A 468,772-nucleotide genomic window follows, 5' to 3' on the forward strand; every position below is an offset into this window, starting at 1 on the left:
TTTACAGTGTTCTGTCAATTTTCTACTGTACAGCATGGTGACCCAGTTACACAAACATGTATGTATAGATTCTTTTTTCTCACATTATCATGCTCCATCATAAGTGACTAGATATAGTTTCCAGTGCTACACAGCAGGATCTCATTGCTTCTCCGTTCCAAACGCAGCAGTCTGCCTCTATTAACCCCAGGTTCCCAATCCATCCCGCTCCCTCCCCTTCCCCTTGGCAACCACAAGTCTGTTCTCCAAGTCCATGATTTTTTCTGTGGAAAGTTTCATTTATTTTAGAGATTACATCCTAGAACAACTTTAGAAGCACGTATTCAAGTAAAATCGGACATTTTCTTCATTGACCTAAAATCTTCACTTAGTAACTCTATTAACTCACACCTGTCAGGATGACATTGGGCTACCTGTTAGGGGAAGTCTCGTCCTCTTGTCTTGGTCACTATGAGCGAATCACGGCAAAGCTTGTGTTTGTGCTGGAGGAGAGAAGGTGGCTGTGAATATAAGTAAATGCTATCAGAAGTTTAAGATCTTCACTCCCTCACTTTTCTCAGCCAGAAATTGTTTAGCCACCTGGAGAGAAGTAACACTGCCTTACTCTTGTATTCCTTTCCCTCATTTATTGGGCACCACCTCTGTGTAAATAACTATGATTGTTGCTAAGAGGAGATCTTAAAAATGAATGACCTGGAATTCCTGCTGTGGTGCAATGGGATCCGTAGTGTCTCTACAGCGCCAGGTCACAGGTGTTAGATCCCCAACTCGGCACAGTGGCTTAAAAGATCCAGCGCTGCTGCAGCTGCAGCGTAGCTTGCAACTGCGGCTTAAATCTGATCCTTGCCCAGGGACCTCCACATGCCGTGGCGGTAGGGCAGCCAAAAAAAACGAAAGAAAGAATGAAAGGAAGGAAGGAAAACTTCATACTTCCTTCAAGGAACTTATAATCTTATAGGGTATCTCTGGGTGTATAAAAGTAATTATAATGTAAAAGAAGTGTTCCCTGGTGGTGCCGCGCATTAAGAATCTGGCATTGTCACTGCAGTAGCTCGGGTCACATCTGTGGCACAGGTTTGATCCCTGGCCCAGTAATTTCTGTGAGCCATGGGCACAGCCCAAAAGGTAAATAAATAATTTTTTTACAAAGGTAAAATAAAGAAGATCATGGATGTATATGACAAAGGGTGATGGACTATGGGACAACACTGGCTGACCTCACCTGGAGGAGATCAGGGCGTTTCTGAGAAGCTGGAACATTGGAGCTGTGTGTTAAAGATAAGGAAGTAGGATGTGAGGCAGTGGAGCCCAGGGATGGGATAGGAAAGAGCCTGGGGAGAGGCAGAAGGTGTGAAAGGACACGGCCTGTGATGAAAATAAGGCAGTTCCACGTGTGCTTTAGGGAATTGGTCCTGCTGACCTACGGCTAAGCCCTGGCTCGATCCAAATCATCTCCAATGAAAGAGGCTGTAGCACGTATACTGCTGACCCTTTGTAACACACTCCATCCATCTGAAGACAGACATTTGAGCCAGTCTCATTACAGAAGCACGTAGAGATCTCCAAGTCTCCTGGTAGATAGGCCTTTGGATGTCCAGCCAAGTGGGATCCTGCAGAAAGGAATACAGGGTTTTGTGTTAAACATGCCTACTCTCTTCTCATTCCCACACTGCTGCCTAGTTCACCTGGTGAGCTTCTAAACATCCGCGGATTTTTTACGAGTCGATCTTGGGATTCAGTTAAAATGAACACTCTCCCAAGACGAGGCACTTTAATTCACTTCTGGTGGTTTGGAGTTCATTCCTTTTTCTACTCAAACCACCAGTGTTTGTTGCGTGCCTGCCATATGCCAGAATAGGAAGTAGGGTGGATTGGAAGATCCCTGTTGTCTCATGGAGCTTCTCTTCTCATAGAATAAGACAGATGATAACTAAAGAAATAAACAAGAAAGTGATCAATGAGTGATAAGAGCTACCCAGAGAATTAAAATAAGGCAACACAATAGTGAACAAGTGGCTTCTGACATGGATCATCAGAGATGACAACATCTGGGTTCTAGAGCAGCCACCATGCAAGGTATGAGGGAAACACATTCCAGGCAGAGGCACAGCTGGTGCAAAGCCCCTAGCACAGGACACATGAGGAACAGAAACAAGGCCTGCTTGTCCTGGGCCAACAGAGAGTGGGTATGAGATGAGTTAGAAAGACAGCGAGGGCCAGGGGTGGAGTATGTACACAGGTCATGGAGGATTTTGTGACTCAGAGATAGGAATTCGGAATTTTTTCTAAGTGCAGTGGGAACTCTTTGGAAAGCTTTAAGCTAAGGGATAATTTGGTGTATACATATATATATTATTTTTTTTGAGAAAAGACAGTTTTATTGCTTTGCCAGGTAAAGTTGGCCAAAGCCCCCCAAATTGGTATATATTTTAATTTATTTAGCCATGCCTATGGCTCATGGAACTTCCCAGGCCAGGGATTGAACCCATGCCACAACAGTGACCCAAGCCACAGCGGTGACGATGCTGAATTCTAATCCACTAGGCCACCAGGGAACTCCTGGTGTATATTTTTACAAAGGTCACTCTAGTGGGTTTGTGAAGAAGGGACAGGCCTGGAATCAGGGAGACCAGCTGGGTGGATGCTTCAGTGAGAAAAGAAAAAGTGATGGTGGCCCAGACTTCATGGTGCTGGAGTCGTAGCTATAGAGATGGAGAAAAGAGAACGATTCGGGTGCACTGTGGCCACAGATTCTAAGGCAATGAGGAAGATGAAAGAAATAGACCAGGAAAATCCCTAGATTTTTGGCTTAAGCAACTGAGTATCTCATGTTGCCTTTTTTTCTGAGACAGGGATGCTTCAAAAAGGAGCAGGTTTGGCTATGGGAAGATAGTGTCAGGAGTTCTCTTTGGAGCAAGTTCATTTGAGATGCCTGCGAACCTGTTCAAGTGTTTGTCTAAAGTTCTGGGCAGAGGTCAGGGCTTAAATAATGATTCAGGGAGCCACGGGGCCATAGAAGGACTCCTCTAATGCTCTTGGTTAGATTGCTATTGCCTTTGCCTTCCTCCGCCAACATTCTCTTCTCTTTCCAAATCCCTAGAACCTCACTCTCCCAATATCTACCTTTTCTTGGCCTATTGGCTCTTTCTCTTTGCAGGTATGAGGACCCGGGTTGACCAAAGTCCATATTGACCCTGGTCGTCTTTCCATTTAGAACAGGACCACCTTCCCATCCAATCCCATCACCCTCTACCATCTCCAGTCATACGCACACACACACTTCTGGTTCTTGCATCAAATATAGACTTAAATACCGATTAAGAAAAGTTCATTGAATTTAGCAGTTGGGAAGTCTTCCAAAATGCCAGATCATATCAATTTTTAATGACCTCTGCCCCATTTCTCAGATGGAAAAACTGAACTGTAGGAAGATCTAGGTTGTTGTGTACAGCTTATCAGTGACAGAGGAAGAAATCAAGTGCAATTCAGCCTGTCATGTGCGGGACAGCAGAGCCATGGGAACACGCCCAGTGTTCCCTTTTGTCTCCAACCTGACCTGATTCTTGTGATCTTGGAGAGATAGCAGTGAGTGATGGTTTAAAGTGAGATCTTAGTTCTCAGCTCAGGAATTGAACCTGGGCATGCTGGGTGAAAACCAGGAGTCCTAGCCACTAGACTACCTCGAGGCTGAAAGCAAAATCAGCCTGATTCCTGCCCTCTGTTGAAAGCAAGAATGTTTCAAGGAGGCAAAGATTGTAAAAACAGTTTATTGTTAGAAGAACAGTTCAACATGTGGGAGAGCACCCAGAGAAGTAGTTTATTTAAGTCAGAAGCAAAGCAGTAATACACACCCAAAAGAGGAGTGTGGGTGCGGGCGTCCTCCTGAAGGAGGAGTGCTCTGGAGAGGTGATTTAAATCACTTAGACAGGATGGTTCTTCGGGGTCTTTCTTTTCCTTTGGCCAATTATCTTGTTTTATTTCTCACACCTGATTGGGCTCTGGGCCCTCCCCAATCTGCATGCACATTTTTGACAAAGATGGATTCCAGAGCACAGGGTTCTGGGATGGTTATCAGGGCTTATTATGGCCTGGCGCCCCCTCCCTTTTTGACCCCTAGGAGTCTTTCTGGGCATGTGGAGTTGGGGACATCTCCTTGACCCCAGGAATGGTTGATGTGGTCATCTTATCTTTTTTTACGCCAGCAGAGCTCAGCTCCTGCCATTAACTTGCTCCTCGAGGTGTCAAAGAGAAGCAAGGCCCAATTTTCTCAGCCTAACAAGCCCCTACTGTTCTCAGCCCGAGGGCCCATCTACCTCCTCCCTCACTTGCAAATATACTACCTGTTGCTGTCATTTGGACCAGAGGAAAGCAGAATGAACTGATCCAGAGCCCAGGCATTGAGTTCCAGCTCTAACACTGGAAACCAAAAGAAAGGAAAATAATTAGCACTTTTATGTGGCAAAAAGGATGTCAGTTACTTTGCAGGTTTCTGTCTTAATGGCCACACCCATCCTATAAAATGATTATTATTATCCCTACTTTACAGATGAAGAAACAGGGGCCAAGCTGGCTGCAATGGCTTCTTTGTATTGGGGCATCAAGCCCAGATCTGTTGGAGGCTATTGTCCTATATTGCCTCTCCTTGTTATGTGTCCAAGGGCCAGCCTTTTAAGCCCTCTGGGCTGGGGTTTCTTCATCTATTAAATGGGATGTGAAATTTTTTATTTTTATGGTCTCATCTAGCTCAAATTGGATTCTAAATTGATTTCAATGTTTAATGTTTCAGTTTTCTAAGCAAGAGTTTTGAATCATACTGTAAGGGAAATGCTTTAGCCAGCGTTTCATTCCCAAGAGAGGATAATTGATATCGCCTTTGGAGTGGATGTGTTACCCTGACACCCAGGGGTGAAAGGCCATTTAGACATAGAAAGGATACTGACATGGCATCTTTGTTCGCCTTGCTTACAGCTCTTGGTTTCTCCCTTTCTTTCTTTATCTCTGGAAAATACTTCTCATTTTCTAAATCCTTGTACTTTGAAGACCAAGTGTGCCAGAGAAATGTCAAAGGAGACACAGGGTTAAATACAGAATCGATTCTGTTCTCTTCCAGCTGCAAAAGCCTGACACTGTCACCCCAGACCTCGTCATCACGCCTTCCTTGTGAGAACAGAGGCTTGGCATTCCAGAGTGTCACTTCCTTTGCCAACAGCAAAGGGCAAAGGGCTCTTAATTGATGTTTGCCTGTCTGGATCTGGAAGAACATTCTGATGGCAGAAGAGAAAGGCGGCACTCATCCACCAGCATGATGTTTTGGTCAAAACCTAACTTTGTTGCAAAAGTTATCCTGGTGTTTTAATCTCACATTATTCCCTTTTGCTGGTTGTCCATTTATAACATGTTTTAAAACTCCAGGAGTTCCGTTGTGGCTCAACAGTAATGAACCTGACTAGTATCCATGAGGAGGCAGGTTCGATCCCTGGCCTCACTCAGTGGGTTAAAATCCGGCGTTGCCATGAGCTGTGGTGTAGGTCACAGACGCAGCTCAGATCTGGCATTGCTGTGGCTGTGGCTGTGGCTGGCAGCTACAACTCCAATTTAACCCCTAGCCTGGGAACCTCCATATGCCGTGGGTATGGCACTAAAAAGACAAAAACAAAACCAAAACCCAAAAAAACCTCCAGCAGGGCACGTCTTCTCTTTCTAGTATTCTTGACAATTTATTCAGGTAAAGTTTGTTATTATTAATTTTATATAAAAGATATTATCATGAATGGGTGTTGGATTTTGTTAAGTACTTTTGCTACATCTATTGATATGATCATATGTTTTTTCTTCTCTAGGCTGATACACTGGATAAGATTAATTAGTTTTTGAATGTTGAGTAGATTTGCACACCCAAGATAAATTCCACCTGGTCAGTGTTACAAAATTGTTTTTAATATAATACAATTTGCTAATAATTTGTTAAGGATTTTTGCATCTATGTTCGTGAGTGCTATAGTTTGTAGTCGTCTTTTCTTGTAGTGTCTTTGTCTGGTTTTGGTATTAGGATAATGCTATTCTCATAGAATGAGTTAGGAAATATTCCCTGTGTCTATTTTCTGGAAGAGATGTTAGAGAATCAATATAATTTCTTCCTTAAATGTTTGTTAAAATTCATCAGTAAAATCTTCTGGGCCTGGTGCTTTCAATTTTAGAAGGTTATTCATTATTGATTCACTAATTTTCTTTAAAAAAGAAAAGCCTATTCAGATTATATATTTCTCTTTGTGTAAGTTTTGGTAGAAAAGAGTTTGGGGAGATCCCGTCATGGCTCAGTGATTAATGAACCTGACTAGTGTTTGTGAGGACATAGGTTCAATCTCTGGCCTCACTCAGTGGATTAAGGATCCGGCATTGCCGTGAGCTGTGGTGTAGGCCGGCAGCTACAGCTCTGATTCTACCCCTAGCCTGGGAACCTCCATATACTGTGGGTGTGGCCCTAAAAGACAAAAGACAAAAAAAAAAAAAAAGAAAAGGAAAAAAGAAAAGAAAAGAAAAGAGTTTGGAAGAAAAAACCACGTCTTCAAGAAATTGTCCCATTTCATCTAAATTATCAAATTTGTAGGCATAGATTTGTTCATAATATTGTTTTATTATCCTTTTCATGCTACCCTGGGATCAGTAGTGATGGCCTCTCTTTCATTTCTGATATTAGTAATTTGTATTTTCTCTTTTTTTCCTCTTGATTAGCCTGGCCAGAGGTTTATCTATTTATTGATCTTTTCAAAGAATCAGCTTTTAGTTTTTCTGATTTTCTCTATTGATTTCCAGTATTCAATTTCATTGTTTTCTACTCTAATTTTTGTTATTTCTTTTCTTTTTATCTTCTTTTTGAGTTTCCTGTAAGCTTAAGTTTCCTGTAAGCTTAAGTAAGCTTAGATTACTGGTTTTTCATCTTTTTTCTTTTCTAATAGATGTATTCCATGCTATAAATTTCCCTTTATGTACTGCTTTCACTGTATCCTACAAATGTTTGATAATTTATATTTTCATTTTCATGTAGTTTAAATTTTTTTCTATGGCTGCACCCTTGGCATATGGAAATTCCTCGGCCAGGGATTGAGTCCAAGCTGCAGCTGCAACCTACACCACAGCTGCAACAACACCAGATCCTTTAATCTACTGTGCCAGGCCAGGGATCCAGACTGAGCCTCTGCAGTGACCCATTGAGGTTGGATTCTCAACCCACTGTGCCACAGTGGGAACTCCTCATTTAGTTTAAATTTTTAAAAATTTATCTTGCAACTTCTTTGACCCTTGTGTTATTTAGCAGTGTTTTGTTCAATCTCCAAATATTTTAGAGTTTTCCATCTTTTTGTTATTGGCTTTGTGAATGAAAAACATTGCCTGCCATATCAGCAAACAAAAGGTGTTGCAGCCATCAAGCCATCACATTACTGCTACCCCAATGGTGGTCCTTAGGCAACTCAGGATAGAAACAGGATGCCCACCATCTAGCAATCAGCTGCTGCAGCCACCCCAAACAGTACACCCTGACAAGACTCAAGATGAGAAAGCAAGAGGATACTGGCCCCAGATGGCTGAGGTGCATATCAAAGGAAGTGTCTCATGGTGTTCCCATCGTGGTGCAATGAAAACAAATCCGACTAGGAACCATGAGGTGGCAGGTTCAATCCCTGGCCTTGCTCAGCGGGTTAAGGATCTGGCGTTGCCTTGAGCTGTCGTGTAGGTCGCAGACGTGGCTTGGATCTGGCGTTGCTGTGGCTGTGCTGTAGGCCGACAGCTATAGCTCTGATAAGACCCCTAGCCTGGGAACCTCCATGTGCTGCACCCTGGGTGCAGCCCTAAAAAACAAACAAACAAAAACAACAACAACAAAAGTGAGCCCAGACCTTTGCATCTTCCCATACGTAGAAAAGTGCCAAATTCCCTAACTTGAGCCATCTGGCTTTAATTAATAGTAATATTTTGATGTTCTGACTATCTAGTCTTTGTTGCAAAAACTCCTATATACCTTGGCTCCTCACTTACCTCTTCAGAGCAGTACCTCAGAGCATCTGAGAGTCCTGTCTCCTGGGCTTAAAGTCCTTAGAATATCCACAAAATAAAACATAATTCTAACAAAAAAAGGCTGTGTATTTTTTTAGACGACAATTTCTAGTTTAATTCTGTTGTGGTATGAGAACATACTTTCTTTTCTTTGCTGCACCTGTAGCATGTGGAAGTTCCTGGGGTTAGGGGTCAAATCTGAGCTGCAGCTGCTGGCCTACACCACAGCCACAAAATGTGGGATCCGAGCTACACCTGCAAACTTTGCTGCAGCTTGTGGTGACACCAGGTCCCTAACCCACTGAGTGAGGCCAGAGATCAAACCCGCCTCCTTACAGACACTATGTTGGGTTTTTAACTATGTCCGAGCCACAATGGGAACAATTAAGAACATACTTTGTATGATTTCTATTTTTAAAAAATTTATTAAATTGTGTTTATGACCCAGATGTGATCTTAATGAATGTTCCATGTGAACATGAGAGGAATGTGTGTTCTGTTGTTGTTAAGTAGCCAGTAGATGTCAATTGTATTCAGTAGATTGGTGATGGTATTGAGTTCAAATATGTCCTTACTGATTTTCTGCCTGCTGAATCTGTCTTTTTCTTTTTCTTTCTTTTTCTTTTCTTTTCTTTTCTTTTTTTTTTTTTTTTATCTTTTTGCCTTTTTCTAGGGCCGCTCCTGCGGCATATGGAGGTTCCCAGGCTAGGGGTCTAATTGGAGCTGTAGCCGCTGGCCTACGCCAGAGACATAGCAACTCAGGATCCAAGCCTCATCTGCAACCTACACCACAGCTCACAGCAACGCTGGATCCTTAACCCACTGAGCAAGGCCAGGGATCAAACCCGTAACCTCATGGTTCCTAGTCAGATTCGTTAACCACTGAGCCACAATGGGAACTCCTGAATCTGTCCATTTCTGATAATGGCTGTTGAACTGTCTAACTTTAATAGTGGATTCATCTGTTTCTCCTTGCAGTTCTATCAGTTTTTGCCTTATATATTTTGATGCTTTGTTTTTAGGTGCATACATATTAAGTATTATTATGTCTTCTTGAAGACTTAACCCATTTATCATCAGGTCTGCCTGTCTTTATCCCTGATAATTTTCCTTGCTCTGAAGCCCAATTTTTCTCTAGTGTTCTCTTGATTAATGTTAGCTTGGTATATCTTTCTCCATTCCTTGGATTTAAAAAAAAAAAAAAAAAAATATATATATATATATATATATATATATATATATATAATATCTGGAGTTCTCTTGTGGAGCAGTGGGTTAAGGTGTTATCACTGCAGTGGCCTAGGTGCAACCAAAAAAAAATCATATCAAATCTATCTGATGAAATTATTACTTTAAAAAATGTGACTGTGCTTGTAAAAGGCAGTATAATAAGCTATTTTCAGTCATTCATGCCTTAGTATGAATTAGTATATAAGATCCTTTCAATAAACAGGTAAAGATACTTTATGTAAAAAGAAATGGGAAGGTTGTAAGAGATGAAGAGTCAGTAACTGAGACAGGGAGATGGAAACCCCACAGAGACAAAAGAAAGGTAGTCAGATGTAAAAAGCAAATCTTGTGCTTGTTAAGATTTTTGCACAGGGCTGGTATTTCACAGGGCTGAATTCCCAGGGCTGATATTGCCTGCAGCTGAAGAGATTTCCTAAGTGAATTCATTAGCAGTTGTGTACTGAGTGGGGACTTGACTGTGGAGCAGGAACTAAGAACACACGGACAGGAACAACCCAGTGACCACAATACTTAGTGGCTCCACATGATGTGTCTTAGAACTTGTTGTGGTTTCATTCTTTTGGCTTGGGAAATTGAAGGGAAAACAGAATTGATTTACAGGCTTCTTCCCCAAGGGTCCTTTTTGCTTCCTTCTTTTAGCCACATCCTCTTTTATCGTCTCAAACCCTTTTCGGTCAGACTGAGTCAAGTCTGGTCTGCCCAGATATGCTCAACTCCAGGAAGCAAGACGTTCTTTCAAAGCCTACTTCCTATGAGAAAATCTCAGTCCTGAGAGGATCTGTCCAGGCAGGACTGGCTTTTCAGCCCACCTGAGTGTGTGGTGTGTCTTGGTGTGATTTGAGGAGTGCCCACAGGGTTGCCATAGCCAAAAACTTTCTTTCCCACTCATGCCTAAAATTCCACCCTTAATGATTCATACCTGTTGTTAACACTCAGTGCCTGGAAGGGAAAGACACAAAAAGAAGATGGGGGCTGTTTACTTCCTAATTTTGCTTGGCAGTGGCCCAGGATTAGGGTCATCAAGAGACTTCTAAGTGTACCAATTGGAATGTCTTGCAACTTCTCATAAAGTTTGAGACAAAATGCAGATCAAGGCCTCAAAGCTTTGGGGAAGGGAAAGAAAATCACAGAGGCTTTCAGTGACTGTTTCTCAGGAAGCAGGTTAATACCAATAGGCAACGTTTGACCAAATTTAGGCTAGATCATGTCTTCAGTATATGTCCAATTGCATATTCTTGTTTGTATTCAGTGCACTAGATTACTTACGTTCATGCAGAAGCATGTGAAATAAAGTTGCTTGTTGGCATCTGGCTATTCCACTTTGCCTTTATTGGACTAAATTCACTATTATGGTAATGATTTCGTAGCTTGACTAAAGTTCTGCTGAGTGTTCAAGTGACCACTTACTCTAATCTCCCTTCTTTTTATTTATCTCCTATTCTATCCCCCCCCCCTTTTTTTTTGTCTTTTTGCCTTTTCTTGAGCCGCTCCCTCAGCATATGGAGGTTCCCAGGCTAGGGGTCCAATCAGAGCTATAGCCACTGTCCTGAGCTATAGCCACTGTCCTACACCAGAGCCACAGCAATGTGGGATCCGAGCCGCGTCTGCGACCCACACCACAGCTCACAGCAATGCCCCATCCTTAACCCGCAGAGTAAGGCCAGGGATCGAACCCACAACCTCATGGTTCCTAGTCCGATTTGTTAACCACTGAACCACGACGGGGACTCCTCTATTCCACTTTTCTCCTCTCACACTCACAGTGATCACCACACCGTGTTACTTTCTGAGAATGGCTGCATGTGGAAATTTATGAATATCAAAAGTGGACTTCTTTTTCCTCCCTTGGCCCAGGCCCTACCTCTAACTCCAGGATTACTGGAGCCTCCTAACTGGACTTTTCAGGCTCTCCTACTCTCAGTCCTCCCACGTTCATTATGATAGTCCATCTAGGAAAGCCTGTAATTCAAGGACAAAGTGGGAATGAACATCTCTGAACACAGGCAGGAGTTTGGAGTTTGGGCTCTATTCCACTATTTTATAAGTTTACAGAATTTATAAAGGGCTCTGTAAGATAAATAGAAGCTAGCCAGGTCCACAGTAGAAATAAGATTTTACCACATGCAGGGGAAAACATGTGAAGTGTATGCCAGTGTTCAGAGCAGAATTATTCACAATGACCCAAAGGCGGAAACAACCCAAATATCTTTTTTTTGGGGGGGGGCTTTTTAGGGCCACACCCATGGCATATGGAAGTTCCCAGGCTAGAGGTCCAATTGGAGCTACAGCTGCCAGTCTATACCACAGCCACAGCAACGCCAGATCTGAGCCGCATCTGTGTCCCTACACCACAGCTCACGGCAATGCAGGATACTTAACCCACTGAGGCCAGATATTGAACCTGCAACCTCATGGTTCCTAGTTGGCTTCACTTCCCCTGTGCCACAACGAGAACTCCAACCCTAATGTCTTATTAGCAGATGAATGGATAAATAAAAGGTGGTGTATCCATACAATGGAATATTATTCAGCCATGAAAAGGAATGGAATTCTAACACAGGACACAGCATGACTGAACCTTGAAAATATGCTAAGTGAAAGAAGCCAGATTCAAAAGGACAATTATTGTGTGATTCCTCTTATAGAAAATACCTAGAATAGGCAAATTCATAGAGACAGAAAGTAAATTAGACATTAAAGGAGGTTTGGTGAAGGAAGGAGTGGGGCAGTTATTGCTTAATAGGTACAGAGTTTCCATTTAGGGTGATGAAAAATAGTAGAAATAGTGATAGTTGTACATTGTCAGTGAAATTAATGCCACTAAACTACATTTAATGGTTCAAATGGCCAATTTTTTTTAATATTTTTTTTTTATTTTCCCACTATACAGCAAGGGGGTCAGGTTATCTTTACATGTATACGTTACAATTACATTTTTCCCCCACCCTTTCTTCTGTTGCAACATGAGTATCTAGACAAAGTTCTCAATGCTATTCAGCAGGATCTCCTTGTAAATCTATTCTAAGTTGTGTCTGATAAGCCCAAGCTCCCGATCCCTCCCACTCCCTCCCCCTCCCATCAGGCAGCCACAAGTCTCTTCTCCAAGTCCATGATTTTCTTTTCTGAGGAGATGTTCACCAAATGGCAAATTTTATGTTACATATATTTTGCCACAGTAAAAGAAAGTTTAAAAAAACATGAAAGTTGGAATTCACATTGTGGCTTTGTGGTAACAAACCTGACTAGTAGCCATGAGCACTCAGATTCAATCCCTGGCCCCACTCAGTGGGTTAAGGATCCAGTGTTGCCATGAGCTGTGGTGTAGGTCACAGACATGGCTTGGATCTGGCGTTGCTGTGGCTGTGGTGTAGGCTGGCAGCTGCAGCTCCGATTTGACCCCTAGCCTGGGAACCTCCATATGCTGCAGTGCGGCCCTAAAAAAAAACACCTCAAACCCCTCGAGGATTTAATAATAAAACTATAGATGTGATCCAAGATCCTTGCCTGGCATGGGAGTGACTCATAGAAAAGAGTAGAAACTCAGAGGGAAAAGAAACTATGAGGGCCTAGCATCAAGCAAACATAGCTAGTTTGGGAATGGGAACCCAGATAAAGTGAAGTTATCAGGAGCAGAGCAGCAGATGAATAGATATCAGATCCGGGAAAGCCGGATCTTGTGCCCTGTGCAAAAGAGAGTGAACTTGACCCAAGGAAAGGTGTTTAAGCAGAAAGGAACATGTGTATGATCATCTTTGCCCATGAGAAAGATCACCATGTGTGGGGGATCACTGCAGAAGATCAATGTTGAAAACAGAGTGAACTGCTGGGTTAGGCTGTAGCCCAGGTGCAGCCCTAGCCTGCACCATATACAGGGTCCCTAAGGTAATTCTTAAGTGACAGGAGACCCAGTGGTTTCTCTTGGTTTTGTTACCTGCCTTGGCACAAGCTTTCCCGGGTCTAACATGAGCACATGTGTCCTCTCCTCGGCTCAGCCTGGTACCAAGTCCCTAAACTGGGAGGAAGCCCTTGTGGGATTTAGCCCAGTGACCTCATGTGAACCCTGGAAGCTCTACCCTAAACCTCTCTTTCTGGCAAGATCATCTTGTGGGAGGGGAGGGATGCCCAGAGACGGGAAGTGAAAGAGGGATGTTGCCCTCCAGCCTGCGGACAATCCCATTGCTCCACTTGGGCTCTGAAGCTGCCTGTCCTATTCCTCTTACCCAGACTGGGTGTGCCTCTCTCAGCTCTGCAAGAATGCACTTCCTGGAGTTTCCATCATGGCGAAGCGGAAAGGAATCTGACTAGTACCCATGAGGACGCAGGCTCGATCCCTGGCCTTGTTCAGTGGGTTAAGGATCCGGCGTTGCCGTGAGCTGTGGTGTAAGTCACAGATGTGGGTCAGACCCCGAGTTGCTATGGCTGTGGCATAGGCCAGTGGCTACAGCTGCAATTCAACCCCTAGCCTGGGAACTTCCACATGCCCTGAGCTCAGCCCTAAAAAGAGAAAGAATGCACTTCCTCCTCCTAAATTTAGACTCCCTGTCCTGCCCCATCCCCATTGCCTGGGGGCTGAGTGTGTTCCCGGTTTCTCACTGAGACCCCCCCTGCTCAGGGCTCCCTGCTAGCACTATTGCCCGGTTGGAGGCCCTGCTCCAAACCCACAAGGGCTGCCCTTCTGCCTGCACCTTCCTGGGCTGCCCAAGAGGCTCCCTGGCTGCCTCTCTGCTTGAGATTGTGAAGCCATTTTCCAGGCTTGGTGACGTGGCCTGCTGGCCTCCAGCCCTGCGTTCAGTGACCTCATGTTGGTAGCTTGAGATCAGCCCTAGGAGAAAACACCACAGAAATCTACAAACACCACGAATCGGAGATTTTCTTCTGGAGGGCCAGCTGTTTTTATCAGCACACCTCTGATTGGGCTTCTGATACTTTCAGAAGAATTAACAAACAAAAGCTTCTGCAAGTAATAGGCAGGGCTTCATTCTCTGACATCTTCTCCCCATCACTTCAGAAGGCAGGTGACCAGGCTCAGTGAAGATTTAAAGCTTCTCATCCCACCCATGTGATGAGGTTAAATGCGGGAGGCTGGCTCGCTCAGAAAGACTGATTCCACCTTTGCAGGCACCCTTCCCAAGCTGTGAGGCTCTTAGCCTCTAGAACTAAAGCTGAGTTCTTCCCAGGAGGCTATGCTGTGTGCCCCCCAGTGATGAGGACCCTGCTTCCTATAATCCTCCACTCCTGGCCTCTCTGCCCTTGTGCTGAGGCTCAAATGCAGGGCAGGCCACCTCCTCCCAGGCACCTGACACACCTTCTCCAAGCCCTTCCTGCAGGAAGCCAGACATACCAGATCTACTGTCTGTGAAGCTGGGGGCTTCCTTATTCCACTAACATCCTTGATCCCACTGAAGAGGCCTGGAAGGTGTTAGAGGACAGAAAGAAGAATGTGGTAATTGATTTGGCTTTACTGTGTTTAAATTGTCAGGGTTTGGATACATTTGAGACTTTATATATTATTACCATTATTTTGTCATTGGGTGGGTGCCATTTTCATAAGATTACACTTTGAGTCCCAAGCTTCTCTCCCTATCAATTCTCACCCCCCACCCCCAAATTATAGATTCAAGTCCTAATCTCCGGCACCTCAGAATGGGACCTTATTTGGAACCAGGGTCATTGCAAGTAAACTTGATTAAGATGAAATCATATTGGGGAGTTCCTGCTGTGGTGTGGCGGGTTAAGGATCTGGCATTGCCACAGCTGTGGTGTAGATCACAGCTGTGGCTTGAATTTGATCCCTGGCCTGGGAATGTGCATATGCTGCAGGTGCAGCCAAAAAAAATGAAGTCATACGGGAGTAGGTTGGGCCCCTAAGCCAGTATGATTGGTGTCCTCATAAGAGGGGGAAATTGTACACAGGCATGCACGCGGGGTGAAGACTATTTAACTAAAGACAGATATCTGCAAAACCAAGAGAGTGGGTGGAACAGATTCTTCCCTCCCAGCTCTCAGAAGGGACCAATCCTGGCAACCCCTTGGTCTCAGACTTTTAGCCTCCAGGACAGTGAGATGATACATTTTTTTGTTGTTCGGGACACCCAGTCTGTGGGAAGTTTGAAACTCTAGCAAACAAAATACCCTCCCTAAGATAATTACTGTTTTTGGTGCCCCCCTAAGGTTTGCATATAAGCAAAACTCTCTTAGTTCACTAAAACCTCAGAATTTGTTTCTCTTTAGACAACTTTTTAAAAAATCATGTTATTGTGAAGAAAAATTGAAAAATGCAATGCCATCCAAAATTAGAACCATTCCCCACAAATTAGAAATGTTTAAAAAGTTATTCAATAGAAATGAAAGAACCTTAAATCACATTAAACTCTAAAATATTTGCATTACTCCAGGAGTTCCTGTCGTGGAACAGTGGTTAACAAACCTGACTAGGAACAATGAGGTTGTGGGTTTGATCCTTGGCCTCCTTCAGTGGGTTAAGGATCCAGTGTTGCTGTAAGCCGTGGCCCATAGGCTGGCTACAGCTCCAATTAGATCCTCTAACCTGGGAACCTCCATACGGCCCTAGGTAAGACCAAAAAAAAAAAAAAAAAAAAATTTACGTTACTCCAAAGTTTCTTTTTACATGTCATCACATATCTTTTCACATAGTTATAATCATTGGTCACAAACTTTCTTGGGTTCTATGGTTTTTTTTTTCTTTTCTTTTCTTTTCTTTTTCTTCTTCTTAGGGTGGCGACTGCAGCATACGGAAGTTCCCAGGCTAAGGGTGGAATTGGAGCTACAGGTGCTGCCCACGTCACAGCCACAGCAACACTAGATCCAAGCCACATCTGAGACTTACACAGAAGCTTGCAGCAACAAGGAATCCTCAACCCACTGAGGGAGGCCAGGGATGGAACCCACAACCTCACGGTGACTACTCCAGTTCTTAACTGGCTGAGCCACAACAGAACTCTGGATTCTGTGTTTTTCATTTAATATTACTTGAAGAAATATTTCAACTTAGTGATGACATTCATATTCTTCTTTAAATAGCATTATTTTTCTGCATTTTACATATTATTACTTTGTTATTTCCTAATTTCTCACTGTGGATATCTTTGTATAATTTATTTTTACTCCATTTGAAGTATTTCCTTGAGGTATACACCCTGAAAAGAAAGTCCTCTATTGCACAATCTCGTATTTCCTGTCCCATTTACTGATACTCTCCAGACAGATTGAACCAGTCTGTGGTTTCACCAGAACGAAAAACCAAGGGTGCAAGTTTTTTCATAATCTTGATGTCATTAAGCTGTATAATTTTAAAATTATTTTTCCTAGCTTGAAAAGCTTTTCCTAGACCGAAAGTTGCTTAGTTTTGCACTTATGTCACCACTAGAGAGGGGCCCCAGGCACTCTGAAAGCATCTGTTTATTTTTCTCTTTGAGATGGGAGCGACACGCGTCGCAGACTAGTTGGCTGCAGTCCCTCCCAAGTGCCCGGCCTTGCCCCTCCCTAGGCCGGTTCCCCAGGCTCATCCTCGAGCCCGGGGCGGCTTTCGGGAAGCGCCCGCCAGGGGTCAGCGCAGGCTCGGCGGCGGGCTCCGCTCCCCACAATGCACCGGGCGCTCGGGTCCTCACTTCGGGAGGTAACCGAGCAGGGGCTGCTGCTGCCGGGCCCGAGGGGTTTGCGGGAGGCCGAGGGGCGGGGCTCCTGGGGGCGGGGCCAGGCCCGCCGCGGTCTTCGGCTGGTGCTCCACTCCCGCCCTCAGCTACCCCGGCTCACCTCGCACCCTCTCCAGCCTCGGAGTCTGGTCCACCTGGCGGTGTAGTAAGGTAGGGGTGCTCTTTCGGACCGTCCTTTTTTGGGGGGTGGGGGTGAAGTCTTTTCTTAATAATGCCAACAGGAGTAGTCTTACCGTTGCTAACGATTAGAGGTGGAGCAGCCAGGTTTGCGTGAAGCAATCTATTTCAAAACTCTTTTGTTTCCGTCTCATTCTCCCAGACCTCCTAGACTCTCTTGGGCTTTGGGAAGCCTGATTGGGAGAGTGTGTGCTAGAGTAATTTCAAGCTCATGGTTCATCCTTCCAGTCTTGGGAAGATAGACAAACTCCGAGGTGGGGTTAGAATGTGTAAAAACTTGTATGGGTGTGGGCTGGGTTTCTTCAGATGTGTGCCTGTGTGAAAACTCCCGAAAAAAATTAATGTCCGTAGGGATTGAATCCTCAGTGTGGATGGGGGTCCTGAGACACTGCTGTTTTGGGTTCTTAGTGAGTGGCATCTGTCGTACCTGCCTCTGCCACCCTTTAGCCATCAGGAGGTGGCTGTCTTGTGATCCAAGCCAGTGGGTGCCCTCAAGTTCTATCCCACACCCCAAGATTGCTCTCCAGGACACTGCTTCCCAGCAGTCCTGCCGCCACACCTCTGAGGACCTCAGCACAGCTGACCTTAATTTGAGGATATCACAGTTTGAGTTTTTGAAAATATAAAGTTTGGCAGATAGAAAGCCCTGGAATATGGGAGCACCTGGGATAGCTTAAGCTTGTGGGGGTTTGTGTGCCTCAGCCTGTTTTCTGGGTCACACTGTGTGGCTCCATCCATTCTGTCTCACTTCGCGTTACCCCAGTGTTTCCCTTGGCAATAATACCACCCTAAAATAATCTCAATCTGAAACCTGAAATTCTAAGGTGACTTCCCCTTTGCCCATTTCTAAAGGCTCAGGAAAGCACTTTAGTTCTTGATTCCTAGCCCTAATAAAATAAAATATTAGAAGTTATATTTTTCTTTGAAACCCTCACCCTGTCAAATAATCTATTCCAATAAAAGTCAGTTGATTGAATTGTGAAATCCAAGCAAGAAAACTACCTAAAAGATATATTCTTCAGGTGAATGTGATCCTAATTAATGGATTAGCTGATAGCAAAGGTAGACAATAGGAAATTGAGCAAGCTTTGATCTACAACATTTCTGCTTGTGAGAAGTTTGAACAAAGTACCTTTATTTTTCCTACCAAATGTAAAATTCTGTGAATGAGCATGGATTTCTTTTTTTGCTGTTTACACCTCTTGATTTGAGATAACAGTCAAAAACAAGAAAATTCTTTCAACTTACACCTCACCTATGCCCAAGGAAAGAAGGTAAGATTCTCCCTCTTTGATTTTTTTAATGGCTGCACCCGTGGCATATGGAAGTTTACGGGCCAGGGATTGAATCCAAGCCACAGCTGCGGCAACGCTGGATCCTTTAACCTTCTACTCAGGGCCAGGGATCTAACCTGTTCCTCTGCACTGACCCTACATGCTGCAATTGGATTCTTACCCCACTGTTCTACAGTGGGTGCTGCAACCAATACTGCAGCTCACAGCAACGCTGAATCCTTAACCCACTGAGCAAGGCCAGGGATCAAACCCTCATCTTCGTGGATGCTAGTCGGGTTCGTTTCCGCTGAGCCACAACAGGAACTCCCAAGCAGACGTTCTTAAATGATCCTTAACCCTAAAGTGTCAGTTGTTCATCAAATACGAAATTATGAATTTTTCACGATGTATAATATTTTCTATTTGGAAAATATTTGTATTTTGCAAATCTAGCACTAATAGTCACTTAAAAGCCCATTGTGTATTTTTGAATTAAATGATACAAATCTTTAAAAGATTAAAAGCAAGAAAAAAATTGTCTTAGCTAGTATACATCAGTGATTCCCACCATGAATGAGGTCCTCATTTAGTGGCAATAAACTCTAAAGCTAAAACCAAAACCTAGAAAGTTATTAATAATCAACAATACCCATAAGAACTAGAGGCCACTGTTTGAAGCTTAAAAGGAGCTGTTTAAGGATACGCTGAAGATAACTTTGCACAGAAGATTGCAAGCATCAATTAAGGCCTTAACTGATTCATGTGGAAAGACACACCCATAGTAAGAAACTTAAATACAAATTCATGGGCTCATCAAAAATAAGCAGATCAGATGATTCCCACATCAACTGCAATGACTATATACTCACTTTAGGTTAATTTAAAGGATTGTCCCATTGCTTTTACAACCTTTCAATGCCCTGATTATTTCAAAGCCAGCACAGCTGGCACAGTTCTTGCTTATAAAGCAGGTAAACTAAATCACTGACCTCCAGCCACAGGCTGTTTATAGGAATTAACACAAACAAGCAACTCATGATTAATCCATTTCTGGAGCAGATACTTAGCAAGCACCTACTAAGTACAAGAGGGCTCTTATTTCTTTAGCCCACTCATGAGAAATAGCTTTGAAGATGATCTCTTATTGAGTCTCCGGTCATCAGAATTGTGCATGTTGGAGGCAGGCTATTTCTCAGACACCAAGGACGTAAAATCATCTCAAAAGAACCACGAAGACCTGAGAAGCTCGATTTAAACTCCTTTCCCCCATAATTTTGGAGGGAGAAAGGGCTAGAGAAAAGTACCTTGAAGTATTTCCCCTTTGCTTCCATCCTTTGTAGTGCTAATTTTAAAACCCTCTTCATTATATAATGATACTAATTCTAATCATAGAGTCATGTAATGGGTGACTATAGAAAGCAGTTATTCTAACTCAATAATTAATCATCTGTGAACTGTTCCAACTTTCTAATAATAAAAACACCACCCTGTTTTTCATATTCAGATATTCAGTAAATGCTCTAGCACTGTGCTGAGACTGGAAATGCAAAGATGAATCATGTAACCCTTGACTTCAAGAAGCTGATCTAGTTGGGGAAATCAACCCACAGATAATGAGAAAGAACTGTGTGCGTGGTATGGGATAGATATCCGCCTCCTGGTGCCCCGGGCTGCAAGTCTAGCCTGGTGGAGACACAAAAGGTCTGGAAATGTTGGAAAATAGTCATTCAAGGATGACAACCTTTTAGCCAGGACTCGGGGGGAAGAGTGCTCCAGATGGAGTGGAAAATCATCAACAAAGTCATGGAGGTAAAGTGGCAAGATCTGAGGAATAGATGGACGAGAAGAGGGCCTGGCGAGGGCAGTCACTGAGCCCCAGCCTAGCGGGAGAGGCAGGATTGAATCTGCTTTATGGAGCCCACTCTGACGCTGGAGGGAAAGCTAGACTTAAGAGGCTGGGAGGGAGGAAGAACTTTCAGAGTCATTGTTACCGTTCTCATGGGATAGAGGATCCCTTGGCAGGAGAGCAGAGCTAAGTGGTCCAACAGGTGTTTAAGGTTTGAGGCAAGAATAGGATCATTCCAGTGCTAATCCTGATACAAGGTGGCAGGCTCTGGGGATGGTCCTGTCTGTTGCTGATTAGTGACCAAGCCAGTGGTTTAACTTCAGATAAACTAAACAGGAGGTTGTGATGTGGTGGAAAGGGCATTGCCTTTGAAGTCAGAGAAATCTGGGAAATCTGGTTCAAATCCCAGCTCTGCTACTCACTAGCTAGGTGGTTTCAGAAATTAATGTTTCTCATCTTTAATAGGACATCAATATCTACCTAGTATGAGTCATTTTACTCATCAGAGGCAAGATATATAAACAATAATAAACAATAGTAAGAGTAGCTAGACAATTTTTAAAGACACTTCCTTTTTTTTTAAAAAAAAAAAAATGTTTTTTGGGGGCCACGCCTACAGCATGCAGCAGTTCTAGGGCCAGGGATTGAACCCACACCACAGCAGTGACAATGCCAGATCTGTAGGGTTAAGGAACCACCAGGGAATTCCTGGAGAAGCTAGCAATTTTTGTCAGCTATTACTGAGTTTATTATTCAAGATATCTAACATTATGTTGATTCCAACTTAAACCTCTAATAGCATTCAGGTTTTTCCAATCCATTCAAATAATGGCTGCCACTTGCCCAAAGTTTCAACAGAGGTGCTTCTCATCTATTGTAGCTGACAGTTGGCATGCTTAGCTCAGAACCAGCATTATGCTCAGTGCTCTACAGGCATTTTATTTATTCTTCAAAGCAGCTATGGTAGCTATCATCTGGCCCTTAGTAGGTGCTCGATGAGTGTCATACATTAGTATTATTAGTATCAATTATAATAATAAACTGATGATGTAGAAGAGAAGAGGCTGTCTTTGCCTTGGGAATTAGTGCCTGTAATCCTCAAGGCAAGTCTGGCCTGTCACCTGTTTTTGTACAGTTGGTGGGCTAAGAATGGTTTTTACATACTTGAGTGGTTGAAGAAAAAATCAAAGTAAGAATATTTCATGATAAGTTAAAATGGTATAAAAGTTGGAGTTCCCTGATGGCCTAGCAGTTAAGAATCCGGTGTTGCCACTGCTGTGACTCAGGTTGCTGCTGTGGCACAGGTTTGATCCTCGGCCTGGGAACTTCTTCATGCCATGGATGTGGCCAAAAAATGATATAAATGTCAGATTTCAGTGTTCATAAATAAAGTTTTATTGGAACACAGCCATCCCCTTTTGTTTACACGTTGTCTGTGGCTGCTTCCATGCTACACCAGCAGAGTTGAGTAGCTGTGGCAGAAATACGTTTGGCCTCCAACACTTGAAATATTTACTACACGGCCCTTTACAGAAAGCATTTGCTGACCTCCGATCCAGAACAAGACCTCCAAGGGCAGCTACAGAGAAGCTCAGTCAGCCTCAGTGTAAGTCAGACTGCCCAGGGCGAATATGAAGAAGTGGGATGAGTGGATGCAGACTATTGCATTTAGAATGGATAAACAACAAGGTCCTACTCTAGAGCATGGGGAACTAATCCAATCTCCTGGGATAGATCATGGTGGAAAAGAATATTTTTAAAAAATGTATATATGTGTATGACTGTATAGCAGTTATTGGCATGACATTGGAAACAACTACAACTTAAAAAAAAAAAAAAGGTGGGATCTGGGAGGAGCAGAAATTCCATCGGCCTCATGTTTGCACCAGTGGACAAAGGGAGTGGTAGGCTGTTCCAGGGCCAACATGGATGGGTTGAGGAGGGAACAGGGGCTTGGGTTGAGCCATCTGTGTACAAGTTCTAATCTGAGGCTAGAACTTAATGAAGTAGCTAAGAAATCTGGGATCTGGGAGCTGTTCATTTTTATGCTTTTTACTGTTTGCTTTTTGTTTTGTGTTTGTTTGCTTTTCCCTTTGTGCTTTAGCAAAAATTATCTTTCAGCAATTCTAACCTTATCTAAGATAAGCCAAGGGAAAAAATGATTGATTCACACCTGCACCAGGATAAAGTTCAAACTTCTTAACTGCTCTTAAGCCAGGCAGTGTCTGGTCTGGTCCCTTCTCAATTGCCTGGACTCATCTTCCAACTTCTCCTCGCACCCTGTGCTCCCCTCATGGGGTGCAACCTGCAGCCCCCAGAAGTAAGCCTATTCCCCATTTCATGGGTTTTTACATTCCACTATTCCCTCTGCTTTCCACTCTTCCGCATCTTCCTGCCTGGAGAAATTCTCATCCTTTAAGACCCTGCTGAAATGTCACCTCCTCCAGGAGGCCTTCCTGACTCTTTCTGCCCATCTTGAAAGAAATGATCCCATCCACCTTTTCGCCCCCTCTGCCTCTTATCCCAGTACCTGTTATTCTGAATGGGCATTGTCTATGAAGGCAAGGTTAGGGATGATGTCATTTTTAGTGCATCACCTTGCTTCTGGCACATGGTAATCTAGATGTGTGATGGATGAGAAGGAAAACCAGAGTACTCTGAAAGGCCAGGAGGAGTAAACTTTCCAGCTCATGAACTTGGAAATGATAGGTAAAAAGTGGGACATATAAAAGAAAATCCAGGCAGGGAAGGCCTAGGATAACCAAGTCCCTGCTTGTGTTTTTTTCTTTTGATTGGCTTCCTTTATAAAGAGTATTGAATAATTCAGTAGGAGATTCCCTCAACTCTGAAAGACAACACTATTCAATGTTTATATCATACCTCTCTGAAGGTAGGTATCACAAGACTACATGAAAATTCAGAGAAGACATTTCAGGAGAAGCTGAGACAATGTGGCCCCAAACCTTTGTTGAAGATGAAATTACATATAAGGATGACAAATGTGATTAGTACATGAGGTCAAAGATGGTTATCTCCCACGAGATATTAATCACTCTCAACTGAAACTTCTGTCTTGACACTGGAAATGACCTTATCTACTGGCCTCTTGGTATTTGGTATCTGTTCAACCCAAGGGTTGTGTCTGCTCCTAAGAGTACTGTAAGTTTGATCTCTTAATTGAGTGGTCACTGAGATCTCAAGAGCTTTATTTCACATGCACAATTTGGGTTTTGGTTTGTGTTTTAGACCTAGATTCATTCTCATTTCAGTCTGCTGAATCTTGCCGGCCCCTTTGGGCTCTGTCATATCATTTTTGTGAGATCTTCCTGTGGCTTATCTTCATCAGGTTGGCAGTTAACTATGCAGAAAAGATGAGTGTCCAATCAGCAGACTTCAGAGTTCCTCTTTGAGATCAGTAATGAAAACTACCCCCGTACACAAGAACTTTTTTTAATTGATAGAAGAGACCATTTATAAATCAGCTGTCTCTCACTATAATCTACCCTTGACTTTCAGATTCCATCCTTTCCTCGACTTAACCAGATTCGGGGGAAAACTATGGAATGGTTTCTGTCACCCAGTGGGTCCTTGTAGCTTCCAGTCAGTTCTTCTGTTCCTTCCTAGTCTCTGCTAGGCTCCACAGCAGAATTTCAGATGGCCTCTGTTCTCCTTAAGCCTCCCGCTCCCCAGGTTCTCCTTGTTCTCAATAAGGGACCCTGCCCACTGCTCCATGGAGACAAGGGAGGCTATCCGACAGTCACGCCATCGAGTTCCTGCTGCCATGCCAAGATGTCCAGTTAATTCTTCCCATGTCCTTCTCCTTCCCTGTTCAACTGGTTCCAGCAGAAGAGGTGTCCTTCCTTTGAAGAGGCCTGGAGATCTTGTGCCTTGGCCCATGCCCTGGACCTCCTCCCTCCTCAGGGACCTCCCCCACCTCAGCTGACTGTTCCCTCTCCTGTTGTCCCCTGTTAACCTTCACACATTCTCCCACCTCATCCAAAAGCATCTCCCCCTGCAGCCCTCCCCTTCGCAGCTCAGCTTCTTGACTTAGAGTTGTTTCTATTCTCCTTCCTCACCTCGACTCCTCACCCTTTCAGTCTGGCTCATGTACCCAGACACCGTCCTATCAAGGCCACCAACTACTGCCTTGTGACCAAGCCCAAGGCTACATCAGTCCCTGCCTGCCTTATCTCTCTAGGGCGTTCTGCTTTACTGCCCACATTCTTTTCTGAAAACTTCTCTTCTGTTGGCCCTGGGCTTTGCCGGTTTCCTCCTTTCCTCTCTCTTTCTCTGGGAGCTCATCTTCCTGTGTTGCTTCAGCAGTAGTTCTACTCTGGGCTCTTTACTCCCACCGTCCCCACTTGTCCCAGGATTCTTTTGGCTCCAAGCTCCAGACTCCCAACTCAAACTGAACTCAACAACCAACCAACGAGAATGTCACCATGGGCAAAAACCACCACAAGGGAAATTCATTGATTCACGTGCCTGAAAAGTCCAGGAGTAGATCTGGGAGAGCTGGTCCAGAGACGTCAAATAAGGACGTCAAAGAAGAACATCACTCCGTCTCTTAGCTTTGTTTTCCTCTGTATTGGCTACATTCTCAGGCAGCCTTTTTCTAAATGATGGTAAGACGCTGGCCAGCAACTCTGGGCTTATAGCCAATCTTCTTAGGAAAAACAATGGAAAAATTTCTACCCAATTTAAGTTGAAAATCTAGGAATCACTTTTGACTCCTGTTCCCCCAGTCCTAATCACCAAGTCCTGGTCCATCTTCTAAATCTCTCTCCATCCCTGTTGCCAGGCTTGTAGTTCAGATCACCACTTTCCGTCTATGTTCCTGCAACAGCCTCCCCGTGATTTTCTTTTTCATTTTTGGCCGCCCCACCGCACATGGAGTTCCCAGGCCAGGGATCAGATCTGAGCTGCAGTTTCGACCCAAGCCACAGCTGCGGCGGTGCCGGATCCTTAACCCACTGGGCTAGGGATCCAGCCTGTGACCCAGCACTCCCAAGATGCCACTGATCCTGTTTCGCCACAGCGGGAGCTCCATCCCCATGATTTTCTGCCCCAAGTCTTGCTGCCCTCTGCCCTCCTTTTCACATCACAGCCAGGGTCATCTTTGGAAAATGTTATGGGATGCCCCCCTCTCCACCCGCCCCCTCCCCCAAATGATAGGTAGCCAAAGACAAAATTCCTTGTTATGTTCTGGAAGGCTTTGCATGATCCAGTTCCTGCCTACTTCTCTTTTCACATCATCCTTTATTCTAGGCAGTTCAAGGGTGCTAGGTTAGCCAGCTCCCTCCCAGCTTTGCCCTTTTCATACAGTGCGCCCCCCACTGAGCCTCTTCTTCTCTATCAGGTCCCACTCTAGATAGATCTGGTATTGAGAAAACCCTCCCATACTGCCTTAAGCACATACTCTTCCTGCAAGAACACTCTTCTTTTTCCAACTTAGCAATGACCACACTTTAATGTCTTTGCTTCTCCGATTGTCTGTATCCCTCCGCAGACTGTGAAGTCCACAAAGGCAGATATCTCCCTTGTTTTGTGTAATATCCCCAGCATCACAGAGTATGGACATTCAATAAATATTTGTTAAATCGTAAAACTTAAAATGGGTTGTGATCATGCTAGGAGATTTTCCAGTTGTCTTCTAGATTTCAGAATCTAGATCGATTCAGTAAGCTACTAGCACATTGATAACGGCTACTACTTTTGTCTTTGATGTGCTTATTGGTCCTCTTTAAAAAGTAGTTGAGTTTTAGGATTGAGGAGGATCTTTGTAATCATCCTGCACTAATTCACTTCTTTTGACCCATTAGGAAGCAGGTGCTCAGGGGGCCTCAGTTACTTGCACAAACCATGAAGCTATTCCTGGTGGCCTAGACTAGAACTTAGAGCTGCTGACTTTCAGTGCAGAGTGGTGGCCTCTTCACTGTGGTATCAGCACTTTTGGTAGTGCTAGTTTCAAATTAATTCAAAGGAACCTTATTGCCTATAGCCTCACATATTTTACCTTTTAAAATGTACTTGCCAATGCTGTGCATCTCAGTGGATACGGACAGGTTTTCAGGATGAACATCTTCCTGGTCCATAGATGCCTAGGTAGCCAGAGTCTATCCTCACAGGTAGGGTTGCTGCTGTATGTCAGTGGTCCCTGAAGAACCAGAAGTTACTCACTGGATCCCCTTGTTCCACTCTTTCCCCTCAGAAAGGTAATTATAGAGTAGATGCTAGCTGGACTTCACCTGAGAAACACTCATGAGAAACACACCTGAGAAACAGACTTCAGGAGTTCCCATCGTGGCTCAGTGGTTAACAAATCCGACTAGGAACCATGAGGTTGCGGGTTCGATCCCTGGCCTTGCTCAGTGGGTTAAGGATCCAGCATTGCCGTGAGCTATGGTGTAGGTGGCAGAGGTGGCTCGGATCTGGCATGGCTGTGGCTGTGGCGCAAGCCGGTGGCTATAGCTTTGATTAGACCTCTAGCCTGGGAATCTCCATATGCTGCTGGTGGGGCCCTAGAAAAAGACAAAAAAAAAAAGAAGTAACAGACTTTGGTTTAACTCTTTGTATGAACTGTGAGGCTTAGTGCCTAATGTCTCGTAGGAAATAGGAGCTTAAAAAGAGAATAGCTTCTGGAGTTGCCACTGTGGTGCAGTGGGTTAAGAATCTGACTGCAGTGGCTCAGGTCTCTGCAGAGGCTTGGGTTTGATTTCCAGCCCAGCACAGTAGGTTAAAGGATCTGTTGTTGACACAGGTACAGCGTAGGTTGCAGCTGTAACTCAGATTCAATCCCTGGCCTGGGAACTATGCTGTGGGCATAGCCATAAAAAGAGAGAGAATTGTTTCTATAAAAACACATCGAAATTTGGAAAAAACAGGGTAACAGTAACTTTCTAAAAAGAATTGTAGTAGAATTGGGTATTGGAGGGAAAACAAATATGGGGGAACTTTTTTAATTTTAATAAAATAATTTTATATTAAATTTTTTAATTTAAACTTTTAAAATTAAGGCAATGCTGGAACCTGTTGACCAAAGCATTAAGAAATTTCAGTTAATTGGCCTATTTTGTACATAATGTCTTTATGTTTATTTATTTATTGTCTTTTTTGCCATTTCTTGGGCCGTTCCCTCGACATATGGAGGTTCCCAGGCTAGGGGTCGAATCAGAGCTATAGCCGCCGGCCTGTGCCAGAGCCACAGCAGTGTGGGATCCGAGCCACCTCTGCCACCTACACAATAGCTCACGGCAACGCTGGATCCGTAACCCACTGAGCAAGGCCAGGAATCGAACCCGCAACCTCATGGTTCCTAGTCGAATTTGTTACCCACTGAGCCACGACGGGAACTCCTTTGTGTTCATTTAAAATAAAACGTTCAGTGTACCTTTTCATTATGACCCCTGTTTTAACTGATTATTTCAGTTAACCAAATTACCTATCCTTCTATCTAGGTAGACTTGTTTTGTGCAGCTGAATCTTTCATGCGGCTGTCATTTTGCTTTTGAACTGAATTTTAAGCTTCCCAAGGGCTGGGACTGGACCTGTGTATTTCATTTCCTATAAATCCTAATGTAGTACTCTGCATGTGCCTCTGATGATGGGATTTTATTTTCCTAGCCAACCGAGTCTTCCTTCCTTCCTTCTTTGCTTTTCTTTTCCTTTCTTTTCACATGCAGCAGCTTGATGTGGGAACTCAGTTCTCAGACCAGGGATTGAACCCGGGCTGCAGCAGTGAAAGCACCAAATCCTAACCACTAGACCACCAGGCAACTCCCCCAACCAGTCTTTCTTCATGGGCCAACTAGTCTTTCTGTCTCTGAATCAACATTATTATTTTGTTTTCATCTTGACTGCTCCCTTCTCCCTAACTCCAGACATCGTTCCTTTTAAAAAGGAAAGAGAAAAGAAAAATATGAGATGATCAGCCAATCTCCCTAGGGGGCTTGCCATGTATTTGTCACAGTTCTTGATACTAAAAAAGAAATGAAAAAGGAAGTGAAAGATAAGTTCAAAGTATATTTAAAACAGATGTTTGTGCTTCAATTAAAAAATTCCAAATGCCACCCTTTGACCCAGCGAGTCTAACTTCTAGAAATCTATCCTACGGAAATAATTAAACACATGCAACAAAGAATTTAGCTCTACCGTCTTCATCTCAGTTTTGTGTATAATGGGGAAGAATTAGGAATAACTTGAATTTTCAACCTTCAGTTGTCAAGGACTTAACATGTAAATACAATGACATTCCACTTTTATTAAAAATAATGTATTTACTGAAATATAAAAATAGTTTATTAATTTGAAAATAAGCTATAAAATGTGTATAGTTTCAACCCATTTTTGGAAAAGGTAAATATGCAAACATGACTAGGAGGATATACATAAAGATTATATGGCGGTAAACGAATTCATTGTTTTCTTATCTATATTTTAAGCTTTTTTACAAAAAACTTCTGTAATGTTATTTTTAAATTAAAAGCTACCCCAGGAGTTCCTGTCGTGGGACTGGGGATTAAGGATCCAGTATTGTCTGATTCAATCCTTGGCTCAGTGCAGTGGGTTAAGGATCTGATGTTACTGCAGCTATGGCTTAGAGAGCAGCTCCTGCTCAGATGTGATCCCTGGCCAGGGAACAAAGTGTTCATTTAAAATAAAATGTCATGGAGTTCCTGTTGTGGCTCAGTGGTTAATGAATCCGACTAGGAACCACGAGGTTGCCGGTTTGATCGTGGCCTCACTCAGTGCGTTAAGGATCTGGCGTTGCTGTGAGCTGTGGTGTAGGTTGCAGATGCAGCTCATATCTGATGTTGGTGTAGGCTGGTGGTTTCAGCTCGGATTAGACCCCTAGCCTGGGAACCTCCATATGCCGCAGGTGAGGCCCTAGAAAAGACAAATAAATAAATAAATAAATAAATAAAATAAAACGTCAGTGTCTCTTTTCATTATGACCCCTGCTTTAACTGATCATTTCAGTTAATGGAACTGAATTGACTGCAGGGGTGGCCAAAAAAAAGTTGCCCTAAAACAAAATAGTTTTAATTAATGTCGTTATTGTATACGAGTTTTTTCTCCAGAAGTAATTGATTGTAAATAAACAGGTTAATAGTTAAGGTCTTAAGGAAAACATTTCCTCTACTTTCTTGCCTTGATAGCACTTTTTTCCTAGCTTCAGGGGACCCCAAATCAAGTTGTGATAAGTTAGAGTCTTGCGAGAAGGGAGGAGGTGACTGGGTTTTATTTCTAGTTACTAAATCTCTTTATAACCTTGGGACAGTGTATCCACATCTTGTCCAGGAGCTTTCTCTGTAAAATGTGAACTCCCCTCTCACTACTGCCCCAGCAGAGGTGTTGAAAACATGAGCAAGCTCCATTCCTGGCCTGAAACATGCCTACTCCCTGCCACAAAGCAATGATACACGTAGTAAGTACTAACTTAACAGTCGTTCATTGCTTATGTTATTAGTAACAACCCAGCTAGCCAACCAGGGTACCTCATCACTCTGACCCTAACTATTGTGAACATGTGCTAAATTGTCAGGTTGATTCTAAGTCATTACTTACCCATTAATTCAACCGATATCTGAAAACTGACAACCAGGAGGCAAATCCTGGCTCTCCCATTTAACTCTGTGAGCTTGAGGAAGGAAGTTAATTTCTCTGGGCCTCAATTTCCTTCTTTATAAACTGAATAGTGTAATACATTGTTGTTGTAAGAGTTAAATGAGATATATAATGTGTAACATCCAGCACATGGTAAGCTCTCATATGTGTCAAATACTGAGATTCACATTCATTCGTTCAACAAACATTTGTTAAGTGCTTAGTATGGGCCAGACAGTGCTGTAGGTGCTTGGGTAACATCAGTGAACAAAACAGACTCCATGTTATCATGAAGCACACGTTCCAGCAGATGCAAAGATTAAATTCAGTGTAGTCCAATCCATGGTTATTGATAACAAGAATTACCATTATTACTATTAGTGTATTATGTGCCAGCCACTGTATAAGTGATGTTTGTATATAATCTGATTTTCTCTTTAACCCTGTGAAGTAGGGATTATTATTACTTGAGAGTGTGGAACCTGAGCATCTGAGAGGTTATGTAAATGAAGTTGGTGAGAGAGTGGAGGGGCCAGTATTCAGACCAGGTTGTCTGGCTCTAAAGCTCTCCCTTCACCACCCCGCCTTCCTCCCTTCCCTTGGTGAATCATAGGTGGTTGTCATTTTCGCTTATGGTTCTTTCTTGACATCCTTGCCAACATTTTGTGCTCTGCTGTAGGAGTTGAGAGGGAAGGAAATTTGAGTTTTCCTCATTTTGTATTAAAGTACTTAATTATCTCTGCAGGAGATGATCAGAGAAGGAATAAATGACAGCTCTGCTTGGAGAGTGTCTCTAAATCAACTAGAAATCACAGCTGATGCCCCTCCATGTTTAGAAGAGAGGTCACAGTTGGAGGAGTCGGGATACAGCCTGAGAGAGGCGCATCGCTGAGGGGGGCTCCCAGTGGACCCTCCTTTGATGCTGGTCATCCTGCCTGGCTCAGGTGAGGGAAGCAGAGTTGATGCCTTCTGGATCTATGTCCTGGGGCTGCGGCATCTGCCTTTCCTGGTTCAGAATCTTCAGGAAAGATGGGTCTCCTCCAGCTCTAAGGATCCCTCTTCCTCTGCTCTTCTGCAGTTGCCCAACAACCTGGAATGTTCATGTCTTCCAAAGTAATACTGAATAAGTACTGCCAGACTTTTAAAAATTATTGTAATGAAATATTTTGAGTATTCAGAAAAGTACAAAGAATATCATGTACTCACAATTTAGTTTTGTCAAAACTTAACATTTTGCCTTCTCCAGTTCCTTTTTTTAAATAAAAAATATAGATGTAGATGAAATCTCCTCCTCAGTTTCATATTTCACTCTCCTCCTTCCCTCCCTTCCTTCCAGAGGCCACCACCGTCCTGAATTGTCACTACAGTGCATCCTATCATCCTGGCACTTGCTATGTGGAAAGGCATGGATGAGTGCCTTCATACATGGTGCTCTGAACCGCATTCTTTTTTTTTTTTTATTCCTTTCTTTTTATGGCTGCACCTGTGGCATATGGAAGTTCCTGGGTGAGGGGTCTATTCGGAGCTGTGGCTGCCAGCCTATACCACAGCCATGGCAACACCAGATCTGAGGCACATCTGTGACCTTCGCCGCAGCTTGCAGCAATGCCAGATCCTTAACCCACTGAGCAAGGCCAGGGATCAAACCTGCATCCTCACAGACACTGTGTTGGGTTCTTAACCCACTGAGCCACAATGAGAACTCCCTAAGGCAATTCTCGAACCCGTTTTCTTGTGCATGTGGGCAGGGGTTTCTCTAGGATGTTGGTGACATGGACATGGCCACATTTCTCTCCAGGATGGTTGTGCTAGTTGACGGTGTGTCTGACAGCTTCTGCTTCTCCGTCAGTCTGAAGCATGTGAAATGCTATCTCATAATTGTCTGTATTTTCCTGATTACTGGTGAGATTGAGCATTTTTTCCTGTGTTTACTGGCCATTTGTATCTCCTCTTTGTTGAATCATCTGTTCAGATTCTTTGCTTTTGCATCTTTGTGTTCCTATTTTTCTCATTGGTTGAAGTAGTTCATTGTGTATTCTGATTATTAATCCTTGACCAATCATTTACCTTGCAGAGATCTTCTCCAAGTCTCTTCCTTGTCTTTTACTTTGTTTATGGGGTGTTTTGATGTACAGACACGTTTAATTTTAACATAGTCAATTATTTCACAGTCTTTCATTATTTGTGCTTTTTAGTCTTTTTTTTTTTTTTTTTTTTTTTTTTTGGCTTTTCTAGGGCCGCTCCTGCGGCATATGGGGTTCCCAGGCTAGAGGTTAATCGGAGCTACAGCTGCCAGCCTACACCAGAGCCACAGCAATGCGGGATCCGAGCCACATCTGCAACCTACACCATAGCTCATGGCAACACCAGATCCTTAACCCACTGAGCAAGGCCAGGGATTGAACCTGCAACCTCATGGTTCCTAGTCGGATTCATTAACCACTGAGCCACGACGGGAACTCTTTTAGTCTTATTTTTTAAAAAATATTTCCCCCACTCCAAAATTATGTTTATATTTTCCCCAACTTTTTTTCTAAAGTTAAAAAAAATTTAATTTCACATTAAGCATGGGATCCATCTAGAATTTATTCTGTGATTGCTGTAATGTAGGGATTGATTTTTCTTTTTCTGCCATATGGGTAATCACTTGGTCCAGCCCTTTTATTCTTCTTTCTCTACTGATTGGTTTTGTCCTTCAGATACCAAGTTTCCATACAGGTTTGCTTGGGGCTTCCTTGGTGGATTGATCACACTGTCTAAATACTATAACTTTCCATGCATCTCTTGATATCTCACAGGGAGAGGTGGGCTCCCTTGTTTTTCTCTTTTTCAAAAACAAAAAAAAAAAATTTTTTTTTTTTTGGTCTTTTTAGGGCCACACCTGCAGCATATGGAGGGTCCCAGGCTAGGGGTCTAATCAGAGCTGTAGCTGCCGGCCTACGCCACAGCCACAATAACGCCAGATCCGAGCTGCCTCTGTGACCTACACCACAGCTCACAGCAATGCTGAATCCTTAACCCACTGAGTAAGGCCAGGGATTGAACCTGCATCCTTGTGGATACTAGTCAGATTTGTTTCTGCTGAGCCACGATGAAAAAAACCTTTTTTCTTATTCTTAGTTCTTCCACATCGATTTTATTTATTTATTGTCTTTTTTGCCTTTTTCTAGAGCCGCACCCACGGCATATGGAGGTTTCCAGGCTAGGGGTCTAATTGGACCTATAGCTGCCAACCTACACTACAGCTCACAGCAACACTGGATCCTTAACCCACTGATTGAGGTCAGGGATCGAACCTGCAACCTCATGGTTCCTAGTGGGATTCATTAACCACTGAGCCACGACAGGAACTCCTACATGGATTTTAGAATCAGCTTATCTAGTACCTTAAAAACACTAATCAGTACTTTGTCTTGAGCTTTCCTGGGCTTCATCTAGACCACCATGCTTCTGTTTTCTTTAAACACTGTAACAATATCCCTCTTAGTAAACTGTCACAACAGTTTCTAATTCCCATGTTCACAGGTCAGCTAGCACAGATTTCTTTTTACTTTTTTTTTTTTTTTATGACCCCACCCGAGGCACATGGAAGTTCCCAGGTCAGGGGTCAAATCGGAGCTGCATCTACGACCCCCACCACAGCTTGTGGCAATGCTGGATCCTTAACCCACTGAGCCACAATGGAAACTCCAGCACAGATTATTATTATTATTTTTTAAATAATTGTGTTGGAGAAGTTCCCATTGTGGTGCAGCGGAAACAAATCTAGGAAGTATGAGGTTCCGGATTTGATTCTTGGCCTTGCTCAGTGGGTTGGGGATCTGGTGTTGTCGTGAGCTGTGGTGAGGTCGCAGACGTGACTGGGATCTGGTGTTGCTGTGGCTCTGGCGTAGGCTGGTGGCTACAGTTCCAGTGAGACCCCTAACCTCCATGTGCCATGTGTGTGGCCCTAAAAAGACAAAAGACAAAAACAAAAATAAATAAAATTGTGTTGGAGTTCCCAGTGTGACTCAGTGGGTTAAGAACTCGATGTAGTCTCTATGGGGATTCAGGAGGACCCAATGTTGTTGCAAGCTGCGGTTCCGATCCAGTGTTGCCATAGCTGTGGCGTAGGCCAGCAGCATTTGACTCCTAGCCCGGGAACTTCCATATGCTGCAGGTGTGGCTCTAAAAAGAAAAAAAAAATTGTTATATATATAACAGAATTTTCCATCTTAACCATCTTAAGTGTGTAACTCAATGATATCAAATACATTCATATTTTTGTGCAAGTGTCACCATTATGGCAAAACTGTAATCATTTAGCAATAATAATAATAATTACAAATAATTTCTTATTCTTTTCTTCCACCAGCCCCTGGCAACTACCATTCTTCTGTCTCTAAATTTGCTTCTTTTAGCTATCTTGTAAGTAGAATTATACACTGTTGGCCTTTTGTGTGTGGCTTCTTTTACTTAGTGTGATGTCTTCAATGTTTTATCATGTTGTAGCATGTATCAGAACTTCATTCCTTTTAAATGATGAATAATAGTCCATTGTACAAATACACCACATTTTGTTTATTCATTCACCCGATATTGGGCATTTGGGCTATTTCATCCTTTTTGCTATTGTGGATGATGCTACAGTGAACACAAAGTGTACAATTATCTGTTTAACCCCTGTTTTCAGTTCTCTTGGGTATTTACCTAGGAGCAGAATTGCTGGTAGTTCTCTGTTTAACTTGTTGAGGAATTGTCAAACTGTTTTTCATTGTGGATATACTGCTTTATATTCCTACCAGTGGTGTCTGAGGGTTCCAATTTCTCTGTGTCCCCTCTAACTCTTGTTATTTTCCATATTTTAAAAGAATTTAGGAGTTCCTGTCGTGGTGCAGTGGTTAACGAATCCGACTAGGAACCATGAGGTTGCCGGTTTGATCCCCGGCCTTGCTCAGTGGGTTAACGATCCGGTGTTGCTGTGATCTGTGGTGTAGGTCGCAGAAGCGGCTTGGATCCCGCGTTGCTGTGGCTCTGGCGTAGGCTGGCAGCAACAGCTCCGATTAGACCCCTAGCCTGGGAACCTCCATATGCCACAGGAACGGCCCAAGAAATGGCAAAAAGACAAAACAAAACAAAACAAAAAACACTTAGCCATCCTAGTGGGTGTGAAGTGGTATCTCACAATGATTTTGATTTGCATGTCCCTAATGATTAATGATACTGAGCATCTTTACATGTGCTTATTGGCTATTTGTTTATTTTCTTTAGAGACATGTCTGTTCAGGTACTTTGCTCCTCTCCTCCTTGCCCCTGCTTTTCCAGCAGTTTGAAGCATACTTTGAGTGGAAAGTACAGAGAATTCCATGTGCTACAGTCAACAGCCCACCCTAGAGAGGTACATGTGTTCCAACTGATAAACTATATTGACACATCAAAGTCCATAATTTACATTCGGATTCATTCTTGGTGTATATTCTATGGGTTTTGACAAATGTATAATGACATGTATCCACCATTATAGTGGTATAGGGAATAGTTTCACTGTCCTAAAAACTCTCTGTGCTTCACCTATTTATCCCTCCCTCCTTTCTATTCCTTCCTTTGCCCATTTTAATAACTTTTTGTGTTGTTGAGCTTCAGGGATTGTTTACATATTCTGTATATCAAGCCCTTATTGGATATATGATATGCAATTCATATCTCCCATTCTGTGGATTTTCTTTTCATTCTCTTAATAGTGTCCTTTGGTACACAGAAACTTTTAATTTTCATGAAGTCCAGTTGATTTAGTTTTCCTTGGGTTGCCTGTGTCATATAGAAGAAACCACTGCCAAATGCAAGGTCATGCAAATTTACCCTTACGTTTTCATCTTTTATAGTATATACTATAGAATTTTATAGTATTTGCTCTTAAATTTAGGTCTTTGATTCAGTTCAAGTTAATTTTTGTAGAGTATAAGGCAAGGGTCAACTTCATTCCTTTGCATGTGGATATTTGGTTCTCTTAAAACAATGTTTTGAAGAGACTGTACTTTTTGAAGAGACTGTACCTTTTGATTGGTCTTAGCATCCTTCTTGAAATCAGTTGACCATAGATGTGGAGGTTTATTTCTGTACTTTAAAGTTTATTCCATTGGTCTATATGTCTATTCCTTTTTTTTTTTTTTTTTTTTTGGCCATGCCTGTGGTATGCAGAAGTTCCCAAGCCAGCATCAAATGGGTACCACAGCTGTAATCACAGTCACAGCATTGACCATACCAGATCCTTAACCTGCTGAGCCACAAGAAAACTACCATATGTCTATTCTTAGCTGGTACCACAGTTTTCATTAAGATGGTTTTGTAATAAGTTTTAAAATAATCCAATGTGAGTCTTCCAACTTTATTCTTCTTTTTCAAAGTTATTTTGGCTATTCTGGGTCCTTTGAAATTCCGTATGAATTTCAGTATGGATTTTTCTTTTTTGTTTTTTGTTTTTGCTTATGTTTTTTGGTCTTTTAGAGCCACACCCGTGGCATATGGAGGTTCCCAGGCTAGAATGCGAATCAGAGATGTAGCCCCCTGCTTATACCACAGCCACAGCCACAACAATGTGGAATCTGAGCCGCATCTGTGACCTATACTGCAGCTCACGCCAATGCCAGATCTGTAACCCACTGAGCGAGGCCAGGGATCAAACCTGCGTCCTCATGGATGCTAGTCAGTTTCGTTAACCACTGAGCCATGACGGGAACTCCTGGATTTTTCATTTCTGCAAAAAATGCCCTTGGGATTTTGATAGAGATTTCATTGAATCTGTATGTCACTTTGGGTATTGTCATCTGTATGTCACTTTGGGTATTGTCATCTTAACAACATTAAATCTTCCAATCCATGAACATGGGATGTCTTTCCACTAAATAATATCTTTAAGCAATGTTTTATACTTTTTCCACTTACCACATTTTATGTTGGTTGTTTGTGGATAGTATGAAGATAGTAGCATATCTCTAGAATACAGTAAGAGGTTTATTTTGAGGTGTAGAGTCTTATAAATTTTACCTATAAGTGGAGAAAGCAACATAGTATTTACTTTTAGCACCAGAATTGGTTTCCCTAGTCATGGTCTTTTAAGACCCTTGAATATGGAAAAAAAGATAGAAACTAGTCTGGGCTACAGATTCTTGGGAAGTTTTTTTTTTTTTTCCCCAGGGCTGCACCTGCAGCATGTAGAGGTTCCCAGGCTAGGGGTGGAATTGGAGCTGTAGCTGCTGGCCTACACCACAGCCACAGCAATGCTGGATTTGAGCCATGTCTGCAACCTACACCAAGGCAACGCCGGATCCTTAACCCACTGAACAAGGGCATGGATTGAACCCGAGTCCTCTTGCATGCTAGTCAGATCGTTTCCACTGAGCCATGATGGGAACTCCTCTCTAGAGATTTTGTTGACCTCATCATGCTTAGTAAGTCACAATGAGATTAGTTTACTCTATGTTGAATTTCACACACATGCACAAATTCAGGAAGCTTTTATTGTTGAATCTGTGTTCAGTATTGCAATTTCTTTTCTAATTCCATCTTCATCATCACATTCACGTTATAGTCTGTCATATAATAATTTAGGGCAACATACTTCAGGTGTTTGACTTTGTGAAGCCCTGTCTTCTTTCTCGTACTCCAATTTAGTTATAGTCAAACATTCAAATATACTGGCACATTCCACACATTCCTCCCCCCATCATTAAGTTCAACAATATGCTGGGAAGATAAGTTACTCAAATTTTACAAAAACAATTGGGGAATTAGCATTCTCAAACTTTTCTGTCTCCTTAAATAGAGTCAGCCCCAAGAAGGAATGACTCCAAACGCTTTCCTTCAAATAATGGTTCTCCATCAAAACAGTGCTTAATATGAAAAACTGAGAACTATTATTTAACCAGTCCTTTCAGGCTTAGAGGGAAAATGGCAGATCTTTGGGAGCCAAAGGAAGATGGGAAGAGGGGTGCAGATTTAGCCTCCTAAATCTCTGCGCTCCACTTATATTTGTATGTTGACCTTTGTAAGGTTGGCATGAGTTCTCCAATGTTAACAGCATATTTTGAAGTCCCTTAGTATCTTGGCACTTAAAAATCTGTTGCCTTGGAGTTCCCGTCGTGGCTCAGTGGTTAACAAATCTGACTAGGAAACATGAGGTTTCGGGTTTGATCCCTGGCCTTGCTCAGTGGGTTAAGGATCCGATGTTGTGGCATAGGTCACAGACACGGATTGGATCCCACATTGCTGTGGCTGTGGTGTAGGCCAGCAGCTACAGCTCAGATTAGACCCCTAGCCTGGGAATCTCTATATGCCTCGGGTGCTGCCCTAGAAAAGACAAAACAAACAAACAAACAAACAAAAAAAACCCAAAAACAAAACTGTTGCCTGATTTAATCTTTACAATAAGTCTACAAGACAAAATCATGCCTACTTTATAAGAAAACCTGCCTCAGAGGGATTGGATAACTTGCTGTGGTCATGCAAAGAGTAAGTGACAAGGCTGGATTAAAACCAGAGCTATCTGGTTCCAAAACCCATTCTCCTGATTTGTCATTTTCCTAGTCTTGGATTCGTCTTATATTTGGGGACTAAAACTCCTTCACTCCTAAATAGGTATTTGCCCAACAAGGGCCTGGGCATCATATTTCTCTTTCTATTATGTACACAATGATTCAGCCTGGTCTTAACCGGGCTTTGAACCAAGACAGTCGTATCGTAGTTGCGGGGGGGTGGGGGGGGAAATATTAAATGGAGGGTTGCATAGCCATTGAAACAATAGGAGTTGGTTGGTGATTGAGTGGGTGGTCAAGATGAATCAGGTTGCAGGCTCATTGAGAACCATTTGGCCTTTTTACATAATCTATTCATTTCAGAAAAGCACCTGCCATTAAAAATGCTTTACTCTAGACATTCTAGGCCCTTATCATTTATAATTTACTATCTGCAAGCAATCGGCAGGCCGTGACACATAACAGTTCAGATTTTGCTAAGGTGGAACAATCCAGAATTGTGTAGGCCCTAAAGCTGGATTATATAGGGGGGAAGTGCTTGCCTTTGAGAGTACCGGGCCTCTTCAACTCTCTGCAGCTTTGCCCCATAAAAACTTAAATGACTCCCATAAAGGTCTGAAATGTCATTTGCATTTCTCATTTTACATCGTCTCTTTTTACTGGAGTATAATAGCCCTGCCTGTTTGCTTATTTATTTTGGCCAGTGGGGTGTTTCAGCATTCTGAGAACTGCAGCTCCTCCACGTGAATCACGTGATTCAGCTGGAGCTGCTGTGTTCTTACAGCTGATTGGCCCAGGGTGGACACCTGACCTTCACTGGCCAATCAAAGATTCTTCTCAGGATTTTTGAACTTAGAGCCAGAAAAAGCTTGAGGGATTCCTGGTCAGTGGTGATTGTTGACCCCTCAATGGTCATTTCCTGCCATATGGGGAAGGCATGAAGACGGCTTGCAGTGAGAGGCATAAATAAGAGACGGGGTGCAGTCCTGATAGTGTATGTGCCCTTGTCTTATTTTTAGGCAGGCTTACTGCACCTCTGTCTTTTCCTAGAATTGGTTGTCCAACCATTCCTTGAATTTTGCCTCCAACACAATCCCCTTTCTGCCATTTGGGCTTCTGTCATTTACAGTCCAAAGAGTCTTGCCTAACAAAGGGGCAAGTTTTGTGTTCTGAAGTTTCAGAACGTTTTAGGATAGATTCCTTGCAAATATCAAGGTCTACTATTTATTTTTTCCAAGCATTGAGGGGCTCTATTTTGCATGTAACTTTAGTTTCTTTTAAGTAAAACCATTAAATGGAAAGAAACTTAGCCTCACCTACTCAAGTAATTTGAATTTTGAATATTAGCTTACCTTTTTTTTTTTTTTTTTTTTGTCTTTTTGCCATTTCTTGGGCCGCTCCTGCGGCATATGGAGGTTCCCAGGCTAGGGGTTGAATCGGAGCCATAGCTGCCAGCCTACACCACAGCTCACAGCAACACCGGATCCTTAACTCACTGAGCAAGGCCCAGGGATCGAACCCACAACCTCATGGTTCCTAGTCGGATTCATTAACCACTGAGCCACGACGGGAACTCCCTAATATTAGCTTACTTTTTTCACAATTACTAAGGAGCTAAGAAAAAAAACTGGTCAAGTTTCAAAATGTCTTTAAGTTTCTTTCTTTCTTTTTTCTTTTTAGGGCTGTACCTGCAGCATATGGAAGTTCCCAGGCTAAGGTTTGAATCAGAGCTGCACCTGCCAGCCTCTGCCACAGCCACCAGATCCTAGCTGCATCTGTGACCTACCCCACAGCTCACAGCACCATCAGATCCTTAACTGGATGAGGCCAGGGGTTGAACCTGAGTCTTCATGGATACTAGTTGGGTTTGTTATCACTGAGTGACAGCGGGAACTCCTCAAAATATTTCTGAGATGAATAGGACCTTCATCAGCATCTGGGTTTAGAGAGTGGTGAGAGGAAAGTGGTTTGCCTGCTAGACAACAAGTTTTAAAACCAGTGAGAAGAAGACAGTAGGGAGGTGCTAGCTATTGGCTTAATGACTGTCATGTCCCGCCTAGGAACTGTGGACAGTTCCACTCTGCCCAGCCTGACTAGGTGGGTCACACTGACCTTCAGTCAGGTGACATCTTCAGCGTTATAGGAGATTTTTTAAAAAATTATAGTATTCTTGTATTTATTGTGTACAGCTGTAAAATTCTTGTGCTGCCCATCTCAATTTCCTTTCTTTATCTTTCAGAGTTTCTGGACTGTATAAGAAGAGTGGTTTGGTTTGGCTTTTATTGTATAAATCTTTCACATTGTATGCAGTCGTTTTTGGTTTATAAAAGTAATCTATACTCATTTAAAAAAAAAAAATTGGAACACACATCAAAGCTTAAAGACCAGGGGGAAAAAAGTCACCCCTGATTACACAACTTAAAGCCAGTCGCATTCACAGTTGGGTAGATTTCTCGGTGGTATCTTAGGGGAGTATGTTCCAGGCTTGACTTGGCTGCCAGCCAGGCATCTGTCCCACACTCTTTGACCTCCTGTGCTTCACTCCTTTAATAGAAGTTTACTTAATCGACCCTCCCCCTCCCCCTCCTGCCCTCCCTTGGTAAAAATTAAAGCCAGCTGCTGGAGGATTTTTGTAACTGGTGAGGATGGCTGGTCATGAGTATCCTGGCCACAGGAGAGGCGGGGAGGATTGGGCTCCAGCTATAGTGAAGGAGAGGCACCTGGCAAGGAGGCATTTCAGCTGCCCAGCAGCTCAGAAGCCCAGGGATGTGATGGCACTGGCAGAACCACAGAGCTGCCAGCACAGGAGCTGCGTCCTCTCCACTCTCTGGTTCCCTGTGGCTCACAGAGCTGCCCAAAGCTCAAGTCCAAGCTCCACCCAGGGCAAGGAGGACTCCTGCAGAAACCAGCTTCCGCCTCTTATGCTCTGCCTTCTGGGGGGATGTTTTTTCATTATTCTCTTCTTAATTGTTTGGAATAGGAGGACATTCATGTGGTTCAGCATATATCTCTGCATTCTAGATGGCAAAAGTCTTCCTGCCCTGAGACCTTCCAACCTCTTCTTACCCTTCCACAACTCACTGCAGATAATCAGATTTTAGTTTCTCTGCGTATTCATCCAATGTTTACTTATGAATAGTAAAGCAAAAATAAATACATTCTGTATTCTCATTTTCTCTTTCTTATAAACAAAAGGATGCATTATATATACGTTTTCTGCACTTTGCTTGATTTTCTTCCCCCACTTCATATATCTTGGAGCCTTTAAAAAATATCTGCATTGAAAGCTTCCTCATGCATTGTTATACTTTTAGAATCTTCCATTATATATATGTAGCATAATTTATTTAACCAGTTCTCTGTTCAAGGGTATTTGAGTTCTTTCCAGTCTTTTGTCATTTTGAATAATGTTGCAGTGAGTAACTTTTTATATATGTTATTTCTTAAATATGGCTGCAGGATAAATTCCCAGAAGTTAAATTACTGTGTCAAAGGAGATATTTAGTTGTAATTTTGATCTCTGTGCCCAAATTCTTTCCACAGGGGCTTGTACCAGTTTATCGTTCTGCTGGGAAAGTCATGAGAGCTGCTTCTCTTGGGGATTTTCGTATACTGCTTACATGTTACTTTAAATTGTTCTTTAGTTGTTTTAATGTTGATGTTGTCCTCCAATTAGATGGCAAGTTTATTGAGAGCAGGGGCCAAGCATTTTATTACTTTTGAAATGTCTGCACTTATAAGTAATATAATATGGTACCCTCAGAGCACAGTAAATTTGTTTCCAGTGTAATTTGGGAGAATAAGCCAATGAAACCTTAATGATAAAAAGATTTCCATACTTAGAGTTCAACTGAACTGATTTCTTCCCCCAAAGTTGAGTTATTATGAGGTTTTGTTTTAAGTAGTTACAGAGTAAATCCTGCGGTGAGATGTTGGGACCTGAGCTTAACAAAAGATTCACTTGCTTAGAAGTGTGTGGGCTTCTCTCCCAGATCTGAGTGTTGTTTTGCCAGATTCAATCCGGTGACACCTCTGCATGAGCCAGTCTAATTTCATGCCTTTCCGTCAGCTCTTTCCCTCCATGTGTGCCAGTGCCTGTGCCACAATAAGCAGGAGAACAAAGATCTGCTTTTAAACTTTTTATATCTACTGCATATGTAAACATTGCGTCATTGTAATTTAGTCTCCCTACATCCTGGTTGCAAAAAACACACTGATTGTTTCTTTGTCCTGTCAGTTACTCCTATATTGGATTCCCCCAAATGCATTAACCTGTAACACAGGGCCAGAAAGGAAGGGCCAGCGCTTCAGCCAAAGAACCCAAAGCACCTCGTTCATGAAATCACCTGCTGTGGCTTCATGTCTCCTATGTCACTGTCTCTCTTCAGGTTTTGTTTGTTTGTTGTTGTTTGCTTTTTTTCAGAGCTGAACCCACTGCATATGGAAGTTCCCAGGCTAGTGGTCAAATCAGAGCTGCAGCTGTTGGCCTACACCACAGCCACAGCAACTCCAGATCTGAGCTTCCTCTGCGACCTACATCAAAGCTCACGGCAATGATGGCTCCTTTAACTCACTGAGCAAGGCCAGGGATCAAATTGGAATCCTCCCCTCTTCAGTTTTTTTGTTTTGTTTTGTTTTGTATGAGCAAACACCTGAAGTATTTTTTCAGATAGGATGAGTGTTGTAAGCTGTTTGGAGTTTTTACAGGTCTGGTTGTTATATATTGTTTTTTGGTGTTTTTTGTTTTGTTTGTTTGTTTTTTTGTTTTGTTTTTTTTTTGTCTTTTTGCGATTTCTTGGGCTGCTCCCACAGCAACGCGGGATCCAAGCCGTGTCTGCAACCTACACCACAGCTCAAGGCAGCACCAGATCGTTAACCCACTGAGCAAGGGCAGGGATCGAACCTGCAACCTCATGGTTCCTAGTCGGATTCGTTAACCACTGCGCCACGACGGGAACTCCTGGATGTTGTATTTTGAATTATTCTTTATAGAATTCAGAGTTCAAAATATTCTGGAGTTACCGCTGTGGTGCATTGAGTTAGGAATCCGACTGCAGCAGCTCAGGTGCCTGCAGAGGTGTGGGTTTGAGTCCCGGCCCAGCATAGTTGTTTAAAGGATCTGGCATTGCCACAGCTGCACCATAGGTCTCAGCTGTGGCTCAGATTCAATCCCTGGCCCAGGAACTTGCATGTGCCCTGGGTGTGGCCATAAAAAATATATATACACATATATTGAGCCTTACCTTTTCTCTCATATTTCCAAATTTTGTCTATTTTCTCTTTATATTGGAAGTTCTCCTTTATTTCCAGATCACAGTCTTTGTGCACATTCTAATAAATCCAATTCATCTATTAGATTTTTCCCCCTGTAACAATCATACCTTCATTACCAAGGACTTTTTTGTTCTTTTCTCCATCAGTTTTGTTTTGTTATGATTTTTAAAATTTTATTGACATATAGTTGACTTACAGTGTTGTATTAGCTTCAGGGGTACAACAAAGTGAATTAGTTATACATGTACATATATCCAGTCTTTTTTCCTAGATAGTTTATTACAGAATATTGAGTAGATTTCTCTGTGCTATACAGTAGGTCCTTGTTTCAAATTTTCATGTATAGTAGTGTGTATGTGTTAATGCCAACCTCCTAGTGTATCCCACTCCCCCACTATTTCCCCTTGGGTAACCATAATTTTGATTTTGAAATCTATGAGTTTGTTTCCGTTTTAAAAATAAGTTCTTGGGGTTCCCGTTGTGGCGCAGTGGAAACGAATCCGACTAGGAACCATGAGTTCCTAGATTGCGGGTTCGATCTCTGGCTTTGCTCAGTGGGTTAAGTATCTGGCGTTGCCATGAGCTGTGGTGTAGGCCAGCAATTACAGCTCTGATTCGACCCCTAACCTGGGAACCTCCATATGCCTTGGGTGTGGCCCTAAAAAAAAAAGCAAAAAAAAAAAAGTTCTTTTATATCTTTTTTATAAGATTCCACACATAAGTGATAATATATGCTATTTGTCTTTGACTTTACTTAGTATGCTAATTTCTAGGTCCATCCATGTTGCCACAAATGGCATTATATTATTTTTATAGCGGACTAATATTCCAGTGTAAATATGTCTACATCAGTTTGTTATGTTTAGCTGGAGGGCAAAGGCTAAATTTATTTGGGGAGAATACTGGAGGTTCCAGCTGCTCAGCTGGGACCAGCTGTTTCTTTTTTTTCCCATTTTTGCTTTTTAGGGCCACAGCTGGGACCAGCTGTTTCTTTTTTTTCCCATTTTTGCTTTTTAGGGCCACAGCTGCAGCATACGGAAGTCCTCAGGCTAGGGGTCAAATCAGAGCTGCAGCTCCCAGCCTACACCACAGCCACAGCAACAAGGGATGTGAGCCACATCTGGGACCTACACCACAGCTCACGGCAATGCCAAATCCTTAACCCACTGAACGAGGCCAGGGATTGAACCCGAGTCCTTGTGGATACTAGTTGGACTCATAACCTGCTGAGCTACAGCTGAGTCGGACACTCTAGAACAACACTGTGTCTTAATGAATCACCATGATGATGGCCTGTGGTGCCCTTCCTCACTTTTTTTTTTTTTGTCTTTTGTTGTTGTTGCTATTTCTTGGGCCGCTCCCGCGGCATATGGAGGTTCCCAGGCTAGGGGTTGAATCGGAGCTGTAGCCACCGGCCTACGCCAGAGCCACAGCAACACGGGATCCGAGCCGCGTCTGCGACCTACACCACAGCTCACGGCAACGCCGGATCGTTAACCCACTGAGCAAGGGACCGAACCCGCAACCTCATGGTTCCGCGTCTGCGACCTACACCACAGCTCACGGCAACGCCGGATCGTTAACCCACTGAGCAGGGACCGAACCCGCAACCTCATGGTTCCTAGTCGGATTCGTTAACCACTGCGCCACGACGGGAACTCCCCCTTCCTCACTTTCTGTCTCTGCCACCCAGTGCGAAGTGGCCATGAAACTTCTTTTCAAGACCTATGTTTCCCTGAAGTGTTTGAGCTGTGGTTTTCTTAGCTTGTTCTTTGTCGGTATCATTCCGATGCCTTCTGCCCTCTGGGAGGTCTCAAGATTTCTGCTCTGCTGATGGCTGCCTTTCTGCCCTAATATGATAGCTCTACCTACCAATTTACTTATTTTTCTATTTGGTGATAGTTCCTTTAAAATGAGTCATTCCTGGCACTTTGGAAGGCAAAAGTGAACTGTGGCTAAGCGCCCGTGCTTTGGAATCAGAAGCATTTGGGGTCAGATCCCAGCTCTGCAAGTTATTAGCTGTATCATTATGGGCAGGTCACTTAAAAATGTCTTCTTCTGGAGTTCCCGTCGTGGCGCAGTGGTTAACGAATCCGACTAGGAACCATGAGGTTGCGGGTTCGATCCCTGCCCTTGCTCAGTGGGTTAATGATCTGGCGCTGCTGTGAGCTGTGGTGTAGGTTGCAGATGCGGCTTGGATCCTGCGTTGCTGTGGCTCTGGCGTAGACTGGCAGCTACAGCTCCAATTCGATCCCTAGCCTGGGAACCTCCATATGCCGTGGGAGTGGCCCAAGAAATGGCAAAAAGACCAAAAAAAAAAAAAATTTCTTCTTCCTGGAGTCATTAACTATTACGGTGATTATCCCTGGTCATTAATGGGGTTCTTTCCACTTGTTCTGTTCTAATTATAAGAAAAGTGTCCTAACTTTATCCCAGTGGCATTGTGCGTCAAGGCCATTGGGACATTCTTTTTTATGGCGTAGTATTAAAGTAGTTACCTGTGTCACTACTTAAAGTGGCGTGGAGGGTTAATGTTGTAGCTCCTCTGCTCTTCCATGCTTATCAAATGCTTCTCTCCAAGTTACTCTTATTAGATTGATAATGTCCTCCATCACCTCTGTACTTTCAAAAGGACATCTACAAGCATTTAGAAGTTTAAGGAATGTGTATGTTGTACAAAATAAGAGGGCGATGGAGAGGAGAAAAGCCCTGTCATTTTTGTGGTTCGAACATATAGAAGATTCAAGAGGATGGACAGAAACAGAACAGGATTCTTGCAGATCTTGGAGACTGCAGGTGCTGTTTATGCTTCTGATAACACCTCTAACATCTCTACTTTCAAATAATAACAGAAAATTCAGCATTACAAGGGGTAATGAATGAACATGTGTTTCCCTTCCAGCAAGGCTCAACCCTGATATCACTTCCAGGGCTGGCAGCACAACAGGGCTGAAATCACGGGTGGTGAATCATTGAATCTGAATCACCTCTACCGAAATGTCAAGTTGCAGACATCCCTTAAAAGGACTTTGGTGTAGACGTTGCTAGGAATAGTGCTGATTTTTAATGAAGTATAAATGAAAGAAGGAAACAGGTGAGTTGGAAAGAAATTTTTGTCCAGTGTTGTATGAGTCAGTTGTCTCCAGAGAAACAGAACCAATAGGATGTATAATAAGAAATTGGCTCATTCAGTGACTATCTAAGAAGTCCTAAGATATGCAGTCAGGGGAGTTCCCGTCGTGGCGCAGTGGTTAACGAATCCGACTAGGAACCATGAGGTTGTGGGTTCGATCCCTGGCCTTGCTCAGTGGGTTAAGGATCTGGCGTTGCCGTGATCTGTGGTGTAGGTCGCAGACACGGCTCAGATCCCGCGTTACTGTGGCTCTGGCGTAGGCTGGCAGCAACAGCTCTGATTAGACCCCTAGCCTGGGAACCTCCATATGCGGCAGGAGTGGCCCAAGAAATGGCAAAAAAGACCAAAAAAAAAAAAAAAAAAAGATATGCAGTCAGCAAGCCAGACACTCAGGGGGGCTGATAGTTTAATTCTAGTCTGAGTCCAAAGATCTGAGAACCAGGAAAACTGATGGTGTAAATTCTATTCCAAAATCAGGGAAGCATGAGACCCAAAAGAGCCAATGTTTAGGGAGTTCTCATTGTGGCTCAGCAGGTTATGAACCCAACTAGTATCCATGAGGATGTGGGTTCCATCCCTGGTCTTGCTCAGTGGTTTAAGGATCTGGTATTTCCATGAGCTGTGATGAAGGTTGCAGATGTGGCTTGGATCCTGAGTTGTTGTGGCTGTGGTGTAGGCCAGCAGTTGCAGTTCCAATTCAACCCCTACCCTGGGAAGTTCCATATGCTATAGGTATAGCCCTAAAAAGTAAAAAAAAAAAAAGCCAATGTTTAGTTCATATCTGAAGTTGGGAAAAAGACTGATGTCCCAGCTAAAGCGGTCAGAGAGAGCCATCTGCTTTACTTAGTATTATTGATTCAATGTGACTCGACTTCAGAATGACCCTCCCAGAAGTTCCCACTGTGGCATAGCAGGTTAAGGATCCAGTGTTGTCTCTGGGGCTACACCAGTTCGATCCCTGGCCCAGTGCAGTGGGTTAAGGATTTGGCTTTGCTGCAGCTGTGGCTCAGATTTGATCCCTGAACCAGGAACGTCCATGTACCATAGGGCCCAACCCTCCAAAAAAGAAAAAGGAAAAAAAAGGGTCTTCCCAGACACCCCGATTATTATGTGTGACCAAATATCTGGGCCCCACTGGCCCAGGCAAGTCAACACATAAAATCAGTCATTGCATGTACCTCCTCTTCCTCTATATTATTTTGACATTTGGGTAGTCTTTTCAACTTTTGCAAATGAAAAAGAAGAGAATAACATGAGGGCTTGCTTTTTTTTTTTTCTTTTTCTTTTTTTTTTTTTTGCTTTTTAGGGCCACACTCATGGCATATGAAAGTTCCCAGGCTAGGGGTCCAATCAGAGCTACAGCTGCCAGCTCCACAGCCACAGCCACGCCAGATCCAAGCTGCGTTTGTGGCCTACACCACAGCTCACAACACCAGATCCTTAACCCACTGAGTGAGGCCAGGGATCGAACCTGAAACCTCCTGGTTCCTAGTTGGATTCATTTCTGCTGGCGCCATGATGGGAACTCCTGAGTCTTAATTCTTTTCTGGGCAGCACCACCGCCTCTGCTATAAATGTTGGTTGAACCCTTTGCTGGGATTCACCTGATATTAACATATGGGTTACTGAGCTGAGGTAAAAGCAGCAGCCACTCAAGTGCTTTCCCTGGCACCATTCTGTGAGGGGAAGGGAGGCCCTGAAGAAGGAGAGTTACGGGAGTGATTTCTTTATTGCATGTGTGTCCTGCCTTTGCTGCAGTTATTGTTCAGAGAATGGAGTTGTGTGTTAGACCCTATGTTCCTCGTGCTTTTTTAACCCTTAGCTTTGACATCCCCAGCTGGCATGGTCCCTTAAGTAGCGTGGAGGCGGTGGAGGCTGTTAAAGGGCGTAATTATAATAATTATTTGCTTTCCTTGCAATATGGTTTCCTTCAGGCAGATCAGATTAGTCTCTCTTGGTGGTAACGGTGGTTGGATAAGCAATTATACTCTTGACTTTTATGGTGCTCAGAGTGTGGTTCCCGATTCAGCAGCAGCAGCAGCACCTGGGAATTTGTTAGAACCAGAAAAATCTCAGTCCCAACCCACACCTACTGACTCAGAAACTCTAGGGGTGGGACCCAGAAATCTGGATTATAACGAGCCTTCCTTATGATGCTGATGTGTACTCAGATTTGGAAACGGACCTAGTATCTTTGCAATTAAGCTGCTTGGTAGTGATGATCTTGAAATTGAGCAAAAAGCTAGAGAGGCAACAAATTGTAATCCCAAAGAACTCCAAAACAGTACAGATCACATTCTTCCTTAGAGGAGGTATTTTTATCACTGTCTGGTGAATGTAATCCTCGTGCAGTTTAGTCAGATTTCCTTCAATGTGTTTTTATCAGTTTGAAGAAGGCAGAGCCCCACAAATGGCATGTGTCATACCTCGGTGCCCTCTAGTAGTGAATAGAGATCAGAACTGATGTTCTGCTCTGGAAAGTGTGGGGCAGGCAAACCTGGCTTGCCAAATGGTTGAAACACAAGTTCTACTTCCTGTGGTCCAAAGAGGGTGAAATGGACAAAGAGGAAGAAACTTAGGCAGGTATATTTCATATGGTGGTTCTGCCTTTTAGCGTTTCCTTACCTCTGTAGGCTGACAGAGCTTCTGAAGATTAGATTAAAGAAGCTCATTTCGTGTGGCCCATGATTAAACACCTTATTGCCACTGTCAGCAACCAGAGGACTTACTGCTTCCTCAGTTCTGTTTAAAAGGAAAGAAAGGAGTTCCTGTCGTGGCTCAGTGGTTAATGAACATGATTAGTATCCATGAGGATGCAGGTTCGATCCCTGGCCCTGTTTAGTGGGTTAGGGATCTGGCATTGCCATGAGCTGTGGTGTAGGACGAGGCTCAGATCCTGCATTGCTATGGCTGTGGGGTAGCCAATTCAACCCCTAACCTGGGAACTTCCATATGCCGTGGATACAGCCCTAAAACAACAACAACAAAAAAGGAAAGTCTTCTGGGGCCTCCTGCTTACCTGTATAGCAGCTATTGCAGAGAGAGTTATTTTCACATTTCTTCTCAAATTAGGTACAGGGAGAGAGATTTACTCAAGAGGGACAAATACACCTTAAATTAGTAATAACAATTTGCTATTGATATTCTTAAAAAATACACCTAACAACTTTTCCTTTCCGATTCCAAAGACTCTGCATATACTACCAAAGGCACAAGAAGATCACCTCCTAGCTGAATGAGGTGTTCCTTCGTGTAACTCCCCAAGCTTATCCCTGTCACAGAACTGAGTACAGTGTTAAAGTTATCTGCCTGCTTGTTAGTTGCTGTATTAGAGGATGAATTCTGGGAGGGCAGAGGTTTTATTCGTCTTGCTCATTGTCTCCATGATGCTTCTCACATAATATGTGTTCAGAGCATTTTTATTGAGTGAATAAATTTTGTGAAACCCGCTAGGTGTCAGGGCCTCTGCTTGGTGCTGCCTACGTAGAGGCAGATAAGGCAGGCTCCTGGCCGTCAGGATACACAGTCTTATAGAAGAGAGAGACATGAGTGAGTACTCAATAGGGTGAGGAAGACTTCACAGAGGAATGGATATCTGAATGAGATTTTGAAGGATGAATAGGAGTTTTCCAGGAGGACAAACTGAGGTGGAAAGGTATACAGAAGACATCAGAATCAGAAGCCAGGATGTGCCAGTGTATGGTTGTGAGGTATCATGGGCCATTCCAAGAACTGGAGGTGATTCAGCCTTACTGAAACATCAGTTCTGTGTTTATGGAGGGGCGAATAAATGGGAAATACATTTGGAGGTGAGGGCAGGCTAAAGGGCTTAGAAGTTAGTGTAGGAACATGGGGGATTCATTAAAGGGATTTAACCAAGGAGGTCACGAGGTGGCTGCGTGAAGGATGAGCTGATTAGGAAAGATGAGACATGACAGGGCCCACACCCAGGCAGTGGTGGACACAGAACCTCTGGACTTGGAGACTGACCAGAAGGGGATGAGAGGAGAGCTGAAAGTGACTGTGGGGGGCAGGGCTGCCCTGCTGCCCAGATTGCTAAAACAGAGGCAGGGAGGGTGTAGGAGGAGAGATTGGGTTCTTCTTAGGCACATGGAGTTTAGAAAACTGTGCAGCACTCTGGCAGAAAGGTCCAGCAAGCTACTGAACATTCTGGGGGCTCAGAGAAGAAGCCCAGGATGGGCTGATGCTCAAACGTGTGCACACCTGTGTTTAAACCAGCACCCGGAAGAGCCTCTGGGTGGCTGTAATCAGTTAAAGAAAGGATGGAGCGCAGGGAAAGAGGCCATGACAGAGCCTGGGGGAATCCAACACGAAAGAGAAAGAGGGAGGTGATCCAGAGGTGAAGGGGCCAAGGCGAGGAGCTCCAGCAGTGCTTCTAGAATGTGCCTCGGAATCCCCGGCAGTGCATGGCACAGTGCAGATGGTGGACACCCACCCCCTCTGCCCCCTAGAATTTCAGATTCAGTAGGTCTGGGTGGGCCTGAGAGTTGCATTTCACATGTGCTCCCGAGTGGGGCTGAGCAAGCTTTGGGGGGCACTGGGGTAGGCTCTGAGGGGTAGGCAAGCAGGTGGGCATTGGAAGGTCATTTGAGGTTTCTAGGGATGTCAGAACCTTGGGCATGTTTGTAGGTTGAGGCGAAGGGAGAGACAGGGAGACAGAGATGTTGGGCATCCTGCAGAGAAAGGGGATGATTAAGGAAGGAAATTCATGGACAAGATAAAAACAGTTCAAATAAGGTGGAGGCACCGGTGATGACAGTCACAGTAAAAATAGCCGTGGGCTATGGTGTCCTCTTTGCAAACCAGAGCCCCTTGGAGTGAGATGATTTTCTTGCAGCTTCCACTTTTCTGTGTGGGTTTTTTTTTTTTTTTTCCCTCCGGTGTTCTCGAGCTGCTGTTTGCTTTTTCCTTTCTGACTCTCCCACGGTGCCTAGGAGCCTTTGCCTCCCTGCCAACATCCTCCCAGGGCTGTCACTTCCGTGTACAGATCCATAAAGAGATGCTTTGCTGCAGATGAATGATCAGTAATGAATAGACGTCCAGCAACACAAGGCATTGCAAGGATAAAGGAAAATTTCAAACGATGTTTGATCATTATTGCTAAAATTGTGTTTCTGCCACCTTCTGGCTCGAGTCGCTGTCACGCTGTTTGACAGCCCCCCTGGGACATCCCTCCCCCATACTGCAACCAGAGCAAAGCACAAAGACTGCGCTCTCTCCTCTGCTAACCAAAGCCTGCTTCCTTGCAGCCTCAGAGCCTTTAGCCAGACTAGAAAAGCTTCAAAAATCTCTTTGTATGATTAAAAAAAACAACCACCACCACCCTGATGGTAACTGTGAGCGGCTGTGGGCTTGTGTGTGTCACACTGTCTGAGTTCAAGACAACAAACATTTATTGAAGGCTTGTCATAGAACAAGCACCATGAGAGGCGCTGAGATCCGAAGATGAGAAGGCGTCTGTTGGGAATCTGAGAGGGCCTTCATGTCCCTTTCTTGTCTGAGTCCTGAACCAGATGAGATCGGTAGAGGAAGCATACTGCCACCAGAATATCCCCTTCCTTGTGCTAAAGCTGGTCTGAGGGATGCAGCTTAGACCCGAGGCCAAAATAGGCTTCTCATTTCTTCCTCCATGAACTGAACTTTCCCCCACCCCCTAGCCCCCCACCAGACATAGGCTGAGTTACCAGAAATGACTTTACCTGCTACTGCAGGAGCAGAGAAGAAGGCATATGGCCCATGGGACAGACATCTCTGAGAGGGAAACTCGAAACGAGCCTGGGCAGTGAGTGTGTAATGACCCTGTACCAGGGTCAGGTTCCTTAGTCAGGAAAGTAATTTTTTCTTCCTGGAGGAGGAGTAAATAGGGGATGTGGGCAGAGAGAGGAAGAGAAGCTGTCTCCTCAAGACCATAGACAGTGAGCATCTCCTGTGTTCTTGATCACAGCAGACTGGGGAGGTAGGGGTAGCACAGTTTCTCCAACATTCTCCAGCCATTTGATTTCACAACCCATGAGTATTATAACCAGACCTCTGGCCAACCGAGGATGAGGCTGCCTTCCTGTGATACATGTGTCAGAAGCGATATGACGGAAAAGCCAGGGCTTGTATTCCAGGCCTCAAGAGCAATTCAGCTCCAACTTTCATAAGACCTTTCCCTCGTGTAGCACCTTGTGTTCTTGCCTAAGAATCAGCCATGGACTTTCCAGCTGCACCTGCAGAAGGCTCCAAAAAGGGAAAGAACAAATAAATTGATCAGATTAACTCTGGCACTAAGCTTTGCTTTGAACCAAAGATTTTTCTTTTCTTTTTTTTTTTTTTTCTTCTTTTTTTCTGGCTGTGCCTGCAGCATGTGAAAGCTCCCAGGTCGGGGATCAAGCCCGAGTTACAACGTGACAATGCCAAATCCTTAACCACTAGGCCACCAGGGAGCTCCCCAAAGATTTATTTTCTATTCTAGTTCTCATCTCAAGAATGTCCAGATATTTGCTGTGAGTTCAAATTGTAGTGTCAAAGTACTCCAATAATACCATGCCAGCAATGTGAAATTGCCTTGAATTAGAATACTCCACCCATTATATCCCAAAAGTCTATTGAAGCTACTGCCTCAAGAAGCTCTCCATCTAATGGAATAAGACAAATGCTTCAACAAACAATAACAACCCAATCTGAGCATTTTAGGGTAAAAATAAAAACACAGCAGCTTAGATGAGGCAGCATTAATTCTACCTGAGAGAGCAGCAGCAGGATTCCGTAAAGTAATAGCTTTTTAAAAAACTTTGTTATTTTGAAAAAATGTCAAACTGACAGAAAAGCTGTAAGAATGGTAAACATTAACTCAGATTCACCAGCTGTTAACATTTGTTCTTTCTCTCTGTAGGTACACACACACTATTATTGTTAATTTGCTGAAACATTTAAAAATTGCAGATACCATCATCCTTTGTCTCTAAATATCTCGGGATGTATCTCTTAAGAACAAGGACAGAAAAGCCAGGGCTTGTATCCCAGGCATCAAGGGCAATTCAGCCTCAACTTTCCTAAGACCTTTCCCGGTAATCACAGTGCAGTTTTTTTGTTTGTTTGTTTGTTTTTAGCTTTTTAGGGCCACACCTGTGGCATGTGGAGGTTGCCAGGCTAGGGGTCCAATCAAAGCTACAGCTGCTGGCCTACATCACAGCCACAGCAACAAGGGATCCAAGCCTTGTCTGCGACCTACACCACAGCTCACGGCAACGCGGGATCCTTAACCCACTGCGCGAAGCCAGGGATCGAACCCGAAACCTCATGGTTCCTAGTCAGATTCATTTTTGCTGTGCCACGATGGGAACTCCGACAATGCAGTTTTTAGATTCAGGAAATTTAGTATTGCTCTAATGCTATTGTATAATAAAGAACTCATTTTCTAATTTCAATATTTGTTCCAATAATGTATTTATAACAATTTTTTTTTCCAATCTAACATCCATCCCAGGTTTACACCTTACACTTACCTGTCATATTTCTTTAGTCTTCTTTAATCTAGAACATTTCCTCAGGCTGCCCCTCCCTCCTTCCTTTCTTTTTTCGTGATATTGATGTTTTTAGAATGTAGGCCAGTTGTCTGGTAAAATGTTTCTCAACTTGGGTTTGTTTGATTGTTACCCACTCGTGGTTAGATGGCCTCATGCTTTGCTTTTCTTTTGAAACAACTTCAAACTTACAGAAAAGTCAGAATTAGAGTTTTGCAATTTATTTGTAAGTTCCAAATGATTCTTCCCCAGATTCATCAGTTTTTAACATTTTGTCACATCTGCATTAATTTTATCATTTTCTCTTGCTCTCCTTTATGTGTATTTCTGTGTGTATGTATGAATACAGAATAGTTTTTAAAAATCTGAACCAGGGAGTTCCTGCTGTGGCTCAGCAGGTTGCAAACCTGATTAGTATCCATGAGGATGCAGGCTCAATCCCTGGCCCCGCTCAGTGGGTTAATAAGGATCCTGTGTTGCTGTGAGCTGTGTTGTAGGTCACAGATGTGGCTCCGATCCTGTACTGCTATGGCTGTGACCGGCAGCTGCAGATCCGATTTGGCCACTAGTCTGGGCACATCCATATGCTGGGGGTATGGCCCGGAAAAGAAAAAAAAAAATTCTGAACCAGTTAAGATAAGTGTAACCCTATAAGTGACAGCTTTTCATTTTTTAAATTTTTAAATAAAAATTGAATATTTCAGGTGTACAACCTGATTTTGTATGGATGTACATAGTGAAATGATTATGATAAGCTAATTAACATATCCATTTTGTCACCCCAAAATAGCTATCTTTTTTTTGTAGAGAGAACACCTGAAATCTGACTTAGCAAATTCCCAGTATTCAGTACAGTATTATTTACCCCAGTCAACCTGTCTGTGCATTAGATCTCTGGAATTATTCATCCTACATAACTGCAATTTTGTACCCTTTGGCCATCTCGCGGTTTCCCTCACCTCCACATCCCTGACGGCCTGCTACCATGCTACTCTATGCTTCTGTGTATTCGACATTTTTAGACTTCACCTGTTAAGTGAGATCGTGGTTTTTTTCTTTCTGTATCCGGCTTATTTCACTTAAGCTAAATGTCCTCCATGGTCACGCATGGTGTCACAAATGGCAGGGGTTTCTTCTTTTTAAAGGCTGAATAATATTCCATTGTGTACATTTCTTTATCCATTTATCCATCAGAGGGCTCTAAGGTTGTTTCCATATCTTGGCTATTGTGAATAATGCTGCAGAGGACAGGGGAGTGCAGTTACCTCTTTGAAGTACTGATTTCATGTCCATGGGCTGTATACCCAGAATAAGGATTGCTGGATCATATGGTAGTTCTATTGTAAATTTTTTGTGGAACCTCCATACTATTCTCTCTAGCAGCTATATACATTCCTGCCAACAGTGCATGAGGTTTCCCTTTTCTCCACATTCTCGCCAACACTTACCTCTTGTCTTTTTGAAAACAGCCATTCTAATAAGTGGGAGGTGACATCTCTTGGTTTTGATATGCATTTCCCCGATGATTAGTGATAATGAGCACTTTTTTTTTTTTTTTTTTGTCTTTTTGTCTTTTTGCCATTTCTTGGGCCGCTCCCGTGGCATATGGAGGTTCCCAGGCTAGGGGTTGAATTGGAGCTGTAGCCTCTGGCCTACGCCAGAGCCACAGCAACGCGGGATCCGAGCCGCGTCTGCAACCCACACCACAGCTCATAGCAACACTGGATCCTTCACCCACTAGCAAGGCCAGGGATCGAACCCACAACCTCATGGTTCTTAGTCGGATTCGTTAACCACTGTGCCACGACGGGAACTCCAATGAGCACCTTTTTTTAACTTGTTGACCATTTTTGTGTATTGCCTATTCAGGTCTTTTTTTCTCCCATTTTTAAAGTGGATTGTTTGGTTTTTTTGCCACTGAATTGTATGAATTCTTTACATATATCTTGGATGTTAACCCTTATCAGACATATGGTTTGCAAATATTTTCTCATCTGTAGGTTGTCTTTTCAATGTATTATTTCCTCGGCTGTCAGAAGCTTTTTAGCCTGTTTATTTTTGTTGCCTGAGATTTTGTTGTCATATAAGTGACAGCTTTTGAAGGAGGTCTTGAGGGGGATGGAGAAGCTTGACAGTTGGACGAGACAACTTGGGTGTGGGAAGGAAATTACAACCAGAGGGATCGGCTTGTGTGTAGCTGTAAGCCAGTATATACATGATGTAGCTGGTGAAGAGCCAGTGTTTCAGAGTAACTACATTGGGGGATAAGGGACCGGGAAGGCAGTTGGAAATTGTCATGTTAAGGAATTTGGACTTTGTTCCACAGGCAAAAAGAAATGTTGAAGATATTCAAGCAAAGAGATGACAGCATCATATATTTATTTTCTAGAAAATTTAACTGTAGGGCAGTTTGGAGGAGAAAGGACCAAAGAGACCAACAGGGTGGACGTCACATTATACCAGGTGATGATGAAGACCTGAAGGAAGGGGATGCAGGGGAATGTTTGCTGAATTCCTACTATGTGCTGGCCATTTTGCATTTGATAGCTCATTTATCACAGAAACCTGAGGTCAGAGAGGTAACTTGGCCAAGAACAGTCATAGTAAGTGTATGGCATAGCTAACATTTGAACCCAGGACCATGTGACTCTAAAGCCCACTCTGAACTACTGTGGGGTCATGAGGGATGGAGCAGGACTGAGAGGTAACCGTAGGATTTTGGATATTAAGCTCTGCCAGCCAGTGGGACACAGTGGGCAAGGGAGACAGGAAGAATAACAGTTGATGTTAATGATAAAAATACTTATTGGGGAGGAGAAAGAATTGGAGAAGATGGAGAAAATGATGATTTTGTTAACAGTCTTTATGAATTTGGTTCAGAAGCTTGAGTTTGTGAAACAGCTAGGACAAGATGTCTAGTAGGAAGCTTGACTCGAGCTCAGAAGGTTAAAAGTAGAGATTTGGTGTGGAGAAAAGGGAACCCTCCTGCACTGTTGGTGGGAATATAAATTGGTACAACTACTATGGAAAACAGTATGGAGGTATCTTAGAAAACCATATATAGAACTACCATGTGACCCAACAATCCCACTCTTGGGGCATGTATCTGGACAAAACTTTCCTTGAAAAAGTCACATGCACCCATATGTTCATTGCAGCACTGTTCACAATAGCCAAGACATAGAAACAACCTAAATGTCCATCGACTGATGAATGGATTAAGAAGATGTGGTATATATACACAATGGAATACTACCTAGCCATAAAAAAGAACAAAATAATGCCATTTGCAGCAACTTGGATGGACATAGAGACTCTCATACTGAGTGAAGTAAGAAAGAGAAAGACAAATACTATATGATCTCACTTATATCTGGAATCTAATATAGGGCACAAATGAACCTTTCCACAGAAAAGAAAATCATAGACTTGGAGAACAGACTTGTGGTTACCAAGGGGGAGGGGGAGAGAGTGGGACGGACTGGGAATTTGGGGTTAATAGATGCAAACTATTGCCTTTAGAATGGATAAGCAATGAGATGCTGCTGTATAGCACTGGGAACTATATCTAGTCACTTATGGCAGAGCATGATAATGTGAGAAAAAGGAATGTATATGTGTATGTGTGACTGGGTCACCCTGCTGTATAGTAGCAAATTAACAGAACACTGTAAACCAGCTATAATGGAAAAAAATTAAAATTAAAAAAAAGAGATTTGGGAAGTTCCCTGGTGGCCTAGGGAGTTAAAGATCTGGTGCTGTCACTGCTGTGGCTCAAGTTTGATCCCTGACCCAGGATCTTCCCATATGCTTTGGGTGCGGCCAAAAGAGAAAGAGAGAGATTTGACTGCTGAAGAACCCTTGAATGCATTCAGCCAACAAGGGCTGAATGAGAACAGAATATGGCTAAAGGCAAAATTCTGGGCACACACACTCACAGTTAAAGGGTGAAGGAGAAAGAAAAGCCAGTGAAAGAAAAGAGAAAGAGTGGTGAGAAGCCAAGATTGGACCGTTGCAAGAAGGTAAGTGACTAGGACTGTCATGCAGTCTGCAGAAGGAGGCCTGGGAAGATTCATTGGGATTAATGACTGAGGAAGTCACTAGTTACCTTAATGAGTGCCATTTCTGTAGACGGGCTGGAGCCTGCCTTCTGAGGATCAAAGAGTGGATGGTGATGGAGGAAGTGGACATGGAGGAGAGATTGTGTTCTTTTAAGAATTTTGGTAAATGATGATGATGATAGCAGTTAACATTATGAGGACCTACTATTTGCCAGGCGCTAGGCTAACAGTTTACCCTCATTATCCAGGATAGTCCTTATAATACTCCTAAGAGGTAGCTACTCTTATTATCCCCATGTTCTGATGGGGAAATTATAGCTGAGAGTGTGTAGGGAGGTTAAGTAATACGCCCAAGCTTATACCACTAATAAATAGAATAAAGATTCAAAACCTACATCTGAGTTCAGAGCTTGTGCTGTAAGATGATGGTAGTTGAGGCCTGAGCCTGTGTGTAAGCAATGGGGGAAATCCTTGTGGTGAGGAGACTATTGACTTAATGTGGCAAAGAGAGATTAATGGATGGAACAAGGTCCGAAGGAAAGATACTAGATCACATTAAAAAATAGAGTGCTTGGTTCTGGATATCTCTTTGTCAAAAGCCACAACAGATAAGAGAATCCATGAATTTATACCCAGATATCAGCCAAAGTAGTATCCTTTTTTTTTTTGAGATTTAAATCAAATTGGCTTACATTTCCATTCAGCATCCTTTGGGAAGTTCAGTGCCTACTCCAAGATTTCTGTTAATTCCTGGGAGCTGGGAGCTGATCTTTGTTTGGCTTTGGCATTTCTGCTTCCACTAAATTCTTCATCTCACTTGTAACTCAGTTCTCAAGTTCGTTTTCTTTGGTTCCATTCTGACCCAGTTGTAAAACGAGATCTGCCCCCAATCTTTTTTCTTGCATTTCCTTCCACATCCCTCACATCAGGCATTTGTACGTGGATCAGATATTACTGACAGCTTGGGGGATTTTCCATCCTTAGCAACACAAACAAAGTGCAATAATAGATATTTCTATTTTAAACATACTTTCAACTCCCCCATCACCGGAACTTTCTCCCCAAGTTTTAATCTCACACATTGTTATTTGAGACGCAACTCTCTATGCCCCCATTTCCTCTCCTTTTAGCTCTCTTTCAATCCTCTTATTCTTGGTCTTTTTTTTTTTTTTTTTTTTTTTTTTAATGTGGATCTGTTTAGAGCTCTCTTTCAGTTTTACTGTAAGTCTAGCTTTCTTTTATACTTCAAGTGTTCATATCAATGTAGTTTCCTCAATAAGGCATTTTCTACCCCTAAGATGAACTCTGGCATCAGTGGTTAAAATAATAGTTTTTCACCCTAATATTTATAGATAGGTTTAAAAGTGGGAAGAGGGAATTCAAAAGAGATTATGTTTGTCGCATCTGTTATCTCTGTTGAGGTGAGGGGAGGCTCATAAAGATCTGACAGCTGAGATGAGAGATTCTATCGATAGAAATTTACCAGATTTCTATGGAGTTCCAATCATGGCTCAGTGGTTAACAAATCCAACTAGGAACCATGAGGTTGTGGGTTCGATCCCTGGCCTTGCTCAGTGGGTTAAGGATCTGGTGTTGACATGAGCTATGGTGTAGGTTGTAGATGTGGCTTGGGTCCCGCATTGCTGTGGCTCTGGTGTAGGCCAGTAGCTACAGCTCCATTTAGACCCCTAGCCTAGAAACCTCCATTTGCCATAGGTGCAGCCCTAGAAAAGTATAAAAAAAAAATTTTTTTTTTTACCAGATTTCTAAAACATTATAAAATACCGTCTTTACATAGTATGATTCCTTTAAGCCTACACACTTAAGGAATCCATTTTCTTGCTAGAGATGAATTCTTCAGTTTACTGAGTACTCTGGTCAATATGAGAAAAGTAGAAAAATCAGTGGAGAAGGAAAATGTCGGTGTAAGCAAACAAGGCCAGGCAATGAAGATCACAGCCCCTGCTAATCCTTTCTCTCTCCCAACATAGGCATGAACATACATGGTAAGCAGTCTTGACATTGCACTGAGGCTAGAGAGCTGTTCATCTTGCAGCTGAAAAAGGATAAAGGAGTTGCGTTGGTTTTATAAAGTTCCAGAATAAATTACCTCAAACGTAGTAATTTAAAACACAGATATATAGGAGTTCCTGCTATGGTGCAATGGGTTAAGAATCCATCTGCCACAGCTTAGGTTGCTGTGAAGGTGTGGGTTTGGTCCCCAGCCTGGCACAGTGAGTTAAAGGCTCCAGCTTTGCCTCAGCTGCAGCCTACCCTGCAGCTGTGGCTTGGATTTAATCTCTGACCCAGGAATTTCCATATGGCATGGGCCATCAGAAAATTTTAAAAATGAAAATAAAACACAGCTATTTGTTCTTTTCTCATGTCTGTGGGTCAGGAATTCAGCAGCAGCTTAGCTGGATGGTTCTGGCTCAGGGTCTTCCATGAAGCTGTAATCATCCGAAGGCTTGATTGGGGCTGAAGTGTCTTCCAGTCTCACTCATATGGCTGCAGGCAGGGAACCTCAGTTTCTTATCATAAGAACCTCTTTCTAGAGTTGCTCAGGGAGGCAAAATAGAAATGTCTCAGTATTTTGTCATATAAAGAAAAAGCAACCGTTTACCATCACCAACATTTCATAAAGACATTTTAATATATGTGAAGGGGAAGGACATAATCTCAAGGTAAATAATAAGTTTAGCTTTATTAAAAACTCAGTAACTTGCCTTTGCTTTTCTCATGTAATTATGGACCGATGAAAACTTTATCCTATCTTGGTCTGCAAACTGTCATTTCGGAACCAAAGATGATTATGAGAATCATGTAGAAACACATGATAGTCCATTCAAAGTAAGCAAAAACAGGGAAGAAATGGAAATGGTTGATATATAAAGATAGCAGTTTTATAAAGTCATGCTCAGGAGCTGTAAGGAAGCCACAGAGTTGGCAAATATTTAAATTATCAGCTTTGTGAATTTTTTTTTTTTTTTGGCTATTAATTTATGTTCCTACTAGTACTTAGATGTTTTGTGTAAGCTAAATATGAAATATAAGAAAATACTGAGCATCATTGCAACATGGTTAAATGTGCATAAAAATACTACAAATGTGTGTAGAATTTGACTTTTAAAGGATTTTCATACTTAGCATATTTCACATATGGTTAAAATATTTTTGGATTATTGACATCACTAAGTCATCCTTTTTCTAAATAATCACCTCTTCACTTTAGAGACATGCTTTTCTTCAAACCTACACAATGTAATGATGTGTGTCCTTTTTTAAGGAGAGAATGAAACATCCAGTGCTATCCATTGCAACTGAACCTTGGGTTGTTAGTTTTAGCCCCCTAAGTTGATGTATTTGTATAAATGTGGTCATATTTCATTTGGTTCCATTTTTGACCTGTGGCCTAGTATTTGCAAGACTTCTGAAGGCTTGAGTTGAATAAGGGGCCAATGGTTATTTTGTTCTGGAATTAACTGGGTCCCACCATTTAGATTGAGAATTAATATTTAGGAACATTGGGATTATAGTGAAAAACTTTCTCTTTAGCGCAATCTACTTCAAACCCTCATGAATTGTTTTAAAATCTCCACACTTTTCTTTTGAAAATCTGGTTGGCAGGGAATACTGTTTGTTTTTTTAATGCAAAAATTCCATTATTTTAAAGATGTGTTTTGAAAGTCTTAAGTAAAATTATTTTTGGAAATTGCTCTTTCAGTTTTGATTTTCCAGCCAAACTGGTTAACTGAGAAGTCAATTAATGTTCTTTAAGTACTTTAAGTACTTCTAAGACATGTGGCTAATTTACTTTTCTTTTTTCTTTTTATGGCCACACTTGTGGCATATAGAAGTTCCCAGGCCAGGGGTCAAATCAGAGCCACAGCTGAACGCGCATCCTCATGGACACTATGCCGGGTTCTTAACTTGCTAAGGCACAGTAGGAACTCCTAATTTTCTATGGGAATGCCTTGTTTTCAGGAAGCATTTTTTTAAATTTATTTTTAAAATTATAGTTGATTTAGGAGTTCCTGTGATGACTCAGCAGTCAATGAACCCTACTAGTATCCTTGAGAATGCGGGTTCAATCCCTGGCCATGCTTAGTGGGTTAAGGATTCAGAGTTGCTGTGGTGTAGGCTGGCAGCTGTAGCTCCAATTTAACCCCTAGCCTGGGAACCTCCATGTGCTGCAGGTACAACCCTAAAAAAAATAAAATAAAATAAATTATACTTTATTTACAATGTTGTGCCAATTTCTGCTGTACTGTAAAGTGCAGGAAGCCTTTTTAAGTGAAAGTAGTGAGCAGTTGATTTTGTGAATCTCTGGGTAACTTTTTTGGTATTAGGACAATCCTGGAGTCACAGAGCTGTGTACAATTTGAACACTGGAACTCAACCGTCAATGCTCTAACTTTTCTTTCTTCTGGTTATAGCTCTCATTACGTCAACTTTTTCACCTAGTCATTCATGCCATGTCATGGCATGTTGTGCTAACTGGGCACATTTTTGCTATTCACTGGCCTAATTTAGGGCAAGTGTTAGGTGCCTTTGGCCTTTGGCAAGCTTTGTATCATTATTTGGAACTTCCAGGATCAAGCTTAGAAATTTTGATGCCATTTTGTTATCTACTGACCATCAGGTGTGACTGCTTCCCCACAGCTGTCCTGACATAGTGAGTGGAGAATAAAAACTCAGAGAAGTTAGGGCTCTTGAGGGAAAAGGGGGACATAGACATAAATACGTAACATTTGAGGGACGGTAACTAATTTTTAGAATGTTAATTGGCCATTCCAGATTACATGTCATATCATTAATGGCTTTGCCTCAGGCTAAGCTTCTCGATGTGAAACTAGTGTAAAAATTATTTTTCTCAGCCACATGCAAGGTAACGAGGAAATGAGTTAAATCCCCCCCCCTTTTTTTTTGGATGATAATAAGTGCTTTGTTTTGGAGCTGATGTTAACTCATTGTTCTCGATACAAGTTATTTGCAAACCACCCACTTGGCCCTACCTTGTGGCAGATAAAAACCAGCCTCTTTTAAAAGGTAATGTGAAAGCCAGGACTTTCAGACTGAGCCATTTAGCCGGCTAGAGTGCTCTCTATGGAGCCTCAGAAGATGACCTTTTGTCTTTTGGCATTGATGGACCAAAGAGAAGAGTAACCTTGGAACTCTAATCTAGAAATCGTCATCCATTGTTCCAAATATAAGCCACAAAATTGCTCAATCATTTATATATTAAAAAGATCTTGAGTAGTGTTTGTCAGCACTTTCTTTTAAAATCAAAGCATTATGGAGAGAACAAGTTCTTATCTGATTTCAACTCACTGATAATTCCTGAATCACCTTCACAAGGTTGCTGGGGGTCACCAACGGCTTGGCGGTGATTGATCTAGAAGCCTTGCTGAGTGGATTGTGGGTCTGGCCATCATTGTGGAAAGTGACCACGGGTGCCTCCCCCTCTCAGACCAGAAGTAACTTTTATCATCAGTTTCTCCTTCTATAGGACTAAAACCCCTTTATCCTGGATATTAACATTTTGGGAAAAATAGGTGATCAGTGGAGACCCCTTAGGAGAGCATTTTCCTGAAATTTAAAAAATAAACCATTTTTTGGTATAAAAAACAGTCTTGCTTAGTGTAATTTTCACATTGTATGCATTTTATATTTATTTCTCTGACATCTACAACTCAAACTGTAATTCCCTTATGAAAGAAATAAGTGCTTACCAACTTCTGTAGCCAATTTTAAAATCTTTTTTTAATCATTTCTACATTTTAACTCATTTAACAGAATTAGATGCCTTAGTTAAATCTATTAATGCAGCATGCAGCTCATGTTGCCATTTTCAGCATTTCCCTGGCACTGCTGTATAGTAGAGTTGATAAGATTCCAGGCTCTGGGGTCAGTCTGCTAGAGTCCAGTTCCTGGCACCACCACCTACCAGATGTGTGATTTGGACAATTTACTTAACCTCTCTGGCCTCAGTTTTCCCATCTGAGAAATGAGGAATCATACTGGTCCTTACTGTGTAGGGTTGTTAGAGGGACTAAATGAGATAATTCATGTCGAAAACAGAGAAACTTACTCACAGTAGCCTAAATAAGACTTTCTTTCTGGTTAATAGTAGGGCCACACGAGCAATCTCATGGGTACCCAGTGACAGCTGGGATACATAAGTACCAGAGCTGGACAGTAGGCAGCCTCTGGGACTGGCGTTTCTCCCTCCATCTCCCACAGGTTTGTTTGCTTCCTACTGTGTGTTGGCTCGATTTTCTGCAGACCAGCTTTCTTGGTTTATCACTATGCATGTGCCCAGAAATTCTTTACCCCAAATCTCTACAACTTTTGGGATAAAGCACTCTCCAGCACCTGCCTCAGCTTCACAGTGTTACTCCTCTAGGTGAGAGTGAGTCCAGTCAGCTGGAGCCAGAGAGGAAGAGGCTGTACAGAAAGAATGGTGCCTCATTGCAGAGGCTGACGGGGTTTAAGGTCTCTTGGCAGGGGGTGGGGGTGAGGCAAGCAGTCTCTTGGCATCTCTAGGATAATCACAGTGATGATGTTCAAGGGTGATTAAAGGCTCCTTTTCCTTGACCCTTTCTTTCTTTCTTTCTTTCTTTCTTTCTTTCTGTCTTTCTTTCTTTCTGTCTTTCTTTCTTTCTGTCTTTCTTCCTTTCTGTCTTTCTGTCTTTCTTTCTGTCTTTCTTTCTGTCTTTCTGTCTTTCTTTCTTTCTGTCTTTCTTTCTTTCTTTCTGTCTTTCTTTCTTTCTGTCTTTCTTTCTGTCTTTCTTCCTGTCTTTCTTCCTGTCTTTCTTTCTGTCTTTCCACTGCACCTCCAGGATGTAGAAGCTCCTGGGCCAGAGATCAAACCCACACCACAGCAGTGACCCAAGCCACAACAGTGACAACGCTGGATCTTTTAACTGCTAGGCCACCGGGGAACTCTGCCTTGACCATTATTTATTTTTAAAACTTCTAAAAATGGAAGGATAATATACATGTAGAGACATATAGGGACACATATAGTAAGTATACAGGGCTTGATGGATTTGGACAAACTAAACAACCGCACTCAACTCAAGAAGCAGAGCATGAGTAGCACTCAGGGAACCCCTTTGCTCCCCTCCAGTCACTACTCCTAAGAGTAAATTAGTTTTGCCTTTTTTTATACATTGTATAAATGGAATCATACCCTACATACTTTTTCATGTCTGACTTTCTTTGCTTAAACTGTTTGAGACCTTCCCCAATATTGTGTATGTTTGCAAAAACAACCCAAACTAAAAAGGAGTTCCCTGGTAGCTCAGTGGGTTAAGGATCTGGCATTGTCTGTGTGGTGGCTCTGGTCGCTGCCGTGGCATGGGTTTGGTCCTTGGCCTGGGAACTTCCACATTCTGTGCGATGGCCAAAAAATCAAAACAAAACAAAATATTGTGTGTATTTGCAAAGCATTCATGCTCATTGCTACAAAGTATTCCATTGTATGAATACACTATCCTGCAGTCTACCACCGATGGACATTTGGGTAGTGTATTTCCTGTTTCTATTTCTAATGGCTCTGCTGTGAACTGGTTTTGTTAGTACTGGTTACTTGTACCACCTGAGGCTTATTTAGGGTGTGGTGAATTATTTTCCATTACATGGAATTGGACTGATGATTTCTTACGGGTGAATATTGTTAGGCTTTTTTGGGTGATTTCTTACCTTTTTATGTTGTGATTTTCATGGTACGAAGGCAGGGTTATGTTTTAGACAGTTTGCATATGTGAAAGAACCTTGAATATATTTTGACAGGTGCTCAGCTCTTAATTGATGAAATGAATGGATAAACAAATGGTGCATGCTTCCTTCTTTTCTGGGAACAAGCTCTATTTACAGGAGAGGCTCCAACTGCCATGTTTAGACAGGGTTGACCTGCCGCTTAGCCAAAGCTGATTGATTGAGGAGTGGACACAGGACCCAAGCCAGGCCAATAATGTCTGTCTTGTGAGAGTTTAAAATGTGCAACCTGGAGTTCCCGTTGTGGCTCAGCAGTAATGAACCCGACTAGTATCCATGAGGACACAGGTTTGATCCCTGGCCATGCTTAGTGAGTTAAGGATCCGGTGTTGCTGCTGTGAGTTGCCATGTAGGTTGCAGAGGTGCTTGGATCTGGCATGGCCGTGGCTGTGGTGTAGGCCAGCAGCTGCAGCTCTGATTCGACCCCTAGGCTGAGAACCTCCACATGCCTTGGGTGCAGCCCTAAAAAGATTAAAAAAAAAAAAAAAAAAAGTGGAACCAAAAGAGACTGGGCACTGCTGAGTCCCTATGACTGTGCTCTAGAGAGAAGATCCATAGTTTCCTGCTGTTTAGTACCAAAGGCATAGTGATTTCTGCTCTTCTCTGCTTCCTTGAAATGGACAAAGATCTACATACATGACTGTTAAATAATGATGCAAAACTATTTCGATTATGTGCCAAAATGCAATAGTATGTTGTGAAAGGTCACAATATGGAAAGATGGGTGAAGACAAGCTTCATTCTGTATCCTGTTGCTTTGGCTTTCTTTCTCAGGGAGATCTTCTGTCAACATGATTACATTTCCTGAGCCAGAAATTGCAATAGTGAGGTGACAGTCCGGGAGAGGAGTCATGAGGGCTTGAACCAAGAACTAGGTGTCATGAGACTGCAGAGGAGGGGTGGTAAAGATCCTATGGGTCAAGACTTTAAGTCTTGGAAATTGATTTAACATGGTGGTAATGAGAGAACTCAAGGATCATGCTAGGCTTTGAGTTTCTGTGTTAGGAAAAATAATGGGCACACTCTTATAAATAAGGGCATTTGAGGAGAGCATGGGGGAAGGGATAAAGATGAGTTCAGTGTGGGATTTATTAAGTTTAAGGTCCTGGTAAGACAACCAGATTTTTCTAGTCAAGACCATTGACTTTGGAGTTAGAGAGACTTGGAGTTACATCTGTACTTTGCATCTCACTTCGAGATCTTGGGTACCTTAGTTATTTAGCCTCTTTCCCTGTCAGTTCCCTGTTTAGAAGCTGATACTACCCTGGAAGGATCTAAATGAGACAGTGCCGGAGTTCCTGTCATGGCGCAGTGGTTCACGAATCCGACTAGGAACCATGAGGTTGCAGGTTCGGTCCCTGCCCTTGCTCAGTGGGTTAACGATCCGGCGTTGCCGTGAGCTGTGGTGTAGGTTGCAGACGCGGCTCGGATCCTGAGTTGCTGTGGCTCTGGTGTAGGCCGGTGGCTACAGCTCCGATTAGACCCCTAGCCTGGGAATCTCCATATGCTGCGGGAGCGGCCCAAGAAATAGCAAAAAAAAAAAAAAAGAAAAAAATAAATAAATGAGACAGTGCCTACCAAAGGCTTATTGCCTGGCAATTGCGTATTCATAAAATATGTATTCATAGGATGATGATGGAGTGATGATGTCTGGGGTGCAGTTGGAAAAGAGGCACCAGGGTGATGCACTGAGGGATCTATTTCGAGGTGGAGATGATGCAAGGAAAGAAGTATGGGGAGGAAAAGAAAGTAGCCCAGTCATAGTTAGAGATACGAACTGTGTGAGTAAGAGGAAGAAGTGGGAGAGAAGGGGCTCATAACAGCCAAAGTAGGCAGGTGGTCAGCAGCACCCAGGGCTCCAGAGATGTCAAGTTCAACCACATTTTGGCTGGGTATCCGTTTTCTTCTTAAAGCTTGACTGTTAGTAGAATCAAATTTAAGTTGGCACTAGGGGCATCAATGTGTTAAGTAACTGAGATGTGTAAGAAGACATTCAGGCTGAGTCCTCCAGGAAGCAGCTCTCTGCAGGTCCTTTCTTGTCCAACACCTGGTGATGAACCATCTCTGGCTTCTGGGCTTCTGTTGTGTCTCCTTCCACACCGCCCAATTTCTGCCTGCTGCCACAGACCTCTGGAGGAGAGCCAAGAAGATGAACTGTTTAAAAAAAAAAAAGGACAACTTTAGGCTATTCATGATATTTAGGCAGTTTTCCCCATTTTCATTTCTTGTGACTTTTTTTTTTCTTTTTAGGGCTGCACCCTTGGCATATGGAGATTCCCATGCTAGGAGTCGAATCAGAGCTATAGGTGCTGGCCTACACCACAGCTACAGCAACATGAGATCTGAGCCGCATCTGCAACCTACACCACAGCTCATGGCAACGCTGGATCCTTAACCCATTGAGTGAGGCCAGGGATTGAACCCGCGTCCTCATGGATACAAGTCGGGTTTGTTAACCACTGAGCCACAACAGGAACTCCTGCTTTTGATTTTTTTTTTTTTTTTTTTTGTCTTTTTGCCTTTTCTAGGGCCGCTCCCACGGCATATGGTGGTTCCCAGGCTAGGGGTCCAATTGGAGCTGTATCCACCAGCTTACAGCACAGCCACAGCAACGTGGGATCCGAGCCGAGTCTGCAACCTACACCACAGCTCACGGCAATGCCGGATCCCTAACCCACTGAGCAAGGTCAGGGATCGAACCCACAACCCCATGGTTCTTAGTCGGATTCGTTATCAACTGTGCCACGATGGGACTCCCTCCTGCTTTTGATTTTTAAAGCATTTTGATTTTTACTTCCCTGCTTCCAATTTTCCCCAACAAGATTGGTGAAAGAAAGGGGTTGCTTTTGTAGGTATATGATGGTGATAAATTTGTTCTTAGGAATAAAGGGAAAAGGAGAGAAAAGAGGATGGTGAGAGGGGAGAGTGAGGAGATGTCAGGAAAGAAAAAAAGGGGGAGCAGAAAAAGGAGGGGCTGATAAGTATGGAGAGATGTAGAAAGTGCTCTAGAAAACAGGTTGCTAGGTTTTTAGAAGTTTGTTTTGCAGATGGAATCCTTAGCCCAAACTGTCCCTTGTGGGAAACTAATCAATCTTCAGTGTTTGTCGGCCTCTGGGCTCCTCTAAGGAGGGCGTGTAGATGAGACAGGGCAGCTGTGGAGCCGTCTCAGGGGGTGCAGTTCAGCTAACGTGCAGACCACCCAAGCACAGGGATCAGAGCCAGCCCCTGCCTGGCCCTTCCCAGCTTCTCCAGGTCCTCGTGTGTTTCAGGTTCCCTGGTCAGGTCCCTGGAGTAGAAGCCCTGCCCTTTGGAAATTAAAAACATGTTTTAAAAAAGTTGAGGCAAACTTGATCTTAGATTATATTGCGGTTATAGATTTTACATAATGGCTTTAACTCATTCCTGAGTGAATAATAATGATCAGATGTGTGGAGTTCCTTCTCCCACCTCATCGTTTCATTTTTCTGAAAAGTCGCATCTTGACTTCACAGGTGTGTAAGTTGATAGTCAACGCGTCTCTTCCGACCGTAGAATGTGTGCATGTTTTGCTTCACAGGAGTTGATTCTATTTAAACTAGTATTTAAACTAGTGTCGCCCTTTCCTCCCAGGTTTGCTTGATCATGCCAAGGCGACTGGACTAAAGCACTGTTTCTGCAAAGCCCCGGGGATTTTTTCCTTAGGCCACCCGGCCTTTTCTTTGTTGTAACATATTCGGAGTGTTTCACAACTCCAGACCTTTGCCGGAGACCGGTCAGCTCACTAAGGAAGGCCTTTGCCGTGGGAATGGCTTTAGTTTTAGAATTGATTCACGGGTCTGGCTCCAAGCCGCTGAGCCTCTCGAGTCGGAGCGCGTCCCAGAACCGGCGGGAGCAATCTCTCCGCAGCCCCCTAGAGAGGATTTTTGGACAGGGTCGGGGGCGTGGGCAGGACGCAGGTCTGAGGGCCCAGAAGGGCTGGCGGCCGAGCGCTTGCTTGGCGCCGGCGCCTCTCGCAATCCCCAGCGCCTCTGATCGCGGACCTTGCTGAGCCCCGCAGTGAGGCCAAAGGCCTCGGCGGCCGTTCGGGAACTGTCGGCAAAGTCACAGAGGCCCTGGCCCCGCCCCTCTGCCCAGCGCCTCAGCCCGCGCCCCGCCCCCCCTGGTTCGGCCATTTCCGGCGCGGCGCACTTCGGCAAATTCCGCCGGTGCTGGTCGGAAATGGCTGCTTGCCAGCAGGGGGAGCGGAGGATCCGGCGCGGCCTGGAAGGCGGGCTGCAGGCGGCGAGAGCGGCTTTTGGGAACCCAAGACTCGCGCAGGCGGCGGCGGTTCGTCTCTGAACTGGAAGCCGGTAGGACTCCTGGCGGCTGCGGGAGCCCGGAGCAGCCGGGGCGGCGGTGGCCCGGAAGGGGCTCGTGGTAGGGATCCTGGGGCTGGTGGTGAGCGCCGTGTGCCGGGCGGGACCGGGTCCGGCCGAGCTGGGGCCGCCGGAGCCCGGGGGAGCCTGCTGCCCGGCGTAGCGGGGGCGTGCAGTCTCGGAGGAGGCCTTCCCAGATGTCTTGGGGACCTGAGAGAGGACCTCCAGGGCCCTAGCACCAGCAAGGAGGGGTAACGGGTCCCCGTGGGGCTCTAAACGCGACCTCCCCACCCCCACACACCCCCTATAGCCCTAGTTACCTCGCACCCACCTCCACCCCTTTTCCTCAAAGCTCGGCCTCAGCTGTGCAGCCTCTTATGCTTCTTGAAGCCCTCCCCCTTCCTTTGCCCTCTGTGTTTGTTCAGCTGCTTGTGTAGAGCATCTTCAGCGAATGAAGGGGCATCCTGGACCGCCCCCTCCCATTTTCTGCGGGCACCCACTCCCGCATCTGCTTTCCGCTGCATTCAGACACAGTCGCCTGCAGCTGCGCTTCCTCTGGCGCTTTTCACCAGGCTCACCTCCTTTCATGATGAGCCCAGAGTCAGAGTAGCCACTTCCTGCCCAAGAGTCCAGGTGCTGCTGCTCTGTGCCTCTGGAGCTCTGGTGCCCAGGCTCAGGCTCTGTGGCGATGGGCCTAGCGCTTCTTGGGCAGGAGGAGGCTGCGGAGTGTCTGTCTTCACTACTGAAATCTTAGCTGAGTTATCCGGCCGCGGCAGGGTGCAGTGCGTATCTGGAGCCCTTTGGAGATCGGGCAAGGCTGCCAGACTGCAGAGAGGCTGTTTCTCTTCTCCACGTTGAGCTAGTGGTTCAGAACCTTTTTAGGTATTTGTGGCGCGCAAAAGACTTGAATTCAGTGTTTTCCTCCCCCACCCCCTTTTTTTCTTTTCTTTTCAAAAATTCTAAGGCGCTCCATCAAGTCGCCTTGGTTCCACTCCTTTGGAGGAGGTGGGGAGAGAGGCAAAACAGCACATGTCTTCCCCGCCCCCATATGTGATTTACTTGGAGGTCTCAGTATTTCTTCTCCTCACTTTCTTGTTCCAATTTAGGAAGCTGTATTTTTGAAGGCTGGGTTCCGCATGTTTTCTTTTTTCCTTTGTGTATTGTAGTCACCCAGACAGCTCCCTCCCCCCTTTTGCTCAGCGTTCGTTTTGGCGTCTGGTTCAGTTATTATAACTGTATTGAGTGCCTGGGATGGTAACATGAAAGATCTTGATAGTCTTGAGTGAAGCTCAGCATTCTTGCCAACTTATTTATTAGCAGGGGACTTTTAAATATTTCAAGGTGAAAGAAAACCCATCTTCTTAAATTCTCACCTGGTTGTGTTAAAAATACCTTATCCTGTGGGAATTTCCTGATCTGCCTGTGGGAAGCCAGAAGAGTCACGTCCTCCTAAGTATGAGGGAAACTAGCCTCACTGCTTCCTGGAAGAGGATTAGAATCGAAGCTCTTCAGAGTACATGACACATGGTTTATTTAACACTTGAAGATATGCCACATGCTCTCAGGCGGGCCTACCTAACAGACAAATGACTGCTGAGATTGTCTTTATTTCCCCACCCCTCACTTTACTAAGAGGGAAAAAAACCTAGCTTTAAAATGTTTGGCATGTAGTTGGGAATCTCTTTATGGTTAGGCCTCAGAGTTTGAACCTATAAATAAAAAACTAAGCAAACAGGTTAGAGGGAAAAGAGTCAGGGTAAAGTTAAGCCTGAGAAATAGACTTCTGGGAGAGAAGGGGAGTTTCAAAGAACTGTTTGCAGCCATCAGAAGAATGTATGGGGATTAGATAAGGACCTGCCCTTCCCCTCGGGGCTTTGGGCTAGCGGTTGAATGAAAAGTCCCTGAAGGATGTGTGGCAGCAGGATGCTGTGCTTGTGGGGGTCCCTAACCGAGGCCAGACTGGTAAACGGTCCCCTGGAGAAAAGTTGGAAATAATGCCTGAAGCAGAGGTAGAGTCAGGAATCAGGAGTAAAGCGGCAATCCCTCTGGATCTGCTCTTGGTAGATATTTGAATGTCTTTGCGTACAATTATTTCAGAGTGAACCTTCCATAGAGTCGTAAAACGGCGCACTGATGTCTGCTAGATCTTAAGTTTAGCTCAGAAAACTTCTGTTAACACATGTATCTCCATTTTATTTTTCTTCCCTCCTAGTTTTCGGTAGCTGTTTCTTTTGAAAACCTGTAATGATGGGTAACTAAAAAAGAGGAAAGAAAGGATTTTTCATGTATTTGTAGGTACCATGAAACTATTGGAGCCCAGACAGCTGGGGTTTGAGAATTCAAGAGGGACAGGGTAGGCTCACCTTTGAGTGTGTTCTTTTTCTGCCTGAACCAGTCCCACACTCCTTGTACACTTGGGAGTTTTTCAGATCTCCTTCATGATATTACTAGGTGGAAGAGAAGCAAATTTTATAATCTTGGATATAAAAACGGAATATGGAGTCCCCACCAGTGACATATTTATCTCCTCTACTTGTAGGTCATAATGTTTAATGTAGGATTTTGCTCACGTGCACTGAAATGACCCATTAAAATCCCAGGGATAGAACCATAGGAAGACCAGCTGTGTTTCAGCATTCAGCCACCTCTGGTTAAAGCCTCGGCCTGTAAATGCAGTCAGCTGGCAGCAGTTTGCTAATGCGTGCCCCAGAGTAGGATCACCCCTTCACACACGTGTTATTACTTTTGTACATTCCTCCGACTGTGCCCAATACCTTTTAGACTGACCAGGGATATTAATGATTAACCTCCTGGATCTTTGCTTTGTTGACTGTTCATTATCTTAAACCTCTTATAGTGTCATTGTTTTAATCCTCTTCTCCAACTTCCTTTTAAACCTTTTTTTTTTCCCCCAAAGATATTTGGTACTCTGAGGGAGGAATTAAAAAAAAAATGAATTAGATTTGAATATGCCCTTAGCCGGTACAGTAAGAGAGAGAAGATGTACATAAGTACATTGTGATGGTAGATTACAGTAATGTCTTAAATTACTATAGTTCTTTGTAATAATGTAGTACTTTTATATACTTTGTTCTCACATAGATTTTGACCCTTATCGTAACTGAGAGATAGGCTAAATGTTACAGTATTCCCTTTTTGAGGGAGAAGGAAGGTAGGAAAGAAAACTGAGACTTGGGGAGATCTAGGTATTTGACCAGATGTAGTAAGAAGCAGAATTCTCGAATTGCCCAATAATATTTACTGACCTGTCCCTTGTTTGAAGACTTAAGAGTGATGTGAACCTCCCTGGGCACCCCACTTTAAAATGCAGACTAGGAGTTCCTCTCGTGGCTCAGAGGTTAGCGAACCTGACTAGCATCCATGAGGATATAGGTTCGAACCCTGGCCTCGCTCAGTGGGTTAAGGATCTGGCATGCCATGAGCTGTGGTGTAGGTCGAAGACGCGGCTCGGATCTGGCGTTGCTGTGGTGTAGGCCAGCATCTACAGCTCCAATTGGACCTCTAGCCTGGGAACCTCTATATGCCACGAGTGTGGCCCTAAAAAGACAAAAATACCAAAAATAAATAAAATGCAGACTAGTTTTTAGGACGCTCTTCCATTTTGACTTGCAGTTTGCCTCTCTATGAGTGTCACCTTATAGAACTTCAGAAGTCTATTCTTAGAGTTCGTTTCCAGTGGAAACGAATCCGCCATGAAACGATGAGGTTGGGGGTTTGATCCCTGGCCTCACTCAGTGGGGTAAGGCTCCGGCCTTGGCGTGAGCTGTTGTGTAGGCTGCAGGCGCTGCTAGGATCCCGGGTTGCTATGGCTGTGGTGTAGGCCAGCAGCTGAAGCTCCAATTCGACCTTTAGGCTGGGAACTTCCATATGCCTCGGGTGCAGCCCTAATTAAAAAAGAAGAGGATGCAAAAAAGAAAAACCTCTATGTCTGGCATGTCTTTAGAACAACATTGGAGGCTTCAGTGATAGCTCATGTTTCTGATAGTAGTAATCTCCCTTAAGTGCTAAATATAGTCTCTGTTTTGCTAAAGTCTGCCTGCTGGCGTCACTCATTTACTTCACTTTCAGGGCCACTTTAGTCATTAAGGTGGCCATCCTTTTCCTAGGTCTTCTGTTCCACAGGCTAAGTATCCCCATTTCCTTCAGATGTTTTACTTGACACTTTAAAATCCTCTCACCAACTTCTTAGCCCTCTGCCCTCCATTCACTTTGTTAATACCCCTCGGAAGCTGTGGCACTCAGAGCAGGCAGTATTCAGTAACACTGTCATCTGACAGGGTAGCGAGTAACTTTACTCTTTTGGGTTTCTTCAACACTATACTTTTTAAAAAAACAGCAATAACACAAAAACAGGTGACAGGTTTTTTTCTTAATGTCATATAGTCTTGATGCATTGAAATTACAGTTAACTGAAATCACATTGCTGTGTGTGCATGCATGCTATTATTAAACTAAATCATTTCCCTGTAGTTTGGGGACCTAAGTGCTGAACTTTGCCTTTATCTCTTTTTTAATGTTATCTGCTTAGATATTCCAGACTGATAAAAAGTCTTCTTTATATCCTGAGTTTGTTCCAGCCTTGACTTACTCTTCCTAGCATGACTTCTTTTCTTTATATTTGAAGTGGAGCTGTAAAATATAAAGGCAGAGTGGAAAAATAGTTGATGAGGACCCTAAATTTTTATTAATGAATTCAGTGGAAAACTAAGAGGGGGGGGGGGCCTTAATAGAAAGCATTAGGCTTGAAATTTTGCAGGTGAAACAAAAGCAAATTTTGGGGTGCTACCTTGAGTTGATATGTTGGCATTATATCCCCCTGCTATAAAACTGATATGTATTGCTTTTTGTGTGCAAGGCAGTTGGTGCTATAATCCAAAAGGATCTTTGGGGGAGATGTATTGCTTTTTGTGTGCAAGGCAGTTGGTGCTATAATCCAAAAGGATCTTTGGGGGAGTTCCCGTCATGGCTCACTGGTAATGAAACCAAATAGTATCCTTGAGGATGCAGATTCGATCCCTGGACTTGTTCAGTGGGTTAAGGATCCGGCAATGCCATGAGCTGTGGTGTAGCTTGCAGATGCGGCTCAGATCCCAAGTTGCTATGTCTGTGGTGTAGGCCAGCAGCTGCAGCTCCGATTCGACCCCAATCTGGGAACCTTCATATGCTGCAGGTGTGGCCCTAAAAAGCAAAAAAAAAAAAAAAAAAATCAAAAGGATCTTTGAGGTCATATAGTCCACCTCTTTATGAGTTAAAATAGAAAAAGGTGCATATGAGTCAAGAAGGACAAGGAATTGTGAAGTAGGGGGCCTGATGAATCAGAAAATAAGTCATGATGAAGGGAGGACAAAATCAGAGACTCAAGTTGAATTCATCCATGCAGGTTGAAGGTAGGGGCCTGAGTCCTAAAGCTGATTTACATGTGGCTTAGCAAATTTCAACTTGAGTTTTCTGTCTCATTAGGGAGGCCTAGAGCCCTAAAACTGTCAATTCTATGCCTCTATAGCATAAAATCAAAGTCCTGTTTTCTTAAGGAATGGAAAACCATAGAGAAATTAGTTTATGCTCTGAGCACTTGCACATCAAGTTGACTGTTCTGGAAAAATTCTTCAGCAAAATCCATCTGAGGACCTTTTTTAAAAACCTGTTTTTACACTCCCTCCTTCCATACCATGGAATCTGTATTTTTCCATTTAACATGATACTGTGAACATTTCCCCATTTTATTTAAGGTGATTGAAAGCTTATTGACACAAAATAATAGTATTAATTACATGGCTTTATCATACTTCATATTTAATATTTCTTCTAATCTTGGACATTTAATTTATTACTATTTTTTGCTATTATGAAGAATTGTGAATGAACAATGGTGCCTGCCATATCAGTAAACAAAGGATGTTGCAACTGTCAAGCTACTGCAGTCCTTCCCCACCCCCTCCAGTGGTGCACCTTGAGGGGACTCGGGATGGGAAAGGAACAGGACACGGGCCTCAGACAGCTGAGGTGCTAGTCACAGGGATGATTTCAGTGAGCCCAGACTCTTGCCTCTTTCCATACATAGAAAAGTGCTAATAAATTCAATAACTTGGGATATCTGGTTTTCTTAAACAGTAATTTTTTGAAGTTCCTACTATCTAGTCTTTGTTGCCAAAAACTCCTGTACATCCTGGCCCCTCCTCTACCGCTTTGGAGCAGTCCCTCAGAGCTGAGAGGCTTCTCGTCCGATGCTTAAGTCCTCAGTTTTGTCCACCAAATAAAACATAGTTCTCACCTTTTTTGTGCTTTTTTTCCTTTTTTTTTTAAGTTGACCAAATGTTGTGGTGATTACATCTTTATAATACAAATCTTTTTTCACATAAAATGCATTCCTAGAAAGTGAAATTGCTGAATCCAAGATAGGAATATTTTAAAGACTTTTGTTACAGATGGCAAATTACTTTCCAGTTCACCTTCCTACTAATAACAACGTTATTAGTCACTGTAGCTGCCAGCAGAGTTTCAGAGATATACTGTACTTTATATAATAAACGGTATACTTTGTAATGTGGACATTCTTGAAATGAAATCATTTTTCTCATTTGTGATTCCTGAGATTAATTTCTGGAAGTGGAATTGAAGGGTTCGTTCCAAAGTGTGGGCACCATTTCAGGGCTTTTATTACTTAAGACCAAATTGTTCTCTAGAGAGGAGCATCAGTTCTCCCTCCTAGTACTGAAGTGTGGGAATGTTTCCCTTGATCCTGGTTAACAGTAGTTTTACTGTAGTTTTATAATTCTTTGGTGATTTGTAGGTGAAAAATGTCACTGTGTCTTGCTTTAAATGTACGTTTCTTTGATTGCTGGGAAAATTAAACAATTGAAAAGAGTTAGCATTTGGGCCCCTTTTTTATGTATCTTCCTGTTTATTTCTTTTGACCACAATTGAATTGCCTTTACTTTTATTAAAGTAATGCTGTGTTGTAAATGCTTTCTCCAATTTTTTTTTCCTCTGGTCTTTTCACTGAATCTCAACCTTTTTTTTATAAATATGTCGAAGCCTTTGATTTTCTTTTTTGTTTTAATTGAAGTATAGTTGATTTATAATGTTTTTGGTGTACAGCAAAATGATTCAGTTATACATACATATATATGTATATGTATATTTTTCATATTATTTTCCATTATGGTTTATTATGGGATATTGAATATGGTTCCCTATGCTATACAGTAGGACCTTGTTTATCTATTTTACATATAATAGTTTGTATCTGTTAATCCTGAACTCCTGATTTATCCCTCCCCCACCCCCTTTCCCCTTTGGTAATTATAAGTTTGTTTTCTATGTCTATGAGACTGTTTCTGTTTTGTGAATAAATTCACTTGTGTCATATTTTAGATTCCACATATCAGTGATACCGTGAGATATTTGTCATTCTTTTTTTGACTTCAATCTCTAGTTGTATGCATGTTGCTGTGAATGGCATTATTTCATTCTTTTTTTATGGCTGAGTAGTATTCCATTGTATATATGTACCACATCTTCTTTATCTGTTCATCTGTCAATGGACATATAGGTTGAGAAACCCTTGATTCTTATGTAATCAAACTTGTTGAACTTTTCTTTTATGGATTCTTCTTTTGCTTGGATTCTTGTAAAAGTGACTGGACTTATCTTGAACTGAAATTACATTTATGTTTTCCTTTTGTCGTTTTTATGGTTTCATTTGTTACAATAACCTCTTGAATCCACCTGGGACTTATTTTGGGATTTGGTTTGTCATGCAGAAATTCAATTTTATTTTTTCCCAAAAATATTTATTGTCACATTGCTTATGGAAAAATCTAGTGTGGTGTACTTTATTGTGCCTGAAGCAAGATAATATTTTTATTTTTTTGGGGGGCCGCACTAGGGGTCGAATCAGCGCTGTAACTGCTGGCCTACACCACAGCAACACCAGATCCCAGCCTCGGCTGTGACCTATACCACAGCTCACGGCAACTCTAGATCCTTAACCCACTGAGGAAGGCCAGGGATGGAACCTTCATCCTCATGGATGCTAGTCAAGTTTGTTTCCACTGAGCCACGAAGAGAACTCCAAGATAATATTTTTCTTAATTACAAAAGTAATATATGCTTATTGAAAAGTGAAGGAAGAAAAAATTAGCCTTTTAAGTAAACAAATAGTGAACACATAGGTAGTAGGAGACAGGTCAGACTCCTGGATTTGTGTCTGGGCTCCTCGCCTTCTTGCTGTACAGCCTTAAACAAGTTACCCAACCTTGGGGTTCACACCTCTTTTTTCCTGCAAAGTAGAAATAACAAGCCTGCCCCTCAGATGGTTGATGTGAGGTTGAAATGAGATAGTTTGTGTGAAGTGTGTTATCTAGAATGCATTGTAAATATAAATAAATGCAGTTATAGCAGGTGAAAGGTTCCCCTGCCCCCTACATTTCCAGGTCTATGATGTAGTCTGTAGATTTCCTGCATAAATAAGCTATGTACCTCTTTGACTTCCTTAATTGTCGGTAATTACATTGCTTCAGATGTCATCAATCTGAATGAAGTTTGGCATCAGTTTTTTGTTAGACTAATAGTTTTAAGAGTTGTGTGCTCTACATTAAAATCACCTGGGAGCTTTGTCAAACTGCAGAATCTTAGACCCCATGCTTGGGAATTCTGATTCATTTAATATTGAGGGGCCTGGGTTTATCATGTGAAACCTTTCTTAGGTTGTTTGTGCATCTGCCATGTAACCCTAGTTAAAAACTGATGAGACTGTATGATTTTGACTTGTAGGATGTTATCAAACTGGTGGGAAGGGAAACAGATAAGGAATTGGCGAATTTTCAAATTGAGGACTTAACCTAGGAGTTGACACTTCTGGGTTCAGGTTTATTGCTAAGTAATATTGTGACTTGGGTTAATCAAGAACCTTAGTTTTTGTTAATACCTGTGTACAGTTGAGCAGTGCAAAGAAGCCTTATTCCTTATCGATGAGTTCCTTTTGTGTCTGCTAGTGGCATCTGTGGAACATCTTTGGACTGAGAAATATCTTTTTGACCTCAAAGAATACTTCTTTTTTCCCTTTTTCAGAGCCCTGTAATAAGGGTGGCTCAGCTCTGTGGTTCTTTGTGATTGTATCATAATCTTGAGACTTGTAACTCAATATGTCAGTGCCCAACCAGTTTCTCTCACCTTATTTTGGTTTTTAATTGCTGACAACTTTCTAGTTCCCTTGTTTTACATTCAGGTTAAGTTTATTCAGTAAATAAACTACAGTTGTTGTATTGTGAAAAACACATGGCCTTGTTCTTCTGTAACTTGCGAATTGCCTATGTTAAATTTTTACAAGTCATTCTTTATCTACAGTTAGCGTTCCCTGCAAAGTGCCTTTTGTTATTTTGAACGCTGGAAGAGAGGAGTCAGAATCTTAACAATAGTGGCAGTACTGAGGAATTTGTTTTTGTTCATTTGTTTAGCTTATTAACCTACTTCCTGATTTTTGAACTAGGTACTACCTTGCTATAGCAGGCTGTTTGTCATGCCATCATGCCTCTGCTTAGCAGGAAATCAGGAAATGATGTTCTTTGGGGTCGTTAGTGTATTTACAAATGAAATCTCTGAAATACTGCTTTCAGCAACCTTACTGAACTGATTTTCTGTACAGAACTATCTTTATTTAGTTTGAAGGCCTTGTGGCAGTGGCAGTAATAGCAGCTGCACCTGGGTTGTAATAGAAATCTGCTTGTTTAATGGGCCAATTTTGACTTAAATGGAAAAGAAGAAATAGTACTACATGCATAGTTGCACAGGTGGATCATTTTCTCTGAGAATATTTTCTTGTTTGGCTTAGCAGATAAACATGAATGTAGGGTTGACTTTAGATTCTGGAATAGTATTACCATGTGTTTTAATGGTAACTATTCATTATCCATGGTTATATACAGTAGTAGTAATATGGATAACTTAAAAATAATTTATGGGGGAGTTGCTGTCATGGCTCAGCGAAAATGAATCTGACTAGCATCCATGAGAATGCAGGTTCAATCCCTGGCCTCAATCATTGGGTTAAGGATCTGGTGTTGCCATGAGCTGTGGTGCAGGTCACAGATGCGGCTCAGATCTGGCATGGCTGTGGGTGGCTGTGGCTCTGGTGTAGGCCGGCGGCTATAGCTCCAATTCGACCCCTAGCCTGGGAACCTCCATATACCGTGGGTAAGGCCCTAAAATTAAAAAGAAGATAAAAAAAATTTATTCATGATGTGCACTTGCTCTGTGTTCCTTGAGTTCACATCACAGGCAGTTTATTGTAAGGGTTAAGACATCGAGAGTGTGGGCCTTAGAGTACTGATTTGAATCCAAGTTTTACTCAATATGGATGCCTTTGGGCAAATTACCTAACTTCTCTGGTTTGGTTTCCTCATGTACAAAATGGGAATAATAGGAGTTCCCGTTGTGGCTCAGTGGGTTGAGAATCCAACTAATACCCATGAGGATGCGGTTTCGTGGCAGCAGCAGCTAGAGCGCCTAGCCTGGGAACTTTCATATGCTGGGGAGGGGTACAGACCTAAAAAGGAAAAAAAAAAAAAAAAAAGAACAGTAGTAGTACCTATTTCATAGGATTGTTGTGAAGACTGACTGAGTGTGTTAAGGAGCATGGTAGATTTAACCTGGCATACAGTAAACATTCAAGAAATGTTAGCTGTTATCACACAGTTATTTAAAACACTGAAGTCAGTTGAAGGTTTCATTTGGGAACATTTGGAAAGTGTCTAACTTCTCTGTTTTTTTGCCCCATTCTCCCTTCCTACCTTTGAGATGTAATGCGTAACAGTATCCCAAATGGAACTAGCTATTCCCTTCTTTCTTCCCCCTTTGCTTTCCTTCTCTTTTCCATTGAATGTTTTATTTTAGTTCAGTTTAGGTTTTATTTGATTTTCTTTTGGCCATGCCCAAGGCATGTGGAAGTTCCCCGGGCCTGGGATCGAACCCACGCCATAGCAGCAACCCAAGCCACTGTAGTGACAGTGCTGGATTCTTAAACCACTGTGCTGCAAGAAAACCCCTAAGGTTTTGTTTTTTGTTTTTTTTTGCCTTTTTAGGGCCGCACTTGGGGCATATGGAGGTTCCCAGGCTAGGGGTACAATTGGAGCTACAGCATACACCACAGCTGCAACATGGGAGCTGAGCCACGTCTACAACCTACACCACAGCACGGCAACGCTGGATCCTTAACCCACTGAATGAAGCCAGGGATCAAACCTGCATCCTTATGGATACTAGTCGGTTTCTTAACCTCTGAGCCAAGAAGGGAACTCCTCCTAAGATTTTTGTTTGTTTTTGTTTTTTTTTAAATGAAGAAAATTATATGTCTTAGCAAAACAGTTTAGTAAGAGCAATAAAGGTATGAATAAGTGGAGAGAATTTTCATGCTTCTGGAAAGATTAACTATTAAAATAATAATTCCCTACTTAATTGCAATGTAATTAAGTTCTTTTATATATTACTGAATTCTGTTCACTGATATGTTGTCCACTGTTTTTGTGCCTCTATTCATAAAAGAGTATTACCTGTATGTAGTTTTCTTTATTTGGTGCTGTCTGTGTCTGATTTGGGTATCAGGGTAACGCTAGGTTTGTAAAACAGACTGTAAAGTGTCCCCTCTTGGAAGAGACTGTGTGGAATAAGTGTTTATTCTTTAAACATTTAGTAGAAATGAAAAGACTTTGGGGCTGGAAACTTCTTTTTTTGGGGAGTTTTACAGTTATGAAGTTGATTTATTTAATGGTTATAGGACTAATTATTTTCTTTTTGGATGAGTTGTAAATGGTTTGTGTTTCTTGAGTAATCAGTCCATTTCATCTAAATTGTCAGATTTATGTTTGTTGAGTTGTTCAAAATCGTCCCTTATTATCTTTTTGGTGCCTGCAGAGATGGTACTAATATCCCGTTTCATTCCTGATGTTAGTAATTTGTAGCTTTTCTCTTTTTTCCTTTGTCAATATTAAGCATGTTTGTCAAGAATTTTGTTTTATTGACTTTTCTCTTTTGTTTTTATGTTTTTGATTTCAGATTTCTGTTTTTTATGATTTCTTTCTGTTTCCTTTGAGGTTCTCTCTCTCTCTTTTTTTTTTTTTTTTTTTTTTTTTTAACTAGGTTCTTGAAGCTTGGGTTAGTGATTTGAGACATTCCCTCTTTTCTAATGTAAGCATTTCGTGCATAAATGTTCTTCTCAGCACTTGCTTTAGCTGTGTCCCACGGGTTGTTTTCATATATATTTTATTTAATCCCCACAATAACCCTGGAGTAGGTAGGGGTTTTCATATCACTTTAAGGAGAAAATTATGTAACATTCTTAAATTCTTAAAAACTATGCTGAGTCTTGAGCCAGATAGTCTAGCTCTTAAGTCCAGATGGCCTTCAATCCTCATCCTAGCTGTGAAATTCTCTTTTATTTTACAGTGTTTTATAGTGTTTCATTTTCCTGAACTTGATGGAGAATGAAGTTAGTATCATTATTTAACTAGTACCATTTCTTCCCTTTGGCAAGAACTAGTTTATGGCTCCAACCAAACTGTTGGGCAGGGTGGGAAATGTCAGCCGATCCCTTCTTGTGGAGTAATTACCTGTTCCTTCACACCATTATTGGTGAACTACTGGGAAATGGATACCCTTTGTATTGCTGGTGGGAGGATAAATGATCATCTTTCTAGTAGACAATAATTTTTAAGTGGTAAGATGTTCTTGCTGTGACTCATTTTGAAATTTTCTTTCTAAGGATATAACCATGGATGTATATATACAAAGATAGCTACAAGAATAGTTGTTACAGCTTTTATTATAGTGAAAAGTTGGAGACAGATATCTGACAAAAGGGGATTGGTTAAATAAATTACGGTCTTTCTGTATTCAGTTATTAATGATCATGTATAATGTATAATATATATTGATGTGGGATAGTAGACTGTTGTGATATGTGAAAAAGAATCAGATTACAAAAAAACATATATCCCACTTTTGTAAGCATGTTTATTCATGCATAGACAAAAGACTGGAGGAGGTCTTTAGTTTTGACAAAATAGCAGAGTAGGTAACTATTTTAAAATATTGAAAAACCCTGCTACAAAAATGCATATTTCGCTTTCAAGAAGGAAAGGAAAATTCTCATTAAAATAGAATAGTGGGGTGGGAGCAGGGGAGGTTGAGGATTAAAAAAAGCATCTGATGAGGAGTCTGATGCCATAGCCCCCTTAGGTTGTTTGCCAGTTGTAGTAACTTGCACTTTAGTTCCCGCAGAGACAAGAGAAAGGGCTTTGCACCTGTGAATGTTAAACTGCAACATGAGAGAAGAGTATGACTCTTCAGAGTGTTTAACATTCCCTAAATGAGTAGATAGACCAGAAAAATCTACCTGTGATTATGCAGAGAGAGATTGGTCTCTCTCAGCAGGATCCTGAGTTGGTTGGGGAAGGGAATATCCACTGAGAACTCATGACCATGGATTTCCCTTTATATGGGTTTTGTGTTCAAATTTACAATACATGTGGGGTCTGGGAGAATCTCCAGATTGAGAATTGACATAAAAAATTGATCTATGGAGTTCCATGTGGCCTAGCAAGTTGAGGATCTGGTATTGTTACTCAGTTGCTGCTGTGGTGCAGAATCAATCCCTGGCTTGAGAACTTCTCTATGCCACATGTGTGACCAAAAAAAAAAAAAAAAGTGATCTAAGGCTGATAATATATGACAGAGTTATCTGGAAAACAAACTATTCTAGAAGGACATATCTTCTTCAACCCAGACCATGTAGATTTTCCAGAAATAAAGCACTACCAAAAGTGAATTCAATACAGGATTGTAAATAAGCATGGAAGCAATCTGCTGTTCCTCTATGAGCAGGAATTAGCAGACAGATCAAATTAAACACAAGAAGAGAAGGAATAGAAAACAGAAAGAATAGGTCCTATTACAAAAATAAGGCAAAATTAAAAAAAAAAAAAAGTTCAGCTGAATTTCTGGAAATAGAAAATAGTCATTGAAATTAAAGCCCTGTGGCTAAGATAACCACTTAAACACAGGAGAATTAATGAATTAGAACTAGCTGGCAAGCTGTGGCTTGTGGGGTAAATAAAGAGACAAGTGGAAATATTTTATATAGACTGTATGTGGCTCCCAAAGCCTGATATATTTACTCTCTGGCTCTTCATTGAAAACATTTCCTGACCTCTCAGCTGGATAGATCTGAGGAAATTTCCAGATGGTAGTACAAAGGACAAAAAGAGAAAATATAGAAGAGTTTAAAGATGTAAAATGAGGTCTGATATACATCAAGGTGAGGAGGAGGGACTGGCAATATCCAAAGAGGTGATGGCTGAGAATTTTCTTGATTAGCGGAAGACACAGATAATAAGAACCAGAAATTTTGATGAGTGCTGAGTATCTCATTTCTCCACTCCCCAAACTTCACGTGTAGACAACATTCAGAATTCCAAAGATGAAAAGATCTTAAATACAACCAGAATGGAAAGTCAGATCTACCAGGTGCAGCAGTGAGATGGCACCTCACTTCTTAACAGCAATGATAAAGGCCAGAGGATTCTTCAGTGTTGGTGAAAAAAAATTGTTAACCTGGAATGGCATATCCAGCTAGATAACTATTCAAGATTTAGGGTGAAATGAAGAGTTTTTCACATAAAAACACAGTTTACCACCAGTAGACTCTCACTAAAGGAATTTCTTGAGGAAAAAGGGAAACAATCAGAAGGAAGAAATGAAATGCAAGAAAGAACAGAATTTTGAGTGAGGAAATTGGTAAATATATGGGTGAATCTAAACAAACCTGAATTGTATTAGTGATAATAAAGCCTAGCATTGAGAGCATAAAAATAAGGTGGAGCTAAAATATCAGTCAATAATGTAAAAGAAGGTAAAGATCTTTTATTAATTAGGAAGAGGGAAGAAATATTAGAGATAATGTAAAACTTTCCATTTAGAATGCACATTACATTTTAAAGGTAATCACTGAAGAAGATAAATTGAATATAAAACTTCCAGATTGGTAGAGGGTTTAAAAAAAAAAGGGAATATAAAACTTGATCAACTGAACAGAAGTCACAAAAGGGCTGGAGAGTAGAAAAAATGATAAATAGCACAAAAGATGACTGTTAGAAGTAAATCTTACTGTGTCACAATAAGTGTAAGTAGATCGAACACTGTAGTTTAAAAGTCAAAGGTTATTTATTAAATTGGAGTTCTATTAAAAAATGAAATATTGTTCTCAAATATTTCTAAGAGGTACCTAAAACACAAGGACAATGGAAAGTTTGCTAGAAAATGAATAGAAAAAGTTAAGTTTGGAAATACTAAGAGCTAAGTGGCTGATAAACTTGGAGTACCCAAGTGTCCATCAGCAGTTGAGTGGATAAACAAAGTGGTCGTATAAACAGACAGTGGAGTATTACTCAGCCAAAAAAAGGAGTGAAGTTCTGTACATGCTGCAACAGAAATGAACTTGGAACTTGCAAAGTGAAATTAGCCAGCCACATAGGGACAAATAATGTGTGATTCTACTTATATGAATTTCTAGAATAGGAGAATTCAGAGAGATAGAAAGTAAGTTAGAGGTTGCCAGGGCCCAGGGGAGAGGGAAATGAGTTATTGCTTAATGTTTACAGAGTTTCCAGATGAAATAAAAAATACTGATTTAGAGTAATGCACAAGGAATAAAATGATAAATTGATGGGGAATGTGAGATTAGACATAATGGTTTGTTACAGTCTAGTACTAGGGTGAAGGCAGTAGAATTAAAGGAAGGGATAAATGTAAACATGGTACATTATTGTTATAAATATATTATTACCATTATTGTTATTATAAAAGAGAATGGATATAATTTGGCAGATCAGATGTAGCTGTAAGCAGTTGCAGGAATTAAAAATAACTCTAAGACTTGTAGCTAATAAATAGCCTACTATACATGAGATACGGTTCAGGGTGTTTTTTACTCACAGTCTCTAATGTTCATAACAATCCTGAAATGAGTATTATCTTTTACTGATGAAGAAACTGCCAGTCTAAATGGTTAAGTGACCATCTAATAGTTTACAAAGCTGGCGTTTGATCCAGGTTTGTCTAGCTCTGAGGTCTGTGCTCTTTCCTGTATATCACATTGTTTCAGGTTTGTAAGACTGGAAGAATGCAGTATCATGGACAGAACTGAAACTTATTGGAAAAAGGAAATGTTGGGAATCATGAAGTGACCATAGTATTATCCTAGGAGAGGTATCCTTTAGGGAGTGGGAAATACTGGTCTCTTAGTGCAGAGCAGACAGGCTAGGATGGGAGTAGCTTCGGGAGGTTGAAACCATTTAATGGGTGGATTCATCACCAGATTATGTTGAAAGCTTTGTGGAGCACTTTCTACATGAGGTAGGAGGAGGGCTGGCTGCTAGCAAAGCAGAAAGGGAATAAGTTAGGGAAATAGGGGAGAATACTAGAAAGTATGGCTTCATGGGAAGTCAAGAGTTTATTAAGTGAGGTAGTGATCAGGGATATAAATCACCTATTTAACAGATGTTTATGAAGTTCTCACAGTGTGCTGGGTACTGGTGATAGAGCAGTGATCCAAGTAGACAAGGTTCCTGCCCTCAAAAATTAGGTTTTGGTGGGGAAGGTAGGTAATAAATAAATTAAAGATACTATGAAGGTAATCAAGGTCAGTGCCAGAATGGGTCAGGGGTAAGAATGGCTACTTCTTTTTAAATTAATTTTTTAAATTGAAGTATAGTTGATTTACAGTGTGTTAATTTCTGCTGTATAGCAGAGTGATTGAGTTATATATGTATATACTTTTTATTTTATTTTATTTTGGCTGGATCCATGGCATATGGAAGTTCTTTTCTACGTTTTAGCATTTTGGCTTATTCCCTCTTAGAGCACATAAATAGGTAACTGTATGTCTGGATGCTTTGCCTTTGAGAGTGCCGATTTGTGCCTGTCATCCCAGCGTGTTTATTAACAGTACCCCTTTTCACTTAAAAGAGTGTCTCCTTGAGAATAGCAAATTCTGTGGTCACTTTATATACCTAAAGGAAGCATTTTCACACTGAAGAGTAAATAAATTCCTTTTTTTTTTTTTTTTGCTTTTTAGGGCTGCACCTGTAACATATGGAAGTTCCTAGGCTAGGGGTCAAATCTGAGCTACAGCTGTCAGCCTGCACCACAGCAGTGCAGGATCTGAGCCGTGTCTGCTACCTACACCACAGCTCACGGCAACTCTGGATCCTTAACCCACTGAGCAAGACCAGGGATCAAACCCATATCCTCATGGATACTAATTGGGTTTGTAACCTGCTGAGCCACAGTGGGAACTCCAGTAAATAAATTCTTTAATAGCACCTTCATTATTATTTTTCTAATAGCATGTCTCTTCTCTATATTCTTTCAGGAGAGCAAGTCCTAGAGTTCACTATTTCAAGAAATTATATACTGAAGTGTAATGCCGCCCGAGTCAGAGAAAGGAAGGACCCTGGACCATATGGTAAGGAGGGAATGAATGAGCTAAGTTGCCTGGATTATGCCTTCTTTTTTACCTCCACTCTATCTTTTTCTTTGTTGATTTGATCATAAGCTCAGACAAAATTTTTTTTTTTTTTTAAAAACAGATTTTAACTTTTGAATTAAAAGTTTTTCCTTAACCCACTGAGTGAGGCCAGGGGACCTATGTTCTTTGGGATGTTTTGTCAGCTCCTAATTATCTAAGTTTAGATCATCCAAATTTAGGCTTTTCAATGATAGTTTTTTTTTGTTTGTTTTTTGTTTTTGTTTTTTGTTCTCTAGGGCCACACCTGAACACATGGAAGTTCCTAGCTGGGGGTTGAATCGGAGCTACAGCTGCCAGCCACAGCCACATCAACACAGGATCCGAGGCTTGTCTGCGACCAACACCACAGCTCATGGCAACGCCGGATCCTTAACCCATTGAGCAAGGCCAGGGATCGAACTCACATCCTCATGGATCCTAGTCGGGTTAACCACTGAGCCAAGAAGGGAACGCCCCATGATAGATACTTTTTGATTCTTGTTGTCCCTATCTTGTGGTCTGATTTACTTAAGCCTTTTAGTAATATTGTCATTGCTTGTTATTTTTACTTAAAGAGAAGACTTTTTCAAACATTTAATAGTACATCTTTAACAAGTAGAAGCTAGAAAGAGTGATTGAGCATCCATAAAGTACTGCTTACTTTATACGCCTGGTACTGGTACCTTTGCTATTTGTTTATATCTTTTTAGGCTAAAGGAGGTCCTATGAAGTGAAGGATTATTTCACATCCTAGATTCTGAATCCACAGTTATACTTAGCATGTCTTAGACATGTTAAGAGTGTGGTAAATACTTTTTGGAGGAAATGTAAGAAATTGGGAGTATTCTTTGGCACAGAACATTATGATCACTTCTAGATGTATTGAATTTGAGATGAAAGCAAGTGAAAAGCTTTTGTAAGCTGTGATAGTAAAGTTTGGTAAGAGAACAGGACTGGGAATGTTGTTTCAAGATTTATTAGACTAAAGGACCCTCACATCCTCTGTCCTTTATTTTTGTAAGAGCAAAATGTATTGCTGTTATCTCCATGCACTTATCTCTATTTTGGGGGATTAGAAAACTAGGGCCTAAGGTCTGACAGCAAATCTCCAAAGGATGAGAAATAATGCCCCTCATTTCTAAGTATAGTGTTCTTTCTGAAAGACCAAGTTACTATTTATATTTTAAGAAGGAGCACATGATGTCTGCTAACAGAAGATAAATGAGAAGCAAACTTGGAAATACATTTTGTCTCTGAATTACTGTACCTACCACTGGGTAAAGATCAAAAGAGCTGGAGTTCCTGTCCTGGCTCGGCAGTTAACAACCTGACTGGTATCCATGAGGATGAGGGTTCAATCCCTGGCCTTGCTCAGTGGGTTAAGAATCCAGCATTGCCATGAGCTGTGGTATAGGTCACAGATGCGGCTCAGATCCTGCGTTGCTGTGGCTGTGGTGTAGGCTGGCAACTGTAGCTCTGATTGGACCCCTAGCCTGGGAACCTCCATACGCCGCAGGTCAGGCCCTAAAAAAAAAAAAAAGATCAAAAGAGTTCTCTTCAGCTCTTTTCAATTCTGAATATAACATACGGAGCTTCTTTGAGTTCCCATGTGGCACAGTGGGTTAAGGATCTGGTGTTGTCACTGCAGTGGCTGGGGTAGTGGCAGGGGTTACTGCTATGGTGTGGGTTCTGTTCCTGCCCAGGGGCTTCCACATGCCATGAGTGTGGCCATAAGAAAAGAAAAGGAAAAAAAACCAAAAAACCAAATGGAGTTCCTCACACTCACAGAATGTTTTTTGTTTTTTGTTTTTCAGAAGCAAACTTTCACATTAGAACTGACTATAGCTGCTAAGAATGGATAGGAGGGTGTTTTTCTTCATCTAATAACGATGCCTAAGTCTAGGATAACAAATTGTTGTGAACATTTTTGTCCTCTAGTGAATGTAGTTATCATCATTTTATGTGGCTCTAATGCTGCTCTTTGTCCAGTTAAATAGGAAGGAGCTGTGTGTGTCTAAACACAGAAGCTGTTTTTGGACACTTACCATATCCATTTCTTACTAACCACAAGTAAGATATCCATATCAAACAAAACCTACGTTGGACTTGAAATGTTTTGCAAGACACAGACCAATGATCCAACCATTGTTCCATGATAAGATTTAAGCATTTCCTAGAAAGTTACTGGTGGAGGACAGGGTTGTTGAACATAATCTCCTCAAGACTGACTGGGTTCTCTTTCTTTTCCAGGCCTGATTGTTGGCAATGATATCAGTAAGAGGCTGGCACTTACTTCTGTTCTAACCAGCTACTTTATAAGCGTGAATAGTAACTATGCATATGTGCTGGTCAGCAAAACCAAGGAACAAGAGCTATGGCAGTTGACAAAGTCTATCTGATTCCAGACTGTTTTTCCTGGGTTCCATCACTGGGGACCTCCTCCCCTCCATCTCATCGACAGTGTGGTACCTTTTACCGTTTAATAAAGATTAAGGACATGTTCTTTGGTCAACAACCAGAACTCAAAATCTGCTGGAGTAGGGTCAGAGACCATTTCAGTCACAGCTGAGGAAAATGAAATTTCCATTTTATTTGGTGCCTTGTACCAGGAGCACACTAACTCTTTCGGAAACACGTGAGTGAGAAGAGATTGTGTTTTGTCTGCTAGAAACTCACGGTTATGGCGAGTGACCCAACGTGATCAGTGGGGGCAAGAGCCACAGAGGAACTCATGACGGGCTATACCATGTTGCGGAATGGGGGCTCGGGGAACGGAGGTCAGACCTGCATGCTGCGGTGGTCCAACCGGATTCGGCTCACGTGGCTCAGCTTCACGCTCTTCATCATCCTGGTTTTCTTCCCCCTCATCGCTCACTATTATCTCACCACCCTGGACGAGGCGGACGAGGCAGGCAAGCGGATTTTTGGCCCACGGGCTGGTAGCGAGCTCTGCGAGGTAAAGCACGTGCTGGATCTCTGCCGCATCCGTGAGTCTGTCAGTGAAGAGCTCTTGCAGCTGGAAGCCAAGCGGCAAGAGCTGAACAGTGAAATCGCCAAGCTGAATCTGAAGATTGAAGCCTGTAAGAAGAGTATCGAGAATGCCAAGCAGGACCTGCTCCAGCTCAAGAACGTCATCAGCCAGACTGAGCACTCCTATAAAGAGCTGATGGCCCAAAATCAGCCCAAACTTTCTCTGCCCATCCGACTCCTCCCCGAGAAGGATGATGCTGGCCTTCCTCCCCCAAAGGTCCTCCGGGGCTGCCGGCTGCACAATTGTTTTGATTATTCTCGTTGCCCTCTCACCTCTGGCTTTCCAGTCTATGTTTATGACAGTGACCAGTTTGCCTTTGGCAGCTACCTGGATCCCTTGGTCAAGCAGGCTTTTCAGGCCACAGCACGAGCCAATGTGTATGTTACAGAAAATGCAGACATTGCCTGCCTTTATGTGATCTTAGTGGGAGAGATGCAGGAGCCGGTGGTGCTGCGGCCTGCGGAACTTGAGAGACATTTGTATTCTCTACCACACTGGCGGACAGATGGGCACAACCACGTCATCATCAACCTGTCTCGGAGGTCGGACACGCAGAATTTATTGTACAATGTCAGTACAGGCCGTGCCATGGTGGCCCAGTCCACTTTCTATGCTGCCCAGTACAGGCCTGGCTTTGACTTGGTGGTATCACCACTAGTCCATGCCATGTCAGAGCCCAACTTTATGGAAATCCCACCGCAGGTGCCAGTGAAGCGGAAGTATCTCTTCACCTTCCAGGGTGAGAAGATTGAGTCGCTGAGATCCAGCCTTCAGGAGGCTCGTTCCTTTGAGGAGGAGATGGAGGGCGACCCTCCAGCAGACTACGACGATCGCATCATTGCCACCCTCAAGGCAGTGCAGGACAGCAAGCTAGACCAGGTGCTGGTGGAATTTACCTGCAAAAACCAGCCAAGACCCAGTCTGCCTACTGAGTGGGCGCTGTGCGGGGAGCGGGAAGACCGCTTAGAGCTGCTGAAGCTTTCCACCTTTGCCCTCATTATCACTCCTGGGGACCCTCACTTGGTTATCTCCTCTGGGTGTGCGACGCGGCTCTTTGAAGCCCTGGAGGTCGGGGCCGTCCCGGTCGTGCTGGGGGAGCAAGTGCAGCTTCCTTACCAAGACATGCTGCAGTGGAGCGAGGCTGCCCTGGTGGTGCCCAAGCCGCGAGTGACCGAGGTCCACTTCCTGTTACGAAGTCTCTCGGACAGCGACCTCCTAGCTATGAGGCGGCAAGGCCGCTTCCTCTGGGAGACTTACTTCTCCACCGCCGACAGCATCTTCAGTACCGTGCTGGCTGTGATTAGGACTCGCATCCAGATCCCAGCCGCTCCCATCCGGGAGGAAGCCGCGGCTGAGATCCCCCATCGCTCAGGCAAGGCGGCTGGGACCGACCCCAACATGGCCGACAACGGGGACCTGGACCTGGGGCCGGTGGAGACGGAGCCGCCCTACGCCTCCCCCAAATACCTCCGCAACTTCACCTTGACCGTCACTGACTTCTACCGCAGCTGGAACTCTGCGCCAGGGCCTTTCCACCTTTTCCCCCACACACCGTTTGACCCTGTGTTGCCCTCAGAGGCCAAATTCTTGGGCTCGGGGACCGGATTTCGGCCTATTGGTGGCGGAGCCGGGGGTTCTGGCAAGGAGTTCCAAGCAGCACTTGGAGGCAATGTTCCTCGGGAGCAGTTCACAGTCGTGATGTTGACTTACGAGCGGGAGGAGGTGCTCATGAACTCTTTGGAGAGACTGAATGGCCTCCCTTACCTCAACAAGGTCGTGGTGGTGTGGAATTCTCCCAAGCTGCCGTCGGAGGACCTTCTGTGGCCTGACATTGGCGTCCCCATCATGGTAATAGACATATGAGCAGTTTGTTTTACTGTGTGAGAGATTATTTCACTCTTAATCTCTTTTCCTTAAATATGCTTAAAAAAAAAAACCTATGCAGATTCTTCCCCTTAAATTTCTGCTTGTTTCTTTTTCAGTCCTTTCAGGCATTGCCAGTTCTGTCTCTACGATTCACTTCCGAAATCTCCTCTAAGATGCTCCAAAACCAGAATTGATAAGGACCCCATGAAGGTTTACAAAAACCCTTGAGTGACCTCATAAACTTCTTCTGTGTCATCACAAAGATGATGATGAGAATGATGATGAAAAGCTAACATTTTAGAAACACTTATGATCTAGACGTTATAATGTAGCCCTTATGGAACTTATGTAATGAATTAGGACAATTTCTTCATTATATATCTGTGGAAGCTGAGGCTTAGCGAGGTTAATCATTTTGCTCAGGGTCATGATTAGCAGTCATGGGTGAACTGAGCTTTAGTGTGTCTGATCCCAGAAACTGCGGTTTTAATCACCTCCCAGAGGGTTGAGGAAGAAGACCTGTTTCATTTAACAGGCTTTAGAAGACTGGAGTCAGGGTTTGATGTTTTGGGAGTTAGAGATCTTGAACCTTTCCCAGAGTCTCTTCCAGGTTCTTTCTCATTCTTTACTTCATCCGTTATGGTCAGAATGTTCTATTTCACAGAGAAATAATAGCCAAATAATAGAACTTTAGTTCTGAATACTTTAGCTTTTGATGTAAGCTTGTCAGTCTAGAGAGATTACCCATTTCTCTTAATTGTGAGAACTTAAAACAAGTCTTAAGCAACCTGGAAACTATTTACCCTGCAGCACAGTATTTTCCAGAAGAAGGTAGCAGAGAAGGGCAGAGATCTGATGGGCCATGCATTGCTAGATGCTTGCTTATGAAAATTAGTATAGTTTTCAGGGAGAATTTGCCTAGAAGGAGAATGTGTAGGCTAGATCAGTTTTTAAAAATTTTTATTTCATTGAGGAACTAATTCACATGAAATATTTTCTAAGTAGCACCATGTTATAATGGAAAAGCATGAGTTTTAGAATGATGCAGAGCTGGGATTAAGTAGTCATTTTGTGGTCTTTGATAAGTTAATTCCTTTGACTTCAGGATTAAAGAGGAATCTAAAATAATACAAGTTAGGAATCTAGAAAGATGCTCAATAATGATTTAATTCCTACTTATCCCTTCATATCACAGGAGAGAGAAGGCAGTATAGAAATTCTGCTTATGTTAAGAACAGCTCAGAGTTCCCGTTGTGGCTCAGTGGTTAACGAATCCGACTAAGAACCATGAGGTTGTGGGTTCGATCCCTAGCCTTGCTCAGTGGGTTAAGGATCCGGTGTTGCTATGAGCTGTGGTGTAGGTCACAGACGTGGCTCGGATCCCGCGTTGCTATGGCTCTGGCATAGGCTTGGCAGCTACAGCTCTGATTAGACCCCTAGCCTGGGAACCTCCATATGCCATGGGAGCGGGCCTAGAAAAGGCAAAAAGACCAAAAAAAAAAAAAAAAAAAAAAAAAGACAGCTCTAGCTCACTTCACTGATAAAGCTTCATATCTGTTACATAATTTCTCTTGTGTCAGAACTGTTACTGCTTTCTTTGTCTTATAAAAATCTTTGTTTTAAATTTTCATTAATGCTGCTACTTTCTTATTACTGCTGCTCATCTTTTTTTGTATTTTAGTTAATTGAATTTATAATCTGAGGTTATTCAAAGATTGCCTAGGGTTCTCAAAACTTTTGATCCCAGAATTTATCTTGCATGTTAAGGAGAGTGTTATGAAGGGGGGGTGGGTTATAGACTTCATCCCAAATAAATTTAACTTTTTTCTTTTTCAGTTACAACTTCTTGAAAGGCATCAAAATTAAAAAAATTTTTTGTTCTATGAAAGGTAGATACTGCTCAAATAGAATAATAAAGCAGCCTTTGTTTTCCATTTCCTGAGTTTTCTTTGAATTTGATAGGGATGTAGAGAAGCTGATGCCACCACAGTTAACAGTGACTAGAGTTCGTCAGAGAACCTACCAGAACTAATCCTTCCTTTTAACTCTGGTGGGAAATAAGTCCTCTTTGATTACTGGGCAGCTTATTGCAACAGTATAATGCCTGGTCAGAAAATGCCAGACACTTTCCAAATGGGGTGCTATTTTGAATGGCTTGTTCATATTAGAGCTACACGTTTTTTCTAGTTCTTCTGAAAAAGAAGAAACACTTTCAAGATGGAGAATTTAACTCCGTTCTCTAAATATTTGGATTGCTTTCTGTTTAAGAGAGGCCAGTTTTGGGAGCAGCAGTTGAATTGCTCACCCCTTGGGCAGAGAGCCGACCCTCCCAGATCTCAGGGCTCAGAGGGACTGCCAGCTCTTCCCTGTGGGAAAATGGTGCCCTTATGAGCCACCTCAGAGAGGTTTTTCCACTAAGGATGCAGATATAACCTATCCATTATGTTATTGGTAAATAGAACTTATAAAATTAGCACCAGAATGGTGCCCAGGCAATCTCTTATATTCTGATCCTTCAGGGAAAATGATTTGAAATCAGCATTTTGGTTAAGAGAATCAACCCAGGAACTTATATGCCATTTCAGAAAATGCTAGGAAGTTTGTGCTTCTCTTCTCCTCAGGGTGCCATCAAAGCAGTGGGCATAAATGCTCGATGTTTGTGGGCTATGAACTCTGTTGCTCTCTAGGTGTTTAAGTAGAGAGGGATTGTTTTAGGGGGACCAACTGGGAATTATATGTTAAAATTCCTCCTTCTTTTCTATTATTTACGTGAAAGGAGAAACTGCATCGTGATCTTCACTGCCACCACCCTTGGACCCTCCTGCCAAATGCTTTATGTGAAGAGAATTTCAGTTCAAGGGGGGTAGAGCCTGGGCAGAGTGACAGCACTGCACCCAGGGAGATGGGGTATGTGCCACCAGGGCAGTGGGCCTCTTAGCCGAATGGTGTGGGGCGACGGCACAGAGGTGGTGATGGCAGGTGACTGCTGCCTCTGTCTCTCTCCTGCTCTGTGAACAGTCGAATCAGGTTTCTTAGCTCCAGGAGGGAAACAGCAGAGAATGTGTAATGCAAGTCGAATGGAGGGTAGCATTTTGCTGGGGGATTTGAAGGCCTTTTGAAAAACTCCCTCCTCGGTGGGGGGCTACCATATGCATGCTTCTTGAAGATCCCCACTGTTTCCAGGCCTCCAATTGTTTCTGATGATACATCAGCTATTTCTCAATTTTTTGTTTCCGTGTACGTAATGTGTTCTTTTTCTCTGGCTGCTTTCAAGATTCTTTCTTTGTATTTGGTTTTCAGCAGTTTGACTGTGATATGCCTTAGTAATTCACTGAGCTTCTTGAAGCTAGTAATTTGTGTTTTCTAAAATATTTGGGGAAATTTTTGTTCAGTATTTGTTCAGATATTTTTCTCCCCCATTCTTTCCCTCCTCTCCTTGGGAACTCCATTCGATGTGTATTAGCCATTTTGAGATCATCCACAGTTTTCAGTGGCTTCATTTTTTAAAAATCTTTTTTATCTTTGATAATTTCTGTTGATTTGTCAAGTTTACTGACTTTTGTGTTAATAGTGCTATTAAGCTCATTGAGTCAATTTTTTTTTCCCCCTGTCTTTTTAGGGCCACGCCCGCAGCATATTTAGGTTCCCAGGCTAGGAGTCCATTCAGAACTGTAGCCGCCAGCCTACATCAGGGCCACAGCAGCGCAGGATCTGAGCCGAGTCTTCGACCTACACTACAGCTCACAGCAACTTCGGATCCTTAACCCACTGAGCAAGGCCGGGATCAAACCTGCATCCTCGTGGATGCCAGTCAGGTTTGTTAACCTCTGAGCCATGATGAGAACTTCTCATTGAGTCAGTTTTAAATTTCAGATACTGTAGTTTGCACTTCCAGTATTTCCATCTTTTTAAAAATAATAGTTTCTGTTTCTCTGCTGAGATTTCCTGTTTTGTTTTTGCTTTTTCCCATTCTGAGCATTCTTTACTTGATGAGCACAGTTATGATAGCCACTTTAACATCTTAGTCTGCTAATTTCAACATACAGGTCATTTGAGTATTTGTTATAATTGAGTTTTTTTCCCTGAAGACTTGGTCATGTTTTTTTGGTTCTTTGTACACCAAACAGTTTTGTATTAAACCTGCACATTGTGAATGTTGTGAAGACTGTGAATTTTGTTTTATTTCTCTGAAAAGTGTTGAGATTTTAGTTTTAGCAGACAGTTAATTAGGTTGGAGTCAGACTTCATGTTTTCTCTCTTGGGTGGCAGGCAGCGCAGATGTTAGTTCAGCCTTTTTGTCTTTATCTGGTCTGCTTGCAAATAGCGCCATGGTTCAGGGTGGGCCAGAGGTTGAGCAGTTTCTACACAGAATCTCAAGCTCCCCCTATCTGGCTCTTTCCATTCTGGAATCTTCTAGGGGCTGTTGTTACCCCGAACTCTTTCTTCTTACTCTTCAGGCCAAAAAGACTTCGATATTGTACGCAAGTTTAAGCTGTCCTGCATGGTACCAACTCTGGCCTACTCTGGTCAAAAGCAGCAGTGATTCTCCCCAAGTTAATAGTTCTTTCCTAAATTTCATAATTTGTCACCTCCTGTTCACTATGTAGTACCTTCAGGTCATGCTTTTTTGGTATTTTTGTCCAGAGTTTATGTTACTGTCTGTAGGAGGCTCTGTCTGGGCAGGGGCTTGTTCAGCCATTCTGGAAGCAGGGACCTCCAGGTGGTCTCTTTGTTGATACAGGTTCCCACCCCACATTTTGGTTCATGTTATTACTTTAATCTGACCAGTTAACACATCTTCCTCACTCTGCTCTATATTCTGGAAAGTAGTAATAAATAGGGTGGTCTTGTTGGAGCAAGCTGTGAAAATGAGAATGTCAAAATCTGTCCTTTTGGAATTTTAAAACATGGACTGTTATGAAGGGGACCTTGTTACTCATAATGTAGTCCTGTCCACTCCAGACATTGCCCATCTCTACACTATATGCTCACTCATTTCTTTTTTTTTTTTTTTCCCAGTTCTTTCCAACTTTATTTATTTATTTATTTATTTATTATTATTATTTTCCCACTGTACAGCAAGAGGGTCAGGTCATCCTTAGATGTATACATTGCAGTTACAGTTTTTTCCCCCACCCTTTCTTCTGTTGCGACATGAGTATCTAGACATAGTTCTCAATGCTATTCAGCAGGATCTCCTTATAAATCTATTCTAGGTTGTGTCTGATAAGCCCAAGCTCCCGATCCCTCCCACTCCCTCCCCCTCCCATCAGGCAACCACAAGTCTCTTCTCCAAGTCCATGATTTTCTTTTCTGAGGAGATGTTCATTTGTGCTGGATATTAGATTCCAGTTATAAGTGATATCATATGGTATTTGTCTTTGTCTTTCTGGCTCATTTCACTCAGTATGAGATTCTCTAGTTCCATCCATGTTGCTGCAAATGGCATTATGTCATCCTTTTTTATGGCTGAGTAGTATTCCATTGTGTATATATACCACATCTTCCGAATCCAATCATCTGTCGATGGACATTTGGATTGTTTCCATGTCCTGGCTATTGTGAATAGGGCTGCAATGAACATGCGGGTGCATGTGTCTCTTTTAAGTAGAGCTTTGTCCGGATAGATGCCCAAGAGGGGGATTGCAGGGTCATATGGAAGTTCTATGTATAGATTTCTAAGGTATCTCCAAACTGTTCTCCATAGTGGCTGTACCAGTTTACATTCCCACCAGCAGTGCAGGAGGGTTCCCTTTTCTCCACAACCCCTCCAGCACTTGTTATTTGTGGATTTATTAATGATGGCCATTCTGACTGGTGTGAGGTGGTATCTCATGGTAGTTTTGATTTGCATTTCTCTTATAATCAGCGATGTTGAGCATTTTTTCATGTGTTTGTTGGCCATCTGTATATCTTCCTTGGAGAAATGTCTATTCAGGTCTTTTGCCCATTTTTCCATTGATTGATTGGTTTTTTTGCTGTTGAGTTGTATAAGTTGCTTGTATATTCTAGAGATTAAGCCCTTGTCAGTTGCATCATTTGAAACTATTTTCTCCCATTCTGTAAGTTGTCTTTTTGTTTTCTTTTGGGTTTCCTTTGCTGTGCAAAAGCTTTTCAGTTTGATGAGGTCCCATGGGTTTATTTTTGCTCTAATTTCTATTGCTTTGGGAGACTGACCTGAGAAAATATTCATGATGTTGATGTCAGAGAGTGTTTTGCCTATGTTTTCTTCTAGGAGTTTGATGGTGTCCTGTCGTATATTTAAGTCTTTCAGCCATTTGGAGTTTATTTTGGTGCATGGTGTGAGGGTGTGTTCTAGTTTCATTGCTTTGCATACAGCTGTCCAGGTTTCCCAGCAATGCTTGCTGAATAGACTTTCCTTTTCCCATTTGATGTTCCTGCCTCCCTTGTCAAAGATTAATTGACCATAGGTGTCAGGGTTTATTTCCGGATTCTCTATTCTGTTCCATTGGTCTGTCTGTCTGTTTTGATACCAGTACCACACTGTTTTGATGACTGTGGCTTTGTAGTATTTCTTGAAGTCTGGGAGAGTTATGCCTCCTGCTTGGTTTTTGTTTCTCAGGATTGCTTTGGCGATTCTGGGTCTTTTGTGGTTCCATATAAATGTTTGGATTGTTTGTTCTAGTTCTGTGAACAATGTCATGGGTAATTTGATAGGGATTGCATTGAATCTGTAGATTGCTTTGGGTAGGATGGCCATTTTCACAATATTGATTTTCCCAATCCAGGAACATGGAATATCTTTCCATTTCTTTACATCTTCTTTGATTTCTTTGATTAAGGTTTTATAGTTCTCGGCATATAAGTCCTTTACCTCTTTGGTCAGGTGTATTCCGAGGTATTTGATTTTGTGAGGTACAATTTTAAAAGGTATCATTTTTTTGTATTCTTTTTCTAATGTTTCATTGCTGGTATACAGAAATGCAACTGACTTCTGAATGTTAATCTTATATCCTGCCACTTTGCTGAATTTATTAATCAGTTCAAGGAGTTTTGGGGTTGAGTCCTTAGGGTTTTCTAGGTATAGTATCATATCATCTGCATACAGTGACAGTTTGATCTCTTCTCTTCCTATATGGATGCCTTTGATTTCTTTTGTTTGTCTAATTGCTGTGCTCACTCATTTCTCTGCCTTGTGACAGCCAGTCCCTTGATTCTTAATTTTTAGTTCTCTTCTCTATGAAGGGCACAGCTCATTTACACAAGCTGCCTTGGAGGGCCTTTCTGAAGAGGGGATATTTGAACAGAAGCCTGAATGAAGTGAGAATGGACCCTGTAAATTCTGAAGGAATGGACAGAGAACGGCAATGCAGGAAGCTTGTGATGTTCAGGGAGTTCCCATTGTGGTGCAGGGGAAATGAATCCAACTAGTATCCATGAGGATGCAAGTTGAATCCCTGGCCTCACTCAGTGGGTTAAGGGTCCAGTGTTGCCATGAGCTGTGGTGTAGATTGCAGACATGGCTCAGATCCCATGTGGCTGTGGCATAGGCCAGCAGCTGTAGCTCCGGTTGGACCCCTCGTCTGGGAACTTCCATGTGCTGCAAGTGCAGCCCTAAAAAGCAAAAACATAAAAATAAAAAGAGAAGCTTCAGTGGGTTAACGATCCGGTGTTGCCGTGAGCTGTGGTGTAGGTTGCAGACACGGCTCGGATCCTGCATTGCTGTGGCTCTGGCGTAGGCTGGCGTCAACAGCTCCGATTAGATCCCTAGCCTGGGAACCTCCATATGCCGCGGGAGTGGCCCAACAAATGGCAAACAACAACAACAACAACAACAACAACAACAAAAAAAAAACAGAAGGAAAAAAAAGAGAAGCTTGTGGTATTCAGGACATGGAGGAGTACCCAGTGTTTCAGGGTGGAACGATCGAGGGGGGAGAGCTTGAGAGGGTTGGAGGAGGCAGAGGCTAGCACATGCAGACATGCTAAGGGTTCCAGGTTTTAGTCTAAGTGTGTTAGGGTGCCTCTGGAGGTTTTGAGCAGGGAGTAACGTGATATGTGTGGGACTGTGGGTGAAAGAGCAGAAGCAGGGCAGAGACTCTTGCAGGAGCCAGGCAAGGGGTGCTGGCGGTTTGGGCCGGGGCAGTACTGGTGGACGTGGTGATTCAGAGATAAGCATATCCTGCCGCCCTGGGAGAATTCTGGTCTCTGTGGTGGTGACGCCGGAATGTGCCATGTTTCCCAGATGGAAACTGTGGGGATACAAGATGATTTTTCAGCCCTTTTTCCTCTTTCCCAGCTCTTGATATTAGAATGGAACAAGGAAAGTTCTCTTTGGGGAACTTAATGTCATGCCAGGGTAGTATTTTAATACTATCGCCCCAGTAGTCTACGAAGGAGGACTGGGAGAGAAACTGGCTGTGTTGTCAACCCAGAGTCATTAATATTCAGCCGTGGGCCTCTGCCAAACGGGCACTTGAAGGCTTTACTTCTGGCTGGACCTCAGGCAAGAGTAGAGATAATTCTAAAGCCTTGTTCTTTAGAAAGTTGATACATTTTATTTTTTGACTGTACCCACTCTACTCTTGAAAATATTCCCTGAATGTATCAGATGCTCATGTTCTTAATTTTTGATTTCTAAGCAAAGCTAATAGTCCAGTTTCTCTGGGTCCCAGATTGTACAAAGTTTGGTAGAATTCACCAGGTATTGGTGTATCTGGTTTACTTATTTTACAGTATTTCACTTAATAATCGGGTGGCTATAGTTCTCTCTTTGTCTGTTTGAGAATGGACTACAAGGCTATGAGGAGAATTATATAAAACAAAGTTACCAGAAATCAGAAAATAATAGCAAGACTTATAGATGTATAGTATAAAGGAATTGCTGAAAAGTCATGTTGCATAAATGATTTACTAATTGCAGTAAATCAGTTCTTTAGGTAATGTTGCCCCCTCTTAGTTTATATGTACTCTCCCCCCCCACCCCCCACCACACCTGTGGTTTATGGACATTCTTGAGCCAGGGATCAAATCCGACCGCAGCTGCGACCCATGTCACAGCTGCAGCAATGCCGGATCCTTAACCCATTGCACTGGGCCGGGGATGGAACCTGTGCCTCAGCAGCAACCTGAGTGGACCTTAGCCGTTGCATAGGCAATGCCAGATCCTTTAACCTGTTGCACCACAATGGGATCTCCAGTTTATATGCACTTTTCAAAATAATTTAAAGTAAGGAATCTGAGACGAGAATTTTATTGCTTTAGGTCACTCTACTTATTAATGCCTAAATTAGAACTTAGGTCTTAGAACCTCTGACCATAGTTCACTGTATATTCTCTCTTTTTTTTTGTTTTACCAAATGAAATTTCTTGGTACAGCATACATATAAATATATACACATGCATACATATATATTTTACAAATTAAAAGAAGAGATTGCGCTGATCTTATTGTAATTGCTAACAATGTTTGAGCATTTTCTATGTGCTGGGCAGGTGCTGTGTCATGCTGTTTTTATGTATTCTCTCATTTATGGTGAACCTTTAACATATGCTCTTTTACCTACACTTTCACAGAGATCATTGGCAGCTTTTTTCTCTTATAAATGAAGACCGTCTTTTTTTTAAAATTGAAATACAGTTGATTTACAATGTTATGTTTCAGGTGTACAGCAAAGTGATTCAGTTATATCTATATCTATATATATGATATATATATATATGAAGATAATCTTATCTAAAACATACTTTTTTTTTTTACTGCATTAAACTCAAATTTAAAGTTGTGAATGGAGAGCCAATTCACCACGTTGCCTTCTTATTCCTTTTCCTTCCTTCTTTGCATTTCCCATTTTTTTGCCCCCACTTAGTGGTGTTTATTGAATGAATGAGCCCCTTGAGAAATCAAGAGGTTTTACTGCTGCTGCTGCTTCAGTTGTCTTCTCTGTTGATCCCTCTCCACCCAGTCACTTGAAGCTCTGTTTCATATGAGTCCTCACAAGTAGGCCCACATGGCCCTGTCTTCCTCTGGAACCTCATTTCTTTGATTCTCGAGCTCTATGACTGGTTATTTTTTTAAGTCAGAGGAAAGGGGAGGATGGAGGACAAAAATTCATTGCTGTTTACCTTTCTTGTCTGTAGGATGGCTTGACATAAAGTTCATTCTCAGAAATGGATTCATTGCAGAAGTGTATTATGCATGCACATGTATTGTCATAGACTGTTGGGTTTGGCTGGGCAACATTTGCCTTAAAGAGGAAAAGGACAGCATTGTAAGTGTATTTAAATTGGTGAATTTAGTTGGTGGAATTATGTGTTTGCATGGTGCTTTATTTTGCCTACAGACATGGTCCAATTTTACTGCTGTTTAGTATGTTCTACCTTTTAGTGGCCTCTGCCCTTCACTTACTCTCTGACTTAGGGTTGTTCACTCCATCTCTACATGTCCTGTTTTTCTTTCTGACCAGCTTCAAAGACCAGCTTTGGCTAGTCAAGAGCTGCTGTTATAAAATGTTCCGTATTTAGGTAGTTTTTCCATTTGAATCCAAATTCATTATTCTGTTTTCACTTGAGCAGTTATCACTTACTAAATTGTTGAAATGTTCCATTTTTCCTTGTTAATAGCACTAACTACTTATATTTTCATCCCTTAGATATTGAGATATTTGCTATTAATTGGGAATCAGACTTAGGGTAGCTAATTAAATATTTACGTGAATTGATACTTGGCTAATTTATGTGGATTGGCTGATTCTGCTGGGATAGAAACCAAATACCTTTTTTTTCCCCCTAATAAATTTTATTGGAACATAAACTTTGGATTTACAAAGTTGTGAGCCATTAAAAGGAAAGAAATAACGGCATTTGCAGCAACATGGATGGACCTAGAAATTATCATGCTACGTGAAGTCGGTCAGACAATGAGACGCCATCATCAAATGCTATCATTTACATGTGAAATCTCAAAGAAGGACACAGTGAACTTCTTTGCAGAACAGACACTGACTCACAGACTTTGAAAAACTTATGGTTTCCAAAGGAGACAGGTTGGGGGGTGGGGGAATACACTGAGGGTTTGGGATGGAAATGCTGTAAAATTTGTTTGTGATGATTGTTGTACACCTATAAATGTAATAAAATTAATTAAGTAATTTTAAAAAATTGTGTTTCAGGTGTACAACAAAGTAAATAAGTTGTACATATCCATTTATCCATTCCTTTTCAAATTCTTTTCCCATGTAGGTTGTTACACAATATTGAATAATTTACCCTGTGCTATCGGTGTCCTTGTTACCAATCTATATTATATATAGTAGTGTGTATATGTCAATCCCAACCCCTTAATTTCTCTCTCCCTCCCCCATGTTTCCCCTTTGGTAACCATGAATTTGGTTTAAAAACCTTTGAGACTGTTTTTGTTTTATAAGTTCTTTGTTATCATTTTTTATTAGATTCCACATATTAGTAATCTCATATATTTGTGTTTCTTTGACTTACTTCCCTTAGTATGATAATTTCTAGGTTCAAATGCCTTATTAATGAATTATGGGAAATGCCTCTATTTGAGTAGTAGTTCTTTTATTGTTCACGAACTCCAAATTTCTTCAAGAAGCAGCCTGAATATTAACTGAAGATACTGATTATTTTTTATCCAGCATGCACATTTGCATATGGTGGGTTCTAGGCCATGTCTGTTCCACTGTTGCACTGTGGGGAGAGGAAGAGCGAGTCCAGGCCGTCATGAATGATGGTGAACAGAGAACCAGTGACACATCCTCAGGGAGTTGGGACATGAAATAGGAAAAATGAGCATTAGCACTGCTCCTGACATGCTCGTAGGTTGGTGGATTTTTTTGCCATAGAAAACTAGGTTCGATACTGAGTTTTCAGTGTTTAAAACTTTTTGATGTGTAAACTTCTCAAATCTTTTTTTTTTTTTTTTTTTTTTTTCTTTCTTTAGGGCTGCGCCAGCAGCACATGGAAAGGTTCCTAGGATAGGGGTCGAATTGAAGTTGTAGCTGCCACCTACGCCACAGCAATGTGAAATCTTAGTCTTATCTACAACCTACACCACAGCTCACGGCAACACTGGATCCTTAACCCACTGAGCAAGGCTAGGGATTGAACACATGTCCTCATGGATACTAGTCGGGTTCGTTAACTGCTGAGCCATGACAGGAACTCTGTCAAATCTTTATTCCATATTCTGAAAGTAGAACCCTATTTCCCATTTATTTATGCGTTCATTTATGAAGCACTTGTTGAACATGTACTGTATGCCAGGCACTGTGCTCTGTAAATTCTGGTCAGTGTCATACTGGTATTTTAATTAATAACTTGAAAGTCAGTCTTCATGTTCACACATTACTGAGCTGTAATCGTAAGGCTTGAAAGAAATAGCCACTGTTGAGGGTTGGGGAGAATATTTTCTAAACATGACGTATTACTTCTGGTTGACTCATTTCTTTCATGTTTAATCTGCTCTATCTCAGATCCTTAGAGGCCAGCACTGAGCTGCATGTCTGCATTACAAATATTTCAGTCTTTTTGTCCTTCTGATTTTGGTGCCAGAATGGGTAATGATTGGTTTGCTGAGCTTTTGACTAGCCATTAAGCACTATGGCTTTGAAGCAAAACTGAGAGAAGAAAGCTTTTACTTCCCCCTTAATTTTCATTTGTATTTGCAAAATTTATAAGGGCAGAAATCTCTTTTTGGTTATGAGGAAAAGGTGATTGTGCTTAAGTTACAAATTACATTTATCTCCTGGTGGTTGAGTCTAAATCATTGTGTCTTGAGTGCTCTTGTGGCACAGCGGGTTAAGGATCTGGTGTTGTCACTGTAGCAGCTTGGGTTGCTGCTGTGATGCAGGTTCTATCCCTGGCCCAGGAACTTGTACATGCCACGGGTGTGTATGTAGCCAAAAAACCCCAAAAAACAAAATCAGGGTGTCTCAGCAGTGGCATTGTGATGTTCGGGCTGCTTAATTCTCTGTGGTGCTGTGGCGGGGGTGGGTGGGGGTGGGCAGTCTTGTGCACTGCAGGATTTAGCAGCATCCCTGGCCTTTGCCCACTAGATGCAAGAAGCTCACCACCCCCTGACCCCCACCCATCCGTGACAACCAGAAATGTCCACAGACATTGTTAAATGTCCCTTGGGGGTCAAAATCACCCCTAGCAGAGAACCACCACTCTAAATCCTTAAAGCAGACCTGCCGACCACAGTTGTTGATGAGCTCATCACAAATAAGCTGCCGCCTACTTGTTGCTCTGCTTCTGTGAATCCTTAAAAGCTTTTCTTTCATTCTGATGGCTGTTGTTTTGGTTCCCTAATCCTAAAGATCTTGCTGTCATTCAGCCCAGAGGAGTTGTGCCAGGATGAGCAGAGATGGTATGTGTGCTGTATTCCTGGAATCCAGGGAATGTATTCTTAATGGACTTGGCCTCTTAATGGACTTTAATAAACTTGCTCAAAAAGCTGGATATGAAAGCTAGGCCAAGACACATTTGATATGAGACCTTCCGCTCTAAGTCTTCCAAAAGACAATCAGGTCCTCTTGAATTGGTTACTTTGTAATTGGGCAAAAAGTTTGAATATGTCCTAGAGATCAAATCATGATCCTTTTGGGTTTTTTTGTTGTTTCTTGTTTTAGATTAAGAGGTTGTTAGTAGGGTTGTCATGTTTTCACACAATAGGGTGGTATGTTGATTTAGCAGAGAGGTTGCTTACTTATGTTCATCTAGTAGCTGCTAGAATTGGAATCTGAACTCAGATTGTTTTCCTTTTAGGGCTGCACCTGTGGCATATGAAGCCCCAGGGCTAGGGGTGGAATTGGAGCTGCAGTTGTCTGCCTACACCACAGCCACAGCCACACAGGATCCTTAACCCACTGAGCGAGGCCGGGGATTGAAGCTGAATCCTCATGGATACTAGTGGGATTCTTAATTTGCTGAGCCACAAAGGGGAACTCCTGAACTCAAGCTTTCCTGATTGATTTCAGAGCCATGCTTTTTCCTCTGTACAGCGCCTCTCAAACTTTAATGTGCTTAGGACTCGCTTGGGGATCTTGTTAAAATGCAGATTCTGACTTGGTAGGTTTAAGGAAGAGCTGCAGTCCTGCATTTCTAACAGAGTCCCAGGTGAGGCCACGTTGCTGGCCTTTGGACCACACTTTGAGTACTAAAGCTCTGTGCAGTGTTCCTGGATTACTAATTGTGCTGTAGGTAATCCTCCTGGTGATTAACCTGTAAAACTGCTAATCCACAATTGAATATTCAAGAATTGGATGTTTCAGTGATTTTTTTTTCCCTTCATTTTAAGCTTTGCGTATTGGTTACTAGATATTAAGCTTCATGTGTTCACTGGTAGAGTTGAGAGCTTCATTCACCTGAGCTGGCAGTACGGCAGTTCTGTATGAAGTGAATGCCAGTTATAAGAAAGTACCATGAATGATCTGAGGATAGTTGTGGGGGCAAGTGTTTGAACAGTGGCTGTAGTCCATTGATTCTGAAGTGGACATCATTTTACATTTCCCTGTCTCTGAAATTGGGTGTGCCATAAGATAGATGGCATTTTACCATCACTGAGGTTGGCATTTGGCTTCTGCTACTTCTGGCCACTCTCCCACTCCCTGGGGGTAGAGCCTGGCAGCCACCATGGTGAACAAGTGGCCTTGTCTCCCCTCCTTGCTCCTCTCTGTGCCTTGACCCACGGTTCAGTACCTTTGTTCTGTCACTGCTGAACCGAAGCTTGGGAGGCGGAGGCTCCAAGCTTGGGGCTTTTTATATTGGTCAGAAGGGCCACAGGGCAAGGTGGATTTCTCTGTCTACTGCTTGGCTCTGACATCTGCTCTCTGTGGTAGCAAATCTGTTGTAGATTTGTCCTTGTTTTTCCTTGGTAGGAACTCCTCTGGGACCGAGGCAACATCTTAACAAGCTCTTTATTAAAGTAAACATTCTAAATGATAAACTATCTCACCTCTTCTTATTTGCAGCATTGTTATCTCTTGTGAGCCACATGGGAAGTCCTATTTCTTGATAGTACACAAATTAGTAATGTATTTTCCATGGGGTGAGGTTTATAAATTTCCCTAAGTTTAGCAGAAACTGACTTGGAGTTAGGAGGTACGAGTTAAGAGTCTAGCTGGTTGTCCACGTGTCAAGTGAAAGGTGACTGGGTGACTGCCAAGGCCCTTCTAGCTCTGAACTAACTCGATTCTAAGTATACTAGAATGAATGGATTGAAACATGAGGCCTCTGCTTTAAGGACAGAGAAGAAGTGGTTAATTTTGACAAGGGTGGTGAGTGACAGGAGGCATCTGAGCTAGGTTTCCAGGGAGAGGCTGATTTGGGGAGAGGAATAGGAGAAAGTATTTTAAGCTGAAGAGACCATACTCTTGAGATCACAGGAGTACCTTTGAAAACCTTCATAAACTTTTAGACCCTGGATAAAATTACATTCATGCTCCATGGAATTTAGCCTCCTTACAAGTAAAATATTCTATGGAAACTAACATGACCTTTCCTGGCTTTGTAAAGAGATGATTGCTTAAGAAGTTCTCTCTCTCTCTTTTTTTTTTTTTTTTTTTTTGTCTTTTTGCCTTTTCTAGGGCCGCTCCTGCAGCATATGGAGGTTCTCAGGCTAGGGGTCTAATTGGAGCTGTAGCCACCAGCCTATGCCAGAGCCACAGCAACTCGAGATCCAAGCCGCGTCTGTGACCTACACCGCAGGTCACAGCAATGCCGGACCTCTAACCCACTGAGCAAGGCCAGGGATGGAACCCGCAACCTCATGGTTCCTAGTCGGATTTGTTAACCACTGCGCCACCACGGGAATTCCGAGAAGTTCTCCTTGTTTCTGGTTTTTGAGAGTGAAAGGATGGTCCTCATTAGCTGGATTAATTAGATATAGAAACTATAAAAATAAAATGAGCTATCAAGGCACAGGGTATGTTCATACTTGTTTGAGTGTCAGGAGCAAGGTGAATAATAAAGCCACTGCCTACATTATAGTAAACTGTGCTTATCTGAGATGGATTTAAATACTTTTTTTTTTTTTTTTCTTTTTGTGCTTTGTGGGGCTACACCTGAGGCTTATGGAGGTTCCCAGGCTAGGGGTCGAATCGGAGCTGGAGCTGCTGGCCTATGCCACAGCAACATCTGATACGAGCCACATCTGTGACCTACACCACAGCTCAGGGCAACGCCAGATCCTTAACCCACTGAGCGAGGCCAGGGATTGAACCCGCAACCTCATGGTTCCTAGTCGGATTTGTTTCTGCTGTGCCACCATGGGAACTCTGGATTTAAATAATTTTTTTTTTATTACAATGTACTTCTCCTGTTGGGGCACTCATCTTTGTTTTGTAAGGAAATCACTGCGCTGCATACGTGGGTTACTTTGGGTAGAGGTTCTTTGAATTAGAATTTTCTGGGGACACAGAAACTCTTAGTTTGACTAAATTAGGTACACCTTGAAAGAAAAAGCTTTTGTTAAGTGCAGTCAGTTTTGCAGATAGGAATTGCAAAGGCGAAGTAATTAACCTCAGCTGGATGGGCTGTCCTTTGTGTTTTTTAATACCAAAAAAAAAAAAAAGGATTTAAAATTGGGGGTCATAAATTATATAGACTCAAGGGATTTCTGAGTTTGGTTTTAAAATTTATGGGCAAACTGGCAGATCCCAGAGCTGGGAATCGTCATTTCAGTTCTACTCTGCCACCTTGTGTTCTCCTGGGAAAGTTGTTTTTAATTACCCTACACTGTACATAAAATAACCCTCAGCTTTAGCTTATTAAACAAGAAAATTAAGCAGCAAGTGAATAAAGCTTAACGTGTGAAATCCTTATTATATATTTGCTGAATTAGAAGACGGTTTTTCTAGATCTTACAAGTGGTAGGTAAGCAGACAAAATTATGCAGTATATTTAGCCAGTTTCCTTTGACCTAAAGGCAGTTTTGGTTTTGCCTTCTGCAGCACAGTGTTGATCGTTAGTGTGTTTTTTCTTCCTCTTTGCAGGTGGTCCGTACTGAGAAGAACAGCCTGAACAATCGATTCCTGCCCTGGAATGAAATCGAGACAGAGGCCATCCTGTCTATTGATGATGATGCTCACCTCCGCCACGACGAGATCATGTTTGGGTTTCGGTGAGGAGCTGATTTTCCTTTTAGAAGCATTTTTTGTTTGCAAGTGACAGAAAACTAACTCAAAACCTGGGTTAGGCAGCCAAGTGAATTTCCTAGCTGATAGTAACTGAGACATCCTCAGAAGCAGGAAGGGCTGACTTGGGACAGAGCTGGACTCAGAGGGTTCCTTTCCTCTTCTGTAGGTTCTGCTTTCCTGTGTTGCCTTCACTCTCATATAGGCTCTTCCTCTGATGCAGGGAGATGGAGTTCTGTGGTTGGCTGGACCAGGGTTACCTGCCTGCACCCAGAGCTGTGAGCACATCTTCCTCCAGCCACAAACCATGTGGACTGCGAGTGGAGGCAAAGGGAAAGGAAATGCGAGGGGGTCATGCTTAGAGGAATGGGGAGTTACTCCCAGGCAGGCAGAATCAGCACGTTGCCTGCCATTCTCTGTGGGAGCCCCAGGAAGCTCCCTTTCTAGCTCTTCCAGTGCCCACAGCCCCTGCTACCCTGATGCCTGACCCCTTCTCCTCTCAGTCCCACTCAGCCTGCTGGTCGGTGCTGCAGGTCAGCACTTCATGTCACAATGGCAGCAGTGGTCAGCGTGTCCAAAGGGGAGATGCACCATGTTGGTGCCGTGGAGCGGTGCCAAGATCTGGGGCTTGAAAGATGTGGTAAAGGTGAGGTTGGAAGCAAAGGTCCAAGAAGAAGAAGAGGAGAAGGTTAAGATGATAATGCATGACACTTGCTGAACACATACTGTGTGCCAGAGGCTTAGGTGAGCACTTTGTCTGGTTTATCTCATTAATCCTTAGGAGTAAATTCAGATCCAAGAGAACAAAACCATGAAGCCTGAAAATAAGTGGCAGAGCTGGAATTCAAATGCAGATTTATCTGACTCTGGAAATTCTACTCTGCTACTAAACTATACTGTTTTTTTTGGAAGTTTGTAGTTCTTTTGGGGCTTAAATATCCCACTTTGAGGGAACCACACAGACAAAAGAATGGAGGAGGTCAGGGCTACTCAAAGTGTGGGTGGGCTTGTATGCTGGCCCATGGACAGTTTATTACCTGTCCACAGTGAGGTAAGTACAAACAGTGAAGGTAGGTATTTAGAAACTTTTAAAACGATTTGACATTTACCATGACATCCAAGTGTGAACATTTTCCTTGTAATTCATTTCGGGGTAACATTTATTGAATGTAATTTGTACATCATGCAGGTCACTCATTTAAGTATACCGTTCAGTGGTTTTTAGTATATTTACAGAGTTGCCTAACCATCACCATAATCTATTTTAGAAATCTTCACTACCATCAAAAGAAATCCTGTGCCCATTAGCTGTTGTTCCTCATTTTCTTCCAAGTCCCTTATCAGAGATATGATTTGCAATTTTTTTCTCTTATTCCGTGGGTTATCTTTGCACTTTCTTGATATGGTGTCCTTCAAGGCACAAAAGCTTTTTGTTTTAATGAAGTACAGTTTTTCTGTGTTTTCTTTGGTTACCTGTGCTTTTGATGTCATATTTAAGAAACATGCAATTCATTTTATTGTATTTTACAAAAGAATGAATCCACAGTAAGCCAGGGAAAATTTACTTCTTTAACCACAGATAGTTTGAGAAGCACTGGAATAGATTTCCTTGGAGATCTTGTTCAAATGAAGTGCAGATCCAGGATGGAGAACACTTTGCTCTGTGCTTTTGTTTTGTTCACTGAAAGCCTGGCCTGACCCCTAGCTTTCAGGTTTCCTTTGGTTTAGGTGGATAAGTGCAGATGCTTAGATGAAAGGAGTAGCCTTATTGCTGTTTTTGTCTCAGATCCATCTCTAAAGAATTGACACATTTCTGACAAATTAGAACATCTGTTCTTCCTCTCCTTCGCCAGCCTCTCATTTCCTTTGACCTCCTCCTACTGCTGTATTATTGAGGCAAGAGCCTGTTGTTAGCTGTGATAAAAATCTCAGTGGAGTATGTTCCTTTGTACCATGATGATAAGTAGATAGCTCTCCATTTTTATCAAAGGAAAAAAAAAAAAAAGCTATGTGTTGATTCCAGAAATTGGCTTTTGCCATCATGGTTGTCGTTATTGAGGGTGGCGGGGTGGGGGGGAGGGGGGAGGGATAGGAAGTGGTGTATTTCTGATACAGCGTGATGCGTGCTGAAGGACTGTGAGCTGTGAACAGTGTCATGGGTGTTCACGGGAGAATTTCTAATTATCTGTAGATCTCAAGAAAGATTAGACAAGGGATCCTGCTTTGAGTTTGAAGCTTAAGATACCTGGTATTTGCTGTCTTCTCTGGCTCTTGATTTAGGAAGATTGGATCTTTTCCGTTTGTCAACAGAATTCTAAGTAGTGAGAGAATGATGGGAAGCTTTATGACTGGTGATATTAAGAATCTTTTCATGTGCTCATTGTCCATTTGTGTATCTTCTTTTAAGAAATGTCTATTCAGAACCTCTGCCTTTTTGTTATTGAATTGGAAGAGTCTGTTAACAATCATTGGAAAGTTGAGGTTTAAATTATCTCTGGCTCTACTTCCAAACCTTCTATTGCCCTGACTCTTTTTCTCATTTTTTGGGTATCCTTTGATCTAAAAACTTTCTCTCTTAGAATTAGAGTTTTCATCTTTTCTGGTTAGATGCCCAGGAGTGGGATTGTGGATCATATGGTAATTATTTTTAGCTTTTTAAGGAACCTCTATACTGTTCTCCATAGTGGTTGTACCAGTTTATTCCCACTAGAGGAGGGTTCCTCTTTTGAAAATACATGCAAAACCAGTGTTCATGGCAGCATTATTTACAATAGATAAGACATGGAAGCAACCTAAGCATCCATTGACAGATGAATGGATAAAGATGTAGAGCGTGTGTGTGTGTGTGTGTGTGTAGTATATAGCCCACACACACACTGGGATATTACCCAGCCACAAAAAAGAATGAAATAATGCCATTTGCAGCAACCATGGATGGACCTAAAGATTATCATACTAAGTAAGTGAGAGGAAGACAAATATTATATAGCATCACTAATATGTGGAATCTAAAAAAAAGGATAAAATGAACTTACAAAACAGAAATAGACTCACAGACATAAAATACGAAATTGTGGTTGCCAAGGTGGGAAGCAGAGGGAGGGATAAATTAGGAGTTTGTGATTAACAGATACACTGTGCTGTATATAAAATAGATAAAAAGACAAGGACCCTACTGTATAGCACAGGGAACCATGTTCAATAGCTTATAATAACCTATAATGGAAAAGAATCTGAAAAAAATATATGTGTATAACTAAATAACTTTATACCTGAAACATTGTAAATCAATTAAACATCATTTTTAAAAGTAAGTAAATAAACAGTTATCTCCCTAATTGGCTTATTTCACCTGAACGGAAATGAAACAGACCTAGGCTCAAGAGGAAAGGGCAAGTATAGCCAGAAATTATCAAAAACAAAAAACATGGAGCCTGGCCCCCACAGCCCCACCACTCCCGGCCATCTGCGAGGGCTGGTTCCACAAAACGTGCAGCCTGTGGCCCAGCCAGGCCCTGTCTCTTCAGGTGAAGCACCTGCTACCTCATCTATGCTCGAGGTACCAGGATATCCTTGTCTTCCACAGTAAGAGCTATAGCAACGTGCTGGTGTTGGGCAGCATCACCCAGTGTACCGAGAGAGACAGATTCTCCTACCAGGAGATGATAGCCAACCTGCCCCTTTGTAGCCACCCCAACCCACACATCATTGGGATGCGGGGGATGGGGGCATCATGTGGGAGTTGGTGAAACACCCTGCCATGGAGTCTGTGGTCCAGTGTGAGATTGAGGAGGATGTCATTCAAGTCTCTAAGAAGTTGCTGCTGGGCATGGCTGTTGGCTACTCTAGCTCAAAGCTGACCCTACACATGGGTGACGGTTTTGAGTTCATGAAACAGAACCAGGGTGCCTTTGATGGCATCATCACTGACTCCTCAGATCCCCTGGGCCCTGCCGAGAGTCTCTTCAAGGGGTCCTATTACCAGCTCATGAAGATGGCCCTCAAGGAGGACCCTCATCCTGTGCTGCCAGGGTGAGTACCAGTGGCTGCACCTGGACCTCATCAAGGAGATGAAGCAATTCTGCAAGTCACTGTTCCCCATGGTGGACTACGCCTACTGTACCATCCCCACCTACCCCAGTGGCCAGATCAGCTTCATGCTCTGCAGCAAAGACCCAAGCACCAACTTTGAGGAGCCCATGAAGCTGCTGATGCAGAAGCAGGTGGAGCAGAGGCAGCTGAGATACTACAACTCTGACATGCACCGGGCAGCCTCTGTCCTGCCCAAGTTTGCCCATAAGGCCCTGAATGATGTGATATGAGTCCAGGTGCCACTGCTGATGCTATGCAGGACCTTGGCTGGGGAGCCTCCCACCAGGCAAGTGTCACAGGCCCCAGAATGCTGGGTGGACTGTCTGTCCTCTGTGTGGCATTCAGCCTCCAAGCCTATACCAGCTGTGTACAGCACCACCTCTGCCTTCTGTTGCCCCTCACCCACCACACACATGTGTTTATAACAACAACAAAAAACAGAAACCCTCCCCAAACAAAACAAAAAACAAAAAACAACAAAAGAAATTCTCCTTCTGGCAGAAAAGAATATGGATCTTGGCTAATTTCAGTTTATATAGCCAAAAAAAAGAGCAAATGCACTTTTTTTTTTTCTTTCTGCATTTTTAGGTCTGCACCTGCAGCATATGGAAGTTCCCACAATAGGGACTGAGTTGGAGCTGTAGCTGCCGGCATGCACTACAGCCACAGCAATGATCTGTGCCAGCCAGATCTGAGCCACATCTTCGACCTATACTACAGCTCATGGCAACATTGTATCCCCAACCCACTGAGCAAGGCTAGAGGCCGAACCTGCATCCTCATGGGTACTAGTTGGGTTCTTAACCTGGTGGGTTACAATGGGGATTCCTGAGACAAATATATTCTTAAGGGACAGATTGAACAAAGAGACCCAAGAAAATTGAAAATGTATGTTTATACAAAAGCAGTATGCGAATGTTCATAGCAGCATTACTTATAAGAGTCAATGAGTATAAACATCATGAAAGGATAACTATTACATGATTCTGCTTATATGAGACAACCAGAGTAGTCAGATTTATAGAGACAGGGAGTAGAATGGTGGTTTCTCGAGGCTGGAGAAAGGCACGAGTTCTGAGTTAGGGTTTAATGGGCCAGAGTTTCAGGTTGGGAAGATGAAAAAGTTCTGAAGATGGATGGTTGTGATTCACAATGTTAATATACTAAGGCTGTTGAACTGTACACTTGAAAATGATTAAAATGGTAAATTTTAATGTTACATATATTTTGCCACACACCAAAAAATCAGTTGTCAAAAAAGCAAAACAAAAGAAATATGAACAACCCAAACATCCATCAGCTGATGAATGGATAAACAAAATGTGGTATACCCATACAGTGGAATATTATTTGGCCATGAAAATGAATGAAATACTGACACATGCTACAACATGGGTAAACTTTGAAAATGGACAAAGTAAAACAAGCCAGTCAATCACAGTCACATAATATTTGATTCCATTTATATAAAATGTCCACAACAAGCAAATCCATGGAGATAGATTAGTGGTTGCCATGGGCTGATGAGGGGGAGTGACTGCAAATAGCTATGGGGTTTCTTTTTGGGGTGATGAAAACATCATGAAATTATATACTGGTGATGGTTACATAGCCCCATGAATATACCAAAACCAAATGAGCTCTATACTTTTTGTTTCTGTCTTTTTATGGCCACACCCATGGCATATGGAAGTTCACAGGCTAGGGGTCTAATCGGAGTTGTAGGTACCTGCATATACCACAGCCACAGCAATGACAGATCTGAGCCATGTTTGTGACCTACACCACAGCTCATGGCAGTGCCGGATCCTAACCCACTGAGTGAGGCCAGGGATCGAACCTGTGTCCTCATGGATACTAATCAGGTTCATTACCACTGAGCCACAACGGAAACTCCAAGTTGTACACTTTTATTTATTTGTTTGTTTATTTATTTATTTTTGTCTTTTGTCCTTTCAGGGCTGAGCCCATGGCATATTGAGGTTCCCAGGCTAGGGGTCTAATCAGAGCTGTAGCTGCCAGCCTATGCCACAGCCATAGCAACACCAGATCCAAGCCATGTCTGTGACCTACACCACAGCTCATGGCAATGCCGGATCCTTAACCCATTGAGCGAGGCCAGGGATCAAACCCACAACCTCATGGTTCCTAGTCAGATTCATTTCTGCTGCACTACGAAGGGAACTCCTCCGAATTGTACACTTTTAAATGAGTTTTATGGTATGTGATTTGTATCTCAATAAACTTTATTTTTTTAAAAGGCAATAGTGTAAGCTTTATGAGGAAGGATGGGATTGTGGACTGGAAGGTAGGTTTCTCTTTCAGAATCCAAGAATCTTTGTTATCTGGTTTCTCTCTTTCTTTTTCTTTCTTTCTTTCTTTTTTTTTTTTTTTTTTGCATTTTAGGGCCACACTCAAGGCATATGGAGATCCCCAGGCTAGGGGTGAATTGCAGCTACAGCTGCCAGCCTACGCCATAGCAGCTGTCAGATCTAAGCCACATCTGCCACCCACACCACAGTTTACTGCAACACTGGATCCTTAACCTACTGAGCAAGGCCAGTAGGTTAAGGATTCTTCCCCGAAACCTCACGGTTCCTAGTGGTGTTTGTTTCAGCTGCGCGACAGCAGGAACTCTGAATCTCTGTTATCTTGGACCCAGTACTTTTGAATTCCATCACTGGATATGATGTTGGTCTTTTTCTCTATATTGCATTTTTCTGCTCTATGAGTTTTCTTTTCCAAGGGGAGCTGACAAAACCCTTTTTCCATGTTTGGTACAGGTTTCTTAATTTATTTTGGAGAGGAGGAAAAGGCTCATAAACTATCATAAGAAACATGATATTTGAAGAAGAAACAATTGTTTTAGATAGTTTAATTAGGAAGCAAGATTTCACCTTATTTATTATTATTATTATTATTGTCTTTTTTGTCTTTTAAGAGCCACACCCACGGCATGTGGAGGTTCCCAGGCTACGGGTCTAATTGGAGCTGTTGCTACTAGCCTACACCACAGCCACAGCAACGCCAGATCCGAGCCACATCTGTGACCTACACCACAGCTCAGGCCAACGCTGGATCCTTAACCCACTGAGCAAGGCCAGGAATCGAACCTGCCACCTCATGGTTCCTAGTTGGATTCTCCTCTGTGCTATGATGGGAACTCTTCCCCAAATTAAACTCTTGATGCATCATCTTGGGTATTTATTTAAGCCTCTACTTGTGTTTATGTGGTACTTGTGCTTCCACGTTGATGTTTTTTCCTTATTTTTTAAGAGATAATTAATACCTAATTGGCTGTTGACAGCCTTTAACAAATCAGACATGTTACTTTTTGATATCATATAGCAAATGAGATTCTGCCTTAGTAAAAACTGACTACATTGTATTGACTTATATCAGCCAAATCTGATGATTAAAATAGTTTCCCATTCTTTGTTCCGCTGATATTTCAGGACTAGTAGAATCAATAGGCATTTGAAGAACTCAGTGTTTTTAGGAATATTAATATAACATTTGGATATACCATGGGTATTTATTAGCAATGGTTACATTCTGTAAATGTCAAAATGTGTTATTAAAACATGGTTCTTTAGGTTAGTGAGTGGGAGTCAGTTTTAGGAGGTAAATCAGAATAGAGGTAGGGTTTTGGTTGGGATGTGGCAGAAAGCCCATCTAGAAGACTGCTGTGTCGTGCTAGATCGTAGTTTCTTACCTGTTAGACTGCATTAGTCACTTGCAGACTTAATAGGGGAGGAATTCTTTTGAAATGAAATCTTATGTGTTTTAAAAATTGAAGTTCCCTGGGTGGTGAGGGAGTTTCTTAGGCAGTTTAAATCTCTGGGTGTGAGGTGGTGTGAGGAGGTGATGGTTCATTGTTTACTGGACTCTTGAAGCACTTCTGCAGGGCTGTAGGGGGCTGTGGAGCATAAGCGCTTTCAGCTCTACAGTTTTAGCCCATGAAACTGGGGAACTGATTTTATTTGTCCTACCTTACCTATAACTTTGAGGATGTTATAAAGATTATCCTAGAAACATTGAATTCTCTATTTCTTGCATTTATGAAGCCTTTTGTTTGCGTGATTCTGTAGACTAGTTCTTGTCATGGTGCTGGTTTCTGCCTAAGGTCTGCTCAAATCAGGAACTTAGACTGTTGCACCTAACTCCAGGCAGCAGTACCCTGTGGTTAGACCAGTGGTCTCTAAGCTTTTTTTATGGTGTACCCTCTCAGTAAAAGAGAAGTTAGGTATGCAGTATTCATGAATTATACAAGTCCTACTGTACTAATATGTCATACTCATTAAAAATAAAACTTTTTTGGAAATTAAATAAGATTAAAAATAAATAAAAGTTATCTTCTTCCTTCTTCTTAGCCGATTGCTGTATTAACCCATTCTGGAGACCCTTAACACTTTAGACTCCTTAGATCCTTTCTGTTATTCCAGCTAGTTCTTTTTGTAAGGGCTGAAGAGATGCTGGCAGCCAGAAGTCATAGGATCCACAAGCAGGTGCTTGGGAAGGAGCTGCGGGTAACACTGTTTGTTTTTATCTTGTTTGACTTGTGATTGATTTGGTTTATAAAAATCTTTTTAAAAAGGAAATATTAAATAACAGGTCAAAGGGCCCGAGCCTGCAAGATTGAGGCAGTAATTTTAAACGTTTCTGATAATCTTAGAGCTTTGTACTCAGGTGTGTGCATATGCTTGTGTTTTTTGAGGGTGTGGAGAGAAGCACGGGACCGCATTGTGGGTTTCCCTGGCCGTTACCATGCATGGGACATACCGCATCAGTCCTGGCTCTACAACTCCAACTACTCCTGTGAGCTGTCCATGGTGCTGACAGGTGCTGCCTTCTTCCACAAGGTGAGAAAAAGCTGGTAGGATGGGCATGCACTTGGTAAGAGCCCAGCCTTTGTATGGTAGTGAAATGCTGCTTTAGAGTTAACTCTCCTAATGCTTCTTATATATCCCTTCTGTGCTAGAACCGAATTATTTCTATTTTTAAAGGCAGTGATTGGAGTTCCCGTCGTGGCTCAGTGGTTAACGAATCTGACTAAGAACCATGAGGTTGCGGGTTTGATCCCTGGCCTTGCTCAGTGGGTTAAGGATCTGGCATTGCCGTGAGCTGTGGTGTAGGTCGCAGATGTGGCTCAGATCCTGAGTTGCTGTGGCTCTGGTGTAGGCTGGCAGCTATAGCTCCGATTAGACCCCTAGCCTGGGAACCTCCATATGCTGAGGGACCAGCCCAAGAAATGGCAACAAGACCAAAAAAAAAAAAAAAAAAAGCAGTGATCAATATGATTAGAGCACTCTAGAATAAAAAGTCACGATGAGAAGGCTACCTATATAACTGCACATAGGCCATTAGGAAACTCAGTTCATCTTACTGGGTGTTGGCTCTCCCTTTGTAAAATTCATAGTATTAGGCCAAAATACTGTCCAGTTTCACCATGGCCATTCCACATGTGGTCTGGCCAACAGAAGGCTAAACCTGGCTCTCTTTTGATTCACCTGCTACTATCCCAAGCCCCACTCTAGGCCTCTGTCTGTTGGGGCTCTACAAGTTCTGTTTGATTCCTTAGAGCTTTTTACTTTCACCAGGCCTCACATCCCAATTTTTATTGACTATCCTAGATGCAGTCATTACTCCTTTGCCATACTGTTATAGGTTTTTTGCTCCTGATTCATCTTCCCTTTACAGAACTCAGCTGTGCTGTAAAGTAGCCACTGGTATTGAGATGTGCTCTAAGTGTAAGGTACATTCCAGTCTTTGAAAATGTAGCATGATAGAAAGAGTATAAATGATCTCATTAATAATTTTACATTGATTGTGTGTTAAAGTGCAATTATTTTAGATACACTGGGTTAAATATTTTACTAATTAATTTTACTATTTTTTTTCCCCATTAAAATTGTGGCTGGTAGAAACTTGAAACTGATCTGTGTGACTCACGTTATATTTCTTTGGGATAGTGCTGCTCCATACCTTCCCTCCCAAGTCCTCTCTCTGGGCTCTGAAGACTTTCTAGTCTGATATAGCCAAATTCCCCCCCCCCCCAACACACACATACTCCCACCTCACAGAAGACCTCCTCTATCTCCTAGATCTGATTAAAATTTGACTTTTGTCTGATGGCAGTGCTTCTGCTTTAGTCTGCTCCTGCAGTGCTTGAGGCTGCTCATTTCCCCAGATTTGTATTTTGAACTAAGGTATAGAGAACCGTTTTCACTGTTTACCAGTGACACTCCTAGATAATTCCTTCTCAGCTGTCACATGGAATCTCACTTGAGGCTGATGGTGTCTGTCTTGTTGCTCCATCTACCAACCTCCTAATAATCCCTTCACAGTCATCAAAGATGTTGGCGCCTGGCCTCTCATCCTGATCTCCACTCCATACCCTCATGGAATACCCATCCAGCACACTGTCTCCTGGTAATTGTTGGGGTATCACAGCGTTCTGTGTCTTTCTAGTCCTTAGATGTTCTCTTGTACTCAGTGTCTTGTGGGTTTTCTTAGCGTCTGTAAGCTGAGATTTCCTTCCTTCTGTTCCAGCCTTGACCTTTCCATTAGATCTATACGGGTATATTTAATTGTTTTTAGGACATCCCCTGTCTGTCCCTTGGGTACTTAAAGCTGAACTTTTCTCCTAAAAAGCTCATCATCTCCCCCCAGTTCATATCTTTTGTCCTTCATATATTTCTCATCTCAGTTGGTGGCATCTTGTAAGTCTCCTCATTTAGAACCTTAAAAGTCGTCTTACTGGGAACACTTCGAACCAGCCTAAAAAGTCATTACTCTCATTTTTATTTTTCTTTTTAAAACTTAATGTGTGAAACTGATGTGGTAATCCTATTATTGAGCCTTGTCTTCATGCTTATTTTCCAGATTCGAAGTGGGCTTTAGTTTGACAACGGATTGTGAGTAAGATTAGAGAAGATTTGGCTGAGAAACCACACCTAACAAGGGGTCATTTATTTTCACACTGAGAAAGAGCCGCTGACTTAAGCAGCATCTCCTCATACCATGAAAATTTATTTGTCTTCTGAAAAGTTTACCTTATCAAATTCTCTGATTGCTCTTTAAAAATTATAGCAGTCAGATCCCTTTAGTTTCAAGTATAAAATGATTTACTTAAAACTTTTTTTTTTTTATCCATTTGAAATCTAGAGCAAAGTTTACAGACTAACAGCTGAAGCCTTCTGTGGCTACAGAAATGTTTATTGAGTTCCCTGGTGCTGTCCCATACAGGGCCAGGTCCTAAAAATCCAAGAATTTTGCATAAAGATCTGGACCTCAGTGAAAGATCGGGTCGTAATGGAGCAAGGCTCCTCTCTGTCCACCTGTAGACACATATGTGCTTATTTCTCCCATGACTGTGTTTTTCTTCCACCCGTTTCTTTAAACTGTCGTTTACTTGCCTTTCTTGTTTGGCCCTTGAAAGCAACTTGGTCATCACTAATCTAGAGCAATCAAGTGTTTTTTAATTTGTTTAAATTTTTCAATTTTTAATTTTTTTTTGCTTTTTAGGGCCACACCCACAGCATATGGAGGTTCCCAGGCTAGGGGTCGAATTGGAGCTACAGCTGCCAGCCACAGCCTACAGCAACAGTAGATCCAAGCCGTGTCTGCGACCTACACCACAGTTCACGGCAACACCACATCCTTAACCCACTGAGCAAGGGCAGGGATCGAACCCACAACCTCATGGTTCCTAGTTGGATTTGTTTCTGCTGCACCTCAATGGAAACTCTGAGTTTTTTAATAACAAGTGCCTGACAATAAAAATTTTTGGTGTCTCACAGATATGTATATTTATTTATAAATTATAATATGTATACAACTATACTTACAGACATTTTTATAAGTTTGAGATAAAAATGACATTTTAAAATAATATTTTCACTACATCCTTTTTTCTTTTTTAAACTTTTTTTGTTTTTTTTTTGCTGTACCCTTGGCATGCGGAAGTTCCTGGGCCAGGGATTGGGTCTGTGCCACAGAAGCAGAAATGCTGGATCCTTATTCCACTGAACCACAAGAGAATTTCCTTGACTAAATTCTTGATTTTTAGTGAAAGCAGTATGACTGAATGTGCTGTATTGTTTTTGAAAATCTTAACTTGACACTGTATTATGGCAAGTCAGAGGTCTTTTTCTAAATGAAGCATATTTCCGATACTTGGTTTTAATCACTGTCCCTGGAAGAAATACTTTATTCTCCTGCTTCCTAAGTTGTGATACTTACCCACCAGTTTTGTAGCATTTTGTTGAAATTGGACTAGATTTCCATCTTTGATGATGTCATTCAGTTTTTTTAGCAAACTAATGAGAAGATGTTATGTTTTTATATTTTAGAGTAGGTTCTAAATTCACTGAAACTTTTTGTTTGGAAGATTTTTCTCCCCCAACCCCCCTTTTTTTTTGGCCTCACCTGTGGCGTTTGGCAGTTCCTGGGCCAAGGATTGAATCTGAGCCATAGCTGCAACCTATACCACAGCTGTGGCAACACTGGATCTTTTAACCCACTACACCACAGCAGGAACTCCTCATTTAGAGGATTTTTAAACAGATTACATAATTTTTTTTTTAAGTGATTTTTGACATAATCCCATAACAGTGGAAATGCCTTTAAACATTTGTTTCCATAATGCTTTCTCCATATATTTTTAAGGCAGTTCTGTCTTTTTTCTTGTTATAACATCACCTTTCCCTTCGTAAAGTTATGCATTATATTTAATTAATAAACATTCTCATTAGCATACTAATAACAGCCACTGGTCATTTTGAAGGGTCAACAGATTTTATTTATTTATTTTTTCTTTTTTGGCCACCCCATTGAATGTAGAATTTTCAGGCCAGGGATCAGATCAGAGCTGTAGTTGCAACCTAAACTAGAGCTGCAGCAATGCTGGATCCTCAACCCACTGTGCCAGGCCAGGAATTGAACCTGCATCCCAGCACTCCCAAGGTGTCACTGATCCCATTGTGCCACAGTGGGAACTCCTAAGGGTCAACAGATTTTAATCATCCATCTTTTTGTAAAGTAAAACTGTAACTCATCTTTTAAGTTCATCATTTCTTCAGTACTTTGCCACAGGATAACCAGCAAACCACTTGTGGTACAAAAACTTTGTAGTTGTTATTTTGCTATATAGATTTTACTGTTTAAAGTAATAAAATATACAAATCAGTTTTATTGGACACCTCACCTGTTCATTCATCATCAGCATATTACAACACATCTCAGTTAACACCTGCCCTGTTTTATGGCACTTGCCCATATCTGTGGTATAAATAGTCTTACAATGGCTGAGTGCATATTATCAACATGAGTCACTGAAGATGGAGTTGGAAAGAGATGAGCAGTTATGTGCTGGTTATATAGTGTTTTCACCATACAGATAATAGACATAAATAACCTCAAGATGACGGTGAAGTGTAGTAAATAATTGTAAAATGTAAAATTAAGAAATGATGAGCTTTAAGAGTTCCTGTTGTGGCTCAGTCAGTTAAGAACACGACATACTGTCTATGAGGATGAGGATTAAATCCCCTGGTCTCTGCCAGTGGCTTAAGGATCCAGCATTGCCACAAGCTGAGGTGTAGGTCGCAGATGTGGCTCAGATCTAGTGTTGCTGTGGCTGTGGCATAGCCTGACTGCAGCTCTGATTCGACCCCTAGTCTGGAACTTCCATATGCCACAGGTGTGGCTGTAAAAAGAAAAAAAAAGAAATGATGAGCTTTAGGTATGTATTGGCTTTTAATATATAACTTACTTAATTTTAAGTATATATAATGATATTTTAAATAATGTCCATTTTTCATAATAAGCTCACAAAGTTCCTAGTCTTACAAAACCCTACAAAATTTAGCAGTTGACATTTATCGGCAGGTGTGAGCAGCACACACTCTTAGAGCGCCTTTTAAGAATTTAGGCTTTTAATCTGAGTGAGATGAGAAACCATTGAAGGATTTGGAGTAAAGGAGGGATGTGTTCCATTGAACTTAACGTTTGTTTTAATACGGTTGCTCTGCTGTGCTGAGAATGGAGTGTAGGGAAGAAAGTATGGCAGCAGGGAGAGCATTTAGGAGACTATGGATAATGCAGGCAAAAGATGCTGGTGACTTGGAGCAGAAAGTAGCCGGTGGCAATAGTGAGAAGTGAAGGGCTGAGGGATCAGATGTTTCATGGGTCAGTGGCTTACTGAGGCCTGAGAAGATCACCAGTCTCCTCCTCACTTATTCGTTATTGCCTTTGTCAAAGAGAAAGAGTGCTGTTCATTAGTGTCTGTCCTAGTGTGATAAATCTTTATTTTCTTGTAGAATTAATATGGTGCCACGGAGATTACATGAAATTTTGATTCTCAAAAGGGGCAATAATGGCAGTTTGAATGGGATAACTCTTCATTGCAGAAGATCTGCCTTGCAGGATGTTGAGCATCCCTGCACCCAACTCCCAGTAGTACTTCCAGCGATTGCCACACCCAGCTCCCTACAACACACTTGCCAACAGTCCCATGCATATTTTTGCTGAAAGCCAAAGAACTGTGGCCTCTAACAAAGTATGTGACTCTTTTTCTACCCCTGACAGTATTATGCCTACCTGTATTCTTACGTGATGCCCCAGGCCATCCGAGATATGGTGGATGAATACATCAACTGTGAGGACATTGCCATGAATTTCCTCGTCTCCCACATCACTCGGAAACCCCCCATCAAGGTGAGGCTCCCAATGCTTATAGGACCGAAGTTGCATGCATACTTTATTCACTCATTCTGAAGTAGTGCAGTACGTAACTCTCCAGATCTCAGAGTCCTTATCTGTGAGTGGGGGTCATGACACCACCAACGAAATAGAATCATCTTAGGGTTAAATGAGCTGTTAATACAGGGGCTCTTTACTCCTAAAATGTAAATGGGTAGAATTCAGAGAGTTTGGAACTTGAATGGGAAAAAATAATACATCTTTAATTTTCACAAATCAAGAATTTGAATTTAGCATTTTTATCAGTTATGAAGCAGGCTGTAATTCATAAGTAACTGTGATTTGTTACTACTAGAACTCACACGTTTTTCATGTCTCATTAACTTGTTGCCACATCTTGAGGTATTGTTTATGTTTATTACCTGCTTTGAAATTACAGTGGTTGTTAACTTTCTCCTAGACCTTGTTACTTAGGATAAAATAGTAAAGGGGCACATATATTACTGTATTTCAGTATAATGTATTTCCCTTTGTAATCTCAAGTGTTTGTTTTATGTATTTAAAAGCATTCTAGGAGTTCCCGTCATGGCGCAGTGGTTAACGAATCCGACTAGGAACCATGAGGTTGCGGGTTCGATCCCTGCCCTTGCTCAGTGGGTTAACGATCCGGCGTTGCCGTGAGCTGTGGTGTAGGTTGCAGACGCGGCTCGGATCCCGCGTTGCTGTGGCTCTGGCGTAGGCCGGTGGCTACAGCTCCGATTCAACCCCTAGCCTGGGAACCTCCATATGCCGCGGGAGCAGCCCAAGAAATAGCAACAATAACAACAACAACAACAACAAAAAAGACAAAAGACAAAAAAAAAAAAAAAAAAAAAAGCATTCTAGGGAGAAGTCCACAGACTTCGCCAGATCACCAAGCCAGACTGAGGGTGGTATCCATGACAAAAAAATTTTAGAATTTCTGAGTTAAGGCGTGTAAAGCTCTGAGGGTAGTGCCTGGCACATAACTATTTTGTAAGGTCTTTACTCAAGAGGAGAAGTACCCTCAGAATTCTAGAGATTTGAATTCTGTTTTTGAGTTGCAAAATAGATTTGACCAGAAGAATATACTAATTTCATACTAAGTACACAGAAAGACCAGTTCCATTACCTTCTCTGTCACTGCTGCAGATTCAGGCAAGTGAAAGCTCTTGTGGTAAGGGTTAGGGTAGGGCTGGTAAAGGCCTTGTAACAATTAGTACTAAAGAATCTGTAATTGTAATGTATACATGTAAGGATAACTTGATCCCCTTGCTGTACAGTGGGAAAATTAAAAAAAAAAAAAAAAAAAGAATCTGTCGCTTCAAATTAATAGTATTTGGAGTTCTTGCTGCTGCTCAAGGGGAGCTGCAGCATCTCTGCAGCACCAGAACGCAGGTTCGATCTCAGGTACAGTGGGTTAAAGGATCTGGCCTTGCTATAGCTGCGGCCTTGGTAGCAACTGTGTCTCGGATCTGATCCCTGGCCCTGGAACTCCATTTGCCGCAGATTGGCTAAAAAAAGAAAAAACAAAACAAAACAAAAAACCAAAACCAAATTAATAAAATTATGATTATGCTGTCACTATTTGTTATAGATTCACACCTGATATCTTTAGGTTATTGTCAAAAAGGCGTATTATTTAATTTTATAATAAATTTACCTGCATGGGTGTTATGAATGTTATGAGTAAATAATAATTGGGTGCATATTTCATTCTTCTTACATTTTGAAAGTAAGCTCTAGACTGAGTAACCACTAGCTTGTATTAATAATGATAAACTATATCTTAGTGGTAAGCAAGAGTGGTGTCCATGCAACAAAGCCTAACAGAGGAAAACAGAAAAGCTTTGGAGCCTTATGCATTCTTTATTCCCATTCCAACCTTTTCCCAAGTGTGGCTCAGGGTTATAACTTAACTCCTGATTTCCCCATGGTTTCTTTGATTTCTTAGCCTTCTGCTAAAGCCTCACAAAAGAATAATTAGCAAAATAATACACCAAATTGTGTGGGTTTAACTGTGAATGATAATGATATTTTTATATAAAAAAGCATGCTTTCCAGATACAGTGGTAGATCTGATACTAAACAATGAAAAGTACACTTCTTTGGAAACTTTAAGGTAGGGAGGCAAGAGTCTTAGAAATTAATGATGGGTACAATTTTCTATTTTTTATATATCCTTTCTTGTGTAGTCACGGACTGGACTTCAGCCAAGATACATACTTTCTGTTTATACCTCCCTAGTAGATCAGAAGACATTATCCATGAAAACTTAAAGTATCTGAGTAATTAGGTACCTAATAATACCATCAGTCACCTGAAGTACTCACAGACATGATGAATTTTTCATCATCATTGAAGTGTGTTTGTTATTATTAGGCCAGTGTTTCATTAGTTAAATGTCTCTTCAGTGTAGAGAGTAAGATGGAAATAATGTGTACATGGTATATACATCGTACAAATTTCCCAAGTGAAAACTTGAATAAGTATCCTCTGTGAATTTTCTTGATCTTTTGGAAATATAAGGAGAGTTCAAATCAAAATCAGGATGACTTTTTAAAATCAAAAGCTCAATAAATTGAGCCTATTTTCAAATTCTGAGTTAATTCCTTCAAATTGAGTCCATTTGTTTACTTCATATTATAGAACCAGTTTGAACTAATTATTTTCATTAATTTACCTACTTTTAGTATTATCAGATATATACTATTTTATGTAATAAAATAGTAATTATTTTTTGCTTTAAATACTTCAACTTTTCACTGTCCCTTCCCTTGTTATAATTAGGAAGGTGTGACTGTTTTATATGATAGCAGTATTTTAATAATGTTAATATCCTAACAGTATTGACTAAATAAACAACAGGGAGTTAATTTCATATTATTGTTTGAATAATGTACTGTTATCTTCTTGAGGAAGAGAAAAATACAGAATGTAAATAGGTTTCATACAGAATAAAGGATTAAAAAGTTACAAAGAGGAGTTCCCACTGTGGCGCAATGGGATCAGCATCTTGAGAGTGCTGGGTCACAGGTTCGATCCCTGGCCTGGCACAGTGGGTTAAGGCTCCAGCATTGCCACAGCTGCGGCTTAGGTCACAACTGTGGCTTGGCTCTGATCCCTGGCCTGGGAACTCCATATGCTGTGGTCAGCACCCCCCCCCCCGCCCCCGCAAAAGTCACCAAGAAAACATTGAGAAGATAGATAGCTTAGGGCATAAGGAAGCAGAGAGAGGATTCATAAGTAAGTGCCTTAATATTAATGTTGCGTAAGTTCTCAATATCTATTAGGGATTTTCCTTAGCATTACTGAGCATAACCTCTCTTAGTCCAACTGAGTTACCCGGAATGTTCCCATGTGAAATACTCATGATACTGCTTAAGTAAATGTTCACACTTCAGTTTATAGTATAGTTGTTACTTTATTCTTCTTAATTTTTGTATGTTTTATTATGTAAAGTATAAACATATATTTAACTACATACACTGGGGTTTGCAGTCTCAAAGTTTTTTACTGATGAGTTACATAATTAAAAATACTTATTTGGAAACTACTGCTTCAGTGAAAACAACAGTATAAAATAACTTCTTTGTGCCACAGTGGAGTCATTTGCAGGTTAGGGGGTGTTTCCCCCGGAGGTTGAGTGCTGGCATCCGAGATGAGGAAGATTTTTAGGTACAGGGAGAATACTTGATGTAGATGCTGTTTAATTAAATTGTTGACATCCGTCTCCTGCTTCTGTGAAAGCTGTGGGAAGAGTAGTAAGTCACTGGTTGTTGACTGTAAACCAAAAGGGCTCTACAGAGCTGCTGGTGAGCAGGAGGCAAAGAAGGGGACTGGTGGTTATGTGAGGGTTATGACTTCCTCAGCGTTTTGGCTCTGAGGTGACTGTCCCTGGGAGCCCTGGCCTGTGATTATGATCCTTCCTCAATTTCAGCTCCAGAAATCTGGCTTCTTCTTCTTTTTTTTTTTTTTTTTTTTTCTTTTTTCTTTTTTTGTCTTTTTAGGGCCGCACCCTCGGCAAATGGAGGTTCCCAGTCTAGGGGTCGAATCAGAGCTGTAGCTGCTGGCCTACACCACAGTCATAGCAATGCTACATCTGACTTCTGCCTGCGGCCTGTACCACAGTTCACGGCAATGCTGGATCCTTAACCCACTGAATGAGGCTGGGGATCGAACTCCCATCCTCATGGGTACTAGTTGGATTTGTTTCTGCTGTGCCACGATGGGAACTCCTCCAAAGACTTGACTTTTGATGGCCGATATTGGCTGTATGTGATGATTGCTTTTTAGCCACAGTGAACATGATGGGCCATTCAATTTTTTTTTCTTAATTTATAATAATAAAAATAACTTTAAAATTATTCAGGAAAAGATAGTCATATTCATAAAGAAAAAAGAACAAGCAAATTTGAAAGACCTAAATAGAACAATTGGAAATGAAAATTATAGTTATTAAAATGAAAATCTCTGTGAATGGGATAAAAAGATAAGATATAGCTAAAGAAAAAAATTAATGATCTTGAAGGTAAATCTGAAGAAATTTCTGATGAAGTATTGAGTTATAAGGAGATGGAAAAATAAGAGCAGTTAAGAGACATGGAGGCTATAAGGAGAAAGTCTTAACACAAAATCAAGGATGGGCAATCTTGAAAAATATGAGAATTTCCAGACCATTGAGAGCATGAATACTACAGCAAACATTACACTTAATCATGAAAGATCCCCATTCAAGGAAGTTCCCCTGTGGTGCAGCAGGTTAAGAGTCCAGCATTGCCAGAGCTGTGCACAGGTTACAAATGCAGCACGAATTGATCTCTGGCCCAGGAACCTCTACATGCCACGAGTGTGTATGTAGAGGTTTCTGGGGGGAAAAAAAGTTAAAGAAGATCCTCATTCAAGTCCATAGTAAGATAAGGTTAAATAAATGGAAATAGAGACCACATCCACATTCATATCATCAAGATACTGGTTTTCCCCAAATCAAAATGTCAGTGTTATTCTAATCAAAATCCTGTTAAGATACTTGATTTGGTTTAATTTGGTTTGGAACTTGACAGACAGATCCTCAAATTTGTATTAAAAGGCAAAAGAGGAGTTCCCGTCGTGGCACAGTGGTTAACGAATCTAATGAATCCGACTAGGAACCATGAGGTTGCGGGTTCGGTCCCTGCCCTTGCTCAGTGGGTTGACAATCCGGCGTTGCCGTGAGCTGTGGTGTAGGTTGCAGACGCGGCTCGGATCCCGAGTTGCTGTGGCTCTGGCGTAGGCTGGTGGCTACAGCTCCGATTCAACCCCTAGCCTGGGAACCTCCATATGCCGCGGGAGCGGCCCAAGAAATAGCAACAACAACAACAACAAAAAAGACCAAAAAAAAAAAAAAAAAAAAAGACAAAAGACCAGAAAAGCCAAGACGCTAGTGAAGAAGATGGGAACTTGCCTCATCAGAAATCATGACAGAGTCATAAAATACATGATTAGGACCAGGTAATATTGGCACAGGGCTTGACAGATAAACCAGTGGTACAGAGCAGAGTCCAGACACAGACCCACACCTCTGTGGAAGCTTGGTATATGATAAAGGTGGCATCTACAAATGCTGGGATGATTGGTTTTCTATATATAAAAAAAAATACACCTCTTACCATACACAAAGTAAAATTCCAGATGGATTAATAAACCAAGTGTGAATATCAAGATTTAAAACTTCTAATGAAAAGTTCAGAAGTATTTTTGTCATTATAGACAGAGAAATATATTAAGAAACAAGTGCAAAATATAGAGGAAAAGATTGATTGGCTTGAATATATTAAAATTCAAAACTTTGTTCAACATAACTGTGCCCACAGATTGTGACATTTATAGTGCCAATAAGTGACAATAACCAGAATAAGGAATTTCCAAATGAGAAAAAAGAACTCCATATGTTAGTTGAGTATATAAAAAAGTAGTTTGATGAAATGGAAACCCAGAGGACTAATAAACATGTGATTATTACCTGCTGTAATAATCAGGGAAATGTAAGTTTAAACAATGGGATGTAGTTTATACCCATCAAATGGACAAAATTGACAGTGTAATAGTACCAAATGTTAGTAAGGATGTATAGAAATTGCGGATGTTGTACAGGGCTGGTGGTCATGTATATTGGGACATCTAATTTGAAGAAAGTTTGGTTTTATCAAGTATAATTGAAGGTCATGTTCCCCATGACCTAGCAGGAAAGGAAGGAGGGAGGGAGGCACAATTTGTAATGTTTTGTTTCTTTAAAAAAAGACAGAGGAAGAAAAATATGTATGTAATCTGAAACAGAGCAAAATGTCAATATTCGGCAAAACCACTGGGTTTGCTTATTTGTTATATTCTTCTTTTTATTTTTTATTTTTTATTTTTTTTTGTCTTTTTGCCATTTCTTGAGCCGCTCCCGTGGCATATGGGGAGCCTCCCAGGCTAGGGGTCGAATCAGAGCTGTGGCCACCAGCCTACACCAGAGCCACAGCAACATGGGATCTGAGCCATGTCTGCAACACACACCACAGCTCACAGCAATGCGGAATCCTTAACCCACTGAGCAAGGCCAGGGATCGAACCCACTGTGCCACGACAGGAACTCCTGCATTTAGCTTTTAAAAAACTCAATCTGTGAGCGTAGTCAATGTTGATACTTGTAACCATAGTTTACTAATTTTCATTGCCCCAAAGTCCTAAAGATGCTGTCCTTCTAAAAGCTTTAGGTTTTGCCTTCTTGTGTCGAAATCATTAATCCTTCTGGAAGTGATGTTTGTGTATGATATGAGATAAAGTTCCAGTTTCATTTTTGTCTCATCAGTAGTGTTCATTGCATACTTAGTTCATCTATATTCTGTGATCTGCAGTGCTGGTCTGTCATTGATCAAATGTACATGGGTATGTTTGAGGATTTTTTTTTTTTTTTTTTGGTCTTTTGTATTTTTAGGACTGCACCTGTGACATGTGGAGGTTCCCAGGCTAGGGGTCCAATAGGAGCTGTAGCTGTTGCTGCTGACCTACACCACAGCCACAGCAGCGCCAGATCTGAGTCACTTCTGTGACCTACACCACAGCTCATGACAACGCCGGGTGCTTAACTCACTGAGTGAGGCCAGGGATCGAACCCACAACCTCATGGTGCCTAGTCAGATTTGTTTCCACTGTGCCATGGAAAATCCTGTTTAAGGATTCTTTATTCTGGTCTTTTGGTCCAATTTGTTCATGTGCCAAAACCACATTAATCGTCATGTCTTCAGAATTATTTTTTTATATCCACTAAGACAAATCGTCTCTACCTTAATCTTGTACTTCAGGAATGTCTTGCCTATTCTCGGCCCTTTCTTCTCCCACATAAATTTTGGGATCATAAGCTTGTCAAGACAGACATACACACACAGAATTGGGATTTTGATAGAATAGGTGAAATGGGGAAAATTGATATCTTTAAAAATAGTGAATACTAGGAGTTCCTGTGGTGGCGCAGTGGTTAACGAATCCGACTGGGAACTATGAGGTTGTGGGTTCGATCCCTGGCCTTGCTCAGTGGGTTAAGGTCCCGAGTTGCAGTGAGCTGTGGTGTAGGTTGCAGCTCAGCTCGGATCCCGGGAACAGGCCTAGAAATGGCAAAAAAGACAAAAACAAAACAAAAATATTGAATACTATATAAAGCTACAAAGTTCCAGAATAATTTTCTAATAGAGGTCTTTGACGTCTTTTGTTAGATTTATTTCTAGGTACTCTATATATTTTGTTATTATAAATGGTTATTTTCCAAAAATTGTATTTTATTTCATTGTTATAATACAGAACTATTTCTTTTTGTTTCTTATATCTAGGAAACTTGCTAAAACTTTTAAAATTTTGATTGATAGAGGGTTTTTAAAAATTGAAATATAGGAGTTCCCGTCGTGGCGCAGTGGTTAACGAATCCGACTAGGAACCATGAGGTTGCAGGTTCGGTCCCTGCCCTTGCTCAGTGGGTTAACGATCCGGCGTTGCCGTGAGCTGTGGTGTAGGTTGCAGACGCGGCTCAGATCCTGCGTTGCTGTGGCTCTGGCGTAGACCGGTGGCTACAGCTCCGATTCAACCCCTAGCCTGGGAACCTCCATATGCCGCAGGAGCGGCCCAAGAAATAGCAACAACAACAACAACAACAACAACAAAAAAAGACAAAAGACAAAAAAAAAAAAAAAAATTGAAATATAGTTGATATACAATGTTGTGTTAGTTTCAGGTGTACAGCAAAATGCTTTATTTATACAATACGGGTTTTCTATATTGACTGTCATATATTCCTCATACAGAGAACTGTTTTATTTCTTCCTTTCCAACCCTCAAAAGCCATTTTATTTTTTCTCACTGTTGTAGCCAGGTCCTATGATACAGCATTGAATAGAAATGGTGACAAGGGGTTATCTTGGTTTTATTTCTGATTTTAAAGGAATGCTTTAAATAATATGCTATTAGATGTGATATTTGCTTTACCTTTTAGGGTATTGAAGTTTCTTTCGATTCCTGGTTTTCTAAGAATATTATGAATGATTGTCTAATATTATCAAGTGCATTTCCAATTATCCATTGTCTTTGATCTCTTATGTTAGCATTCATACTTTCTTTGGATAAACACATTTGGTCACAATCCTTTTCATAAATAAATTTCTGGATTTGGTTTTCTAGTATTTTGTTTAGAATACCTGAATCAGTGTTCATGAGTAAGTGAGCCTATAATTTTTCCTACTAATATTATTTATTTCTTGTTTTGGTATAAAAATTGTAACGAGTTTCATTATATGAGTTAGGCCATGTTCTCCCCACTTTTTTTTTTTTTTCTGTTTTATGGCAGAATGTTTGCACAATTAGAATTATCTTTTCCAGAAGACTTGGTAGAACTCAACTTTGCTATCTTTTGGGGCTTTGCATACCCTTTTGGGAAGGTACTAAACTGCAGATTCAGTTTCTTTAGTGGCTACAGAAATTCTTTAGCAGTTGCAGAAATTTCTTGGAGTTCCTGTTGTGGCACAGTGCTTAACGAATCCGACTAGGAACCATGAGGTTGCAGGTTCTATCCCTGGCCTTGCTCAGTGGGTTAAGGATCCGATGTTGCCGTGAGCTGTGGTGTAAGTTGCAGATGTGGCTCGGATCCCGCATTGCTGTGGTTCAGGCGTAGGCTGGCGGCTGTAGCTCCAATTCGACCCCTAGCCTGGGAACCTCCATATGCCGTGGAAGCGGCCCTAGAAAAGGCAAAAAGACTGAAAAAAAAAGAAAACAAAAGAAAAGAAATTTCTTTATTTATCGTTTTTCAAACTTTTAAATTGTGAAATATAATGCTCATGTAAACAACCCATTAAACATGGGGCGTCAGGACCCCGGAAGCTCCTGCAGTCACAACCCCCAGCCCTTCCCAATCACAACCTCCTTCCTCATCCCCCATTTTAATTGGTGTTGTGGGTTGAATAGTGTCCCCCACCCCCACCCCCCGCAAAATGTACGTGTGAGTCCTGACCCTAGAACCTGTGAATGTAATCTTAATTGTAAGTAGTGTCTTCGCACATGTATTCAAGTTGAAATGAAGCCAGAATGGAGTAGGGTGAGCCCTTACAGGACATATATGGCTGGTGTCCGGATAGGAGACATGGAGACAGACCCAGAGACAGACGCACAGGGAGAACCCTGTGTGGTGGTGGAGGAAGAGCTCTGAGTTCCATGTGTATGAGCCAGTGAGCCCCAGAGAGAAAGGCGTAGAACCCGTTTCCCCGGAGTCTTCAGGGAGCACTTCACCCTGCCAACTCCTTGATTTCTGACTTCCAACTTCCAGGGCTCCGAAACACTGCACACTTAAACAGAAGGGGACAGAGACAGGATGAAATGAAGGAGAGCTGTCAAACTCTTGGGGTTCCACCAGCCAGGAAATGGGATGGCAGAGCTAATTGGCTGCTAATGTGCTATTTACTTCAGGTGATGGGAAGAATGGCTCTGCCAGCCAAGCTGCAGCTGTCACCAAGGGCCCAGAGCCAGAACCACCATCTCCTTGGTTCTATAGGGCAAGGCTACCTCCTCTGGGCTGCTGCCTCCACAGCCCAGGAGGACAGAGAGGGTTACTCTCAGGTCTTGGATTCTAATGGGATTTGCTCTGCTGGGTTTTGGACTTGTTTAGGACCCATGGCCCCCTTTTCTCTTCTGTTTCTCTCTTTTGAAATGGAATGTCTGTCATGTGCATGTCCCACCATTGTATTATTGGGGTAGATAATTTGTTCTCTGGGTTTTTACCTGTCCACAGATGGAGAGGGATTTTCTCCCGGGATGGACCATATCCAGAGTCTTCATCATATCCAGTTTAGGTGATTTAGATGAGATTTGGGCCTTTCTGGGTTGATTATATTTAGATGAGATTTGGGACTTAGTGTTGATCCTAGAGTGAGTTAAGATTTTTAAGACATGCTGGGATGAATATACTTTGCATGGGGGAAGGACATAAAAGGTTGGAGGCCAGAGAGCAGCCTGTTTATTGTGACCTCCCAAAAGATATGTTCAAGTCCTAACCCCTGTTACTTTGAATGTGACCTTATTTGGCAGTAGGGTCTTTGCAGATATAATCAAGTTGAGATGAAGTTGTAGCACAGTAGGTCATACTCAGCCAGTGTGACTGTTGTCCTTATAAGAAGAGACACAGACACTGAGGGAGGGATGCAGAGGGTGGGGTGATGGACCTACAAGCCAAGGACTGCTGGCAGCACAGGAAGCAAGGGTAAGGCATGGAACGGATTGTGTCCTAGAGCCTTCAGAGAGGCTGACGCCTTGATTTCAGACTGCATTCTCCAGAACTGTAGGGGAAAAGTTTCTGGTTTTTTGTTTTTGTTTTTCTTGTTGTTTTGGCCACACCCGCAGCATGTGGAAGTTTCTGGGCCAGGGATCAAACCTGTGCCATAGTTGTGACCTGTACCACCGCTGCAGCAGTGCTGGATCCTTAACCCTGCTGTGCCTCAAAGGGCTTCCAAATGACTGTTTTTTTTAAGTCACTGAATTTGTGGTAATTTGTTAGAGCAGTCCTGGGAAATGAGTGCAGTTCCAGTCATGTCCCAGTCATGTCTTTAGTGGTATACACGTCGCTGTTTTTCTTTATACTTTTATCACCTAAGTATGCATCCCTAAATACTCTGGCTTACCTTTCAAATAAACTTTTTATATTAAAACAGATTGATTTTGGAGTTCCCGTTGTGGCTCAGCAGTAATGAACCTGACTTGTATCCATGAAGATTTGGGTTCAATCCCTGGCCTCACTCTGTGGGTTAAGGATTCAGCGTTGCCATGAGCTGTGGTGTAGGTTGCAGATGCGGCTCAGATCCCGAGTTACTGTGGCTCTGGTAGAGACCAGCAGCTGCAGCTCTGATTCGACCCCTAGCCTGGGAACCTCCATATGCCACGGGTGCGGCCCTAAAAAACTTAGATTGATTTATAGAGAAGTTGTGAAGACAGCACAGAATTCCCATATATCCCCATACAATTTCCCCTGTTAAGTAATATCTTATATCAGCATGATTCGTTTGTCCTAATTAATGAATCAGTATTGATACATTTTACTTTACCAAAATTTATCCTTTATTCAGATTTCCTTAAGTTTTTCCTCAGTCTTTTTTAAACTAGAATGATCAGGTAGCAGAATAATACAAAATACAACACAGAGCCATATGTGAGAAAACTATGCCCTCAAGCCTAGGGTTGGGAACTCTTAGTTCCCTTATTCTTCCAGAGCATCTCCCTGCTGACCCTGTGTAGGGCACAGGGCACAGGCCACACTCATGGAAAGAAGCCAGACAAGTTCCACCTATTCCTGATGAGCCCTTAAGAGAGAGATGCTCTCTGCAAAGGCCCTCACCTGACAGGTACCGCTGGCCCACAGAGAGCTTGGCTGTATAGTTCCTCTGCGGCTGAGACACAGGAAAGCCCTGGACCAATCTCTGACCTTCAGTTCCCTTCTCCAGATTCCCACTAACTGCAGAGGTAGGGGAATAAGACTGCCTTCGCACCACTGTTTGGTCTTTGGTAAACAAGGACAAATACAAAACATGTTCCACAAGGGGGCTTGAGCAGACCTGGGCAGAGCAGGTGACAGATTCCAAAGGCCCATTTAGAGCCCAGCACAGAAGGAGACTGAGGGGCATGTGGGGAAATGTGTGTGTTCTGCTGACCTGGCCTGATTGGTCCACCTCCTCCCAGATTTCTGCATCTGCCCTCCTGCCCCCGAGCGCTCACCTCTCTATGCCTACACCTCCCAGCTAGAGCAATAGGGAGCGTTAAACCCTGAGAACCTAAGTCTCTTCCACTCCGCCTCCCCAGGAATCAGGCAACTCAGAGCCCGTGCCGGGTCCCTGGGGGCAGAGGGTGAGGCTCGGGGCAGGAAGGAGAATGACAGCTGTTTTCTGTTCCAGGATCAGTTTTGAACTTTGTATAAGTGAAATCATACAGTGTCTCTTTCCATATCTCTTAATCTTGCTTTTATGTTTCTTTAATGTTTTTTTTCGAATATATTCCGTTCTGGGTAATAATTTGAGTACACTTTTCATGACTAATTTTCTTCTTCACCATCCATTGAGTATCTGATTTAATTCAGTATTTTTCCTTCCAGTTTTATTGTGATGCATTTGACAAGCAGCAATGTATAAGTTTAAGGTGTGTAGCATAGTGATTTGGCTTAAAACCATCATGAGATGATTACCACAGTAAGTTTAATATACTTTGCATTTCTCTCATTCTTTTTTTCTTTTCATATCCGCTAGCACTTTTGTGATAGTCTTTTTTCATCAAACTTTGAATAATCTTTTAAAATTTTATCGTACATATGATACACATTTATTGTTGTAAGTCACTGTCTGATAATCCTGCTGCTTTGCAGTATTTAAGGGATCTGATTTCATTGTTTGTTTCTGCAGATCTTCCTTCATTTGTCTCATCTGCTTTTTTTTTTTTTTTTTTTTTTTTTTTTACCATTTCTTGGGCCGCCCCTATGGCATGTGAAGTTTCCCGGGCTAGGGGTCCAATCGGAGCTGTAGCTGCCAGCCTACGCCAGAGCCACAGCAACGTGGGATCCGAGCCGCGTCTGCAACCTACACCACAGCTCACGGCAACACCGGATCGTTAACCCACGGAGCAAGGGCAGGTATCAAACCCGCAACCTCATGGTTCCTAGTCGGATTCGTTAACCACTGCGCCACGACGGGAACTCCTCATCTGTTTTTTTAATGATTGATTGTGAGATCGTATTCTTTGGGGTTTCACTTTTTTTTTTTTTTTGTCTTTTTGCCATTTCTTGGGCCGCTCCCACGGCATATGTTGATTCCCAGGCTAGGGGTCGAATCGGAGCTGTAGCCACCAGCCTACACCAGAGCCACAGCAACTCGGGATCCGAGCCGCGTCTGCAACCTACACCACAGCTCATGGCAACGCCGGATCATTAACCCACTGAGCAAGGGCAGGGACCGAACCTGCAACCTCATGGTTCCTAGTCGGATTCGTTAACCACTGCACCACGACAGGAACTCCATTTCACTTCTTTGAGGCCTGAGTTTTCACATGGCAGGGATTGCACTTGCTTCTTCCATGGGCCTGGGCTCACTAGCTACTTGAGACCTGTTAAATTAGCATGTTGGGGCTTTTCAGGCCACACAGGTGACATAAACTCTAGCCTCAGATGTGTGAGGGCCAGCGTGTGGGTATAAATTGCCAGAGGTGATGTTTCTGCCTCCACTTGGAGCTCAGACTGAGAAGGAAACGTTGCCTCACCATCTCTCGTTGTGGGGCTTCCTCCTGTGTGCACACAGCCTTTGGCTCCCAGGGTTTCAAAAAGTCTCCAGTCTCATGGAGAACAGACTTGTGCTTGCCGAGGGGGAGGGTGTGGCATGGACTGGGAATTTGGAGTTAATAGATGCAAACTGTTGCCTTTGGAATGGATAAGCAATGAGATCCTGCTGTGTAGCACTGGGAATTATGCCTAGTCACTTATGATGGAGAAATGATAATGTGAGAAAAAAGAATGTATACATGTATGTGTAACTGGGTCACTTTGCCGTACAGTAGCAAATTGACAGAACACTGTAAACTGGCTATAATGGAAAAAATAAAAATCATTATAAAATAAAATTTAAAAAAGAAAAGAAAGTCTTCAATCTGATTGCGTGACTATTCCCTCCCCGGCCTCTTAAAAACCAAAGCTCTTGTCTGTTTCCCAGGATTTGGGCCTTTTCATTACTTTGGCCTCTGAGGATTTCATTTCTTTCATTATATTTCATTTCATTGTTTTCATTATAAGCTCATCCATATACTTAAAGAGATGGTTTCTGTATTTTATCCTGCATATTCAGGGAATCTGGGGCGAGAGGGGTTTGTGAAATCTGCCATGTATTGATGCTGAGGCTGATATATTATTCCACATACTTTTCTAATTGCTTGAAATTTCATCATCATAACAACTACTAAATTATAATATGACCACTTTCCCATGTCTGAAAACATAGCTTTCTTAAACACTTTTTTTAATGGATATATCCTATTTTATCATTATTTAAATAGTCTCTTTTTGATGGGTAGTTTTCCAGAATTTTGCTATTAAAAATGTTGATGAACTTTATACCTACATCTTGCTATGCAGCCAAGACAGATACTAGAAGTAGAGTTACTGAGATGAGTGACTTTAACATTTTACGCTTTGGTATCTTACCTATGGGCCATTAGGAGAGCTCGTCCTTACATTGTAGATATACGTGTGGCAGGAAGAGAGCCCTGGGCTTGGCTCCTGACTTGCTCCATGAGTGAGGGCAGCTGTGGGGTTGCTTGGTGAAGCTGTGGGGTCTCTCTCGTGTCAGCACCCATAACTCACACTCTGTCTCTTCTCTGCTCCCAGGTGACCTCACGGTGGACGTTCAGATGTCCAGGCTGCCCCCAGGCTCTGTCACACGACGACTCGCACTTCCATGAGCGGCACAAGTGTATCAACTTCTTTGTCAAAGTGTACGGCTACATGCCCCTTCTGTACACGCAATTCCGGGTGGACTCTGTGCTCTTCAAGACCCGCCTGCCCCACGACAAGACCAAGTGCTTCAAGTTCATCTAGGAGCCTTGCACGTGTAGGGAGAGGATGAGCAGAGTGAGGGAGGCGGCTCCTGAGGTCCCCAGACACTGCAGGACCTCGGGGGTGCCCAAGGGGCCGGGGGGATGGCCCAGACCCTCTGCTGGGAGGAAGGGAGAGCCGCCTTTCTCTCGAAGTCGGCCACACTGGGCCCGGAACCCTGGTCCAGGACACCGGGGTTCCCCACACAGGGCACTGATGATAGCTTACACTGAGGACCACGGGGACTCTGGAGAGTCACTCACGCAGTTCATAAGCCCAGGAGAGCTGGTTTGTGGTTTTTCAATTCACTAACCGCTATTATTATTATTATTTAAAAAGGAAAAGTTTCAGATTTGCCATTCAAGGCTTATTTATATAGTGTGTGTAGATATACATATGTGTGTGTATATATGTATGTGCATGTGTGTATATATATATATATATATATACGTGCACACACACACATATACATCTATATATACTCGAGGGGAAGTTTGATATTTCTGCCCCTCTCACTGCGTGGTCTGTGTTTTGGCGGAGATGGATCCTGGCCTTGTGGTATCTGGCTCATCCTCACAGGTCACCTCTGTCCTCCCCAGGGGCCTCTGTGCGCAGAAACAGAAAAGGGTGGCGGGGCCCCCTTACGGGTCTGGCACCAGATAAGACACGTCGGCTCGTTCCTCCGCCCTTTCTGTGCCAACCAGCGCTGTGTAGCTCAGCTTGTCCTCTCGCTCCAGGACTCACTGGGACACCTGCACCCTTGGGGGCAGCTGAGCTTCCCCGTGTGTGGGGCTTGGTGGGTTTGAGGGCCCACCCAGCCTCTCCCCTGTTGGAGAGCGAAGACTGAGGAAGGACCGAGACCTGCGGAGAGACCCCCCCGCCAGACAGCTCTTTTTGTTCAACCTTCCTTTTAAAGACATTGCTGTGCTTTGGCTGCAGACTTTGCTGAAGGTCTCTGGGTAAGAGAACAGAAGCCTGGCGGGCTGCACTTGACGTGTGGTCTGAGTGGTTGCAGGTCGGCCTACTCTGAACAAGCGCAGAACAAGTGAGCATCCTTTGTGGTCCCCACCCGGCTGGCCGGGCAGTCTCTCAGCAAGGCACCTGCCTTGGGATGATAAGTTGGTGAAATTCACCTCCCCCCCACCCCTCTCTGGACCTCCATCCTGTAGCCATTGGGTCCCTAACGCTGGGTTGGTTCCAAGACCCCATGAGGTTTGGTGTGTAGCAGCTCGATGGGAGGACAGGATTTTTGAGGTGACGTCAAATCCAGCCTGAAACTGAACAGGCGTTCACACCCCACCCACATGACCACTTTCCACTCGGGGTTTCAATCCTGTTCACTGGGCTGAAAAAGAAGTAAGCTAATTTCTAAAAATTATTTGGTGGTGGCAGCAGTAGGGGAACCAAAGAAGGTATTAGTGGCGTTTGGCAGGGATTTAGCCCATGACCTCTACCGTATTTCTGGACCCTACTCTCCTCCAGTGAAGTTGGGTCCAGGAGGTTCCCCACAACTGACTGAACGAAAGCTCAGGTCTGTCCTGGGCACGCACATGCCTTAACCAGCCCCACCTTCCCCGGCCCTCGACGTGCTGTGCTCCTCCCGGGGCTGCAGCCTCCCTGAGCTGCCTGCACCAGATGGGTTCTCTACAAGTATCATTTTGAAGCCAGGCTCTGTCCTGTAGCTAAAACCGCCTGTAGGGCCACTTAGCCTAAGGGACTCTCCCCGTGAGCAGACGGGGACCAGGACTCTGTCTTCCAGACTTTGTCCCCCTGGCGTCTTCTAGTTCCTCTGCTGATGTGGCTCCTTGCTGCTGCTCAGCAACCAGCCAAGGGGTCCAGGCCCCTGCATCCTAACTACCCTTCCTTCAACTGTGGACTTTCTTCCTTTTAGCAGTAGCCTTCTTCCCTTTGGGAAGCCAAAGAGTGTGGTGTTTTGAGCTATATATGTGGCTGCTATTTTTATCTTGTCTCTCTTAATGTGAGGAATCCCTAGACTGCCTCTGATGGGCCTGGCAGGGACCAGCAGGCCGGGCCCTGCGGTGGAGCACTGGTGGAGTGTCTGAGAGGATGGATGACATCACAGGGACAAGCAGGACCTGAATGGGACACTGACTTGAGGGACTCTGGCGGGCAGGCTCCAGTGGACACTGGCCCTGTTCTTAAAGGACACTTGTCACAGCAGGGAGGCAGGGCACTCCAAGCTTTCAGGAGCTTGGTTAGGTGCCCAGAGGACTTGCTTTATAGGGTGGAGCCGAGAGAGGCCCAGGTCCAGGCTTAGAACGCCTTTAATGCTGATCAGTCACTGTGGGAACCCATATGTCATCTGTGCCACCTTATTGACTCACCTGGGGACGAGCCCCCAAATGCTCGTGGGCTTCCTCACTGTCCCACTAACACCTGTTGCCGCCGTTGCTCCCAGGGCCCAGCGCATGCGCGCCCTCTAGCTGGCCACTCTGCTCTTCACTGAGAGAGGCGCCCGCATGAGGGGGAGCTTCCCCAAGGTGCTCAGCAGCATTCTGAGCTTCTGCACCCGTGCACTGGTCCTCTGTCGGTGCAGGCCAAGCACTGAAGCAGCAGGTCCTTTCCAGGCGCCGCCTGCCTGTGCGTGTGCTCGGGGAGCTCCTGTTGGCAGCAGCGACGTTCAGAAGGGGGGAGCTCTCTGATACCCATGCCATGTCCACCCACCCCACCCACCCCTTTCCCAGTCATGAGCACAATGGTCTTACGTTGGATTTTTTGTAAAAAATAAAATGGAGACTTTAACTCAAGCGGCTTGGAGGTCTTATATGATTTTCCTCTGCAGGATGGGAGAGTGACCCACGGGAAGGTGCCTGCCTGGTTCCAGGAGCTACCAGTGCATGGTCAGAGGCCCTTCCCAGCACAACCGTGGGCTGTGATCTGGTCTTGGAGCAGCCTATGTGCCTGAACCTGCGTGTGATCTGGTCTTGGAGCAGCCTATGTGTCTGAACCCGTGTGATGCTGTCAGTGAGCTCGGACTTGACTGCGTCCTTTCTGGGACCAGTCCTTTGATTACACAGAGAGGAACTGGGGTATAACTGAAGTGGCCTGAGTGGGATGTGGGATGGCATGGGGCATGTGTACACCATCTTTGCTTTTCCATGGCAGCTGTGTGTGTGTGATGTGGTGTCAGGGAGCTCAGGTGCCTGTGTTCCCAGCCCAGAGAAGGAGAGCTGGCTCAGAAGGCCATTCGGCCTAGAGGTTGTTGTGCTGGCTTAGGAAGAGTCACTGAGAGCTCCTGCATCTGGTCAGTGCTTAGCTGTCAGAGTCCAGTCCTTTTGGCGTCTGTGGTCCTAGGCTTGTGCTCAGCTGTGGGATCAGATCCATCAAGCACCGAGTCACAGGCTTGGAAGAGCTGGGTGGTGACAGGAAGGATGATAGGAAGCCAGAGAAGCACTGAGTTGGGGGTGCACCTCTCCTAGGCTCTGGACAATCCTAAGAAAGCCTAGGACCTGAAGTTCATGTTACTCTGAAAGTAGAGTTGATAACTGATCAGGTAGGTGTGTGGCAGGTGAAGGAGGCTGATGATGTCATGTTGGGGGGATGCCTACTTCGGTCTGGAGTTTTGGCTGCCAAATTCCTATTCTCCCAACCATCCCTCTTGCCATAACTTACCCTGGGACTGGAAAGACTTGAAACTGTGTGAGGCTGCATAAATGGGCGTCTTACTATTCACAGAGGTAATGTGTCTGACTCAGGTTCTGTTCCTGTTCCAGCGTGGACTTAACAAGGTAAACCGAAGTGGGCGATGTTAGTCATTGATACTATTGTCGCGGAGATACATTTCCACTGTATTTGCAGAATGATGTTAAGGATATGGACTCCGGAGTAGAAAACACGGGTTCAAATCCTGGGCCACCCATTAAACTGTGATGGGGAGCAGATTATATTCTAAACTTCTAACCTCATCTATAAAATGACAACAGTTGTGCCCCACATCTTGAAGACTTGTTGAAAGTTAATGTGAAGAGTCCACTGTTGCACACAACACAAATGAACTCGTATCGGGGTGAGATGCTGGAAACTTAATGGCTTTTTCTTCATTCCATGTGGGGTTTTTTTGTTTGTTTGTTTGGCTAGGGGTCTAATTGGAGCTATAGCTGCCAGCCTACACCACAGCCACAGCAACGCCAGATCTAAGCCTCATCTGCGACCTGCACCACAGCTCATGGCAACACCAGATCCTTGACCCACGGAGCGAGGCCAGGGATCGAACCCGCAACCTCGTGGTTCCTAGTCGGATTCATTTCCGCTGCACCACGATGACGGGAATTCCCATTCCACATGTTTTAATGCTAACTTGTTCAAGACTCAGTTGAAACACTGCCTTGAAGAAGCCTCCCTTCTCAAAAGTCGCTGATTGTCTACTCCCATCTCCTGTTAAAGCAGCCTGACCTGTGAGTAATGATCTGCTCCCCACACCATATTGTGATCGTCTCGCGAATAAAGCACTTAAGTGCTGAATGGTTTTTTTTCCCTCCCTCCCCTCCTCCCCACTAGGTAGTTTTTTGATGAATGAAATGGTTTGACAACAAAATTAAGGGGGTTACATAGAAATCATAGCTGGCAACAACCTAAGTAGTAATCAGGACCGTAGTGCTTTTGGAATTCAGCTAATGAAGTATTACGAGTGTTAAAGGAAGCTCACACATGCCAGCTGAGCAGTCTTAGGCTCACTTTTTTTGTTCTTGGTTGTACCCACGGCACTCAGAAGTTCCTGGGCCAGGGATGGAACCTGAACCACAGCAGTGACAACTCTGAATTCTTTTATATATATATACATATATATATAAATATAGAAATGATTATATATATATATAAATTATATATGCATATGATTTTTATTTTTTCTATCATAGCTGGTTTACAGTGTTCTGTCAATTTTTAACTGTACAGCAAGTTGGCCCAGTCACACAGCCATATATACATTCTTTTTCTCACATTGTCATGCTCCATCATAAGTGACTAGGTACAGTTCCCAGTGCTTTACAGCAGGATCTCATTGCTTATCCATTGGTTATCATGCTCGCCTAACAACTCTGAATTCTTAACCACTAGGTCACCAGGGAACTCATAGATTCACTATTTTAATTATTTAAATCAGCATTGACAAAGAGGGACAAGAGAGCATGACAGGAAGAATTAAAGAGCCAGAATGGATTCCAGAAGAGATCAGAAAGTACGGTGGAAAACCTGGCTATAGGGCCAGGCTTGGTGTGCTGTTTAATTTCACCTGCTTCTTGACATGTTATAATTAGGCAAATTGTTTATCTTTCTTCATTTGTCTTCATATTTGTGAAAGAGTACAAATCCTGGTCATGTTGAAGGGTTGTCGTGTTGGAATGTAAACTATTTAGATTCTTTTTATTTAAACTGTTGGTCCTGGAGTTCCTGTCGTGGCACAGTGGTTAATGAATGACTAGGAATCATGAGGTTGCAGGTTCGATCCCTGGCCTTGCTCAGTGGGTTGAGGATCTGGCGTTGCCGTGAACTGTGGTGTAGGTTGCAGACGGCTTGGATCCTGTGTTGCTGTGGCTCTGGCGTAGGTCAGTGGCTACAGCTGCAATTCAACCCCTTGCCTGGGAACCTCCATATGCCTCGGAAGTGGCCCAAGAAATGGCAAAAAGACAAAAAATAAATAAATAAACTGTTGGTCCTAATATTTCATTGTGAACAATTTCAAATGTACAGGGAAGTTTAAATAATTTTATAGTGTCAACCTATATACCTAACAACTATTTTACTTCACTTGCTTTAAAGCTATCTATACATTCATCCCTCTATCCATTTTTTCCTTCTTTTATCCCTCTATCCTTTTATCCATATTCTTTTTGGTAAATTTCTAAGTAAATTACTGACATTAATACACTTCCTTTAAATACATAAACACATCATCAAGGTCAGTATTAGTATTAGTTTCTATGTGTTTAATGTAAAATTTCCATATTAAATTTACACACTGAAATGCACAAATCTTAAGTGTACATTCTCTTGACTTTTTTTGTTTTTGTTTTTGGTCTCGTCTTTTTTAGTCCCGCACCCAGGGCATATGGAGGTTCCCAGACGAGGGGTCTAATCAGAGCTACCGACCTACACCAGAGCCACAGCAATGCCAGATCCAAGCCACGTCTGCGACCTACACCGCAGCTCACAGCAATGGTGGATCCTTAACCCACTGAGCAAGGCCAGGGATTGAACCCACAACCTCATGGTCCCTAGTCGGATTCGTTTCCTCTGCGCCACTCCGGGAACTCCTCTCTTGACTTTTGATAAATGCATATACACCTGTATAACCAACCCCATCAAGATATAGAACATTTCTGTCAAACCCAGAACATTGCCTTGTGTTCTTTCCTAATCAATCTCCACCTCCACCCCCCGAGATAACCAATGTCCTGATTTTTTTTTCCACCTTGGTTTTCCTGTTTCTGGAATTTCATATAAATGGGGTCATACAATTTTTACTCTTTTGTGCAAGACTGCTAGAAATTCCGTGTCCTATTTCTGAGATTCACTTAGTGTTGCATGTATCAGCAATTTGTTCTTTATTGGGAGGGGTATTCCCTTAGTTAACGTTTGTCTGTTCTATCGACAGACAGGCACTGGGACTGTTTCCAGTTTCTGGCTGTTATGAATAAAACTGCTCAGAACACGCATGTGCAAATCTTTTTGTGGATTTATGTTTTTCTCTCAGGTGAACACCTAGTAGGAGTGGAATTGTGTGACAATGTAGGGAAAGATATGTTTATTTTTATAAGAAACTGTCAGACCTTTTTTCCAAAGTGATTGTACCCATTTGTATTCCCACGAATAATTTTGTGTGTTCCAGTTTGTTCAACATCCTCACTAGCCTCTGGCGGTGTCAAGCTTTGTCATTTTAGCCATGCTGGTTGGTGAGTAATTGTATCTTGTAATTTGAATTTGTATTTCCCTGATGGCTAGTAATGTTATATACTTTTTTATACCCTTACACTATTTATATGTGTCTCCTTTGTGAAGTATTAGGACAAATCTTTTTCCAAAAATTAAAAAGAATTATTGGAGTAGAGTTGACATACACAGTTTTGTTAGTTTCAGGTGTACAGCAAAGTGAATCATTTATATGTATACATACATACATTCCTTCTTTTCCCATATAGGTGTTTACATAGTATTGAATAGTTTACCCTATGCTGTATAGTAGGTCATTGTTACCTATTTTTTGGTTTCCTTTTTTAAATTGCTTTAACAAACATTTAATTCATTTATTTTTTCTTTTTATGGCCACACCTGTGGCATTTGAAGTTCCCGGGCTAGGGGTCAAATTGGAGCTGCAGCTGCTGGCCTACCTCACAGCCATGGCCAACACCAGATCTGAGCCATATCTGCAAACTACACTGCAGGTTGTGGCAATGTTGTTGGATCTTTAACCCACTGAGTGAGGCCAGGGATTGAACCCCATCCTCACAGACACTATGTTGGGTTTTTAACCCACTGAGCCACAACAGGAACACCTAAAAAACATTTTAAAATAGATTTTTTTTTTGAGCGGTTTTAAGTTTATAGGAAAGTTAAGTAAGAAGGACAGTTCCTCCTCCCCCATCTCTCCCTTGTAGTATTGTGGTACACTTACTGTAGTCAACTGATAAGCCAGTATTGACATAGTAACTGAAGTCATAGCTTACATTAAGTTTCATTCTTTTTTTTTTTTTTTCCTTTTTAGGGCCACACCTGCGGCCTAAGGAAGTTCCCAGGCCAGGGGTTGAATTGGAGCTGCAGCTGCTGACCTCCGTCACAGCCACAGCAATGTGGGACCTGAGACGCATCTTAGACCTACACCACAGCTTACGGCAATGCCAGATTCGAGCCACATCTGCAACCTACGCCTCAGCTTGTGGCAACGCCGGATCCTTAACCCACTGAGCAAGACTGGGGGTTGAACCCACATCCTCATGGATACTAGTTGGATTTTTAACCTAATGAGCTACAACGGGAACTCCCAAGGTGCATTCTTAGTGCGGTATATTCTATGAGTTTTAACAAAAATATAATGACAAAAATATAATGACACATATCGACTATTATTCTATGCAAGTTTTACTTTCCTAAAAATCCCTTGTGCTCCACCCCTTCCTCTCTCCAACCCGTTTTTGTAGTTTTGCCTTTTTCAGAAACTGATGTCAGTTAGAATCACACAGTATGCCGCCTTTTCAGATTGGCTTCCTTCACTTAGCAATATGAATTTAAGGTTCCTCTACCTTTTTTGTGGTTCATTACTGCATGTCTTTTTACTGTTTAATAATATTCAACGATATGCAAGTATTGTCTTTTTATTGTTGAATTGTGGGAATTCTTTACCCTGGATACTAGTCCATTGTCAGATGGATGTTTTTAAAATATTTCCCCCAATTTGTGGATTACCTATCCATCTTCTTTATGGTATCTGAAGGAAGCTTTTCATTTTGATGAGATCTAATTTATTAACTTCTTTTCTTTTGTCATTGCTTTCTGTGACTCAAGAAACCTGTGTCAACCCCAGGTCATAAAGATACTTTTTTATGTTTTCTACTAAAAGCTATATGGTCTAGGCTCCAACTCAAGTGAATATTTGTGTATGGTGTGTGATAGTAGTCAAGGTTCTCTCTTTTTTTTTTTCTTTTGGTACATGAATGTCTAGTTGTTCTAACATCATTTGTTAAAAAGAATTTCCCGGGAATTCCCATCATGGCTCGGTGGAAACGAATCTGACTAGTATCCATGAAGACACAGGTTTGATCCCTGGCCTCGCTCAGTGGGTTAAGGATCTGGCGTTGCCATAAGCAGTGGTGCAGGTTGCAGATGCCGCTCAGATCTGGCATGACTGTGGCTGTGGCCAGTGACTACAGCTTCGATTCGAACTTCTATATGCTGTGGGTGCGGCCCTAAAAAAGAGAGAGGAGAAAAAAAAGAATTTCCTTTCTCCATTGTGTTGAATGGGGCCTTTGTTAACAATGTAATGACTGTATAAGTATGGGTAGTTCTAAGCTTATTTCTTCTTCTTTTTTTTTTGTCTTTTTGCCATTTCTTGGGCCACTCCCAGGCCATATGGAGGTTCCCAGGATAGGGGTCGAATCGGAGCTCTAGCTGCCAGCCTACACCAGAGCCACAGCAAAGCCAGATCCGAGCCGCATCTGTGACCTACACCACAGCTCACGGCAACGCCAGATCCTTAACCCACTGAGCAAGGCCAGGGATGGAACCCGCAACCTCATGGTTCCTAGTCGGATTCGTTAACCACTGCGCCAAGACAGGAACTCCCAAGCTTATTTTTTCTGTTATGCTGATTTGTCAGTCCTTGTTGTTAGTACCAGACTGTCTGGATTGATGGCACTTTCTAGTTCATCTTGAAATAAAGTAGTGTAAGTTCTCCAACTTGCTCATCTTTCTCAAAATTGCATTGGGTATTAGAGTTATTTTGCATTTTCATATATAAATTTTAGAATTAGTTTGTCAATTTTTTTTTTCCTAAAAAAAGGTTTTCTAACCTGCTGGAATAAAAATTTTTAAGAGTCTTGTAAAATATATACAACTTAAAATGACCATTTTTAGTCATTTTTAGACCATTTTAAGTGGACAGTTCAGTGGCATTACTGAAATGTAAAAGAACATTTACAAGGTATAATAACCATCACCATGTGCTATTTCCAGAACTTTTTCGTCTTCCCAAACAGAAAGTCTATACCCACTAAATAATAACTTCCCATTCCCCTGTTCTTTCAGCCCCTGATAACCTCTATTTTGTTTCTATGCATTTGCCTATTCTGGACATTCGTATAACTGGAATCATGGAATATCAAGTGTTTTGTGTCTGGTTTATTTTACACAGCATGCTTTCAAGGTCCATCCATGTTGTAGCATGTATCAGAATTTCATTCCTTTTTATGGCTGTACAATATTTCATTGTGTGTATATTATGTGGTGTGTGTATATAAATAACTATGGCATGAAATTTATTTATTTATTTATTTTGTCTCTTTGCTATTTTCTTTGGGCCGCTCCCGCGGCATGTGGAGGTTCCCAGGCTAGGGGTCTAATCGGAGCTGTAGCTGCCAGCCTATGCCAGAGCCACAGCAATGCAGGATCCGAGCCGCATCTGCAACCTACACCACAGCTCACGGCAACGCCGGATCGTTAACCCACTGAGCAAGGGCAGGGATCGAACCCGCAACCTCATGGTTCCTAGTCGGATTCGTTAACCACTGCGTATGGCATGAAATTTTATCCATTCACTTGTTGATGGATACTTGGGTTACTTCCACATTTTGGCCATCATATATACTGTTATGAAATAACAAATATGGGAGTTCCCATCATGGCTCAGTGGTTAACGAATCCAACTAGGAACGATGAGGTTGTGTGTTCAATCCCTGGCCTTTCTCAGTGGGTTAAGGATCCTGTGTTGCTATGAGCTGTGGTGTAGGTCACAGATGTGGCTCAGATCCCGCGTTGCTGTGGCTCTGGCGTAGGCCAGCAGCTTCAGCTCGGATTCGACCCCTATCCTGGGAACTTCCATATGCCACAGGAACGGCCATAGAAAAGACAAACAAAAACAAAAACAAAAACACCCCAAAACAAAACCAAGTATGTGTTTAAATCCCTGCTTTCAGTTCTTTTGGGCATATACCTATGAGTGGAACTGTTGGATCATATGGTAACTCAAAGTTTAACTTTTTGAGGAACTGCCAAAACTTTTTCCACAGCAGCTGTACCATTTAATATTTCCACTGTACTGGACAAGTATTCAATGTCTCCATATCCTTGTCATCACTTGTTTTGTTTTATAATTAATTAATTAATTTTTTTTTTTTTTGTCTTCTTGCCTTTTCTAGGGCCGCTCCTGCGGCACATGGAGGTTCCCAGGCTAGGGGTCTAATCAGAGCTGTAGCCACCAGCCTAGACCACAGCCACAGCAACGCAGGATCCGAGCCGGATCTGCAACTTACACCACAGCTCACGGCAACACCAGATCATTAACTCACTGAGCAAGGCCCAGGGATCAAACCTGCAACCTCATGGTTCCTAGTCAGATTCATTAACCACTGGGCCACGACAGGAACTCCTTATAATTAATTTTTAAATTATAGCCATCTTCACAGGTGTGAAGTGGTATGTCATTGAGGGGTTGATTTACATTTCCTAATTACTTACCATATTCAATACTTTTTCATGTGCTTATTGGCCATTTTTATTTATTATTCAGAGAACTATCTATTTAAGTCCTTTGCCTATTTAAAAATTGTTTTTTTGATATTCACTAGGTTTGATGGGATGGTACTGAATCTATAGATCAGTGGGTTGAATTGAAATATTAATAATACTGAGTCTCAGAGTTTCCATCGTGGCTCAGCAGTAACAAATCCGACTAGTATCCATGAGGATGTGAGTTTGATCCCTGGACTTGCTCAGTGGGTTATGGATCTGGCAGTGCTGTGAGCTGTGGCGAGGTGCAGATGCAACTCGGATCTGGTGGTGTTGTGTCAGTGGGTGTGGGCTGTACTGTTGTAGCTCTGATTGGACTCCTAGCCTGGGAATTTCCATATGCTGCAGGTGCAGCCCTAAAAAGCCAAAACAAAAAAAACCTGAGTCTCTATGAACATGGTATATCTCTTCATGTATTCAAACCTTAAATTTCTATCTTTAAAGTTTGGAGACTTTTAGTGTAGAGATTTTGTATATCTGCTCAAAAGTTTATTCCTAAAGTATGTATTTTTACACTATTATGAGTGGAATTGCTGTTTTTTAAAAAGTTCATTTTCTAAATATTTAGTATATAATGTACAGTTGCTTTTGCATATTAACTTTCTATCCTGCAGTCTTGCTAACTTCACTTATTAATTCCAGTAAGTTTGTAGTTTTCTTGGGATTTGCTATATAATCTTTTACTCATGGTTCTGGAAATCTGCTTCTCTATACTTGTGAGAAATTTGAGAGAAACTTGAGTTTTGTCTGTTTTCTGGTGAGCGAAATTCATGAGAGACAGCACAATGCACAGGATATATAATAGGTGCTTATTAAATGCTCATTGATGGCTGGAAGGGCCTATAGATGATTGGAAAAGACTATAAAATCAAATTTCTTTATTCTCAAAGTATTATGAACACTGTAATTAGTTACTAGATTAAAAATTTACATTAGATAATCTAAAAAAGCAAACTTTTAGTTGATAATGTGTTTTAGTGACCCCACTTTATTGTATATTACACAAATTATTTACTTTTCCTTTGTGATTGATTTCACAGTTGTATGTCATGAAAACTTAGGGATGCCTTAAATTCTGCTAATGTAAGAATTACATGCAGAGGATTCATCTCCCCCCCAACCAGTGGACTCAGACAACAATGTAAGAGAAAGAAGAAATACGCTACATGCCTAATAACAAGATGGAAGCAAACACCTTTCAAAGACCTGTGGTCCTATGACTCAAAAAGATGCTTAAGTTTAATATATGTAATGTTTCCTCCCCCCCCCCCAGTTTTACTGAGATATTACTGACATACAGCATACATAAGTGTAAGGTGGAAAACATGATTTGATACTTATTATGTTGAGAAATTACCACACTAAAGTTAGATATCATCCCATCACATTAAAAATTGCCATTTCTGTGCTAACAACTTTTAAGATCTACTCTCTTAACAGCTTTCAAGTACATAATACGGTATTGCTAATTATAGTCACAATGCTGTACATGAGATCCCTAGAACTTTCTCATCTTATGACTGAAAGTTTGTTATCTCCTCACTTGCCCAACTCCTGGCCCCTGGTGATCACATTGTACTGAGTTCAGCTTTTAGTTGGGGGTGGGTTTTGCAGATATCTCTTGGATGATTTCATTTCCTTGGGATATGTACTCAGAATTGGGATTGCTAGATCATATCATAGTTCTATTTTTAATTTTTTGAGGAATCTCCATACTATTTTCCATAGTGGTGGCACCAATTTACATTCCGACCAATACTGCACAGGTATTCTCTTTCCTCTACATCCTTGTCAACAATGGCTCTTGTCTTTTTGATAACAGCTGTTCCGACAAGTGAGAGGTGACATTTCATTGTGGTTTTGATTTACATTTCCTAATGATTCATGATGTTGTGCTCCTTTTCACGTATCTGTTGGCCATTTGTACGTCTTTGGAAAAATGTCTATTCAAGTCCTTTGCCGATTTTTAAGTCAGATTTCTTTTTGCTATTGATTTGTAAGAGTTCCTTATGTATTTTGGATAGTAACTCCTTATCAGATAATTTGCAAATATTTTCTCTCATTCTGTAGGTTGTCTTTCCATTTTTTTGGTTTCCTTTGCTGTGCAGAAGCTTTGTAGTTTGATGTAGTCCTACTTGCTGATTTTTGCTCTTGCTTATGCTTTTGATGTCATACCCAAAGAACCGTTGCCAAGACCAATGTCAAGAAGCATTTCCCCTGTGTTTTCTTCTTGGAGTTTTCTGGTTTGGGAGGCTTACATTTATTTAAGCCCTTACTCCTTTCAAGTTAGTTTTTTTTTTGCTTTTGCTTTTTAGGGCCGCACCTGTGGCATATGGAGGTTCCCAGGCTAGGGGTCCAATTGGAGCTACGGCTGCTGGCCTATATCACAGCATACAGCAACGCCGGATCCTTAACCCACTGAGTGATGCCAGGGATCGAACCCGCAACCTCAAGGTTCCTAGTCGAATTCATTTCTGCTGCACCACAATGGGAACTCCAAGTAAGTTTTTATGAGTGGTGAAAGATAGGGGTCCAGTTTCATTCTTCTGCACATTATCCAGTTCTCCGAACACCATTTATTGAAGACTATCCTTTTCTCATGGAGTCTTCTTGGTTCCCTTGTTAGTTATTAGTTGTCTGTATATGTGTGGGTTTACTTCTGGGATCTTGATTTTGTTCCATTGGTCTTTGTGTTTGTTTTTAAGCCAGTGCCATACTGTTTTGATTGCCACAGCTTTGAAATAAGACTTGAAATCAGGAATTGTACCTCCAGCTTTTTTCTTCTTTCTTATGATTATTTTGGCTACTCAGGGTCTTTTGTGGTTCCACACAAATTTTAGGGTTTTTTTCCTTTTGTGAAAAATGCCACTGGAATTTTGATAGGGATTTTTTTGCAATGAATCTATAGATGGTAAAATGCTTTTATGATGTGATTAAAACCTATAATGGGGTCCAAGAACAGTGTTGGCTGTAGCTTCCAGCAAGATGAGACATGCCTGGCTCAGCTGTACACCAGCTATCCCCATGACTTAGTTGTGACTTCCCCCAGAATTATAGCTGGTTACTTCTACCTCATTCTAGGTTCAAAAAAGAGTAATGTTATTTACCCACAGTTCTGCTGCAGTGAATTACAGAACATCAGAGGCTGTCTGCCTTCCCACAGTATAGCATGAAACAGACCACTTCTTTCCTCAAGGCTGTAGGGGAGAAACTGGACCTGGGGTGGAGAAAAGTGGCTCCCATCCCTACTCCCTAGTTTGCTTGGCTCACATGAACATATTATTATACAGCTTTAGAGATTTATTCACTCTTTTTTCTGTGGACACTTCATTGTATAGGCACACCTCATTTTATTGTCCTCTGCCAATACTGGGTTTCTTACAAATTGAAGGTTCAATCTGTAGGCATCAAGTAAGACTATCAAGTGCCGTTTTCCCAACAATATTATTTTAAAATTAAGTTCTGTACTTTTTTTTTTCTGCACTCACAGCAGATGGAGGTTCCCAGGCTAGGAGTTGAATCAGAGCTGCAGCTGCCAGCCTATACCACAGCAACAGCAACGCCAGATTGGAGCCACATCTGCAATCTACACCGCAGCTCCCTAACCCAATGAGTGAGGCCAGAGATTGAACCCATGTCCTCATGGATACTAGTTGGGTTCGTTACCACTGAGCCACAACGGGCATTCCCGTATATCTTTTTTTTAAAGACAAAATGCTATCACACATTTGATGAACTACAGTTTTATAAACGTAACTTTTATATGCCCTGGGAAATCAAAAAATTCATGTGTCTTGCTTTACTCTTGTGGTCTGGAACAAAACTGGCAAAATCTCCAAGGAATGCTCGTGTTTGGAAAAGTCAACTTCTGCCTTTACAGGACAACTGTGAGAACCAAAAGCATCAAGGTCTCCAGTGGTCAATGAGAGGAGTTGATTGTTACCATCACTTAAAAAAGAATGGGTAACATGCCTCCCCTCCTGCTCCCTGGTACTCAACACATGGAGTCGTGATAAGGCATGACTGGCCATGTGTTTTGGGGAAAGTTCACCTCTGGACCCTAGTTTCCTCATCCAGCACTTTTTTTTTTTCTTTTTTCTTTTTTTTTGTCTTTTCTAGGGCCATACCCATGGCATATGGAGGTTCCCAGGCTAGGGGTCTAATCAGAGCTGTAGCCGCCAGCCTTTGCGACAGCCACAGCACCTCGGGATCTGAGCCTCATCTGTGACCTACACCACAGCTCACGGCAATGCCGGATCCTTAACCCATTGAGTGAGGCCAGGGATTGAACCCGCCACCTTATGGTTCCTAGTTGGATTCATTAACCACTGAGCCACAATGGGAACTCCTAAATTTTTTTTTTTTCTATACTCAGCACCTTGATTACAGCCCCATGGAAAGATGCCCCTAAACCAGGAGCACCTAGCTAAGCTACACCAGATTTATGAGCACAGAAAACGGTAAGATAATACATGTTTGCCATTAAGTAGGTGGTAATGGCTTGATTAAAACTTCATAATTTCTTAATTATTTCCTGCCCATCAGTTTATTGGCTAATTTGCATTTACATACCTTTCTTCTCTTCAGTAACCATCTCTCAAGGGATTAAAGCCTTAGGATCGATATTTTGGGATTAATCAAGCCCTCAACAGAAATCAAACTTCGACAAATCCAAGTCGTTCCTGGAGAATATTGCTGTTAGGATGTTTAAGTAAAATAATCACTTTGAATTCCATCTATTTTCACTGCTTTTGCATTTTCCAAGATGTTAAAAAACTTTGAGAAATCTAACTTGATTTCTCTCAGGAGTTTTATTAGGAAGTATGCCTGCATGTGCTGTGTATTTACGATTCTCCTCCTAAAAACAAAACTAAATTTTCATAGCCACGACACATCAATCTCTTGTACTGTTAATCCTCTCCCACAGTTTACTCTGTAGACAGACTCTAGGCCCCTTGAGTGGAACGGCCTATACCTTGGGAAGGAGAGACCTGTTGAAGCATCCTGTGCCCCAGGGTGGAAGAGCTGGACACAGCAAAAGTGAAGTTGCCTTTTTCCCGCCTCTAATGACAACTGCTTCCCACTGATTCTGTCCGTTCTAAAGAGAGAAGTGCCAATCAACTCGCCATAAAACCTGAGCAAGTAGTTCCGATAGTGGCATAGTTCTTAGGTCACTATAGCCCTTTGTGGTGTTCTGCTTGCTGGCTGGGTTGGAGGACTGAAGGTGAGTGAGTGGAGCCTGAGCTGCTGGTTCAAGCCCTTATCCAGAAGGTCACAGTTGGTGTTAGTAGTCAGTATTGGTGTTCTTTACATAGTAGACACAGCAAAGGTAAAGCACCTTTCGTACAATTTAAGAAATATATTAATGCACACACCAAACTAAAATTTGCTGTTCTCTTAGTTCTATATATTTTAATATTTTTCAGATACCAAATGAATACATAAGTTCAAAGTTCAACAGAACACAGAAAATACATACTTCTATACAAAATAAGTTTTATTAACAATGGGTTCACATTATAAAATACAAATAGAGGGGTTCCTACTAATTTTGGGATCGTCTTTCTGACTAGGTACAGCACTGTAGACAAGTAAATAAACCAAAAATCAAAGATTAGTTCCCTCAACTGAGGCCTGTGAAAGCATGAAAAATAGGCCACAAATCATCATCTATTTACCTCCCCTTCCAACCCTGGCCTCTTGGAAAGCAGCTGCCTCTCTCATGCTGCTACAGCTCACTGTCTTCCCAGCTGGCACCCAAGAGGGCTAGGCTCGGGAGGAAAACGAGTCTGAGGTTGACAGGGGGAAAGCTCTCACCTGCATCAGTGTGAGGAAGCTGGACAGGAGAGTCTGGCTGTACCTCCTGAGAACGTCCCTCCAGGGCTGCTGCTTTGTTTCTCACGCCAGAGAAACCACCCCAGAGACCAGCCTTGCGGTAGGGCCCTCCTTAGCCGGGCACGGGGCAGCCAGAGTGAAGGACTGCAGGGCTCGGGGACGGGGAGATGGTCGAGGTGTGCCCCTTAGAACTTCTGTAGGAATTTGAGGACAAGGTCCCTCAGTCGTACCCGGAGCATCTCATCATTGTCACAGATGATGTGGGTCGAATCTTCCTCAATCTGGATGAGTGTCTCAGCTTCCTGGAGCAGGACGATATGGCCCTTGGCTGTATCTTCCACCTTAATATCACTGAAGCCGTGCTGCTCCAAAAGAAAAAGGACACGAGGATGGTGGGTGCTCTGACAAGTAAGGGGCTGACTGAAAGGCAGGAGGATATTTCAGCAACCACGTTCTAAAAACGACACTTCCTTGATCTGGCTAAACTGAACATTCAAGGAATGGAGGAATTTGGGATACTCCTCAGTATAAATTTTCAGACTAGTACAGGACCTACTTCAGTAACGGAATTCAAATTAAAGCCCCTAAACATGCAAAATCTCATGCAGAAACAGCAGAATTCCTACAATCTGCTTAAGCTTTTGTGAGTTACTTGAGAAGCACATCCAAGACCTGGGTTCAGGAGGCTGGGGTGCTGGGCTATTCCACACCAACCCCTGTACCACTGAGGTCCCGGGTTGAAAAGCTCTATCCTGTCCCGGGAAAATGTCATTCCTCACAGCAGGATGCCACTGATGCTGTGATCTGGCAAATCCCTCCCAAGGGAGCAGAGACAGTGTCACCTTCTCTAGTGCCACCTCCAATGCTAACTCAGTGTTCTTGTGTATCAGACGTAAAGTTGAGAAAGAAGGGAAAGAAGACTGATTTGCCTGAAAAGGACACAAGAGGTAAAAACGCACTTGGTTCTATAAAACTCACACATACTTTGGGGCAGGCACAGATACTCCTCCTGCAGGAAGCGATGGGGCAGAATGGTCAGAGGAGTCAGTCAGTCAGGTCCCAGGGGTCAATTCCTGGGCATACCAGGCAGAACAACTAAACAAAGCCTTTCTGGGAAAGCAAGCTTCTTCAAGTTTTCAAGAAAAGTCAAGTGTGAGTCCTATCAGCAGGGCCGGAGCACTGCTCAGTCATGAGGAAGCAGGTACCAGTATGTTCATGGCAGACGGGGTTTCCAAGGTAACTCCCACAGGGCGTCCCCATGTTATTAGGGCCCAGGAGAGCCACACAACTCAGGGGGAACCCTCCCTTCAGAGACAATGAAATCATTAGCATAGAAAATTCCCAATAGAGGGAGAACCCTTAATATTTGAAAAAATGCAGGATTAAAGACAAGACGGCAGGGTAGAATGACCTGAACTCACCTCCTTTCACGAACACACCAAAATCACAACTAAATGCTGACCAACCATAAACAAAAAAAGACTGGAAACTGCCAAAAAAGATATTCTACACCCAAAGAAAAAGAAGCCCAACAAGAGTAGGAGGGGTGCTTTCAAGATATAAGGAAATCTCATACCTGCTGGGTGAGTGACCCAGAAGCTGGAAAATAACCATATTGCAGAGGTTCTCCCACAGGACTGAAAGTTTCAAACCCTGTGCCAAATTCCCCAGCCTGGTGGTCTGGCATTGAGTGTAGAAACCCCATAGGACTGTGGGAGGGTGCACACGAGCTTTCAGATGTACCAGGTCCCAGGGCAAAGCAGGAGCCTGGGCCAAGCCTAAGTGTGGGTCTTAGAGGGTCTCCTGGGGAGACAGAGGGTGGCTCTGGCTCACTGTGGGGGTAGGTCACTGGAGATGGAGGCCCCAGGGGATAATCATTGGTGTGAGCTCCCTGGGAGGCTGTCATTTGGAAACACCTGACCCCATCCAACAGCCAGAAGGCTCCAGTGCTGAGAAGCCTCAGGCTGAACAACCAACAGGATAGGAAACACAGCTCCACCCATCAGCAGACAGGCTGCCTAAAGTTGTCCTAGGCAGACAGCTGCCTCTAGTCACACCCTAAAATTAAATTAACCAAAATTAAAGACAAAGAAAAGGAACTTCTCTGGGCAGAAAAGTCCAGAACTAGAAACAAGAAAATTACAAATGAGAAGGCCCACTGGTAAAGGCAAACATAGCATAAAGGTAGGAAATCATCCATACACAAATATGACATCAAAACCATCAATCATGAGGAGAGTATGATTACAGGATATTAGAAAAGCATTTGAAATTAAGAGACCAGCAACTTAAAACAATCTTGTATAGACTGCTACACTGAAACATCAAGGTAGTTTTACAACTATAAACGTAATAAAATTCACAGAAAAAAAAAAAAAACAACAACCAAAAACCTCATGGTAACTGCAAACCAAAAATCTAAAATAAATAATACACAAATAAGAAAAAGCAATCTAAACAGAACACTAAAGAGAGGCATCAAACCACAAGAAAAGAAAACCAAAGAGGAAGGGAAGAAAAAAGACCTACAATAATAAATCTAAAACAATGAACAAAATGGCAGTAAGAACAAAAATATCAATAAGTACCTTACATGCAAATGGATTAAATGCTCCAATCACAAGACAGAGACTGGCTAAATGGATACAAAAACAAAAGACCCACTTCAGTTCTAGGGAACATACTGAAAATGAGAGGATAGAAAAAGGTATACCATGAAAATAGAAATCAAAAGAAAGCTGGAGTAGCAATACTCTTATCAGACCAAATAGACTTTTTTTATTTTTAGGGCCTCACCTGAGACATATGAAAGTTCTTGGGGCTAGGGGTCAAATTGGAGCTACAGCTGCCAGCATACAACACAGCTGCAGCAACATAGGATCCAAGCCAAATCTGTGACCCACACAGCTTGTAGCAATGCCAGATCTTTAACCCACTAACAAGGCCAGGGATCGAACCCACATCCTCATGGATACTATTCAGGTTCTTAACCTACTGAACCAAAATGGGAACTCCAAAATAGACTTTAAAATAAAGAATGTTAGTTACAAGACAAAGAAGGACACAATACTGATCAAAGGATCAATTCAAGTAGAAGATATAACAATTGTAAATGCATATGCACGCAACATAGGAGCACCTCAATACATAAGGCAACTGCTAACAGCCATGAACGGAGAATCAATACAGAAAGTAACACAGTAAGAGTGGGAGACTTTAACACCTCACTTACAGCAATGGACACATCATCCAGACAGAAAATCAATAAGGAAACTCAGGCCTTAAATGACACATCATACCAGATGGACTTAATTGATATTTATAGAACATTCCATCCAAAAGCAGCCAGATACACATTCTTCTCAAGCGCACATGAAACATTCTCCAGGACTGATCACATGCTGGGCTACAAAGCAAGCCTTGATAAATTTAAGAATACTGAAATCATATTAAGACCCTTTTCTGACCACAATGCTAGAAGACTAGAAATCAACTATCAGAAAAAAACTGCAAAAAAAGACAAATATGTGGAGGCTAAACAATATGCTATCAAGCAAGCAATGGATCACTGAAGAAATCAAAGAGGAAATAACAAAAATACCAGAGACAGATGAAAATAAAAACATGAGGATACAAACCTTATGGGATGCAGCAAAAGCAGTTATAAGAGGGAAGTTTATAACAATACAATCTTATCTCAGGAAACAAGAAAAATCTCAAACCTAACCTTACACTTAAAGCAACTAGAGAAAGAAGAACAAACAAAACCCAAAGTTAGTTGAAGCAAAGAACTCGGCAACTGAGATATTTAGTTTGGACATAGGCAGTACCTTAGAAGAATATCTCTTTTCCTGGAATTATTTACTAGAGTTAGTAGTAGTTCTTATAAGAAGCAGCATGAATAATATTAACTTTAGCTAATTCCTCCTCCTATCAAGGAATCTTTAATTCTGATGCCAAAACAACAGTAATCTCTGAAGTCCTGTGACTGAAGCCAGAATTTAAAAATCCTTTCAGATGAATTTTTTTTTTTCTTTTTAACTGTAGCCAGTAAATCTCTTCCTTGGAAGGAGCAGCCATCAGGGACAAGGGGTGGCATGGCTGCTGAGCCAGGGTAGGGACGACCATCCCCTAAAATGCCCGCCTGCTCTTCTCTCCTCCCACCCTGCCTGGGAATGGCTGGCCCTGCATTCCAAGCTCCTGGGGATCCAGTGATGCTGATGCCCTCTGCTCACACTGGCAACACGCCCACCCCTAGTCTTGACACTCAGCCTGGACACGCCTCTCCTGTGAGGTGGCCATGCTGGCTCTGATAGCAAGGGGTGTTCTCATGGAAGAGAAGGGGTCCACAGGGGGTAGATCCTTCTTCCTACTGGCCTCCACCTGTCCCCCCCCCAATATGTCCCAGCTACATTTTCAGAGAAAGACCTTTCTTTAGTTTATTCCCACAGGAAGCAGGGTCGGGTGGGGGTGTCTCCCCACAGATGGGTACTGCAGGGGGAGGAAGGGCCAGCAGGGGAACGACCAGGGCACCATGGAGAGGGCACACTCTCCTCTATCTCTGCCATGACTGAGGACCAAGCAGATACTCCAGGGGCAGCAGCTCAGGCAGTGGGGACTAATAACAAGCAGCAGCCACCGTGAGCGGAGCAGGACGGCCCCAGCACACGCACTCACCTTCTCCAGGGTCTGCACAAACTGTTCCACAGGGATGGAGCCACTCAGCAAAGGCTTCACAACCTTGCAGTCGGGGACTTCCTCACTTGCCCGCTTTCTCTTCTTGCCGCCTACGGGCTGGGCAGGCCTGGGTGGGGGCTGGGCAGGAGGAAAGCAGGAATCAAGAACTCCACCCATGAGCTGCAGAGATTAGTGCAGGCCACCCGATAATCTATCCCAAGCAGGACCCCCTCCAGGTGGTGGAAATACTTGGCAGGCATCTGTGCTCAGGGTCACCCCCAGCCGGATTCCCAAACAAGTTGAAGCCAACCACACCTGGAGAATCAACTCCTTTGGCAAAGACATCTTCCCTTTATCAAGATCCATTTTTAATTTTAAATCAGTTCAATTCAGGACTGAGTAAAGTCTTAATAAACCACGTTGGTGGCGGTAGGTGGAGGAGCACAGCAGCAGGATGCTGGCTATGGGGCCAGCCTGGTTGGTTATAGTCTCTCCCTCAAGAAAATGAAGGGCAGAGAAATAGCCCATAAGATGATGATGATGAAGAAAATTTTGTGAGGATTAACTAAATGCATGTAGGACCCAGCTCAGGGTCCGGTATGATGTCAGTGGCTGCTGTCAGCACATGATGCAGGGGACCAAGAGCGACGTGGCCTCAAAGAGCTGCCCCTCAAGGTGGCACATGGGCCATGAAGTGAGGTGCGGAGCCCTCCAGCTGCCCAGCCTCAGGCCACCTGCCCCAGTCTGCTGCCTTCCAGGCCCCTGTGGGCAGGAGCAGGGGCTGCGTCTGCTGTGGGGCCCTCATCCCTACCCCAACCTTGCAGGCTCAGGGTGGTGCCTATGGGAGCTTGCTGAGAGCACGTGGGCAGCTGGTGATGCTGGTGCCCTCAGAGCTGTGGACCACACTTGGGATGATGCGTGGTCCCATCTCCATGAACAATCATTTCTCTTGGCTTCTATCTCCCACGTAAGGTGTGGAGAACTGATATGCAGTGCTCTCTCCATTTCAAATCAAATCCCTCAGGTAGTCTGGTCTCCAGTATCTGGTGGTGTGGGAGGCACTGTCCTGGGGGCTGGCTGGAATGTTAGCACCTTCTTGGGAGGAATGGTTCCCCGTAAGCCCCACCCACCCTTCCCTACGATACCTGAAGAACGTGCTTGTTATCTTTAGTGTGCAGCACGGCTGAGACGGTGGCCAAGGAAATGCCAGGCTTAATCTCCATGGGCACCAGAGAGTCTGCGAGCTGTGGGGCAAACAGAGGGGTTTAAGTCAGGCTCAGTGTGAAGTGGGGGGAAGGGGAAATGCACAGCTCGGAGACGGATGGTGATAGCCCAGGGTCAGCACACCATGTGCCCCGGCCAGCCTGGTGGGAAAGCTACCAGATAAAGCGGAACTTTTAATGATTACTATTTATTCACTTTTTCTTCTTTTGAATTTTTACTTACACCATTGCAATCTAAAATGACCAAATAACTTTAAGAAGGTAAAAAAACCTCTAATTTTTAATAAAAAATACATCTTACACACACTCAATTGCAATGAAGACAGGAGGTGAGAGAGGGGCAGACGAGAAAAGATGGGACGGCGGCAGCAGGTAAATGGGCTGAGAAGAGGAAGCAAACGAAGTGCAATAATTCTTGCAGTGCTTTTCCTGGAGACTGGCTGAGACTCTCCGCAGAGTCACCCAGGTCAGGCAAGAAGACTATCCAGAGCGCTGGTTCTCAGTGTGGTGCATGGTCCCTGGGGCTTCTGAAGCTCTTTCAGGGCACTGAGATCAATACGGCTGTCATTAATAAGATGTTTTTGCTTTTTCAATTTCATTCTCTCCTGAGTGTTCACTGGAATTTTCTAGAGGCTCCATAACATGTATATCAAAACAGACTGAAAGCAAAAGGAGAGAGCCAAATCCAACTGTCTTCCACAAGCAGGCATTTGCAAGAATCAAACAGTGATCTTATCTTTTTTTAAAGAAAGATTCTCATAAAAAATATTTTAGTTATGTTAACATCTAATGGGTTTATATTGTTTTAATTTTATTAATTTTTTTTTTTTTTGTCTTTTTGCCATTTTCTTGGGCCACTCCCGCGGCATATGGAGGTTCCCAGCCTAGGGGTCCAATTGGAACTGTAGCCGCCAGCCTATGCCAGAACCACAGCAATGCGGGATCCGAGCCTCATCTGCAACTTACACCACAGCTCACGGTGACGCCAGATCCTTAACCCACTGAGCAAGGGCAGGGATAGAACCCGCAACTTCATGGTTCCTAGTCGGATTTGTTAACCACTGAGCCACGACGGGAACGCCTATTAAACATTTTTTAAAAGCCTTTAATTTTTACCATAGCAAATATCAATTGATGTAACCCTCACACACAAACGCTCCTGGGGGTCTCATTTTTCGGAAGTCTTGAGACCAAAACATTTGAGGACTGCTGGCTTAGAGGACTGGAATCTGAACCTAAGCCTTCAAGCACAGAGCCACTGTAAATACCAGACAAAAAAGAATCCAAAGACACTGTGTCAGAGTCTTTCACTTTGAGATGAGCAAAATGCAGAGAAAATGAAAAGCAAAATAATAAAAACACATTAAATAATAATAATAACAACTAGAAGTGGGGATGGTTAGTGCCACTTCTATGCTACAAATTACAGAACAAAAACTTGGACCCTTTTTGGAGGGAGAACTTGCTTTCATCTACCCGCAGCAACCAAAAAAATCCACTATCAATGCCAAATTACTGCAACAAAACAAAAAAATCCCAGCACAGGCAATATTAACCTCATGGGTTAAGCAACCCGAAGTCTATAGCAAAGAGCCATGATTTCAAAGATCCAGCAGGTTTCAGGAGGACAGTTGGTCAAAAAAGAGTCCTGACCAACCTGCAGGATGACAGAGCTAGGTATCCAGGGACCCACAATGGCACACAGGTGGGGGTGGGGCAGGCCTCAGGGTCAAGGCTGAGGTTCTATGCCTACTGTACTTGAGGGAGGGGCTTCATGAAAGACAGAACAGGGTGCTGTGCAGCCCTCAAAGCCAATCTCTTCCTCCTCTGGCTCAGTGTCAGGTTTAACAGAGGAAGATTTACCTTTTATGTTGCTGATTTAAAATGGGAATAAGGAGTTCCCATTGTGGCTTAGCAGTAATGAACCTAATAACCACGGGGATGCGGGTTCGATCCCTGCCCCGCTCAGTGGGTTAAAGATCTGGTATTGCCGTGAGCTGTGGTATAGGTCAGAGATGCTGCTTTGATCTGGCATTGTCGTGGCTGTGGTGTAGGCTGGCAGCTGTAGCTTGGATTCGACCCCTAGCCTGGGAACTTCCACATGCTGAGGGTGTGGCCCTCAAAACAAAAAAAAATGAAATAAAAATAAATAAAGAGGGAACAAGCTAACATGGACTATTTAATCACGGTGAGGATAAACTTGGGCATGGGAAATGCCAGAAGTTTATTAGTCAGATTGTTTCTCTGTAGATGGCTAGCATTTCTGTTTGTGTCTGCCTTTTGCCTTTTTTATTAAAACCTGGCACATGTGGAATATACAGAGGTCTCTTACACGCGTGGGTCTCAGATTTTAGCTGGAGGGCTGGCTAATACCCAGACGGCTGGGCCTCCCCCTGGAAGGTCTGATGCAGTAGGACTGAGGTGGGCCTGGAGAACTTGCACCTATAACAAGTTTCCGGGATGCTGCTTGCCGGTTCTGATTACCCTGAGCACCCCTACTGGGATGTCTGGGCCGTGGGCCTGAGGGCCACATTAGCACAAATCAATCAGAGGCCCTACTCTCACTTAGTTTCAAGGACAAAATCTGTATCATTCGTTAGCTATGACCTTTGGGGAAGAAATACAGCGGTGATCACCTGAGGCTTCTTCAGAGATGGAGAAGACCCTTCCTTCACTGCCTGGTGAGACCAGGTCAAATGGAGTAAGTGTACCTGTGTCATAACGTGAGTGAGATAATCCATGGAAAGTGCGGAGTACAGGCCCTGGCCCATTGTGAGGGCTCAATAAACATGATCTGCATGATTAAATAAGGGAGGCAAGGAGCTGGGCCAGCGAAATATGGAGAAAGGATAACCTGGAACCTAGAGATGAAAGAATTTTTATTCTCTTGGTCTTGCTAGGATGTGGCCTCAGGGGAGAGCAGAGGAAAGGCCAGGTCCATGCTAAGTGCTGTCAGGTGCACTAAGCGCCAGGAGGAAACTCCTGACACAGGCAGCCCTGGCCACCTCTCTCCTGAAGGGGCTGTTACTAGAAATCAAGTCAAGTGCTGAGCTGAGAGACCAGGGTGTGAGCTGCTGTACTCACAAGCCCTAAAGAAAAAGGAATATTTTCCTTTTAAAGAATTAGGCAGTCAGCCTAAGGAGCTGTATGGATCTTTCCACCAGGTTATTGCCTAACATGTGGTTTGACTGCCCCTTTATTTATTTATTTTACTGGCCTCACCCACGGCATGTGGAAGTTCCTGGGCCAGGGAGCGAACCCACATCACAGTAGTGACCCAGGCCACCACAGTGACAATGCTGGATCCTTAACCTGCTGTGCCACAGGGGAACTCCTGGACTGCCCCTTTAAAAAAATCATCCTGGAGTTCCTGTCATGGCTCAGTGGAAACAAATCTGACTAGCATCCATGAGGATGTGGGTTTGATCCCTGGCCTTGCTCAGTGGGTTAAGGATCTGGCGCTGCCATGAGCTGTTGGTGTAGATGGCAGACATAGCTCGGATCCTCTGGTGCTGTGGCTGTGGCACAGGCCAAAGGCTGCAGCTCTGATTCAATCCCTAGCCTGGGAACCTCCATATGACTCCGGTGCCCACCCCCCCCAAAAAAGACAAAAAAATTATCTTTATAACTTTCCCTACTTCATCTCTCCAGCCTGGGCTTACAGGCAGCATGCCTGGCTCCCTCCATCCGGCCACACACTGTGTGCTGAGGAGGGCACATGTGCTGTGCCAGCTCCTTCCCCAGGAAATAAGAGTGAAATGAAAATGGGTGTAAAATGTGAATGATTATCTACTTACATGTGTCTTAATGAAAAACAACTGCTTGCAGTGAAAAAAAAATCTGGCTAGTTTGATGCTGCTCAATCAATTTTATCTAAATTAGTTACTGGAATTCATTTAGATCTCCTTTATCTATTGCTCTTAATAATAATAATAAAAAAACCTCAGGTTAATTGTGGAAAAGCCTGGATGTACTGGACACTGGGGCCCTGTTCATGGCACCTGGCCTTGCTCCCCCACCAGCCTGTCAGGGCCTTGGGGGTGGGTAATACGCAGGGGCTTAGCCTTCAAACCTAAGATCTGGATATTCTTCTGAGCTCCAGAGAGCATCTGGGTACACTGCCTTTTTTTTTGGCTTCGTGCGTGGTGTGCGGAAATTCCCAGGCTGGGGATTGAACCTATGCCACAGCAATGACCCAAGCCACAGCAGTGATGACGCTGGATCCTTTAACCTGTAGGCCACCAGGGAACTCCAGGGACACTGCTTTTAATGATTGGTTTTCCTACCTCTTTTCCCTGTTTGTCAAAAACATGTTCAAGCATTTCAAGAGGCAATGGGAAGCCAGCAGCAGCGTCCCTCTGAGCTCTGCACACAGTCACTGCAGGAGTCAGCCACATGCCTTCTGCTGCCTTCTCACACCTGTCAATGGTGTACAGCACACCTCAACTGTCCTGCCTGCACCATATGCTTTTACTTTTTCCTATTAAAATAAGCTCAGGAGTTCCCGTCGTGGCGCAGTGGTTAACGAATCCGACTAGGAACCATGAGGTTGCGGGTTCGATCCCTGCCCTTGCTCAGTGGGTTAACGATCCGGCGTTGCTGTGAGCTGTGGTGTAGGTTGCAGACGCGGCTCGAATCCCGCGTTGCTGTGGCTCCGGCGTAGGCTGGCAGCTACAGCTCCGATTTGACCCCTAGGCTGGGAACCTCCATATGCCGCGGGAGCGGCCCAAGAAAAGGCAAGAAAAGACAAAAAAAAAAAAAAAAAAAAAAAAGCTCAGATTTTGCATAGCTAAGAAATAACTGGACTTCAATAGAATGAAATTAAGTTATACTAAAATGGACAAAAATGATAATCAAAGCTCACACTCCTTCCTTTTCAGTCACTCATCTCCTCCATCTATCTCTGAACTTAGTGAAACTTGACCCTCGATCCTAAATAAGGTCCAGGAAGGAGGAGAAACCCCACAGCCCTAAGGTGGTTAGGACAGAGCAGGCAGCGGCGCTTCTGTTCTCCAGGCCCTGGCTCCCCGATCACATGCTAAACTTCAATATAAGCAGTCCTCCAGCAGGCCTGATGCTGACAGCTGTTACTTCATCACCTGAAACATGAGGAGGCTCTGAAAATTTCACCCCTCTCCCCAGTTACTGGCTTAAGGTCTATGTGCTTAGGTTCACCTGTGTGTGACGCAAACCCCAAAGGAGGCCATCAGGGACTCAAGTGGGAAACCCAGGTTAACCCTGGGAGGCGGCACGGCTCACCTCAGGCATGATTTCGATCTTCTCGTACCGACGCTTGAAGGGTAGGGCGAGGACCTCGGCGCGCCGGTAGGACATGGCGGGCGGCTGGCAGTCGATCATCAGGTCCATCCTGTGGGACTGCGCTGGGGGCGGCTGGGTGTACTGCTCGGGGCAGACCACGTGCAGGGGCTGGGGTGCCAGCGGGACGGGGCCAGAGCAGCGAGAAGGAAGGAGGAGGAGAGGAGGCCATGAGGCAGAAGCAGGCCATCCCCACTCTGATTCTCCCTTCCTAGCGCTCAGGATCACCTCTTGGTGGTTTTGAATGTCCGTCCTCTCAAACCCAGCAACCAGCGAGGGAAGTTGGCAGGAAGAAGGACAAAAGTTGCAGGGAACACCCCTGACCTGCTGGCTATGCTGATGAGTGAGGAATTTACTGCCTCGGCTTGTACTTGTTTCTCTTTTTTCACTCCATTTAAGTCACTTTGATGGTGACATTTACCCGAGTGTCTGCAAGTCCCTGAAGGGCAGTCTTCTTGTCACTTACCAACATCTATTGGTACAGCTACTGGCTGCTTAGCAAGACCTGAGACTTTCTGTACTAGTTTGGTTTTCTGGGGTTGGAGTTTTTTCTGGTCTGGATCTGCAGGTCTACTGTTATTAGGCAGTGGGCAACGGTCAGGCCATACCTTCAATTGTGTGTGACACACTGAATCTGACAGAATTTTTTTTTTTTTTAACAAAATGTCTCATTATCTTGAGAGAAAAATAATTAGTAAGCCAATGTTACTCTGGACACATATCACCCAAGTGGAAACTGATCCTGGCACCCAGAAGAGTCACTGCTTTGAGTCAAGCATCTGGACCAAGCCTCAAGTTCCCAGAACAAGGCTTTCAACAGGCCCAAACAAGCTGCATTTCAAAGAGCCCTTGTCCCTCAGGACAGACACCTCTCCTCTTCAGAGCCACCCTTCCTTCTCCTTCCTGCCTGGTTAGCATCTTATGACCCTGTCTCAAAGCCAGGTGGCTCCACAGTCACCACCCAAGGACTTTCCCCAGGTTTTCCTCTCCTGCAGTGGAGGCCGGCTTAGGGACTGTGGCCTGAAGTCACTCAGGAATGAAAACAACAGGCTCGCAACTGCTGCTTCCAGCAGCATGTTGATGGGCACTCTGTGGGCTGTCAAGTCGCTTGGGTAAACCACGTCACCTGACTGCTCTAACCATGTCTAGAGAAAGCCCGTGTTCTTTCCTTGCATGGCAGCAAGCTAGGGGTCACCGTCATCCGTCACCCCTGTACTCCCGAGGCATTCAGCTTTCTCTGTTTTCTGTTTCCCTGTCTTCCAGTTTCCTGTGAGCACCTCTCCTCCTGAAGTCAGAGGTTCTGTGACAAGGAGGAAAGCAAACTTCTGACTTGTGGGGAGCCAACCACGCCTCGTTCATTAACTGGGGAGGAGACAAGAGACGAGCCAGGGCACCCCAGGGCTCACCTAAGGTCCCAGGCGCACCAAGGTAATGGGACGGCAGATACCTGTTCTGAGCTGCCATCCTCAACTCCTACACCCCTCCACCCCCCAAAACACGGTCCACCCGAGTGGCAGCTGACCCAGGGCAGTGAGTTCTTTCCCATCCTTCATCCCATTTCTTTCTGTGCAGATGATCTTCCTTTACCTGCCCCTTCTCTCTGCCAGAAAATGCCAAATGAAACAAACAAAAGCAAATACCCAAACCCAAACAAACAAAAAGTGTAAGAACGCTGTTTGTGGTGCTAATTCAAGTGTGTAACAAGAACCCAAGGTATGTTTCAGTTCAACTGTCTTTCCCTTGACGAGTATGTTTCTACAATGACTTTTTTCTGGTGGGGGGAGGGGAGTGATTTGCTTTTAACTGGGCACAAATAGTCCTCATTAAAAATAATACACTCGGTTTCTTTTTAGAGTAGTAACTCCTTCCACGGTACAAAGCTATTCCCCTGGGGCCTGCGGGGTACAGGGCCCAGCTCTCTGCAGACCCTTGAGGGAAGGGAGAAAGGCATGCAGCTCCATCCGCCCGCACCACACCACAGACACCAACTGCATGGGGCTGCCGGGCCCACGGGGGGCACCTCCATGGTTTCCCTGTTACCTGCACTTCTTTGAGCAGCTTTGACACTTGGATGAAATTCAGTCGTGTATCAATGGGGCAGTATATGCATTTCATGGCCAAGGGCTGGTAGGGAGCCAATGCTTCCAGGTATGAGAAGTCAGGTTCTAAAGAGAACACAAGAAAGAACATTTAAAATGCAGGCAGCAGAGGAGCAGCCAAGTGAGGAAGCAGCCCAGCAGACAGCCAGATCCGGGGGGTGGGAGGTGGGGGGAGCTGGGTTCCCAATCACGGCAGGGAGGGGTGATTTAAGAGTGAGGAGGGGGAGGGGCTAGACTGACCACTGCAGGATGGACGTTCCACTGGAGAAACTGGTGTGAGCTTAATGTTTTCCAACAGATGGAGAGAGAGATTAGACAAATGAGGGGAGAAATAAATGGGGGAGAAAGGAAAGCTCTTCTTTGCAAAAAAATGCCAACAAATAAATGTAAAAGAAATGACAGCATTGAAAAAAAAAATCACCATTTGACAATCATTACAGTAATCACTTATTCAGATCAGAACCATCAGTAGATGCTAAAAAAAAAAAAAAAAACCCAAAAAACAAAAACCTAGTTAAACGCTTGGGGAAGACCAGGAGAAGTACATTATCTCAAAGTGTCTCCCACAAGATACTGACTAGATGTAAAAGTGGTGACTTCATGGTGGAGAAGCCAGGAGCTCAAAGATCACCCCCAGGCAGGAGACAATCATGTGCCTCCTCCTTGACAGGATGCACCTGGAAGGAAAAAGAAGGAACTTGACCCTGTATCCACACAATGCTTGTTCGAGGCTGCAGTGCCCCATCGGCAAAGCCAGAGAGGCCCCGGGAACCATCCCTGCCACACTGGCCAGTCTGCTGTCTCCAGAGCCTCTCACTGCAGCCGGCCTGCCGGGGACTGTTTACTCCGCCCCAGGCAGCTGCCCATGTCGGGCCAAGGGCACTGGCTCAGTCCTTGTGTGAAGAGCAGTAAGGAGGTTCCTGACACAGCCCGTGCCCCATGAGGACGCCACTTCCTACAGCCCCAGGTTTCCACCTGCCATCCCCAGGAAGTCACCTGGTGAACTCAGGATAACTCACAGGACTGCCAGACTTTTAAATGACCACCCTTCCAATGGACCCTGTTTCACCAAGAAGAACCCTGAATCCCGCAGATAAGGCCAGCAAGGCTGCCTGGCAGGATAGCTGCCTCTCTTTACTCCCACAGTTCTCATAATACTGGAAAAAGTGGTTCAAAACCTAGCAGACTTCATAAACAACAAAACTTGTGCTCTGGAAGGGCAATAAACCAGTTTAAATTTAAATTCGTTACCTAGGCGAATGTCTGGGAATAAATGTCATGGACAATCACGTAGCCCCTTGCTTCTTAGCTGGCTGAAGGGACGTTTATGCTATAGTCATACTTCTTACTGTGCCTTTGTAATACTGTACCCACTGTCACATCAGAGCCCACAGCTCCTCAAAAAGAACAGGAGAGAGACCCCGTTGGTCCTACTATAGACAACTTTCTCCAGGTAACTTCCTGCTTGGCTGAACTTGGCAATGGTGAGGTCCTGGGTATCATAAATCAATGACTTATGGTCTGACTTCCTCTGCCTTTGGCTAAAAGGGGGCCTGGGAGGGTGAACAGCAGCACACAGCAGCTGCTCTTTTTTTTTTTTTTGCTTTTTAGGGCTGCACTTGTGGCATACGGAAGTTCCTAGGCTAGGGGTCGAATTGGAGCTCCAGCTGCTGGCCTACACAACAGCAACAGCCACACTGGATCTCTGACCCACTGAGTGAGGCCAGGGATTGAACCCGCATCCTCGTGGATATTAGTCGGATTCGTTTCTACTGCGCCACAAAGGGGACTCCCCAGGAGCTGCTCTTCTGAACGTTCCCACACTCATGGCCAGGCCATGGTGTCCCCCTACTAGACGTAAATAACCTCACACAGTGCTGACCTCAGATATAGCCACTCAGTGACAATGATGGATTAAAAATAAGAGCCCTCCACGATCACGCCTGAATGCAAAACCACAACACTGTCTAAACCGCAAAACAAGCAAACACTACCCTATCCTGGCTCCGTTCTTCTTGCCTCTTGGATAAGAATCATTAAGATATCCAAACAGAGGAGCTCCTGTCATGGCACAGTGGTTAAAGAATCCCACTAGGAACCATGAGGTTGCGGGTTCGATTCCTGACCTCGCTCAGTGGGTTAAGGATTCGGTGTGGCCGTGAGCTCTGGCGTAGCTCTGATTGGACCCTAGCCTGGGAACCTCCATATGCCGCAGGTGCAGCCCTAGACAAGACAAAAACAAAACAAAACAAAACAAACAAAAAAAGATATCCAAGCAGAGAACTGCATCCTGATGGCCCGCAACTCAGACAATGAACTGTTTCAAAAATCACCTAACACGAGGCTCAAACCCATAAGAAGCTCTTTTGAACCTGCCCTGGGGATGTCTCCCACTTCTCCAAAGCCACCTCACCATAATGAGTCAGTTAGGGTGTGTTTCTGGTGGCCAGGAAGCTTTGGGCATAACCAGACTCTTCTCCATCACTCACATCTCAAGAGTAATTAAAAACTCTAAAAAGGCAACTGGTACTCTCTCAACAGCCTTTTGTGCCAGGCACTGTAAACAGTGCTTCCCTGCAATGTTCCACTAGATGCACAAAGCTGCCCAAAGAGAGATGTGCCGACAATTCCAGTTTGCAGCAGTGAGGAAACTAGGGCTCAGAGACATGAGTAACCAGGCTTAGGGTACAGTAACTTGGAACAGATTTTACATCAAGGTGTTTTTTTGTTTGTCTGTTTGTTTATTTTTGGGCCGCACTCGCAACACGCGGATGTTCCAGGGCCAGGATCAAACCCACACCACAGCAGCAACTCGAGCCTGGTCCCTCACTTGCTGTGCCACAAAAGAACTCCTAGATCAAGGTTTTTTACTTCATTGCTCATGAGAATTTCAAATCCCAAGGCTGAAGACCTTGAACTGACAAACCAAGAGAGTGATTAAGTAAAATCCCTAACTTGCCCTCATTAAAGGATGAGTGTTATTCTGAGGGATTCATCTCCGTAAGAAAAACTGTAAGCCAGAGTAAACTGTAACCAAAGGAAGTAGTTCCTAAAGGATAAAACAAGGCTGGTTACTAAATCGCTGTAGGTCTCAGACAGCTTACAAAATCCTATCAAAAGCAGTTCTAGACCAGAAATCTCTCTATAAAAACAGATGTGAACATTCCGTCCAGCGTGCAGTGATCTAATAACAGAGCGTCTTGCTTGGCTCTTACCCTTTCCCTTCTGGTCTTCTTATCCTTTGGTATTTATGACAGAGGTGTTCATATTTACATTTTACCATCAAAATCCTCCCAGGGTTTCTACCTGATAGGTACATCCTACCAGGTGTTCAGGGCCAGTCCCAGTGGAAAGGGCGGGGTCTTGTTTGTTGGTTTATTTACCTGTAAATATGACGGTGTTGAGACTGGATTTTCCCCAGAGCTCCATGAAATGGACCACATCCCCAAACCGGAGGGACGGGTGTCCTGTGAACACCACACATGGCTGTCTGAAGTCGTTGCTGAAGTCTCCGTGGATGCTGGGGTAGTGCTTCAGCTTGTTGGTCTGGATGAGCTGGAAGAAAACATGTACAAAAAGCACATGAAGAGTCAGCCTGCCTAGGAAGGGAAAACCAGAGTGTGGGAAAGTGTGCGGAAAAAATTAAAAGTACAAGAGAATTGCCAAAGATCCAAATTTCTTTACCTCCAACGTGATTTTCTCAAAAGACGCGACCTTTTGGTACAAATACCATACTTAATGGAGACTTAAAAAAATTTTTTTTACAGCCACCGCTGGGGTACATGGAAGTTCCTGGCTTGCGGTCAGACTGGAGCTGCAGCTGCTGGCCTATGCCACAGCTATGGCAACACTGGATCTGAGCTGCATTTGCAACTTATGCCACAGCTTGCAGCAATGCCAGATCCTTAACTCACTGAGCAAGGCCAGGAATCAAATCCACATCCTCAGAGAGACATTCCTGGGTCTCTCTAACCTCAGTGAGAACTTCCAAAATTGACATTCTTTTTATAAACTGACTGGACCAAATCATTACTTGCCCCAGTTAAATGGGCAAGTAGCCCACTAAGAGTCTAGTTCTACTGTATCCATAGATGGCAAGGAAATGAATGGGATTCTAAGAAGAGCAGCAGGTCTTTGCACACAACTTAAGTCACTTTTTAGGCAAACTAAGATAAATTCATCATTTTTTTTTGCAGGGGTTGGGGGGGTAAATGCATCTACTTTTCCAGCTGACTCACTACCTTTAACTGTCCAGCATTACCTTTGTGCTGATTTAAGGTGCAAATCATATAACCAATGAAGCCATGAGGTAGGCATTCTGTATAGCAATGTTTTAGCAGCTCTAAGAGCAGAACCATATCTTATGAGCACTGGTCACATAATACTGACTCTCACCTCCATCACACCCTAATACTGACAAGTGAATTCCAGGAACCCTGATCGTGCAACTGTGGTCTTTCCATTTCCTAACTGTAATGGGAACAGAAGTCATCTGTGACATATATGTGGGTAAGAATGTGGTTAACGCCCTTAAAGAACAAGTTCTAAAGAACAGCTAATTGCTATTTGGGCAGAGGCAAAGAGACTTTTAGTGGCAAAGCCCACCACAAAGTATGTTTCGCTATATTTAATTTTCTAATATTACATTTCTAGCCTGAATTTCATGGTAGGAATGACAGAGCTTCCAAAAACCTTTTGCTACTGTAAGAGAGTATGAGGATGGCAAATAACTCCTCAAAACCTTCCACTTGACATTCTGGTTCATGAAAGACCTGTCCCTCAGAATAGGAAAACAGTCAAATTTAAAAAAATTAGCAGAGTTCCCATCGTGGCTCAATGGTAACAAAGCCAATGAGTAGCCAGGAAGATGTGGGTTCTATCCCTGGCCTTGCTCAGTGGGTTAAGAATATGGTGCTGCTGTGAGCTACAGTGTAGGTCGCAGATGCAGTTTAGATCCTGTGTTGCTGTGGCTGCGGTGTAGGCTGGTAGCTACAGCTCTGATTTGACCCCTAGCCTGGGAACTTCCATGTGCCATGGGTGCGGCCCTAAAAAGACAAAAGATTAAAAAAAAAAAAAATAGCAAGACATTTGTTGCAATTTACTTTTTTAAAAATTTAATTTATTCATTCATTAATTTTACTTTTTAGAGCCACACATGCAGCATATGGAAGTTCCCAGGCCAGGGGTCAAACTGGAGCTGCAGCTGCAGGCCCATGTCACAGCCACAGCAATGCCAGATCCGAGGCACATCTGCAACCTATACCACAGCTTGTGGCAATGCTGGATCCTTAACCCACTGAGTGAGGCCAGGGATTGAACCCATATCCACATGGATACTAGTCAGGTTCTCAACCCACTGAGTTACAGTGGGAACTCCTGTTGCAATTCACTCTTGAGCCAAATAGTTAAATGCATAACAAATAAATCAATGAATATATCCCTATACATAAATATCAGCACAGACATCCCAAACTTGCTGAAATTTCTATAAACTGGAAACTTCCATTTTCCCATATGCACATGAAGAAACAGTATCACTGGTTACTCAAATCCTCCTTTGTCCCCTTCTAGTGCTCCGACCGCCACTCCCAGGATAACCACTATCCTGGCCCAAGTATCACAGATGAGTGTGTGTTTGAACTTTCACATGAATAAAAATCACACCATATCTACTCTTTTATATTTGGCTTTTTTTTTTTTTTTACATTAGTGAAATTTGGTTAAATTTATCTACACTGTTGCATATACCTGGAGGTCCTTCGTTCTCTTTGATGTAAGATTTTCCTCTACAGGAATATACCACAAAATCCATTCACCTGTTGATGGGCATTTGGCTACATTTTAGCACAATTACCAAGAGGGCTATGAAGACTTCTGTGCAGGTTTCTGGGAGACACATCTGCCTTTCTATTTAGACAGATTTTAGAGATGGAACTGCTGAGGGACAGCAGAGTCACGATCCTAGGTTCAGCTTTAGCAGAGACTGTCAGTTTCCTAAAGTGGTTACACCAAATTAAACATCCTTTTAAAAAAATATAACAAAAAACTGGGAGTAACTCTTTTGTCCAATAGTAAGTTCATATGATATACTATGGAGTATTAGGCAGCAATAATAACAATGATACACAGAGAAAAAGGTCCATGACACACTGTTCAGTGAAAAAAACATTGGAAACAAAATTGGACACATACTCAGTCATATAAAAACACTCACTGGTTCTGTGAGGAAGGGGGAATTTTTCTTTTTCTAAACTGAAATACTGTTTTCATCATTAAAAATGTATACCCATGACAGACATAACTCAGTGAAAAGGACTGTGACAAGTAAATCTGTATGAAAAAATGTTAGCAGTAGATATTAGAATAAAATTCCTCACTTGGGAGTTCCCATTGTGGCAGAAACGAATCTGACTAGGACCCATGAGGCTGCAGGTTTGATCCCTGGCCTTGCTCAGGGTTAAGGATCCGGCATTGCCATGAGCTGTGGTGTAGGTTGCAGATGCGGCTTGGATCCTGCATTGCTGTGGCTGTGGCATAGGCTGGCAGCTGTAGCTCCGATCTGACCCCTAGACTGGGAACCTCCATATGCCATGTGTGCGGCCCTAAAAAGCAAAAAAAAAAAAAAAAAAAAAAAAAAAAAATTCCCCACTTGCTCAATGAAACAGAGGTAGGCTATTACTGAAGAACATACTGTTAACATAATGTGTTAATAAGAAGAGAAAGCAATGAATCTTGGAGTACCTCACTGCTAGCTTACAAGGGAAGCAAAGGGCTGTATCAGTTTACCTTTGGATTTTTTAAAATCTAATGACGTGTTATCTCCACCCACCTCCATTTATCTATATTTCTTTCTTGCTCTGACCCAGTAAGTCCATTTTCTTACCTCTGCATGAGGAAAAGGTGGTTCTGGGAGATACACCTTAGTCTGTTTGTTGTGACAAAGCCTTTTAAAGAGGAAAAACAGATCAGCATATTAGCCAGGGAACACAGTAGCATTTATTGCCACCTAGTGGTAACAGCGCAAATTCCAAATACTGAAAATTTTTATTTTCCTGCCAGTAAAACTTGCTGTGAATAAAAGCCAGCACTTACAGAGTATTCAAGACATAAGTCTCTTGTAAGCGTATTTTTTAACCTTTGAAATTCCTCAGTAAATTTTTTCCTTAAAAATAAGCTTATTCTGGAGTAATTGTAGGTTCACAGGAAAGTTGAAAAGACAGGACAGGGTTCCCACGAAACTTTCACCTGTTATTCTCTAAGTTAACATCTTACATAACCCTGATACATTTGTTGAACTAAGAAATTAATATTGGTATGTTACAATTAACTAAACCCTAGCTTTATTCAGATTCTTCCAGTTTTTCCACTGATGTTCTTTTTCTTTTTTTCTTTTGGTCTTTTTTTTTTAGGGCTGCACCCATGGCATATGGAGGTTCCCAGGCTAGGGGTCTAATTGGAGCTGTACCTACACCACAGCAACACAGGATCCGAGCCGCATCTGCGACCTACTCCACAGCTCACGGCAATGCCGGATCCTTAACCCTCTGAGTGAGGCCAGGGATAGAACCTGCATCCTCATGGTTCCTAGTCAGATTCATTAACCACTGAGCCACAACGGGAACTCCTAATGTTCTTTTTCTGTTCCAGGATCTATTCCAAGATATCATAGTGCATTTAGTTGTGATCAATTTTGAAGAAAATGTGATACACTTTTTCCAGAGACATAATGTTCTGTTTTGTATATCCACCATTTCATTAACAGCAGAACTGGTAACTCAAACTGGAGAGTAACTAATCTCTCCACTAACTCTACATCAATCTAGAGACACCACAAATGTTTTAGGTGGCGTGCGTTTTCCCCTTGTTAGATATGACATTTAAAATATGGAGATTTCTGGATAAAGCAAATGTGGCAAAAAGTTAACAACTGTTAAAATCAGGAATGTGGGTGTTCTATAGTTTTGACATTTATAAAAGTTGGAAAAAATATATGTAGTGATGTATGTTTGTTAGAGCCTGCTTCTAAGAATTCTACCAGAATATAATTAAAGCATTTCAACAATTCTAACAGATATTAATTTTTGTGGAATAATTCAGGACTCTAGGTTTTGGATTTTGTCTTAACTTAATTAATACAATCTACTATCTAATTTTTCCTACCCTTAGTTTATTTTAACTGGATTCCAAACACATCGCTTGATGTCCTTTCTAAAAGAAGATGTAAATGTGGAAACATGGTATTTTTGAATGGTTACTTAATATCTAAACAGATACTAATACTGTTATTATTTCAAATTCAGGAAGAGAGTCAAATAAAAAAGCTTAGTTTAAAAGTTTAATTTAGATTTTAGCAAATAATAATATGTTACATCAATTAGAATCAAATAAAATTATAAAACTAAAATACTTCTGTAAAAAAAAAATTGAAGAGCTATGTGCAATGTGATCCCCTGGATTGATTTTGGAGTAGGAAACTAATATTAGTGGAAAAACTGGTGCAATTTAAATAAAGACTGGAGTTCATTTAGTAAGACTGTGCTTATAATTTCTTAGTTTTGGTACAGGACACAGTAACACGTAAGTGTTAACACTGAGGGAAACTGAGCGGAAGGGAGTTTGTAAACTATCTCTGCAAATTTTCTGTACCTAAAACTCTTTACTAAAGTAACAAGTTATTATTTAAAAAAAATTAAAGACAAAGTTGAAAAAAGTGTCAAAGTGGGAAAAATATCTGCAGATACAACAAAATGTTAGTTTCTTCATTAATACATTTAGAGTTCAAATAAATAAATAAAAGTACAACACCTCTGATAAGCAAATGGGAAAAAAGGAACAATTTACAGAAGACATAAAAAATTTTTTGGAAAGCAATTTAGATTGTCTAATGAACATTAAAAATATTTACACACTTTGTTCCAGTAATCCTATTTTTAGTAACTTACCTAAAGCAAAAAATGTAGTCAAATATACACAGAATATTAATTGGAAATTTATTACTGAAAGGAAGAAAATTGGAAAAAGGCTGTCCCAAAGGCTGTTTTAACAATAAGACAATAGTTAAATAAATTATACTATATATACATGGTGCAAATGACTTAATAATTCACTAAAGCAAAAATTATGGTTTCAAAGATTTTATAATGCTCCAGTTTAGTATTAAAAAATTTAAAGGCAGGGAGTTCCCATTGTGGCTCAGCAGATTACAAACCTGACTAGTACCCATGAGGATGTGGGTTGGAGCCCTAGCCTTGCTCAGTGGGTTAAGGATCCAGCATTGCCGTGAGCTGTGGGGTAGGTCAGACTCAGACTGGATCCCACGTTGCTGTGGCTGTGGTGTAGGTCAGCAGCTGCAGCTCTGATTTGATCTGACCCCTAGCATGGGAACTTCCATATGCTGCAAGTGGGGCCTTAAAAAGCAAAAAGCAAAAAGCAAAAAAAAAAAAAAAATTAAAAGCAGGATTTACAGTTAAATATTCAGCATGACCCATTTATAGCAAGAAGAAATACATCAGAAGCTAATAGTGGTATCATTTCTGGACAGCGAAATCATGTTTTTTTTTTTTTTTCCTGTTCTTTGTAACTTTTATCTTTTTCTATTTCTTTCTGGCTATGCCTGCAACATACAGAAGTTCCTGAGCCAGGGATCAAACTCACATCCCAGCAGTGACCCCAAACACTGCAGTGACAATGCTGGATCCTTAACCCACTGTGCCACCAGGGAACTCCTCAGCTTTTTCTATAATAAACATGTATTACACATATTAAAAACTGACAAATATCAAAAAAGCAGAAACACAGAAACAAGCTACTCTTATTTTAGTAGTCCTGGATTTTACCCAATCAGGACTTAATCTGACAATAAAAAAAGTATGTAATGGGTCACAAGTGGACTTGAAGGGCACACACTTGGCTAGGACACCATGCACAGAGGTCCCGGGGGCTGGCCCAGGAGCCTGCATTTTTCATTGCTTTTAACTGAGGATCTGGATGAAGAAATTCAAATATGCTGATTAAATGTGCAAGTGCTACTGAAGGTGTACTATTACTTATTCAAGATTACCCTCCTATGTTGGAGGAGAAAAGACTCTAAGCAAAGGATAAAATTCAGTGGGTACCAATAAAAGTGACTTTTTATTGTTAGTAACAATAAGTTAAATATAAATAACGACAAAGAATAGTATGGACAAACATTTAGTAATACGCCATGAGATGGAGAGGCCTGCTTGAATCTAAAAACGTTAAAAAAAAAAAAAAAAAAGGACCTTGACAACAAGTAAAATGGGGAGGAAAAAAACTGTGCTTTAAAAGGGAGAGATAGGAGTTCCCTGATGGCTCAGTGGATTAAGGATCTGGTGCTCTGGCTGGCTTCAATCTCTAGCTTGTGAACTTACACATGCTACAGGTGTGGCCAAAAAAAAAAAAAAAAGAGAGAGAGAGAGAAAAGGAAGAAGAGAGAGGAGGGAAAAGAAGCAGCAGGAGGAAGGGGGGAGGGAGAAAAATGGGAAGGACACAGAGGGCAGTGTGTTGATTGGAAATATTGTACAAAGATGTATGTTGTACAGAAAGATATGCAAGTCTCTTTAGCAGCTTTGTAGAGTATCAAGTCTGTGAGGCGACCACACTCCTAAGAAGGTTTAAGCACACCCTTAAGCACACACCTGTAGGTGTGTCACAGCCCCATTCTAAGGCACTATTAGGTGCATTGTAAAGATTAAGTTAATCTTTTTCTTTCAACCCCTCCCTTCCCTTTTTTTGGCCAGGGGAGTTGGATTCAAACCTGCAACTAAATAAGCCTAAAAAGGTTCACCCACTTCATATTGTTCAATAATTTACCTGTCTGAGGACCTGGTAAAATAATTTCCTGCTGTACTAAAACTTAATTTTGCCAAATGCCATACTCAAAATAAAAAAATGAGCTGGTTTTTCCCATCAGATTTGGTGTTATAAATTTCAGGCAACATGAGCTTGGACTTAAAACTTTTTTTAGCTTTTAGACTCTACCTTCACTTCATAAAAGGCAGAGGGGAGCATGTAAGAAGGTAAGTGTATAATAGTTTCATTATTGATTTTGAAAGTGCCGGGTAAGTGAAGTCTTTGCCTTCCCTCCTTCCCTCTGTGATAACAAGTCTTTTAAACTCTGGCAATATAATAGTCTTGGCTGTCACTAATACAATCTTCACATCACAGACACAGAAAAACAACAAAATGAAGGTTTCGGAGTTCCCGTCATGGTGCAGTGGAAATAATCCAACTAGGAACCATGAGGTTGTGGGTTCAATCCCTGGCCTTGCTCAGTGGGTTAAGGATCCAGCATGGCCATGAGCTGTGGTGTAGGTTGCAGATGTGGCTCGGATCTGGCGTTGCTGTGGCTGTGGCGCAGGCCGACGGTTCCAGCTCCGATTAGACCCCTAGCCTGGGACCCTCCATATGCTGCGAGTGTGGCCCAAAAGGACCAAAAAAAAAAAAAAAAAAAAGTTTCATAGTAATATGAGAAAAAATATAATTATTCTTTAATTAATATTAACATTTTCTTTCCCATTCTCACTGCTTTAATGTACTGAATCATAGGAAGAACAAAGACATACCACTCAGCGAAAATCTGGGAAAACTCAAGTGAACTGTTAGCCACGGGGGAGATGAAGTAGAAGGGGATGCTGGAGAGGCCGGCGGAGTCAATGTACTGATACAGGCACTCCAGGAGGTCGTAGATCACTCCAGAAGGGTAGCAGGGGACCAGCACGTTTCCTCCATTCCGGACTGTCAGTGCTAGAAAAGTTGAAGCCAGAGAGGGAAAAATACTATCAAAACAACAGTTTTATATAGGGAGAATGGAACTTTAACCACAATATTTTTATTTCTCTCATTTTCCTAACTCTGTTCTTATAATTTATTTCATATGTATAAAACTTTTTATCTTCTGAAGAACAGCACCAGGGTGGGAGGACCAGAGGCTGACTGATAATCCGCTGAGTTTTTAATCAATGTCTTGGTCCCTGGAACAGGGTGTGCAATTAAGGACTTGGGTTTTCAAGGTTACCAATGGCAGATGAGCTTCAGGATGGACCCTCCAAGCTCCTTCTCTTTTTAGCTCCTGCTCAAAACTGCTGGATTTGTCTCTGTTCAGTCTCTGACCATTGCTGAATGACCTATAAGGAAATAGGCCAAGTTTTTCTCTTTGATTCATTTTGGTGCCATTTTCTTTCATTAATGTCTTGTTTATAAGAAAATCCTCTACACCCTAAATATGCCAAGTAAGTTAGCAAGTGAGGAACTGTAACTTATGGGTAAACTATTAGAAGCTACATGTGGCTTTCTAGGTTCATTTTTGGTTTAGTTTCCAACATGAATTGCAGCAAGCAGCTGCTGGGTGCAGAAGGAAGTCTCTGATTTCTTAGAGCCTCCTCTGTTCCCAAATCTGACCTCCAGATTATCCTGGATGCTTTGCCCTGAGTACTGGCTGACCTGCTGTGACCAGAGCAGGAACCAAGATAAAGACCAGCTCAGCCACCAGGGCCCAAGAGGCCTGGCTCTAGTATTGCCTGTCACAAGCTTAGGGTCCGAGGTCAGGTACCACCACCTCCTCAGTTTCCCATCACTTAGGGGAAGAGCGAACTAGATTAGTGGTTTTCAAGCTTTATATTGCATGAAAATTGCCAGAATGTGTTGAAAATGCAACTTTTCTATTGGGCTTCTCCTCTCCCTGGAGGATACGACTTGCTAGGTCTGTGGCAGGGCCCCCAAAGGTGTGGCATATGGAAGTTTCCAGGCTAGGGGTTGAATTAGAGCAACAGCTGCTGGCCTACACCAGAGCCACAGTCACAGCAGATCTGAGCATGCCTGTGACCTGTACCACAGCTCACGGTAACGCCAGATCCTTTAACCCAGTGAGCGAGGCCAGGGATCGAACCGCATCCTCATGGATACTAGTTGGGTTTCTTTCTTTCTTTCTTTTTTTGTCTTTTTGCCTTTTCTTGGGCCACTCCTGTGACATATGGAGGTTCTCAGGCTAGGGGTCTAATTGGAGCTATAGCTACCGGCCTATGGCAGAGCCACAGCAACTCGGGATCCAAACTACATCTGCAACCTACACCACAGCTCACGGCAAGGCCGGATCCTTAATAGTTGGGTTTATTTCTATCAGCCACGATGGGAACACCCCAAATTCGCATTTTTAATAAGTGACTTCCCTGATCTGGAGGCAGGTGGTTAGTGTACCCTATTTTGAGAAACAGGAGATTAGATGTAAGGTTCCTGTTAGACCTGAAGTTTTCTGAGTCTATGACCGATTATAAATAAATATCCAAACCAAAGATTCTTTTTGAGACTAGTCCAATAATTTTTCCAAGGTAAAAGAATAAATTACCTTTGGCTTAAAATAAGCAAAGAACAAAAAAAGACTGATTATTGGCATGGGCAAGTGAAATTTCAAAGGATAGTACCTTCTATGTAAATTTAAGATGACAATTTCTTTCCCCTAGAGCGGAGGTACTATCGCTTACAGCTGCTTAAGAACTGCTTTTGTTGACAACAGTAGGCTTTGAAGGATGAGCAGAAAGATGGGAATAAATGGGGGAAAAGGCTTTAAAAGAGGGGCCTCAGAGGGTATAAATATGAAGAAAAGGGACAAAAGCTACTATAGAAGTAAGACACCAAAAAATAAATGTAAAACACGTCCTTCTATTTAAGATTTGTGTTGGGGACATACCCAGGTTGCTGCAGAACTCTCCCACCATACCGTCTGGGTTCGCGGTGGGAATCTGGGTAAGACCGGTCAGAATGAGAACATCGCTATTTTTGAGAGAAGCTTGGTCCATGGGCTGAAAAAACCAGAGAACTATACTTAGTACTTAAAAGAAAATTATCTACAAGGAATAAAGGAAAATGAGAATACAATCCTTGCTCCTTCCATGTTCATCTCATCATCAAGGCATCTTATTTCCTCTAATGACAGGCCTATCATTGAACAGTGCCCAAGGGGGACGAGGATCAGTGGGAGGGAACTTCATGGGGTGATGAAAAAGTTCTACGTCTTGTCTGATATAGTGATGACATGATATGAAAATTCATAGAATTGTACACTTGAGATCTTAGGTTTCACTACATATAAATTTTGCCTCAATGAAAAATAAGTGTGTTATTTATTTCTATAACACCTTGCTCTTTTCAAAAGGCTCACCCACACATATCAACAGTGGTCCTCAAACCTGAGCGTGCACTAGCATCACCTGGAGGAGAATGGCTGGGCCTCACTCCCAGACTTTCTGATTCAGGTTTGAGGTGGACCTGAGACTCTGCATTTCTAACAAACTCCCAAGAGATGTTCCTGGTGCTGGTGTGGGGATCTTGCCTTGAGAACTACACAGTGTAATTTGCTTCTCAGAACACCTCTGCCAAGCACATGAAATAAGTATACATTATGAAAATTCAAAAGTTGGGCAAACTATTGTGTACAGGATGGATAAACAACAAGGTCCTACTGCAGAGCACAGGGAACTATATTCAATATCCTGTGATCAATCATAAAGGAAAAGAATATAAAAAAGAGGAGTTCCCACTATGGTGCAACAGGATTGGTGGTGTCTCTGCAGCACCAGGATGCAGCTTTGATCCCTAGCTCAGCACAGTGGGTTAAAGGATCCGGTGTTGCTACTGCAGTGTAGGTCACGAATGTGGCTTGGATGTCATCCCTGGCCTGGGAACTCCACAGGCTGCAGGGTGGCCAAAAAAGGAAGAAAAAACATATATATATATAACTGAGTCACTTGGCTGCACACCAAAAATTAACACAATATTGTAAATCAATTATACCTCAATAAAATTAAAAAAAAATAATGTAAGTTGGGACTCAAAGAGCTGGGGGTGCTTTTCCCTAAGAGTCAGTGGCAGAGGAAGCACAAAGCACACAGGATCAGGAATTGGAAATGTAAAGCCTCTTTCCAATTCCATTACTATCACGGGATCTCAGCCAAGCTTCGAGCTGGGTTTCCTATAAAATGGGGCCTATTTCTTGACTCATCTTCCTTCAGTGATTTCTGAGCGTCTCACGTACTAATATACACTGCTTTTCCTGTATCCTATGAAGTCCTATGGCACCCTATTATGTGATCCTTAGGATGTTCAATTTTTTTTTTTTTTTTTTTTGGTCTTTTTGCCATTTCTAGGGCCGCTCCCGTGGCATACGGAGGTTCCCAGGCTAGGGGTCGAATTGGAGCTGTAGCCGCTGGCCTATGCCACAGCCACAGCAACGCCAGATCCGAGCCACATCTGCGACCTACACCACAGCTCACGGCAACACCGGATCCTTAACCCACTGAGCAAGGCCAGGGATCGAACCCGCAACCTCATGGTTCCTAGTCGGATTCGTTAACCACTGAGCCACCGATGGGAACTCCCAGGATGTTCAATTTTTGAATTTAATTTCAATTTGTTTTCAGAGCATTAAAAAAAAAAACCCACTAATTACTGTTTCTAAATAAATCAGGATTCAAATTGGAAACAAAAATCAAAGTCCACACAAAGATGTATTGTGTGGGGAAGACAACATGGGGAAGACAGCCAATGTTTTGTAATAACTGTAAATGGAAAGTAACATTTAAAATTGTACAAAAATAAAAAAATTAAAAGTATCTAATAAATGGAAAAGAAAGGGAAAAAAATGAAGGCTGATTCACTGAGACGCAGGAGAGCTCACAAAATATTTTCATTTTGTAATTCATCCTTTCCTCAGTTTCATTTAATATACTTGTAAAAATATCAGAAGAAAAAAGCCAAAAACATCATTTATGAAGAAGCCCTATCCCTGCTCTTTCTGTCCCACCCAGATTGTCCAATAAAATTTCAAATAGCGTAGTAAAGATCTACCATCTGCACTGCCGTTTCTGAGTATACATGCCTTCTGATGTATCATTCCCTTAGCATTTTATATATACACACGGATGTATGTGCTTCATTATTTTTAAAATAACATGATTATGGTTATATAAGCTGCTTTATAACCTGAAAAACACTTCTTTAACATGGATACGTGAAAAATACTTTGTGACAATTTCACTGAATAGCTTCTAATTCCTCTTTGCACAGATACATAACCATGTACAGAAGAGCTTTTCCTCTGCTCAGGCAGAACTGACCCATCTACTTGCACTTCTGCAACCAATACAAACATGTTCATTGTTTCCACAGAAGGAAGGAAGGGGGAGTCAAGTGCAGAGGTTTAGAGCAGCAGATGTATAATGAGCCTGGGAATGGTCCCTGTGTGCACACATCAAGCAGAAGGAAACCGGAATGGTGACAAAGGGACTGAGCTTTCTTGGACAGCATATTTAGCTTAAAATGACAACAACTTTACAAGGACCTTATTAGAACAAGCCACTAATGCGTCGCAGGGCTGATAGGGGACTCGAGGGGTCCATGAGCCTCCTGAAATGGTTCATACGATTCTCTGTGCCTATATACAATTTGCCACAGATTTCATTGGGTCGTCATTTGGGGCCATGACTCCCAAAAGGTTAATTAAGAACTACTGATTTAAATAAGGATATGGTGGGCAGCCAACTCCGGCCCTGAAAGCAACACCATCTCCGAACCTCAACCATTACCACTGCCTTTCTTTGAAAATTAAATGCCCATAATAAAAAACACGGGCAGCACTACAATAGGACTACGACCAAGCTGGACATCATGAGATACTGCGTGATCAGGTCAGACCAGATGTTCATGGCTTCAGCCCTATAACTCAGAGACATTTCTTGCTGATTCCCAGGGCTACTGCAAAAAAAAAAAAAAAAAAAAAAAGTAGACTTTTATGGTCTTCTAGTGACACTCTCCAAACCAAGCTGACACCACCCCCATCTCCATTTCACCACCAAGGGACACATGTATCTATTACTGGTGTCAACGGTCACTCACTTAGCACCTGAGTGGGAGCATTTTGTTCAAACACACAAAACCAGAAAACTGTAATCGTGTTCAAGAATCCAATAAAAATGCCTTCCGAAGTTGACAAGTTTGAAAAACCCTAGGCCCAAGGAGTCTGTGCTCACAGCTTTGCACCTCCGCTAGTTAATTTTTATTGGACACTTTGCACAGAGCATGAAAAAAGAGGAGACCTGGCCTCTAGGCCCTAGAGACTTATAACTGAGTTAAAGAAAAAACATGTACGTATAATCAAAAAAGAGGATTTTTTCAAAAGCCATTAAAAAATGTAGTGCAGACTGCATGAGTCTGTACTAGGCAGGGGAAGTCACCTGTACACAGCTTTTTGGCAGATGAAGTTTTGGGTCTAGTTTTCTTTCTTCCTTTGGCCAAGGAACTTAAGACTTAATACAGGCTTTTGGAATGGCTGTGTGCTCTCCTCACCCCCCAAGATGTCCCTCCTACATGTGCTCCATGGCCTCCAAGACTCTCTCCAGCACTAACTGCCTGTCTACTCATCTGTGCACCTTGTGGGATGATGAAGCTCCTGAGGGCAAGGACTTTATACCCTTACTTCCAAGCAAAATGCCAGGCACACAGCAAATAGTACATAAACACTGCTGGATAAATGAATGGATGAAAAGAATGTGCATCCTGGTAAGCAAGGTGAGCATATCCCATGCTGAGAAATAAGTACTACAAGCCGGGAAGGTGAGGTGAGCATGTCAACAGCGGGAGGAGGGCCAGGAGAGTGGAGGACAGGGGTAGGCAACCTGTAGGGGCCAAAGGAATTTGCCTGGCTGGAATGGAAAGTCTACTTTGAGGCTGAGAAAAGAAATTAGTAAAAGGAGAGAAAATAAAATTGGTAAAAGGCCATAGAGTTGGAATCTTGACAAATGACAGGGTGGGCAACAAGGAGTCAATGGTCTGAAGCAGAAGAAGGGCGTTGTGGGAACAACAACCATTGATAAGAGCTGAGGAGGGGTGAGGCCAAATAGAGGGAGAACACTCTGAAGGTAGCCCAGATGTAAAGGAAAAAAAAATTACAATTTCATGGCATCTGAGGAGCTGGAAGAAGCAGATCTACACAACATGATAGAAAACAGTTAACAGGTTTTTGGGGATGGACTGGATACACAGGACAAGGGAGAAAGCAAGACTTCTAAGATGCCTCAAAATCTGAAGTCAGAAATGCAGTCAAAGGGAAATTTGGATACAGTGATTTCAAAGAACAAGGAGGCAGTAATAAGCACAGCATTGGCACATGGCAGTAGTCCTGGGGATGGTGAAATGGTTTTTTCTGAGCTTAAAGATCAAACAATGGCGTGTGATACACATGGAGATGTGCTAGTATCTTCATGGAACAGTTAACAGAAAAAAGTTCATTTCAAGTGAGGAAAGAGGAACAGGTTTAGGGCCAAGGCTGGAGGGGGCAGGTATGGTACACAAGAGGGGAGCAAATACAAGAGAATTATGAAGTGCAAAGCAGAGCTTCCTACCTACAAACTGGGGAGCCTGGGAAAGATAAGTTTATGGTGTGTTCGCCCTGTAATATGCCAAAAGATAAAGCAGAGTTAAGAAAAGGAAAACAAAAGGACTGCTCCAGAAGCCTATACTATAAGAATTGTGAATGGTGGTCAGGTGCAGCTGTGAGACAATGGAAATCAGAAAAAGTAAGTTCAGCCAGAAGCTGATGACAGTTAAGCCAGAGATGTGAAACCAGATTTGTGAGGTACAAGGAGCCAGGTTTGCAGATAGGGCTGAACAAGGTGAACGGGAGAACTCTCCTCACAGTTAAGAGAGAGACGATGGTAGTCAGGGGAGGAGACAGTCATCTGAAGGCCTTTTGTCATTTTGAAACCTCTCCAATTTGCTTAAAGGCGGAAAAGAAAGAATTAGTGAAAAAGTTAATGACCCAACGACCTGTATTTCTTTGATGAGAGAAAGGAAGAAATATTTATGGCATCACAAAGCACACCATACCCAGCCTTCTAAAACCAATTAAAAGCCCCCTCTTCTAAGAGGTCTCCTATTCCCCAGTGGGAAGGGATACACCCCCTCCCGCACCCAGCACTTGAGGGAACTGCTAGTCTGGTAGGATCCTTACTGCACCCTGGAGAAGAGTCCTGTGTGCAGCCACCTTCCTCCTCTATGATGACCTGTGTAGATTTAACACCTTCCATTATGTTCCCCTCCAGCCCAGCACATTTCACTGCCCAAAGCATGTGCTTAGAAAATCCCAGACTAGATGAGAGAAGGGGGGAATGAATAAACAAACGAATGCACAAAAGTCATATATTATTTCTGAGAGAAGGAAATACTCTGCAGAGAGAAGCTCTCCACCAGATAAAAAACAAAACGAATGTGGAGGGAAACAGATAGGAGCCCAGCAAGTTGTCCAGTCTCTGCCTCCTTGCTCCATGGATCTGTTTACTGAGCCCAATTCCCCAAACCAATCACGGACCATTTGTAGCTCAGCTTCCTCACCGCTAATATAGGCTTAACTTTTACTAGTGGTGCAGAATCCTCAGTGGTCCTAGAGCTTTGTTTCCTCAGGACCGACTTGAGGAGGCTGACGCTTTAGGACAACTTGGAGTTGCGTCCATGAAGAGGAAAAAGCTGAGGAGGGAGCTGTATGCTGTGGTTTGCCCCAGATGTCTGTCTTTCTTTTTTGCTTTTCAGGGCCACACCTGCATTCCCAGGCTAGAGGTCAAATCAGAGCTGCAGCTGCCAGCCTACACCACAGCCACAGCAGCGCAGGATCTGAGCCAAGTCTGCAACCTACGCCATAGCTCATGGTAACGCCAGATCCCCGAACCACTGAGCAAGGCCAGGGATTGAAACCGCATCCTCATGGATACTAATCAGATTCATTTCCTTTGTGCCACAATGGACACTCCCCAGAGGTTTCTCTTAAATGACATTTCGGGGGCATGGCTGTGTCCTTTACCCAGGAAGAATGGGCAATTCTTGGCCATAATCCAGACAGCTGGTACAGAGGTGTGATGCTGGAGAGTGTCAGACATCTGGTCTCCACAGAAGAACTGAGGCCCAGAGAAGTGAAGGGTCAATACTTAGGCCAGGCCTGGCTCTCATGCAGCGGACTGTGATGCTACAGAAGAGAGTGGAGAATTGAAGCCCAGGTCTTCCACGGGGGCCAGGTGACCAGGGGAGCAGAGTGAAGTCTCAAATAGCTCCACTGAAGTCTAAGTTTTGTGGACGCAGGAAAATGTCTTTGTGTTGACTTCCATCCTCAGCTCTGCCCTGTGCATGGGGGTGACTATGTGGTTTTAATACCCAAGTTCTATGACAGGGGAATACAGACATTCCCAGAAAATTCCCAAGGACTGAACCAGATTGAATATAAGATCCCCATGAGGCCAGGTCTGGAAATTCTCAATTAATTGAAAAATTTTAAAACTTTCTTACAACCCCCCCCCCAACTTTTTCCAAGTTCTAAGTCTTAACCTGATAAATAACAATGGGCTTCTGAGGGTCCTATAAACTCAGTCTCCAGAAAATGTCAAATCTTGTGTAGGTGTACATTTTATTTTTTTTAAAGTAGTTCCTTTCAGATTCTTAACACCAGGCTTCTGGATCCATGGTCCACAAAATGTTAAGAACTACTGCTCTAAGGCAGAAATTCCCATACGAAGCCCCTGCTTTCAAAATATCTCTCCTCTCATTCTTCCTGACAGCCACTGTCCATGTGGCAAACCAGAGAACCACCTGTCTTAGCTTCAAGGCTAAGGGTTAGATGAGAAGGAAACTGCCTGGTGACTGGCTGAGCTTGATCTCCCAAATGGGTTCTGGGCCAGGAGGTATGAGAGAGTCCTCAAGGCCAGGAGGGCTGAGGGAGTGGGATGGACACCTTTCCAGGTCCCGTTCATGGTCAGGAGAAGGATGGGAAAAGATCAAACATAACCCAAAAAAACCCAAACCCCAAAACACTACCAAAAGTAACACCACCAACAAAAATCTACCGCAAACTTCAATTCTCCAACACTTCAAATGTTAGCTTGCATGGGTATCGGTGTCCTGTACTAGCTCAGTTTCTCAAACTACCCCAAAATTCTGAAGCTCTCTATGTCCAGGTGTATGCAACTTTTGCCCATTTATGTTGGTGATTTTCACATCTAAAACTCAAGTCCTACCTCTGAAGTCAGACAGAATAGCCAGGACACTAGTGAAATAGTGAGTGTGAAGTTGCCTTTTCAAACCATCATAATAGGCAGATCATTGTTCAAACATATGTTCACAATTCACAAGCAAATCCATTAATTTCATTTCCAAGGCCAAAAAGGCTTTGGCTCTAATAACGAAAAATGTTCACTAGTTATGGCTGATGCATTTATGGGATCCTTCTAATGGTTACTGATTGTACTATTAATGGTACTTTTTTTTTTTTGGCTATACCTGCTGCATTTGGAAGCTCCCTGGGTCAGGGACTGAACCCGAGCCACAGCAGTGACAGCAATACCAAATCCTTAACTAAGCCACCAGAGAACTTGGATATTGTCTTTGAACTGTGTCCAATGCCCTCTTTCTGCACAGACTGCCCATCTATTTGGAGCAGATGTTTTTCAGGGGAAAAAAAAAGTTAAAAAAAAATTTAAATGTCTGAGAGTGATAAAACAGTTAAATACTTTATTGTATATCCATGTGATGGAATACTAGGTAGATATCAAATACCATGTAATAGACCTAATCACCTAAGGAAAGATCATTAAATCAGAAAGAAGAAAAGCAGGCTGTAAGTTCTCCGTTAATATTAGGATACCTATAATTTTTTTTTTCTTTGAGATTTTTGTATTTTCCAAAATTAAGACAGTAAATATAACGTTCTAACAGAAATATACGGAAATAATATTATTTTAAAACAAAATTCCTGACAAAGACATAGTGAACACAAGCTGCTGGGTCTCTTCCAGAATCTAAACAGAGGGATAACATAGAAATAACGGCAAACGATGAATTCTGAGAAACTGGGAAACTAAAATAAATACCCCGGAAAACCATGGGTTCTGGAATGGCAGACCAAAGCCAAAGAGGGCTGGGCAATGTGGGAGAAGTAGAGACTGGGAAGAGAACTCTCTGTCCCCTCTTCTCTCCTCCATGGTACACTGGCAGATTGTGGCCTGCGCCGACACACCACATACCATGATACCTGAACAGTGGGAGGAGCATGCACAGAAGGCGAAGGCAGTCCTACAAGCCCTTGCTTGTTCGCTCACATCGCAAGGCTATGTGGTAACAAATCAAGGAGACGAATTCTGGGAAAAAAGCAGTTTTTGGGGCTGAGGTACAGAGGATTCCCCTAGGAGCAAGAAGTAAGAGCTGACAGAACTAAACGAGACCACTGAGGAATGCAACACCTACTAAACACGATAAGCTAAAACCCACCCTACATGAAAAATAAACCAGATGGAAGAGTAGAATATGCGTTTTAAAAAAATTCACACACAAAATAAAAATAAATGTAAAGAGAAGCCATTGGAAATACTGTGTATGGGAATACAGCTGTTGAAATAAGGAATTCAATACATGGGTTGAAGAGGAGTATGGATATAGCTAAAGACTGAACTCATGAGCTGAAGCAGGAGGCTTCAAGGAAGAGATGGGAAATATAAAGGAAAAGAGATCTGGAAAATGGAGAAGTGTCAGTATGTACATACTAGAAACTGCATAAGGAGAAGAAAAACCAACAAGAAGGAATAAACAATTTTAAAAATGATTAGGAGTTTTTCTGTGTTATAGAAAATTAGAAGATCTTAGAGGAAAAATATATAGGAAAGTAGGCAGGAAAAAATACACATTTAAGATACATCTTAAATGTAAAACACATTTAAGATACATCTTAAATGTAAAACTCAAGAACACTGAGGATTAAAGGAAAATTCTAAAAGCAGATTTCACAGATGAACACAAATCTGAAGGGCTTTGCAGTCCTTTACCGCAAAAAGGATACAAGCGGAAAACGAAGCAGTACTTTCAAAGCTTTATTGGTTCAAAGTTCTTTTCCTTTAATTTTATAACTACCCAAGATATCATTTAAATGTGAGGAAAAATTAAAGATGTCCTTAGTTGTTCAAGGCCTTGTAGGGTTTACAATTTTAAGGCCCTCATGGTGAACATTCTTCAAGTACTGGAGAAAGAAGAGTAAATCTAGCATTATGAGGTTTATGGGAAATAAGGCTGAAAAAAAATGAATAAAGTTCACTGTTGTCTAAATAGGTGTTATAGTCACCACGCTATGAATATTTTAAACAGCCTGGAACTAAATTGCTAGACACTAATGACATGGTGCAATAACTGGTGAAACTATAGGGAGAAATAGATACATCAACGAATGAAACATCTTCTTCAGAATCTGGTAGCTAAGCAAAGATAAAAGACTTAAAACACAATAAGACTCTAATGAATAAATACATATAGAAAAAGTTTTCATCTAGCAGTGAACACAGTCTTTCCCAACATACGTAAAACATTTACCAGAAAAAATTGTGTTTCAAAAAAGCCTAAAAAAATTTCAATGAATCAGTATACTCTTGTTATAATGCAAAAAAAAAAAAAAAAAGAAAGAAAGAACAGAACCCTGAAACATAAATATGACTTGACAACAGTCTCGTCTCACCCACAGCCTAATCACACTGGATGGACTAGAGACAAACAAAAGTACACTATAAAATAACCATTGCTTATTTAAACTATGAGCATTGAGAAGGAAATTATGATATACTTAGATATGAATGACAAAGCACTTCATATCAAAAATTTAAGAAAGGTTAAATGATACTGAGTGAAACTGACAGCTTTAAATATACGTAACAGAAAGCAAAGAAAGACTGAAACACATGAGTTAAGTATTAAAAGAATAGCAGCAGGGTAAATCCGAGGAAGGAAATAATAAAGAATATAGAAATACAATAAAACCCACTGAAAGTAAAACCTTTTTCTTTGAAGAAAATTAGTGATGTAGGCAAACCTCTGCTAAGTCTGATGGGGGGGAGGGGGGGACACAATGAAAAAAAAATTTTAGAATGAAAATAGAATTATACAAAAAAGTTTAAAAATAAATAAATTGTACACATACAATTCCATGTGTATAATTTCGAAAACTTAGGCAAAAATACATTTACAGCAATATGGATAGAACTAGAGACTCTCATACTGAGTGAAATGAGTCAGAAAGACAAAGACAAATACCATGTGATATCACTTATAACTGGAATCTAATATACAGCACAAATGAACATTTCCACAGAAAAGAAAAACATGGACTTGGAGAATAGACTTGTGGCTGCCCGTGGGGTGGGGGGAGAGTGGGAGGGATCGAAAGCTTGGGGTTATCGGATGCAACTTGGAATGGATTTACAATGAGATCCTGTTGAGTAGCATTGAGAACTATGTCTAAATACTTACAGAACAAAGGGTGGAAAAAAAATGTATACGTGTAAGTGTAACTTGGTCCCCATGCTGTACAGCGGAAAAAAAAAAAAAAAAAGAAAACTTAGGCAAAAATGGACAAAGTTCTGCCCAAGTTGGCACAATTTTGACCCAGAAAATGTAGTTCAATAACTATGAAAACAATTAAAACAGTAAAAATAATGAGACAATTTTATGGGGAATTTGACGTTCAAGAAAAGATAATCCTTATCTTATAAATTTCTGGTATTAGAAAAAGAGGGAAAGGCGCCTAAGTCATCTTATGAGACTAATATACCTTGATTCCCAGAAAATGAAGGTAATACAAGAAAATAATGTTTGAGTCCATTTTTCACTTATGAACACAGATTATAAACTTCAATAAAATACTGACCAAATGATTCCAAGAAGGTATTTTTCAAAAGAATAAATTATGATCAAATAAAATTTATCCCAGGAATGCAAAGAAGGTTAAATGTGACAAAAGCTAATAATATAATTCACTACATTTATAGTGTAAAGGAAAGAAACCATGTGATTATCTCAAAGAATCAGAAAAAGTTTTTGATAAAGTACAACATTTCTGATTTTTAAAAATCAGAAAATTAGGATCAGAGAAGAAACACCTTAAAGTAATAAAAACATGCAGTATGTAGCATATTTAATGACAAGCCTACAAAAGCATTCCTTTTAAAGTTGGCTATAAGAATGATGCCACCATTATCACTTCTGTTTAACATGGTCCTAAGGAGCTTAGTTATAGGAAGGGAAAAAGAAATGGTAAAAGGATCCTAAGAGAAGTGATACAATTGTTGCTTCTTTGCAGATACTATCATCCATGATAAGTATTAGAATTAATATGAGAATTAGCACAGTTGTTGAGTATTAGATTAAGAAATACTGAGATTCTGTGCCCAGCAAAAGCCAGTGCTCTTCCCTTTCCATTTGGGATGCTGTACTTTTTTTTTTATTGCGATTCTCCTTTAATTATCCAAACATTCTTAATCAAGACTATTTTTTTTCCTGCCACTGTTTCACAGCTCAGTCTTTAGTCCCCAGATCTTTATTTATATATTTTTATTTCACATATTTTAAAAAATCTGATGACTCTCCAATTTGTCTGCAGGTTTACCTTCACATCCATGTTCCAGCTCTGCATTTTTATCTGTTCAATTTTCTCTCATATTCCTACTCATCACACCTACTACCCCTCTCTGGAACTAACGACCTCTTTGCCAACTCCTCGTCTACTGATTTAGTGTCATCATCACCAATCTCAATGTCATCCAGACACGAAATCTTTGACTTATATTTTTCCTTCTCTGAAGACAGTGGGCATTTAGTAAGTGTTTGTGAATTAAAGATGTGTCAAGGTTTTCTTTAACTAATCTTTCCTTTTTTACTGTTTCAGGCTTAATCCAAAGCCTCATTCCCATATGCTTCTTAGATCAGTATAGCAGCCTGCCACATTTTCCCTAGCTCATGAGGATTCCATAACTCAAGTGGACTGGTAGTTGGCCCTTTTCTATAAAGGCTAAGTTTAAAGTATAACTGCTGATAGGGTGTGAGCAGCAGTAAACAACCCAGAAAACAAATGGGTGTGGCTGTATTCCAACATAACATTATTTATAAAAACAGATGGAGGACCAAATTTGGTCCAAGGGCCAGAGTTTACTGATCTCTGAAGTACACTATCAAGTTTTTTTTTTTTTCCCCCCAAACCAAACCTTTCTTATACTTGCTAATTCAATACAGAATCCAATTATCTGGGTAGAAGAAAATCTAATTTATTTTCTTTTTTACATACAATAGTGGTTGCCAGCTAGAAATTAAAATTAATTACTTAGGTACGTTGCTCATACTTTCAAGACCTTATTTTCCCTTTAAATTTATGGACTTTGTAAGTATAATTTACTGGAAATTACAGCAATAGTACTGTAAAGGCTTTGATCTAAGCAGGACAAATCGGAAGAGTTGGCAGCCAAGTAATCTTTCTGTCTTTTATGGAAGAATATATCAGGAATGATAGAAGTGGCAATTAGAAATTTTGATTCAATGAAGCAAATTAAGGTGACATTGATGGGCTTTTGATTTCAGTAAGCGGGAAAAGCCCAGAATTCTGCTAGCAATAGGAAAAAATAGCTACTTGTCCCTTCTAGACCTTGAGATGAAATTTGATTATAAAAAAGATATGAAAACAATGCAGAGTGGCAGCTCAGAGGATTCCTACTATCTTAGACTTACAGGAGTTATTCTTTTTCCAGTATGAAGATAAGATATGGACTTCTCCAAGTTTACCTATCTATCTATATATCCAACCATCTAAACTCCTTTGCCCTCCTTTACAAACATGGAAAGAAGCAAGATTGATGAAATGAACAATAAATTCTTTACAAATACCTAACATGGAATAAATAACATTTATAATAATATTTATGCACTTAGTTTCTTGCCAATATAACTGTTAATGAATGGCTAACTAAAAACCTTCCAAAAGCTTCAGTCCACGCATTCCAATAAAATCCAAATTTCTCACCATGGCCCACAAAGTCCTACATGGCCTGGTCTCTGCTGACCTCTTGGACATCTTCTGATCATACTCAGTCTGCTGCAGTCCCAACAGTCTTCTCTGCTCTGCAGACATGGCCAGCTTGTTCTGGCATTAGGAGCCCTTCACCTGTACTGTAGTGCTCTGTAATGCCATGTAAAGCCTCTGTAATGCTTTGTCCACACAGCTTTACATGCCTTATTTCTCCAGGTCTCAGTGCCAATGAGAATTTTCCTAAAAGCTTTTTCTGATCATCCATTTTAAACTAGTCTCCATCTTTCTATATATAACTCTTTGTTGTTTTCAGTACTTGTGTCACAATCTGGAATTACTCTGCTCATTTATTTTCAGCATGCCATCCTTCCTTCACACATCAAATGAACATAGATCCATGAGAAAGGACTTTGTCTATTGGTCACCACTGAGTCTCTAATACCTAGGTGAGTGCCTGGCGCATAACAAGCCTTTAGTAAATACTAAGTAATTAAGATTTGCCAAGTAAATGAGTGAATATCTCTGTTACACATATTGGACTACGGTTACTGGATGTGTTAGTAAATCTCTGAATCTTAGAGGTGACCTAAAGGCAGCAGGATCTTATAGAGGAACTATGTTCCTAAATGCTGGGACATGAATAATCTAACTATGATAAAGAGCAGGACAGAAAGTTTCAGATAAGCAAGATGAATGAGCTCTAGAGTGTGCTACACAATGGTGTACTTATACTCAACAATAATGTATTGTACAGTTAAACATTTATTATGAGGGTAGATTTCATGTTAAGTGTTCTTACCACAATAAAAAAAAAAAAAAAAAAAAAAACCAAAAACACGTGTTTGTAGAAACTGAAAGTAGGAAGATTTAAAAACAGCTGATGCTATTCTGGGTACATTCTGAATTTGGCTTAAATAATCAAAAAGCTGCGCTGTTAAAAGAGAATTTAGAATTACCTGGGGGTGTGTGGTAAGCAAGGAGGATCCAGAGACGTAAGATACTTTCTCATAATGGGATTGGATAATCCAGTTGGAGCTTCCAAGGGCATATCCAGAGCTTAGAGGAGTCACTTGGACTGCACCAAAAAGTTCCTAGAAAAGAAAGATGATGGTGAGAACGTGCAACAAGCTTTCAGAAGTGCAGTCATGTCAGGTAAGTTTGCAGGAAAAAACGCAACAGAAATATTGTTCTTCACTTAGAAGAAACTATTTTAAAGAGAACCAGGAAGTTTAAAGTAAAACAGAAGACGATGAAGCAAGCAATCCTATAGTCTGTACCTGTCACACCTCTGAGAGTTTCAGTCCACTGACATATCACCAGGCACCCAGGCCTCACTCATTAAAAGGCAGAGATGATACATTACAAAATAGACCAAAGAGATAAACACTTAAGTTTTCTTCTTCTTTTCTGCCATGCCCATGGCATGCAAAAGTTCCCAGGCTGGGGATTGAACCTGCGCCACAGCAGTGACCCCAGCCACAGCAGTGACAATGCCAGATCCTCAGCCCACTGAGCCACCAGGACACTCTATTCTCCTTTATTTTTCCCCCCTTTCAGGTTCGGTGTTAATCTCTTGGGTGTTCTGTACTGAGTGGCTTTGGGCAGAAATGAACAGAAATGGGAACCTTATCATGGTCAGGTCAGAACTCAAAAGTTATTCTTGCCAAATTGCTTCTTGATCTCTTTTATGCTACTTCTTATTTCACTAGTTCAAAATCTATAAAGTGATATCCACTGTCCTAAAGTGAACAGGAAAAGACGCCTTTCTCCTGACTCATTTCATGCTGGCCGATCAAATGCTAGCTAGTGATGGGGAATGTTAAGGGTTAGGAAAGAGGGTCAATAAGAAACTGGGAGGGATGGAGGAAGATGTGCTCTGTCTTTTCATCATGCACAAGTATAAGATTCGTAGTGACCGAATGGCTTAAAAAAGGGAACTACAGGATCCTTTCAAAGAACAACAATATGAATCAAAAGCATTCATCAATCACTTAACAGCATATTAACACTCACAATTTTCTGAGAATATCCCACCATCTGGATTTTACTGAGGGCAGAGTTCACCTCTTGCATTGTATAGCATCTTCTCCACGTTGATACTTCTACTGCATCCTTGAGAGGAGAAGGCAGCAGCCTGTAAATGCATCACAATGTCAATTCTTATGCACAGAAGATTCTTTCAAGTAATATGTCCATTTTCTCTAAATTGTCCAACTTGTTGACATATCCTAATGTTCACAGGATTCATTTATAATTGTTTTCATTTCTGTAAGGTTGGTAGTACTTTTTCCTCTTTCACCTGTGACTCCAGGAACTACTTCTTTTTTCATGGTCAATTGCTAAAGATCTGTCAGTTTTGTTGAGCCTTTCAAAGAACTAACTTTTCATCTCATTGACTTTTTTCTCTATTGCTTTTCTATTCTCTGTTTTGCTTATCCAGCTTATAGCTGGATCTTGTTTTTGTCTTTTTTTAAATTTAAATATTTTTCCCTTAGGCCGCACCTGTGGTGAGTGGAGGTTCTCCGGCTAGGGATGGAACCAGTGCCACAGCAGCAGTCCAAGTTTTAGCAGTGACAACGCTGCATATGAGGCAGAATAATAAATCAGGTAGTCAGTGTAGAAACATGGGCTTCGATATGTTCTTCGATATGGTCATTAATTAACGTCTGCAACTTAAGGGTTCCAAGGAATAACACCCCCACTGGCCTTGTTTACTACAGGGAGTGTATCTATTTTACGCCCAGATGGGATGCTAATCTCTAACCCACTCCTCCATTAATAGAAAAGGAATGAGAAGATTGGCGACTCCCAGCAACTCCCAGTTCAGGGAAAAGCAGCACAAAGAAACTATAAAACTTAGGGGGCATATCCATCTCTAAGACCCCTAATGAACAAGGACTGATATTGATAAACTGGGCAAGGCCACTGGGAAAAAGAACTGATATCTTGGCTCCACATTGGTACTCTTGTCTTTAAGAAATAAAACACCCTTAGAAAATTAGAGGAGGGGTAACTCTTCTTCCCCGTCTCAGTGTCGGTGCTGAGAGGTGTTTGCTTTTCTATAATAAACTCTTTTGCTTGCTGCATGTGTGTGTGGTGTGTGTGTTCTCGAAGTTCATTCTTCAGCTCCATGAACAAGAACCCTGATTCTGGCAACATATCCTTAACCTGCTGGGCCACCAAGAAACTCAAGACAAAGCATCTTAGACAGCTAAAAGTAGAAAGACAAATGATGACCGACTTAACAGACCCAGGGAATTTCAATTCTAGTAATTTAACTGATACTGCAGAGCCCTCAAAAAGCTCAGAAAGTGTAAAAAATAGGTATGTCTGGAAGTAAGGGTGAAGGTGAACCTAAAAACTAGAAAATTTGTAGAAAAGAACTATTAGGAAATAGAATCTTCCAGTTCTCCTCCCTTACTCCCTATAGCTCAGCAATTGCCCCTTCCCCTCATAGGCATGTCACCAGAGATTTTTCTCAGAGAGTAAAAATGAGAGTCTGGATGAGGGAAACCACTGACAACTGGGGGCAGCATCCTTAAGCAAAGACAGTAACAATTTTCTCCTCTGATTGGAACACTATCAGGTAGGCTTATACCCCGCAAGGTAGGAAACTGGAAGAACCTTCTCTAACAAATATGATCACCAACAAAGAAAAAACTCAACGAAAAGATACTGACACGGGATTTCACAATGAAACTGCCCAGCCAGATTATGTATGGTAAAGCCTAGAATTCAGCAAGACCTACTCATGGCACACAGACCTTCTAATCAGTTTTTTGTTTTGGTTTTGTTTTTACTGTCTCTTAAATTCGTGCCAATAAGCAAGGATTATCATACATTTGAGTAAAGTTCCTAAAATGATAAAGGCCAAAGCAAATGGAGGAAGGCAGAAGAGAAGAAATGAGAGGAAATAAATTAAGGTAGGTAAAATGTAACAATCCTTAGCCACCTTAAAGAGATGGATAAGATAGTACATTTAAGAAAGGAGAAGAGGAGTTCCCATCATCGTGGTGCAGTGGAAACAAGTCCCACTAGGAACCATGAGGCCTTTCAGGTTCGAGCCCTGGCCTCGCTCAGTGGGTTAAGGATTCAGCGTTGCTGTGAGTTGTGGTGTAGTTTACAGACATGGCTCAGATCTGGCGTTGCTGTGGCTGTGGCATAGGGTGGCAGCTGGAGCTCTGGTTAGAACCCTACCCTAGGAACCTCCATATGCCATGAGTATGGCCCTAAAAAGTTTAAAAAAAAAAAAAAAAAAAAGAACCGAGAAGAGACTTCTACTAAAATGGGGGGGAGGCATTAAGAGAATAAAAATAGCTTTTGGAAATAGAATATGATACCATACAATGAAAGCATGCCAACAAAACATGTCATAATTCAAAATGAGATGAAAACACAAATTATATAAGATACAAAAGACTCACATAAATGACGAATTAGAAAAACTTAAAAATGAGGGAACAAAACTCAATAAGGAATGAGAAATTTAATAAACATTCAGAGATGAAGACTAAACTAGAAGAATTACAAGAGTGGATAAATACAACAGATAATGCCATTTAGTAAAATACTGAAAGAAAAAAATTAAACACTAAGAGATAAAAAGAATTTGAAAAAAATAACAAATGTTGAAGAGAGGCAAGGAAGATAGAAAAAACATATATCATAGGAGTCCCTTATAGTAATCCAAGCAAGGGAACAGAATACTAAAAACTGTAATTGCTAAATAAAAAGAGGCTTGATACTGCATACTGAAAGAACACACTGCATACCTGAGAATACTGACCTGGAAGAACTAACACCAGATATATTCTAGGAAAATATTTAAGACCAGAAAGAAAAAGGACAAATAAATCTTTGGGCATTTAGGGAAAAAGAACAAGTGACTTACAAGGGAAAAATATTAGATTACATCAGAGTTTTCTTGCGGGAGCCGAGAAGATGCAGGGACTAAAAAAAAAAAACCTTGTCTGACGGCAGAAAAACCTGAAGGCAGGTTCCTTACCAAGGAAGGGAGCTCACCTGAGTGGTACAAGCCGAAGGTGGGCTTCTGGTCAGGATAAAAGTCTGCCTGCACAGTACAAGCCGAGAGCAGGCCTCAGGTTACACAGCTCTCATTGTGATGTTGATGAGGAAGAATTGGGGCTTTCCTGGGAAAACAATTTCCATGTTTGCGCTGGAGAACATGGACTGTTTCTCGGGTGACCTAGTCCTTCCTGTTGTTTTATTTGTTATTCAGTTTTCCTCAGTCTTTCCTGATTATTTACTTATTATTCTTATTTTCCATCTTATTTTCTTGTGGTGATTTGTGATTTAACAAAGTTACAATAATAATACAATAAAAATTTCATCCTGAACGACTTTCCCCTATTCAAATCCAACTTAATTAAAACATTGTTTTTCTACTAACTAGTTATACAGTAAACTTTAGAGTTAGGATTTTAATGAGGTTCATAGAAGTTAGACATATATTATTCTTGACCAAAAGACACCTGCCTATGAGTTATAGAAGCTTTTAAGTGATAGCTAGTTAAGTTGGCTTATATTTTCTTACACCGTCTCCCTGCCATAACGCTTTAAAGATAAGCACCAGTCTAAAAACAAGATTTGTGAATGCCAAATTCTTGTGTCTGTGACCTCTTCAACTTGTGGAGACTGGCTGGCCATGGGATGATTTGTATTGAGTCTCCTTCTTTCCACATGATGTATCGTACCTAATTGCCCTTAAATTGTACTCACTAAATTTAGTTAAGATAAAGATCTTAAAACGTGATGTATAGCTGCTGTACCATGTAAAAGTTAACTGATGTACTTTTAACACTATGATGTAATCTGTAGTTAGAAACTGTCTATATAATCAACCACTTATGCCAATAAAATTCGAGCAGTCCAGCACCCTGAAAGAAGGGACAAAGAGGCTGTCTCCGTTGCAAAAGCTGATGCGTGTCCCTCCCCTTCGGGAAAAGTGTACACTCCCTGGCCGCTGGAGCTGGCCTCCGGCATTTTCTAAAGCAATGCTTTTTCTAAAAGAAAATATAGTAACATATTTAAGACACTCAGAGAAAGAAAATTTAAGCCAACAATTATACATTTAGTACAACTGACTTTCAATGTCACAGAGCACAAATAAACAATTATTAACCAGCAAGAATTCAGGGAATATTGTTCTCATGATCCTATCCTGAGATACCATCAGGAGAATGAGTTTTCAGACAACCAAAAGTGACTACAGTAGGAACATCAATATATGGTTAGTAGTGACCATTAAGTATATAATTCCTTGTAAAAGTAAGGTCAAATGAGGGTTAAAAGGGAAAGAGGGCAGTATGTAATGGCTATAGGTTCTGACAAGACAGATATAGTACAAGTGGAAAGGCAGTGGAAGAAAAATATATATTCTCTGTCCTCTAAAACGGCCTTGTAACAATGACCAATCCAGTAACCTGAGCACTTCTAGTAACCAGAATGCAAGCTCAAAATTCTATTTCCCACTAAAAGAACCCAGAGTTTCCTTTCTTTTTAGGTGGGACCCTCAGCATATGGAAGTTCCTGGGCCAGGGAATGAATCCGAACTCAAGCTTTGACCCATACCACAGCTGCAGCTACGCGGGATCCTTAACCCACCGTGCTGGGCCAGGGATCAAACAAGCACTGCTGCAGAGACAAGCCAGATCTTTAACCCACTGTGCCACAGTGGGAATTCTGAGAATCCAGTTTCTTGGAGAAATGGGTGATTCCAGATTTAGGGCAAGGAATTCACAAAAGGGTTAAATACCTTGCTGTACTAGACGGCAAGGGAACCAGCAGAGACTATAAAGGTCCTAACAAAAGGCTGAAGTGGATGACCTGAATATGCTTTCAATGGCCAAAGATGGGACAATCTGAACTACAAAAAGGGCAATATTGTGATGGAGTGAAATCCATGCTATATGTTTCAGAGTGGGCTGTAATTAGACTGTGGCATGGAGAAGGGGTTTTGTGGGGTTTTTTTTGGCATGTGGAAGTTCCCAGGCCAGGGAGCAAACCCACACCATGGCAATGACCAGTGCTGCTTCAGTGACAACACTGTATCCTTAACCCCTGGCACCACAAGAGAACTCCAAGAGGGGCTTCTGAGTTACCGGAAAATTTCTACTTCTTAACTGAGGTGATATTTATAAGGGTGGTTGTTTTATAATAATTTAGTAACTGTTAAACTATAACAGTTCTGTGTGCTTTTTGGTATCTGTGTTTTATATTACACTATATTTTATATAATATAAATATTACCTTTTTATATAAAGGTCAATTTAAAAATATAGAAAAATGTATCCAAAACAAGAAATATAATAGCAGAAATGAAAAACTCATAGGAGGGTTGGGAGATAGAAGAATTTCCCAGACAAAAGAACAAAGTAATGAAAAAGAGGAGAGAAAAGTATTTGAGCACCAACCCAGGAGGTTCAACATCTAAATAACAAGAGTTACAAAAAGAACACAAAAAATGAAGGAAATTGTAGAAGGGAAAAATTAAACAAAGAAATCAGAATTGAAGTTCTTGATTTTCTAGACTAGGAAGGGATCAGCAAACATTTTATATAAAGGGCCAACGATATTTTAAGCATTGCAGATGATATACAGTCTCTGTCAAATTATTCAACTTGGACATGTAACACCATAGACAGCATATAAATGAATGAGTGTGGCTGTGTGCCAATAAAACTTTATTTATAAAAATAGTGGCAGGCCAGATGTGGCCATAAAACAGGGACTTGGCCACAGTTGCCACCATTGTTCTAGATTGAGAGTCCATTAAGTTTGGCACATGAATGAAAACTGTCTTTAGGTAAGACACATTGTCATAAACTTTTAGAACAAAGAGGGGATTCTAAAAGCTTCCACAGATATATAAAAAGGACACAAACTGAAGTTCTAAACTCAACAGCATTGTTCTTTTCAGGAGCATTTCCGGAAGACAGAAGAAAACAGGGCAATGCTTTCAAAATTCCACGAAAAGATCACACCTTGCTTTTCTATCAGAGCATGAGGCTAGATAGAACAAGACCTTTCAGACACCCAGGGTCTCAGAAGATTTACCTCCCACGCACTAAGGGAGTTGTTGGAGGATGTGCCCCACAAAATGAAGGTGTAAACAAGAAAAGGAAAGACCCAAAAAACAGAGCTTCCAACAAGAGAAAGAGGCAAAGAAATCTTCAGGACCATGGGGGAAAAGTCCTAAACTGAATGCTGTGCAACAGGCCCAAGAGCAGCAGACATCAGACAGGTGAAGAGTGAAGGCTCTGGGAGAGGGTTTTTCTAGAAGATAAAACTGAGACCACTCATGGAGTCTGAACATACAGCGAACAGACTTAGACAAATGAGGGAGGGGTTGGAGATACATTAGTGGTATGTACATACAAAAAAACTACACAAACAAGCAAACAAGATAACTACGAACTCAAGGGAAAACAAAAAGTTGTGCAAGATGAAGAAAAGCATCCTAATAATGTTATATGACCTGTGAATTGCATTTACATGGTCATAATAATGTAAACACTGGATAGAGATTTAGCCAAAATGGTATACAGATCCCATTACTCCTATTCTCTTCACCTTTGTTTCTCCAGCAACAAAATATCAATAATCTTTCTTTTCACCTTCTGCATAAACATCTGAAGATTTTCTTATTTCACTTACCTGTCCTATGCATATCAGATTGCTTTAGGTTTTACAATATTTAGTCAGTAAGTATTCCCTCAGCCCTGACTACAGCCATAGCATTCACGTCCTGAGAAGGCTGTAACAGGTACAACATAAAGGCCTCTGCTCACAAGAAACTTAAATCTAAGAAAAATTTTGCAGGAGTACAAGGCAATAAAACAGATGTTGAAAGCTATGAGTCATCTCTGCCTGCAGACTTGCCTTCCCTCACAGAAGGGCCTAAAGGATAAAATGAAAATCCCAATTCTTCCCCCACACACTTACTCTTTCCTCTATTTTCACAGTTCACCACAACATTCAGGATAAAATCCAAGGCTCTTAGAGAATAACTTTATAAGACCCTTCCTTTTTTTTTTTTTTAGGTTTTTATTTTTTTCTATTACAGTTGATTTACATTGTTCTATCAATTTCTGCTGTACAGCAAAGTGACCCAGTCATAATACATACATATATACACACATTCTTTTTCTCACATGATCCTCCATCATGTTCCATCATAAGTGACTAAATATAGTTCCCTGTGCTATACAGCAGAATCTCACTGCTTATCCACCCCAAATGAAATAGTTTGCATCCATCCATATTGCTGCAAATGGCATTATTTTGTTCTGTTTTTATGGCTGAATAGTATTCTATTGTGTATATACACACCATTTTTTTTTCTTTTTGTCTTTTTCTTAGGGACACACCCACACCATATGAAGTTTCCCAGGCTAGGGATCTAATCAGAGCTGTAGCCTCCAGCCTACGCCAGAGCTACAGCAACATGGGATCCGAGCCATGTCTGTGACCTACACCACAGCTCATGGCAACACCAGATCCTTAACCTACTGAGCAAAGCCATGGATCGAACCCAAGTCCTCATGGTTGCTAGTCAGGTTTGTTAATGGCTGAGCCAAAATGGGAACTCCAATATACCACATCTTCTTAATCCATTCATCTGTCAATGGACGTTTAGGCTGTTTCGGTGTTTTGGCTATTGTGAATAGTGCTGCAGCGAACATATGGGTGCATTTATCTTTTTCAATGACCAATTGGACCTAATCAAACTGACAAGCTTTTGCACAGCAAAGGAAACCATAAAAAAAACCCAAAAAGACAACCTACGGAATGGGAGAAAATAGTTTCAAATGATGCAAATGACAAGGGCTTAATCTCTAAAATATACAAACTTATACAACTCAACACCAAAAAAACCAACAAGCTAACTGAAAAATGGGCAGAGGACCTAAATAGACATTTCTCCAAAGAAGATATACAAATGGAGAATAGGCACATGAAAAAAAATGTTCAACATTACTAATTATTAGAGAAATGCAACTCAAAACTACTATGAGGTACAACCTCACACTTGTCAGAATAGCCATAATTAACCAGTCAACAACCAACAAATGCTGGAGAGGGTGTGGAGAAAAGGGAACCCTCCTACACTGTTGGTGGGAATGCAAATTGGTACAATTACTATGGAAAACAGTATGGCGGTACCTCAGAAAACTATATTTACAACTACCATATGATCCAGCAATCCCTCTCCTGGGCATATATCCAGACAAAACTTTCACTGAAAAAGATTTAATGTTCTTCTTTCTTGGCTCCTGCCTCAGTGGACATTCTATATACTGAGGTATAAACAGCTCTCTCAACGCCAGGCTCCCTCAAGTCTATAACATTCCACCATCCTCTCTTCACATTTTGTGTGGACAAAACTCCTTTAAAATTGAGACCATCTCTCACCTTGTCTCGGGTCTTGTGATACTCATCTAGGCCAGGTGCACATGCTTTGTGCTCTTTGGGAAGACAGCCTGACTGAGCATCAGAGCAAGGGAAGTGGCACAGAAGCTCTCTTTGGAGGAGGTTACTGGCAGGGGTGGCTGCTACTGCTTCTCTCTTTCTGCACCCCTGCAACTCTGAGGAAGGAGAGGCTTCTCTGAGGCACATCACGGGGCATACAGACTTGTCTGGATGTCAATCTCAGCATTCCCTCTTCACCTCAGTCTCCCCGTTTGTCAAACAGGGAGAAGATCACTTTTTTAGAGTTGTTCTGTGATGAGTAAGTGATGCACATAGTATCTGGCACAGAGCAGATGCTGAGAACAACTGTCTCCAACCCTCAACATACACAGCCATCGATCGCTAGCTCAGGAGAACATGCATTTTCCAACAGTACTCTAGTGAAGTTCAACCCAGTGTGATTTACTTCAATGAGTAGCAATGACTCTGAACTTGAGTGGCCCAGGCAATGCTGTAGAGGGTCACCAGGAAGAACCCAAGTTACTCCCCTGCTTTAGCCCCTCCTTAAATTCTTTTGGATCAGGCTTGGGCTTGGGCTTGGGCTTCCTAGGACTACTCTTCATGGAAAATAAAGTCTTTTTACTCTGGGATGGGTAAGAGCAGGAGTGTTTCTTAACTTTATGCTGGAGCTAGGAGGCTATCAGGAGAGTGGCTAGAGAGTGAAAAATAGTAACGCAGCCCGACCACATCTTTCTTTCTTTTTTCTTTTTTTTGTCTTTTCATCTTTTCTAGGGCCGCACTTGCGGCATATGGAAGTTCCCAGGCTAGGGGTCTAATCAGAGCTGTAGCTGCCAGCCACAGCCACAGCCACAGCCACAGCAACACAGTATCCGAGCTGCATCTGTGACCTACACCACAGCTCACGGCAATGCCGGATCCTTAACCCACTGAGCGAGGCCAGGGATTGAACCCACAACCTCATGGTTCCTAGTCAGATTCGTTAACCACTGAGCCACGACGGGAACTCCCAGACCACATCTTTCATCTCAGTTGGATTTGTTTTAACTGCCCTCCGCTTTGCCTGCAACTGAGACACTTCTGCTGGAGGCTGAGCTAAAAAGTCACACACGGCTAGATGAGACCTATGTTCTTTGCTGAGTTCTTCCTTCCTGTCCTTTGACAACCAGTACTGCCATTACCCCAAACACCTGGACCTTACTTTCTTCCCATGATGGCCCTTCCCTGCATATTCTCCCCTTCCCATCTAGGACCATGTCCGACAAAAATTAGGCAGATTAAGATCTTGAACAATCTTTCTCAAAACCAGGCATTAGGTTACTTTAATGTTTCTACTCTTGGCTGGAGATGAAACAATCAGATACTATAATCACATACCCAGCTTCCAGAGTAAACTAGCAAATGCTCTCAGCCCTTGGGTGAGGAAAAGAGGGAAGATTGAAGATGTGAAATTATTTACTACTTTGCCCTCAACAGTCCAGAAAAATCTTGGTCTAGAGAAATCACTGACGTCTTTCAGATGAGGAAACAATTTCCTTAAACAAAGAAAAGACTTATCAAAAATTCAAGGATATTTCAACTTCGGTCTTTTCCTATCTTCCGCTTCAGGGTACAATGGTATAGAAGTCATAACCTTATGTTCCAGAGAAAATGAAAGAAGCATATATTTACACAAAACATCCACGATGATTTGTGATAACCATTTTAGTAGCACACTCCTGGGGGCGGGGGAGTCTCGTTAAATACCATACCAAAAACAGTAACATAGTTTTTTACTCCATTATATATTATTCACACATAAGTATCTTTTCCATTGTTGTATCCTCAGCACTGAGCAGCACCCAAATAAAAGACACTCAAAGACAATGTCCGTTCACCTGTTAGCCCAGGAAAGGTAAGAGCCAGGAGGGAGTCAGTTTTTCAAGTCCTATCTGAAGAGCACTAGTAGGTCTGGGCAGAGGTGAGCCCTATGATAGCATGCAAAGGAAGACCTGACCAGTGAGCCAGCAGAGGAAGGCCAAGCAGGTCTCACAAGGACTCTGCTCTTAAGTTTGACCTGCTCACCTTAGGGTTTGGTGGCAGGCAGCTTCTGACACAGCTCCTCAGGATCCCTGCCTCCCACATTCACCCCTTTGTGGGAGCTCCTCCCACTAAGTGTGTACTGGACACATCGGCTTACTTCTAGTGAAGAGAGTGTGACAAAAGTGACAAGACGTCACTTCCAAGTTTAAGTTACAAAAGACTGTGGCTTCCTTCTTGCCCACAATCTCTCTCTTGGCCTCTCATTCGCTCTGATGAAACCAGCTGCCAGACTGTAAGATGCTTTGAGGAGAGGCCCACAAATGACAAGAACCGGAGGGGGCTGCAGTCCATCAACCCTGAGAAACTGAATCCTGCCAACCACCATGTGAGTGAGCCAAGGAGACCCTCCCAGTGGAGCCTGAGATAAAGGCAGCCCAGCAGGAGACCCAGAGCCAGATGACCCAGTGTCACTATTAAATTATGAAGTGTCTGGGGCCATGTTCTAGTACAGACACAGTGTTTTTTTTTGGTCTTTTTGCCATTTCTTGGGCCGCTCCCGTGGCATATGGAGGTTCCCAGGCTAGGGGTTGAATTGGAGCTGCATCCCCCGGCCTATGCCAGAGCCACAGCAACGCGGGATTCGAGCCGCGTCTGCAACCTACACCACAGCTCACAGCAATGCCAGATCATTAACCCACTGAGCAAGGCCAGGGAGCGAACCCGCGACCTCATGGTTCCTAGTCCGGATTCGTTAACCACTGCGCCACGACGGGAACTCCAGACACAGTGTTTTAATACCTCAACTAAGTCTGGGCTTTTCTCAGGCCTCACCAGTGACATTCTTACAAACTCTAATTGTACAGAACTTTTGTAGAAGGTTGGCCTTAATATGCAATTTAACTTCAAGTTTTGCTTTAGTTGCAATATTGAATAATTTACCTAACCTCTTTCGCCCTTCATATATCTAAATTAAGGGTAAAATGTTTCCTTCAAATAGTGTTGAGGAGATAGCACGCGTGTGCGTGAGTGCGCACACACACACACACACATATTATTAACATTATATATCTATGAGGAATTCCCGTTGTGGCTCAGTGGGTTAAGAACCCGACTAGTATCCATGAGGATGTGAGGTTGATCCCTGGCCTCACTCAGTGGGTTAAGGTTCCAGCCTTGCCACGAGGTGTGGTATAGGTCTCAGATGTGGCTCGGATCCTGTGTGGCTGTGGTGTAGGCTGGCAGCTGTAGCTCTAATTCAAGCCCTAGTGTGGAAACTTCCATATGCTGCAGGTGTGGCCCCCAAAAAGTAAATAAATAAATAGATAGATAGATAAATAAAATATCCATGATATTCGTGCATATGAGTTCCTCCACCTTATCCTTATGCTTAAATTCTTTGGGTATCTTATTCTGGTACCATATATACTGACTACACTACTTTTGGATCTAAAACTAATTATTTGTCATTTCTCTACTTGGAAATATCTACAGGTTTCCTTTATCACACAGGTTCAGTGACTATGTTTTCACAAACAATTCTGATAAATTTTTCATCCCCAGACAAAATATGTAAACTAGGAATTAGTCCAATGTATTGTTGGCTTTTTCGAAAGAACAAAGTTTCAATATCCTTTTGTACAAGGTTACCTTTTGATGCTTTTCTCTACTTCCTGGAGTGCACCGGTTAATTTTAACCAAGCCAGTCCCCTCCCAATCATGCCATGTTGCCATGTTTTTGCCCATACTGTTCTCTTATCCTGGAATGATTTCTTCCCTTATTCAAACCCTGCTTAACCTGCCAAGACCAGCCTTAAGTCCTGTCACTTAGTACGTAATCTTTGCTCAACTAGTGCCTTGGTATAGGGACCATGTCTTAAACTTTGGGGGGCATTTCTCTACAAACTTATCATAATGCTAGGCACTTGGTAGTTAATCAAATAATAAGTACGAAGTCCTCTGAATTTCAAATTTGTACCCACAAATTCCTTTCTTAAAGAATCTTAAGATTTCTTCAAACACCTTTCTTCCTCTCTTGAGATACTTACTTGCTTTGTCATTACTTCCTTCTATCTCCTAACAACATCTTGTCTAACTTAGCTTTCCCTAAAACTCTCCTTATACTTGAGGCCATTTTACAGAGAGGCATTTATAGAGCCATTCAAAGCCATTAGGATTATTGGCTGATTAAGGATAAGTCGGATAAGGAAACCCAGTGGGAACTAGTTCTGTTTTTTCTGGCTTTCTAATTTATCAAAGTCAAGTTCTCAAAGTCTAAATGTTTAATAAGTACTTTCTAAAAGATTTCATTGTTTTGTTTTTTGTTCTTATCACACTTGAGTGCTTAATAAACTTTATTCTCAGGGCTTGACATCATGCCAGAACTCTGCTGTGTCTTCTTCCATCCTACCAGCACGAGATCATGTGTTTTCGTGAAAGAGCAAGGCTTTTAGGTCCACGGGGACCACTTACAAGCTAATAAATAAAACACTGGCTGGGCTTTTTCTAAGTGTTTGATGAATGACTGATTGACTGAACAGGATAAACGTAGGCACAGAAAACAAAGAATAAAAGCAGCAGAAAAAATTTTTTCTCTAGTTACAGTGAAGTATGCTTAATTTATGGGGGTGTGGTAGGGTAGGTATGTGTTAGCAGAGTGATAGTCTACATGGAATTTACCAAAAGCACAGCCTGAAAATCAAGCATTTCTTCCTTTTTTAAATTGAAGTACAGTTGATTGATCATGTTGTGTTGTAGCATTTCTCAATACTAACCTGAAACTAGATTATAATCCCTGATTTTTGTTTTAGATCAATTTATCTCTTAAAAGGACACAGAAATTGCTTAGCCTACCAAGACATGATAGAAACAATTCCTGTGAAGGCCTAAACCATCTCTGCTTTAATTTTCTACTCATCAAAACACCTCTTATCTATAATTTGATCTCTTTAAGAGGACCTGCTGCCCAGAACAGAGTCTCACTCAGATAGATGGACCATTCTCATTCTGGAGCCAGGCAGATATCTCAGTACAAAGGAATGAAATGAGATTTTTTGTTTGTCAGTCAGTATCCTGGGCGTTTAGCTAGCCCAGATCATTCCTCAGAGAGTTATCAACTCTTAATGAAATGAAATGACTAAGTTTTTCGAACTGCAAAGTTGTGATGACTGCACCCAAGTATTGCCACTCTCTGAGCACCTCCTTAAGGAGTCACTCCCCTGGACATCCTGACAAACTATAACCTAAGCAAACTTAGAGATAGGTTAATTCGATTCTCCTATTTTACAGAAAAGAAGATTGAGTCCCAGAGTCTGAATTGACACTGCGAACAAATCAGAGGTGACAGTGGGATTAGAAAAACAATTTTCCTTCTACTACACTACTTTACTTCAGGAAAGGCAGTGCTGAAAGATAAATAAGGCTGTGGAAAGCAACTGTGAGTTGGTTACTGAAAAGGGGTTATGATGGGCCATGTGTATTATTTATTTTTTTTATTTTTTTTATTTTTTTTGTCTTTTTGCTATTTCTTTGGGCCGCTCCTGCGGCATATGGAGGTTCCCAGGCTAGGGGTCCAATCGGAGCTGTAGCCATCAGCCTACGCCAGAGCCACAGCAACGCAGGATCTGAGCCGCGTCTGCGACCTACGCCAAAGCTCACGGCAACGCCAGATCGTTAACCCACTGAGCAAGGGCAGGGACCGAACCTGCAACCTCATGGTTCTTAGTCGGATTCGTTAACCACTGCGCCACGACGGGAACTCCCATGTGTATTATTAAAGGAAGAAAGGATGCTGGTGTCTACTGAGTACCTCCTATATGCCTGTCACTGTTTTAAGGACTTTACTTGTATTACTAATCAGTCCTCACAACAACCTTGTGAAGTTATTAACATTACTCCTATTTTATAAGTGAGGAAATAGAACCTAGAAGAAAAAAATTGCTGCAGCTACTAAGAAGCAGATCTGAAATTCAAACACCCATCTACTTGACCTCCAAGCCCAGAGCTTTTATTTTTTCTTACTATATAGTTAGACCTGATAGATTTCTCTATAAATACTCAAGCAGTGTCAGAGTAAAGGAACTTCAAGTACAATATGCCCCCCCCCCCCACTGCCCGTTTTGTGTCTTCTATAAGGTATAAACCCATTTTAAGCGCTGAGTACTGAAAATTGCTGTAACATTCTATGTCAACGCACAACTCTCTAATGCTTATCAGGGGATTATGACAATATCTTATAATGATTTATTCTTAATTATAATTGTAGATGTCTGGTCTTATATAAAAAATGCTAGCCTTAAACAAAAAATATTAGGGGTTGGGTTAGTTTCTTTGCTGGAATATTGTGCTTTACAATTTCCATTAAAAATCTAAACTTTGAAGTGCATATGGGAAAGTCAGAGACTCAAAAACTATATTTTAAGGGGTTCTCGTTTTCCTACTCTTCATAATCTTTTTCAAGAAGTGTACGCTGCAATGTCAAAATGAGGAAGGAGGATGGCTGAATTCTAAATACATTTCAGGGAGCAGAGTCAACTTAGGCAGAGAGTCAGACAACTGCCAAAAAGAAAGAGTAATAGTTTTTTGTTGTTGCACATGCTAATATTAAATCAAATGCTAATTCAAACTAGCCTCCAATGATTTAAGGGAATGCGTCAGAAACCAACATGCTTGAAAGATTTTATTGTTTCTTTTTAGCCAATGGTCTTAACAGTAACTTAAATTACTAAGATGTATTAATTCTAGATACTTAACCAAGAGTCTGCCTGAATAAAGTTTAAGTCAAAAACTGGAGGCTCAAATCCAACTCACAGAGGTGTTTTGCTTGGATCACAGAGAATTCTATTTTAATGTGAGAACCAACATTTTAAAAAGATGAGAGAAAATCACATTTAGGAAATCCAGATCTTGAGCTTCCTAAAAAAAAAAAAAAAAAAAAAAAAAAAAAAAAAAAAAAAAAGGGATGATTTGGCAGTGATGGGCTCACACTTCCATATGGCCACAATCTGCAGAAACTGTGTGTTGGCTGCCCCTTTAGAGAGATGTGGTCACCAGTCAGCAGTTCCCGGCAGCCCACCTCACTCACTGTACTTACCTCCCCCTTCCTCATCCCTGGAGACATCTGAGTTTGTGACCTTTGTTTTATAGGAACTGAACAAGGAAAGTGGAGAAATTTAAAAACAAGCACCCCTCCCCCAAACTAAAAACACAGCCATATCACGTAGTCAATGTACTAGACAGCCAAAAAAAAAAAAAAAAAAAGTGCTTCTCTAGTCCATTGCCTCAACCACTTGGCCATGACTACCCACTGCTTCTCAATATAGAATGCCACAGAATTTGGGGACACTTATATCAATTGGCTCATGACAGAGGGAACATGACAGTGGTGTAAATCCTTCAACATAAATGTTCAAATGAAGTGCTTTCAGTATTCTGGCCCAAGATTAGATTCTAGGTGAATATTTCAAATGAACTCTTTTGTCTGAAGTCAATTACAAAATAGCTACTCAAATTTTTCTACCGCTTCTAATATTTATGCTGACTTTATCGAAGAGAAAAAGAGGACACAGCTTTCTTGGTTTATCTAAAACCTCAGCGTATCCTAATTAGACTCTTCTTTTTCTCTATCAGTAACTATGGCTCATCTCACCCTCAAAAGCCAAATCAAAATACTTGACCAGAATCAGAAACATAGTTACAATGTATGAATGAAACATGGCCTTCTCCAGTGGTGCAAGTGATGCTTGCTTCTCTAGCAAGTTATCTTTCAACAGTTTCTTTTTTGCCCACCAGGTGGCGAAACAGCAAACTCAAGGTTTTATTTCAAGCAGCACTTTTTTTTTTTTTTTTTTTTTTGATTTCCTAAGCATCTTAGGAAATAACTTTCAGGCCCCCTCCCTAACCCTCTGCTCCTTCAAGTTCAATTCACATTTCTCCCTAATATACGATGGCACTTCTTTTGTGAGCCAGTTAGACTAGATTTCACAAAGAATGGGAAGCAAAGAAAACTGCCAAGGACTCTGCCCAAGGTCACAGAAAAAAAGGCAAAATAAGAACTTGGACTTCCTAAGACTTGGCCCAGAGTTTGGGACTCAGGAAACAGTGACCTTTGAACATCGTTTCTGGTGTGCCAAAATTATTTGCAGCAGAATATTTAAGGGTATCAATTTAAAAGGAGGAAGTGAGGGCCGCCAAGGCGTACGTGTTTCACAGGGAAAGAAAACAAAGTCCTCAGGTTTCTAAAGAGGGAGATGTAAAGAAATGGGTCAAATGTGGTCCAGTGGGCACACGGGAGGAAGAAAGGCCAGGGGTAGGAGGAAAGGAGCTGAGAATAAGAATGCACAGGGAGGAGGGGAGGGGACCTGTACTAAAAGCACAGGCAGGCAGATCAAGGAAGCCATCCATGTGCACACAGAACACTCAAGACAATGAGAAGCCAGATAGACACCATGCCTCCAGTCAAGGAAACAGAGACTTAAGGAAGATCCATAAACACAGGAGAAAATGTGCACAGTTAAACATACTTCTTCCCTCATGTGAGAGGGGGCTCATATGCCAGGGAGAAGAGGCCTATTTATGGCCGAGAGGCGGCCCAGCACAGTGGCTTAAGGGCACGGACTCTGGAACGAGACTAGCCCGGCGGCCTGGGTTTGAATCCAAATCCTACCACTCACTAGCTGGCTGATCTTGAGCATGCTACTTAACCTCTCGGTGCCGATTTTCTTTGCTATAAAATAATGTTAAAGAAATAAACAAATTAAATAAAACACTGAGAAGCGTGTCTGCAAATAGAAAGTGCTACTTAAATAAATTACATGCATACAGAGGAATGCATGGAGTTGTCTCACTTGCTCAAACTCTAAGACAGTTACAGTTTGAAACAAAGCATACTCTCCTAGCGATACAAACATATTCTTGTAGAAAGAGTATTCACAAAAACCAAGACATTCTAAAGTTTAGGGTTCTAGATGGTTAACAAACCACAGCCATAGAAGGAAAGAGAACTCAGTGGCGAGGTAGCTGGAAAAAGAGTTGGAATGTATGGAACACATGCTATCTAAGAAGTCCCAGATGAGCTTCTACTCCAGACCCTGGACACCAGGCTGGGACGGCTGGGGCTGTGGAGCTGGGAGGTGAGGGCAGTGGCTGTAGTGGTGGATCAACCGCAGCATGTTAAGACTGACTGGTGTCCTTCGCTGCCAATCAAACATAAAAGTGGAAGTAAAATGAAGCTGCTGGCCTGCCTCCTCTATTGAATCTCTACTTACTTCACCTCTTCATTCTCACGCTAAGGGCTTAGTCCAGGCCTCTATTCTCTTGCCTGGGTTTCTGAATCAGCTAAATAAATACGTGATCACACCATTCTCCTCCTTATCCACCTACCCTGATGGGACTTCCAAATTTAGTGACATAAAATTCAAACTTGACCCAGGAGATTCTTTATTATCGTGCTTCGGTGTCACTGTCTAATTTCATCTTTCACCTCCTGACTCAATCAATTTTAACCCACCCAGAACTTCTCACTATTCTCTGAACATACAATATTCTATGATGCTGGGCCTGAATCCCACTTTATGATCTTTCCATCAGGAAGTCTTTTTCTTCCTCCAAGACCCACCTTAATTGTCATCTCCTCAGGAATGTCCTTCTCAGTTTCCAAAGCAGAGAAACTTCTTTATTTTCTGAGTGCCTACAGCACTGTGACCAAGCATCTCATAATTCATACCACTTAAGACTGTAATTTACCTGTTTAATTGTCTGATTTCCCATTAACCTCTCAGCACCTCAAAGAGCGAACTGTTTTTACTAATTTTTAAAAACTCCCAGACCCAGCACATACCTGAACCCAGCATATACTGTGGTCGGGTCTCTCAAAATACCTTGATTGAATCAAACGCAACCCTTCCATAAAGTAGGGAAAAGAGAATCTAGTTCTAACAGTATAAATGTTGAAGCAGAAAATGAGAAAACAATTGAGACTGTCTTGCAAAGGCTCAGGCTCCACTGTCAAGGGGTGCAGACCACCCACTGCTCACCGCTGAATATCCTTGTTCTTCCACAAGGAGGCTGACTGAGCCTTGGGAACTCGTTCAATGAAGTTCACCAGCTCTTCCATGAGGAGCCTGCGTTTAAACAAAGAACATGATGAACACTCAAGAGAATTAGAAAAGCAAGGCCCTCTAACATTGCAGCCAAGAGAAATGGGCTTGTCTGCTGTCTCTCCCTGTCTTTCTCTCTGTTGCATATAAACATGGACACCATTTTATATGAAGCTGAACAAAAACCTAGCCTTCATGTTGAATTTCCATGTTAAAAATTATAAATGTAAGTGATTTAATTCACCTTTAAAACAAGCTGGAGTGTTTCTTGTCTCTAAACATTGAGAAAATATAAGCCTACGGTTTAACTCTCACTCTTAAGATCTCTGCCTTTATTTATGTAATTAAAAATTCAAAAGGAGAAAAAGTTAAATGGGTATTAAGTACCTGATATTGGTGGCAGCAGAGGTGGGGATAGAGTTGTTTTTTAAGGACAGTATTAAATGGACATTTTAAACTGGTCAAATAAGTTTTCTTGATGTATGTTTTAGGAAGGGACAAAATTCCACATGGTAGAATACTCTAAGGACTAATCCTAAAAATCTAACTCAAGGACCTGCAGAAGGATAGGCTCTGCAGATCACAAGGGTTATCAGAGAATTACAACTGAGGAAATCTAAGAAATGCCTCAGTCAGTGGGATGAGTGATCCCATGCTCTGAGGAATACATGGGACAGAGAGCACTATGAGGGCCCTGGGTGGCTAGAGGATGACTCGGAACCTAGAAACTGATTTTCAACACCTTGAATCCTCTATATAACCCAGGATAGATGTTCCACATTGATTTAAACCCTCTCCCCAAAACATATAGTCATGGTGAGGTATCAATTTGTTAGAATCTGAATGCTGAGCAACTTCCTTTCATTCCCATTCATTTACTCATTCCTAATACCACTATTATCTTTTTGAAGGAGCAGTACCCGTTCCGGCATCCTAAGATCTGGGTTCCAGACTCATCTCTTGTTTGGCTGCAGCTTTCAGGAGAACAGTCTGGTATGCATCCTAGGGCATTAACTTTCTCAGACTAGAATCTAACGTGCTCAGCTTATCCTCTCACTGAAACTGATCCCTCACCTGGAGTGTTGTACTTTTCTATAATGTCTCTTCCTCAGATCATTTGTTTTTCTGTACACTCTGCAGGTAACATAGTTTGACACAAAAATAGGAACATGGTTTGGTTCATTTCTGGTAATTCCACCTTGGTGGACTTCAGCCAGACCCTAGAACCCAAAGCTAAGAGTCTATTTTGCACTTTGAGCCCCTATTTTTAGGTTTTGATAGTTTTACCTTGTATTGTGCTTGTTTGTTTGCTTCAACACAATCCTTTTTTTCCGGGGTAATTTTCTTCACATGATTTTTTTTTCCTCACTAAATGACGCTGCGGTTAGTTGAAACAACCATCTGTCCCATGGAGGCTTGGGAGGGGCGGGACCAGAGATGGCCTGGCATTCTCAGAGTCAAAGGCAAGCTCTGAGGTTTTTACTCCATAGAGTTTCACTCTGTCAACAGTACAGACACCTTAACCATCTAATTACTTATCCTGTTTTCTACAAGCCGTCTCCATTTATAGGCTGCACTCAACTATAAATGGTGGGGGGTTAGGGGAGGGGGGGCGGATTTTGAAAGCAAAGTAATAAAATTTCTTCTTCTTTTCTTAAATATGCTATGTTCCTTTCTCATGGGAAGTGCTCTGCATTGCATCTTGGTAGCATCTCAGTGACTGTTACTCCCCTAATTAGTATCATCGGCACAGAGGAGCTGTCTCTGCAAACTCCTTCTTCCCATTCTTCTAAAAAAGACTAACAACCACTCTTGGCAGCATCAAACTCTAGGCCACGCCAGTGAACATTTGTTTTATCTAAAGAGTTGTCTCTTCATGCCTATTCTCTGGGTCAGCTGCTCAGAAGGAAATAATGATCCCTCCTGACACAACACTCTATTAAATAGTCACTGCTGAAGGAAGGCGCTCTCTGGTCACTTTCGAACGGCACAACAGCAAACGCTCTCACCCTCTCACCTGCCGATTTGAACGGTGGGCTCAGTGGCATACACCGTGCCTGTGAACCCGGTGTGCTCGGTGATGTAGGGCAGAGCCATCATGCAGTGATAGTTAGAGATGAGGATCACATCTACCGTAGACAGATCTATTAGCTCCGTCTGAAAAGAAAGGGGAGGGAATGATACATATCTGTGGAGGGCACATAGATCAACATGATGGGGCTGAAAAATGATGTTGTCAGAAAGCAGAGGAGTGGTTGTGGTATCGCAGAATAATGACACTTTTCCTGCAACACTTCGACTCCCCCATTTTAGGATATTTCCTAGTGTCGGCATTAAGCAGAGGGCGGCATGGTGATCGATGAGGACACAGCCTGTCCACCAGCAGGGCCCTGATTTTACTAAAACAGAGTTCTCAGTTAGACATAGGAGGATAGATGGCAGCAGGATACTTCGGCCATTGCTTCCTGGCAAGTGGGACCAGGTAACATGAAGCAGCGAGAGCAGCGCATCGGCTGCAGGGAATGAGAATGGAACACACCACTGCTATGGGCCACAGGGAACAGGGATCGGCATACAGAAACTAGCTCTTCAAAGTCAAATGTGGGAGGGGACTTTCCTTTTTTTATGAGGTAACTCTTGACTACAAGTGCTGGATAGAGCCAAAAAAAAAAAAAAAAAAAAATAGTGGCAGAGTCAAAAAAGAAGATTATACCCTAATTATAACCCCAAATCTACCTTTTACTGTATAGCTATAAAGGTCAGCTGAAAAGGAATGGAGTTTCCTGGTGGCCTAATGGTTAAGGATCTGGTGTTGCCACTGTTGTGGCTTGGGTCACTGCTGTGGTTTGACCCTTGGCCTGGGAACTTCCGCATGTAGTGGGTGTAGCCAAAAAAAAAGAAAAAAGAAAAAAAGAAAGGTCAGATGAAAAGGGAAAAGACAAGTTGGCAGGTGATGGGAAATGCTACTCACGTTTAGTAAATTGTATGAAAATTCTTTTAGCAGAAGGGATTGTTTTACCCATAAATTTAAGTCCTACCTCTCTTTTAGGGCTCAATTCTCTTCTTCCACTAAGCCTTCCTGATTAGCTCAGATGAAAGAAACCACTTCTTCCTCAGAACTGCTCCGGCACTTCGTGAATTTCTCTCTTATGGCTGTTATTATTCTGTACAATGGTACTTCAAAGTACCACTTTGTCCCTCAAAGACTGAATGTCTCCGAACTCAAGAATCCTAGGTGACTCATCTCTGTTCCCTCTCAGCTGCAGCAGCCAGCATGTTAAGAGACAGTGCACTGGGGTTGAAGAATGCATGGTGACAAGTGGCACTCTCTCTGGAGAAAGTGAGATGCTATGGTTCAGAAACGTAGCCCCAGTTGCCAAGCTGCCCTCATGGAAGTCACCCCACGGATGTGTGCAGTATGGACAGTGTGGGGTCGCTCAGGGAAGTGCTTCAGTGGGAATGGGTCCCAGAGCTTCCATGTCCTCCACAGAGACGTAACAAAGATGGCTGTGCCACCTCTGCAAGCAACAGAGATAATATGCCATTTTGGCTGTGGGTATTTTCTGGCTGAACTTCTAACTTTCCGTGTAAAGAAAGTTGACTGAATAAAGCCACCAAGGCATAATCTGCTCCTGAGGACAGCATGGAGTTCAGAGGTCAGAAGCTACTCACTGCCAGGGCGATGGTCATCTGTGTGAATAAAATGTCTAATGACAAGGGCTGAACTCTATGCTGTGCACTCAACTTCCAAGACAATAACCTCACATGGTCCTATTCCCCAACACCCTCTAGAACCATCTGTATACACATGAGAAAATGAAGGCAGAGTAGCAGAGTGACAGGTCCAGAAGAAAACAAGGGAAGGACAGTTGAAGCAACAGTAAAGCTCAAAAGCATCCCTACCTTAATTCTACCTATATAGAAACTGGGTAGGAATAGTTGAAATTTTTCTTAAATATGTAAGAATCAGCCCACAGGGAATTCCCTAGTGGTCTAGTGGTTAGGATTTGGCGCTTTCACCACTGTGGCCCGGGCTCTATCCCTGGTCTGGGAACTGAGATATCACATCAAGCCACTGCATACTGCAGCCAGAAAAACAAAAAACAAAACAGCCCAGAGTCTAGAAGAATAAGACATTTGGTGAGGACAGCTGAAATACACACACACACACACACACACACACTGCCTGGATATATCAAGAGTGTCTACATACATTTTTCTCAGAAAAATAAATTTAATTTTATTATTTTTTTTTGTCTCTTAGGGCTGCATCCACGGCATTTGGAGGTTCCCAGGCTAGAGGTCGAATTGGAGCTACAGCTGCCGGCCACAGCCACAGCCACAGCCACAGCACGGTGGGATCTGAGTAGAGTATGTGACCTACACCACAGCTCATGGCATCACCGGATCCTTAACCCACTGAGCAGGGCCAGAGATCGAACCCAGGTCCTCATGGATCCTAGCTGGGTTCGTTACTGCTCAGCCACGAAGGGAACTCCATTTTAATTTTAAACTTGTATACAGACACTGGGTTCTACAGACCATGAACTATAATTTTATGGTCAAAACCACTATAATTTATTGGTTGCTTACTATACTGTCCTAGATTTTATGCAGTGTATGGTATAGATTTTTGGGGGAATACAAAGATATTTAAGGTAGTTTCACTAGAGAATCAATTATATGAGGAGTGGGATTTTAGTTCTGCCTGGCTTGGCCACATGTCAGCCAAGACTGGACTGTGTAGGAAAGCCCTCTCTCTTGATTCTATGACTCTCCTATTTTCTCCTGATCATACAATGCCCTGGTTGATCTTAAAATAGTGAGCATTACTACCTTGTCATAATCCACAAGTTATACAAGTTGAAAAACTCTAGAACCCTAAATATATTAGTGCTGCTTTAGCTCTGCAAAGGTGAACTGTGAAACAGTGACTGTCTAATTTCAAAGTTTACTTCTCTGTGGAGCAAGTCAGAAAGTCACCAGAACACCAAGCCATGAATCCTCCACTGTTGGCCGTAAGCTGAAGGCTGCAGCAGTCAGTGCCATAGGCAGTAAACTGAAAATAAATGCAGCACTTGGGACTAGCAATCTTTGAGCAGATGGGGAACTGCCCCACCAATTCCTAAAAGACAAATGAGGATGACAAAAAGATTTTATTGGCAGGTAGGGAGAGCTCAGGATTCTGGATAACTCCACTCTTGTCCCTACTACTTCATCACAAACTTTCTCCTTTATCTGCCAACTTCAACTACCACGGCCTTCTTTGTTTTCCTTCCTCTCTTTCGCTCTGGGATCCTAAAAGAGCACATACACATACTTCAAAGAGAGAAAAAAGTTTATCTAATAGGTATCAAAGCAAGTTGTGGAACTGGAAAGAGAAAGAGGGGAAAAGGACAAAAATAAAGGACACAGTACTCCCAACTTTTCTCTCTGGTTCTGACTTATGAAAGTATTTTCCACAGGCATAGAAATCCCCTGGGCACATGGAAGGAAGAGAATGGCAGCTTCTTATTTATTTATTTTGTCTTTTTGCCATTTCTTAGACCACTTCCGTGGCATATGGAGGTTCCAAGGCTAGGGGTTGAATTGGAGCTGTAGCCACCGGCCTACGCCAGAGCCACAGCAATGTGGGATCCGAGCCGTGTCTGCAACCTACACCACAGCTCACGGCAACGCCGGATCGTTAACCCACTGAGCAAGGGTAGGGACCGAACCTGCAACCTCATAGTTCCTAGTCGGATTCGCTAACCACTGCGCCACGATGGGAACTCCGAGAATGGCAGCTTCTTACTGATTTCCTCAGGACCCCTGGGCTGGCTAGTGGCTCACCTCCACTCATCTGTGTGCGGAGAACTCCATCCAGGCCACTCTGGTGATTAGGCCTGTCAGGTGAGATTAGTTTCCTTTACAACTAGTGGAAACTGATTTGTTTCCCTTAAAACAATGAAGCTGGACCCAGATGCTTATAACAAGTCATATTGTTATAACAATATGTAAGCAACAAGTATCTGTGACTCAGTTTGGAATCTGTGAAATTTCAAGCAATATTCCATATGTTATTTTAAGTGAGCAAGAATTTTCACAGTTACTGTATTGGTTGAATAATAGCAATTCTCAATTACCCCAGAAAAAGAATGGCAATCTGAGACAGGGGCATTATCCAGTCTGCCCCCTGCATCTGAGGATGTGAAACCTGCAGATGCAGAGGGCCTACCCTCTCCACTGTACTACATCATCTTATATTAGGTACTTAAGTATCTGTGGTTGGTATCCATGGGGCTCCTGGAATCAATCCCCTGCATATACCAAGGGATGACTATGATTACAAAACTGAAAGGCTTGAGTTATTTCTTTACCTTGTTCCAAACCACCCCCCAGTACAAGTGTCAGAGGGGATTTTTAGAAAGAAGTAAGAATAGGAAGAAGAGAGTGACTCAGTGATTTACAGATAACATAAAAAGCTCCTAAATGATCACATTTTAGCCATATAACACAGTGCCTGGAAAAATAGATTCATTTCAATTTGAGAACAGGAAGCTAAGCCCCTTACAATTATTTCTTGAATTCATTTTGAGAGATGGCAAGATGTGCTTTGTTTCTACAATGAGATTCACTTTAATCTTACCTCGGGTAGGCAGAATTCGGGCACGGAATCCACAAATACATGACCTGAGCACTCCTTTAGCTCCTAAAAGACAAGAAAAGAAAAAATTCCAGCAAGACATATCCAATACATAGAGCACCAGGGAAATCTCATCCCCAAATCAACCTTTCCATAAAGTATCACAGACTGCTGGAGTTGGAAGAAAACTGGAAAGTTAGCTAGGTCAACTAGCTGGTTTACGCTCAGAAAGGCTAAATGTTTATTCAGGATAAACAAAATGCTGATTGGCAGCTGACTGAAGAAGTGAATGCACATTTTTTTTTTTTTTTTCTTTTTACGGCCGTACCTGTGGCATTAGGAAGTTCCTAAGCCACGGGTCGAACTGGAACTATATATATATATATAGCTGTGGCCACACTGGATCCGAACTGCATCTGCAACCTTCGCTACAACCTGCCCACTGAGTGAGGCCAGGGGTCAAATCCATATCCTCACAGAGACAACACTGGTTCCTTAACCCACTGAGCCACAACAGGAACTCCAATGCACATTTCTTGATGGCACTTCGAGGAAGCCATGTGTGGACAAGATTTCCATGTGCTTCCATGATTCATGATCCAGTGCCTTCCAAATAATAGTTCCAGGGACCATACCGGCAATATCAGAATGATCTGGGAACACTGATGGAAGTAGATTCCAGGGCCCTACCTAAGATCTAAGGAATCAGAAACTCTAAGGATAAGGCCATGGAACCTATATTTAAACAAGCACCTCCAGGGATTCTGTTCTGGCAATTAGGTTAGGAGTCCCAGCCGTAAACAAATGACATAAAGCCTCTTTCTCCTCCTACCAAGGGTTGAGGGGAAAGTAGAGGAGATGAAGAGTAGAGATTAAACAACCACAAATACCACCACTATCATTCAAAAGAAAAAAGTGGACTTAGAGAGAGAGGAGTTCCCAGCGTGGCTCGGTGGTAACAAACCCGACTAGTATTCATGAGGACGTGGGTTCGATTTCTGGCTTCACTCAGTCGGTTCCAGTGTTGTCGTGAGCTGTGGTGAAAGTCTGAGACATGGCTTGGATCCCTGTTACTGTGACTGTGGTTTAGGCCAGTGGCTGTAGCTCCGATTTGACCCCTGGCCTGGGAACTTCCTTATGCCACAGGTGAGGCCCTAAAAAGACAGAAAAAAAAAAAAAAAAAAAGAAAACAAAAAGGAAAGAGAAGAGAGAGCAACTTCCCACTCTGCCCATGACCTACCATATTTAATATGCCTGTCTTAGTTTGGATTCCTTCACAAGCAGACCCTCAAAAAAGGGTAGGTGCAAGCTTATAAGGGAGGTGTTAAAAAAACAGCAGGAGGAAGGGCAAGTGATAAAGGGAAAATAAGGTGGCTGATAATGGATATGTTATGGAGCTACACACCACTGTGGGCAACAGAGGCTCATTTCCAAAGAGAAACTCAGAAAGAGGGTAACACCTACACCATGGAGTTATTCTACCCAGGGGCAAGGCATTTGGGCTATTTATCTAACAACTCCTGCATTTGGGGGCAGCTTCAGGAAACACACTGTCAGGCAAAGCCATACAGGTATTGACATCTGGAATTATGACAAAGGACACTGAAGAGATAGGAATGGGCCACCAACAGGGTCTGCTACAATGCCTCCAGGAGGCCACTAGAGTTGCTGCCTTCCCTTGATGACATTTCATACCAATATCTATGTAGGAGTTTTTGCTCCAAAGTTAAAGCAATCTGTGACTTTAGAACAAATCTAGTGAAAGAATTTGCTCTCTCCCGAAAGAGAAAAATACTGTTAGAATTTTGGTCCACTGTGTTTTTATTAGTCACCAAACATAGATTTCTATATACTCATATATATACATATATATATTGATGTATTGTAGTCTGGATGATTTTTTTTTTTTTTTTTTTTTTTGTCTTTTTGCCATTTCTTGGGCCGCTCTTGCGGCATATGGAGGTTCCCAGGCTAGGGGTCTAATCGGAGCTGTAGCCACTGGCCTATGCCAGAGCCACAGCAACGCGGGATCTGAGCCGCGTCTGCGACCTACACCACAGCTCACGGCAACGCCGGATCTTTAACCCACTGAGCAAGGGCAGGGATCGAACCCTCAACCTCATGGTTCCTAGTCGGATTCGTTAACCACTGCGCCACCACGGGAACTCCTGAATGATTTTACTCTCAATCTTTATCTGAAAACAGGGTATTAAATAAATGTTATTTTTCTTTTGAATTTTACATATTGCATATCAGAAACTTGATAGAATATTTCCTCCCCTTGCCCTCCACTGTAAACTCCAGTTCCTCTCCTGTGAGTACCATTTAACCAGTGAAAGGCTGAGCCAAAAAGAGCCTGAAAACCATTTTTAATTACAATGTACCTGCCAGCTAAAAACAAATGAGCAATTACGTTTAATGGAACACGACTCCCGACTCCCTTAGGATGAGGTTAAAAATGATTAAAGACAAACCATGGGAAATTTCAAAGCGCTGCCTGGTCTTATATTGGCTATGTAATCTCCTTCCCTGTATTGCTATGTATCAGGGTATGTCTGTCTCCCATGACAAAGCCTCCTCCGAGGCTCTCATCCTTCCTGGCCTGGAGCAGCATATTTGCCATTCCATGCACTTACAATGTCACTGTGTTTTATTCACCACTCCCTCCTAATGAAATGCTCCCACATGCACATGCAAGTCATTTCGCTCACAATGAATGGGTAATGGGATGCTTCTAAGCCTTTCTAAGGGAACAATGATTTACAGCCAGCAGGAGAGTTAGGCTGAAATTTCATCAGGTGCACAGATTCTTGAATGTCACAGGATTTTACAGTTGGCTATGAGGGAAATCTGCTTTCAAATCATGCATTTGGCTCCCACTTGAGGTTCGGGTGCAGGTACCAGAATTAATTCTGTAAAAAGAGCACCTCTGTATTTAAAAATGTCTACTACAAGAAGGAAATGCCTTATTCAGATGAATCATTTTAAGAATCTTTACGCTTAGTCTTTCAATTGGGAAACTCGGGAGAGGAAGAATGATTTGGAGGTCTAAGAACGGCATAGATTAGCATTACAGTTTTTAATCTTCCTTTACCGCTGATTTTTTTCAGTATAAAATTTGACTCGATTATAGTTTTAACCATTTTTTTATCTTTGGTCTCTTATGTGTAAAGCTAAATACCTAAAAACACTTGAGGAAGGAATTACTGTGATGATAATCTAATACCAAAAATTGAAGGACTTTTCTTGTGGTGCAGTGGAGGTCCAATGTCATTGCAACAGCTTGGGTCAAGGTTATGCTGCAGGTTCGACCCCTGGCCCAGGAACTTCCATATGTCGTAGGTGTGGCTGAAAAAAAGAAAAAAAACTCACAGTACTAAGAGGGTTGAAATTATTAAAAAAATAAAAAAAGGAAGAGAAAAAGTACACTCCTTACCTATAGAGAAATAGTACAAGCTCAGAACAAAATGAACTGGATGTAATTCTCTAATAAGCATCACCTTTGAAACTCTCATCACAATTCTAAAAATAATAGTTTTCTTTATATTGTGATAAAATGTACTTGCAGCAGATGCTCTTATATTTTACATGAGAAAACTGTTTCTGCAACTGAACACCAAAATTCCCTAAAAGGCTCTTAAAAACAATAATCATCAAGTACTGAAGACTCTACATGGGTCACGGGATTTTTTAGGGAGAAGACACGGGGCGGGGGGGGCGGGAAATGAGCCCATGAGTCACATTACTATAGGGTGGCTCTGGGACGACAAGACAGCTTTTCTCTAGGTACAGGTACACTTTAGCTAATCATTACCTTGTCCAAGAAAGCATTTCCATCCTTTAGGGACCAGCCAGGAAGATTAGACAGCCGGGGACTGCAAAACAAAAGATTAAATTATCCTAAGTAGATTATAATCCTCAGTGATTTCATGGTGACTGTACTGGCTCCATAAAGTTAAAAACAGTTTGAAATTACTGGCAGCAATGCTCACCCAAAATACCAATCAAAAAGATGAAAAGTAACTGTGTGGTACCAAGGTTAAGAATTATGTGGCAATGGAACATGAAAAAGCTAAATAGTTTTGTGCTAAATTGGGAAAATTAAAAGAATGCTATGTGGAATAATAAAGAGAAAAAAGAGAGATGGACTACGAAAGCATTGGATAGTTATCTAATTACCAGCCCCGATTTCACCTTGCCTGCGTCTGACAAGCCTGAGGGGAAGCCATATATGGGACCAACATATTGTGGGTGACAAAACAGACCTGAGAGGGGTCAGGTACTCTGACAAGAACATTTAGCTACCTACCAGCCAGAATTCACCACAGATAAAAATATCTGATTTCTGGTCAAGTCCACATTCTGGATTCACTGCCTATAAATGGATTAGTCATTTGTCACCTGTGGCTTGCAATTCTAATTCTGGAAAATGAAGCTAGTTTTCTGAAATGTAACAAAATGACACTATATCTATGCAAATAGTTTCTAGAAGGTGAGGTTTATTTCACATATCTGAATCAGAAATCATGCACTCTGGTAATCTCAGGATTTAACGGTGTGCTATTAGTTGACTAGAAGAATTATGCTGGAGGCTGAAAATGCAAATGACTCAAGAGAAAAAAAAATGCTGCTAAGAAAAACATAATGATCAAGGTGATATGAGAAGAAAAGAACATCGGACATACAAGTTGCATGGCAAAAGGATTTTAACACTTCAAAATTAGTCTGTGAGGTAAAAATTAAGGGCAAAGTATACATGTGGGACTAAAAGACTCTATAATCAGAAACCAAATTAATGTATAGAACTTTATCCTCTTACCAAAATAATTCTATCAAATTCCGACTTTGTAATTAGTGGTATGTACAAAAGTCACACTGAAACATAAATATGTGAATCACTGTCAATCTTCTAGGAAAGATTAAACACCTGAATAAAATATGCATGAATCTAATTTTAGAAAAAATTGAGAATCTGGGGAAGTAAGCTTTAATTTTGACATAATTTCAAGCTCACAGAAAAGCTGAAAGAATATAAGTACAATGAAGTCCCACATACCCTGTGACTAGATTCTCTGTTTACGTTCTGCCTTTATTAATCAAAAAGTGATGGATTTCCTTATGGCACAGCAGGTTAAGGATCTGGTGTTGTCACTGCAGCTGCTTGGCTTGCTGCTATAGCACAGTTCTATCTCTGGCCCAGGAATTTCCACATGCCACAGGTGCAGTCAAAAAAAAGGAGGCAGGGAGAATTGTGGACTTCATACTTGAGAATGCAAATTACTTAACTAGAAGAATCAAATTTGGTTGGCATAAATTATACCTGAAAAAAATTTTTTTTAAACTCTAGGAGTTTCCTCATTCAGAAAAACATTCTATTACCATGAGCTGTTTAATTCCCATCTCATTTCACAGTCACATACACAGTAGCATCACTTATATAGACTTCTTACTTAAAAGATATTGTTTACTATCAGATTAGATTGAAAAAACAAGTACTCTAATAGAAGTGTAATGACAAGACAATGTGAATACTTTCAGCACACTAACTTTCTAAAAGAGGGCTGTAAATACCCACTTCCCTTTACAAAGAGAACTGGATTACAGGATGTGAATTCCGTCTGTTCCTCATCGGACACACACAAATCATCCTTGAAGTTACAGATGACTGATTCAATTAGTTTTGTCCTCAACAAGTGGCTAGAAATAGTACGCTGCTTATCAAAAAATAATTTCTTAAAAAATTTACTTCTATGAAGGCTGTAGTTACTCTGGATTTGAGAAAATTGCTAGTAGATGGGACTGAAAGCTCCAAGGAGAGCACAGCCATGTTATAACAACAGTGTCAAAGATAACGGCCACAGAAACGTGTCACCAGATGGCAAATGGATGCTGACTATGGAGATGAAAATATTGTTACTGGGGTCCAGAAAGTTAATGACTAAATGATGAACAGTAAACTTTAAGCTACCAAACAGGCAGAGATTTATCACTTCATTCTTAATGATTACAAAATTTGACTGTGTAAAGTTTTTAAACAAGGAAACAAATCTCTTCACAGAAACCTCCATTAATAAAATACGGGAGGCAATGACATTAGAAAAATTGATTATAGATGAACACATCTTGGCATCCACTATTTAACAATTTCTCTTTTTATTATTTAACAAATTCTAAGGAAAAGAGGATGCTATAAAAAAATGCTATAGTCAAGAAAAAGCCATAAGCATAAAATTTTTTTTTTAGTATCTTTTAAAATAGGTAAAGTATTCCCATTAAGTAAGTAAATAAATAACTTAAGGCCTTTAAAAGTAATCCCTTGCCTAGAAAATAGTGAAAGGTAGAATGAACATGGTAGACAATTCTTTTTTTTTTTTTTTTTTTTTTTTTGCTCTTTAGGGCTGTACCTGAAGCAAGTGAGGTTTACAGGCTAGGGGTCTAATCAGAGCTACAGCTGCCGGCCTACACCATAGCCACAGCAACACCAGATCCGAGCCGCATCTTGTGACCTACACCACACACCTCATGGCAATGCCGAATCCTTAACCCACTGAGCAAGGCCAGGGATCAAACCTGCACCCTCATGGCTTCTAGTCGGATTCTTTTCCGCTGCACCATGATGGGAACTCTGACAATTCTTTTTCTATGTTTTGTTTTCCTAATTTCCTACTTTGAAATGTATTACTTTTATAATCAGAAAATAACAGAAGCAGGTCTACAATTCATTCATTCAAAAAATATTTACAAAAGTGTACTCTAAGTATGCAAACTACAGCGATATGACAGTAAATAATCCCTGAGTTTTAGGAGTTTTCACTCTAGTATAGGGAAATAGTAAGCTATTACTTACAATAGAATAAAAGAGCACTTGTGACAGTGTGCAGTGGTGTGAGAGCGCAGGGAGCAGGAGTAACATGGTGGAAATAGAGGGCATTTTTCCAGAAAGAGGAAAGGGAACAGCCTCCTAGTTTGGTATAACATGGAGGGAGGATGAGGTGCTCATCTTCACTCATTCATTAATGAGTCGAAGCACGGAGATGTGTCGAGCACAGAGATGCTGGTGACATGACCGTGAGCAACATGTACCAGTTCTCCTGTGGTGGGAGGAAAGACAGACAGATCAAGTAATCACACGAACAGAGAACAAGCTGTTAGGAACAAGGCAGGAGTATAGCTCAAAGCACCACAAAGTTTCCTGATGAAGGACTGGTCCAGGCAGCATCAGGACTTCTCTGAAGCTCTGATGACTGCGCTGAGGTCTGGACAGTAGTGCAGTCAAGGGGAAACTGGATTGAGGGGCAGAGATCCGAGGGGATAGAGAAAGAAGCTTCAAGGCCCAGCACTTTCCTCCAAAGTGCTGGGTGAAATTTCAGAAGAGTCCCATATACCCTCTCCCTCTCTCCAATTAAAATGCCATCTCTCTGTCCTTCCTATATAGAAACTAGAGTCTTAAAGGATCTGAGAGATGACCTCTTGCTAAGCTGGCTAAGGGAAGGTGGGATGAGGGAGCAGCAAAAAGCCTTCCTGGCTGAAGGGATAATCTGTGGAATGCTCCCAGGCAGGAGGTAAGATTTCTTTGAAACAGAGAGGAAACAAAGAGCATGATGCTAGAGCAATAGGCATAATGACCCAGGATGAACTTTGTATTTATCCTAAGAGTAATGAAAAACCACTGGAAGATCTTAAACAGGTGAGAGACAAGATGAGATGTGTATTTCTAAAAGATGACTTTGGAGAGAAGTGACAGCAAGTACCTTCTGATAACATATAGCATCATTTGCATGGTATTCCTACCAAAAACAGTAACCCCAACCCAAGCATGAGGAAACATGAGACTATATAAAATAAATGGTCTGTACTCCTAAAAAAAAGCCAGGTCATAAAAGACATATAGACTATAGACTGTGAAACTCTTCCAGGTGAAAGGAGATCAAAGACGTAACCAGACACAATGTGTGCTCTGGACTGGATCCTGGACGGGTAAGTTATTTTTCTTTTTTGATATAAAAGGCATTACAGAGAACTATGAACTAGTATAACTTGGGAAATACGAATAAGGTACACAGTTCAGATATTAAGTTTCCTGATTCTGATTATTGTACTATGGATATGTGAGACAATGTGCTTCTTAGAAAATAGGCCCAAGTGTTTAGGTGGCAAAGGAACATTGTGCTTCTATCTTTCAAGTGGGTCAGAAAAAACTATATGCATATGTATAAAGAAGAAATGATAAAGCCAATGTGATAAAATGTTAACAACTGGTAAGAGTAACTGGGAGTTGTTTGTACTACCCTTGCAACTTTTCTGTAAATATGAAGTGATTTCAAAATAAAAAGTTACACAAAAAGATGATTCTGGATCCAGATGGTGCCAAGAATAGAGCTGAAGAAACCAGCTGGGAGGCTTTAGCAGTAATGAGGATGATGACCACCAAGCAGCACTTAAGGGAAGTGACTGGATTCTATGGCTATCCAGCAGGTAAAAATGACCAGGCTTAATGAAAGAGTGCATGTGTGAAGTGAGCGAGGAAGGGGGCATCTAAGTTAACTCCCAGCTCTTTAGCTTTTACAACAGAAAGCCATTCCCTGAGATAGGGCAGCATGGGGGAAACCAGGTCTGTGAGGGTCTGCTCTCCTCCTCTGAACCAAGCCCAGTCATTAACTCAGTTTGGGGCATTTTGAGTTTTGAAGTGCTTTCAAAGGTACAACCAAGGAGAAAAACCAAGTAGGTATTTTGGATTTATGAGTCTGGAACTCAGAAGAGAGTAATCAACTAAAAGTACACATTTGTAAGTTATTGTCTAGATGGTTATTGAGGCCCTGAGCATTTAGTAAACTCCCCTGGTGGAGTCTCTGATGGCCAAGCACTGAATATTGAAGAATTCTGATGTGCGAAGGCCAGTTAGAGGAAAATGAATCTCCAAAGTAAACAGAGGAGGAAGAGTCAGAGAAGAAAATCAGGAATATATTATCATGGAGGAGAGCAATGCTGAATGGCCGAGGAGGATAAGGATGGCAAATATATAGCACAGCTAATGACATGGCAGTCATTCATGAATTTTACAAGATGTTCTGGTCGGTAATGTGGGCAAAGGAGATTGGAGAGGAATTAGGAGTGCCAAAGGAGAAGTGGAGTTGAGAGAAGTTTAAAAAGATTAAAAAAACTTTTAGGTTAGAAATGACTGAGCATAATTAAATGGGGAGGACTGGGTCAAGACACAAAGATTCAAGATAAAGGAAAGATTGTAACAGCAAGATGACTCAGAAGGTAAGAGGGGTTGGAATCCAGAAAAGATATAGGGTTCATTCATGTGACAAATATTTACGGAGCATCTACTACATGCCAAGAACTATTTTAGGCACTGGGGATACAGTGGAGAGCAAACAGCATTTCCGCCCTTGTGAAACTTATCTTTTAGCAGAGAAGAAAGACAATGTATAAACCAAGTATTTATGTATAATGTAATGTTATGTACTCTGAAGACAAACACAACAGGGTGAGGGGGTAGGGAGGGACTGGGGATACTATTTTAGGCAAGAATACCTCCAAGGATTCCGGCTTGAGCAAAAGAAGACACCTTTTGTAAGAAACTGACATGGGCTGCCAATCATCCTATTAATATAGCCTCGTTCTGAGAGGAAAACGAGGACCAGGGGGAAGAGAGTAGCGTGGATTCCATATTCACTTGAGAATATAGAATTAGGTAAAGAAGAGAGGGAACAGGAAAGAGAAAACCTGTAGCTAGGACAGTGTGTCCAACTCAGACCCTGCAGAGTATGTAGGCCCTCTTTTGGAAACCCTCAGAGTACCTATACTTTACTTTTTTCATAATTATCACAAGTATATAGTTGTTTCCTTCCTTCCTTTCTTGATATGCTCTGAAGCTCTTCCATCTACTTTAGATCACGTTTCTGTTTCCCCTCTTTTATGCAGTATCACCTTTCACTACTGAGAGTTTATTTGCTTCTAAAAGTTACCCACTTCTCTTATAAGTTGCTGCTTCTAACTAACAGGAAGCTGAAAAAACAACCTCCCAAACAAGGTCTCAGTAAGAGTAAACAGTGCTGACTGCAGGCCTAGAGTAATCTGCCTGCTTTAAGATATGGACTTTGGCTTCATGTGTGACTTTATGTTAGCTGACTAGTAGGAAAATAATGCACAGATACCTGCAAAAGAAATGTCAGGCTCTATGATGTCAAGTTCCTGCAAAGGAGGTTAAATGATTGTAAAATCCAATTCGTGGGGCTCATCAGTTGACCATTTATCAGCTCCTACGTGAATTAGCAAGAAAGATGAAATATATATGACCTCACTTGCACTGAGCAGTTGCAGGAACATTTTATAGAAGCTCAGAAGAAGTTATAATAAAGAAGTCAATCAATAAATCAATATAAAACTTTCCATCAACCCAGCCAAAGGAAATTATTTAGATGAACATTTTTAAGGGAACAAAGTAAACTTGGGACATCGCACAATGTAATGGTCATCTTGATACTGTTGGGTACCATTTTTCTGCAAACTAAAGCTCATTTTGCCTTGGATGCATCCACACATACCTTTGAACAAGTGGCAAAGGAAGGAAATTGAGGGTGGAAGTCATGTCCAGTCCACAGTCCAACATGATGGTGGTTGACTTGAATTTGAGCACGTTGCATGGTAAGGTAGGGTGCCCTGAAAGGCAATACTGGAAAAGAAAAATTCTAAAATCAAATCACTTCTGTCAACAATCAATTACAGAAAAAGTAAAAAAAAAAAAAAAAAAAAAAAAAGTGAATTTAATGAAACTGATCATCAACTCTCATTAGAACAGTGTGTAAATTCAGCTAATTTTCCATATGGCTTCCTCCTTTTTACAGTGCTGGATACCACTGCCCTTAGCATTCAATATATGCAAAAATCTCTGATCATACCCACTATTTCATAGGGTACCAAGTTATGTCTCAGGCAAGCAGAATTTTGGAGGGGCCACAGTTTCCAAGCAGAAGGTTTCCAGGGTGTACTTTTTTTGTTCCACTCTTACATGACACTTTCAGTTTCCCACTATCGCATCATACCTAAGTACTGGGTAAAGTCAAACTCTAAGCTGGAACATCAAACTGTGCTATAGGTGAGGTTTTTTCCTCTGTAAATAAGGAAGGTGATCTTCCTCCAAGAGGAAATGGTTGCGAAGGGTTAACAAACAAAAAACAAACATCAGTAAGGAGTCATGGCTCAGTCTTGTCAGAAGAAATGACTCAAAAGGACAAGTGACTTCCCTGCTGTGCAGATACAGGCAGGGGCGAGGGACACCCATTCTCAAGCAATCAGGGCCTCTTGCCTGTGGCCGTAGACCTCAGAAGTCAAAGGGGCACAAGCCACAAAGGCGTGTTTGAAAGATAGTGATGAGGCAAGCTGTCACACTGACCTCACACATTCCTCATGTCCTCCTCAATGCACTGGGGATGACAGATGTGCCACACTGAAAATTATTTATATGGGATGTACCCTGTGTCATCTTTCATAATTCAGCTGCTGCTCTGAGGGGAAAAAAAATGAAAGAAGAGGGAAAAGACTTTTCTCCCCACTTTTAAAGTCATTCCATAGAAGTCTCCCTTGAACAGTAAAGCCCAGATAATGGGGGGATCTGTGGTCTTCCATCTCTTGACGACCACATTCTTTCTGATATAAATGCAGGTCAGGGTAATGCACCATTAAACGTTCACCCCCACAGGGCCATGTAGCACAGGCTAAGTCTTTCCAGGTATCTGTAGCTCTGTTGGTTCTTTTACTGGGTAAATTTCCTACTTTTCTCCAGAAGACATTATAGGAACTAAAGATTTCTTAAAACTGCAGGCTAAAAAGGGCTGAGAGCCAATAAATTGTGGGTATTTTGCAAGTTTCTTTATCACAAGTTTATGTAAGATAATTATAGTTTCCAAACCCTAATTCACAACTCATGGCCTAAAAGGGTACAGGGTTACTTATAAAGAAAACAGTGCCAAAAAAGTACTAAAAAAGCAAGTAAGCAAGCGAGCAAGCAAGCCCAGGAAGCATAATTTGAATTAATTATGTTTTACCTAAGTTCATTATTTGATAGGTCTCAAAACTACAGGAAAAAGTTTTTGTACTCATCAAGGCAGAGCTATCTCTGGTCTGACCTTCTCTATCTGATTCTCTACTGCTAACTTGTTCTTTATCCCTATCTAAGAATTAAGTATTTGCTAAAGATAAACTATCTCAAAATGAACACAAAACATACTGTTAAATTTGCTCCACACATGAGTATTCTCATAAGAGCTTTCCTGTATTTCTCCTTTAAAAAGAAAAAAAAAAAATCAGATACTCAGAAAAACCTAAAGTGAAAAGAAATGAATGTATATAATGGTAATTTCTGGTTGGCAAGGCTATAGCATAATTTTCTTCTTTCAGCTTTCTGTATTTTTCAAATGTTTGAAAATGAGCTTTAACCATACTTTTATAATCAGGAAAAAAAAAAACATTAAAACAAAACTGAAAAGTTAGCCAGTCACAATGAATGACAAAATCTTTTTCCTTTTTCTTTTTAGGGCCACATCCACAGCATATGGAGGTTCCCAGGGTAGGGGTCCAATTGGAGCCATAGCTGCCGGCCTACACCACAGCCATAGCAATGCTACATTCGAGCCGTGTCTGTGACCTACACAGCTCACGGCAATGCTGGATTCTTAACCCACTGGAGCAAGGCCAGGGATCAACCTCGCATCCTCACGGATTCTAGTCAGGTTCGTTAACCACCGAGTCATGACAGGAACTCCGACAAAATCCTTTTTATCTTTGTCTTTATAGATAACAGGTGGCAGGTGAAGAGAGAAGATGGACATGTGAAAGTTCAAAAGACATCAGGCAAACAAAGTTGGTCAAAAGACTTTTACATTTGCTTCTGTTGTCCAAGGATAAAGAAAGGTGAGGAACAGTTCATAAAGGCCAAGACTGCATGGAAGAGACATTTTCAGAGCCTCTGCTGAGTACCAGACCTTGGCTCTAATTTTATGGATCAGGAAATTGAGCTTCACACAATTTGAGGGGTTTGTCTGAGAACAGCCAATGACATACAGCAAGGTTTCCTGACTCCAAAGATCCCACTCATGCTCCCCAAATGGCAGTGCTCACTTGGTGGGTCAGCCCAGTCTTCTGAGACACAGATTTACTGTCACCAGTAAATGAGGCACCTGGCAGGGGTCCCGAAGTTCGTCTGTCTCCAGTGGCGCTCTTTGTAAGTTTCTACCATTCTGCCTACAATCACCAAGCAGATTATAACCTAGTGAGGGTAATAAGACTAATATACACAATCATTAAGTAATCATGTGATTTTAATTTTACAATTAGAAATAAATCTGTATGGCAGAACATCTGAAAAAGAACAGAAAGAAAAAATTACCCCCAAACATTTTCATATTCATTTTCTCTTCATATTTGTAAAAGCTACAGTTTTAGTGTACATACTGCTCTGTATGCTGTTTTCAAAACTCAAGCCTGTGTTTTCTTTGTCTATATTGCATCACACTTCATTTTTTATTGGCTGCCTAAGTAAATATACCATCACTTGTTTAATCATTCCCTTACTGTTGAACATTTAAGGGTGCTTTCAGTTGCTCTATTACAAACATGGCTGTGCTGATAACTTTAGTGTTCAAGGCTTTTTCCATATTGGACTATTTCTTCAGAGAATTCCCAGAAGTGGCATTAACTAGGTCAAAAAATATGAGCATTTTATGGCTCTTGAAATATGCTGCCAAAATGCTTTCCAAAAAAGGCTGTACCTATTTACAATGTCATCAGTAATATAGCAGAAGATCTGTTTCACTGCTTATTCCCATCAGCGCTATGGTCAAAACAATCTAGAATCTACACCAAAATGCAGCTATAATGTTAGTAAATGTTAGTAGGAGCTGTCTAGGAGCAACTAAATGACCCTAAACAGGAAATTAATTACTAGATAAATAATTTTGAGAGGCAGTTTGGAGAACTGACTTAAAGCAAGGAGTCTGAAGCAAGACTGCCTAGGCTCAAATTCTGGTTGTGATCATTATTCATGTGTGATTTGGGGAAAGTTACTTAACTTTGCAGACTGTTCCTTATTATCTAAGATGCAGTAAGAGAAGTTATCCTCCTCAAGTTGTGACCACTAAATGAATAGATACTGAACCTGATACAGAGAATGTGTTTACTGTTGCTATAGTTACAGAATCATTAAGGAGCTGAAGAGGCCACCTAATTTTTTTTTTGGGGGGGAGTGCACCTAAATTTATAGCATTTCAGAGAAGAAATTCTATGTGGCATTCACTTAGACATCCGTGTATCCCATAAGACTAGGTAAAATAAATGAACAATTTTATAAATATTTTCTATTGCTAGTCTTCCTCTTTTCAACTGGAAGATACAGTTACTGAGTGAATATTCTAGCCAACACATGGTTTTACAATTTTTTTTTTGTAGTTTAACAAGCACAGAGCAATGCTTTTGTCTTTTATTTCTACTTAATAACAAAGCTCCAAATTTTTCTGTGTAATTATTTACTACCTCTATTTCCTTGTGTTGATGCCTGTTCCTGCCTGTTGATGTCCTTTTACCACTGAATAAATAGAATTAAGTCTCAGAACTCATATATGTTGAACATATATGGGCATTGCTTCTATTTTTTGCATAAAAATTTTTATCAGCTATACTTAGTCCCGTTCTCTTATTTTCATTAAAAAAAAAAGTATTACGGAAAATTCCAAACATACAAGTAAGCAAAAGTCGTATAATAAAGTTTCATTACTCAGATTTAATAATTATCCATATTCTGCCTTTCTCTTTACTGCTTTCGTTTTGATGCTGACACATTTCGGCAGAATAGCTATTATGTTGACAAACCAATCTGATCTCTGAAAGTACTGTTTTTGTAAATAGTCCTAAATTGATCTCTTATCCATAACTGGGACAAAAACACAAGTCTGTTTTCCTAACTGTCCTAGCAAAATTCATTAAAGGTGATCCCTTTCACTTTTGTTATCCTTGGTTTTTAACATCTCCAAGTCTTGTAGTAGTTTGAAAATCTTTCTGAATCTCTACTTGTCCATTGGTCTTTTTTGGTTTTGTTTTTCACATTCAGGCCCACCGCCCCAATGCTGTAAAGGTTTTACTTTGTAATACTTTAAAATAAGCTAGAATGATTAGACTTCAATTCTAAAAAAAGTTTTTCAAAGGATGAAAATGGAAGCCTCCATTTCATTTAATCTATATAGACAATGCTGCCATTTTTACTATACAATAACACATCTCTAAGCTCCAGAAGCAATGCACTACTATATTTTAGTTTTTCTTCCTTTACATTTCTTTTCTTTTCTTTTTTTTTTTAAGGCTACACCTGTGCCATATGGAAGTGCCCAGGCTAGGGGTTGAGTCAGATTTGTAGCTGCCAGCCTACACCACAGCCACAGCAACACCAGATCTGAGGTGCATCTGTGACGTATGCCACAGCTTGCAGCAACACTGGATCCTTAAATCACTGAGCGAGGCCAGGGACCGAACCCGCATCTTCGATACTAGTTGGGTTTTTAACCCACTGAGCCACAATGGGAACTCCTTCCTTCACAGTTTAAAATGTTTTATTTCTTTAGGTCATAACTGACCAGTCAATTATCATTAATATCTTTGCTTTCCAATTTCTATTTAGTTTCTGCTCTCAGCTTTATTGTTCTATTTCAAGTTTTATCTGTTACACACTTAAAATTTCTGTAGTTGGGAGTTCCTGTTGTGGCTCAGTGGTTAATGAACCTGACAAGGATCCATGAGGTTGTGGGTTTGATTCCTGGACTTGCTCAGTGGGTTAAGGATCCAGCATTGCTGTGAGCTATGGTGTAGGTCACAGATGCAGCTTGGATCTGGCATTGCTGTGGCTGTGGTGTAGGCCAGCAGCTATAGCTCCAATTGGACCCCTAGCCTGGGAACCTCCATATGCCTCAGGTGCAGCCCTAAAAAGAAAAAAAAAAAAAAAATTAAAAAATAAAATTTCTCAACAACAACAACAACAAAAAAAGACAAAAGACAAAAAAAAAAAATTTCTGTAGTTGGATGTATAGCTGATTCAAATATGCACTCAGTAGCCTGGGAACTTCCAAATGCCAGTTACAGCCCTAAAAACAAACAAAACAAATCCACAAATAGGAGTTCCCGACGTGGCTTAGTGGTTAACAAATCTGACTAGGAAATATGAGGTTGCAGGTTTGATCCCTAGCCTCACTCAGTGGGTTAAGGAGCCCGCGTTGCTGTGAGCTGTGGTGTAGGTCGGAGGCTACAGCTCCAATTAGACCCCTAGCCTAGGAACCTCCATATGCTGTGAGTACGGCCCTAGAAAAGACAAAAAGACAAACAACAACAAAAAAACACAACCCCATAAATATACATTCAGGCTACAGAGACATCCCTCTAAGTGATGTTCTGGATGCACTTTATAAGTTTACATTGTGTTTTCGATTTATCTATTTCTAAGCACTATATACAAGTTCCATTGCAATTTCTTTGAGTCGCAAAGAAGTATGAGTGTGGTATGTGTACGTATTTGGTTTAATTTCCAAATATAAAGGTGGTAATAGCTATCTTTTGGTTATTGACTTCCAATTTTTTGAGGTCAGAGATTTTCTATGTAATTTTTGGATATTTATTGGAACTTGCTTTGTGACTCTGTACATTGTGAATAGCTAACTTTTCATAATTGACCCAGTATGTAGGAAAATTGGAAATATATAAGGTTGAACACAAAGTAGATTAAGTTTATCATCTTATTTAAATTTCTTATATCTTCACCTACTTTGAGTCTTAGGAGAGAAGAACCTGTCAATTTCTTTTTTTTGTTTTGTTTTGTTTTGTTTTGTTTTTTGTCTTTTTGCCTTTTCTAGGGCCACTCCCTTGGCACATGGAGGTTCCCAGGCTAGGGGTCAAATCGGAGCTGTAGCCGCAGGCCTACACCTGAGCCACAGCAACGCGGGATCCAAGCCGCGTCTGCAACCTTCACCACAGCTCACGGCAACGCCGGATCCTTAACCCACTGAGCAAGGCCAGGGAGCGAACCCTCAACCTCATGGTTCCTAGTCGGATTCGTTAACCACTGCGCCACGACGGTAACTCCTGAATTTCTTTTTGTAATTCTGTCTGATTTTGTTTTATGCATCTTGAGGCTACACTGCTAGGTACATAGTAACCAGAACTATTAGTAATGAATAATTTATCATTATTTAGTTCTCTGTCTAAACCTATTTCTAGACTGATTTCTAGATAATACAACTACAACAATTTTTCCTTCAATGAATGTCTTAATTTTTTTTAATGAAAATTATTTTATATAATGATTTTTATTTTTTTCCATTATAGCTGGTTCACGGTGTTCTGCCAATTTTCTACTGTACACCATGGTGACCCAGTTATACATACATGTATAGATAGATTCTTTTTTCTCACATTATCATGGTCTATCATAAGTGACTACACATAGTTCCCAGTGCTACACAGCAGGATCTCATTGCTTATCCATAACACACACATACACATGGTTAAAACTGAAATCACGCAATTCGAGGAAACTACTTCTGACTCTTGTAGCTATTTCTTCTAGTCACCTCTGTATTTCTCAGTATCATTATATTGTTATTTCTTGAGTTTTAGCTGTTATTTATCGATTTTTTTCTTCTGTGGGTGCTATTTGTAAATGATCAAACTTTGCTATGGTTTGTAAATGAGATATATACGAAAGAATTTCCTATCACATTTGAAGCAATGCACAGGAAGGCAACTGCTGAATTCCTTGGACTGGATAAAAGAAACTTAAAAGCAAAGAGAAGTTCGTGCAAACAGATTAATGCACTGATTAGCACCATTGTTAAAGAAACTTGTCATGGTTTAACTCTCAGTGCTTTTTTCTCAGTGCTATGTAAATGAAAGAAAGACATGTCCTAACAGTAGTAATGTAGAGTCAATAAATATTTTACACATGTTTTCCACAGTCAATGATTATTTACCATCATTTTAACCAGTTTCTTTCTTCACCAATCCTTCCTGTATTCCATTTCTTCCTTTTGGGCTCAACTCCCTTCTTTCTATATCCTTTAGTCTACCTCTTTCAGAGATGATATTCAAAAAGTAAACTCTTGGTATTAGTGTGGAAACTTCTTAATTTTAACTTTATTTTTTAACAGTGATGATGGTGGAATTACAGGATAGCAAATAACCTTAGTACACTAAAAATATTCCAACTTATTGTTTTCTGCAATCTACTAGTGCTTATGAGAAATCTGCTGCCTCCCTGGCCTTGCTCAGTGGATCAGTGATCCAGCATTGCTGTGAGCTGTGGTGTAGGTCACAGATGCGGCTCGGATGCCTGGGAACTTCATATCCCCAGGAGTGGCCCTAAAAAGCAAAAAAAAAAAAAAAAAAAAAAAAAATCTACTGCCAGTCTAACTGGTGTTCTATTACAGGTTGCTATTAAAACCTTCTCTTTGCTACTGGTGCCTTGATCCTTCATTAAAATGTACTTTGGTATGATTTTCTATTGTTTATTTATTTATTTTTGTCTTTTTCTGCCATTTCTTGGGCTGCTCCCTTGGCATATGGAGGTTCCCAGGCTAGGGGTCTAATTGGAGCTACAGCCGCTGGCTTACGCCAAAGCCACAGCAACATCAGATCTGAGCCGTGTCTGCGACCTACACCACAGCTCATGGCAACACCGGATCCTTAACCCACTGAGCAAGGGCAGGGACCGAACGCGCAACCTCATGGTTCCTATTCGGATTCTTTAACCACTGCGCCACGACGGGAACTCCCTGATTTTCTTTTTTTGGTGGGTCGAGTTGCTTCCAATGTATAAGGACATCTTTGGCAACTCTGGGAAACACTGTCAGCCATCAGCCATTATCATTTTGCATACTACCTCTCTCCCATTCTTTCTGCTTTTCTACTAGTGGAATGCCTATTAAATGTATATTATATTTTATTGTCTCTGTAACTAACTTATCCTTTCATATTTTGCTTTTTTAAGCTCTGTATAGTGCATTCTGGATACTTTTCTCAGTTCTATCTTTGTTAATTCTTTAGTAGTTTGTAATCTGCTATTTAGCTAATCTACTGAAATTTTCTATTCAATGACTGTTTTCATTTCTAGAAGTTCTCTTTTTTAAAACAGCATCTTGTTCTTTTTTTTTAAATAGCATATATCTTCATATATGTCTTTAATTATCTTAATATTTTAATTTTAGGAATGTTCATCAGACTGTACAATTGTCTGAAGTTCTGGGAAGTCTTTTTATGTTTGCTGATTCTAACTCATGCTGGATTTCATTACTGTTGTTTTAAAATTTTGAATGGTTAGCTCATTTTTGGTGGGGCTACACCTGTGAGAATTCCATGTAGAACCTATTGAGGCAGGTCCCCAAGAAATATTACCATCTTGAGATCAATCTTTAAGCTGATTCCTAGTTTAACCACTCGTACTTAGAGGGGAGCATACAAATCGGACTGTCAACACTCTCATAGCTCTGGCCCAAGCTCCCTGCAGAGATAATCTTCCTTACTAACTTCCTGAGCAAGTGAATGGTATTTTTCTAGTACTCCTTTGAAGTACACTGTCCTTGGAGGTTTCTGATTACTCATTTTGAAATATGTGTTTCTGAATATTATATCTATTACTAAGAAGACTCACACTATGACCTCAGGTTTCAGCAAGTCTAAAACTTAAAAAGCTGGTATGAACACAAAATGACAACCAGTCAACCCAGCCTCACAGAAATCTTCAAAAGCAGTATGAATTGGTATAAAATTCATTAAAACAAATAAACAAACAACAACATACGAACTGGGAGATTCAACTATGTTTCAATACAAAAATATAAAGAATTTGGCAAATTAGTACATTTGGTAAACTTAGCAATTTCCTCATATTGCAAACCGAATTGTAGTGAATTGGCTTTGGGGAATAAATCTGTCCTTTGCAGAAAGAACCAAGGACTAAAATATCATATATGTTCTCTTCTTTAGTCTTATTTAAAATAATTATAATATACATAGTTATTATGACATGGTATTTATTAAATGTCAGGCACTCTGCAGACATTTACATTTAGCCTCTTAATCCTCCCATGAAAGCTATGAATGAATGGGAGGTAGGAACTATATTCCCATTTTAGAGTTGGAGAAAATGAAGCATAGAGATTATGAGGTCCCAAAGTTGTTTTTTTTTTTTTTTGTCTTTTTGCTATTTCTTGGGCTGCTCCCGTGGCATATGGAGGTTCCCAGGCTAGGGGTCTAATGGGAGCTGTAGCTGCCAGCCTATGCCAGAGCCACAGCAACACGGGATCCGAGCCTTGTCTGGGACCTACACCACAGCTCACAGCAACGCCGGATCCTTAACCCACTGAGCAAGGCCAAGGATCAAACCCACAACCTCATGGTTCTTAGTCAGATTCGTTAACCACTGTGCCACGACGGGAACTCTGAGGTCCCAAGGTTTTAAGGGCTGTGCTAGGACTCGAACCCAGGACAGTAAGATCCAGATACAGTACCCTTCGACACCACAGCATGCCATGTTACACAGAGATAAAGGAATTTTAAGAGACTGAAAAAAATATAGAGATGATATTCTCTAAAAGGTCATACTTTGAGTTGACAAGAATGTAGAGTAAATTTATAATCTAGTTGTGAATAAAGAAAATTAGTTAGCTGGCTAATATAAGGCAAAGATTAAATTATTAAATATGTCTGCAATCCATCATAAGTAATAATTTTCTTTTGTTGGGTTTTCCTTTTCATTCAAAAAAAAAAAAGAGAAGGTGACAGAATTCTCTCACTGTAAAGTAGTTTTACTACTGAAACTGCCTTTAAATATGTGTAAAGTAATGTATAACCTTTAGGTTGAATTAATGCCAAAAGCTCTTTAATCTTGTTTGGGAGAATTGTATAGCACAATGATGGCATTTTTAATAGGCAACAGTGTTACTAAGTTGTAAATGACATCATCAATTTTTTCTTCTTTTTCTATTTAACCAAGTCACATATTCACTGTGGAGATCTATGAGCAAAGAGAAGAGGTTAAGCTTTCTTTTCTATCTGGCAGTGGAATGAAGATATGACTTTGGCTATTTCTGATTCAAATACAGCTTTAGAAAAATACTTCTAGGGAGTCACTGGTGTGGCGCAGTGGAAATGAATCTGACTAGTATCCATGAGGATGCAGGTTTGATCCCTGGCCTTGCTCACTGGGTCAGGGATCTGGCGCTGCCATGAGCTGTGGTGTAGGTCACAGACATGGCTCAGATCTGGTGTTGCGGTGGTGTAGGTCGGCAGCTATAGCTCCAATTCGACCCCTAGCCTGGGAACTTCCATAGGCTGTGGGTGAGGTCCTAAAAAAAAAAGCAAAAAAAAAAAAAAAAAAAAAAAAAAAACCAAACAAAAAAAACCTTCTGGCAATTGATTTTTATGTAATGTTTTTGTTTCCTGGTACAACATCAGAAAACCTATTAGTATAATTCACATGTAAATGAATGAAGGGAAAAACCAATCTTAAAAGATTCAGAAAAAGTATTTACAAGACTCAACATCAACTCAAAGGCAAAAAATCTTACCAAACTATAAACAGAAGAATTTTTTTTAAACTGATAAATGGTTCCTAACCAAATCCTGTATCACAGTTGTTGAAGCATGAGAAACAGTTCCCTGGAAAGTAAAGAACAAAAGAAGGATGGAATACCCACTATGATTGCATAAATTCAATACAAGATTGCTGGATATAAAAATCAATGTACCAAAATTAACTGAGTTCTTACATGCCAGCAATGAACAATCAGTAAAAGCAGTAAGATTTTAAATGAGAATACAACATACGTGGCAAAAAAAAAAAAAAAAGTATCATAAAAGTAAAAAAAGAAGTGTAAAATCTTTACCAAAAAACTTCTAAAATTCTACTTAAAGATCATGTTTGGAAAGGAAAATAAACTGTTGTAAAAAACAGAAATAAATAGGAAAGGGAGATCAAGAAGTTCCAACTTTCAGATGCAAAACTAGGTGTGAAATGTAGAATGTGAGGAATAGTCAATAATTATGCAATATCTTTGTATGGTGACAGGTGGTAACTAGACCTGTTGTGATGATGATTTTGAAATTATAGAAATACTGACAATCCCACTCTTGGGCATCTATCCGGACAAAACTCTACTTAAAAGAGACACGTGCACCCGCATGTTCATTGCAGCACTATTCACAATAGCCAGGACATGGAAACAACCCAAATGTCCATCGACAGATGATTGGATTCGGAAGAAGTGGTATATATACACAATGGAATACTACTCGGCCATAAAAAAGAATGACATAATGCCATTTGCAGCAACATGGATGGAACTAGAGACTCTCATACTGAGTGAAATGAGCCAGAAAGACAAAGACAAATACCATATGATATCACTTATAACTGGAATCTAATATCCAGCACAAATGAACATCTCCTCAGAAAAGAAAATCATGGACTTGGAGAAGAGACTTGTGGCTGCCTGATGGGAGGGGGAGGGAGTGGGAGGGATCGGGAGCTTGGGCTTATCAGACACAACTTAGAATAGATTTACAAGGAGATCCTGCTGAATAGCATTGAGAACTTTGTCTAGATACTCATGTTGCAACAGAACAAAGGGTGGGGGAAAAAACATAATTGTAATGTATACATGTAAGGATAACCTGACCCCCTTGCTGTACAGTGGGAAAATATAAAAAAAAAAAAAAGAAATACTGAATCACTATGTTGTAAAACAGGAACTAACAGTGTTACAGGTCATTTATACTTCAAAATCAGTCAAACAAATAAACAAACTCATAGAAAAAGAGATCAAATCTGTGGCTACCAGAGGTGGGGGGTGGGGAGGGAAGGAATTGAATGAAGGTGGTCAAAAGGTACAAACTTCCAGTTATAAGATAAATAAGTACAAGGGTATAATGTATAACATGATAAATATAATTAACCTTGATGTATGTTACATGAAAACTGACAAGATAGTAAATCCTTAGAGTTCATATCACAGGAAAATTTTTTTCTATTTCTTCAATTTTATATTTATATGAGATGATGAATGTTCACTAAATTTATTGTGGTCATCATCTCATGATGTATTTAAATCAAATCATGATGCTGTATACCTTAACCTTAAACAGTCCTATATGTCAATTATATCTCAATAAAACTGTAAGAAAAAAGTAAAAAATAAAAGGGAAACTTAGTTGAAAAAAGAAACACTCTACAAAAGTTGGAAGAATTCATTGACAGCAGACTATGTTACAAAAATGTTAAATTAGTTCTTTCAGAAGAAGGACTATTATAGTAGACATAATCTATATAAAAAGAATTCTGGAAATGGTGAAAATAAGTGTAAATATAAAAACCTGATTTTCTTTTAAAAATTGTTTAAAAATATAATTAACTGTTTAAAGGTAAAATGGCAACAACATATGGTGGAGTTTATAACACGTATGAAAATAAAATGTGTGACCACCATAGCACAAAGGATGGGAGAGGGGACTTGGATGTATTCTGTTGTAAGCTTCTTACATTATACATAAAGCGAGCCAATTCCTTAAAATAAATCTATTTTTAAAAAAAAGCACAGATCTCACTAAACTACTTTTTATGGAAATTAAGAATCATATGAAAGAGTCAGGGCTATAATCACCTAAAAAATATTAAGGAACAATGTTGACAGGGGACTTACATTTTCTGATAGTACAACTTACTACAACATAATTAACAGTAGGATGTTGCATTCGGATAGCTAATGGACCAATGGAAAAGGATAAAGAAATGAAGCACATACATGTCTAGGAGTTTGACACATGATAAAAGTAGCATTACCAATATATGGTATTGGGAAAGTTTATAACCCATTTGGAAAAAAATTAACTTCACACCATATAAAAAATTAATTTCAGATGACCTAAATACTTAAGATATGAAGACAAAAACTTTACAACCTATAATGAAAAATAAAACAAAAGATGACAATAACTTATCACTCTGGGATAGTGGAGAATTTCTTAAAAGACAAGAAGCACAAACCTCTAGACCAAGATTCATATATTTGACTGTGGTACTTTAAAATAAAAATCTTCAAAAGATGCTATTAACAGAGTGAAAACACAAGCCAGATTGGGAAAAGATATTTCCAATACATGTTATTAAAAAAAACCATCAGCAACCTATTCAGTATAAAAAGCTTATACAACTCAACAACAATAAGATTTAAAAACCCAATTGAAATGAGGAAACAAGAGTGGTCAATGATAAAGATACAATGAAGCTCAATACTACTGGAATTATGGAAATGCAAAGTAAGACAATCCTTTACCTAAAATTAGACTGATGATATTATGTATCGGAAAGAATGCAGTCAAAATGAAGTATAAACTGGTATAATCACTCTGGAGGATAATCTGGCAATACTTAATAATGCTGAATATATACACACCTTAACATACACAAAACTAATAAATGCATCATGGGGATGAGACACTTCAACTGGAGGAAAGTAGTAACCTCTGGAGAGGGAAGAAAAGTGAAGGTCAGGGATCTTAGCTTTAGATGTAACTTACGTCTTTAAAAAAGTGGGGAGGGGAGGAAGGACATCTAATTTTAAAAAAAGGCGAACTATTAACATCTATTTAATGGTGGTAACGAAGGCAAGAGTGCCTTTTTTGTATTGTTATCAGATACTTCCGCAGACATTAGGATTATGTAACTATACCTTTCCTACAATTGTCAAAATTTGTAGTGCTCTTTTCCTTATGACAAAAGTTACATGGTACAAAAATAAAACCTAAGAGATCTTAATGTCCAAATATTTTAGCAGTAGTATAGCATTTGTGAGGTATACTTGATAATTTTCAAGGAACTGTGCTCATTTTCAAGGAACTACTAGTGATTTTTCATTTTGCTACTATAATTGTCCTGATGCAAAGTGAACAAGATTTATAATCACTGACATGGCAGTGAAAATGGAATAAAGTGAGAATGCTACCTCACGAGAAAGATGATTCAACAAGATACTGCCTTGGGGGGAAGGAAAGAAACAAACTCCCAGATTTTTGTCTAAATTTCTGAGATTATTTTAGTAACTTTAATAAATTCCTTGGTGCTTTCTGGTCTTATGAAGTTTGACAAAACATGTCTCTAACAAGATTCAGTAAGGCTTTTTAATTTTATGAAAAAAATTTCAAATGTATTGATAATTACTTAATTACCAGAAATGTTATATTAATATGAAAGCTATATTTATAAAATATACATATTCATAAAAATACACATCAATGCTGACACTTGAAAAGGAATTCTAAAAATAAAAGTAGACCTTCACTTAGGAATAAGAATTGAAAATAACCTTGTATGAATTACCTTCACTGACAATAAGAATTACTGACAAATATTTTCTATCCAATATTTAATTAGCTCTTTCCCAAAGACTGAATAAAGTTAATACAATTGATACTAACTCAAATGTCAAGGCCAAGGTCACATAGTTAATAACAGACTGATTTCATACTCAAACAAATATAAGTTCTAAATACCTCTCTTAAATCATTCTACTATTATATTAGAAATAAGAAAAACTATCATAGTGTATTATACGAAGAGCGACAGATTTAACATGGATAATTGAATGAAAAAAATTCAAAAATCTTAGATACAAAAGTGACTATATGATATAGATATAAAAGTGACTAACCCCCCTATTGTGGGGATCTGAGATAATGAACCCAACTAGTATCCATGAGGACATGGGTTTGATACCTGGCCCTGCTAAGTGGTTAAGGGTTCAACGTTGCTGTGAGAGGCAGTGTATGTCACAGAGGTAGCTCAGATCCTGCATTGCTGTGGCTATGGCGTAGCCCAGCAGCTATAGCTCCAGTTTGACCCTAGCCTGGGAACTTCCACATGCCGCGGGAGCGGCCTAAGAAATGGCAAAAGGACAAAAAAAAACCCAAAAAACAAAAAACAAAAAACTGACTATAGTTCTTTTGAGCCATCTTTTCTAATTTCTCTCTCAATATTATTTCCCTGTTGTACCACTACCTGACCCCTGTTAGGTTACATCTGAGAGAGACAGCTTGGAATAGATCAAGAAGGAAGAGCTTTCAATTAGTTAATTAAGACTACTGACACAGGAGCTTCCATTATGGCTTAGTGGAAATGAAACTGACTAGTATCCATGAGGACCCAGTTCCATCCCTGGCCTTGCTCAGTTGGTTTAGGATCCGATGTTGCCGTGAGCAGGTCACAAACACAGCTTGGATCTGGTGTTGCTATGGCTGTGGTCTACGCTGGCAGCTGCTGATCTGATTCAACCTCTAGCCTGGGAACTTCTACGTGCCGCTGGTACGGCCCTAAAAAGACAAAAACTAAAACAAAAAAAAATTCCGACACAGTCATTTCTGCATCCCTGAGAAGTTGTATGCTAGTACTTTTTAACATTTAAAAAAAATGTGGTATCTCAGTGACAAAATTCATACGTCTTTTTTAAAATTTTGTTTTACATCTTTTGAACATATTTAAAATTTCCCCAATAACTTAATTATCGGCTTTTAATTTAAAGTTTAATTAAAATACAATTTAAGGAGTTCCTGTTGTGGCACTCAACAGGAAACGAATTCAACTAGGAACCATGACATGAGGCCTCGGGTTTGATCCCTGGCCTCTCCAGTGGGTTAAGGATCCAGTGTTACCACGAGCTGTGGTATAGGCCGGCAGCTGTAGCTCTGATTCAACCACTAGCCTGGGAACTTCCATAAGCCATGGATACAGCTCTAAAAAGCCAAAATAATTAACTAATAAATAAAAATAAAATACAATTTAAAATTAACAGCCACATGTGGCTGGTGGATACGGTACTGGATACGGCAATTCCTGAAAAACAGAGGGAAAGTTAATTAAAGATTTCTTATATTAGACAAAGAATAAGAACTATAAAAGAAAGCCTATAAATTGGATTTAATCAAAATTTAAAAATTCTTCAAATGACACTCTTAAGAAAATGAAAGATAGCTCAGAGACTGGGAGAAAATATTAGCAAAACATATCTGATAAAAGAACTTCAAAATAGAAAATTAAAAAGAATTCTCACAATTCCAGCCAAAACAAAAAAAACAAATTGAATGTTAATATAAGAATGTAGTTCCCTGACCCATTTCAGATTTTTGTGTTTATCACAAGAGATTCATTTTCCCCTTGTTGATCAATTTTATGATACATAAATGTAACTATTTCTAACTTAGAAAATAAATTCGTTTTAGTAAAATATTTTAATCTGTTTTATTTAAAAAAGAATTCTTACAACTCAGTAACAGCACAAACAACACAATAAAGATGGGTAAAATATGTGAAGAGGCACTCACTGAAGAAACCATATGAATGGCAAATGAAGAGATGCTAAACACGAATTCGTAAGAGAAATACAAATTAAAACCACAGTAAGGTATCACTATACTCTTACTGGAAGGGTCAAAATTGACAAGTGTTGGCCAGGATGCAGAGCAACTGGAAATTTAATACACTACTAGTACAATACTTTTTTTTTTTTTCTTCTCCCTTTTAGGGCTGCACCATACCGTTTGGAGGTTCCCAGGCTAGGGGCTGAATCAGAGCTACAGCTGCCGGCCCATGCCACAGAATCCGAGCCACGTCTGTGACCCACACCACAGCTCATTGCAACACCAGATCCTTAACCCACTGATCAAAGCCAGGGATGGAACCTGCAACCTCACGGTTACTGGTTGGATTCATTTCCACTGCCCCATGATGGGAACTCCATGTAATGCTTTTGAGAGCCATTCTTGCTGTTACATATATCAATAGCTCATTCTTTTTTTATTGCTAAGAAGCATTCCATTGCATGAATGTACCACAGTTGCTTACTGATACTGTTCATAAGCTGATAAACATTTGGGTTATTGTTTTCAGTCTTTAACAATTATAAATAAAGCTGCCATAACTATTTCCCTACAGGTTTTTCTGGAGGTGTACATAATTTCATTTCCCTTAGGTAAATATTTAGGAGTGGAATTGTTGGGTTATATACGTCTAACCTTACGAGAAACTACCAAACTGTTTTCCAAAGTGAAAATCTACTTTTAGCTTAAACCAGAGTCAGATTTTATTGCGGGGCTGTACACCCCATCATCTAACATCTCATTTAACCTAGGTATAAAGTATTAGTTCTAGCATTGCATCTACATTGGTTTTAGTCCAAATGAATCCCTAATTTGGGGGGCCTCAAATTTCTTCATTTGACAATTGAGGAGACCTGAATAGATTATTTCTAAGCTCTCTTTTAACATGAAAATGTTGTTCCTCATTATTCTATCATTTCACTGGGTCAAGCAAAACTCTTTGGTATTTTATATAACCCATCATCAAGATGTGTCTATGCCATTGTGTTCTTTTACAACTACCTCCCTGAAAATGTAAGACATTACATGATATATAAGCTGGAAGGAATTCTAAGATCATCTAGTCCCAATACCTCTTTTAAAAATGAGAAGCCAAGCTCCTCCAAGGCTTGTGAACTTTTCTCTGCACCAACACACCTGAGTACATACCGCCATCAGTCACAGCAGCTCACTGGATACCCCAGGCCCCTAACAGGGTGTATAAAGAAGATCCTGAGTGTGGCAAGAAAAGGGGACACACACTCTATGGACCCCTGCCTGATACCACAACATCCTGAGTTAAACTGGCTTCCATTGAGCCAAATTTGCCTAATTTGGAATGACTGCCCCTGCTAAGAATTTGGGGCCAGGTCCTCCAACACTTAGAGATTTCTATAAATACATTTCAATTTTATTTGGTAATCTTTCACTTTCCTCCACTTTGTCGCTTGATCCCATCTTGGTGGAGAGCTGTTAAAGGTGCCAATCACACTCACTGTCAAACTGACTACACAGCTGGATAAAACAGAGGGCTAATTTTCCACTTGAGCAGCAAATTTGTGGCACGCATGGTGAACACAGAGAAACCACTTTCTGGTTGGAGAGGGGCTAAATATCACACACAGCTGGGTAACTGACACTTGCGACTGGTCCCTCTTGCTTACCCTGTTTTCTGACTTGGCTTTCCATGAAAATGAGTAAAGAAGTAGCGAGTGGTCATAAACAGCCACCCCCTCTACCCTGAACAGAAGCTCACAAAGGATGGGTGTGTTGACAGTCAATCTTTTGGGTGAGGGAGGGAAAATAGGGGTGGGCTTGGGAACATTGTTGGCTGTCTGGCAACACAACTTTTAAAACGTTAAAAAGTATGGTTGGTGGAAAAAAAGTTCAGAGAGTTATGTATATAATCTCATTTATGTCAATACATACATTTACATATATATACATTTTTTTTAGTTTAAAAATAAAAAGACTGGGAGCACATATACATGAAACTGGCAAAAGTGGTTACTATAGGGGTGAGGGTGGTTGACCATATGGGAATTTTCACTCTCTACTTCAGGTACTTCTGTACTCCTGCCTTCTTCTTTTTAAAAACATTAACTTCTTTTAGAAATCAGAAAAAACCCTTTTTCATTTTTGGACTAAAGAGCAAGTACCAGAGGTGTCTGTTGGCAACAAAGTTTTAAAGGAGGTTGAGAAGAAAGAGGTAACAGCATCTGGAGGAAAGGAAATAAGGACTATAAAAGATATAGTCAAGGGTAGAAATAGCTAACAATAATAATAAATAACGCACTACTCTAAACCTAATCTTTCATATAAATTATGAACACATCTTCCCTCTAGAACAAAAGCTGTGCCCCCACAACCACCCAAAAGGAATTGTGTTAAAGGTCATATATGATTGACCTATGCACTGCTTTTTGCTTTTGTTTTGTATTGTTTATTTGTGGTTGGTGTTCAGGTGTTTAATGAGCATTATTAACCCAATACATCTCAGAGAACAAGAGCCGTCAGAGTGATTAAAGTGCTTGTAAAAAGCAACACATGACTGTGATAAAGGTAAAAATAATTTTAAAAGGAGAAAGGATATAGAAATGATAAGAATCATTTATGGGATGAATTATTTAACAGTAGAGGCAACTGAAGGACAATCTATACAAATAGCTGCAAATCTGTAGGAATGACAATGAGCAAGAAAGAAGAAAAAGGGTTAACAAAATGGTAAAGCTTGTCAAGTGGCTAACAGGATCAACATCAATATTAAACACTTATTAGTCTAATATTAATACAGAGAAAGACAGGAGTTTATTACAGGCATGTTAAAAATGTTTCACAACCCCTCAAGTCACAGATAAAAGCACTGGTTCAAGGTTCAAGAGCCAAACAAATCTGGATGTCACAGTCAACCACGAGGAGAGAGCAGAGAGATACTATGGTTAGTAGGGCATTCCCTGTGGCACCTTTGTAGGTAATTTGGAAGGGAGTTACCGAACTGAGCAGACTCAACGCTGACAAGACTGTTCCATGCAGAGGGAAGATGAGCAACACAATGCCTATCAGCACAGAGAAGAATACGCCCAATTCAACCTTTGAATGAATGTGCTTCTGCGTGAAGCAGGGGAAAAGCTCACATTCCTTTTAGTCACTTAAGACTTTGAAAGAAATGAATTTACAAACAGCTCTTGGTTTAGAGAATAAGTTTCTAAAAATACATACCATTTATCTAACACTTCATGCTGGGTTCTTCACATGCATTTATTTACGTTGGAGATAAAACCCAGGTTTTCATCAATGTTTTGGAAAGGATCTTAAACCAAAAAGTTTACTAGTATTACCAGTAACAAGTCAGGGACCAGTAAAGAGCGTTCATTTGCCTCTACCATCTGGGTCCTTTGGAGAGAAGACGTAGCTTTTTCTTCCCTAACTATGTAATACTGACCTATAGACATGGCAGCAGGGAGAACCACGCAGGATCCGAGCCACGTCTGCAACCTACACCACAGCTCACGGCAACGCCGGATCCTTAACCCACTGAGCCAGGCCAGGGACCGAACCCGAAACCTCATGGTTCCTAGTTGGATTCGTTAACCACTGCGCCACGACGGGAACTCCTGGATACAGAAACTGAAAGAAAGAGTCTTTCTGAAAATGAAAGAATTTCTGAAGAGCAATATCGAATCAAAATTTAAAATGTTTACATATAGCACTTTACTTAAGAAGTTTACACTAAGCAAATACCCAGATGGGTGTAAAAAATACAAATAAAAATGTATTCTCTTCAGCATTGTGTGGGGCAGTAGGGAATGGAAACCAAATGTTCGGACATAGAACAAATCCATACAATGTAATCCTCTAAAAGTTCAAAATGAGCCAATATTCAAAATGGAAAGGCTTTTAACAGAAACAGCTGTCTCAGAATCTGTATTCCCCTTTGCCCTTTTATAGGAGAACCCCAAATCTCAGCTGGAATTATCGCCACCTGGAACAAAGATTCCCCAGCCTCTCTTGTAACTAGGTGTAGTCATGTAACTAAACTCTGGTGAGGAAGAATATACCAAAGCGGTGTGTGTAACTCTGAGAAACTACCAAAGGGAACGGGCCCCTTCCTCCTTCCTGCTGACTAGAAAAAAAGATCTGTTAGCCTGAGCTGGTAAAGTCACACTGGATCACAGACAGTAAGCCACATACTGAAGATGGGAGGGCAGAAGGCTAGCGGGAGAGCTTGGGTCTCCAATGATCATGGATCTGGACTCTTTACCCTCAGACCTCCTTTATAAAGGAGAAACATACATCTAAACCATTTAAGCCATACTTCAGGCTTCCTATCTCTCAGAGCTGAATCAATTCTAACAGATTTATAATGTTAATGACTGAAGGATATAAGCGCACACATCCACCACAGGAGACTACAGATCAAAAGGTTAAACAGTGATTATTCTGGTGGTGAGATTACAGGTGATTTTCGTTTTCTTCTTTATATCTTTCAAATATATTCAGAAAAAATTATGAGTATACAGTGGTTCTATAATATCGCTATTTTTATTTTGAGAAAAGCATTCTAAAAATTCAAGTCAATTAAAGAAACAAGTTTTATTTAGTTCCTCTGAAGACCTCTGATAGTTTAGTCAGTCTCCCACTGAAAGGCAGCAGCTTGCTTGGCCCAGAAATAGGTTTTGCCATGCTAGATTTCTCAAGGCCCCCTCAAGAAGACAAGAGATGATGATCCCACAGGCACTTTGCCAGTCCTCTTCCAAGCTGCTATTTATAGATGGGTGACACAGTTTAACCAGCAAGTCAATAATTTCATCCTTCAAAACTTTCAGGACAACAATCTGTTGAATTCTAGAAGCCAGACACAAAAGAGAACACATTCACACACATAACTAGATAAAAAGTCATCAAAATGTATGTACACTTGAAATTTACGCTGGTTTTTCTGAATGAAAATTACATTTAAAAAATACCCTGAAGACAGAATCACACCTCATAGTGATTGATCTCTACTCAATGTATTGATATGACCAAGAATATTCTGCGCATTTATCAGTTTTGCAGGAATGCCCACCCATTCTCAGTGAAGATGAACATCAAGGAATCAGTGGGGGTTTCTGTTCTCTCCTTTTTCCTGTTTGAGCTCTTTTCTTACATAGTCAACTTACATCAACTGGTCCCAGTGATTCTCCAGATCACTTTTACTTTTTGATGTATTTATGAATTCCGTTACTGTTTATGAGGTCCTCGTAAGGTACATAGAAAAATCTTGTCCTAAATAGGAAATTCATTTTGATTTACTTCGATGCATTTGCTAAGCTCCCTAGTGCTTCTTGTTTTGATTATATTTCACTTTTAAAAATATTTTCTGGAGTTCCTCTTGTGGTGCAGTGCCGGAGGCCAGCTCTGGCAGCCAGGGGGTGTACACTTTTTTCCCGATCGGAGATGGATGGCGTCAGCGGAAATGTACAATATGGAGACAGCCTCTTTGTCCCTTCTTTCAGGGCGCTGGACTGCTCAAATTTTATTGGCAACAGTGGTTGATTATATAGACAGTTTTTCACTACACATTACATCACAGTGTTGAAAGTACATTGGTTAACTATTACATGGTATAGCAGCTATACATGTTTTAAGATCTCTATCTTAACTAAACTTAGTGAGTACTTTGAAGAGGCCATAGACACAAGAATTTGGCATTCACAAACCTTGTTTGTAGACTGGTGCTTATCTTCAAAGCGTTACGGCAGGGAGATAGTGTAAGTAAATATAAACCAACTTAATTAAACTAGCTATCACTTAAAAGCTTTTAAAATCAAGGACAAAACTCACAGCTAGGTTTTTTGGATAATATATGTCTAACTTTTATGAACCTCATTAAGATCCTAACTCTAAAGTTTACTATATAACTAGTTAATAGATAAACACTATGTTTTAACTAAGTTGGACTAAAATAGGGGAAAGTCCTTCAGGATGAAATTCTTATATTATTGTTGTAATTCTGTAATCACAAATCACCGCAGGAAAATAAGAATGGGAAATAAGAATAATAAGTAATCAGGAAAGACTGAGGAAAACTGAATAGCAAGTGAATAACAGAAAAGACTAAGTTATCCATGGAATAATCCCCACTCAGCAACACAAAATGGAAACTATTTCCTGGGAAATTTAGTTTTTCACCTATGTCAGCAGGCGAGCCTTATTGTCTTCTGAGGCCTGTCCTCGGAATTGTGCCGTACAGGCAGACCCCTTTTCCTGATTAGGAGCTTGTCCTCGGAACTGCACTGTTCAGGCAGGTCTCTTTTTCTGATTAGGAGCCTGCCCTCGGAATTGCACCATTCAGGCAAGCTCCCTTCCTCGGCTCCCCGTATCTTCTCGGCTCCGCGCAGCGCAGTGGTTAAGGAATCCAACCATGAGGTTGCGGGTTCGATCCCTGCCCTTGCTCAGTGGGTTAACGATCCGGCGTTGCTGTGAGCTGTGGTGTAGGTCGCAGACGCGGGCGGCTCGGATCCCGCGTTGCTGTGGCTCTGGCGTAGGCCAGTGGCTACAGCTCCGATTCGACCCCTAGCCTGGGAACCTCCATATGCCGCGGGAGCGGCCCAAGAAATGGTAAAAAGACAAAAAATAAATAAATAAAATAAATAAATAAATAAATAAAAATATTTTCTGTAACTGCGATGAATCACACTTTTTGATTCATATTCCAAAGTTTTTCTTTAAGTGTACAAAACAACTCTAACACTTTTGTCCTAGATTTTCAAAAGGATGAATTTAAAGGCATTAGGTATTTAAAAATTCTTAAACTGTCTGGAAATTTTTTTCTTTTAAAAAAAATCCTTTTTCTGTTACTTCTCAAACCACTAAGTCTTGTATTCAAAGTCCACCACTCACTGTGGCTTCAATCTACCTTTCTAACTTTTGTTCCTAATACACTCAGCAATTTCGTCCCTGGCCCCAACTGCAGCACATGCTTCAGTCACAGGTACAAACCTTTCAGATATTCACACACACACACACACAAAATGTTAATATTCTGGAGTAATGAATTAGAAGGATGTGAGAGAACTGAAATGTGTCCATTTTTGTACCCACTGCTATAGAGCAAGAAATATATAAAGTGTAAACGCATGCCTCTGGGGAAACTGAACACCTCACTTCCAAATCTTTTTTAAAAGCACTTTATTGAGGTATGACTGACATGTGAGAAGGTATATGTATTTAGTGTAAATAACTTGATGGGTTTGTGCATAAGTATATAACCCTGAAACCATCATACATCAAGTTCATATACATAGCCAACACATCTCAAAGTTTCCTTTCACTCCTGCTATTATTATTATTTTGTGTGTGTGCATGGGAGGTGGTAGGGGCTAAGAACTATGAACATAATCCAAATCTTTTTACTTCCCTAGGAAATTCTGATTCTATGGCTGGAATTCATTTTTCATAATCCTAATCTTAACATACCTCGATACTGCCTTTTCACAGTCTACCGCTCAAACCACATACACTGAGTCACATTCATAAATAGTATACACAGTACACTGTGTCTATGGAATAGTGAGCCACTGAGAGGTAAGGTCTGTCTCACTCATCTTTGGTTTGCCCCACAGCACCAAAGGTTTCGTACAAAGTATTAATAACACTGTTAGGCTGTATACCCAAACAATGGATTTTTCATAAGGCTTCTCTTCTAGTTCTAACTATTGCATAGTTGGCCATCAACAGCTTCTACTGGATCTATGCAGCTTGAATCAAATACAGCTTAAAACAAATAAGCCACTGGCAAAGGCTCTGGACCACTTTTTGTTTCTGCAGATTTTTTTGGTGTGGTAATTATGTTTATTTTAACAGACGATTTGTTTACACTTCTTGCCTTTATCAGGTCTGTCTCTTAAGTACATAGAAACTATTTCTGGCAGTCCTGTTTTCTAAGGAAACCTTGCAATTTTCTTTTAAGGTCATAGAAGTCTTTTACTTCTGAGTCTGCTATGCACCACCTAAGACTTGACTTTAAGTTATAAAAACCATTGTTTTCTCCAATGTCTGGAAATGCTTGCAAGATATAATTAACTGCCCAGAACAAACAATGCAACATAAATAGATCTTCTTCCTAAAAAATAACTTACTGTTGGGTTATGTGAAACAATCTCACTTTATTAGTGAGCAGAAAATTTTGAAACAAGAAAGCAGCTAGCTATAGTACTTAAATTTAAACATACGAAAAATTTCAAGCCAAAAGCCAATATAACAGTGCCATGTTGAATTCAAGTAGCATGTCCACTCACATCAGAAAAAGAAGAGAGATGCCTACAACCACCACTCCTATTCCAAATTATTTTCAAAGTATAAGCCAATGTAATTACACTGCAAGAAAAAAAAAAGGTTAAAAAATTACCTACAAAGTTATACACCTGACAATCTAAGAGAATTAAATGGAAAAACTACTAAATACTAAAATAAGGAAAATTTAACAAAGGGCTGTGTAGAGAATGCAAAAAAGAAATGCCTTTCTTATAAGTAAACAATGCTGGAAGATTCTAATTATAGTAACAACCAAAAAGATAAAGATATGTTTAAAAAAAGGTTTAAATAAAGGAAAAGACATTTTTTGTTCTTAGACTTAATGATGTGTTGGAAGAAATGTCAATTCTCTCCTTAAGCAAAACATGAAAATAACTTTATTGAAAACACCGTAATTACAAATATTATATGAAAAATAAGTGACAGCAGCCTGGAAAGTTCTGAAGTGAAGAACAATGACTGGGAACAAGTACAAGATATTAAAATACTAGAGCTATAGAAGGTGAAATACTTGAGTAATGTAATATTGATAGGTCAAGTGAAAGAGAAGGATTGAGAAGGAAATCGAAATGCAGATGCTTTTATAAACATATGAAAAAATGTTCCACAACTTATTCATAATGAGAGAAAAACAAAAAAGTTTAATGACATACTATTTTTTCACTTTCCAGGGAGAAAACAGTAGGACGGCTTGATGATAACATTGTAGTGGTGCATTGGGATGTGCTGCTGGCAAGAGCGTAATCTGCTAAGTTGCTATGGGGGCATTTTGGCAATATAATGAAGTAAAAAATGCATACACCCTTTGAAATGTATCCTACAGATAAACTTACAAAGATGCTCACAAAAGAGATTATCGATGTGACATGATTTCTAATCACAAAATATTGGAAACAACCTAATACTCCTAGAGGAAGGCTTGGTTAGATAAACTACGGTATGGTAGGTATATCCAAACAATGTAACACTATGCAACTGATTTTTTTTTTTTCCTAGCAATAGTTGAAACATATTTCTGAGATGTACTGATGCTAATTTCATATGTTATGTTTTACATCTGCATCAAAAACCATGCCCTAAACCTTAAGTAACAATGAATGACTTTCAAACAGTTGGGAGGGATGCATATGGGGGTAGTGGAACTCTTATCTTCCAGCCTAACATCCAGGATTCTAAACTCCTCCTTTAGAGAATGAAAAGACAAAGTGCCTACTAGAAATATATTAAAAAATATATTTGAAAGAGCTATTGAAATTATTTTATTGTTTCAAATGCAAGTATTGAAAACAAATGACCCAGGATTTTGCTAAATGTAGACTCACTCAGTATGGATATGTAGTGATTTATAAAATGAAGCCATTCTAAATACTGATATGAAATGATCTCTAAGATGCATCTCTAACCTAAAAAAGAAAGGGGAATATGTAAAAGCATTGTGGGCAGTATCTCACAATTTATGTAAAAAACAAAAAAAGGATGTGTATAAGTCCACAGAATATCTCTGAAGGCTACATAAGAAACTGAACATTGCTCTGGAGGAGGAAGATAAAGGTGGTAAGGGATCTTTTCATTTTTTAAAAAAACTTGTGTACAGTTTGTGTTAAAAAAATTAAACAATGTTTAATTATTGTGTTAACTGTTTTTTAAAAAAAACCGAGAAAGCGCTCAATGTCACTAATCATCAGGGAAATGTAAATCAAAACCAGAGTGAGGGAGTTCCCGTCGTGGCACAGTGGTTAACGAATCCGACTAGGAACCATGAGGTTGTGGGTTTGGTCCCTGCCCTTGCTCAGTGGGTTAAGGATCCTGCGTTGCCGTGAGCTGTGGTGTAGGTTGCAGACACAGCTCGGATTCCCAGTTGCTGTGGCTCTGGCGTTGGCTGGTGGCTACAGCTCTGATTCGATCCCTAGCCTGGGAACCTCCATATGCCGCGGTAGCGGCCCAAGCAATAGCAAAAAAGCCAAAAAAAAGAAAAAAAAAAAAAAAAAAAAACCCAACCATAGTGAGGTATTACTTCACACCACTTAGGATGGCTATTACAGAAAACAAACAAACAAACAGAAAATGACAAGTGTTGGCAATTGGTGAAGATATAAAGAAATCAGAACCTCTGGAGATCCCGTTGCGGCTCAGTGGTTAACAAATCTGACTAGGAACCAGGAGGTTGCAGGTTCGATCCCTGGCCTTGCTCAGTGGGTTAAGGATCTGGCATTGCCATGAGCTGTGGTGTGTGCAGCTTGGATTCTGTGTTGCTGTGGCTCTGGTGTAGGCTGGCGGCTACATCTCTGATTAGACCCCTAGCCTGGGAACCTCCATATGCCATGGGAGCGGCCCTAGAAAAAAGGCAAAAAGCCAAAAAAAAAAAAAAAAAGAAAAAAGAAAAAAGAAATCAGAACCTCTGTGTATTGCTGGTGGGAATGTAAATTGTGCGGGTGAAGACACTATGGAAAACAGTATGTTAGTTCCTCAAAAAGTTAAACTTAGAATTACTGTATCATCCAGCAATTCAACTTCTGGGTATATAACCCAAAGATTCTGAAAGCAGAGACTTGAACAGAAATGTGTACATGCATGTTCAGAGCAGCTTTATTCACTGCAGCTAAAAGGTGAAAACAGCCCAAGTGTCCATTGACAGATGAATGGATAAATGACATGTGGTATACAACAAAATATTAGCCTTAAAAAGGAAATTTTGTCACATGCTACAACACAGATGAACCTTGAAGCTATTATGCTAAGTGATGTCTAGAAATGGATGTGGTTATGGCTGCACAATAATGTGAATGTACCTAATGTCATTTAACTGTACACTTAAAAATGGCTAAAACAGTAAATTTTATGTTCTATATATTTTACCACAATTTTTAAAAAATGGAACGCACAAATAGAAAATCTGAAGAGATTTTAATTAATTGCAGGTAAAGAAAGTGACTTAGTCAAGTTAAAATCCTTCCAGAAAAGCCCAGGCCCAGATGGCTTCATTGACCAATTCAGTCAAACATTTAAAGAAGAAAGAATACCAATTCTTCACACATACTCTTCTGAAATACAAAGGAGGAGAAAACATTTCTGAACTCATTCTATGAGGACAATATTACTGATACAAAAGGCAAAGACATCACAAGAAAACTACAGACCAATTTCTCTCATGAATATATGTGCAAAAATCCTAAACAAAATATCAGCAAACCAAATATAGCAACATCTGCAAAGGATTCTACGTCATGACCAAGTGGGACTTATGCATGGAATCTAAGACTGATTTAACATTCAAAATTCAATTAAGGTAATATACTATATTAACATAACAAAGAATAAAAACCAAATGATCATCTTGATACACAAAGGAAAAGCATCTGATAAAATCTAAGACCCATTCATGATAAAAATGGTCAATAAACATCCTCAACTTAATAAAGAGCATCTATAAAAAACCTACAGCTCACATCATATTCAGTGGTGAAAGACTGAATGCTTTCTCCCTAAGATTGGGAAGGGGGAAAAGATTAACACCACTGTTTGTATCACTTCTAATCAATATTGTACTGGAATTTGCAGCCAATGCAATCATGCAAGAAAAAGAAATGAAAACATGGAAACATCAGAAGTAAAAACTTGTGTTCACACAACATTAATAACCCCAAAGTGGAAAACAACCCAAATATCAACTGGTACATGGATAAACAAAATGTGACATCTTCATATAGAACGTTATTGAGCAATACATGCTATAACATGGATGAACTTTAAAAACATTACGCTAAGTCAAATTAATCAGACACACAAGACTGTATATTGCATGAGTCAATGCATATGAAATGACCACAAAGGGTAAATCTACATACAATACAGAAGGTAGATGAGTGCTGCCTGGGCCTGAGGTAATAATGGGGATTGATTGCTAATGGAAATACTCTAAAACTGTATTGTGATGATTGTTGCACAACTTTGAAATTTACTAAAAGTCACTGCATTGTACTTTAAATGTACAAATTTTGTGAATTGTTAATTATACCTCAATCAAGCTGTTTAAAAAATGTTAAAAAAGTAACAATTATAATAGTATCCTTTACATTATTTTTTTTTTTTTGGTCTTTTTTTTTTTTTTTTAGGGCTGAACATGTGGCATATGGAGGTTCCCAGGCTAGGGGTCGAACCACCTCAGCCACAGCAATGTGGGATCTGAGCAGTGTCTGCAAACTACACTACAGCTCATGACAACACCAGATCATTAACGCATTGAGTGAGGCCAGGGTTTTAACCTGCATCCTCATGGATACTAGTCAGAATTCGTTTCTGCTAAGCCACAACAGAACTCCCTTCCTTTATATTATTAATACCACTGCTTGTTTCTGTATTTTCACATGCTAAAAAATGTAACATGACATTAAATTAGAACATCTAATTATGCCTTCCTCTACTTTACTGGAATAGAAAAATGCAGAAATACTGTTATTTAGGAAAAGCTACTTAGGCCATAAATCTGAGGAATGGATTATGCAAGACCTTTTATTATTCACCTTCCCCCCACCTCCTTCATAAGCATGAGTGATGAAAAATAAACTGTACCTTAAGGGCAAAAAGGGTGTTAGTTTTGCAATTCTTATTAAAGAATGGCTTTCTTGAACATCATCTATCTGATTATCTATCCTTGAGAGAGCTAAAGTTCATTCGGTTGGCTTTCAATAAATTTAAATGTTTTAGACCTTTAGGGCATTTCCTTTAGATATATGGTCGATCAGGGACAATTTAAACTTCCTGTTTTTCTCACAGTAAAGTTCCCACGACACACTTTAGACTTGATCACTGAACCCCTTGGGGCTTTCAAGCTAACCCCTTTCTCCTACAGTCTTTCCCTATTTCCCCTTCATCTTTCTGTTAGCCTTTTCTCGGGATCTCTCCAAATTCTGACATCTACCCTTCCTAATTATTAGCCCTTCCTGATATGTCAACTCCTAGCTTCATCTCACTGGTCAATCCTTTACTGGGGAACAGGGGGGAATCTTCTCTGCTCTTTACGCATACTTGTTCCAGCTGCTTCGCCAATTGGCCAGGCCCCATAAGACTGTCATCTTAACTACTACTCCCATGCGTCAGCATTTTCAAAGCAATGCCATAGGTTCTTTGAAAAATTCCTTTCAAGATTCTTATGACATCACTTTTTTATCTAAAGAAATCTGCCCCCTTTTCTGGTACATTTTCCCACATCCATATATGACTACTGTAAGGCCGTTTTACTAAATATGGCTGATGTCTATGAAACAAGAGGCTGTGAGGATTGATGAAAAAAGAGTTACATTGGTAAAACACATAATAAGAGTAAAGAAACAGATGGCATCCTTGGCAAGGGTGGGGAAATGTATTCTCTTACACTACTGATACAGTGGTAAACCAGTAGGCAAGGTGGCCACGTCTGTTACAATTTTAAGAAGGCATCTTCAAGGATATAACTAAATACATTTTTTGACATTCAGAAAAAATTACATTCAAAAACTACTTGAGCCAGTGCCCAACCACCTCAGCCACAGCAATGTGGGATCTGAGCAGTGTGATCTACATCACAGAGTTCACTGTAATATTGTTTGAACTATATAGTAAACCTGTTGGACTTTACTTTCCATAAAGGCAAGAAGAAAACCTGTTTTCTTCGCTGGAATATACCTAACGCCTAGCAGAGGAAGCAGGTGCACGGGAAGATCTGTTGAATGAATAAATGAATGATGATGAAGAGCAGTTTATGCCTGGACCTCTGTTGGTAATTAGCAAGCCAGGAGCGATCTTTCCATTAGAATGCTAGGAGTTCCAGAGCCATGCTTCACTCTTGGCCCTTGTCCTTCAAGTGCACTTTGCTGATCATCAGAGAAAATAGCAAGGGATTTGAATACTCAGAGCCAACCAGTTACAAAACAAATGTCCTACTGCAGTTGTAAGCAACAACAATGCTGTCATGCTTGTAAGTGTATGTCAGATCACACACACACACACACATAAAAAAATAAAATTTTCTCTTCAACTGTTACTTAAAAAAAAAAAAATCCTTGGTACATTTTTTTTCGGCCTTAAATATAAAAGAGATAATCTTCAAAGTAACCATTAGGACTTTGAGATACCCAAGAGTAAAATTTTCAGTTTTATCCCGGTAAACACCGTATGTGATTTGGTTTTATGTCACTTTTCAGAGTTTGAGAAAACCATCCTAAAGAAACAAAAGCCTATCATACTGAGGTGGTGATAAAACATATCTAAAGTTTGAAATGATATTACATCATAAAGACACATGAGGGCACTCTAATCAACCAACAAGAGAAACAGAAAAGACAGTGAAATTAGGTTGACATTTTAGCAACTATACTGAAATTGATGAAGTCCTGGTTTAAAAAAAAAAAGGGAATATTATAATTTACAGTAAGAAATTTTCTGTACTTGATCCAAAGTCCAAGAAACCAAAAGGATTCTGCAAGTCTGAAAACTGCAGGAAGAATCCATCAAGCTCAGAGTCAAGGTGAGGATTAACCACACCCTTTCCTAAGGATTCCTCAAATTGACCTTGGGGTAGATTTGCCTCTTTCAAGCCTAAATTTTCCTTATAATCCACAATTCCACTTGGTGTTTTACTTGTCCTCCACTGGAAGTAGCCCAGAGATCCATTTCTTTACTCCATCTGTTTTCCTGGGAGAAATGGTGAGTTTAAAGTTTGAACCTTCCCACAAAGCCACTAGTAATGAAACAGCATTTTGTACAAAGGAGCACAGACCACCGAAGAATATATCTCACAAACTTCTTGAGGTTTTAAGTTTGTAAATACAACTATCACATATAATTTCCTCCATCAAATTCAAAAAATACAGAATAACAAGCATTTAAGTGACCCTTCTTTCAGACCTTCGGCAAGAGAGCAACGTGAACTGCAGAGAGCCGTGGATTCCGAGGCAATCAGGCTCATTCACTAAGGATTATCATTCATCTTAAAGTCACATTCAAACCTGTGCCTCAGCAAAATTACAAATAATTCCCTGTCATCGATCTCTGGGGTCAAACGTAATAGTTAAAATGGAAAGTATTAATACTTTGAATGCCAAGGGTATACTGTGGTTGCATAATAAATCTCTGTTGACTGAATAAACTAGAAGATTCTCTCCATCTCTGGAACGACCTATAGGAAGTTATGACACACTCTGCATTCTCAAACTGCTTATTATTTTATTCCCTTTAATTTCCATCTATTTGAATGACTAAATTCCTGGCCATGATGTTTCAAACTCAATTTCTGTCAACATATTCAGCATTTTTGTTGTTGTTGTTCCGTGGTTTTTGTTAAAGACCCTGGTGAATTCTGATTTCTACCTTTTGCTGAATTTGGCCATCAGGGTGTATCCAATTAGGCTCAATCTATACTAAAAACAGAACATGCTCAAAAATGTGCTAATTTAGAGGATACATTTCTAAATTCCCTGTTCTTTTTAAAGTGATTCTGGTTAACTGATGGTGCCAGTGAATTTTCCTCAGTTAAAGCTGCCTGATATTATAGTCATTAAAATCCTGACTAAGAAGGCGATATCTAAGGATTACAATGTCATCCAATGTCATCCAATGTCTTCTCCTGGGTGTGTGAAAAGCTACCAGAAGTTAGAGAACTATAAATGGCATCACAGAGCCTATAATGGGTAGTAAAGACACTAACTTGTGCATTCAACTGGCATGTTCTGATATAGAGCCCTTTAGACTTTAGGAAGTTCCCAAAGTTTAATTTTCTACCAATAATCTTTAAGATCTTAATTCAATCAAACTAAAATTTAAGGCTAATTTAAAAAATAGCTTTGAATTAACTTTCTCTTGCTTCTTCTCCATAAGAGATAATCTAGCATGTGCCAGGCACTGTGCAAAGTGCTGGAGGCCTTGCCTTCATTAAGCAACAAACTCCTAAGGAAAGAATCTTGGGTTCAGATCTTGACTCTACTACTTTTTTCATCTGTGTAATTTTGAGCCACTTGAATTCCTTGAGGCTCAGATTTTTTTTTCTGTTATAAGTGGGAATACTATCACCTAGATCAAAGGATGAAATGGGACAGTAAATAGCAAGCACCAGCACAGTGGCTAGCACACAATAAGTGCTCCATAAAAGGTAGCAATCATTCTTTTTAACTCCAAAGGTTGTTGCTTCTTGTAATATTTCAACTTCACCCTTTAATCTATTCTCAACAATATTCACGGACTTTGACAATCCTTCAGAAATGATTTATTCAACTACTATTTAGGAGCATCACACAATGGGGGTGTGGGAATATGAAGAGTCTGTAAGAAGTAGGACAGACATAAGACCAATGATTACAAGTGCTATCAAAGGAAGTTTGCCATTGAAACATATAAAAGGGGTACCTAATTCAAGGAAACACTAAAGAAGTGCTATTTAAACACAGACCTGAAACATGAAGAAATGAGCCAGGCAAAAAGTGTTGGAGGCAATGGAACACACTTAAAGTCCCAGAGGCAAAAGAGAGCAGGCGGACTTCAAGGAACTGAAAGACATACAATACAAACGGAACAAGGAGGTCAAGAGAGGAGAGCTAGACATTAGCCTGGAGAAGTCAGCAGGGCCAGAATCTACAGGATCAAGCAAGTCAAGTCAAGAATTTTAAGGAGTTCCCTTGTGGCTCAGCAGGTTAAGGATCCAGCATTGACAATGCTGTGGCTTGGGTCTGATCCCTGGCCTAGGAACTTCTGTATGCCGCAAGTGCGGCCAAAAAACCCCTCCCAAACCAAAAATAAAAAATAAAAACCCCAAAACCACAAAACTCTAAAACAGAACAACAAAAAAATAATTTTAAGACTATCCTAAGGGCAAAGGAAGCTACCAAAGGGTTTTAAAGGAACACTGCAATTTAAAACAACTTCTGGGCATGGAGTAGGGAATGGATTTGAGGGTGGGAGACCAGTTAGAAGGTTTTGTTGAATTTCAAGTGTCAAGTGAAAAGAGCCCCTACAAAGGCTGTATTGGTGGTACTGGAGAGAAACAGACCAGTTTAAGAACTGCAGAATCACCAAGATATGGTCATAGATTGTACGTGGGAAGGGTGTTTGGGGAAGTCATAATCTCCAAAACAAGAATGTACTCTATAAAAAATATTTCTGTGTTTCATGATAGAAATACAAAACATGGTTTATCACATATTCAGGAAGCAGTACACAAAGTTAAAAATTTTTAGGCCCTAGGAAAATTTATTCCAACTCTATGGGAGGCATGATACAAAAAAGAAGCCTGCTTACTGAGTGTCAGTGTTCTTGAAACACTTTGCTGTGTCAATAGATATTCTCACAGAATCATCAACTACCTTACAGCTCATCAACTACTAAATGACTTTTAGTTATGTGCTACACGGATGAAAAGTAAAGAGTGAGGGAAAATAGAAAACTTATTCCTCTAAGGCATTTTATGATTCTTGAAAGAAAAATAGTTTCTCTTTCCCCCTTTTTTATCTTCTTTAAATGAGGTAAGCAGGAGGATTTCATAAGCAAACCAAAGCATATGTAAACTAAACCCTAACTCTCTGATACCCTCAGCAAATGAGCTATTATGGAAAAGAACTGTTTTCCATTTTCCTGCCTCTGCACCGAGCATACATACCAAATGTGATTTATCCTTTATCAAGAAAACATGGTCTTTATTTCAAGCACTCAGGTGCAAAGCTCTTTTGCTTCTAAAGCTGAACCCTCTTCAAGGAAAGCCCTAGCCTACTCACCTTGCTTAACTGTTAAAGAGTCTCCTTTCCATAGAGCTGTCTCCCACTCCCCCAACCCCCATCATCCTCTAAATCCCTAAACACTGAACATGCTTCCATTTACCATGAAAACAGTGAAATATCATTTATTACTTTTGTATCTTCTTCATTGCACACTTCTTTTGGATATGGGTGGTGACTTTCAATTTGGCATTTTTACATGTCTTGAAAACTGACCCAGAAGCAAATTGATATCCTCAAGGTTTACTGATCTGTGTCCTTCTCCTTACCTAAACAGCTTTAGTGTTGAATCTACTTCTATTTCTCTGACTCCTCAGAAAACAGCTGAAACTCTGAAGAGCACAGGCCCTTAGCGTGTGTGTGCAGGCACCAGCCTGGGCTGCACACTTTGGAAAAGCATGCTCAAACAATTAAGAAAATGCACATTTTATTTTTCTACTAAAATTACAGGAAAGTAAAGATTTACAACACTTGGCTGCAGGAATGCGAATTTTAAGAGGTTGAGAAACAGCATCTCACACCTGCTTTTCTACTAATACCATACAGTTGGAATAAACTAGTTAAAGTAGCTAAATCTGTGTGCACACAGAGTAACGTGGCTCAAAATAAAGGCCTGAGCAGCCTCCCTACAAGCCAAGTGTTTTGAGTTTTGTGATGCAGAGAATTTTCCAGGTATCCTGGCAGGCTCCATCTAATCTTGGCTCATACAGTCCCTACAGCCCTAGACTGAATGCCTTAACACTTAAACCATATTATACAGGGTTTAAAACTTAAATCTTCCACGATCATACCATACCATGATCTCGTCCTTCTCTGAATATCAAAGACAGTTAGGAGTCTATAACAGAAAACTTAAGTGATTACTCTGCCCAATATTTTCTAAACTCTGCTCATATGTAACCAAAGCCTTTTCAAAAACTGTAAGAAACGCTAATCAAACGCCAATCGCGTGGAAAGAAGTTAACCAATTATAAAACTCACATGGCAGCTGTGAAATCAGTCAAACCTAGTTCATAAAGCCCAACCTCAGTTCGTGTGTGAAGTAAGGTGACAGAGTCAATCTCTTATCTAACCACAGGAGCCGCCAAGGGATAAATAAGATCTGGGGGTCGGGGGTGGGAGGTGGGATTCAAACTCAACCACAAGGAGCAGCTTTCCTTGGTTCACCCCACTTTCTAAGTCTCTAACTGCCACCCCTCTTCCGCGACGGTTCCCACCACAAGTTGGAAACGACGAAGTCCAAAAGGATATGGCATCACCTTTGCCCTCTGACCTAGGAGCAGAGACTCACCAATTTCATATTGGACTTTAGGTTGTTCAATATCAGTCACTGGACTCCTCAGAACCAGAAAGCCTCTTCCGGTTCAATCTCCGCCACCCGCCAGCCTCGAGCATCGCGGGACATGCAGTCTTTCTTCCCTACGCCCCCTTCCGGATGCATCATGGGAAATGTAGTCCTGTCTTCTTGCATCATGGGAACTGTGGTCATCTTTCCTTTTTCTCTCTTTCCTCCTTCCTTCGGCTCAAATTCTTCCCCGCCGCCAAATCATTCTCCCTCTCCATCCCAGCATGATATCATGTCCCCTGTCTGGGCCCAGAGCCCACGGTATTCTGGGATGTGTAGTCCCTACGACTCTGGCGCCCCTTTCCCCTCCTCCCTGTGGGAAGGCGAATGGCGCAGGTCTTGCCGGGAGCTGTAGTCCCCCAGGGCCTCCGGGCGCCGAGTCCCGCGCTTTTACTCGAGGGAGTAAGAAACTACAACTCCCAGGGCCGCCCGGCGGCAGCAGGTGGGAGCGGGGCTGTTGATATCAATATGGCGGTTGTCAGCCAGACAAAGACAGTCAGTCTGATGTGATTGAGACAAGGGAGGTTTTCAGGGGGAGACTGGGAGATAGGGGCCTCCCCTCCCCCTTCTCCTCTTCCTGCGCCGGCCTCAACCCCTCCCCAGTCCCCTCCCGACGGGCGCCCCACGCGGAAGACACCCCTCCCCCTCCCGCTTTCCCCTCCTCCCTACCTCAGCCCTTCGTACTGGGACGTTGGGGAGGGGGCTGTGCCGGGCGGAGAGAACTCAGCAAGGATTCTGAGGTGAGTCGAGCGATTTGGAAGGCGGGCTCCCTCAAGTCTCTTTCTTCACTTCTTTCTCTTCACTTTTTTTCTTTTTTCTTTTTGGAGGGGTTTGGGAGAGAAAGTGAGTGGGCCGGGGGTGGGTCTCTTAGGCGGCCCGACTGAGAGGAGGGAGGAAGCGTGGGGCTTCCGAGGGGGGTGACCCGGACGCAGGGTCTGGGGTGGGGCAGTTTGTGGGGGGCGAAAATGGAAAGGCGTCGGCTGCTCCCTAACTCTTTCCTCCTGGTTACCTCCTTGGTGGGCGGAAGGTTTGAATCCTGGAGGTGGGGTCTCTTGTTTGGAGTTTGGGAAACTGTGAGGGGAATTTGAGGTGTGGGTTTGTTTGGGGTGCAGAACTGTATTTGAAACTGGGTGACGTGTACTTGGGTGATGTGTTAGCCTTGAATAAATGTCTCTAGAGAGGAAGTTCGGGAGCCGGAGTCGGAGCTTTTAGCTGGGCCTGGGCGGAGAAGCGTGCGCGAGGTGCGGGTCCTGGACCTCTGGGCTGGCGCCGCGGCGCGGGGTGGCCGTGGGGAGCAAGTCGTTTGTGTCCCATCGCCCGCTCACACTCCTTCTCCCATCCTCCCAGGGACACATCCCAACCCCAAACTCAGGGTAGGAGCACTGTAGACGTGAGATGCTGTGTGGATGGCTTTTTGCATCCCGAAGTCGGTAGCTAGGTGGGAAAGGAAAAGTGTTCTTAATATTTTATTCCGGAACCGTGTTTTGGTTACACTGTTGGGGCTACTTTGAAACGAGTCCTCCACCCACCGTTACCCCGAAACAGTAGGTGGAGGGATCTCGTTGCCGTCTTCGTGTTCAGTAGATTAAACACTAGTTAACATTCGGGGGCGTGGGGCGGGGGTCGAGAGTGCTGGTATGTGTACGCGTCTCTTTCTGGGTGTCAACTGAAGACACAGAATAACTGTTGTATATCCTGAGATAGGGCGATTTATTTTCGTAGTAGGAGAAACTGTTGGAAATTATTGGGGGTCCGGGGCGGGGGTGGGGGGGAATCGCCGAAAGGCGCTGCTTGTATTTTTCCTCTACCCCACCCTGTTCTGTCTCGCATTTGTTTGAAACCTGGTGTGGAAAAGACGGGAAACATTGGGTGAGTGAGGGGGAGAATGCAGTTAGCATTAAAGATACTATACCATGTAAAGTTGAATGCTGGTAAAAAGTGATTGCTTTTATTTACCTCGGAGCTTTAAAAACCCTCTGTATCATATAGGGTAGAGTGATGTGACTAGTTCATTTCTTTGGGATTCTGCAGGTATTGAAACCTTTGCCTTCTCTACCTGCCTGCTCGCCTGCCTCCCTTCCCTCCTTCCTTCCTTCATTTCTTCCTTTCTTTCTTGGCATGGTACGTTTCTCTTCCTGGATGCCTCCTGCGCCTGTTTGTTTAGCTTGTGCTATATGGTCGTGCTTTCTGTGGTCGTGCTCTAAAATACATCATTCAGTGAAAACGAACTGCATTTGTTTTTATTTTGCATTCATTCCACAGGTAATTATCACATCAAGATTGAGGTGCTTTGCATTACACTTATTTTAAAATAGCACAACTAAGTTAGATCTAGTTGAGTTAATGTGTGTAAGTCAAGTTTGGAAAATTTGAATTCTGATTTTTTTTCGAGTTTCAGTTAGAGTTATAAAGGAAAGGATTGCAACATCTCTTGTTTCTCACAATCTTTTAAATAACATTACACCAGGAGAATTTAAGATATTTTGTACTTCCTTCAGTCTGAAATATAATTTTTCAATACCCATTCTTTTATAACATATTTTTAGTGTAATGGACGTTTAATAAAGGAATTGACATGATTTATCTTTCAACTGCTGAGAATTTAATGTATTTACATAATTTGGCTCCAAATTTACCAATTCTTGAACCTATCAGTTAAGGATCTTAGATTCCATAAAAACTGAAAAAGTAACATAGTGTGTAATTTTATGGTACATTTTATAACCTTTGATTTGAAATTTGTGCAATTGGTCATTCACAGATAAGCTGACTATAAGCATGAGGTAGCATATATATTTAGATTGACCTGAATAGAAAAAAATTTGATGTTTTCTAAATCTCAAATTTAGAATATACAATATGTTGATACAAAGCTGAGTTTTTAATTTGTTACAGACTAGGATTTACAGAACTATTTGTTTTAACCTTCTGCTTTAGCCTGAAATGTTACCTTGTAAAAAATGGAGAAAAATCCTATATAACTATTAATAGAATGCTTTTTTGCTGAAAGAGTCCATTAAACATTGTGTTTTAAAATGTTTCATAATTATTTTAGAAAAAAACTAAAATGTTTGTTAAGAGTTGGAAAAATGTTAAAATATGAGGATATTTTCTCTTCCACCCACCCTCACCTCGGATTTAATTTTTGTTTGTTTTCTTCCACAGAAATGCAAAGTTACTTGCTGGGAAAAGCATTCATTAAACTTTTTCTAACTAGTGGTTGTGTTGAAACTAGATATATTCCTTGCATTTGATGGGGTGATTCTGTTGCATTTTAGGCACTGAGCATTAAAATGATGTAAAGCCTTTACTGCAGGTTGAAGCATAAAACATTCTCAGCATGTGGAAGTCATATGGTTTACGAAAAAAGTAGAAAATTAGAGCATTGGTGCCTGTCCAGCTTAAAATTTCATCCCGTAACTGTGAAGGACATTTATTTAATATGATTGCTTCTAAAAATGTTGCCTGTCTAATGGGAAGTTGAAATTCCAGATTGTTTTTAACCAATCTGTTGCTAGTTTAGTGTATTACATATTGTGAATACTGTGGTTGCAAATGTGCATCAAGGAGCCTTTAGGGGTCAGCTTTATATCAAACGTCTTTAGTGAGGCTTCATTTTTCACTGCTGTACACATAGATTTCAGTCTTTTTAGCACAAATCTTTATTTATTTATTTATTTTGGCTTTTTGCCATTTCTAGGGCCGCTCCCGCGGCATATGGAGGTTCCCAGGCTAGGGGTCTAATCGAAGCTGTAGCCACCGGCCTAAGCCAGAGCCACAGCAATGTGGGATCCGAGCCCCGTCTGCAACCTACACTATAGCTCACGTTAACCCACTGAGCAAGGGCAGGGACCGAACCCGCAACCTCATGGTTCCTAGTCGGATTTGTTAACCACTGCGCCACCACAGGAACTCCTGGCACAAATCTTTAGTTGATGCATCACTGATAGAAACTTAATAGCTCAGTATTGGTAACTTATAAATATATTGCAAGAAACCTTTCACTGTTTTCATCACTTTAAAAAATAGAAGTAACCAATTAATGGCAATTTTTATGGCAAGTATTGATTGGGATGGCACGGCATGGCATGGCTTGGCTTGTTTTGGAAGATAGTAAACACATAAATATTCCTATTTATGCTTATTTGTTCATTTTTGATTTTTTGTTTAAGTCCATCCCACTTGTAATGTTTCAGATAGCTTCCATGTTTCCTGTAATACCCCATTTTGCTTTTTCTATTCATTTTTTTGCAGCTCTTCTGTTACTTGTGTATGCAGATCTTTAAACTTGAATTATTTCTCTTGGAATTGGAAATTTACCTTAGAATGTCATTTTTCATACATGAAAGTTGGTGTACTTCTCAACTTTTAAAAATATGAATATAGATTAAATTTTAAAATGCTCGGTGAAAATGTGTTGAGCTTGTTTGTTTTGTGGACCAGCTTTATTTAGGGTTTCGTTTTTGTTTTTTGGCTTCCAGAATTAAATTTATAGCTCCTTTTGCTATTTGGCTGTATATTTCTCTTTAACTCTTGGCTTTTACTTCTTAATTTAGTAGAACTTTATAAAAAAAGTTGTCTATGAATGGAAATCATGGCTTGTCTCGTGTCATATATTTACATATGCACTCACGTATATTAGGAGTTCCAGTCCTGGCTCAGCAGTTAATGAACCCGACTAGCATCCATGAGGACATGGGTAGGATCCCTGGCCTCACTCAGTGGGTTAACGATCTGGCATTGTCCGTGGGCTGTGGTGTAGGTTGCACACACGGCTCCCATCCAGCATTGCTATGGCTGTGGTGTAGGCCAGCAGCTACAGCTTCAATTTGACTCCTACCCAAGGAACGTTCATATGCCGTAGGTGCAGTCCTAAAAAGACAAAAAAAAAAAACCACAACACCTTTATGTTTGTATATGAAATTGGTATATATCTATTAGACATGCAACCCATAAAAGAGGACTCTGAACCGTAAATAGCAGGAAACTCTATAAACAGTGGCTCAAGCTAAAAACCAGACTAAGCACTACCATGTGTTGTCCACTATAGAAGCTATGGAGATTTTCACAATCACTGCAAACAGTGCTTTTAACAGATTCTGCCAAAATCTATTTCTCTCAAGGCCGCTGATATTGAAAATTTTCTCTAAATAATATTCAGTAATATGTGATTTAGATCCTACATTCCTAGGCACCTTTCCCCCAAGATGCCATGCTAGCCTGAGTAAAGAGTATAAAGATTTTTTCCAAGTGATTATTTGATATCCAACTTTTTAGTTAGAGCCTGTTTAAATATAACCCAGTGCTTTAGATAACTTGTAGATAACTTGTTTTTCTTGATCTCAGATGAAACAAGTTGGAAATTTACTATAACATTGTTTTGGATACTTTCCAAGAGCATTTTAGTTACTGGAAGGCCCTGGCTTTAGCATAGTTTTATGCTTACAGTGGTAATGAAGTTACAGTAAGTTTTTCTAATGGTTATTATAATCCTAATGCAGTATTTTACAGCTCTTTGGCTTGGGCTATAAGGGTAGTAGGGTTTTTGTTTGCTTGTTTACATTTATAAATAAGAGAAAAAAGAACATAGCTGATTTAAGTTTAAAGTTATGAGTTATTTTACTTTTTTTGGATCTTAAGTGTCTACAGACCCTTTCTATAAGTGATGAAATGATTCTAATCCATTTAAAGGCCATTTAAATTTTTCTTATTTAGAGTGCTGATGATAGGAATGTTTACTAAATTTCGCAGATTCTCTGTAGCTTCTCTGTCCATCTTATGTTCAGTGATGGTTTGCATACAGTTTATCAAAAACATTTAATGGCTCTCTTTCTTGTATGCATATTAAACAGTTAGTATGGAGTTGCCAAGTGGCAGTAATTTTAAGTTATATAGTTACATTTTTCACAATGGAAAGTCAGAAGCTGTGGCTGTTGCTGAAATGAGGGTGATTTAATGCTAAACCTTTCTGCTTTAAGATTTTGATAAAGTAATAGTATTATTAAAACGTGAAGCTGTTGACTTGGACCTAGTCAGTGAGGCCTTGGAATCGACCTCACTCTCCCTTTTCCAGTTGTGAAGTCAAATTGATTTATCGTTTGTATCTATCTATTCACTTATTTTTGTTCTATTGCTATTCCTTTAATTTAGGCCTTCATCATTTCCATCTTTCCGTGTTATTCTCTTAACTAACTTTCTACTTTTCAGTTTTTTTTCCTCAGTCATTATTCACTTCTACCTGAGAGATCTTGCTAAAAGAAAATATGATTTTGATTGTTGGTCATACTTGGCTTATAATCATTCATTGGCTCCTTAGCCTTTCAGAGAAATCCAAACTGTCATTCTACCATATCCAAACCTTGGCTCTGCCACTTACTAGCTATGTGACCTTATGCACATCATTTAATCTGTCTTGCCTGAGTTTCCTCATCTGTTGGATGGGAATAAATAGTCCTTACTTCATAGGATTATTGTGAGCCCTTAGAATGATTTTTAGTCGTTAGAATGCTCTGTTGTATCATAAATATTAACTATATAATTGTCATGTTATACCAATATTTCATGTTCTGGTTCTTGCCTTATATTTTATCATTATAGATCCTAAACCTCATACCTTATCTTGCCAAACTACTAGTAGGCCAAACAAGCTTCTTTAGCATAGATTAGAAGGAGGGTTGGGTGTAGTCTGTGAGGATTGTAGTTGTTAGAGTCTTCAAAAGTAAAGAATTGCAAACTGTAGAGTATATTGCTTTGTAAAGAATACTTCTATGTTCTGTTCCTGTGGCTTCTATTTTTTTTTTCTCCCTAAGTAGAAAGTAATATTAGTTAAATTATTGTCTAATTCAGGCTACAATGTTAAAATTCACTCTTCTAGCCATGTTAATCCATTTTAATATTGCTTACCTAGATTTCCCCTTGTTCATCTTTTCTTCTCACTTAACTTCATTAAAGTCCTATTAACTTTGTGTAGTTCTTTTCACTCCCCCCCCCCCACAAATCTGAAGTCTCATTCCATTTTAGGGAATATGTTTTCTGTACATTGCTATTAGACAATTGAATAGTTGCATTATATGATCTGGAAGCCATTTTAGACATACATCTGTTTTATTTACATACAAATTTTGTTTTGTTTTGTTTTTTTGTTTTGTCTTTCTGCCTTTTCTAGGGCCGCTCCCGTGGCATACGGAGGTTCCCAGGCTAGGGGGTCTAATCAGAGATGTAGCCACCAGCCTGTGCCAGAGCCACAGCAGTGCAGGATCCGAGCCGTGTCTGTGACCTACACCACAGCTCACAGCAATGCCAGATCCTTAACCTACTGAGCAAGGCCAGGGATCGAACCCGCAACCTCATGGTTTCTGGTCGATTCATTAACCCCTGAGCCACGATGGGAATTCCTACATGCTAATGTTTATACTCGAGGTTGGGTGGCGCCACCACTTCAGTTGATTTTACCAAGTGGTAGATATATACATATGGTGATTTATATCTATGTCTCATTTTTCTCAAGGAGGAGAAAGAGTGTCCTGTTTTTAATTAAACTGAGTCTCATAAAAATAAATGTTACCCAAAATAATTGTATAGAGGAAACAGGATGACAGCTAAGGTATCAGTTCAGACTTTAGAATGTAATTTTTGTGGGAGACTGTATTATGACTGTAGTTTGCAACTGCTAATTTAGCCAGCATTTGCAACTTCATGAACATAATTGTTCATTGTGGAGAACTTGAAAGTAGCTATTCTGAATATTATCTTTATTTGGTTGAAAATCCATTTTCTGAAATCAAAGATTGCCTGTGTTTAGTTTTACATTGTAGCTATGTTAGAACCATTCAGAACAAGAATAGTTGCTGTGCACTTTGTTGTCTGGTTGCTGTATACCTTGTTGTCTGCTGAAGACCTCCCTGTAAAGATGGCATGATCTTATTTATTTGGAATACTGTACCATGTTTTTCTTTTCTTTTTTTTTCCTTTTTAGAGCTGCACCTGCAGCATATGGTAGTTCCCAGGCTAGGGGTCAAATTGGAGCTGCAGCTGCTGGCTTAAGCCACAGCAATGCCAGATGTAAGCTGCATCTGCAACCTGCACCACAGCTTGTGGCAACGCTGGATCCTTAACCCACTGAGTGAGGTAAGGGATCAAAGCCATATCTTATGAGTCAGGTTCTTAACCTGCTGAGCTACAACAGGAATTCCTATACCATGCTTTTCGGTGAACTCATTTTTCTCTGAATATGGAAGTTCTAAGGTTAAATATAAATTTCTTTTGAGAGGTTTTTTTTCCCCTTTAGAAGTTCTTTCCTTTAAATAAAGTATAATAACTAAATGTATAATAATATAATTTATAGTTTTTAAAAAAATATTGGTTGCATTTTAATGCAACACAAGCACCAATTGACCTGATTTTCTTTTGTAAACTAAGATATTGCTAATGACCACAGTGATTGCTTACTTTTAAATTCCTTAGTCGACAGTAAATCAATTAAGTGCCTCTAGTCTTTTTTGACCATGAAAGGTGGTGTATATTACCTGGTTTAAGTCTCAGTTTTCTTGTCTGCTGAACAGGGTATTTAGGTTAATTTTTTTATTTATATGGTATGTTTTTATCATTAATTCAACTAAAAGTTGTTTATTTATTTACTTTTAAACTTTAAATAATTATAAATTCACAGGAAGTTGCAAAATAGTAGAGAGGGCCCTACACCTTTCACCCAGTTTCCCATAATGGTTACATCTTACATAACTTTAGTACAATATTAAAACCAGGAAATTGACATTATGTGTGTGTGTGTAGTTCTATGCCATTTTATCACATCTATGAATTCTGTAACCACCACCACAATCAAAACACTGAACTAATCTTTTAGAGATTAAATGAATCCTCTTACTCACAAATTCTTTTGTTTTATCAGTATAACTATGGAGAAAGATACCAATTGTTGGATCATTAATTTCACTCTTTTGCCTTTTGTAGTAGTTTGGAAATTCTTTTGGCACATCTTAAAAGATTTTATGGAAAATTCCAATTAAACTTTCTTGTAAGAATTTAAAAATTGGCAAGCTTTACTTAGTTTGTTGTGTGGTGAAAGAACAGAGACCACTCCAACAGAGAAAAAAGCCAAATTAGGAGTCTTTATTACTGGCCAGGGCCACACACTGCCTAAAAGCAGCTTGAGTGTGAAGCCCTGAACAAAGAAACCGACCGCGTTTATAAAGGCAAACTTACATCCAGGTTGGGAGGGGGCACGCATGCATAAGCAGGGGTGTAGAAGCAAAGCTGGTGGTTAAGTTACTTTAAACCTTAACTAGTAATAGTGTTTAGGTTAAATAGTAACGATTTAGGGTAAGGGCGGTATTTCCTGACTTCAAGCAGGCAGTTTATGCTGGTGCCAAAGAGGTGGTTAGATGAGTAACCATGTAGCAACTGCAGTTCTCCTTATCAGCTAACTTTGTTCTCTAAGGAAGGGGGCAGGCAGCAGGGGAGGCTTAGGTGCCCAGTTGATTACATTACACCTGCGCTGTGGAATGTCGACAAGGCCCAGGCCTATGTCCTTCAAGTTGAAGATTTATAAAATTAGTTTCTATTGAATTTTTTTTTGTAAAAGTTAACAATAATATTGAAAATTTGTGTCGTTTAAATGAATCAAGGCTTAAGTGTTATATTTCTTGCCAGAGAAGATTATGCCAGAATCTGTATTAGACAAAATTGTTGTTGTTCTGATGGTTGGTCTTTGACAGTGTTGAAGCAAACTTGTTTTTTAATTCATTGTGAGCTCATGTTTTAGTTATATTTTGGATTTGTTGTGAGGGAACTGTCTTCAAAGAAAGTCAGTTCAAAGATTGTTTTCAGAGAAAATATCTTTAGAGGAAAAAAGTGGTAAAAATTATTTTTGTTAATCTAGTTACAAAGAGGGACCATCAAGTTAAAGGCTAGTGATATCACTGACCTTTGCCTCCCTTTATCAGCTGTGAGTTATAAAGCCTGTCTTCAAAGATGAGGCTATTAATCCAATGTACTCCTGATTATTACAGACCTCAAACAACAAAGGTCTACACTAAACAGGCTTACAAAATATTTTCAAATATATTAACAGGAGTTCCTGTTGTAGTTCAATTGTAACAAACACTGTTGGTATCCATGAGAACTTGGGTTTGTTCCCTGGCTCTTTGGGTTGGTTAAGCATCTGGTGTTGCAGTGCACTGAGGTGTCAGTCACAGATGGGGCTTGGATCTGGTGTTGCTGTGGCTGCAGCTCCAATTCAACCCCTAGCCTGGGAGGTGAGACTCTAAAAAGAGTAAATAAATAAATAAATAAATATCAACAGAAGAGATTTATCAAGTGGTTTTTGTCTCTGGGTGGGATTAGAGGCGGCTGTGGCTGTGTGCCTGAGGGGTCTTTAGGCCGCTTGTTACTGATGGGTGGGGCTGTGATCCCACCTGGATTGTTGTTTGCCCTGGGGCTTCTCAGCGCTGATGGGTGGGGCCAGATTTTCCCAAAATGGCCACATCCAGAGAAAGGCATGCTGATGAATATTCCCAAGAGCTTTGCTTCCAATGTCCTTCCCCCACAACAAGCCACATTCACCCCTGTTTTCCCAGGAGGTCCTCCAAGAACTGCAGTCAAGTCTGACCCAGATTCCTTTGGAGACTTTGCTTTGCCCTGGGACCCAGTGCATGTGAAAGTCTGTGTGTGCCTTTCAGGAATGAGGTCTCCATTTCCCCCAGTCCTGTGGAGCTCCTGCACACAAGCGCCACTGGCCTTCAATGCCAGATGCTCCAGGGGCTCTTTCTCCCAGTGCCAGATCCCCAGGCATGGGGATTTGACATGGGGCCCAGAACTCTCACTCATGTACGTGAGTCTCTGTGAACCAGTTAGTTTCCAGTCTGTGGGGCTTCCCACCCAGGAGGTATGGGGTTGCTTATGTCGTGTAATTGCCCCTCCTACTTCTTGATGTGGCCTCCTTTGTCTTCTGGAGTAGGATATCTTTTTGAAAGTTTCCAGTCCATTTGATTGAAGGTTGTTCAGCATTTGGTTGTAATTTTGTTGTTTTTATGTAGAGAAGTTGAGCTTCAGTCCTTCTATTCTGCCATCTTAATCCCATCTCCTATCAGGTGGTTTTTGTCTCCTTTGGAATTGAGACAATTTTTTTGTCGACACTGATAATTTGCTTTGAAAATGTCAATTTTAATTTGTTTCATTGATAAGAATATAGTAAATATTGGTGGTACTTCCTGATATGTCAGATTCATATTTAGAGAACTTATTGGCCATCTGAGATTTGACTTTCTTCCTGGTACAATTTTTTTCTTTTTGGATTTATCCATTGCCAGCTTTTTATATATCTTGGTATACATTCTAAAATAAATAGTGCTTTTAATCAGGAACTGTGTGGCTTCAAGGAGAGATTGTTGTAGGGATCCAGCTCTTTTAGATTGATGAACTAGACCTTGTGCAAGTGAGAGAACTGTCAGGATCTAAGAAGCTAGTCTCCCTGGCTCTCATTTTGAGGATATATGGTTTCTTGTCTTATTTATGTGTCTGCTTCATCTACCTTTCCTAATTCTCTCTTTCACTTCTGTTTGTCTTACTATAGTTTTTCATAGTTTCTGCTTCTCCATAACTTTGACTTACAGGTAGATTTGGTTTGCTGTGTTCTTGACTTGAATTGCTCTTTCAACTAAAGCTTACCTCCTGATGTCAGCAGCATGTTTCTTTTAGTTCAGTTGGCAAGAGAGGAATCTGAATGCACTGTATGACCATGAGTTAAATGTCTATTCCTATTCCATGACCTTGGTGGGTGGGCACAGGAGGGAAAAGGCTAATGATTTTTGGTGGTTTACATAAGGATGATTCTTTTGTAGGGACTGGACAGGGCATTCATTTAAACATGTCAAGTCTAGCAGTGCATGTGTAGGTACTATGAGATACAAAGATTGAATTGAATTTAATCCTTTTCTTAAAGGATCAAATAATTTTCAGGAAATGGCAGAAGTCTCCCAGTATAGTTTAGTGTTAGCTTTTTATGTTAGTCACTTCAGGTAAACCAGAAAGATGACACAGTAGGACTATAGAATTAGCCAGCAATAAGGAAAGACAACCAGAGGTAACACTAAAGATGTGGATGTTCCCTCTCTAGAATCTGAATCATAGTTCTGCTAAAGCATGAAAGTACCTAGAAGCCCTTCTTTCAGGATCCTAGTTGCTGCTATCATAGAGCACCCCTTGTTGAAGAAAGAGGCTCTTTTTTTCAGTTCCACATCATATCAGTAGACAGCCTTTTGGCTACCTTTTTTCCCATTATTGGAGTCAAGAGACATCTTAGAAGAACTCAGTTCCAGAAACTGGAGCATTCTCATAGATGCTGTCTGTCTATATAGTGATGACTATCCTCTTAGAAAATATCCTTCAACCTTGATAAGCATTTGTGGTAAATCAGACAAAGACAGAACATTTGTATTTTTACTTTAGAGTCAATAATCAGGTATTCAGATGCTCAGTCTGTAGTAGTGAGCATCTTCTTTAACATAGATCTAGTGACATAAGAGTTGACGTATTGAATACTGGAGAGGCTATGGAGAAAAGGGAATCCTCCTACACTATTGGTGGGAATGTAAATTGGTGTAGCCTATGTGGAGAACAGTATGGAGGTTCATTAAAAAATTAAAAGTAGGGAGTTCTCATTGTGGCTCAGCAGAAACGAATCTGACTAGTATCCATGAGGATGTGGGTTCAATCCCTGGCCTCACTCAGCAGGTTAAGGATCTGGCATTGCTGTGAGCTGTGGTGTAGGTTGCAGACCCAGCTTGGATCTGGCATTGCTGTTGCTGTGGTGTAGGCCAGTGACTGTAGCTCTGATTTGACCCCTAGCCTGGGAAACTCCATAGGCCCCGGGTGCAGCCCTAAAAAGCAAAAGCAAAAAGAAAAAAAAGAAAAAAGAATTAAAAGTGGAGTTGTTGTATGATCCAGCAATAACATTCCTGGGCATGTATCTGGAGAAAACTAATTTGAAAAGATACATGCACCCCAGTGTTCATAGCAGAACTATTTGCAATTGCCAAGACATGGAAGCAACCTCAACATCCATTGACAAATTAATGAATAAAGAAAATAGGGTGTGTGTACGTACACACACACACACACACACACACACACACACACACACACAATGGAATATTAATCAGCCATAGAAAGGAATGAAATAATGCCATTTGCCACAAGATGTATGAACCCCATGATTATTATACTAATTAAGTCTAGCAAAGACAAATATCATATGATATCACATATATAGAATCTAAACTATGTTTTAGACTTATTTACAAAACAGAAACAGATTTGTAAACATAGAAAACAAATTTATGGTTACCAAAGAGGAAAAGGGGGGAGGGATTAATTAGGAATTTGTGATTAGTAGATATAGGCTACTATATATAAGATAGATAAACAACAGATCTCATTGTATGGCACAGGGAGCTATATTCAATGTTATATAATCTCCTAAAATGAAAAAGTGTATATATGTAACTAAATCACTTTGCTGTACACCAGAAACTAACACAGCATTTTAAATTAACTATACTTAAATTAAAAATTAAAAAATCTTTAAAGGAATTGACATGTTGAGTCAGTCCAATGTCCAGTCAACACCATATGTTATTTTTAACAGAAGATCCATGATGCCAGGGAAAGACCGTTTTTCCCCTGTTCAGTATTGGAGTTGATGTGAATTTCAAGGCTAAAAACTCCAAAGCCAGATCTGATTATGTTACCAAATCAAGACCAAAATTTTAGAAATAAGCACAAGTCAAGCACAGGCAATGAAAGAACCTAGATCTGAGTCAGTACAAAAGCTGCAGAGAGTAGTAGTTGGGGAGTATTTACTTGTAACACATGCTGCAACAGAGGAAGGAGGCAGTACAACTTTTGTGCAAAAGAATTACCTGCAAAGAGTATTAAAATTTTAGTTTCCTGAGCTCCACCCCCAGATTCCTAAAATCTTAGATGGGCCGAGGAATATACATCCTTCATAAGTATAGCAGATAATTCTAATAATGTGCTCCTCAGAACATTTAAAAAATGCATGGACATAGCATAATACCTACTGAGGACCAACTAAAGTGCTTGGTTCTATGGTAGAATGCTCAGAAATCTTTTTTTTTTTTTTTTGTCTTTTGTCTTTTTTTTTTTTTTGTCTTTTGTCTTTTTGTCTTTTGTTGTTGTTGTTGCTATTTCTTGGGCCGCTCCCGCGGCATATGGAGGTTCCCAGGCTAAGGGTTGAATCGGAGCTGTAGCCACCGGCCTACGCCAGAGCCACAGCAACTCGGGATCCGAGCCGTGTCTGCAACCTACACCACAGCTCACAGCAACGCCGGATCGTTAACCCACCGAGCAAGGGCAGGGATCGAACCCGCAACCTCATGGTTCCTGGTCGGATTCGTTAACCACTGCGCCACGACGGGAACTCCTCAGAAATCTTAAGTACCTGTTTGTAACTTGAAATGTTTCTTCTCTGACACATGCCTGCATTATGTTAAACACTTCATATCCATCCTCTTTAACTGTTTAAGTCACTAAATTGTGCCACAAGGATAGTTTTGGTTAAGCAAGGCAGTTTTGCTAGACAGTATACCTAATGGTTAGTATTATGCCCAGACATCTAGTCTTTTAGAGTTATATCATCAGTTCATTTTCTTAACTTTTGTATTTTTACATATAAATTCTTAAGGCAGTCCCCCCTCCCCATTTTTCCCTAATAGATTGTCTCCTATTATAGTTTTCTGGATCTATTAAGCAAAATTTTTTTCATAGTATGCTCTTTTGTATAGCAACGATCTCTTGAACCTTTGCCCTCACAAATTTAATTACTCAACTTTTTTTTTCAGGTCTGTCATCACTCTTGTCAGTGTTTTAATTAATCCTAGAATATTGAGCTGGTTGAGAACATGGACTTTGGAGCCAGACTGTCCAGGTGCCCAAATTGGACCTCTGTTACTTACTGTGTAACTTCACATAAATCTTTCCGTGTCTCAGTTTCTCTACCAGTAAACTGGAAATAAATGGTAGTACCTATATCATAGGATTGTTGTGAGCATGTTAGGCAGTATTGTAAAGCGCTTAGAATAGTGGTTTGCCTAGATTAAGGCACACCTTACTGTCTTATTAGTTGGCCTGTGCTTCTGTTTCTAAGGTATTTACCCATCTCTATAAATAAAATCCTCATACATTGCAAGTTAACGCCTTCCTAGCTAACTTACTTTTTGTTCGTTGATTTGTTTTTCTCAAATATCTTTTGGCAGGCCTTAGTTGCGTTTAATAAAAATGGCTATTTCCTTTTTAGTTAAAATTGTTTCTACCTAGGTCTTCTTCCTTCCATCATCATTTTCCTTTCTTGTTAAAATTTACCTCTCGTCTTAGACTTCGTACATGGAAAACCTTTAAATCATCCCTTTAGTACTTTCCTTTTCATACTTCTCTCCATCCTCTCCCATCTCATTTATCATCAACGTTCTGCTGATTCTTTCACTGTCATTTCTTTCAGATCATTCTCTTCCTTTTTACATCTGTAGTTGCCGTCCTCATCACTTCTTGCTGAGATGATTGCAGCCGTAAAACCAGTCTTCCTGCCTCTTCTCCACTCTATTCCATGGTGCGTAGAACTGTTAGAATAATTTTCATCAAACACTTTTCATCAAGTCATTTAAAAGTACCTTTGTTTGAATTGTGTTATATTCCAGTTTTTAATCCTTGTGCTTTTTTAAGGTTTTCTAACATTTTCTTTCCTCTCTTACTAGCATTCTGTTTTCTTATTCCTAAAATGTCTCTAGTACCTTTCTTCCTGCTAAATGTTTTGAGCCTTTATTTCTTGGTATTTGCTACTTTCTCCACTTAATAGATTTGTATATTCTTATCTTGCCAGTTAAAACCTTCTTAATAAAACCCATTTAAAGCCTTTTCTCTGAGGAAGCATTTTCCAGTGAACCTTGTCACATATGGACCAGTCATTTCCTCTGTATTTGTTACCCTTATGTGCGCAGTTACTAGTATACATATTTTTTTTGTATTTATTTTTAAGTATATCACATTTTAAATATTTTAGTTTTCATTTCATGTCTATGAATTGGATTCCTAGTTGAAGTGTAAAATCCTTGTGTCTTCTATTGGCTTATCCGTCTCTGCATTCTTGTCTCTCCATAGTTCATTTAGTATGTCTCATTCATCTAACTAAATGCTGATTACATATTATGTAAGACATAGGCCTAGACTTTAGGAAGCTCACAGTTTGGTTTTGATAGGATTGGAAGGAGGACTTAACCCTAAGGTATATATTTGAGTACTATACCTGAGTTATTCTTGGTTCAGTAATTTTTCCAATCCATTCTTAAAAATAGTAATTAGCACCTGATAGATTGCTGAGTCTAAGTTCCTGACAAATACTTTTACTGATGCTGATGCTAATGACAGTGGTTAAGAATTGTCTGAGTAGATGATAGGTAGGAATTTTAGGTTCACTGTCTTTGGAGGCTAAGCTCAGTTTTTAACCTCTTTTTGGGGGGAGGGGGGCACACTTGTGACACATGGAAGTTCCCAAGGCCAGAAACTGAACCCACGCCATAGCAATGACCCAAGCTGCTGCAGTGACAATGCTGGATCTGTAACTCCACAAGAGAACACCAGTTTTTCCCCTTTTTTAGTTTACTGGAACAGCAGGAGACTAAGGACTTAAAAATTGCAATTATGAAGTTATTATATAGAAAAGAATCCAAGCAATGGAAAAGCATATATAAAATAACAAGTGTGGCTGCCCGCTCCTCTTCCCAACAAATTCTACCCTGGTTTCTGTCTGTTGTTCATTAAAAACAAACAAAACAAACGAAAAACCTTCCTAAAATATAGTAGTTAGAACAACAATGATCATTTTACTTTCTTCTGTCAGGGTTCTGGGAATTGGCTCAGTTAAGTGGTTCTCCCTTGGGATTGCTAATCTGGGGTTTTCTGAAGACTAGACCTCTTGTGTGTCTGATGCCCAAGTTGGGAGAGCTCATAGAAATGAAGGCTGGGGTAGCTGTGGCTTCTTAGGCATCTCTGTTGGTCTCTGTGATTTCTCCAGTATGGTGACTTTAGAATAGCTGGACTTCTTACATGGTACCTTGGCTCCAAAGGCAGGTGTCCCAAAAGAGAAAGAAAGCCAGGCATATCACTTTTTATGTCCTAGCCTTGGGAATCACACAGTGTTACTTATCCAGGCAGTCATGCTAGCCTGCTTAGGTTCAAGAGCAGAGAACGCATACTTTACCTTTTGATGGGGGAGTGACAAAGTTCTAGAATAGCATGTATGAAGGAAATATTGTTGTGTCAATTATGGGAAATACAACACATCAGGGATAAATGCCATCAATTTGGTTTACTGTAATCATTTTCTTTGTATGTATAAATCATATTTCCAACTACTTACATAATTGTATCATACTCCATCTTATTTTTATTTAACAACATATGACTACATAAAGACTCCCATATTTTTGAACATCATAAATTACTGAATCATAATTTGCTATAACCATTCACCTAGTAGACATTTAAGCTTTCTGGAGTTTATGCATAGGAACCTTTCTTGACTGATATGAATAGGCCTTCAGACAATGTTGCAGTGAATAAGACTACATAGTCAGGAAATAAAAAGCTTTCTCCTTATGCCACACTTCTAAACATCTGGAAATTGTTTCTTAAATTTCTTTTTTTCTCCTTTGCTGCTGCTGCCTCCTTCTCTCCCTGCTCTGACTTATTCAGTAATTCTGTGCTTCTGTCTGGATCTCAGAAAAGATGTGGAAAAAATGGGAATATCATCATATATAAAGTAAAGCTGTCTTATTTGGCACCTTACCAATTCAAGGATTGTTTTTTTCCTTTCTTCCTGTTATATATAGAGAAGCCATTAATCTGAACTAGTAGTTGATCAGTTAATTAGAAAAATTGGCTATAGCAAAAAACCTTTAAAAGTCAATTACTTAAACATTTTACTTTAATGAAAAAATATAAATATACATGTCATATATTTTACTTGTTTGATACAAGACAATAGTTCTCAATGGGATGATTTTACCCCCTGGGGATATTTAGCAATGTTTGGAGACATTTCGATTGCTGAAACTATTGTGGGGTGCTGCTGTTGCCATTGAGTGGGTGGTAGAGAAGCCGGGGATGCTGCTAAGCATCTCTTAATTCACAGAGTAGTATTGTTTTCCACCCCTGCACCCATCTCCAACGGATTCTCTAGTCCAAAATGTCCATAGTGCTGGGGTCAGGAAACATTTATCTAGGGCCACAAGGCCTTTTCTTGGTATACGAATCCACAGACTGGCACCTGCATCAGATTTTTAGCATAATGTATTTATGATTTCAAGTTTTGATTTCTTTAAAATGGAGAGAGATGTTAAAGACACTTATAATCTGTCAAATGTTAATATTTTACAGTAGTCTCACCCACAACCAATTCAGTAGCATTTTTAGAATAAATTATCTATTATACCAAAATATTCAATTTTTTCAACTCAGTTTTTATAGAAACAATTCTTTATACTCATTTTGTTCTTTATGCTCATAATTAAATTCCACAATTTAATTTAACAACTGATATGAACAGTGAAGGAACAAATTAGTCTACTCTTGGTGGGCACAAGTGGAATATATGAGATGTTAGCCTTTAGTATTACATGTCACTTTGTTTTAGAAGGGGGATCTGGAAGGCATTGATTGTGAAGGTTGGTTAAGTGTAGGCTGGCTAAGAGTTAAATTCTTCAGTTTCTTTTCAATAATTCAGTTTCTTTTTCTTTTTCTTTTTCTTTGTCTTTTTGTCTTTCCTAGGGCCACTCCTGCGGCATATGGAGGTTCCCAGGCTAGGGGTCTAATCGGAACTGTAGCCACCAGTCTACAACACAGCCACAGCAACTCGGGATCCGAGCTGAGACTGCAACCTACACCACAGCTCATGGCAACGCCAGATCCTTAACCAACTGAGTAAGACCAGGGATTGAACCTGAAACCTCATGGTTCTTAGTTGGATTTGTTAACCACTGTGCCACGACAGGAACTCCGTTTTTAATAATTTTTTATTAAAAAGAATTGGTCTTAAAGTAAGTTAACTGAAAACTAATTCTTAAGTCCCCACAAGCCCCCCAAACAAAAGCTACACACACACGCAAAGCAAAAATAGACAAACAAAAAACCTACAAGCACAGTATAGTGTTATATTACAATTAGGTTTTGTCTTGTCCCAAATTGGTTGGATTTGTGAGGACATGATGGAGGAGAAAGGAAAGAGGAGATGCCAGTGGTAGCCTTCAAAAGAATAATACTCTTCATTCTTGATTTATATGCTTTAGTAATAGGATTTTAGTGATCTTTGGGTAATTGGGATAATCAGGAAGCCTATTCTATTTAGAAATTATTAAATTATTTTGCTGGGTTCCAGTCCCTCTCATGAAATATATTTAATCATATTTTTGTGCATGTGCTTCAAAGACCAGCTGGTGTTATCCTATTTAAAAGATCTCTATTTTAAGCAGATTAACTGGTCTTCTGTATTTCTAGATTACCTTCATCTGGATCTTTACATATTAAACCCTATCAGCCAGTCTCTTGTCTTTTATCAAAACATTTCTTATACTTCTTTAAGATACTTAAACTCAATGTCTCATTTTTTACTATTTAAGGTGTGATTCTAACACATTTCTAATCTTTGCATTACTAGCATTTTTTTCAGCTTTGATTATATTAATTTTCAGATAACATGCAAAATTTGGCTACATGAACTTGTGCAAGCTGACTCATTTGCACAATAAATGGTGTTATTTAGAATTTAATCAGATATTAATCAGAGAAATCCAGAAACTGGCATTTTAGATACCCTAATGAATTATCTAGTAACCAAAACCCAGTGGGAAATAGAGCCTGAATAGATGGTTAATCTTCTCAGAGCTAGAGGATTAAAATGAATTAGCATAGGATTGTTAAAGTTGTTAATTACTAATTCTGTAGTTGTTGGGAGAAAACATTAGTTCTTCTTTCCTGCACTTTCTGCTAATGATCGGGATTTCTTTATTGAGGAAAACTTAGTAAGAGAAGAATAAAGATTACTTAACTGGGTTAACTCTTAGTTAACTAGGTTTTTGAAATTATCATTCTTTACCATCAAGCTCATATAATAAAATCAAAATTCACTATATAAAAATTATTTGTATATTTATGTAATTGTCTTATATGACATTTATAAAATATATTATGGATATTGAGTACTTTAAAAATACTCAATATCTAAACATTTTTAAACTTTGCATATCCATTTCCTCTCTCTTTTCAAGAATAATGAGATTCTTATGAAAAACTTTTTGAAAATGATTGTTTTGAATGGATTATCAAACTAATAATTCCAAACTGATCAAGATACTAAATTTTAAGTCAGATGTGTTTTAAACTATCAGAATTATTTCGAAAACAATTAAAAGGGATTTGGGGGGAAATTATTTTCTTTTAAATGAAAGATTATTTTCTAAGTGAACCACATACATAGGGTTCCATTTAGAAGAAGCATAGCAAATATTTCAGGGCAGTTTATTCCATCTGTGTAGTGAAGATGTTTTGCATTGTTAGCTATAATGTAGAATTCTTGAAAGGAAGGGACCAGGAGTAATCTGGTTTATCACTTATATTCAATAACAAAATGAAAGAAGGAAGATGTTCTGGTTTGAAGTCAAAGATACAACTTATCTCCTTGTTTCACACTCTCTCCATTGTTCTGTTACTAAAGACAACTGAAACTTTCTAGTTTACTTTGCTCAAATTCTATAAATTTGTTTTTATTTTGTTTTTGTTTGTTTTGCTTTTTAGGGCCACACCTGCAACATATGTAGTTTCCCAGGTTGGGGTTGAATCAGAGCTACAGCCGCCAGCCTACACCACAGCCACTCCAGCGTGGGATCTGAGCTGTATCTGTGACCTACAGCAGAGCTCACAGCAATACCAGATCCTTAACCCACTGAGCAAGGTCAGGGATTGAACCTGTGTCCTCATGGATGCTAGTGAGATTCTTTTCTGCTGAGTCATGATGGGAGCTCTTTTTTTTTTTTTTTTTTTTTTTAACATTATAAATTTGTGATGGACACTTAGGGGATTTGAGTAACTTCCTTTCTATAGACGAGTCTAGATTTTTAACAGTAATTCAATGTATTTATCTTTTGTTTTCATTATTACTTCAGTGTATAGTGTACATTATCTAAACAGTGTGATCCAGATAGTATAAAAATTATTTGTTCAATTATTGATTTGTTGTATGTCTCTGCAGGCTGCTCAACATCTCTTTGGGTTCTTAGGTAGCTACTCTTCTACTTTTGTCTTCAGTCTTCCAACCATTTGCTGACCCTTTGCATTATGAAGCTCTCCTAGAGATCTCTCCATTAATAACATATGCTTAGTCATTATATTGCCTGGATTTGATTTATTGGTACACATTTAGGGCATCATGATGTATAATGTGTAGTTATCAGTTTATATTTATTTAAATATCATTTTTTGGAGTTCCCCTTGTGGCTCAGTGGGTTAAGGACCCAGTGTTGTCTCTGTGAGGATATGGGTTCAACCCCTGGCAGTACTCAGTGGGTTAAGAATCCAGCGTTGCCACAAGCTACAGCATAGGTTGCAGATGCAACTTGGCTCTCGTGTTTCCATGCTTGTGGCGTAGGCCATAGCTGCAGCTCCGATTTGACCCCTGGCCTGGGAACTTCCATATGTTGCCCAAAAAAAAATCACTTCCGTACGCTGTTAAAAAAATCTTTTTTATATTAATTTGAGCATAGGAACATATTTTTGGTTTAGTTTGTACTTTTAAAATGAAGACATAATCAGCTTGCCTTGTTTTGATTTATAGAACCTTTCCTAGGATTGTAATTGATCCAAGTTCAAAGACTAGGTTTATTTATTTATTTTTTTAATTGAAACCTTTTTTAGTTGAGGGAAAGGGAAAAAAATTGACATTTATTAAGTATACACATAGTTTCCATTTTTGTCTTTTAATTGTAAACTTCAAAATCTATTGATAAAAACAGAAAAATACCTGAATATCCATTAAAATGTGAATTATGGGAGTTCCCATTGTGGCGCAGTGGTTAATGAACTGACTAGGAACCATGAGGTTGTGGGTTCGATCCCTGGCTTTGCTCAGTGGGTTAAGGATCTGGCGTTGCCGTGAGCTGTGGTGTAGGTCACAGACACGGCTCAGATCCCTCCTTGCTATGGCTCTGTCGTAGGCTGGTGGCTACAGTTCCGATTAGACCCCTAGCCTGGAACCTCCATATGCCACGGGAAGCGGCCCTAGAAAAGGCAAAAAGAAAATAAATAAATAAATGTGAATTATGCTAAAGGCCTTAAAACCTGGTATTAATAAATATACTGCCAGAGTTGTTGGAACATTGAAAGCATGCTGAAACAAAAAGCATTTGAAAGCATGTTGAGTTTGACTTATACTGGTAGGTATGATGGCCTAATTGTATGTAGAACAATGGAAAAGCATATACATTGGAAAAGTCTAAACATTTTATTTTTAATCATTGGCTAACTGTTTTTAAAATATGGTAAAAATGAATGATTAGAAATGGAAAATACTAACCAGAGAAATACAGCATACAAGTCCAAATGCTTTATTATCACATTCATCAGATATATTATTTTTGATAAAGTTTCTAAACATAGTCTGAACTTCTTTAAATACTTAGTTATGGACCAGTCTCAGATAATGACTGTGCACATAGATTGGCATTGGTCTGTAAGGACATTTTGAGAAGGACTGTTGTAAAATATAAGAGAATACAAATTCTGTGTATTAGGAGTTACTCCTAGGTTAGGAAGCTCTCTTTTACAGGAAATATTGCTCCTGCAAACTACACACAGGGGCCTGACCTTCAAGTGACCCTATTCACAGGGGCCTCCCATGAAGACCAGAAAAGAGAACATGAACTTACGAGATATATATATATTGAGGTATGCTTTATGTAGCATAAAACTCACTGTATTAAGTGTATACAATGACTTCTAGTAAACTTGTCGACTTAAACAAAACAGATGATCAAACAAAAATTTGTACACAAATGTTCATAGTAGCATTCATTATTCAAACAAAAGTAGAAACAATGTAAATATCTGTCAGTTGATAAATGGATGAACACATTTATAGAACACTTTCATCACCTCAGTGAGATCTTTCATTCTCTTTTATACTTAATTCCCATTCCCAGCGCCAGCCAAGTACTAATCTACTTTTTGTGACTATAGGTTTGCCTTTTCTGGACATTTTATGTAGATGAAATCATACAGTATATAGTGTTTTGTGTGTGGTCTCTTTGCTTTAGCATAATATTTTTTAAGTTGATGCCTGTTGTAGCATGTATCAATATTTTGTTCATTTTTATTACCGAATAATATTTAATTATATGGAAATAAAAGAAATTTGTTCACCATTTGAAGTATATTTGGGCTATTTCCAGATTGGGGGGATTATGAATACTGTTTATGTGAATATTTGCATGCAGTTTTTTTGTGAACATGTTTTCATTTCTCTTTAACTTTTTAAGAAACTGCCAAGTTATAATCTCATTAGCAGTGTATTAAGGTTGCAGCTACTTCACATCATTGTCAACACTTGTTATTTTCTTTTTGATTATAGCCATTCTTATGGAAGTAAAGTATGACCTCACTGTGGTATTAATTTGCTAATAACACTGAACATCTTTTCATGTGCTTATTGTTCATTCCTGTATCTTCTTTTGTGAAAAACTTTTCAGGTATTTCACCCATCTTGTAATTGACGTATTTGTCTTACTAAGCTGAAAGAGTTCTTTTTATGTTTTGGATATGCAGCTTTTATCAGATATATGATTTTCAGATGATTTCTCCTAATCTTTGGCTTTTTTTCTTTTTTTTCTCCTATTGATGTATTTTGAAGTGAGAGTCTTTCAATTTTTGGTAAAATTGTTGCCTATTTTAAAGAATCACCAGGCCTAATGAAATGGGAAATCAGTGGCCAGGTCTGTTCTTCAGCCCTATTTCAGAATGTACTTATATGATCCTAGAGTTTGCTTACTGAGTGATGCTAAATAACTAAATCATTATTTCAAACCAGATCTCCTGGTATATGTGTTGGGGGAGCTGTTTTCCCTTACTTATTCCACATGCTGTTTAAGTAGAACGCTTTTCCCTCCCACTTTCTACCTCATCATCCTATTTCCCTATTCTTCAACCTAGCAGTGCCCACTAATTCTTCATGTTTCAATTTAAATAAGTTCTCTAGACTAGGTGAGGTCATTATTTTGCACGCTTCTGGAATACTCTGTACTTTCCCTAAAATAATACTCATTGCAATTTATTGTCACTATTTGTCTTTCTTCTCAGTAGACTGTAAACTACATAAGAACAAGAGCCGTGCTTAGAGGTGTACACACACACACACACACACACACACACACACAAACACACACACCCCTCTACAGCACCCAGAATAGTGTTTGACACATAGTAAATGAATGCGACTATTTAATCTGTTCAAAGAGAGAAAGCCTTCTTGTATATCAGTAGAACTACTTGAGATAGGTGAATTCATTGTACTAGGTTTAGATTAATCTCTTTAAAAAATACCTAGGGAGTTCCTGTCGTGGCGCAGTGGTTAACGAATCCGACTAGGAACCATGAGGTTGCAGGTTCGATCCCTGCCCTTGCTCAGTGGGTTAACGATCTGGCGTTGCCGTGAGCTGTGGTGTAGGTCGCAGATGCGGCTCGGATCCTGCGTTGCTGTGGCTCTGGCATAGGCTGGCAGCTATAGCTCCGATTCGACCCCTAGCCTGGGAACCTCCATATGCCGTGAGAGCGGCCCACAAAATAGCAAAAAGAGCAAAAAAAAAAAAACCTAGAATTCATCAACCTAAATTATCAAAGTGGATATTAGAAAATTATTGGAACTTCTAAAGTGAAATCTATATTTAGGAACTTAATAAAGTTATAATTGTGAGATTAAATATATAACCTTACTATCTATTAAAGAATGATCAATGGGAAGTTTGGTGTTTTTTTTTTTTTTTTTGCTTTTTAGAGCCACACCCACAGCACATGGAGGTTCCCAGGATAGGGATCTGATCAGAGCTACAGCTGCCCGCCTATGCCACAGCAATGCCAGATCCAGCCGTGTCTGCAACGTATACCACAGCTCACGGCAACACTGGATCCTTAACCCACTGAGCGAGGCCAGGGATTGAACCTGCAACCTCATGGTTCTTAATCATATTCGTTTCCGCTGTGCCACAAAGGGAACTCCATTTATTTATTTATTTAAATTTGGGGCAGAGTTTTACTAATGAAAAGTTTAAATAATTCCCATTAAAATCATCTTTTCCTACTTTTAACTGTGAAGAGGTACTGTCTTGCAGAGGTTGCAAATATCTGAACACATGCCTTCCCTCTTCCGCTTTGTCATGACAGACATCTGTATCAGGTTCAGCCTACCATCCTCCTAAAGGCAGACATGACAGATGATGTGGCAGTGAAACCTATTTGATATCCCTAGTCTAAGTAGGGGCTCAAAAGGGTTTGAATTAATGAATTCATATGCATTTTTCATTTCTGTGAGAATTTATTTTTTCTCTGTTATTTCAGTGAGAACCTACCTATTTGGCCAGAAATTATTCTATTTTATTTGAAAATAATGTTATGCGGATGCAAACTACTGCTCTTGGAATGGGTTTACAATGACATCCTGCTGTATGGCTCTGAGAACTATGTCTAGATACTTACATCACAACACAACAATGGGAGGAAAAATTATGTATACATGTATGTGTAACGTGGTCCCCATGCTGTACAATGGGAAAAAATTAAAAAAAAAAAAAAAAAGTAAAGGACACCCAGCTCCCCCTCACAAAAAAAAAAAAAAGAATGTTATGCTTCTAATACCTGTAATGGAAATGAAGTGCTTTATTTTTTAAATTTTTTTGCTTTTTAGGGCCACACCCGCAGCATCTGGAAGTTCCCAGACTGGGGTTGAATCAGAGCTACAGCTGCCAGCCTATGCCACAGCCATAGCAACACAGGATCCAAGCTGCATCTGCAACCTACACCACAGCTCACAGCAACACTGGATCTCCGACCCACCGAGTGAGGCCAAGGATCGAACCTACATCCTTGCAGGTACTAGTTGGATTCATTTGTCCTGTGCCACACTGGGAACTCCGGAAATGAAGTGCTTTATAATAGCCAGTGAGTATACTGTCTATAAACATATGCAAGTAGAGCGAAAGAACTACAAAGAAAATTTGTATGGAACCATTTTTATTTCTTCAAAATTGTCAGTGGAAGAACTGCTGGATTAGAGTGTGAGTTGGGATACTTTTAGTTGCAAAATTACAAAATCTGTGGATGATAACTTAAACTATTAAAGAAATTTATTCATTTATTTATCAGAGAGTTAGGGCAGCTTCAGGCAAAAATGATCCAGAGGCCTCAAGATATCATCAGTAAGCTTTTTTTGTGTTGTTGGACTTTTCCATTCTTAATTTTGTAGAGCAACTCTGTCCAGTAGAAGTATATTGTGACATTTGTAAAATTAAATATTCTAGTAACTATATTTTAAAAAGCAAAAAGAAACATGACAATTTTAGTAATATCCTCATTTAACTCAGTATGTCCAAAATATTGCCAATTTAATATGTAATTAGTGTAAAAATTATTACTGAGTATTTATATTCTTTTTCATGCTAAGTCTTCAAAATCTTACATATTTTGCACTTAAAACACATCTCAATTGGAGCTAACTTCATTTCAAGCTGCCAACTCAGTAGCTGCATGTGACTGGTGGCTTCTTCTGTAGCAGGCAACACAGTTTGTATGCTTTATCTTAATGCTGCCTTTTCCTATTTCTTCAGGTTGGCCACCTGCAGTCACTGAAACCATCCAAGCCTAGTGTTTTCTTTGTTGAGGCATTTTTAAACTATGAACTAAATTTCTTTAATAGCTGTTGGGCTCTTCAGGTTATTTCTTTCGTAGTTTATGGATTTCAAGGAGTTGCTCCATTTCTTCTAAGTTGCTGAATTTACAGACATAGAGATTTTTACATTGTTCTTTTAATCTCTGTAGGATCTCTGGTGATGTCCGCTCCTTCATTATCCAAAAACTGTAACTGGTGAAATGTTTGTGTGTTAACTGTATAAACATAATTTTACCACCAGAACACCAGGCTTAAATGCTTCCAACCTTTCACTTAGCCTAAGTGTCTAAAAGTAGTAGAATTGAGATCATTCAAAAACATAGTCATTTTCTGGGAAATGAGTTGAACAAATAACTAAATAAAGGTCTACTGATGGTGTTTATGGTATGTTGTCAAAGTCATTTAAGCACCTGAACTCAGTGAAGACTCACAATCCAGCTTTAAACAGCAGGAGCTTCTTCTGAAGACAACATTGTAGCAACTTTTAAAGCATTGCTATAGTCTGTCAATTCTAAATTGAAAAAGTAAGGAATAAAAAACAAAAAAGCTATTTTTCTTGATCAAAGTACCAACAAAGACAGAATATTGGTTGCTCAATGTCCCTGTCATAGCCAACTTTCCTCTTATGATGAAAATTAATCCTGGTAGCAGATATGTGTAAAAGAAGGATGTAGAATATACAGTCTGAATGATCTGTTTATAATTTTGAATGTCAAAGTAATATATGTGTTTACCTTTCTTTTGGCGGAAACATATCCTTGAAAGATAATAAATCGAATTTTTGTATACCACATTTTGTTGCAGATGCTGTAAGGAAGAGCTGGTAAAGCAAATAAATAAATAAATAAATCCTGTTTTGAATATTTTTTTTAAATACTCATAAAGATTGAAGTTCCCGTCGTGGCTCAGTGGAAATGAATCTAACATCCATGAGGACGCGGGTTCAATCCCTGGGATCTGGTGGTGTTGTGAGCTGTGGTGTAGTTCACAGCCAAGGTTTGGATCCTGCATTGCTGTGTCTGTGGCCTAGGCTGGTGGCTACAGCTCTGTTTTGACCCTTAGCCTGGGAACCTCCATATGCTGCAGGTGTGGCCCTAAAAACATAAATAAATAACTCAAAGATCATTGTTCAAAAAATTTAGTGTTTGTTGATCTTTTTTAAAGTTCAAAGGTAACTCTAAATATGAATTTTGTTCAGGTGAAAGTTACAGTTACCTTAATTTTAAAATGAAAGCCTTAGTCACAAAGATCTTTCAAATGTTAATATTATAAAGAACAAGCAAAGTGTTTTTTCAGTAGCTAGGCTTAGGGATGTATTGCATACAAAATTGGCTTATGAATAAACAATTATGTTTATTGTGACAAATATAGCATTTTAAAAATATTTCTTCCAGGATTTAACATTAGCTGGGTAAGCTTAATAGCAGCTCCCGCTTCAAATCTGTATGTTAACCTTTTACTTACATTGTTTCTTAAGTCATTTGTCAAATCTCTATATTACTTTCCTACTCTGAACAAAGCACTGTGATGGGGCTTACAGTTGTGAATAAGACAGTCTTGGTCACATCAAACTAATAAGTCCTTCATATTTACTTGTAAATTAAAATCCTAGGCAATACCTGCTTAAAGTTTGAATATATTATCATTTTAATTAGTATGAAAACTTTTTATGTTCAAATTCAACATTAGCTGGTATGATAAACACATATTTATTTATATTCATATGTATTTATTCATGCTACTACATACATAGATACATGTATTGGCATATTGGAACATAATTAACAACATAACTATGGAGTTAAGTTACCTGAGTTTGAATTCTCCCTCTGCTGCCTATAAGCTGTGTGATCTTTATTGTCACCTGCCTGATAGGGTTAGATTAAATGGGTTACTTGGTGTAAAGCACATAGATTTAGTGCCTGTTACTTAGGGTTCTGTTAGTGTCATCAGTCGCTATATTGACTAATACCTATATTTTGTCAGAAAATTTGTGATTTTGTTTATTAATTTGAAAAAATTAGGAGAGGGCCTGAGAAATCTGTTTAGCTGCAGATGAGCTATTTCCTGTTAATTGTCATCGTTACATTCGTTTGGACTTTTTTCTCCAATATGACCTGACAAACTCTTTCTCCATCTCATAGGCCAGAACATATATGGCCACCTCTACTTTTAAGAGTGCTTGGTGACTCCCATTGCCACCATGAACAACATCAGAGTTTTGTTAGTAAGGAAGAAAGGGAAAAAAAGTTTTCAACAAGCAATTAGTAACATCTGTGAAATTACTTCTATAGAATCATTTTTCTTTCTCTTGTTTTTATAGTTCACATCAGAAATTTTCTAAGACAAATGAATTAAACAAAATGAAATAATTTATTTAAAATCAGAAATAATTTATTATTTTAGAGTATATTGTGTATCATAACCCTCTTATATACTCTTTAAATGACATAATGATGTTATAAATTAAGAATGATAGCTACTTTTTTTTTTTTTTTTTTTTTTTTTCCTTTTTAAAGCCCCTCCTGAAGTATATGGAAGTTCCCAGGCTAGGAGTTGAATTGGAGCTGCTGCCAGCCTATGCCACAGCCATAGCAATGTGGGTTCCAAGCTTCATGAGCAACCTACACCACAACTCACTACAATGCTGGATCCTTAACCCACTGAGCAAGGCTAGGGATCAAACCCATATCCTCATGGATATTGGTTGGGTTCATAACCCACTGATCTACAAGGGGAACTCCCAATTGGTAGCTACTTTGTTCTAGATGTTAGGTGACTTTGACTCCATTGAAATTTTAGCTTAGGCTTTCCTTTCTGGAGAGGGAAGATGGTTATCCCTTGTCCTTGTAAGGGACTAAGTTATTTTGGCACTTGAAATTTACCCCATCACTGTTTTATGCTGACGTAATGGAAAAGACGTAATAACTGTTAAGATGTTGTGTGATTAGGATTATGTTATGAGCTTTATCTTATTTAAATTATTCTGTATAAACATATATTCATTTGTCAATTTTGCCCCCATAACCAGATATTTCCACAAATTAGTGAACAGACATTTATTGAGCACCTAGTATGCTAGAGACTGTGCTTAGGTTTTAGAAGAAAAAAAATAATAATACGAAGGAAGCAGAGTCCCCTGACCTTATAAGATTTACTGTCTGATGAAAAAGATAGGAATATAAATTAAGTGAGCAGTGTGATTATTGCCATAATAGAAATACGCTGTGGTGTTTTAGAAACAAAGAGAAGGAAAATGCTTAATTCTGCTTTGATTTTTGAGAGGAGAGTCTCACAAAAGGGCTCATCTATCTTTTAGAAGACTAGAAATTCTATAAAATAATATAATAATAGTGAAAAACAGGGTAAATAAAATTGCTAACTTAAATGGAGATTTATTTGATTTTACTTTCTGTGTTGAGTTAAAGAACAACTTGGTCTTAGATAAACTAGACTAAACATGGAAGAAGACTACAGATTCTAGTGTAATTTATAACAAATTGTTCTAAATGCCTGTAAGATTGTAGTGACAATATAAAACCTTTAAAATGAACATTTCATAAACATTTAGATTGTATTTAAACCAAACATATTTCCACGGTTCCTTTGTCATCATTTGATGTCAAAATGATGGATCATGACCTTTTATTCTTAATTTGTTACAGTGAATAGTGTTGTATAAAGGAAACCTGTAAAAGTTCTAGAAAGATTTTAATATATTTCTCTACTTGAAGGTAAAATAAGCATCGGTGGATAATATTAATAGTACCATGAAGCGTTAGTAAATATGGTTGACCAAATGAAACAACATGGTTAGGGGTTACTCTAATAATGACTTTGATAACTGGATATGTCTTATTCATTATTCAGTGTTATAACTGCAAAATTACTCTAGATGCATACCTCATTTGAAATATAGAACATGTGCTCTAATAAATAAAACATGTTTATAGTTAATTCAAACGATACACATGAAGCTTATAAAAATAAAATTATTGTATCCAATTTTTTTATATTCCAGGACAACTAAATAAATTTAAAAAAAAATAAAACCTCTATTCTTGGGTAGCTTATCATTTATGAAGGTAGAGACTGATCCAGGCAGTATATACCAAAGTGTTGAATTATACTAAATCAACAAATGAGAGATACATAAGAAGTTAATAACTATTGCAAAAATAAATTTAGAAGAGGAGTAATAGAAAAGAGAAATAATTATGAGCTAAAGTCGTTATCTTGGTGGGCATTTATTTTTGAGTTCTGCTTTTTTTGAGAACTTATCTTTACAAAGATAAAGCTATGCTTTGAGAAATCAAAAAAATCATTCTTTTGTAAAGTGGATCTTTGTGGCTTACCAGTAGTTCTTAACATGAGTACCAGTAAAATCTAAAAATTATGATTTCTATATTCATCATAATAGAAACACAAAATTTTCATGTAATTTCAAGCAGTTCTCACTCAGACCTCTGTTTAAGAATTCACCTGGCATTAATCCTATAATTGTTTTCTTAAATTGTTACTAATCTATAATAGAGCACATGAAGGTGTGTTTGAAGAAAAGTGAAAATATATTATTAATAATATTCTATGAGTATTCTGAAGTCTCATTTATCTATACTGTTTCAATAGCAGCTGCATTTCTCTGGAATAATAATTTATGGTTTATGAAGTAATGCCACATACACAAATCTCATTTTACACATGGAGTAATAGTATAGAAAGGCTTGTAGGTAGGCAAGAATTATCGCCTTCTTGTTTTTTTTTTAATTTCCTTTTAAAAGATTTTTATATTATGGTAAGTACATATAACATAAAATTTGGCATTTTAACCATTCTAACGCAATGAATTCAATTCAGTGACATGACGTACATTCATAGTATTATGCAATCATCCACACAGTTCAAGTACAGAACTTTTTCATCACTTCAGAGGGAAATTCTGTATCCAGTGAATAATTACTCCCTACCCCACCACTTCTCTTAGTCCCTGGCTAAGACTGATTTGCCTCTTCTGGACATTTCATTTAAGTGGAATCATATACTGTATGCTCTTTGTATTTTGGTTTATTTCACTTAGCATAATGTTTTCCAGGTTCATTCTTATAGCATGAATCAGTATTTCATTCCTTTTTATATTTAAATATTTTATTATATGGACATGGCATATTTTTTTTAATCCATTCACCAGTTAGTAGATATTTGGATTGTGTTTACTTTTGTCTGTGTTGAATATTGCTGCTATGAACATTTGTGTACACATTTTTGTTTGAACATCTGTTTTCATTTTATACCTAAAAGTGGAATTATTGGATCATATGATAATTCTATGTTTAACTCCTTGAGGAACCACCAAACTGTTTTCACAGTGATTGTACCACCTTATATTATCATCAGCAATGTATTAGGATTCTAATTTATTCGTAACTTCATTAACACTTGTTATTTTCCTTTAAAAAAATTCTAGCTATCGTAGTGGGTTTAAAGTGATATCTCTCATGATTTTGATTTGTATTTCCCTAATGACTAACATCATTGAGCCTCTTTTCTTTTTTTTTTTTTTGCTATTTCTTGGACTGCTCCCTCGGCATATGGAGGTTCCCAGGCTAGGGGTCGAATCGGAGCTGTAGCCACCGGCCTACGCCAGAGCCACAGCAACGCAGGATCCGAGCCGCATCTGCAACCTACACCACAGCTCAGGGCACCGCCGGATCGTTAACCCACTGAGCAAGGGCAGGGATCGAACCCGCAACCTCATGGTTCCTAGTTGGATTCGTTAACCACTGCGCCACGACAGGAACTCCTGAGCCTCTTTTCATGTTGCTTGTTTGTATATCTTCTTTGAAGAATCTTTTCAAGTTCTTTGTCCATTTTTGTATTTGTATGCTTTTTTGTCATTGAATTTTAGGAGTTCTTTATGTATTCTGAATAATTACTCCTTATTAGATATGTGATTTGCAAGTGTATGTTTCCATTCTGTTAGTTGTTCTTTCACTCTTGGGATAATGTTTTTTGATGCAGATAAGTTTTTAATTTTGTTGAAATCCAGCTTACCTAATTTCTCCCTTGTTGCCTGTGCTTTTGGTGTCATACCCAAGGAATCTTTGCCAAATCTAACATATTTTCCCCCATGTTTTCCTCTAAGGGTTTTGTAGTTTTATAGCACTTTTATGTTTAGATATTTGACCCACTTTGAAGTATTTTTGTGTATGATTTTTCTTTTCTTTTTTTTTTTTTAGTTGAAGAAATTTCAGTAAAGTCATGGATTACATATAAATCATCTATCCTATCAATGATTTTTCTTCTAGACCATGGGTTGATAAACTGTTGCTCACAGGTCACATCTGGTTCACCATCTGTAGAGTAAAGAATTAGATTGTTTACTGGTTAAAAACATCAAGAAAAGAATAATATATTGTAGCATGTGAAAATTTCATTGTCCACAAATAAAGTTTTAGTGGAACACAGCCACCCTCATTTGTTTATCATTGATAGTTGCAGAGTGTATCAAATGCTTTGCATCAGTGACTAAGAACTGAGGCCCTGAGTCAAGATTTATAACTGATCAAACTGGTTTGCAGAGAAGACTCCACCGTTCCCCCATGTTCTTCTTAATCCTAGTTATGTTCTTTTTAAAGTAGAACTGTATAGTTACTATTTAATCCTTTCTTTTGTTTCAGTAGTGGCAAATAGCATATTTATTATTGACTGCTTTTAGCTATGTGATGGTGATAGAGGGAGAATGTTTTGAAAGCACTGGGAGTTAAATAGGTGAAAATTAAATGTGTTTTTTTAGTAAAGTACTGTAGGTAAAGCACCTTTACCTGGTCAGAGATATTGACTCAGCTTTGAGAGTTTGACTCAGAGCACCTCTAAACCCTAACAGTCTTCTGTGAGAAAAATCTCTCATTTTACAGACATCTGTCTATAATGTTTCTACCTTATTGTGTTGCTTCTCCTTTTTTTTTTTTTTTTGCATTTTTGATGAATGGCACTCTTTTATTTCAAAGGAATCTTTATAGAGTCAGTTTTTCTGTATTTATAAAATAGATATAATATAAAAATAAACTACAGGTAGTTGAAGATTTTCTCTCAACGGTTACTTTTGGTGACCTCGATTCTACTACCTTTAGATACTTGTGAAAAATGAAAGGTTGGAAGCAGTTAAAGGGTACAGAGGTAAAAATGACATTTTTTGACTAAGTGAACTATAAGCATTTCATTAGTTTTAGTTTTTTTATTCTGGTTTATTTGGTTTTAATAAAATGAATCTGTATTTGTTAACTTACCTTCTGAAAAATTTGATGAAACACTTAAATATGATGCATAAGATAGGAGAGGGTTCAACATGATGATATAGGAAGATCCCAAACTCACCTTCTCCCACTGACATGAAAAAATCTATAACTATATGTAGAATAATCCTCTCTGAAAGGGATCTGAAAGCTAGATGAAAAGAATCTTCACAGCAAAGGGTAAAAGGACAGCATCAAGCCAGGTAGGAGAAGCAGAGATACCATTATGCCAAGGAAAAAACCATACTCCAGACATGGTAATCCACAATCAGGAAGGATAGCAAAGGTACGCTTATATTCCCTGAGGTGCAATAGGCTTGGGCTCTACATCAGGCACCCCCAACCCTTAGATCGTATAAGCCCTCAAAAATACCTGGCTCTGAATACCAATGGGAAATACGTCTGGGAAAACCGTAGAACTACAAGGACAAAAAACTACTCTTAAAGGGCTCACATGCAGACTCACTTGACCCCCAAACCAACACAGAAACACCAGTTTGCAAAGTGCATGGACCATAGAAGGGAACCCACTTATTAATCTTGAAGTGTCTGCAGAGAGGCAGGAACTAGCTGGAACACTCCCCAAGAACTGAGACATTGATGAGGTATCAGGATACCCTGCTAATTCTGGCATTGGACATCTCTATCTAACCTGTTTAACACCAGTGAGAGTGCTACACTGAGAGCCCTGCTCACCGTTGTACCTCAGTTAGGCCTTGTAGCCTGATAGGCAATAATCCCACCCAACTAGCACCTAGTGGCCACTAGCACCCTGTACTTGGCTCAGGTGGCCAGGCAGGATTGCCCTTCTGAGCCCCATGGGACATATCTTACATAAAGCTACTCCTTCAACACTGGGAGAGGTAGCTGAATCACCTAATACATAGCAACAAACAGAGAATAAGGCAAAATGAAGAAACAAGAGAATATGTTCCAATCAAAAGAACAAGACAGAAATCTTAGAAAAGGAACTAAAAGAAGTTCCCATCATGGCTCAGTGGTTAACGAACCTGACTGGCATCCATGAGGATGCAGGTTCTATCCCTGGCCTCACGTAGTGGGTTAAGGATCTGGCGTTGCACTGAACTGTTGTGTAGGTCAAAGACATGGCTCGGATCCCGCGTTGCTGTGACCCTGGAGTAGGCTGGCAGCTACAGCTCTGATTGGACCCCTGGCCTGGGAACCTCCATGTGCCATGGGTGTGGCCCTAAAAAGAGAGAAAGACAAACAAAACAAAAACTAAAACAGCTAAGGGATTTACCTGAAAAGAGTTAAAAGTAATGGTCATAAAAATGCTTGAGAGGAGAATGCACCAACACAGTGAGAACTTCAGCAACGAGATAGAAAATGTGAGGAAATACCAAACAAAAGTTATAACTGAACTGAAAAATACACTTGAATGAGATTGAATAAACAGCAGCAGATTGAATGAGATAGAACAGATCACTGAGGTGGAAGACAAAGAACTCATTCAGACAGAACAGCACAGTGAAAAAAAGAATTTTAAAAAGTGAAGATACTCTAAGGGACTTGGGACAATATCAAGTAGAGTAACATTTTGCATTATAGGGGTCCCAGAAGGAGAAAGAGAGCCAGAAATATTACTAATGTTATTAAGAAATAGTTGATGGAAACTTCCCTAATCTGGAGAAGGAAAGAGACATCCAGATCCAGAAAGCCTTGAAATGTTTAGTATAAGATGAACCCAAAGAGACACCAGAGCACCTAAAACGGTAAAATCAAGGATACACAGAAAATCCTAGAAACAGCAAGAGAAAAACAACATGTTATGTATAAGGGAATTCCATAGGGATATAACTTTTTGTTTTTGTTTTTGTTTTTGCTATGCCTGCAACAGTAGAAATTCCTGGGCTCAGGATCGAACAAGCACCATGGCAGTGATCCATACCACTGCAGTGACAATGCTGGATTCTTAATCTGCTGTGCCACAAGAGAACTCCCAATATAAGCTGCTTTTTCAGCAGAAACCTTACAGGCCAAAAGGAAGTGGTATGACATATTCAGAGTGCTGAAAGGGAAAAAAACTTTCGTGCATGTATTCTTTACCCAGCTAGATAATTATTCAGAATTGTAGGAGAGATTAAGAGCTTACCAGGTAAGCAAAAGCTAAAGGAGTTTATCACCACTAAACTAGCCGTATAAGATTTATTAAAGGGATTCTTTAAGCTGAAAATAAATTATTAATAATATGAAAATATATGAAAGTAAAAATCTCCCTGGAAAAGATAAGCATTTAAATAAGAAAGATAATGGATCAATCACTTATAAAGTAAACATGAATGTTAAAATATAAAAGTAGTTAATTAGAAATAGAATAATTAGGAGTTCCCATCATAGCGCAGTGGTTAATGAATCTGACTAGGAACCATGAGGTTGCAGGTTTGATCCCTGGCCTTGCTCAGTGGGTTGGGGATCCGGCGTTGCTGTGAGCTGTGATGTGGGTCGCAGGCTCGGCTCGGATCCTGCATTGCTGTGGCTCTGGCTTAGGCCGGTGGCTACATCTCCAATTAGATCCCTAGCTTGGGAACCTCCATATGCTGCGAGAGCGGCTCAAGAAAAGGCAAAAAAAAAAGACAAAAAAAAACAAAAAAAAAAAAACAAAACTAGATTAGTTAAGGAAGACATAAAAAGAAGTAACAAGTGTCATCAGAAGTATAAAATGTGGATGGGGGTGTAAAAATATAAAGCTTTGGAATGTGTTCAAATTTAAGTTGCTACCAACTTAAAACAATGCTGTTTACATATGTTATATGTGAACTGCATGGTAACCACAAGGGAGAAACTTACACAAGGGAGTAAATACACAAAAGAAAATTAGAAAGGAATCTCAATATAACACTAAATAATACCACCAAAACTTAAGGGAAGAGAGAAAGAGAAGAAGAAAGGAACGGAAGAGACTCACAAACACAGCCAGAAAATGATGGTTAAAATATGGCACTGGGTATATACCTATCAAAAATTACTTTAAATGTAAATGGACTAAATTTGACAATCAAAAGATATAGAGTGTTGAATGGTTAAAACAAAAAAACAAAAAAACAAAAATAAGACCCATCTCTACATGCTGACCACAAGAAACTCACTTCAGGGAGTTCCCGTCATGGCTCAGTGGTTGGCGAATCCGACTAGGAACCATGAGGTTGTGGGTTCGATCCCTGGCCTTGCTCAGTGGGTCAAGGATCCAGTGTTGCTGTGAGCTGTGGTGTGGGTTGCAGACGCAGCTCGGATCCCGTGTTGCTGTGTTTCTGGTGTAGGCTGGCAGCTACAGCTCCGATTAGACCCCTAGCCTGGGAACCTCCATGTGCCACGGAAGTGGCCCTAGAAAAGGCAAAAGGACAAAAAAAAAACAAAAACAAAAACAAAAAAAACTCACTTCAGAAATAAGGACACAGAGATTAAAGGGGAAAATAAAAGATACTCCATGCAACTCAAAAGAAAACTGAAGTCGCTAAACTCATATCGGACAAAATAGACTTTAAAGACTATAGTAAAAATAAAGAAGGGCTTTACATAATGATGAAAAGGTAAATCCAGCAAGAAGATAAAACAGTTATAATGTATATGCACCCAACATAGGGGTGCCAAGATACATAAAGCAAATACTAATGGACTTAAATGGAGAAATTAAAAGCAGTACAGAGAGTTACTGTTGTGGCTCAGTGGTAACCCAACTGGTATCCATGAGGATGCATGTTTGATCCCTGACCTCTCTCAATGGGTTAAGGATCTGGCATTGCGGTGATCTGTGGTGTATGTTGCAGACACAGCTTGGATCTGGCGTTGCTGTGGCATAGGCCAGCAGCTGCAGCTCTGATTAGACCCCTAGCCTGGAAACTTCCATGTGCTGCAGGTATGGCCATAAAAAGAAAAGTAAATAAATAAATTTTTAAAATGTGGTACAAGAGTTCCTGCTGTGGCTCAGTGGGTTAATGATATGGCTTGTCTGTGGAGATGCCAGTTTTATCCTGGCCCAGAGCAATGGGTTAAGGATCCACCATTGCTGCATCTGTGGTGTAGGTCACAGCTCTGGCTTGAATTTGATTCTTCACCCAGGAACTTTCATATGCCTCAAGTGTGGAAGAAAAAGAGGGGGAAATATGGTAATATGGTAATAGTAGGGAACTTTGACACACCCCACTTAACATCAATGAATAGATCATTGAGATACAAAAATATATGGAAACAGTGGTTTTAAATGACATGTTTTATCAGATGGACTTAGAAATATATAGAACATTCAATCCAAAAGCATAATGGAAAGAAAACACTAGACCAGTGAAACTAAGAACTGTTTTTTTTTTTTTCCAAAAGGTAAACAGAATTGACAAGCAATTAATTAGACAAATCAAGGAAAAAAGAGGGCTCAAACAAAAATAGAAATGGAAGTTACAACTGATACCACAGAAATAAAAAGCTTCATTAGAAAATTGCAAATAATTATAATCCAACAAATTGAGCAACTTAGAAGAAATAGAAAAGTTTCTAGAAGCATACAATCTTCTAAGGCTGAATCATAGAGAAATAAAAAATCTGAATAGACCAATTACGAATAAGGAGATTGAAACCATAATCAAAAATTTCCCAGCAGACAAAAGCCCAGGACAAGACAGCTTCACTGGTGAATTCTACAGAACGTTTAAAGATTTGATACCCATTCTCAAACCCTTCTGAAAAATTGAAAATGAGAGAAGTCTTCCAAACACATTTTATAAAGCCAGCATTATTCTGATACCAACACCTTTCAAGGACATCACCAAGCCCCCCCCCCCCAAAAAGAAAATGACAGGATAATACTCTTCATGAACATAGATTCAAAATTCCTCAGCATAATATTATTAAAGCAAATCTAGGAATACATTAAAAGGATCGTACACCACCATCAAGTGGTATTTATTCCAGGGCTGCAAATATGGTTCAACATTTACAAATCAATTAACATAATACATAATGCTAACAATGAGAAGGATAAAAATCATATGATCACCTCAATATATGTAGTAACAACATTTGACATAATTCAACATCCATTTATGATAAAACCTCTCAACAAAGTATGGGTATAAAAGGAACATACCTTGACTTAATAAAAGACACACATAACAGATGAATAGCTAACATCATACTCAATGGATAAAAGCTATTAACGTATTTTTACTAGGATTGGGAACAAGACAAAAATGTCCACTTTTGCAACTTTTATTCATCATAGTATTGGAAGTTCTAGCTACAGCAGTTAGTCAAGAAAAAGAAAAGGCATCCAAATCATAAAGGAAGAAGAAAAATGGTCACTGTTTGCAGATAGCATGATAATACATATAAAAGACCCTAGAGATTCTACCATAGAACTGTTAGGACTAGTAAATGAGTTTAGTAAAATCACAGGATACAAAGTAAATATACAGAAATCTATGGCTTTTCTATACACTAATATTGGGCTATCAGAAATTAAGAAAACAGTCTCATTTGCAGTTTATCATCAAAAAGAGTAAGATTCCTAGGGGGTGAGAGGGGGTGAGAGACCTGGACTTTGGGAACAATTAAGATGCCAATGAAAGAGATTGCAGAGGATGCCAAAAATGGAAAGATATTTTGTGCTAATGAATTGGAATTAGCAATTAATATTGCTAAAATAAATAGCAAAATAATTTACAGGTTGAGTGCAATCCCTCTGAAAATGCCAATGGCTTATTTCACAGGATTAGAATAAATAATCCTAAAATTTGTATGGAAACACAAAAGGCTCAAATAGCCAAAACAATCTTGAGAAAGAAGAACAAAGTCATCGTATGTCTTTCTTGTCCCCCTTTCAAACTATACTACAAAGCTATAATAATTCAAACAACATGGCACTAGCACAAAAATAGACACATGTTTCAATGGAACTGAATTGAGAGCCCAGAAATATATGGACAGTTAATCTATGACAAAGGAACAAAGAACATAAAATGGAGAAAGGATACTTTCTTCAGTAAATGGTATTGGGAAAACTGGACAGACACATGCAAAAGAATAAAACTGGACCACTGTCTTATGCCATACGCAAAAATTGACTCAAAACGGGTTAAAAATTTGAATGTGAAATCTGAAATAATATTTCTAGAAAAATATATATGCATTCACCTCAGTGACATCAGTCTTAGCAATATTTTTGTGAATCTGACCCCAAAGACAAAACAAACAAAAATAAATACTGTATCAAACTAAAAAGCTTCTGTGTAGCCATGAAAATGATCATAGAAATGAGAAGGCAACCTACCAAGCGGCAAAGATACTTGCAAATCATGTATCTGATAAGGGGTTAATATCAAATAATTCATACAGCTTGTAACCAAAAACCAACCTGATTAAAAAATTAGCAGAGAGTCTGAATAGATACTTTTCTATATATAGGAAGTAAGGAAGATGTATAGTGCACAGGTGGCCAAAAAGCATGAAAAAAGATGTTCACCATCACTAATTACCAGGGAAATGCAAATCAAAACCTTAGATTGAATTGTTTTTATTGAACAGTCAAGGGGTGACAAATGTTGGAGAGGATGTAGAGAAAAGTAAACCTTGTGTACTATTGATGGGATTGTAAATTGTTGGAGTCAGCATAGAAAACAGTTTAGAGAGTCCTCAAAAAATAAATAAGAATAGAACTACCATAAGACCTAGCTGTTCCATTTCCTGGTATTTATTTGAAGGACATGAAAACACTAATTCAAAAATATACTCGCACTTCTTTCTATGTTCATTTACAATAACCAAAGCCAAGATATGGTAACAACTTCTATCAGTGGATGCATGGATTAAGACATACACACAAAGGAGTACTACTTGGCCATAAATAAGAATGAAATCTTGCCATTTGCAACAAAATAGATATTATACTAAGCAGAATAAGTCAGAGAAAGATAAATACCATATGATTTCATTCATATGTAGGATCTGAAAAAACAATTTCAATAAAAAAACTCATGGATACTGAGAACAGAGTAGTGGTTACCAGAGGGGAAGTGACTTGGATGGTGGGTAGAATGGGCAAATGAGGTCAGCTGTATGGTGGGGGATAGTAACTCAACTTGTGGTGGTGATCATTGTAGTGTATGTAGATGTCAAACTATAATGCTGTACAGCTGAAGCTTATGTGATAAAAATAAATATGAAAGATGTGGGGGCTTTATTGGTGATTATACATATGTTCCTGCTCCCAGTCCCAAATATACAAACACGTTCATTTAAAAGGTTGATGGGGGGAGTTCCTGTCGTGGCTTAGTGGAAATGAATCTGATGCAGGTTCTATCCTTGGCCATGCTCAGTGGGTTGAGGATCCAGTGTTGCTGTGGGCTGTGGTATAGGTCCCAGATGCAGCTCGGATCTGGCATTGGTGTGGCTGTGATATAGGCTGGCAGTTACAGCTCTAATTCGACCCCTAGCTTGGGAACCTTCATATGCTGCAGGTGTGGCCCTAAAGAGACAAAAGAAAAAAAAAGGTTGATGAGGAGTTCCATGGTGTTTCAGCTGATTAAGAATTTGATGTTGTCATTGCTTTGGCATGGGTTTGATCCCTGGCCTGGGAACTTCTGCATGTCATGGGTGCAGCCAAAAAAAAAAAAAAAAAAAAAAAAAAGTTAATGGATTAAATATATCAAATTTTGGGGAGTTCCCATCATAATGCAGCAGAAATGAATCCAACTAGGAGCCATGAGGTTGCAGGTTTGATCCCTGGCCTCGCTCAGTGGATTAAGGATCTGATGTTGCGTGAGCTGTGGTGTAGGTTGCAGATGGGGCTTGGATCCCACATTGCAGTGGCTGTGGTGTAGTCCGGCAACTGTAGCTCCAATTTGACCCCTAGCCTGGGAACCTGCATATGCCGCAAGTGTGGCCCTAAAAAAGGAAAAGACAAAAAATTAAAAAATATGTATACTTATATATATTAAATTTCTCATGTTTGATTTTGACAAAATACTTCTATCATAAAATTATAATGCTTCTAGAACCTCATGTCTTATTCCAGATCTAGTTTAAGAGGCATTCAGTTTAATTCATAATTTATTGGGATAAACATTGTAAGATAAGGCTTTATACTATGCCTTCAACAATGTTTTAATTTTTTCAGTAGCATTTTTTTTTGTGAGTCAAAGACAATCTTCAATAAGATAATCCATTCAAGAAATATAAAACTCACTATTATGATGAACTACTACTACCATAAGCAGTTACTATTAAAATGAGTTGGATGGTGCTATGCATGCCAGTTTGACCTCGTCCAGAATATCAATGAAGACTTATCTTGAGTTCAGATATAAATAGAATGAGATATAACTAATCTGTGGGAGGAGAGAAAGTCATTTGAAGCAAAAACTCTGTGGTAATGAGAGTTTTACAAGAATAAGGATCAACCAATATGGTAAGAGGAAAAAATCTGATGGATGTGACACAAAATGAGGCTAGAAGAGTAGATTGGGGTTAGATTAGCCATGGCCTTTTTATAACATGTCTTAAGGAAATCTTTCTTTATCCTAAGAGCAGGTGTTCTAAGCAAGCTGAAGGATATGTTTTGAAAAATCTTACTCTAGCTTCTCTGTGAAGAGTGATTATGGGAAGGAAAGTGAGGCAGGATGAATATGTACTGATGGAAGAGAGGTTTTAGTAAAAGTAGTGATGATAATGATGGCAAGTGATGGAAATAAGTGAGAGATTCCATAAACATTTAGGAGATTAAATTGATAGGACTTTGGGGGAGTGAGGGTGTCGGGTATCAAGGATAACTGGCTTTTGATAGTCTTTGCAGAGGGTATTACCATTTATTGAAATAGGACAGTTTTTATTTGGCTGGTTTATTTAAAATAGGGAAATTGAGGCAGGGAAAACATGTATGCCTTCCTTTTGGACCTGTTTGAGATTCAAGAGCTGTTGGATATATATGTCTGGACCTCACAGAAGCAATATTAAATGGAGAAGTAAATTTATGAGGTTCACTCTAACTACTCATTTTTCAGTGAAACACAAACTACCCTCTACCTCCCAGATTCTTGATTCTTCTACTGTGTTTCCCAACTCACCCCCCTGCCCACGGAACTAGTTTTTTAACATACTGTCATTTGTTATATGTCCAATGATACATATATATGCCATGTATTGTGTGTTTATTGTATATTGTTTATATCCTTCCTCAAATCCCAATAGGTAAATTCCAAAAAGGCAGGAATTTTTATCTGTTCACTTTGTCTCCCATGTGAAAATCAGTGGCTGGCACTTAGTAGGCTATTGATGAATATTTGTTGAATATTGAATGAATGAATGGAGCGAGATAGGAAGAGGGATATTTCACTGTTTTGGGTATTTTTTTGCTTTTTAGGGCCGCACCCATGGCATATGGAGGTTCCCAGGCTAGAGATCAGATCAGAGCTACAGCTAGTGGCCTACAGCACAGCCACAGCAATGCAGGATCTGAGCTGCGTCTTTGACCTACACCATAGCTCATGGCAACACCAGATCCTTAACCCACTGAGCGAGGCCAACAGATTGAACATGTATCCTCATGGATGCTAGTCAGATTTCTCCTGAGCCACAACGGGAACTCCTCTTTCACTTTTTTTAAGAGAGAGGAAGAAAGATTAGGATGGATGTAATCGTAATGTTTGCATTACGTACTGGAAAGATGTCTGAGTTCTTGCCTGACAGTTATTTTTCTCAATAATGGTATTGAGAGAATCGCCGTTTAGGAAATATTTGACTGCCCATTTTTGCTTTTTGTTAACACGTTGCTTTTTGGCATGATATTTTAATGAAAAGTTTTTTTTCCATTGAACTTGGTTTTAATTTATAATCTTAATTATAAGTGGGGAGATTTAAAGCTAGTTAGATCATTTTTTAATACTTAATAATTCCATATGGTTAAAAATTAGCAAATGTAGGAAGTTATATAGTAACTGTTGAAAGGTCTGTTTGTCCCTCACCTACCAAGTTCCTTTCCAGACCCCTTCTTTTGTAACACTGTTTTTAGATTGTTGTATATCCTTAGTTTTTTTCTATGCGAAGACGTAATCTTATTTTCAATTCCTTTTTCAACAAAGTTAGCACATTATATGTTCTTCTTCATCTTGTTTGACAATTATATAATGGAAATTTTTTCATATCATTACATAGAGAACTTCTTCATTCTTCCTTATATTTGCAAAGCATTGCATTGTGTAGATGTATCACACTTTACATAGTTCCATAGTGGTCATTCCATTTAGATTTGGCTAGGATGAAGATAGCACCACATTCTTCTGTTATTGCATTTTTATTGTCTTTTTTTTTTTTTTTTTTTTTTTTTTTAGGACTGCACCCCTGGCAGATGGAGGTTCCCAGGCTACCATTCAAATCAGAGCTACAGCTGCTGGTCTACATCACAGCCACAGCAACACCACATCCAAGCCGTGTCTGTGACCTACACCACAGCCCACAGCAACGCCAGATCCTTAACCCACTGAGTGAGGCCAGGGATCGAACCTGCAACCTCATGGTTCCTAGATGGATTCGTTTTGCTTCACCACGACGGGAACTCCTGTTACTGCATTTTTAATTACTTAAAGGAGTCATAGCCAAGATGCTACCAATAGAGGAAATAACAGTGACTATCAAATTTGTGTTTTTTATGTACTTGGCATAGCAAATTTAAATGAAATTTGAGAAAAATCGTGTGTGTTGAATGCCGGCCAAATACTGTAGAAATGTTTTTATTCTCAGAAGTTATAACAACTTTTTAGAAATGGAAATCTTTGAATCTGACATACGTGTCTAAAATATGAATTTCTCTTTTCTCTAGTGAAAAAATACATTTAAGTTTCGTTGACCATATTAAATGGGAACTGTTTCATAAATTGCTTCAGGAAATTGGTTGAATTCAGTCATGAGAAATGCCAATTCAAAAAGTGTATTTCATCTTGGTCCCAAGAAATTGAAAGCTCCGAAGAAGCAGCATTGTTTTGAATGGCAGGGTCGTTCTTATTCAGCAAGATTTGGAAGAGAGCAGTTTTTAGTTGTGTGTTAGGCTTTCCAAATGAGAAGATCTGCAGTTTAAGGCAGCTTTCTGTGACTGGTGTGCAAACCAAGTTTCTGCAAACTTCCAAAGAGAGGAAGACTATAGGCAAGAAAGGAAGGATGTAGCAAGAAGAAATTTTGTGGGTGTGCATAAAGCAGCAAGCTGAGAGGAAAATTCAGTTAAACTAGGAATCATTGGGAAAATGGAAGGAAACTAAAACAAAGAACCGTCAAGGGGTATCCAGAAGTTGATACAGTTTTGCCTGTTTCTGAAAATACACACAATAGCAAGTACCTAAATAGTCTACAGATCTAGATTAAAGTAGTCTTCCTGAAGGAAAGTACATTGACATACTTAGAAAGACTGTCAGTGATCAGAATTGTTACCATGGAATATTTTTGCTTCCAAGTTAATTCTGAAATAACCAGAATATTTAGCAAGGGATCCATCCCTGATCAGTCCAGTTAAATACAATTTATTGTAAATAATTGTTGATAAAATCACGTGAAACACTCAAAACGACAACTTTAATATTGAATTTTCTTACTGAGGGTTGAATCTTTGGTAATTGTGTTTGACTTAGTATTCGTAGTGTCTCATTTTACTTTGAATTTTCACTTAAATGATTTCATATATTTGTATATAAGTGAGTACCACATTTTTGTATCCAAAATAGTTATGTCTCATTTACTGAATAACTATGAACCTGGATTCCATTCTGCATCCAGCTGTTAACCTGTGTACCAAAAGCTGTATGATTATGTGAAGTTTTATGTGTTTGTTTATTTGGCCGTTAAATAACATTCATTTCCACTTTGCAATTACTACTGTAGTAAGATACAGAAATAATAATAAAGTTGCTGTGCTGCCCTGTGAACTTAAATGAGAGCTTCTAAGTCCAGGATGTCATATTTCAGACAACCCTTAAATATTCTCAGAAATTACTTCAGGTTGCAACATGAAATTTCCCCACAGCTGGAAATGTTATTGTATACAATATAGAGTATTGTAAAAGTTACACAGTAAAACTTTCCAAATGCCATCTTTTTTTATTTTATGATTTTTATTTTTTCCATTATAGTTGATTTACAGTGTTCTGTCAATTTCTACTGTACAGCAAAGTGACCCAGTCATATATATATATTTTTTTTCCTTTTCTCGCATTATCCTCCATCATGTTCCATCACAAGTGACCAGATATAGTTCCCTGTGCTATACAGCAGGATCTCATTGCCTGTCCACTCCAAATGCAGTAGTTTGTATCTATTAAGCCCAGGTTCCCAGTCCTTCCTACTCCCTCCCCCCACCCCCTTGGCAACTACAAGTCCGTTCTCCAAGTCCATGAGTTTCTTTTTTATACAAAGGTACATTTGTGCCATTTATTAGATTCCAGATATGTGTTATCATATGGTATTTGTCTTTCTCTTTCTGACTTACTTCACTTAGTATGAGTCTCTAGTTCCATCCATGTTGCTGCGAATGGCATGGTTTTGTTCTTTTTGATGGCCGAGTAGTATTCCATTCTGCATATATACTACATCTTCTTAATCCATTCACCTGCTGATGGACATTTAGGCTGTTTCCATGTCTTGGCTATTGTGAATAGTGCCCCAGTGAACATATAGGTGCATGTATCTTTTTTCAAGGAAAGTTTTGTGCAGATATATGCCCAAGAATGGGATTGCTGGGTCATGTGGTAGTTCTATATTTAGTATTCTGAGGTAGCTCCATACGGTTTTCCATAGTGGTTGTACCAGTTTATATTCCCATCAATAGTGTAGGAGGGTACCTTTTCTCCACACTCTCTCCAGCATCCAAATGCCATCTTTGTAGTAGTGTTCAGTGATTTTTCTGTCTCTATATTGTTGTCACATTGAGTATGGCCCATGAGGATGGAGCATCTCTCACAGCAGAGTCCATCTGTCTCTCTTTCCATAATACTTTAAAGATGTTCCAGGTGTTCCCTGTGGGCACAGGTGGTAATCCTTCCTGAGGGACCAAAATCACTTAGGCTCCCTCGCCCAGGAAGTGGAGTGGATCATCATCATCTCAGTAATACTGGAGAGCTCCCGTAGAATTAATCCTAGTTCCTGATGTTGTCTTTCTTTGGAGAAAGTATCTTTTGATTATGCTAGACCCACCTCTGTCTTTTTTTTTTTTTTTAAAGGGCTATGCCTGTGGCATATGCAAGTTCCCAGGCTAGGGATCGAATCGAGCTGCAGCTGCCAGCCACAGCCACAGCAATGCCAGATCTGAGCCACATCTGTGACCTACACCGCAGCTCACGGCAATGCTGGATCCTTAACCCACTGAGCAAGGCCAGGGATCGAACCTGCAACCTCATGATTCCTAGTCAGATTCGTTAACCACTGAGCCATGACAGGAACTCCCCAACTGATATTTTTAAATATGGAATGTATCAGGAAATTTTTTTGTTTCTTGAAGAAACAACAAACTACCTTGATCTGCCTTTCTGAGGTAGTTGACATTGTCTAATGAAGTCATGTCCTTATTGACAAAGTATGCCAGTGTATAATTGTGATCTCTTTAATTATTGTGATCTTGCTTCCCTCACTATTTTTGATTGAAAGATTGGATGTTATTGAAAGAGATATTCAGAATTTAGTGATTTTTTTTAAATTAGCTTGTTATCAGCAATGTTATTTTTGTGTGAAATGAATTTACACATCATTGGAAAGACCTTTCAGAATTACAGAATGTACATCCATGTACAGATCAGTTTAAGAGTAATGTATAGATTAGCTTCTTAACAGTCATAAATCCAACATTATAGCAATGGTCTGTAAATTAACAGTGTCAATAGTTCCTTTACTGTGATTGAAAATGCAACACTTTGACCCATAGCTAATCTAGTTTTTATCTTTTATTACTCATTTGTACTTGTTCAGTAATCCCAAAGCATTTGGGATTTCCAGTGCCAATCAGTGTTGGAAGAGAGCCCTGAAATATAGCACTTGTCGGTCAAGAACTAAACCAGAAAGCTGTAATGGCCCTGTAATTCTTCTACGTCTTGGTATTTATTAATCGACTAAGAGTAACAGTGCCCACTTTTATCTTACCTTGATTTAAAAGATGCTTTCTGTGTATCAAGACAAGTTAGTACTTTAAAACACCAAGATGCTTGAGTGACCGTTTTACCTAATATGGCGTAATTATTCTGTTGCTTTCTTCAAATGGTGTAGGAAAAAAAAGAACAACATGCAGTTTTGTGGTCTCCTTTTCATTTAATATTATATCCTAAACATTTTCAATGTCACTAGGTGTTGATTTCTAAAATTTTTCTTTAGGAATGTATATCAATGATTTCTGTGTTGTCATAATATATTTAATAATCATCTATTGTTGCACATATGATTTGTTTCCAGTATTTCATTATTCTAAGCATTCTTGTAACTAAACATTTGCATATTTCTGTATAGCTATAGATATACTCCAAATTTGAAAGTCTTTTATATAAATATATAGTCTAATTTTAATATTTTCTCTACTGGTGCCTTTACACATATGTAAGTGAACCTGCTTTGGTATGTTCCTCTAGTATATAGATTTCAGTAAAACTAATTAATAATCAATGCAAGATAGTTATATAAGCCATACATGAAATGTCACCAAGGACCTGAGTACTCAGGAAAGGCTTTTTGAAATATTAGTATTTGCCACCAGACCTTTGTGTAAGTACTTTTCGTTGCCTAGTCAGTGGGTCTGTTTTTGTCTTTCCTTGCTGAAGTCTGATTTTGTTCTTGTGTAGGCTATTGTACCTACACATGACTCTCTCTCTTTTTTCTCTCTAGATTAAAAACTCTTAAGATATTGTTTCTCAATAAGCATGGTAGACTGGGGAAAAGGAAAAGGATTCTTTGCTAAAGATTATTGGTCTTCCCAGTTAACTTATTCCAAAGTTGCCTTATCCTCTAGACTTCTTGTTATATGAAATAGTAAATGTTCTTATAGTTTAAGCCAATTTGAGTGGTGCTGTCTATCACTTGCTTCTAAATGCATACTGGTGAAACTTTGAGAAGTAGAACTGGTTTTAAAAAGATGAAAAATCCTTCATGTAACATTTTCATTGGGAGAAATCGCATAAGCAAAGGTGAGAATATGTTCAAGGCTTCATCAGACTGATAGACATACATAAGTTTCTCATGCCTTCCCTCTTTCAAAGGAGAGTTACCATATCACATTCTTTCTCTTTTCAACAAAAGTGGTATCTCAGTCCTAAAGAGTCTTTTAGAAGGCTCAGGGCCACCTGAAGCTTTCATACCTCATTTCTCCAGCAAGCTTGAAACTTGGCTTTTAGGTTTCAGTTGTATTTTTAATTCTCCTGTGTAGAAAGTTATAGTCAAAACTGTCCAAGGAGCTAACTAATTAGGTAAACACTCTTTTAGTGTCATATGCTCGCACTTAGCCCTGGTCTGTAGCATAAAATTGTGGGGATTGTGCTAGCATAGAACCAATATAATTAATGGTGACAGTTTACTAAATAATACTTTCCTTGTGCCTTTCAAAATACTTAGTTCTCCTTTAATGGGAAGCTTGATCTTTCTCATCCTTTCCCCCAGGAGAGTAGGGTGGGAACCCCAAACTTATATCTTATTTGTACATAATTAATTAAGAAAACAAGTTTTTAAGCACCTCCAGTGTTTAAGGTACTGAGAATATAATGGTGAACTCTCCTGAAACTATCCTTACTTTGATTGATTTGGGAGTTCAGATATATAAGAAACAAATTTTAGATAGTAGTAGGTTCTAGAAGAATATATATCAAGGTTATGATAAAGTATTTTAAATTAGGTGGCTAGGAAAGAATCTTTCCAAGGTGGCATGTGAATTAGCACCTACATAAGACACCAAGTATGAAAAGATATTTAGGCAGAATGCAGTTAAAGCTCTTAAAACAGGCATAAGCTTGGGATATTGAAGAATCAAAAGAAGTCAAATGTGCCTAGGGTATAGGGAGTGAAGGGCGGAGGCTAACTCTTATAAGACACTGTAGATCGTGATAAGGAATTTAAATTTTACTCCATATACACTGGGAAGCCACTGATGCATTTTAAGTAGGGATGTGACATGATTTGAATTATGGTTTTAAAAGATCATTTTGGCTACCACTGAAAAGGGTTTGTAAGCTCTGTTTTGTAAAGAGAGCAGCTATTAGCAGACAATAACAGACAATGTAAAGCCAATGTATAAACTATGGGAAGCCCTTATTTAAGTTCTTCTACTTCATACCCATCCTTTTAAAAATTTCTTAGTTTTTAAAAAAGTATAGCAGTATTTCAGTTGATTTTAATTTTCCTTATGTTTTAACCTTATCAATCCCTTACAAAGAAAAATCTTTGATTTTTCTATCAGTACTCACTAGTTTCAATTAATTACAGACTAACTAGCCACTTCAAAACTTAGTAAATGGAAACAAGGATTTATTATTTCTCATGATTGGGAGGATTGTCTGAGCTGCTTCTCTCTTGGTTTTGCCTGGGCATTTAGGTGGAAGTTTGGTTAGGTTGAAGGTTCAAGTAACTTAACCTACATGTCTGATTGTCGGTTGATGTGCTTTGGTTTGCCTCTGCATGGCCTTTAAACTTTGAATAAAGTGGGCCATCTTCTTTTCTTGGTAATTTCATGGTAGTTCTCCTAGAAAGAGAAAAACAGAAATTACCAGAGTCTCAAGATTTAGTTTCAGACATTGTATGACCTCACTTCTAACTTTCTGTTGTTAAGAATAAGTCCAATCAGAATCTAGTCCTCTCTCTCTCTCTCTCTCTCTCTCTCTGTTTTTCTCTTTTTTGGCTGCCCTGCAGCATATGGAATTAGTTTCGACCGAAGATGTAGCTATGTCAATGCTGGATCCCCAACCCACTGAGTGGGACCAGCCGTTGAACCTGCATCCCAGTACTCTGTAGACGCTGCCAATCAGCGTCTTGTGTCGCCGTGGGAACTCCTCTTTTAATTTAATTTTTATTTTATATTGGAGTATAGTTGATTTATAATGTTGTGTTTCAGATGTAAAACAAAATGATTCAGTTATACATATAACTATTCTTATTCAGATTATTTTCCCATATAGGGTATTACAGAATATTGAGTAGGTTTTCCTGTGCTATACAGTAGGTCCTTGTTGATTATCTATTTTATATATAGTAGTGTGTATATGTTAATCCAAACTCCTAATTTATCCCTGCCCCCGACCTTTCCCCTTTAGTAACCATACATCCATTTTGAAAGTCTGTATGTCTGTTTCTGTTTTGCACATAATTTCATTTGAATATTTTTTTGATTCCATTTTTTAAAGATATGATATTTGCCTTTGGCGTACTTCACTGAATATGATAATCTCTGGGTCCATTCATGTTGTTGCAAATGGCATTATTTCATTTGGCTGAGTAATATTCCATTGTGTATGTGTATCATATCTTATTCATCTCTTGATGGACACTTAGGTTGCTTTCTATGTCTTGGCTATTGTTAATAGTGCTGCAGTGAACACTGGGGGATGTGTGTATCTTTTCAAATTATGGTTTTCTCTGCATATATACCAGGAGTGGGATGGCTGGATCGTAAAGTAGTTTTTAGTGGGTTTTTTTTTTTTTTTTTTTTTTCTCTTTTTCAGCTGCACGCATGGCATATGGAAGTTCCTGGGCCAGGGATCAAATCCTCACCACAACTGCAGCAATGCCACTTGCACTGGGCTGGGGATTGAACCTGCAACACCACAGAGACAAACTGGATCATTAACCCCCCGTGCCACACCAGGAACTCCTATTTTTAATTTCTTAAGAAACCTCCATACTGTTCTCCTTAGTGGTTGTACCAATTTACATTACCACCAACAGTGTAGGAGAGTACCCTTTTCTCCACACCCTCTTTAGCATTTATTGTTTGTAGACCTTTTTTTTTTTTTGTCTTTGTTTTTTTAGGGCTGCACCCACGGCATATGGAGTTTCCCAGGCTAGGTGTCTAATCCGAGCTGTAGCTGCCAGCCTATCCCACAGCAACACAGGATCTGAGCAGCGTCTGTGACCTACACTACAACTCATGGCAATGCTAGATCCTTAACCCACTAAGCGAGGCCAGGGATTGAACCCGCATCCTCATGGATACTAGTAGGGTTTGTTAACCACTGAGCCATAACGGAAACTCTGTTTGTAGACTTTTTGATAATGACCATTCTGACTGGCATAAGGTAATACTTCATTGTAGTTTTGATTTGCACTTCTTTAATAGTGATGTTGAGCATCTATTCATGTGCTTTTTGGCTATCCGTATGTCTTCTTCGGAGAAATGTCTATTTAGGTGTCCTGCCCATTTTTCGATTGGCTTGCTTGTTTTGTTGATATTGAACTATATGAGCTGTTTGTATATTTTGGAGATTAATCCCTTTTTGGTCACTTTGTTTGCCAGTCCTTTCTCTTAATGGCAAGAGGGGGCATAGTCACATTGCAAAGGAGCAGTTATTATGACTGTCTATGAAAATAATTGCCACAGTCCACTCTTTGGCCACTAAAATTTATACTTCTGTCACATGCAAAATTATACTCATCCTCTCTCGTAGTTTGCAAAAGTCTTATCTAATTGCAGCCTTACTCTTTAAGTCCAATATCTCTTGATCTGCATTAGGTTCAGAGGTTTGTAAAGCTCCTCAAGTTCAGTTCCTCTGAACTCTTGAGTCAGAGACCTGTGAACTAAAACAGGTTCCAAATCAGTGTTCTAGGTTTCTAGTTTAAGAAGCTAGATGAAGATGACAAATTAAATCCAATTAAGCAGAAGGAAGGATATAATCAAGAAATAGAAAATGAGCAGGAAAATTAGTATAGGCAAGAGCTATTCTTTGAAAAGCTTTATAAAATTGATGGATCATTTATCTACATCAATCAATAAAAAAGTTAAAGACCCAAGCTATCTATATATGTGGAATAAAAAAGAGGATATTACTACAAATCCTGTAAACATTAAAAGAATAATAGACTACGATGAACAAATTTATGTCAGTAAATTTAACAACTTAGAGGGAGTTCCTGTTGTGGTTCAGTGGTAATGAATCTAATATCCATGAGACATGGGTTCGATCCCGAGCCTCACTCAGTGGATCCAGCATTGCCGTAAGCTGTGGTGTAGGTCACAGATGCGGCTCGGATCTGGCGTAGCTGTGGTTGTGGGATAGGCTCACAACTGTAGCTTCTTTTAGACCCTTAGTCTGGGAACCTCTATATGTCACAGGTTGCCATGTCCAGCGCTGCAGGGCAACGGGAGATCCTGAAAAGAGGGATGGCGCAGTATAACAAAACACAAGACTCTTTTACATCTAGAAAGTAGGGGGTCAGGAGGCACTTCATTCCACAGAACAAAGGCCCCTAGGCTTTAATCCTCATGACTATTCTTAGGGAAGGTGATGTATGTTAATTAGCAAAATCAGGTGCAGGTAATGGTAAATCTTAGTTATTGTGCATTTTGCACGTGTGCCAAATTTGTTACTGCAGAATTCAGCAGTTTCAGTGGTCTCCAACATCTCCCCCTTTTTTATTTGTTGCATAAGAACAGTCATAGTAAATTTTTATTTCAGGGTGTTCATCTGGTTTCTGTGGATCAATCTCATTCTGCAGACCATGTCCGCAGAAGGTCTCCAAGTTGAACAGTCATTTTTGGGAGGTGAGGGTCTGTCTCCATCCTCCTGGGAACCTGTCATTCCAGCCTTTGGTTATATGGGATAGGGGTCATGGTCCTCTCTTCTGTAGCTACTTCCTGCTGGCTAGGGGCAACGAGTACTGGGTGGTTGGACATGGTAGGTTCCTCTTACAGAGATTGCGAAGAAAAGAAAAATAAGATTAAACAGAGGTTTGGAATTTAGGTTGATACCAGTACTGTTGAAGGAGTGTAGTTCTATCTAAATAGGTTTTAATGTTTGATATGGTATTAAGTCATAAATAACAGGAGCTATTGGTTCTTATACATGTTGTCTCCTTTCTGTTGTTATAAGAGACCTTGAAAATATAAGGTCGCAGCTGCCAGCTGATGCTACTTTGAGAACAGCTGGTGGCATCAAGTCTGACAGAGCACATAAACCTTAAAGTTCTTAGCAATACAAAGACTTGTCTAAAATTACTTCTGCAATATTTCCTAGTATTACCTTGGATGTCTGACCCACAGCTACTCTAGTCTGCCTTTTTTTTCTCCTGGACAATGCAGATGCCACTGTTAATGATTTTGGTTTTTCTCGATATGGGAAGATGCAAGAATTTGGGTCTATAAAAATCCTTAACTGAAATCTAACTATCTGGAGGCCTATTCTGTCACTTTTCCCAGAGCACTGAATGCCTCACTCCTGGTCTCCACGCTGAGCTCTGCTTGGGGTGCTGCAGGTCGACAGACACAGTGGCTCGTGTTTTACTCCATGCAGAGGCTGATCGCAAATGCTAAACTTCAGTTCAGTGTTTACCCATTGTTATAAATTCAACCACAGTTTTGGGAAGCATATCATCATTTTGTCCCACGGTGCTAGGAATGAACATTCCTAGATCTGGCAAAGATTTTGCTGATAGGCAAATCAACGTGCTATTACTGGACTAGGCGTTATTAACAGTAGCCAAAAGTCTCTGGATCACCTAACTTTCTAATGTGTTATGGCCCAGGAAAATATTCCCTCTTGTTGCATTTTCCCATATCTAGAGATCATTGACCTCATATGGAACTGTATTATCATTTTATCAGAGATTCAGTTACAAATTTGACAATGCAAGAAATAGCAGTTTTGTGAAAACAGTTAATAAAAATATAGCGGTAGTAGTAATAAAGTCATAAAAATTTAAGAGCTTTCACACTGTTCAGCTAGCTTAGTCGTTCCTTATCTTTAAAGGAAATTGTATATTGGCTTTGTCCATTCAGCCCAATTTCCTAGTGTTATTAGGTTGGTTTAATTGTTCCCAACATAAAGGAGTCTTTAGATTTAAATTAATATAGCCTGGCAAAGTTATAGCCCTTGGCTAAAGTCTCACTTGTTGCTAATTGAGCTTGAGTAACATGAGAAGAAAACATTTATGGCCTGGGTCAGAACAGGTTATTAACTGGCTAGATGTCGGGGATCCCACCTAGTAACATCAATAATAAGAGGCTTGGAAAAGAGAAACCCATCAGGGTAAGTCAGAAATAAAACAAATAACCATACGAGTCAGGTGTGGCAATCTTGGGATAGTGGTCTACTTCTCCTGTGTCTTCTTTTTGTCCAGGCATTGGTGTTTTTCTTATTAGAGCCTTGTTTTAGGGTGAGTTTGAAGTCACTAATTCTCTCTGTAGACCAATCTAATGTAGAGGCCCTTCTTAAGTGACAAGTATAAATTTAGGAGTTAATTTTCTTCACTTTCTTTGTGTATATGGCATTTAATTCCTGATAAACATTTTAGGCTAAAGACAACCCTTTAAATGATGCTTTTCCAGAATGTATATATAGTCCCCTGGTTATCATGGGATATCTGATATTTGTCCAGAGACAGATTACAGTAATATAACTTCTGAAACAAGCTTAGATTATTATTCTAATGGTAATTAAATATTTAATTTAATTAAATTATTTAATAATTAAGTCAAAGTTTATAATAATATAACAGTGGCAAAGTTTTTGGGAGGTTTTAGACAGTAAACACTAATCTCAATACACAAAACTAGAATGTGAATTAAAATAATCTTTTTCTTTAAAATTACCCTCATTTTTACCAAATATAGCCAAATTTTGACTGTTGAAAGTCTTGCCCAAGTGGAAAACATGTTTTCTAACCATTACTTTTTCATTATTGGGTTTGCCAGGAAGCCAGGAAGAACCAAGTGTCTGTCTTGGACTTCCCATAGCCCTGACTTAAGAAAATCTTTTAACAGAGACGGAATCCAAAATTCAAGTTTTGTACAAGCTTACTTTCAAAATTAGTTTACTGAAATTTTCAAATTAGTCCTGACAACGCACAAAATTCCTTTCTCATAGTCCACTTCCCACAAACCTCCCAACACTTTTTGTATCCATATTATTCTGTCCCCTATCTTTCTGTTCAAAATAACAAGCTGTAAGGCAGACTTTCTTTTCTCTTAATAAAATGCAATTACATTCCTCCATTAAACTCTCCATTAAACTTAGGTACAATAAGGTATTATACTTAATGTTGATGACTCTAAAGACATGTCTATATTAGATCAACAGACTTTGATATTTATATCTAATGTCGAATACTGATTTTTTTTGCAGTTCACGTGAACCAAAAATTAATTTGCTTTAGGTATTTTGAGAATTTATGTAAGCATTTAATTTCCTTTAAGCAGAGCTCATTTATGAATTAATTTTGGCAATGCCATACATACACAATACACACAAAGACACAAGCAAAACAGAGAACCTCCTGTTTTGAGGTTTTAGCCCTGAATAAGGTACATCTGTGTAAAACCTATCAGTTACAAGAGAGATTAGATTCAAATTTATGCTCCCACAGGGGTTCCAAAACATGTTCTACTAGTCCCCATGCAGAGAAAACAGAGAGGCCCCAGATTGATGGGCATGCTTTAAATTTTCTCCCGCATGATTCCAACATTCTGGGTCCAAAGTACCTTCGCCTGGAAACTAAGGATTATATTTGACCACGGCTTTTAACAAATGCCTCTGTCTTAGACTCTGTTACCCAAGCCCCTGACTGTTTCAACATACATTTAAGTAACTGAATATAATGTTTAGTTTCTTGTGATTGATTCTTTCCCCTTGTTATCCTGGTTTAAAGTTTCTACTTGCCACTCACTGTTGTGACTCTGTCGAGTGCAAGGCTACCATCTGTAGTTTCACGTTTTCCTGCTCTGGGCAGACCTTCCTTTTTTCTCCGCTCGTGGCAGATCTTAATTTTTCTTTTCTCCGCTTATGGCAGACCTTCTCTTCCAGCCCCATGTTGGGTGCCATTCTGCTGCATCCAGCGCTACAGGACAATGGGAGATCCTGAAAGAGGGATGGCGCAGTATAACAAAACACACAAGACTCTTTTACATCTAGAAAGTGGGGGACCAGTAGGCACTCTCTTCCACAGAACAAAGGCCTCTAGGCTTTAGCCTACATGACTTTTATTAGGGAAGATGATGTAGGTTAATGACCAAAATCAGGTACAGGTAATGATAAAGCTATCTCTTAGTGGTTGTGTTTTTGCATGTGCGCCAAATTTGTTTACTGCAGAATTCAGTTTCAGTGGTCTCCAACAGCAGCTGTGGCCTTAAAAAAACAAAAAACAAACAAACAAAAAAGATCAAATTCCTCAATGGACAGAAACTATTAAGACTCATTCAAGAAGAAAATAGATAATCTAAAAGTCTGTATGTCTATTAAAGAAACTAGATTTGTAGATTTAAAACCTTACCACAAAGAGAAATCCCAAGTCAGATGGTTTCTCAGTGAATTCTCCCAAACATTTAAGGAAGAAGTAATGCCAGTTCCACATAATCACTTTCCAAAAAATGGAAGGGAAGAGGAACACTTCTCAACTCATTTTATGAAGGCAGTATTACTCCGATACCAAAATAAAGACATGACAGGAAAAGAAATCTGTATACCACTGTCACATGCAGAAATTCTTATTAAAATATTAGGAAATGGTAGACTAAGTTGAAGCCCATGATATAATAAAAAGTTAATATATTATGACTAATGTAATTTCAAAAAATATAAGGTTATTTTAACATTCTAAAATCAATGTGTTTGAGTTCCCTTCGTGGCTCAGCAGTTAGCGAACCCGACTGGGATTGATTCGTGAGGATATGGGTTTGATCCCTGGCCTCACTCAGTGGGCTAAGGATCCAGCATTACTGTGAGCTGTGGTGTAGGTCGCAGACAAGGCTCGGCTCCCGAATCACTGTGGCTGTGTTGTAGACCAGCGGCTATAGCTCCGATTTGACCCCTAGCCTGGGAACCTCCATGTGCCGTGGGTGTAGCCCTAAAATAGCAAATAAATAAATAAAATAAAATCAGTCAGTGTGATTCACCATAGTAACAGGCAAAACTAGAAGAATTATTTCAATAGATGCAGGAAAACTTCATTTATGATTTAAGAACAAAAAGCCAAAACTCAGTGAAGTAGCAGTTTAAAAAAACTTTCTTTTTTTTTTTTAACATTTGTCTTTATAAAGGATTTTATTTCAAACTTATGAAACTTTTATATAATAAATCATCAAAAGATGTAAAATTACATCATCTGGTTATATTTATGTTCATGAATACAATGTGACTTTTTTCCCTTCGCATAGGTCTGAGCTGCTGTCAACCTCAATCTTTCCAAGCGACATTTAAAAAAACTTTCTTAAACTGATGAAGAGTATCTACCAAAACCCTAAAACTAGCATTATACTTAATAGTGAAAGAGTCGAGGCTTTCCTCCTGTGACTGGGAACAAAGCAGTAATTTCTGCCCTTACCCCTTCTATGCAACAATGTACTGGAGCTCCTAGCCTACACAGTAAGAAAATGAATAAAAGGCCTATAAATTGGAAAAATAGAAATAGAACTGTCATTTTTCACAGACAATGTGATTGTGTTTGTAGAAAATTCTATAGAGTTAATTTTTTATTTTTACTTATTTATTTTTGCTTTTTGGGGCCACATCCACGGCATATGGAGGTTCCCAGTCTAGGGGTCTAATCGGAGCTACAGATGTGGGCCTACCCACAGCCACAGCCACGCCAGATCCGAACCATGTCTGTGACCTACACCACAGCTCACGGCAACGCCAGATCCTTAACCCACTGAGCGAGGCCAGGGATCGAACCCAAAGCCTCATAGTTCCTAGTTGGAGTTGTTTTTGCTGCGCCATGACAGGAACTCCCAATTTTTAATTTTTTTAATATTTTAATTTAATTAATTTTTTTTAATTGCTGCACCTGAGGCATATGGAAGTTCCTGGGCCAGGGGTTGAATCTGAGCTGCAGTTGAGGTGGCACCAGATCCTTTATCCCACTGCACTGAGCTGGGGATCAAACCCTTGCCTCCACAGCAACCTGAGCACCTTGAACTATTAAGTCAGTTTAGCAAAAATCATAGGCTATATGGTCAATATACAGACATCATTTTTGGTTCTCTATGGTGTTACCTGGTACTAACAATGAACATCTGAAAAGTCAAAGTTCAGTAACAATGACATTAACGTCAAATAGTAAAGTACATAAGAATAAATAATGTGTATGAGCCCTGATGCTAAAAACCACAAAACACTGCTAATATAAATTAAAGAAGACCTAAATAAATTGAGATGTATAATCATCTCACTGTACAAGATGTATAATAATTGGGACTTAAAGTTGTGGTAATCAGAACAGTAACAGTGTCGTGTTAGCATAAGGATAGATCAGTTGAACAGCATAGAGTCTAGAAAGACCCACATATTTATGGCCAGTTGATTCTGGACAGATGTCAAGGCAATTCGTTGAGCAAATGTTGGAAGAGGAATTGTATATCCTTATGGGTTTGGGACTGAGGGGAGGAGGATGGGGAGGGACCTTGATCCTTGTCTCATATCATATCCGGAAATTAATTTGAATGGATTATAGTCTGTAACCTCAGTGCTGTGACTTATAAAACTTCTGGAAGAAACACTGAAGAAAATGTGACTCTATTAAGGCAACATTTCTTAAGAAGGCTCAATAAGCTTGAATGGTAAGAGAGTGAATATTGGTGAATTTCACTTCTTGAGAATTAAAAAACTTTCTTTGAAAGGTGTGATTAAAGAGCAGCAAGGTCATATTACAGACAAACATGCATCCTGAGATGGGTGTAATTTGGAGCCCATCACATTTCTACAGTGTGATGTAGAAGAAAGATTGCTGAGTTTAAAGTCAGGAACTTCTCATATGTAATCCTAACTCTGACACTTGTCAAAGATAAATTTTACTACATTATTTAATGTTGTTACATTCTCAGAACTTTGGTTTTTCCTTTTTTTTCCTTTTTTTTGTGAAATGGTACTATTAATGCCTACCTTGTGGTATTAGTGGTGGTCAAATAAAAAATACAGATATAAAAAACAGTGTTATTGCTATTCTTATTTAATATATCATTACCATAATTATTATTATCATTACATCTATAGCTGATCCTTATTTCCTCCACTTATAAAATGCTAAGTATGAAAGAACCTCTCTTTTTCATATAACCAACTATAGTTAGCTCTTAAAGTTTAAAATTTTTAAATGTTTCAATAGATAATATAAACAGATCTATAAACTCCAGTTTACCCTTTGGATCTTTCTTGACCGTGGAAATCAAAAGTGAGTATAGTAGCATTTTTTCATTTTCTTTTAAGAAAACTGCTCATACTACTTTTTTGTAGGCAATATAGTTTTATACCAATACTTTTTATTAGTTTTTTTTTTTGGTTTGGGTTTTTTTTTTTTGTTTTTTGTTTTTTGTTTTTGGTCTTTTTAGAGCTATACCCATGGCACATGTAAAGTCCCAGGCTGGGGGTTGAATCAGAGATGCATCTGCCAGCCTACACAGCCACAGCAATGCAGGATCTGAGCTGCATCTGCAACCCATACCACAGCTCATGGTAATGCCAGACTTAACCCACTGAGTGAGGCCAGGGATCGAACCTGTATCCTCATGTATACTAGCGGGGTTTGTAACCTTCTGAGCCACAGTGGGAAATCCTACTAGTGATATTTTTATGAGCAATTGAAAAACATTTTCTAGAAGTGTAGAGATAATAAGTAATGATCATATCACTTATTATATGAATAGATAACGTACCATTTAAATGTGTGCTGTGTATCATATATTTAAACTATCATAATAAAAGAAATAATTGGTTATTAGTGTACCTTTTATCTGGAAACTTTCTCCATGTACTTCTTTAGTGTAGTTAGGTTCAGCTGTAGTCTAAAACATGCAGTTGTCCACTGTGAGAAATGAAAGATAGTTAAGTGGTTTCCAAGAACATATTAGGCACTTTGAGCTAAAAAGAGAATGATTTCATATCAAATAAGACAAACTCCATTGCTTCCTAAACCCACTTGGCTTTGGCACAAAGAAAATGAGTTTTTTAACATCTGAAAGTTAGATTGTAGAAACTCATCCATTATAAATTTAAACTTTCCATATTACAGAGATTAGGACCCTTTTTTCTATAAAGGACCACTAAACCAGAAGGTTAAAAAATAAACAGCAACCTTTGTTTCTGTTTCAAAAAAGCCAAATTAAGGGATTTGAGGGCAAGAGAAATAGAAAACATTACTGACATTCTGCTTTTCAAGTACAATATTGTTTTTCATTTTATATCAAGATACATAAAATAGGGTATGCAATAGTGGTATGAAAGAGATTAGAAGGGAAAAACACTGTCTTCTGTATTCCTTTTTTTCTGTATTGTGCATTTCCTTTCTGTATTCCTTTTCAGTTGTTGATCTACCATCTTTTTAGTCACCCAAACTATCTGACTGGGACAAAGTGAGAGAGATGGACAAGAGGAGGGATGTAAGATTGGTAGTGAAGATAGTATGGCAGAGGTGGAAAAAGATGTGGAAACTGGTTCTGGAGGGTTTGAAGTGGGTGTCAGTATTCCTGTACCGGTTCTGGAGGGTTTGAAGTGGTGTCAGTATTCCTGTACTGGTTCTGGAGGGTTTGAAGTGGTGTCAGTATTCCTGCAGAGATATCCAAAGTCCTTTGGATTGTGGTAGTAAGTTATTACTGTTTGTTACCCATAGTCATTGAAATTGTTTTTCTCCCTAACAATTAATCATTATTCCTAACCTTTCTTCTTTCCAACTTTATGCTACCTTTAATTCTAAAGAAAATTATTTTTATATGTACAACATATCACTTTAAAGGGTACTTACTATAGGCCAGATGGATTCATCTACCAAAGGCACCCAAGTCCTTGTATCTGTCTCTGTATGACATGAAATCTTATTCATGGCTTTGATATTTTCCCCTCTTCTGTAGAAAAAGTCCTTTCTGTTTTTGAAAATAGAGTAAAGCCCAATAGATTTTCTAGTGATTGTATCTACTGGTGTTGCCAAAATATAAACCTTTGAGACTGGAGATCTTGTCTTTGTATCTTAATATTTTACGCAAAGCAGTGGCTTAATAGATGTTAAAAAAAAGTTAAACTATTGCATCATTTAGAGTCTTCCCGAGTGCTAGAAAAAGAGGAATAAATGTGTTTGATGACTAAGAATAATATAGATTTTTTGAAGTAATCATCAAGAGTTTTCTTAAAGTCACCTTCTGTGAGAAAACTGAAAAATCACTTGAAAATTCTATTTGAAGGTGAAGCATGTCTCCCCTTATCTGTTCTTTTTTATTCCTCAGTATGTCCTGATGCTTTATTTTGTTTTTTTGTTTTTTTTTTTTGCTCTTTCCCCCAGCCCCTCACCCATAGTTTTTTTGTTTTCTTTGTTTTTTTTTTTTTTTTTTTTTTTTTTTTTTGCTTTTTAGGGCCTCACCCACAGCACATGGAGGTTCCCAGACTAAGGGCTCTAATTGGAGTTGTGGCCACTGGCCTACACCATGGCCATAGCAATGCTGAATCCTCAACCACTGAGAAAGGCCAGGGATCAAACCTGCAACCTCATGGTTCTTAGATTTTTTCCACTGCACCACGATGGGAGCTCCTCACCCACAATTTTTTTTTTTTTTTTTTTTTTGCTTTTTAGGGCTTGTACCTGTGGCACATGGAGGCTCCCAGGCTAGGGGTTGAATTGGAGCTGTAGCCACTGGCCCACATCAAAGCCACAGCAACGCCAGATCCGAACTGCGTCTTTGACCTACACCACAGTTTACGGCAATGCCGGATCCTTAACCCACTGAGCAAGGCCAGGGATTGAACCCGCAACCCCATGGTTCCTAGTCTGATTCGTTTCCGCTGAGCCCCGATGGGAACTCCCTCACCCACAGTTTTTTATACCTCAGTTATTAGGTCTCATCAAGGGTGCCCATTGTGAGTCTCTGTTTGTCGTATTCTCTTTCTCACTGTCTGAGAGACCACCTGTTACATTACTTTCACTTAATGAAAGCCAGAATAACTGGCTTTGCTTCAGATTATCATAGTAGAGTTCTGTTGTTTCTAGCATTCTGTGCCTAGTCATTTCTCCATATTTCATAAAACAGACTTTGATATCTGCTCCACATCCTAATGATCAGGAATCTGTAATGTTAAAATGAAAGAGTAGTGTTGAAATGTGACCTTGCACAAGTCAACCTCATTCAGCTGGCTTTCTCTATCTGCAAAATTGAGAGAATTAATGTATGTCCTTGAACCTAATAGAATTTGTTGTGAGTATAAAATTAAACAAAGCTTTGTAAGCTACAAGACCTCTGCAACTTTAAGATATTATGGGGATGATATTTCTCAAATTCGTTTAGCAAAAACAGAATTAAAGTATTCACCTTCCTATGATGCAGCAAGGGGTATCTTTTCAGTGTCAACATTTCTTTTTCTGTGGTATCTTCTTATCCTTTGCCTCTGGAAATTCAATCCACCTCTTAAAAGCCTAGGGCACATGTCACCACCTTCATAAATTTTTCTTTATGCCTAAATTAAAAGCAATACCATCCCACAGAATTCAGATAACTTAGCAACCTTTTTTTTTTTTTTTTTTTTTGGTCTTTTTTGCCTTTTCTAGGGCCGCACCCATGTCATATGGAGGTTCCTAGGCTAGGGGTTGAATCGGAGCTGTAGACACCGGCCTATACCAGAGCCACAGCAACACGGGATCCAAGCTGCGTCTGCAACCTCCACCACAGCTCACGGCAATGCCAGATCCTTAACCCACTGAGCAAGGCCAGGGATCAAACCCGCAACCTCATGGTTCCTAGTCGGATTCGTTAACCACTGGGCCACGATCGGAACTCCCCTTAGCAACTTTTTGAATGGATGTAGCAGTGCCCTTATTTTTGTATTCTTGTCAATCTACTCCCTGGACCTGAGTGAACTATCTATGTATTATAAAACAATTTATACACTAAGCACTGGTCACTCAAACCATAATGTGCCTGAGATCACATGAGGAATTGTGATCTCACCTTTGGAAGTTGCGGGTCATCTCTTGCATTTTATTTGGTCCCTCCCACAATAGGTCTTTTGCACATAATGATGCCTTCACCTAGAATTAGTGTTTCTTTGCCTTTATAATGCCCGTTCTATCCTTCTTATATGAGTTTTGTCATTAGCTCCTAAAAGAATACTTTCCTGTGTCAACTTTGCCACATTATATATTCTTGTAACACTGGGTACCTCATCACAGCACTTGTCACAAGTGGAGCTTTGCCATTTATTTATATAATTAATAGTTAATTAATTTTGGTCACTCCCATGGCATGCAGAAGTTCCCAGGCCAGGAATAAAACCCGCACCACAGTAGCGACCCAAGCTGCTACAGTGACAACGGCTGGATCCTTAACCCCCTGCACCAGAGGAAAACTCCATGTATAATTATTTAGTGACTCTCACTGGATAGACACAATATGTATATTCTTTTTCTCTTACTATATTCCAGTTTTTTGGGTTTTTGTTTTGATTTGGTTTTTTGGGGGGAGGTCTTTTTAGAGCCACACCTGGGGCATATGGAGGTTCCCAGGCAAGGGATCTAATCAGAGCTGTAGCTGCTGGCCTACACCACAGCCACAGCAACGTGGGATCCAAGCTGTGTCTGTGATTTACGCCATAGCTCATGGCAGTGCCAGATCTTTAACCTACTGAGCGAGGCCAGGGATCAAATCCACATCCTCATGGGTGCTAGTCAGATTCACTAATTGTTGACCCACAATGGGAACTCCGCTTATTATATTCCTATTGTCTATTGCTTAGAGTTTCTGGAACACAGTAGACACCTAAAATATTTGAGTAGGTAGGTGAATAATAGTACACAAACACCACTTTGACAAAACATTCCACTGTATATTCTAGACCCTTACATTGGAACCATTTCTTACAATTGATTTGTAAATTCTCTTAGCCTTTCTTTGTCAGCTTTGGTATTTAAAACTGAATGGAGGAGTTCCCGTCGTGGCTCAGTGGTTAACGCATCCAACTAGGAACCATGAGGTTGTGGGTTTGATCCCTGGCCTCGCTTGGTTGGTTAAGGATCCGGTGTTGCTGTGAGCTGTGGTGTAGGTCGCGGACATGGCTCGGATCCTGCATTTTTGTGGCTGTGGTGTGGGCTGGCGGCTATAGTCTGATTGGACCCCTAGCCTGGGAACCTCCATATGCCTCAGGTGTGGCTATAAAAAGACAAAAAGACCAAAAAAAAAAACCACACTGAATGGAACCTGTACTACCTTCCTTACAGAGTATGGTGAACATCAAATGAGAAATGTGAAGATACTTTGAAAAGTATAAGGTGCTATTCAAAGATAAAATTACATTAAATAGCTAGTAATGTAAATGAAAAACACTATCATGGATACAAAGTATCATACATGGACCATGTTAATGGTATTTGTTCTGTAAACCATAGGAGTTGCATTTCGAGATGGAATTTAATCTCTAGTTTTTTTATATTTGACTTCTTGCTTATGTTAGAAATTCTTTCTCACTCTCCATTGTTTAGAGTAGTGGATATCATTTATTTCCACTTGTGAAAAGCATATGAACTAAAATTGCCTAAGATTAGCCTTCAAATTCTTTTCTTTTTATGGTCCAGCAAGCCCTATTGTATTAGTACAAACCACAACTTTCACAAATGGTTTATCTCTGTATTTATAATTACTTAATGCTGTGTGCTGTGAGGCGTAACAGGATTGTATATGTTATTTTAATTCTGGATGAAATGGAATAGGAAAACCTCAGTTAAATGAATTGAACTGATACCTTTTTGTATTTCTGGAACCTGGCAAGATAACTTCAGTTTTTAAAACAAACTCTATTTAGTCATTCCATAATTTTCTGTTGCTAGCTTCTTAAAATATATTTGTATTCCCCCTCTGTGTTTTCTGCTCCCAGTTCTTCCTACCTTCACCCCTTTTCATTCCTCTAATTTTTCTTCTTTGTAACTTCAACAATCTGGGTTGCAGGGAAAAAAAACCTGGCTCTTAATCAAGAGCATGATCTCATTGCTTTCAATGGCTTAGAAAAGAAACATTTTAAAGCAGTTGAAAGATTTCACTTTGGAAAGTAGGTACTGCATAACTAAGTGTGTTGGTTCCCAGCAGAGCCTTGAGTAACCTCTTTCCAGCCATCCTCATATTTTTTTCTCTTCTACTTCCTGTTCAGTGAGCAATGGCCTAAGTTTAAAAAAAAAAAAAAAAAAATCCAGTAAGATTTCCCTTTTGGCTCTCTTGCCCAAGGTATTGTTTTCTTTCTTTTACTGGTCCACGTATACTTTTTATACTTTTGTATCATAATTGTTTCTAGCCTTAATCACTTGTATAGAGATGAAATATAATTTTTAGTTTCCTCCTACTCACACAAATCCCCAGCCTCTTCAGAGTCCCTCTCACTATTTCTGGGAGTCCTTGAGTAGAATGTAATAAGTATTCGGTAACAGAAATGAATATTTTGTCTTAAGCCTGCTCAGGGGGGTGTATCCGCTTCAGCCCACCCTAATGTGGTACCTCATCACTGCCCCTGCTGCTGGGCCCTCTGTGAGGGATAGTAGCCATGCCAGGAGTGTTGTCTTTTCAGAAACAGCTATCTTCAAGTTCTCAAAAGGTGTGGGGCTAAATTAGAGCTGCCTTCCCCTCAGTCCTCCATCCCTGTACCATACTTTGTCCCTGAGTCCCAATGCAACAAAGTTTGTGCTCACAGTTTCACAGTCTTTGTTGAAAAGGTGTCTTATCTTTTGAATCTTCCCTTTTACTCTCTCTGGGCTCAAAACCAGTTCAAAGAGCCAGATGAAAAAAGATACCATGTTATTTCTTCCATTGTTCTTATTTCATCTCACTTTCCTTCTCTCCTTCTGCTCACCCCTCCCCCTCTAGGTTGCTACTGAAATTTCCATCCATGAACTAAAAGGCAAAATATCATATGTGTGGAGAGAGATTACTGGCTCTCCTCCAGTGGTCACTAGTACTGACAGTTACTGAATTCATAATCATACTGAGAATCAGCTCAGACAACCTGTTACTTTTTGTTTGTTTGTTACTTTTTAAGGCTGTACCTGTGGCATATGGAAGTTCCCAGGCTTGGGGTCAAATTGGAGCTGGAACTGCTGGCCTATGCCACTGCCACAGCAATGTGGGATCCGAGCCATGTCTGTGATCTGCACTACAGCTCATGGCAATGCCAGATCCTTAACTCAGTGAGTGAGGCCAGGGATCAAACCATATCCTCATGGATACTAGTCGGGTTCGTTTCTGATGAGCGACAGTGGAAACTCCCAACCTGTTACATGTTTAAAAACTGATTTTTGAATAGGTACCTATTTGCCCGCCACAAAATTCAAAAGAAAGGAAAATATGTCTAGTGAAAACTCTTCTAGAACCTCCTTTTTTCAGTTATCAAGTTCCCATCCCCAAGGAAGTCAGTATTACCACTTTCTTCTGTATCCTTCCAGAATTACTTCATGCATGTATAAACAAATCTTTATACAGTTACTTATATATTCTTCCCCCCTTTTTTCCTCCTTTTCTTCCTCCTCCTCCTTCACAAATGACATATATGCTATGCTCTTCCGTGTTCTTTTCACTTGGAGACTGTTTCCTATTAACATATAAGGAATTCTTTATTTCTTATGGCTGCATTATATGATTTTATCATAACTTATCTAGTTCCCTAATGGTGGATGCTTAGGTTGTATCTAATATTTTCCTATTACAAATAATGCTGCAAAAAATAACACTGAACATAATTTATTTTGTTCATGTGTATCTGCAGAATAGATCCCCAGAACTGGAATAGCAAGATTAATGGTTATATAATTTGGAACCTGCTACATTTTCAGTTACTAAATTCTGAGGAGTTACTATTTTGTTTGTTCTATTTTTTATTTCTAGGTTATATTCTAGAACCCTTCTTCTAGCTGTATTACCACCTCATTTTATTTGTTGATTTCTCATTCAGTCTCCAGGAAACATAAATAAGTGGTCTAGGTATAAGGAAAAACAATAGATTTAGTTTTTGTTTTTAAACTTTTCATAGAGATGTAAGTATAAAGATTTATTTCTCTGTCATGAAACAAACCACAGTATAAGCTGGGTGATAAGCAGCAGCTGGTACTTAGAGTCTAGAGCTGGCAGGGACTGTGGTGACCTGGAGAGAACATGCCTAATATAAGAAGAGGTGTTCGGCTCCAGCCACTTGTTTGCACACGAGGGATTAAAAACTCAGTGGAGACTCAAGAGTAACAGATTCAGCATTTTTTTTTTTTTTGTAAAAACTAAACCCTCCACATTTATATTTAGTCTCCTAACTATTAAATACCATGTAGACCAAAGGAAAATACATCCACGGGATTGGCCCATCTCCCTAAGCCTCCAGTATGTCCCTTGCTATTGTGCATACAGAGGCAGCTCCTTGGTCTCTTTCTCTAGCTCTGACCTCCAAAAGTTCTAGTTCCTCATCATCTGCTATCAGCTAGGTATTGCCTCTAGATGTTCACTGATTCTTTTATATTCAGCTCTGCATATCATCATTGTCCATCTTCTTTAAACTTTATTTAGAATTTCCTTTACTCTTGACATTTTCCAGTCACAATATACAGAATCATGAGATTTTGATATCACATTTCTATTGATTTAGTCACCATATTCTATGACTCCAACAAGCATTTTCTTTTTTTTTTTTTTTTTTTTTTTTTTTGTCTTTTGTCTTTTTGTTGTTGTTGTTGTTGTTATTGTTGCTATTTCTTGGGCCGCTCCCGTGGCATATGGAGGTTCCCAGGCTAGGGGTCCAATCGGAGCTGCAGCCACCGGCCTACGCCAGAGCCACAGCAACGCAGGATCCAAGCCGGGTCTGCAACCTACACCACAGCTCGCGGCAACGCCGGATGGTTAACCCACTGAGCAAGAGCAGGGACCGAACCCGCAACCTCATGGTTCTTAGTCGGATTCGTTAACCACTGCACCACGACGGGAACTCCCAACAAGCATTTTCTACTTAAGAAGTGTAGATTTTTAGAATTTGAGCAGCCAGGAGCAGAAAATACAGATACTCATTATGTTGTCTCTGTGGTCTGTACCAGGATTCTTTTTAGGTTTTGGTCATTTTTTGAAGAGGTAGGGGAAGCATGATCACAGATACTAGTTTCTCTCTGAAATCATTCATGGCATTCTTTTTTATTTTGTTGAAGTATAGTTGATTTTTAATATTAATTTCTGCTATACAGCATAGTGGCTCAGTTATATATACATATACAATATTTTTCATATTCTTTTCCATTATGGTTTTTATCATGGGATATTGAACATAGTTTCTTGTGCTCTTCAGTAGGACTCTTTTATTTATCCCTTGTATATTTAGTTTAAATAGTTTGCTTCTGTTAATCCCAAACTCCAGTTCTTCCCTCCCCAAAACCCCTCCCCTTTGGCAATCACAAGTCTGTTCTCTGTGTCTGTGAGTCTTTCTGTTTTTATGGATATGTTCATTTGTGTTATATTTTAGATTCCACATATAAGTGATGCAATATGATATTCGTCTTTCTCTTTCTGACTTACTTCACTTAGTATGAAACTCTAGATCCATCCATGTTGCTGCAGATGGCATTATTTCATTCTTTTTAATGGCTGAATAATATTCTGTTGTATATGAGTGTGTGCATGTATATGTGTATGTATATTTTCTTTATCCATTTATCTGTTGATAGACATTTAGGTTGTTTCCATGTCTTGGCTATTGTAAATTGAGCTGCTGTGAACATAGGGGTGCATATCTTTTTGAATTTTTTGTTTTGTATGGCTATATACCTAGGAGTGGGATTGCTAGATTATATGGCAACCCTATTTTTAGTTTTTTGAGTACCTCCATACAGTTTTCCATAATGGTTGCACCAATATACAGTCCCACCAACAGTGTAAGAGGGTTCCCTTTTCTCTACACCCTCTCCAGCATTTATTATTTGTAGACTTTTAAATGATGGCCAATCTGACCTGTATGAAGTGGTACTTCATTGTAATTTTGATTTGCATTTCTCCAATAATTACTGATGATGAGCATCTTTTCATGTGTCTACTGGCCATCTGCATGTCATCTTTGGAGAAATGTCTATTTAGGTGGTCTGCTCATTTTTCAGTTGGGTTGTTTGGGTTTTTTTGGTTATTGAGTTGTATGAACTATTTGTATATTTTGGAATTAAGACCTTGTTAGCTGCATCTTTTGCAAATATTTTCTCCCATTCTGTGGGCTGTCTTTTTGTTTTGTTTAAGATTTGCTTTGCCTTGCAAAAGCTTATGAGTTTAGTTAGGACCCATTTGTTTATTGTAGCTATTATTTCTATTGCTTTAGAATTCATGGTATTCTTTGAATGTGGTTTATCTATGAGATATTGGAAGAGGCTTCAGCCAAAGTCTCCAAATACTGCATTATGATTCTCATTGGATCAAAAACTCTTACTTGGTGCATCTCTACTACTGCATGTTCCTTTATTCCATTTTTCATAATTTCCCACTGGAAAGGGGCAGACAGTTGTTCTATCACCTTTCCCCTCCTCATCAGAGGCTTTTTTTAAAAAACCATACTCTGCACCCACCTGCCATTCATTTAGAAACAACTGCTTTTGATGCTTTTTCCTCAAATAGTCATGTATTCATTTTTAGGATAATTAAAAGGTTAGTTAGAGCCATTGTTCAAAAAAACTGAATTGTGTGATAAAACTTGAAACAGTTACTTGGGAGGAGCAAGCCTTTGTCCAAACAGTTGCTGGCAGAGACCTGTCTGCCTAGCTCTGGATTTCTGCATAATTATGAAACCACTTTCTCATCATAGTTTAGTTTTCCAAGTAAACTCCCATATTAGAAAGTAAATTTTCTCAATACCAGCCATTCCATTGCTTTTCTGAATACTCTTCTTAAATCATTTTTCCCTTAGGATGTGATAACCTTTTTGAAAACTGATGGTTCAAATTTACAAAGGGGCAATGGAGCTAAGATTTCTGGGTGTCTCCAGAAAAATCTCAACTAAGATAGAGGTCACAGATAAAAGAACCTGTTAAGGAGGGTAATTAGCACTAATTAATTTAGCATATACTTGTGGTTTGATTGATTGATTGATTTTTTGGCCACACCCATGGTGTGTGGAAGTTCCTGGGCCAGGGATTGAACTCACACCCCAGCAATTACCTGAACCATTGCAATGACACCAGATCCCCAACCCGCTGTGCCACAAGGGAACTCTTTGTGTTTTGTTTTAGTTCACCATATCAAAAGTGATTTTTTACAACTATAAATTTTAGTTTTAAATGATAACCTGTTTTATGATGAAGGTATCTAGCAGTATTTCAGAAAGTGGCAAAAAGTATTACCTCAGAATTTTAAGACTGACTCATTCTTGCCTTTCATAGCGATTATCTTTAATGTGAATTAGCTTGGTAATTATTTTTCAATCTTTATATTTATTTATATAATAACATATAAAAAGAAGTAAAAGAGCGTGAGATACAGATTTAGCATATTTTTAATGCTGGTTAGATATAATATAGCAGAATTTAAAACTGATTTGGGGAGTTCCCGTCGTGGCGCAATGGTTAACGAATCTGACTAAGAACCATGAGATTGCGGGTTCAATCCCTGGCCTTGCTCAGTGGTTTAAGGATCTGGCGTTGCTATGAGCTGTGGTGTAGGTTGCAGACGCGGCTTGGATCCCGCATTGCTGTGGCTCTGGCATAGGCCGGTGGCTACAGCTCCGATTCGACCCCTAGCCTGGAAACTTCCATATGCCCCGGGAGCGGCCCAAGAAATGGCAAAAAGACAAAAAAAAAAAAAAAAAAGCTGATTTGGAACTGATTTGGGAATCTTTGATTTCTTTTTTTTTTTTTTTGTCTTTTTGTTGTTATTGTTGTTGTTGTTGTTGTTGCTATTTCTTGGGCCGCTCCCGGGGCATATGGAAGTTTCCAGGCTAGGGGTCGAATCGGAGCCGTAGCCACTGGCCTACGCCAGAGCCACAGCAACGCGGGATCCGAGTCGCGTCTGCAACCTACACCACAGCTCACGGCAACGCCGGATCACTAACCCACTGAGCAAGGGCAGGGACCGAACCCGCAACCTCATGGTTCCTAGTCGGATTCGTTAACCACTGCGCCACGACGGGAACTCCGGAATCTTTGATTTCTAATGATTGGCGAAGTCTTTCCACCTATAATTCTATGTAAATCTGTAGTAGAAGAAAGTGCTTTTTGAAGGCTGGTTGTATTTGGTACCATACAATAAATAATTAAAAGTATTAATGCTGTATATTTCTATGGTACATTATATTTTATGATTCTCCTTAGTTTCAGAACTCCTGAACTTGTCGGTAGATATCTAAGGAAAATAATTCAGAATAAGGGATCTGAAATATAGAGCCTTTATCAGATAAAATTGAGATAAACCATTGTAATTCTGGAATAGACTATGTGATCGTGCTATAATGACCAGGTCATGGGGAACGCTGAAGGAAAAAGAAATAGAGAAAATAGGATGGTTTTCTGTGGCCCCAGTTTTTTAAAGATAGAAGTGTGAGAAAGTTGTGTGCTCCCCAACTCGGGTGCAGAGCTTTTACTCATGAGTTGAGATAATTTTTATGTCTGTTCAGTCAGGCAATACAGAATGTGATGCCCTAAAATAATTATAGTAGGCTGTGGATAATGTGAAAAAAGAAACTGTTGTTGTCCTTAGGATGCTTACAGTATTATGAATATTGGGTTAGAGCATAAGTTGGATCCCTGGAATTTGTTTGACTTCACACTATCTAATTGGCCACCTTCTTATTTTGAATTGCATATTAGCGTACCTCCTGAGATATGGGAGATAAATCACTTCTCCACTTCTCTGCAGTGGAAAACATGGATTCCTTCATCCTCTGTCTTCTTAAATCCTCCTTTCAGCATTTACCACCTTGTAAATTGACAAGAGCATGCTTCAAACTTAGTCATTTATAAATGTAGTTGATGATGCTCTCCGAAATACAATTTAATGGATGCTGGGAATGTCCAAAAATAACATCTCTGCTAACTTGTTGATATTATTAGAAATTCTTGCTAAATTTCCTATTAAATTGGGTCATACCTAGGGTAGTAATTAAATCTCAATCTAGCTAAGATAATATTTAGTATTTTTCAACCAAAAATTTCAACTATAGGTTCCTCTTTGATCTTACCCTCCTGGGAGCCTCCACTTCTGTGATTTCATGTTCTACTACATTATCTCTTCCTAATACAACTCTGGCCACACTGTCCTTGGTGCTATTCTTTGAACATCGTAGACAGTTTCTGCCTCAAGGTCTTGATCTTAAATGACCTTTCTCCTCTATCTGCACAGCTTGCTTCCTAATAGCATTCAGCCTTTACTGTGATTTAACTTTCTCACTTGAGTCTTTCTGTGAGCAACCTGTTTAAAATTGTAACCCACCTCCCCAATCCCTAATTCTTTCCCAACTTTATTTTTTTCTGTTGTATTTATCATGATCTCAGTACTGTGTATTTGATTCTTTTTTTTCTGTTTGTTTGTTTCTTTGAACTTGCCTATCTTTCACCTAAGTGTAAGTTTTATGTGAACAGGAATTTTATTCTGTTCATTGTTGTATTTTCTAGTGCCTGGCATAACCTACCTAGTTGCTCAGTAAGTATTTGTTAAAAGCATAAATGAACAAAATCCTGCAGGACTGAGGCATAAAAAGAAATGCCTGCAGAGAAAATGAATATCAAACAATTATATCATTGTATAGTTTTTTTTTTTAAGGTGGTATTTACCAAAATATGTTAAATTTTATTTCTCCCTCTACTTGCCTAGGTTCAACTTTTGACAGCTTCTGTTTACACATGATAATTCTGAACTCCTAGCAAAGCTCTCAGATGACATGCATTTAAATAGACCCTAAGTTTCTGAATGACTGACTAGAATTTTTGCTTTTATTTATTGGTAAATTAGTGTAAACAGTAACCTGGGTATCAGGTTTTCTAGCTCCAATTAGCAGATTTTTTTTTTGCTCTCTGTTAAACTGAGGTATTTGAAAAACATTATTAACATCAATTCTAGCTTAATATGAGATTTTATGAATCACCTTATTCTAGTTTAATGAAATATCTCACTCTGGTTCTGTAGTTATTTAATTTATTAAACATTGGGAAGCTGGAATAGGGGAAATGCAAAATGAGGAGGAAGATAGTAGACCATCCAGAAATGCAAGATCATAAGTTACTGCTCTGGAAGTTGCTTATCATTATATTAGTATAATCTTCCGGCGAAGGAGAATATAGGCTTCAAAGCCATGTGAATGTTTGAGCAATAGATCAGGGCATCTGGATTGGTTCTGTGAGTAAATTGCTACATTTTAACATCAAGATATTCTAGATGTGTGCCAACAGAAATGTTTTGTGTAAGTCTCTGTTTTAGTCCAGGGGATATTTGAATGGTAGTCACAAAAACTTTAAAAATTGTTCATAATGATGATGAGATTCTGCCATTCAAGTAGTAAGTTTTCCTTTGTAGTGAACTGTTATGTCACGTTGTGGAGAACTGTCATGGCTTAAGCAGCATGGAATTGTTGAATTCTTGAATTCTCAGTCCATTATTTTTAGCTATCTCAGGAGCATCAGTCCTAATAGAGATTGGCTCCAAGGATACTGAGGATGTAGACTGTAAACCAATGACAGGATACCTCTTTGGGAACATTTATATTAGATATACTACTGTCAAGAGCAAAGCTCATTTTTTTGTATCCTTATCACTTGTGTAACATTTGGCATATAGTAAATAATAAATGCTTATCAATTGTCTTAGAAAATGTTCAAATTGCATTAATTTTTAATTTTTAATTTTTTTTCTTTTTAGGGCTGTACCTGTGACACATGGAAGTTCCAAGACTAGGGGTCAAATTGGAGCTGCGGCTGCAGACTTATGCCACAGCCAAGGCAATGCAGGATCCTAGCTGTATCTTTGACCTACATCACAGCTTGTGGCGATACCAAATCCCTAATCCACTCATTGAGGCCAGGGATTGAACCTGCATCCTCATGGACACTATGTTGAGTTCTTAACCCACTTAGCCATAATGGGAACTCCTTAATTTTTCATTTAATAACAAAACCTTTTGGTGTTGAAGAATTAGAATTCTTAAGATTATTTTATTTGAATGAAACTTGAAAAATAGGCATTTTCTCTCTTTTTTTGTCTTTTGTCTTTCTTTTTTTTTCTTTTTTTTTTTTTGTCTTTTTGTTTCTTTAGGGCCGTACCCACAGCATATGGAGGTTCCCAGGCTAGGGGTTGAATCGGAGCTGTAGCCGCCGGCCTCCGCCACAGCAACACAGGATCTGAGCTGCGTCTGCAACCTACATCACAGCCCACGGCAACACCAGATCTTTAACCCACTGAGCAAGGCCAGGGATCAAACCTGCGTTCTCATGGATGCTAGTCGGCTTCATTAACCACTCAGCTACAGTGGGAACTCTGGCATTTTCTTTTATCTCTTCACTAAGCAGAAATTTATTTACTGTTTACAGTGTTGCTGACACCTTAGTAGGAGTTGGAACTATAGCAATGGATAAGAAACAATCTTTGCTCTTAAGGAGCTCACATTCCAGGAAGGAGATTTGTATATGAATTATTTTATTATATAGCAGAAATATATTTATGTAACCCTACTAGCAGTGAGTTTTGTAAAGGACGTATGCTCTTACAAGTGTATCTGATCATTTGCTGGGAATGTTGGTATGGGAAATACTACGAGATAATTTGGGTGTGTTGGTATGGTCAAAATTATCTTTATGCCTAGATATTATATTTTACACAAGAGATACAGCCTTGCATTATTAGAGTTCTTTATTGTCCTCTAAACTAGTAGTTTCCAAGTAGAACAAAAGCTGTTTAAAAATTTTCTCAGAGGAGTTCCTGCCATGGGGCAGTGGGCTAAGAATCCGACTGCAGCCATTCGGATCACTGCAGAGGTGTGGGTTCGATCCCTGGTCTCATTCAGTGGTTCAGAGGATCTTACCGCAGCTGCAGCTTAAGTTGCAGCTATAGCGTGCATCCCCGCTATGGCTTGGATTCAGTCTCTGGCCTGTGAACTTCCGTATGCCATGGGCGTGACCATAAAATTAAAAAAAAAAAACAAACAACATGTGTATATGTTTTTGGATCCCACTACCTCCAGTTATTTGGAATCAGGTCCAGAGCTGGCTAGGGATTCTGCATTTTAAAAGACCTCCATATGATTTGATGCAGAGCACAGTTTGGGAACAATTATTCTAAACTGACATGGGGAAAAAATGCTGCCTGCTGTCATGTATTTTTACTGTAGTTCAATGAGAATGGAGTAGAGTCATGAAACAGTAACACCCCATGAAAGTAGAGAACCCTGAGACTTCCACAGCAGGGAATGCTCAGTAACATAAAGAGTAGCTGCTTCATAGATGTGTTTTGACTTGAAGAATCAAAAAATATGAAATTATACCAGAGAGTATACAGCTACAGTTCTAAGTAATAATTATTCCACAAAGGAGGTGGCATCTAAATCAACTATAGTGTAAAGATAGATGCAAATGGTTGGAGTTTATACATTTGAGGCCACACATAGAGGAGAAATGGTGGCTCAGCCTCCAATCTAAGGATAATTATTCCCTAACATTTTATAGCATAGTTCAATAGAGTTTACCAGTGACCTACTACTACTAATAGGGGAAGATATATTTTTATTTTTAGTTTATATAATTATTTTAGAATGGAAAAACATAGGAAACATACTGAGGGTAACATCAAAAACCACCACATATCTTGAAGTTATCAAAACCTATACTTCCTATATTAGACTTTCATAGAAAATTCTAGAGGGTATGTGGTAGGCATGGCTCTTCTGATTAAGGTGTTTATTGATAAAGCTCCAATATCATCTAGCAGTGAAGTGTAGTAGCCTAGAGACTCCTTTCCAGAAGCCTGGAAAAATATGGAGCTCCCACCTTCTTTTATCTTTTCCTGAATTAGTTCAATAAACACTGTAATGCCTGTTCCAAAACTACCCTAGTTTAATAGTCAGTAGTGATGCAGATAAAATACAAATAAAATTAGATAATATGTCAAGTAGTAATATTTGTTTAGAAAGAAAAAAATTAAAAATGAAACCGTTTTGCTTTAAAAAAAACCCAAACCTTTAGTTCAGGGAGGAAGAGCCTAGATCAGTTCTATCATTGATGTTTAATCGCTGCTTCTTGAATGAATGTGCAAAGAAAGACTTTGTCTGCAAATTTAATACACACATAAAAATGACTTGGTAGTGGGAGAAAGTAATGTAAGTAGTTTCAGTCCAGGGGAACTAATAGTTTCCTGTATCCTGCTCTGGTTAGGCTTTCTGCAGGAGTCTTGTGTTGAATTTGGGGAGCCCCACTTTTTAAGAGAAGACAAGATAATGACACATGAGGAAGCCATGTCAAACTGGAATCAGGACTGGGACTATTTAGATGAAGACTCTGTGAAGATTTGCAGATATTTAAAATAATGCTTTATGGAAAAGAAAAGTTTAGTCTTTTATCAGTTGAGCCAAATGAGTGACTTGAAGTTATAAGCAACAGTTTTAGAATCTGTAAAAGGAGTATCTTTATCATTCTTATATTTTGCTTTCTTCCTAAAAGCCTTACGCTCCTTGTTTCTTACTTTTTTCTTTGATTTAAGTATTCTGCTCATTCTGTTTACAATTTTCTTTTTTTTTTTTTTTTTTTTTGGCTTTTTGCCTTTTCTAGGGCCTCTCCTTCGGCATATGGAGGTTCCCAGGCTAGGGGTCTAATTGGAGCTGTAGCCACTGGCCTACGCCAGAGCCACAGCAATGTGGGATCCGAGCAGTGTCTGCAACCTACACCACAGCTTATGGCAACGCCGGATCCTTAACCCACTGAGCAAGGGCAGGGATCAAACCCACAACCTCATGGTTTCTAGTCAGATTCGTTAACCACTGTGCAACGACGGAAACTCCTCTGTTTACAATTATTGAATAAAATACATACAAGCCGAACTGCATAATGAAATTCAATTGTAAATCACCACTGGCGTACTGGATTCACAGTTAGCCATTTCCCAAAAGTGGGAGTACTTGGTCCTCTTTGGGGAGGCAATTTGACAAAATCTGTCTGTCATAATTTGAAATGTATGTGCTCTTTGTCGTAACAATTCTTATATTGGGAATTTATCCCCAAAGATGTTTGAAGAAACTGAATGGTGTCTGAGTGGAAGAGAAAAAGGAGTTTGGGGGAGTTCCCGTCGTGGCGCAGTGGTTAATGAATCCGACTAGGAACCATGAGGTTGCGGGTTTGGTCCCTGCCCTTGCTCAGTGGGTTAACGATCTGGCATTGCCGTGAGCTGTGGTGTAGGTTGCAGACGCGGCTCGGATCCTGCGTTGCTGTGGCTCTGGCGTAGGCCAGTGGCTACAGCTCAGATTAGACCCCTAGCCTGGGAACCTCCATATGCTGCGGGAGCGGCCCAAAGAAATAGCAAAAAAGACAAAAAGACAAAAAAAAGAAAAAGGAGTTTGGGATAGGAGGCAGACTTACCCTTTATTGCATGTGTTTTGAAATTTTCCTTTACCTAATACAGTTACTACTTTAAAAAAAAATTTTTATAGAAAATTGACAGAACACCGTAAACCAGCTATGATGGAAAAAATAAAAATCTTTAAAAATTTTTTTATTACTGTTGCTTTACAATTTTCTATCAATTTCTGCTATACAGCAAAGTGACCCAGTTATACATATATATATATGTATATATATATATATATATATTCTTTTTCTCATAATATCTTCCATCATGTTCCATCACAGGTGATTGGGTATAGTTCCCTTTGCTCTATAGCAGGATCTCATTGCTATTTACTACTTTTTATATTAAAGAGAAAAACAAGGAAAAACAGAGGCTTCTTACCATTTGTAGGTAACATAGCATCTGTAGGTTCTCATTCCTAATGAATTTTCCAGATTATATTTTTTTCTTCAGGGGTCAACAGTGCAGACAGTAGGCTTCTTCATTGCTTACCCTGACTTTGTGTAGGATTTTGACAGCCCTAATCCTTGATCATTCTATTTCTGATAGTAGGAATTTTTATAATTTTATAGGTGTGTATTTATATCTATTGCATAGGTGCATTTATCCTTCCTGACCCATATTCCATACATACATACCCATCCTTTAACCCCAACTCCATTACTTGTTGACCACCTGTTTCTTCACCATGCTCATGTACTTTATGTGTATGTGTGTATGTATGTATATCAATTAACACACTGACATGAGACACACATATTAAAGGGTTTTTTTGGGCGGGGGGTGGGAGGGCATGCCCATGGCATGTAGAAGTTCCTGGGCCAGAAAATGAACTCAAGCCACAGCAGTGACAATGGCAGATCCTTAGCCCTTAGGTCACCAGAGAATTCCTAAAAGGATATATTCAGTTGTAGTTTTTCTTTTTAAACCTCATCATACTCATTTGATTGTATTTTGCTTTTTTTTTTTTTCTAGCTTAAACTCTGCAGTGTTTAGATCCCACCAAGTCACCTGATAAAACTCTAGTTAACTCTTTTTAGGAGTGATTGCATTGTGTTAATTGATGAAGTATATTGTCATTTTTTCAGCCCTTCCTATATTTATTGAAACAATTTTGTTTATAGAGACAAGGAATTAGAAAAGCAAGTGGCAGTAAATATCCTTGTATATCATGTATGATTATTTTTATTTCTATATGATAGATTCCCAGGAGTAGGACTACTGGGTTAAAGGTGTACTTTAAATTTTAATATATGTTGGTAGATTTTTTTTCCAAAAATCTTTCATAATTTGAACTTAGGCCAGTGAAATATGTCAGTACCCTTTGTGGAGATGTCAATCTTCTAAATTTTTGCTAAAGGGATATCTTATTGTTAAACTAATTGTCTGACCTCTAGTAAGTTTGAGTATTTTTTATAAACTTGACAGCTTGGATCTGCTCTTCCTCTACATGCCACATTATTTTTTTCCAATTTAATTCATTAGTTTTTTTTCATAACAGGAAGTTCTAAACTCTTCTTGTCTATCTTTTAAAGTTTCTGCTTTTTGATAAGAATGCTCATAAGACATGTCATCTAAATTCTGTTGTAAAATGTATTGCTGTGTTTTATTTTTACATTTGTCTTTATTGCACCTGGAATTTAATTTTTGACATATAATATAAAATAAAGGTCTAATTCTTTTTACTAGATAATAACCAGCTTTGTGATGATTAATTTATTTTTTTAATTTTTAATTTTTTTTTTCCTTTTAGGGCTGCACCAGTGTCATGTGGAAGTTCCAAGGCTAGGGGTCGAATTAGAGCTGCAGCTACTGGCCTACACCAAGGCCATGGCAACGTCAGATCCAGTCTGCCTCTGCAGCCTACACCACAGCTTGTGACAATGCCAGATCCTTAACCCACTGAGCAAGGCCAGGGATCATATCTGCATCCTCATGGATACTAGTCATGTTCTTAACCTGCTGAGCCACAACGGGAACTCAGTGATGATTCTTTTTAAAAATAATTTATCGGAGTTCCGTCTTGGCGCAGTGGTTAACGAATCCGACTAGGAACCATGAGGTTGCGGGTTCGGTCCCTGCCCTTGCTCAGTGGGTTAGAACTGTGGTGTAGGTTGCAGACACGGCTCGGATCGCACATCGCTGTGGCTCTGGCATAGGCTGGTGGCTACAGCTCCAATTAGACCCCTAGCCTGGGAACCTCCATATGCCACAGGAGCGGCCCAAGAAATAGCAAAAAGACAAAAATAATAAAAATAATAATAATAATTTATCCTTTCTTGTTGTAATAAAATTTAACCTTTGGCTTGTACATTTCCTTATATGTGCTGATATCATTATTTAAGCTCTTTATTCTGTTCCACTTATCTGTGTGCCTATTCCTTTGCCAGTGCTATATTAATTTGATTAGTGTCTTTTGAATATATTCTGATAACTGGTCAGTGAAGTCTTTAAGCCAAAAATGCTTAATTTTTGAATATTCTTTTCCTTAGAGCTTTTATTAAAAGTGGTGACTGAATTTTACCAAATGCCTTTTCAGCATCCATTGATAAAATTACATGATTTTTTTTCTCCTTTATTTGTTGATATATTGAATTGTATTGATTCCTAAAAGAGAACCATTCTTTCATTGCTGCAGTAAATTGTGGTAATATATTATTTTTGATATATGGCTGGACTCTATTCTCTGATTTTTTTTTAATTTAGAAATTTTACATTTAACTTCTAGGGTTCATAGTGTGTTTTCTGTGCTATGTACTATTAGATTTGGTATTGAGTTATTTTGACCTCATAAAATGAATTGAAACATTTTTGGTATTTTTCTTTGATTTGATATTATTGGAATTATGGTTTATTTGTGGGTTTTTTTTTAAAGAGTAAGAATCTACTTAGAATCTAGCTGGTTGTGATTTCTTTTTCTGTAGTAGATTTTTATTTACCTTTAATACGCAGTATTTGGTTCTGTTCAAGAATTCATTTTACTTGAGTCAATTTTGATATTTTCTATTTTACTGGGAAAATATTTTTCTCTTAGGTTTTCAAATGAATTGCCATGAAATAGCATTTGTATTTTCTTACTTTTGTCTTGCTTTCTTAATTCCTTCCTTTACTTATGATTTTATTTCTCTTTTCATTTTGAATAATTTGGGTTTTCACTCTTTTTTTTTTTAACCCCCTTAAAAGACTAAGTGATGTCTAAACAATTTTTCAGAGAGCTAGCTTTTGGATTTATTTATGCTTTCTATAATTTCCTTATGTTAATTTCAAAAAAAAATCTCTTTGTCCCTCCCTCCCTAGTTTATTTTGATATATTTTGTAATTTTTCTAATTTCTTATTTACTGACTCCTTCCTCCTTGCCTTTGTAAAATATCAAAAGCTGTTAAGGCCATATATTTACTCCTTTTTTTTTAAAGATATAAAATTTTACTCATAAAATGAGTGAAGATAGTCGTACTGAATTCTTTTGTCTTTTTGCCATTTCTTGGGCCACTCCGCGGCATATGGAGGTTATACAATTATATAAATATATAAATTACTCAGTATTTATATATAAAAATAAAATTATTAAAATGTCAGTATGTTTTGCTTTATTATTTACTGTGTTATTTGCTATATATGTTTATAACTCTTACATCTTGGTCATAAACTCTATATTTTATAATTGTATAGTCTTTCTCTTTATCCTACTAGGTGCTTTTGACCTTAAAATTATACTTTGGATGATAACATATTTCTCTGCAGTTACTTTAAAACAAAATACTGTTTTCTCCCAAAAGATGCACATTTCCCTCCTTGTGTCTTTTTGACCTTGAAAAGATGAGAACTTTAGAGTACTTTTGCCCAGCTTCATCTCACCTGCCTATAACTATTTTACTTTGAATAGATACTTTAATACATCTTGTGTAGTTACCTATTAAAATTTCTTTGAAGATATACTCCTTTGTTTCAGGAGTTGTTATTTATCATATAAGTCATACGTTCTTTGACATTTGACTATTATCCAAATGTATATTATATAATATAAACTGAAAGTTTCATTACTTATAATATTACTTTTTCTGTCTTGTTATCACATCTCTGTTCTAGTTTACGTTTTTTTAGATGGAACCCTTTCTCAGTTATTTTTCCCAGCCGGGGTAACTAAGAAGACATACTCTCTAAATTCTTGCATATTTACAATTTTCATGTATCAGAATGTAAGCTTTGTTGGTACAGAATTCTTTTCTCTCTGTCATCTGTGAATGTTACTCAGTTCTCTCTCTTCTTTTTCAAGTATGACAGATGAAAAGTCCAATGAGGAGATGATTTTTTTACCTTTTATAGCTTACTTGCTTTTTATAGCTGGGCACTTAAATAAGATCCAGTGTCCACGAACTTTTATCCCTAATACCTTTTTAATATACATTTTATTTTAACACTGTACTTTTTACTATAATATACACAATACAGAATTTACCATCTTAAAGCATACAGTTCAGTGACATTAAGTACAGTATACATTTAAGTACAACCATCACTGTTATCCATCTCCAGAACTTTTTCATCTTTCTAAACTGAAACATTAGTTTATCATTAAACAATAACTTGCCCTTCCCCAGCCCCCTTCAAGCAGGTTCTACTTTCTGTCTCTTTGAATTTGAAGATTCATAGAAGTGGAATTTTACGGTATTTGACCTTTTGTGACGGGCTTGTTTCATTAGAGTAATGTCTTCAGGGTTCATCAGTGTTACGGTGTCAGAATTTCCTTCCTTTTTAAGGCTGTATAATAGTCTGTTGCTGGTATATACCACCATTCATCCACTGATGGACATTTGAGCTTATTTCTACCTTTTGGCTTTTGTGAATAATGCTGCTATGAACTTGGGTGTATAAACATATTTTCGAGTCCCTGCTTTCACTTCTTTTGAGTATATACCCAGAAGTAGAATTGCTGTATCTTATGGTGATTCTATGTTTAATTGTTGTAAGGAACCACCATCCTATTTTCTATAGTGGCACCATCATTTTACTTTTTCATCAGCAGCACGCAGAGGTTTCATTTTATTCACGTCTGTGTCAAACTTGTCATTTTCTGTTTTTTTTTTTTTATTATAGCCATTCTAATGAGTGTGACTTAAAATGCATTTTATTTAGTTCTTAAACTTAAAAAAAAATTTTTTTTTTAATCTGTCAATTAAGGAAGTTCTCATGTTGTCCCCGTTAAGGATCCGGCTGTGGCTCAGGCTGCAGCTGCCATGCAGATTCAGTCCCTGGCCTGGGAACTTCCACATGCTGCTGTTGCACCCCCTCCCTGCAAAACTCTATCCATTAAATAAAAAAAAATCTGTCTCCTGTGCTAGGAGGGTTCTGTGATGTTGAACCTGGGAGTGGAGAACTCATAGCACCTTGCTTGCTTAGTCTTCTGTCCTTAGACTATTTTATTTTTACAGGATATTTTGAGCCCATTTATAACTGAAATGTACCAAATTCAGTGATGTACAGTTATACAGGCCATTATCAGTGACTTAATTTCAGTTTCCTCATCTCTGAGATGAGGGTCTTTGCTAATTTACTTCCTAGATTGTCTGATTCAGTTGTAGCATCATTCTTGTACTTAAAATATAAACATCAGAATTGCTGCAATGCATTTTATTTACCAGCCCTCAATAGGTTATGTAAAGCTTATTTACTCCTCAAACATACATGTTAAAGACCAGCAATATAGGACGACTTATTCCTTAAACATCCTTCATAATCTCCTTTAAACCGTTCCTTCTCCATAATTCTTTGCTCCACCAATTCTCATCTCCCTTCACACTTTGGTTTGGTGGAAATCTTATTCTGATCTTTAGATAACAGCTGAGATCTCACTTGAAAAAGTCTTTCCAGTTCTCTGTAACCTAAAATAATTTCTAAATTGTTATTTTATTTTTAGTTTTATCACATTATGCCTTTATTGGGGGGTGTGTGTGTAATTCTTATTTGACCCTCCCACATAATTTAATAAGCTCCTACTCTGCTGGAGCCATATCTTACTCATAGTATGGTCTTCTGCCTATGTTCGGCAAGTAGGTACTTAGTATATTTTAATTTGAGCAAGAGTGAAAAAATGTATATTGACCTACAATCAGTTTTGTGGCCGGGTGTTGCTATTTTGTCTAGGAAATGGAATCAACAATATTTTCACATTTTCTTTGTACTTTATATCTTCCTTTTAGAACCAGTATATCTTAAGTCAGCAAGAAAATTAACTACAATAGGAACTTCATTAAAGCCACAATTTAGGATATGCAGATGTGAAAGGTTTCTAACTTTACCCTTTACATTTCACGTATATCATTAGTCACTGTTAGACACTTTGGTCTTGCTTAATATAATTCAGTGCTGAGTGTGTATTTTAATGTGATAGTTTTTGGCATCAACATTTTTAACTTTTGTCTAATTTATAATATTAACTTGGAGTTAATGGAAATAGTTGCCACTATAGATTGTGGTTTGAAACTGCTAATAAGTTCAGTCAGTAATACATGATCTTTAGCTCCTAAACTGTGAATAGTAGATTTCATTTTTTGTTAAGATGTATGTCTGAATTGAAAGGGGTCAAAGTGTCTGAGTGGTGAATAAAGCAGCAGAATGCTAATCAAAAGATAAGTATTAGACTCACTCCATTATTATATTCTGTTCAGGAATCAAAATGCAGCATGGATATTAGTGTCTTTTTAAAATTTGTAGTAATAGCCCCTACTACTTGATAGTTTGTGAAGTGCTTCATCACCACCATTTTAAAAATGTTTTAAATTCTTTGAGCTTTTTGAAGTAGTTATCTATTATCCCTTGTTTCCTAGATGCAGAAATTTAGACTTAGAGAAGTTAAGTCACTTACAATTTGGCTAGCAGTAATATAAGTAATATAGTTGAAACTGGACCCCAGAATTTACCCCACAGTTAGGACTATTAGCTGCAATCATGCTGTGGTGTGTTTTTTGTTTAGAGGATCCCACATAAATGCATTTATAATATTATTAACAAGTTATCTTAAATGTCACTACAGTGTGTGTGTGTGTGTGTGTGTGTGTGTGTTCCATGGCAAGTTTAAATCTGTTTCCCTAGATGGTATCTGGTAACAGATTAAACTTCAGGGATATAAATTTCAATAATTTTTTTAAGTAAATAATTTTGAAAACTATCAAAAGTATTTTTGTAGTTTTATAATTTTGCTTCAAACCCATTTCCTTTCAAAATTATAAAAATTCTTAAAAAATATCTGATGTTAATTTTTAATCCTTAAGTTACATAATTAAAAATTTTATTTAATACTTGATTAAAAAGTATTTCTGAATTTTCTATTTTACAGAATGATAAAAAACACGGATCATCTCTAGAAAGGATATTGAGTCACCTCATGTAAAGTATGCTCAGTTCCTTTCCAGTGGTGTAAGTATCTAGTCCATCTCTTAATTTTTACCTTATCAATTATTTTAATAAAGTTAAGAAATCATTATGATTATGATCCAGAAATGACAGCAGGTGTTTGTAGAGTTGAAAGAATATTTTCATAATTTTGTGGTAAATGAATTTTCATATCCATCAACTTTCTCTTTTACCATTTCTGTTTTCAATGTTGAAGTCTAACAATTTTCAGTTGAACATAAAATTAGTCATAATTTTAAACTGCTTTATAACCTTGGAACTTGTGAAACAGATGGCTAGTATTAAATTCCTTGTGACAAGCAGGATATTAGGAGCATGTTACCTTAATGGTGCCTTTTGTGTGCAAACTTCTAAGAACTTGAGTCATTTTCCTTTACCTACTGAAGATAATAATGTAGTTAATCCTATTAGCTAATGTAGTTGGTAGCCTTTCTTTGGAAGCGGACAAAAAATTACAAATTGAGATGGTGGTATCATGTGGAGTTTTTTTTTTTTTTTTTTTTTTTTTTTGCGCTAGGATATAAATTGTAACCACTAGTTCGTATTAAATAGACCTCTGAATAAAAGTATTCTGGGAATTTCAAATATTAGAGAAGATAAAGTATTTATTAGCTCATTATGTGCATCTTTAGAGTCTAGTGAGAGTTCCTTTAGCGTAAGTATTTCTAAACTTTGGTGCAGTGTACATTTCAATTAAATTCCTTCTGTTTTGGTTTACAGTTCTATAATCCAGCAAATAGACATTAAGATAGATTTTCCTTGTTACTTAGGTTTTTCATTAAAGTATTTCTCCCTCTCTCATTGATTTTATCATATATTGAAAAGTCTCTGGAGTAGGCCAGGTGTTGTGAACTGTAGCCTGAGTTGCTTGCTGCTAAGTAGCTGTGTCCTTGGGAAATGGGAATGCACTGCATTGCTTTGGGCCTGAGTATCTCTTTAAAAAAAAAAACAATTTGTTGGTGGCTATTCTCAATAGCCATTAAAATGTAAGTATCTTGAGGCCAGGAATTTTTGCCTGATTTGTCCCATGTTGCATCCTTTCTGCTTTGTACTTTGTCTTATACTTAGGGGTCACTCAGTAATTGTTATTAATTCACGGATTTTTGTCTAAATGGTCTCCTGTTCTCTGACTCCACACCTAATTATATTTCTGTCTGTAAACTTGCATGTTTTCACTTGGATTTTTTTTCCTCAAATGTGTATAAACTGGCTATAATTTAAAGTCTTAATCTCAACTAGTGTAATTTGAAAATAACTATTAAAATGTGATTGTAGATGGAATATAATCCTATTTTTCTCAAGGTATTTTTATTATGAAAAGGACATATTAGACTATTATCTTTAGTCATACATAGCCTCTTCTTTTGTGTTAGTCAGTTCTCCCATTGGTTTGAATAATAGAATCATTTTAGCATACTGTCAGGCACAATACCCAGCAAGTCTTCATTTCTTAACTTATTCTTTTTTTTTTTTCTATTTCTTTGTATTTTCCAGATATCATAGGGTATATTTACTTTTACAATGAGAAAAAAACTAACTCCATACAAAATAGTAAATTTAAAACACCAACTTTCATGTTATGGCACCATTAGCCTTTAATGATGTGGTTAACCATGCTCTGACACCATAAAGTAGCTAGCAAACACTACACACGCTGAGCATTATTTTCTTTTTTTTTAATTACTCAAATGAATTTATCACATCTGTAGTTTTATAATGATCATAACAATTTGATTTCACAGGATTCCCATCCCACAGCCCAAGCACATCCCCCAGCCCCCAAACTGTCTCCTCTGGAGACCATAAGTTTGTCAATGTCTGTGAGTCAGCATCTGTTCTGCAAAGAAGTTCAGTCTGTCCTTTTTTCAGATTCCACATGTCAGTGAAAGCATTTGATGTTGGTGTCTCAATGTATGGCTGACTTCACTTAGCATGATAGTTTCTAGGTCCATCCATGCTGTAAAAAATGCTAGTATTTCATTCTTTTTAATGGCTGAGTAGTATTCCATTGTGTATATACACCACATCTTCATCCACTCCTCTGTCGATGGACATTTAGGTTGTTTCCATGTTTTGGCTATTGTAAATAGTGCTGCAATGAACATTGGAGTACATGTATCTTTGCGAGTTGTGGTTTTTCTCTGGGTAGATGCCCAGGAGTGGGATTGCTGGATCAAATGGTAGTTCACTGTTTAGTTTTCTGAGGATTCTTACTTATTCTTAATTCTTGTCATTTTCTTACTAGATTGCCACTCCTTTCATGGTAATAATAATTGTGAGAGTAATGTGCCATAAATAGCTAGAAGGGCCTTAGTATATCTTTAGTTGATTAATACTATTATTGATTCTATAATATGTTAAATCATTATGCAGTAAATAGTATGTATGAAAAACAACTAATATATGAGTAGACTGTATTTTGCTTAGTCATTCTAGATAAAAAGATAAAGACAGCAGACTCAAGCTGAAGAAAATGTTGTGTTACCAATCAGATCTTATTAACTTTATACGTAAGGTAGTTTTTGCGCATATGATTTCAAGATTAATCATTTGTGAATGCTTTAACCTTCTATGCTCTACATGTTTGTAGAGTTTTATTCAAAAAAGTATGTTCTGGACCTCATGCCTATCCAAGAAGGGTTTACATATCCAAGTAGGGATGAAATTTATTATAAAATAGGTGTATTATTATTGTCTAATAGTATGATCTTTTAGAATGTCAGTTTATGAACAGAGCCATAATTCCTAAATTTAATTGTTCCTTTATGCTTTAAACATTGTTTCTGTTATTACATTGTTGAAATTCTTCTCACATCATTTTCAGTTATTGTTGGTCTGGGTCTGCATTCAGATTAGTAATTTAAAGTGAAAGATGTTCCTTATCCTGTGAACAGTTCTTGTGCTACATAGGAAAATTAATTCAGTTCTTACATGTTATTTTTTCCTGTTTTAAAAGAATTGCTGGTATCATGGACTTAGATGACCTTTGTTGGTCACTATTGCCATAATTTTGTGGTTATATGCTTAAACTAGGTAGATGATAAGAAATAAAATTTGGAAATGACAGAAAGTGTGCCTTTGTTTATGTTAATGTGCATTGGGATATTATTCTTAATATCCAAGAAAGCTTCTAATCCTGGCATTTTCTCAGTAAAATCATGTACCTTTAGTGTCATATGCATGATTTTTTTTTAATTTTGTTTTGCATTTTTATTTCCACATCACTGCATAATTTTTTTTTTTTTCTTGTCTTTTTGCCATTTTTTGGGCCGCTCCCGCGGCATATGGAGGTTCCCAGGCTAGGGGTCTAATCGGAGCTGTAGCTGCCAGCCCACGCCAGAGCCACAGCAACGCAGGATCCGAGCCGCGTCTGCGACCTACACCACAGCTCACGGCAACGCCGGAACCTTGACCCACTGAGCAAGGGCAGGGATCGAACCCTCAACCTCATGGTTCCTAGTCGGATTCGTTAACCACTGCGCCACGACGGGAACTCCCATATGCATGATTTGATTCTGCTTATTATGCCATTATCATTCTGCTCTATAGCAGTCATACATTTTGTTCTAACAATTGTAGATCATTTTAATTTAGGTATATCTTTGTGTTAAGGACCTCTCTTGGTACAAGGCACAGACATCTAATTTAAACAAGGTGAAACATGAAGGGAAGTTTATGCTGTTAAATAACAATACAGCAAGAAGAGCAGAGATGTAGTAGGGGCTTAGGAATTTACTAGAACAAGAGATATGAACACTGTAGAGCTTTCTGTTTTGCTCTGCATTTCTTACATTCTTGCCTTATTTTCTTACAAACGAGCTTCTTCTACTTGGCGAGGAATATACCAGATTTAACGTCTTCCTGCAACTGCTCACAGTTTTAATAGTTGTCCATCTTCCTGCTAGTCTAACCTGAATATTTTGAGGAGAGCAAGGCTTGGTTTCCTTGGGTGCCCACCCAGTTGGTCAGAAGGTGGGATATTATGAGTGGCAGCCCCACCAACAAGTGGTTGGAAACAATGAAACATTCTGGGCAGACAGGATAGTATGTGCCTTCTGTTATCTACTTTTATGACTTTGGGATCAAAAGTGGTTTCTGGAGTTCCCATTGTGGCTCAGTGGGTGAAGGACCCATTGTTGTCTCAGTGAGGATGTGGGTTCAATCCCTGACCTCACTCAGTGGGTTAAGGATCCGGTGTTGCCTCAAGCTGTAGTATAGATTGCAGATGTGGCTCAGATCCCATGTTGCCAAGGCTGTGGCCCAGGAACTTCCATATGCCACAGATATGGCTGTAAAAAGAGAAAAGAAAAAAGAAAAAGCGGTTCTCATAGTCAGTGAATCTGAAATGACATAAAATATTACATTGTTTCAGATAGTATGGGATCTTTGGGTCTGATAGTCCTAATAATAGTTTTAGGTTGGATAATTTTAGCAAGTTAAATCCTTGTAATTTACTTTCATTTTATGCTTACATACAGAGTGCTGCTCCATACAGAGAGAGATTTGAAGTGTTATGTACAGAATACTGTTTACTCTGATATAAATGGGATATATTATCATTTTTTGGTCTGTATAATAAAACAATTCTTGGAAATCCCATAGCTAAAGTCAGTTTATGAAGTATTTTGACAGCATGAAGACTGAAGTTAGCAATGCACAACTCTAATTCATTTTCAAGGAGAAAGAATAATGTGTAGAAACCTGAATTTAACAAATTAATGAATTAAGGGTAAATTACTTGGATTACTAAAGTGATTTGGCAGCCGCTTGTAAAAAGAGCTGTTTAAGATTAAGAATTAATATGTTCCTAAGCACTTGATATAAAGGACAAAGGGCTGAGGGTTAAGGGAGAAACTCAAGTGTCAGGTGTCTCTTATAAGCCATTAGGAAAATGTTTATGCAGCTTTTTCAACAAACTTTAAGTATAATGTACTTACTGAAAAATGTACAAGTCAGTAGTGTACACCTTGGTGAATGTTCTTAGCTAATGCCTCTGTGTAATATAACTAGCATAGAACAGAACATTACCAACACTGCATAGCATTTCAATAATAGATCATTTGTGTTAAGCAAGGTGTGCTGTTCTTTTGACATTGGTCAGGAGAAAAAGTTAATGAGTTACTAGGGTTCAAAGTTTTTTTTTTTTCCGTCCCAACCAGATAATGATATTATGGGAGGATGTATTAAGCTAACAAGAAAATTAGTACAGTTGTAACAGCCAAAGATTTAGAATAGCTAATTATTGGCAACAGTCCAAGTGTCCAAAGGAGGACAGCTGCACAAATCTGTGATATTTTCCTACAATGAAGTACTATCGAGCAATAAAAAAGGAGAAAACTGCCAACATATATAACATCATAGGTAAACTCAAAAACTTATACTGAAAGAAGCCTTGCATAAAAGAGTACATAGAAATTCCATTTTTTTGAAGTTTAGAACAGGCAAAGCTAGTCTTTGGTGAGAAAAAATCCAAGCAGAGGTTGCCTCTGAAGGAAGAAGACAGGAATTGATCAGGAAGAGGCAGGAGGGAATTTTTGGGGGTGATGGTAATATTCTGTATCTCCATAGGGGTTTGAATTACGGAGGTGTACATACTTCTCAAAACTCATAGAATGTTAACCATAAGATTTACATATTTTATTTTATGTAAATTTTACCTCAAAAGAAAAAAACATGTAAACAAATACTGAGCTCTAGTTAATTATATACATATGGATGTATTTAGGGGGAAGTATGTAACATCTGTAACTGATTTTGAAATACATCAAAATAATAGAGAGATGGATGCATAAGGAATGGGTAGATATGTGATAAAGCAAGTAAAATGTTAATGGAAAATCTAGATAGTTAGTTTATGGACAGTTACCATAAGTTTATTTCAACTTTTCTGTATGTTTAAAAATTTTTATTATCCAGTCTTGGGAAGAGCTGGGCAATCAGGAAAGAATGTAATAATCAGGAAAAGAGGGTTTTTATGGTGAATAGCTTGTCACAAATGGGTATGTGGAAGAGGGTAAAAGAAAATATGTGTATGTATGTGGTGGATACTGTGGCCCATGGGCACAAATGACCTGCAGCATATTGCTTTAGGTCCACAAAATATGTTTGTTTTTATTTTTAATGATCCTGTCTCTAAAACTAGAACTATTTCACATAAAAATTTATAGATTTCTGCCTACTTTTTGGGGAGTTGGGGGGTCGCACTTGTGACATATGGAAATTCGCAGGCTGGAAGTTGAATTGGAGCTACAGCTGCAGGCCTGCACCATAGCTATAGCAACACTGATCTGAGCCATGTCTGCGACCTACAGCAATTTTAGCAGCTTGTGGCAACTCCAGATCCTTAACCCACTGAACAAGGCCAGGAATCTAACTCACATCCTCATGGATACTAGTCGGGTTCATTTCCACTGAGCTAAAATGGGAACTCCCTGCTTATTTTTATGAGAATTTGGAAGACAAAACAGTCATTTAGATAGAGTAGAGAATCCAAAGGTAGATATAGATTTGTATGGAAATTTTGTATAACAGTGGCATTTCAGAGCAAAGAAGAAATATATTACTCAATAAAGCATATTGGACAAATGAGCTATCCATTTGGGAAAAAACAAAGCTCAAATCCTCTCACACCCATTATGTAAATATAAATTCTAGATGGGGCAGAATTTTAAATATAAAAAACTATTATTAGAACCCCTAGTCCATCAGTAGAGTGGTTTTGACTAATTGGTTTAAACTGGGAACTTAGGACAGAAGCCTGTGCTTCCTATCGTATGATACCAGTAAGTCTTGCCATATATTGAAAAGCAGAATGATGTATTATGCTTTTGGAGTCAATGAGATCTAGGTTTAAATCCTTTTTCTCTGTCTCACTCACTTTTGTAAAGATACAAAATCATTGTGAGCCTTAGTTTCCTCAAGAACCAATCAATCAATACAAAATCTTTAAAAAATTATCATAGAGGGTTGTTGTGAGGAACTGAGATTATATTACACGAAATTCTTGCCCACTTCTGCCTAGAAGTGAATATTCAATAAATCTTTAGTATAGAGGGATAAAGAAACAAATCTCCAACAGCTTTGGGGAACTGGCCCAGAGTAGACGTTTACCTATAAAAGATGAGAAAATTCTTTGACGTTTACTTCTATCAGCAAACACTTACTGAGAGCCTACTGCATGCCATGCAACCTATTTGGCAACAGAACTATAAAAATAAAAAAAGAAGAAATTACTGCTTAAAAAATTAAGAAAGTCAGGTTTTGTAAGAAAGGAGTTCAAGTAGTGAGAATTTTTGATATTTGACAACTCCCTTAAACTAAATATTGTTACTGACTCTGAGATATTTTCTGGTGTGCCTCCAGTATCTTGTGTTAGTTAAAGGAAGCATAATGTAGAAGCAATTTCCTAAGAAAAATGAATAGTTCAGTTCGGCCACAACCACGTAAAATCCATTTCTTATTAAGAGAGAATGCATTACAGAGATGAAATACTCATGAAATTGCTAAGTGGTGGATGAAATCGTGCTTAAGATGTTTTTTTATGTGCCTCTCCTACTTTTCCATTTAAATATTTTTGCTGATTATTAGTATTTACTTGGGTTAAGCTTACCAAATTGTTTGTCTACACTAAATGAAGTTACAGAGTTCTTAGATCAATTTTGTTGATAAAATAGTACAAACTATTTTTTTCAGCAACTCTCCATTAATGCTCTAATGTAGAATGATATATTTGAGATGCGGAAGACACCTATGAGCATAATCACATAGCCTAGGCTTATACTGTATGTAACCTCATCTGTTGTTTTAGTATTATTGCCATAACTGAAATTTTGGTTCAGATATTTACCAAATTGAGAAAAGTGTAAATTGTATGCCATATGAAATTGGGTTTTATGTTATACCTAATGTCCATCTGCTAATAAACTCAATATCTGTATCAATCCATTTGCCATGACAGAAACATTCTAGCATGAATAGTTGTTATTATAATATAATAATGATGTCATTTTAAATAAAGAAGTTGATATAGAAATATTGTATTTTCGGGAGTTCCCGTGGTGCTCAGTGGTTAACAAATCCCACTGGGAACCATGAGGTTGCAGGTTCGATCCCTGGCCTTGCTCGGTGGGTTGGGGATCCGGCGTTGCTGTGAGCTGTGGTGTAGGTCGCAAATGCGGCTCGGATCTGGCGTTGCTGTGGCTCTAGCGTAGGTCAGCAGCTACAGCTCCGATTAGACCCCTAGCCTGGGAACCTCTATATGCCACAGGTACGGCCCTAAAAAGACAAACAAATAAATAAATAAATAAATAAATATTGTATCTTCAGCTGTGCATTCTCAATACATAGTGACATATTCTTTGGTAGATATTGTTGGTGTTTTTGTGTTGTTGTTCTTTGGTAGATATTGTAAATAAAGGGACTTTTATTTATTTATTTTTTTTTTAGTTTGCTGGAAACCATGTCTCACTATACAGATGAACCCAGATTTACGATAGAACAGATAGATCTGCTTCAGCGCCTTCGGCGTACTGGAATGACTAAACATGAAATTCTCCATGCCTTGGAAACCTTGGACCGTCTTGATCAAGAGCATAGTGACAAGTTTGGAAGAAGGTCCAGCTATGGAGGAGGTTCATATGGGAATAATACCAACAATGTTCCAGCATCTTCCTCGACAGCTACAGCTTCCACACAGACCCAGCATTCAGGAATGTCGCCATCACCTAGCAACAGTTACGATACCTCCCCACAGCCTTGTACTACCAATCAGAATGGGAGAGAGAATAACGAGCGATTATCTACATCCAATGGAAAGATGTCACCAACTCGCTACCATGCAAATAGCATGGGTCAGAGGTCATACAGTTTTGAAGCCTCAGAAGAGGACCTAGATGTAGATGATAAAGTAGAGGAATTAATGAGGTTAGTTATTTTCTTATTCAGAGTTCTCAAAATGTCTTTGTTTTTAGACTGATTTCTGAGTAATAAAGCTGTAATTCAGCTCTTTATGTATAAGAACTGTGATTTCTCCTCACCGTTTTTGATAAAAGAAAAAAATTAAAAATTTTATGTTTTTAATTCAAATTTTCTTTTCTCTCAGTTCTTTCTCTTTGCTGCTTGATAAGTCTTTTCCCTTCTCTTTGTTATCAAAGCAAAGTTTAGCCTTCTCTCTATGGCTCTAAATGCTAATATCTGAATTTTATGAATTGCTAACACACACATTCTCATCCTTAAATCCATGGTAAGTACTTTTTCTGAGAAATAGGATCTTAATTTTCCTCTCCAACATGCCAATCAACAAAATAATTTTGGACACCTATTATTTAAAAAGCAGTGTTCTTGATGTTTGCTGATGGTTTAAGGATCCAGCATTGTCACTGCTGTGGCGCAGGTCACTGCTGTGGCACAGGTTCCATCCCTGGCCCAGGAATTTACACATGCTGCATGTGTGGCCAAAAAATAAAAAATAAATAAGTAAAATAAATAAATGAAAGCAGTGTTGTTAAGAAGCTAAAGTTCTAATTTGAGCAATAGATGCTTTGTGTATATATGTATGTATAGCATGTATATATAAATTTAATGTTTATATATATAATTTAATGTTATCTATTACAAGATAAGTGTAAGTACTTGGAGTTTGAAACACTGAGAAAAGAAATCCAACCTCAGCAGATTTATTATTCAGTAATTACGAAAGGCGTCACCCAGGACCTGGGACACTTTGAGGGCAGCACTGACGTGTTTTCAGTTATTGACTCTCCAGGATCTAGAACTGTTCTTAATTAGCACATTAAGGACTTAATATGTCAGGTGAATGGATGATTTAACTTAAACTTTAAAGGATAGCGTTTGATTTGAAATACAAGAACTTTATTTAAATTTAAAGAATAGTATAAGATAGAAAAGGCAAAGCTTGTTTAGTCTTATAAAGATTGCAGATTAATGCCTAGACTATGATGATTAGAATAGTATATTAAGAGGCAGTACAGGTTTGGGAAAGATTTGAATACCATATAAATAATTTATGTTTAACTTGGTTAAAATTAAAGGAGTTTTTACAGATCTTTATGAAAGAGATGGTACAAGCATTGTTTTCAGTAGATTATTACTACTATAGTAGGGAGGAGAGCCTGCAGATAGATTACAGTACATATGAATGAAGCTGTAGCAGAAATTTGTCAGAAATAGAATGATAACCTATAATTATGAGTTGTAATTCTTCCATGAGATTTTAGGACTTGAAGATAGTATTATGGTGATTTAATATTGCTATATTGAAGATCTATCCTGTAGTACCGCAAAGGTAAAATATCTTTTGAACAAACTGTCCTGAAATTATTTTTAGGGTGGAACTACTGTATAGAGAATTCCTGGCTGAATCCCCATATAATTCCTGTAATTGTTAGTTTCATAGAGCAGCCTCAGGACCCTATTATTTAAGCTTTTAAAACTTGAAAATATAAGAGATCAGCTTGGCTTTTAATTCATCTTCACTTGCTTAAACAGCTGGCCAAAGTTTAGACGTTCCTTTTGAATTTAACACATATCATTGTCAAGATTAAAATAGAGAACCATTTGGGCAAATAAAAAAGTTACATTAGTAATCAAACTATAACACGGTTAGCTTTTAATTATCCCAAGTGGAGAGGTTATCAAGAAAAAAATTTGTCAGGGTTCTGTCCTGTTTTTTGTTGTTGTTGCTGTTGTTAATCAGTTTTAATAAGTTTTTAAAATAACTGTTAATTCCCAAATGTGTATTGGACTAACAAGAAGTTTGGGAGAAATTTCTTTTTAGCAGAAGGCTCTGGAAGATTGTTCAGAGTCTAAAACTTGACTATAAGGATCTAAAATTTGACTGTCGCCTCTTAGGTTCTCATAATGTGTATTTCAACTATGTCCTCAAAATAAACAGAAAACCTATTTAGCCAGGACTAGGGTGTATATTTAAATCTAGTACTTGCACACATTCAAGTTTCATCATGTTTATAACTGTTATCAGTATTTAAGATTTAATTTACATACTGCCCGTTGTTGCATAGGCATAGTATCTTATGGCTTCTTTCTTAGAACTTCTCCTGTGGTTCTTCTAACCATCTAGGGGTCTCAGTGAGCCTTCTGGCTCTTCTGTGGTCCTCTGCCATTATGCTCTCACCCACACCTGCCCTCCTCCTTTGGGCCCACCTCTTGTTTTTCTCAAGTTTGCAAATAATAACAATCCTTATGTTTGAGGGACAAGTTTATTGCATGACTGTTTTCACGTTTAATCATTTCAGTCATGCTGTATATGAAGTAGAGTAGAGAAATTGAGATTCACAAAAATTAAAGAGTTGACCCAAGAAAACTTAAATGTTAATAAGTGGCAGAGCTGCATTCTAACCCATGTCTTTATTACCATTGTGTCTGTTGCCTCTGAAAATAAATTTTTCATGTGTGTAGATTTCAGTAAAATTTGGGGAAAGGTGGTTAATACAACTGAAGACAAAATGTAAAAACCTTAATGCATTTATCCCCCCTCTCCCCCTATGTGATGTTTGCCATTTCAAATCAATCACTTAACTGGCCAAATGAATTTTTATTTGGTAGAATGTTAGAGAAGGTTTTGAGCATTGGATCTTTCTGAGTATCCTGTGCCCACATAGGGCTATACTGCCCTTTGCTCACTCAACACTATGGTGGTATAGTAGGATGGAGTTGGTGGTGTCTAGGTAGGGAGAATGGATACTTGGATGCCTTCCTCCCTCCTTTGCTATGTGTCATGTATAATTGACCTCTTGCAGGCTCACATTCCCTAACCTCCAAAGCAGAGCACTCAGCCGTAAGATAGATATATCTTTCATCAAAGGCATTGGGGCTTACAAACTTAACTTCTGATCATTTCAGGGTACACAAAGGAGATTTATTTATTTATTTTTTTAGAACTTGATTACGTTGTAACTATACATCTGATCAGCTTGTTAAGAGTCAGAAAGAAAGTAACCACGATTTTTTTTTGTTTTTGGATTGATCAAAGTTTTAGAAAAATGAACGGAAAACTAGAATGCAGATTCTCAGCAAATTCTCGAATATTTTAGAAAGGATTTTAAAGCCAAGAGCTAGAATGAACCTATTCTACATGTTAATTATTTTTCAAATTTATCTGTTAATATATATATTTATATATAGGTGTATAAGTACATCTGCTAATGTAATAGTATATATCTGTCCTATTGCATACATATAAATAACATTTGAATTAATAAATAGAATTAAAAAACAATGCCATAAAAGATGATACTCTTAATTACCCAATGTACTAAATTTCATGAGTATTTAGTTAGTATTTTATATGAGTCTGAGACCTTCTTCCAAGTTGGTTGTCTGTATGCCTTCTAATAGCTTATTTACTTGTGTAGGTAGGGATTTATGTTTTTGTTTTTGTTTTTTCTGTTTTGTTTTGTCTTTTGTATTTTTAGGCCCACACCTGCGGCATATGGAGGTTCCCAGGCTAGGGGTCTAATCAGAGCTACAGCTGACGGCCTACACCAGAGCCACATCTGCGACCTACACCACAGCTCACGGCAACACTGGATCCTTAACCCACTGAGCAAGCCCAGAGATCAAACCCACAACCTCATGTTTCCTAGTCTGATTGGTTTCCACTGAGCCGCAACGGGAACTCCCTGGGATTTATGTTCTAAAGGACAGAATATTCAGTTACCATGTTGTTTATACATATAGAGTAGCTTTTGTTTTAACATTATCTTTTAAAATTCTAAGTTATGCTTCATTTATCTCTGTGAGTATAAATCCACGGGAAGAGGTTTTTATTCATACTTGAAAGAATTTATGAGTAATTATATTTTTCCAGCTGTGAAATAGTCTGTCTTGGTGGGTATTGCTTCATCTCTGGAAGTCTTTTAGATAGGTGGCTACCTTTAGGGGATCCTAAGGAATGTGTAGTGTATATCAACTAAGAGAATATGGAAGATCTTAAAGCATACCACTTTTAAACATTCGCTTTAATACCCTTTGTTCCAGAAAAGGAAGAATTGCCATTTTGAGCTAGTATACATAACTCTTTTCCATTCTGGTTTGGGAAGCTTAGACATATTTGAGATTAAGAATTTAGAGCTGTTTTATACATTATCTACATCAGGTTTTCCATTTTACAACCTTTTATCTTCAACTACTTTTTTTTTTTTTTTCATTCATGGAACAAATTAAGCTCTATTATGTGCAAACCCCATAATGAATAAGGCACAATCTTTGTGGTAAGGGACTTTGCAGTCTAGTAGGAAAGATAAGACCAGATCAGGATCAACTATAATACAGAATAGCATGTAATATATTACCATGTGAGTAGTATAATTGAAATGGTAAAGTTTGCTAATGGAAGAAAAGATCTTTTTTTAGCTCTGAGGATCAGGGAGAACTTCTCTGAATAGATGGCAGTTATTATTTTAAGATGTCTTTTAAAAACCCGATTGCACAAAGAGATGTTACTCATTAATTCATCTGAATATTAAGGTCTGTAGTAGAATAATAGAGAGTTTAGCAAGTTATAAAAACATTGGCAATGGAGGGTGAAAAGGAAGGATTTTATTTTGTGTAGAAATCAATGCAGCATGGCTGTGAATTGGAAAAGGTAGGAAGAGATGACATGGACTTTAAGTGGTAGATGCAAGTAGAGTGGTAGCTTATCTTGAAAGTGAACTATGAAGTCAAAGAAAGATTAATCTGTATGTCAGTTTCATTCCATTAGACTGCAGGAGTAGAAATCATGAGAAGTGTAAGATTTTATAAGAGAAGGGAGAAAACGTGGATCATTCTCTTTAAAGATAATGTCAAATTTTAGGAGTTCCCATCATGGTGCAGCAGAAATGAATCCCACTAGGAACCATGAGGTTGCAGGTTCAATCCCTGGCCTTGCTCAGTGGGTTAAGGATCCTGCGTTGCCATGAGCTGTGGTGTAGGTTGCAGACGCGGCTTAGATCTGGTGTTGCTGTGGCTCTGGCATAGGCTGGTGGTTACAGCTCTGATTAGACCCCTAGCCTGGGAACCTCCATATGCTGCTGGTGCAGCCCTCAAAAAGACCAAAAAAAAAAAAAAAAAAAAAAGGTTAATGTCGTATTTTAGATGAAGAGAGAGAAAGTAAGGACTAGGAGACGAGGCAGTTAGATTTGGAGTAAATGAAGGAGTTTTCACACCAAGAAATTGGTGATTTTACAGGGTACAATGTGGACAAGAGAAGCAAGTTGTGAAAGAATGTAGAATGAGGGTGAATATGTGAAAGTTTAAAGAACAAAGTTAATCCAGTGTATTGGAAGTCTTTGAAATACATAAGAGAATTGAATACAATGAAAGTTGAATGCTGTTACTACTTTGAAAATACCTGATGAAACCAACTAAATGACATCACTTGTGTCTCAACTGACTTTTTAGAAATCTTTTCATGGTACCTTAAAATACCCAATACAGATGTGTGCATTACTCTTATATAGTTACAGCAGATCATTTGTTTGTTTTCCTGGGATTCTTTCTGGGGTTTTATAAAATAATGTTAATTGTTTTTGTAGTGCTTTTTGAATAAGTTTCAAAAAGTTTTACATTGAAGAATTTAAAATTTTTATACATTATATACACAAATATTTAATATTAAATTTCATTTAAATTTAATTTCATTGCTTGGAGAAAAATCTTAAAAGCCTTGTGATGGGGGGTATTAACTCTCATTTTACCAAATGATGAAACCAGCTTTATTATATGACTTGCCCTAGCACATTCTTATCTTTTAATCTTATGATTTTCTTCAGTTTGAAAAAACTTCTCTCTGGTAAAGCAGTTGAGTAAAGAGGTTTTTGTTTTTATTTTTATAAACTCAATCTAGGTACTCAGAAACTTGCCAAGTATCTAAAAATCTAATCTGTGAGAGAGGGTAAATGAATTGCTGCTCTCTTGCAGACTTTTTGGGGTTCCTTCTGTCTTGCTGCAGTCCTTGATAATGTCATATTTCAGGGCTGTGAATAATTTACAAACTGGATGTGCCCTATAAGAATAATTGAGTGTTATCTTCTCTTTATGACCTAGTCTTGGTGAAATTGATTTTAAGTAAATTGATTTAAATTCCAGTTTAAATCAGGGGACAAAAAATACCATATAATCGTTTTCCCCACAAATGGACACTTTTTTAAGCTTAATAGATTTTCTCTTAAACTCAGTTTTCACTTTCCTAGAGGGACATTCTATACATTGAAATGCAGTGCTTTTTAAAAAATTTTTTCAGATTAATTGTGCAGCTATATCAGAAACCAAATGATTTAGTTGTTTTATTTACATAAGCCAATTGAAGTAGATACTGCTGAAGTTAATCTCTTGCTCTCCTGATTATTGGTGGATATTTGAGAGCCCTATGGTAATGTAGACAGTTATTTTGTTCAACTTCAAAATGTGTTTATTTGTGCCTTTTTTTCTTTCAGATACACAATTTTAAAATGAGAATTCATGTTTTTCAAAGAGATATTTCAAATATAAATAAGCATTTTGGAAGGAATCTATCCAATATCTAGGTTATTATGAGAAATTTTTAATGTTGGATTAGGGCAGCTGACTATTTCCTTCCTTTGGGAATCTTTTTGATTAGGGTTTCCAGCTAGTAGATGAGGAGCATACTGTAGAGCTCCAGATTGGAAGCTGTCCCTAGTACTACTTCTCTGCCCTTTTCCAGAATTCCTGAAAGAGAGCATAGAATTCAACAACAGAGTGTATAGCTCCTTTTCACCAAAGGACTAAAGTATCTGCTCTGAGTGAAATCATAGCTGGTTCTTTGGGGATAGGATACTTTTCTTAAATTGCTCCCACTAATCTATAGGGAGACTTGAGCTCTTGTGCAGAGATTGTGGATCATTCACAAAATGATTTGTAAAGATTTCATGATCCCTTTCTCTCATGCAGGAGTTCACAGACTTTGTATAAGGATTAGTGGAAAACATTTTAGACTTTGTGCCCAAGAGGCAAGATTGAGGATATAATATAGGTAATTACATACGAGAAAGAGCAAATGGTCACAAATTCTTACTGGCAAAATTCAATATAGAATAATAATAATTAAATATATAATTTTTAAAATACAGGCCTATTAATGAGAAGAATGGGATTTTGGGGAGAGGTAGTATTTTTCTTAATTCATGTTCAAAGTTAGTGATTCTTGTCATAGAATTGATCGCAAATGTTCCATCTGTGAAAACTATTCTTAACTTATAGATTGTATAAAAACAGTTGGGAGGCCAGATTTAGTCTGTAGACCATAGTTACTGACCCCCTGAATTAGATCATAAGTTACCACTATTCTGTTGAACTTAAATGAAAATCCATTTATGTAATCCATTTGAACATTCGAAGAGGAATCAGTCAGTTTTAAGGCTTTAAATAAAACTTTTACTGAAATATTCTGGTTTTGGTTCTGGTGAAGAAACAGAAGTCTTGCCATTCATTGTCATTCTAGTGAATGTCTAGTCTTTAGAGAATGTGTTGAATTTTCAAAAAAGTAAAAATTTACTGGGCATCTTGGTGGAAAATTAAGTCTGTAATATGTCATCACAAGGGCAGAGAATATAGTGCAGTTTTAAACATTAAGTATTCTGTATATTACATATATTAGGAAATCAATAAGTATCTTTTAGATTAAAATTTTATAGTCAACGCATCCTTCTTAAAATTTTTTGATTTAGACTGGAAAAAGAAGGCAAATTAAAAGGCAAAGACTTTCTTAAAATGGCTTATATTTTAGCAGTTGTGAGAATGATGATTTCTATTTCTTTAAAAAAGTTTGAAAATGAACTGAACATTATTTATGCAGTTGCATATTTTACATGCACAGCCACAATCTACTCACAACTGATTTTTGTTGTTGTTGTTGCTTTTTATTTTTCTAGGATTTCTGTCTGTGTAAGATATATTCATTACCCAGTAATGAAACTTTGTATATACCATATGGCAGCCTTGTTCCTAATGTGAATTATACACAGCATGCGATTAACCATCCTCTGGTATGAGACTTATATCTACTGTGACATTCACTAAAGCGTCTGTCTGATGGCGTGATGTTTTAGGACTTGAATATTTGGTGTTTCTTGGTTTGTTTTAATTTCATATTTTCACACAAGCTTGGTCTGTTTACCTTTATTTTTGTGTCCTTTCTTTCTATGTTCTCCCCACCTCTCTGCTTCACCTTTCTTAGCAAAGATGAGGATTTCTACCTTCAACATACATTGTTGGTCTTGTCTTCTGTTTTTGTTAGGAGGGACAGCAGTGTGATAAAAGAGGAAATCAAAGCCTTTCTTGCCAATCGGAGGATTTCCCAAGCAGTTGTTGCACAGGTAACAGGTAAGAGCTGAAGAGTCCTTTATTCTGGAATCTTGTCTAGTCTCTGCCTTCTAGTGCAGATGTTGGAATATTGCTTGCATTTCTGCATTGCAGTGCAGATCTGTCAACTTAGGCATAATAATGTATGCCTGTGATTTAAAACCCATTGTCTCCGATATCTTGGAATTTCTCCAGTGACTTTTTTTTTAAACTCGTGCTAGTAAATTTTATAGCCTTTTTAATAAGCATAAAATTCCCCATTTTATGGCTAAAAAAGGATTCTCTGGATTTCTTGTAATTTTGACAGAGCTTATGACACATGCACATCCAACTGCTATCTACATTTCATTTTTTAAGAGCTTCACAGTCCTCCAAATCTGATCCCCAATTTTACCAATTAAAAATGATTCATGAGAGTAAAGGTTGTGTATTTTTAACCACTTTTCTGTGTGTGAAAGCTTTCCTCAAACTATTACTGAGAAGATAAAAATTATCATTGTCTTCTCTTTGTTCTCTATATCCCATCCCATTACCCACCCCACCGCAGCCCCATCCTGAGTATGTGGTGTATATGTGTCATTCTCTATTCAGAGTGCATTTTTTATGACGTTCTTAAATTTGGGGATAGCATGTCTTTTCTTTGTTGGTCTGTAATCCTCCTTTCTTGGATGTCAGTGATTTGTAACACCTTAATAAAATCAATTATGTCTTAGTCATTAGAAAGAAGAACAAGAAACTCTTAGCTACATGTTGTAGTTGACACGTTGTGTGTTATACTAGATATTAAAATTAATTTGTTCCTCTTTTTTAACATGACACTAGCAGCTATGAGACTTCAGGCTTTTTAGCCTTTGTACCTCAGTTTCTTACCTCTACAATGAGATAGTCAGATCTGATCTTCAATAGTACCTTCCAATTTTAAGATACTATTTCTGTTCTCTAGACATGCATACATACTGAAATTAATTTACCTTAAAGGTTGTTTTTGACCATTTATTTGGTTAAAAATGAAACTTGAGACTTCGGTAGTCGTAAATTTCATCCCAAGAATCCAAGGTCAGCCAGCCTTAATATGTGTGTAATATATTACACTAGTAATGTATCTTTATAAATGAAACATCTATTCATGGTTTAAAAAAACTTTAATTAAAAGTATATCCTACCATATATAGATCTTAAACCAAAGAACAGTGTGTAAATTTAATTTTTATAATTTTCTGTTTTTTTTCAATAGGATATTTAAAATAAATTGTTATCTTCAGGGGTTAAGATATGGTGCTCAGGGCACTGTAAGGGCAAGTTAAGTGGGTTTTACTGAAACTCACTGATGAAGTGCACTATGGAAAGATGGAGCATTGTCTTCTAGGACTTCAGTCCCCAAGATTAGAAGCAATGGTGTCTAGTTTGCTAGCCTTAAAAAAAAAAAAAAAAAAAAAGTAGTGTTATAAACAGCATTATAAAGTTGATTTTGCCCAAGTGGAAATATTTCTAAATATCTTGAATACTCTGAATCTTGAATCATCTTGGCCTTTTTTTTTTTTTTTTTTTTTTTTGCTGTTCAGGGCTGCACCCATGGCATATGGAAGTTCCCAGGCTAGGGGTCAAATCAGAGCTATAGCCACCGGCCTATGCCACAGCCTCAGCAACACAGGATCTGAGCCGTGTCTGTGACCTGCACCACAGCTAACAGCAACACCAGATCCTTAACTCACTGAGCAAGGCCAGGGATCGAACACACCACCTCAGGGTTACTAGTTGGATTCATTTCTGCTGAGCCACAACAGGAACTCCCCATCCTGAACTTTTAAAATAGTATCTTTTGAAACTCATCGGACATTGATGCAAATTATAATAAAATACTTTTAAAATGAATTTCTTAGGCATATCTAAAGCATTAGCTACACCGCACGTCAAATACTGCCTTTTTGGAAAGGGAAATTAAAAGGTGCTTTAGTTGCTTGCTACTCAAAATGTATTCCATGGAACATCATTATTGGGAGCTTGTTAGAAATGTAAAGAGTATCACCCTAAACCTCATGAATCAGAATTTACATTTTAACCAAATCTCCAGGTAATTTGTGTTTGAGAAGTTCTATTCTAGGAGACTTGTGAGCTTTTCTGATATTAACTTGAGTGGATTGGCATTGTTTAACCCCTAGTCAGTGAGAGTCATCAAGATGCCATCTCCTGTTTGTTTTTGGCTGCGCCCAGGGCATGTGCCAATTCCCTGGCCAGGGAGTGAATCTGAGCCTCTGCAGTGATAACGCCAAATCCTCAACGTCTAGGCCAGCAGGGAACTCCAGCCACCTCCTGTTTTTGAAAGCAAGAGTTGAAATTTTTACGCATGTATTATCTGTTATGTTACATGGCCTTTCGCTACTATAATCATAGGATTTGGTGCTATAAAAAACTCCTTCCCCCCATTTCTGCCTTATGCCAGTTTATTCTTCCTCTTCATTCCTAGTGCAAAAGCCGTTTTTCCCTTGATCAGATGTCTTTGATGGTTCTCCATTGCCTGGTAAATGAAACTATAATCTGTTCCAGCCTGTTTATTTCTAACTCCTACCCAGTATACTTCCTACCTTGATTCAGCTGCTTATCATTTCCACTATTCTGCTTACCTGGATGCTCACAAATCATTGATTACGCCTATGATGCCTCATCTCCTCACCTTGGTCTTACCAGTTCCTGTTTATCAATATTACCTCAGTTATTATCCTCATTCTGACTTCTTTAATCCTGACAGCCCATGTAGACCTCTCTCTTTTCTGAAATTAATTCCACTTAATTCAGAACCCTGAGATAGTAAACAATACTCATTTTAGAGTATTGTTCTTTAAAATCAGAGATCTTTCTTACACATTCTCAAAGAGTCTAGCATTGCCCATACTCTCTGAAGATCTCATGTTTACCTAGAAAGGGAGCATTGGTAACCTAACACAAGCTATACATGTGAAAATTTATCTAGCATGACTTTGTTCAATGGTATTTACCCTCCAGAAATATTTATTTGCTCAATAAATGCTGCATGAATTTCTGCTCTTAAGAAACTCAGCATTTTTCTTTTATCTACTTTAATTCAATTATTTACATAAGACAGGGGAATGAGGATGATTTATAACCAGATTGGTTCATTGTCCCTTTGGTCAACTTACTGAATTCATGTATTTCTCATGTGTTACAGTGTTACATTTTCACTAGCGTATTTAGCCATGAAGCTAAACTCAAGGGCAGTGCTTTTCATTCCAACTAAATCTACCTAGAGCATAGTTAGTTAGTGAGAACCGGTATAAAGTCTGGCCCTCGTAATTGCCCTACCTGCGTTAGAATTGCCTGGCTGAGGAAGTCTTATAGGCATCCAGGGCTCACTCATTGGGGTGCCTGATTCGTATATAGGCACATTTTTCTGTCTAAACAAATGTGAAGTTTGTCTTAGAAGAGTATCTACCTGATGAAATCTACTCCAAAATAAAGTTTAGGATATGATGCTCTGGAATTGGAGTCTCTTAAAGTCAGTTAAGTTTAATATGTGAAATAATGAAATAAATCAGCCTTGAGATAAAAATGAGAACAAGTGGTGCATAACAAAAGGAAATGCTAAATTAAAAAATGTACTGAGGTGCAAAATTATAACACATGTTCTTGTCCCAGAAACAAAATACAGAGGCTTCTTTTTATAGATTGGGAGGATTTCTATAATAAGATAAACAAGAAGTTCATGGGTGGGGTCTGTATAAATAATATCCTACTGATAGGAAAAATGACAGTATAAACAGGATATAATAACAGTGCCTGCTGAATTTCCCAGCATGTTTATTTGTAGCATCTTTCACAGAGTCACAGCTGCTCCCACCAAGGGTGGATTTTTACCTCTGTAAGAGATTGAGGAAGATTCTAAATTCTCACTAACAATGGTAGGGTGGGGAGAGTACATAGCCTTTGCTTTAGTAATAAACACATACATTTTATGTTCACTTCTAGGGTAAAACATTTTATTGGGCTGTTAGAGTTCTTAAAACATGATTTTCTCTTTAAATGACCTCTGGGAAAAGTCAGGTGGGCAGAATAAATGAGTAAATGGGCAGAGCTTGAGTATGTGCTTATCAGCTAAATAAATATACTGATTTGATTCATATCCTCTTAAAAATAAAGAAATGAAAGAAGAAAATCATCTCTGAATTTTAAAAAATTTACCACAATTCTTTTTTATTGAATGATAGTAGTATAATGGAAAAGCAGCCATTAAACTTTTGAGTACCAAAATTTTAGTCCTTCTGTCAGATAACAGTGTGATCCAGGGCAAATCACATAATTTCTCTGAGCCTCAGTTTATTTATAAGATGAGGCGTTTCAGCAAGTGTTTTCCAAGTATCTTTTCTAGTTGTCAAATTCCATTCTGTTTTTAAACTGCTAAATATATTTAACAAATGCGTGTCTTACTCCTGTCTAGTGACTCTCATTCCCAGAATGTAAGAATTGTGTAAAGAAAAGCTCTGAATAAATTTTAGAAATATTCCAACTGTATTTGGATCACTTCCCTTTTCTTATTTATCTTTAAAATGAAGAGTAGGAATTCCCATTGTATCTCAGTGGTAATAAACCTGACTAGGATCTATGAGGATTCGGGCTCGATCCCTGGCCCCACATAGTGGGTTAAGGATCCAGTGTTGCCATGAGCTGCAGTGTAGGTAACAGATGCAGCTCAGATCTTACATTGCTTTGGCTGTGGTATAGGTCAGCAGCTGCAGCTCTAATTCGACCCCAAGCCTGGGAACTTCCATATGCCACAGGTGCAGCCCTAAAAAAAGAAAAACATGAAAAAATTAAAAAATGAAGAATGAAAGCACTGCATATTCAATTTAATTATAATTTCTTTACAAAGCTATGTGTATGTATATATATGTATAGATAGGTAGATAGAGATCTTCTTCCTAATCAGAGAACTTCAGACCAGACACTAAAAACTACCTAAAATGCCAATATATCTTTTTTTTTTTTTTTTAAAAAAAGAACTTTATGTTTTAGAGCAGTTTTGGGTTCACAGTGGAAGTTAGCAGAACATATAGAGAGTTCGCATATACTTCATGCCTCACTCCACCCCCCAACACACACACACACACACACACACACACAGAGCCTCCCCTACTATCAACATCTTGTGCTAGAGTGGTACATTTGTTGTAGTATATACCTACATTGACACATCATTATCACCCCAAGAGTTTACTTTAGGTATACATGGTATTATACATTGTACTGGGTTTTGAAAAATGTGTGATGACTGCTATTTACCATTATAGTATCATATGATGATACTATAGTTTCACTGTCTAAAAATCCTCTGTTCTCCACCTGTTTATCCTTCCCTCTATCTTCCCTAAGCCTCGGCAACTGCTGATCTTTTTACTGTCTCCACAGTTTTGCCTTTTCCAGAATGTTGTTATACTGTTATACTTTACTGCTGAAAAGGCCACATTTTGTTGGTTAGTTTCTTTCACTTAATATTAAGTGGTTAAGTCTCCTTAATGTCTTTTCATGGCTTGGTAGTTCATTTCAACTAAGTTCAATAGCACTAAGTGATATTCTACTGGCTGGATATTCCATAATTTATTTACTCATTCACCTACTGAAGGACATCTTGGTTGCTTCTGAGTTTTGGAAATTATGAATAAAACAGCTATAAATAAGTAAAATTTACATTTATATTAGAAAAGCAGTGTTGGTAAAGCATAGATCACAGACTGTAATATTGTCCTATTATAATACAATGTAGAGTTCTCTGAGTTGTACCAAGTTTAACCATTACCAAAATCCAGATATAGGACTTTTTCAGTATTTCAGCAAGTTTTCTCATGTCTCTTTGCAGTCAAATACTGCTTCCCTCTGCAAGTCCCTTATAACCACTTATTCTGTCAGTAATGTTATATGACTGGAATCATATATTACATACCATTTTGTGTCTAACTTCTCTCACTTAGCATGAAACTTTTGGGATTCATTATGTTGTTACATGTATCAGTAGGTATGTAATTTTTTAAATGCTGAATACTAGTCCATTGAATGGATAAAACAAAATTCATTTATTCATTAATGAGTTGATGGACATTTGAGTTGTTTCCTGGTTTTGTCTATTAAGAATTAATTTGCTGTGAATATTTATGTACAAGTTTTGGTGGAGACATATGTTTTTGTTTCTCATAGCTAGCAATAGGATTATAGGATTATTGTTAAGTAAGTGTTTAACTTTTTATTATTATGGGCTGCACCTGCGGCATCTGGAAATTCCTGGATCAGGAATTGAACCCATGACACAGTAGTGACCCAAGCTGCTGCAATGACAACACTGGATCCTACACCACAAGAGAACTCCTATTTAACATTTTAAGAAACCACCAAACTTTTCCAGAGTGGCTATACCATTTAGTGTCCTCACTAACAGTATGTCAGATTTCTAGTTTCTTTGCATGCTCTTCAGCACTTGCTATTTGTGTTTCTCTTTAAGCTTAGCCATCCTAGTGCATTTGTAATAGCATTTCACTCTAGTTTTATCTTGCATTTTCCTAATGACTAATTATCTTTTCAGATGCTCATTTGTAATTCATGTATCTTATTAGCTGAAATGTCTGTCAGTTCTTTTTCCCATTTTTTTTAAAATCAGGTTGTTTGCTTTATTATTGATTATAAGAGTTCTGTGTATATTCTGGGTACAAGTCCTCAAATGTGTAGATATACAGATATCCTAGCATAAGGCTTGCATTTTCATTTTCTTTTTTTTTTTTTTTTTTTTATTTTCCCACTGTACAGCAAGGGGGTCAGGTTATCCTTACATGTTCTTAGTATTGTTTTTCAAAGAGCAAATGCTTTTAATTTTGATGAAGTTATATTTATCTTTTTTTTTTTTCTTCCCTTTGTGGTTCATGCTTTTTGTGTCCCAAGAAAATTTGCCAAAATGAAGTATCAAAGATTTTCTTGAGTTTTTTTCTGGAAGTTTTATAGTTTGAGCTGATAGATTTAGGTCTGTTAAACATTTCAAGTTAGTTTTTGTGTATGTATGAGGTAAGAGTCAAGACAATTTTTTTTTTCCACATGGATACCTAATTGTTGTAGTACCATTTTTTGAAATGGTCAGCAATTGTCAAGAGACTCTTCTCTCCCTATGAAATTACATTGACATCTTTATCAAAAATGAATATATATTTGTGAGTATATTTGTGTGTTCTCTGTTGGACTTTATGTCTATTCCTATACCAATACAAAACTGAATTATTGTAAACTTACAGTAAGTCTTGAAATCAGATAATCTAATTCTTTCTGATTTTGTTTGTCTTTTTCAAGATCACTGTTGATAGTCTAGGTCTTTTTCATTTCTATGTCATTTTAAAATCAGCCTCTCAGTTCCTAAAAAAAAAAGCGTATTTGTAGTGGGATTGGGATTTGGCGAATATATTAATAAAACTAGCATCAGGAATCTTAATCATATCAAATATTACCATCTCTGTACATGGTATATCTATCCATTTGTTTAGGCCTTCTTTATTTTCCCTCAGCCATGTTAGTAGTTTTTCAGAGTATAGGTCTTGCACAGATTTTACTAAATTCATCTAATTTTTTTTAGTTTAATTTTTTGCTTTTTAGGGCTGCACCTGTAGCATATGGAAGTTTCCAGGCTAGCGATCAAATTGGAGCTGCAGCTGCTGGCCCACACCACAGCCATAGCAATGCAGGATCTGAACCATGTCTGCAACCTACACCACAGCTCATGGCAACACTGGATTCTTAACCAGTGATCAAGGCCAGGGATCCAACCCACATCCTCATGGTTACTAGTCGTGTTCGTTACTGCTGAGCCACAATAGGAACTCCCTAAATATTTTAGATATATATTACATTGGTACTATATATATATATATATATTTTTATCTTTTTGCATTGTCTAGGGCTGCTTCTGTGGCATATGGAGGTTCCCAGGCTAGGGGTCTAATCAGGCCGCCAGCCTACACCACAGCCACAGCAATGCAGGATCCAAGCTGTGTCTGTGACCTACACCACAGCTCACGGCAATGCCAGATCCTTAACCCACTGAGCAAGGCCAGGGATCGAACCTGCAACCTCATGGTTCCTAGTCGGATTCATTAACCACTGAGCCATGACGGGAACTCCTTGGTAGCTTTTTAAAATAAATTCTTAAGGTGTTCTACGTAGACAGTCATGTTATCTGTGAAGAGAGATCATTCTGCTTCTTTTTCAAAGGGTATATGTTTTCTTTTTCTTGCCTTATCACATTGACTAGGAGTGCTAGTTAAATATTAAATATAGTGATGAGTATAAATATCTTTGCCTTTTTCCCAGTTCTGGAAAGTAAGAATTCAATCGTTTACCATTAAGTGCCATCCTAACTGTAGGTTTTTCATATATGCCCCATTTCAAGATGCCCTTTAAGAGAAATTCCTTTTCTAGTTTCTGAGAATTTTTATCATAAGTGGATATTGTACTGTGTCAAATGTTTTTTATGCATCTTTGAGATGACCAAATGGTTTTTCTTTTTTCATCTTGTTAATTTGATGAATTACATTGATTTTCAAATATTATACCTTGCATTCTGGGAAAACCTCCACTGAATTTTTCTTTTTATATGGTTTGATTCAGTTTGTTGACATTCTGTTAAGAATTCCTCCATCTTTGTTCATAAGTGATATTGTTCTGGGTTTGTTTTGTTTTGTTTTATATTCTTGTAATGTCCTTGTCCATTTTTGTTATAATAATGTGATCTCATAAGATGAATTGGGAAATGTTCTCTTGTATTCCTAGAAGAATTAGTATAAAATTGTTGTTAGTTCTTCCTTAAATATCTTTATTTTTGAGACTGTACTTTTTTTATTATAGTGAATATCTTAAAGTTGGTCATGACTTAGTTTAAATCTAATCCTATAGGGCTTGTGCGCTATACTTTAGTCAGAATAGAATACCCTGTACCCTGTACTTCAGCAGTATAGAATGTAGAATAGTAGCTATTTGGGGGTCATTAATACCTCTAAGATGGCCAGCACTTTTTTCTACATGATTTTACCTTTGGCAGAAATGTTTTTCTCTTGCCACTTGCCTACGATAGCAGGATTACAAACTATGAGCCAAATTGAATTTGCTTTAAATACAGCAATAGCCCTTCCCTTGTATTCTATTATGCCTGAGTAAAGAACATAGTTTTTGCTCACTTAAGCAGTAAGATTTTGCTTTTTTTAGTAGTTTTATACCTATTAACTGATTTATCTCTCAATTTATTCCCAAGCAGATCTGTGGACAATATCTTGGTTTTTGGACATATTGATTTTAATGTACATGTCCAATATAACATTGCCCCAGAGTTGCTGTCATTGTTCATGATGAGAATCATTGGGAAGAGTTTTTAGAAATGCACTAAATGTGATCTATATTTCTAAACATTGTAAGAACTAGAATATGCTATTTTCATGTGTTTCTTTTTTCTCCTTTAACAATTTGGGGTTTGTTTGTTTGTTTTGCTTTTTAGGACAATAGCCATGGATATGGAAGTTCCCAGGCTAGGGGTCAAATTGGAGCTGCAGCTGCCAGCCTACATCACAGCCACAGCAATGCAGGCTCTGAGCCATGTTTGTGACCTACATCACAGCTCACAGCAAGGCTGGATCCTTAACCCACTGAGCTAGGCTATGGATCGAACCCACATCCTCGTGGATACTAGTTGGGTTCGTTACTGCTGAGCCACTGTGAACTCTTCCTCTATTTTAAGCAAAGATTGACTATTGTGCCCAAGCCCTTCCTATCAGGATAGCATATAGCGCTCTGAGTTGTAGATGACCAGTTGCTCTGCTTTTTACTACTATGCACCTTATTAGCTAAACCTCTCTTTTTTGGAAAGTTTTTATTTTTAGCTATAATTTTTTTAACACTTTCCAAGTGCTAGATGCTTTGCTAACTGTTTTGTATATTTGAGAGGCAAGTGTTAACTTCTTCAGTTATAGAAGAGAAAACTGTGGCTAACTGAGATTGAGTCATTTGCCCATAGTTACACAGCTGTTTGTCTTGCTGCAAATCCAGTGTTCTTAACATAGCATTTCAGTATGTAAAGGCAATATAGTGCAGTGGTCAAGTGCATGACTTTGAGGATTTAAAATATTACTTCTGTCACTTACTAGTTATGTAACTTTGAGCAAGTCTTTAAATGTCTCAAACCTCCATTTCTTCTTTTGGAAAATGAGAATAATAATAGCACACACCTAAGAGGGTTCTTAAGTAGATTAAGTGAGTTAGTTTATGTAAAGTTTCTGACACACAGTAAATGTCATGGAAATTGTTTATTTTTGTGATTATTAACTGTTACACTGTTTAATGTTCATCCAGCAATCATTTCCTCCTTTGTCTCTCTCCAGACTAACTTTTTTGAAACTAACCTTCATAAGACTAAATATGTTATCCATAATATTTCCAGCCTTGGGCCACCTTATAATGAATTTTTTAAAAATATATAGCATCCTCATGTTCATTGCAACATATCTGCAATGGCCAAGACATGGAAACAACCTGACTGTATACATCAATGTATGAATGGGTAGAGAAAATATTTATGGCAACATAGATGGACTGTAAGGGCATTATGCTAAGTGAAATAAGTCATGCAGAGAATGGCAAATACTGTAAGATATCATTTATATGAGGAATCTTAAAATTCATAGATACAGAAAACAGATGGATGCTTGCTGGGAATAGGGTGTGGGGGAGGTACGCAAAATTGGTGAAGATAGTCAAAAAGGACAAACTTCCAATTATAAGAGAAGTAAGTCCAGGAGATACAATGTACAGCATAGTGACTGTAGTTTACAATACCGTATTATATATTTCAAAGATGCCAGAAGTAGATCTTAGCAGTTCATCACACATACACACAAAGTTTGTAATTATGGGTGGTGATGATGTTAATCAAACTTGTGGTAATCATTTTGCAATCAATACATATATCAAATCATTATGTTGTACCCCTAAAACTAACACAATGAAAAAATCAAGATCAGAGCATTTTAATATAACAGAGTATGAAAAAATTTAGTGTGTTGATTCCATATTCAGCATCTCAGCTAAGCTTTAAGAGTATATCCATTTGTCAATTGTTACTGTCGTATCAGAGAATCTACAGTTTTGGAAAAAGCTATCCTTTTCCATCTGAAAAAAAATACTGTCCAAGTTTCGTCTTGAGTTTAGCATAGGGAACTTCCTTCACCATGGCTAGCTTTCCACAGTTTGACATGCACAAAATTTCCTTTAAAATGTTATTTATGTAATTATAGCTAATATCCTGCACAGAGTTAGGAAGTCAGTACAAAGTCCAGCTCCCCTTCTGGCAGGATCTTCCTTCTCTATGCCCCATAGTCTTTTTATTTGCTGACCTTACCAGCGTTCTGTCTATTATCCTCATTTTATTATTCTAAAGAAAGGGAAATCAGTTGACCAGTTGTGGTGGTTGCACAGCTCTGAGTATACTGAAAACCTATGAATTGTATACTTTAAATGGGTAAATTGTATGGTGTGTAAATTATATCTCAATAAAGATGTTTTAAAAAGGTAAAAGGGATGGAATCAATATAAAAATCATTCTGGAAATATTTTCTGAATGAAACTAGTTCCCTAAAGTGGAATTTAAAATTTTTTTATATATTCCCTTTTTTGGGGGCGGGGTGGACACCCACGGCATGCAGAAGTTTCCAGCCAGAGATCTAACTTGCACCACAGCAGTGACCCGAGCCACAGCAGTGATAATGCCAGATCATTAACTCACTGAGCCACCAGGGGACTCCCTCTGTGTATTCTCATTACTTAAAAAGGTGGCTAATAATTAAACTAAAAGTAAAAAATAAAAATTGACTTCTCATGTTAGAAAATATGTTCATGAGGTCAAATTTCAGAGGTACATAAGGGTATGTACCGTACTAAATCTCTTGTTTCTGTTTCTCAGCCATGATTCCCTTACTAGAAGAGACTAATGTTAATTTCTGCAGAGATGTTTTACGCATTTATGAACAAAGTATATCTATAGTCCTTGTCTTCTTTTTTGCCAAGATGAAAAAGAATATATACTATTCTGTACCAAGCTTTTCTAACTTGGAAAGTATCCCACATCAGTACATAAAGAGTATTATCACCAATTTGTTTTTTTCCCCTTCCAGCAGTCTTTCCCTCCCCCCCCCCACCCCCCCCCCCCGGGTACATAAGACAGTGACACATCTTGCGGTCATTATAGATTCTGTAAAATGTGAAGTAAGTATTGATGAACATTCTGCTTGGATCATTCTCCAAACTAGCCATAAACATTTATACTCTAACCATTGCTCTCCATCTTTGCCAGTAATTGACATACTGTTAGGCTTTTCTGCATATTTTGCCAACCTGATATAAGTGAAATGGTATTTCATTGCAGTTTATTTTGTTTTATTTTTTATTGAGGTATAATTGACATATATTAGTTTTAGGTGTAATACATAATGATTCAAATTTTATATATTTTATAAAAGGATCACCACAATAAATCTAGTTAAAATCTGTCATTGTACATAGTTACAAAAATACTTTTTTATTGTAATGAAGACTTTTAAGATCTACTCTCTTAGCATTTTTTATCATTGCAGTTTTTTGTTTTTGTTTTTTGATAGGCAAGAAATAGATTTATTAAGATAGGATGCTTATGAGAGATGCCAGAGGGTAGGCAAGGAAGCTCTGTCCCAGGATTAGTTGGGCTACAGTTTTATCATCCAAGGGGAGTGGAAGTGGGAAAAGACTGCCTCTTTCTTTCTGGGAGTAGTAGATCCTCCTTGGTATCTTGTATTCAAATCAGTGGAAGGGTGGTACTTAAATTCCTGCCTGTGATCTGGACCTGATGCAGGCTACATCACATCCCCCACCCAACAACCTGAGGCAAATCCCACGCCTCCACTAGTCCAGCAACCCTTCCTTGTTCTGATGGCTTGAGCAATTATTAACTTACATTGATGTCCCAAAGTCCCTAGGTTTCCCTCTCTATGGTCCCTTATTGGGGCTTCTACAACTACCTTTGCCTGTTCCATCCCTATCATTTCCCCCTCTAAACGTTTTACCCTGTTATGCCTAAAGGAATATTGGGCCACAATGGTTCAGTAACTACATCCTGCTGAGATAGGGCATGGGCCTGCCTAGAGAAGGAGTAGAACACCTGTCCGTTTTCTCTTGGGAGAGGCATAAGCCAATGTTGCCTGGTTAACATCATTTTCCCAGCCACCTTAGAGATTAAACAGCATATGGTGAAACCAGTAAGCACCAGGAGGACCAGTGCTCCTATAAGCACCTTTGGGTCCAGGAGCACCAATGTTATCAAAGGGTCCAGGGGTCCAGTAGATCCAGCCGAGCCAGGGGGACCAGCATCACCAGGTTTGCCTTTAGCACCAGGTGGGCCATCAGTACCAGGGGGCCAGTGAAACCAGCAGGGCCTGGGAGATCTTTCACAACAAGCTCACCAGGGAAACCTCTCTCATCTCTTGTTCCAGAGGGGCTGGGAGCACCAAGGTCTCCAGGGACACCCTGTTCACTGGGTTTACCTGCAGTGGGGCTAGCAACTCCAGGGTGTCCCTGAACTTCAGCTTCTCCATCTTTGTCAGCAGGACCAACAGTGCCAGGGGGTCTGGGAACACCTTGCTCTCCAACTTTGCCAGGCTCTCCAGCAGCACCAGGTCCACCACGCTCGTCAGGGAGTCCAGGCAGGCCAGCAGGTCTGAGTTCACCTCGGGCTCCTCTCTTTCCTTCTTCTCCAGCAGGGCCAGGGGGACCTTGAATACCAGTGAGGCCAGGCTCTCCCTTGGCACCAGTGTCTCCTTTGTGTTATAGATGTTATCCCTTTCAAGGTAGTTTTCCAACCAGATATTAGCACCTGAGAAGTTGCCGACAGAAGGTATCCCCAGCAGTGTCCACGATGGGTGGGAGTTGGTTTGGCTACAAGCTGGGTATAAAGCATTACGACCTGCAAGGGCTGGCCAGTGTCTGAATTCACTGAGGTTCAGGTTCTTCGTGCCTCTGCGCAGAAGGAATTCAACAAGAGACAAAATGATAGGCAAGAAATAGATTTATTAAGATAGAACACTTGTGAGAGATACAAGCGGGCAAGCAAAGTCTCTGCCTTTTTTGTTTTTCTTAAAAAAAATTTTATTGAAGTATAGATGATTTACAATCAACCGGTTTCTACTGTTCAGCAAAGTGACACAGTCTGTGTGCGTGTGTGTGTGTACACATTTAAAAAACACAATTTTCCATCATAGTCTATCCCAGGAGATTGGATATACTTTCATCATTGCAGTTTTAAATGCATTTCTCTGATTACTCTTCAGGTTAAACATCACTTCATATTTATTGACCATTTACATGTCTTTTCTGTGAATTGCCTGTTTAAATCTGTTGCCCTTTTTAAAATAGGGTTGTCTTTGTTTCTTTTATTTTTATCTAAAATTTTTTTGACAAATATAAATTGCATATATTTAAGGTGTGCAGTGTGGTATTTTGATACATGCATGCATTATCACTGTTTTTAATTATCGCTGTTTCTTAAAAGTGCATTCCATCTTCTGAGTACTATAATTTTCAACCAGCTATTAACATTTAGCAATTCATTAACTACTTTAAACCTTTTTTGCGCCTTTATCCCACATACAGACACTAAATACTTGTTTAATAAATAGCATAAATAAAATTTATTTAAAGACTTAGGTAGCATTTCAGTTTGATGATAATATATTATGTTTAAATGTACTTATTCTTTTGTATGTGTAACATTTCTCTCTTTTTTTAATGTTTATGTATCCCCCCTTTGACCATGTAATTTATCTTCTGGGATTTATCCTATAGGAATATTTGCTTATGTCTAAAATAATGAATGTGCAGGAATATTTGTTGCAGCATGTTAGATGATAGAAAAAGGCTATAAATAACCTAAGTGTTCATCAGTAGGGTACTAGTTAGATAAATTATGGTGCTTCCATATTATGGAGCACTGTTTATCCTTAAAAGAATAATGCAGCCGTATATATGTGTCAGGTGGAATGAGGAAGGGAATGGATTGTAAGGCGTATGAGGGAAGTGACTGATTTTATTTTGGGGCACGAGTTTTTAAAACATGTTCCATGTCACAGGTTCAACCATAATATGTGCTGGCCAGATTCAACTCAAGTACCACCACTCTACTCTGTATGCTCTTTGATAACAATCAGAACCACAACAGAATTTTGTTGTTTATTTACACATAATTCTAAAGTTCACGTATAGAAAAAAAAAAAAAGTCATACTAATAAGTAAGACATTCTTTAAAAAGATCAGAGGAGTTCTTCTCTTGGCTCAGTAGGTTCAAAACCTGTCATAGTGTCCATGAGGATGTGGGTTCGATCCCTGGTCTCGCTGAGTGGGTTGAGGATCTGGCTTTGCCGCAAGCTGCAGCCTGTGTTGCAGATGTGACTTGGGTCTGTTGTTGCCATGGCTGTGGTGTAGGCCTGCAGCTGAAGCTCTGATTCAACCTCTAGCCTGGGAACTTCGATATGCCACAGGTGCAGTCATAAAAAGAAAGTTAAAAAAAAAATCAGAGGAAAGAGTTTGAACTAATTTGCCCTGCTATGTATTAAAATATACTATATGGTTACAGTAATTAAATAAGATCATATTTTCAATTTCATAGGTGCATTATTTTTACAGAACAGAGTCATTAGTAGTTCCTTGTATGTTGGGAAATTTGGCTTAAATAGAGGAATTATTTCAAAATCGCACAGAAATAATGTTTTTCCATTGGTTGTCTATTTGAAAATGAAAAAATTGTCTCAACATCACACCAGAAATAAACATCAATTTCCATATGGAATAAATAAATAAATATATATATATATATATATATATATATATATATATGTTTTTAAGATGGATTAAACAGTCTTACATTACTGTTTAGAAAAAAATTTTTTTGACTGCTCCCACAGCATGTGGAAATCCCCAAGCTAAGGATCAAACCCATATCACAGCAGTGACAACACCGGATCCTTAGCCATTACGCCACCAGGGAACTCCAAGAAAATGTTGAATATTTTTATTATTTTGAAGTAGGGAGACTTCTCCTAAGTCATATGTATAACCTGAAAGATAAAATTACAGGGATTTAACTCTATAGAATTTTTAAGCATATATCTGATAGACACTGTAAACAAAATTTATACTTTATATTTGCAATGTAGAAAGCAAAAGATTGGTATCTATAATCGTCAAAAGAATAATTACAAGTTACTGTGAAACTCAATAGAAAAATTTGTAAAACTACCACGATATAATTTTCAGAAGATGAAATATAAATGGCTAACAAGCATGCAAAAAGATGTGCAGCCTCTTAGAAAATTAAATAAGATCAACTACAAGTTAACAGGGTTTTTTTGGCCCATTAGATCAGCAAAGTTTTAAAATATTGAGGGATGCTAGTTAAAAATAGAATAAATCTTTTCTCTCCACTTCTGTCCCATTGTAACCTAACAATAAAGATAAGAAATTTTTAAAGCTTCTGTCTTCAGTGAAGACACAACCTTAAAACACAGACTAAATCAAATAAGAATTCTGAATTGAAACAAAGGAAAATGATGGACATCAACACACACCTTCTCCATCCTGGATAAGATAACAAGTTACGTTTAAAAGTATCTTAGTTATGGAAATTCCCATCGTGGCTCAGTGGTTAACGAATCCGACTAGGAACCATGAGGTTGTGGGTTCGATCCCTGGCCTTGCTCAATGGTTTAAGGATCTGGCATTGCCGTGAGCTGTGGTGTAGGTCGCAGATGCGGTTCGGATCCCACGTTGCTGTGGCTCTGATGTAGGCTGGAGGCTATAGCTCCGATTCGACCCCTAGCCTGGGAACCTGCGCAGGTGCAGTGCTAAAAAAAAAAAAAAAAGATTAAAAAAAAAAAAGTATCTTAGTTATGACTGGTTGATCCCTGATCTTTGGTTAAAGGTAACAGTTCTACAGGGATGAGGCAACAAGAATAATGCGAGTATTTCTGTATAGATTCAATTTAGCATAGAAACCTCATACAGGGGAGTTACCTTTGTGGCTCAGTGGTAGTGACCCCCGACTAGTTGGAATCCATGAGGACCCCTGGTCCCACTCAGTGGGTTAAGGATCCATTGTTGCCATGAGCTGTGTGTAGGTCACACAGCTCCCATCTGGCATTGCTGTGGTTGTGGTGTAGGCCAGAAGCTGCAACTCCGGTTCAACCCCTAGCCTGGGAACTTGTATATGCCACAGGTATAGCCCTTAAAAAAAAGCAAAACAAAAAAAAAACCCCTCATACCTATAAGCCTCCAATTCCCCCAGCTCCTGGAAATCACTAACTTATTTTCTGTCTCTTTAGATTTACCTATAGAGGGATTTCTGGACATTTCATAAAATAGTCTCATACATTATGTAAACTTTTGTGTCTACCTTCGTTTCACTTAGCATAGGTTCATCCATGTTGTAGCATGTATCAGCACTTCATTCCTTTTAATAGCTAAATGATATTTCTTTGTATGGATGTACCACATTTTATTTATTCATCAGTTGGGCATTTGAATTGTTCCCACATTTTGACTGTTGTGCATAATGCTGCTGTGAACATTTGTGTCCAAGTTTCTGTGTAGACAGATTCTCCTAGAATAAACTTAGAATGGAATTGTAGGTCATATGGTAATTCTATGTTTAAGATTTGGGGCAACTGTCAAACTGTTTTCTGTTTTACAGACCCTCCACAAATATATGAGGGATCCAATTACTTCACATCTTCATGAACACTTGTTATTGTTTGTCTTTTTAATTATAGTCATTCCTAATGGTTCTGAAGTGGTATCTTGTATTTTTGATTTGTATTTCCTTAGCAACTAATGATTGTGAGTATTTCTTCCAAGTGATTTTTGTCTATTTTTGTATATTCTTTGAGAAATGTCTAGTCAGGCCTTTTGCCTGATTTTTATTGTTTTTGTCTTTTTATATTGAATTATAAGAGTTCTTTATGTAGTCTAGATACAAGTCCCTTGTCATGCAGAGTTTGTAAATATTTTTACACACTCTTCTTAACTGACTTTTGAAGTACACAAGACTATAATTTTGACAAAATCCAGTTTTTGTTGTTACTTTTTGTGTCATAGCTAAGAAACTATTGCCTAATTCAGAATTACACAGATTTATGTCTGTTTTCTTCTAAGTTTTATAATTTTAACTTTTATGTTTAGGTTTAATCCATTTTGTGTTAATTTTTATATAGGATATATGAGATGGGAACCCAACATCATATTTTTTGCATGTGGTTATCTAGTGCTCCAGCATCATTTGCTGAAAAGACTCTTCTTTTCCTATTTAATTTTCTTGTCACCCTCATCAAAAATTAATTGACCATAAAATGTGAGTTTATTGCCTGGCTCTCAATTCCAGTCCGTTGACCTATATGTCCTTATGCCAGTACCACAAAGTCTTGAATACTGTAGTTTGACAGTAAGTTTTGAAATTGTGAGGTGTGAGTTCTTCAACTTTGTTCTTTTTAAAGATTGTTTTGACTATTCCTGAGTCCATTACATTTCCATAGGAATTTTAGGATTTCTGTAGAAAAGCCAACTGGAATTTTAGTAGGAATTATGTTGAATCTGCAAATCAGTTTGGGGGGCATTGTCATTTTAACAATATTTTAACAAAAATGTGACTTTAACAATTTAGAAAAATGAGATGTCTTTCTGTTTAGGTATTCAATTTTTTTTTCCTTCTTTCTTTTCTTTAATGGTCATACCTGCAGCATGTTGAAGTTCTTGGGCTAGGGATTGAATTAGCTGCAGCTGAGCTACACCACAGCCACCTCAATACTGGATCTGAGCAATATCTGTGACCTAGGTTGCAGTCTCTGGCAATGTTGAATCCTTAACCCACTGAGTAAGGCCACAGATTGAAGCTGCATCCTCACGGAGACTGTCGGGTTCTTAACCATCTTAGCCACAATGGGAACTCCTATTTTTTAGTTTCTTTTGACAGTGTTTTAGTTTTCATTTTACAAGTTTTGCACTACTTTTGTCAGATTTATTCGTAAATTCTTTATTCCTTTTGAAGATACTGTAATGAAATTGATTTCTGAATTTAATTTTTTGAATTGTTTATTGCTAGTGGATAGAGATAAAATTTAATTTTGTATATTGATCTTGTATCCTGCGATCTTAGTGGTGAAGCTATCTGTCTTTAACCACTAAGTAAGATATCAGCTGTGGGTTTCTCATGGATGTACTCTATCAAGGTAAGATGTTTACTTCTCTTCTTAGTTTGTTGAGTGTTCTAGATCGTGAAAGGAAGCTGGATTTTGTTAAATGTTTTTTTCTATGTCTATTAAAATAATTTCATGGATTATGTCCTTTATTAATATTACACTGATTGAGTTTCATATGTTGAATGAATTTGCCTTCCTAAGGTAAATCCCACTTGGTTATGGTGTATGATCCTTTGTATATGTTGTCGGATTCAGTTTGCTAGCATTTTATTGAGGATTTGTACATCCATATGCACAAGGGACATGGAGCTGTAGTCTTCATTTCTTGTAATATCGTCATCTCATTTTGAGATTAGGGTTATACTGGCTTCATAGAATGAGTTGGGAAGGAAGAAACTTATTTTTTGGAACTTTTGAAGGAATGGTGTGTGCGTGTGTATGTGTGTGTGTGTGTTTTACTTTTTAAGAAATGTTTTTATTATAGTTTATTTAAAATGTTCTGTCAATGTCTGCTGTACAGTAAAGTGACCCAGTTATACATATGTATACATTCTTTTTCTCACATTATCCTCCATCATGTTCCATCACAAGTGATTAGATATGGTTCCCTGTGCTATAGAGCAGGGTCTCATTGCTTATCCATTCCAAATGCTATAGTTTGCAACTACTAATCCCAAACTCCCAGTCTATCCCTCCCCCTCTCGCTTGGCAACCACAAGTCTGTTCTCCATGTCCATGATTTTCTTTTCTGTGGAAAGGTTCATTTGTGCCATATATTAGATTCCAGATATGTGATATCATATGGTATTTGTCTTTCTCTTTCTGACTTACTTCACTTAGCATGAGAGTCTCCTGTTCCATCCATGTTGCTGCAGGTGGCATTATTTTGTTCTTTTTATGGCCGAGTAGTATTCCATTGTGTATATGTACCACATCTTCTTAATCTACTCATCTGTCCGTGGTCATTTAGGTTGTTTCCATGTCTTGCCTATTGTGAATAGTGCTGCAGTGAACATATAGGTGCATGTATCTTTTTCAGTGAAAGTTTTGTGCAGATATATGCCCAGGAGTGGGATTGCTGGATCATATGGTAGATCTATATTTAGTTTTCTGTGGTACCTCCATACTGTTTTGCATGATGGTTGTGCCAATTATATTTCCACCAACAGTGCAGGAGGGTTTCCTTCTCTCCACATCCTCTCTAGCATTTGTTATTTGTAGTATTACTAATGATGGTCATTCTGACTGGTGTGAAATGGCACCTCATAGTAGTTTTGATTTGCATTTCTCTAATAGTTAGTAATGTTGAGCATTTTTTCATATGCCTATTGGCTATCTGTATGTCATCTTTGGAGATATGTCTCTTCAGGTCCTCTGCCCACTTTTTAATTGGGTTGATTGGTTTTTTGCTGTTGAGTTTATTACTTTTGAAACACATGGTAGAATTTACCAGCGAAACCATCTGACCTTTCTTTGTGGGAAGATTTTTGACTACTAATTTAGTATCTTCGCTTGTTATACATTCATATTTTCTATTTCTTCTTGAGTTAGGTTGTTTTAGGATTGTATCCATTTCATCTAGGTTATGCAAATTGTTGGTATGCAGTTTTTATTGGTGTACATTTGGTATAGAATTTTTTATAACATTTTTTATTTCTATAATGTCAATAATGTCCCTTCTCTCTTTCCTGATTTAGTAATTTGAGTCTTCTCTCGTTTTTCTTTGTCAGCCTACCTGAAAGTTTCTCAGTTTCATTGACCTGGTCAAAGAACCAGTTTTTAATATCATTGGTTTTCTCTACTACCATGTTTCTATTTTCTATTTGATTTATTTCTCCTGTTGCCGGAGGCCAGCTCCGGTGGCTGGGGAGTATACATCCCGATCAGAGAGGGACGCGCGTCGGAGAATGTACAACAGGAGACAGCCTCTTTGTCCCTTCTTTCAGGGCGCTGGACTGCTCAAACTTTATTGGCAACAGTGGTTGATTATATAGACAGTTTTTCATTACAGATTACATTATAGTGTTAAAAGTACATTGGTTAACTATTACATGGTATAGCAGCTATGCATCCTGTTTTAAGATCTCTATCCTTAACTAAACTTAGTATTTTGAAGAGGCCATAAAACACAAGAATTTGGCATTTACAAACTTTGTAGACTGGTGCTTATCTTCAAAGCGTTATGGCAGGGAGACAGTGTAAGTAAATATAAACCAACTTAATTAAACTAGCTATCACTAAAAAGCTTTTAAAATCAAAGACAAAACTCACAGCTAGGTTTTTTGGATAAGATATGGCTAACTTCTGTGGACCTCATTAAGATCCTAACTCTAAAGTTTACTATATGACTAGTTAATAGATAAACACTATGTTTCAACTAAGTTGGATTTAAATAGGGGAAAATCTTTCAGGATGAAATTCGTATTATATTATTGTTGTAACTTTGTTAAATCGCAAATCACCACAGGAAAATAAGATGGAAAATAAGAATAATTAGTAAATAATCAGGAAAGACTGAGGAAAACTGAATAACAAATAAAACAACAGGAAAGACTAGGTCACCCGAGAAACAGTCCATGTTCTCCAGCGCAAACATGGAAATTGTTTTCCCAGGAAAGCCCCAATTCTTCCCCATCAACATCAAAGTGAGAGCTGTGTAACCTGAGGCCTGCCCTTGGCTTGTACTGTGCAGGCAGGCTTTTATCCTGACCAGAGGCCCACCTTCGGCTTGTACCGTTCAGGTGAGCTCCCTTTCTTGGTTAAGAACCTGCCTTCAGGTTTTTCTGCCATCAGGCAAGGTCCTTTTTTTGAGTCCCTGCATTTTCTTGGCTCCCCGCACTCTTCCACATTATTTCCTTCCTTCTGTTTGCCTTGTATTTCGTTTACTCTTCTTTTGCTAATTTTTTTTAAGGTGAAGGGTTAGGTAATTGATCACAGGCTTTTTTTTTAGCTTTTTAGGGCTACACCCATGGCATATGGAAGTTCACAGGCTAGGGGTCAAATCTCAAATCAGAGCTGTAGCCACCAGCCTATACCACAGCCACAGCAACACCAGATCTGAGCCACGTCTCCGACCTACACCACAGCTCATGGCAACGTTGGATCCTTTAACCTACTGAGCAGGGCCAGAGATTGAACTCACTTCCCATGGGTACTAGTTTCTGCTGAGCCACAACAGGAATTCTAGATCACAGGTGTTTTTAACAATGAATATTCTTCTAAGCACTTCCTTAGCTTTGTCTCATATATTTTGGTGTGTTGTTTATGTGTGTTTGTGTTTAATTATCTCAAAGTATTTTCCAATTTCCTTTCGGATTTTTTCTTTGACTCATTGTTTAATTTCCACATATTCGTGTTTCCCAATTTTTTTCTATTATTGATTTTTAATTTTATTCCATTGTGTTTGGAGAACATGCTTTGTTTGATTTAAAAATTATTGATGGAGTTCCCCTCACGGCTCAGCAGTAGCAAACCCGACTAGGATCCATGAGGATGTGGGTTTGATCCCTGGCCCTGCTCATTGGGTTAACGATCAGGCATTGCCATGAGCTATGGTGTAGATTGCAGATGTGGCTCCGATCCTCCATTGCTGTGGCTGTGGTGTAGTCTGGCAGCTGCAGCTCCAATTTGACTCCTAGCCTGGGAACTTCCAAATTCTGTGGGTATGGCCCTAAAAAGCAAAAATAAATAAATAAGTAAAAATTATTGAGACTTATTTTATGGTCTAACATATGGTCTGTCCTGGAGAATGCTTCACAATACACTTGAGAAAAATGTGCATTCCGCTGTTGTTAAGTGGAATGTTCCATAGATGTGTGTTGTCTAATGGGTTTATACTGTTGTTTAAGACTTCTGTTATTGAAAAGGAGGTATTTAAGTCTTCAACTATTATTCTTGAATTGTCTGTTTCTTCCTTGAGTTCTGTCAATTTTTGCCTCTATACTTTGGGCTCAGTTGGTGCATATATATTTGTGATTTTGTCTTCCTTGTCAGATATTTTATCACTATAAAATGTCCTATTTTCTCTCTCGTAACAAATGTTGTCTCTAAGTCTCTTTTATCTCACATTAGTATAGGCAGTCCAGTTTCATTTGGCTGCTCTTAGAATGGTGTTTTGGAGCACTTTTTGGTGCATCTTTTTGCACTCTTCTACGTTCCCTCTATTCATGTAATCTAAAGTGAATCTTTTGTAAGCAGTATGCTGTGTGGTCATGTTTTTAATCGATTGTGCCAGTCTCTGTCTTCTTATTTAAGTGTATAATCCACTTAAATTTAATGTAAATATGAAAAGGTAGGATATACATCTGCATTTGTCATTTGTTTTGTATGTCTTGTGTCTCTTTTGTTTATGTCATGCACATAAACCTAAGCATGTGCACAGTCCTATGCATGCACCTGGCCTTCTAGATTCCCAGAAATATGTCAAAGTTTTTCAGAGAGCCTCATAGACATCTTAAGGATTCTTCAGCTTTTTAAATATTTTGTTCAGCTCCTTTTTTGCCCCAACTGTTATCACCTCAGATACCTGCAGTGTTAACCTATTGTGTTCTACAAACCACTTCCTTTCCTTCTCCCCTCCCAGGGAAAAGGCTATTCATGCTGAATGAGATCTGAATCAGGTCAAGTAAGGACAAGCTTTGAAGATGAGAGTTTCCAGAAAGGTCAAATAATGACATTTCTCCTAGAATGGTGGTTTGGAGCACTCCAAACGTGTTCTTCCCTTTCCAGTGGCTACCAGACCACTCTTGGTTTTCACTCTGATTGCAAGAAAAGTCTACTGTGATGCTAGGATGATGGGAATGGGTGTAGGTCAAGTGAAGATGTCATACAGCTGGTCTTACTAAAATTTAGCTGTTTTTTTTACTCTAATCTGGATTATCGCAAGCCTTTGCTTAATTTCCAGAGTTCTGAAAAAGTTGATTCTGACAGCTTTTGCCAGTACATTTATGGTTGAGCAAGATTTTCTCTCATTGCTTTTATGGGGGACTAAGTTTTCAGAAGTTTACTTCTGCCACCCATTGACATCACTCCAATTTAACAGATTTTAAAAGAAAGTATAATCACCCCCCAATTTCTCCTGTAGAGTTGTCCTTAAAGTATAAACATGGAAGATAAATATAATAGCCTCCAAGGACTAGGAAATGCAACACCAGTAAATCTGTAGTGATAAACTGCTTGATGAAGAAGTCTTACTAACCAAAAATTAAGTTGAAAATAGAGTTTAAGCATTAACTTGAAAGGGGACAAGAAGGATCCTTTAGGGAGCATGAAAATAATCTGTATCTTGATTTGAGTGATGGTCACATGTGTGTATACGTATGTCAAAACACACTGAACTGTACACTTAAGAGTAGTGCATTTCATGGTTTATAAAATCTGCCTCAGTTAAAAACAAAAAAATACAGAGCTTAGGAATTGAAAAACTGGGAAACTGTATGTTAAGTCCTGCATTCATTTAAATCTACAACTATGAGTAAACAACTGGGAATTATGAATCCAGAATAGAATTTAAATGGCTGTGCAGAAATGTCTTCTAAATATCAGGAGTTGGGTATAAAGGCTAGGAAGGAAGATACATATTATGTGTAACTAATACACATAATATGTATGTGTATATGATCTTTTCTCCTTGCTTTAGTGTATTCTTAGGAACCTCATTTCCCTTGTAGAAGCCTTTACTAAACTTGAGTGGATTTTTCCCTCTAGTTTATTTGAATTTTTTTCTTGTGCTCAAATCAAACTAAATTTAATGTTTTTACTTTTTAAAATTCAGTCTATAGTATGATCTCATTTTAGCCTATTCTAGATTCATATGTATGCCTGGAGTGGTGTTTTGTTGTTGTTGTTGTTGTTGTTTTAAGGCCCCACCTGCGCCGTATGCAAGTTCCCAGGGTAGCAGTAGAATCAGAGTTGCGGCTGCCGGCCTACGCCAGATGCTTAACTCAATGAGTGAGGGCCAGGGATGGAAGCTGCATCCTCGTGAATACTAGTTGAGTTCTTAACCCCCTAAGCTGCAACAGGAACTTCATGCTTGGAGTGATCTTATAATAAGTGTAGTTATTTCTAAATGGTAAGAATTTGGATCTTTTTTTTTTTTTTTTGGTCTTTTTGCTATTTCTTGGGCTGCTCCTGCGGCATATGGAGGTTCCCAGGCTAGGGGTCGAATCGGAGCCATAGCCGCTGGCCTACACCAGAGCCACAGCAACGCGGGATCCGAGCCACGTCTGCAACCTACACCACAGCTCACGGCAACGCCGGATCCTTAACCCACTGAGCCAGGCCAGGGATTGAACTCGCAACCTCATGGTTCCTAGTCGTATTTGTTAACCACTGAGCCACGACGGGAACTCCTGGATCGATTTTTTAAAGCTAGCTTTGCTCTTAATTTTTCTACTTTCCTCTGAATTGATTTTTTTGAGGATTTTTTATAGTTGATTTACAATGTTCTGTCAATTTCTGCTGTGTATAGTAAAGTGACCTAGTCATATAAATATATATATAATATATAAATTCTCACATTGTCCTCCATCATGTTCCATCACAAGTGATTAGATATAGTTCCCTATGCTGTACAGCAGGATCCCATTGCTTATCCACTCCAAATGTGATAGTTTGCATCTACTAACCTCAGACTCCTAGTCCATCTGAATTGCTTCACTTATTTTTATGAGCATATATTAATGTTTACAAAAAAATAATTATTTTAAAAATAAATTTTATAATATTCAGTAATGACAGACATATAGGGAAACAGTCTCATCATTGTTGGTTAGAGTAAAACTGAGTACAATTTTCTTTAGGGCACTGTCTAGTGGTATCTGTCACAAACTTAAATGCCACTCATATGCTGTGAATCAAATTACATTCATGTGAATCAGTCCTTTCAAAGTATTTTTTTCATTATTATTTTTGTCTTTTTAGGGTCACACTTGCAGCATATGGAAGTTCCCAGGCTAGAAGTTGAATCAGAGCTGTAGCTGCTGGCCTATACCACAGCAACGCCAGATCCGAGCCATATCTGTGACCTACACCACAGCTCCTAGTAGTGCCATATCCTTAACCCACTGAGCAAGGATAGGGATCAAACCTGCATCCTCATGTATGCTAGTCAGACTTGTTTCCGCTGAGCCATGACAGGAACTCCTAAAGTATTTATTTACATACACAAAGAGGAGCATAGAATGTTCACTGCATGGTTGTTTATATTAGTGAAATATTAGCAGCCATTGAAATGTTTAAGTGGATTATGGTGTATTTCTGATATAAAATACTACGTAGCTACTAGAATAATGAAGGCTCAGGAGTTCCCATCGTGGCACAACAGAAATGAATCCGACTAGGAACCATGAGTTTGTGGGTTCGATCCCTGGCCTCGCTCAGTGGATTAAGGATCTGGTGTTGCCATGAGCTGTGATGTAGGTCACAGACTCGGCTCGCACCTGACTTTGCTGTGGCTGTGGTGTAGGCTGGCAGCTATAGCTCCAATTAGACCTCTAGCCTGGCTGCAGGTGTGGCCCTAAAAAGACAAAAAAGGCCAAAAAAAAAAAAAAAAAGAATTATGGAGGCTCATAATGTACTACATGAGAAAATTCCAAAACATTATGTGAGAAACATTTATTTATTTTGTATAGAATGATTCCAAATGTGTGCTTAAAAAAAAACAAAAAACAAAAAAAAACACCCCTAGGTGTACATATATACATGTTTGTGTATTAAATGCACAGGAAAGAACCTGGAAGGATTCTTACCAAATAAACAAGGATACCTCTAAGTTAGGGGCGTGAGAGAATGGTTGGAGATACAAAAAGGACTTTTTTGTGTTTGTGAATTATTTTTACGTAGAATTAATGCATGTGTTTTAACTTAAAATTTTTGTGACCTATCTCTGGTTGCACTGTGGAAGGTGAATTACGGAGATGACTGTAGCTCTCAAGTAGAAAATGGCTTAAAGAAGCACATTTCACTTTTTAAACTCTGAAAAGATCTTCTAATTAAAAAGGATCTGGAGTTCCCATTGTGGCTCAGTGGTAACAAAACCAACTAGTATCCATGAGGACGTGGTTTTGATCCTTGGCCTCGCTCAGTGGGTTAAGGATCTGGTGTTGCTGTGAGCTGTGGTGTAGGTCGCAGACGCAGCTCAGATCCTGCATTACTGTGACTGGCATAGGCTGGCAGCTACAGCTCTGATTCGACCCCTAGCCTGGGAACTTCCATTAGCTGCAAGTGCGGCCCCCAAGAAGACAATCAATCAATCAATCAATAGGATCTGATCATGAAGCTTTTGTACTTCGTGAATCTTAGATGATTTGTTCTTTTCATCAAAGCTATTTCAAAAAGAGGCTGAAATTCCAAAGTGCAGGAATGAGGATTGGAGAGAAGATAAAGAGAATTGAAGGGCGCAAAGCGGTTGGATTTAGTAAGCACATGGGAGTTGGAAAAAGTAGTGTGGAAGATAAAATTGAGTTGGAGGACACAGGAAAAAGAGCAGATTTAAAGGAAGAGGATAATGAATTAAATTTACTATATTGAAGACCTGTGGGAAATTCTCATGAGGCTGTCTGTAGCTGGTGGTTGGAAAGAACAGCCTGGTGCTCTAGAAGTCATTGGTGTTTGGATGTTTTAAATCATGACTGTCGATAGTTGAGATGACCGAAGGAAGAGTGTGTGGAGAGAAGATGCTTACAAATGGAATCCTGGGGCACAAACAAGTAAGGAGATAACAAAGCCATCTCTGAAGCCAACTGAAGAGTTGCACTGCAGAGTTGCATCCAGCATTGCAAGGATGGAGATGATGTGAGTGGTCAGTACTACCACAGCTCCATGGGAAGTTGTAGTACTAGGGACTTTGACCAGAATGGGTTGTGGTAGAGAGCCCTCTAGTGGAAGGGAACATGGCATTTGAGGAACTGGAGGGAGCCTGGTAGAGCTGAAACTCAAAAAAAATGTTGATGAGGCTGGCAGAAAAGCTCCATCATCCTTTGAACACAATGTGATCACTTTTCTTATTGGAAAGAAATTAACCAGGGGTTAGTTTTAGTCTCTCAATGTATGAAGGTTATACGTAAATTTTTCTTTTCTTCTGTCCTGTGAAAGATAGAAAAGAGTTTTTGAGGCGCTAAAACTTGTGGATAATGGCATTTTTTTTTTTTTTTCAAGCAGTGGGGAAATAAAGGGCATTATGAAAATTTTCTCCAAAGGAGAAGTACCAAAGCTGACAGTAAAGAAAACTGCCTAGCTGAAGTTCCAAAGGCATCTTTCCATATTGATACATAGCCATTTGTTTAAAACACCACATAGAATTTTAAAAACTTTTTTTGGGAGACATTTTTTTATTATAATAGTTACACATACAGAGAAAAGTGTCCAGCTTAATCACTTTTACAAAGTAAAGACACACGTGTAACCACCATCCAGATCAACATCAAGAACAATGCTGGTCACTATATAAGCATAAGCCTTTTTCAGCCTGCCTCTGGTAATAACCTCCTCCCTCCTAACCACAGATAACTGCTATTCTGATTGTTGTCCATGTAGATAAAATGTGTCCATATTTTTAACTTTAAATAAATTGAATCATACGGTATTGTGTGTAGCTTTTTTATGTTTATGTCTAATGTTTTTTTGGCCAACATTACTTTTGTGAGATTTGTCCATGTGGTGGAATATAGCAATAGTTTTTACCCTTTTTCTACTTGGTGTAGAAGTCTGTAGTAGAATACCCGAATATCACAACATGTGCATTTTCCTGTTAATGGTTATTTGACTTATTTCAAACTGGGGACTATGATAGATAATGCTCACAGAGCCTTCTTGTACCTGTCTTTTGAACAAATTCTTTTGAGCATATACACATTTCTGTGAGCTATATACCAAGGAAATAAATTGCTAGATCATATGGTACACATATGTTCAGCTTTAGTAGATATTGCACAATTGTTTTCCAAAGGGGCCCTGACATTTTACTCTTACATTAGCAGTGTGAGAGTTTCATGCACTCCATGCCCAGCCAACACTTGGAATTGATGGCTTTTTGTAGTTTGATTTTAGTTTCTGTTGTTTGTTTTTGATGCTATTTTAGAACATCAGGTTTAAAAATCTGCCCAGTATTTCATTATATGAATATACCATAGTATTAGTCTCCTTTTGATGCGGTTTTGCCTTCTTCCCCTACTATAACACAGCCAGAACCTGGACAGCTCTAATGTCTAGTAGGCCCTGTGGTTTGTTATATGTGTGATCTGACTGTTTAAGGAAAGCAACAGAATCATTTTTTTTTCTTAGCAGATTTTCCTCAGATCCCCTTTGCTTTTTTGGGGGGAGTGGGGGTGGGGCTATACCTGCAGCATATGGGGGTTCCCAGGCTAGGAGTCTAATTGGATCTATAGATGCTGACCTACACCACAGCCACAGTAACACCAGATCCAAGCTGTGTCTGTGACCTACCACAGCTCATGGCAACACCGAATCTTTAACCCACTGAGCAAGGCCAGGGATCAAACCTGCGTCCTCATAGATGTTGGTCAGATTTGTTTCCACTGAGCCACGACGGGAACTTCCACTCTGTTTTTGAGTAGTATGATACCAATATAAGAACCCATGTAAAATAGTTTGGTTTTGTTAACATGAAAATCAGTTTTGATTTCATGGTGGTAAATGGTTGTTTTCTTCACTCTTGTTAAAAGCAGTGTAGAAAAATAGTATAATGTCGGAAACTAGACTTTTGGTGAAAGCATTGATAAACACAACCAATTTAATTATACTGAATAATTTGCATTCTCTTAAAACAAGCCTACAGTGATAACTGCCGGCACCTGCATCACATAGATCTTCAATCCATTGGAGAACTGCTGTGTGAATGACTTAAAAATGTAATCCCTTCAGTTTTAGAAAATTCTTTTGAATTTTGCCCTTTGAAAGTGAAAGGTATTTCCAATCAGAGAACCATGCTTCCCAGCCCAACCTTTCTTTTAATAAAACTCCCTTCCCTCATTTCCTCAAATTTTCTTTTAACCTAGGTTTTTTAAAGTATGAAGCTCTAGGGGCTTCCTTTTGATGAGTTAAATGTGATCACCAGACCTTCTGCCTCTTCTCATGTTAAGGGGGTGTGATTACTTCAGGATAACCACTCTTCCTGTTGTGCATTATAGCTTTAAGCAGGTGTTGGCACAGGTGGTGTTCAGTACTATCCAGTTACCATGAGTAATTCCTTTGGAGAGATTAGGTACTGTTAACCCTCTGTGGTAGCTGAATGGTCTTTTGGAAAGTGCCTTACGGGCATATAAGACAGTTTCATATTTCCTATTATCCTTTGCTTTTGCAGTTGTATGTTGAATTATTCATTTTTGGAATAGTTATGACCAGAAGGAGTATGTTATTCTCATACTAGTAAGTTGTAGATAATGCTTTTTTACTTTCACTTGTGGAGGTTTTCACAGTTCTAATTAATTGCTGTCAAGAATGTCTTCGTGATAGCTGAAAACTACTGCTTTATATTCTGTTCAGTGTTTTGATAAATTGGTATTAGAAGAACATCTTTACCTCTTGAGATTTTGTAAGGTCATATTGTAATATAACTCTAAAAGTTTTCTGTTAGTTAGGTGTACTAATAACAAGTCTGGGAGTTCCCATCGTGGCGGCGCAGTGGTTAATGAATCCGACTGGGAACCATGGGGTGGTGGGTTCGATCCCTGGCCTTACTCAGTGGGTTAAGGATCTGGCGTTGCCGTGAGCTGTGGTGTGGGTCGCAGACTCAGCTCAGATCCCGAGTTGTTGTGGCTGTGGTTTAGGCCGGCGGGCTACAGCTCCAATTGGACTCCTAGCCTGGGAACCTCCATATGCTGCAGGAGTGGCTCTAGAAAAGTCAAAATGACCAAAAAAACAAAAAACAAACAAGTCTGAAAATAATTAGCCTACATGAATTAAATAATCCAGAAACCTATTGAAGAGTATATTTTCAATGACCTCTCCTTTCCCAGGCCCTAAATCTTATCAGTGTCAGTAATGAGTAGCAAAAGATGCTGGCTTGATTGTTTTATTTTTTTGTTTGTTTGTTTTCCTTCTAAATAATCTGGTAAATGTTCTAATATTCTAAACCAGGATTGGGAGTAGAGGTGGTGATGGTAATAGAGCACGAATCTAACCAACTTCTGACAAGTATTACTTAGGAATCTCTTCATTTATCTTATATTCATGGACCTAGTTTAGAGATTAATTTAGAGACCACTTTCATATCTTGGTAAATGAAATGTTTTGGCCTCTAATGGAGCATTTCTGAATATATCCTTGAAGTCAGCTTTTACAAAGAAGCCTGATATTAAAAACCTTTGCCCAAGTTTCAGCTTCTTTATACAGTAACAGAGTAAACTGCCCAGTAAGTAACCTAAAACCAGCAGTCCCCTCATTAACTTCCCTGTAGTTGCAGTACCCACAACAGCTATTTTTCTTTCTACATAGGTATCAGTCAGAGCCGGATCTCTCACTGGCTGTTGCAGCAAGGATCAGACCTGAGTGAACAGAAGAAAAGAGCATTTTACCGATGGTATCAGCTTGAGAAGACAAACCCTGGTAAATATCCTTTTCTTTTTTTTATTGCATCTGAAACAAAACAAATGTAATTAATTACTTTATTGAATCCATGTACTGACTTGTCTTCCTCAAGGTAGTTTCATACTCTACTCTTGTTCCTTTATGCCAAAGAACACTCTTAACTGTAAAATCTAAGCCCTGATTGTACCGATTTTTAGCTTAGTGACTAATATTATGTAGTCATTTTCACAGCTTCCTCCAAAACTTCTCTGTTTCCAGGTTATATTATGATTGTCTATGGCTGTTTTTTTTTTTTTTTTTTTTTTCCTCAGCTCTTGGTACCCATATGATTCCATATCTAGTTGTGTGTGTGTGTTTGTAAATCTTTTTTTTTTTTTTTTTTTTTTTTTTTTTGTCTTATTGCCTTTTCTAGGGCCGCTCACACGGCATGTGGAGGTTCCCAGGCTAGGGGTCTAATTGGAGCTGTAGCCACCGGCCTACACCAGAGCCACAGCAACTTGGGATCTGAGCTGCATCTGTGACCTACACCACACCTCATGGCAACGCCACACCCTCAACCCACTGAGCTAAGCCAGGGATCGAACCGCAACCTCACGGTTCCTAGTCGGATGCGTTAATCACTGTGCCATGACAGGAACGCCTGTAAATCTTGTTTTAGTAATATAAATTTAATAATTTTACTTCATTCATGATATACCATATCCAGTGATTGTTGCTAATGATTTTTCTGTTTCTAATTCTGGGTAATGAATTTGCCTTTGAACCTTAGGCTGAAGCTGCCCTGATGACTTTGGGAGCAGCGGTAGGTTGGAAAGTACAATGAAATATTAAGGGGAAAGATCACAAAAACCTTTGTATTATCTAAAATTGCCAGGAACAGGCAAGATCTATTGCAGGATACTTTTAACAGGTGGTATATACAGTAAAATCTGAAGTCATGTGACAGACTGTCTCAATCTACACATAACAAACTGATGGCAATGAGATCAGTCTCAGGTTTAACCTTGTGATTAAACCTTGAGCTATCTTCTGTAATAGTACAGCCTTTGTTAACAGATTAAATCACCAGTTGAAATACTGCGTGTTAAAGACTCAGCTATAATAACGGCATTGGCTCTAAAGTGGAAATAACAACTTTATATATGTATGAGACGTATATGTGAGACGTAAATGTGTATGTTTTCAAAGATGCAGTTCCTTTTTTTTTTTTTTTTTAACTTGAAAGGCTCAGGCAGGACAAAACAGAACAGACCATATCAATCTCTCTCCAGTCAGTTATTTAATCTACTCAACCCCCCATTTCTATATTGGAGTGTTTCAGATTTACAGAAAAGTTGAAAGAGCAGTACAGTTAACAACTGTTTACTCTCTTCTTAGATAAAATAGTTGTTAACATTTTGCTACATTTGCTTTATCCCTATAAAATAAATAAATGAATAAATTTTAAAATGTATGTATGCATGTGTACAAACACATAGTCATTCTCTTTAGTAGTCATCTCCTAAAAAAGGGTAATTGCCTACATAACCACCATTCCCATTATCACATCTAAGAAAATTAATTGTAATCCAATTATATCACCTAATATTGGTCCATATCCATACTTCTTTAGTTATTACAAGAATGTATTTCGTAGCTTAAGAATTAATTTTTAATTGAAGTATAATGATTTATATTATTTTAGTTTTATATGGATAGCAGAGTGATTCAATTATATATATTTTTTCAGGTGTTCCATTATAAGTCATTACAAAATATTGAATATAGTTTCCTGTGTTTATGTATTTTATGTATAGTAGTTTGTATCTGTTAATCCCATACTCCTGACTTATTAGCTTTTTTAAGTTAAATAGTATGTAATTTAAGTTGACATATTTTGGAATTTGTTGTTAAGTCTCTTTAGACTCTAAAAATCTAGTCACTTAAGGTTGTTTTGGGGTTGTTTTTTTTTTTTTTTTTTTCGTGACATAAACTTTTTAAACCATCTAACCTTACAGAACGTCCCACATTCTGGACTTTTCTATTTCTTCTTAGTGTCAATTAACTTATTCTTCTATAGCCCATGTATTTTGTGTAAACTGAAAGTTAGGATTAAAGGCTTGATTAGATTCAGGTTAAATTTTTTGGTGAGAATACTTTATGGAGTGTTTAGGGAGGACATTTAGTAATGGCTAAAATACATCAAATTTGATATATTTTGAAATACATCAAAATAAAATGCATAGGGAGATGGATGTATGATAAAATAAGTGTAGTAAAATATTAGATCATATGGGTATAGATTTTCACTATAAAATTCTTTCATTGTTGCTGTATATTGAAAGTTTTCACAGTAGAACATTGGGGCAAAATACTTTGTAGGTAATGTTTACCTCATATTACCACATATTGAGAGGCATGGATTATGGTTTATGGTTTTCTATGGATAGATTCCCAGGATCATATGGTAGTTCTATTTTTAGTTGTTTGAGGAACCTCCATACTGTTTTCCATAGTGGTTGCACCAGTTTTCATTTCCATCAATAGTGTGAGAGGGTGCTAAAAGATACATGCACCCAGTGTTCACTGTACCACTATTTACAGTAGCCAAAACATGGGAGCAACCTAAATGTCCATTGACAAAGGAATGGATAAATAAGATATAGTACATATATAAAATAGAATATTATTCAGGCATAAAAAGCATGAAGTAATATCATTTGCAGCAATGTGGATGAACCTAGAGATTATCATACCTTAATAGTTAGAAGTTAGATAGTGAAAGACAGACATCATATATCACTTACATGTGGAATCCAAAAAAAAAAAAAGGTATAAATGAACTTATTTGCAGAACAGAAAGAGACACACAGACTCTGAGAAACTTATGGTTAGCAAAGGGGACAGGTGACAGGGTAAGGATGGACTTGGGTTTGGGATTGGCCATATGCACAATGAGGTATATAGAATGGTTGGCCAATGGGGTCCTGTATGTGTATAGCACAGGGAGCCCTATCCACTATTCTGTGATAACCTATGCAGGAAAAGAATCTGAAAGAGAGTGCATATGTGTACACAAATAACTGAATCACTTTGTTGTACAGCGTTATAATCATCACAACATTGTAAATCAGCTATACTTGAATAAAACTTTTAAAAATGAAAAAAAAAGAGGCATGAAACGTCAGGTTGTAGTACCATTCATTTGCTAAATTTGAGTATTTGTTCAAGTAATTGCTGGATCCTGTTTTTGCAGTTTGTAAATAATCTATAGGGCATTATTTTGTCACTGGATGCATGGCCTTTCCTGCAACAACCTGAGTGGTCTTAGCATCTATTGATGATGCTTCCCTGAATCAGTTATTCCAGTGGGGGATTGCAAAATGGTGATAATGTCATCTAGCATTCCTTCAGTATTTATTAGCTGGCAGTTTTTCTACAAAGAACTTTCAGTTTTAGATGTTTTTCTAATGATATCCATGTATATAGGAAAACCTCTCAAAATAGTGACTCTGTTATTTATTGCAATTAGTTAAAAGTTCTAAAGCAGCACAGTTCTGCAGTTACCTGGTGGCCTAGTGGTTAAGGATTCATCTGTGTCACTACTCTGGCTCTGCTTCATTCCCTGGCATGGGAACTTTTGCATGCCATGGGTGAGGGCAAAAAAAAATTTTTTTTAATAAAATTAAAAAGGCAGCACAGTTCAGTAGAAATATAATATGAATGACATATATAATTTTAAATTGTCTAGTAGCCACATTTTAAAAATAGCTAAAATTAATTTTAATAATATATTTATATATGTATTATCACTTCAACATTTAATCATTACTTTAAAAAATTATTGAGATCTTTCTTTCGCTCTTCCTCCTTCCCTCCTTCTCTCTCTCTCCCTTCTTTACTCTTCCTTCCTCTTTCTTTCTTTCTTCCCTTCCTCTCTTCTTCCCTTTCCTTCCATCCTCTCTTTCTTCTTTGGAATCCGGTGTGTATTTAACACTTAGAGCCCATATCATCTCTGACCAGCTATATTTCGGGTACTCAATAGCCACATGTGGCTCGTGGCTACCATATAGCCTAAAGATTCATATTGAGGCAACATTTTAATTTTAGCTCTAAGCCATCTTCTTCAAGACATCACTTCTCCCATGATTCACAGCAGAGCAAAGCAAATGCAGAAGGACAAAAACTTGGTACTTGGTCTGTTTAATAGAGCAGCTTAGGCTATGAAAACAAGAGTTGGGCTAGGTAAATAAGGAAATCTGCCCAGGGGTTTCATAAACCTGGTGACATGTCAGCAGTTGGCTTCCAGGTGGAATATCAGAGGGATGTTAGGATATTCCAATGTATATACAGCAGTAGCAGTGAAGAATTTGGAAGACAACACTAGTCAGCTGTGTCAGGTAATTAGCCTCTATAAGAGAAGGGATTTTTGTCTCTTGGATTTGGCACTTAGACCTGTGCCTGACATATAATCTAATCATAGCTGGTAAAGCTGATCTCTCACACTGGATTTCAGGGCTGGGCTTCAATCTTAGACAGGGACATGGATACCAAGAAAATGAATTCACTAGAAATAGGAAAGTGAGACTCTCAGATGAGCACTGTTGCAGCTGATCTGATATCACTGCAAACTGTGGAATACTACTGTTGGAATCCAGTTTTTCGCATTAGGGTGTTAGAGTGTTCTTCTGAAGATGGAACTAAGGCATTGAAACTGAAAAAAAAGAGAGAGGATTAACAGCATCATCTAGCTATTGAGTAGCAGCTGTTTTTTGTTTGTTCATTTGTTTTTTTAAGGATATAGTGTCTCCTTTTAAGAGCAAGTTCCCTTTATTATACGTATTTGCTTTTCAATGAAGGTACATTAGCAACTGCCCCCTTTTTAAAGAACTTCCTGTTTTTTATTTGAGAATCAACTCTAGTTGGGAGTTCTTTCTGGTTTTCTAGTTTAGTTCTTTCTGGTCTATTTTCTAGTTTGCTGTAGAACATAATTTAAAGTTAGCTGAAGAAGGTAAGTTCATAATTGTCAGTTGATAGTTTTCATTGTATGAACAGTAATTGGATATTATCAATTGAAATTTAGATTTTAAAAGTTTTTCTTGGCACTTTCACCTTTATTATAAGAGCTAATGGGGGGAGTTCTTGCTGTGGCTCAGCAGTAACGAACCTGACTAATATCCATGAGGATGCAGGTTTGATCCTGGGCCTCGCTCAGTGGGTAAAAGGATCTGGCATGGCTCTGACTGTGGTGCAGGCTGGCAGCTATAGCTCTGATTCAACCCCTAGCCTGGGAACTTCCATACGCTGTGGGTGCGGCCTTTAAAAGACAAAAAAAAAAAAAAAAAAAAAAAAAAAAAAAAACCAAAACAAAACAAAAAAACTAATAAGGTATTGAATTTTTCTATATTGAAAAGAGCTGAGGAACCAAGTTCACATAGTTGAGATCTGCTTTTGAGAGGCAGTTAGGTAGAAAATAAGATGTCAGTAATTTTTATTGATAGTTGTTTTATTTCATTTTTTTTCTCTTTCCAGGACAGATAGCTCATCAGAAGAAATGTAAATGGTACCATCCCTTTGCATATGTTTTGAGAAAGACTGCAAAATTAAATAAAATCACAATCAATGAAAAAGTACTTTTTTTTCCTTTAAATTTAAGCATTTAGAAAACAAATGAAAAATGTTTATACATTTTGTGCCTTTTTTCCTGGGCTTATAGCATTTCTCTCTGTATACTTTAAAGTTCTCTTTTTCAGTCTCTTCACTGTGGATCCATTTGAATAGGTTTGTTTGTTTGCTGTTTTTATTTTTAGTCTCTCTTTTAGTGGACTCAGCAAGGAAAATAATAGTGTAAATGTTTAGGTTATATTTATTGATAATCCCATAGATATGGTGTAATTCTCTGATAAACAGACCAATCATCAGAATTTCCCAGAATAACCCAAAGCCTGCCAAGGCATATGAATAAAATAGGCTGATGGAAACTGATCAAATACATTTTATCTTATTTCTTATGAAAACATTTACAAGAAAATGCCTATTTTTTAAAAGCACCGAGTACTAAATTCAGCATGGTTGACATCAAAATCCCCTTTATTTAATCAAATTAAGCTCAACAGTCCTTTCCCTTGTCTAATTTAAACATTACTATAGCCGACCAGGTTTGATGAGTTCTTCTTGGCTCATGGCAGTGATTCTGCATATTTCTAAATGAAACAATTAAATAAAGTTTGCCAAGAGGCTTATGCAGCAAGCACATGCAGTAAATTTGGAGATCAGAAGTAATGCCTCCTCTCTGTTGCAGAGTGTCAGAGTCTCAGGGAAATCATGTGTGTGACATGGGGAAGATGAAAAATTACTTTTGGAGAAGCTAGTTTCTATGAATGGAGCAGTAATAACATGTTTGTAGTCATTCTTTTATTAGCTGATTGGTAAAGGCTCACCCAAAAGTAACACTGATAAGGAAGGAAATGATTATAGATGCAAAGAGTGCATTTACCAAGATATTAAAATGTATCAGGAGATTAGGAAGAATTTTTTCCCCTCTTGGGTTTAGGTTTGCTAGATAAATCTGCAAATTTTTGTATTAATGGGAGCCAAAATATAATGTGGAGGGGAAAAAAAATGTTTCTGTAGAGAACACAGGTGATAAATACGGTTCCTATGGTGAAGAAAAATAGTGGATTCCTTAGCCAACCCAGAACATTTATGTTTTACCTCAGAGTCTTATATACATTGTTTCTGTATTTTAGTATCTTTGTATTTTTCTGTCAGAGTCAACAATTTTGAACCCATTCTTGTGTTATTCATTGCTCTCCATCCATTTCTTTCCCCTCCCTCCTCCTCCTCCTCTTCTTCTCCTTCTCCTCCTTCTTTTTCCTCTTCCTCCTCTTTCTTCCTTTTCTTCCTCTTCTCCTTCTTCTTCCCCTCCTCCTTCTCCTCCTCCTTCTCCTTTTTCTTTTTCCTTTTTTTAACAGTTGCATCTGTAGCATGTGGAAGTTCCCAGCTAGCAGTCAAATCAGAGCTGCAGCTGTAGGCCTACACCACAGCCATGGCAACACTGGGTCCAAGTCACATCTGTGAGCTACACAACAGCTCACAGTAACACCGCAACCTTAACCCACTGAGCAAGGCCAGGTATCAAACCAGCATCCTCACACAGAAAACATCAGACCCTTAACCCACTGAAGTAACCAGATCACTACTTCTCTCTCTTTTTTCCTTCTTCCCTCTCTCACCTCTTCTTTTCCTTTCTGAGCAATTTTATTTCATTTAAGTTTCCTTTTTTTTTTTTTTCCTTTTTTCCTTTTTGCCATTTCTAGAGCCACTCCTGCGGCATATGGAGGTTCCCAGGCTAGGGGTCCAATCAGAGCTGTAGCTGCCAGCCTACACCACAGCCGCAACAACGCGGGATCCGAGCTGAGTCTGCAACCTACACTACAGCTCACGGCAACGCTGGATCCTCAACCCATCGAGCAAGGCCAGGGATCGAACCTGCAACCTCGTGGTTCCTAGTCGGATTCATTAACCATTGCGCCATGACGGGAACTCCTAAGTTTCCTTTTTATAAAAAACCTGGACAATACAGGATATTATAAAGAAGCATGGGTATATTATCAGTAAACCCTTATACCAGGAAAGAACCATTATTAACAGTTGGCTTATTTCCTTCACCCTTATGATTCAATTAAGATTCTTTGTATTCTTTCTTTTATGTGTGCCCATTTATCACTCTAAGAAAGCATGCTGTAGTTACAGATATGGCGCACATGTTGCAATTCATTGACCTATTTCTCATCTTCGACCACAGAAGCCCTGAAACTCTCTATCCTTTTACCAGAGCCAGACCTTGGATGAGAGGGCCTGGTGCCTTACCCAGTTCATTTCTACCTCTGTCTTTATCAGTCATGGTAGCAAGTTTGGCTCCATTTTAGACCGTTTATCATGGCTGTAGAACAAAGTTTATATAATCTAATTTAGATTCCAGAGCCTCAATATACTGTAAATCCTGCTTGTATTTACTTATTTGCAGAATAAAAACAGAGTCACAGACTTTGAAAACAAACTTATGGTTACCAAATGGAACTGGTGGGAGGGAGAGGTGCAATGGGGATTTGGGATTGGTATATGCACACTGTGGTGTATGGAATGAGTGGCCAGTGGGGACCTGCTCTATAGCACAGGCAGCTCTACCCAATATTCTGTGATAATCTATATGGGAAAAGAATCTGAAAAAGAGTGGATGTGTGTATATATATATATATATATAATTGGATCACTCTGTTGTACAGCAGGAATTATCACAACATTGTAAATCAACTATACTTCAATAAAACTTTACAAAAAAGAGTAATTATTAACCAAAAAAAATAAAGTACCAAAGCAAAGACTTTGAAACCCTGTAACCTCATAGTTCACTTACATCTAAACTTTGTTAGCTTTTTATTGGGCCTAGACCTAATTGCCAATATTTTGGCAGAATGAAACCCTTGTTGCTGAACTATCTAAAGAAGTGTTTCAGTTTAGTGTCTCAGTGTGTAGGCCTGGAATTTTTTAAATGAGAAGTCAGCAAACTCTTCCTGTAAAGGGCCAGATAGTAAATGTTTTAAGCTGTGTGGTCTCTGTTACAGTTATTCAATTCTGCCATTATAGTACAAAAAAAGAGGCAATATGTAAATGAATGAGTGTGGCTAGGTGCCAGTAAAACTTTATTTAAACTATGGCATCAGGCCAGAGTGTGCCACATGTTTTAAGCCAGTGGTCTCTTATGGTTTGTGTGGTGACTTATTTGCCCATTTGAGAAAGAAGTCAAATATTTACATCATTATTCTAAATAATGTGAAATGCATTAACCATATAAGAACAGATTAACAGTTTTGATTTATATCAAAATCAAGATTACAGAGCACACCATAAATTAAAAAAAATGAATGACAGGGAAAAAAATAGTTGCAGTCTATGTGACTAGCAATTTTACACAGCAATAAGAGGAATAACAAAAGAAAAAAGAGCAAAAGATATAAATTCACAAGAAAAGATATAATGGTCAGTAAATGCTCATTCTTACTAATAGTTAAATCTTTATATTGAATAGTTAAATCTTTATACTGAAGAGAAATTTTTTGCCTGCCAAATTTATAAATGCAAATAATTAGTAACACTTAGAATACTCAGTATGTTGGGGAATTGGAGAAATAAACAACTGGAGATGATTGTGATGTCTTATATTACTTTATTATTGTGCAATAAATTACTCCACTGTTTAGCAGTTGAAAACAACAAGCATTTATTATCTTGCAGTTTCTATGGGTCAAGAATTTAGGAGCAACTTAGCTAAGGTAGTTCTGGCTCAGAGTTCTCATGAGGTTGTAGTCACCCTGTCAGCCAGGGCTGTGGTCACCAGGACAGGACAGTCTGAGTCTAAGGTCACTTCTGTGAGTATTAGCAGGCCTTACAGCCTAATGGCCAGAGTTATCAGGTCCTCCACATGGGCCTCACCATTGGCTTCCTGAGTATTGTTACAACTTTGGTGGCCTGTTTTCTCCTGAGCAAGTGATTCAAGAGCCAGAGCAGCAACACAGACACCATGGTGGTATTCTACATTCTAATCTGGTTAGTTGCAATAGCTCTAGTCAGAAGCTGCAAAGCTTCTTATGACCTAGCCTCCATTTCCATTTTGTTATCAAAACATGTCACAGGACCAGTCCAGATAAAACGGCATGATGACCAGGAGGTGTGACCTTGTGAAGGGCCATCCTTGGAACCTCTCCCAGGAAGTTATGCTTGGGAGAGATCATGTTGTCTTACTCTAAAGTGGTAGTAGTGAAGGTAATATAATTTGGTCTGATTCTGGATCTATTTGGAAGATAAAATTGACAGGATTTGCCTATGGATTAGACATATATATGGTATGTGGGAGAAATAGCAAAGTCAAAGTTGAATCTGAGATTTTTGAGCTCAGCAATTTGAAGAAAAGGGATGCTGTTTACTCAGATGGAAGAGACTGCAGTATAACAGGTTTGGAGTGGAAAATCAGTATTGATTAAAATTTTGGACATCTGTACATATAAAGAGACAGTACATATAAAGATGTAGCTATTAAGGGAAGATCAACAAATATTAACTAACCACAGTGTTAATTTAACATACAATAAATAAAGTATAATTCCTATTATGAAGAAAAATATATACATACATGCATTAGCACCAGTTCAGGTTGAGAAAAGGCTCGTCAAGGAATTAGTAAAATGTCTTTATTATACATTTTTTCCCATTGGTTTTTTTATGTTTGGAGGTAAAAAATAGTATAGCATTAACAGGCAGTTAACTTATGGAGATCCGATTTAGTTAATAGAATAAAAACATATCAAATATCTTTTTAATGATATATTTGACTTTTTAAAAAGGACTTTACTACAGTTAATGTTATTTTAAATTCATTTCCTACCTGCATACATACATTCTTTAAAAGGCTCCATTTTCTCAACAGTAAGAAGTCTTTTGAATGATAATGAAAGGTTCTGAACATACAGGATGCATTGTTCAGATGAAGATTAAAGCTGTCAATTGGGAATTTCAAGAGAGATTTTTCAGTGGAAGATACTCTGATTTTAAGTTGCCACTGACCGAAGACTGTACTTCCCTATCCCCCTAAAGATAGGGGCTTTATTCTGAAGATTGACATAAACAAAGATAAAAGACAAATTATAAACTTAAATTAATGATGGACATTTTAGGGAAGAGTTTTTGTCTCTTTGGATTTTTATTTTGGTCAAATAACTTTTAAAAAATATAAATATCAAAATATTGGGCCTGCAAGTTTCAGTGGAGGGGTAGAAGTTTACTCTTTTTTCATGATATGATTTGTCATATTGGTTTTAGTAAATTGCAAGATATTTGCACAAAACATCTTATTCATTTCAGGGGCCACACTAAGTATGAGACCAGCCCCCATTCCAATAGAGGACCCGGAATGGAGACAAACGCCTCCCCCAGTCTCAGCCACATCTGGTACCTTCCGACTACGACGAGGGAGTCGATTTACCTGGAGAAAGGAGTGCCTGGCCGTCATGGAAAGGTACATGTCTCCTTTTCCTAGGAGCAATCGCCCAAACTTAAGAAGAGAAACTTTGGATAGATTTGGATATTTTTCATTTCAAACAAGTAATTTGAGATCTAGGTTCTATCTCTAAAAGTACTTTAGACTTTTATAAATACTGTATTGTTGAAATAAGACAATCATTGAGAATTCATAAAAACTAGAATTAACATCTGTCAATATAATTTAATAGTGTCCTTAGTAATTTAAGAAACTTTAGAAGGATTTTTTTGGGTTTAGATCTTTATGTTATATTTTAGAAAAACTCTTTGAAGCCTTATTTTCATAAAACAAAAAAATTGAATAACTGTGTAGGAGGCCACTGAAAATTAGCTTTCTTTGATAAGGAGTATGGCATGAATAAGCTTAGCCTCACAGGTTAGGAGTACTTGTTTGTGGCTTTGATTTCTTATCCTCTGACTCTAGCACCTGTACCTGATCCATAGTAGGTACTTGGTATTTTTTAAACTTGAATTTGACCTTAGCTTCTGTCTTCCCATTTGAAATCATATACATTAATTAAATGTGGCTATGAAATGTTCAGTATATTTAGAGTGGATCCTATAGTGCAATTATCTTTTTAGTTTCCTACCTATAAGTAATTTACAGAATATTGTTTTGATGGGGAGTTTTATATGCAATAAAGTAATAATTTTCTGTTAGAAAAGTATTTACTTCTGAAGATTAAATATAAAAAATATATTAGGTAGAGGTGAAAACGGTTGAGCTTGAATATTGTGATTTCTCAATAACTTCAATAATGGAAAAGAGTGGAATTGAATGTTTACAACTATATTTAACTTCTAAGCTGGTACAGAAGCATATTTACATTGAGCCAACTTTACATTTCTTTTTCCACTTACCTAATCTACCAATTCAATGGTATATTCAATGGAAAGAACATTTGACTGAGAGTTAGAAGACCTGAAGCCTGATTTTGGCATTGTCATTAACCACTTATATAACTGTTTAGGTCACAAACTCTGAGCTTTAGCTTCCTTATCTCTAAAATAAAGGGATAGGAGTTCCCCTGGTGGCACAGCATTGTCACTGCTGTGGCTCTGGTCACTGCTGCAGCACTGGTTTGACCTCTGGCCCAGGAATTTCCACATGCCATGGGCGCAGCCAAAAAGGAAAAAATAAAATAAATAAATAAAATAAAATGAAGGGATAGGTTAGGAGTTGGAGATTAACATTACGCACTACTATATATAAAATAGATAACTAACAAGGACCTACTATATAGCACAGGGAACTCTACTCAATATTTTGTAAAACCTACATGGGAAAAGAGTCTGAAAAAGAATGGAGATGTGTGTGTGTGTTTGTGTATCAGTGATATATATCACTTTGCTGTATACTTGAAACTAACACAACACTGAAAACCTAAATTATACCCCAATAAATTTATTTTAAAAGATTGGAAATGCTAAAAACATAAATATTTCTAAAATAAAATAAAATAAAATATTTCTAAAATAAAATAAATAAGTAAATAAATAAAATGAAGGTTTTCCACAGTCAGTAATGACTTACATGTCATCTGGGGCTTTTGTCGTATCTCTTCCTGCCCATTTCCTCATTATTTCCCAGCTCATTAGCTTCACTACCTGAAAGAGAGGGAGACTAAGTGCTGAATGCAGGACATATTTTCTTGTATATGAGATAAAGTCGAAATTAAAAGCCTTGCTCAAGAAGAATGTTAGATTCAATAGGCAAAATGAGACTATAGATATCCAGTGATGTTATCATCTGTTCCTTTCTCACTCTTGTTATTATAGATCAGAATAGAAGCCATTTATTGAATAAAAATTCCTTATAAGCTTGAGTGGTTAAAATGAAAGAGTGGGGAGTTCCCTTCATGGCTCAGTGGTTAACGAACCACTAGGATCCATGAAGATACAGGTTTGATCCCTGGCCTTGCTCAGTGGATTCCGGATTCTGCGTTGCCATGAGCTATGGTGTAGGTCGAAGACACTGCTCGGCTGTGACTGTGGTGTAGGTCAGCACCTGTAGCTCTGATTCAACCCCTAGCCAGGGAACTTCCATACGCCGTGGGTGCAGCCCTAAAAAGCAAAGAAACAAAAACAAAAAACAGAGTGAAACTTTGTTGTTCTAGAGATCTCATATTTACAATCTGCTGTATTTTTCTCATTTAGAAATTTTGATTCTTTTAAGAGATTTGTTCAGAACTTACTACATAATAGACATGCATTTAAATAATATCTAATTTAAATTATTTCCAATATTGTACATTTTCCTCTGGGTAACAGGATAAGCTATAGTATTAGTTTCTAGTTGACATAAGTACTAATCGTGCTACTGATTCAGCTATTTTTTCATGAAGATACCAGTATACATTTATCATATAAGGTCAGTGTGAGGAAGGATTAATTTAAAAATAGCTAACATTAGTGTTGATATGTGATACTGCTAATAGACTTTCAGAATTAAGCATTGAAGGCTTTGCAGGTCTTTCTTTTTTTTTCCAAGACAACAAGAACTAGCCACAAAATCACACTGATTAAATTTCACTTAAGATATTGAGCACTGATCCCGAGTAAGGCTCCCATTTAACCTTAATTTTCACTTTTAACCTTAATATTAATTAATGTGTCTTTAATCTAGGAATTGGTTATCTTCGGATTAATTTTATCTTCCCTGGCACAGCTAGTAAGAAATATGTAGTTTATTGCCGTAGTTGCAAAATGTAAAAAGCCTTTCAGAGTATTTAATAACAATAGTACAGGTTCCATTTTCATTCTGTGAAAATGGAACTTTATTTTTTAATATGGAGTATAAAATTCCCTAGTAGTTCCCTGGCGAAGTAGCAGTTAAGGATTCAGCATCGTCACTGCTGTGGCTTGGGAACTTTTGCATACCATAGGTACAGCCAAAAAAAAAAAAAAATTCCCTAACCTCAGAGCATTTCATGATATCTTTTTCCTAGATTGAATAAATACAGGTGCACAGACTGTAAAGCCAACAAAATACTGTCCTTCCTCAAATACAAGTCAAAAATTATTCCAAGATAAGTTTATCACCCAAATAAATAAATTTCAAATTAATCAAAAAAGTGAATCCATATAAATAATAGAAGAAAACATGAATGATTCCTCCATATCCCAGAAATGATAAAATTTTTCTTATAACTCAAAATCCAAAAGGAGTATGCTTACATAAATTATAAGAAAAATTGGGGGCAGAAAAAACTGTGAGCAAAGTAAAAAAAAAAATTTTTGAAAAATATTTGCCACTTACTATTGTCACTGACATATAAAGAAGTTTTAAAAGAGGTAGACTATCAACAACTCTTAGGAAGAATAAACTAAAGATAACAGAAAAAACAAATGTAAATGGTCTTTAAACATATGAGAATATTGTTTGGTTTAACTCATAGTAAGAGAAGTTAAAATTTTACTGAGATACCTACTATTCTCCTATCACATGGACAAAAATCGAGAAATTCCACATTTTCAGTTGATTGGGCTGTAGAGAAATGTGCACTCTCATGCATTGCTTGTGATAATGCAAAATGGAAGTTTCCATGGAGAGGAATTTGGCAATATCAGGGAAAATTAGCCGTGGTTTTGCCCTTTGACTCAGCATTCCCACCTCTAGAAAATTATCCCAAAGATACACTGGCAAAAATACGGAAAGATAGCAGCCTTATCTTTTTTGATATTATATACTATAATAATATCAAAATTCTGAATTCAACCAATATGTCTGTTGGTGGGCTAGATGAATAAAGTATATAGTACATCCATATGTTGGATATCCAGCTCTAATGAAGTGCTATGCAGCTGAAAAAAAAGAAAGAATTTTCCTTTTCATAGAATAAAAATCATACTGTGACTATCTGTAGTATTGCTATTAAATATTTGAAAGCCTTTTTTTTGCATTTTTGCAGCTGTTGGAATGAATACTTCTCTGTATACAATGATCTTGATATAATGTTTAAAAAGACTATCAAATATATATAGTATGCTATCATTTATATGTTTATATATTTGCTTAATATTTTTGTTCTTTTTTATTAAAGTACATTTGATTTACAATGTTGTGCCAATTTCTGCTGTACAGCAGAGTGACTCATTTATACATATATATCCCAAGAGATTGCATATAGTTTCCTGTGCTGTGTACAGTAGGACCTCATTGCTTATCCATTCTAAATGTAATAGTTTGTGTCTACTAAACCCAAACTCGCAGTCCATCCTACCTCCTCTCCTTCCCCCTTCACAACAACATGTCTGTTCTCTATGTCCATGAGTCTGTTTTTGTTCTGTGGAAAGGTTCATTTGTGCCATATTTTAGATTCCACGTATAAGTGATATCATATGGTATTTATCGTCCTGATTTCACTTAGTATGATAATCTCTAATTGTGTCCATATCCCTGTGAATGTGATTATTTCGTTCTTTTTTGTGGCTGAGTAGTATTTTCATTGTGCATATATACCAGGTCTTCTTTATCCATTCATTTGTCAGTGGGCATTTAGGTTGTTTCCATGTCTTTACTATTGTGAATAGTGCTGCTGTGAACATAGGGGTGCATGTATCTTTTTTAATTTAGTTTTGTCTGGATATATGCCCAGAAGTGGGATTACTGGTTATACGTTAATTATATTTTTAGTTTTCTGAGGAAACTCCATACTGTTTTCCATAGTGGTTGTACCAATTTACATTCCCACCAACAGTGTAGGAGAGTTCCCTTTTCTCCACACCCTCCCCAGTATTTGTTATTTATAGACTTATTAATGATGACCATTCTGACTGGTGTAAGGTGGTACCTCACTATAGTTTTGGTTTTGATTTCTTTAGTAATCACTGATATTGAGCATCTTTTCATGTGCCTAATGGTCATCCATATGTCTTCTTTAGAGACATGTCTATTTAGGACTTCTGCCCATTTTTTGATTGGGTTGTTTAGTTTTTTTGTTGTTGAGTTGTATGAATTGTTTGTATATTTTGGAGATTAAGCCCATGTCAGTTGCATTGTTTGCAATTATTTCTCCCATTCTGTAGGTTGTCTTTTTGGGTTTTTTAGGGTTTCCTTTGCTGTGCAAAAGCTTTAAGTTTGTTTAGGTCCCATTCATTTATTTTTGTTTTTACTTCTAAGAATTTTTATAACAATTTTTAAAATTTAATTTTATTGGAGTAAATTTAACTTACAATATTGTGTTAGTTTCAGAAGAGATAAAATAAATAAAATGGTTACCAATAGGAAAAGAGAAAAAAACAGATTGATAGGGACAAGGATAGAAGCTAGACTTGAATAAACCTTGCTTTGATATTGTAGCCATGTAAATATTTAAACATAATTATAAAACAAAATTAAATTGAAATGGGGGGAAATGGTGATCCCTAAAAAAATAACTAAAATGAAACAAGCCTAACTGAATAATTTGATGACACAACACTCAAAAACTATATCAAATAACTTTACAACACAGTATTTTCTCTTATATACTGATTTTTATTTTTTTCCATTAGAGCTGGTTTACAATGTTCTGTCAATTTTCTACTGTATAGCATGGTGACCCAGGTACACATAACATGTATACATTCTTTTTTCTCACATCATGGTCTATCATATGTGACTAGACATAGTTCTCAGTGCTACACAGCAGGATCTCATTGCTTATCCATTCCAAAGGCAATAGTCTACATCTATTAACCCCAAGCTCCCAATCCATTCCCCCCCCCCTTGGCAACTACAAGTCTATTCTCCAAGTCCATGATTTCTTTTCTGTGGAGAGGTTCATTTGTGCTGTATATTAGATTCCAGATATAAGTGATATCATATGGTATTTGTCTTTCTCTTTCTGACTTACTTCACTCAGTATGAGAGTCTCTAGTTCCATCCATGTTGCTGCAAATGGCATTATTTTGTTCTTTTTTATGGCTGAGTGGTATTCCATTGTACAACACAGTATTTTGACTATGCTTCCTTGGTGGATTACAGCTTAGGAATAAAAAGAACTGAAAAAAAGCTTATTGTTATTACTCATTTTGGTAATATTAATATTGTTATTCAGGTGCCATTTCTACTTGTATAGATACAGATGTAGATATAGATGAAACAGATAATCATATCAGTGTTTTTAGGAACCAAGGTTTTCAGTGTAAAAGAGATACAGACATAAAATCAAAAGAATTAAGTTAAACATTGTAATCTTGTATATATGTATGCATAGAAACAGAAATGTACCTAGAATTTATTCTTTTAATAACAGCCTTATTAAAATAAAATTCACCTAATTAAAGTGTAAATTCAGTGTTTTTTAGTATATATACAGTTATGTAACCATTGATCACCACAGTCAATTTTATTTATTTATTTGTTTATTTTATTTTATTTTATTTTTTTATTTTCCCACTGTACAGCAAGGGGATCAAGTTATCCTTACATGTATACATTACAATTACATTTTTTTCCCCACTCTGTGTTCTGTTGCAACATGAGTAGACAAAGTTCTCAATGCTATTCAGCAGGATCTCCTTGTAAATCTATTCTAAGTTGTGTCTGATAAGCCCAAGCTCCCGATCCCTCCCACTCCCTCCCCCTCCCATCAGGCAGCCACAAGTCTCTTCTCCAAGTGCATGATTTTCTTTTCTGAGGAGATGTTCATTTGTGCTGCATATTAGATTCCAGTTATAAGTGATATCATATGGTGTTTTTGTCTTTCTGGCCCATTTCACTCAGGATGAGATTCTCTAGTTCCATCCATGTTGCTGCAAATGGCATTATGTCATTCTTTTTTATGGCTGAGTAGTAGTCCATTGTGTATATATACCACATCTTCCGAATCCAATCATCAGTCAATTTTAGAATCTTCTCTCCAGTCCCCCAAAATCTCTTGTACTCTCTAGTGATCACTCCTTTTACTCACACCCCGCAACCCCTCCAATCCTATGTAACCATTAGTCTACTTTACCCCTGTATGGATTTGCCTATTCTGGGCATTTCCTATGAATGGAATCATATAATATGTGGACTTTGTGACACTTTTTTCACTTAAAATAGTGTTTTCAAGATTCATTCATGTTGTAGCATGTGTCAGTATTTCATTCATTTTTATTGCCAAATAACACTCCATTGTATGGGAGTCCCCATTGTAGCTCAGCCATAAGTTGCTGTGGCTGTGGCATAGGCCAGCAGCTATAGCTCCAATTTGACCCCTAGCCTAGGAACTCCCTTATGCTGCAGGTATGGCCCTAAAAAGACAAAGACAAAACAAAACAAAACAAAACTCCATTATATGGATATGCCATAATTTATTTATTCATTTATCAGTTGGTGGACATTTGGGGTTTCTACTTTTTAGCTATTATGAATAATGCTGCCATACACATAATTTGTGCACTAGTGGAATTCCAGGCTTATATGGTATCTCTGTGTTTAGCCATTTAAGGAGCAGTCAAAATGTTTTCTAAAACAGGGTCACCATTTAAAATTCCACCCAGCACCATATGATAGTTCCAGCTTCTCACCAACACTTGTTATTATCTGTCTTATTGGTTATAGTTCTCCTAGAGTGTGTGTGTAGTAGAATCTCATTATGGTTTGGATTTGTATTTCCCCAACTAACGATGTTGAGCATCTTTTCACATATTTATTGGCTATTTGTATATCTTCTTGGAGTAATGTCTGTTTGGATCCTTTGCGCATTTGAAAATTTTTGTTGTCTTTTTATACTGAATTGTAAGACTTCTTTAAGTATTCTAGGTACAAGTCCCTTATCAAATACATAGGTTGCAAATATTTTCTCCCATTCTGTGGATGGTCTCTTCACATTCATGATGATGACCTTTGGATGGAGCTTGCAAGTTTTAAATTTTGATGAAGTCTAATTTTTTTTTCTGTTGTTTGTGCCTTTATTGTGTTACCTAAGAAGGCTGTGACTAAATCAAAGTCACCAAGATTCATTCTTACATTTTTTCTAAGAATTTTATACTTTTTAACTCCTACATTTAATTCTTTGATCCATTTGGAGTTGAATTTTTTTTAATGTAGAAATGCCGTCGATTTCTGCGTATTAATTTTGTATCCTGCAACTTTGCCAAAGTCATGGATGAGCTCTAACAGTTTTCTGGTAGAGTCTTTAGGATTCTTTAGGTATAGTATCATATCATCTGCAAATAGGGATAATTTTACTTCTTCCTTTCCAATTTGGATTCCTTTTATTTCTTTTAGTTTCTGATTGCCGTGGCTAGGACTTCCAAAACTATGTTGAAGAGTAGTGGCGAGAGCGGACATCCTAGTCTCGTTCCTAATCTCAGCAGGAATTCTTTCAGCTTTTCACCATTGAGAATGATGTTCACTGTGGGTTTGTCATATATGGCCTTTATGATGTTGAGGTAGGTTCTCGTTATGCCCACTTTCTGAAGGGTTTTTTATCAGAAGTGGGTGTTGGATTTTGTCAAAGGCTTTTTTCCTCATCTATTGAGATTGGTTTTTATTCTTCAGTTTGTTAATGTGGTGTATCACACTGATGGATTTGTGGATATTGAAGAACCCTTGCATCCCTGGGATAAATCCCACTTGATCATGATGTACAATCCTTTTAATGTATTGTTGGATGCGGTTTGCTAGTATTTTGTTGAGGATTTTTGCATCGATGTTCATCAGTGAAATTTGCCTGTAGTTTTCTTTTTTTGTGGTATCTTTTTCTGGTTTTGGTATCAGGGTAATGGTGGCCTCATAGAATGAGTTTGGGAGTATCCCTTCCTCTGCAATTTTTTGAAATAGTGTCAGAAGGATAGGTGTTAGCTCTTCTCTAAATGTTTGATAGAATTCGCCTGTGAAGCCATCTGGTCCTGGACTTTTGTTTGTTGGAAGTTTTTTAATCACAGTTTCAATTTCAGTGCTTGTGATGGGTCCATTCATCTTTTCTATTTCATCTTGGTTTAATCTTGGAAGATTGTTCTTTTCTAAGAATTTGTCCATTTTTTCTAGGTTTTCCATTTTATTGGCATATAGTTGCATATAGTAGTCTCTTATGATCGTTTGTATTTCTGTGATGTCCATTGTTACTTCTCCTTTTTCATTTCTAATTTTATTGTTCTGAGACCTCTCTCTTTTTTGCTTGATAAGTCTGGCTAAGGGTTTATCAATTTTGTTGATCTTTTCAAAGAACCAGTTTTTCATTTCCTTGATCTTTTCTGTGGTTTTCTTTGTTTTTTTCATTGATTTCTGCTCTGATTTTTATGATTTCTTTCCTTCTACTAACTTTAGGTCTTGTCTGTTCTTCTCTCTCGAGCTGCTTTAGATGTAAAGTTAGCTTGTTTATTTGAGCTTTTTCTTGTTCCCTGAGGTTGGCTTGTACTGCTATAAACTTTTCTCTTAGAACGGCTTTTGCTGCATCCCAAAGGTTTTGGAGTATCATATCTTTGTTGTCATTTGCTTCTAGGTATTTTTTAATTTCCTCATTGATTTCTTCAGTGATCCATTCGTTGTTTAGTAGCATGTTGTTTAGTCTCCACGTGTTTGTGTTTTTTGCAGTTTTTTCCCTGTTGTTGATTTCTAGTCGTATAGCATCGTGGTCAAAAAAGATGCTTGAAATGATTTCAATTTTCTTAGTTACCACGGTTGGACTTGTAGCCCAGGATGTGATGAATCTTAGAGAATGTTCCATGTGCACTTGAGAAGAATGTGTATTCTGTTGCTTTTGGATGGAATGTCCTATAAATATCTATTAAGTCCATCTGGTTTAATGCTTCATTCAGGTCCTGTGTTTCCTTATTGATTTTTTGCTGGTTGATCTGTCCATTGCTGTAAGTGGGGTGTTAAAGCCCCTGACTATGATTGTGTTATCATCAATTTCTCCTTTTAAGGTTGTTAGTAGTTGCCTTATATATTGTGGTGAACCTATGTTGGGTTTGTAGGTATTTAAAATTGTTATATCTTCTTGGATTGATCCTTTGATCATTATGTAATGTCCTTCTTTGTCCCTTAAAATACTCTTCATTTTAAAGTCTGTTTTGTCTGATACGAGTATTGCTACCCCAGCTTTCTTTTGATCTCCGTTTGCATGAAATATTTTCTTCCATCCTCTCACTTTCAATTTGTATGTGTCCCTAGAAGTGAAGTGGGTCTCTTGAAGACAGCATATATATGGGTCTTGTTTTGTATCCATTCAGCCAGTCTCTGTCTTTTGGTTGGGGTGTTTAGTCCATTAACATTTAAGGTAATTATTGATATGTATGTTCTTATTGCCATTGTATTAATTGCTTTGGATTTGTTTTTTGCTACTCTTTTTCCTTTCCTTCTTCTCTTGTTCTTTACTGCCTAGAGAAGTTCCTTTAGTATTTGTTGTAAGGCTGGTTTAGTGTTGCTGAATTCTCTCAGCTTTTGCTTATCTGTGAAGGTTTTGATTTCTCCTTCAAATCTGAAGGAGAGCCTTGCTGGGTAGAGCAATCTTGGTTGGAGGTTTTTCCTTTCATCATATTAAGTATATCATGCCACTCCCTTCTGGCCTGCAGAGTTTCTGCTGAAAAATCTGCTGATAACCTTTTTGGGGTTCCCTTGTATGTTATTTGTTTCTTTTCCCTAGCTGTTTTCAAGATTTTCTCTTTGTCTTTAATTTTGGTCAGTTTGATTAATATGTGTTTCCGTGTGTTCCTCCTTGGGTTTATTTTATGTGGTACTCTTTGTGCTTCCTGGATTTGAGTGAGTGGTTCCTTCCCCATGTTAGGGAAGTTTTCAGCTATTATCTCTTGGAATATTTTTTCTGTCCCCTTTTCTCTCTCTTTTCCTTCTGGCACCCCTATAATATGGATGTTGGTGCATTTAATGTCGTCCCAGAGTTCTCTGAGACTCTCTTCATTTGTTTTCAAACTTTTTTCTCTTTTCTGTTCCACATCCATAATTTCCACTAATCTGTCCTCCACCTCACTTATTCGTTCTTCTGCCTCCTGTATTCTGCTGTTAGCTGCTTCTAGTGAATTTTTATTTCAGTTATTGTATTTTGCATCTCTTCTTGTTTAAGTTTGATATCTTGTATCTCTTTGGTCAGTGTTTCCTGTAAGTTATCCATCTTTGCCTCCAGTTTATTTCCAATGTCTTGCATCATCTTCAGCATCAACAGTCTAAAGTCTTTTTCCTGGAGGCTGAGAATCTCATCACTTAGTCAATTTTCTGGGTTTTTTTCCTTTCTCCCTCATCTGAGTTCTAGTTCTCTGTCTTTTCATTTTTATAGGTTTTTGGTGTGGTGACCTTTTTGCAGATAATAGAGCTGTAGCCTCTCTTACTTCTGATGTCTGCCCCCCTCCATTTGGAGTTAATTTTTATGTATGATGTGAGATAGGGACCCAACATCATTATTTTCCAGGTGACTATCCAGTTGTCCAGCACTATTAAAAGAAAACTATTCTTTTCCTATTGATAGTCTTGGCATGCTTGTCAAAATCAATTGACTATAAATGTGCGGGTGCATTTTTGGACTCTCAATCTATTCCATTTATGTATATATAAATATCCTTATAACATACTATACTGTCATGTTTACTCTTGCTTTGTAGTAAATTTTGAAATCTAGAAGTTTGAATTCTCTGCTTTCTTCTTCTTTTCCTTTTTTTAAGGGCAGCACCCACAGCACATGGAGATTCCCAGGCTAGGGGTCGAGTCGGAGCTACAGCGGCTGGCCTACACCACAGCCACAGCAATGCTGGATCCAAGCTGTGTCTGTGACCTACACCACAGCTCATGGTAACGCCAGATCCTTAACCCACTGAGTGAGGCCAGGGATCGAACCCGCAACCTCATGGCTCCTAGTTAGATTCATTTCTGCTACACCATGACGGGAACTCCTCCACTTCTTTTTCAAGATTGTTTTAGCTATTAATTGGTCCCTTGCATTTCCATATGAATTTTAGGATCATCTTACCAGTTTCTGCTAAGAAGTCAGCTATAATTTTGATGGGAAATCCTCTGATGTTAAGTTTGAATTATAAATAATAGTATGAATTTGTTATATATTCTCTTGGAAAAAAAGGGCGGGTGCAGGTGTTATTTTCCAGTTCTACCCACTCAAAGGGCCTATAGACAATGATCAGCCTAGTATAAGTTTGCATGCCTGGCGCCAGGTTGTAATCTTAAGTACCATTAGCACTCCTTGATTCCAGGCCTAGGGCAGGAAATATGCATGGTGAGACTAGGTGTTTATTAAAGCAAGAAGGCTATTATAGATGAGCAGTATCAAGAGATATTCCCATTATCCAAATAAAGAGGACAACTTGAACATTAGTAATAACAATTATAATAGATTGAAGACATCACACTTATTAAAAATCCATGTATACTTATGCTACTAAAAAGTTATTGGTCACACCTCAAGAACTAAATATTTGAAAGTGGTAAAAGGAAAGCACGGAGACTTTAACCTGCTTTGTACAAATGAACTTAATCTCCAGTTAACAACAAAAAAGTTTCCCCAGTGAAGAATTCTAACTAATAAATGAAAAATGGGTGATATAATTAGAGAAGCATCATTTTGCAAACTCCTAATGAAGTAATAGATCTGACAGGTATTATTAATGGCTGCTAATATCCCCAAAAGTCAGAGAACCAGGCATTACATACTCTTGGAGGATGTTAGGCAGCACCACCTATAGAGTATTCTTTATAACAAAATAGAAGCTGAATCAAATTAAAACTCTAGATCTTGCTCCAAATTTATAGGAAATAGGAAGCAAAGTTCTATTAAGCAGTACTATGGGGGAGTTCCCATCATGGCTCAGTGGTTAACGAATCTGACTAGGAACCATGAGGTTGTGGGTTCTATCCCTGGCCTTGCTCAGTGGGTTAAGGATCCGGCGTTGCCGTGAACTGTGGTGTAGGTTGCAGACACGGCTTGGATCCCGCGTTGCTGTGGCTCTGGTGTAGGCCAGTGGCTACAGCTCCCATTAGACCCTTAGCCTGGGAACCTCCATATGCCCTGGGAGCAGCCCCAGAAAAGGCAAAAAGACAAAAAAAAAAAAAACAAAAAACTATGGGGATTCAAGTCAACTAAATCCATGGTGTGGGAGACCCTAAGGATAATAACTCAGTTTCTTCAAAGTGTTTAAAAAAATCTTCAGCCCATTGAGGAAATTTGAACACGGACTGGATAAATGATGATTCTTATTTGTTATTATAGTGGTTGCTTATATGTAAATGGTGCTACATTTATAAAAAATATTAGAGTTCTTATCTTTTAGAAATATGTACTGAAATGTATAATAAATATGATGAAATGATATCTGGGATAGTCTTTGGAATAACACAAGGCATAAAAGCAGAGGCAAAGATGTGGATAAAACAACAGTGGTATCAGTAAGTTACTGTAGCTTGGTGATGTTTTCCTACGGGTTTGTGATATCATTTTCTCTATTTTTGTATGTATATTATATGTGTGTTAAAGGAGGATCTAAATTTTGGGTCAAATCACATAGAAGTATGAGAAATGTAAAGTTCATATATCGCAAAAACTCAACTACATCATATTATCTGATAACATTTACTTAATAAATATTTGCTTGTCACTGTAGTGACAATAAAATATTGCCAATTCCCTCCTGGAGAGTCAGGTTAGAGACAAAAGGTAATGAAATAATCACACAAATCAAGAAAATATTGCAACTGTAACACATCTGTGAAAAGAAAGGTACATAGTACTTATTATAATAGGAAATAATTAGCTCAAAAGAAATGGGGAAGATGTTGCAGATAGAAAGGAGAACTATAGTCATCTAGAACTGTGCTGTCTGATGTATTTAGATTTAAATTATTTAAAGTTAAATAAAATTTAAAATTTAATTCCTCAGTCACACTAGCCACATTTCAAGGGCCCAGTAGTCATGCATGGTTACTGACTATAGTTTTAGATAACAAAGGTATGTAACATTTCTGTCATTGCAGAAAATTTTGTTGGGCAGCTCTGATAAACAGCAACTGTGTCTCATCCCCAATAGAAAAGTAATGGTTATATTTGCCCCATACTGATTTGTTTTTATTTTTCTCTTTACTCAAAGTCTTAAGGAAAATACAAATGTAAATTTAAAAACAAACTTTAAGTCCATGGAAATATTTAGAAAATTTTCCCTGTGACTGTTATAGAAACAAATACATATTTCACTAATTCACAAATTTAAATTATTATGCTTTTGGGAGTTCCCTGGTGGCACAGCAGGTTACGGATCTTGTGTTGTCACTGCTGTGGTGTAGGCAGGTTCAATTTCTGGCATGCCATCAGTATGTCCAAAAAAAAAAAAATTATTATGCTCTGGTATTCTTTTCCATATCTGGCCTGCTTTTTTCAAAGTACAAGATTTAATAACTTATTATTTATAATGATTGGTCTTTCTAATTAGCATTCATTAATTCGCTTACCCGTTCATTAAAGATGTATTTTTTACACACTCTATTTGGTCTCTTGAGTGGCTTAATTTTAACAGTTTTTTACACATACACAGACATAAACACACATACACTTTTCTTATTTATTAAAGATGCCAAGGTGTTTTGTTCTATTGATTTTCCCACATTTTAGTTTCTGCCAAGTACATCCTCTTAATTCACATAATATATTTTCTGTGGACTGGTAGCTAGATCTTGCTTTTATTTTTAAGGGCCACACAGCATATGGAGGTTCCCAGTCTAGGGGTCGAATGGGAGCAACAGCTGCTGGCCTATGCCATAGCCACAGCAACGCCACATCCAAGCTGCATCTGTGACCTATGCCACAGCTCATGGTAATGCCGGATCCTTAATCCACTGAGCAAGGCTAGGGATCCAACACGCAACCTCATTGTTCCATCTAGAACCTTGATCTTCAGGAATTTTAGTCTTCTGTGAAATGAAGGTGGTTATTATGAGAAAAATTATGAGAGTTATATGAGATAAAATATGTAAAGTACATAGTAAAATGCCTTGCTGTAAGCAATATTGAACAAATCTTCTTTTTCTACTTAAATTCCTTTCACTTAGAGCTTTGACTATGAAGTCACCTAAAGATTTCTGTCTGAGATTTCATTGGCACTAGAAATGGAGGTTTAGGAGTCATCAGTACAGTAGGTACAGTTAAAGCCATGAGTATGAATAGACCCTGTTCATAGCCATCTCTTCTGTTTCTACATTTTTCTTTATTTTTGCAGCTGTATATGGCTGGAGAAAAAGCTAAAACCCTTCTGACCTCATTTTATTTTTTTTAATCTTTTATTTATATATATATATTTTTTCTACTGTACAGCATGGTAACCCAGTTACACTTACATGTATACATTCTTTTTTCTCACATTACATGTTCCATCATAAGTGACTAGACAGAGTTCCCAGTGCTACACAGCAGGATCCCATTGCTAATCCATCCCAAAGGCAACATTCTGCATCTGTTTACATCAAGCTCCCAGTCCCTCCCACTCCCTCCCTTTCCCCCTTGGCAACCACAAATCTATTCTCCAAGTCCGTGATTTTCTCATTTTAAGTTCATGACTATGAACTTCAAATGGGTCTTTAATTCTGCGAGACAGTCTTACTATACCTTCCTGGTTCATTCTTTCCCACTCTCCTAAATAGTTATTCACACTTTGTTCTCTTTGCAAACACCCCATCCTCATTCTAGCTGCTTTCTTAAGTGAGGAAAGTGAAGCACTCAGGAGAATTTCACTAACTACTCACCTGTTGTCATGTAACACACACAGACTGTTTTCCTGCCTCTGATCATCTCCAGAGCACTTCAGTAATATTCCCTGGCACATATCTTAGTGCCTGGCTTACAGTAGATTGATATATATGTCTGCCTCTTTTTTTGGCCTTTTCTACTTCTCTGACCTCATACATTGTCTGTATTGCATATTTGACTTTCAAAATATTTGGTTCCAGAAATATTTATTGTCACAAGGGACAATGTTGTTTAATTCCCTTTATATGAAATATCCAGAATAAGGAAGTCTGTAGAGACAGAAAGTAAACACGTGGTTTCCTAGGGCTGGGGAGCTTAGGGGTATTGAAGAGGAGGATAAAGGCTAAGGGGTGTTGGGTTGGCTTTTGGAGTGATGTAAAAATTCTAAAGTTGATTGTGATAATGCTTACACAAGTCTGTGAATATCATAAAAGCTACTGAATTGAACAATTTAAATGGGTGAATTTTGGGATATGAATTTTATCTCAGTATAGCTGTTTTTTAAAAGAAACACTTATTTAGTACAGTAGTAGGAGTTTATTCACATGTATTTATCCTCCACATTTAATCCTCTCTATGTTCTAGTTTCTCCTTTCTCTAATGAGGCAGCCAAGGCTCTAAAATATTGAATACCTTCCCAGGGCCACCAAGCTAATAAGTGACCTAGCCACATGTAGACCTTTAGACAGTGCTAGCCATGGAGTCTCCTTATTAACTAAGAGGAATGTATTTTTATTTGGGTGTACACTTATTGTTTTTAATATACAGACTTGGCCTTTGTTATCTCTTAAGTCTGCCATTAATGTATGATACAACCTTCCATTTGCTTAAGAGCATATGGAGATTGTAAGGAGGGAAAGAGAAAATAAATTGGAAAAGTGGTTCATATTTGTTGAAACTGGATACCAAGTATCTGGGGGTTTATGGGTATATTATACTTGTGTAGGTTTGAAATTTTCCATAATTAAAAAGATTTTTGTGTTATTATTTAAAGGGGACTCAACTAGATTTTAATGGATAAGATAGAATGGGATGCTTGACTAATACTTATTCATTCAACCATTTATTTATAGAGCCATCTGTTATGTGCTAACACTGAGTTAGGCTTACCTTAAGTAGTTTACCTTGCATTGTTAGAAGCTGAAAGATCATCTGTATCATATGTCTAGAGTCCCTGCACATACAAATAATGTAAGAGTCAAGTGTGATTTTTTTATTCAGAAAATCTAACTGTCCCTTTGTTCATTCATTCAACAAAGTACTTACCAGTTGTGAGGCAGAGTGCAAGGAATAGAAAGAATGGATCCATTTGAGGGTGAAGAGGTTAAGAATGATGAACCTAGTAGACCTGAAGAGTCTTTAGATTTTGTGGTCAGAAGTTTTGGAGCCTTTATGTCCTAGAAGCAAAGCTTCTGATAGACTCTTTCCTTTCTTTCTGTCATTTAGACTGGGTATTCTTTTAGTTTTGGAAACAGCTGTCTTTGGAGTGTTTGGATATTTGGGACAAAAAAGGTGAGACCTGGTTATTGAACCTATTTTGATCTCAAGGGAGAAAGGTGGAAGAAACCTTCAAATCTCCTCTATAGGTTTCGAAGCCTTCTCCAGGTTGTTACTTCTCTTTCTGTCTTGACTAGATAGGAATAAATAAGAGCACTTAGCTGTGACAGATAGGAGCAATAAAATATAATGATAAAGAATCTGTTTGGGATCCAGATTTATGTATATAGGTTACTTATTTCTTTTATTTTTCATCAGAGTAGCTGAATTAATGACTTTATATCTGGGTATGTTCAGGAAAATGAAGGCAAAAAGAGTATCTGTGTGTGTGTGTTGTAGTTAAAACTACTGCAGTTTTTCTTTATGGAAATACTACACCTGTAATATGTTTTTTATTCCTCTTAGATTCTTTTCGTGTTCATCTTTAGTGACCTATTATAAGACAAAATTACTTAAGCCTAGAACACTCTGAAATTATAAAGAAAACATTTTTGGTTGTTGTTTTAACCTTTGCCAATCTCTAAAACAACTTTAAAAAATTAACTGACATTATTCTCCCCAACAGGCAAAGAATCGGTATTAAAATTTTCAACTTAAGAATGTCTCTTTCTTATTAGACCCCTAGCCTGGGAACCTCCATATGCCGCAGGTGTGGCCCTAGAAAAGACAAAAAAAAAAAAAAGAATGTCTTTTTCCCCCAAATTTAAGCATCTAAAAATAGTTCCTTAGGATAAAAGTTCCTCTTTATAAGCAAAAATAACTTCACAACCACAGTACTATAAGAAGCCAAAATTAAACCTTAGCTCTAAATTTGGTGTCACTGCTATTAACCTAGCATGTTATATAGTCTGAATGTGTAATCTGAATTAGAGACATGGGTCTAGTACAGAAATACGTTTTATATAAATGTCTTGTACATCCTGGGAGAATCAGCGTAGAAGAGATGAATCTGTTTGTAAAGTGTGTTTCTAGAATGTTGCTTGAGGTTTCTGTAATTTAATTCTTTTGGTATTTACTGCATTTTGGAATTCTTCCCAGGACAGTTTATTAGTACTTGGATTTTGGTTTCAGTCTCTTTCCTTTCTCCTTTTTAATTTTTTCAGTGAGTACTTGGACTGTGAAGGTTAAGAAGACCAATAGTTCCAGAAACTAAATTCTATATTTAAGTGCAGACTGGGTGTGGTTCAGAAACTGCAAGGCAAGCTTGCTAGTATTTTGCCAATCTTTGAAATCCTTACCTGAAGGGAACATTCCTTTTCCTAATCTTCTGACTCTGAAATATTCTGAATTGTGATGATACATGGTGTACACTTTTGTATGTGTAAATAAAATAAAGACAAGAGAGTTACATAGGTTCATCCTTGAAGTGGCTCTGGAAAGTCTGTTTCTTTTATTTTCTTTTGTAGTCAACTCAAACTATATTAACCTGTCCTGTTTTCATGGCACCACTTCCCATTATTTTTTTATTACCTTTAATTACAACTGTGCCATTTACAAAAATTTTACACAGGAAGTGTTCTCCACTTTCATGAAGCCACATTTTCTTTTAATGTTTTTATCTTCTTGTTTTGCTTTATATTTTGAGACTCTCCTAATTATCATAAAAATGGAGAAATAAATGCTTGTTCTAGTAAAAATGTCCCCCTTTTAAAAAAACTATCTTTTGAAAAGAATCCTATTACTTTTAAAATGGAAAAACAATCACCTTTTCTTCCTTAGCAGTAGCCTTCTGTATTATGTAATGTAGTGTCCTGATATCATTTGGTATTATTCATATGTTACAGAAATCCTTAGAGTAAGAGACCCTACTCATTTCAATTAGATTACACTAACCAGAAAAAAAACTGGAGCAAAAAAGCCTATTTATAATTACTTTCTGTATCTTGCTCTTCTGACTGACTGAGACCCATCCAGATGTTTCTTTGAGTGATGATTTGTATCGTGTGAACAAAAAAAGGGACTGATTTGCTTTCACTGTACAAAAATACATAAATTGCATCTGTTGACCTCTGATTCAGTTTAAGCAATATTTAAGCTAAGAAGCCTCCTTTGATTTCATTTACCTATATTTGGTCACCAGAATAAGGAAAAGACCCTAAAGATAATCTAGTTCAAACCGGGTTTTTTTTAGAACAAAAACCAAAAAGTCAGTTAACTTGGCTAAACTCCAGAAGAAATGAGTTTAAGTTGCTCATTTTGAATCCATAAGCCATTGAAACCATAGATTTTTTTAACCATATTTATTCAACTTTTCAACTCTTTCTCCTCTTTAATGTTTTGTTTGATAAACAGTTATTGAGTGTGTGCTATGTGCTAAGCTGTATGCTAAGAATTGGGATACAAAGATGAATAAAACAAATGTCCTTATTGCATTTAACTGAGTTTCTTCTAGTCTGTGTTTCTTTATTCATCTCTTATTTCTCTCAGGCCCTCTTAATCCCTCCTAAAGTCCTTTCTATATCTTCCTCAAGCTTCCTCACTTTCTGTTCTTTAGTTTGCCAGAACATTTTCTATTCATTTTTTAATTCTTCCTTTTCACACATTCTTTTCTTTTAAGAATGCCTTCTACCCTTTCTTCTGTTCTTAGTTTCATCTTAGTTGATCATAATGTAAACTGTAGTATATGCTTTTGTTTTTCTTTTCTTTGTTTTCTTTGTAGGGCAGCACCTGTGGCATATGGATATATAAATAGACTAACTTCAAAGAACAAAATCACCTCCATTATAACTAAGTTCTCTAAAACCAGTTATCTAGGACTTTATTCACATGTGTGTATGTATATGTATGTGTGTGTATATATATACACAACACACACGCATTTTTTGGGATTGGGGTTTTTTTGGTTTTTTGTTTTTTTACGTGTGTGTGTGTGTGTGTGTATATAACATAATCTATCTCAGTACCCTGTTTGGCAATCATCTTGTATTCTGGTCCCTCAGTTTCTACATTTATAGTAATGAAATACCTTAAGGTTATTGCACCTTAAAAATGCAAGGAAGTCATTGTTCGCCTACCTTTTATCAGTCTAGGTAGTGAGAATTACTTCCCATTTTCCTTATGAAATGAGAAAACTGAAAACATTTCTCACTGCTTAGAAAAACTTTCCTTTTCCTATTTTTCATTTTATCTGTAAGTAAAACTTTCTTCAGTACTTTACAGTTGGAAAGAAACATATCTCATTTTCTTCTTTATTATTTTGCTGCTAAATTGAGTGAACTAGCTGAAGAAAATATCTTCTTCACATCTAGGATCAAAGAGGCCTTGTGTCTGACCAAGATAGTGATTTCATTTGGATAGGAAATTCAGTGAATTTTTTTTCAAACTTCTTTACACCTAACCATGATAACTTTTTAGCAAGCCACTAAGTTATTAAATGGAATGTCATGGTAAAGTAACAGATATGACCTGTGTAAATTCAGAGAAAAATGTGATATTTATATATATATGACCTGTGTAAATTCAAAGAAAAATGTAAGCAATAGAGGAAAAATTGCATTACTACAATAATGAAAAATGCATAAACATACAAAGACTGGGATCAGTAATAAAATTTTAAATAAATGGTTTTCCCTAAATGTTGAATAGTTTGTACATTTTAATGTTACTTTTTAGCTTTCTGTTTGTTTGTTTGTTTCTAATAATATAGAGGTTAAGAACACAGGTTTTTTTAGTTAGAGAGACTAGGGTTCTAATCCCAACTATTTTACTCACTAGCTTTTCATCCTTAGGCAAATTCTTTGCTATAAAATGATAATAGTAATCATAACTATTTTATAGGAGTGCTGTGATTTAATACTGAACAACAATACGTATGAAATAGTACTCATGGCACATGACACACACAGTAGGTGTTTAATAAATATTGTACAAAAAGTAAGAACTTTCAAAAAGAGTTCTGGGTTTCTTCAAGTGGAATTTTCCAAAGAGTTACCATTTTCTGTATTCCCAAGCCTCAGCCAGTAAAAGTCTCTTTAGTATCTTTACTCAGAAGAAAGTCATTTATCTCCTGCGTGCCAGTCACCATACAGAGTGCTGGAGCATACTGAAAGATTAGATTTTAAAAGGAGGTCTCAGTCCAGTGGAGGAGTCAGGTTTAAGAGGAAAAAAAACAAAACAAAACACCTCACAGAAGAGGTAGTTGTAGAGGAGAGTGGTATGAGGAAAGGCAACACTGAGGTGACTTTGAAGCTGGTCCTGGAGAACAGTATGATTTGGTAGTTTGGGAAAAGGAAGAAAGGCATTCTTGGCAGTAGAAGCAGTATATGCAGAAGCACAGAGGCATGAAAAATTAGGTAACTGGAGTGTATGGCTACTCAGGCAGGAAATGAAGCTGGGGAAGTAGGGTTACATCCTGATTGTGAAAAACCCTTGTATCTCCACTGCTGGAACATTTGTCTTTCTCAAGCATTCATATTTGCATCCATGCCAAAGTATGATTATTTTAATTGAAAAAATCTCTTAAGCCATTTTCTAGGTTGTTTTTTCTAGATTGTTTATGCCGTTTTGTCTTCTCACATATAAAGAATCAGCAATAGTACTTTTATGACAGGGACTCAAATTATGTTGGGGAGTGGGGTGGATTCTGTATTTAATACTTGTAAAACATCCTGGGAATTAAAAACTTGAAACTGTTTTGAAAATTTCTCAGCCTTCCTTTTTAAAGACAGGAGCCTAGGAGTTCCCGTCGGGGCACAGTGGTTAATGAATCCAACTAGGAACCATGAGGTTGTGGGTTCGATCCCTGGCCTTGCTCAGTGGGTTAACGATCTGGTGTTGCTGTGAGCTGTGGTGTAGGTTGCAGACGCAGCTTGGATCCCACGTTGCTGTGGCTCTGGTGTAGGCTGGCGGCTACAGCTCTGATTGGACCCCTAGCCGGGGAACCTCCATATGCCGCGAGAGCAACCCTAGAAAAGGCAAAAAGACAAACAAACAAACAAAAAGACAGGAGCCTAAATGATATTCCCTTTTATATGTGGCAAGGAAATATTTTAAAATTCCAGTCATTTTCAATTAAAATTTTTGATGCATTTTCCCTTGCTGACTTGTATTAAAATAAGCGGATTGTTATGAAATTATAAAATCCAATTTTCCTACTGACTTCTGTGATAGCAGTGCATTGTTGGCAAGAAAATTTGAGCCATATCTTTACCATAATGAATTATTTCACCATCTGTTAAGTGAATTTTACCTAGTGTTTCAGTGATGTAGTTTATGCGCCTCTGTAGACTAGGGTTTGGTTGTAACTAACTGGCTCATTTCTGGGCTTGCACAGTGCTATGTATAAAGTGTGACATCAGTAAGTGTTGCTTGAACTTGATTGAATTGAATACTTAAGAAGACTCCTACAACTTTAATGAAATTAGAACTTGGTTTCCCCCCATCTTCTCTGCTAGACATATTAGACTTGGGGTGGGAGTGGAATAATACAGTATTTTCTAGTTCTGTTAAAATCGTAAGGCCTTCAGTTCGGTTCAATGATAAACAGTAATTCTGTAATTTAAAATGATTCACTCAAAATGACTCAGAAACAGCAGAAAAATTACTTTTATCTGCCTCAATGTTATTTTTTCCTTAGCCTGATCATTGTACTATTTTACCCCAACAAAATCACTTTGTGGGGGTAGGATTGGGTCCCGTAAAATCTAATGGTTGCCCTGCCTTCACTGCAACCCCTGGCAAGCTGGTCTTCCTTTTCCTCTCTCCTGATGTCATTGCTGTTCTAGGATAGAAAATGCTGCAAGAATACATTATAAATTTTGGAATTAATGGATGCTGGAAGTTGAATTTTAAAAAGAGTTTAAGCTCTTTAATACTCCTTATGGAATGACTGGGTGGACATAATGAGCTACACCTCCTGTATTTCTGCAAATAGAAGGAAGTTCTTCACATCTCTGTAAGACAGCAGGAGCCTGAACATGACCTCATTTCAGTCCATTAGACTATTTGAGGAAAAAAACAACAAAACTTTCCCACTTATTGACAGGTAAAGTTATCCCAATCCATTTCTCATAGCCAGTAAGAAGATAAACTATCCTTAAATGCATTTTAAAATTGGCAAATTATACTTCCTGGTTCCTTTTTGGTCAAACAGAAATAGCCGAAAGAGAAATTATTACAGTTTTTTTTTTTGAGGTAGATTAAAAATTATCTTCATCCTTGCATAGATGTGCCAGCAGTTTCATTTTGTACAAACAACTGATCCCTCATTTCTCTAGTCCCTGAGCCAGCCAGTTAAATAGAACAAAAGTCCCCATGTTCCTCATGTTGTTCTCTGGCCACAGTTTACAAAGAAATGAAATATAGTTGGGTATATGCTGGTGTTGTGTATAATGAGTCACCAGTGAAGATGTGATTCATCGCAGAAGCAGAGTTATAAGCATCATATTATAAATATTAATACTGATGGAGACCAGCTTATAGACTGACTGGAAAACCTCCACAGAAAAATGAGAGGGCTTTTTCTTTTATAAACTCAAAAAATATTTATTGAGCTTCTACTTATACCACTCCTTATGATAGATAGTGCATTCAGAAATCATTATTGATAGACTATAAACATTCACAGCATGTCTCGAGGTTTGCATATGTGTTTGATGTTTGAAGTTCTCAAATTAGTAGAATATGCCCTTGTGGGTAAATATTCTACTTCTGTTTTAGTTGCCTTTTGGTTGTATAAGCATGCACGAAACATGTAATTTCAGTGATAGCATTTTAAAATGGTCTTTTTTGGAGTTGCTGCTGTATTGCAGTAGGTTGAGAATCCTACTGCAGAGGCTTGGGTCACTGTGCAGGATAGGGCACAGCTTTGGCTCAGATTCAGTCCCTGGCCTGGGAGCTTCCATATGCCATCGGTGCAACCATTTTAAAAAAGAAGAAAATAGGTCTTTTTGAAAACCTATGTACCATAGAAATCCCAATCGTAATAGTGCCTCATCCAAATATTCTATTTTATTGGCTCCTACTTTGACCTGTCATCCACTTCAAGGCCAGATGAATCAATAGTTTCTAACCCTTTTGAGACTCTCCTATAATTACCATCTTTCTGGGGCTAAAGACCTTAGTTTGTCATCAAAATCCCTTCCTCAGAATATGACTATACCCAATATTTGCTCTTGTATCACTGAAGATTTATTTATCTTGTGTATAGTTGGTAAAATAATCTCTCAGCTCTGACAATATAAGTAGCATGTCTCTTTGACAAGTGTTCCAGAATTAATTTGGCTTTTTAAAAGGCAGTTAAGCAGTCATTTATGTATATCCTGAATAGCTTGATTGACTAAACTAAAAACAGCTGTAAACCCATAACACAGGAAATAAAAAGGTAAGTTTAAGAGAATGTAGCAAATACCTCTAAGTACAACTGTGTTTTTCCCTTTTCAGGGAGGTATCAGAATAATCCCCAACCGGTTTACCTCTGATTCTGTGAAGAATCTATGCTTATTGTCCATGTTTGATCTGCTCTTTGTTGAAACCTCCTCCTGAGAGAACAAGTTCTCATTTTATATACAGACCATATCCTTTTAGCAACAGGTAGTCGTTTTTGCAGAAGCATTGTACTGAACCATGCAGGAGACGGTGGATTGATTTTATCAACCCTGTTAGTGATCTTAATATTATAGTAAATTGTCAGTCAGTAGTGTCAGGTTGGCATATGGCCAGTTTATAATTCAATGCTTTCTATTTAAAAATAGGTTTCCGGCTTCAGGACAACTTGTACGCCAAGTGTAAGAAACTTAATAATTCCAGATCACCTTAAAAATCTTTTTTGTAAACCTTCTTTCTACTAGCAATAGCTGACATAACAAAAAGGAAGATACAGCTGCTACTCAGCCAGAGGTAAAATCAATGCAACAAGGGGCAGACCAGCTTCAGTGCCCTGGTGGTATAAAGTCTGGTAGATACAGTTCACTCTCCAAGGTATCACAGTTCCACAGGTATGAACTTCGTGTAATTATCACTCACATTCAGTAGTTTCATTAGGAAATGAGGAAATCCATGGACCAGCAAAACCAAACACTGCCCTCTTGTGCATGTTCTTTTTCTTATTAAAATAAACTGGAAGGTTGAGCAAACATTTAATGAATTCATATATCTGCAATCAAGAGACATATTTCAAGAGAAACCCATTTCTCAATTGTTTTTCTTTAAGGTGGATAGAATTTGTCAGTTTTACTGTTTTTGCCTGACAACTCCAGAAGATTGTCTCCATTCTTCTTTTCATGGTCTTCATAGAAAGACAGATGACTAAAGGGTAATGCACATGAGAAGGAAAATTTGTTCTGCATTGTCACGTAGTAATAAAACTCACACCAAATCTCTGCTGTGGTGAGACTTCATTTAGGGCTCTCCTGGACAGCCCTAAGGCAGATGGACAGTATAATAAGCCTATGTTGTTTCTGAGGCTTAGTGATAGGATAAAATGTATTAAAAATTCAGCTTCTAAATTCAATGATACTCTTGAAACCTGTTTATCAAATAGCAAGTAAGGCCTAGTGGCAACTAGCATATAAATAAAATGTTTAAACATAGAATATTTGCAATGAAGGACCTTGGGGGATGGAAATTTTGTGTTGGGGCAGATTTCATACATGATATCCATAGTCTTCTCTTGTGTGGAATTTTCTTTTTTAAATTAGTGAAGAAAGGCCATCCTAATGAGGACTTGGAAGCTTCTTTTGGTGCTGGTGTCTTAAGAGGTACTAACTCTCCTACAGTAGGTTACATAGTCTTTAAATATGTATAATTGTTTTGTTTCAAAGAAGTTCCCACATTTGTTACATTTTCTTCTGTCCAGGGTGAAAAGGTAGGTCAGTGTTATTATGGCTGTCTCCAGAGCAATTAGATTTTCTTTCCCAGGAGGGAAAAGCCCTTAAGTATAGCTGTGATTCTGAAGCTATCATGGGTTTCTTACCAATGCTGTCATGTCTTTGCTTCTGGGAGCTCTTGTGAAATTTGCAGGAGTTTGATTTTGGTGATTCATTGCTACAGAGATTTGCATCTTGAAGGAAATCTGAAACAATACTATGTCTTAGCTAGATAATGACCACCACTCCTTGTGAGCCCTTTGAGCCAATCACCTGAGTCAGGAAACCTAATTTCTAGGCTGTGTGACCTTCTGGTTCTTCCTATGTCAAGGCCATGTCCTCATCTGCAAAATGAAGAGATTGACCTGGTAATATTTCCTTCTGGCTGAAAGCTCTTGGATTCTTTGTCAGGATCTAATCTGTGGTATATCTAAATCCATATGTAATGAGCCATGTTATGGGACTCTATTGCATTTATGAGTTAGGATTCCAAAATTCAGCTCCTCATGTCTGAATTCTTTAATCTGTTCATAGGCCAGTACTCATTTTTTTCTACTTAAAAATCTTCCCTTTTCACAGGCTTTTCTATTCTAAAACTTTAAGAAGCTGCAAAGCCATAAAAACTTAGTTTCTTCTGTAATAGAACTCATTTATATTTTAGCTTTTACTTATAGTCAAAAGGCTGATTTGGAGGGAGCCATTATTTAAGTCTATGGAATTAAAAATGAACTCTTATTTATAGAAAATACATTAGTGTAGAGCATCTTTTGTTTGTTATACTTTAGTATGTTTGCAAAACAAACATTTAAAGTGTGAATTTGTTGCCAAAAGAAACTAAGAAACTTTATTTTTAAGTTATTTTATACAGTTCTTTTATTTTTTAAGTTATTTTATACAGTTCTATTTTGTTCATGCTTTGAGACAGCAGTCTTTATTTTCAAATAATGCTTTTTTAATTACAAAATTAGCAATACTTATTATATAAAATATGAGAAAATGCAAGGAAACATAAAGAGGAAAATCTAAATACCCGTAACATCACCATCCAGAGATAATCATTAACATTTTGATATATTTCTTTTCAGCTCTTTTTCTGTGTTATGTATGTATCTGTATATCTTTTTATATTATTTTTATTTTTCCCATTATAGCTGGCTTACAGTGTCCTGTATATCTTTTAAACAAGAAGGTTATATAAGAATATACCATAATTTGTTACCAGGTTCTCTGCAGTTGGATATTTAGGTTGAAAGCTATATCTAGTTTAGGTTCTCACTTTATTAACTGCTTGTGTTGCCAGTTTATAGACAGATACAGGGATGGTGAAAGAGAAAAAGGTATTTTGAAAAGCAGTTATAAAACTAATCACAGTTAGGAGTTCCTGCTGTGGCACAGTGGGTTAAGAATCCAACTGCTGCAGTTCTGATTGCTGAAGAAGCTTGGTTCAATCCCTGACCTGGGGTTAAAGGATCTAGTGTTACCGCACCTATGGCATAGGTCACTGCTGTGGCTCGGATTTGATCCCTGATCTGTGAACTTCTATCTGCCGTGGGTGCAGCCATTAAAAAAAAAAAAAAAAAAATGAGGAGTTCCCATTGTGGCGCAGCAGAAAAGAATCTGACTAGTATCCATGAGGACGCTGTGGCTGTGGTGTAGGCCAGCAGCTATACCTCTGGTTGGACCCCTAGCCTGGGAACTGCCATATGCCATAGGTGCAGCCCTTAGAAAAGGCAAAAAAAAAAAAAAAAAAAAAAAAATTTAAACATAGGTTTTTGTAGTATTTCTTAGCCCAATTTATTTTTGTTTTGGATAACATTTTTTTTAGTAGAAAATTAATGGTAACACATTTTAAACTATTTTGAAAATGTGTACAAATAAGAAAGTAGTATTTCCATTCATAAATAACCACTAAAAATATTTCCCATAAATATTTTGGTACATTTACATTTAGTGTTTCTATCTATATTTTAAATGTAATTAGAATAACTCATATATGGTTATATGGTCAAGTTTGTAATATGAATTTTTATAGACATTCTGTACTCTTTGAAAATGCATTTTTTAATGACTCCTTCCTTCTTCAAATGCCTATGCCATAATCTATTTAACCATTATTACTTTATTAGACATTTAAAGTCTTCCCAGTTTTGCTCCATTAAATAGTATTGACACAGACACCCTTGTACTTACTACGTTTTTTCTTAAGAATGATAGGAGTTCCCTGGTGACCCAGTGGTTAAGGATCTGGTGTTGTCACTGCTGTGACTCTAGTTACTGCTGTGGTGTGGGTTCAGTTCCTGGCTTCAGAACTTCCACAGCCAAAAAAATAAAGAATAATGATGGGTTTGCTTGGTCATATTACCACCAGCTCCTTCCAAAAAGTTGAATTTGTCTATATCACTGTGGACAACCCATCACCAGTGTATGGCTTGAGCATACACTGCTCCTGTCACCACAGCCTCTGCCTCCTATATGTACCACAGTCATCTTCTTAGTGAGTGAAAATCAGCTTTATTTTGCTTTTTGGTAGGTAAAAAGTACTCTAATTACTAGTGAGACTAAGTATTTTTTTTACACATCTGTTAATCATCCTCACTTTATCTTTAGGTGTTTGTTTTTTTCTTTTACCCATTTTTCTGTTGTATATTATATGTTTTCTTGATAATTTGTATATTAACTCTTTTGCAGGGGGGGCATGCTAGCAGCATATGGAAGTTCCTGGGCCAGGGATCAAACCCAAGCCACAGCTATGACGTACACCACAGCTGCAGCGATGCTGGATCCTTAACCCACTGTACCACAGCAGGAACTCCCCATATTAACTCTTTATAGAATAAGATTATTAACCTTTTCTGCTATGTATTTGCAGTTTCTTCCTTTTTTTTTTTTTTACTTAAATGTAGATAAATCCAATTCTTTTTTTTTACTTAAATGTAGATAAATGTGACTGCCTCCATCACGTATGTTTCCTCATTCAAATGTTCTCTTTTACATTTAGCTGTAATATATTGGGTTTATAAGGTGAGGATCTAATTTGGTCTTATCTTCCAAACAGCCAATTTTCCCTTCCATCTTAGATTTAAAGTTCTTTCTTTCTTGCATATAAAGTTATTATATTTGTTGGTTCTAGTGATCTCATCATCAGTTCTTGAACCACAGTTCTAATTATGATAACTTTATAATTTCATGATATTTGACAAGAGAGAGCCAGCTCATTACTATTTATTTTTAAAATGTTCTTAACCATTTTCATCTGTTTTTCCAGGTGAACACTGAAATAATATTATTGACTCATACCATTCCCACTGAGAAAAAAGAAAGAAGGAAAATATGTGATTGAAGTTATTAAATTTGATTGAAGTTAAACCTAAAAATTAACTTGGGAAAAATGACATAGTCATATTATTCATTCTTATCTAGGAATGTGTTATATGCCTTTCCATTTCTTATATCTTTTTTTATACATCAGCAAAGTGAATAAATTGTTTTGCTTTTCTTGTATGATTTCTACATTTTTCTTGTTAGGTATTTTTATTTTAGTTTTCATTTTTCTTGCTCTCATGAATAGATGCCTTTTTTCTTTTAAATTGTCAAAATACTTATTACTGATACATGGGGGAGTTTGATGTTTTTGTCTGTCTATTTAGTAACCATCTGATTATTCCTGAGGCAATTTGAAATTATCCCTTGGTTTTCTTGGCATAATATAATATGCAAATGATAATTTTGTGGCTTTCCTTCCCAGTTTGTTTCTTAATTCTGTTTCATATCTTATTGTACTGACTGGGACATTCAGAGAAACATTAGAGAAAAGGTTGTATTTGAGGGTAGTGGGTTCTGTTGCCTTGTTTCTGCTTAATGAAGATACTGCTAGCATTTTATCATCTTATCATTAATGTTACCAGCTCCTATTTTCCCAGTATCTTATTGTGAAAAATTTTAAACATACATCAAAACTGAAGAACCTTAGAGTTATTACCTAGGTTCTACCATTATTTTACTATACTTATTATATATGTGTCTATGTACTTATTATATATCTCATATTTTTAATAATAATCTCTCTTGCATTATAGAAATAATTACCTGCACTTAGTGTCCTAAGATTTTAAAAAATTAGCACTCCACTAAATTGCTAAGGATACAGATGAATACAGCAATCTCTTAGCTCTGTTTGTTATCATGAAATAGCCAATCTAAAAATTTTCACTAAAGCTTTGAAATGGGGTTTTATTATGAAAACTATTGAAATGGAGGGCAGTGTTAAGCACCAGAAGAAGGATAACAGTCCAATTTGGATTATGAGGGAAAAAGAATTGACGTTAGAATTTTTCTATATTTGACCAGACTTTCTAGAGAAGAGAATGCCTTATTCAACTGACAAACTACTGGGCTGCTTATTCCAATCTACTTGCCAGGTGTGTTTGTAGCAAACTAGAGTCCATCAAGCAATGATAGTAAATCACATTATCTCTTAGGACCATCCCATTCTTTTTGTACTGATTCTGTTTACTCAGAGTAATAGTTTCCTAGTGCTGACAACAAATGTCCATAAACTGGGTGGCTTAGAACAGAAGTGTTTTTCTGAATCTGAAGTCAGAGTGTCAGCAGAGTTGGTTCCTTCAGGAGACTCTGAGGATAGAAATTCTCTCACACCTTTCTTCTAGCTTCTTCTAGTTGTCAGCAGTCCTTGGTGTTCCTTAACTTGTAGATACATCGCTCTAGTATCTGCTTTTGTCTCTGCACTGTCTTCTCTAGGTTTGTTGTTCTTTTCTTTCTCTTATAAGTACACTCTCATTGGATTTGGGGCCCATTGTAACCTAATCTCAATCATTACCTTAATTACATCTGAAGAGACCCTATTTCAAGTTAAGATCACTTTCTTAAGTTCCAGTTGGACAGGAATTTTCAGGTGATGCTATTCAAACCACTACACCCAGCAACTTACTTAGCAAGCAGTAGTGGAAAGGACATGGGCCTGGAAGTCAGGAAACTTGGCTCTAATCCTAGCCTGTTCTGAAACTTTTGGGGAAGTTTATTATCTCTAAACTTGTTTTTGTCCCTGTTTCTCAAATGAGGAGGTTGATCAGTCTTTCAAGGTCACTTATTATCCCGAAGTCCACAGTAAGTGATGAAGAGTTGTATGCATGGCTGGTTTCTAGCTCTGTCCCTCTTATTTCTCTCTGTGCCCTGATTGTTTCTCAGGGGTATTTTAAGGTCTGATTAGTATCAGAGAGGCTTTGAGATCTTTGGATAAAATATAGAATATCACTGTCCTGGTCTGTAAGTAAACTGAGGGTGTTCCTTTATGGATTAACAAAAGATAGCTGCAGTATTTAGAAGTCTTCTCATTTCTTTCATCTCTGCCTTCACTCTACTGTTAAAAACAAATCAGGAGTTCCCTGGTGACTCAGTGGGTTAAGGATCAGGTGTTGTCACTACTGTGACTCAGGTCATTACTGTGGTGTGAGTTCGATCCCTGGCCCAGGAAGTTGCACATGCCACAGGTGCAGCCATAAGAGCAGAAAACAAAACAAAACAAAATAAAAATTTTACTTATTCTGTTTGTTGCTTAAGATTATTTAACACATGGATGTTCTCAAAGAAGAGATAAGACATTTAGGTTCCAAAGTGTTTCAATTTAATGTTGTTCTCTTTCCTGCTCTTCACCCAGTAATTTTACTTAGTGATAAAGAAATGCACACTGGATTATAGATAGTGGGCAGTGTCCGACAATCTGAAACCTTATTTTGAATTACTAATATGGTAAGGTCTTTAGGAGGGATAGTTCACTTAAAGGCACATACACGCAAAGTTCATTTGCATAGCATTATTCTTTCTCAGAGGGCCAGTTTGTATCTTTTCTATATGCTCACCAAGACACATAGGAGAAATTTTTATAGACTTCTGTGTTACTGAAATGAAAGTGCTTCAAGGACATTTCCATTTGTTACTAACTTAGGGTTTTCATCTCGTGTAAATTATTTTGCCACTTTTCATTGTAATTCTTGGCTGTTATTGTCTTGCAAAATTATCATTTTGTTTCTTTCTGTGAAGATATCCACTGATCACTCAGCTGACAGTATCTTTTGTCTATGAAAGTGTGGTGCCATTAGGATTTATTTTATATTACTACCTGTAGATTTCTTTTTATATCTCTTTCCCTTTTTTGTCTTATAAAATGTCCATGGCTGTAAACATTCTTATATAGGACAGAAGTATGTTTTAAACTACAGAGTTTCAGTTCAGAAAGAGGTCCTTTTTAGAGTCTTAGAACCAAGTTCTCCTATAATTCATCTACCTGGTAACAGTAGAAATATGTATTCCTTTGACATAATTTAAGGTTAAAATGCTTGCAGGTAAATAATAAACAGTGTGTAAGACTATGTCTTTTGGTGGGGGGGGTGCCTAAACCCAGCAATTTTTATTACCATTTGAATTTTTATTACCATTTTGAAATGTCTCTTGAATCTCATCTTTCCTCTCTATTTCCATGCCACAATCTACTTTAGATCCTCTCCTCATCTGTTACCATAGCTATCTAACTGGCTTTTGACTCTAGTACCACCAGAGATACTGCCCTACAGTAAGTTTGGTCATATAATATCCTTGCTTAAAAACCTTTGCTCTCAGTTGCCTAAAAAAGTTAACTGCAAACTCTATCATACTTTTTTAAAATCTGGACCCAGTATTTTTCTTTAGTTTGGTTCCCAGTCACCCCATCTCATGTACAATATATTTCATCCACACTGAATTTCTTCCCATTCTCAGAACATTTTAAGCTTTTTTGTGACTCCTTTTCTTTTACATGTTACTTCTGCCTCACTTTATTTCACTTTTTTCACCCTCTGTGCTTTGTGTTCAAGAAGCCTGCAGAAATGTAGATTCCTCTCTGCTCCCATATACTACATTCCTACTACTAATACAGTCCATTTTACAATATATGTATGGATATACATACTTTCCTCTGTGAATACATTGGGAGGCTTTGGAGGGTTCACCTTTGCTGCCATTTTGCTAGTTGCCTAGTATGATCTAGGACTCAGTCAACATTTTGGGGTGACTAAATGAACAATTAATTAATTATGTCTAAAAATCAAAGTAATTAGACCTATTTCCCAACTTCATTGATAATCTCTTGGTTATGTATAGTTCAAAACTAAACACTGTGCAAATGTAATTTTATTCAGCTATATCTTATTGTAAAACCCCTGGAATGTTCCTAGAGAAGAGAGTGTACTATTTCCTGAAAGAGGTATTCTTGGTTTCACTAAAAGCCTTAACTGAAACCACTATTTTTTGTTTTCTCCTTTGTTTCCTTCTTTTCATTAGTCTAGTCCTTCATATATACATTTTTTCAACCATCTTTTAATGTCAGGGTTACATACCAAGCAGATTCTTTGGTCTTACATTGCTCCTCTTGTAAGGAACTGGATAGAAACTGTAGCTATTGTCTTCTTTGATGCTTCCTTTTTTTCTGACAATTGCTATGTCCTCTTTCATGGAGCATATGTGAAAAAGACAAAGGGATTTTAGTTAACGTTAAATTCAGGTAAGGCAGTAATGTGCGGTGGTCCTAGGGTGACCATATAATTTATTGTCTAAATGGGATGCTTTATCATTTAAAGTTATGTAAACGTATCATTTATGTACTTGTGAGTGTGAAAGGGGGATTTGTTAATAATCCAAGATAATAGTGCTGTTTCAGGCAAACTGTATATAATATAATCCCTATAGTCCAGCCCAATTGCATTACTAGTTGCCTTCTGTTTTCCAAGCACATCTTAGGTTTTTTTATACTTTTGAATCTTTGACCTTTCTTGTCCAGTGCCTGGGGCCTCTGCATCCCTCAGAAGCCTGTCCAAGTCACTGAACCTTCCCAAATCAGCATTGTCTATAGAGAGATCACTCTAACCTGAATTTAACATGTCGTTTATATGCTTAATCAGCAGCTAGAAGTATTCTAGTTTGTCACAATTTTATTGACTTGACCTTTTTGGACTTCTATTGTTTAACTTTTTTTTTTTTTTTTTTTTTTTGGTCTTTTTGCCTCTTCTAGGGCCACTCGCACGGCATATGGAGATTCCCAGGCTAGAAGTATAATTGGAGCTGTAGCTGCCAGCCTACACTAGAGCCACAGCAACATGGGATCCGAGCTGTGTCTGCCACCTACACCACAGCTCACAGCAACGCTGGATCCTTAGCCCACTGAGCAAGGCCAGGGATCGAACCCACCACTTCATGGTTAATGGATTCGTTAACAACTGAGCCATGACGGGAATTCCTGTTTAACTTTTTCTTATTTGACATCCTCAGCTGAACTATATATTATTAAAATTAGAGCCCATATTTTGAACTTAAATCTATTCTTCTAGTACATACTCATACTCATGTAATTCATATTTGTTGAAGATTTTATTTCCTAGCCTACCTTTGTCTTTCCTCTAAACTCTTCCACTTTACATCAGTATTGTGTATCTGCCCACTCCCACCACCACCAAGAAGAAAGCTTTAAGAACTTTGTAATGTTTTTGCAAAAAATGTTGAACTCTTACATTTTAAATTTAAATATATCATTTTATCTGTTTAGATTATGTTATCTATATTAATATTTTTAAACATTAAAACATTACAGACAAAAAAGATGAAAGTAGTGTCATAGTCCAGTGTATATACCTGTAGCTGTAGTAGTACATTTTAATGAAAACTGCCATTTAAAATAGGCCTACATTTCTTAATTATAAAATCAACAGGTTTTTTTGTTTTTGTCTTTTTGCTATTTCTTTGGGCCACTCCCGCGGCATATGGAGGTTCCCAGGCTAGGGGTCGAATCGGAGCTGTAGCCACTGGCTTACGCCAGAGCCACAGCAACGCAGGATCCGAGCCGCGTCTGCGACCTACACCACAGCTCACGGCCACGCCAGATCCTTAACCCACTGAGCAAGGGCAGGGACCAAACCCGCAACCTCATGGTTCCTAGTCGGATTCGTTAACCACTGCGCCACGACGGGAACTCCCAAAATCAACAGGTTTTTAGCAGAGTAGAAAGGATTCATTGCCAAGCTTAGAGATTTAAAACTATAGTTAATGAATTATATTCTTTAGCCTTTGATTTGGAAGAAGTTACTGATTTATTTTTACTCTTTCTTTTTTATATATATAACTAGATCCTAAAAAATATCTATTAAATAAGATGTTTAAAACTTTTTAATTCATTAATCATATGTGCCACAAATAACTATAAATTCTTATTTAGCTTCCAAAAATACTATAGTTTTATTCTGTTAGTCACTAGAATGGCAGTCACAATCCTAATATTTTCTAGCTGATCCTGATACACTTTCCAAACATAGTTTATGAATTTACATTAATCGGTAAACTAGCTCTTAATTATTTTAATGTTTTCCCAAAGTTCTTTTATTAAAAATGTATAAAACTAGCATATGTTCATTTCAGAGAAACAGAGGAGTGTATAAAGCAGAATGTGAAAATCGATCTTAATTACCGCCAGTATTTCCTTGTCTTCCACTCACCCTCAAGCATTTTCGCTCCAAAGAGATAATTATCATTTGCAGTAGTTTAGTATGTACCCTTCAAGACCCTGTTGCAATAACTTTATACCCCTCATGGTCAACAGTTCATTTACAGTGATACTCATTTCTTTTGGAGCCCCCTCCACTAGGCTAGTGGTGACTCTGTCCGTTGTTGTTGAGTACCTATAAGGATGAGTCAGACTTGCATCCTCCTCTCAGGTGGCTCTCAGTGTAGTAGGAGAAAGAGGGGATAGAGTGATAACTACAATTCAGGATGAAAAGGGTATAAGAAAGGAAAAGATGAAGTGCTGTGGGTCTCATGGGGTGAGGAAATTATTTATCTTTGGCCAAAAGGTGATACTGAGCTATATCGCAAAAGACAGACAAGATGAGTTGGGGAGCGGCGGCGGGGGGGGGGGGGGCGCAGAGGCAAAAAGCAGATATACCGGCATGAGAAAGGCACAGAGATGCAGGGGCTTTACAGGGTTATTCCATTTTCCCAGGCTGTAGCATGCATTTATGAGAGTAGCAGCAGATAAAGATGCAAAAGTAGTTTGGGAGATAACTCTGAACACCTCTATAATAAATCTATACACATTTTTGAACAGAATAGTGGCATGACTATAGATGTGCATTAGGAATTTAATCAGACATAAGAGGGCATAGAGTGTCAGTCACAGGCTTTGCAGCAACTTGGAAAAAGAGTTACTACGATGAAGTGTAATAGCCACTGAGCTGCTGCTGAAATAGACCTCTAGCTCTTAACATCTACCGTCTTCCATCATATCTAAAAAGGCTTTGATTATATGATGCTCCTTTATTTTCTGTACGGGGTTGGCGAGTGTACAGAGGAGACTGCCAGTTAATTTTAAGACACCACCAATTAAAAGATATATCCTGATTTTAGAGATTATAGTAATGAGGAAATGTGCCTCAAAATCAGTGAAATAGAGTAATTGCATGGGCACATGGGAGAGATGGGGTGTGCAAAAGGAAAGGAGGGAGTTGAGAAAATGAAAGAGGAGCAGGGTGATGAGATCAGAGACACAAGTGGAAAAGTAGAGCTTGAAGAGAATACATCTTCCTCTCCCATGACACAGGGATGAATAAGTAATGACTCAAGTTTTGAAGTTGAAGATTTCCTGTCATGGCTCAGCAGAAACAAATCTTTACTCCTTATAGAATAGGCAGGGCTCATCACAAACTGGCCCCATCCTATTCTCCCAGACTAGTATCTCCTTATTTCTTCTTATGACCTCATATTCTAACCACACTGAAGTCTTCTCTATTCCCAGAATCCTCAAGGCTTTTATCTACCCATTGCCTTTGCACAAGCTATTTCCCTTCCATAAAATGTTCTTTCTGCTCTTCTCTGCCTTGCAAACTCCTATCTATCCTCATGAACTCCTGTCTAACTCAGATGGCACTTCCTCTAAGTCATCAGTATTACTAAGCACACCTTCGTCTCTGCTCCTACACTACTCTGTTCAGACATCCTATGGAATTTTATCACAGGTGTATTAATTTATATGTCTCCCCAGTAGATTATAAACTCCTTGAGGTCAGAAACTATCTAATTCTCTTCTTTAACCATAGTGCAAGCATTAGGTATATCTTAATATCTGGTTTTATTGTCCTTGTTGTTGAATTTTAAATGAGTGAGCTAATCCAGTGCTTCTGAAACATTAATATGCATTCAGATCACCTGGAGATCTTGTTAAAATTCAGATTCTGATTTATTATGAGATGGAGTCTGAGATTCTGCCTTCCTAACAAGCTCCCAGGTAATGCCGATGCTGCTGGTTAACTGAAACTAATCCAGGGTGTCTGTACCCCAATAAATAGCCAAAGTCAGGTAAAGATAAAGGTCCATGGGAATGTCAAAATGGAGCAGTGACTTGGAAAAAATTCTCGATATGGACATGGAAGCCCTAAAAATATTAGCAGAAAATCATGTGGGAAGAGATGCTTAAAGCTTGGAATAGAAGCAGGAGACCATTGTGGCAGGTGGTAGCTGACAAAGACTTGATGATATAGTTCTAGCTCTTGTGTTTCAGGAAAGGAAAGGCAATTGGTGATGGTACATATTATGTTGAGACCACAGTGAAGGATGCTGTTCATGGAGAGGGCTGCAGCTGAGAGGAGTGATGGTGCGGAAGTGGGTTTGGGGGCTCTCACAGGAAGGGTTAGGGGCCTTCAGCATCTGTTCCCAGTTAAACAGTTTCCACCAGTGCAAACTCCGAGGGAATGGGAAAGCAGCACTCTAGGGGAAGGAAAGCTCCTGAAAAAATGAGAGGTACTAGAATTTGACAAGGAATCATTTCCTGGTTTCTTTCCAGGTTCAAAGCACAAAAATTCTTTTTCTTTTTTAAAATTCAGATGACAGGAAAATTTAGTACCAATGAGCATTATGTTCCCACATATAGCCTCACAGGTCTGATAATACTAAGGACAGGTTCAATAAACATAGTAGATTTCAATATTATTGTGCAGAAGTAATATATAATTTTTAACACATGGAAAAAGGCAAAAATAAAGAAGTGTTTAAATTTCCTGTCATGAATTCCCCATGTCCCACAATAAGGTAATCGAGCTTGATGTGTCCTCTTTGAGCTTTAATCCATGCAAATTTAAGTAAACATAGATGGGAATTTTTCAGATTTCTTTTTTTTTTTCTTTTTAGGGCCACATGTGCAGCATATAGAAGTTGCCAGGCTCAAGGTCCAATTGGAGCCACAGCTCATGGCAACATTGGATCCTTGACCCACTGAGCAAGGCCAGGGATCAAACCTACATCCTCATGGATACTAGTTGGGTTCCTAACCTGCTGAGTCACCAAGGGAGCTCCCTCAAATTTCTTTACAGTGCTTTTACATGCACATTATTCTATAGATTGTTTTTTTCACTTAGGACTACGTCATAATCATCTTTCCAGGCCAGTGGGTAGAGCGCTTATTTTTTTCTAGTCATTTTTAAATAGCTATGTATAAATATAGATGTCCCATAATTTGTTCTGCCATTCTCCTACTGATGGACAATTGGGCAATTTCCAGTTTTTGCTGCTGCAAACAATATGACACCCAAAAAGAGTCCTGTTGTTACCAGTGCCTCTGTTAGAGAATTCTGTGATTTCAACCAGCCATCCATAACACAAGTAATTTTTATATCAAAGACATCTTTTAATGAGGCATAGCAGTGGCTGGACCTATATACTATCCAATATAGTAGCCACTAGTCATATGTAGCTACTTAAATTAAATTGACTAAAATTAAGTCAAATTAAAAATTCACTTCCTCAGTCACATTAATCTCTTTTGTTTACCAGCCACATGTGAACAGTGGCAACCCTTTGGACAGTAAAGAACAGACCATTTCCACCCTCACAGAAAATTCCGTTGGACAGCCTGGACTAGGCACTCTGATGTTACCTCCTAAAGAAGAACATCTTTTTCAGTGGGCTGCTGTTTTAAGGAGAGCATGTTTTTAAAAGTATAAACTTTGTGTCCTAATTGGTTGCCTCTGCAGTTACTTCAATGAGAATCAATATCCAGATGAAGCAAAGAGAGAAGAAATTGCAAATGCTTGCAATGCAGTTATACAGAAGCCAGGTAAGGGGGCAAGTGCTGCTTTGCTCTTTGGTGGAGCTTTTGGCTCAGATCATCATTTAGGACCTATGGCTCTTCCTAATGCCAGCTGGGGGCTCTGGGCTCCATTCCTGCCATCCTCCTGTGGATGGTCACTGCCCCGTCCTGTTCAAACAGCACTTCTTAGGAGGCGATCATGCTCCAGATCAAAAGTTCATGCAGGAAAGTTTCTAGGGAGTGTCCTTGCTTAAGATATGCAACCTTGAACTTTTTTTTTTTTTTCTTTTGAAGACTCTATAGATTTGTTTTTCCAAAAATATGGCATAAATGTATAAGTTTCAAAATAGTTTTAAAGTTTGGAATACTTAAGCAAAGTTCGTTAATGAAATATTAAGAGAGGGTTTTTTTGTTGGTCTTTACATCTGTTGAAAATTATATAATTCTGTATTCCTGTTTGAAGAAAGAATTCCTTTTGGAGTTGGCTTCTTTCTCCTTCCTACCTTGGGATGACTTCTCCTTAGTTGGGAAAAACATAGGGTAATTCCATTCTGAAGTCCTTTTGTTCCTGTAGGAGTCAGCAGAGCCCCTTTATCCTTCATAGATCTTCTCTTCCATGTGTCAAAATGCTCTTCCCATATTTTATGGGGTTTTTTAACCAGAAACCATTTTCAGTTTAGGTGATCCAACTGATCTCCACTTGGCCAGTTAATTTGATTAGCTTAAAGACTATATATACAAAAGTGACAATAATTAAATTATTTATTCTCCCTTAGTAAAAAGCCAGACTTCTTACAATCTAGAACATACAAACTCAGCTACAGTGACATCTGTAGGCTTATATTTACACAGCCAAAGTCCCAGCCCTAAAGCTCTGCTGGAACTCAAACTTCCTGTAAAATGCTTCAGCCTCTGCTATCAAGGGCCTCAGCTGTTTTCTGGTTTCCCTACCCTCTGTGGATTAAAACCTAAATCTGAAAAAGACAAGGGAGGAGGGAAAGGTACAGGTGGACCCCATGTTAGCAAGCATGGTGCTTCCATAAAGCATCACATTTGACAGCAAAGATAATAAATTTAAAAACTCAATTTGAACTGTGCTATGTATTCCAGCATCGTTATAGTAACAGATGGTCTTAGAGACCTTAGTCTGTGGAGAACATGGATAGTATTCTCTGTCTTAAGACAGCAGGAAACTAGTAAAATATAGGGCCTTAAAGATGTAAGCATAAAGTTTAGCTATCTGGAAACTTGATAAAGAATAACATACTCATCTAGAATGATGCTGATGAAATGAAGCCTTCATACACCATCATGTGAACTTTGAACCCTAGCAGACTGACTTTGTGGAATTCTTTCATATAGTATAGTATTTAATATTGGAATTTCTTAATTTGTGTGGCTTTCTGAGTTGAAGCATTTTGTGTTGTTAGTTGCTATTTGTGTGTCTCTATGTTTATTCATTCAGTAATTGAGTATGTAATAGTACTAAGTCATGCTAAAAAAATCACTTCTATATCTGTTATTCTGGCAATAAATGCAATCGAAAGAACATTTTAAAAAAGAAAAGTATTATCCCTTAAAACTAGTCTCAGATGCAGATTATCCAAATTTTATTGCATGCATTCACAGGCAAAAAACTGTCAGATCTGGAACGAGTTACCTCCCTGAAAGTATATAATTGGTTTGCTAACAGACGGAAGGAGATCAAGAGGAGAGCCAATATCGGTAATGTATCAGAGAGGCTGCTATCCCTTTTGAGGCACTTGTGAACAGTGTGTCTAAGGTTGACTTCCGTTTGGAACTGCAGGTCTAAATGATCCTACTCTTTAAGCCTAATAAGAATTGCTCTTATGTTTTTTTCTATTGCATTTTTAATGATGCAAAGTTAATTATACTATTTGTATTATCATAAGAATGGTATTTTTATTTCCAAAATTCATTTTTCTTAATGTGCTAAAATCTAGAATTAGATGTGGTCTCTGATCTGTGGCACCTGTGGTGCATATTAAAAATTATTATAAGGGCTTGAGAGAGGGAATGTGACACCTGAGTATCTTCGTTATGACCAAGCTGTGACCTGGATGTTAAGAAACATCAGATGAATAGAACTGGAAGCAAAGAGTCTTAGGAATATACAGGAAACCTAATAAAAGGCAGTGGATTTTTTTTTTTTTTAAGAAAGCATTTAAGAGACATGAATTGATGAGATTGGGGTTGAGGATTGGTTTTGAGCTTCTAAAATTGTATTTCGTTGTAAACTTAATTCCTCTTCATCATTACAATTCTCAAATGCTTTATAGAACCCCAAGACAGGAGAGCTGTGTAACTAGTTGGTAAGTATTTATGAAGCACCTAACAGTCCGCATCTCAAATGTACACACATGGCAGCAGGGGCTCCAGGATGGCAGTCATGTTCCTCCCCTGACCTCTGTGCCATTGAATTCCATTCCTCTGCAAGTTAAAAGAAACAAAACAGAGGAGTCTAGGTTTTCGTTTATTTATTTATTTAGGGCCACACCCAGGGCATATGAAGGTCCCCAGGCTAGGGGTCAAGTCGGAGCTGTGGCTGCCAGCCTACATCACAGCCACAGCAACACCAGATCCTAGCCGCCTCTGCCACCTACACTGCAGCCCAAGGCAACGCCGGATCTTTAACCCACTGAACAGGGCCAGGGATTGAACCTGCATCCTCATGGATACAAGTTGTGTTTGTAACTGCTGAGCCACAACAGGAACTCCTAAGTTCTTGTTTAATTACTTTGGAATTTCGTCACTACAGATTCATTCAGTGTTTAGGCCATTGTGATAATGTAACAGATAATTTAGGGATCTATTTGCTTTTTTCGAAGAAGCAGCAATCCTGGAGAGTCATGGGATAGATGTACAGAGTCCAGGAGGCCATTCCAACAGTGATGACGTCGACGGAAATGACTACTCAGAGCAGGTGAGCAGCTGAGTGGAGGTTCGTGTGGATACAGAGTGGGTGGGACAGTATGACAACTCCATTCTGTGGGTATGTTTTGTACGGGGTGGGGGAGGGGAGACAATCTAATGTCCCTCCACTCTGCTCATGTATCTAGTTAGATTTTCATGTAATTTGAAAGGAATGTGGTAAGATTCAGTTGTCCTGTTGAATTTGTGAGAAATCGTTCTTCACCCACATGGATTTATTGTCATACAACAGGATACTTGGCAAGTACGCAATGGGGAGGAGGAGGAGGGAAGAAGTTCAGAGGGAGGCAGAGAAGCAGAGAAGGTAGAAGAAGAGAGGAGGATCTGACCCAAACAAGCAAGTTCCACCATTCAGCACACACACACTCAATGTCTGAGAAGTTCTAGGGGCTCCGGGCAGCTGGGACCCTGCCTGAACACGTACCGACGCAGCACACAGTGGAAGGGCCCGCCCACTTCGGCCCTGTTGCCGTGGGAACCCTCCTGCCGAGATAGTGGTTCTTCCAGAGTCTCTGGCACATTGATACACACACCCTCTCATAAATGCATGTCTGCTCACCTCACCCTGACTTATTCTTCATTTTGGGGGGGAAAATATATTTAATTGTAGCCACTGGATGGAATAATTCAGTAACTAACAATGTGGGAAATTCCCCCCCCCCCCCACACACATATCTGTTGACAAATTTCATTAAGTTTTTTATAGGATTTAAAATTCATTCCAGGAGTTCCCATTGTGGCTCAGCAGGTTAAGAACCCAACATGATGTCCTTGAAGATGCAGGCTCAGTCCCTGGCCTCACTCAGTGGGTTAAGGATCTGGCATTGCCACAGGCTGCGGTGTAGGTCGCAGATGCGGCTCCAATTCAACCCCTAGCCTGGGAGCTTCCATATGCCACAAATGCGGCCATAAAAAGAAAAAAGAATTCATTCCATTTGGAGTATGAAGAGAACATATGGTCTCTTCTCCTGGACACCAGTGGAAAAACATTTGTTCTTTCTTCTGGTGTATACACCTTTGCCTTGTCCCTCAGCCAGCTCTTAAATCGAGTCCACTGTGTTCTTTCTTCTGCAGACTGTTTTAGGTCCCCCATTTACCAGCTTGAGCGCAGACCTGTCAGCATACCTGCAGTTCTGTGCTGATCGCTATTTCAACTCTAAAACCAGCTTGAGAGAATAAGCATGAAACAGTGCACTTCCCAAGGGTTCTTTTGCCCCTTGAGGACTCCAAATCAGAGCTCCACATTTCATTCAAGAGAACATTCTGAGTCTTTCTAAGTGGAAGCATTCCTGTTATGTTTCAATCTCCCAGTGTAGATGGATCATTTCCATCTTTTTTTCCAGATGCCCTAAGGGCAGCACATCCCATGCTTTTTTCCCCCCAAAGGGACTTACCCTTTCCAAAGCATTTTGATGCAGAGTTCCCCTGAAGATGCGACAGGTGAGAACCTTACCCTTATTTGTAACACCAGCCTCAGTGCCAGTTTCCTTCACAGGTTTATTGTTTAACACCTCGGGTGATGCGGAAGGCAAGCTTCACACTCCCTCCAAGTAAGACGCCTGTGCTTCCCTTGTGCAGCTGCCTTACAGCAGGAGACTGCCACACGTATTCTCCCCTAGCCATTTCTGCCAGTCGCACTTTTGTCCTGATGTAATTGAGAGTTTGGGGGTTTTGTTTTTTTACAAAAATGCATTTTTATCCCTAAGATGTTGGTGTCCATAGTTTTGTCTCGTTTTCTCAGTTGAGTAGAGAGAGGACATGAATTCTAATAATCTTTTTGTAATACAAGTACCAATCTGGAATTTAATAGCTCACTAGTTTGGCCTTCAGTAACTAGTGCTGTATTTCAAACATAGACTGATCCAGGTTTGATCATCACCACCAGCAATCTTTCTGATAGAAGAAATAAAATCCTCAGCAGGAAAAAAACTATTTGAATGCTTTTTATTTATTGAATCATAAAAATGCCAACCGGAAGTCTCTGGACTTAAATCCATTCAGTGTCTACTTAAATACATTTCACCTCTCTTCTGTCATGCCCCATCTCCAACTCTGTTTCCTCCCATAAATGTTCTGCCTCCCCTTGCCCCAGCATGCCTTTCTATAAGCTAGAGAATTTTACCAATCCATTAATAACATTTGTTTCTTATTTCTGCACATCTAGGATGACAGCACTAGCCATAGTGACCACCAGGACCCCATCTCATTAGCTGTGGAAATGGCAGCAGTCAACCACACTATCTTGGCATTGGCCCGACAAGGAGCCAACGAAATCAAGACAGAGGCTCTGGATGACGACTGATCAGAGAGGGTGAACACGAGAAGTTAACTTAGTTTAGACGTAGCACCTTAGCAGACTTTCCTCGGTCCTTAACATGTGTTCTTACAGTATAACTTGCAGTTTCTTGTATGTCAGTTAGCCGTTAGGGTCTTGTTCTGTGAAGATGGCATGGTGCCCTCAGCCTTTGCATATACTCTCAGTATTAATTCCAGTAAATAATAACCAACCAACCAACCAAACTTCCCTCTCCCAGCCCCTGAGGCTAGAAAAATCTTGCTGCTCTGTCTTAGCATTCCAGGAAAGTGCTTCCAGGTATTTAGATAGCCCTCAGTTTTCAAATATTAGGCTACGTGTAAAACCTTGGGTACCTTTAGATTCCTGTAACACTAGTTTGTACCCCTTTTCCTTCCCCAAGACTGGTAGGATGCAAGCTGAGGTAGTGTGGCCCAGGATTGACAGACACCATTTGGGGAGTATCCGCAGAGTAAAAGGAACACTAGAATCCCTCCTCAGCGTGGGAGTAATTGATTTCCAGCTGCAATAAGCCGTGCCTCATAATAGTCACACTGTGGCTAGATTATACTTCTTTGGGTGCTGTGCTAAGAATGTCAGTGGAAAAACTCGATCTCAGATTTTGGTTGATGTTAACATGCCTGACACAGACATCCTTTCCTCTCACAAGCTGTGTGACTTAGATAAAATACTGCCTTCTCCTTTGGGACCATGATTAAAACAAACAGAAAAATGACAAAAAAAAAAAAAAAAGTCATTAAAAAAAAACAAAACAGAAAACCCAGCTTGAGAGCATTGGAAAAAAAAAAAAAACAAAAAACCATGAGCTGAATGTCTAATGGATTTTAAGTCCAGTTCTCAGAACCACTATACAGTATGTGGCACAGCTACGTGCCTGCCTGGAAAGGTGCTGGAGGTCGTCACGGAAGCTGCTTTGCCTCCTGTCTGTGTCCCCTTTCCCTGCTACCAAAAAAAGCTCTTTCAAGGATGGAGCTAAGGTCATAAGTAAGTGAACGAACTTCCAGTCTTTGTATCCATTAACCGAAGCCCCCTCCACATGAGAGGTTATTAGAAGACTTTATAGTGGGATTATGCTGACTGACTATCACAAATGCAAATACTTACCTAAATAGCAGCAGAAAAAAGCAGGGGACGTTTGCCACTTATGTGGTGGGTCTGCGAGATACAACAGGATGTGACTGCTTTGGTGTTCTCTTTACTCTGTCCTTGGAGAGGTGTGAAAAGCTATATTGCTACAGGCAATTTATTTAATAATTGGAAGCCATATTGATAATGGATGTGGTAATATTTGTAAAGTTTAATCTACTTTAAGCAGCAGTAACTAATGGAATTTTTTTCCTTGATCACATATGTAGCACTTTTGTTACTTTTTAAAGATATTTATATTTGATAAATCTTTTTTTCATTTTGAGAATTCAAAATACCAAACAGTGAACTTGGGTTATAAAGTCACCCTGTGATCACCTTGTCATCTAGTAGCAAAATGATGAACTATTCATGCATCAAAGAAAATTACATCTGCTGGCCTTGGATGAAAATGATCTCTTGGCATCTCGATTAAAGGACGTGCTGTCACTGTGGGTAAGAGGAAACAGCCTTCAGTGTGGCAGCGTAGGGTGCGTCTGAAAGAGGCACAACTGCTCTATATTTCCTGCCTCGCTCCATCTCTCCTTCCTATGTACAGAGAAGCCTTGTTTAAAGGGGAATATGGGGCTGGCTATTAAGCAGGGCTTTGTCTGTTTATCCATTACCTGAAAATGATTTCTGAGATTGAAGGAGGGTGCCATTTCCTTACCTCTTCACCCTTCTTCCCCCACCAGATATTTTCAACTTAAAACCATTGAGAGAGAGAGAGAGAGAATGACTGACCTTCTTTGTTTTTTTTCCTTCCTCATTAGTGAGATACTGAATATCCGCCAGCTTCTCGCTGGTCTCACTCCTCCACGTAAGGCATATGCTGATGAGCTCGTCTCCGCGTCTGTTAATCCTGCTTACGTCAGTGTAAGGAAGCCTTTGAGAGGCATGAAAATGCCACCTTATATGGGTCTGTGACTTTATATAGAGTTATAGGCAGGACCTGGGCCTGCTCCTGTCCATGGATTTCAGGGGGAAAATGTACATATTTTTTTCCAGCTTTCAAGAATTGAAGTAAAATGGAGCAGTCTTTTCTGTTTTACTATATTACTTGAACCAACAAATTCAAGAGTAGCATTCGTTATTCTCAGGAATGATCCCCCCACTCATTTTCTTGCTTGGTGCGTTTGACTTTTTATTTCAATTAGGAGATTGTTATCTTTCTTTCCTTTTATATTATTTAGAGAAAATATACCATATCTTTCCATTGTGGTGGAATTTTGTCTGCTTATTCTCAGTTGAATCAGAAAGAAAAGGAGAGGGAAAAATACACTGTCTGACAAGCCACATCCATGATTTATTGTAAGGAGATTATTATAATTGATAGCTTCTTTATGATGGGGTGGCTAGTATCATTTGTTCTTGCTGGTCCTTGTAAAGAAGCAGACTCTTAACTGTTAAGGCAGCTGCGGTTTCTAAAGAAATACAGTGATTGCCAGAGAAGAGCTAAAAGGCTTCATTGTTTCCAGACCTTTAAGGAAGGAAAGGAAGCTTCAGAGAATAAGAGAGTGAGTGTCCATAAGGGGAGTACCAGGTCCTACCTGGAAATCTGGGAACGTGAAAGGGCAGGTCTGCCGGTGCAGGTAGCATTGCCTTGGGTTCAGTAGGAACCGCAGGAAGGAGTCTGTGGTGGTTCTGTTAAGTTACAGAAGGCTGCCAGTTGTTCTGAGATCCACTGCCTTACATACAGCTTTTGCTTCTTCACCAAGAGTGTAGACATTCGGTTCTTTGGGGCCCCCAATTTAAATCTCCAAGTGGTTTTTTTGTTCATCACCAGGTTAATCCCATTGTCTTCTCCAGGCTAGTTCTTATAATGGCATATGGAGTTGCCACTGTCTAATTTTAATATCTTTGGAATAGTGAGTTTTTTTCTTAAGCTTTTTCAGTTTTGAGAAGTTATATTAAAATAGAAACCCTAAACTGCTCTCTTACTGAAGGAAAAATAGGTTTTTAAAAAATCCTATTCTGTGCTTTTTGGATGTTCTGTCCTCTTCTCTCACTTCCTGCTGTACTTTTTTCAGGCCCCAGAGGAATCTTTCAGGGGCTGCCCCTTCCCTGGTGAGGAAGACTACACGGGTCAGGTGGGGGGACCATGCCAGCAGTTCAGGTAACTGGTCTGTTATTTTTTTTAAGACCCTTTCATTGAATTACTGTGGTCACATGGGTAAGCTTCCTACCCTTCTTCAAACACAGCCTTATAAAGGGACCTTTTAAAGCTGGACCATCCTGCTGCCATCTCTGCCCATCTCATGAGAACCTTAACATGGGATGAAGGCCAGGGAGGTTCCAAACAGTACACTCTTATTTGAGACCTTCTAGGACCAGTCAGTACCAAATAGACATTGTGGTTTATTTCATCAAAGCCTTAAGGCAATTCTGAGGTGTTGAAAAGTGTGGTTACCTTCCATGCACCTGTGGAGTCTGTACAGTTCTCACAGGTTGTCATTTGGTGGGGTGGTCCCTCCCCCACATCCTCAGAGTCCTTCACAGGAAGAAAGAGCCTGGAACAGGAAGACCCCTTTAAGCTCAGTCTGGGTGACCATCTAAAAGGACGTGAGGGGCAGCTCCTCAGTCTGAAGGCTGTAAGCCAGCCCTGGTGGTCAGCAGCACCTCCATCCAGATGTCCAGATACATTTTACTTCCAAGGGGACAACTCATGGAGAGCTGGTGACGCAGTTGTGTCAGTTCTCCCTATTTGGCCTTTGTCTTTTCAAACTTCCCTCTCGGATTTCAGTCATCAGGCACTAACTGTAAATAAATACACTTTCATTCCATCAGGCATCTCTAGTCACATCCTGTCTGTCTGTGAACAGCTCCTCTTCTCTTTTCCTCTGGGCTCCAAACCAAGGCCTCATCTTGAGCCAACTTCTTGCTGGAATTTTGTATCTTCCACAGCAGGCAGAGCACGTAGGTGTGGTCCATCTCGTCACACAAACACTCCTTCCCGTCTTGCAGCTCAGCTTTGACCAGCTGCACATCCCACTGACCAGCTACATTCTTTCTGCCCACAAGAGTGGAAGTAGTCCCTTTTTCCTAAGTGATCTCCCACCCCCATCCTAAAAATGTGAACGTCAAGTCCTTCTCTCTCTTTGGTCTTAAGAAGGGTTTGGGTAGAAGCAGTCTTCCCATTTAGCTCATGGCTCTGCCTTTTAAAATTGCTTTTGTGTCTTTTGTTGTTGTTCAGAGAACCACCAGAGTATTTTCTCCCCAGTGAGTCTCAACAGATTCTTAGGCAATAATTTTTCTTCTTATTGATGACCCTGTGCTCAGTAGCACCCTGCATTGAATAGTCCTCTACTTGTATGTTGGTTTTCTGTGTTAATCTCTCTCCGTGATTTAAATCTTATGTCAGAGTGGTGATAGTTTGTCAGTTTGTTGTGATTATTAGTAATGTCTTACTACTGTATTCCTTGGGCTGCATTGAGATCAGCCAAATCCATTTATAGCTTTACTGAGCCGGATTTGTCCGTCAAGAGTTCCCAAGTGAAAGTTGGGCACATTGACCAGCTCCTGCAGATGGTATCTTTGTGGGACGGAGGGATGGGGTGGGGGGAGGCCAGGGGGCAGGGGTAGGAATTACATACAACATTCCCTTTTGTGTGCTCTCTAAATAGCAAGGATGTTTACTCAGGATTTGGGGATCAGTTGTTAGCCATACTGAATTTGGCAAACTGAGCTGCATGCCCTGGAAACCCTCTTCTGTTTCTTAAGTTCCATCCTGTCTGATTTACATGACCGAGTAATGCCTAAGTTATCCAGTTTAAAGGTGTGGCACCATAATGAGAATGGCAGGTGTCCCCTAGGAGGCAACCGTGAGTGAGCAGCATCCCCGTGACGAGTTCCCTCATGGGCCGGGTGCTGTCAAAGCAGAGGCCCTTTCTTTTTCTGTGCCGCCGTCTCCTTCATTAGATGCTCTTCTTTTCAAACGATGATAATCACATAAGAGGAAAGACTTCCTTACTGCTCTCAAGAGAACTACCACAGAAAGGTGGTGGGAAAGGCTTTTTAAACATCTCAAGCCTCCAGGTCCATCCTCCCATCACAGAAACTCCTCTCAGTTCTACTTGGAAAGGCTGTTCTTAATTCTCTTTACTTACAAGCCGAGAGTAATGCACTACTACTCTTGCCACCTGAGAGAGCTGATGGTTGACCCACTAATCACTGCAAGCTTATGAGTTGAGAAGTTTCCCTATCAGCTTCATTATTCTTCCTTAGCAGGGATGAGAAATAGCAGCAAAAGGAAAGCTAACAATCTGAGAAATCGGCTTTCCTGTAACAGCAGTTTTCTTCTCTAATCAAGACGGGAATAAATAGAGAGGGGCAAGTTGGCGGCAAGGATCTTCCCTCCCCTCCTTCGTGTCACCCGTGGACCTTGAGGACCCGGCGGGCGCCTTGGATTACAGGTGTGTGTATCCTGGACTTCATCTTCTGGGGCCAAGCAGTGAGGAGAGCTAAATCTAGCTGATTCCAGTGAAATCTGACGAGCAGTCTTACATCCCCAACAGTTCATCACACACCATTCACATCCATTATCTCCTTAGCCAGCACCTGACAGAAGGGGCGATCGGTGGGGGGGGGGGGGGCCTTTGTCTTTCTCTCCCGACAGCCCTTTTATTTGGCAAGTTTTCTGGGCAATCTGCCCCAGTCTGGGCAGCAGGGCCGTGCCCTCTGGTGGCCTGAGTGCAGGGGCAGCAGTGGCGTGTGTGCCGGTGTCCGGCTGCCGTGTGGCCTGAGCACAGGCGCGTGTGCACAGCTCCCACCGGCACTTCCTTCTGACACCTCGGGGTGCCGACTTCCTTGACTCCATTTTTATTCTCTCTCTTTAAGTAAAAATGGCTCTATACAACCATAATTAACTCTAAGATTCTCGTTGGTGTGCTGTGATCAAATGAAGGTCTGCCTGAATCCTTTCAAATTGTAACCATGGTAATTGAGGGGGAGGGTGTAGAATGACTATATGAAAATATAATGACAATTGTTCTGAATGACTGAGTGTCCTCCTGACATGTAATTAGCTGTTTTAGCGAGATGTAGATTGGCATGGTCATAATTAAAAGGATTTCTGTCCTTTATTCGATTGAAAATGGCAGATCTCCCATTCCCTGTTCCCTTTGAGCACTAATGCTCCCAAGAACATTTGGAACAGCAACTCTGTAAACTAAAATAATGACATGGTGTTCATGTCCTCTCCTAAGTGAAGGAGAAGGATTTGGAGTTATTTCAGCTTCCGACTGGAAGCCTTTGATTATCGCCCCGCATTGGACTTCTAAACCACATGAAACCCCTCTCTAACATCCAGTTGCAGCCAGCCCCCTCTTTGACAGAAAGTGCAGTTGGAATCTCAGATTACTCTGTCCCACATGATAACCAGCTTGGGAACCTGAC

The 468,772-nt window shown here is 39.5% G+C and overlaps 4 protein-coding genes, 5 long non-coding RNA genes and 1 pseudogene across 31 annotated transcripts in view; 6 read left to right on the forward strand and 4 right to left on the reverse strand.

Annotated features, from left to right (window-relative positions):
* LOC146396475 (uncharacterized) overlaps nt 1–5,914 on the forward strand; it is a 7,213-nt gene extending 1,299 nt beyond the window's left edge. Inside the window, exons 3-5 of one of the 2 annotated variants that reach the window (XR_014828447.1) lie at nt 1–58; nt 5,111–5,313; nt 5,841–5,914. The exon at nt 1–58 is cut by the window's left edge and continues 4 nt beyond it. This is a non-coding gene — a long non-coding RNA (uncharacterized LOC146396475). Of the gene's footprint in view, nt 59–5,110; nt 5,314–5,840 lie in introns of those variants that run through there. The other variant, XR_014828446.1, reaches the window with a different exon arrangement.
* An 11,146-nt stretch (nt 5,915–17,060) lies between these two features.
* On the forward strand, nt 17,061–90,380 carry LOC146396476 (uncharacterized). Its single transcript, XR_014828445.1, has 3 exons — nt 17,061–17,126; nt 87,949–88,041; nt 90,334–90,380. It is a non-coding gene; the product is annotated as an uncharacterized LOC146396476 (long non-coding RNA).
* Nucleotides 66,241–71,090, reverse strand: LOC146396477 (uncharacterized). The gene is made up of 3 exons (XM_084995450.1): nt 71,025–71,090; nt 69,616–70,814; nt 66,241–68,322 (listed from the first exon to the last, which is right to left on the reverse strand). The coding sequence occupies exons 1-2, from the start codon at nt 71,088–71,090 to the stop codon at nt 69,921–69,923; spliced, it is 960 nt and encodes a 319-aa protein (XP_084851576.1). The 3' UTR covers nt 66,241–68,322; nt 69,616–69,920.
* Nucleotides 90,381–90,791: 411 nt separating the features above from the next.
* EXTL3 (exostosin like glycosyltransferase 3) lies at nt 90,792–142,788 on the forward strand. 2 transcript variants are annotated; one of them, XR_014828435.1, is made up of 5 exons: nt 90,792–92,962; nt 109,954–110,081; nt 118,904–119,048; nt 124,777–125,466; nt 125,776–126,455. XR_014828435.1 is itself a non-coding variant. In XM_021074090.2 (5 exons), the coding sequence occupies exons 1-5, from the start codon at nt 90,815–90,817 to the stop codon at nt 140,021–140,023; spliced, it is 2,760 nt and encodes a 919-aa protein (XP_020929749.2). In that variant the 5' UTR covers nt 90,792–90,814; the 3' UTR covers nt 140,024–142,788. The 2 variants fall into 2 exon arrangements, 1 of the variants encoding a protein (XP_020929749.2); XM_021074090.2 differs by lacking the exon at nt 125,776–126,455 and adding an exon at nt 139,814–142,788 and having other exon boundaries at nt 124,777–124,905.
* On the forward strand, nt 113,371–115,461 carry LOC110256867 (spermidine synthase pseudogene; annotated as a pseudogene). The gene has a single exon (XR_014828442.1). The product of XR_014828442.1 is annotated as a spermidine synthase pseudogene (transcript).
* A 13,852-nt stretch (nt 142,789–156,640) lies between the features above and the next one.
* On the reverse strand, nt 156,641–272,271 carry INTS9 (integrator complex subunit 9). Of its 7 annotated transcripts, XM_084997785.1 has the most exons (19): nt 271,243–271,312; nt 255,359–255,543; nt 237,601–237,723; nt 235,029–235,156; nt 228,290–228,350; nt 224,479–224,541; nt 219,868–220,007; nt 217,788–217,874; nt 199,300–199,420; nt 198,243–198,377; nt 184,111–184,222; nt 181,991–182,171; nt 177,289–177,349; nt 173,789–173,960; nt 170,347–170,471; nt 168,250–168,417; nt 162,913–163,011; nt 161,768–161,905; nt 156,641–157,452 (listed from the first exon to the last, which is right to left on the reverse strand). In XM_084997785.1, exons 4-19 carry the CDS (start codon nt 235,091–235,093, stop codon nt 157,276–157,278), a joined length of 1,905 nt encoding a protein of 634 aa, XP_084853911.1. In that variant the 5' UTR covers nt 235,094–235,156; nt 237,601–237,723; nt 255,359–255,543; nt 271,243–271,312; the 3' UTR covers nt 156,641–157,275. The 7 variants fall into 7 exon arrangements, with proteins under 7 accessions (XP_084853911.1, XP_084853909.1, XP_020928067.1 ...); XM_084997783.1 differs by lacking the exon at nt 255,359–255,543; XM_021072408.2 differs by lacking the exon at nt 237,601–237,723.
* On the forward strand, nt 271,749–463,012 carry HMBOX1 (homeobox containing 1). Of its 14 annotated transcripts, none has more exons than XM_005670463.4 (11): nt 271,749–272,036; nt 357,577–357,656; nt 366,099–366,575; nt 374,929–375,014; nt 406,739–406,849; nt 417,731–417,884; nt 456,932–457,014; nt 458,617–458,712; nt 459,837–459,931; nt 460,172–460,276; nt 462,104–463,012. In XM_005670463.4, exons 2-10 carry the CDS (start codon nt 357,634–357,636, stop codon nt 460,265–460,267), a joined length of 1,221 nt encoding a protein of 406 aa, XP_005670520.1. In that variant the 5' UTR covers nt 271,749–272,036; nt 357,577–357,633; the 3' UTR covers nt 460,268–460,276; nt 462,104–463,012. The 14 variants fall into 14 exon arrangements, 13 of the variants coding, with proteins under 13 accessions (XP_005670520.1, XP_005670515.1, XP_084853916.1 ...); XM_005670458.4 differs by having other exon boundaries at nt 460,172–460,243; XM_084997790.1 differs by having other exon boundaries at nt 459,840–459,931.
* On the reverse strand, nt 284,109–288,112 carry LOC146396478 (uncharacterized). Its single transcript, XR_014828451.1, has 2 exons — nt 285,756–288,112; nt 284,109–285,433 (listed from the first exon to the last, which is right to left on the reverse strand). It is a non-coding gene; the product is annotated as an uncharacterized LOC146396478 (long non-coding RNA).
* On the reverse strand, nt 366,923–376,429 carry LOC146396479 (uncharacterized). Its single transcript, XR_014828450.1, has 2 exons — nt 371,693–376,429; nt 366,923–370,113 (listed from the first exon to the last, which is right to left on the reverse strand). It is a non-coding gene; the product is annotated as an uncharacterized LOC146396479 (long non-coding RNA).
* On the forward strand, nt 423,455–431,583 carry LOC146396480 (uncharacterized). Its single transcript, XR_014828448.1, has 2 exons — nt 423,455–429,620; nt 430,712–431,583. It is a non-coding gene; the product is annotated as an uncharacterized LOC146396480 (long non-coding RNA).
* Nucleotides 463,013–468,772: the final 5,760 nt, after the last annotated feature.

The sequence above is a fragment of the Sus scrofa genome, chromosome 14 (assembly GCF_054392235.1).
Source record: "Sus scrofa isolate SSC_HxYL_T2T_F1_AM1 chromosome 14, Sscrofa_HxYL_maternal_Yorkshire_Landrace_v2.0, whole genome shotgun sequence".
Taxonomy (NCBI): Eukaryota; Metazoa; Chordata; class Mammalia; order Artiodactyla; family Suidae; genus Sus; species Sus scrofa.

Bases quoted from the DNA above. Each gene is read 5' to 3' on its own strand.
- LOC146396477 (XM_084995450.1), bottom strand. From the start codon at position 71,090: ATGAAAGGAGGTGAGCCTGGTGAAAAGCGCCAGAGGAAGCGCAGCTGC. The intron at 70,815-71,024 runs GCAGCGGAAAGC...CGAGGTAACTAG, and splicing joins GCAGGCGACTGTGTCTGAAT to GGCTATAGGGGGTGTGTGGG.
- EXTL3 (XM_021074090.2), top strand. From the start codon at position 90,815: ATGACGGGCTATACCATGTTGCGGAATGGGGGCTCGGGGAACGGAGGT. The intron at 92,963-109,953 runs GTAATAGACATA...TCCTCTTTGCAG, and splicing joins ACATTGGCGTCCCCATCATG to GTGGTCCGTACTGAGAAGAA. The intron at 119,049-124,776 runs GTGAGAAAAAGC...TACCCCTGACAG, and splicing joins GTGCTGCCTTCTTCCACAAG to TATTATGCCTACCTGTATTC.
- INTS9 (XM_001928998.8), bottom strand. The intron at 199,421-217,787 runs GTGAGCAGTGGG...ATGCATTTACAG, and splicing joins AAGAACAAGGATATTCAGCG to GCTGCTGCCTTCTCCTCTCA. The intron at 198,378-199,299 runs GTGAGTGTTAAT...TTTCTTTTCTAG, and splicing joins TGGGATATTCTCAGAAAATT to GAACTTTTTGGTGCAGTCCA.
- HMBOX1 (XM_005670458.4), top strand. From the start codon at position 357,634: ATGCTCAGTTCCTTTCCAGTGGT. The intron at 459,932-460,171 runs GTGAGCAGCTGA...GTCATACAACAG, and splicing joins GAAATGACTACTCAGAGCAG to GATACTTGGCAAGTACGCAA. The intron at 460,244-462,103 runs GTAGAAGAAGAG...CTGCACATCTAG, and splicing joins GAGGCAGAGAAGCAGAGAAG to GATGACAGCACTAGCCATAG.